This window comes from Halichoerus grypus, chromosome 9 (assembly GCF_964656455.1).
Source record: "Halichoerus grypus chromosome 9, mHalGry1.hap1.1, whole genome shotgun sequence".
Classification (NCBI taxonomy): Eukaryota; Metazoa; Chordata; class Mammalia; order Carnivora; family Phocidae; genus Halichoerus; species Halichoerus grypus.
In genome coordinates, this window is record NC_135720.1 from 141,343,819 (window position 1) to 141,920,534 (window position 576,716).

Below are 576,716 nucleotides of genomic sequence, written 5' to 3' on the forward strand. Positions count from 1 at the left end.
CAATATGGTTTTAATTACTGTTTCTATGATGGTCAGGTTTTATTGACTTTTAAAAATTATTTGTCCGGGGTGCCTGGGTGGCGCAGTGGGTTGGGCGTCTGACTCTTGGTTTCGGCTCAGGCCTTGATAACATCATGAGATCGAGCCTCGCATCAGGCTCTGCGCTCAGCACAGAGTCTGCTTGAGACTCTCCCTCTCTCCCTCTCCCCACTCCCACTCTCTCTCTCTCTCAAGTAAGTAAATAAATCTTTGAAAAATTATTTGTCCATTTTCAATTTCATTGATTTCTGCTCTGATCTGTATTATTTTCCACTTACTTTGGACTTCATTTTCTCTCTCTCTTTTTTTCTTTTCTACAGCTTCTTCTTTTTTTTTTTTAAAGTAGGCTCTAAGCCCAATGTGGGGCTCAAACTCAAGACCCCAAATCAAGTCTCTGCTGATGAGCTGGCCAGGCACCACTTTCTTTTATAGCTTCTTAAAGTCTTCACTAAATGCCCAGGATGAGAACACTCAAATCCCTGCTTGAACTGGTCTGAAAGCTCAAATATTTCTTTGCCCTTCGTGAGCTCTAGGAATAGCTAGATTTACAATACCCCAATTGTCTGTTGCCTGCCCTTGCAGAATCTCACCCTATTTGTGTCTGACCTAGTACTCAGCCAAGACTTGAGGGATTCCCTCTGCTGATATCTGGAGGCTTCTTCAGCCCAGCTTCCCTCTCCTTAGAAATCTACCTTGCAATATCCAGCTGTCTCTGCCTCTCTAAACTTTACCTTGGCTGGACTTCATGCAAGATCCCCCTCTTTGCACCCATGATCCAGCTATTCCCAGGCAGAAAATGGGCCATCATAGCGGTCTCTTTCCTTGTTTCCTTTCTTTCCAGGATCCCACTCCTGTCCTATCTCATGTCTAATATCTGAAAAATAGTAGTTTCTTGTATTTTGTACAATTTTCTACTTTTTGATGGCAAAGAATGTCTAATTCTTGTTCCATCCTGACCAGAAGCAGAACTTTCCTCACTACAGAGTCCTCCGTGCTCTCCAGCGTTCCTTCTTAGGGTCTCTCACTTTTGTGGTAGAGGCTTTCCTCAAATATCAGTGTTCCTTAGGTGTCCATATTTTTTTTTTAATTTTTTTTTTTAATATTTTATTTATTTGCGAGAGAGAGAATGAGAGACAGAGAGCATGAGAGGGAGAAGGGTCAGAGGGAGAAGCAGACTCCCTGCTGAGCAGGGAGCCTGATGTGGGACTCGATCCCGGGACTCCAGGATCATGACCTGAGCCGAAGGCAGTCGCTTAACCAACTGAGCCACCCAGGCGCCCCCTTAGGTGTCCATATTTAACAGTGAGGCATAACAAAGCTGATCTGAAGCCCTACGTGAATGGGCAGGGCTGATCTACTGATGGGGCTCAATTTAGGGCGATCGATGGGGATGTGACTTTTTCAGTGCCAAAGCCCCATGTATCAGTAATCCAGGTTTTCTTCCTTTCTTTTTAAAAATATTTATTTATTTATTTTAGAGAGAGAGAAAGAGCAGAAGGCCCAGAGGGAGAGGGAGAATCTCAAGCTGACTCAGTGCTGAGCATGGAGCCCAATGTGGGGCTCGATCTCACGACCCTGAGCTCATGAGCTGAGCCGAAGCCAAGAGTCCGATGCGTAACTGACTGCACCACCGAGACGTCCCCACAGGGTTTTCTTTTAAAGTTACTCAATAACCTAGGAGACAAATTCTCTAGTCCTCTATCAGAAATTATAAGCCTTGCTGTTAGCCTTTCGAGAAGCAAGCCAAGAAAGAAGTTGTGGGGTGGGGGGTTACGCTTAGGAGGTAGACTGTCTCTAAACTTCCCTCTTTTCAGTATGGTATGACTTCTGACTTTTACCCTCTGCTGTTCCAAGACTCAGTCCTTTTGATTCAATCTCTCCAAAGAGTAAACCTCCAGTCTTGGGCAGCTGGGGGTGGGGGAGTGGCTCTTGGGGGTGGTTTTTGGGGTGGTAGGTGACCAGCTGTGTAAGGTGGAGGTGGGAATCTGAGCGTCAAATGCTTCCTTTTAAAGTGTTTATCACCCCCCTGGGTTTTCTTGCTCTCTCATTCTGCACTTCTGCATTCAGAGATAATTTGTCTCTGGTTCCTGAGATTTTTCCTGGGTTCTGCTATAGAAATCAGCTTGCTTTTTATTTGCTTTCTCTCTGCTGGTTTAGAATTTGTCTTTCTTTGGTCTGTTAAGTCAGTTACCATTCCTTCACTGGCTTTTCCAGTTTCCAAAATGTTGACTTTTCTTACTTGCTACCACCTCCTATTTTTTGGTCCTTGTGGTTTTATGCATTTTGATGTAAATTTGTAGACTATTTTTAAGAGCAGTTTCAGATTTACAGAAAAAGGGAGCAGAAAGTACAGAGTTTCCATATACCCCCTGCAAAGGAAAAAAATGGCTTTCCTCCTTTTTACTAAAGATTTATTTATTTAGGGGCGCCTGGGTGGCTCTGTCAGTTAAGTGTCTGCCTTCAGCTCAGGTCATGATCCCCAGATCTTGGGTTCGAGCCCCGAGTCAGATTCCCTGCTCAGCAGGGAGTCTGCTTCTCCTTCTCTCTCTGCCCCTCCCCCCGATTGTGCACACACACACTCTCCCTATATATTTATTTGAGAGAGAGAGAGAGCATGAGTGGGAGGGGCAGAGGAAGAGGGAGAGAGAATCTCAAGCAGACTCAGTGCTGAGGGTGGAGCCTCACATGGGACTCGATCTCATGACCCTGAGGTCAGGACCTGAGCTGAAACCATGAGTCAGACTCTTAAGCTTAACGGATTGCACCACCCAGGCACCCCATTCCTCTATCTGTATGGGAAAAACCCAGTTCTTCTCTCCTCTGTCTTTCTTTCCTGTGTGTCTTTTTTATTTTTACAGAGAACATTTCACTTCTGACATTTCCGGTCACTGAATGCTTGGAAGCTTTTCCCCACAACAAGCAATTCTCTGTGACATCGGCTGGGTGTCCCACAGTGTAATTTCATTCTGACCTATCTACCTGGAGATAGTTTGGATATGCCACAGGTTAAGCGCCCAGTCCCATTGGACTGTTCCCATCCCACTTCAGAAGCCAATCACTAGGAAGTCTCTAGGTCACCCACAACTTCTGTCCCATTTGGCTACAGATCAGAGGTTCCCATGATCCCCTTCTCAGGTTCCATTAATTTGCTGGAGCATCTCACAGAACTCTCCCAGAAACACACTAACTAGTTTATTAAAGGATGTGATAAAGGACACAGAGGAACATCCAGGTGAAGAGATACATGGGGTGAAGTCTGCGAGGCTCCTAAGAGCAGAAGCTTCTGTCCTTATGTGGTTGGGTTGGGTCACTCTCCTGGTGTGGATGTGTTCACCAATGTGGAAGCTTTCTAAACCCCATACTATCGGGATTTTATGGCAGCTTCCTCATGTAGGCACGATCAATTATTAACTCCATTTCCAGTCCCTCTTCCCTCTCTGGAGGATGGGGGTGGGGCTGAAAATTCCAAGCTTCTAAGCATGGTGGGTCTTTAGGTGACTAGCCCCATCCAGGAGCCACCAGGAACCCACCCAGAGTCGCCTCATTAGAACAAAAGACGCTCCTGGTGCTGTTAACACTTAGGAATTTGTAAGGGTTTTAGGAGCTCCGTGTGAGGCACAGGGTCAAAGACCAAGTATTAGAACAATAGATGCTCCTGGTGTGTTCTTATCACTTAGGAAATTACAAGGGTTTTGGGAGTTTTGTGCCAAGAACTGGGGGCAGAGACCAATGTACATATTTTCTATTATCTCACCCCCCCCCAGCCTCCACCCACCATAATTCCCCTTCTTGTTAACATCTCACATGAGTTTGGTACATTTGTTACAATTGATGAGACAATATTGATACAATATGATTAATTGAAGTCCATAGTTTACATTAGGGACTTCATACCTTTTTTTTCTCTCTCTCTCTTCCACTCTATTGGGAAGAACAGCATTATGTAAATGTAAGTATTAAATCCTCTGTGTTCAACAGAAAGTCCGCCGGATAGCCTTTTGGCTACCCCATTCTGGAGTTATCTGCATTCCGCTTACCCCCTTTTCCAATTCCTATTCACTCTTCAGCCCACTGCAATTTATCTAATTCCCTCATCAGTCTACTGAAATTGATCTCTCCAAAGAAAGCAATTCTTTCCTTACTGCTAACTTCAGGCAATGCACATTATTCCTTATCACATTTGACTTTTCAGCAGCACAGGACACTGTGAACCCCTTCCCCTTTCTTGAAGTATTATTTTCTCATGTCTTCCCAACTTGACATCCTCTTTCTCTGGTTTCTGGCTATTTCTCTGTGCTGGTTGGTACTTCACTGGCTCTGTAGTAGGACATTTTCTAATACATTCCCATTGATCCCTGCCCTTGATATTCACATTGTGCAGTCACCTCCCTCACTGACCTGGGTTGATCCACTGATCCCTGTGACCAATAGACTACAGCAGGAGTGAGGCATGTCATTCCAAAAATAAGTTATCATTTTCTGTCTCAGCTTGTCTTCCCACCACCCGGCCGCCCACCCCCATCACTCATGCTGGAGAAAGCCAGGTGCTCCTCATGAGGATGCTTAAGCAGCCCTGAGTGTCCTGAAGAACTAAGGCTTCAGCCGAAAACCAGTGAGGATCCGACAACACTCTGTGAAGCCCAGTGAAGCCTTCAATGGACCTTCAGCTGCACCTGGCTGTGGACCTCAAGTGCATGAGAGACTCTGAGCCAGAACCACCCAGCTAAGCTGCTCCCAAATTCCTGACCCACAGAATCTTCGATGTAGTAAATGTTTGAGCCTCCAGGTCTTGGGGTGGTTTGTTACACAGCAATAGATAACTTATATAGTCTCCCTTGCAGCTCTACTTTTTCCGGTGGCCTATAATTCTTCAGAGTTCAAGTTCTTTCCTCCTCACAGTCTATACTTTCCTTGTTAGATCTCACTCACTTCCTGAGATGGATTTGTTCTGTGATAACCACGGTCATCTAAACAGTAAGTTAGATTTTCCTACAAAATTCTATGACTTCAGATACCATATGTTGATGAATCTTGAATCTACATGTCAGAGCTTCTCCTGAACTTCAGACTTCCCTATCCAGCCACCTAATGACCATCTTGCCTTGGATGCCCTGTGGGCACCTCATGCTCTTCAGATCAAACCTAAACCCCTCATCTTGATTCACCACATATGCTCTCCTCAGTGCTTGCTTTTCCAGTCAGTGACAGCCCCCTCCTGCCCACTCACCAACCTAGAACCCGGGGCCTCACCTCCTCTCCCTTCCTCCCTCCATCCACTGTTCTCAGATCTGACCAGCCCTTTGCCTTTACCTTGGCTCAGGCTACTATTGTTTTTGTTGGTTTTTCCCCCTCTCATTTATTGCAACAGCTTCCTAACTTCTCTTTCTGCTTTTAGCAGTCTTGCCTACCTTCCCGTCTTTTCTATTATTCCAAGCAGGTAATCCTTCTAAACAAGAAAATCGGATTGTGGTGCTACCTTACTTAAAATCTCTCAAAAACTCCCCCTTTGCTCTTTGGATAAATCCAAATTCATTTGGTAGTTCCTAAGGTCTTGCAGGACCTTCTAGTCCCCCTCCATCTCCACTGATTAAAACTCAATTTATTTCAATTTCTCCATGTTTTATCTTGTTTTCTGGCCTGTACACATTTTCACTCCCACCTCCCCACCCTCCATTCCGCACCTCGGCATTTGGAGCAATTGCCCTTCTCTCTCTCTCTCTCTCTCTCTCTCTCTCTCGACTGCTTCATCAGGGTTCCATGAAAAATCCGCATAATTCACCATTTATATCCTCTGGCAAATAGTAAGTGCTCAACTCACATTTGTTGAGTAAGTTTGTAAAGGCACCTCTCCGTGTAGCGCTCTCTTCCCCTTCACTTCTATGAATTTCTATGGCACTTACCGAACTCATCATTTGGCACCTAACGAAACGTTTTGCATTTACTTTTATGATTTTCTAAAAATGTTCTATTCGGTTAAACGAATTCACACCTGCCACGGGGCTGACACTGGACTGACTAACTGCAGGGCAATCGAAGATCACCTTAATCTTCCTCCTAGAGAGGGAGCATCTTGTGGGCGGGTGGGGGCCAAGCCCTGGCCGTCTGCAAACTTCCCACAGAACACAGCCCAAGAGCCTGGAAAAGGGGCGTAGCAAAATGCTTGGCCTGCAAACCTCAAATTCTAGGTTCAACCGTTGACTCTTACTCTGTGACTTTGAGCAAGTCACTCCACAAATCTGAACTTATTTCCTCATTGTGATATAAAGATAGAGGAATTACAGTTTCTAACCTGTCAGAAGCTATTAGTTGTCAGATGCACCATTGATTCCAGAGCAGATATTTTACTTGTGTTGGGTGTGGGGTGTGAGAAGCACGATGTTAATTGCCTACGCCAATTATAAAATGCGTTCTGATTTCATTAACATGAAAATGAGCAAAAGTGCTTCTTTGAAACAAGGCAATGTGGTATCTTTGGAAGTGTTCAGGTGTTCTGAATATGGAAAACCATTGGGTAACTGTGAGTTCTGATGATGGCACGCTCAAATAGAGTTTCTGAGTTAATAGCTGAGTTGACTTTTTCCTTCTTGCTCAGTCTTATCTGTGAAGGATTTGTTCTGATTATTATTGACAATTTCAAACATACATAAAAGTGAGAGCAATGAGCTCTCATGTACCCATTATCCAGATGCAACAAAAATCAATACAAGCGCTCTTGTTTCATCGTTATTCCTATGCAGTTCCCCATATAATAGCATTTGTGAATACTTTAAAGGAATATTATCTAATGGTCATTTACCTCGCACTGTCTTCTAATCAGAGATACAATAATTTTTTCCTGGAGGTGTTTGCAAGCTTAGTGTGCATTGTATATTTTTCCAGAAAAGTTTACATTACCCAGTTGAGAAACACACATCTCCTTAAGAAGGCCTCTAGCCAATGATAGTTTCTAAGGGTGGGAAATGGAAATTTTGTTGGTTCCTATATATCTGAATATCTTCCAGTTTTATTTTATTTATTTTTTAAAAAATATCTTATTTATTTATTTGAGAAAGAGAGTGTGAGAGAGAGCATAACCAGGGGAAGGGGCAGAGGGAGAGGAGGAAGCAGACTCCTCACCAAGCAGGAAGCCCAATGCAGGACTCCATCCCAGGACTCTGGGATCATGACCTGAGCGGAAGGCAGACGCTTAACTGAGCCACCCAGGCACCCATATCTTCCACTTTTAAAACCAGTTCTCAATGTAGTATGCAAGATCAGAAATTGACTTGGGTAAGTTTATGGGTTTGTTTGATTGATTGTTGATAGCTTGCTGATTTCTTTTGTTTTGTCTCCATGGGTTTAATCATTATATGATATGGTTCCAACAATAGTGTATTAGATCATTACAGACAATAGTATTTTTGGCAGATTTTTAAATTCAGAGTGTACTTTCTCACCAGAATGCACTACAAAATATACTATATGGATATGAACATGTGCCTATGAACTAAAGATAAAAGTCTATGTATAATTTTCTAAAATAATTTCGTTACTCCGCATATATTACATTTTGCAACTGTGTTCAGGTCCGGTAGGTTTGCTCTGAAAAACCAGTTTTCTCTTTCTTTCTAATAGATTTGTTTATCAGTGCTAGTGGTAATGTCCAAACACGGCTATATATAAATATTTACTTAGATAGAGGCGCCTGGGTGGCTCAGATGGTTAAGCATCTGCCTTCAGCTCAGGTCATGATCCCAGGGTCCTGGGATCGAGCCCCACGTCAGGCTCCCTGCTCGGCGGGAAGCCTGCTTCTCCCCCTCCCTCTGCTTCTCCCCCTGCTCATGTTCTCTCTCTCTCTCTCTGTATCTCTGTGTCTCGAATGAATAAATAAAAAAATCTTTATAAAAAAATATTTACTTAGATGAAGCTATAGTTCATCTCATTTATAGTGACAATCAGTTTCATGTGGTGGTTTAACATGAATTAAGACAGTATCGGCAGGGATGACCTTACGATTCTGGAAGTTAAAGGGCAGTTTCACTGAGGGAAAGTTTGCAGCATTGGAGGGGTGGGTAGATTTCAGTAAATAAGCACTCATTTCAGAATTCGAAATGCATTCTCTAAGCTGGCACCATTGATTCTATTGTGCAGGGGGATGTTTACCACGGGCTGGGTTATGCAGCATTATGAACAGTGCTCCTTGGAGTTCTCCGCTTGCTATTCTGAAACATATTTGAGTTTTGCACCCCAAATCAGCCAGTCCTTTTTCGGTATCGAGATAGGAGATTCATTTGAATCCGCGCTTTCAGAGATGCCAGAGCCAATCAAGACCCTTCTTGCAGTGGAAAAAAAATGGATTCTTTTATTGAAATCCCAGCTTCCTCTACAAGATGCCAAGGAGCACTGAATTACAGGACTGCCATACAGCCTTTCCTTTATTCTTTCCATCACCCCGGGGCACAGGAAAAAAAAAATCTTTTGTCCTTATTTTCACAAGTTACCACATGGTTTGTATATGTGCTGCCGAAGCGAGCACTTGTTACCACACGGTTTGGAACCTTCAGGGCTATTTCTGAAACTCCATTGGTGTGTGCCAGAAAAATCCTCTTTAACACACACGGTTGAATGGAAGATAGTTTTGAGATGTTAATTTCCATTTATTGGACAAAAAAGATATTTAATGCACAAAGGAAACATCTAACTTAAAGCAACTTCCAATTTTTGAGAAAACATCAGGGAGCCTGAGGCCACAAGCTTTAAAACCAATCGGTTAACAAATGTTTATTGAACACCTATTTTGCGCAAGCCTGTTGAGGAGGTTTAGAAGTCTGAGATAAAGTCCTGCCCTCAAATTGCCCAGAGCCTAGGTAGTTGGGCAGACAAATCCAAACTCAGGGAACAAAGCAAGAGTTAAACAGTAAAACCAGATAAATATATAAGCAGCGTAAGAAGGCACTGTATGGTTTGGGCTTACAAAGTGTTTCAGGCAATATACTCTGCTGATTTTTAATACAGGGATCACAGTGCCCTGAAAACCGCTGAACATCTTCACAGAGAAGGTACACATTGGGCAGGATTGAAAACACAGGTAAGAACCAAATAGCCTTAATGGGTTGGGAAAAGCAAATAGTCTTGGAAAGAGTCAGGTTGTCGGAGGGGGGAGTGGGAGAGGTTAGAAGTGTAGCAAGGACCATATCGGGACATGCCTTAATGGTAACACCAGGCAGAGAGGCTGAAGATCACTCTTGCCGATCCAAGGTCGACAGCAATGTTTAGAACTAGGGGATTCCCTTCCTTTTCCTCCCTCCCCTCTTTCTGTCCTTTACAAACAGAACCTGATTCGACAGAGACCTTCCCAGCTGCCAGGAAAGAAAGCAGCAAGTGAGGCGCTCACAAGTACTCCTGGCCCCGCAGTTGTCTCTCTGGGGGTGGGGTCTGGGGAAGTCGAGGGAGTGGGGCCAGGTAGGACCAGACCGATCAGCAGCCCTAATCCGGCTTCTGCGAACACTGCTCGGCTAGCTCTCCCACTAAGTCCTGGGGTTAAAGGAGATGCCGCCGCGAGTGAAAGGCTTTTTCCAAAGCGCTCTCTCAATTCCAAGGTCTTGAGATTGTTAACGGCGGCTGCGGGGCGCCGGCTGAGCACATAAAAAAGTGTCTTCTCCCCATATGGTTAGTGCTTCCAGGTTTCGTCTAGCTCCTGCTCACCAGGAATAGAAAATTAATCACGCTGATGAAAGGACAGCGTGTCACAGGGAGGGCTGGCAAAGGAAAGTGCGGAACAGGGTCCCAGACAGGACGGGCTTCCGTGCAGACGGGGCTGCGGAACCCGCGTGCATCTGCAGTCTCCCATGCTCGCGCTCCCTCGGCCGCCGGGAGGTGGGGACAGGGAATCGGGAAGCCCGGGCACACCCGGCTCGCCCCGCTCCCAGCCGGCAGATGGCTCCCGGCCTCGCGCTCCCTCGCTCCCTCGCCGCATCTCCAGACGCAGGGCCCGGGTGCTTTAGGAGCGAGCTGCAAGGAGGGGCGCCCGCCTGCCCGCCGCCGCCGCAGCCCCGCGCAGCTGCCGTCTCCCGGGTGCGCCCCGCGCGGGAGGCCGGCCTGGGACCCGTGCGGAGGCCGGCTCTCGCGAGGTGAGGAGGAGACGCAGGAGGAAGAGGGGGAGGAGACGCAGGAGGAGGAGGGGGAGGGGGAGGAGGGGGAGGGGAAGGAGGGGGAGGGGGAGGGGAGGGGAGGAGGGGGAGGAGAAGGAGGGCCGGAGCTGCCCCCGCCCAACCTCAGCCCGGCAGGAGCGCGAGGGAACCTTAGCCCCGCCGCGCCGCGCCGCTCTCCCCGCCCTCTCCGCACGCCTTCCGCCTTCACCTAGGGCCGTAGGTGCGGCGCGGGGCTGGGCGCGAGCTGGCCGCGGCGGGAGCGGCGCTGCCGGGAGTCGGGAGCCGGGAGTCGGGAGCCGGGAGCCGGGAGCCGGGAGCCGCCGCCGCGCGCGCCCGCGCGGAATCCCCGGGTCTCCGTTCCGCCGCCGGGAACTGCGGGGAGGCGACATGTAGCAGCGGCCGCCGCAGAAGCACCTCGTATTTGCAACTCTTTTTTTTTTTTTTTTTTGAGGGGCGGGGGGCGCGGCAAAATTGTATCTCCGCCCTCGCTTTCTTGCCTACTCCCGTGCGCAAGCTGCATCTGCCTCTAAAAATTGAGGGGCTCGGGGGAGGGCGGGGGGCCGTAAATCAGAGTTGGACCGGCACTGCCCCCGCGCCTGGAGGGCCACCATGACCGAGGAGAGCTCCGAGGTTCCCAGGGAGCTGACAGGTAAGAGTGGCGCGGCCGCGGGCTCGCCGCCTGCCCCTGCGCACCCCTCCCCGTCGCCCCCTGCCCTCCTCCGCCTTCCCGCAGGTCCCGCGAAGTGGCGGCGCCCCTCAGGTCGCCTGCGTGCTGGGCGGGGCGCCGGGAACTTTGCTCGCGTCTCGCAGCCTGGAAAGCCCGGTCCGGGGAGGGCGGCCGTGGGGGGCAGCGGGGGCCCGGGAGTCCGGGGCGCCTCCCCAGCCGAGACCGGAGGGGGGGGGAGGTCGCGGTGGGCGGAAGAGGGGGGCGGGCTGCCTCGGGCTTGGGAGTTCTGGAAGCGAGGAGCACCCTGTACGGCGACCAGCCCACCTCCCCAAACTCGGGGAAGTCCGGGAAGGGCCAGCGCGGGGCCAGGGGGCGAGCGCCCAGTGGGTGGATTCCGGCACCTGCCGGGCCGCAACCATCCCCCTCCCCCCCGCCCCCCGAGGAGGGGCTCCTCCCCGCCCCCCGGCGAGGGGCTCCTCCCACACGCGGCCTCGGGGGAGGGGGCGCTAGTCTGGGGTGCCGCCTGAGCCGGGCGAGGCTTGGCTTCGCCCAGCCGGCGGGGAGCGAAAGGGTTACAGGAGTGACGCACGCTCGGGCCGGGAAACTGAGGGTTAATGCTACAAGCTTATTTTGATAATAATTAACCTACCGATTCTCCCCATCCCGCATCTCAGGGAACCAGTGTGCAAGGTGACCCGTCGTTTGAGTCCCTTGAGGTTTTTTTATGTTTTGTTTGTTTGTTTGTTTTTGGTGTGTGTGTGGGGGGTGGTTGGGCTGGATTTTATGTCTTGGGGTTTAACTTAATTATGTGGAGGGTTAAAATGGCAGAGTTAAAATGATGAGCGGGGATGAGTGTTCGGAAAACCCAGCGTTTAAGCGTGTGTGTATGTAGAACACGTTGTATTTTAACAAGGTGTGTGTGTCTCTGCGCGCGTGTTTGGAGCCCTAGGGACCTGTATTCCTTACTGTACCATGCTTGGCACACTACACAGAAAGATGCTGTGTGATCGGGGCTGACAGCAAGAGGAAGTTCTGCCTGCCCATTCATCTGCACTTGAGAAATTTGCCCCTTGGTTTCTCCTCTTAGCCATAATACTTTGGAAGAGTTGTGTGTGCTCTTCCATTAGTACCTAACTCAGCAGGTGACACTTGATGTGAAGAAGCTGTTGCTAGGTTTGTATGAAAGCTTCAGCTTTTGTTAAAAAAAAAAAAAACAACACCAAAAAAACCCAATCCTTACTTTTCACCCAAATTTAGGATATGAAGTTACTGCCCCCTTCCCCCACTCTGGCCTTTTCTCTCTCCCCAACCCTGTGGAGTCGGCTGCTGAGATAAAGCATCAGCTGCCTTTGCTGGAGTGAGTGGCCCATCCGGTTCTGGGAGGCTGAGGTCTTCCCAGCACCCTACCCGGAAGAGGAAAGAATGCCCAGAGTCTCTGCAGATGCCTCCCGAGGTCCTGAGAAAGTTTAGGGGGAGGGCTGGCCTCCCTGGCCAGGGGAGAAGGATGGCCAAAGACGTGGGCAGATTTTTAAGTTAGTTGACCTTGAGCCTGGTAATGAAAAGTTAGGTAGTTACTCAGACTCAAGAGAGAGGGGAGGGATGGAAATAAGATACCTGGTTTATGTGAATGGTTCTCAAAATAAATCCTTTGGTATGTTTGAAAAGTCGATTTAATCCTTATCTAGACATGGAATTTGTGTGTTTATTGAGTCTTGCCCAGCTCACATATCCTTCAACCAAGTGACACATGCTTTTGTGACATGCCCAGTATGATTCTTCTGGGCCTTTAAATGGCCTAATTAGTCTGGGACAGGGGAAATTCCTGCACCTGCTTTTCTCTAATTTCAAGTGCTCACAGTTACACTCAGATCAATTCAAAATGGCAACCATGTGAAAACCTCAGTGTATTCCCTTAAGCTAATCCCCGAAGACGGTAAAAAAATGCCTTGCGTATCTCTAATGAAAGAAATACAGGTTTTTATAAAAAATTTTAAACGCTAAGAAGAATGAGAAGACTGTCAACCGTATTACCTCCCTGAGATAGCTACTTTTAACCTTTTGGTGTATAACTTTCCAGTCCTGTTCCACGTGTGTATGTTCTTATTTTTTTTTCCAAAAATTTATTTATTCTAGAGAGAAAAAGCACGAGGGGGAGAGGCAGAGGGAGAGGGAGAGAGAATCCCAAGCACACTCCACATCCAGTGCAGAACCTGACACGGGGCTGATCCTGCCACTCGAGATCTCGACCCCACCCGAGCCAAAACCAAGAGTGGGGGTTTCAGCCGACTGCACCATCCAGGCGCCCCTCTTAAGTCTGTTTCAGATGTTCCTTTCCCACATGCCTTTTTAAGGGGGGGGGAGGAGTAGCCTTTATCTGTTTTGAGCTCTGATAAGATAGGAGCTGCATAGAGAACTCCCAGCGCAGTGAGGTCCCCCACTTGTCCCCTTTCTTACCAAAACGTCCCAGCTGGTTGCTGGTCCCCCCCACAAGCTGCACTTTCTCTTGTTTCCATTCTCTTCTCCATGTGGGCGACGCTCTTCCTTCTCCTTCTTCACTCTTACCTAACTTAGCAGTGGGTTTCCAATAAGAATATTTGATTACCCCTTCGTAAACATATTTATTTACTTAACTACATATATACTTCGTTTATAATTTAAAACAAAGTGGAGTACATCGCAAATAGAAGTAAAAATTATATTTTCTTCCTCCACCTCAGTGGATTATATTGTACACTGTACTTTGGACTAGTGGTCTGTGTCCTACTCCTTTAAGATTCTGCTCAGGGTTCCGTTCCTCCCTGAAACTTTTTGGGAATCTCCTTGTCCATGATCTCTTGGTAGTGAGTGTGGATTTGCCTAGAGGCATTTATCTGTGTTCTCTAGGTCGTAAGCACCTGTGAAAGGCAGAGGCTGTCTGTGTCTCAGCACCTAGTCGAACACTTGGCATACAGGAGCTCCTCCTGTGTCCATATAGTTGTTGAATATATGAATAAGCCAAGATGATTATAATATAGAATACAGAGCTTTGGAAGTATAGAGGAGGTTTCCATATATATATATTTATTTAAAGATTTTATTTATTCGTTTGACAGAGAGCAAGAGTGGGAGAGAGCACAAGCAGGGGGAGCGGCAGACAGAGGGAGAAGGAGAAGCAGGCTCCCTGCTGAGCAGGGAGCGAGCCTGACATGGGGCTCCATCCCAAGACCTTGGGATCATGACCTGAGCCGAAGGCAGATGCTTAACCGACTGAGCCACCCAGGCACCCGAGGTTGCTATATTTGGAAGTAGAACGTAACCAGGACGAGACTAGGGAAAGGCATCCCAGGAAAGAGAATAGTACGTACAGAATCCTGGGGGTGTACAAGATGGAGATGATGAAGATGATTGGATTGTTAAGTGTGTGTGTTGAGAAGTTAAACTGAAAAAACTGTGGAAGACCTTGAGTGGCCTGCTAGTGGGTTGGGGTTTATCCAAAAATGACAGCAACTCATAGAGCAAGAGTGATGTGATCAGACTTGTGGTTTTTGGAGGGTCCCTTTGGTGAGGGAGGGACAGAGAGCTGATAAGTGGGACATCATGGACTTGTCTTGGGGAGAGATTCTGAGCCCTTGAATGCAGGGGTCAAGCCCAGGGGAGTCGGGAGCTGTTTAGGAGGTAGTTCTAGGAGAGTGGGTGACTGGCTTTCTATCTGATAGGAAACAAAATTTCTAGCTTCGTTAGTGGCCAGAGGGGTGGGGAGGAGAGTGAGTTTGATTTAGGACCTGTTCCATTTGGAGCACTCCCTGGAGTCGTTCCTGCCACCATCTAGATTTTGAAGTCTCCCCGTCTCTCTTGATTCCTCTTTCTTGTTGTCTTCGACCACTCTTTGGGGGTGTCGTGCTGTGATGTCTTCGGAAGGACAGATGGCCAGGATCACCCTTCCCTGGCCAAATTGTCCAGTCTGGTTCTGGTTCTTTGCCATATTTCCCAACTGTGATGTCAGGCACTCCTAGAAAATGGTAATATTTTCTGTGATGAACACAGAGGCTGCTAGGGGCCAGAGGTAACCAGCCAAGGGAGTTTATGAATTCCTATTGTGCTTATGGTCTGCATGCAACACAGGCCTCCATGAACCTTCCTGGCGTTGCTCGTGTTTTTTTTTTAAATTTTATTTATTTATTTGACAGAGAGATAGAGAGCACAAGTAGGCAGAGAGGCAGGCAGAGGGAGAGGGAGAAGCAGGCTCTCCGCTGAACAGGGAGCCTGATGTGGGGCTCGATCCCAGGACCCTGGGATCATGACCTGAGCCGAAGGCAGCCGTTTAACCGACTGAGCCACCCAGGCGCCCCGCTCGTGTTTTTTCTTGTGTGTGCATCCATTTGCCCAGCGAGATTATATTGTGCCTTGCATGAACTGGTATTAAGTCATATGCTTTTATATTTGCCTCCGCATCAGAGCACACAGTACAACGCACGTAGTAGGTGATCATAAACTATGGGGTGACTGATAACTATCAGGCCTATTAAAACAAGCTAAAAAAAAAAAAAAAGACAAACCACAATAATAAAAACAACCAAAAATACTCCTTCAAATGTTCTCCCCTCTCCAGTGTTTTTTTCTTATTAATAAAAGAATATAATGAAACTCTTTCCTTCTTTCAGAAAGCATAAAGGATGTTATTGGCAGAAAGATAAAAATTGCAGTGAAGAAGAAAGTAAAGTTGGAAGTTAAGGGAGACAAAGTTGAAAACAAAGTGCTGGTAAGTATTCTCGTTTCTTAAAACGTTTGGAAGTGAAAGTGTTTTTCCTCTTCATTGTTTTGATTGCTTAATTCCCATGCAACTCAAGTGCTGTGTTTCATATTTTGCTGGAAAGTTCTCAGGGCCATTTTTTCCTGGATTAATTGGAATATCTGCCCATTGAAAGGTAACAGTAAGTTATTTACATTTTCGACATTGAAGTTATTTCTTAGAATTGTCCCAGTCACCCACACTGAGGTCATCTCCTACAGCCTGTTTTCAGATTATTCAATTTGATGTGAATTGGAGCTTATTTATAGTTATCTTTGTTGTGGCTGGTTGTATGATTTCATTTGTGAGGACTTAGGGAGGAGTTTAAAAAATTCATCTCATGTTGGTTTAAGTAGGTAAATAAATGTTCTCAGATGTTATATCGGAGTCCATCTCAAGGTGAAGAAGACGCCTGTTATTTCATGGGACATTTGGTGTTTAGAAGGGAAATGGCTGGTGCAGGCAGTTTATCTGCTGAGATTGGATTTGGGGTCCCCCAGCGTGTGGGGGAGCTGCTAGGGGCCCAGGGGTTGGACCGTGTTGGGCACAGAGCGGGGAAGGGCATCGTCAGTTACTGGACTATAGCTTTAGAGAGGTGAGGAGCCTTGTGGTATTGTAGTGGTTCTTAGGGGAGTACACCTTGTTTGTGTTTTTGTTGGAGAGAATATTCTATTTATCTTTTTATCATTGGCAATTTTCAAACATATGCAAAAGTAGAGATTAGCGTATTGAACCCCGTGTGTGTTCATCCAGCTTCAACAGGTTTTCGTGTTTTCCCAATATTGTTGATCTCCCCACAGTTTTTTCCCCCCTCTTGGAGTATTTTAAAACAAATCCCAATCACCTGTCATTGAAAGAGAATATTTTTTTTTTTTTTTAAGATTTTTTTTTTTTTTTATTTGACAGAGAGACACAGTGAGAGAGGGAACACAAGCAGGGGGAGTGGGAGAGGGAGAAGCAGGCTCCCCGCTGAGCAGGGAGCCCGATGCGGGGCTCGATCCCAGGACCCTGGGATCATGACCTGAGCCGAAGGCAGACGCTTAACGACTGAGCCACCCAGGCGCCCCAGAAAGAGAATATTTTTAATATTCTGTTTCTTCAGTTGAATTTGCCATAGAATCGCAAGTGTCTTTCTGATAACATCTGTCTTGAGAATCTTTTAGAATATCTGACTGCCTTCCCCTGTAGATGGAAGGATTATGTTGTTGGTGGACGACTTCTCTTTCTCTGTGGTCTATGTGTACATGTCAGGATGGCAGAGAAATCGAAGTGGAAAACTTGATGGAGGGGCTTTGGCCCCGTGACAAAGGGTGTTCATGTAGCCTGCATTATTAGGGTTACCAAGAGCAGAATCAATGGGTGCCATCATTCTGATTTATTTTGCTTTAATAAAGAGTAAATTTTCTTAGAGTATATGTTACTCAATGTTCCAAGATAGTGGTATTCTGGGGAGGTGGTAGTGGAGAGAGAAGACATTTTGTTTCTGCTGTTTGTTGTTTTATACATTTAAAGTAAATCTTTACATGGATGGGTCCACCTTTATCTAAGTTGTCATTGTCAAGTAGTGTTTGCTACAACCATCTGACCTGTGTGTGCTATTATTTGGTATGGATACTGTTCATCATACTAGGAAGGAGCCCATGCTGTGAGTAAAATCTACAAAGTGAAAATTACAAAGACAAACTTAAGTGTCCAATATAACAAAATTAGCACCATTTACAAATAGTTACGATTAATACTTAACGTTAAGGACCCTCTCCCATACACCCCAACCCCCCCAACCCCCACTCATCTCAACATAAGCTGGAGTTAAGGTTGTAACCAAATTTTACACGTCTTTGCACGTAAGCATTTATTTCCCCAAATCTGGAACCTAAGTAGTTTCTGATAATTTGGCATAAACTTGTTCCGGCTTTTCCTTACATGTATGGATAGGAATTATTAATCGAAATACTCGGAGTCTGACAATCTTAATAGGAATATTCAGGTCGGAGCAAGATGGTCAATGACAAACTGACCTTCACGTGGTTGATTTTGGAGTTTCTGGATTGAGAGAAGTTCAATTACTTAAATGAAAACACTGGGGGAATCTCTTTATAATGTTCATTTCCGACTTTCTTTGGCTGTCAGTCCACTAACATCGGTAATAAATGAGTTGGTTTCATACTTCAGTATATCTTGTTTCAGTTTTCTTTCTTTTCTCACAGCACCTGCTCTCAGCGTCCTTCCTTATAAGGCTGGGAGAGTGTGTGTTATATGTCACTTAGTCCCCTCTTTTTACAGTTGGAGACTTTATATGATTTGTAGCTTATCTTCAGTAGAGGGTTTATCTTCATCTTCCTTCTTCTCATGCTCATAATAGCTAATATTTATTGAACATTGACCAAGTGCTAGGCTCTTTGCCCAACACTTAATTATGCATTACCTTATTCAATCCCACAGCAACTCCATGAGGTGAGGTAGGCACTATTTACATCTTCATTCAGATTTGGAGAGGCTAAATAAGTTGCTTCAGCTCATCTAGCTAGTTAATGACAGAGCTGGGATTTGAACCCCAGATCTGCCTCACTCAGAGCCTGTTTCGCCATTATTTTTTTTAAGATTTTATTCACTTATTAGAGAGAGCATATGCGGGGGAAGGGGCCGAGAGAGGGAGAAGCAGACTCCCTGGTGATCAGGGAGCCCAACATGGGACTCGATCCCAGGACCCTGAGACCATGACCTGAGCCAAAGGCAGACGCTTAACTGACTGAGCCACCCAGGCGTCCCCTGCTTCACCATTATTCTCCAAATAAAAAGAAAATATCTTTTGGCTTGTTCACTCTTTCACCGAATAATCAGGAAGATTTGGACCTTAGAAGGATCAGGAATCCTTGTGTTTATTTGGTTGATCGATTGATTTATACATAATTTCCAGACTGATTGAGCACGTCCTGTGTCCCATGCCTAGTGCATGTACAAGACTTCATGTATCCAGAGCCCACAGTCTTGCTGGGGAGGTAAACATGTCAGGGGGCCGTGCTTTGAGCTGTGCTATGAGCAGAATGACTGGGGGGCGGTCATCATAGCACATCAGAGGGACCCTAGACTCAGGCTGGTGCATCAGGGAAGAGCTCTTGAGGAAGGCAACCCTAAGCTGACAATGGGGGCTGAGTAGGAGTTGCCAAGGGGAGAGAGTAGAGACGTGTTGTGGTCAAAGGGAACAGAATAAGCCTGGAAGCCAGAGGGGGTTTACGTGTTAGAGGAGCCTCCGCAGAAGTAGGGGCTGGAGCAGATGCAAAGTGGAGAGTGGCCAGGCTTGGAGGGGATGCCTGTCCTTGCCGTCAGGCTCTCAGGTGAAACCGGGACTGGTTAAAGAGGTCTCTTCTCACCACCTGTTTCTAATAACATTTCCGTGCACGTTATCCTCTGGTCTCCAGGGAGGCAGTAGGGTCCAGTGGTTAAGGACTTGGGCCCTGGAGTCACACCTGAGTCACACTGCCCCCAGCCGCTTTATAACATCGTGAAGCCTCCGTTCCTTTGGCTAACGAAACACGTGTGCAACAATATCTGTTTGTTCCTGGCTGCTTTGACGATTAACTGGGATATGTGTTAATATGGCTTGGTGCAATGCCCGGCACATGATAAACAGCCAACAAATGATAAAGAGATCCTGCCTTGTTTTCTAAGTGGCACCGAAAATGCCACTCCGGATATCCGAGCATCTCCTGCCTTTATTGAGGGGTTGAGTTCAGTACCATAAGGCCAAGAAGAATATTTAGAGCTGTATCTCCTTTTCAGCAGGATGGAGTGCAGCTGCCCAGATCCGAAATTCCGCAGGTAGGGCTCTGGTCACATGGAATCAGAAATGCTAGGATGTGCAGGGGGCAGGGAGATCTGTGGTCACATTCATTTGGCGATCAGGGTGGTATAGATAAACCAGTGTCTTTACTACATGGTTTTTCAGAGCCATTAATACATCGATGCGCATGGTTGATTCCTAAGAATGAGCTGGAGTGTGCTTTCTCGATCTTACTTGGCCAGAGACCCTAATGAGTATAGGTTAGGAAATCAGGGTGGAGCAGACCTGAGCTGGGGCCTCTGGGGACAGTTAAAGGGAAGATAGAAGAGGCTGGAACAGGCTGTCCATCCTTAGGACTGCTCTCCTAGGGTACGGTCCCCAGGCCCCGTACTTTTTATCTAAGTGGCGGGTGGGTCCGCTGAAGGCCACGCACGGTACATGTCATCTGTTGCTGTAATAACCTCTCTTGTCCATAGGGCATGTCACCAGGAAGTGATTTTGTCTGTCTTAGACTCCTACTCCATTTTCTCATTTGCTAGTTGAATCTATCCAGTTTTTGTGGTACCTGGACTTTTATTTATTTGTATTTGTTTATTTAAAGATTTTATTTATTTATTTGAGAGAGTGAGCGAAGGGGTACAAGCAGGGGGAGCGGCAGGGGGAGGGAGAAGCAGGCTCCCCTCTGAGCAGGGAGCCTGACGTGGGGCTCGCGCCCAGGACCCCGGGATCATGACCTGAGCCGAGGGCAGACGCTTAGCCCACCGAGCCACCCGCGTGCCCTGGTACATGGACTTTTAAAACTGTTTTAATTTATGCATTTTTTTTAAGTTAAACTTTTCAGTTTTGAATCATTGTAGATTTACATGCAGTTGTGAGACGTCATACAGAGAGATCCTTGGTAGCCTTTACCTAGTTTCTCCCGTCTTGCAAAATCAGAGTGTAGTATCAGATTCAGGATATTACTGTACAATGCAGAACATTTCCACCACCACAAGGATTCCTCCTCCTGCGTCTCTGGGCCACACCCACATACCCACTTCTCTGACCCCTGGGAGCTGCTAATGTGGTCTTCATTTTTAAAATTTTGTTACTTCAAAAATATTATGTAAATTAATCACACAGAATATATATGCCTTTGGGGGATTTTTTTTTTTTTTTCCACCTGAGACATTCCTCCGGGGTGTTGTGTGTAGCCATTGTGTCCCCCCGACCCCCGCTGGGCACTGTTCCATGGTCTGGATGTCCACTCACCTGTTGATGGACCTGTGGGTGGTTTTCTGTTTTGGGGTTATCTGGGGGTTATTAGGAATAAAACTGAGACACAGAGGCTTGTGTGTGAACACGCATCTTCATTTCTCCCTGATGAATGCCGAGGAGTGCAATTTCAGGTTTGAATTGGAATTGCCTGTTCAGTTTTAGAAGAAGCTGTCAGCTGGTTTCCAGAGTGGCTGTATCTCTGGGTAGTCCTACCAGCAACGTGTGAGTAATCCAGTCTCTCCAAGTCTTTGACAGCATTGGGCATTGCCTGGACATTTTCTTTTTTCTTTCTTTTCTTTTCTTTTTTTTTTTTGAGGATAATGGTTGAAAGAAAAATATTGTCAGGAGGAAGCAGGGTCCCCGGTGACCTGCTCCCACCCACGCTTCTGGTGTTGCTGCCTCTGGGAAAGGAATGTGGTTTCCTCTTGCCTGGGTGGTGGCTCTGAAGCATGTGGAAGGTTCATCCCTGGTCTCAGCTTCGTTTCTTTTCTGTTACATTTTGGAATTCGGGTTATATCATCTTTGCCAACCCCTCGTGCTTCCACACCCTTCATCAAATGGGCCAGCAGCAGGAAAACAGGACTGCCCTTCTTCCTAGACGGAGGAGGCGGGAGACATAGTATCACCTGTTCTCTTGGAAACAATTCATCCATTATTCATTTATTTCCTTTTGCAAAGTTACCCCAGAATCTCTTTAATGTATTTTTTTTTTTAATTTGACTGTGGATTTATAACTTTTAAGCATCTGCATTAGGTTTGGTTGGAATAACTGTCAGTTAATATTAAAAATGTTAAAAGGTGTAAAGATGTTATTTCTGGGGACATGTATCCCTAAAATATGTTGGTGGCGGTGCTGTCTTCCATTAACTCAAAACATAAAGTCTGTGACTACCTGTTTATTTAAAAAATACATTCAAAGGGGGAATATCTCTCACCTAAAAGTTTGCAGGTATTGGCCCACTTAGTTGTGAATGATTTTAAATCTCAGATATTCTCTGATCTGGAAAGCGTTGGGCTTTGGGATGAGGCCACGTTCATTTCGCGTGGCCGGTCTGTTTAACACTTTCCTGATTTCCCGGTCTCTCCTGCCTAACTTGGTCCAGCGGTACGGCCCGTGGCACGGTCACTTCTCAGACAAATAATCTGCTCTGGAATGGGTGTTTTGCGGCTACTTTCAGGCGACATCTGCCTTGGCCAGTGGTGTCCAGATGTTTTTTTAAACCAATATTACCTTTTTTTTTTTTTAAAGATTTTATTTATTTATTTGAGTGAGAATGAGAGATAGCACGAGAGGGAAGAGGGTCAGAGGGAGAAGCAAACTCCCCCCTGAGCAGGGAGCCCGATGCGGGACTCGATCCCGGGACTCTAGGATCATGACCTGAGCCGAAGGCAGTCGCTTAACCAACTGAGCCACCCAGGCGCCCCACCAATATTACCTTGTTAAAACACATACATTTTCCGGGGAGCCCATAAAGTAGAGCTACTTTAGGAGTCTGTTTTGTACATTTATAGTTGAATCCAAAATAGTATAAACCCAATCAGTGATCTCAGCGAGGCTGTTTTGATGAACATAAATTAGAAGTAGAAGGAGGAGATCGGATTTTGTTTTGGCTGCACAGTATAGAGAGACTCTGTATTCACCAGTTAAGTGGTACAAATATCACAGCTTTTCAAATAGCTGGATCTGCCGTCTCAGGATGCTTTCCAAGTCAGGATGGCAGGAGCAGCTTTATTCTGAATTCTGGACGAACGTGGTTTATGCTGACAGCACAGCTTACCTCTAGTATGTCAGACTTGTGCAACACGTCTGATCACGCGTGTGTGTTTTCTCCCGGCGGTTCTGGTAGGTGGAGAGGTGAAGTTCACGTCCGATGTCTGGAGCCGTGGCGGCCTCTGCGGTACACTGTGGGAGATCGTTGTCCCAGGTCTTCGGGCTCACTTGTCTTTGTGGGAGGCTCTTGGGTGCCAGTTGTCGGGTAATTCGAACAGTTCCCTTTGTGGTACCATTAGGAGTCTCAACTTTTAAGGATCACTTACAATTCAGTGCTTAGGTAATTTTAAGAGCACCTGGGTGAAGTTACCTGACTCGAGAAAATTGAGCTTTAGAAAACAGCAACAACATTGACACGATCTTCCCCGGGGGGGGGGGAGGGGGGGCGGTATCAGAGAGCACACATTGTTGCCAAGGGGCCTGGCAAAAGTCCTGGGAAATTCAAAATAAATCCATATTGAAGTGCTTCAGACTTTACCCCGACTCAAGGCTGGAGCCGGCTCCCACTGATTTTTGGGTAGGGCGCTGGAGGCGGGCTCTGGCTCTGGGCATCTCTTTCCAGCAGGCAGCTCTGGCCAGCGTGCACCTGTTACCCGAGCTGCATTTACGTTCTACTCTGTCATCTGCAACTGCCCCCGTTTCTGCCGTAGTTAGGAGAGGAGAGTCCGATGACCTTGGCCGCGAGCCCTCCGACATATATCAGGCTTGGTGTAACTTTTCATTGTTCTTAAAAAGATACTCTTTTCCAGCCTCTGGGATTTAGCCACCCGGGGAGCAGGGCATTTAGGTCCACCGTGGGAAGGCGGGGGAGGCAGGGGTGTGTGTGAGCCGTGTGAAAGGGGCATGGTGGAAATGCACGAGCCAGGAGATCTACAGAAAATGTGGAATGAATAGGGAGAACTCTTTTTTTCCCAGAGTTTCTGAGAAAACAAAGACTTTAGTGGAGGGTTGCTGTAACACTGTTTCATTTCATTGGAAGCACTGTTAATATCTATTGTTAAAGTAGATTGAAAAATGCAACTTTATAAAATCTGATGAAGGGTGGAAGATTTGGTCTCCCCACCTCCATCATCCTCCCCTTTCTAAAATGCTTGTTTTCTTTTAATAGAGTATAAGAATTTGGTTTGGTGTATATAGAGTGTATTGTCTAAATCTTTGTTACTGTGCTCTATTTTTCTTTCTCTCTAAATAATCACTTCCCCCAACTCTTTGAGAAAAGAGAGGTAAAGGTGGGAAAGGTTGCATAGGGTAGGGTGTGTGCATGTGTGTGTGTGTGCGTGTGTATGTATATAAAACAGTCTGTTCACCTTCACCCACTGGGTCCTTTTCCTTATATTTGTGTTTTGAGAGAGAGTTTTTCTGTTTTGAAGACACTGTGCCTTGGTGAACCCTGGCCTGCAGGTGTCTTAGTCTCTTTAGCTCTGGTAGGCGCACAGTGCGTCCTCTTAGAAGTAGAAGCAGGGGCACACATGTCCTGAACTGCGCTTAGAGCTTTTCCAGCCTGTGGTGGAAGTGGAGATGAGCATGCTTAGTCCCTACTAAGGAGGCAGATGTATCTGTTTCTGCTGACTCCTGGGCCTGGGGGTCTCAGGAGACATTTATGGGTGTCAGCTGGGGTTAGTGCCCATGTCCTCTGCATGCCCTCTGGTGTGGAGGGGCTGACTTCAGCTGACTCCGGGGAAGTGTGTTCAGATCTTGCTCTCCTCCGCTGTTGCCCGGATGGTCTTGGGACTGGAGGACTCTTAGTGGCCATGTAACCATGCACCCTAGCCTACAAGAAGTTTCTTTAGTAACATCCCTGGGTGTCTACTTTTTGCTTGACTATTTCCAGAGATGTGAAAAACAAGAGTCTCAGAAAGCCCTTTGTTAGTTTGGGCTGGAATCTGCTTCTCAGTGACTTGTCTGCATTCATTCTAGCTTAGTCTTTTGGAACATCACAGAACTCTCACCTTCCCATCAGTGCAGGTTCAAGCCTTTGAAGATGGTTGTCCTGTTTTCCCTTGGTCTCTCGGTCCTCAGGCTGGATACGCTCACTTCCCGCAGTCTTACGGGAGGACGATGTTGCTTTCAGAGTTTTCACTGTTCTGATCACCTTGCTTCCGAATCATCCTACTTTGTCAATGAGCCTTTTAAATCATAGGTGTTTTGGGATCACAAGTATTTGGTAAACACGGTGAAAATGAATTAAACAGAATTTCTCAGAGCCTTCAGTGGGCTCCTGTGGATTGCGTCTCTTGAAGGGGGGTTGTAATATGTGTCATCACAGAATTGTCCCTCGAGACCCTGTAGGAAACATCAGTGTATTGCGGTGTGCCAAGTGAAGAATATCAGCTACACATTGCTTGGGCGCTGAAAACATTTTCTTTTTGTTGTTTTTTTAAAAAATTTTGGAAGTATCTGAGCTATTCGCATTACTAAAAAGTTATATAGGAAAGCAAAACTGAAGTATCACCTAGGCGATCAATTTAGAAGTGACGGAAAAAATATCAGTAAATATTTTTATATTTTTCTACACATATATATGTATAAATGTATGATATTTTAAAAATGGAATTATGAATACTATTTGGTACTCTACTTTAGAACTTTAGTATTTAAGGTCAAAGCTTTCCATGACAATAATGTGTTTATATTGTATATGTATTAATATTGTATATGTGTAACGTATAATATGTATCTATGTTTTGGACTCCTGCATGGCACTTCATTAATCACTATAATTTAACACTTATTATGAGATACTTAGCTTGCTTCCATGATTTTGCCCTATAAATCAGTACATCCTCCTATTTATTTCTCTTGGATGAATTCCTGGAAATGGAATTGCCGCCTGACAGGCTTTCTAAGGGATATGTTTTTCACCTGATTGTTATTCAGGAAGTCCCAATGGAGAGTAATTCCCCTACCGCATTCAGTTTTATTGTCTTAAAAAAAGACAGACTGGCTCGTTCTCTTTGTCCAAGTTCTTGTATTTCTTAGGCCGGCACTCCTCGGACCCTCCCTCCCGAGGCAAACTTTTTTTTTTTTGGCAATCTAAGGCCCTTTCCCGTGTGCCTGTGGGATGTGTGGTCTTTACTCCTGTGGCCTATTTGCAGGCTTAGAGTCCTGTGGTTCTTGTGTCTTCTGGTGACTGCAAATGGGCTTCCAGAGTCACAGCCTTTTTTTTTTTTTTAGCTTTTTAAAAAATTCTTATTGTAGTGCAGATGACATACACGTAGCATGATCTGACAGTTCTGTGTGCTGTGCTCTGCTTGCTGTGCTCAGTTTGACTGCCGGCGAGAGAGACAGCTCCGGACTGTCACTGTCCTGGAATCAGCATCCTCTTTCCCTGAGCTGCGCCCTAACCAGTGTGAGACTGTATTGTAGGATTTCGATCTCTGATCTTTGCCCCTGTCGTGGGACTTTCTTCCCTTGGGTCCTTGAATGCTCTTTATAAACGGTCATTGGGCAGATTTGCAAGTGATAAGGCCCAGGCCTCCCTCACGAGACCAAGCGTCCTGGAGGAGACTCCTGAGCTAATGAGCACGGACAGCTAGCCCTGCCTTAGAGGAGAGCTTCGTATCATCATGAAAGGAGACATTACTTTTCTTCCAGACAGTTGTGAAGGCAATTTACTTCTCCTGCGTGCAGCTAACACTAAGTCTCTTTAGTCGTGTGGCCCTTCCCGGGTCCTTGTGTTCCCACGTGCTGTCCCCCCCTCTTCGCCCTCTCTCTACTCTCCCAGCCTGGGCGGGGGCATGTCCAGGCAAGGACCTGGGAGCGCTCCTCCATGAGCAGTTTCTCGGAGAGCCCCTTCTTCCTCGCTGAGCGCCCCCCGCGCTTCAGCCTGCGTCTCTCTCCTTCGAGAGCCGTCGGTGTGGCCCATTTGCCTGCGGTTCGGCGACCTTCTTCAGGGACCCCCTTATTATTCCTCAGAGAGCAAGCCCACGAGACTCCTTCCTTCCTCAGAGCCACGTTCTTCTCCCTTTGTGGAAGCGACCAGGGAAGACGAGCCCCGGGTGGGGGCAGTTGCAGCGATGTCAGGAGCTCTGCCAGGCCCTCTGAAGGCCGGCTGTCCCTGCCTAGAGGTGCCCGCCTCCCCTGCCCCACGGTCTGCCCTGGCCTCGCGCGACGTGAGCTGGAAGTGGGGCCAGCGGGAGTGCGGGCCGCTTGGGAAGTTCCCAGCGGGCATTTCTGGTTTCCTGACCCCGTCTGTCCCACGTTGGTTGTCACTAGCAACCCAAGAAAGATGTCCTCTTCCCTCGTAGGAGGAGAAAGGGAGCCCGACCTGGAGAGAACCCCCCGCCAGTGCTGGCTTGCCTGCTCAATCCGGGTCGGTTCCGTTCGGCCCCTGGGGCTGCCCGCCACTTTTCTTGTAAATCATGGGGGGGCCGGTTGCTATTCTTTGCCCACGTCCTCGGGATAGCGAAAGGGTTGCAGTTTGGGGAGACTTTGTGTGCAGCTCTGCTCAACGCCTCCCCGGCTGGTGACCGTCGAAGCTCGCCTGCACGGAAGGACTGCGAGACTTGGCTGCTGCTGTAGGCCTGTCCACTTAGGTCTCTTGGGCGCCCTGCTCCTTCTCAGAGCTTCTCTCCCCTCAAAAGTCATCATCCGAATGAACTGTGAGCTTCCGGGAGCTGCTTCCTTGTCAGCTCTTGGCCTCTTTGGAAGAAACTTCCCGACTCTCAGTAGCCCTTGGCCCTTTCCTGGTACGCTCCTCCGATGGGCAGTCTTCAGTCCCCCTCGTTTTTCCGACAGGGCCTGGATGTGAGAGGCTGGGCCAGGCTTTCCTGTCCGGCCTGGCTTGTTCTCGAAGCACCTGGAGCAGAGGACAGGCCGTTAGCACCTTGTCACGTAGAGTTTGTCAAGCATTGTTCTCGCTGTTGAGGTTTAACGAAAGTGACACCTGTCTTCATACCTGATGTCTGCGGGTTGTCCGTGGCGCTGAACCAGTGTGTGATGTCCGCGGCGCTGTGTGTGCACGAAGCCTTCATGCTCGGTTCCTCCCTGCCTGCCTGCGCGTTCCCCTCGAAGAGCCAGTTTCTCTATCCATCAGAGCAGGGCTCCACTTCTCATGTTCCGGAGAGGGGCGCCCGGGTGGCTCAGTCGTTAGAGCGTCTGCCTTCGGCTCAGGTCATGATCCCGGAGTCCTGCTCACCCTCCTCCGCTCCCCCTGCTTGTGTTCTCTCTCTCTGTCAAATAACTAAAATCTTTTAAAAAATTAAAATCGTGTTCTGGAGAGCGATGCTTGTGGTGTAGTTAGCTTTAAATCCAGGGATGGCCTTTTTTTTTTTTTTTTTTAATGTCTTCGCAGACTTTTTATGCTTTCCATTCTTGTAGCAGCTTTGTGTGTGTTACTGGATTAGTCTGCCTGGATTTGAATTCTGAAATGGCTTTGCTTTATTCTCTAACCTTAGGCCGATGATTTACTTCTCGCATCACTTTTCTGATCTACAAAATGGGTGTAATGATAGAATTTCATGGATTGGATTTGAAGATTAAACGAGAGATTACATATAAAATATTTTAAACAGTGTCTGGCCTATAGGAAGTCATCAGTGAATCTTGGGGCTCGTGGCTGTTGGGAGGGGTGGTGCAGTGATGATGTTTAATGCTCTGATTGCAAGAATCTGATTGTATTTCCATAGTCAGAGATCGCTTTGGTGTATTTCATATAAATATTCTGAAAGGTATGTCTCCTTTGCATCTTCTCCTGGTCCTAGGCAAGATACTTGTGTTGATGTTTTCTCTGCTCAGAGCTTTTTAAGCTGGTATCGGTTTGTTGATAGAAAGGGGTTTAGGGGGCACCTGGGTGGCTCAGTCAGTTAAGCGTCTGCCTTCAGCTCAGGTCATGATCTCAGGGTCCTGGGATTGGGCCCCGCGTTGGGCTCCCTACTCAGTGGGGAGTCTGCTTTTCCTCCCTCTGCCCCTCTCCACCACTTGTGTGTTCTCTCTCTCTACTCTCTCAAATAAATAAACAAAATCTTTAAAAAAAAAAACGGGTTTAGGACTTTTTCACTCTGCTGCTCTTGAGGAAGGTGCATTGTTTTTGAGAAACCTTTCTTTAAGGAAGGGTCTAATAAGTACATTGTCGAGGACTATGTCCCTGAAGGCGGTGTTGTGCATTTTCGGTGGGCATCTTTTCTCACCTCCTTTTTACTGCAAATTCAGGTGTGTTCAGACATATGCTCAAGCCCCTCTTTCACTTCCAAGTTAGTCAGATTTCAAAAAAAACCCAACAACAACAACTCCAAAACTCCACGAAAATCAGTAGTTGGCTCTTGTTCATCCCCACAGGGCTTTGTTGGCCCCTTTGGGTCCCTGCTGTCTGTTCTTGGGGCCTGACTCCAGTTGCTTCTTCCTGCATGTCAGTCGTGATTGCTCTTTGTTCTGGGGCATCATTTGGGTTCACTGGCTTATGTGGCTCTGCTTTCCCACATTAGGGCATCCCTGGGCATGCGGGATTCTTAATCTCCAGACCATGCGGGATTCCTAGTTTCTCAACACGTTTAGGTCAGGGTTAATCAGCCTTAGCGCTATTGACATTTTAGACCAAATAGTTCTTTGCTGTAGGGGCTGCCTGTGCATGATAAGACGTTCAGGAGCATCCCTTACCTCTACCCATTAGATGCCAGCAGCGTCACCTTCCTTTCGGTTACGACGATTAGAAATGTCTTCAGACATCCTTAGATGTTCTCTGGGTGACAGAATTGCCCCCGATTTGAGAACCACTGGTTTACATCAGTGGGTCCCAAAACATCAGAGAGCAGTACCTTGTCATATTTGTTGATAGAGTTTTATCTAAGTCTGGAAATGTACCGTTCTGAAATACAATTATGGTTAATTGACCTAAAAACCCATATGCATTTTAAAATACTTATTTTTGAAGTATTTAGGTAGTTAAATCTATATAAAACGAATTGTACCAAATGGAAGTTTGTCTTAAGACACCTAATAGGTTCCCCTCGTGCTTTTCAACGTGTGGTTCTGAGACCTGCACATTAGCATCACCTGGAAACTTCTTAGAAATGCAGACTCCTTCGGGTCCCATTTGGCTGAACCGCAGGCTCCGGGAGTGGGGCTCAGCTGTCTGTTTTCACGAGCCCTTCAGATGATGGTGATCCACACTTAACTCGAGAAACTCGGGATTAGATTCTTAAGCCCCCATTAGAGACTTGTGGAGTAAGTCTTACCGAGAAATCATCGTAACTGTCTTCTGCAGGACTTTAGAATCTGCTTAGGAAAATGACGTTTCCTCAGCAGGTTGTGGTAGGTGTCTGCTCCTTCTGAGCCTGCCCCGTCTGCAGCTTCCTTTTGGGGTTCTCCTTCCCTCAGCGTCCCTGTGCCTGGTACAGGAAACCCCACCCCCGACTGAACGAGGGGTGGTCGTGCTTGACTCCCAAGGCAGTAAGTCATCCAACAGCCCCACAGGGCTGATCTGTGTTGGACAGAGATTCTTCTTGTTCGGGGAGAGAGGGGTGGTGGGAGGGGGAGAGGCAGATAGACGGACAGACTGACAAAGACAGAGAAGGGAGAAGAAAGCTGAAGGCGCGGGCAGTAAGAGGCCCTGAGGAGGCAGAAGCCGTGGGCCGTGAAGAGGCTGTTAATGAGCCTGTTATGCGTGGCAGGAAGAGCAGAGCAGGACGGGGTGGTTGGGGTGACCGAGCTCTGCCTGGGTGGCTGCTTGGGAAAGACAGCCTGAAGTTGAGCGAACGCTTGAAGCGAACATACCTAGGAACAGTGGTTTTTAGTTAGTCTTCTACGAGGCCCAACTGGGCAGCTGCTGATGGGATTCCTGTCTTGCTTCTCCAAAGAGCCTCATCTGAGCCCATCATGAACCGAGACATCCTCCCTCCATGTCTCTTCTTGGTCACCTGTAAGAACCCGACGAATAGATAACACGCATTAGGAGACCAGGTGGGCTCTGCAGGCAGGTTCACGGCCGGCGGCTTCCCCAGAGCAGAGATTCTCCGCCCAGCGGTTTTCCAGAGGCACCCGGGTAGCCCCCCGCCTGGTCGGCCGTCGGCGTGAGATCTTCCTAGGGAGTTCAAGCTGACAGTGCAGGAAAGGATACCACACGTGTCACGCTGACTGCCCCAAAGAAAGCTGCACAGGGCGTATTTCAGAAAACCTGAGACCCTGCTTCACTTCCTTAAATCCGACCAAAGAGGACAACTCGTCGTTAATTTGTTCCAGGGATCAGTTGCTTTGACTTGAGTAACATTTTCTCTCAACATTTCCTGTTGAGGACTCGCAGTGCTATCTCTTTTAAGGGAGAGTCAGAGCCTTAAAAAAAAAGAAAAAAGAAAAAATAAATCACTAGAAGTATAAGCAAGCAAGTGTTGAAATCAGCCTTGTGAATCATTTTCTAATAATTCAGTGGACCTCAAGAAATTTCTTTTTAGTTTGAATTAGTGGCACAGGCCCTTGTTCAGCCCCTCCCTTATTCTTCTCGTCATCTCTTCCTCCCTCCCTTTCCCGGTAAAACCTGGAACAGAATACAAGTACCTTCATGCAGTGTATTCACTGGATTCTTTCACACAAGTCACTCCAGGGGAGGAATGTCTGGAGATGCAGAATATTTTACTGGTTGCTCAGATGGTTCGCTGACCCCACTGGGGTAATGGATTATGGGAATGTAGGCCAGTGCTTGTTTTCAAGCCCAGTTTAAAAGCTTTGGGGCCTGGGGCGCCTGGGTGGCTCAGTCGGTGAAGCGTCTGCCTTCGGCTCAGGTCATGATCCCAGGGTCTTGGGATGGAGCCCCGCATCCGGCTCCCTGCTCTGTGGGAGTCTGCTTCTCCCTCTCCCACTCCAGCTCCCCCTGCTTGTGCTCTCTCTCTGACAAATAAATAAAAGATTTGGGGCCCACCTAGGCATAATCAGGATTCTCTTATCCCACTCATGTCCTCGAGGAGGTTGTACACTGAGAGCCCAGGACTCTTTCCTTACTGTATCTTTGTGTCAAGCACTCCTACCCATAGTGACCTTTTCGTGGTATTCAGGAGTATTTGCCTCATAAACGAGCCAGGCCTGGAGTACAAATCTCAAGCCCGAGCTGGTTTTCCCAGAGTGCCTTTGCTCAGCACCCTTATCTGGCGTCACCCATCTTTAATTCAGCGTCCTGCAGGATGGGGGATCCGTCACAGTGGCGCGGCAAGGCAGGGGGCCGGGCGGCTGCAAACACTTGAACGGGGCTCTGTGCTTCGGTCCGTGATGAGTGCAGTGGAGAAAGCCAGTGGGTGCTCCCCGACGGGCGGGTTTGAGTGCGGCTGCCCATCCACTGGCTGGTGACCCAGGGGCTCATGAGATGCTTTCAGGAGCAAAGCTGCGGCCGCATCCCACCACGTGCGCCCGGATGCTTGTGGGTGCCCCCGCCTCAGGAATCTGAGTCCTGGTGCACATGGTGGGCTTTTCTTCTTTCCCCTTCTACACATCGTTTCTGAGAGACTGACTTATTTCCTGTCCGTGAAGGCGTGGTTTCATCGTTTACAGGGGAGGGAAACGGCACGTCCTTTCAACTTTCAGCTGGCTGCTGGATCGTCCCTTCCCTGGGAGGATCATCTCTCTTCCCATCGTGAGAGCCGTTCCTGCCGGCTCAATGAAAAGATTTCTGAGGCTTTCAGAGATGACACTTCATTTCTTTTGTGTGATAAAATTATAATGTGTGATTTTATTTTCTTATTTTTTTTCTAAGATTTTATTTATTTAAGAGTGAGAGTGAGAGATCATGAGCGGGGGGGGGGGGGGTGAGGAGGGGCAGAGGGAGAAGCAGGCTCCCCGCTGAGCAGAGAGCCTAGGACCCTGGGATCCTGACCTGAGCTGAAGGCAGACACTTAACCCACTGAGCCACCCAGGCGCCCCATTTTCTTATTTTTAAACAAATAAAGCTGTCACCTAAAATTTCACCTACAGTTATTGGAAATACCAAGAAAGCATCTCATATCCCATGGGTTCTACCAGCAACCCCTTTCAGCACATACACCGGAAGAAACCTTCTGTAGCTCTATGCCTCCGTTCCCAAATTGGGGACCAGATCCTGCTCCTGAGGTAGGAATAGATGTGCCGGGAGCAAAGTGGCCCATGCCCGAGAACTTGGACTCCGCGTTTCCCAAACTTGAACAAGCTTCACCATTTCTCTGTTCTTGGACCCTTTAGCATTCTGACTTAATATACATTGCACATTTCATAAAGCACCAAGTCCCATCTCCTAGGACACCAGTGTTCTGAGGAACTCAGAGAAAAGCTGCCGACTCATTTCAGTTTTGTTTTCTTTGACACAAGGAACTATACATGAGAATTTACCATCCCTCTGAACTGCTGTTGTATCTGCTTCTTACACCTTGCAGATTCGCCAGTTGGAAAAAAAATCAGTCAAGAAGAGGCACATACTTCTGGGGAGATGATGGAATTTTTTCTTTTTTTTTTTTTTTTACCAGATAGTTATTGTGCACCATCCGTGTTCTGGGGGAAGAAGGTGGTTACCTGGGAACTGACTGGGGGTAAAGTCAAGGAAGAAGCCCTTTTTCCAGGGATCTCCTCCGTTGGCTTTGGTTTGAGAAGACGTTGGGTCTACTTCTTAGAAATGTTCAGTGTAATTTCAGAACACTTTGCTTTAAGAAGAGTATTGAGAAATGGAGCGAGGGAAGGTTTGTTAAATACATGAGTCTCCCTGATTGTGTGCATTTTCTGTTATGAGACTGCCCCTTCCCCCCGCCCCCATACTGAGCAGCCCTCACAGGTGGGAGGGGCTGCCACAGAGGAGAGGGTGTAGATTGAGTATTTGTGGTCCTGAATTGGGGGGCAATGGATAAAAACTACCAGGGATTGAGGATGGTCTTGAGACTCAGAAAAATTCCCCAACGGCCAGAGCTGTCCAGTAATAGAATGTGCTGATCTGTGTACGGGGTGGGGGAGGGGTTCGAGCTCCTCAGAGCTGGACAAGTTCAGGTATAGATTGCTCAACCTCTCGACTGGGATGCCCTAGAGGACATCCAAGTATGAAAATGCCCCCTTTGATCTAAGATCCCAGGATTCAGAGTTTTCACTGCTAATATGTCAAAGAATGTACGGTAGAGCATATTAAATATCACAGTTCTGCTGTTATAAACTTAGGCCAGGCCAAAGCGGTTGCTGAGAACCATTGAGTCTCCACTGTGTGGATTGGCTCTGTGTTTTTGCACTGAAAGTACTTTATCACTTTGGTGAGGTTGAAAGCAAATTGGGAAGTCTGGCCCTTTGGCTTCTGATGGATTTGCTGCTTTGAGTTCCAGTAGAGATGTGAGAAGCTTTTTTAAGCATGTTTCGCAGGGTTCGGTTTTGACATGTTTTGACACTTGTGGATCTTACCTTGAGCAGAATTCTCTGCCCGCTCTGCTGGTGGCGGAAGAACAATGGGCATCGTCTGTCCGTCTAGATGGGGAAAGATGCTGGGGTCCTCAGAGAGCCATTTTTGTTTTGGAAGATTGGGAATCGGGAGACCCGAGGGTTAGTGCTCACGGCCCAGCTGGCCCAGCTCTGCTTTTTTTTAGCTAATGGTGTGGGGATGGCAGAGGGTCCTTCCAGGGGTGCGTGAGAGCCCGCGGGAAGCAGGGCTGTTGGTGTTTTAGAAGCAAAGGGCCCAGCTAGTTCAGTTAGTAATACAGGAAGAGTTTCCTCCTTGCAAGACCCTCATTTGTTTGCATTTCAAAAGGTAAGATGATGCACTAGGTCCTCCCTCCCAGCCTGAGGTGAAGTATTCTCATTTGTCTTAACTGACTTTAATTTTGTTGAGTAGTTAAAACAAGTGGCAAGTTGATGAGCCAGGGACTCTTGCTTCTCAGACGGGGCTGCCCCTGGAAGAACTGTATTGCTCTTATGCTCAACTTTGGGCTTCTAAATTTTATGGAGTGAGTTGCATCCAGCGGAGCCCGTGGATAATTTTTTGCTTCAAAGTTGTTTTTGGTAGGGGGTCCCTGTCGCTCAGCTGGTAGTGCACAGAATAACGCAATACAGTGTTTCTCTCACGGGAGCATGGAGGTCCTCGTCATCCTTTGTGAATGCGTAGCCATTGTGTAGGTTACGGTCCCAGGACTCTCTGTTGCAAGACCATCAGGAGAGTGGGGCCCGTGCCTGTCTCTGTCCCTGACACCATCGTGTTCATTGAGCTGCTCTTTGCCCTGGCCATTGAGTTTTGTTTTTGTTTTTTGTTTTTTTTTTTAACTTAAAAAAAAATTATGCTCAAATACACATAACCTAGACTTACCATTTTAACCATTTTAAGTGTACCCTTCAGTGTGAAGTATATTCACAGTGCCACCAACACCACTGTCCATTTCTGGAACTTTCTTATCACCCCAAAAAGAAATTCTGTACACATTAAGCAGTAACTCCCCATTCCTCTCTTCCCGCTGCCCCTGGAAACCACCTTTCTACTTTTTCTGTGTCCATAAACTTGCCTATCCGTGGTACCTCCTAGAAGTAGAACCAGACAATACTTTTCCTTCAGTGCCTGGGTTCAGAGCAGTGTTTTCAAGGTTCATCCACACTGTATATTGGACTTTATTCCTTCTTTTGGCTGAATAACGTTCCATTGCGTGGATGGACCACATCTTGCAAACCTGTTCATCTGTCGACGGACACTTGGGTTGTTTCCACGTTTCGTCTGTTGTGCTGTGAACGTCGACGTACTGGTCTCTGTTTTCAGTTCTTTGGGGTGTGTACCAGACAGTGAAATTGCTGGTAGTTCTGTGTTTAACTTCTCGAGGAGCCACCGACCTGTGTTCTGTAGTGCCCTGGGCATCAGTGCCTGTGCTTGTAAGAAGTGTGCTCACATATTTATCAACCATTTGGAGCTTTAGAGAAGTGATCAGAGTGTATTTGTCAGCACTTTTATTACACACTTCTCTTCTGTCATGAAACTTATTATTTGTCTTCCTTGCATGTCACTTGTTTGGGTCCCTGTGTTCCTCACTTAATTAGACCATTCCCTGACCTGATCTGCATTTCTCCACCTATGGCCACCTTTTTTGTACTTTATACAGCAATAGTTGTTTGCTGGTACATTGGTTAGCTGTGCAACATATTCTCTAAAATGTCACTTAAAAAAGGAGCTCAGTTTATGAGAAACACATTGGAATGATTTCCAGGTCCTGTTGTGCCAAAGGTAAGATCTGATATGTTTTGTTAATTTTGCTTGGTGGCAGAATGGGAAGTATTCCTGCTGTAAAAAATACATGTTGTTTTTTTTTTTTAAATATTTTATTTATTTATTTGAGAGAATGAGAGAGAGAGAGCGCACATGAGAGGGGGGAGGGTCAGAGGGAGAAGCAGACTTCCGGCTGAGCAGGGAGCCCGATGCGGGACTCGATCCCGGGACTCCAGGATCATGACCTGAGCCAAAGGCAGTTGCTCAACCAACTGAGCCACCCAGGCACCCTAAAAAGTACATGTTAAAGGGGCACCTGGGTGGCTCAGTCATTAAGCGTCTGCCTTGGGCTTAGGTCATGATCCCAGGGTCCTGGCGGGAAGGCTGCTTCTCCCTCTCCCACTCCCCCTGCTTGTGTTCCCTCCCTCACTGTGTCTCTCTCTGTCAAATAAATAAATAAAATCTTTAAAAAAAATACATGTTAAAGAAGAAGGTGGTGAAATAGGGAAGTATTTAGATCCTGGGGAACAGCTTCCACTGGGAGCCAGAAGAGTGTGGGAAGAGAATACCGTTGGGGTGGTCTCCCTCTCATGTTCTTATTTTGTTTAGACGCAGCTTTTCCTTTGGCCACTCTACAGGCATCTAAATCTGAAGTTTAAAACCTTTTTTTGAGTGATGGACGTGGGTGAAAGACGGGTTTTCGTGATTGTTGGTTTTATTTTTAATGGACAACCAGAATTTTCACCTCTTGGGTCCGACTGTTACCACTTACCTGTAGCTGGTGGCGGTCTGACAGGTGTGGCTGTGGATGTTGGCATTTAAACAGGCACCGCTAAGACCTGAAGAAGGTAGCCATCCAGTGACGCTCAGGCTGAGAAAAATGGCTGTGTGTGGATTAAAGCTACATATTTAACACTCATGTAAAGATCTGACTTTTATTACCGGAAGTTCAGTGCACTCCTGTTGTGATTTTAGTTTCCCTGAGCCTTTATTTCTAATCTCTCTTGGCGGCTCACTGTTGTCCATAGCAGAGCCGAAACTGCCCTTGCAGGAAGTAAGCTTAAAGTCGGCAGTTGGAGGTTGCAGCTCCCTGGGGGGTGTCCTCCCCCTGAGCAGCGCGGTTTCCCACATACCCCCTCCTCCCTGGGTCCCCCCACACGCTTTTATGAGCGGGATTTCACGTGAGGTTCTATGGGACAGACTCTTGTACACCTTTTTCTTTTTGAGACGTTGCAACAGGAAAAAATGTTTTTCTTGCTCTTAAAACACCCCTTTAGTTTATAATCATAAGGGATTTGGACTTTGGACTTCGGATTGTCTTGTAAGTGAAGGTGGAAGGTCAGTTAATAAAAATGAAGCCCATTTCCTTCTTTGAGCGGCTGACCTCAGGCTGCCCGGAGGTGGGAGCGTCTACCTGAATTGGGAAAGCCCATCCGGTCGTGGTCTTGGAGTCAATTATTAATTCAGCAAATACCCCTGGAGCCTCTGCCACACACCTGGCCTTGTGCTGGAACCCAGGGGAAAGGGAAAGTGAGGCAGATTCTGCTCCTACCATTCACAACTTGGGCCAATTCCCAGGTCTGCCTCTAGGTTCCTCCTTTTTGTTATTTATTTGAGATTCTATTTTTAAGTCATCTCTATACCCAACTTGGGGCTTGAACTCACAACCCTGAGATCCAGAGTCGCATGCTCCGACTGAGCCGGCCAGGTGCCCCTAGATTCCGCCTTTTTTTTTTTTTTTTTTTTAAGATTTTATTTATTGGACACAGAGAGACCGCGAGAGCAGGAACCACAAGCAGGGGGAGTGGGAGAGGGAGAAGCAGGCTTCCCGCTGAGCAGGGAGCCTGATGCGGGGCTCGATCCCAGGACCCTGGGACCATGACCTGAGCTGAAGGTAGGTGTCTGACTGACTGAGCTTAACGACTGAGTCCCCCAGGCGCCCCTAGATTCCTTCTTTTTAAACCACTTCATTGAAGATATAATTCAGGGGCGCCTGGGTGGCTCAGTCGGTGAAGCGGCTGCCTTTGGCTCAGGTCATGATCCCAGGGTCCTGGGACAGAGTCCCACATCGGGCTCCCTGCTCAGCGGGGAGCCTGCTTCTCCTTCTGCCTGCCGTTCACTCTCTCTCTCTCTCTGACAAATAAATAAATAAGATCTTTAAAAGAAATAAAGATAGAATTCTTATCCCATGCAGTGCACTTGTTTCAAGTGTACAACTCAGCGGTTATTAGCAGAGCTGTGCATCCATCACCACAGTCAACTTTTTATTTTTTGTTCTCTACCCACCCCCCCCAAAGAAACTCCCAATCCTCCTGTCGTCCTCAGCTCTTGGCACCCGGTGATCTACTTTCTGTCTCTGTGGATTGACCTATTCTGGATATTTCACATAAAGGAAATGATACTGGACCTCTTGTGTCTGGTGTATTTGATTTCACATGTTTTGAGAGTTTGTGTCCCTGCATCAGCACGCTGTTCCTTTTCATGGCTGACTAGTACTCCATCGTATGGATCCATCACAGTGTGTCTATCCTTTCATCCATATCCATCGGTGGACATTTGGCTTCTTTTTGCTTTTGGCTGTTGTGAGTCACGGCACTGTGAACATGTATGTACATATGCGTTCAACTCTCTTGGATCTCCTGCCCGTCCCACAGACCCAGGCCATCATCCCACCGGCTAATGGGGAAAGCCTGGATATTATGGGAGCCTAGAGGAGGAACATGCAGCCCTAGTTTAGGGAGGCAGGGAGCCTTCCACTGAGGACATGGTGTCTGAGCCGAGACTTGAAAGGATGAATAAAAACATCTTCGGACTGGAGGCCGTGACCCACGAGTTGGCTGTGAAATCAAGCCTTGTGCATCGTGGCTGGATTTTTAAGACCCGACCTAAAATAGCGTAATAGATCTGGGAAAACTTCTACACATTATGTATTGTGTGAAATTTTTGTTCGCTCCATGTGAACATGTAAAGACTTTAGTGTAAAACGTATCCTGTACTCTAGGTTGTAGTCAGAAAACTGTGAAAGCCCACTCTGGGGAATTTTGAAATGGGGATGAGATTAGTAATCTGGCAGTTTAAATACGGGATCACTAGAATGTGGAGGGACACAGAGCTAGAAAAGATGGTAACCCAGAAGTGTAAAGGTTCTTTAAAACCTTAAAGTTCTGTGATCTTTATGTTTTTAACATTATTCATGGATTCAACAGATACTAATATATCTATCATGCACCTGAACCATGCTAGGTTTTGTGGGGACACAAGATTTGAATGATCCCCATCCTTTTGGACTTTAGAATCTGGCGGGGGGGAGACATACAAGTAGAGAAGCAATCGGGATGACTGCTGGTAAAATCCAGTGCAAATCCTAGTCCTCCCAAAACACCTGTAAAATGAGAAAATAAGGGAATACAAGACATAGGAGAGTAGGAGGGGGACCCCAGCAGAGAAGAGCATCCCCCCCAGGTTTTTGGAAGGAGGGGTCGCTGACTTGGCAGAGCAGAGGCAGGGACTCCAGGGCCTCCAAGAGCAATACTGGCGAGAAGTGAGCCCCAGAAAGGCCCAAGACCTACAGCCAGGGCTGTGGGGACGGACCTGAGAAAGAAGGGCATCCTGTGAAAGTGGTTAAACCCCAGCCGCACCCCCACCTGTCAGATCCAGGTGATGACCCCTCCTCTCCTCCCCGAGGGTTCTGTAGTGAAGCTGTAAATCATTAGCCACCCAACCCCACAAACGCACACACTGGATCTAAGACTCACACCCAATAGACACAATGGCACACTTAGGCAATGATTCTCAGCTGGGGTTGGGGGGGAAGGGAAGTCGGCCAGACCCCTGTGGGATCATCTCTGCCCCATCTTGTCCACACCTCCTCCCACCCCCTTTCATTTTGGGTGTGCCCAAATCCATTTTAAAGCACCAAAGATTTATAGGGCCCCTTAGAGCAGCCTCACCAAAGGCCGGGCTTCCTGTTTGTAATAAACTTAATGAAATGTTGTTGGACTGCTTTAGTATGAGGATATGTATCCCCCAAGACAAGAGACCTGGGAGCTAGCTTTTCAGTGGTTAAGATACCAAGGATGACTTCTAGATTTTAGGCATCCTGCTTATTCTGTCAAATTTTTTTTCCTTCCTGGGAAAATAGCCAAGATGATTGCAAAACATAGGCTTTTAAGAAGACAAAACTTCGTGAATGTGAGAATGTAAATCGAGGGCCACTCCCATAATAAATCTGGAATTTAAATTTTAATTCCTAACACATGTGTTTTTTCCCCTCAAATGTGTGATAAGCCTCTTTAAATGAAGATGCTTTCTTGCTCGGGAGGTTAATATTCTGATATGGAAACTTTCTGTTTAGAGTTATATCTTTTTTTGGGGGGTGGGGGGACACTCTTACTATTGGGGTCGCTTTTGGAATTCCCACGCCTCCTTTTTCAAATTACTTTGGTCTTCTTTAAGAAATGACTGAGGACGGTTGCTGGAAACGTTGCCAGGTTGTAAGGAGATTTGCATTATTTGAGGAAATGGCTGTCACATCTCCAGTGTCCCACCTCTGAGATTTCCCTTGGATGACTCAGTACGAAAAGTCCAGGGGAGGGGAGTGAGTAGAGAGGAGAAGAAACCCTTGTTTCCTCTTCTGAGTCGCCAAGGACTTTTCTGAAGGTTTTCGTTTAACTGCGCCTGTTTCCTTCACTGGACTGCAGCCTGTGATGAACACAATTAAACCCTCCTCCCAGAGCAGCCTGCGGGAACTCCGTGTCAGCCAGCCTGGCCTCCCACAATTTGGAGGAAACATTTTTTTTTTCCTTTTTCACTTAGTGATCATCGTTCTCTTGCTTGGCACGGGGATGGATGATTAATTTCGGAGAAAAACAAACTGTTACTCAGATTTGCAAAATGAGTGACCCGAAGCTTTGCCCAGAGGGAGAGAAGGGCCCTTTCCTCCCCCACCCTTCCTGCGCCAGGATGTCTCCCTCGGGGCCAGGAATGGCTGCCTCTGGCCTGCCTCCCCTGACTGGTGTCTTTGCCTGGTCAAGTGGCTTCTCTGGTCATTTTATATTTTAGTGCCAGGGTGCAGTGGGGTCCGCAGGCTGCAGGTGCAGTGGCCAGAGAGATGTGGGGGTGAGGGCACTTGGCTTGAGGCCCTCCCCCCCGCCCCACTGGATGGACGAGGCTGGTAGGGCGAGTGGCCAGCCTGCCAAGGACGAGGGGCAGGCTCTTTGCCCGGGGTCCCACCACCAGCTCCTTAGCAGTCCCATGAAGGCTTGAGGACAAAGACCTGCTTGTATGCATCAATAGTGCGGGCATTTCTAAGATCTTCCGACCTTCTCCCAGGAAAAGCAGTTTTGTCTTTTAAAGGTTATTTGGGAGAAACCAGAGGGGGGAGAGAGAGAGTGTGTGTGTGTTGCGCACACGCGCGTATAGTTTGTGTGTGTATATATATATTTTTTTACATCGATCCATATTTTTTTAAATAGAGGCTTTGAACTTTGAAATAAATGTGTTTTTGGGCTCACTTATTTGGACGTTGGCCAGTTCCTTCTCTCACTTCTTGCCTTTCAACGATTCTTTTCACTCCTCAGAGTGGGCGTGAGGAGCCGAAGGATGTAAAAACATGGAATGAATTTTGCTAAAATAAGCCCCAGGGAAAGTTGGAGGGGGAGAGATACTGAAGACTGCAGAGTCCAGTGAGATTCAAAAATTATGTGTTCTATTATGCTGTGTTTTCTTTCCACCCGATCTTTTTCTAATTACAGTGGTTCGGACATTTGAATGGAGGGAAAAGACTGTTCCAGGTAAAAGGACATAAAGGATCTTAGAGGAAGGCTAAACTGTGAGGTCTTTTTCGGCCTGATTTTAAAGCCAGCTTTTTTTTTTTTTTTTAATTTTTTTTTTTCTTTTTCTTTTTTTTGAAGATTTTATTTATTTATCTGAGAGAGAGAATGGGAGACAGTGAGCACGAGAGGGGGAGGATCAGAGGGAGAAGCAGACTCCCCGTTGAGCAGGGAGCCTGATGTGGGACTCGATCCCGGGACTCCAGGATCATGACCTGAGCCGAAGGCAGTCGCTTAACCAACTGAGCCACCCAGGCGCCCCTAAAGCCAGCTTTTATATATATATATTTTTATGTGTGTATATGTGTATTCACTATGATAGTCAACCTAATTTTTGCTTCCCCTCTCTGTCGGTATCTCTGATATTCTGTGCTGTTTCCTGGCGTATCCAGCCTCTTCCTTATGGAAGCTGCACCATCCTTCTTTGAGGTGTTTACCAACGGTCAGGCATGTACTTGGCTTTCTTGCAGGGCCCATGATCCAGACGGAGGTGCTATATATAAATATCCCAGAATAGCTTTTATTTTTATGATGGTTAGCTTTTTGCCTACATATTTAAAGTTTTGCTATACGAACTGGTTTGCTCTAGAGTCCGAAAAATAGCAAAGGCTTGGAGGGCACTGCAAAGTATCACTGAATCGTAGTGTCCGGGAGGGAAGGGTGCTTCACAGGTAATGTGCACCGCTGCTGTGTGGAACGTAGAAGAAAGAAAAGTGGTCATCGGCTCCCATTTACTAAAGGCTCCCTATATGCCCGTGCTCTGTGCACCAGCTATTTTAGTCCTCTCGGGAACTGAGGTGGGTCCGTTTTACAGATGGAGAAACCAAGGCCAGAGACCTTAGATGGCCTCCCGGGTTCATAGCAGAGGCAGGATGTGGACGGGGCCACGTGTTGCAGACTCTCGGGACAGTGCTCGCTTTCTGTGTGTGGAGAGTTTCCTAGTCTGCTCTAATCCTGGGGACCCTGTGATGTCGTGAGGTTTTCTCTTGCACACCAGGTCCAGCCTCAGCTTTGATCCTTTGTTCTGGGAGGCAGAACCTCCCTCTTGTCATCCATTGCTCACTGTTTGAGGACGATTGGCATTCTTGAGTTCTGTACCTCCCCCTTGCAGACACAGTTTGCACACTGTTGCCCACCCTAAGGGCTCCCCCAATACCCACCCTGTGGTGGCCAGAGCCAGACTGGGGCCTGAGCAGGGCCTAGCTCGGCACAGGTCCCTCCAGACTACCTGCTCCCTTTCTCCTCTCCCTCTTCCTCCCCTTTAGGTTTCCCTTAAGCAGATTATTTAATTCCATCTCAGGTAATCACTTCTTCTGTGGCCAAATGTGTTCTTAACGTTCCACACCTTTGACGTATGAAGGAAGGTACCCCTTCCCCTAAACGGGGTATTTGCTAGAACTTGAATCAATATTCTGAGTTTTATTATTATTTATTATGATAACATTCTAGTTTTCCTTTCACTGTGCTCACTCACAATTAGATGCAACAGAATTAAAAGGAACAGACCCTGTCTGGCCCCTTGCTGCTCAAATTGTGGTCCACAGACCAGCGTCATTGGAATCAGCTGGGAGCTCCTTAGAAAGGTCAATTCAGCCCCTCTCTCACTTGCAGAACCAGAGCCCCCATGCTTCACAAGATGCCCAGGTGATTGCATGCAAGCAACGCTGAGGAAACACCGAGAATCTCCTGTTTTCTTTCCTTTTTTTTTAAGGCTCTATGTTAAGTCTTGGTCCCAGCTGCAAGCCTCCAGTTCTGTCGTTAGCGATGACGCCGGTACCGATGAGGTTTGTGGGTGACACCAAGTGGAGACAGGTTTCTAAGCAGGGAGCTGCTTCTAAAACCAGGAGGATAGGATTGAAAGTAGCCTTAATTAACTAGTGAGTGATTACTCTAAAACAGGTTGAAACTCCGCAGGGAGCACGGGCTGCCCAGCAGAGTGTTGTGCGGCGTGAGGTGTGTCCAGACTGTGCTGGTCAGGGAGCGCTGTCCTCAGGGTCCCCCGGCCTGGCGCACACCTCTCCCCCACGGACCCGCAGGGGCTCAGTTCTGAATTGTCTTAGTTGTCTTAACCCTTGAACCATGGTAGGTTACTCAAAGGCCCGGATGCGTGTTCCCCCCGCCCCACCATGGTTTCCCTAGAGGTCAGATTTATCCGGAGGCCCTTAGTTTGTAATCAGAAAGTTGAGTGGAGGAGAAAGGCTTCAGGACTGTTTTTACAATTTAAAAATGGAAAACGGGGTCCAAGAATTTGTCTTCCCGTCCAGTTCTCGTGCTGCGCTTGATAGTAAAACTCCAGGTTCACATGGTAAAAAAATGGGTTTTGTTTTTGTTAAAAAAAAAAAAATAAGTACAAACTAAAGCCTGTCGCTGAGGACACTGATCATCTTCCTTCTCTAATGCATATGGCCTTGGGACAGGTGACTCTCAGAGTTTATTAGGAACTTTCTGTCCCTATGCTTCCTTTTATTAGTAATGAGAACTGTAACTCAGCGTTCTTTTCTTCCAGGAAGCCCCGAGTTTGTCTACTCCACTGGAAGCCCTCCTGTGCTTATTACGGCTTCGGATTCTCTTCCCATCCTTTCCTCCTTGTTTTAATTCTTATCTTAATAATTAAGTGCGTTTTTTAGAATGTGCACTTTATCTTAACTCATCTTGAATTCCTTCTGGGACGAATGAGGGAATAAACAATTACTGAGTAGCCGCACACGCACACGGGAACCCGGGAGCATAGTGGTTTTGTTTGACTGTCTTCCATATGCAGGTCTCTGGGCCAGGTATGCGTCCGACCCAGTCGCTGATTTTGTTCTGTGTGAACGGAGGCGCTGTGGGGCTTTGGGCAGGGAAGGGGGGCCTGCGTGGGGTGGGGGTTGCTCCGGCTGGCAGCCGGGCGCACAGTGGGTTGGCAGGGGTGTGGGGTGGGGGGCTGTCAGTAGGGCGGCCGCGTGGGTGGTCCGAGGCTAGAGCCTCTGCAGTCAAATTGGGAAGGGGGGGGATTGCGAGACCTTCTGGGACAAAGGCTGATCAGGGCCACTCGTTAGGTGCAGAGAGTAAGGAAGAGGAAAGAGTTCGTGTGACTGGTCGTCAGGCTTTGACTTTGCCTTGAGAAGGTCCTCTTCAGATTTTGGTGTTCTTAGGGCAACCTGATAAACCAAGCCTTGGGCCAGCTAGGGGTGTTTTTTTGTTTTTAATCCTTCCTGAGCAGTTTGTCCTAAATGGTACTGTGGACACGAAAAGTGGCCGCAGAGGGCATCTAGCCTTTTCTGTTCCCTTGTGTCTGCCCCAGACCGCAGGGGGTGGGGTGGGTGGGCCCGTCTCACGCTTTGGGAGCCCCGTTTCCTAATAGAGCTAATCTGACCCACAGGAGGTTGCACGGGGAGTGTGAGGCAGTGTTTCGGAGATAGCCCCCCGGGTGTGCTGTGTGGGGCAGCGTCCCGCGCTGTGGAGAAGCTCCTGGGAGCTCAGTTAGGCGGGGGGGGGCGGGTAATAGCAGATGGCCGACCTGGAGTGCCCGATGGCAGCGCAGCCCCGTGGCCCAGAAAACCGTCCTGGGTCCCGGAGGCTGTTGTTTACGCGGAGGTGCCCCATGGGGACACCGGGGCCATCAGGGAAGGTTGACCTGAAGGGGGACTGGACACACCCCATACTTGGTAAAGCCTTCCTCAGTGAAGACCAGGATTTGAACATCGTGTCCACCTGAGGTTGGACTCCTGCGCTCCCATGAGTCAGGGTGCGTAATGCTGACATAGGAAGGGAAGTCAAACGGGAAGGAGTTGCTGAGTTTGAGGCAGCTAAGACCACAGACTCCTCTTAAAGCATCCTGCTCTGGCCCTAAGAAGCCTTCGCTTACTTGGTGCGTGAACGAACTAGATTGATTGTGCATCACTCTGATTTATTCATCAGACGTATCCTCGGCTTCGCAGCCTATCCTGGGCTTCACGAGGCTGGCTTCTTGTGACTCCTGTGAATGTTTGTGAGCCATAAAATAACTTTTTGTAATTTTGATTTAAAAAAAACCGAGTGTAATAATTTAGGTAAGGTTTTGTCGGGTGTGGTAGCACGCATACCTCTTTTTTTTTTTAAAGATTTTATTTATTCATAAGAGACAGAGAGAGAGAAAGGCAGAGGGAGAAGCAGGCTCCCTGCTGAGCAGGGAGCCCGATGCGGGACTCGATCCCAGGACCCTGGGATCATGACCTGAGCTGAAGGCAGACGCTTAACCGACTGAGCCACCCAGGCGCCCCATACCTCTTTTTTTTAAAGTTTTTTTTCTTTGGTAAGATTTTATTTATTTATTTGACAGAGAGAGACACAGCGAGAGAGGGAACACAAGCAGGGGGAGTGGGAGAGGGAGAAGCAGGCTACCCCGCGGAGCAGGGAGCCCGATGTGGGGCTCAATCCCAGGACCCCAGGATCATGACCTGAGCTGAAGGCAGACGCTTAATGACTGAGCCACCCAGGCATGGCAGCATGCATACTTCTAATCTGGGCCTTTGACACTAAAAGTTATACTGATTTCTTTTTTTTTTTTTTTAAGATTTTCTTATTTATTTGACAGAGCATGAGCAGAGAGGAGGAGCAAGGGGAGAGGGAGAAGCAGACCCCCCGCTGGGCAGGGAGCCTGATGCGGGATGTGGGAGGGATGCGGGATGCAGGGTGCGGGGCTCCAGCCCAGGACCCTGGGATCATGACCTGAGCCAAAGGGACATGCTTAACCGACTGAGCCACCCAGGTGCTCTAAAAGTTATTCTACTTTCAAAGAACTAGGTTTCTTTAAAATGAAGGGAGTCTGTAATGTGAGAGCTGATTTAAGGGAGGACGGTGGTCCTTTCAGTGGGGGTGGGTGGTGCAGAGACTTTAGATTGTGTTTGCTGCTAACTTTCGTACTCTAGAGCCCATGAATCTCCTGGAAAGTCCATGCAAACTTCGTCTATTCATTTTTCTGGGGCCCATACCTTTTATTAGATTTTCAAAGGAGGAGATAACTCCCTAAGAAGTGGGAATCTCTGCAGAGTGTTTTTTTGACTGGGATAACAGGGTTGCAGATTTGAGAAATACTGAATCTCTACAATTAAGGCTCTCCGAGAGTGGGTCAGTTGATTCCTGTTTCCTTGTCTAGTAGGGAACCCACCCACATCTGTTCTTTTCAGACACTAGCCTAAGAAGATTAATCAGTGAGGCTTAGTCAACGAGCAAGGGCAATCCTTCAAAGATCCCAATGTACCCGGGATATGGCGTTTTTCTGCTACGCGTATAGCATCGTTTCTAAAAGAGAAAAAGCACTTGGATTAGGTTAAATGTGAACTTATGTTCTTCTTCGTCCTCTCCCTCCTGCCCACCCCCCTCCGTGGTTACAGGTAGATTTTGGAGGCGGGGTGAGCACCACTAGGTAATTTCTAGCGTCGTTATTTTGCCGCATCAGTGTGAGCAAAGGCATTGCCCTAAACTTACAGAAGAGGGTGTTCTCTCTTTTAGGGCTCTGGTTTCTCAGATCCATTTATTTGCCTGTGTTGCTGAATAATGACACAGTGGTCACGTCACAGGACAAGGAGAATCACTGTCACTAAAATATCATGGTTTACCTTTGATCCGACTACATAGAAAACACGGACGGTTAGTAGCTGGCCGATACCAAGTGCTTGCCATTTGTCAGGAACCATTTCTAAGCTTTTTATATATAATAACGAATTTTATCCTCCCAAGAAATGGCTTGGTTTGAATGGGTCTTGTTCAGAAATGAAAAGGAAACAAAGCCCTGTAGTCAGTAATCTCTTCCTGCAGGCTGGTCGGATGTTTGAGATAACATTCCTCCCCATGATGTTGCATTCTCGGGTGAAGTGGTGGAGACTGAGCTGAAGGCTGCCTCCCCGCCTCTCTGGAGTCTGGCTGGGGGCGGGGAGGGCTCTGCCTTGGCCCAGACTCTCAGGAATGGGAGGAGCCTGAAACACCGTGTGGTGTGCTTTCTGCACCCTCCGCGTGCTCCGCACACCCCAGCTCACGCCTGCCGCATTCTACACGTTCTGGTGGCCTGGCGGTGCTTGCCATTCCTGCGGATGTCTAGAATTGGGACTTTTTGGGGCGCCTGGGTGGCTCAGTCGGTTGAGTGTCTGCCTTCGGCTCAGGTCATGGGTCCTGGAGTTGAGGGAACCTGCTTCTCCCTCTGCTTGTTCTCTCTCTCTGGCAAATAAATAAATAAAATCTTTAAAAAAATAAGAATTGAAACTTTTTTTAATTTTTTAAAGATTTTATTTGTTTGACAGAGAGAGACATAGCGAGAGAGAGAGTGAGCGAGCACAAGCAGGGGGAGGGGCAGAGGGAGAAGCACAGCGGGAGCCCGATATGGGGCTCGATCCCAGGACTCTGGGATCATGACCTGAGCCCAAGGCAGGTGCTTAATGAACCACTGAGCCACCCAGGCGCCCCAAAACTTTTTTTTTTTTTAAAGATTTTGTTTATTTTACAGAGAGAATGTGCGAGTACACATAAATAGGGGGAGAGCAGAGGGGAAGGGAGAGAGAGAATCTCAAGCGGACTGTGTGCTGAGCTTGGAGCCCAGCACAGGGCTCGAACCCATGACCCCGAGATTGTGCCCTGGGCCAAAACCAAGAGTAGGATGCTTAACCAACGGAGCCACCAAGGCACCCCTGGATTGGAACTCTTTTTTTTTAAGATTTTATTTATTTGACAGAGCTCTCAGGGCTCATGACCCTGAGATCCTGACCTGAGCTGAAACAGAGTCAGATGGTTAACTGGCTGAGCCACCCAGGTGCCCCGATAGTGATTGTTAAAGTCCTCTGGACTAAACACACGCGCACCCACCCACACACACACACACACTGTTCAGGCAGCATAAATGTGTGTGCGTGTCAGTGAACCTACACATGATTTGTCATCATTCTCTTCCGCTGTGGGGGGTTGTACGTCATCACGAGTTGAAGTGCTTGCCATCGGCAGGTGATTTTTGTAGATGGCAGGATGTCTTCCAGAGCGGCTAGACACCTATGAGGAAAAAACATGAAGTAGATGGAAAATATTTTTCAGGTTTGGCCAGTGAGGTTGCTGGAGTAAAACAGATGCTCAGTGTGTCTGGTGACTTCCACAGGCGCGGAGAAGCTGCTGGTTTCCTTGGGCTGTTGTTTGTTTTAGTTGTAAATGCCAGTTTCAGATCCGTGCTGTACAGATGAGTATTTCTTCTCTGGGAAAATAACTGGGTCAACGAAAGGTGTTGGTGTTGGTGAGTGGGATTGCTGCCTAATCTCCCGGGGGAAGGGGCTTCCCAGGTGAGCTGGCCTGAGCCCCTGGACTGCAGACACCCCAAAGACGGGAGCTCGTGTGGCCCCAGGACTTGGCGCACTTTGGTGAACATTTGGGGACCGAGCTCCCCTTTGCTTCTCCTGGCAGTGGGCACTTCCTTTTAAGCTATCAGCAGTGGAAAGAGAAAATTGTCTTATTCTCCCTAAAAGTGACGCAGGAGAATATGGCAGAAGTATGGTGAAACTGCATTCAATCTCCTCTGACTCTTTCCTCAGCCCAGCTGGGCGCTCCCTTTGGTGTGCTCGGCAGACAGAATCTTCGATTTTCCGTGATCATATAACCTCTCCCTTGCTAACACAGTTTCCACATCATAACCACTTGAAAAGACACCACCTACACACCGCAGGGCACGTGCTTTGATCCATCTGCCTTTGGAAAGGAGTTACCTGGTTCAGAGGCCTTGGCTGAAGGTCTCCAAAGAGCAGAGGGGCTGTTCAGCTCGGATTACTTGTTGGTGTCACGTAGGCCCCATCTTTACGTCTCTGTCCTCCTTATCCACGTGGAGACGGTTCTCAAGGTCTGTCTGCTGAGTGTAAAGCCAGGATCTCCTCTCTCGACAGGTCAGCATTCCACACCTTCCAAGGCCAGTCTCTCTGGCTGGGCCCCTCTGTTCAGTTTCGAAGACGAGATGATGATTGATGGTCCATGTGTACCCAGGGAGGAGATGCCAGGGAGGGCTGAAATTGGGGTAGTTGGATTAATCCCCCTGGAGCACCCTTTTTCCCCTCTCCCTTTGGCGATTTGCAAACATCCCAGCTAATTCCAGCTTCACCTGGAAGGCCTCTTTCCCTGCTGGCTATGTAGCTCTTGAATTCCAACAGAGGGAAGCAGAGACAGAGACATCTGCTGGGTGGATGGGATGACAATGGCTGCCACCTTGGGCATCTGACCTGGATCAGCATTTGGAAAAGCATTGGTAGAAAAAAAAGTGTTCTCCGTGCGAAGGGGAAGGAATGGCTAGAGAAACGCGGACTCAGATCATTCCGTTGTCTTCGTCGAGGCTGTCCTTACTTATGGAATTTGTCAGTGGTTGCAAAGATTTTTTTGAAAATCACCCAAGTAGTTCCTGGCTCCTTTTTCTGGTTTTTGTGACAGCTCATTTTACGGACCGTCACTGGATGAGACCTTGGGGATTGGGCCTGTTGTGTGAATCTTAACATTCCCTGCTATGCAGAGCCCGCTTTCTTCCTTTGCTTCATTTCTTTTTCCCTCTCGGCTGTCGTCACATGTTAATGGTCAGATTACAAGAGGTTGGAGGATGGTTCGGCATTTAAGACCACTTTGGTTTTCTAGGTCAGAATAGAAAGAGGGAGGAGCGGAGACTAGGTGTCATGGCTTTTTTGGCAGACAGAGAAAAGAGAACAGGAGACAAAAGCCAAGCCTATGCGGTGGCACTGTAAGTCTTCAGGTGAGCAGGATGGGCGCCCCTGGCTCAGGTGATGCTCCAGGGAGTCATGAGTCCGGGACGTTAGCCCCTTTCAGTGCCCTACGTAGGAGCGGGCTGTAGGGTCGCTTTCTCAGGTCTGTAGCTGCCACAGAGGGAAGCCAGCCCCATGCCGGGCAGCGTGCAGGGGAATTTGGTCACCAGGGACGGGGACCCTGCCATTATCACTTCCAGAGCAGGGGACACCCTGACCAAGGTCCTCGCGTTCCCAGCACAAGGTACTGATTATGTTGAAGAACCTAATACCTCAAGATTCACAACATTTTTTTTGGCGCGAACACGTATGTCCATTGACAGAGGGACCATTGGAACAGAGTTCTCTCAGATCGTAACCACCCTGGTCAGAAGAAAGTAAATTCCTTGTGTCAGGAAGGGGAGGACCCTTTCTTCAGGATGGTTAAGTATGGCACGGCGATCCTGAGCATTACGTGTCCTGGCTTCTCATGGTGTCTGTGATGTAGGCCTGAGTATTAACTTGCTCCTCATTTACTTGGCAGGTATTTTAGTGCAAGGACATTCTGGGTATTGGGAATGCAGCAGCAAGCAAAACGGGTCCCTAAACCCCAGACTCCTGTGGGGCGGTGGACAGTGACCGACCACTGACACACATGCTGAAGTATCCAGTGGTCACCTGAGCTAGGAGGACACGGAGACAGTGGGGTGCCGGGTGCCGGGACCTGTGCATGGTCAGGGGGGTCGAGGACGTCTGGGAGGCACCTCTGGAGTGAGGGTGAAGTATTCCCTGAAGTGGACGTGTGCTTGGCCTCGTCAGGGAGGCTCACAGGAACCCTGAGAGGGCTGCAGGGGCAGAGAGGAGGGGGGAACCAGCGGCCAGGCCACACAGGACCCCGTAGGCCCCCAGCTTGCCCAGCGGTCTCCTCTGCGTTTGTGTTGGGGCCTTAAGTCTTTTGTGGCAACGTGACTTCTAGCTGATAAATACAAGTGGGAAGACAGAAATTTCTGTATGGGATTTCCTTTTCCGGAAACTGAAGGATTCTTGCTTGGACCTCAGTTGTTGATAGGATGGGCGGATACAAGTCTCTTTCCTCAGTTACAGCTATGCTTGCTCTTTTTTTTTAATTGTTAAAAACCCCCACATCGCATGAAGTTTACCATCTTTACCGTCTGTAAGTGTGTGGAACAGAACTGTTATCCACATGCATGGTTCTGTGCAGCAGTCTCTGGAACTTTGTCCTCCTGGAGAGCTGACACTCTGTCCCCGCTGCCCGTCCCCCGAGTCCCCGGAAGCGGCCGTTCTGCACCCTAAGAGTCTGACTGTTCTGGATACCACTGTAGTTGATGTTAGTGGAATCATTAGGTATCTGTCTTTTGGGGACTGGCTTCCTTCATTTAGCATAATAAGGTTTGCTCATGCTGCAGCATGTGCCGGATTTCCTTTTTAAAGCCGAATTACGTCCCCCTGCACGTGTAGACCACATGCACTCAGGCATCGCGGACAACTGCAGTGGCTGCCACGTCTGGCCACTGTCACTCTCTGGTGAAGCTGCTTGTGTCAGGCCCCATGTGGGGCATGGGGGCGGGACATGCACATGGCCCAGACCCTCCCAGTGGCCTCGTGCAGTCGAGGAGGATCCGCTTATCCATAGAGTCCCAGAAGAGCTCCCGGGGCGGGAAGGTCCGGACAGTGTCCACGTGCCTTACAGCAAACGAGGTTTTGAGGAAGATCTGAAACGAGTTAGTTTAGGATGAGGTGGTTGGTGCAGGGTTTGCTGGGGAAGGAGGCTTCATCGGAGGGCGCACAGATCTGGTTACAGAGTCTCGGGAGGTGAGAACGTGGGGAGTGATGAGAATGGGAGCCAGAAGCTGGAGCAGCAACCAGGAAAAGCAGATAATAGGGTCCCCTGCGCCAGGCCAAAGAACACGGAGTCTTTCTGGAAGGCCTCTGGGAGCTCTTGGGGAGTTTTCAGCAGGAAAAATGGTAACAGACGTTCTTTTTAGGAGGAATATACTCGTGGCATGTGATTATAGAATATTGCTGGAAACACCCACCATGCACTATTTTGCTTCTTGCTCAGTAAACATTTGCTTCATGAGCAAGCACGGAGTAGGGATCAGAGGAGAGCGGACACTATTTGGGAGGTTGGAGGTACAGGTTCCTTTGAGTGTCATGTTAATTTGCTTGATTTCTTGCTGAGTCTCTCTGGAGACCAATCCCCTGAGCTGTGCCCCGGCACGAGGCTTCCAGCATCCGTGCGGTGGAGAATCCATTGAAACTTGAATATTTGCCATTCTGGAGGCGGGAATATATGTTCTGTGAGAGGGTGTTGACATACTGTCATATACCATGAGCTGTTTAATCTGGAAGTATTTGTGGAAGTGTCATCTGGTGTGAAGGATGATATTTAATTATCTTGGAAACAAAAAAAGGACTGGAAAAGACAACCGGCTTCCAGATTTTAGGGTTCTGCTGTGGGTTTGTTTTTGTGGACATGATTTCTGTTCAGTGGCATTCCCCCCCCCCCACTGCTCTCATATGGTATTGTTTTGACTCGTTTGGAAGATAATTTACGTATCTTAAAGAGACCGACTCAACTAATCTGGGAAGTTTGATTATGTGCGGTGGAAATTTGAAGTCCTTGCGTTCTCCTGGTGCAAGTTTCGTGTTTATTCATTGGTTTGTCCGTCCATTCACACAATAGAAATTTATTCAGTATGTGCTGTGTCATGTGCTGGGATGTGGCAGATACGTCAGACTCAGCTCGTCTAGCCGTCTAGGCAGTGAGGGAGACAGAGCAAATGTGTACCTACACACACACTAATTGTGGCAAACCTAGAAATTATCGAAAAGGGTATAATGGTAGGGAATTTGGAGTGGGGTGGTGGGGGGGTCAATGTAGGGTCGTCAGATGAGACACTTGTGATGGGGACATTTAAGATGAGGCCTGAAGGAAAAGCGAGCACAGTCATGTGAAGAGTGCGGGGAAGGGGTTTCTAAGCAGATTCAACAGAATGTGCAAAGGCCCTGAGGAAGCGCATGGTTTTGGTGGGACTAAAAGGACGGTGAGGCCAGAACATGGTGGGTCGAAGACATCATGCCGAACCACATACACTGCGGTAAGGAGTTTGGGTTTCATTTTTAAATAGAGAAATAACATAGTCTGTGATATGTTTAAAATGATTGCCAGGGCTTCTTTGGCAGAGAATAAGAGGGCACTGAGGCCTTGGGGAAGCCAGTAGTTAGGTGTTGCTGTGCAGTGGATGAGAGCGAGAATGGCTTGGTGGAGGGCAGGGGTTCTCAGAGTGACGGCTCAGGGTCAGCGGCACCAGGCCAGCAACGCAGATGCTCAGCCTTGTCACAGACCTGCTGTTCCAGCAACTCCAGGGCTGGAGTCAGCCCCCCTGGGCGACCTGACGCCCAGGAAAACTTGATGGTGTGTGGACTGCAGAGGAGATGGCGGGGCTGGGGTTCCGGGACGTGTCTCAATTAGAGAAACGACAGAGCATACGTGTGCAGTTGAGGAACAAGGAGGAATCAGGGGTGGGCTCCGGGAAGTGGTAAGTGGAGACTGGGCAGGGGGGGCAAGGTCATAACTCATAGATGCGCTGAGTTCGGGATGCCTTCAGAACATCCAGTGAAGATGCCGAGCTGTCGACGGCGGTGTGAGTGCACGGCCGGAGGAGAGGTTTGCCCCAGAGTACAGGACTGTGTAAAGCTGCTGGAACAGGGGGGATCCCACCCAGGGGGAGAAAGAGTGAGAGAAGCAGCAGACGCCCCCGTGGGAGGGACTGAACGTTCCGAGGGGCATGAGCCAACAAAGGAGCCAGAAGAGCCCCCAGCGGGCAAAGAGGAGAACCAGGACGATTTCGAGGGTAGAGTGGCCAACTGTGCTGACGGCTTCTGGGTTCAGTAGATGAAGCCGGGGTCTGTGGCACCGAAAGCATTAACGAGCATCCGATGTGGGTCTTCAGCAAAATTGAAATAGAAGTTCCAGTGTGAACTTGATTTGTGTCAGGGATCTCAGATGAGAAGAAACCGGGGAAACAGCCCCAGCGTTCTACGCACTAGCTTCCCCAGGGGGGTTTCCTCTGGCTTCTCGGGCTCCCCTCCGGCTGCTACTTGGTGTGCACACGCAAACTCTGAGTGAGCATTTTGTAGTCCCGAAAAGGATAGCATATGGGCCTTCACAGCTGGTCATATTTTCTTTTATTACTATATTTAAAACAACATCCAAGATTAGGAAAAAAATCTCCTGGCGACTTGCATAACAAGCTGCAGTAAAAATCATTACTGGCTGTTGATATGGGCTCTTGGGTACCTCATGTTGGGGTTTCGAGTCCAACCTCTTGTAATCTGTCACTCAGCAAATTCTCGTCGATGAGGAAGAAGAAGAAAAAGAGATTTATAGCTTGCGTATCTCTTCAAGCTTCTGTTTGGTATGGTCAGGATTCCAGAACTTTCTACTTTTGACATTTGGGGTCACAGGCTGTAAAATGTTGGGGCTTGCGTTGGGAGGCCATGGACTCGGGGAGAGAGGGACCATTGGAGCACCATGTATGTCCGAAGCGTAGAGCTTGGGTCTTGATGTTTATTATCTCATCTCGTCCCCACTGGGAGGGAGGTGGTATTTCCCTATCTGTAGGCGAGGAAATGAGCCAATAAAGAAAACTCCCGTTTAAACCCAAGGCGAAAGTGAGACTTTCTTGTGCGCCACGCTCATGGGACAGAGTTGTGTGGGGCTGGACCGGTGGGAACAGGGCTCACAGAAGGGTGTGTGTCCAGAGAAGCCAGAGACCTCTGAAGGGGTCAAAGGGCTCACGGGAGACTTTGAAGGGGACCAAGCCACCGCAGGGCGCCTACGGTTAGTTCTCCTGACAAGTACTGGACACGACAGAAAGGGCTCTTCAGATGCCCCGCGTGGGGCGGGCTCCTTCAGGACTGACCTGCGAGTTTTCTGGATGGCCCTGTGCGTCTCACCGTAAAGCGGCTGCAAACAAGGAGTTCCTTGGGGCAGGTCATTAAAAGCGTCCTTTCTACTTTGGTGTCATTTTTCTCCCTCTCGTGTGCATGTTTAATTTATTTACATTTCTTCCCTGCAGACCTGTAGGCCTTGCTTCTTTTCTGGAGAAGTTCCGTGTCTCTGAGTCACATGCCACAGCGTCTTGCCCACTTTTCTCTCACGTTCCACTGTCCCTTCCTCCCTCACTTGGTCTAGGTTGTGTAGGCCTTTGGAGCGCTTCCTCAGAGATCCCGTTTGCCTTCACCTCTCCCCGGGGTCCTTGTGGAGACTGGTTGAGGTGATGAAGTGACATGGAGGAGTGATGAGCCAGACAAAACTCCTGTCAGCGAGCAGGGACGTATTACCAGCTGTTGGTGAGCTTGGGCCTCGAGGCTTGGGCTCCACAATTGGTTCCAGTCTTAGGAGGGTCATATGTACTTCCAGTCACAAAAGATCTTTCAGTCATGAGAACCATTGAGCTATTCAAGATGACAATGGGCAATTTGGACCTAAAGCAGATGTCACAAGCTAGTGGCTTGCAGTCTGTTCTGACGCGCTTTCCGTAAACTGTTTAAAAAATCAAAGTTGGTTACCAACGTTTCCACATTCGGAGACTTCAGTCCTAAATCTTGATTCCAGCCGCTCTTGGAAACTGAGACATTGGGACGTGAGGGCTGCATTCATACCTCAGGGGCCGGAAGAGCTAGTGACGGCTTTCCAGCCGAGGCGTGCTCGCTCCAGTGTCCCGCGATCCCCAGGGCGCCCCTGCCCCTGGGGCCCAGGGTTGGCTGCCATTTATTGGTATCCGCGAGGCTGTCGGTCTTCCATCCAGCTTGCTTTGGTCTTTTTTTTTTTTTTTTTAAAGATTTTATTTATTCGACAGAGAGAGACACAGCGAGAGAGGGAACACAAGCAGGGGGAGTGGGAGAGGGAGAAGCAGGCTTCCTGCAGAGCAGGGAGCCCAATGTGGGGCTCGATCCCAGGACCCTGGGATCATGACCCGAGCTGAAGGCAGATGCTTAACAACTGAGCCACCCAGGCGTCCCTTGCTTTGGTCTTTTACATCGTTGTGGCCTCTGTACACACGTGAGCTCGCCGGCCCTCGTCCTAAATGGCCAAGACGGGATATGTTTAGAAGTTTGTCTTTTCTTTGCAAAAGCAGAGATGAGAAAAGTCTTCTTCCGTACTCGGAGGCATTGCTGGAGTTCAGGTCAAGGTAGGAGGAAGGGGAAGGATATACGGAAGTGGAGCACGTAAGGGATCTTTCGCAGAAGTTGAGTGAGAGATCGGATTAGCTCTTCAGTCCTGCCTGAAGTGCAGGTCCCTGCTTGTTTCAGACAGAACTTTTCAAAGATACTGAAAGTATCTCGGCTGTTGTAGGTGTGTGTGTGTTGGAAGATGGGTTGAGGAAAAAACAGTGAGATGAGAAATAGGGATGTCCTTACCCCGAAGAAGAGTTGCTCGGGCTGTTCAGTGTAGATATTTGGATAATATTTGGATAATAGAGGTATTTGGGAAGTTTCCAACTCCAGTCCGGCGTTCGCTCGTGTATCATTCGTGGAAGCAGACATTCTGTGGTGGGAGTTGTTAATGACCAACTTGCGAGAGCGTGGGATCCTGTTCAGCTTGGAGATGATGGTTAGAATGACCCATTTGTGCACATCGAGGCGTACTGTGGTCGGTGAGGAGTACAGGGCAGGTGGAGAGTTTTCATTCTGCAGTTGGTTCGGAGTCACTGACGGAGCTCCCGAGATGTGTCTGACCCGTGCAGCTGCTGGGGGTGGGAAGTTTCGCAAGAAGGAACGTGCAGACTCTAATAGATCATTTCAGTGTCTCGTGATGAGAGGTGTGCCCCCAGAGCTCTGGGTCACGGCCTGGCCCTTGGCCCTCGTCCTGGTTGCAGGGATGCTCCCCCAGGAAGGTGATGCCCCATTGAGCCTTGGAGGCTGACTGGCAGGTGGCCAGGCAAGGGCAAGTGGGGAAGAATTTGACGTGTGAAGTGCCGTTGGGGGAACAGAGGGGCTGCATCAGGGCGGGCCGTGCTGACGCTTTCGGGAGCCTGGGGAGGAGGGGAGACGTGGTGAGGTTGACGTTTGCCTGCAGTGTGACCACTGGGCCACTGGGCCACAGCACGGCGGGGCTGCCCGCGGGGACACCAGGGAAGTTGTAACCAGCTCGAAAAGGCCTTTTTGATTTTGGAAGGCAGGGGAGGCTGGGACCTGGGATGGCCTAGGCCTTGATTGAGGATGGTTGGTCAGTTTTATCATTTTGCCAAGCTCTTAGATTATATTTTATAAGTTTCTTTCTTTCTTTCTTTCTTTCTTTTTTTTTTTTTTGAGGGGAGGGAACTTGTAATTTTGTGAAGTTTTGCGGAAGTAAATCGTGTTTATTAAGATAAATTGCACAAGAAGTTTGCTTGATTATAATCTCGTTTCTATGGGAAATCACGCCCCGAGAAGATGGAAACCTCCATGGAGGGGAGGATGCATGCAGCCACGGCTTCTGCCCGTGAGGACCCCGAGGGAAGGAGCGTGGCTGCCACTCATACTCAGGGACAGGGTCGGGCCGGGGATGGGGACAGGTTAACTGGGCCCCGCCCCCCTCCTGCTGTCAAAACCCTTTTCTCTTGCTTTTCGTGTAGGAGCTGCGGGAGTCAACTGTTCTGTGCCGTATGCAGGGGCCTCACTAGCGGGTGGGGGCTAGCCCTCCACAGAATATTCGGGTAAGGGTTACCTGCTCCTGGGGCACCCCTGCTGCGACAGAGGCGTGGCCGATGCGGCCTCCCCTGGAGGCTAGGGAGACTTTGTGGGTGCAGGCGACGCTGTCCTCATGGCTCTCCGGGAGAATTTGAGTAGCCTCTTGCCCAGCCGCGCGGCCTGTGGCCTCTCTCTGACCCCTTGTGTGCACGGCTGCTGGGCGGTTCCGTCAGCCGCACACCCGAGCCCATCATCCCCTGCTCAGAATCCTCCAGCAGCCCCCCGAGCTCGTCGGGGGAGGCCGGAAGCCAAGGCTGCTCGCCTGGCGCCCCCGCAGCAGAGCTCTTCCCACCGTCTTGCTCACGACCTGCAGGCCCGGCCCCCCACGCCCCTGGCCCCCCTGCTTGCCCTTAGACCCCTGCACAGCCGACCTGGCTGGGCCCGCCCCGAAGAAGCGCCTTCAGCACTTTAATTTTTCACGTGGATCCGAGAAGCCGAGTGCGAAGGACGTGTCCGGGGTTTCTGTTAAAGGAATCATCGTTGGTTTTCTTCTTGCGTTCCACTTAAGGGCCACTGAATATTTGTTGAACGAACAGCTCATATGCTAGATTGCTTTGAGCATTTGGTGCCAGGAAAAACGGACTTTTCTCATTTAAAAAACTGACCTCTTTCCTTTTAAAAAAAAAATCAATTAAAATCAGACTGTGTTTGTGTTTTTTTTGCCTCTGTTGCCAGGAGCCCCAGAACTGGAGTTTTCGGGCCTTATCATCGCCGAATTCTAGGTGGCAGCAGCAGCTTGGGTCTGCCCGGCACGGCCGCCCTCTCCTGACTTACCCATGTGTTTGCAGATATTTACTTGGTGGTCGTCATGTGTGGGGCCGAGGCCACGGTGCTGGGCAGGACGGGCAGGCGAGGCTGCAAGTGGGGGGGCCGAGCTTGTCCTGCTGTCGGGCAGGGAAGTGGCAGAAGAGTGGGGGGGGGAGTCAAGGATGACCCCCAGGTTCTGATGCGGGTGGGGTGCTACGGGGTGGCCAGTTTTGGGGAGGCTGAGGGAGGAGCAGGTCGGGGAAGGGGCTGGTGAACGGAAACCCTGTTGGACTTGTTCATGGACGTGCCCAGCGCACGTCCGGGCAGGGTGTCCTTTAGGTGGCCTGGCGCTCAGGAAGAGATTCTGCTTCTCCTCTCCCTCCGTCCCCTGCACACACGTGCTCACGCACAAGGGCTCGCATTTAGGGGATCTCTCTTGCCCACTACAGCCTTGTGATTCTCACGTGGCTTTGGCCTCCCTGGCCACAGGAGAAGGCCTGATGACTCTGTGCATGCTGGGCCTTGTGCCCCAGTCGCTTGCCCACAGTGATTCATCCCGGGGAGGGGGGTGGACATATGACCCAAGCAGGAGTCCTTCACTGGGGCCTTGGAGATTCTGCCTTGCAGGGAAAGGCCGTCTTTTTCAGCAGGAGCCTGGATGGTGGCCCCGAGCCGTCTGTGCCACCAGGCCTGTTACATAGAGGGAGGAAGCCCCTCTGAACAGGAGAGAACGAGGCCCTCACCCAGAAAAGCAGAGATTCGAGAAGTGTGGACAGATCCCTTCCCTGCTCTTTGCCGTGCTGTACCCCTTGGAATGCCAGGGTTCTGAGGTGTTAAATGAAGAAGCTTTGTTTGGTCAAACACCTCTAAAGAAAGAGGACACGTTCTCGACAGCACAACTTGTCGGAACCTTTAGGAGCGAAATGTGCTTTGTGCTTCTTCAGGAGGGGGATCAGTGTCCGGATTTCCCAAATTGCTCGGTGTGTGGATTTACAAAAGGAAACGGAGCACCTGTCAGTATCCCACCTTTGCAAATGAGGAGACCAAGTTCCACATAGGTGAGGCTACTCCTGAAGTCTCACATATAGGAGCTGGTCTGGAAGATGAACTCAGACGCCTGTCTTTCCATTCATTTCACTGTCCTGTGTGGTTGATGCTTCTTTCTGTCTTTGAAGTGTGGGGGGCTTGTCCCTCTCTAATCACCGGCGTTCGGGGGGGGGGGGTGTGTGTGCGCGCACGCGCTAAACTGCACTTGAAGTTCTGGTTCCTATATTACTCAGGCATTCGCTACAGGTGGGTAGTTAACCCGTGAAAATACTGGAAAATATGCCGTTCTGTTGATGTGATTTCCTTATAAGGTAAGAAATATGTAGTAACTCAGGGTTTGGGGCTTTAAATTAGAAAGGTGTGTTAAAGTATGAAAATGTTAGGAGTTCTGTGGAAATTCGACGCTCTGGAAAGTGTCCTTAAGAATTTCCATGTTGATGCAGTGGCTGTTAAAAAATATACCTTTTCTAAGGGTTTGGTTGTGCTGTTATTTGTGATCTTTGTAATTTTTTCCCGAAGTTGTGCTTGATTGGGAACAATTGTTTAAAATAAACTAAGAAAGGAGAGCAGTAGGACGAGCATCTCACTGCTTCTGACATGTCCTCACTGAGAGACGGTGTTCAGACAGTAGCTGACGAGGAGACTTGGAGTTCGTTTGTAGCCTGACGAAGAACTGAGCCTGTGCGTGACCACGTGGGCTGTCCCAGGTCGGCTGCTGCGGAGCCGTGCTCCCTGGGCTCATGCTCGGTGCTCTCTCCCTCACCTGCGCTGACATATGTATTTTACTGTATCCTCCCTGGGTTCCCACAGCACCTGCAGGCAGTTGAAGTCCTGTTCTGTGGAAGAGGCACCTCTTTTGTGTGAAGGGTGTTCGTGTCTCAAAGTTTGTTACTGGCGGACCCTCGTTCTGCTGTCGCCATAATTGTTGTTCATGGGCCCGGTCCACCGCCTTCGTTTAGATGCTCATCGCTTCTCTCCTGAATTGTAATAATCACTTCTGAACTTGCCTCCTTGCTCCCCGGTTTACCCCTCTGCCATTCTTTACCTTCCCAAGGAGAAAAAACCCTTCGTGGAAGCTCCGGGACCTCCGCTGCTTCCCGCCAGCTCTCAGGATTGTTTTTTGGCCCCTGCCTCTCTTTCCAGCCGTGTTTCCTGCTCCTTGCTCCACCATTCCGGGCTCTAGCCTTAGAAACTGCTTGCTCCGTGGATGATGAGGTTTCAAGCCTCCACGTTCCCAGATTGTGCTCCCTTATAACTGAATTACCTCCCCAGTTCATCCAGGACTCAACTCCCATGTGTTTCTTTAGGAAGCCCTTCCAGACACAGCCTCTCCTTACCGCCCTCCCACCAGCCAGTGAGCAACTTAACACAACGTGATGGTGAAGAGTGTGGACAGTGGTTCAAACCCCTGCTGTACCAGCTCGGTGCTGTGTGACGTTCGGAAAGTCACTTAACCCCTCTGTGCTTCAGCTCTGTAAAATGGAGTTAATAATAGTATTTATCTTCTAGGATTGTTGTTAGGATTAGATGAGTTAACACATGAAAATCAGTTGTGAAAGTGCCAGTTTGTAAGTCCTATTATTATTTATATTTTAAATCTTATTATTAGTTTTTATTAAGGGTAAAAAAAAAACTAGTCTTCCTGCATTTTTATACTCTCACACTCCTTTCAAAGTGCATGGTACATCATAGACACTCAGTAAATACAGCTTATATCAGTGAGTGAATTGCAACGATCAGTAAACACAGAGCACTTATTTAGTGTTTGTCGAGTGATGCCCTGCTGTGGTTACAGAAAACAGTTCATCACCATCACCACAATAGATGTGCCCTTTTAGGAACAATGTATAGATACCAACTAATACTCACCGCCTAGTTCAGACTCAGGAGCCATTTAGAATTTCATTTGAAAATTCTGCTCTTTCACTAACAGTTGTAGGGTTGGGCATAGTTGGCCTTTAAAAGTGTGTAGACTGGGTGTAAAAATCCCGTGTTTAAATAAATGATATGTCTGTTCTAATACGTGAAGTGCCTCTCCGTGAAAGCGGTCATTATGTTGGGTTATGTCAGCCTCGGAGTCAAATGCTTAGCATCTATTTGTGCTTTCCAAAAATGGATCGAGATAATCCAAATACATTTCTCGACTTCCTCGTTCTACATCACTGCTTCTGAGTTAATAAATGTCTCGGTGCAATTTTGTGTCTGCACAAAATTCACATGTTGGTGGTTCAGTTTCCGGTATTTGCTCCAAAATGTTTGCACTCGGTATCATTTCTCCAGAACTATTTACAGCCCAAGGAACACTGACAAACTCAGAGACTTAATTTCTTTATTTGTACATTTCTGTTTCTTTATTTGTGTAATAGTAATTGGGCACATTTCTTCTACCTTGATGATCTCACCTCTATTAGAAGGAGGTTGGAAGGAAACTGAGATCCAGACCAGCTCTGGAAAACGGGATGTCAAGTGAATTGTCTTGTCATACAATGGTCTATGCAGCCAGCATCCTCTGAAGCGCCCGGGTCCACAATGACATCATTGACATCTGAACTGTGTGGACTTGTTCTCAGAGAGGTGCCCTGGAGAAGGCCCAGTGTGAGGGGTGGTGGTGGTGGCTCCGAGGCCCTCCGACTGACCTGAATGAGGCCAGCCGGGAATGAGGACAAGGCCGTGAATGATCCTTTTGTTCCACGGTGGAATGAACTGCTAGAAAATGTTCTTGTCACAAAGACTGTTGTTTGGTCAGAGTGGGCATGATGGAGTCAAGAGTTTTTGAAAACTTTCATTTAGTGACTAATATTTTGACTCAGTGACGATATTAAAAAGACACTTCTGTACTCACAAGGCCGTAGAATGTGAAGAAGGATACCCTAGCAATACTCAGTAGTGTTAACGTGGAGAGAGCATGACTGTCTGCTGCGGATGTGGGTGGCGAAGTTCTGTCCGCAGAATTTTGTCCCACGGTAGGATCTACTTTGCATGCTTACCTGTCCCATTACACTGTCATTTTCCATGCATACGATGGAAATAGCATGTAGGTGTATTCCACTGATTTTCCTAGTAGGTCTGTCTTTATATATTAATTTACTGAAAAAAAAGGTGGTCCTTCTCTATTTCCTGTCTGGTTTTCTTAGGGGAGTCTGTACTTTTGGCAGTGGTTCTGCCATGATGTCATTCCCTATGAGCAAGTATAAATTGCTTATTTTATCGGGCCGGTTCAGAGAATTTCATTCGAATGAAATCTTTGTATTTAGCACTTTCTCCCATAAGTGGGCCATTGACTGGGTTTTAACAACTATTTTGATGAATGAGTTGTTCTGTTATAAAAGGATTTCGCACTTAAAGTTTGCTTCTTGGGTTGTGCTATTTTTGTCTTCTGAAAGTTATTTAAAATGAAAAGAGTCCTCACCTAAGTCTTACAGGGTGAACATTCAGGAGTGATCCCATGGTTTCAGAACTGGAGTCTCCACCAGCATCAGTTCTTCCATGGAGAGCCCCTAAAAGGGTGTATTAGCTTTGATGGAATTTGTATAGTCCGTGAATGCAAAAAAAAAAAAAAAAAAAAAAAGTAAAATAAACTAAAACTACCACAACAAACTGATGGAGGTAAAAAATCAAGAAGTTGCTACATGGGGTCTAGGAGGGGTGTCCTGCTGCCGCCCCCATCCCTAAGCCCAGCCTGGGAGGGGAAAATGTTTTCCCATCCTCATCTGTTTGAACCCTCTTGGGAAGGCTTTTTGGCCATTTTAGAGGACTACTGGCTTCTAGCTCGCATCCAAAGCTGGGGTTAGGTTTTCCCCACCCCTTCCTCCCTCTCTTTCCTTTCAGTGGAATTTATGGAGTGGCTAGTGAGAGTCTTCCCTGCCATGAGGTTCTTCTCTTAATGTAGCCTAGGGGAGGGAAACCCTTTTCCTTTTATGAATCCTGCCTGATCCTTTTCTGGGCGTAGTTTGATTTGTGTTGTGGAGTCTGTCCAGCTCTGCAGTGGGTCTCCAGGAGGGGATATTTCAGACGTTCTTCCTTGAGTAGAACAGCGACTCCTAGCAGCGTCTCTGTGGTCTTTTGGACTGTGGTGTCCAGTGCTGGTAAAACCACCAAGTGGAGGTTTTTTATTGTCACCAGAGTGAGGTCTGTGTTGGGCCGGGAAGTCGGGGGCCAGGTGCAGGGTGCTGGCACAGGCAGAGGACGGGGATGGAGGGCATGGAGCGGCTTTGGATCTTGTGCATGTTACGTACTCTTGTTAGACCTCGATAACTTATGTCATAGGGGTTCTCGTAAAGGCTAACGAGGTAGGGTGGAAGGCACTCCTAGCGTAGTCATTTACTGGCATAGAATTGGTAAACAGTGGAGGCTGCGGTGGTGGTGATTTGATTAAGAAAGAATGGACCGTGGACACCCCCTTCCCGCCCGTGTTACGCAACTTAATGGGAACTGTCAACTTCGTTTTCTGCTTGGTTCATTATGACTCTCCCCTCCTTATAAATTCATTACTTGTATTATTTTTACGATGTTTTCTTCCGCCTTATCATAGTCACAGACCAAGTTCTAGGTAGAACTAAAATGGAAATTTGATGGAACGTCCGAGTCTGATGCCCCCTAGTTAACCCAGGTGGGCCAACCTTCCTTAGGAGTGTCATTTATTTTTCGAGCTGCACAGTAAAGAAGCCCAGTTTCTCTTGACTTTTGAAGTCAATTTCCTTGAAAATCTTCAGTGTTTAGTGTGTGGCTTAATGTCTTTTGAAACGATTGCTGTTTTTGAACTGGTGTGTATGTCACAACATTTTGAGTATAGAAAACTCATTATCTGACAAATCCTCCACTTGTAGGACTTTGCAAATAACTAAGAACAATCCATTAGAATGTATTGCTTTTGGCTGGAGGCCAGGAATATTGGCTCATTCATTTAGAGTGTGATATTTAAAGAGGCCAAAGACCAGAGGTTTAATTCCCAGATGGACCAATTAGTGTAGCTTTGTTCCACGACATCAGGTTGAACCTCACACCCCAGCCATCTGTCTTTGAAAATGCATGCCGTTGGCCACAGGGTCATGGGTCGCCATGGTCAAAGTCAGGATGGGTCAGCAGAAGACCGTGGGCCACTTGCCACGCGGAGAGACCCGGGCGCCTCCTGTGTACAGGATGGTGGGTCATTAGAACCAGGTTACAGTGCTGGAGAAGGGCATCCGGGAAGCTATGCAAAGGCTGAATACGAATTGTTAAGGGATGGATCAGAGTCCGGAAATTCTGGGACATTCTCAGATGTTTTAGTTCTGACCCTCTATTTGTGAATGCTTCCACTGTGCAAGATAGGGGGAAAGTACCGAAAGGGAGGAGTATGGCCGTTTTCTAATGAACATAGGTCTTAAAAGGAAGTGTACCAAAGACAGAAGGCGGACGGTCAAGGGACCGGGCAGTAAGCATACCTCTCCCATTTACAGGCTCTGTCCTAAGCACTCTTGTTTGACCTCACTCTGACTTTATGAGGCAGGTGCTTTTTACCGTTTCACAGGTGAGCAGATTGAGGCAGGAACTTTGAGGTATTGCTGTGAGTCACGTAGCTAGCTCAGGGATGTGGAGAGAGGCAGTCTGATTCTGGAGGGATCTGACACTTGCAGAGGATGCCATACACAATAAAAAGGTTGTTAATGGGCATTCAGAGCCAGAAGAGAGGAACATGGCTACCTCTGAATGGCCCCAGTGGAGGACTGTGATAGAGCATAAACTTTCCACTCGTATAGTCTGTCTTTTACATACGTATTAAGGAACTCAGAGTATTCAGAAAGAGCTAGTTTTTCTAAATGAATTTCAGCCTCCCAGCCTAACAGAATTCCTTCCCAGGGCCCCGAGGACACTTTGGATAGAGGTGGTTCCACCATCTTCATGATCTTGGAGGAAGCACCGAGAAGAGAAAGGATGCGGGAAGGTGGGGGAGGGCAGACGTGTGGCTTGGTGTGGAGAAGTGGGGAAGCTCTGCTTAGAAGGAGCTGATATCTGTAAATAGACCTTCAAATAGATCTCATTCCACACTTGTTCCAAATGAGCCTGTAGGATAAAAGCCAGAGTCCGAGAAAGGATGTTAAATGGGGACAAAGTGTAATTGATGTTAAGAGTAAGTTTTTTCATTGGTTAGTGAGTAACCCACATTTGGAGGGGTTCAGGTATAGGATGGGTGGGACTTGGGTGTGGGGACGCCTCAACTGGGGGGATTGGACACCCTTCAGATTTCCTCCCACCTGTTTCTGAGAACACGACCTGGTGTGTATGAACCCAGGCCAGAGGCTTCTTTGGCTCTTTGGTTTTCCCTCTGTGAGGAGGCCATTTACTCTCACTCCCGGAAGAGGAAACTCTAGGGAGGATGAGAGAGTGGGTTTCCCAGGGCCAGTCGGCGGTGTGGGGGCCAGGCAAGCCGGCGCGCGGCGGCGCCCTCCTCTGACCACAGCCCCCCTCCGCCCTGGGCCACGGACAGAGAGTGTCCAGGAGGCAGTGCGGGCCATGCAGGGATGAGGCTCTGCCCCGTTTGCTGTGACCTTTGATGACTGGATTGCTTGCTCCCCTGGGGAAACCTGGTGTTGTGAGGACCACCGCTGGGCCCGTCGGAAGGGCTGGGGGTGTGTCCCCTCTGCCGTGTAGGCAGGCCTGACCTCTTCCTCCATTTTACTGGTTCGTACCGGTAAGTTGCCCAGCATCTCTCGACTCAACGCCAAGAAGTGGCCTTTTTGCCTCACTTTCCTCTGTGGACCACGTGGAATTTTGCCAGGGTATTTGTTATGGTTTCTGTGTGTGAGACCTCTGCACCTTCTCGGGCGCGTGGGGAAGGAGCCTACCACAGGGCCCCTCGCAGCCCTTTCCAGCTCCGAAGTCGAGCGATTTACTCCTTTTGAGAAAGATGCCTTCTACCTCTCCTCCTCCAGCCCTGTCAGCGGGTCCCTGGTTACCGTGGTAACCATCCTCTCATAACCCTGTCAGGAAATACGATGTAACTGTGTGTCTAATCTTATTTTCCAGACGTAAAGCAAGCACCCAGCTTCCTTCGAAGGCTTCTCCCCGAGCGGTCGGGGGCCGCGTGCTGCTGCTGCTCGTTCTGATGTTTTCTGAGATCCGTACTGGCGGAGGGATGCCCTTCACCGGGTGTTTCCGGAGCCCCCACTGGCCAGTGTGTCCCTGGGAGGGCTTGCGTGCTTTCATGCTCACGCTCCCGCAGCTGGGGAAATTTGGGGTATTTTGAGTTGTAATTTAAAAAAAAATGCAGCACTGTGGTTTCGAGAGGATTTACATTTATTTTGGACACAAAGCATCTATGCCGGGTAATTGAGAGGCTAGATCAAGTCAGTATTTTCTGCATTTTTTTTTTTTTTTTTTTTGAAGAGGCTACTTTTACAGAACCTCTCTTGCCCAGGAGGGGGGGAGTTGGCTCCTGCTTTCAGGGGTCACTTGGGACAGCACCCCGCTGTCAGTCTCTCCACCGCTCTCTGCCTGCCCGCGAGGACCCATGCACCACCCCTCTCTCCCTCGCCTGTGCCAGTCGCCACGGGCAGCCTGGACTCCCACGGCATCCGTCAAGCCCACGTCCCAGGCCTCAGGGACCCCTTTCCAGCGCCACCTCTGCCCCTGGAGCTCACAGAGCCCACACAGTCATCAGGAAAGCCCTGCTTCCCGACCTGGTCCGTGAACGTTTTTGGAAACCCTGTCTCCCCTGAACATACTGCTCCTTCTGCAGCCCAGCGGGGTGGCCGTGCTGTTCCCTCCTGACCCTCCAACCGCGGCTGGTGGCAGGGCGGTACCCTCCATGTGGTGTCTGTCCCAGTCCCCCTCCTCCCGAGAGCCCGTGCTCTGAATCCGGGGTCTCTCCCGGCCCCTCCACCCCCCGTCGCCCTCCTCTGCCCCTGGCTCATTGAAGACTCCTGTTTCTGGTTCGCTGTCCCTGTCTGAGCACCAGCCCGCCAGGTCTCCGGGCACCACTATTCCTGCTGATCATGCTCCCCACATCTGCCCAGACTCCCCTCCCGGGAACTTGTCTCCCATCGTCCTCAGCCTGTGCGTCCCTGGTCAGGTGTCTGATGCTGCGGCCAGCAGGGACCTCGGTGACTCCACGGCTCACTGCTGTGACCACCTCCTCCTGACGTCGCGGTCCCTCCAGCCTCCACAGCGCTCGCACCATCAGGATCTGGGGTTCTTCATAGTCCCGCCCTCACCGCCTCTCCCGACTGCCATCCTTTCCCAGCTTGACTCCCAGGCTCAGCCTCTAGAATCTCTACGGAGGTGCGTGTCCTCATCACCCTCGTCCCTCTTGTCGTACTTGGTCGTTCTCCCTCGACTCGAGCGCAGTTCTGGAGAAGGCTGTGTCTCTCCATCCACTCTGCACAAAGCACGTCACCACGTCCATTGTCTCCCTAGGTTCATGGTCATAAGTCCGGTGGGCCCTGGATGCTGCCCGGCGGTCACACTCTTTCTGCCGGCCACTCGATCCCCCACTCTCTTCCACGACTGTGGCACACTTTGTCCTTGCTCTTCAGATACCCATGGCCTCCTTACTTTCAGCCACTCCCTTTTTCACTAACAGAACAGAAATAATCAGAGGAGAACTTCCACAGGCTCTGGTCAGCACACCTGCCACCTGCCCGTGTCTGTGCCCACGCTCCCAGCTCCTCGTGCACGACATCCTACCTCTGTCTCAAGGACATTGTTCCACAGCATCCCCCTCTCTTCCTTTACTGAATTCCCACTGGCATGCAAGTTATTATTTTTCCCATTAAGTAAGAACATCCTCTCTCAAGTCTGATTTCCCCTCCAGCCACTAGCCAGCTCCTTTTCTTCCGCACACAGCAGAAGGGTTTGAGTGAGTCGTCCGTATTGGTCGTGTCTGAGATGTCCCCGCCCAGTCTGTGCTGGACCCGTTGCAGTGGGGCGTCTGCCCCTCGCTCAGCCTCCGCCAGCTCTGCCCTCCGCAGCTCCGCGGTGACATTTCCCTGCTGCCGCCCACGGTCAGCCCACGGTTAGGCCCTTGTCTTCTCTCAGCTTCACCTCGCGGCCACATTTGACAGGTCGATTACTCTCCTCCTTGAAATACAGTCTCCACTTCACTGCCTGGGGCCCCGCTCCGGGTTTTCCTTTTCCCTCTCGAGCTGGTCTCTCTCAGTCCCCTTTGCTGGTTCCTCGCCTCCCCATACTCTCGTGGAGCGCTCTTCCCTATGTACGCCCACACTTCAACTGTCCTCTTTGTGAAGATGTCTGCATTGACGTCTGTCGCCTAGATCTCTCCCGCAAACTCCAGACTCCTGCGTCTGACTGCTCGCTAGACATTTCTATTTGCATGTGTCTAATAGGCATTTCAAACATCACTGTCCGTGGGACCCCTCGAGGCTACTGACGTGTCTGTTTCCCCAGGCACTCGTTTCTAGGGGACCCCTCCTAGGAGACTGCTTCTGGGGGGTTGCACAAGGAAGTGTGGGTGTAAAGAAGCTTCTAGAGGGAGAGGGAAGGGAAAGAAGGTAGTCTGGGGCCAAAATTGCCCAGATAATTGCTTTATCTTAATCAGTACTTAAAATGGTTGAGAGGTGCTCCAGGTTGTGTGGGGAGGGGCGGGGAGGGGTGTAGGGTGTGGGGGTGGGACGGTCTTTGGAAAAGGCAGATCATGGCAAAACCAAGAGCCGATGATGCCTTTTCTGAATGGATCTCGAGACTATCCTGTCAGTGCTTTGATTATAAATTCAGAATGCTGGAATAAGAATCAACTGCTTGAATTTAAAACAACAACAACAAAACCAACCAACCAACCAAAAAACCCCCGTAACATGTTCAGAAGGGAGATCCGTACTGCCCCCTTATCTCCAACCTGCTCGTTCCCACAGTCTTGCCATCTTGTTGAACAGCATTCCCTTCTTCCATGTACTTAGGAAAAAATATCTGGAGTCATTCTTAAATTATCTTTCTGTCACACCCATTAGCAAATCCTGTAGGCACTACTTTCCTGCTGTGTTCAGAATCCACTTATCACCTGTCCTGCCCTGGTCCAAGCTGCCATAATTTTTTTCACCTGGAATTGATGGCGTGTCCTTTTACGTGGCCTGTCTGCGTCCAGCCTCATCCCCCGAAGTGCTCAGATCGTGTGGCTTCCCTTCCCATCTCAGACTGCAAGCGAAGTCATCCCTCTGCTGACCTACAAGGGGTTATTTACGTAGCCCTCCACTACCTTCTGACTGCATCCCCTCCTCCTTTGCCTGCTCCGCGCTCGTCCTTGCTCTTTCTCGAAACAGGAAACAGTCTCGGTGGCTCCCACCGCAGAGCGTTTGCATTTGCTGTCCCCTCTGCCTCGAACTCCCTTTCATTTCCAGCCATAAATTCGTGTGGCTAGCTCCCTCACTTCCTTCTGGTCTTTCCTCAAATGTCGCCTTTTCAGAGGGACTTCGCTGACCCCCCGGGTTCACTTTGAACACCTCTGACACATTCTGCCTCCTCTTTCGACTTTGATTATTCCTTAGCGTTTAGCGTCATCTAACGGAGTGTCTGTTTTGCTTATCTTATTTCTTGTCTCTTCTCTGTCAGGCTAGAGGGTAAGTTCCAAGAAGCCAGAGGTCTTTGTTCTGCTCACTGCTTATTCCCAGACCCTGAACATAGGTTGCTTCATGCATAAATATTTGTTGAACAGAAGAATGACTATTTCCTTTCTTTTTTTTTTTAAGATATTATTTATTTATTTGAGAGAGAGCACAGGCGGGGGAGCTGCAGAGGGAGAGGGATAAACTCCCCACAGAGCAGGGAGCCCGATGCGGGGCTCGATCCCAGGATCCTGAGATCATGACCTGAGCCGAAGGCAGATGCTTAACCCAAGTGCCCAAGAATGCCTATTCTTGCTGCATTTTTAAAAAAATATTTTGTTTATTTATTTATTTAAGAGTGGGACCAAGCATGGGGGGAGGAGCAGAGGGAGAAGGAGACAAGCTGACTCTGAGCTGAACATGGATCCCAACACGGGGCTCAGTCTCAGGACCCTGAGATCATGACCTGAGCCCAAACCAAGAGTCGGACACATAACCGACTGAGCCACCCAGGTGCCCCTCTTGCTGTATTCTTTTAGCTTGAAGTTATTGTAAATTTGTTTGCCACAAAGCTCTAACAAAGCTAATTATTTTATTTCATGTTTCCTCTGAAGTATATTTACTATATGTGTCAAGTTGATTTAAGACCATAATAATAGGAAAGGTAGACAATACAAATAGAAGAGAGCTCCTACAGATTCTCATGCTGCCTCTACATATGTTTGGAAATGTGTCAGTTTATGTTTCCCGCCTGATTACAAAAACAAAAATAAAACAACAGATTTAAAGGGACTGACTGGAAATGTGATGATGTAAGGATGTTGCAATCTAAGGTGCTGTTTCAAATGCTGGGTGATTTGAATAGAATGTATATTATTTATGTGAATATTCTCCTTTCTAAGAAGTACTGTATAGATTGTGTTATTCCACGCCAAAGCTGTTGTATTTATTACTTCAGTTCTGCCTCTCTTGTTTGGGTAACGAGGTCTCTAGTCCTCCAGTTGTGAGCTAATTTATATTCTAAGGCCAGAAACCTATTGAGCGTTTGGCAACTTTCTTGATTCGAGTCAAATTAATCATTCTTACCTAAATTCAGCCATTTGGTATTTTACTAAAAGTCCTTTGATTCTGTGCCCTATTGCTTATTGCACATAAGCTATAAAGCAAAGGCCAGAGCCTGTTCTGGTCCATTCTGGTTTCTCTTAGTCAGTCAGTCCACCAGCGTGAAGATTCAGGGCAGGTTTTAAACTACATTTCATGGGGCACCTGGCTGGCTCAGTTGGTGGGGCGTGCAGCTCTTGATCTTGGGGTTGTGAGTTGGGTGTAGATACGGATGACTCAAAAATAAAATCTTAAAAAAATTTCATTTTAGAAATGAACATACTGTAAAATTAACATTTTCTGGGGGGTACAGTTCAATTTTTTTTTTTTAAAACATTCTATTTGGCAATTATTTTGGGTTTGTGGAAGCTCAGAGAATTCCCATGGGCCCTTTCCCTGGCTTTCCCTAATGTCAGCAGCTTACTAAACTGGGGTAAATTTACCAAAACCAAAAATTAGCATTAGTGCAATAATGTTAATGAGACCAGACTTCATTTGGATTTTTACTCGTTTTTCCACGACTGTCCTTTTTTGAATTCCAGGATCCGGTCCGGGATACCATGTTTCCTTTGGTTGGTTGTCTTCTAGTCTCCTGCAATCAACAGCACCTCTTTCATGGATGGAGAAAGGGGGTTAAGTTGATGCTCTCGTGACTTTGTGACAATGTACAGTTTTAAAGCCCCTGGAATGTTGGGGTGGTGGGACTTTGGAGATGTTCTGACCTGGGGGCTACAGTGGGGTGGCCCTGTAGGCTGAGTTTGGCTTACACGGTGTTGGAAATAGGATTTGAATTAGCTGTTAAAAAGTAACAATTAGATTTTCCAGAAAAAAAAAAAAATCTATTATTTTTGGCTTCTTTTTAAGAAATCGACAGGCCCTGCTGCCCCAGGTCTGTTCACTGACTGGGACGATCACATGTCTCAGGAGGTGCTGTTCCTTCTCTTTGGGCAAGCGTATCCCGGTTCACATCAGATCATGCCCCTCACGTTCTAGACACAGGTGCTCCGGGGGGAGGGGCGGGGCATGCTGCAGCAAGCAGATGATGGCAGACAGAGGGTGCAGGAGAATCCCCCCCAACTCTGCCCCCCTCCTTGTCTTCGTGTATCTTTGCTGTGTCCCACAGACACGAGTCTGCAGCACGATTCCCCAAGATGGCGTCTGGTTTGCAGTTACTTCCTGTTCAGCCGCACGCGCTTATCTACTAACGCTTAAAGTCAGGTGATTAACCTGGAAATCCAGATTTACGACTTCTCTTGGGAAATCAGATCATCTGGCAACACTGGGGCTGCATTCCCACCTGGCATGGTGTCCTGGGCTGGGGCAAGGCCGTCCCCTTGGATGGGCTCTGGCTTCTCTGGCTCCTTAAGCCCAGTCGTGGGGCCGGTCCCTGAGGGCATTTGAGTTTGCAGTGCTGCCTTAGGTTCTTAGGTTGGAAATCAGGGGAGCCCCAGTATTTCCTTCTTGTGTTTCTTGATGATAGTTCTTCTTGACAAGCAGTTACTGAAATAACTCCTCCAAGTTACTGAGGAAACGGGACTTCGGGACAGGGGCTTGTGACAGAATCAGAGAGGGTAGGGGGTGCTGAAAGCCTGCCATCTTGTCCTCTCCTCTGCGCCCCACCCCATCTCCTGGACGTGCTGTCCGTTCCCGTCTGCGTAACCTCGGGTTTAAGGACAGATGTAGCGGGGTGTGTTCCTCCATAGCTCAAAGCACTGTGTTTAAAGAATTACCTGGAAGCTACAGGGGTGAATTTCAGGCAGTCCCTGATTGGTATCCCTGTGATCTCATCCCAGGAAGAGTGTAAGTATAGGGAGGAGAGGAGAGCACTCCCTTTTCGGATCATTATAGGAACAGGGGACAGATTATTAAAGGGATGTTGTACGTGTGTGGGACTCTTAGGTTCTAGATGTGTGTGGCCCGCGTGGTAGCTGCTGGTCATTCACAGCTGCTCAGCCCTTGGAATGTGCTGGTCTGAACTGAGATGTGCTGTAAATGTAAAATACACACTGGATTTCAGAGGCTTAAGATGCAAGAAAGAGTGTAAAATGTCTCAATAATTTTCATGTTGGAGGCACCTGGGTGGCTCAGTTGGTTGGGCATCTGCTTTCAGCTCAGGTCATGATCCCAGCTCGATCCTGGGATCGAGCCCCACAGCGGGCTCCCTGCTCAGCGGGGAGCCTCCTGCTTCTCCCTCTGCCGCTCCCCCCAACCCCCCGCCACCGCTCGTGTTCGTGCACACGTGCTCTCTCCCCCTCCCTCCCCCTCAAATAAATATAATTTTCATGTTGGTTACGTGCTTAATTGATAATGTTTTGGATATATTTGGTTAAGTAAAATAACTTATTAAAGTTGCTTCCATTTTTCTTTTTTTAACTCTTTAAAAGTGTGACCTCAAGAAAATTCAAACTGACACAGTTCATGTTTCCATTGGACAGAGCGGCTCTAGACTCTGCTGGATTTGATGGTGAGAAAGGGCGTGCAGCCTGTTTTCCAGGGTTCGATAAAGTAAAGTACAGAGAACAAATGTGGACAGACTATAAATGGTGAATTGTTTTTACAACCCTTGGCTTTAATCAAGTTTATGCTTTGTTAATGTATAATATTGTTCCATTAGTGGTGTGGCACTGTAATCCAAGCTCCTCTCCTTGACTTTGGGGTCACTTAATTTTCTTCCCCGAGCCTCAGATCCCTGCCCTGTGAAATAGGGACAGTGGTGATCCACAGTATTGAGTGAAGACTGGGGAAAGAAACATGTAAAATGTCCAGTGTTATGTTGGGAACACACTCTCAGTACGGTAAATTATGTTTCCTTTTAATTCTCATTCCTGGTAGTAGGAAAAATACCTCATGTATCGCTTCTGTGGTTAGGAGTAAGGCTGCCCAAAGATATCAGAAAAAGGCACCTCTTTGCTTTGTGACATGATGTTTCTTCTACTAGAAAACATGTATAATTGGATTTTTTTTCTATTCACTACTTGTGAATATATGACATAGATTGTTATTCCCAGCACATCAGTCTTTTCTGTTGTTGGGGCTCAAAAATTATTGAAACCCAGCAGTGGATTAAATGGCAGATATGCTGTTTTGGAAAATATTGGACCCCTTGACTGTTTACAGACACTGGAAACGCATCAGGGGACAGTATGACGTAGTCTGTGTGTTACTGCAGAGATGATCCCAGGGTACGGGAGCTGGTGGGGTGAGGATGAGCATAGGACCCAGAACCATGCCATGGGAAGGTCTGACCTGCTCTTCATCTTGCCCTTCCCTTTGTGGTTTTCAGGCACACACAGGGCGTACTTTGTGATTTTTTTTTTTTTTTAAGGTCAGCCTAAGTATTCCATGTCTTCAAACCATGACATGTGCCTTAGGAAACTTATTCAACTTAGTAGGTAATGAGTGTGTATAATCCTAGGGAGCATCTGTACAGAGTTAGCTGCTGGAGGAACCTTGAGTGAAGACAGGGCACCAGAAAAATTGGTAATTTAGTGGGTTTTTATTCCTTTTCCTTTGGTCATAAAGGAATCACAACTCAGAAGCTAGGAGTTTGAGACTCGCAAGACCCACAGGTAAGGATGCATAGTTTGGAAATGTGTTTGGTTTTGTTTTGTTTTTTCCCTAGAGCTTATCTATTTTCCCCTTAAATCTACTAAAGGTACTACATTTATTGTTCTCTGGCTGACATCCATGTCCCCTGTGCTACAACTAGAAGGCAAGTTTTGTATCTCACACTTTACACAGTTTGACTTTGCTTGGCAGTGACTTTTCAAATGTTTACTAGAACTCCTTGTTGCTCGAGTAGTTCTCTAGCAGCTACGGACAGGCTTGTGACGTGCAAATTACTCATATTGTAAGTACACGTCGAAATGCTTTGCAAGCTGAAACTCCTTTGTAACATGGAAAGTCTTATTACTAACCTGGCCATGGCCACTGGCCATGAAGTTCACTTGAAGTCGCCCATGGATCCCAGCCAACCCTCCTGCCATCCCATCTTGGTGGGTGTGGGTGGTGCTTTTGTGTTGGTTCTCACGCTGCCCCACATGGATCTCAGCCAGCGTCTCGTGGCCATCAGGAGCCTGACTCTGCCCCCCAACCACACAGTCTGGTTGTTCTGCCCAGGATACCACAACCACTGTGAGAGAAACCCTCTGATTTCTGATAGGTGGCCTCTCTTCCTGAGTTCTTCTTATGTTAAGTAATGTATCACATTGTGACTATGTAATAATAACAATAATAATAGCAACTAACAATTGATTGCTTAGTATGTGCTGGATACTCCTGCAGTTAATTTGCTCTCTTTGATCCTCTCAACCCTAGAAGGTGGATGTTGGTATTGTCCTCATTCCACAGATGATATAGCTGAGGTGCAGAGAAGCTAAATGACTTGCCCGTTCTCAGGCATGAGTCTGTAAGAACCTAGCTCAATCAAAGAGTAGCTCCTGAGCTTTTGACCTGCTCGCTTGGTGAGCCCTGCTTCTGTTGTTTTCCTTCTCACCTGCCGCTTGTCTGAGTATTTCTGGTCTTCAAGTGCGGGCTGTACCTCTGAAGTGACATTTTCATTAAGGACTGCAGGCGACTCTTGTGTGCTTTTCTCTCTCCTGATCTGAGCCGACTGAAAGATGTCTTGCCTGTCTCTACGGTTTAGCCCTTTACAATGTATTTTTTTCCTGATTGTTCCTTGTGCATCAATCTTGATGTTTCAGACTTTGTCAGTACTTCTAATATGGGGGCATTTTGTGTGCTTCTCTAGAATTTTCTAAAATACTTGGTAGAGTAGCAGGGGAGCTCGTTAGAAAACATGGAAGAAATAGGGATACGAGCATTCGGGGCAGAAACACTTGGTTGGCTGACTAGCCCCTTCACTACCCTCTTTGCCTTATCCTATGGAGTGGTGACTGGTCTAAGAGTGGTTCTTAACCACAGGTGATTCTGTTCGCAAAGGTACATTTGGGATGTCTAGAGACATTTCCGATTGTCACTGCTAGGGGTGGGGTGGGTAGAGGCCAGGGCTGCTGGTAGACATCTGTAATGCACAGGGCAGTCCTCCCAACAAAGAATTATCGAGCCACACTGTCATTAGGGCTGAGGCTGAGACACCCTGGCCTAGAAATATCCATACGGTACATTTGGTCAATAAAATAAAAGTGAAAAGTACACTGAGGCTTTCTGTGAACGTTCTGTCTTTCTGACTCAGGAGCTGTCCCTTCCTGTTTTCAGGTTTTTTTGCCTTCAACATGGGCTTGAACCTGGAGGTGGGGCATCCGTCCTGTGACCAGAGGTTAACAAAGGTGAAGATTAAAGTCAACACACTAAGGATGGTGGAATGAAAAGACAAAAAGTGATTGGGTTTTCTCTTATTTGTAGCCAAATGCATTCCTGACTAACGTACCACAGAAACTTGGTTGAGGAAAGACCTAAACCCAATGTCTCAGCTGATCAAGAACCTCTACTCCACATTTCCAGTGACGTAATTCATTGCACAGGGAGGAGATTCTACTATTGTTGCAGACTTTTAGTCATTTTAAAGTTCTCCCTTACTTTGAAATCTGACCCCTGGAGTTTCTACTGATGGACCTAGTTTTAGGCTTGGCTGGAATTTACTTAAGCAGACTCTCCCGCGTTTTCATAGATGTCCATGGGAAGCCATCTTGATCAAGTTGGCAAGTCAGCCGACAGACAGCCTCTTACAATTATTCTGGAGGGGTGTAGATCTAGAACATAATACCCTCTTCTTGGACCAGTCTTCAGAGCCAGAGTTCCAACGGCAAAACTGTTCGTAAGAGGATGTCACCTCTAGGGCCCTGAGCCCTTTGGGTTCTTACATAGAATTCAGAATCAGTGCAGATATCCTAGATGCTTCTCATGTTATGGACTACATAGATGAGCCAAGGAAGGAGCTTTCAATGGCTCGAGTGCCCCATTCTGTTGTCCATCTTACGGACAAGATGCCAGGAATACTGCCTTCTTCTTCATTACCTTTGTTTTCTGTCCAGTCAGCAAATAAGTAAGTGCCTCAAAACCTTTCCGAGTAAACACCTGCTACCATCTTGTTTTTTCCTCCTTGGCTTTCTGTGCAATGTGGGATGCTGCTTTGGCTGAATATCTTTTTTTTTTTTTTTTAATTTTTAAAAAATTATGGTAAAAACATACATAATTTATACTAACCACTTTTAAGTACACAGTTCAGTGGTAAATATATTCACATTTTTGTGCAACAGGGCTCTAGAATTTTTTCTAGAAGTTTCTAGAACTTTTTTGGTTTGTTTGCTATCTTTCTTGGTGGTGTAGGGTGGGATGTATCTTTATTGTATACCTGTTCATTTACTGTTTGCCCTGCTGCTTGTTCCATCCTACAAAACACTTCTCCTGAGGCTTCTAGTACAGGGAAGAGGCTCTTCTGGTCAGACCTTCCCCCTGTAACACTGCTGGACCAGCCGCTCGGTGAGTACAGTCAAGCTGTCCTCGTCTTGAGAAGCTCGCTAGCTGGGGGTCTGAGCAGACGTGAGGTTTGAAAAACCAGAGATTTGGTTTAACGAGAGGGTGTGTCGGGCCAGCAAGTCTTCTCCGCTGATAGGATATAACCCTCACCAAATAACTCCGCTGAAAAGATTCTCCGTTTAGTACCAGGTCCTACACGGAAAGATATACAAGGTTGTTTTTCCTGGCACTTCTCTCTCCCAAAGATCCCATATGGTGGCTCCCTTAGTTCTCAGCACCTCCTGGCAGCCCCTTCCTTGTCTTGCTGAATCACAGGTGTTGGGTGCTGTTTAATTTTGAGTTAATTGGGCTTTCTGCTGCTAGACTCTTGTGGTTTCTTGAATTCATGAATTAGTCATTAAGTTGTGTTTACCAGGCAGGCACCCTGGCAGTCTGCGGTCTGTCCAGCTGACCTTTTAGAAGGATGCTCTTCGTGCAGGCTCTTGGAAATGATGGTGGGAAAGGCTGAATTCTCTTCAGGGACCCTTTGCAGCCTTTTCTTTCCTTCCAACTCTTACCTGTGCATGTGGGTCCACGCCTTACTGTAGAATGTGCATTTCTACTGGGATTTTCTATTGGGCTGGGGTGGAGGCTGTCTTTTGAGACAGCAAATGCTGTAGCAGCCTGTAAGAGTTGAGGAAAGTCAATTATTGGATGACTTTTCCCCCGGAGGGCTAACCTCTAGAATAAAGGAAATTAAATTGGATAATGGGATTTCCTGGTTGAGGTGATATTGTCAGGTTCCGTTTCTTTTTTACAGTTGAGAAAGCACTTTTGAAATTTCAGGTTCACAAATACGTAACACAAAACTCAAAATAGTCTAAAAGCACATAGATATTCATGGTGTTATTATTCTAATTATTTAATGTTTAATACGCCTGGAGAAGCTTTTGCTTATTGTCCATCCTCAGCAGGGGTGAGTTCCCCAGTTCAAGGTAAACAACATGTAATTATGTGGTTAACAAAGTAAGAAGCTCCAACTACTTCCTTAAGTTTGAATTGCTTTTCTAACAAGCAGGTGGCAAATGAAGTGAAGTCACAAATATTTCAACTTTCCTTACTAAAGATGGGCTAATGTAGTATAATGGGCATGTTGTTTTTGGTGGGAGGTTATGAATGCTTCAGATTTCTAGATGTGATCATCTCAGAGTTTGAAATCGTACCCTTTGTGACTTATACCAGAGAAGGATGACTTTTTTCAGTTAAACTGATTTTGATTGTAAGCTTTTCAGCCCCCAAACTTGGACTAACTTGTCCTATTCACTGATTTTGTCCATATCAGGAATATCAGAGGTGTGTCTTTCATGCATTAAAAAATTTTTTTTGATAATAAAAATTAATATCAATTAAAAAGTTTAGCTAATCCAATAGGTGAATTAACTATTTCTGAACTAAATGGTGAACACAGCTTAGGTTGTGTTTTGCCTGTTGCCTTAAAAAACATCAGCAGACAGTATCATATCAGCTGTAATTTTTCTTCTATGGAATAAAAGGTGGTTGTCATTTTTGGGTGAAGCATTGCAACTGTCTTATACTTTTATTTCTGGTCATATTTGATAGAAACAAAGGGAGAACATGAAGGTAGGAGATGTGTGACTTTATTGTGAATGTGTAAAAAATACATAGGGTTTTCTTTTTGCTAGGGGTTGAAGCACATGCTATAGATCAATAAGAGTAAAAATTAGGAAATTAGGGGCGCCTGGGTGGCTCAGTCGTTAAGCGTCTGCCTTCAGCTCAGGTCATGATCCCAGGGTCCTGGGATCGAGTCCCGCATCGGGCTCCCTGCTCAGCAGGAAGCCTGCTTCTCCCTCTCCCACTCCCCCTGCTTGTGTTCCCTCTCTCGCTGTCTCTCTCTCTGTGGAAAAATAAATAAAATCTTAAAAAAAAAAAAATTAGGAAATTAATGAGTCAGGGGTGCCTGGGTGGCTCAGTCAGTTAAGCGTCTGCCTTCGGCTCAGGTCATGATCCCAGGGTCCTGGGATCGAGCCCCACATCGGGCTCTCTGCTCAGTGGGGAGTCTGCTGCTCCCTCTCCCTCTCCCCCTGCTTGTGCTCTTTCTCTCACTGTGTCTCTCTCTTTCTCAAATAAATGAATAAAATCTTAAAAAAAAAAGAAAATTAATCAAATAACCTCCTATCTATGATATTGAAACATTAAAATATTTACAAAGCATGTCATAGACGACGCAAGAGCCGTCTTACTGTTATAAGGATGTGCTGTAGGGGCGCCTGGGTGGCTCAGTTGGTTAAGCGACTGCCTTCGGCTCAGGTCATGGTCCTGGAGTCCCGGGATCGAGTCCCACATCGGGCTCCCTGCTCGGCGGGGAGTCTGCTTCTCCCTCTGACCCTCCTCCCTCTCATGCTCTCTGTCTCTCGTTCTCTCTCTCTCAAATAAATAAATAAAATCTTTAAAAAAAAAAAAAAAATAAGGATGTGCTGTATTTCTGAAGTAAGTATAGGCAGTTGCGGGCTGCTTCTATAGGAATCCATAGCTTGTTCAAGGTTGGTCCCCTAGCACACAGTGGCGGTGTGAGAAATAATGCAGGGAAATGCATTGCAAAACAAAGGAACATAGTATATAAGCAGTGTAAGAAATACAATGACCCAAGGAGGGGCCCAAGAGGGAAATAGCAGTCATGTGTTAGTCACATACATTTCATATAGACACGTGCCATGCTGTGGCCATCTCTTAAGGTGGCAGTTTTATTATATGGCTGTCGCCAAGAATACCAATGGTTTCACCCAGTTTGGAAACTAAATGGGAATGTATAATCATGCTACGTATGATTAGTTCTGTGCCCTGTGTGCATTTATTGGGCTCACGGTTTGTCCTTTGCTGCCAGGACGAGCTTTGGGCACCTTGATTGGGACTTACGGGGTGGCTCCCTCTTGGCTTGTCCCCTCTGGGCAGAATCTCTGAGTGCCGCCGTGGCTGGGACCCTCCATGCTGGCCAGCAAGGGAAGCCGGAAGGCCGTGGGCTCCATGATTGGTGCCGACACCATTCTGGGCTGGGGCTCTGCTGTCCGGGAGCTGGGGTTTCAGAAGAAGGGCGGGCTGCTTTCCATCCACACACCTCTCTGCTTGCTGGCTTCCCCTTGCTCACTGAGGCTCTTCTTTGGGTGGCTTGGGCCTCCTGGCCGGTGCGCCCCTGGACCGGGGCAGGCAGAAGCATCAGTCGGGGAGCTGGCCCAGTGCCTAGAGATAAACACGGTGATACTCAGCGAGCGAGACTCGGAGGCGGGCACTCAGCCTCTTGGCTCAGCCTCGCACTTCAGGCGTGTGGGTCTGTGTTTGGAATTGGAGGGGAGGCACTCTGATGATCCAGCAGGCTTTGAGCTCCAGTGGCATTCTCATTTTTCTTACCCCCTCTGATCCTGGGATTGCCTTCCCTTGACCGCCGCACCCGAGAAACAGATGGGGATCACCTCCTGTGTGCGCTCTCATGGGCACAGTGGGGGGACCAGGAAGCCAACCTGGAGGCTTTTTTTTTTTTTTTTTTTTTTTTTTCATTTCTGGTGCCCTGAGTCTGGCTTTCCCCTTAGGGGAAATACCCCTTAGGAGTATTTGGGCCAATTGCTGCAATGTTTCCCACTGTGTAAATTGAAGGTTTGGCCAAGCCTGGCCAAAGAGTTGAGTTTTTTACAAAAACAAAAACACTTTTTTTTTGAAGTGAAAAAGTTTAACTTGTTTTTGAGTATGGCATTATTGACCTAAATGAATTCAGGCATGTGAAAGGAGTAAAAGCGAGAACTTTTCCCTGCACTTCGGGAGGGTCTGTCACTTGGCAGATAAGAGGACATGCAGCCTCGCTGAGGGCTGGGGCGGGGGTGGGGGTGGGGGGTTGGAGGGCTACAATGCGGTCATTGTTCACTGTCTTCCCACCTCAGTTATTTTAAAAGTGGCACAGCATTTAAAATTCTATTAATAGAACATTGGATTAGGAATAAGGGTTCCTAGGCTTTCCCTCCTTCCATCCACATTAAGAGGAATTTGGGAAAGTCCCTGTTTCCTGTGTGCAGGAGCCAGGGAGAGAGAGAAGGAAGGAAAGAGACAGCCTGGCTTTCTCCCTTTGAAATAAGGAACCAAACATCTGGCAGCAAGCAGTGAGAATATAAAAGATACTGAGTTTCTTGTAAGAAAACTTTCATAGACCATGAGGGGCTTTCAGTTCTTTAGCTCACACTTAGAATTTTTCTCTTGACTTTCTTTTCTCCAACTTGTTTAGTCTGTGGGGGCCCCGAGTTCTGGGAACTCGCTGGGATCTCTGCAAAACCATAGACACTTTTTTTTTGTTATGTCGAATTCCACTCAGCTGCCAGAAAATATTTTTTTTCCCAAAATACTTATTTTTTTCCTCCGTGCTATTTTCTGGGCCAACGAGAGCAGGTGGGGACAGCCAAGGTGAAAGGTGCTCCAGTGGCCACGAGGAGAGACTTGGTCCTGTGACACTGAGGGGGGCCACTGGGGAGGGGGCCACTGAGAGAGCAGAGCGGAGGGACGGACTGACATCTGTCGGTGGACGTCTTTGTTCATTTGAAGGGTTGTGATTAGACCCAGTCTTACTGAGGAAGGGATCGGCCTGCCAGCCATATTCCTGTGATGTTAGGATGATCGACTATAATGGAATATCCAAACCATGGCTTCATTTTATATCGTAACCTTGAAAGGCTGGAATGCATGGGTTACACTGAGGTTTTATCTGAAACCCTTACGTTTTCAGACAGGTTGGAAATGTTCCCAAAATGCATGATTGCGCCTTTGGAGCGGGATACTCAGTGAGTTTGCTTTATTATCTTTTAGTGATTGAGACTTTATTTATTTATTTTATTTTAGATTTTGATTGAGACATTTTTTGTCAGTATGTTAGGGGGTTCATGATAAACTCTTCTTTTCTAAATCTTTACATAGAAGATGGATGTAATTAAGCTCATTTTGAAGTGTATATTCTTCAAATACTTTGTGTGTTATATAAAAAAAAAAGCCCTGATTTTTTTCCCCCCTCTCATTGATTATTCTGATTCATTTCATTCTTTTAAAATTGTTCTGATTTCTTTCTTTTAATTTTCAAATTAGTTCACGGTTCTTCAAGTTGGGAGTATAGTTTATTCCTATAAACAGAAATGTGTTATTGTAAAGCAGTGTCTTTGGCTTTGATGGACCCGTGAATTAAGTGAAGCTTGCTTTTGAGAACTTCTGCCTCCCCTTCTTTCTCTTTCTTCCTCTTCTCCTTCTTAGGAGGCTGGATCTTCATCTTTCTCCCCTCTCTCCATCTTAGCCTGAGCTCAGGAAATCTGACATTTGAAATTCATTTTTATATAACTTTAAGCTTAAGTCATCTTCATGATACGACTTTTAATTTAACTCATTACCTCTCCCAGGAAAAATTGTAGTTAGACCTTTTTCCTTATGTTTGGTCCGAAACACTCTGTCCTGCTAAAGGACTTTCAAGGCCTGTAGTTTGGAGTAGGGAAAAGGTCATGAGCTTCTTCCTCATGATCATATCACGATGGAAACTGCTGTTTTAGTTGTGAGTGGCTGCCACTTAGGAGGAGACACGGGCATAATGGAAAACTTTTGCCTCTGAAAGTTGGAGAAACTTTCACACACTTCTAGAAAAGGAGCACTTTCGTTTTCACAACTAAGTGGGGTGCTTCAAAGAAACCAGGAAGAGCCGTTTCTCCTGTGCCTGAACTTGTCATCTTGGAATTGTACTTGCGTTGACTCGAATTCTGCAAACATTTACCGAAGGCCACGCAGTTAAGACCACTGTCCTAGCTGGAGAAAAGCCATCTATTTCTCTTCTAAAGTGCATAATGGGTGGAGAAATTGAGTTGTGAGTAGCTGACCTATCATATAGAATGACTTCTAAAATTCTAGACCTTGGGAGTTATTTCTCAGGATGCCAGTAGGTATAATAAAAATGATTTTGTGAACAAGTAAATTCGGGGAAAGACAGAGCAAATGAAGTTAGATAGGGATTTTCTTTTTAACTGGAGCTCCCAGAGGGAGGCAGTGTAGCAGCATTTCCCAAATTTATTTGACCATGGATGATTGATTGATTGATTGATTTTTATTTTTATTTTGTGGAACATCTCAGGGAACTAGTGTTTCTTGGACAACACTTTGGAAAATGCTGCTCGAGGCCACACAAGTATTTTTTTTTTCTCTCTCTTTCCATAGGACTCTTACATATATAGTGTATATATGTTTATTATTCAGAAACAGAATAAATAGTTCCTGCATATTGTGGTAAATGGATTCCTGTAAGTTTCTCCATTGGTTACATAAAAAGCGTGTGTATTTCACTTGGATATCGGTGAGGTTTTAAGGGGCTGGGGTCTAAAGATGATGGCGGTGACGACTAGCATCGCAACAAACCCTCACGTAGTGTGCTCACTCAGGCACAGTGCTTAGCATTTCCTCTCTGATCGACTGCATAACAATATTACACTATCACAATCAAGAAATTAACATTGATACAATCATCAACCTTGTTTAAATTTCATAGGTTTTACATGCATGTGTGTGTGTGTGTTCTATGCAATTTTATCACATGTGAAGGTTCATGTGACTGCCAGCGAAGTCAAGGCTCAGAACAGTCCCACGACGAGGATCCTCACAGTACCCTTTCGTAATCATAGCCAGCACTTTCCCCAGCCTCTGCCCCCAGCTCTTGACAAACACTAGTCTGTTCTCCATCTCTCTAATTTTGTCATTTCAAGCATGCTCTATAAATGGAGTCACACTGGAGTAACCTTTTGAGATTGATCTTTTTACATGCTGGCCACTTTGAATCCACTGTTTCCAGTCTTTGCAACAATCTTACACTGTAGGGATTATGACCTCTCTTTTGTAGATGAGGAAGCAAAGCTTCTGAAAGCAGAAGTGGCCCCCCCCAGGCTGCATAGCGAGTAGACTGGGGGTGGGGTGGGGGGGAGGGCAGGAGCACCTCCCTCTCAGCCTTGGTGCCTTTTACTCTGGCCTTGACCTTCCTCTGGGTTCTCGGGATTCACATTCTGTTGTTTGACATACACAGTTCTCCTTTTTCTCTTCCCATGTATTCCAAATGAGGATTTAATGCCTTTTTCTCCTTTTTTTGAAAAGAAAATTGTTAAGTTTGAAGACAGAAGGTTGGATCCCATTATTATTTTAGAAGTGCAGAGATTGGGTATTTTGTCCTTCCAGCTCTGATTTGAGCTCATTACCATTTTCAGTTTTCGGGCTGACCTGAGCATGGATGATGATGATGGTTATGGCGTAGGGGATAAAGGTAGAGCCTCTTGCACACCATTTCTTGAATCCATATATAGGCATCTGTGACTTGCAGCATATATAAGTGCTGTACTTGGTTGTTGTGATGCTAAACATACTCCCAGAGCTCTTGGGACTTAACTCACTGCAAACAAGAAGCTGTTAGCGCAAGTAGGGATGGTGGGAAAGCAAAACCGATGGGTGTCTCTGAATCACAGTGGTGTCAGATGTTATATATATAAGAGAAAGCTCGAATACCGGAAATAATGAAGTCTTTTGATATCTCTCTGTGGGATACAGTTTTTAAAAGTTTATGAAACAATTAACCAAATGTAGATTTCTGTTGATCACTGACCTCCCCCCACCCCCCCCCCCCCGCTTGCCTCTCTTTCAGGATCTTCGAGCTAGCTATTCCCCTTTGCCAAGATTTCCACCTGCTATGGCTCACTCTCTCACCTTCTTCAAGTGTCTGCACCATGTTCCCTTCTCCCTGTAGTCTCCTCTGATATTTAAAATTGTAGCCCCTACCCCATTCTCTTTACTTGCTTTAGTTTTTCTCCATCACACTTTGATCAGCGTCTACCAAGCCCCATGTTTTATATATGTGACCTTGGTAGAATGTAAGCCTCCTGAGAGCAAGGATTTTTGCCTGTGTAGTTAATTGCTGTATCCTCAGCCTCTTAGAATAGGGCCTGGCACATATTAGGTAACAGATTTTACTCAAATAGGTTAAGTGTTTTCATGAGTAAAGATTCATTTGAATTAGGTTGTTGGACACAGTGGAATAATCATGTCTAGACAGGTCAGCTCCTGACTTAAAAACGTCGAGGCAGTGGAGTACAAAAGTACTTTATTCTTGCCTGTGGAGACTGTTTCTAGAAGTGACTTTTTCTGTTGGACAGTGATTGACTTTGGGGGAGTTCTTTCAGATGTAAAGGAAATTAACCAGCAGATCTAGGTAATTGAACCTTGCATACTATCCTAGAAATGTTTATCCTTCTGCCAAATTGAAGCATGAGTTCAGTGTTTGCATAACCACCTGTGTAATTACTCACATTAGCATTCCGGGGTGTCTGTGCTGAGCTACACTCTTCAATTTTGCAATAAAAGTATTTTCACATGTTGGCTGCTACTGTGAAAATTGGTTTTCTTCATACATTCGGGAAGCTTGTGCCACTGTTTTGATTTGGGAGGCGTGGTGTAGCGCTGCCTACCATTGGTTTTCTTGATGGAAGAGAATTTGTGACGGACGTAAATGTTTGGTTTCAGTTTTTCTTTTTTGAGCTCTTTTTGTGAGGGCTGGGAATGGAAAAAACAAAAAAGAAATATTTCTGTAAGGATACTTAGGTAATATATACTCTGGTTGCAGAAATGCCGTGTTGCCTGTACACGTTACAGGGTTGGGCTCGGAGCTGCCAAGCCAGGTGAAGGTCTGGTCTCCTTGGGACTGGTGGTTTGGGAGTGGTGTGCAGGATGGCTGCAGCTGAGAGGCAGGAAGGGGGTGCTGTGCTTGGAGAAGGCCTCCCAGGGCAGGGCCAACACCTGTTCTCCCCCCAGTGCCCGAGGACTCCCCGCTCTTGGTAAGGTGGCTTTGTGGGCGCCTCCTGTTCCTTGGTCCTAGATGAATTAAGTAAGCCAGGAGGTACAGATCTGTGATTTACCTCTGAAACAAATAATGCAATATATGTTAAGAAAAAAAAAGAAGAAGAAGAAGAAGATAGCAGGAGGGGAAGAATGAAGGGGGGGAAATCGGAGGCGGAGACGAACTATGAGAGACGATGGACTCTGAAAAACAAACTGAGGGTTCTAGAGGGGAGAGGGGTGGGGGGATGGGTTAGCCTGGTGATGGGTATTAAAGAGGGCACGTTCTGCATAGAGCACTGGATGTTATGCACAAACAATGAATCATGGAACACTAACTACATCAAAAACTAATGATGTAATATATGGTGATTAACATAACAATAAAAAATTAAAAAAAAAAAGCCAGGAGGATAAAGCATGGAAAGGAAAGAGTTAAGGGAGGACTTTCATGCCCCAAAAAAGGAATGCATATTTTGAGACAGGCCCCCACTTGTGAACACTTGGCTTCCAGACATCTCACACTTTCCTTCATTGTCCACAGACACCCTTAAAACCCCTCTCTGTGCTGGATTCAGACTTTTCTGTGTCCGCTGAATGGGAAAGAGAATTCTGAGCACGAGTATGAGGGCAGCTGAGACCCAGTCGGGTCGTTTGGTCCGTGGCAAGTGGAGAGTCCCGATGCTCACCGGAGCTGACTGGAACACCTCCTCTCTGTTTGTAAAGATATTGCTAAATTTGAATAACTGATAGAGGTCACACAGCACTTCTTTATTTTCTGAGGATAGTCAACTGGCTGTCCTTGTCCCGAGGGAAACAAGCTCAGAGTTACTGATTTCACACTTTTTCCATTTCTTGAAATAATTTCCATTACCCTGCCCTAGAAAAAGTAGGCGGCTGCAGAGAGAAGGTTGAGACAGAATTATAAAGCCATTTGGGTTAAATTAGCTCAGTACATCACTCTTAGAACTCATTGAGCAGACAGCTAACACCTCCTAATAAGCACCAGCTGCATACAGATCAATGTTTTTCAAATGAAACCCAAGATGGGTCATCAGTTTAGGGAGACAAAACAGACAGGACTTGAGAATCTCCCAGAACACCAGATGCAAAATGATATGGCATAACCAACGACACGATGGCTATGTGCTTGGTAGTTCTGTGGGTCTGCCTACTAGAGTGTTTAAACTGCGCTCTGTACTCTCAAGTCTTCTGCCTACGGTTCAGAAGTGGTGGAAATGTCCAGATGTGGACTTGGTAAGATTTTTGTATGTCTGCAACCTTGCTTATGTATATCATCGTCCCTTGTCCCAAAACACTCATGTTTTTTGGATCGGTTAAAATAACGTCATATTGACCGATACGTTCTGTGGAATGATGCAATTATTGGTTTACAGTAAGGAATTATAATGAAGCCATTCCAGCAGGAGGGTTTCCTTTATGTCCTTCTAGCAAGGAAAATTTCCTCTGGTCCCATTTGCCAGTTATTTTGGCTGAATTAGAAAACCCGTATGTGATTAGGTTGTGCGTTCCTTCTATTTTTGCTGTCATGGAGGAGTTCAAGTAAACAAGTTTATCTGAATTTTTGGGAGTCTCTTCTTAGACTCAAATTGCTAAGTCTGATGTCTATCCAGGTCTTCATTAAAGGCTGGATTTAACTATTGGGTGGATCTGTCTTGGACCCTGTTGTAGAGAATGTTTCTTGGAAGTTCCAGATAGGGACTCATTATAATCCAGTTCTACCTCTTAACACCCTGGGCACGGGGACACCAGGAGAACACGGCTGAGTGTCTCCGGCTTTGGTGTTATTCCCAGCCCATTGATTGTTCTTGCAGCCTACCTCACAGTTGCGTATAAAGCTGTATTTTGATTTTTATTTTTTTCCCAAGTTATTTCAGAAATTACCACAGCTGCTTCTCGTTTAATCAGATGCTTGGAACTCCTGTGCCTGCTCTGTTGGCTGCTGCGTTTTTCTAGCACCACAGCTGTCTGGGTGTAGCTTCGGCCCCCACCCTCGCCCCTTTCCATCTGCCACCTCTCACTACCTCCTTACTGCTGTGCTTGGAGGTGGCAGATTCCCAGAAAAGCTGCTGACTTCCCGCCCTCACGGGGGCTAGGCCTTCGATTCATAGTAGCTGCTTTTACCTGGAGAATTTTTCTTGCTGGGGACTCTGAAGGGCTCGCTTTATTTCCTAGGTGTGGATTCTCCCCCTTGTCTGGGAATCTTTTGCAAGGACATGGAAAGGTGCTTTCAGATGAAACAGCTATGGTTCTCCCTCCCACTCACCTTGTTTTCAAAGCTCAGAATCTTACCTGAAGGTAGGAAGTTGCAGTCAAGCGTTCCCGTGTATGAACGGTGCTTACCTTGGATAACCCTTTGTCGTCCTAATGGAGTTTCTTTCTGGTCCTGGCCGTTTTCCACGTGGGTGATATCCGCAGGGAGCGGTTCTTCCTTGCCACCTCTCGTAAAGCCCATCCGACTCTCTCTGTGCTCCAGTTGTTAACAGTAAGCATAAAAACAAGCACGTTAAACTAAGAATAAAACGCCAAGTTTCTATCCCGTTGCCAGCCTCATTAGGAAACAGTGATAAAGTATGTATGCATATAGTTGCATTATGCGTGTATTTGAACGTTTGAAACCAGCGGGATAGGGGACCTTCTTAATGCTTTTCTCCGGGTGGAATTTCCGTCTCCAAGTGGGAATCTGGGCGCTTCTGGTTTACCTAATCCTTCGTGTCTTTGGGGGTAGGAGGGAGAAGGGAAAGGAGAGAGGTGTGTGTGCTGTGACCAGAGCTGCGAGGTTCTTGCTCACGTTTGTTACGGTGGAACTGCCCCCACTTTTCCGTAGTTGTGTTTACAAGCTGGGGATGTGCGGCCTGATGAGTTTAGTTGTCGGCCTGGCTGTTAAAAAGAAGCCTGGGAAATCGTGGTAAACTGTATGACACGCTCGCTCATAGCGGTTTTTGCACCGTCCTGATGGGAGTTCTCCAGCCGTTGTGTTCGTGGGGGGCGATGGAACACCAGATTTGTGGGCCCCCTTGGCCCTCCCGCCCCGCGGGCGTTCTGAGGGAGGAAGCGGAGAGATGGAAGGGCCGGCTCAGAGTGCAACCAGAGTTTGGGGTCTGTTTTCATGCACTAAAGAAGTTTTGTAGAGTACCTTCTGGGTGAGAGTTAGGAGGTAATTTAAGGACACGCTGCAGTTGGAATCCCGGCTCAGCTGCTTTCTCACCGTATGGCCTCCAGCAGATTGGGCATTTTTGTCTCAGCTTCCTCGTCTTTAGCACTGGGGAGTGGTGTAATGCCCACCCAGAGGACTGCTTTGAGAATTAAATAAGATAATGCATACAACGCATTGAGGACAGGGCCCGACTCGCTAAATGCTGTTTCTTGTTAGTGTCACTGTTGACTCAGGTATTGGGAAAATGTATAGTGCGTGTTCTGCCTTCTAGAAGCTTACAGTCCCGTGGGGGCTGTGGGACACATGCATAGGTTTAGAAAGGACAGAGGGGTATTACCCTGCTGTGACGTGGGTGGGAGACACTTTATGGAAAAGTCATGCAACATGGCGGCCCCGACGTGATGGTCTTTGTGAACGGATCCCTCTCAGTGCAGTCTGGTTGAGATTTTGAATGCGACTTTGAAGGACAGGTGGAATTTGGGCAGATGGAAGAGGGACGAGGGTGGACCTGGTAGGAATAAACCTTCTTTCAGAGGAAGGGCAGACCTCCCAGGTGGTAGGAGAGATGTTGGCACTGAGGATGAGGAGGCAGGCTGGAAGGCTTGAGGTGGCTCCCAGGCTTGGCTTCTTCCCAGTCACTATACGCTGGGTGGAGTGCACCTTCTGGTGTGATGGGTGCCGCTCTGGGTGAACTGCCTCTGTTCCTTCCATATCGTCTTCATTGAGTCTCCTTTGTGGAGGGCTGGGATTGCCGTATTTCCAAAAGGGCACTTCTCTCTCATAGCCTTCCAGTCTGGATAAGCGAACCAAAAGGTTACTTGTTCTCTCTGCCATTTTTCCCCCCTTTTTCATTAATGCTGCACAGACCCCATTTCGTTAAATCACATGTGCTCAGTATGTGGAGAGGTCAAGATTTTGTGTGGCCTTTTACCCTGGTTCAGTCTGTCCAGCCTTAATTTCTTTTAAATTATGCAGTTTTTTTCTTAACTCTGTGGAATTTATTCTGCTCTTTGAGGGCTCTAAATGCTTTAAGTATATCATGGCATACACCAGGTGGCAAGAAACAGTTTTCCTTACAATCTGACTTTTCTTAGTTTTTGAGGCATGTCTTTGGTAGATTTCGGTTTTGAGGATGTAAATAAAGCCATAGTGACCAAAAGTAAAAAGTGTATTCATATTCAGTAGCTTGTAAATAACTTAAGGTCAGTAAATCGTCTGAGTTATTTTATAAAGCACATTTTATTTGGCTATTCAGTATTCCATGATGCTCTAAAACAGAGGTCAGCAAACTTTTTTTGTAAAAGGGCCAGATAGCAAAGATTTTTTTAAATACTCAACTCTGCCTTTGTGGTATGAAAACAGCCATAGACAATAGATGGATGTGGCTGTTTTGCAACAAAACTTTATTTACGAGAATAGATAGTGGGCCAGCTTTGGCTCTCTGAAGTAGTCTGCTAACTCCTACCCTAAAGAAAGAGATTGTGTTAGATTGTGAAGGTGAGTAGGAAATTAAAATGAGATAAATTATGACATCTTCAGATAATGAGCTCCACCAAAAGCTTAGAAAAAGTTTTGTTTCTATTGTTTGAATTAAATTTCCGGCTTAATAAGGAGTTTGTCAGTAAGCCCTAAATACCATTAAAGGATTTGTTTTTAAATCTAGTATCTAAGGTTCAAAACAAGCCTCTCTTTATTAGGCAACCATTTATTGAGTGTTTTCTTTGTGCCAGGCACTGTGCGAGTCTTTGGAAATTCACAAATAATTTAGGCACGCACCTGTTCCTTTTGGGAGCCACAGTCTACACTGTACATTCATTGTTGCCAAATGTGGCTGGTGTCTTGGACCACAGCGAAAATAAGGCACAAGGTACCAAGGAACCTGCGTTCCAAAAGGGACTTTTTTGGGGGGTACACTTCTCTTTCCTCTCTACTTCAAATGCGTTTGGGACTTGGGTATTTTTGTTTCTCTTTAGTTGTGTATTGTTGGAGAAAGCCAGCTTGAGGAATTTACAAGTGGTGAAAATATTTTGGTAACTTAGTTGCCAAAATTCTCAATCTTGATGATTCAAAAAGTTATGTGTTTTCCTGCACTTTGTGGTGTTTACTTAGTCACCCTAATTCACTTTTTGTTTTGTAAGTTCTCCGTACCAAATTCTGGACCAGCTCCGCCAGACTGCAGAGGATGCTTTTCCAGGAGTGTTGGAATGCACAGGTATAAAAGATTGTCCTGTGTCTACAGCACTTCCAGAGTGTTCTCCAGACCAGAGCCATTCTAACCCTTGCACATTGGGTGGAAATGTTGGGTAGCCGGGGGGGAGGCCATTCCTGGAGGAGGAAGCTCTCAAGTCTGAATGGGTGTGGAATGGGAGCTCTGGGAGCCCAAGGCAGGGGGTGGGGGGGGCCTCTTCGGCCCTGAGCGGTGACTCTGACAGAGGAGGGCCTTGGGAGCCAGGCAGACATTTAAGTGTGATGGGATATAGCAGACAGAAGATTGCTCCCTCAGTAGAAGAATGCCAGGGGAAAGCCGGGCTCTGGAGGGATTGAGCCTTTGATCAACAGAATGCAAGCGAGTGGGGACAGAGAGGGAGGGAGAGAATACATGGTTTCAAGACGAGAAACATTTGGGCTCAGGTGATGTGGAAAAGCCTTTGGAAGAAGAGGGGCTTTCACCTTCTCTTTCTCCACATAATTATAAAAAATATCCCAAAGAACTGCTTTCGTGGAGTTTATTGAGGTGAGAAGAAGTACTTTGGGTTGAGATGAGGGAAGACAATTAAAAAGGAGAAATAAAAAGGTACATTTTTACAAATACGGTCGGCAGTGATGACAGTGTGAGGGAATGAATATAAAGATATATAAATGGCAGCCATTTATATATTTATACATTCCTCTGTACAAAATATAGAGGAAAGGCCTTCTCCCCCACCCCCTTGTTTCTTATGAAGTAGCATCTTGTTTTGAAAGGGAGGGCAATTCTAGTTTGTCCCTTTGGGGTCTTGAAGGGTCAGCTGGTGGTATGACGATGGGCTTGAACTATGGTATTTGAGAGTACCAAGAAGTGTCTGCATTTCTGTTTATACCTGTATGGGTGTACAAGAGAAGCGTCTTGTCTAGAGAGCATCATGCCTATCTAAAGTATTTTGGAAATGAAAAGCAGAAGTAATAAATTCCAAAGGTGCGAGTGATTTCCACAAACGTAGCGATTCATAGAGAGGAGTGTATCCGGCGTCTGGGGACACTGATTGCCTCTGTAGCGGGTGGGATGAAATCTGTGTTCAGATCTGTTCTCTTGTTAGTATCGTGCTGTTTTCCCTTCAACAAGATAATCTGGATAACCTTGCTTTCTTAACTTTTTTGATTACCTTAGAATGAAAGTCCTAAAGTAGAAAACTAGGGCTTATGTTTTTTTTTTTTTTAATTTATTCTGGAAAATTCTTGAGAACAAATTATTATGGGATATTTGAAATATCAGCAAGAATAGAATAGCATAATAAACCTCCCATCTACATTTTGTGTTTAAGATAGAGAATTGGAGACTTTTTAAGAAGTTGAAGGCCAGTCGTCCCACTACACAGTCTGGGGGCAAAGCTTGAAGGGCGGGAGCGAGGCCCAGGCCCAGCGCACATGCAGCAGGAAGACTCCTTTTTCATGTGTCTGTTTTCGCCGGGGTTGATGCTGGGACTCCCCGTGGCCGGTAATAGCCAGCACCGGTGTCCGAGGTGATTCCTCAGCTGAGACAGAAACCAGACACTTCTGGGTGGTGTTCTGATTCTAGCTGAAGCTCCAATACCTGAATTCTGCCAGCCCAGGGCACACGGGATCGCGAGGCTTCCCACAGCTCTCCCTCCGGCAGGAAGGTGGGCTTGTGCTAGTGTGTCCATCGGCGGGGGAGGGTGGTCGAGGCTGCTCCCAGCCAGCCCCAGGCCCCTCTGCGCTGAGTGGAAGGAAGCCGTGTGTCTGTGTGCATGCACGGGCGTCCGGTTGCTTTTCCTTGGCGCTGGCTGAAAATCCTCTCTGTCTTTGGATCTGCTTTGAGAATGTTCCCTCTGGAGCAGAGAATCCAAGCATGCATAGCTACCACATCATCTGTCCTGGTTCTTTGGGTTATCCGCACCTCATTGCCCTGAGACATTCAGTGACCGTCCAAGCAGGGACTGCCTTACGTGAGGAGTCTAAATTCTGTCATCACGCCTAATAACGGCGAGTGTTTTGTTGCACAGTCCCTTTCTATTATCTTTCCTACTTGGCAGGCCTGATATTGTCATCTTCCAAAAGCATGGCTGCCTATGACTTTGGTGGATAGATGTAATGCTATTTCGTTTTGTCCATCCAAGATCCAGGAAACATTTACTGATGCCTACCATGCGTTGAGTATTTTGTCAGGGGCTGGGGGTACAGTGATTACTAGGGTAGTTCACAGTGGCTGGGGGCAGGTGGACACCAAAGAGTCTATAACAGTAGCTAAGTGCAGTGATAAAGATACGTGGGACCTGTCAGGTGAACACAGCCATCTGGGGCATCTGGTTGGCGGAGGAGAGGGGAGGGCTCCGCTCAGGTATGGCCCACTTCACTGTTTTTACCAGAGTCAAGGCCGAGGGTGGTGAGAGAGCGGGCTGGAGAAGCAGCATGGTTGGTCTGTGACAGGCTTGCTCCTCAGCTTGCTGACAGGTGTGGAGAAGTCTGTGAAGGGGATGCAGCTGAGCAGCTTAGGTATATTTGCGCTCTAGAAGAATCCCTCTGGAGGCTGTGTGCCGTGTGGTTTCCAGGGGCAAGGACTGGACACCGAGAGTAACAGGGTGAGAATGCTGGGATACCGCAAGTATTCCCTCCTGCGCTACATTGAGTAAGCGTTTATTGAGCACCTGCTCTGTGCCCTGGCCCTGTTCTAGGCACTTGGAATGTGTGTTCACGCGGGAGAACAAAAGAGAGAAATAGTAAGGAGATTTTTTTGGGGGGAATTATTAATACCAAATAAATTGCAGTGTTTGCTGGTTAGAATCAGGACACACTTTTGAAGACATGCTTGTCTATGGAGGAATACGTTGATTTGGGATATTTGATCTTGGATTTTTTTTTTTTTTTTAAAGATTTTATTTATTTATTTGACAGAGAGAGAGACACAGTGAGAGAGGGAACACAAGCAGGGGAGTGGGAGAGGGAGAGGGAGAAGCAGGCTTCCCGCGGAGCAGGGAGCCCGATGCGGGGCTCGATCCCAGGACCTGGAATCATGACCTGAGCCGAAGGCAGACGCTTAACGACTGCGCCACCCAGGCGCCCCTGATCTTGGATTTTGGATCAGCACTAACAGAATTGGTCTCTTCAGTGGTGCAGATTAGTAAAGCTCTTGAGGTGTCAAGGATTGATGATTCCACTCTGTAGATTATTCTGGGCTTGAGACCCTCATGTTTCTGCACACGAGCACTTCTCCCAGAGAGAGGAGAGTGAAACATCAGTCTGACTTGCTGCTTGTTAGCAGATGTGGTAAAAAAAGGTGATGAAATTAATACTTCATCTTTGAAATTGGGTTGCACATTGTCCGTGGGCTTGTTCTAGTCTATAACTCTTCCTTTCTCCCAAGCGTGGGTGACTCAGGGTCTGGATGCATCTGGTGGGCGACATTAACCTTGGAAACCTGGTGTAGGCTAATAGCCCAGTAGTGAACACGCTTAGTTAGTGTACCAATTACAGTAATTATTTGCAGTACCAAAGAAGTTACTGTGGTCTGAAATAAAGATGTAGAACTTATTTTGTTATTTGTTTGATATTTATTTTTACTTGATCTTCGTTGATATAGTTTAAGAGTGGGAACCTTAAAATCGAAATGAAAACTACCCGGGGCACTGGAGAGGTATTAAGTACCCACCTCATAGGGTTGTTGTGAGGATCTTATGACTTAATAAAAGCAAAGCTTAGAGTCACTGCACAGATTAAGTGTTATATAAATACTTCCCATTATTAGTGATCTAATTTTGAAAACGAATTGGAATTTGCATGAAACTAACAACAGGTGAGAATCATGATAGTACTAGATAATGCAATATTTGGATAATGCAAGACAATAAAACATAATAGACTAGATGATAGAATATTATAGCACCTTTTGACTTCACTAGCAACACATTCAGTGGGCAGACTATTAATTTTTAAATGCTTAGATTCTAAGAAAGTTAAGTGTTGATAGTTGTAGCCTCAAGTTTGAAAAATACTTAAGAACTTGGGACTAGGCAAAGATAGTATTTGGGCTGTGACTTTTTTCCCTCAGTCCCCAGTAATCATTGTGAAGAGCATGTGCAGAGACATAAAAGTCTGTGACTAAGGGGATAGCTCAGTCTGTCGAGCACTGTGCTCACCGTCCCTGTTTCGAGAGGCATGAAACATTAATGTAAATTGTTCTGGATTTTCTGAGAGGTCTAAACTTCCTTAAATAGGGGATATATCAACTCTCAAATAGCAGTATATATTCTGCAATTCAGTAGCTTTTCAAGCCATGATTTTTATAACCACTTTTGGATTTGAAAATGCAGAATTTAGAATTCCTACTTGGGGACATTTTGTTCAATTCAGTGAGCCATTCATGAGATGGAAGCGACGAAGATCCCGAGCCAGAAGCCTGCTTCTTGGCTGCCGCTATGTCTTCTCATCAAAACGAGACAGCTCTACGTGTGGATGGTGATGACTTTATAATTACAATGAAAATATTTTCAGTCCAAGAATGAGGCCTGGGGGGGCAAGCAGTCAACATATGCATTGAATGAAATGGACACTCATCACCAGATGTGGCTGTGGACCTCCTCTCCTGGCGGCTAATCACTTCCTCGCCTCCGGCTATGAGTTGGCACATGGACTCTGTCATGTTGGATATCTTTTGGAAGAACCAGAAGGGAACAACAGAACTGTGAGTGAAGCAGTTCATAAGGAAAAAAAGGAGAAAGGACGTTGAGCGGATAGGCAAGTGGGAGCACGTCTCCAGTGCGTGTCCCTAACGTAGGGACAACCAGCCAGAGGGGAATTCGGCTCCTGCTGCGTATGGCGGGGCGTTGGCTCCTTCCACTGCCGGCGAAACCCACGGGCCGCGATGGCAAATGATCGTCCAGCATTTCCGGTGCCCGGAACTGTGCCCTGCACTGTGCTTCCGTCCCCCCCGCCCCGAGACCTTCCCTACTGAAAAGGCAATGGTTTAAATTCATTTGGAGACTCCTATGGACTCGGTGTTTGTGTCTCCCCCGATTCCCATGTTGAAGCCCTAATCCCACTGCGGTGTTATCAGCAGCTGGGGCCTTGGAGACCGGCGTCAGGTAATGAGGGTGAGGCCCTCGTGATGGAATCGGTGCCCTAATCTTCTGCCTGGGAAGAGACCAGAGAGCTAGCTTGCAATCTTTGCTGTGAGAGAAAGAGCGAGAAGGCATCCGTCCGCAAGCCAGGAGGAAGGCCCTGAGGAGGAACGGAATCGGCTGGCACTTGATCTTGGACGTCCAGCCTCCGGAACTCTGAGAAATACACACTTGTTGTGTGAACCACCCGGTCTGTGGTATGTTAGTGCAGCCCGAGCTCAGATACGATCTGCAGGCCGACTTTAAAAGAATCTGCCCTGCAGTCGTCCCTTAAACATTTAAAAGTTATGGCACTGTCCGTGTTTTTCGAAAATTCAAATCATCTTTAAGTCTTGAAAAAGTGTTAGCGGCTGAAGATTGAAGTCAGCCGGAAAGGACTTGATCGCTTTTCTTTGAAGTCTAGAACGGAGCCATTGCTGAAGTTGAATATCAGTGTGTTTTATTCCAGACGCTTTGAAACATGAATAATGGTGTTGGGAATACTTGAGTCAGCATGTGAAGAGAGAAAGGCAGCGCATTCAGTGTCTGCCCAGTGATCAGAGCCAATTAAGCTGGGGGAAAGCAAGCGAACGCTGGTGTGGGCAGGAGCGGTAAAGCTTTCGTCTGCCCTGTTCTCAGGATGCAGGACTCAGGATAATTACAAAAGGTATGCAGTATCAGCAGAATGCAGCTTAGGAATTAAGAATCAGCAAGCAGACCTCGGAGTTCTCTGCCCAGGAAAGTTTGCTCTCTGAGACTAGCCGGTGCTGTTGCCCTGTGTGCTAAGAGGCTTTCCATGCCGTGGTTAAACAGATGGCTGGCTTCTGAGATTTTTCTGGTGGCTGTTGCCTAGTTAAAAAAAAAAAAAAAAAAAAGTCTTAAAATACTGTAGAAGTGCAGGACTGCAAAAATAATAATTTCCTAGCTCTCCTGTGAACTTTTCCCTAAATTGATTGTTAGGATTAGGCTCACTTTTGCTTTTTTGAGGTCTTCTCCGGCGCTGTAACTCATGACGCTACCAATGTATGTTAGGAGATTTGTCTCCAAGGCAATCTCTGGACTCTGCCTGTTATAAACATTGTCTGGCAATTTTTTTTTTAATATTTTATTTATTTATTTGACAGAGAGAGACACAGCGAGAGCAGGAACACAAGCAGGGGGAGTGGGAGAGGGAGAAGCAGGCTTCCCGCGGAGTAGGGAGCCCGATGTGGGGCTCGATCCCAGGACTCCAGGATCATGACCTGAACTGAAGGCAGACGCTTAATGACTGAGCCACCCAGGCGCCCCTGCCCCTGTCTGGCAATTTTTTAAAAGGGAGTTTTTCTGGACTCTTTACATTTATTAAAGAAGCAACCTAGACCGCTCTTTCAAAAGTCGTATTTCCTGGCTTTCAACTGTGTGTTTTCAAACTTGTGGAAGAGATTTTGGGGTTGGTTGTGTAACTGAATTTGAAGTAAATACATAAATACATAAAATACATAAATCTGATAGTATACTTCGTAAGAGATATTTTAAGTCATTTAGGGGTGGCTGTTTGTACTCGGCAGGGAACGTTGTGTTTCAGTAATGTTCATGAACCGTTCACTAGTATTCACTAATAATTCACCCATGTCTTCATATTAGGGGTAGGTGGCTGGTGTTATTTCCCACAGGGCACTGTCCTTCACAGGTCATCTTTCCAGAGAACTTTGATAGTTACCCTGCCGTACTTGGATGCGGAGCCCAGCTCTGGACATTAAAGGACAAAGGGCCACCACGCTGTCCATCCCAGCAGGTCGGAGCGATGATGGACTGGAGAGGCAAAAGCTGGGAGCCCAGAGGGCCTTCCCTTGTTGGGCCTCGGATTCCATCCCTCTTCCTTCTCACATAGCTGTCCATGTGCTGTTGAGATTTTCCACAAGCTGGTGGGTTGAAGTTGGTCTAGAATTTGATTCTTTCACAGACTTTCCAGGAATCATTAGAGCTTTACTATTCAATACTATAGCCACTAACCACATGTGTGGCTGTTTAAATTCAATAAATTAATTATGAGATATAATTAAACATTATATTTAAATTAAAAATTCCTCTGGTGTCCTCGCCACATTGCAAAGGCCCAAGAAGGCCCATGTGGCTCGCAGCTAGCATATTGAATAACACCGCATGTTCTTTTGCACACTGGTCTCTACAGAGAGGCCGTGGCGTGCCCCAGGCCACACAGCTGGGCAGTGCAGAATCAGGTGGTTGGACTCGCTTCCCAACTGTTTTTTCCCGTACCATGCAATCCTTCAATTTTGGGCATCACAGCTTGAACTAAAACGTTTATCCCTGCAGTATCCACATCCTTCTTCCAGAGTCTCTGGGGAGAGACTCAATAATTAGAGTTAGAAATTCTTTCTTACTACATAATTTTGGTTTTACAAATATTTGTGATTCGCCTCTGGCAGTTTTGTGTGAATGTGTGAGACATCGCACGTGGCACAGTGCCCTTTGTCGGGGACCCCGGTGTATATGATGCCCGTCACAGAGGTGTACATGGGGATCTGGAATCACGTGGGAGAGGAGTTGGTTGTTACTTTTGAAGGTATCTTAGTTCAGTTCTGCACACTTGTGTGCAGTATCTTGACGAGGCTGTTGATTTTGAGAGAGCTTCTCCATAAATGAGTTTCACCTCTTCCCACAGCTTCTCACGCATCTGGGGTTTTCTTCATATCAAGCTAAAATGTTCTTTCCTTTAATTTCTACACAGTGGTCCTCGTTTGCTCACAGAAAAGGTTTGCTCCCTCTGCCATGTGCAGCCCTGTTAATATTTGAAGACTTCTCCTGTCAGTCTGTCTTCTCTCCTGTGTGGTCAGAAGACCTGGTTCCTTCAGCTGTTCCCTATGGCACGTGATTTGCAAACCTCTCACTGCTCTGTTTGCTTCTGCGGGACTGACTCCAGGGCAGAGCTCAGAACTATGTTTGAAGTTCTACTGTTCATCTGAATGGAGGTCCTGGACAGATACATTTGGAAAATCTCAAGTCTTTCTTGAGGGAAAAAAATGTCTACTCTCATCCACATGTAGGAAATATATTAACTTTGTTTTTTTGGTAAGAAGTAATACAGTTGTCTGTAATAAATATGTGTTACTTTTATAATAAAAATATTGTACAATTTTAATAAAAATAAAGCTTCTCTTTACAATCACTGTATTGGGTAGAACTTGGATGTCATGAGTGGAACAAAAAACCATGTTCCCAGTCTCCCTCCCACCCTTCCTTCCTTCCTTCCTACCATCCATCCATCCATCCAACCAACTACCAATCTTTGTGTGCTTGCTGTGTCAGGAACTAGGCTCTGGGGACACAGTGAGGAACAAGAGAATGATTTCTTCCATGAAGACAGGCACTAAACAAATGGTAGAGTCATTCCTGCAGTGGGAAAGATGTAGTAGAACCGTGTTTAATTCTCCTTGATGACGCTTGTCAACCGTATGGTCCTCGGCAGGTTTTTGAGTCTGTTCTTGCCTTTGAGTTTCTGAAATGGGAGTGCTCTTTGGAGTAGCTTTCTGATGGGATTGTTGTTAAGACTTCAAACATTTGAGCACAAAGGTGAGATTTCTGTAAAGGTCATGCTAACATTGTGCATTGTCGTTGTAGATGAGTAACATTTGGGGGGAAGTAGAGTTGACCAATCTACCATGCTAATGGCCCTTTCTTTTTCATATATTTCTTCCCCCTATGCATTTCTTTCACCGTCTTATTATGAATTTTTTCAAACGTACAGAGAAGTTAAAGGAACGTTACAATGAGCACCCACATACCACCTCCTGGTTTCTGTCATGTCCTGGGTCAGGCAGCTGTCCAGCCCTCTGCCATCATCCAGTGTTACTGAACTTGTATTCACAGAGAAAGTCGCGTAATGGTCATGGTGATGAGACAGCATTCTGCACACAGTGCTACTCTGCTAACTCACTGAATGTTCGTGACAATGCTAGGAGATTAATCTCCATTTTATAGAAGAGGAAACTGAGGCCTACAGCCGGAATGTTCATTCAGTATCACACAGCTGGTGAGGGGTGGAGTCAGAGAGCTGGTAATCCCTCGGGTAGGCCAGGTTTTTACATGTTTTTAAACTGTAGAACTAATAGAAAAAAGAATCGAGGTAACCTGTGGATTCGGTTTAAGCTGCTGCTTTGTGGGAGGCGCTGTGCCAGGTCTCCTCGGAAGGATTGATGTTGTAATAGAAACAGCTTCACTGGAATAGTTAGAAACGGTTAGAAGGGTTTTAGTGAAGAAAAGTTGTATTACATATTTAATTTTACTTCAAAGGAAACTTTGCACAAAAGTAGTTGCTTCTTTGGGGTGTTTGTGACAAGATGAGTGATTCCAGCAAATGAAGACACTATCTATAGGGAAGTGTCTTACTGTTTGCAGATTTATTTCCTTTTGCCTTAGCAGAGGAAAGTGGTTTGGGAGAAAGGTATCAAGGATAGTTCACGTTAGCCATAAAACATATTCTGACTGATGGTAGTTCTTAGACGATTTATGGCCAAGTGTGTCTAATTACATTTCCCAAGACATCTTATCATTTTTTAAAAGATTTTATTTATTATTTGAGAGAGCAAGAGAGAGCACAAGCAGTGGGGAGGGGCAGAGGGAGAGGGAGCAGGGAGCCCAACATGGGGCTCCATCCCAGGACCCTGGGATCATGACCTGAGTGGAAGGCAGACACTTAACTGACTGAGCCACCCAGGCGCCCCAAGGCATCTAATCATTACAAAAAAAATACATTGTTCCTTCAATATTTTTTCCTTTTTACCTTTTTTCACATTTTTGTCTAAATTAACTGGCACATCACAAAAAGTGCAAATGAAAACTCAACAAGGGGCCATGAGCTCAGCCAGGAGGCTCCCATCAATGGGAATGTGTGGACATGTTTCTGTGTATTGCTGCCCCCAAGTCCCTTGCCTTAAGAATATGCATTGTTGGGCAGGGTGGGGTGGGGAACTCATCAGGGAGGGTATCCAGGAGGCGGACAGGGGGCTGCCATGACACCATTAGTCAATGGGTTGAATGACAGTAAAAAATATGTTTATACATCAAGAACAAAGGCATCCTCGGTGATATATGTTTAGCACCACTGAAAATTTAGAAACTTCTCACTCCAAGCTCATTGACTTATTTGAGCAGGAAAAGGCTTTTTAAATAATAATTTAAAAAAAGAATCCAAATTACAATAAACTGTTTTCACTTGACCCTCCTTGTGGTCATTCCTTGATCAATATCTCTGTGAAGAAGATTGTTAAGAATGCCTCTTCTAGGGCGCCTGGGTGGCTCAGATGGTTAAGTGTCTGCCTTCGGCTCAGGTCATGATCTCAGAGTCCTGGGATCGAGTCCCGCATCGGACTCCCTGCTCCTTGGGAGCCTGCTTCTCCCTCTGCCTCTCTCTCTCTCTCTGTCTCTCATGAATAAATAAAATCTTTAAATAAAAAAAAAAGAATGCCTCTTCTAGTAGAAAATGAGATAATGTGAGGGAGTTTGCAGTTTTGTTTTCCTGGTTTTCCTATTTGTCCTGTTAAAGAACTTGAAAAATACAGCATTTAAAAAAATGCCTTTTTATTTATACATAAATAATTTATTTTGAGAACCTCTTTAATGGTCATTCATATATTGTTGTATTTACTTTGGGAATCTGTGATCTGCCAGACCATTGCAAGTCCCCCTTATCAGCATTACTCCGAAGTTGCTGTTCTGGATGATAGTTTTGTATAGAGGAGGGACGAAACAAGAAAATGACATTTGTGGTCCCGCTGGGGTAAAGCACATGCAAGTGGAGAGAGAGTTTCCAGCTGGGTGCTGAAGCCTGTTGCTCATTGCTTTTGTGTGTTGACTTGGTTTCCTGGATGGCTGCCCTAACCGTGGGGATCCTCGTGACTCCCACATGCCACAGATTCGAGATATTCTGTGCCCCACGCTCCTCCCAGAGTCTTCCCTGCGCTGTGGCGATTTCTTAGCTAAGGGTGACACTAGAGCTTCTCTGTACCTGAGGTTCAGCCCCTTCATGTGTGCAGATGCCGTGTGTCAAGGCTGAGCAGATTGACCGCACTGCCCGAAGCGCTTGCCCCATTTCTTTCCAGGAAAAATGAAAATCTTTCTGCCTTTTTTTTTACACTGTCTATTTTATAAAAGCCACAACATTATAAACATCTTAGTAGTAGTAGGATTAGAACAGTGTTTTCAGAAGTCCTCACTTGGTCACGGAATTATGGAACTGAAAGGAAGAGGTCTGGGATGACCTGTCATATGTCCTTGCTTTCTAAAGCACTGAGGGCAAAACCATCCCTGGAAAATAAGGAAATATTTTGATCTCTAGGTTTTCACTAATTCATAGTAACTCAATCAGTTTTTTGTTTCAACAGGAAGTTAGAGGAACTTATTCTTAAACCTGAAAGCAGAGCCCAATAGAGCCACGGGGTCCTTTAGAAGTGGTCTTGTTCACGGGGCGCCTGGGTGGCTCAGTCGGTGAAGCATCTGCCTTCGGCTCAGATCATGATCCCTGAGTCCTGGGATCGAGCCCCGCATCGGGCTCCCTGCTCAGCGGGGAGTCTGCTTCTCCCTCTCCCTCTGCCTGCCACTCCCCCTGCTTGTGCTCTCTCTCTCTGACAAATAAATAAATAAAATCTTAAAAAAAAAAAAAAAAAGAAGTGGTCTTGTTCATGCTCTGCGGAGAGGAGGAAATGAGCCCAGAGAAGCTAAGTGGTTTGCCCAGCATTGAACAGCCAGCCAATGGCAGAGCTGAAATTGGGACTCACACCTTCTAACTACCAGCCTGGTGTTTGCTCCACCCGAGTCTGGTCCCTAGTGGTTAACAGTTGTCATGTAGATAACCAGCTGCTGAGAGGGGGTCACCGAGGGGGCTGTCCTTCAGCCAACACTTTGGAGAAGGTATACACCAGGATAAGGATGCTGAAGTCACGATCCTGCCCTTGAAGAGCCAGCAGTCCAGAAAAGGGTTTGCTGGCATGTGGTACAGTTTTTAAAGTTCCTTCTTGCTCCATGATTCTAGCTGCTTTAAAAAAAATTTTTGATTTCCACAAAAGCAAGTGCCTTGTGTTTAAACCATCACGAGAAGCGAAGTTGTGTGCGGTGTCTAAAAGGGGAAGGGAGGCGGGGTGGCCGATCGTCACCCAGGTCTCTTATCAAGAGGGCGTCGGCGAGCAGGGGGTCAGAATAGGAATCTGGATGGTTTGGGCAAATGGCAGCATGTAGAGCTTGGGAGATCAGCGGTCAACAGGAAGGGGGACATTCTGAGCTGGGGGCTGGGGCAGATGAGGAGTTTAGAGGCGGAGGGTAAGTGATGAAAGGTGCTTCTGTCACTGCCAACCGAAGACGGGGGTTTTCACGTGCATGTTTGCTACTGGCTGTCAGAGAAGCACTGGCCCTCACGGGGCCCCGTGTGTGTGGACTTTGGCAGGCTGTGCTTTTTGGTCAAGCGCACAGCATGGTAGGATTGTCCTGTCGGCTCAGAGAGGTGCTGAGTGTCTGGGTGAAGGGTGGCTCCTTGTCTGGTTCTCCTCTAGTCCTTTTCTTCCCTGGACGTTATCTCTTTTCCACCGAGAGCATCCTTAGCTCTCAGCTCACTCAGCTGTGGTTTTCCTGGAGGATCCATGGGACCCGAAATCTTAAGTTTAGGCCCTTAAAATTGGGCAATGCATGGACTTTAAACACACAGATTTGAGATGAATTCAGGTGTATTTCCTTTTTTCCAGATAGTTGTGTGTGTGGCTGCTCTCATTTAGTGGAAATTTGGATGATTTAAGAATATTGGGGGGGTAAAAGAATATATTATTTTCTAAGCAGTCAGAAAAGAGGGTATGTCTTCAAATATCGGATTACTACAAAAGGGGAATCGCTGGTGGAAGAACTGTTTACAAATTAATGAACAAAGCAGATATGACATTTTTCTAACACGGATGGGAGTCTGTGCCTCCGGTGGGGAGACCCAGTGATATTCATGATCAGGACCTCTTCCTCCAAGAGCTCTCAACTGGGGATAATTTACTTGTTTGTGCTTAGAATTCCCTTGCTTATCTGATGACCCAGTGGCAGAGGGACATCTTTATTCACAAATAGTGAAATCGGCTTGTATGTTAAAGTAATCTCTCTCCTCCCCGCAAGATAGGGAAGTGTCAGTAGGGTCCTTAATTTGAGGTAATCCTTTTCTTAATGTGAAGTGCTTCGGATGATAGGCCGGTGCGTCTTCTAATTACTGACTAGCCTGTTACTTAGTGGAAAGAGGCTTGTTTTCGGAAGCTCGATGTCAGCGAGGCCCATTTATGTGATAATCACAAGCACACAGGCTTGCTGTATTCTGGTGTCCAGAGGGAAGATTTACATCAGGCCGTTGGCCCCGAGCCGCCAGGCGCTGCGCTAAGTGAAGTGTGACACGGACAAGCCCTTGGAGGCGCAGAGAAATTATCGCCCGACATGGGAGGACTTTGAGGGTGAGTAAGGTAACGGATGGGGGGAGCCCCACGACTTGCTGTGCGGTGGTGGCGAGAAGCGCTGGCAGCAAGAGGCTCACCTTGTTGGGTGCTTGTAGGGGACATGGGTCTAGCAGCTCATGGACGTGGGTCCGGATTCTGATTCCTAGCTGCGTCCTTGGGGCAAGTGGGGTTGAACCTCTCTGAGTCTTGGTTTCCTCATCTATAACCTGAGGCTTGGGGTACCTTCCTCACCCCGTTAAGTGCAGTAAGGTGAAGACGGAAGGCGTCCCTTTTGCTGTTTCTCTGAGCAGTCCAGAATGTGAGGCCTGCGCCTGTGGCGTGAGAAGGCCCGGGGCCCCTGGCTAAGTGAGCATTTGTTCCAAGCACGTCTGCTCACGCAGGCTTCAGGCTCCCCAGCTTGGGGCTCTGCTAGGACGTGGCTGTCGTTCTGCCCTTGCACTAGACAAGACCCTCCCTCAACAGCCACAGGCCCTGTGACCAGGGAGGCCAGTAGGAGACCCGAAAGGCCTTCTGGGGCGATGGGTGTGTGTGGACGGGGCGTGAGTCAGGTTTCTGGAAATCACTGTAAATTGGCAAGTTTTGTAATTGTGTCAGAGCTACCGAAACCAGAGATCGAACTGGCCCTTGAACATTCAGGAACTCTAACACGCTGGCTTCTAATGAGTTTAGAAAATGAACACTCTGTTGACTTACTAAATTTGAAAAATAATGTTAATGAATGTGAAGGGATGGTTTGGATGGGGCCTGCTCTGCGTACGTCCTTCGTGCAATCGTTAGAGAACTCGAAAACCAAATTAGGTCCGGAGGACGTTTTATTTTCTGCTTTCCCTGTTGATTTATTGGTAGGTCAAGGAGTTAGAAATTTATTTCGTTCTGCCTCTCAGAGAGCCACTGTGACCGTTTGAGCTATGACTGTTACTGTCCTAGTCATCGGCCGGCTAATGTGTGTTGAATTGTTGTTGGCTAGGCTCTCTGCCGAGAAGCTTTCGCACACATCCCCTCATTTCATCTCAGCATGCGTGAGAAGTTGATACTGCTCTGTGTCCGTTCACAGCTGGGGATGGGAGGCTTGGGGGAACTCGATAACTTGCCCAAGACACAGCTAGTACTTGGGGCTGGTTCAGGCATGCCCGTGTCGAGAAGCACCGCGCCGCTGGCCTGCGACAATGTCTGCAAGCTTCTTCGGGCGTGCAGAATTCACGGGGTCTGTCCCTGCGGTTTCCACTGCTGTTCTTACGCTCTCTTCCTGTCTGTCTTTACCTTCAAATCTCCATGCAGATCCTGCAAATTTAGCACAATCTGTAATGAACCCACCTAACCTTCTCAGCGAAAAGAAAGAAAGCCTGAAAAGGTGAAGTCCACCCAAGTCCCTGCCCACCCCGCCGAGCCCATGCTCAGTGCTTTAAGTTCTCGGTGTTAGACCAACACGCATCTTCCTGGATGCTTTCCCTTTCTGCTTGTCTTTGGAAGAATTAGAATCTGTTTTCCTGCCGGGAAGGTTTCTCAGGAAATCAAAAAGACATTTTGAGTAGAATGATGGAGTTTTGGCTAATCCCCCTTTATTCTGAAATGCTTTGCCCCAATTATGTTCCGGCTCCTGGCTGTGCTTAATGATATTGGCGAAAAATTTTTTTTTCAGGATTAAGACTAGGAATTTTTGCACTTCTGTCTTGAAAGTCCTTCCAAAACTTACAATTTGGGGATTTTGAAAAACACCACTCGGGAAGGAAATGTGTTTTTCTCTAGCAGTGGCTATCGAAATGACAAGCCAAGCGATACGGCACCGCTGGTGGCCTTCTTGGGGCAGGTGACCTGCTCTGCAGGATGGCCTTCGTCCACCTGAGGATGTGAAACCCCATCTTCACTGTCGTCAGGCAGCATAAAGGCCCTGCCTCTAGATGGCATATTGAGTCATCACTCAGGCGGGGGAACGTTTGAATGTCTCTGCTCACTAAGGGGGGGGGGGAGGGGACAACAGTTCAGACTTGCCCAGACTGTATTTTAAAAGACCAGGCTGACTGCGCCATCCTTAAGAAGCCCTTCTAAATTTCCAAGAAGCAAGATTTATGAAACAGTTCTAATTTTATACATTTCCCAAATAGTGAATAGTACTTTTCATCCCAAACATAGTATATTTGGTATATTTATGCTTATTTCACAGGAACTAACACATACTCAAACAATTTTAAATAATTTTAATTGTTTATATTTGTTCTATCTTTGCTTTTATGTTGTGTCTCAGCTCTGATTTAATAACGTTCAGGGATGCAATCACCAATTTTAATATCCTTCCTAGGGGGGGATATTATACTATATTAAATTATATATATGATTTATAAGTATGATTGTGTTACATATGTTATTATGTAATATGTCATATGATATGGAGTATTTCATATATATATACATACACACATGCATACACACATACATAAAATTGATGATCCTCTAATCCTATAGTTTCTAGAAACACACTAGTTAACAGCTAAGGAGACACAGCATCATACCTCAGTTGTAGGTAACATAGGAACTCAGGCTTGCTGGCTTGGAAAATGAATACAGTTGTGTTCTTTTGCAAATATCACAGAGTTCCTGGGACTTAGTTTCCTTATCCTCAAAATGAAGGAATCTCACCGACAACTTCAGAGGTCAGCTCTACACTGATTGAACTGCCCTATTAATCTCTCGGGCCACGCAATTTAGTGATATAACTAGGGTTAGCTTGACTCTTTCAAAAGCAAGATTAATGAAAGCTCATTCTCCAGCTGTTGGGTGAGGACATTAGTCAAGAATGGTGCCCGGTCGTCTGAGTCTGGTTTGCTGGTGAGTGAGGGAACCCTGTTACGCTGGGGCTACCCCACCAAATCCAGCCCCAGGCGAAGCCTCTTCACTGTCCGGTGTGGGGCCAGCCTCCTGCCAGACCTCAGGGGCATTGCTGGGGCCCGGGGAAGGTCTGAGACACGGGGCCCAAAGGACCAGCCCTGCCACCAACTCTGAACATCCAGACGGCATTTTTGAGACCCAGCCCTGCCAGCTCACTTGGATTTGGGAACTAAAGATTTGCACGTAATTATTATTATTATTTTTAAATTTTCAACAGATTTCCCTCTTTATGTCTTCCTAATTCCTGCTCCTCTTTCCTGACCAACCTATAGATTTACACTGTAAAATTTAGGCCCGCCATTAATCTTTCTGTGCCTTGATTTCCTCAGCTGAAAGATGGTGATGCTCATAGCAGGGTGATCTGGGGGGTTAAAATGAGATAAGCACTACCGGAAAGTGCTTCAAACTTAGAGCAGGAGGGTAGTGCGGTTAAAATAAGAGTGTCTTGTCTGTCTTTATTCTTCTGTGACATTTAAAATGTTAGCATCGAATATGCTTCAGGGAGGGAGATCTCATTTTGAATGTCACTGATAGAGTGATGGCCTGGAAGGTATTAGAGTTGCAAACAAAAACTCAGAAAATGTGCTTAAAAACTGTTAAGACCAAGCCATCCACTGTTTGTTTTCAAAGAATCCGTGCAGACTTAGGAGAAGCAGTTGGTAACTGTGGGGCATAATGAAAAATAAGATCTCACAAATCTGGGGGCGCCTGGGTGGCTCTGTCAGTTAAGTGTCTGCCTTTGGTTCAGGTCATGGTCCCAGGGTCCTGGGATCGAACCCCATGTCAGGCTCCCTGCTCAGCGGGAAGCCTGCTTCTCCCTCTGCCTCTGCCTATCCCTTCCCCTGCTCATGCTCTCTCTCTCTCTCTCAAATAAATTTAAAACAATCTTTTAAAAAAGGTCTTACAAATCTGTGTTGTACGTATCCTTTTAATTTAGTTACGAGAGAAGAAGTGTAATGTATAGGTCATAAAGGTGAAGTGATTTTTTTTTCCACTAGAGCCGTAGACTGCAGTTCAGTATGGTAGCCACTAGCCACAAGTAGCTATATTGTTTTTTTTTTTTTTAAAGATTTTATTGATTTATTTATTTGAGAGAGAGAATGAGAGAGAGCAATGAGAGGGGAGAGGGTCAGAGGGAGAAGCAGCCTCCCCGCTGAGCAGGGAGCCCGATGTGGGACACTCCATCCCAGGACTCCAGGATCATGACCTGAGCCGAAGGCAGTTGCTTAACCAACTGAGCCACCCAGGGGCCCAGTATCTATATTGTTTAAAATTAAATAGAATTCAATTAAAATTTCAATGACTCAGTCACATTAGTCACATTTTAAGTGCTTAATGGCCACATGTGGCTAGTGGAGTGGGTTGGAGAGACGAGATATAGAACATTTCTAGAAGGTTCTATGAGATAGTGCTGCTGAAGAGCAGCTGTGAGAAGAGGCAAAAGAACACCCCCATCCTCCTTCTTCCCAAGGTTGCTTTTTAGAATTCAAGCGGAGTCCCTGGCTTTATGTCGTTCCATCTTGACTATACATTTGAAATTATTAAAGAGAACACAAGGTAGTTGGGCAGGAAATCACGGCTCACTCCAAAACATCATTTGTTTCTCTACTGGAAACAAACCTGCCCTTCAGAATCACACTTGGAAAATCCTGGAACCAGTTCTTTGCTCTCAACTTGCACTTCTATAAATATTTTCTTATTTTACCAGATAACGTATTACCTAGACCAATGCAGTAGTCACTTAATCATGTTCCATCTTGAATTGTTAAGTAATTATTTCATGGGTATAAACCAAATCCTTACCTTTAGCAAAATAATCTCTTATATTCCAAATTCACTCTCTCCACAAATCCATTTGGGCTCCACTATCAAAGGGTATCCAGAATCCAGCCACTTCCCATCACTCCCACTGACCACTGTGGTCCCAACCACAATCATCTCTCGCCAGTTATTGCAGTTGCCTCATGACTGGGTTTCCTGCTTTCACTCTTGCCTTCTTACCTGCTTCCCAGTCTCTTCTCAACATGACAGTCAGAGAGCTCGCGTCAGTCCTGTGCCCACAATCCTCTGGTGGTTTATCCTTTTATTCCAAGTAGAAACTAATGTGTGGGCGGTGGCCTGTAAGGCCTCTCAGATCTCACAGCCCCCTCCGCACCCCTTGTTACCCTCTGACCTCAGGCATGCTTGCTCTGTGCGAGCCACAGTGGGCTCTTCTTTATCCTTCTGTTACCACAGGCTTATCTTGCCTCAGGGCCTTTGCACTTACTGTCTCCTCTGCCTGCACCACGCTTGCCCAAAATAGCCGGATGGATGGCTCATTCCCGAACTTCCTTTACACCTTTTTCAACATCACTTCATTAGGAGGGCTCACCAAACTATTTAAAAATTCTACTTACCACCTGCGCCCCGCCCCCCCCCCCCCCCCCCCAGTGTCCACGCAGCAATCCCTGTTCCCTTTCCTAGCGAGACTTTTTTCCCACAGTACTTCTCATCATCTGGTATACCATCCATGTGTTTTACTTATTTATTTGTGTAAAGTCTGTCCCCTCTCAGTGGAATATAAGCTGCTTGAAGGCAGAGCTTTATGCCTTTTTAATCTGAGTGTCTATCACAAGGTAGACACTCAATAATTATTTAATGAATGAAAGAAAGAATTACTCAAATATTTAATGATGATTATGATAAATGCTACATACACACCAAGAACGGGATCAGATGGGTGCATTTAAAAGGGAAGTCTATGTTTTAGAACCAAAGAGTGTTCATCTAATTGAACTTCATTTAACAAGAGAAACACAAAGATGCATCTTGCAGTGTCATCCTGCTTCAGCCCCTTCCTCTCTAGGATTGCTCTGATTCCAGGCTCTGCTTTCTGGCTCACCCTACAAGCGCCTCCATTCTCCTCCTTCCTGCTCTTGATGGGCCACATAGGGGGCGTTTGAACCAGGGCTCCAGGGGTCCTATGTGGACAACTTGGGAAAGAGAACTAGGGGCTCTGATGTTGGCAGGTCCTCCTGGGAGCTGAGCTCCTGCAGATTTGTGTTTATTCTAAGGTAGCAGGGCCCGTGTGTGAAGGACCCAACCAGTGTGTACTGCTTTGGGAGGGGAGGGGGGGTGTGACTTAGACATAAGGGGGTGGGTCCCTTACCCCACACTGGGGAGTGGCTGATGCCAGACTGGGCCGCCCTGCCTGTTCCTGGCATCATGGGGAGAGTGTGGGAGTGGCTGGGAGCAATAAAGATGGGGGACGCTTACCGTTGGCTGGTCCTACCCAGGGCAGGGGGCGATGGCTGGCTCAGCCGCAGAGCGCCTTGAGTTGCTGGTGGAAGGGTGCAGCCTGGTAGCAGCAGGTGTTTGGCCTGAGGATATTGACTTCTCACTTCTGAAAATCCTGAATTTTCACATCTGGAAAGGGGGTGGGGAAGATCTGTCCAGACACTTGAACCCCTACTTTGTGCCGGGCACGGGGAAATGTAGCTTTGAAGAAGACAGATACGGTCCCTGCTCTCAGGCACCTTACAGTTTGGTGGGGTTGGGAGATATTAAATGCATAATTCCACCAATAATTAAAATTACGCTAGGTGTACATTGTACGAAAGCTGATTTGGGCTGAAAAAGCTCTGCCCCGAGGTTTCACTTTATCTTGAAACTTTGAGCCATTTGGCAACATGCTCTGGTGGAGTTCTTTAGTTAGATGAATGATGTTTCCATGTTGCCCGAGCAAAACACTTCTCCCCATAGCAGATCTCATTTTATCTGAAATTTCAAGAAAGAAAAATAAGCTCTTTTTTTTTTTTTAATGGTTTCCTCTCTTTGGCATGTCCTTTGCGTATGCCCTGGTTTTAAAAGATAGGTTCCCTTATGTTTAAATTTTCTCTTAGTTGTCACTAAAATAACATAGGGTTATTTTTGTATTTTGTATAAAATCTGTCTCCTCAGTAGTTCCCTGACCCAGTCTTTCTAAGTTTTTTAGTTTTGTGGATTTAGCTCTGTTGCCCTGTTGGCACATCCGAGGGCAAAATCAAGATGTAGAAAGCCATAGGATATCTGATATTGTTTATTAAAGCAGATTTTGCTTCTCCTTCATCCGTTGCTAGAGATGACACTCCCAGCTTGTGGGAGCTGCTGAAAGCTAGTGCTGGAACCTGCCTCTCTGTGGTGAATTAGTGAGTGAAGAAGTTCCTTGAACACAGTAGGCAAAAGGCAGGATGTCAGCATTTGGCACTTCTAAACCTCTCCTCTGCTAGGTAATCTTTTCTTGTTCTGTTGCTCTTTGTTTTGACAGGTAAGTTGGGAATTAGCTAGTAGATGCGTTTGAAGTGGGTCAAGGTGAGCTGCAAACAAGATTTTCAGGTACTTTCCTTCTAGGGTATGCCTGTTAAGTAGGAAGAATGTGTCACTGACATGGTAGGCTGGAGGAATAAACAGGCAAGCCGGAATTTTTCTAATCGGTTTCACAGACCGTAGCAAACTTTTACCTTCTAAAATCCTGAATTTTCACATCTGGAAAGGGGGTGGGGAAGATCTGTCCAGATACTTGAACCCCTGCTTTGTGCCGGGCACGGGGAAATGTAGCTTTGAAGAGGACAGATACGGTCCCTGCTCTCAGGCACCTTACAGTTTGGTGGGGTTGGGGGATATTAAATGCGTAATTCCACCAATAATTAAAATTGCACTAGGTGTTACTAAGGAAATTTGCAGATGCTGCGAGAGCGTAGGATAGGGACAGCTGCTATAGCCTGAACTGTCTTCGGGAAGTCCTTTAGGTTGGGATCCAAAGGATGAGTAGGTGTGAACAGGTGAAGGTAAGGAAGGGGGTGGATGGGGAGAGCCTTTGAAGCAGGTGGGGGCAGGACCCTCCCCTTGCGAGCACCAGCAGAAGGCCCGTGTGGCTGGATGGGGAGGAGAGGGAGTGAGGTGATGCTCAGAGCCACTGAAGAGCTTAGCACAGAAAGAATATGGCAACGTGTGGGTTTCAGAGCCCAGCAGGGTCCGACCAAGGCGGTTGCTGAGGCCGAGTGTTAGGAGGCAGTTGCTGCCGGCGCAGGAACAAGATGAGGGTGGTCTGAACAGAGTCATCACAGTGGAGATGGAGACAAGTGAGTGGATTTAAGGGATGTGTGGATGGCACTGAACTGGGTGAAGGATGAGGTAGGGAGCGAAGGTGGCCATGCCTGGATCTCTGGCTGGAGAAACTGTGTGGCTGGCCACGCGCATCCCTGAGCTCAGAGTGTTGGAGGAGAAGTGGATTCTGGAAGAAAGACCACAAGTTTAGTCGAGGACGTGCTGAGCTTGAGGGTCGGAGAGACATCCCCGTATTCCAGTGTAGTGGGATAGATAGGTCTGATGGTTCCAGAGGGGCCTGGGCTGGGCTGGATCTGGGATGGAGTGGTGTCGTGGGAGAGGACGGAAGGTAGCGGGGAGTGGGGAACGGACATGCAACCAGGAGTGACCAGAGAGGCGGGTGGAAAACCTGTGGAAGACAGATCTGCCAGCATCAGGCTGTGCCCGGGCGGAGGGCAGGTCTCGTTCAGCTCTGTGCCATGCCCAGGAGCAGTGTAGTGAGCAAATGCTGAAAACCGTACACTGGGTTTAGCAAGCGAGAGGTGATCGGGACCTCAGCAGGAGCAATCCAGCGGAGCTGTGGGGACAGAAGCCCACTTTGAATGGTAGGGGAGAGGATGTGGGGTGGGAAGATAAAGACCCTTGTTGAGAAGTTGGGCTCAGAAGAGGTGTGTAGGACCCAGGGTCTAGCTCTAGATCTTGGTGCCTCCGTATTTGGACATTTAGATATGGGAGGGAAGGCAAACTCTGATGCTTAAGGTTCCAGGACAGGTGGGTGGATGTAATCCAGAGCCCAGGGGAAGGGATGGGCATTTACCTCCTGCGCTTCAGAGGGAGAGGAGGAGGAGGGTGGGCGGAGGCAGCTGCAGGTGCACGCCGGCACAGAGGTTTGGGGTGGGATGGTCAGCGATCCGTTCTGATCATTTCTGTTTTCTCAGTGAAGTAGGAGGCAAAGCCGTCTTCCCAGTCAAAGGAGCCCGCTTGCTGAGTTAGAGCTCTTCTCTAACCGAGGTGCTTGGCAGCCACCGCAGCAGGCATGGCATCGGCAGCCGGGCGGGTCCATCCAGAGTTGAGGTTTTTCTCTGTGGGCGTAATGCAAGGACAAGGAAGGGACTAACAGTGGAGGAATGGTTTCAGGGAGGTTTCCGTGGGATGAAGGGGCTGGGGCTGATGGGGAGGAAGGATGTGGAATGGTCAATGGCCCAGCCGTGCAGGGGTTAGGAACAGGGTGGTGGGCTAGCTGAGTAGAGGAACAAGATACAAGTGCTTGGTTAACTGTCCTGTGCATAGAAATCACCCAGGGATCTTGTTAAAATGCAGATTCTCATGCCGTGGGTCTGGGATGGGGCCTCAGATTCTGCATTTTAACAAGCTCCTAAGGGGTGCCAGCCCCTCTGGCCCGCGGATTGCACTTTGAGGAGAAATTAGAAGGTTGTCGTTTGAGTGGGAGGCCGAATTAGAAATCCTCGAGGTGGTGCAGTCTTGAGCAATAGATAACACGGCCTGGGAATGGCTGAGCGGCCATCTGAGGCACTCAGGGTGCATGATGGGGATGCTAATGCCTATTATCGGCAACACTGCTCCCAGCGTCTGTTGTTTAATCATCCCCAAAACCGCAATCAGGTAGGTATTACAGTCCCTCATCCTACAGGTGAGAAGTGAGGCACAGAGAGCCCTGTCCCCAAATCACGCACACTTGTGAGCAGTGGAGTCAGAACTCAGGCTGGGGGTACCTCTCCCGAGCCCTGGGAGGGGGGCGTCACTGACCCCCGATGACACAAGTGTTAGCGTCATCTGCGAATGCGGGTAAGAGGGTCTAAGAGAATGCTAGGGTCTCACAGGTTTTCCCCTGTAATCCTCACAACTGTCCTACAGGGGCTGTGCTCTACCCATTTTACAGGTAAGAAAAGTAAGGTTCAGGGGGATTATGTAACTGATCGGTGGGGGAGTTTTCAAGTGACTCAGCTTTGGTTTGAGTCCAAAGTCCTCCTCCTCCATGTCGGGTTTCACTCCATCCCTCACAGAAATGCAAATCATCTTCTAATTCTCTGGGAGGCTGCAGTTACCATGGGAATAATCTCCCTTGCAGTGACTCATGCTACATCCTGGAGTTTGAGGTGTTGTGAACAAAGCTGAGCCCAGGGGACTGGGCATCTGGGCTTGGCTCTGTCTCTAACTAGCAAGTTTGCACATGTCTCTTAGGTCTCGATTTTTTTATCCCTAGCGATCACTTCCAGAGCTATATTCTGTAAGCATCAGGACAGTTATAACGGCTCGTTTACACTGATGTCCACTGTAGGCTTAGCATTCCATAGGTCATCCTTAATTCTTACACAAGGATGCATGTCGTTTCTAACTTAGAGGGGAGGGTCCTGCAGCCTGGAGACATCAAGTAACCTGCCCGTTGCCTCCCAGCTCACGGGATGGCAAAGCCGGGGTTTGTCCCGAGGTCTGTCTGACCTCAAAGCCCGTGTTGCTGCCTCAGCCTCTTCCGTAGCCTCATGGTGGATCTTGCTTACAGGTGTCATAAGTCAGGATTATCAGACTCTCAAAACCTGGACTCCAAGAAGGGCTCTGTTTGATATTGGTTTTGAGAGGCACCTCTCCTACGCATGGTGCATGCAGGTGCGTGCGCGTGCACACACACACGCACGCGCGCACATGCACACACGCACGCACCCACACGCATGTGACTGTGTGCACGCCGATGCCTCTGGAACAAAAGTTTCATGAAACGGGCTTATGGCATTGACTTGCAAAGCACTTGATTTTCTTTTTTCCTTCTAGTTCAGTTTAGTCCATTTTATTAAGATACTTGTTAAGCTCTACTGATGATTGAACCACCTGCCAATGGTCTGCAGCCCTCAGTTTGAAAACTATGTGCAGGGACGTCTGGGTGACTCAGTTGTTTAAGCATCCGACTCTTGATTTCAGCTCAGGTCATGATCTCAGGGTCGTGAGATCGAGCCCCACGTCGGGCTCCGTGCTGGGCGTGAAGCCTGCTTAAGATTCTCTTTGTCCCTGTTCTCCCCCATTACCCCACTTGTGCGAGTGCTCTCTAAAATAAAAATAAAAATTATGGATTTCATGATACAGTCACTCTCAAACTTCTTTTCTTTCTCTCCCAATTTCTCATCTCTGAATTTCATGAAAAATCTCTCTCTGATTATATATGTAGCAGTATTAAATCTAAATCAGTCCCCCCACCATATGCCACCACACTTTTGCAAAGTGGAAAAGTATTTCATAAATTTGCCCTGAGAGAAGGAAAGAAAATTGTGCTTTTTAAATTGGATGACGGTGCTCACGTAACAAAAGAGGAAGAATAAGGAAGTGACTTTTGTGTCTTCTTGGCTAGAAAGATGAGGGTATAAGGCTGGGAAACATGGGCTGATAAGGTGAAATGGTGCAGGTTGGGGAGAGACCACAGCAACAGAATTCTGGTAAAAGATGGTGAAACTAACTTCTTGTTCCAACTCTGCCATATAGCCAGTTGTTAGCTGTAATTATCCTTGTAAACTTGTCCAAGGACACGCCTTTATTGGACTCTCTTATGTACCTGGTTTTGTTCTGAGTACCTCACATATGGTGTCTGGATAGGTGATATTGTCTCCATGCTTTTACAGAGGAGGAGCCCCGGGCACAGAGAGGCTAAGTAACCTGTCCAGGGTCACACAGCTGGTAGTAAGTGGTCTAATGGGCATTCATCCCCGGGCTCTCTGCCTCTGGAGCCAGCGTTCTTTGTCACTACACCGTCATGGTTACTTGTCTTTTCTTTCACGTGATTCTTTGTGGTCCCTGTTGGATGCCATGCCTGGGACAGGAGGTCCTCGCCTCACCTCTGGGGTTATACATGGATGAAAAGTGATTGGAGTCCATCCACCTGATAGGGGCAGCCAGAAGGGATCTGTAGAGTTGATTTGGTTTCTGTCGTTCTTGAGCTCTGGTTATTTCTTGTTTTTTTTTTTTTTTTTTTTCGGATTATGAGAACTACCCCACGCCTTTTTTTTTAAATTTGTGTTTAAAATTCTGTTGCTTGAAACAAAGAAGAACTCTAATGCATGCTGACCAATCCTTTAACGCTTCCCGGTCTGTTTCCTCATCTGTAAAATAAAGGAATTGGATACACCCTTCCCCAGATCCTCTCAGCTCTGTGATTTTTAGCTAGAATTGGGTTCTTGTGACTCTCATGTTCAAGAAGAGACTGGCTGGTCCTGTGTTGGGGACGCAGGAGAAGTTTTGTTAATTAACGGGGTTAATACGACCGTTCCCTTCGTGTTGTATGTTTTGTGTATTCCTTGCATGGCTCTGACTCTTCTGTTGAATTCATTTAGAACATAAACAGGACGGGGATGACTGACCCCTTCCCCAGCGCCCACCCAGGGCCGAGAGTTCTGGGCAGGAATTCTCCAGCCCTGAGGCTTGACGTGAGTCCACCTGCACCCCGAGGGGCTGCAGCTGGGGATCGGACTCATCTTGTTCATAGCCTAGGAGGTGGTCCCTTTCTAGGGCCAATTCTGCTTGACATGAATTTGTCCTTATAATAGAATCAGTGTGACATATTCCAGAGTTTTGTGTCAGCTGGTGCTTTGACAAGAAGATCTGATATGGAGTGACATCAGGAGAATTGATGTTTTGAAGTAGCCACATGTTCGTCTGTGGAGGAACATTAAATATGTTTGGTTTCTTTCATGCGTCGGTAATGCCCTACAAGTTGCAGTGATGGGCCTGCAGAGGGAAGGAAGTGAAGTGTCTGACGAGCTGTGTGTTCTGCACAATGGCGGAAGTAACCAGGTGAAAAAGAAGTGGATTTGCACAGGTGTGAGAGAGTCAAAGCCCGACTCCGTGGCTTCCTCACTCCCCTGTGGAGGGAGCATCTGTCGGTCCAGCGAGTAGGGCCCCACGAAGGAATTGATTCCTCTCGGCAGATATTTCCTGGGGACTTGCCCTTCCCAGCCGTACACACACATCAGAGAGGAGCAGGGTCCAGGAAGCGGGGGAGCCCCACAGTGGGCCTACATCACGGACCCCGAGTGTAGGACGGGGACACGGGCATCTCTTCCAACGCTCTTATTCTAGTTTCGGGGCATTGAGGTCCATAAAGGTAGTGATTTGTTCCGTTCGGTCCCTCAGCTGGGTTGAGGCTGGCCCCAGGCTACATGTGGGTAAGTCTCTCGTGGTTTAACACGGTTGTGGGCATTCACGGTTTATTGTAACGTTGAGATGTAGAGATACGCACACTCCATTGCATCTCATCTGCGAGCGCTCTCTGAGCGCTTTACCGTACGACGGACCCGCTGGGCCCTCACGCCTCCGTGGGTGTAGGTACGATGACTGCTCCCATATGGCAGGAGGGGAAACGTCGTTCCTCAAGTCGTTCGCCCAAGTACACAGATAGTAGACCGAATTGAAATGCTGACCACCGCCCGACTCCAGAGTTTTTCCTTTAAACCGCTAGGCCAGGGGTTGGCAAACTTTTTCTGTGTGGGACCATATAGTAAGTATTTTAGGCTTTGTGTGCCCTAAAAATCTCTTGTCGCTTCAACTCTGCCTTTGTAGTGTGAAAGCAGCCAGAGACAATACCTCAAACAAATGGTGTGGCTGTGTCCCAATAAAACTTTATTTGTAAAAGTAGGGGGCGTGCGGGATTTGGCCCATAGGCTGTAATTTTCAGATCCTGTACTAGACCATCCTGCCTTGTTAGGGCACATCTATTAATGACAGAGAGAGACAGATACTCAGTAGTATGGTGATCCAGTTTTATAAGGGATCGGGGGCCAGAAATTGCACGGAAATGATGGATTGTTTGTATTCCTTTTGGGTGAAGCGTCCTCCTGCTTTAGCTACAGAGGGTGATGGTCATCATGGCTGGGTACAGTGGGATGTTAAGAGGCTCAGGGCCAGGAGAGACTTTATATTCTCTGTCAGCTTTCTGGGAGATCTTGCACAAGGCTCTGGGCATCTGTCACTCATAACTCCACGGTGGTGATAGTGGTCCTCACCACCTGCCCGTCTCTCTCCCCGGTGTCTTGGATTAAAGAGGTCTTGTCCGTGATGCCCTTGGAGCATCGCTGGGAGTCTGGAAGAGGGTAAACGAATTAAATGGCATCCATCATTTAGTTTGCTTGCAAATTAGAGAGAACTTTGGGGGTATAAGACCCTTTTTTGAATGTTTGCCGGGTAGAGCCCAATTTTAAAGGAAAGGCGTTCTTAGTGAACTGTGTGAGAGAATGTGGATTTAGGTGGCATGAATTTATGGATTACCTGTGCAGCAGTAGGCTTTAGGCAATGGAGTTATTAAAGAGGGTGAAACAGGTATTTATTTCAGTTCTTAATAAGTGTGCAGTAAGAGGACTCCATAGCCCACCTCATTATATATCATTTCCACAAGAAAATTTAGGCTTCTCTGCTAAGCTGTGAGCCTTAGCAGTAGGGAGGATTTTTATAAATGTTTCCAAGTGAAATTTTGAAGTTAAAAGTTGAGTGGAGAAACCTCAGAGGGCGCAAAGGCTGCTGCTTGCATTTCAATGAAAGGGAGAGGAAATTAATTATAGGGGTTGAAGATGTGGTTTGCATGCTAAGACCTTTGTGGAAGAATGGGCCTCCCCAGAGGAGGTAGGAGGGAGGTTGTAGCTTGCCCTTGGTGACTAAGTTTCCTTGATTAAGCACAGATATTTCTTCTGATGCCCTCTACGCTCCCCTGCTTTTTTTTTTTTTTTAAACTTTGCAAGAAAATATATTGAACTGAAAATTTCAGCCTAGAGGATGTCTCAGAATCTTGGTGGGTTTTGTTGTTTGTATTGTTCTGCTGCCAAAAACTATCACTTAAAAATTCAAGAAGTGTAACTACTTAATTTGGGAATCGAAATTTAAGATGTGATCACATCGGTTATAATGATAGAAGAGCTGGTATTTGGCAGAGACCTTCTGGGCGCTGGGCTAGGGCCGTATCTTCACTGGGTCAGTACACTTAAATCATGCTTAAAACAACGGCATCAGTCCTGCAGAGGAATATTCTTCTTGTTGTGCAGATGAGCACATCGAAGCATCAGGAAGTTCACTAACTCCGTCAGGGTTAAACCGCTAGAGAGTAGCAGAGCCAGAATTTAAATCTGCCTTTCTGATTCCAAAACCCATGCAAGGAGGCTGAGCAAGGGTCCTGGGTTTCTGGGACACAGGATTCTCAGTGCTCAGGCTAGAAACATCCTGGGCAAATGGGAGGATTTGGTCACCCTGCAAGGAAGGTGCTTGTTACTCCCAGCACCAACGTGGTGTTCATTATCAGCATCAGTCAGGATCAGAGGAGTTTTCCTGTGTGATTGCCATATGTATGCATTGTAGGGCCCCCAAGACCGCAGATCCCGGGGCGGTCTTGGAGCCGAACAGGAAAGCTAGGAGACCAAGTTCGTTGGGATTCCCAGCATGAACGTGGCCCCATTTATTGGCCCAGTTTGCATTGATGGGGCAAGAGGCATGATTCTTGGAATGATAGCATTTGTACTGTTTTCATTCTTGCTGCAAAGTATTGCTACACTGTTGTGCTCACAGGTAGTGGGAAAGGCTGGGTCAGCTTCGGAGGATTTCATCCACCCCACCCCACCCCCTTCCAGACTTTCCCAGACCAGTCCTCGTGCCTCTGGGGACCGGAGGTGATCACCAGAAATGGGGACCAGCCAGCAGAAAGCTTCTTCCTTCAAAGCCCGGGCTCCCACATGGATGTGGCTCTTTTCAAACAAATTCTTTTGGCCTGTGTCCCAATTCCAAAGGACACTGTGTACACTTCTGGAGGACACTGTGTGCTTAAAAAATATTCTTAAAGAAAGGGAGTTGGCGCACAGGACCACAGACTGCAGACTCTGTCGTTGCTTGAGGGAAAGCAGGAGTGATCATGAGAACATCGTATGTCTACGTATGGTCAAGAGATTGATTGCTCTTTATTCAAAAAGTGAATCCGTAGGAACATTCTGGGTTTTTTTTTTAATCCTCCCTTTTAAGAAGTGTACTGACCCAGTTAATACTGTGTTCTTTGGCACCTAGAAGCCCGCTGGGGTGACTGATCTGGAGAGGGCTGATCCAGAGAAGGCACGCAGGTCGTCGGATGGCCTTGCTGCTTGTGGGAGACTTCGTTCCCCAGAGGGAGTGCAGCACGGACGGAGGGGCGAGAGGCTGACCCGTGCCCAGTGCTGGCGACTGCAGTTGCTTGGGTGCTCGTTTGAGATTAGTTTCTAAGACTTATTAATTAGATTCACACAGGGGACCTTGTAATCACTTAATTACCGAGGTGCTCATTGCTTAACCGTGTCAAAAGGTGCCTTGTCGTTTTTATTTCGCGTTTTGTTCAAGGGTCTCTGTGACCGTGTTACAAATGAAATATTCTTCCGGAATGCGGTATTTCCTCTGTGATTGGTGTCTACTGTTTGGCAATCGGCACAAATAAGATGCAAGCTCCCAAGTGTTTAGCATAGGGGAGGCTCTGGGAAATGAGGGCAGAGTGCAGGGGAGTGTACCAGAGGAGGGGCGGGAGAATGAGAGGCTGGGGAGCGCGGGGAGGCGGGGGAGGCAGTAGCAGGTGCGGCAGGGCATGGAAAAGGGGGAGAGACACACACAGACTGAGAGATACGCAGATAGAATCAGGTAGGCAGATAGAAGACAGAGACAGACAGACAGACAGACAGGCCGACCAGTAGGGACGGGTTCTTTTCCCTGTGATCCTCAAACATCCCTCATCCTCCCAATGACGCTTTTACCTGTTTGCTTCCCTCTGGCTTTAAAGTCCTGTGACTCAGCTGTGTTTGCGTGTGTGTAGACTCTTAAGGAAGTGGGTTCTGGAAAATTTGAGAGTCCGTATAAGGAATTAGAAGCCCAGTCTCTGGACCCAGACCACACTGGGTTCAAATCCCAGCTCCGCCACCTGCTTGCTGGGTCCCCTGGGAAGTTACGTAATCTCTCTGTGCTTTCATTTCTTCTTGTTAAAATGGGGATAATAACTGTGTCTCGCTCTTAGAGGATTAGGGATGTGTACCCAGCGGTATTGGCCGTTGTCACTACTACTGTGCTTGTAACATGATCCTGGATGTTGTGGGACCAGTCTCCATTTGCAGGAATGTTCACAGAGCGTAATATATTTTTCCAAATACTGGAAAGGCTGCATGTTCCTGTCTGGGGCTTTTGGCATTGAACATATTGCGCACGTGAGGAGAAGGTGTAGAGATCTAATACGCTGGGGGTCAGGGGTCACAGGATCCAGTCCCAGCGCCTCACAGGCCGGCAAATGTGATGAGTTTCTCTGGACCTGCTCTCAGATTAGACACTGAGATGGTAAACAAGGGAGTTTTAGGTCACAGGTGATAGAGTCCTCTTTGGGCATGTGAGTCTTATGACCTGGTTACAATTGTACCTCTATGTGGAGGTTCCGTGGGTGTAAGATTCACGACAAGACTGGGGGTTGCTTGTATTAGTGCCCCTGGAAGAGAGAAATGTGTGCGCTGTATCGTAAATAATAAATTTAGTGACGAGGAGGTTCTTTGGGAAATGAAAAAGCCAGTTCTCCCGTCAAAACCTAAGTGTCAGGGACTCCTCTTCACTGCAAAGGCCCTGGGGCCTGCCTGGGCCTCCAAGCGCCTTTAGATCTTTGCGGTTGTGGACATGGGATCCCTGCTCCAGGCCTGGCTTCAAACCATTTCTAGCCTCTGCTGGGCATGTGGGATCCTCTGGGCTCCGTAGATATTCTTAGCTGTTTTGGAATTGGAACGTCCATAAATGTTCTCTCGAGGACTGGGAGAAGCCCACTGAGAGACATAGTCGGGGACAGCTTAGAAGCCTCTCCGTTACGCTTCCTGGGCCTCGTGTAAATGTTCCCTGCTGGTGTACAGAGAAAGGGAAGCAGGAGGGCCAGTGTGGCTGGTGGTTGTAATTGGAAAGTGTGCATGAACACTTGGCTTCTTCCTTCAGTTTGCTGTTGATACACGGAGGCTCATGACTGTCTTTCTATAAGATCTCTGTATTTTAATATCACAGAGAACTGTCTTGGTGACTCAGCTGAAGTAATCTCCTGGTCCTTTGGGCTGTTGACCGATCGCTCGTCTGGAGATTTCACAAGTGATTTGTTCAGGGGAGACCTTCGTACAGCGACTCTTGAGTAAAACTAGTTCTTCATGGCCAACAAGCCGTCCCAGTTCACTTAGTGTTCTCACATGCCAGGAGCCAAGCCCCGTGGCCTCTCAGTGCCTTAGTGTCCCTCAGTCCTGTGGATGACACCAGAGCCTCCCAGTCCTGCTAGTAGTACCTACACTGATGCTGCTTTTCTCTCCTGCAGGTGCTCACATCATGCCGAGCCTTCCTTGTAACAGCACGGATCCCTACCAAGGTAAGTGTCGGTGCATTTCCTCCGCGCACACGCGCGCTCACTCTTCAGTGATGGGGGCTTCACAATTCAGGCTGTGTCCAGAGTGCTCTTAGCACACCCATATTTTCCTTCCTTCTCCCCAGAAAGCACCTCAGCGTTGTGATGACAAACAGTTTTTACTCCATTTCTCCTCTTCTTGTGTAAAAAGCATCCCATGAAAAGTGGGGAAGCATTTTGTGCTCCCTGAGGCTCGTGGATTCCGGTCATTTTTCTCTCTCACCCGGCATCAAGTCTAGCTCTTATTTCCGTCGGTCCAGGAAAGGCAGATTTTTCTAAGGCTTTGACATGTGGGCAATAACCTTCATCACTGTGAAGGGTGCGTTCTTGGTGGGAGAGTGTCTCAGGCATTCTGTGTGTACTCTGGGGTTGCCCATGAAAAAGACCACGACACCACTTTGTTCTTGAAAGGATCTGTTTAATTTTGCCAGGATACCAACCCACTGTTTGCTAGTCCAGGGCCCAGGGTGCCTCCTGCCTTTTTTCTTTCTGATTATACAAATGCTAAATTTTATGACGTTTCCCCCTGCCCCTTTTGGTAATGTAAAGTGAGTCTGTTTCTAATGTGTCATAAGTGAAATCAATTATTATGTGAATGGTGTTGGGCTAAGTTGCCTTTATATTAAAACACGCCAAGGCAGGCTATAAGGAAGTGAATGAACCATTATCCCACTGGTGAAAAATTAATTGCAGAAGGAAATTTTATGAGCTTGAGAAACAGTCAAGTAGCCTATTGAGTAGAAGGCCCCTGAATAGTATGTTTCCCCTATTTAAAAATGTTCTGACGCAGAAAGGTGTCTTCCCTCCTGGGCAGTCCCCCACCTCTCTTCTGCTGGCTGATCCCATACTGCCCCCTCCCTTGCTCTGCCCCGAGTGAAGGTCTGGCTTCGTCCTGTGATGTGTATCGTGTTCCACGTTGGCCCGGCTAGCGTGGTTTGGGCATTGGTTCTGATTTCTGATATTGTCAGCATCACAAATAGAGAAAAACAGTTTTTCTTCTAAAGTGGTCTGTGTTCACATTTCCCCCTGGTTTTCATGTGCCACAGTACACCTTGGCTGAGATGCAAAACCCATGTGGATGACATTAATTTTCTGGGGGAAATAATTATATTCAAAACAGTACCGTACAATAGGTTCTGATTATGGCATAGACGTCTTCCCTTTGGGCGCCGATTAACATTTTTTCTCTTGTCTTTCTGTTGTTAAATGTATCACATATGCAGTCCAATGTACAAAATAGGAAGGTACGTCTCTGTGATGAATCACAAAGCAAATACCGCTGCAGTCACCCCCAGATGAAGAAATAGAACTTTGCTGTCACCCCAGAAGGCCTGGCTCCGTTTTGTGGGCAGGAATGGGTAATTATCAGATCAGGGATGGACCACAGAGAAGCTGGGTTGAAGGATGGCCCCCCCCCCCATCAGCCAGGCAGATGCGAGGGTCTTCCACTGGTCCACGGTTTAGCGGTGGAAAGAGCACAGTGCTTTGGGGAGCAGGGGTGGGGGGGGGCTGTGGGGGGAGGGAAACAGGTCGGAAGGTGGGTGGCGGAGGCTCAGGCTTCTGCCATGTGGAGTGGGGGGACATTCCTGCAGGACAGTCACCTGTCCATTTGCTTATTGCCTGTGGGCGGGGGACTTGCTGGGGGGCGGGTAGAGGTGGGGTGAGTGGAAGAGCGGTGGGGGGCTAGCGATAGTCTGGATTAATTCCTTCCTTGCATCTGACCAATCACGATCATCTGTGGTGCTGCCTTAAAAGCATCCTCAGGTGTTCCTGCCTCATCTTGTCCTGAGCCATTCTTTAAACTGGGTGTGTGTGGGCGGGGGCTTTGTTGGGGAGGGTCAGGTGAGGGACTGTTGAAGAGGAAAGAGGAAGTGGCCAGGCCAGAGAGAGTGACTTGAGCCTCACCGCGTCTTTCAGTCTGGCTCAGGGACGCCCCTCCTTGCTCTTAGGAAAGCTGGGACGCCCAAAGAATCACAGACACAGGGATTGTCCTTGCTTAGGGATCGCCCATACTGCAGGCTCTGTCTGGCTTCTGCCTGGTCCTAGTTCTTGTGATGCCTCTATGCCTTTGCAGATTCTTTTTCTTCTGCCTGGACTTCCCTTTTTTGCCCCTTCTTTGCTTGCCAAACTTGAAAAGTCACTCCTCAGAGCCTCGCCGAATGTCTCCGTGCTTTCCTGCTCCCTGACACTTTGCTTCTCCCAGTGACAGCGCCTAGGTGCCGTGGAAGCATCTTAATTGACCTCCAGCTAACCTCACTCGGCCACATTGATCACAGCTGCCCATGCCATGCCTGATGGTGCGGACTCGTGCCACCTGCGCTTTCATAGCTCCTGGGTGGTGAGCACCCCGACCTGTCCACACCTGCTCCCACCAGTTGAATGAGTGCCCACCGAGGGTCAGCGGTTTGTTTCCAAACCTATTCATAGCAGTTGTAATGACAACAGTACATTTATTTAATTCAAGCAGTGAAATTCACATAGCAGTGAAATAGGCTGTGAAAGGAGAGAGTGTCTATGAAATACTGATTATTGATAAAGGCGCATTATGTAAAAAGAAATTACTGTCTTGTTAAGGACCAGACAGTTGTTAAACGCTGGGTGGTGGGGAGCGTAATAATTCAGCAAAATTATGCCCTCAGGTTGCTTTACGAGTGTCTTCAAATTCTCCATTTTATTTATTATTAATTTTTAAAGATTTATTTATTTGAGAAAGAGAGTGGGGTGTGCATGGAAGGGCAGAGGGAGAGGGAGAGAGAGAATCACAAGCAGACTCCCCTCTGAGAATGGAGCCCAACACGGGGCTCGATCCCATGACCCTGAGATCGTGACCCGAGCTGAAATCAAGAGTCGGATGCTCAACTGACTGAGCCACCCAGGTGCCCCCTCCCTCCATTTTAGAGACACTTGAATTAGACGTTGGGTGCCCTGGATTTATGGTTGTGGCCCCCAGAGGAAATGCCATTGCAGGGCCAGCCAGTAGGTTCTTCTCAAAGAAGAAATGTGGTCACTCTGTCAAATAATTTCCTGCTTGAGGTGACTTTTCGAAACCCAGCTAAGCATCGGTCTTGATAATAATGGTAGGTGAGAGGACTTCTACTCAAATAGAGTGTTTAAAATGGGCCTCCAGTGCTGTGTTTGACTCTTGGAGGACAAGAGAGATGTGTCCTTCTTTTCAGTTCCAATCCTGGTACATAGTAGGCCTTCCATATATATCTGTGGGTTGACTAAGTGAATAATGAAAGAATAACTTTTCTACCTCCGGCCCTCAGTGCTATACATCAAGATATTTAACTGGACACTCAGGGGTTCTCTGTTCTAAGGTTCATCCTACCAAATGTGTAGAGTACAGCATAGCACCCAGGGGCACAACTAAGGGTCTTATGCGTTTGGTTCTGGGTGGGTACTTTTCCCCTTACCTTTCTAGTTTGAAGGCGAAGAGGTCAAATAAACTAATCTAACTCAGTCTTCTCTAACACAGAGTGCTCTGGGATTGTTCGCTGTAGTCGGATGAAAGACTGCAAAATTGGGGGAAAGATTAGTGGGTATTGTCCAGGAAGAATAGGAAGAGTGTGGGACTGGAGATATTTTGAAGAAAAAAGAAATGCTGATTATGGGAGAAGAGAGAAAGGATCACTTACTATTAAAATGGGAAGGAAATAAATCATTTATCTGCACACACAGATAAGATTTTTACTTAACTATGTGTGTTTCATTTAACCACAGTTTTAAATTCCTACATGTTGTATTTTTCTAAATCCATTCAAAATACGCATTTTTATGAAAGATGGGGAAGGAATGATGATGATTCCAGGAAGTGGCCAGAGTGTAACCCAAAGAGGTAAGAGTTTAGAACGGAGGAAAACCAACATCGTCATCTTGATGGGACTTTCTGGAGCAAAATTTTGAAATAGGAGAAAAACGTATATTTAGATGGCTCACTTTATACATTCATTTCTCAATGAATAAATGGAGTATTTATTCATTCAGACTTTCCATTGAGTTTGTCCCTGGATGAAATTTAAAAAGTCAGACTTGTAGCTTCCTTTCAACCCTTTAGTAAAGTGAAGAATATGTTTCTTTTTTTAAAAGATTTTATTTATTTATTCATAAGAGACAGAGAGAGGCAGAGGGAGAAGCATGCTCCCCGCTGAGCAGGGAGCCCGATGTGGGACTCGATCCCAGGACACTGGGATCATGACCTGAGCGGAAGGCAGACGCTTAACGACTGAGCCACCCAGGCGCCCGAGAATACTTTTCTGAAAGACGCTAAATCAAGGTCATATCTTAAGTGCACCAATGGAGACTAGTTAAGCCAGCCTGCCTTCCGAAGATGCCCAGTACCTTGTTTTGCTCTCAGACTGTTTCTAATTGTAGCATTTTCACCTTAAATTACAGGTTTTGCCACCCTCATTCATTTCAGGTCTTTATTTCAATTGCAGCTCGAGTTAACCTTCAGCTACTTGGAGATTCACGGTGTCATCTGCAACAAGTCAGCTCAGGTGCGTGCCAACAACAGCCATCTGTGTCGTTAACTGCGGGGTCCTCACCTTTTCTTGAGTTTCTGAAACTGGGAAACTCCTATTTTGGTTTCACTATTGATATTCTCTTGAGATACTGTAGAAAAACAAGATTAGGGAAAATGGAAGTTTCTGAACGACAGACTGAACAGGGGGCCAGGTGGGTAGGGGCTGGGAATGTGTTCTCATAAGGAAAACACATTCTCCAGAACTCAGTCTGAGAAGAACTAATGAGCGCTTATGGGAGCTGGTGATGTAAACGTGAGATTTTGTACAACAAGGTTTAGGGTTAAAATCTCATAGCTATTATACAGTACTGTCTAAGGTCTTGCTGGGAATATAGTGATACATGAATATTTTGGTGTTAATAAAATAGAGATTTTTATTTTTTCTTTTATTTTTAAATTTTTTAAAGATTTATTTATTTTAGAGAGAGAGAGAGAGAGTGTGGTGGGAAGACATAGAGGGAGAGGGAGAGAGAGAATCTCAAGCAGATTCCCCACTGAGTGCAGAACCTGATGTGGGGCTTGAGGTGGGTCCCCACGTGGGGCTCGATCTCACAACCCTGAGATCATGACCTGAGCCGAAATCGAGTTGGATGCCTAACTGACTGAGCCACCCAGGTGTCCCTAAGATGTAGATTTTTAAAAACAGCTTTATTGAGCTATAATAAGTACTATGCAGCAAACGGAAGTGTACAGTGTGATTAAGTTTTGACATATGTGTACCCATGAAACCATTACCACAATCGAGATACCAAATTTATTCCTCATCCCACGGTCTCCTCATATCCCCCAGCAGGCACTCTCTCTTGGTTCTCCTCCTCTGCAGGCATCTGCAGGAATCTCCTCCCTGCAGTTAGAGATTAGTTTGCATTTTCTAAAACTTTGTGTGAATGGAATCATACGGTGTGTGTACTCTTTATTGCCTACCTTCTTTCCATCAGTATAATTGTTTTGGGATTGATGTATTTTGTTGCATGTCTCAGTGGTTCCTTTTCATTGTTGAGTAGTGTTCCGTTGTGTTCCGTTGTGTCCCGTTGTGTTCCACTGTGTTTTGTTGTGTTTCTGTTGTGTCTCGTTGTGTTCCGTTGTGTTTCGTTGTGTTCTGTTGTGTCCCCTGTGTCCTGTTGTGTCCTCCTGTGTTTTGTTGTGTTCCATTGTGTGGCTGTATCGCAGCTGCTTTATCCATTCACCTGGTGAGGGACAGTTGGGTGTTTATGTTGTTGGCAAGACAAGCAAAGCTGTTGTGAACATGTATGTGTACAAATCTTTGCTTGGATAGAGGCCTTCATTTCCCATGCATAGATATCTCGGAATGGAATGGCTGAATTGTATGGTAGGTACACTTTTTAAGAAGTTGCTAAACTGTTTTCCAAAGTGGTTGTACCATTTGACTTGCCACGAACAAGCAGTGCATGAGGGTCCCAGTTCCTCCACATCCTTCCTCCACTGGCGTGGTCAGTGTGTTTAATTTTAGCCATTCTGGGAAGTATGTGATGCTTTCTCATTGTAGTTTTAATTTGCATTTTTCCAATGACTAAAGATACTGAGTATCTTTTTATCTGCTTGTCTGCCATCATCTGTCTCCCTTGTTCAAGTGTTGGTTAAAATGTTTTGCCATTTTTTAAATTGAGTTGTTTTGTTGTTGTTTTAAGAGTTCTTTGTATATTCTGAATACAAATCCCTTTGATACACGATTTACACATATTTTTTTCTCAGTCTGTGGCCTGTCATTTCATTTTCTTTGCAGTGCTTTTGAAAGGGCACAAGTTTTAAATTTTGATGATGTCCAATTTGTCGGTATTTTTTTTTTTTTGTGGATCATGCTGGTGTCATATTGAATAAACCTTTGCTCAACCTGAGGTCACAGAATGTTCTATAGCTTTTGGAAGTGTTACAGCTTTACGTTATACATTTAGCTCTGTGATCCACTTTGAAGTAGTTTCTGTATATAAAGCAATATATGGATCAGTTGGGTTTCTTTTGTTGTTTTTTTGGGGGTGTAGTTTTTTTTTTTTGTCTTTTTTTGCATATGTATAGCATATCCACCTGTTTGAAGGACTGAACTGGCTTTCACTTTTGTTGGAGATCAGTTGTTCACATAACTGTTGGTCCATTTCTGGACTGAATCCTGTCCCTGTGGTGTGTTTGTCTGTCTGTGTGTCACTGCCATACTGTCTTGATTACTACAGCTTTATATAAGACTCGAAATCAGATAGTGTTAGTCTTCCAAATTTGTTCTTCTTTATCAAAGTTGTTCAGTGATTCTGGGTCCTTTACAATTCCATATGAATTTTAGACTCAGCTCAGTTTCTACAGAAAAGGCTGCTGATATTTTGATTGGTATTATATTGAATCTATAAATCAATTTGGGGAGAATTGACGTCTTAACAGTTTGGAGTCCCTGACCCAAGAAAACTGTATTTCTACACATATTTAGGTCTTCTTTAATTTCTCTCAGCGGTGTTTTGTTGTAGCTTTCAGCATACAGATCTTACACATCTTTTGTCGGATTTATTCCCAAGTATTTTGTATTTGTATTATAAATAGTATTGTTTTAAATTCCAGTTCTTAATTATTTCTTGCTGGCATATAGATATACAGTGGACTTTTGCATATTAAACTTGCATCCTGACAACTCACCTGTTAGTTCTAGTAGCTTTTAAAAACGAATTTCATCATTTTCTACATAGACGATTGTGTTGTTTGTGAATAAAGACAATTTCACTTCTTCCTTTTCCAGCATTAATATCTTTTATTTCTTTTTCTTGCCTTATTGCTGTTGGGTCTCCCACATTCCTGCATGCTTGCTGGGTATGCCAAGACTTCATTGCTGTGACTGCTCTTTCCACAGACTGCTTCCCAGGGTTATATTTGCCGTGAGCATCCGTGTGAGATGGTGGCATGTTCCCTTATGAACAGAGAGTGGGCTTGCTTATCGTTTACTCTGAAAATAGATTACCCACGTTCAACAGTTCCTTTCCTGTAAGCAACCCCCTGTGTGTGCAGACATCTCTGAGCTCTCTGTGTCACCCTGTGGGGCTTTGGGCTTTGGGGTAAGGGGGAATCACATGGTGCCCTTTGCTGTGCCATGAATAATCAAGTCCTTTCTGTCTGACCCAGGACTCTCCTGTGTCCTGCCAGCATTCATAAAACAGCAAAAGGCTAACTTACTTCTGGGTGGGGTAAAATCAGATCTCAGCGCCTGATAACTGTCCCCGCTAACACCTCCAGATCAGTGCTGAATAGACATCCTTGTTCCCTCCCTGATCTTGGAAGGAAAGTACCATTCTTTTTCCACAAGTGTGATGTTAGCGGTAGGTTTTTCACTGATGCCCTTTATCTGGTTGACAAATTTCTCTTCTGTTCCAAGTTGGCTGGGAGGCTTTCTCAGGAATTAGTGTTGTGTTTTGTTATGTTTTTTCTCTATTACTGTGTGGGTTTTTTTTTTTTTCTTTTTAGTTTGTTAACAAGGTGAATTATATTGATTGACTTTCAGGTATTAATTCAACCTTTCGTTCCTGGGATTGACCCTCCTTGGTCATGATGTATTATCCATTTTTGTATATTGTTGGATTCTAGTTGTTAAAAGTTTGTGAAGAGTCTTTGCATCTATGTTAATGACAGTTACAGACTATATTTTTCTCTTTTTAAAAAAGTTTTTGTCGCTTTCTGTGTTGGAATGATCATGGACTCATAGAATTAGTCCTTGCTCTTTGGTTTTTTAGAAAAATTTAGAATAACCAACTCTTTAAATGTTCAGTTGAATTGACCCATGATGTCATCAGGGCCTGGAGTTTTCCTTCAGGAAGGTTTTAACCTACAGATTCTTATTTCTTTCATAGATATGGATGCGTTTATATGTTTCTCCTTGAGTGAGCTGTGGTAGTTTGTGTCTTTTAAGAAATTTACTCGTTTCGTCTCAGTTGTCACATTTACTGATATAAAGTTGTTCATAGTATCCCCTTGTTATGCTTTAAATATCTGTAGGATATCATTCCTGTTATTGATCATTTAGTCCTTCTCTCCCCGCCTCTCCCTGTCCTCCAATCTGATTAGAGGTTTATCAATTCTGTTGATCTTCTCCAAAAACTTGCTTTTAGTTTTGTTGATTTTCTCTATTGATTCGATTGGTTTTGTTTCCTATTTCCTTGATTCTTACTATGATCTTTATTGTTTCCTTCATTCTACTTTTAGTTTTTAAAACTATGAAGAATACGTGTGTTTGTGTATGCACACACACGTGTGTGTAGTTTGTTGACAGCATTCCTAAAAGTTGTCAGAATTGTCACTTATGTTGATCGAGATTACATACAAATCCTTGGAACTTTTCCATAGTTCATCTGAGAGCAATGTTTTATCCTGTGTGTTTAGCATTCTTTAGAAACTAGAGTTTGGAAGAAAAATTACAGCACCATATGTTTGCCCAAATGGCAGACATATGCAGGAGTGAATGATTACTCACGAATGATGACATAAGCAGGGCCTTCTTGACGGTCTGAATTCGGGGATGTTTATGTTTATGAGGTCGGGGTTGTGACCGAGCAGAAGGGCTCTACTGAGATGTTAATGCCAGCACTATATTCAAAGTATGATTTGACATGGGATTTAATTATGAGAAAGGCTGTTGATACAGCAAGACTAATTTCCCCATGTAGCTGCTGGGACTGGTCCCGTCTAGGGACACTGTAGTCCCGTCCCTTCTGTCTGTCTGGCATTCAGAGGAACTCAAGTGGTATCAGGCCGTCCACTCGGCCCTGGGACTATTGTCCCAGTGAGAACTGGAGGAGGGGCTCGACAGCATTGCTTCAGCTTAGTGTGGGCCTTGGAGATGAGGGTACAGCAAGACGATGGTGCTTTTTCCACAGAGGGGCCCGTGATGCCGGGCACTTCGCAGGACTCAAATTCTGACGTTTCAGAAATTCCTGTGCTGCTGTTTAAAAACACTGATGCCTCCTGCAGTTCCCCTCCCCCGCCACACCCCCCTACGCACGCACACACGGCAGTTAGGACTCAGTGTGTCTGGGGTGGGCGTTTGATTCTCTCGTATGCTAGAGGCTGAGAAATAGTAACCTGGGTAACCTCAGGAACTTTGACGTCTGGTTTCTCCAGTGTTCTCTGATGTGAAATCGTAAGGATGATAGTGTCTGCCCATGGCACTCACAATCCACCCTTGATTAAGACATGCTTTTCCTTTTTTTCTTTCTTTTTTTTTCCCCGTTCTTTTCTAATGTTCTCTGGGATTGATTGACTTCTTTTTTTTTTTTTTTTTTTTTAAGATTTTATTTATTTGAGGGAGAATGAGAGAGAGAGAGAGAGCATGAGAAGGGGGAGGGTCAGAGGGAGAAGCAGACTCCCCGCTGAGTAGGGAGCCCGATGCGGGACTCGATCCCAGGACCCTGGGATCATGACCTGAGCCGAAGGCAGCCGCTTAACCAACTGAGCCACCCGGGCTCCCAGATTGATTCACTTTTTATCACTATTTAATTAGAGCTTTGTCAGTTCAGGTCACCTGCCTGGGACACTCACATTTCCTCGTGTGTGAGTGGGAGGGGTGCGTGTGTTACCGAGTTAGTGAAATGTGACCTTTCCTGCTGCTCTTTTCCTTCTCCTTGTGGGAATGTGGGAGACCTTTATCTTATTTTCCAAATCTCACTGCCGTAGCACTTCCTGGTGTCCAGGTTCTGTGGAAATTCTGTTGCCTGTTCATGGTCAATATACTGAGACCAACCGTTAAATACTTTTACGGTTACAGAATTTTTGGACTATTTCTTGTACAACTGAAACACCTATGATTTTTTTTTTTTTTAAACTATAAGGTTAACTGTTTGCTATGTCATGGGATGATTTTGGCAAACCACCCATGGCTGTTTCTGCTAGAAAAATGAAAAACACTTTACCAATCTGTTGACTGGCATTTATTTAAAAGTGCTTAAATGTTTAGCCAGGTTGTTCTACCTTAAAAAATGGAGGCAGGGTGGGGTTGGAAACTCGAATCTTAAGTAAGATACTGCTGATTCTTACTTTATTTTGATTATTTTATATTATACTTAATTATTATTATTTTATTTAAATAAGATACTGCTGATTCTTATTTTAAATGTGTACTGGAGGTCGTGATTATGTCCTGCTAGGTGGCTAAGCCGGAATTGTTGCAAGCATTCAGTTTTTCCCCGGCTGAACTAGGAGGGACAGAGGTATTTGAAAGGGAGTTCTTTGTCCTGGTGAAATGGTTTGCTGTGTTAGTGTCCCCTCTATCTCTCTGTGGCAATCTTTCCATCAGCCCAAGGTGGTGACATATTATGCAGGGCTGTGCGCTGCCTTCATGTCAGCTTGGATCTGAAGGCCTCGTTTCTTCCCCTCGCCTGTCACCTTTTTTTCTTCCCTGTCATTCTCTTCAATCCTGTGCAATTAAGGATGATTAGGTGTTAAGACGAAGCAGAATTAGAATAAGCTAATTACTAATTACTCACACCCAAACTGTGAACTGAATAGATAGATGCACTAGATGTGAAGAAAGTACAAGTGCCCTGTAGTGAAAAATATAATTACCCACGGTGGGAATGTTGGGGGCGGGGTGTGGAGCACAGACACGGTGGCTGCGTCCCAAAGTATCTGGCTCTTTAAAACACACACGTGCACAGATGTGTGCACATGGGACATCGGAGCCTAGCTGCACAGAGCAGCTTTAATTTGCTGAAGATACTTCGTTGAGGTGTCCTGGGGTTGAACAGTAAATAGCCTCCAGATATAGCAATGCTTGCTGCCTTTTTGGGGAGAAATATTCCTTGGGCCACCTTCTAGAAGACCAGTGCGTGAAAATTAGGATTAATTTTTTTTTTTAATATGGAGAGCCAACTAACTGACACAGAGGTGATATGTATTGAGAGAGTCCTTTGGGGTGCTTGTGGAAAAGTAACATTTTAAGGTCTCAGATCATTTAAGTCTTTTTTTTTTATCTCATCATTTTGGCAAATAAATTACATTACTTTTCCTTTTTTTAAATAAAGATTTATTTATTTGAGAGAGAAAGAGAGCACAAGCAGGGGGAGCAGCAAGCAGAGGGAAAGCAGGCTTCCTGCTGAGCAGGGAGCCCGATGCAGGGCTCGATCCCAGGACCCTGGGATCATGACCTGAGCCGAAGGCAGGCGCCCAACGACTGAGCCACCCAGGCGCGTGCATTGCTTTTCCTTTTAATGTTAACACTTTGAAAGACAGATGATTATTTTTAATTTAGCTAATTTTAGGACAGTGTAAAACAAATCTAAAAACTGCTTTGTTAACCTAATTGGCTAGTTGCACATTAAGTGTAGGATTCCCCCATCATATTTTTGTACAAGTTATGTACCAGCAGGAAGTAAATATGTGAGGCTATTTTGATGCAGTGAAAATCCAAAGGGATTGCATTTAACGTGAATATTTTTGAGATCCAAAATAATGGTATTTTTTTTTTTTTAAGTGAGGTTGATTCTTTTTATTTGAAATGTGTCCATAAACAACCTGCTGCCCTTTGCGACCTGCTCCTTTTCTCAGGTTGACTTATACTTATTTACGGTATGAGCTCTATGACCTCAGTGTCAACATTTTTGGTGGTAAGCTTTGGACATTTCCCAGCAGTTAATTGGAATGATCCTTTGCCTAGTCCTGAACGTTATGACCTTGTTCGTGTCATATAATCCTTTCCAAGAATTCTCTCTTTTTAGAGAAGTTGAAATGTTTATAAGCATTTGATTTTTCTTTTGTTGCCAGGCAAAAGGTTTTTAACATTTCCTTGAAACATCTCATAAGGGGTCTTGTTTTTAAAACATGTCAAAAAAAAAAAAAAAAAAGTAATGATGAGATTGCCCTCAGCTACTCACCAAAGGAGGTATGCTTACTTATTCCAGATAGTAGGGATCTAACAGACTTGGTAAGACCACATCTTGAGACAAAACCTTGGTAAAAGGAGAAGTCATGTGTGAATGTGAATATCCTGTCTCCATCACATGGCCGGGGGTTTTGGGGAGGGATCCTGTTTGAATTTTGCCTTTACAAACACTTGTTTCAGTTTCTGGATGTTTCTGACAACCATTCCACCCTCTACCCAAACAGTTCCTCGAGTCTTTTTTTTTTTTTTTTTAGAGATTTTATTTATTTATTTGAGAGAGAGAATGAGACAGAAAGAGAGAGCATGAGAGGTGGGGAGGATCAGAGGGAGAAGCAGACTCCCTGCTGAGCAGGGAGTCCGATGCGGGACTCGATCCCGGGACTCCAGGATCATGACCTGAGCCGAAGGCAGTCGCTTAACCAACTGAGCCACCCAGGCGCCCAGTTCCTCGAGTCTTAACTAAGGGTGTTATTTTAAGGAAGTGCTTCTTAAAATGCTGGTATTTTATTGGTATAGGTCAGTGTGAGTATATCGTTTACGTGACTTAAAACCCAAAATTCAAGGCTCCGTACTGATTACTAAGCAGCGTCCAACCCGATTCTTGCAGATGGTGGTGGAAACTGAGAAGTACAACATCTCCATGAAGATGGCATCGCCCGAGGACGTGAGCGAAGTGCTAGCGCACATCGGCACCTGCCTGCAGAGGATATTTCCTGGCCTCTCCCCAGTGTGAGTGCTCGGGGGGAAGGGCGAGCAGAGCAGAGAACGTCCTCAGAGTGGTGGATGAGAACGCGCCTTCCCCTCATGCGTCCTTCTCCACTTAAACATTTCGACAGCAGACCCTCACTCGGGCCCTTGCGTTTGACGTCTGAGGTTCTCTGCGGGGCTCTGCTTCATACTGTACTTCCAAGAGCTTGAGCCATGAAGGGTTTGGCCACCCTTTCACCTCTGCTCCCAACACTGAAGCAGAAACCTTTTTGACATAACTTGCGATGTACCCTAGTGGGACTAGTCCTCATGGCTCTTAGTGGAACCAGGGGCTCAATGTTTGCAGGAAGGCATCGAGGACACTATTCATGAAGAGTGAGAGGCTTCATTTTCCTTTTTTTTTTTTTTTCCCTCTTAGTTTTCTGAAACACACGTTAGGAATATTAGTAAATTGTGTCTGTGCATGCCCTCATAATTCTTTGTTAAGCGCTTTTCATCAGGATAATGCGCTTGGGTAACCGAGTTTGTCCTTAGGGACTGTGTGGATTGTTGGAAGCGGGGGTGGGACTGGTGGAGGTAAAAAGGCAGAAAGATCCTATGTCAGAAAGCTCCCTAATTTAATAGTCCCTAGCGAAAATACCTTCCTGCTAGGAGACGGTACAGAGACTAAAAATCCCTCTCCTGTCGCTCGCCCTGTGCACGGAGGCCACGAAGCCTCACGGGGACACGTTGAAGATGGGGAGCTGTGCGTCTTGCTTGATGGGAGCAGGAGGGAAATTTCGGGGACTTGCCCTTCATGGAACATGTTCCTTACGATGCTCTGCCTTCTCATTAAGAGGCAAAGCAGGAAAACCTAGCCTTGTGTCTTTCAAGCCTTTTGGGTGCCTGCAGGTGGTTCGGTGGAGATGGGGCTTCCTTACGGTCTCCGGCTTTCTGAGACCTGCCGGGTTCTTCTAACAGCTCTGCGCGGCGCTCTCTCTTTTCTTCGCCTCCCGCCAGCATGGTGGGCTGGCCTGTGCCTTCTGGCTATTCACCCAGTGCTTCCTCCTCTGCAGCCTTGGGCTTCTCGTGCTTCTCTGAGTGTCTGGCTAGCTGGTTGCAGAGGAGCGGAGTGTCCCTGGCCTCATCCCGTGGCACAGAGGGGTCGAGTGGGGCTGTCCCCTAGCTCCTGCCTGCCTGGAATTTCCAGGTCTGAAGCCTTAAAGGCAGGCTCCTGCAATGTGCAGCCACACTCTCGTGTGTGTGCAGGAGAGGTGCAGGTAGGCAGGGGTGCGGGCTGAAGTGAGGCGTGATGAGGAGCGGTGAGGGGGAAACACCCACAAGGAGAACATCCTTAAAGCCACCAGAGAACTATTTGGGGTTATCATGAGTTAGCAGTCACTACAGCCCATTCTCCCTAAACAACGTTTAGTAAAGTGACTTTGTACGTCCTGATGAGATCAGAAAATTGTTAAGCACAGCCTCATTTAGCATGGACTTACACGACCCTCGGAACAATATGTAGAATCTCTGCTTTCTTTAAAATGCAGTTTTATTTGCCTAATATTCTAGGAATTTGGAGGAAATTACCAGTTTTTGGGTCGAATTCTTCCATTTTTTTCCTTTCCAGAGAAAATGGTCAAAGAAGAGTATTTGCACTCTTCTCTTCCATTTAACTTTTTGTTAAAAGGTTTGGGCAGCAAATATGAACCAAGCATTAAGTAATGAGCTCCATTTCCAGGGAGGCTGTCACAACATAGATGTTAGTTTCTAAATCTAAGACCTCCACCTGAGCCTCACCTGCACTTCTGTCTCCTGGCTGCACAAGGATGTCCCCAGGCACCTCACACGCGGTGCGTCCCATCAACTTAGCAGGTTTTCCCCTGAACCTGCCCGTGTTTGACACTGTATCTCGGTTAGTGGCTCGTCATGTGCCCAGTGTCTTGTTCTTCACTCGCACCTGTCAGGCCCTTTTCATGCCTGTCTCCTGGTCTGCTCCTCGTCTGGCCTCTCATTTCCACCGCCTTCGTTCAAAGGGTCTCACGTTCCAGGGCAGCATCGTCCTTACCTGTGTCTGCGTCCTCAGGCCTTCTCACCGTGGGTCTTCCGCGCGGTCACCAGAATTACCCAGTTGCGTCCATGCCGTGTAGGCTGGTGTAGCAAGACCACCGCCGTCTGGCCCCATGATCCAGCCTCTCCTGTCCTCAGTGCTTTCATGCAGGCTGCTAATCCAGACACACTCCCACTCCAAAAGACCTAGCCCGGGTGTCTAAAGAGTTTCTTTATTCATGGTTCCGTAGAACTTTGTGATCACGTCCTCTGCTAGCACGTGTCTCGCTGTGTTACAGTTGTTTCTTGATACACTTATATAGTCAGTGTTTACTGAGTTTCTACTATAGACGGCAGAGTACTAAGTGTTGGGGTCCACGGCCCACGTGGAATTTACATTGGGAAGTTGCATGACTTACATTGGGAAACAGACCCCCCAGAAATAAATCAGTGAAGTAAGTGTAAACTTGAGTAAATGCTTGCAACTGATCTTTAGTGCAGGACTAACATAAAGAATAAAACTCCGTCTGCCAGGGCCTCCCAGTGGCCATGATACTTTGAACAGACCCCCGAGGGAGAGAAGGAGCCTGAAGAGGGCAGAGAATCTTTCCTTCTCAGGCCTCTGCTCGTGCTGTCTCGCCTGCCTGGACCAAGGTTGGCGTCTTTGAGGAGCGGAGAGAGAACCCGGGCGGCTGGAGCATGGGAGTGAGGAGAATGCAGGCGGGAGGGGGTAACTGGTGTGAGATGAGGCTGGAGGCACAGGTCCGGGTCGGCGGACGTAGGTCCTCACGGGGAAGAGTTTGCAGGTGAGCACTAGCTCGCTAGGAAGCCGCTGTCGCTTGCAAGTACAGATGTGACATGATTCCTGATGCGGTTTATGAAGATTATTTTTGCCGCTGGAGAGAGTGCAGTGGGAAGGGTAAGGGCAGGAGGGGAGAGCTGGTTAGAATGCGGGCAGGCATCTGGGGGAGGGATGGCTGCGGCCGTGACGTTAGAGATAAGGATGGGAGGTGGAAGATGGAAGATTTATTGTGGGTACAGGACTGGCTGATGGATTCGGCACGTGGGTGACAGCGGTGAGGAAAGGGAGGACCAAGGGTGACTCCTAGGTTTCTGGTTTAATGACTCGGTGACTCGTGATACTTTGCAGTGAGGTGGAGGGGGCCAAGGGTAGCTGGGGGGGCAAGTTTTATTTGGGGGGAGAAACACCCCAACCATTCTGTTTTAGGTATGCTAAGCTTGAGATCTAGGACACGTGAGGGAGGGGGTGTCAGATCGGCAGTTATGTACCTGGGGTTGGAGCTTGGGGGAAAGGTCCGTCCAGGTCTGGAGATGTCGCAAACGTGGGAGTCATTACTGTAGAGAATCTTGCTTGCACGACTGTTTTGAGATCATCCAGAGAGAGATGTGCCCCCGGAAGAGAAAATGTCTTGAGAATGAGGACAAGTGTAAGAGGAAGAGTCCTGAAGGGAGTCGGGACAGGATTCCAGGGGAAAACCAGGGCCTGGGAGGATCCTCTGAAGCAGAGAGTGGATTTCTGCAGAATGATCTGGGTGCTGACCAAGCAAGGGCAGAGGGCTGTCTGGGGAACTGGGCACGGTGAAGGGCAGTCCCAGGGATCTGGTGGGGAGAGGTGGGCCGCCATGCCAGTGGAATGAACTCCAAAGGGAGGAAGCTGGTGTGGTACCTGCAGGACACTTCTTAGAGACGTTTAGCTATGAAGGGGAACTGATAAATGGGAAGTAACTAAAGAGGTGCGAGGAATTACAGGTGAATTTTGTTTGCATTCAGAGTGGGAGGTATTAAAGCACATGGCTGTAACGAGGGGAATGCTCTAGTAGAGAGAGAGAGAGAGAGATTGTTGCTGGAGATCGCGGTAATAAATCCACAATATCCTTGAGAAGGTAAGAGGGACACAGAGCACACGACATACCTGAGCTTCCTTCTCGGCCAAGAGCTACTTGAGCCAAGGCTGTGTTTTTTATTCATCTTAAATCCCTAGTCCTTGGCACATAGTAGATACTCACTGAGGTTTCTCATGCTTACCATGTGTCGAGTGCATCATTGGGCAGTGTGACATGGGAGCCTATGGAAGTTGGAAGACCGTGGTCCGGCCTCCTGACCATGGGTGCGTGGGCCCAGGTGACACGAAGCCGATGAGTGGGTGACCGGGCGTAAGGAGGAGGCGGACGTGTGAGGGCTGGCTGTGCGGAGCTCCGCTTGGGAAGCGGGGAGAGGATTTGGAGGGGAGGGCAGGGAAGGCAGAGGCCATCCAGATGAAGCCACCGATGTGCAAGAAGGCACAGATTATGATGTAGAACTTGACTTGGCAGAGAATTTAGATAATGTAAACGTACTTGACTTTTTTATTTCGCTTTCCTACCCACCGTGCACGGTTAGCTTATCAAAATAAACCTGTAATATTTTGTGACTTGCATGTTCTGTCTTTCCTCTTGAAGTTCCTTAGATTGTATTATGTGATTTTAGTGGGGGAAATGGGTAATTACGTTGGTTCTGGTTATCGACCAGGGAGGGTGGAGAGGTGGGTAATCGTATCCTTTCTTCTCCATCCCTCGTGTTGCTTCGGGTTAAAGTGGTCAGTGAGGGAACGACTTCCTCGACGTAAATAATGGAGAACATGCAAAATAAAATATGTCCCCAGTCATGTCACACATCCCACTCATAATAAGTTGAAGAATAGGAAACTATATTTGATATAACACCGTATGTTAACTAACTGGAATTAAAATAAAAATGTAAAAAAAGAAACCATGTTTGGAATCCTCAGTCTGGTTTGAGTCATCTGTCTCATCAGATACGTTACCTGAGCCTATGGTGGGGCCCTCGGGGACCCCGCTCTCATCTCCTCCCTTGCTCAGGGCTGGTAGGGATGGTGGATAGGGAAGTATCTGGTGAGTGGGTATCAGGAACCAGGAGAATCTGGGGGACAAACACGGCCAGCGCAGGCCTCCGTTCAGATAATCAGTTCTTGGATAGTCCAAGTTTGACTACATAGAAATGAAACTATGTCTGCAAAGATCTGAATTTCCAGTTTTACCCAAATAAAATTTTGAAAATGATATCCATGATCAAACTCAAATATATAAAAACAGGATGTAAATAATCTACAATGTATAATCAGTCCTCCTGACTGCAGTCAAGAGAATGCAGGTAGGAAAAAAATGAGGAATTTTAATTAAAATTAATAGTCACACCAGGATCCACTCTTCACCTCCCCTCTGCCGCAATACATATATGTTAGGATATTTTTTGCTTCCTCTTTCCTTCCCTTACAAAATGACATTTCCCTCCCCTCATTAAATGAGGAAAATTTATTTCAAAACATGGGGAGAATTTAAAGGTGCAAGAAGAAAATGTAAGTTAAATTTAAAAATCAGATTGCTGTTAGCATTGTGTTGTGACCACTCTCATCTTTGCTGTGCGGAGCTGGGTGTCATCGGAGACCTAGCCTCGGAGACAGTGACGTTGAGGGGGCTAGGAAATATTTGTAGGTACGTGTTGTTTAATCTGTTTTCCCAGAGCTGTCCGTGATGGCATATCTCTTCTGGAAGCTGTTTTGTCTTATGGCCTTCAGCTTTTCTAATATTGAGAACCTGGGCTATTCTCCAGGACCAAGCTGGATTTTTTTTTTTTTTTTTTGACGTCAAATTAAGTCATCAGGATGCGGTAGAATTCATTTAGAAAATGTTCACTAAACGACTGCCTCGGGCATACATACATGAGTAAAATGTTTCCTGCTCCCCGAGAGTTTATAGTCTGAAGGCAGTGTAAGAAAGTTCCACAAATAATATAGTGAAGAGAGAGAAAATCCTCAGATTTCAGAGAAAGGAAAGTCACATTTAACTTGAGACGCCAGGCAAATAATGTCTGATTTGTATTTGCTTTCCTCCTTTTTTTGAGAGGGGGGCTTTTGTGGAGAGTGGGTCGGGAGAGTTCTGTGGGGAAGCGGCGGGAGCCGGTGCCTTTGGGAGACAGCTGTCGGCCTGACGCAGCCTGAATTGGGAGCCTGCAGATGTCCCTGTGAGCAAAAGCCTCAAGGACGGGCACTGGGGAGCAACGAAGGCTTTTGAACGTTGGAATAAAATGGTAGTCACACTTGGGGAGAAACAGTCCGTGGTGCTGCTTTATGAACGTGTGTGGAGAGAGCCTTGAGGTACAACTGGAAGGTGTCAGGTTGTCGGGATGCTTTAGCGGGGATGAGACTCGAGGCAAGTTAACTCCCTTCTCAATGCCTCAGTGTCCTCATCTGTAAAATGGGAATAATGCCGTTGGTGCAGGTAGGGATTAAATTAGCTCCTGTAAACTGCTTCAGAAATTTTATTTGTGGTAGAGGTTGTTGCGGTCCCTTACCCAGCGGCAGCAGAAGAAAGCCTGCACTGTCAGAAAGGGCACTGGTGACGTTTGTAGGGAGTTTCTTTGAAGTTTGATTTTTTTTTTTTTAAGATTTTATTTATTTATTTGACAGAGAGAGCGAGCAGGAGCGGGGGAAGGGGCGGAAGGAGAAGCAGACTCCTCACTGAGCAGGGAGCCTGACTCGGGACTCGATCCCAGGACCCCGGGATCATGACCTGAGCCAAAGGCAGACGCTTAATGACTGAGCCCCCAGGGGCCCCTGATTTTTTTTTTTTTTTTTATTATATGTTTACATGGAAGCTGATAGCATTTTTCTAATTTGATTTTTTTGTTGTTGTCAGATGTCCCTAATAACATCCTTTTTAGGTGACAGAACAGTAACCTTCTGACACGAGTTTTCTCCTGAGGCTTTCAGCATACCAGGACCTTCTGGCAAACCCGCGACACGTTTGAAAGTCAGCGTGTTAGGACGAGGTTTCTTTGCTCCCGTGATAAAAATGGTATTGCAGATCCCTTTAGGAAGTCAAAGCCAACTGAAGTATGAGAAGGTGAGGTTCCTGTGAAGAAAAGTGGCAAAATAGGAGTTTATGTAAAAACAAAAGAAAGGTACTTACAGTCCATCCGCTTTTCTAAAGCAGAGACAGCATTTAGTTGGAGTGTGGTTTGTGTCAGGAAAACGTCCGGTTCCAGAGACAACGGCCTTACTGCGTTGGAGGAGCTTTGGAATTGAATTCTAAATAAATCAGTTAAGTGGATTAAAAGAATTTACAGATTTTTTTCGTGTCAACCACTTGAGCATGAGATTTGCCCGGAGAGCTGGCCGGCTTGTCATCTGGTTCGCGGTTGTTCTGAGCCGCGTGTAAATCAGACTCCCCTAATGCAGATGTGCTAGATCCACCATAGGGAACTGCCTGCAAGAGCGGCACGCCTCGTCCGTCCGTCTGTCTGCACGACACACCCTCTCCCTGCGTGTGGACGTGTGAGCTGTGTCCTGTGGCGCACGCACGTGGGCTCCCCGCCACCGTTTAGCTTCAGGCAGAAACCAGCGTGGGTCAGCGGTGGGGTCTTCCCCCCCCTCATTGCTTCTGTGCGTGTGTTAGGGCACGTGGACACCTGCCACCTTCTGGAAGGTTAGTTCTTATAACTTCATCTCTTAGGTAAATAAATGTACCTGTTTCATGAGATGTCTTCAGTTCCTGAGATCAAAATGTTTTTTAGTTCCTTACAAAAGAAGAGAGGAGAACTGTCACAGAGCTGGGCTGCTTGGAAAAGCTCACACTGATACCTTTTTTTTTTTTTTTAAAGATTTTATTTATTTATTTGACAGAGAGAGAGAGACAGCAAAAGAGGGAACACAAGCAGGGGGAGTGGGAGAGGGAGAAGCAGGCTTCCCGCAGAGCAGGGAACCTGATGCGGGGCTCGATCCCAGGACCCTGGGACCATGACCTGAGCCGAAGGCAGATGCTTAACCATCTGAGCCCCCCAGGCGCCCCCAGACTGATAGCTTTGAAGAGGGGTTTTGAAGGTCAAGGATGTCTCTGCTGGCTGCCACTTCTCTCGCTTTCCAGTTGACTTGTCCTTGCCCCTGAGCAGGAATGTCCGGTGTTGTTTTTGGAGCAAAATTGAGGCTTTAGTTTCTGAATCAGCCATGAGGAGTCATCCATTTCTCCCTATAATCCTAGACTGCCACCTTCCTATTCTTGATCCTACCAGCTTCCTGCCAAAGATTTTTGCCTTATTTTCTCCCTGCTTTTGACGAGCTTAACCTCACCCTGTGTGTCACTGAAACAGCATGCCACCCCACCCCGCTGAAATAAAGCAAGAATTTTAGAACACAGATGTGAGCTCAGATGAAGTCGGACCGGAGTCCACTTGGGTGTGTCCACACCCCAGCTGTGTGGAGGCTTGGGATGGCTTCCGACGGCTCTGCTCTTTCTTTGCATAATATCTGGTTTTGCTGTCTTGTAGCTGGAAAATAATGCCACTAAAATACCAGAATGATAGTGTTGAACCAAGATGAGCCATTTCAAATGGCCAGATTCTGTAATACCACTTTCAGCGTGATGTCTTCTTAAACCCACGGTTATTCCCAAATTCAGGACCTTTAGGATAGTGGGACTTAATCTTAGGTGTTTTCAGGTGAAATGGAGAAAAATCATGCTGCCCTTGCAGACCTCATGCATTTATACAAGAATTTGAAGGAATTCATGACATTTGACATCGTTGGTTATACACGATTGTGCTTCAATCCTAAATTTTGCGAAGAAGTAGAAATATTTTCAGTGCCAGCAGAACGTGGGTATCTACGTGCTTTGTTACGTACTTGAGGTTTTGTCTAGGAGTAGAACAAGGCCCCTTGTCAGGATCTAGCACGTTTTATCTGGAATCCATCCTGTGAGAAAATGGAGCTCCCTGGAAACACTTGCCACTAATCCTCTACAAGGTGGTTGAGATTCATAATGGTGACTGAGAACATTTTATGTAGCAGAAGTGCTTTTAAGTCGTTGAAGAAGGGTGAAAGTATGTTCAATATAACTTGGCATCTTTACTTCACCACTTTGCACCCACGTCCTCCCGTGATCCCAGGTGCCTCTGACCCGCCGACACCCTTCCTCACAGCCCGTGACCTCCTCCCCTCCCCCGTCCTCCCCACTTCACTCATGAGCACCACGCCTGAGCCCTTGTCATCTCCTGGAACAGCGTCTGCTGGGGTGGAATCACATTCCCTCATCCCGCTCTGAGCACCCCCTTCCACTTTCTCTCCTTGGAAGGACCAGGGCCTCCCAGCCACACGTCCCTTGGCTGGCAGTGTCCGGCGCTGCAGCTGGGCCCTGGCAGGACCCTCGCGGCCGTCTGTCCCACCCTTGCGGCTCGCCTGCCCGGAAAGCCTGCAGCCCCGCCGAGCACCAGCTGCCCCCCTTCTCCGCACGTCTGGGCTGCAGAGAGAGTCCCGAAGCTGGTCTGCGTGGCGCCCCCAGCAGCTCGTGACCTTCACTCTCGCTGGGCTCTTACCAGTCCTGTGGGCTTCCATTTAATGTCTCAAGTTGTTTCTCTATTTCCGAAGCCTGCCCCTCACCCCTGCCCTCCAGATATTTGTCTAAGTGCCTGTCCGACCATCTCATGCACCCTCTTGAGGCTTCCGTGGCCCCTCATTGCCCTGAGAACAAAATCTGAACTCCATGGTCGGACCTCGAAGGCTCTCTGTGACCTGGTTTCGGTGTAGTTCCCTGGACTCCTCCGTCACCCCCCCCCGTCACACGACATTTGCTGGCTGCTTTGAACTATGTGCCGTTTCTGGTGGTGAACACGAGCCTTCTCCTCTCCTTGAACTTGCTGGCCCTTTATCTGGAACACTTTCCCCGGCTCCTGGTCCCACTCCCCTCCAGATAAAGTCTTTATTGCTCTCCAGGTTTTAGCATCGATGCTAAGACCCCTCCGCTGCTCTCTCCCCACCAGAGAGTAAGTTCAGTGCCCTTTCTGCCGCCCCACACTCCCACCCCCACCCTGTGCTTCTCCTGTATTAAGACTTGTCCTTTTATATTGCCTGTTTATCTGGTTCTCACGGGAGACGGCTCACTGGGAACACAGGCACGATACCTGTTTTGTTCACGGCTGTCTACCGAGTACCTGGTAGCTGGTCTTGCCACACTGTAGACATTTAATAAAAATTTGGGGGTGAATTAAGGGATTCATAAGTTGCTTGTTACATCATTACTGGGTGATAAGTAGGAGAGCATCAGCTAACGTTTATTGAGACTTTACCAGGCACCAGGGATTGTTTTAATCACCTCACAGGTATTAATTTCTTAATTTCTCGCAGCTAGGGTAGGTCCTCCCACTTTGCTAGTCTATGAATAATGAAGCTTGGGGGGTGGTTGGCGTGCCTTTAACCACTACTTCTGTCCTGCTTCTGCGCTGTGCGCGGGACCTTGTTAGCTCCGAGGATGAGCATGGGGCCTGGGTGTGCTCTGTGGCCCAGAGGACTTGTCGTCAGAGGGGAAGAGATAGTAAAAGGAACATGCTCTTTCTCAATGGCCATTCGTATGCGGTACTGTGGAAGGACAGAGGGGATTTGTATTTTAATTTTTTAAAAGTTAGTGATTTATATTTAGTATACACCTAATCTAATACTAGAACACACTGTTTTCTAGCCATTCTAATAGAATCGAATGTTACACAACAACTCAATAACCCTAACCCTGAGCTTACAAAAGGGAGTTAAATAAAGAAGTTTATTAAATTCCTGTAGATCTCCAGCTTCTTAGTGCTCAAAAAATGGAATTATTTTTACCAAAATTGAAGTGGCACCCATCTTTGGTTTTAAGAAGGGCATGTCACCAAATAGAGTTCTGTGTGCAGGGGCAAAAAAACCTTGATTTTTGAAATTTATTGTTACTGTTGTTCTTACAGGCGAATCATGAAAAAAGTCTCCATGGAGCCATCTGACCGACTGGCCAGTCTCCAGGCTCTGTGGGACAACCAGACCGTGGCCGAGCAGGGCCCCTGTGGTGAGCATGCATTTTAAAACCAAATTATAAATGGCTGCATGGATGTCCCCCTGCCAGGAAGTTACGTCTATTCCTAGTATGTTACTGTAAAGGTGCAATTAGTCTTAAGGTGTAATTAGCACCGCACAGACTTTAGATTGGTGGACAAAAGTCCTATATTTAAGCTGTATTGCTGCTGCTATGTACTTACTATAGAATGGGGGCAGAATCTTCACTGTTTTCCCAAACAGAAAGAACAATCAGCATTGTCAGCATCGGCCGTATTTAAACTTCTAAATTTTAACTTCAGATAAATCATTTAGCCAAAAACCCGTCACGTTTCTGTTGTGGGTTTCAGGTGGATTTTCTCAGATGTATGCCTGTGTTTGCGACTGGCTCGGGTTTTCCTACAGAGAAGAAGTACAGTGGGTAAGTGTCTCTGTGTGCACAGGAGCGTGTACGCACATGCGCGCCTGAGAATATTCCAGGATGCGACTGGCTTCTTTCTTTTTTTCTCCCCCACCTCCATTCATTTTTTGCCTAAAGTCTTCCTTCCTCAGATTCTGTGAAAATCTGTCTGTATCATTATCTAATTCTCTTTGCATGCCTCTTCCCTGATCATCTTTGTGGGCTATTTACATGATTGAATTTTATTTCAAATAGGATGTGGATACAATTTATCTGACGCAAGACACCAGGGAATTGAATTTACAAGACTTCAGTCATCTTGACCACAGGTAAGCTACTTCTTTCCTTCCTTGTACAGCTAATTGTGCCTCCAGAACTGTATTTCTCTGCTGGTGCTTACGGACATATGTGATCTCCAGAAAATCCTGTTACAGGGGAAATCGGGAGAATCTAAGCATCTCTGAATCCTGCCTTCCAAGAAGTACTTTCAGATGTGTTCATTTGGGAATGAAGTGCATGTGTGTACCTCAGATCCAGAGTTTGTGCTTAGAAACTGTGGAGATAGAATTCTTAAGTTCTTGTAGCAGCCCACGAAAGTCTATGTAATCGTCTGCCTGTATATATGTGATACAGTATTATTTTGCCTAATTGCCATTAGAACATTTTTCTAGGAGGAAATTTTGTGCTGCAATCCTAAGAAATGACTTTTTGTTTATAATTTCTTTAGGAGTTGGGGATTGCTCGGGTATAGATGTGCATATGTTGGTGGAAATCCATTCGCCAATATCTGCCTTGTGATAATGGTAGTACAACTGTGAATCCTGTTACGTGTTATTTGAGAGACTCCTAGGTTTTAAGACCTTGACTTCCGTATATTTAGGGCTGTGGCTCGTGTGACCAGGCCCCAGAGAAGAAGCTTCATTCAGTCTATCTGAGTTCTTTTGCTCCCTGACGGAGCTGAGCGGTGCCCCAGTGTCTTTGCTGGTGGTTTATCCTGGGTTTCCCAGTCTCCTCCACCCTGGATATCCTGTTACTTATTTTAAGTGGCGGGTATTAGTCCTACCCCAGTGAACCTCAGCCTGGGAAATCTTCCATCCCTGTGTGGAATTGAGAGAGAGAATCCTGGGATTCCGGTTGTCCCTTTTATGCCACGCGGACAGTTGGGATTGCAGACAGTGTTGTTACGATTTCTTACCGCCAGCATCTTGCCCCGAAAAATGCCATTTCAGATTATTTCTCCACCTATCTCAGGGAAATCCAGCATTGTACAGGGTGAACCCCCAGGAGTTCAAGCCAACTGAATTGAGCAGAGAACACGGATGCTAGCTGGAGGTAGCTTGTCTCTGCATAGCCGGGCGTACGGAGGACAGTGAGGCAGGGTCTGCTGGGTCTGCAGTTGTGACCGAAATCAAGTGCCGATAGCCCCTGGTTCTCAAGCTTGGATCTGCTTCCTTCTTGTGGAGCAGGCACTTTCTTTCCTGCTTGGGGCCGATCTCCCTCTTCCTACATACGAGGGAACTTCATACTCCCATTCAGGCTTGCCTCTTTCCTGTGTAGCTCGTGAAAAAAGTGAACTGAGAAACGAAAAGGGAAAATATTTGCTCTGCAAGTTTTCTTTTTTTACAATAAAAACAGAAAATGGCACGTAGAATAAGAGAAGTGGGTAGGCTTGCCGTATCAGAGCTCAGTGTTTTTGGCCCCGGGATCCCTTTGTTGTTCTTGAAAATGGTTGAGCTTTTGTTTATGTGGGTATATCTTTTGGTACTGATCATCTTAGAAATTAAAACTAAAATTAAAAACATTGATTAATTCCTTGAAAGATCTCAATAAGCCTATTACATGTTAACGTCGGTACCAGTTTTACGAAAAATAACTATTTTCCAAGACAAAAAATAAGTCGGCCAGAAGAGTGCATTTGTTTACCTTTTTGCTGATCACTTTATCTTCGTAACCTCATAGAAGACCGCTCACTCTGTTGTGATTCGTGGCCCTGAGTGAAATACATTAAGAAAACGCAGACTTAAGCGGACACGTAGTTAGAAGGGGAGTATTTTTAATAACCTTTTCACTAAGCTATGGACATTCTTCTTTGATCGTTCACCACAACTCAGTAAGAGATGGTTTTCTAAAGATCACTTGGCAGGGTGCAATCTGAAACTGTTCCATGCACATTTTGTTACATTAAAATGCATTTGGTCCATCTTGTACTTTGATGGGTCCTATCTTTAGATGATTTCGTAGCATCCTGCATTGGTTATTTAGAAAATACTGGTTTGCGGAGTTTTGCATGGCATCCAGATATTCCGCTGTTGTACAAAAGGGAGAAAAGAAGACATCTGTTAGCACCGCCGATCTCATCCAGAAAGTCTCGAAGTGTGGCAAAGCTGTCAAGCTCATTGTGGCAGATAAAGGTCTCCCCAAATTTAAATTTTTTTTTGAAGATATAATTTTACTATTGGGAAGAAGTGCCGTCAGGTGATCTCCTTGAAGTGACTGGCTAACTTTTTACGCCTTAGAGAAAATATCCGCTAAATCCCAAGTCTCGATAACTGTGTTTTGTCATTTCTTTCATGGTGTTCTTTGAAGAAAGGGAGCTAGTTCTGCTTCTGACTCTCACAGGAATACTTTACCTGAGACAGTGACCCCCTTTGGTACGTAGAGGAAGCATTTTGTGCATACTTCTGTTTGTCACACAGGCATGGACTCAAGGGCTGAGATTTAATAACATGAGTACTTTTTGCTGCTTCATTAGGGGCATTCTTAAAGGAAACTGGCATTTGTTTAAAGCAGCTGGGTGCGTGGTGGTGGAGAACAGTGACCAGCATCCCAGCTTGGCGCTGCTGAGTTGGTTCCTGCTGAAGCCCGAGCCTTTTCCCACTGTCCCTTCTCTACCCGCCATGCAGACATCTCCACGGCGTAAAGGACAATTGGTTTTCGTGTTACTATGAAAATACTTTTGAACTTGTGAAGCCCCTAAGGGCGTCTCAGGGTTTCCCTGGGGTCCCTGGACCCTAGTTGGAGTGAAGACATTGTGTAGGGCAGCTAGAGGTGTTTCTCCAGGTTTCTGTTGCCCCCTTAATGATTTTTACACCATTCGTAGGTTCTGCATAGTGGCAGTGCTGAATTTTCCAGCTTACCCACTGTGCTTAATTTGGTGATTAATCTGTCACCAGAGGGAAACCGTATCTAGGGAAGCTACTAATAAATACGGTTACCTGAAAAATGTAGAAATATGTAGAATCCTATCCGCAAGTGAGAAACCTTGTCAAAACTTAGAATTTTCCTACAGATCTTTCCTAATTCCTTAGCTGGAGAATTTTCAGTTTGTCAGGAAATACTGCATTCATAATCATCTACTTTTCTTACCTGTTTAAGGGCTAGACGGATGTTCTTCATTACTGAGACTTTAGATGATAAGGTAGAATACTTTTTCTGTAAAGGGCCAGATAGTAAATATTTTAGGGTTTTATGGGGCAGAGAGTCACTGTTGCAATTATGTGCTGCTGCTGGTGTAGATCGAAAGCAGCTCCAGACAGTACGTGATCGAATGAGTGTGACTGTGTGCCAATAAAACTGACAAAAATACGCACTGTGGGCTCTGGTTTGCTCATGCCTGTTCTGCGTCAGTAGCCTCTCACGTGGGATGTAGATACCCAAAGAAAAATGCAAGATGAGCTGCCAAAAAATAGAAAAATGATGAGCTTCATTTTAAAATTTCTATCTTTGTTTTGTAATATATAATGCTATTACTATTGTAGTATTTAGTATATAATAATTATGTAAAATTAGGGAGTTCTCAAAAAAAATTTTTTTTTCAAAAAAAAAAATTTTTTTTTTTTGCAGTGGGCTTAACAGCGGGCATCACTGCTCTAGATGTCCTCTTTCCTACTAGTGCCTAAATAATTTGACTTATTTTTTTTTTAAGATTTTATTATTTATTTGACAGAGAGGGACAAAGCAAGAGAGGGAACATAAGCAGAGGGAGTGGGGGAGGGAGAAGCAGGCTTCCTGCCAAGCAGGGAACCCGATGCGGGGCTCGATCCCAGGACCCTGGGATCATGACCGGAGCCGAAGGGAGACGCTTAACGACTGAGCCACCCAGGCGCCCCTAAATACTTTGACTTTTTTCAGAACTCTGTCTTTCTCCCAATCTTCAAAGTTTATCCCCTTTTTTTTGAGGATGTAATTTGTCCCCATGATTCTTACTATTAAAATTAGCACCAGTTTCTATATAAAGAGGTTACTCTCAGTCTTATTTGATGGCCTGTATTAATAGTATTTTGCCAATCAAGTTACAACCAAGTCTATTGGGTGAACATCTGTGTTTATTAGAAGTGGGAGCATGCTTATCTGTGAAGGAAATCTGCACTCACTGGCGTAGTTTGGTAGGATTCATAGTGGTACAATCTGAGTGTGTGATATGGGTCAGTCTCTGAGTTTGAGAGGTCTTACACGAATGTTGGTGACTCTCTCATTTGGGTGTGAATTATGGAGAAGAGAACAGAGGAATTGGACAGATTACAGGTGCCACGTGTTGAGCTGGCGTTTGTCAGCAAATAGGGGCCGGGCTTCTCATGTGCTTTGATGGGTTTTCCCACAGTGGCTCCCTGTTTCTCTGTGTGAACGTAATTCCCAACTGGCTGTCATTCAAAGCTCTATCTTTTCATTCCATTCTTTCTTGTATTTAGTCATCATAGTTAGAAACATCCCTCCTTAAGAGTCCCTAAAGCCATTAGTGATCCTGGAATGGAAGTTCCCGGAGGGTTGGGCTGTGTCTGTCTCGTTCCTGCTGTCTGATGTGATGCTCTTGGGTCAAACCAGTGGCTCAGAATAAAGGATTTTCAAGGGAAACTGAGCTGCTCTAGGGGAGCAGATCATTATCCTGGGAGGTTGAGGGGATTTTTTTTTAAGATTTTATTTTATTTTATTTAAAGATTTTATTTATTTATTTGACAGAACAGGGAGAGCGAGCATGAGTGATGGGGTGGGGCAGAGGGAGAGGGAGAAGCAGGGAGCCTGATGTGGGCTCGGTCCCCGTTCCTGTATCTTCAGCCACCTCACTGAAGTCCTTGGGGGCCCGCCTAGGAGCTTCAAGGGAAATTTATAAGCAACTTGAATGCTGTGATCAATGACTGACTAAACGCCTGTATCACAACCGAGTGTAGGATCAGACACCCTGTTGTTGCTGAATAAGCATTCAGGGATGAGGAGGACGGTGTGCATGCTAGATCCATCCAGTTACTTCCTGGAGAAGAATAGCAGTCGGGAAGTACTTGGGAAAATGCCCACTCACTTGTTATTTATAGCTTCCAGATTTTTTTTTTTTTTTTAATTTTTTATTGTTATGTTAATCCCCATACATTACATCATTAGTTTTAGATATAGTGTTCCATGATTCATTGTTTGTGCATAACACCCAGTGCTCCATGCAGAACGTGCCCTCCTCAATACCCATCACCAGGCTAACCCATCCTCCCACCCCCCTCCCCTCTAGAACCCTCAGTTTGTTTTTCAGAGTCCATCGTCTCTCATGGTTCTTCTCCCCCTCCGATTTCCCCCCCTTCATTCTTCCCCTCCTGCTACATTCTTCTTCTTCTTTTTTTCTTTCTTAACATATATTGCATTATTTGTTTCAGAGGTACAGATCTGAGATTCAACAGTCTTGCACAATTCACAGCGCTCACCAGAACACATACCCTCCCCAGTGTCCATCACCCAGTCACCCCATCCCTCCCACCCCACCCCCCACTCCAGCAACCCTCAGTTTGTTTCCTGAGATTAAGAATTCCTCATATCAGTGAGGTCATATGATACATGTCTTTCTCTGTTTGACTTATTTCGCTCAGCATAATACCCTCCAGTTCCATCCACGTCGTTGCAAATGGCAAGATCTCATTCCTTTTGATGGCTGCATAATATTCCATTGTATATATATACCACATCTTCTTTATCCATTCATCTGTTGATGGACATCTTGGCTCTTTCCACAGTTTGGCTATTGTGGACATTGCTGCTATAAACATTGGGGTGCACGTAGCCTTTCGGGTCCCTACTTTTGTATCTTTGGGGTAAATACCCAGTAGTGCAATTGCTGGATCATATGGTATAGCTTCCAGAATTTAATTTAAGTATATTCTCGAAATTTATTCTGGTTTAGATATCGCTGGTGGGTCAAAAAGAGGCATAACTTGAAAAAGGCTTTGTTGTACATTTCTCATGGCATCTCTCAAAGACCCGTGAGCCGACATGTTAGAAGTGTAATTAGACTGTAATTCGGAGTGGCGGAGAATGGCGAGGGTGTAGAGGTGGTGGTGCCGAGGCAGAGAGACTCTAGAGCTTTAAATACATCCATTCTTCTTGTTCCCAGGAGACTTTTAAGAGGAGCTAATCTCATCAATCCTCTAAAGACTCAACGACACGCATCACTGAATTTAAACTTGACTCCTGAGAGCCCAGCCAGCAGCTCTTTCCCTTCAGATTCATGTTTTCGTGTTTTCATATTTCTTACTCATCAAAGTGACATTCTTGAGCCTGACACTTTGAGGAAAAGTTTTGAGTGTGGGTTAATGTTTGTCAAGGTTGTCCCGAGGGCATTGTTGTAATTCTTTCCTCATCTAGACTCTGTCTCTTTATTCCCACTCTCATTTCGAAAGGAAGAAGTGCTGTTTGGAGTGTGGAGTCAGGTGTGAATAGCGATGGACTCTGATGTACAAGTTGATGATATTTTGGGGAACATGAAGAAAATAATAGAACTTGTTTTTCTTTCTTTTTTTGTTTTTTAAGATTTTATTCATTTATTTGAGAGAGAGAGAGAGAGGATGAGCAGGGGGAGGGGCAGAGGGAGAGGGAAAGAGAGAAGCAGATTCCCCGCTGAGCAGAAGCCCCATGCGGGGCTCGATCCCAGGACCCTGGGATCATGACCTGAGCCGAAGGCAGACGCTCAGCCGTCTGAGCCACCCAGGTGCCCCTAGTAGAACTTGTTTTGTTTATTTCATTTTATTTGTGTGTCTGTATATGTTTTATACTGAAGGTAATACATTGGGATAGTGGCGCATGTATGTAATTTACAGATAAACACAGATTTGGGGGGGAGGTTTGTGCTCAAAATATTTTTCAGTTAAGAGTGAATGATCGGGGCGCCTGGGTGGCTCAGTCGTTAAGCGTCTGCCTTCGGCTCAGGTCATGATCCCAGGGTTCTGGGATCGAGCCCCGCATCGGGCTCCCTGTTCCGCGGGAAGCCTGCTTCTCCCTCTCGCACTCCCCCTGCTTGTGTTCCCTCTCTCGCTGTGTCTCTCTGTCAAATACATAAAATAAAAAAATCTTTAAAAAAAAAAAAAAAGTGAATGATCAAAAAATTTAGAGATCATCTGTTTAGGATTCTGGTCATGCCTCATCGGTGAAGTATTTCAGGTTGTCACGTACCTTACAGAGTTGGCGAGTGGTCCAACTAATCATTTAATAATAGATGAGACATGCCTCTATGTAAATTAGAGTAACAGGAAGGAATAGCTAATCCATGACATTTGAAAGTCCTTAAAGCCCTCCAACTTCCATTTTCAAACTGGATACGAAGGAGAAAAGCCTAAGTTATCCCCAGAAAAGCTCTCAAATGAATATGTCTGGAAGATACTGCTGTGGTTCGGGGTCTTACCACCCTTTCCATGAGAGCGCACGTTCCGTCGTGCGCATGCAGGAAGTGTGCACAGTGGCAAGACCACATTCTTGCATGAAACACCTCCTTTGAGCCTCTGAATGCTTGTGAGGTTTATTAGGGGGAAATCTTTACTCCTGTGGTGTGCGGATATACTACAAGTAATTACCATGCCGTTCACTGGATTATTGCACTTTACCTGTGTGCTTTTCCCACATTGTGGATTATGGGGCTTGCCAGACATCCTTCAAATCTGTCAGTTATTTTTATTCTTTACCACCCTTTTGGAGTATTTCACACTGTCTCTAAAAATCCCAGCGTTTTTGCAGTTTCAGAGAGGAGGAGGCAGGCAGGGACAAGTGAGTAAGGAGGGAAATTTGGCCCCGAAATAATAACTGAAAAAATTAAATTCTTAAGAAGTCCTACAGATCAGAAGGATGAGGCTTGACAACTGCTAATTCAACAGGATATCTAGAATCTAGAGTAGCAAAAATTTCCCAAGTGACTTAGACCCTCAGTCACCTGCCAACCTCTTTGTTTTTGCAAGTTAACTTTTTTAAAATAGCCCCCCCAAATTAGCAGCTTATGTCTGATGTCCCAAACAGCAAGAGCACTGTCAGTATTTGAGAAATCACCCCAGGATATGTCTTAGTATTGACTTTCCAAATACAAACGAAGTGAGTGGTTGAATGTGATGGAAAAGGTTTGGAGTCTTTGATCTAAAATCCTATGGCTGCACCGCCCTGGATTCCCTGGAGAGGAGGTTGAAGATTCTGGGAGACACGGAAGACAGGAGACTCAGTGAGATCGTAGCACAGGTTAGGACAGCGGGTTGGTGAGTCCCACTGCTTGGGTTTGAGACCTGGCTCTGCCCAGACTAGCATTGTGTGATCAGGCAGCTCTCAAACTTCTCTATGTCCTCGGGGTTTACATCTGTAAAACAATGTGAATCATAATGCCTCCCTCTTGGAGTTATTGTGAAGACTCTGTGGATTAATATATCTAAAACATTTTGTGCTGGTACATTAAAAAAAAAAGTTTAAATAAATGCTTGCTACTTTAAAAAAAAGATTTTATTTATTTTAGCGACAGAGAGTGAGCAGGGGGAGGGGAGGGAGAGAGAGAATCTCAAGCAGACTCCCTGCTGAGCGTGGAGCCCCACATGGGGCTCAGTCTCAGGACCCCGGAGATCATGACCTGAGCCGAAATCAAGAATCAGATGCTTAACCAACTGAACCACCCAGGCGCCCCTGCTTGCTACTTTTACATCCTAAAAGACTTGCCTCCTTTTAAAATGAATACCTATATCAAGTGGCCAGTTTTCTTAATTAAAAGGAAAAGAGTTAGAGATACAAAATCCCTACATGACAGAAAATTTTGCATTTCCAGAGGCTAGTTCGTGATCTTTTCTGTGATGCTGCTCTTATCTTGTTAGCTTTATGATGACATTTTCCTCTGGAAAGGTATAAGTGAAAAACTTGGTTCTTTTGAGTTTTAAGGGAAGGTTTGGATCACTCAGCGTTGCCAACTGAGATGAGAAATAAGGATCTCAGCTTGTATTACAAATCCCAACCCGTGGCTGGATTAACAACCATAACCACAAGGAGCAACTCTATGTATAATACATTTATATCAGGAAAAAGGTTAGGGACTATTAGCTGTGTCATCTCTTCCCACCCAGTGTAAGAAAAGATTCTGCCCTGTGGCTCTGAAGGACATTAACATCGGATCTTCTTAGGGTTTGGAGTCTTAAACGTTGTTGCTCCCATTTTAAGGAAATGGTAGAAGTATCCTATGGAAATGGCAAGAGAATACTGTGTTGCCATGTTGCCAGGACTCAGGAGAGGATTCCCTGAACTGTAGCTCTTCAAGGACGACTTTACTCTTCAGATCAAGTCAAGTGGCAATTAAGAGCCTCTTAGGAGATCAGAGCGAAACCCAGGGGAATATACAGTCAGAGTCATGGACTGGTGGTAAAAAGCTGTTACCCTGCGGACATCGGTCAAGATGACAAGCACTGGTGTTTGGAAACCTTTCTGCATTATGTAATATAAAGCCTGCAGGGCTTAGTGAGAACAGGAGAAGGGGTTGGTTCTGACTGGCGCAGACCCCACCAGGGGATGCAGGGAGCTCTTTGCAGCGAGGTGATATTGGCACAGCTGTTGGGGGGCCCTCGTGAATGCCAGATTGGCTATTTATCCTAGGTTTGCTGATTTGCTCACTTATTACTGTGTTCTAAGAAAGCCATCCGGGAAAATGAACTCTCAGGAATCAAATTATTGACATGCGGTCTTGTGTTTTTTTCTGTTGGGGTGAGATGCACCGGTTTTGATCATGATTGGTGATAGTTTGTTGTATTTAGACGGAGTCTCCCGGAACCTTGGCCTCTGTGTCGTGGCTGTCCTGGTGGCTTGGACGGTCCAAGAGGAACAGATTCGAGGAATCCCGAATGCCCCTCCGTTCAGACCTTGGCTTTTCTCTTAAGGGTTTTCTGAAGTGCTTTCTGGATGCTTGCTTCTCAGACTGAAAGCTCCGCATTCTCCGCACAATCCAGCCAGGGTGTGAGAGGTTTCAGACCTGAGAACCGAGGTTTGACCTGCTGTTATGTGCAGCTGTAGCTTATTTACTTTGGTTTCTGTTTTGTATTCTAATGTATGAACATTCCACCATTTATCTATTCTGCAGGTGATGGGGTATTTGGGTTAGCTTCGTGACCCTTTTGAGCAATGCTGCTAAGGCTGTTCTTAGTGTTGTTTGTGGAGAGAAAAGTGTGCAGTAGTGTGCCAGAATGCAAATAGTGATGAAGTCAACCACTCTGTCCACCACTTAGGTCAAGAGATAGGCTATTGCCTCTCCTAAGAAGACCTGCATGAATCCGTTTTCCTTTGCGGTTCCCCCTGCGCCCCTCCCCCACCTGGTTGTAATAACTATTCTAACAGTCCTTGTGTTTCTCTATGGTTTCATCATAAAAGCATGCATATTTCAGTTGGGGTTTCAGTAACTCTTTAATGAGTTTAGGAAAAATTATTTATTTTGCCTTGGTTCCTGTTCTAGCCTCGCTCCAGAAGCCACCTTTCTGCCTCCGGCTTCTGCCGTTATCTTGGATACATCTTGCCTGCATAATGGAAACTGTCACCTTCCTCTGATACGTCCTACCTACTTTGCTGAAATTGCTAACCTCCTGAAACATTTCTCTGCTTCAAAGCTTTTTATGGTCACCCTGTCTACAGTCCTGTTCCTGGTAGTGTAGCTTTCAAGGCTGGTTTCTGGACACTTAAGTGTTCTCCTTGTTTACTGCTGTGTGCAGACCACTCCAGACTGAATGCCCTACAGAATGAGCGGTCACTTTCAATTACCTGTCGCGGTTCTGGGCTCGAAGGGGCTCTGCTAGGCGGATTTTGCTTGCTCTCTTCCCGGCCGTTATGGTCAGACGGGGGCTGGCCCCGGAGCCATCTGGAGGCTTCCTCATTCACACATCTGGTGGCTGATGCTGTCTGCCGGGACACGTCCACGTGGCCTTCCCATGTGGCCCGGACCTTCTCAGGGCGAGGCAGCTGGATTCCACGGGTGAGCGTGTCAAGAGAGGGAGCTGAGCAGAAGCCATGTTATTGCCTTTTCTGTCCTCGCCCTGGAAGTCCCACAGCGTCAGAGGAAGACAATCCACGTGTCTCCAATGTCTGACGATACGGAATACAGCCGTTATGAACAATGATATGTAAGTTCTTGTGTAAGGACAAGTTTTTATTTCTCTTGGTTGAGTACGTAGGATTGAGGCTGCTGGGTCTTATGGTGAGTGTGTGTTAAATGTAGGCGCTGTCGGACTGTTTTCCACCTCGACTGTGCTGTTTGCATTCCCCTCAGCAACGTATGAGGGTTTCAGTTGCTCGGCATCCTTGCCAGCCCTTGTTAGTTTTTGTTTTTTTGTTTTCTTGTTTTTTTTAATTTTAGCAGTTCAGTAAGTTTGTAGTGGCATCTCCTTTTGGCTTTAAGTTGCATTTCTTTAATGGCTAATAATTTTAAACATCCCTTTTTTTTTTTTAAAGATCTATTTTTTTTTAAAGACTTATTTATTTATTTGAGAGAGAGAGTGAGCACACAGAGGGAGAGGGAGAAGCAGACTCCCTGCTGAGCAGGGACCCCGATTCGGGGCTCGATCCCAGGACCCTGGGATCATGACCTGAACCAAAGGCAGGCACTTAACCGACTGAGCCACCCAGGTGCCCCTCAAATATCTTTTTATATATTTCTTTGCCATTGATATATCTTATCTGATGAACTATCTCGTTTAGATCTTTTGCCTGTTTTTAAAAATTGGGTTGTTTCTTATTACTGACCTCTAAGAGCCAGCATTTACCTCAGCATGGGGCTTGTCTTTCCCTTCTCTTAACAGATCTTTGGCAGAGCAAAGATGTTTGATTTAGGTGAAGTCCTATTTATCCATTTTTCCTTTTATGGATCATGCTTTTGGCGTCAGATCTAAAAACTCTTTGACTAAGCCATTCCTTGCTCTGTGACCATTTCTTCTTCTAGGTTCTCTACCTCTAGCTGTGGAGTTTACTCTGCCTTTTCAGGGTGTTTGCAATTCATATGTAGAGACGATGCTGCCCCCCCCCCCCCCCCCCCGCCCTGTGTCCGTGCAAAGCCTGGTTCTGTTAATGATGTGCTCTTCACTTCCTGCAAACGACTTCATTATGACAAAAGCCAGCTGTACTCCAAATCAGGTGACAGGCTAGAACACATAATAAAGAGGTTCTGAAGTGTAGTAGCTGCTTGACATTTAAATTGACAGAAGGAGAGAAGCTGAGAATGCTTTGCCCTAGTTCCTGAATGGAGAAGTACAGGGAACGCTCTTGGACTAAGCGTGTGAGAAGCCGGCATTTGCCCCCAGAGAAGCAACAAACTGTCACCAGATCCCAGGGAGAGCGACAGTTGTTCACTCTTGCACGTGGTCGGGGGCGGGGAGAGGGAGCGATAAAGGGAGTGAAGAGCGTCAAACCACCGTGGCAAGAGTTGCTGTTCGTGGTCCTAATCTGAAATCTAAAACTTAAGCAAAATTAATAAAGAGGCTGTTCGGTAGGGCAGGGGGCCTGTGGAACGAGGTGACTGAGACCAGTAATTCCTTTGCGTTGTTTTTCTCCCCTACCTGTGGGACTCCTTTCTCCCATTTATTTGTTTATTTATTTAAGATTTTATTTATTTATTTGTGAGAGAGAGAGAGAGAGAGAGCACAAGCAGGGGGAGAAGCAGAGGGAGAGGGAGAAGCTGACTCAACTGCTCAGCAAGGAACGCGACGAAGGACTCGAACCCAGGACCCCAGGATCATGACCCGAGCCGAAGGCAGATGCTTAAACGATTGAGCCACCCAGGCGCCCCTCCTTTCTGCTCTTTAAAGCATGTCTGATGAAGCTATACATGTAGTTGAATGAGATGGTCTATGTAGCTTGCCCGCCATGGGGCCTGGGACCCAGAAGCTATGAAATAATGTGAATTTCACCTCTCTTTCCATCTCTGCCTTTCTTTTCTATTTCAGTAAAAATTTGAGTATTTGCTGTGTGTCCTGCCATGCGGGTGAAACTGATATGGTCTCACTGAAGCCAGACAACTGAAATAGAGTTGGTTTTCAAAGAACTTACAACCTGGGAAGGGGCAGGGAAGACAGATGTTGAATACCAACTATTATCCAAGGCAGAGTAGAATTAATGCTAAATAGAGATGCAAACAGAGTGCTGGCTGGGGTGACCCAGGGGACTCTTAGAGGAGAGGATGTGTGATGTACACATCGCAGGATGCTTGGATTCTCATAGCCGAACATAGCAGTAAAAGATACTTCTGACTGTGACGTTGTCTGGTATGTTTGATGCATAGTAAACCGTCTGCTTTTTGGCCTGAGCATGAGTGAGGGGCATGTTGTAGCAGGTCAGGCTGGATAAATAGAGTGCAGACAGGTCTCTGATGCACGTAGCCGCCCTGCATGGCTGAAGAGTGTGTGTGAAGCATAAGACAAAAACACACCTGGGCTAGCTCATGTGTGTGATCAGTACAAGGAACTACAAGAAAGTACCAGAGGGTTGTAGGATGCTTGCTAAGCATCGGGGATCCGTTCAGGGTCACTTATCTGCAAGGCTAGACAGTGTCCTTGCTTGCAATATAAACTCCTCAACTAGAGAACACAGTTGACTCTTAACAGTGGGAGGATGGGGGCTAGGGCAATGATCTCCCCTCACAGTCAAAAATCCAAGTATAGCCTTTGACTCCTGAAAAATGTTAAGTACTCATAGCCTCATGTTGACCAGAAGCTTTACCAATAACATAAACACGTAACACACACTTTGTATGTTATATGTATGTATTATATACTCTGTTCTCACAATAAAGTAAGCTTAGAGGAAAGAAAACGTTATTGAGGAAATCATAAGGAAGAGAAAATACATTTAGAGTCCTGTACTTTTTTATTAAAAAGAAATCCATGCAATTCCTGTATATGACATTCTTGATGGTTAAAGAAATCAGACTCGTCAACATAGAAGGAGAAGTACGGTTTCTCCTAAAGCAAGGAGGCTCCCTGAACAAACGGGGCTACCAGTCTCTTTTCCTTTGGATATAGACATTAGGGGCCCTAGGGGTAGTTTAAATTCAGCTTTTCGGAATTCTGCTTCCATCATACTGAAGGTCTGTCCCAGAGAATTGTCGTCTCGTGGTTGAAGTAGTTTTAGTGGGATGTTGTGTTTGTAAATAAAAGGAGCTAACAAGTGAACTTGGATGTCGTGGGTTGAGAATAAAGCGCCAGTAAGGCTCTGGTAAGAGGGCTTTCAATGGATGTTGTTATTTCTGCTTCTAGGGACCTAATCCCCATCATTGCTGCTCTGGAGTACAATCAGTGGTTCACAAAGCTATCTTCCAAGGATCTGAAACTGGTAAGTAAGTGAAGATGTTGCAAATGTTGCTTACTTCTGCTGAGTTTCAAAAGCCTGATAATTATCAAAAAACATTTGTTTTTCTACTAATCTGGCAAGCTCTGTACATGCTTTTTTCTTGAGGAGATGTATTTTCCTGTAAATGATCTGCATACCATTTTACCAAGTTGGGAATGTGAGATGCTCCAGGGAAGTACTTCCTCGTGTTTTCAGCTGCTTCAGACAATTTTAGATAATGAACAGAGAGACACATTTAGCAGAGCCTTCAGTACATACTCATGCTGTTGGCAAAAACTATTAAAGTTACGTTTGCACAGCTGCAAATAGCAGACTTAATGTTTCTATCCTGCATTCCATCTCCACAAAGCTTCCCTTCCTAAGAATTTGGGAAAACATTATCAGGTAGAGTTGGTCTGCTGGAGTGATGATAGTGAACATTCATTTTCTAGAGGAGTTTTTGGGCAGATTTATATGTCAGCAAAATGAAATCAAAAGTGAGGTGTTAGTTTTCATAAGGTATGGGGGAGCCAAATTTTTGGTCTCTTTTACTAGTGGAAGTGAGATGCTCTGTTGGGGATTTTTTTGCAAGTTAAGAGCAGCTGTATGGGCAGACGCTTATCCATACGTTAGCTTTCTGCTACTTCATTTTAGGACAGGAAATAATCTATAGGTTGTTTTATTGGCGACTCTGCGTTCGAGCCTCCAACTTTCAGAGGTCATGGAAACTGGAGGCATAACGATTTTCATAGTGAAGAGGTAGGATTTTGATGGAGACAATGGATCTGTAGAAAATGGAGGGTTGAGATTTGCTAGTGGACAGGCTGCTGGTTCTCTGAATTTGCCTGGGGTGTGAGCGGCTTAAGGTATTGTTAGTATGGGCATGGGCTGAGCTCATCTGGGGCCCACTAAGAGCCAGTGTGGTAGAGGAAAGAGTGTGGGCTTGGAAACGGAAACCTGGGTCTCAGATCCTGGCTCCTATGGCAAGGCTGTGGGACCTTAGGGAAGTTACTCCACATCCCAGGGCCTCACCTTCCTCTTATTGAGAGTTAATTGGAGTTCATGTCTTATTCATCTCTGTCCGGTGCTTACCAGAGTATAGTGGCTCATGATAGCTATTCCATAAAAATTGGTTTAATAAATAGGTGTCAGATTAGTTTGTTGAATGAATGAATGGACATAGCAGTATAGCTAATCTGCAGGTTATTGAGACGAGTGAATCATGCGTATAGAAATGCTAACACGGTACTGGATATCTTGTAGGCATTTCCTGCTAACTGTTACTCTTATATCATCACAGACTAGCAAAGAGGCTGAGAAATGAGCAAGTGTGGGGATGCGAGTTATGGAAACTGTGTCAGCTACACAGGGGGAGGATCTGCACTCATGAGGATGGAGCTAGGCATGGAGGGGAGCCAGGTGAACTCCCAGGGTATGGACAGGACACCATGATGGGAGGGAGACCCGGCAACAGAAGCCTCTCAATTGCTGCCATTTGCAGGACTGAGCCTGCAGAGGTGACAGGCGGGAGAGGGGAGCCATTCGAGGAATGAGAAGTAGATTAGCTCAGTGATTGTGGGATCAGGGAGAACAACGCTTCTCTACCAAGTCAGTTTACCTGGCTATAAGTTCGTGACTTTCAAAATGGGGCACAGGACTGCTCTGCGGAGGGGCTGCATATCCCACTTTTGGAAATTGTGCCAACTCACGATTACAGGAATGTGTCCGGGCCATGGGGGCTGCCCTTCTATCATTGTTTCTCACGGCATGATCTCTGCAGTTGCCTTAGGTGTTTAGGCAAGAAATTATGCACCTCATCATTTCAGTTCTGCAACACAAAGCATGTAGGTGCTCAGATGCTTCCTTGGATGTCCTGGGATGAAAGGAAGCGTAGTGACAGGATTTGAGGGCTGCCCTTACTGCTTTCCTAGTAACTAGGATTTAAGCACAAAAATACCTATGTGTATATTTTTAATATTTGGTATTTTAAAATGAAGAATAGTCTTTGGGATATCACTCTTCAGTCTTCAAAAAGAATAGCAGTTTTTCATGTTTTTCACCCAACGTTAAAAAGAACTGATACTTGCCCCTTTGATGGGGATGGCAAGATGCAGCCTCGGAACCTTTTCTGATACTCAGTTTATCGGAGCACTGCTCTAATGGTCATATGTTACTTGCCATCTAGGTTTGGGGGTGTGTGTATCTCTTTACAAATTTCATCACTATAATATTCTTCAGTGTAGAAAACAATTCTTTTCATGTACTTGGGCACTTAATAAAAAGTAGCAAAATTAACGTAGACATGAATGACGTGTTATACCTCTCCCCCTACAAATGTTTTAAACAAAAGGGTGGACATACTTTTTGTACATTTTCTGTAATAAATTTTTATTACAGTAATTATACCCCATAGGTAAATGAAAGTCCTGCTTTGGGAAATTGTTTTTCTGGATACTCTGTAAGGGAGCTCTGGAAAGATAAGGATAGACTATGGATTGTTTTTGGAAATTAGGATAATCCCTGCAAAAACATTGTCTAAGCAGTGACTTTTTGTCATGCCAGCAGAGAGTAAGATCAATACCCCTGGTTGTATATTATAAGACAAGAATTACACTGATAAGGGGGTCACCATTTTGAAAATCACCACCATCAGCGTAATGTGAATTGCAGGCATTGGGTCAATTGGAATTAATTTTCCTCTTCCTTCATCAGTCTGTGGGACACATCAGAAACTCTGGGACTATGTGAAAGCTACATTGTAGACTGAATGAAATGGGACAGCACATAAGAATCACAAGTGCCTTAGATGCTGTGGGACTTGTGTGTTTCCAAGTTTGGTTTTCTAAAGGATATTCACTAGCAAATTTTTGTTACATTTCAGACTGTTGCAATGATGGCTAATCCAGTTGAATATATGGGATCTGATAAATCAAAGAATTGTAATTTTTTTGTGGTATTTTAGGAAAAGAAACTGCTTTGATTATAGTATGCCATGGTACACACAATTTTCTCCTTCCCTCCCTCCCTCCCTTCCTCCCTTCCTTCCCTCCTTCCTGCATTTTTCTTTCTTTCCTTTCCTTTTTTTCTTCCTTCCTTCCTTCCTTCCTTTCTTTCTTCCTTCCTTCCTTCCTTTCTTTTTCTTTCTTTCTTTCTTTCTTTCTTTCTTTCTTTCTTTCTTTCTTTCTTTCTTTCTTTCTTTCTTTCTTTCTTTCTTTCTTTCTTTCTTTCTTTCTTTCTTTCTTTCTTTCTTTCTTTCTTTCTTTCTCTCTCTCTCTCTCTCTCTCTCTCTCTCTCTCTCTCTCTCTCTCTCTCTCTCTCTCTCCCCCCTTCCCTCCCTCCCTTTCTTCCTTCTTTCTATATCATAAAGGATTTAAATAGACCCTAAGTTGTGATTAGATTTTAAAATCACTTTTTCATGTAGAAGTAATTTTAAAATCAGGAGCCACCTTAAATTAGTTTTGGGATAAGGCAGAAACATAAATTAAAAAACATTAATATGTAAAATTAAAAAAAAATTTGTACACTTCTGCCACCAGGATACAACTCTTCATTTTTCCTAGCACCCTCAAGACTTGCACTACATACATCAGCCATTTCAATTGTGATCTTCATTAAACACTTCATTTTAATTTTCCATTTTCATATAATATTATATCCTAAGCACTTAAAATATTTTGACAGATACAACTTTACAACTACTTAATTTTAAAAAACATGATGTTTATTAACATGAGAGAGCACTTACTGAATTCTTATTGGGTTGTTTCCCCCTTTATTTTAGAGAATACTAGCAGGAACATCGTAATAGTTTCTTATGTATGTATTTATTTATCAGACAGAGTGAGAGAGCACAAGCAGGAGGGAGAGGGAGAAGCAGGCTCCCCACTGAGCAGGGAGCCCGATGTGGGACTCGATCCCAGGACCCCGGGATCATGACCTGAGCTGAAGGCAGACGCTTAACGACTGAGTCACCCAGGCGCCCCTAAGGAACGTCATAATAGTTAACGTTTACCAAGTGCTTATTCAGCCACCCTTTTAAAGTACATGACATCTTTGAACCTTAACTTTCTTATCTATAAAAAGGGAATAATAATACTTAGCAGTTTTATGATAAAATACACACAAAGGGCTTAGCTTGGGGCCTAGCGCAAGACAAGAGCTCAGCAAAGGGATTGTCACCAGGAACCTAACATCGTTACCAACACTAAGTCTTTTGTTTTATGCTGGAGGTCACATTCTTTGGGAATTCCTTTTGGTTTTCCCAAGATTAGGATATGCCTCTGAGTGCCGACAGCACTACTGAAATGGCCTTTTATTGTCTGTTTTCTTGTCTCAGTGACCTGCTGGATGGTATACTCTTAAAGGCAGGGACTTTCTGTCCTTGCTTGTCGTTGTATCCCCAGGACCTTCATTGTGACTGTGCATAGTGGTAGAGGTCTGGTCAGGTTTTGTTGAATGAATGACTGCATGAAAATGTGGTTTATTTAATTAAAACTTTGCATCTGCATGGATTTGTGACAACAGAGTGAGGTTGCCTTGAGACTTAGGGCGTGGTCACACAGTGTCTTCTCTTACAGTCCACCGATGTCTGTGAACAGATCTTGAGAGTGGTGAGTAGGTCCAGTCGGCTGGAGGAATTGGTGTTGGAAAACGCCGGGCTCAGAACGTGAGTATTGTCCTGAATGTACGAGTATGTGGCTTAAAAGCTTCCTGCCATTTCCTCTAAAATTAATATATAGGTTTTTTTAAAAAAAAAGATTGAGCCATTCACATGTAAGGTATAATGTTTTCTCTTTAAAAAAAATAAATAAATAAAGGATCCCTGTGCTCCCCATCATCACAAAGATCAAGGATTTTATAACAACCTCTGTGGTCTGGTCACTGGATGTTTTCAAGGGAGCCCGGAGTGGTGGTTAGGACAGTGGGTCCTGAGCCAGATGCCTCATGGCCTTGGGCGAATTGCTGCACTTCTGAGCCTCACTCTCTTTATCTTTAAGATATCTTTAAGATGGAGAACACAATAGCACCTACCTTATAGAATGATGGCTGCGAGGAGAAGTAAATTAATATATGTAAAATCCTTAGAAAAGTAGCTTTCATATTATAGATGCTCTGTGTTAGCTCTTAGGAATATCATTCATGGTAGTCCTGATAATAACATATTTCCCATTTTGCTTCGATCTGTTTTATCTGTTTCTCTCTCTTTCCAAATCCATACTTAACCTTGTTCAGTAGTTGGGAATGGCTCGGTAGACAGTGCCCAAGCCTCACATGGAGTTCGAATCTTCCAGAACAAAGACTTTACTGCTCCTAAGTGAGGGGGGTTGACGGCTTCATAATCATAGCACTTAGTGTGTTATTTTAAGTACAACATACCTAAAATAGTGATTTTGAATTTTTGTTAAAACATAATGGTAGCAATCGTAGCCTTTAAACTCAATAATTAGGGCAAGCAGTTTTGCATCTGTGAGTATTGCATGAAGTGAGATAGGGTGAACAGCCGATTGCCGTTTCCATGAGAAGCAGGTTCAATTCAGGACTTTTTTTAAGTTATGGAGGGACTAAGTAATACTATTTTAAAGGGGCAATTATATATTTTCTTTCTGCTTTTGAATGAGGTTTTGGCTAATGAAAATGAACCACATTTTGGCTGTGGCTTTACAGATTCTCTAATGAGGATATATACTCGTGAATATAGACTAAATAGGGTGTTAACGAATGTATGGTAAGTAGATTAATATTGTAAAGGAAGGTTTTCTTCTTATAGATTTCACTCTAGCTCTTCTAGCTGTCAAACTTTTATTTGAGCAGTATTACATTTTGTGTTATTTAATCTTACTGTTTTGTTCACTTGCAGAGATTTTGCCCAAAAACTGGCCAGTGCTCTAGCGCATAATCCCAACTCAGGACTCCACACAATTAACCTTGCTGGCAACCCACTGGAGGATCGAGGTACTGTAGCAATTCATGTGATCACTGAGGCCAGAATTGTAGGAGCATTCGGCAGTTTTTGTGTGGCCACACCCAGAGAATGGTGTCAAGCTCGCTTCTAATTGTTTAATAAATGCTACTGGTGCTTAGTTGGCTTCTAGGTTTTTCTACCCTTTGATGAAAATACTGGTGCTAAAATTCATTCTCTAATTAACTTCTTTTGAAGAGATACAAACAGAAGGGAGGATATTATCTTCAAACTGCTGTATTAGTTTTTTATGACTGCATAACAAATTACCGCCCACAGGGCACGGGTGTGTTACGGGACAGTTTCCTTGGGTCGGTAGTCTGGGCGCAGGTTCGCTGGGCTGTCTACTCAGAGTCTCTCGAGGCTGAAGTCAGGTTGTCAGCTGCGGCTGTGGTCACATGTGACCTGATGTGTTCAAGCTTGCCAGTTGTTGGCAGAATGAATGTCCTTGGGTCTGTAGGACAGAGGTCCCCATATTCTCGCTGCCTCTCATCGGGGACCACTCCCAGCACCCGGTCTGTGCTCAGGTCCTTACGACATGGCCTCTCCTCTCACTGCGTCCCAGTTTGCTTTGTGCTTGAGGCAGTACGGAGCATGTCTCTTGGATGCTTACCTCTCTTTTAAATAGAGCACCTGATTAGGCCAGGCCCACCCAGGACAGTCTCCCCTTTCGATGAACTCAAAGTCAGCTGAATAGTAGCCCAGTCCCATTAGCGATGTGTCATATGCTCGCCAGTCTGCCCCACACGCTCAAGGAAATTATGCAGGGCATGTGTACCGGGGGAAGGAATCTTGGGGATCATGTTACTATTCTGTGCACCACATGTATCTTTTAATATTTAACAAGATTTGAACATGAGGATCTGGAGAAAATGAAGCACTGGAGTTCACGATGAGGCAGAAGAAGGTTTTGTTGAAAGTGTTTGTGTGGGCAGAGGGCGGAGTCAGTAGGTTTAGAATGTGAAGCTCAAACATTTGAATTCTCAGTAGGGGAACATTGGTGGATGTGGCTTAAGAAGAAATAGCTTTATCTCTAGAGGGAATGTTTTGTTTTCATTATCTGTTGCAAATGTTTTCTAGCATTGTTGAATAAAAGCCTTTCATCTTGTAATGTTATATATCTGATGAGGATTAATTATTAAACTGAGCTGAAGGTACTGATAGAGACAGTTCTGCTTTGTGTTCCTGACAGAGACAATGTTCTTCATTGAAAAGGGTACCCACCCGTGTGGTATTCAAACCAAAAATAAAGAGCAATTTCCTAGCATATAAAGTAGTGAATCTAAAGGAAGTTGGAGACTGAATTAGAAAACTAGATCACATGAAAATCATCCTCATGGAATCAGCCACAGCTGAAAATCATGGATGTGTATCCTTGAAATAGGAGTTTCTTTGGGGGTATAGGAATTTCTTTAGGAAAAACTCATGTTGTCTCTATTAGCCAACTGCTAGAAAGTGATGAATATGACACACGGAAATATACACGGAGATCACCTTTTATAGACAGGACAGCAGTTTCTGCTTTGCTTTTTAAAATGGGAGGGACCCAAACATATTCATCTACTGACTGGACAGAGTCAGTGGAGGGAGGGAGGTGATGGAGGCAGATCCTTAAGGATGTAAACCCAGAGTGCAGTAGGCCAGGGGACGGGAAATGCAAACTCACACCGCAGTGAGATACCACTTCAGAACCAGTACCACTATGATCAAAGTCAGTGTTGGAGAGGACGTGGGAAATGGGGACGCATGCTTTACTGGTGCGACTGTCAGATGGTGCAGCCACTTTGCAAACAGGTTAGACAGTTTCTTAAAAAGCCAAACACAAATTGGTGCAGTCGGTGAAGCGTCCGACTCTTGGTTTTGGCTCAGCTCGTGGTCTCGGGGTTGTGGGGTCAAGCCCCGAGTTGGGCTTTGTGCTCTGTGCGGAGTCTGCTTCAGACACTCTCTCCCTCTCCCTCTGCCCCTCCTTATCCCCCCTACCCCTGCATGTGCGCGCATGCTCTCTCTCTCTCTCAAATAAATAAATCTTAAAAAAAAAATAAAGCTAAACACAGATTTGCCGCAAACCCAGCAGTTCCACTCCTAGGTATCACTGAAGAGAGGTGGAGCCTACGTTCACACACAGACGTGTGAATGAATGTTTATAGCAGGAGTCTTCCTAGTAGCCAAACCGTGGAAACCCAACCGTGGAGGCAGATGAAGGGCTGATCCACGCTACGATGCGGTGGGACTTCAGAAACCTTATGGCAGGTGAAAGAAGCCGGACCTGAAAGACCACACAGTTTGAGTTTGGGAGCTTGGAAGGAAGTGTGAGGCCCTTTGTCTCCTCATTTGTTGTGAAGCTCATGTGCTCTGAGGGGCAGCCGTACTGGACCCTCAGACTCTCGTCTTTGGTTTAAACTTCTTTGCTGGTTCTTGCTTCGTTCTGGTGCATTCTAATTAGATGCGGACATTTCTTCTCCACCCGCTTCCTTTTTGTCCCTGCTCCTTGTCCCTCTTCCCCCCCAAGCCTCCTCAGACCTTGGACATAATCAGTATTTCCTTTAAGTTGAGTTTGATTTCATCTTAATTCTCTTCTGTAGCTTTTTAATTGCATTGAACATCGTGGCGAAGTTTAGAGAGATTTCTTTTCTGTCAGAGCATGGGCTCAAAGAGGATGTTTCCAGGCTTTCGTTCTCCACATTCCTACCTCTGAGACCTGATTTGATGTCTTTTCATCTCCCTGCAGTCCATTCACAGGAGCTAAAATCCCAGATCATTCCAAGGATATTTTCCTCAACATTGTGTGCACATACCGACTCTCCGATACGGTGTCTGCTCACATACACTCAGTTTTTGACACTCCTGAAAATGTTTTCTCAAGCTGAGACTTTCCTTGTTCCAGCCCCTCCTAGATTCATTCACTGATATATTTGCCAGTGTTCTTGGACAACTGCCAACACCCATATTTCCTACCTTCGCTCTTGAGGCTGAGCCTCCTGAACACAAATTCTGTATAGGTTTTATTTATTTAAAAAAAATTTTTTTTGGGTGCCTGGGTGGCTCAGTCATTAAGCGTCTACAGGTCATGATCCCAGGGTCCTGGGATTGAGCCCCGCATCCCACTCCCTGCTGTGCAGGAAGCCTGCTTCTCCCTCTCCCACTGCCCCTGCTTGTGTTCCTGCTCTTGCTATGTCTCTCTCTGTCAAAAAAATAAATAAAATCTTTAAAAAAAAATTTTTTTTTAAAATTCAGGCTAAATATCTGAAGATGATTGGTAGTTTTTCTGCTTATGGATGGAAATTCCACAAGAAATCCAACTAAGTGTAAAATATTTATAAGAATTTCAATCCAGGCAAAATATTTCATGATCTTTGTTTCTAAGCTGTTCAGTGACTGTATTTTATGTTTGAAAACAGTAAAACGTGTGGGGAAAGAATTTATAATTGAATCATAGGGTATATAAAAGAGAGCAAGGAAACTCAAGGAAACACAAGACCGTTTAGCAGCCCAGAATTCTGAGGAATTTCAACACCAAATGGAATTTGATTTTGTACCTGAACCATCCACTCAGGGACTTATTTGGAAACTCTGAGAGAGCAGGTTTGGCTCCTCGCTTTGTGATATGAATGTTGATGCAGCAAATTCCTATTATTTACTGCTCAGTCTCCTTGTCACACTTCTGAACAAAGGACAGACAGCCTTCTGCTGTCGAGGGGCTCGTGGTGAAGGAGGTGAAGGTATGAATTAGTAAGCAGGGTGTGGTGTGTATGAGCAGTGCTGCAGGTGCTGGGTGCCCTGCTTTCTCTCTCGTGCGGAAGAGACACACAGGCAGGGAAAAGACCACACACATGCACAAGCTCTTCTTCTTCTGGTTGGGGGTCCAAGGCTGTTCCCCGGCTTGCTCTCGGAGCTCTGTCCTGATGTGTTTTCAGATTGTAGGTCAAGACCCATTCGCAGGTCATGAAATCAGTTTCATAGCTCATGACAAGCATTTGAACAAAGAAGAAGAATGGGGCGCCTGGGTGTCTCCATCAGTCAGCGGCCAACTCTTCATCTCGGCTCAGGTCTTGATCTCACAGCGGTGGGTTCAAGCTCCCGCGTTAGGCTCCATGCTGGGTGTGGAGCCTACTTTAAACAAAAAAAAAAAAAAAAAGGAAGAAGAAGGACTAGAACAGAATAGAAAATATCGGGGGTGCCTGGGTGGCTCAGTCAGTTAAGCGGCTGCCTTCAGCTCAGGTCATGATCCCAGGGTCCTGGGATGGAGTCCCGCTTTGGTCTCCCTCCTTAGCGGGCGGGGGGTCTGCTTCTCCCTCTGCCCTCCCCCTAAGATCATGCTCACTCTCTCTCTCAAATAAATAAAATCTTTTTAAAAAAGAATAGAAAATACCAGAGTGCATTTGTTCGGGAAAACTTTGGTTTTACTTTCCTAATACATATGTATGTATGTACTTTTGTGCGAGGTTCCTTCATTGTGATGTCAATCTGTTTCTTTATGTGGGTCACAGTAGAAAAGGCCAAAGAATCTCTGCTCCAACTCAACTTGATCCACTTTCTGTGCTCGATCCTTAGGCTGACGCAGTGTCGGAACCACGGTGTTCTCGGTCACTTCCTTGTGACTAACCCTTTGGATCCGACACGACTTTTTGGATAATAGTTGAGAATTTTTGGAGAATGCAGCTCTCGCCTCTCTCTGCTCCTTCCACATGCTTGACTTCCTTTTTTTTTTTTTTAAAGATTTTTTAAATTTATTTATTTGAGAGAGAGAGAGAGAGAAACAGCATGAGAGGGGAGAGGGTCAGAGGGAGAAGCAGGCTCCCCGCTGAGCCGGGAGCCCGATGTGGGACTCGATCCCAGGACTCCGGGACCATAACCTGAGCCGAAGGCAGTCGCTTAACCAGCTGAGCCACCCAGGCGCCCCATGCTTGACTTCCTTAACCATTACCAACCCCTTGTTCTCTTCTTCCCAGTCGTCCCTCCCCGTTCCCCTCGTTTTTATGGTCTCAGCCTTGTCAGGAATGTCTGTCCATTTCCTCCCCTCACTTTGTTCTAAGTTGGATTATTTTGTTTAAAGATGATTTAGAATGCTGTCTCAGAATGGTTTTCTTTTGGAAATGTTGACCTGAAGTACCCAGATTTTTTTTTTTTCTGACCATCTGGTTCGATCTGAATAAGACAAGAGAAACAGATTCTAGAATTGCCGCTTAACTTTTTTTTGGTGCTTTCTGTCTTTCATATCTGCCAATGTGTACCCGTGGGTTCTGGAGTCAAAATACTCGAGTTCAGTTCTGGGCTTTGCCACTTTCTAGTTGAGTTTCCTGGGACAAGTTACCTAACTTCTGTGTTTGTTTCCTCATCTTTATTTTTCTAATTTTAATTCTAGTAGAATTAACATACAGTGTTATATTAGTTTCAAGTGTGCAATACAGTGATTAAACAATTCTATACATTACTCAGTGCTCAGAAAGCTACAGGTACTCTAGTTTGTTCATCTTTAAAATAATAATAGTACTGACCACATAAAGGTGTTCTCAGGATTAAATGAGATAATACACAGAAAAGGACAAGAATAGCCTGTCACATGCTGTGTACTCAATCAGTGTAAGCTTTCACTGCTTCCTTTGATTCATACAATAGCCTTGTGAAGTAAAATCATGCAAATGTTATTATTCTCTTTTTGTGAATGAGGAAGCTGTGTGTTTACATGATTTGGACACAGCTTGCAGAGTCCTACCTGAGATCTCTTGTTGAGGCTTCTGTCTAGGATTTCCTAAATATCAGCCAACCAATCTGTCGGTCAGTCAATCCTCCTGTGGTTGTGATTTCCTGCTTTGGCTCTCTAGATTTCCTTGGGAAGTGGAAGGAAAGGATTTTATGCCTGCTTTTTGAAAAACATTGGCTTATTCCATAGCATGTCAGTAAATTTTCTTAATCGCTCTAATATTTCAAGATACTAGGTTTGGGTGTAACAGCTCTAAAACAGAAGGTTCTTTTCTTCAGAGTCATGATTTCAACCATATTTAATTGATATTTTTAAGGTGACACAGGATAAAACAATTTTAAAAAACTGCCTACCTTTGGATTTTAGGGCATTTGAAAGTTTGGTGTGCTGACTCCATTTTTTTCCATTGGTCTTTTTTAAAAATTTATTTTATTATGTTAATCACCATACAGTACATCATTAGTTTTTTTTTTTTTTTTTTTTTTTTTTTAAAGATTTTATTTATTCATTTGAGACACAGAGATAGAGAGCATGAGCAGGGGGAGAGGCAGAGGCAGAGGGAGAAGCAGGCTCCCTGCTTAGCCAGGAGCCCGATGTGGGGCTCGATCCCAGGACCCTGGGATCATGACCCGAGCCGAAGGCAGACGCTTAACCATCTGAGCCACCCAGGCGCCCCAGTACATCATTAGTTTTTGATGTAGTGTTCCATGATTAATTGTTTGTGTATAACACCCAGTGCCCCATTCAGTACGTGCCCTCTTTAATACCCATCACCAAGCTAACCCGTCCCCCCGTCCCCCTCCCCCCCTCCCCTCTAGAACCCTCAGTTTATTTCTCAGAGTCCATTGTCTCTCATGGATTGTCACCCCCTCCGATTTCCCCCCCCTTCATTTTTCCCTTCCTGCTATCTTCTTCTTCTTCTTCTTCTTTTTTTTTTTTTTAACATATATTGTATTATTTGTTTCAGAGGTACAGATCTGAGATTCAACAGTCTTGCACAATTCACAGTGCTCACCATAGCACATACTCTCCCCAGTGTCTATCACCCAGCCACCCCATCCCTCCCACCTCCCCACCACTCCAGCAACCCTCAGGTTGTTTCCTGAGATTAAGAATTCCTCATAGCAGTGAGGTCATATGATACATGTCTTTCTCTGATTTACTTATTTTGCTCAGCATAATACCCTCCAGTTCCATCCATGTCATTGCAAATGGCAAGATTTCATTCCTTTTGATGGCTGCATAATATTCCATTGTATATATATATATATATATATATATATATATATATATATATATATATATATATACCACATCTTCTTTATCTATTCATTCATCTGTCAATGGACATCTTGGGTCTTTCCATAGTTTGGCTATTGTGGACATTGCTGCTATAAACATCGGGGTGCACGTACCCCTTCGGATCACTACATTTATATCTTTGGGGTAAATACCTAGTAGTCCACTGGTCTTTTTATTCCTATATTCCTCGTTCTTGAATCTTTTCTCCTCAGCCTTATTTTTGAAATGGAAATGCCCCACCAGATTTTGTTTATTCACATTTCTTAGTGTTTCTGAACTTTCCAGGGAAGCCATAGGAATTAGTAGAAATCTGAAGATTTTAACTGTTATCTGTGTTCTGACATCCACCGTGTTCAAATCTATATGCTTTCTAACAGAAAAGAAAGACACCTTTTGTTTACCCACATCCTGTTGCTAGAACCATGTGCAGAATTTTAAGCTATTAATATTGATGCCTTCAATTAACAAGGACCTCCTTAAACCTCTTTGCCTGGCTTGTGTATCATACTGGATTGTAGAATACCCCAGTGTTAGAATTTTATGTGATATTATCATAGGCTTTTAAATTCATGCATGATTAATAGGTTAAATGTGCAGTGTCAAATTTCATTTCTTATCCTTGTAAGTTAATACGTCAGATGGCAAATTATACTACTAAACATTTTGTAATTTTTTTTATTAGGCATAAATATTTTGAAGCCGAGGAAGCCATAATAGTTTTGTTTTGAAAGGAGAAATAAAAATTAAACCATTTTTCCTTCTAGATTGGACACATACTTAAATAAAAATCACAAGAAGGGTTATCCATTTAGTAAAGTCTCCAAAGGAAAGCGTCTAGTGATAAATTCTGTTTTAATTCACAGCTCTGAAGGCTATGTTTTGCTTTATTTTGGGGGCAGAATTAAAGAGTTTTGGCCAAAAGTTGAAAAGTCTTTTCTTAGCCTTTGTTTGTGGGGAAATGTTTTCTCGGTGATCGTTTTTTTTCCCTGGCACTGTTGAGTAAATGGCTCCAGAAAGTATCAGGCAGGTTAATTTTTTTGTTTTTCTTGAGATTTTGGCTGCCAGCCACCCTCCATTTATTCATGTTGCCGAGACCGCGTTTCTAAAGTCTGCCAGAGAGGAAGAGGACCCTTTGTGTAATAATCTGTTACCATTTCTCAAAGATCAGTAAAAGTATGCAATCACTATGATGTACACCTGAAACCAATAGGATACTCTATGTCAATTATACTGTAATGAAAAAAATGCATTTAGTGCTTTTATTTAAGAAAAAATGAACAGTACTGACCCCATTTATGCCTTTTATTGTGTTAGCACTTAGCAAGGCTGTTTCTTTAAAGAAGAAATGTAATATATTTATGGCTTGTGGATGCCTAGGAAATCAAAATATTTTGTCAAGAAAGAAAGAAACTAATAGTTTCGTCGGAAATTTGATAAAAAGTACTTGAAACAGACTATCTTGTGTCTGTGTCTTTAGTCCACTTGACTTTTTATCCTCTCTACCTTTTTCCCACTTTTTTTCTTTGAAGTAAATTATCAAGCATGGCTTTATTCATCTTTATTCTAACTCAGGAGCTTCGCTTTTTATTATTTTCATTATTTATGGTGTGATCATTCAATTTCCAGAGAAAAATAGTGCTGGGTTGTTTACTCCTTTTTGTCTTCCTTCCTTGTTTAAAGATAGTTGATGGTAAGGAAGGAATGAATGCATGGGTGTTGTCACCGGCATTAGATAATTGTTCCGTTCCAGCCTTAGATCTGGTTATAGGCATTTATGGTTTTATGTGGTGTACGTAACAGGTATCTCTGACGCAAAAGAAATTAGCGAAAATGTAAAAATTGTCATTTTCTCAACAAAGCTAAACAACTCAAGTCAGTCTGAGCACAGCAAATTAGAGGTTGAGTGGTAGGTTTTAACTTTGATCTAACAGATTTTCAGCATAATTTGAAGACATGGGATATGGGTTTGGGGATTTTTTTTTTTTAAACATTGTCGTAACATACGCCTTGCTAGGAAAAACACGATATAAAAGCATTGGTCCAGAGTAGGCAGTGATAACTCATCAAAACTTAAAAGCGAGAATCTGGTATCCTTCCCAATTCCATACCTAAGTTTTGAAAAAGATTTATTATTTTTTTTTAAAGCAGTTCTAGGTTCACAGCAAAATTGAGAGGAAGATAAAGAGATTTCCCGTATCCTTCCTGCCCCCACCTAGGTACAGCCTTCCTCGCTATCAGCGACCCCCACCCGAGTGGTACGTTTATGACCGTTGATGAACCCACACTGCCACCTCATCATCACCCCAAGTCCGTAGTTTTCATTAGGATTCACTCTTGGTGTACATTCTACAGGTCTGGACAAATGTGCAGTGACATGTAAGCACCCTTTTAGTATCATAGGGGATTTAGTATCATTTTCACTGTCCTAAAAATCGTCCTCTGCCTATTCATCCCTCTTCGCTTCCAACCCCCTCATCCTCCAATCCTGGCAATCACTGATCTTTCTGCTGTCTCCATAGTTTTGACTTTTCAAGAATTTCAAAGTTTTTAACTCCCTTAGATAAGTACCAAGGAGTGTAATTGCTGGATCACATGTTAATGTGTGTTAAGTTCTGTAAGAAGCCACCAGACTGTCTTCCAAAGTGGCTGTGTTACTTTGCATCCCCACCAGCCATGAATCAGAGGTCCTGCTGTGAGAGTTCCTTGCCACCATTCGATGTTGCCCCTGTTCTAGATTTTGGCCATTCTCATAGGTGGGTAGTGGTATCTTATTGTTACATAATTTGCATTTGCTTGAGGACATAGGGTGTGGAGCATTTTTTCATATGCTTATTTGCCATCTGTGTATTTTCTTTGCTGAGAGTTTTGTTAAGGTCTTTGGCTCCTTTTCAATTGGCTTGTTTATTGTTGAATTTTAAGAGTTCTTTGTATATTTTGAGTATCAGTCCTTGCAGACATTTCCTCCCAGTCTGTGGCTTGTCTTCTCATTCTCTTGATATTGCCTTTTGTAGAACAGAACATTTTAATTTTAATGAAGTCCAGCTCATCAGTTACATCTTTCATGGATCGTGCCTTTGGTGTTATGTCTAAAAAGGCATCACCATACCCATGGCCGTCTCCATTTTTCTCCTCTATTATCTCCCATGCCTAAATTTTTAGAAGTAAAATTTTTCATTGAAGTATAATATACGTTCAGAAAAGTTCACAAATACCACGTTTATGTCTTATTGGAGTTTTACCAAGTGAACACTCATCATGAATCACTGCTGAGCTGGAGACAAAGAATGTTATCAGCGCCTTACAATCTTCCCTAATGTTTTGCTCTAGTGATTTTCACCCTTACCCTCTACCACCCAGAAAACATAATTACTATTCTGACTTCTATTATGATAGGTTAGCTTTATTTATTCTTGAATTTCATAAATAATAGCATTATATAGTATATACTCTTATATTTGGCAACTTTTGCTTTTCCTTGTGGAGAGGTTTTTAATAATGGGTTTATTTTCTTGAATAGATAGAAGACTATTGAGATTATCTATTCTTATGTGTGATTTGGTAAATTGTATTTTTCATAAGGAAATCTGTCCATTTCTTCTAAAATGATGCATTTTGACCTACAGAAAAAAAATTTTTAGTACCCCTTAGTTATATTTGCAATGTCTGTAGGAGCTCAACTAGTATTTTTTTTCCATTTCTGATTTTGATAATTTGATCCTTCTCTTTCTCTCTCTCTTTTTTTTTTTTTTAAACAGTCTTGCTGGGGCTTATTAATGTTACTAGTTTTTTTGAAGAACAGGATTTGTTAAATTTACTTATTTTATGGATGCTTTCTATTTAATAGATTTCTTCCCTTTGTTATCTTTTTTTTCCTCTCCTGTTTATGGGGATGAGGTGGGGATTAATTTGCTGCTTTTCTTTCAAATATCTTGAGAGGGATACTTAATTAGTTTCCAGCTTTTTTCGATTAACATAAGTATCTAGGACAATAGATTTCACTCTAAGCATGGCTCTAATTGTATCCCTAAAATGTTGATATCATAGTTTTTAAAAACTTAAATAGTATTTTTTGGACGCTTGGGTTGCTCAGTCGGTTAAGCGTCTGCCTTCGGCTCAGGTCATGATCCCAGGGTCCTGGGATCGAATCCAGCATGGGGCTCCCTGTTCAGCGGGGAGCCTGTTTCTCCCTCTGCTGCTCCCCCTGCTTGTGCTCTCTCTCTCTCTGACAAATAAATAAGTAAAATCTTTTAAAAAAATCAATAAAAAATAAAATTTAGGGACGCCTGGGTGGCTCAGCCAGTTGGGTGTCTGCCTTCGGCTCAGGTCATGATCCTGGGGTCCTGGGGTTGGGCCCCACATTGGGCTCCCTGCTCGGCCAGGAGCCTGCTTCTCCCTCTCCCTCTGCCCTGCCCCCCACCCCCTGCTTGTGATCTCTCTTTCTCTCTCTCTCTCTGTGTCAAATAAATTAAAAAAAAAAAAATTTAAATAAAAATATTTTTAAGATTTCCATTTTAAGATTTTTCTTTTGGGGGAGCTCATTTGTTATTTGGAAATACATTGCTTATGTTCTAATGATTTGGGGATTTTCAAATTCTCTTTTTGCTACAATTCCTATATTAATTGCATATAGTGGTAGCAATTGGAGAATATGCTTTGTGTAATTTCACAACAGTTAAGGAACATCCTCTATATTATTTGTTGAGACTTGCTTTTTGGCTCAGCCTATTGTCACTTTTGGTAAATAAAGGCTCCATGTGTACTTTGAAGACATATGTCCTTCAGTTATTACGTACAGTGTTTTAAATATATCAAACATTTTTTTTATTGTGTTCTTGATATCATCTGTGTCTTTATGCCCTTTTTTGTCTGTTTTATCATCTGACAGAGATGTGTTTAAAAATCTCCCACTGTTGCGAGGTAGCCCACACACACATATATATAATGTATATAATAATATATGTATTTTCCTTTTGTTACCATTAGATTTACTTTATACATTTTGAGATTGTTATGAGATTGTTATTCAGACCATACAGATTTAAAATCATTACATCTTCTTCATTAATGAAATGTCTCACTTATCTCTTTGCCTCTTAAAATCTAACTTGTCTTATATTATTGCAGATATACTAATTTTCTTTTGGTTAGTGTTTGCAGCATATATCTTTTTACATGCTTTTAGGTTCACTTCTTTTTTTTTTTTTTTTTTAAAGATTTTATTTATTTAGTTGACAGAGAGAGAGATAGAGCAGGAACGCAAGCAGGGGGAGTGGAGAGGGAGAAGCAGGCTTCCCGCCGAACAGGAAGCCCGATGTGGGACTCGATCCCAGGACCCTGGGATCATGACCTGAGCCAAAGGCAGACGCTTAAGGACTGAGCCACCCAGGCGCCCTTTTAGGTTCACTTCTGAATACATGTATTTCTAAGTGTTTCTGGAAAGCACCTGATAATTTTGTTTAGATAATCCATTTTTGACTTGTTTTGAGTATTTAGTTAGTACATTTACATTTTTTCAAAATTATCAGGATTTATTAATTTTTTTAAATTTTATTTTATTATATCACCATACAGTACATCGTTAGTTTTTGATGTAGTGTTCCATGATTCATTGTTTGCATATAACACCCAGTGCTCCATGCAGAACGGGCCCTCTTTAATACCTATCACCAGGCTAACCCATCTCCCCACCCCCCTGCCCTCTAGAACCCTCAGTTTGTTTCTCAGAGTCCATTGTCTCTCATGGTTCGTCTCCCCCTCCGATTTCCCCCCCTTCATTTTTCCCTTCCTACTATCTTTTTCTTTTCTTTTTTTTTTAAACATATAACGTATTACTTGTTTCAGAGGTACAAGTCTGTTATTGTACTTAATGATTTATTTGTATGGCAATCTACTATGTGTCTGTTTTCTTTTTTCCTCATTTTTTCTTTGTTCTCTTTTCCTCCTTTCCTGCCTTTTGGATTAATTACATTTCTAAAATGACTCCCTTTTCCCTGTGTCCCCATTAACTTACTGGTTATACATTCTTTTACAAGAATCTATCAACTAAATATCAGGCCTGCCCCCTCTTTGTAATTAATGATACGGATTAGCATATTCACATCTCTAGAAATATTCACATAAACAAACCTGTTTGACATCATTTAATCCAGGGATTTTCAAATTTATTTGGGAAATGATATGAGGAGGTAAATAGGGGCTCTCAGAACACCCACCGTCCTTGGGGAGACACCCAACTAGAGGCTTAGTGCTCTACCTCTACTCTAACTACTACACTAGGTATTTCTTGATGAACTTTGATAAAATGTGTAGAGAATGTGGGGTTATATAATAGGGCAGCAACCAGCATGGTAGTTCCGTATCAGTGCATGGAGTTTGAGAATCAGTCTAGGAGACCATATGGTTAATATTGTTTCAGGAACCTTCCCAGGAACATGCCCTCTGGGAAGGTGATAACTCACCTGTAGCAGGAAGTTGGTTGAATGATCTGTAGGAAGAGCGTACATTCATGTATTACTTATTCCTCCCAGTGAACAGTCTACACTCATTGCAATCCTTGAGTGAGTAAGCTGGTGTTCACAGTCTCCCAGTCTGGTCATTAAATTTAGAGACTCTCTGGGTTTTAATACTGCGATTTTTCAAGTTACAAAACCTACCTTTAAGAAGTTAAACACACTCTGATGCTTTGTCTGAGGTTGTTAGCTGTAAGCCAATTAAGTATTGGAATCCATGTGCTAAAAGCGAAGCTGTTATCTGAAGAGTTAACATTATACCGTTTTCTTGACAATAAGTAGCATGCATCTGCTCACCCAGAAGAGTGATCAACTCATTAAGACACAGGTTAAAAAGAGGCAATTATATCACTCTTCTAAGAGTATTTGCATTTGAAATAGGACTATAGAGGAGAGGGTAACACTTTAGTCCAAAGAAAAACATCCCTAATGGTAGAGTTTTTATATTGTTATGCTTAATTAAAGAATCTTTCTTTTCTCCTATCCTTTAGGTAGGACAGAAAAAAAGGAGGTGTGATGGTAGATAATTAGAAAATAAAGTCTGACATTAGAAAAAAAAAGATCACTTAAGTTGGAATCAAATTTAAGTTAATTTTCAGGCATTATAAAACAAATGCAATTCTGAGAAGTTGAACATTCTAATAATCTTTTTTTTTCCTTTCTCAGGTGTGTCCTCTTTAAGTATTCAATTTGCCAAACTCCCAAAGGGATTAAAGCATTTAAATTTATCTAAAACCTCATTATCACCTAAAGGTACAGTATGTGTTACTTACTTTACTTTATGTCTGTAATATTTCTGCTACACCGTGCTACCTTAAATAGTTAGAAGTATTACTTAGTTATGTCTGCATATGAATTACAGTACTCTTAGGGTTATAAGGTGAAGAAGTGATGTAATTGGAATTCTGGTTGTCTAAAGTGAGATGCTTTCAGAGTAGAGCATAATTATGAAATATGTTATTTAACTTTTTGACTTAGCGTCAAGGAGTGCTTACCTGTGCTTCCCCCACCCCCGACCCCTGTCACACATGCTGTCACATGGATGGTCTCCTGCACGGAAAACTGGTGGACCTAACTGCCCAGTCTCTGTCCTGCTCTGGAAATTGCCTTTCCTTCCCCAGGGTCTTTTCTGACTCCACTCACCCTCCGCTCATGTATCTGGTTGGGCAGTAAACCCTGTCCATTCTATCATTGTGTTTTCACATCAGCACCCTGTAACACTTGAAATATCCCTGCGTGCGTTGTGCCTTTGTACGTGCTTTGTATTCTGCTTGGAAAGTCTTTCTTTCATCCTGCAGGGTGAAACCTGCCTTCTTCCCCTCCTTCGTGTTTCTCTTTCCTGTGTGCGTGTCTCCTTGACTACTCACACCAGACACTTCCCTTTTGGTCAGCAGATGTGTGGCGGTTTTCCTCACACCCAGCAGTTCCCTGTGACACCAGCTCGGTGTCCCACAATTTCACGAAATTCTGGCACTCTCTACCCGAAGACAGTGTCAGATCCCACAGGTTAAGGGCTCAGTCCCACAAGACTACTCCCAACCCTCCTTGAGACTCCAGTTGCAAGCCTAGGTTATTGGAGGTTCCAAAGACCTCGCCTTGGGTGTGGTTAATTTGCTAGAGCAGCTCACAGAACTCAGGGAAACACTTAGGTTTGCTAGTTTATTAAAGGATATGATAAAGGGCACAGATGAACAGCCAGGTGAAGAGATACATAAGACAAAGTGTGTCCTGCGCTGTCCCTGTGGAGCTGGGATGCGTCACCCTCCTGGTATGGATGCGTTTGCCAGCCTGGAAACTCCCCGAAACCTGGGCTATTGGGATTTTATGGAGGCTTCTCACATAGGCATGATCAATTATTAACTCAGTCTCCAGCCCTTCTCCTCTTCCTGGAGGATGGGGGTGGGAGGGAGCTAAAGATTTCAAGCTTCTAATCATGGCTTGGTCTCTCTGGTGACCAGCCCCATCCAGGAGCCCACCTAGAGTCACCTCATTAGAACAAAAGATGTCCCCAGTGCTCTTATTACTTCAGAAATTACAAGGGTTTAGAGAACTCTGTGCTAGGAATGGGGAGCAGAGACCAATATATATATATATTTTCTATGATCTCACATCTCCCCTTATATATATTCTTGGAGAGCTTCAGTTTATTGTATAAAACACTCATTTGTGGGGCACCGGGGTGGCTCAGTCAGTTAAGTGTCTGTCTTCGGCTCAGGTCATGATCCCGGGGTCCTGGGATCGAGCCCTGCACGGGGCTCCCTGCTCAGCAGGGAGTCTGCTTCTCCCTCTGCCCCTCCCCCCCGCTTCTGTGCACTCTCTCTCTCAAATAAATAAATAAAATCTTTAAAAAAAAAAAACTCATTTGTGATCATCTCTTCTGAGACATCTTCCCTATTCCTGAGACCTCGGTAGAATCAAGCACTCTTTCCTCTGTGTTAGTTCTTGATCACATTATTACTTACAGATCTAATGCTACTGTATAAATCCTGTTTCCATCCTGGAGGGGGGCCGTCCTTGCCTCTCCCGTCTCCATCTCTCCAGCACTGGCACGGTGCCCGGACCACTGTCGTGTTTGAGGGCCTGAGTGTCTGTTCTCAAGCAGACTGCCGAGGGTTGAGTCCTGATTTTTTTCGCTGAAGATGAACATGCCTTTATTAGGTCAGGTTCCTCACTTATATCATATGTAAGATGGAATTAACTGACTCTACCTCGGGGCACCTGGGTGGCTCCATCAGCTAGGCATCCGACTCTTGATTTTGGCTCAGGTCATGATCTCTCATGGGTTGTAGGATCGAACCCCACGTCGGGATCCACACTCAGCACGGAGTCTCCTTATCGTTCTCCCTCTGCTCCTCCCCTGCTCATGCTCTCTCTCTCTCTCAAATAAATAAAATCTTTAGAAGGAAAAAAAAAGGAGTATTAGCTCATCAGAGGTGGTGAGACAAAGTGAGTTAATACACAAACAGTGCACTTTGGGGCACAAAGGGCCTCACGACCATCACCATCATCATCTTGCTCTGCCTTATGTGTGCTTTTACTTCGTCCTGGACAGCCTGTGCCCCTCCCCCAGACCTGGTGAATTCCTGCCCCTGCTGTGAGACTGAGCTACTGTCTCCCTTCCTCCTCGAAGCCCTCTCTCGCCCCACCCTGCACCAGTCGATGCTTCTTGCTCTCTGTTCCATTGCACTTTGCAAATTCCTCTGTTTTAGCGTGCTTCCCATTGTGTGTGGTTTGTGTCCTAGCCTGGGAGCTTCTGGATGGTAAGGGCTGTGCCTCAGTCGTCGCTGTGTCCCTGGCACCTGGCATGTTGCGGGTCCCTACTGCGTGTGTCATGGGTGAGCAGGTGCACAGGCAAAGCGGTCCCTCAGTGATGTCATAGCCATCCAATCCTGCTTTATTCCCACCATACAGTTACCCTAAGAGTGATTTGAAATTGGGGTTATTTCTGTAAGTCCCGTGATTTTATGTGCAGACATTTAGGTTTAGGCCTTCTAGGGACTTTTCAAAGGGGCAGATTTGCCCGGGAGTCGGTGTTTTTTGTCCACGTGCCGGAATCCATCCATACATCTTAAAGCTAAGTGTCGTCCGGTGATGTTACCACTCCTCTACTCCAGCAAATCAGTTTTATAGAAACCTTTTTCTGATGATTATCAATGCATCGTATATTTATGGTAAAGATTTAGAAGATACTGAAAAGTATAAATAAGCCACAGTTACTCGTTATGCCAGAACCACACCGTTAGGAGACCACCCTGCGGACAGCCTGGCACCCATCCTTCCACAGCGTTTCTGTCTGTATGTAGTTTCTCTGTATGCCCACGTCCAGACGCGCATGCGTAGATGGTATTACGAGATGCTTGCCATTTCATAAACCTTCCCCCCACCCCGCGTAGTATGTTGTGATCCTTTATGACCGCAAATACGCGATTACTCCCTGCGGCTGCATGCTGTTCTAGCGTGTGGAACAAGCCCCATAATTGATTTAAATGGCCTGTTATTGTACATTTGTGTGGTTTCTAATTCTTCAATAATGCAAACAATGCTAACATGGCTGCTGTATGTAATTATTGGTCATTTGTTACTTTCTTATTTAGGATAAATTTCTCTAAGTACTACATTGCTAAATCAAAAAGGTCATGCATTTTTTTAAAGCTTTCTTTTCATATTTATTGTCACGTTGTCCTCCAAGTTGTTTGTACAAATCTCCACATTCCCACCACCCTCAGATGTTTTTCTTTTTCATTGTTTATCAAGCATATAAGCAAAAGTGTTCTGATTTTTTAAAAAAGATTTATTTATTTATTTTAGAGAGAGAGAGAGAATGCATGAGTGGGGAGAAGACCAGAGGGAGAGAATCTTCAGGTAGACTCCCTGCTGAACGGGGAGCCCAATGTGAGGCTTGATCTCACAACCCATGAGATCATGACCTGAGCTGAAACCAAGAGTCAGATGGTTAACCGACTAAGCCATGAAGTGTTCTGATATTTGAATTTTAGTTTCTTCACTTACTGCTTAGGTGAATTCTCTCCCCACCATCACCCCCCACACCCTCCCATTTCTTAGTCATTTGTCTTTCTTTTGGAGGAAGTTGCTAGTTTCCCTCCTTTGTTACCTCTCTATTTGCAATGTTAATCTTCTTTCTTAATTTATATATATTCCCTACATACTAAACGTATTAATCATTTATCACATGCTCTATAGTATAACTTTTTAAAATTTATTTGTTTTTTGTTGAGATATGATTGACATACATTATATTAGTTTCAGGGGTACAACATAATGATTTGATACCTACATATTGTGTAATGATCACCACCATAAGTCTAGTTAACATCTGTCAACACTCAGTTCCAATTTCTTTTACCCTGTGATGAGAACTTTTGAGATCTACTCTCAGCAGCGTTCAAATACACAATACAGTATTAACTGTCATCACCGTGCTATGTGGTCCAACCCTTTTTTTTTACGATAGAGGTGCTTAAAAAAACCCCAAAACATGAATTTATTTATTTTAATTTATTTGTTCATGACTGTGAGACAAATAGAGGGATGTGGTGATCATTTATCCTCCCAAGGACAAGTGTCTGGTCTGGGGTACCTCTATGCCACCAGTCACTGTGTTCCTATCCCTCCAGGTGTCATGAGGGTGGGAGGTCCCCCAGGCAGAGCAGAGGTCCTCAGCTTTCTCGTGAGTGAGGACAGACCCATGTTCCCCATGCCCTTCACAGATAAAGGTCTTCACGCCACATTTATCTTTTCTCTGCCATAAAGTTTGTGTACCTTAATATGTGTGTTTTGAGGATTAATATTGTTTAATGATATTCTGACCCAAGGAATTTTAAGCTGCCCTTCCTAAGAGATGTATGTGTTGAAATGTTGGGGGTTTTTTTTGTTTTGTTTTGTTTTGTTTTTAATAAAAAGGATTTCTTAAAGGATTTCATTATTCTTGCAGATTTTCTTATAGTATCTGAAAGGTTTGAAGAGTCACAGTAACTCAGATTACACTGCAGTTTTAATCTTTTGCTGAATTTGACTAACATTTGTATTTTAGTTCTATGAAAACATGTATATTCATGGCTCTGTAATTCAAGACAGATTTTTTTTTTTTAAATCTTTCCATGACATCCCCACTGTCTCCAAATACTCTTTCTGGTCCTCAGATGTTAGCTAAATGATAGTTTTCTGGATTTCTAGTAAATATCCTGCTGGTTGCCAGATTATGTCAATGCAGGGCCATCTGGTACCACCTTTTTCCAGCTGTAAACACTCCAGTAATAAATACGAAGAATGGTCAAAATTACTAGAAAGCCAGAATCGAGAATGGCACGTAAATCCGTGTTTAGTTTGGGCTCTCAGAGCCCTGGTTTTTTCCCATCCTGTATTTTTGTAATTTCCTGCTGATAGTGTGCCTGTTAACGTAGGCCTCACGTGGATGTGGGCTTATGAGGTGGGGGAGGAGGTCCTCCATTCTGTTCGAGTAGCATGAAGCTGAGCTGAGAATACAGTTCTCTCCTGATTCCGTTCAGACTTTGGCCACTGCCAAGCGCCCACACTTGTCAAGGAGCCTTTTCCTGTCAAGACTAATTTGACCTTCTAATTTTGGAATTTTTTTATTGAGTTTTGTTCTACCTCACTAAGGAAGTGATTTTACACATGATTTTTTTGATGAGAGACCGTCTGGTGTTCTCCATGCTTGGGACTCAATTATTCCATTACAAAATACGCGAGTACTACTAATAACTACTCATGAAAGAATTTGGTCACTGAAGCCATCATAGATGTTACCTCCAGAAATTAACCTTCTGTAGGCCATTGCAAGTTCCTTTTATCTAGTGTAATTAATCAAATCTCCACCTCCTTCATTGCCAAGCTCCTGTTTTTTACCTGTTTGATAGAACTGACCTCTCTGGATTATTAGTTGACTGCGTCTCTCATTGCACTAGCCTTTCGAGGGTAACGTAGTATTCCCTGGGTCTCAGAAGCCCATGCCGGCTGGACAGTTGGTCTTAGATAAACTTTTGTTGCAGTGAATAAATATTCCTTGCGGAGTGCTGATTTTTCATGCTGGAATTTACTTCGTTTCCTTCTTGATGGTCTTTGAGCTTTTCAAGGACAACGAAGGGGCCTCATTTACATTTATTTCCCAATCCCCAGCATTTTATAAACATTTTATGAGCACTTAACAAATGTTGAATTGATAGCCAAGAACTTCTTCCTGGTACTTGACTAAAATATTTTTCACTCTCCACTTCTGTCTCTTCTCTGTCTGCAGTATCCAGAGGAACAGTCACCCCTGAGAACTGGCTCAGTCTTCTTTATCAGACACGTACATACTGCAGTCGGTTTTGTAACCCCCCAAAGCTGGAGGATGAGATAATAACCCTTTCATCAGTCCATGCACCAAACATTCTAAACTTAGAGCAGAGACCTGCTCCAGTGCGGGGCTGTCCTTGGGACCCTCTGCTTTTTTCTTGGAGTGCCTTGCTTCATCCTGCTGCTGTGACCAATTCTGTCTCCTACTGGCAGGCCCTCCCCCCGTCCCTTATCCCAAGGAAGGTCTATGCAAGTGTGGACCAAAGCCCCCTTCCCTGTGTCCCTGTAGGGTGCTCAAGACAGGCTGGGATTTTTAAGAATTTTACTGAAAAAAAAATTTATGAATGTATATCCAGTTTAGAAATCGCCATATTTCCAAAATATACAAACTGGAACTGTGAACTGTAGAAACATGAAGAGCTTTGCTATGTCTCCTATCCCTGTTACCCTAAGAATGAGCATCAGTGCTATTGTGAATATTGACCTCTTCAAATCCCGGTGAGCAGCCAGACTCTTCTGGGCTCCCATTTTGTAGTGACCGCCTTCTGGAGCCTCTCCTTCCCCCGTGGAGAGAAGTGGCTTGAGGAGAACCCACCAATAGACGTGGCTCCGTGACTGTTACCCACATAGAGAAAGAACGTGGCTCTCACCTCGCAGAACACTCTTGCCCTCCTCATGTATTTATTCTTTGTTTTTTGAGGTGGTAATAACCTGTTCAGTTCAGTGCAGTTGACTTTGACTCGAGCCGTTTATGTTATGTGTGTAAATAGTGTATAGAGTGTCAATTACCCATTTTTCCTTTCAATTGCTTCTTATATGGTATACAAATCATGTTCTCAGTCTTTGTAAAAATCCATTTCCCTCTGAATTCTGCCTTGAGTATGACATATTAGGTAGAACAGTTATCTGACTCATATTAACTTCTAAGTACTTGAATGTGAGAAGTGCCTGAACGCGCACCTGCGTCACTTAAATCCCATACATTAAGTCAGGAACACCGAGCAGAATTAAGAGAGAGACAGAAATGACCAGTTAGACTTGTGTGCATCCGTGCGTGCATCCTTCTAGGACTTCCAAGTCAGATCCTTTCCATCCACGTCAGACGTGGAGCAGAACGAAGCTAGTTCTGTCTCTTTGTCCTGCTCAGGGAGATGGCTGTGTCCGTCACTCCCCTGCTCTCCCCGAGGGGAGGTCAGAAGAAGACAGTCCTACCTTTGGGGACCCTACTTGTGCTAATCTCAGTCCTGCAGTTTGACGGGGCCATTTATAGACACTCCCAAGCCTCCTTTTGTTTCCTGGAGTGGAAACTGAGCTGGATCTTCTTCATGTTGCAGGGGTGAATAGCCTTTCTCAGTCACTCAGTGCCAACCCGTTGACCGCCACCACCCTTACCCATCTCGACCTCTCAGGGAATGTCCTTCGCGGAGACGACCTCTCGGTAAGTTTCCCTTTCCTCCCGGTCATGTTCAAAGGCGCTGTATTGCATAAGCCTGGCAGAATTTGCAAACATGGCTTTCCTCAGCTCCCCTCATCATGATACTTTCAGACCATTTAGTTATGAGCTTAGGACGTGTTTTAGAGAAAAAGCCCAGAGCCGTCCTTAATTAAATGTAGTTTAGCGCATAGATGTTTTCCCCTGTTAACTGAATGTTGCTAAAGTGTGAATTTTTTTTGGAAACACTTTTTTTTCTAAAGGACCTTTTTTCCCCTTCATTTTAACCATTATTGGACCTCTTAAAATTGCCTGATAAGAAAGATTAGAAATGTAAACTGAATGACTTCATCATTAAATAATATTGTTAAGACAGGTAGGTTTTTTTTTTTTAATAGTTTGCAATTGAAAGAGGATATTGCGATAAAGTCCAGTCCTATATTCCATGAATACGGTAGAGAGAGGGAAGGGTTGGGAATACACTGGGGCCACTCTTTAAATAAGTTCGAGTTTGATGGCAAAAAGTTTCCCCTCAAAGAAAAGATTTTTCGTGCAGCTGAATCAGTAATATAAATGTTTGGCAGATCTTATTGGTGCAGTGAATTAGGTATGATCTCAGTGTCAGATTTGGTGAGTTGTCCCCTCTGGTCACCGTGATAGAATGCTCCCTTACCACGTAGAGCCTACAACAAGTGTGCGTCTTCTAAGGGCCTTCATGTGTGTTCTACCTCTCTATGGGGGTGAAAACCATTTTGAAATTTAGTCCCATTTCTCTTATGTTTTACTTTCCCTGTAAGGCAGGGAATACTGCCACAGTCCTTTTTGTAGGATTTCTTCCCTCTCTCTGATACTTGAGCCCATTTTAAGCAATCCTGTGTCCTGGTGTGCCGTGACTTTTTCGGTGCATTGCCCCATGTTAGCTATCACCTTCAGTGATGATTCATAAATCTGCTCCCTCCCAAGATGAAACCGGGAGTCCGATGGGAAACTAAGACATTATGGTGGCAAACTAGAGAAATAGAGGGATAAAAGAGGAGCCCGAAGATTAAGTAATAAGAGTCTGCCAACATAGGGGCATTCGTAGTCACTCAAGGTAGCAAAGTAGCCCAGGAGTGGGTCTGAGGGTGGCCGAGGGTGGGTTTTGTTCCGGCTTGCCTCTGGGGAAAGAGAAGTGGAACCGTGAGGCCTGCGTGAGTGGGCTCCCAGCCCTGAACAGGTTCTGGGAGGTTCTGGGAGCCCTGCAGCAGGTGCAGGGAGGGGCTTACCCGGCCCCTGCCTTCAGGGCCAGCAGCCTAGCTGGACCTGCTTCTTTGGAGAGGTGTTGGCCAAGTAGGGTCTTGTCACCAGTCACGGATGATTAGAGCTCCCCCAGCTGGTGGCCAAGAGGAAAACCACATGCCAGGCAAAGCCCGAGAGAGGCAGAGATCTTTACCGAAGTGAGAGCAAGTTATTTTTCTGGATCAGAACTTCTCATAATCCAGTCTGTTGTGTGTGTCTAGTTATTCTCAAGTATTTACGGGCTAATCTTTTGCTTTTCTGAATTCCTTGGTAGAGAGGATTTTGCTCAAGCATGATAGAGCTAAGCCACTGCCCTGTGAGTCTTTGCTAAGGACGAGGACATCTCGATGTAAGCTAGTTTGGTTTTGCAAGGATCTGGTGGCATCCAGAGAAGCCAAGGAGAATTTAGCTATTTTCCTGGTGGCAGGAGCTTGGGCTCGGTTTGTTATTGGTGGACTCTAGCAGTTGCTACTCGGGCCAAGTAGAGAAGAACAGAGTACGTGTATTGTTTTGATGGCCTTGCACAGGAATAAGGGGAGAGTTTAGGCATTGTGACCCTTTGAAACCTGACATGTCTGAACTGTGTATGAGATTTTTTTTTTTAAAGATTTTATTTATTTATTTGACAGAGAGAGACACAGCGAGAGAGGGAACACAAGCAGGGGGAGTGGGAGAGGGAGAAGCAGGCTTCCCCCCCCCCCCCCCCCCCCGAGCAGGGAGCCCGATGCGGGGCTCGATCCCAGGACCCCGGGACCATGACCTGAGCCAAAGGCAGATGCTTAACGACTGAGCCACCCAGGCGCCCCCTGTGTATGAGATTTAAAAAAAAAAACAAAACAAAACCTAAACTAATAGTGCCATCAGACCCTTTCTTGTTAGATTTTGGAAGTAACTAAGGATAGAAGAAATCATTGTCTTGGATGGAAGAGAGTATAGCCCAAGACCATCTGATGGTTCAAATTCAAATTAGTGGATCTTTGAGCACTTTCAAAAGTGATTAGCATTTTGATAGGGTGAGTGCTATTCAGGTGGTCTTTTAATCTCAGCAGTTAAAATTAATTAGCACTGCTCCAAAATTATAAAAATGGAGCTAATCAGGAAAACTAAGTCATGTGTAACAAAAGGGGGTTTGGCAGCCAAGAGTTCATTTGGCCTTTTTTTTTTTTTTTTTTTTTAACTCAAACATACTTTCATTTTAAATATTCTTTGGAACTTTGCTCTCGGGGAAAGCCATGGAATGACATGAAATTCTGCTCATCCTCTTGGGAAGAGTAGAGAATGGTTATGGGAGGATTTGGGCAACTTCTTTTTAAAATATTAACGTGTGTGTCTATGTTTCCAGATCCTAATATGTTTGTTTTTTTGTTTTTTATTTCAAGTACATGTACAGTTTTTTGGCCCAGCCAAATGCCATTGCTCATCTGGATTTATCCAATACAGAATGTTCCCTGGACATGGTAATGTGTTCTTGATGGGGTGTCAGACCAGCCATTTAGGGGTGATAGAGAGAGGCTTTTCTCTCTAATAAAACATTCTCTTAGGCCTTGAAATATTGGAAACTAAGAGTGCTTTCTCTCTTTCTCAGGTCTGCGCGGCTCTTCTCCGGGGATGCCTCCAGTATTTAGCCGTGCTCAATCTCTCCAGAGCTGTCTTTTCTCACCGGTATGGCTTTTTACCTGCCACCATTGTCATCTAGGAGTGTCTTCCTCCCAGAGGAGGTTGTGGTGATCTGAAAACAGAGCGATAAAGGATGCGTGTTGTGCGTGAAGGGAGGTGGCCTTAAACCATAATCGTGAATACAAGGCCTTGAAAGTGCAAGTTTTTGTTGTATTTTTTCACTGCAGTATGATGGATGTTCTTAGCAATCGCCCCAGCCTGCTATGTGAACTGTCTAATAACTGCTTGTCCCATGAGGATGGGCACTCTTCTCTTAATATAGTAAAAGCTCTTTTAGAGGGACTTCTCAACAATGAACTTGGAAGCAACTATAAACTCCCTCTGGTGAGCAAAGAGTATGGCCGGTCCCAAACTCATGCATTTTTTTTTTTAATGATTTTTTTTTAATAAGATTGATTTATTTATTTTAGAGAGAGAGAGCGCGCAGGAGGGAGGGGCAGAGAGAGAGGGAGAGAGAGAATCTCAAGCAGACTCTATGCTGAGCATGGAGCCCGATGCAGGGCTCCATCCCACGACCGTGAAATCATGACCTGAGCCAAAATCATGAGTCGGCCGCTTAACTGACTGAGCCACCCAGGCGCCCCCAGATTCATGAATTTTAATGTGTAGAATTGTAGGGCTAGCCTGAGCACCTCACTTCTACCTTCCTGACTTAGAATTGTTTGCAGTGTAGGGCGTTAGATTAGAAACAGAAAGTATTCACAAATAGCAGCGACTTAGAATGGAGGGAAAAGAAAGAAAAGTTATCAAAAGTACATGGGTTATGTACCTGTGAAATTCTGGGACCATCTAATGAATTAATACAGTACTTAGCACTCGTAATGATGACCATAATCATAAACCATATTTTCGTCGTTATGTGCTTTTTAATAATAGGGAGAATTGCTGACTACTAGAAATACCTCCCTTTTAATAAGTTACCATTTTGAAAACTTTATATATTCAGAGGGATAACCCTCACTTGTTTGGAACGTTCGCTTGTTCAGCCGGCTTTATTGGACTGCTGTGCCTCGCAAGTAAATTATTCTATGTTTTAAAGCACAGTCAGTCCATTATTTCAACAGTGAGGTGAATCTTTACAGGAACAAAAATATGCTACAAGCACCTCAACAGAAGAAGACACGGTCAGAGAGTGTGGGGCGTTTGTAACGGTGGGAGAAGTTGGGGGTTTTCTTCAAGGCATTGATGGAGACTACCCAGTCACCTCATGTATTTGAAAGCCTTTTAAGAAGCCATGCTTTGCGGGAAGCTGGGATGGACTGAGCAGCTGGGTTGGGAAGATGATGTCATAGAAGATAAAAATTTTCACATAATCAGCTTTTTTGGGCTCATATACTATGAATTCTGTGATGAATGGTCTTTTTTTTTTTTTTAAGATTATTAGAGAGAGAGAGCGCATGCACGTGGGTGGTGGGATGGGCAGAGGGAGAGGGAGATAAACAGACTCCCCACTGAGCACGGAGCCTGATGCGGGGCTCGATCCCAGGACCCTGAGATCGTGACCTGAGCTGAAATCAAGAATCGGCCGCTTAACTGACTGAGCCACCCTGGCGCCTTCTCTGTGATGACTCGTCTTCAGTAGAGCTGTTAAGCTTACAGAGCGGGACTGTACTAACAAATCAGCTTGTCATCCAAATGAGAGGTTGCGATTAAACACCCAGCACCTCACCTAGATACAGTCCTAGCAAGCCCTTAGTAATTATCTTGGAATTGATGCCTTTACACGGAGCTGTGGACTGTCAGCCAGGCTGTTCGTACTTTTGTTCATAAGTGTGTCAGTCAGGGTATGTTAGGTTGCTCTGTGTGGCTCCCCACCCCCATCTCCATGGCTTTCAGCAGTGGTAGTCTTGTGACATGTCCCTTGTGGGCTGGCCACATCGCCATTAATCTGAAAGGCAGATCTCTAGCCACGTAGCAGAGGAAAAAGAGTCACAGCTCATACTGGCTGGTGCAGCTTCTCTCTGGAAGTCACACACATCACTTCTGTCTGATGTGATGTCCCCTTGGCCAAAGGGACTCGCATGGCCATGCCTGCCAGCAGCAGGGGGATGAAGCATCGTCCTCCCACAGAAAGGGGCAGTGAATATTTGGAAACACTGGTACAGTAGAGACCCAGACAAAGTAGTAGGAGGAGAAGTATATTCAGAGAGTTTTTTTTTTTTTAAGATTTTATTTGAGAGTGAGAGAGAGAGCATGAGTGGAGGGTGGAGGAGCAGAGGGAGAGGGAGAAGCAGACTCTGCACTGAGCAGGGAGCCCGATGCGGGGCTGGATCCCAGGATCCTGGGATCATGACCTGAGTCGAAGGCAGACGCTTAACTGACTGAGCCAGCCAGGTGCCCCTTCAGAGAGTATTTTAACATTTGCTCATCGAAAACGAACAGGAGTATACAAGCTTATATTGTTTCACTATTTGGAGCCAGAGTTCATTGGACACATCTAATATATATTCTACCAGAATTTTCTTTCCTCTTAAATGTATTTTCAACCTCTTAGAGATTCTGGTTGCTTAGGTAGTTCTTCTCAGGTAGCCTAAAATTATCTTGTTTAAAACCTTTTTCTAACATAGGTTTTCCTGGACCTTTGTACAAGAAATATTGTTGAATGTTATGTGGGTGAGCTAGACTGCTAGCCTGGCCTCTGCCTGAGACTCTGAATCTGCCCACAGAGTATAAATAACTACCATTAAATGAGTGTTTACTCTCCATCAGGCTGAGTGCTTCACGCATGTGGACTTACTCAATCCTGCCATCACTTCTAGCAGATAGAACAAAACAAGCAAAGGGTTCACATTCCAACTTTGACTCTGGGGTCTTGTTTTCCCAAAGCCCTCCTAGCGTGGCGTTGACTCTACTTTCTTTTTGAGATGTAGGATTTCTGCCGTAACAACAAGGGCACGTATTTGTAGTTTATAGCCATCTCTTTGGAGTTTTGTCTTTTTTTGAATATTTGGCCTGAAATGATTAGATTTGCCCTATGGATGTAGGAGCTGAGCAGGATCTTTGCCACGCAGGCTTCATGCCAGTCAGACTCTCTGTGTTGTTCCTGAGTTCACCATTAGGTCACATCTTGTTGCATCTGAGACAGGCTGCATCTGAGAGTTTTGCCAAGTGCACATAACGATCCTTAGGATTCAGTGCCACCCAGAGGGAAAGCTCATTAAATTGTGAGAAATAGACATCCTCTTTGACCTCCCAATTTCTTAAAAATTCAAACAAGGAGATCTATGGGTAAAACACATTTTGAGATCATTGGCTACAAAGAATGGCAGTGGTTTTAAGGACTTAAATGAAATGTCTTAACTTCTCTTGCATTGTTCTTTTGATGGTATTGGATTTATTTAGCTTCCAGACATTTTGTTTCTTTTTACCTTTAAATTTCTACTGAAAATATAATGGATTCATGGATTTTTTTTTCCCAGTGTCTGAATAACCAACAGGTAATTTTGCTAGTCTGGAAGTGGGGTACCCAACCCCAAGTATAACTGCTGGTGGTATGACTCTTGTGTTTTGTTTTTCAGGAAAGGAAAAGAAGTACCCCCGTCCTTCAAACAGTTCTTCAGTAGCTCTCTGTCTCTGATGCAGCTCAACCTTTCAGGCACAAAACTGTCTCCTGAGCCGTTAAAGTGAGTCGTTAATTCATTTTCTCCAGAGCTTTTAACATTCAGTTTGTGATTATGAATGTGCTTGAGGGAAGGGAAGAAGAAGACACGTAATCCTAAAGCAGGCCAAGCAGATGAAAATGCCTTTCTCACTTTGGGGCACAAAAGGAAATCACATTCTTTTTTGAGTACATTGTGCACTATTGATATTATTGCGTCTTCTATGGAAAAAGAAAAAAATCTTTCTTTGGGTTGTGACCTTGGCAGTTGTCACTGATCTGTAAAAGTTGTGTTCCCAGGTACCACTGACTTTATGTTAACCTCTGTTCAGCCCACTTTAGGTATTTTCATGTGTGTGTTCTAGTCAATATTTCTTCTCCATATTTCTCCTAACCATAATAAACTCTATACACGGTGTGTATGCAACAGAATCAGTTTTGAGACGCTTTAGTTCCTGAATTACTTAGGTCAGTAGAAGCTGTCTGTTTGGTGTGTTTACTTGGCAGTCAACTTAGTTAATGGGTTAATATCCCTAGTGGTGAAGTTAAACTCTTTAAAATAAAGTTTGAGGATAATTTGTCATCCTTGAAGTTTCTGTTCACCATTGACAGAAATAATCAGAAGGGCCATAGAATCAAATTCTCTACAAGTCTAAAAAACATATTTTCAGGTAGTTACAAATGTGTACAGGTCGCATGCTCCCAAATCCATGCACAGATTTCTCCTTTCCCTAGTTGGCATGTAAATCAGCATTTAATTTTTCCCTTGTAATTTGTATGACATGTTAAAATCAGTGTCTGCTATTCATTTTAGTAGAAAATTAATCTTTATCTAATTTGTGACTTGCTTTCTTCTTTCTGAGAGGTGTGAAATTGATTGCAGTATCTCATATGGCACCATAAGACCAAAACAATGGATGTCTTTAAGGACAGTAGATCTAGTCAAGTGCTAAGAAAGAAATCCGATGGTGTATGGCAGGCCTTTTCTTTTTTAAACATTGAGTTAATGTATTAGAGGTCTGTAGATGTAACAGCTCAGATAGTAAAAGTCTCATGATGAGGCTGTTTGTGTGGATATCAATCAAACTAACTTCGGAATCAGTATTCTAAAGGGGGATCCATTATAATTTAGTCATATTTACTTCATTCATTTATTCAACTAATACTTATTGTGCATTTACAATGTGCCACATATGAGGAGGGCACTGGGTAGAAAGCAGATCCGGACTTGATCCTTGCCCTCAGAGTACCGATAAGAGATCTGCTTATTCAAAAGTTACTGACAGGTGCACAGTATTCCAATTCTTTCAGTGTTCTTGATCCTGTGCAATACAGAGTAGCTCTTCATTGATTAGCATTAGTGATTTTATAGAATATTCCACACCACCACAACACTGGATTTTACTGTACTGTTTATTATAGAGACTTGGTGATAAAAATTATGCCTCAGAGTTATTTTGTAATTGTTAAATCTTGTGACCTGCTGTTATTTATGTGAATATTTAATAGTGTCCTGTCAGTAATCTCTTCAGCTCTGTGTTTCACTTAATAAAAATCTTAACGTGAGGGAAAAGGCTCCCACTTCGATGTTGACAGCAGTTGTGAGCAGGTGTTGTGATTCCTAGTCTGGAGTTGAGGAGATGGAGGCCCCAGAAGCTCAGTAATTTGCCCAAACTCACGGTCACAGGTTGGGTTTCTCGGGAAGCAGACTTTGAGATGGAGCATAGCGTGTAGGGGACAGAGACTCGGATTTTCTACCCCGTGTCGATCGGTCCTTGGTATAGTCTGCCTCTGGAAGGATGTGGCCTGGGCGAGGCACGTTTCTTTGGCCGAGGTCGCGCCCCGAAGGAGGACTGACTGCTGAGGGGGTTCTGGGAGGCACATCGTGGTGCCCACCAGCGGCCACTAGGCTCCCGACGTGCCTGCCCCACCACCTTCCCCTGCACCAAGAGGGGCGGACGGAGACCCTCGCTTGTTGAGGGGTTGGAGGTCAGCAGCCATAAGAGAATATGCTAAAGCAATGCAAATGCTTTTGAGAGAAACCTTCTAAGTTTGGGCATCACCATGTTCTGCAGAAGTCTCTCACAATCTGGGGCTTCTTCAAAAACAATGAAAGACTATGACCGCTTACTTCATAGCTGTGCTTTTTCCTTGCAGACTTGTCAGGCCACAGGGGTTTTAGTAAAGAACATGGTGACATTGTTCCTTGTGTTTCCTAAAATCTTCAGTGTGGTTCTTGTGCATCCTGAGGATGCTTCTGCATCACTCAGAGCGAGGCCCAAGGTCCTATTTACTGCTCATGCTGGCGCTTTCGCTTTCTTCCCCCTGTCCCTGCTTCCCTGTGCCCTTCCTTGCTCCCTGTCACATGGCCCCCCTTCTCCCCATCTCCCGGGCTGAGTATTTTTAAGAAACCTATTGCATGAGCTTCTCAAAAATGCTAACTAGCATCACATATCCAGAGCCGGCGAAATGAAATGCAAATTCTTCTCTTAACCAGTGTTGCAGTAATGATGGAGGATTGGAGAGGACAATCGTTAAGGCCATTTTTCCATCACTGCGTGAAGAGTAACAGCGCTTCCTGCCGTGGAGCTTTCCCCGGTGCGAGCTAGGCTTCGTCATTGTTCCCTTTGGTTTTGTTTTATGGTTGCTTTGGGATCTTTGTATTTGCCAGTCTCAGGAGCTGTTATATCTTCATCACTGGTTTTCTGTACCGTCCTTAAATATCTGAAAGCACACCATTGTTTCCTTGGCCTTAATCTACCTGTCAGGCGAGCAGGAAGAATTTCCCTTCCATGGAAGCATTGTAAGAATAGAGCGTTAAAATACGTGGCTGGGTTCTAGAAACTCAGCACATATGAGAACTCGAAGGGACCTCTTTGGGAATGTGCTGACTGTCCCATCTTGCTGATGAGCACCCGAGACAGAGAAAAGTGATGTGTGATGTCCTGGGAGCCACCCACTGTGGGTACAGAGCCAGGACCTCGGCGCTGGCCTTTGGGTTCTCCATGCCCCAGGCGCTTTCGGCGGCTCAGTACTGCCCCCAAGAAGGAAAGGGGGGGAAGCCCTTGTTGGGGAAAGAGAAGCAACTTAATAAGTAATAAAACAGGAGCATGCGCACAGATGAGATCTGCCCAGCCTTTCTCATCGGCCAGTGTTTAGAAGAAGGGACTGGTGAACTGGGTTGAAGGAATGAGAAGAAAGGCACTACCCGCCTCCAGCACTCTTCCCTGGAAGCAGCCCAGCTCGCGGGCCCCACGCGCACTGTGGGAGCTCTCTCGCTCAGTGGGTGGATGAGGCCAGAGTCACCGGCAGGGGGGATCCCAGAGACTGGTGTGAAGGAGGTGCCTTCCCACCTCACTCTCACCCCGCGGTATTTGTGGAGTATACGAACGAGGTGGAGAATATGGGAACACTGAGAACCAGTAGTCCCCCGAGGAGCTGATGCTTTGGGTCCACCCCCACCCCCCCAGTACTCCCTCCTGTCTGCCTGTCTTACAGTGGTGTGTGCGCGCACGCAAACACACACACACACACACACACACACACACACACCCACGTCGCCCTTGCCCGACAGCACACACACATACACACGCGCGCGTCGCCCTTGCCCGACAGCACACACACACACACACACACACACAGTCGCCCTTGCCCAACAGCACACACACACACACACACACACACACACACATGCATCGCCCTTGCCCGACAGCAGGAGCCCTCTGGTGCTCTCCCGTGTGTTCCTCCCCGGGCCGGTTGAGGTCTGTGATCCCCGCAGCGTGATTGATGGACGTGTGTGCCTGTGTCAGATTGTTGGTGAAGCCTGCTGAGGGGTGTTAGACTTTACGGGACTGACCGGAGCAGGTGGAACCGACTCATTCTCTTAGAGATGCGAGCCACATGATGAGTCCAGTCTCCTCAGCATGCAGACCAGAACATGCCTCTTCACGGTGATGTGCTTTGCCCTGAGACCAGCCTGTCATAGCTGGACAGACAGGCAGGATCCTGGGCTCGGACTCCGGACTTGGGCCTTATCTCCCGTGCTCTTGTCTTCCTACCTCCTGCTGTAGGTGCTGGGAAAAAAAACAAAAACACCCTCTCCGTAGACGGTAATTTCTGGTCCTGGATACAGCGGAGCCTGAGTCCCTCATAACCTATTCCTTAGGGAAAACCAGTGTGACTTTGCTACTCTAATAACAATTGCCTAATAATTTTCTAAACGATATTAAAGGTGTTCTCAGGCAGATGCAGGTGGGAATTGATCTGTGATGAACACCGTTTAATTTCAGTGTGCAGTTAGGGGCACTGTTGGTTTATTTGCATAGGAACAGCGATCCCGGCATTCGGAATGGGCCTGCTCTGAGTCAGACAGAAGAATGTTACAGCGTCAGTCCTCACTGTGTCTGGGAGGAAGAAATGCAGTTGGCATTCTAAAACCCGACATGGTGCTTGGTGCTTGACCTTTTCTGGGCTTTATTCAGCGTGCGAACGTATTTCGGTGCAGCCTCTGGAATCTGTGTCTGATGTGTGTGTTTTCTCCCCCCAGAGCGCTGTTGCTGGGCCTGGCTTGCAATCATAACTTGAAGGGGGTTTCTCTTGATCTCAGCAATTGTGAGGTAAGAACACGTTCAGACTACGGGATGGAAGAGATTATGATAGCCTCAAAATTGCTTTGCCTCTTTCCTGGAAAAAGTGTGATGCTGTGAATCCAGAGGGTATAAATGAAGCAGAAAAACACACATTTTATAGAAGTTTCTGATGTTCTGTATTTTGCAAGTTTTATCTACAAACAGCCACAGAACGCCGTTCAGAAAGCATTCAAGTGTGTTTTTAATGACTTGGGGTTTGTTTGTTTTTTATTCATTCTTCGTGCCAGTTGCTTAAGTATTCTATGATGAAGCCTCGAGATACAAAAGCCATAGACTAGCTTTACCGTTATGAAAAATGCAATGTTCTATGTCCCTCGCAGGGGACAGATGCGTGTAACCTGACTTGGATTCAGAGTGTGTGCAAGAGAATGACTGTCTTGTTATTCGCCTTATTTTTTAATGTCTCGATTTAAAACAGGAAAATTAAGATGCTTCTCAAAATTACAGCAGTTCCAGACCCTTCCTATCAAAGAACACCAAGATAATTTGAGACTAAGAGCCTCTGCATTTTAGAGGGTACCTGAACTTTTAGTCTTGAGACTTTCAGTTTGTGTGGAGACCAGTAAGAAAAGACCCAGGTACAAGCCACAGGGCCTCTTCAGAGCCTGACTTTATTCAGCACGTCGTACGTGGTTCCTTCTTACTGGGGCTGGAGGTGATGTCCCTTCATTCCTGCTCCTGGGCCTTTCTGCCCACTGTTCTCTCCTCCTCCCACACACTTGCCATGTCCCTCTTCCCCAAGGCTTCCCTCTCCGAGGATCTAGCTCAAGTCCAGTCTCCTCCATGCCTGCACCAGACTGCTGGGGTTCGATCCGAGTTTGGTCTTTACTAGCTATGCGGTCCCGCATGAATTAGACGAGACTGCAAAACCTCAATGTCTGCATCTGCAAAATGAGCAATGTTAGTGCCCTCCCAGTGGCTCCTTACGGGGTTTAGAGGAGTTCTTCTTTGCAAAGTGCTTCCTGGGGCATCTGGGGCATGTAAGGGTTCTTTGCTTTTGTTGCTTATCTGTCTGTAGAATTTCCCCCCTGACTGCTTCAGCCCTTGGCGATCTTGCTCTTTTCTGATTGTCTGGTACTTAATGATGGTGACGTGCATTTGGACAGTGACCCATAGGGTGTCCTGCGCAACTGTTCGATTAGCGCCTGTGTGCTCTCCCTGCTAGGCTGTAACTTTCCGGAAGATACTATTTGTGTCTTACTTATTTTGTGTTTCCCTTAGCTCCTAACAAAATGCCAGGTACCAAGCCTAACACTAAATATTGAAGATTGATGCTTTACCTCTCTGAAAATTCTAGAAACTGACAAGTTTGAAATCGTACCATGTAAATTGTTAGTGCAGGATTTTTTTTTTTTTTTAATTTTGAGCTGGGGTTAATACCAACTGTGTGTGATTTACCTAGTCATTTTATTTGGAAAAAAGAAAAGCCAAAAGGAACAAAAAACAAAACCCACAAAACCCCTAAAAAAGTGCACTGTCAAATTTTCATGTGTAAATCGCTGTTCTTTTTTTTTTTTTTAATAAGATTTATTTATTTATTTTAGAGAGAGCACAACTGGAGGGGCAGAGAGAGGGGGAAAGAGAATCTCAAGCAGACTCTGTGCTGAGCACAGAGCCCAATGTGGGACTTGATCTCACAACCCTGAGATCATGACCTGAGCCAAAATCAAGAATTGGACGCTTAACTGACTGAGCCACCCAGGCGCCCCCAGTGTTCTTTTATTTATAAAGACAGATCATATAATAGAAACCGAGTCTGGAAATATGAATTAATTGCTTACTAATACTTTCTTACGGGACCTGGCAGTAGTAAAAACTTTTGTATGGGGGGAGCAGTAAGAAGAATGGGGATAGGAAGGGTTATTCTATCAAAAAAAGCAAATTGGTATAAACTTGATTGTTCTACTATCTGACACTACTGAATGACCCAGATGTTTCACTTTCCTCATTAAATATAGTGACTACTCTCAGTACAACATCTTCTGTTTAATTCTGTGATCAAAATGGGAAGGGACGTAAGTGATCATCTGGTTCCCATACTTAGAGATGAAGAAAGTGAGTTCTAAAGAAGCTGAAATAATCCGGCTTACTAATGGCAGAGTCATGATGAAAGTATGCTTTCCTGATTGTTGTTAATTATGTAGGTAATTATTAGAACATCAAGTATGATTAGACATTTTCTTCTCAAATAAGTTGTCAGGTGCCATATGCCCAAAGAAGACTGTGTTATATCACTGTGTAGCTTGTTCTTTAAACTCCTTTGTGATCCAACTGGGAATAACTTTCAAAGACAGTTCTATTTGGTGAACTGATAAAATTGACATTTTTGTAGGTCAGAAATGGCAGGCTGTTGGCAATTTCATATGGTTCCCCCCAATGGCTACTAGACTTTTCCTTTATAATTTTTTTCTTACTAAGGCAGGAATCCAGATGAAATGATTGCTCTCTGATGGTAGGGTTGGCCATTATGATGGTGATAATTACAACTTCCTTTTGGCCGTTCGTTTATGGGTTCTATGATGCAGCGGTACTGCTGAGAGATGGGGACCCTCCAGACTACCTTGGGGCCATGTTCTTCCACCATCTTAATGCTTGAATCACAGTCCCAGGGGCCACATTTATAAAGTCACCTTATGTTGCTGCTCGTGGAAATTGGTGAAACACCAAATTACTTTTCTAAATTAAGGCATCTTACCACATTTTTCTTCTTACAGATGGGTGTCCAAATCTAACTAGGTTTCACTTTGCTCCTCTCCACGATAGAGTAAATCTCTCTGGTAAAGGTGTGAGGGGTTATGATATTATCTGTGTAGAATGCTTGGCCATTTGAGTATTAACTGCTAACCCTTTTAATGATTTGACACTTCAGAATTTAGGTAGTGCTCTCAGAAAAAATCTTTCGCCGACATGGAAGTTTAAAATTATGCATGTGTCTGTTTTTTTCTGTTCATTCTGTCTTTAGCCCTCGTAGACACAATCCCCTCTAATGTGTGTGTGAAATACCGTGAAGTCTTTGTATATTTATAAGTAAATAGTTCCTTTTATTTACAAAATAGCTACTTGCCACTGGTTAATTTTAAAATCAGGTTTGTATGGGTGTTACAGAAGATAAAAGGCCATCATCTAAGATGGTTGAGTTTATCGGGAGGAGAGAGGAAAGTAACTTTCAAGTCGGAATTGTTTATAGAGATGGAAAAGGGGATATGATCAATGGTATTGTAATAACGTTGTAGGGCGTCAGGTGGTGACCACACTTACCATTGTGAGCATTTAATGTATAGAATTGTTGAGTCACTATATTATACACCTGAAACAGATGTAACACTGTGTGTCAACTATACTTGAGTGTTTTTTTTTAGATTTTATTTATTTGATAGAGAGAGACACAGCGAGAGAGGAAACACAAGCAGGGGGAGTGGGAGAGGGAGAAGCAGGCTTCAAGCAGGGAGCCCGATGCGGGGCTCGATCCCAGGACCCTGGGATCATGACCTGAGCCGAAGGCAGACGCTTAATAACTGAGCCACCCAGGCACCCCTTGAATGTTTTTAAGTGTCTGCATAGGATTACAAGTAGTCATGGGAGACAAAAGGGGGTCATTGCAAAGGGTGGGTACTTTGGAATCAGAAAGGCGCCCTCTGAAACCTGGCTCAGCCACTTGGCTTGCCTTCCTTCAGCCTTTGGTTCTCACCTGTGGAATGGAGATTTTAACAGTTTGCGAGACAGTATTTGGCACCGTGCTGAGCCCGGCACATGTGGGCCATACTTGGGAGGGAAGAGGATTACTACAGTGAAGCCTTATTTTGAATGTCAGAATTCACAGCATGGGTCAGTATGGCCTTTCTGAAAAATTTTTATTTAGAAGCCATATAAATATTCCGCCTTTTCTGAAACATTTTGGGAATTGCCTTCAAAGCTATTTTAAATCTTTCAAGAAGAATTAGTCTCATCCATTTATAGTCGTACCTGATTTCGAACACAAAACCGTGTCACTCTCTATGGCCCAACTTGTCTGTGAATGGCCTGTGCCTGATCCTAATTCACTCTCAAAGGGTAAGGATTCAGCATCCGTGTGGATGTTCAAAGAAATGCGTTCCATTGCCCTCAAGGTTAGTTCCAAAAGAAGCATTTCAGAACTGTTTTATATGGTAGTAGTGAAATTGGCACGCGGATGTATTCTCCCCACGTACCTGTCTACCTGAAGGGAGGCCGTGGGTCTGTCATTTTGGCCTGTGTTGAGAAATCTTTTTCACAGTCCTACTTCAGGAGAGTAGGTAAGTGCTGCAACTGAATTCTTCCACGTCACTCTCCTTCCAAGTGAGAGAGAAAAATCCCCGAGGCTTCAACGGAGACTCAAAGGCTAATTACAGCTGAGAATTAGGTGTAGGTCTGGGTGTAGAGTTAATTCTTTTAAGGAGAAACTTCCCGTTCCACAGTTCCACAAACTCGTTCCACAAACTCGTTCCACAGTTCATGGCAAGATGCTTTGATGATGTATAGAAAGAGGAGCCCCGGATACTAAAATTTGTAATGAGTAGGACATTGCTGCAAGCGAATAGGAACTTCTGAGGCAATTCCGTCCAACTTGACAGTGGTTCACGCAGCTTTGAGGCGCGAAGGCAGGTGTGCTGTGTGTGTGTGGGGGGGTTCCTAACCGTAGTACCCCCCGCGGATCAGTTTCCCGTTGGGCCCCCTGATCCTGACCTGAGCTGAAATCAAGAGTCGGATGCTCAACTGACTGAGCCCCCAGATGTGCCCCAAAGGAAAATGAATTTTCCAAATAAAAGTTCTGTCTAGATTTTAGTTTTCCTTGTTTCTCTTGTCCCCATTATGGCTATTTGAGTATTAGATGCAACTATTCACTTAGAACTATGAGTAACATCTGAAATGTTCCACCGTTCTCGAGTGAGAGGACACTTCTCTGTGGAAAGAAATGTGAGTTTATTTTTTAACTTTTCAAAAAGTATTCAGTGATTCAGTCACATTGACTCCTCTTTGATCTTGCTTTCTTTTAAATAATGTTAGTGTGTGGGATCCAAATGAGGGTAATTTAAAAACCAGTTTTACACGCACACATGTGGACACAGCCTCTAATTAGGCAAATTCATTTAAAAGGATTTTCATTTACAGTAATGGAAAAGCTTTTATTGTTTTGGGAAAGCTTTAGCTTTGGGGGAGTTTTAGGCATTTAATAACTTGTGAATTCAATTGAATGTTCTTGGTAACTGAGGATCAGTTATCTTCTTAGTTAAATTTTTGATTTTGGTTTTGGGAGCAGATTTTAGTTGGAAGTGTTTTTCTGACTCTTGCTTTTTTACATGGTATATTGATAAAGACTTCAGCTTCTCTGTTCTGTTTACTGCTGATAACGTGTTTTCATTTTTTTCTCCTTGGGCTTTCCTTAGCTTGGCCACTGTGTAAGTACTTTATGAATCAAATTAGGGTCTGTGGATATATTTGATTGTTTTTTAGCTATTGGAAAATGTTAGTTTTATGGGTATATGCTACAAATATTAGCAGTCAAGAGTATTTGTAAAATAAACAGAATTGAGCACTTAAATGTCACCTATATTTTCCATTATCTGTAAATGGAATATTTTTACTGTACTTGATAATAATAACAAGTAGAGATTTTCTTGTAGAAATTTTACTTCTCAACAGAGACATCACTAACAGCAAATAATCAAATTGTGGAGACTTAGGCACTTATGTTTATCTTCTCAGAAGTGTCATTTTTTCATGCTCTGAATATCAAATTATGTTTCTTTGAAGTGTTTGCCTGAAGTATTTTTTGCTTTAACTTTGAAGTAGTCTGAATCTGAAGTCGTGCTTCTTAAAACTATTTGTGGTGAAAACCTGGTTGTTATTTTTTTTTTTTTACTTCCATTTCATCATAAACCAATACTTTTGCAAAAATAAAAAAAAGATTTAAAAACACATAAACAATATAAGCCCTCATTTTTTGTTATTAGATGCAACAGACCTAAAATTATTATTACTAAGGTTTCTAAAATATTTATAGTCAATTTCTGTACTTATTTTACCTAAGACCAGTAGCAAACTTTGCAGACTGCCACCTGTCTGTGGACCACACTTTGAGTAGCATCTGCCGGGGCGAGTCTAGAGATGATGTGATAAAGCTGGGCTTGGGGCATGTGGGTAAGCTCGAGAGCGCCTGGGAATACAACCACGTGTAGTAAAATACCTGCTGATTCTTGGCAATTGCTCAACACATTGGGTTATAAGCCCCTCAACTGTGGGGTTAATTGGTCTTGGTTTCCCTGGAGTGTGTAGACCAGCCTCCTGGGCAGGTGTGTCTCTGTGTGACACTCCCCTTTAGAGTTCACTTCGGGTCCCCCAGAGTAATCTGCTGTCACCATAGAAAGTAGGGAAGGCTGAATTTAAATACCTCAACTGAAATACTCCTGAATAAAGAGCAATCCCAAAACTGCTTAACACCCAAGGAGCCAGGGAAATTGGCAGGTTTTGGTTCCGGGTACCATAAAAATATTGCATCTAAAATAGTGAACTAAGGATTCTTTAAATTCTTACATCAAAACTTGCACAAGTTCTAGGGAGTAGCATTTTGCATTTTATACTTGGTATAGAAATTTAGATACATTTTAATTTTCTTGTATCAATAGAGAAGTACTATGTTCCCTTGGTACATAATAGGTTCCCAATAAATGATAGTTTCTTTCCCTTATTAAATAGTAAGTTAGTCAAGCAAAGGGGCCATAGCTCAGGAAATTTGCATCTTTTACAATCCTTTACATATGGTAGGAACTCAAATAGTTGCTGAGTGAAGAATAAAAAGGTACTCTGACCTCTGTAGATAATGCTTTTGGTTTTATGGGAAAAGATGCAAAGTATTGAGTTTTATAGGTTGCCTGTCTCTTTAAGTAAATGAGGTCATGAAATGAGAATTAGTTTTGCTACAAGGCAACCATAATAATATTTTAAATTGATCTAACATCTTTTTCTTCTGTGGCTCGATGAGTTTATACAAATCATTTCATAATCACCTTTCGCTGTTTACTTTGTAATCGTGAGACTGCACACCGTTTCGGTGGGAAGGCGGGCTGGGTCCTTCACGAAGTGGATGACAGTCAACAACACTTCATCTTCATTGTCTCCTTTGATTGTTTTGCTGCTACGTGGTGGAGTTCTACCCTGAAATCTGGAATAATCAAACAAAATCCATACCAGTTTCCCATGTATAAAAGGGAATTGCTAGATTTCCAAAAGTCAGAAATGAAGACAGTTCTTGTGGGCTGAGAGAAGCTGCGTTCCCCATGCTGACAGAGAGTATGGTCTCCATCTTCTGTTTCTTTTTCTAGCAATTTCCAGAGTTCGGTACTATGGGAAACAGTAGCAATGACTAGTGATTGGCTCTTTACCACTGATGGTAGCTATGGAGTTGATAAGCGTTCACTCGTTCTTTGGCACCAAGTCGGAGACTGTATCTCCTGCTTTTAGTATTTTTTGGTTCCACGTCCAGTAGGTGACTACTTCACCTTGTGTGTGGTTTGTGTTTCTCCAGCTGAGATCAGGAGGCGCACAAGTATTAGAAGGCTGCATCGCCGAAATCCACAACATCACCAGCTTAGATATCTCCGATAACGGTAAGTCAGAAACCAGAAAAGAAACAGAAATATTATTTGAAGCAAGTTAGTAAGGGGAAAATAGAAAGCTCAACCTAGACAACACCTTAATGAACGTGTTATCTCACTTCTTGACCAATAGGGCTGTTAAGTTTTAACAGAATTTATTTATGGAATAAGTCGATACCAAAAGTCTTACTAAGTTGATACCATGGCCAAAAATGCAAGAAAAGAAGTCAGTTAAAAAAAAATACCCTCATCAGAACATCGATAACGATCTTGATCTGACCTTTTGCATTCTTGGTGATAATAAAATAAAATCCTTGTTTATTTACTCAGAAACTTGTTTCATTAGCTTCATTTCTGCCAATTACAGTAGCGTGTGAGTAGGAGCCTGTTTAGTTCGCATTGGCAACTGCAGTTACCTACCAGCAAACGGGATGTTAGGATCTTCTCTTACACAATTGTGGGCAGAGGTGAGACTCATCCTCTCCCCGTTCCTTGCTGAGAGAATGAGTTTATCCCTGTGAAATAATAGGACATAAAAAGAGAGCAAAAGATTCCTTTGAAAATGAAAGATTAGAATCCCAGGGCCCTCGGGACGGTAGAGAAAGTCATCCAAGTTCATGTCACCTTTGCTTAATTGTGTTCCAGCTGAGAATTTATTTATACATGTGTGTTTTGATTATCTGCTTACTCTGATTCTTTCCAGGTTTAGAATCTGACCTATCCACCTTAATAGTGTGGCTCAGTAAAAACAGATCAATACAACACCTGGCATTAGGCAAAAATTTTAATAATATGAAATCCAAGTAAGAGTTTTAAATTTTTTTTATATGACAATGATGAAAATAAGCAACCTCGTGAAAGCTTTTGATTTGATTCCACTGTCCACATCTTTAAAATCTCTTTAGAAATCTGACGCCTGTGTTGGACAACTTAGTGCAGATGATTCAAGATGAAGAATCGGTGAGTACTGTTTCTGCCGAGTTAATGTTGCTACACTTTCAGATAATTTTATCTATATACACCATTTCTATTGTTTTTTTAATGAAATAAATATTTATGCTTTAGTACAGTTAAATAATGTATTTAAAATTGTTTACTCTTCATTTCAACTCATTACTAATTAAAGGAAGATTGTAACTAAAAGATTAAAAGAAGTATAAATTGACTTATAAGCCCATCTTTTAAAAAGACTTACTACTTCCTAACTTCAGCGGATGCTCTAATCTGCAAGCATGAATTTTTTTCAATCTAGTTGACTTTCTGACCTTATATCATGCTGGGAAACATCATATTGCTAATTTGAATTTCGTCTAGTAATTATGCAGAATTACAAAAGCCTAAGAAAGTTGGTCGCCCATCTTAAATTACTTCTAGAGCTCTAGTGTCCTTCTTCTAGTTTTATTCTCTTCAGTTGCTCCTGGCCAAGACTTGGTTCTGGGTAAAGAAATTTAATTTTAAATAGTATCCTATTTTGCTGCCCTTTAAGGTGCATTAGAAAAAGAAAAAAGATACATATTTTTAAGATTTATTTTAGAGAAAGAGCATGAAGAGGAGGGGCAGAGGGAGAAGGAGAGAGAATTTCAAGCAGACTCTGCACACAATGAGAAGCTGGATTCGCGGCTGGATCTCATGACCCTGAGATCATGACCTAAGCCAAAACCAAGAGTCGGATGCTTAACTGACTCTGCCACCCAGGCGCCCTAAGAAAAAGATACTTTATGGACAAAGCAAGAAGCACTCTGCTGTCAATTCCTTTAACTTAAACCCAGTGTATCTTACATTTTGTACCTTACATTTTACTGATGCTCTTTAAGAGTTTGTCCATTACTTATTTTAGTCCTGTTTGGCCACCAACCAGCTTTTACGGTTCCTAAAACCCAAATCAACATGTATTCCTACGACAAAGACTCACATTATTAATGTTTTGTGATAGCTACTTTGTAGGTCATAAGAGTGATTTCCTCTATGAATCATGTGAGATAGGACACATTTTTAAAAAGTGTCATTTTCCCTCTTGACTTCATACAGGATAGTAACAAATTCTATTAGGACTGTAAGCTAACTTTTCTGAGCAAGCTAAAGGGCCAGGAGAGGTGGAGACTGGAACTTTTCCTTGCTTCTCCTTGCCCACACTTCTCTGTGTGGCTCTAACCTGGAGGGTGCGAGAAAATTCGGCTGTCCTGCCTCTTCGTTGTGTGGATATAATTTCCAACCTATGGACTAGAAATGAAACTCATTATTATTTAATGAATATGGGCACTTCTCTTTGTCCTCATTTGGTAACACCTTGTTTTGTTACTTTTTTACTGGGTTATTAAAATTAGGGGCATAAATCAGAATTGACACAGTTTTGCATATTTAATTTGACTTTATACCACCTTGCTTTGAGTTTCTGAATTCACAGTCTTGGCCCAGTTTTAAAAGATTGAGGAAGCTTATATTGCAGAATCCCATTTGATACTCATCCCCAAATACTTGTTTCTTAGTGCATATTTTAGGAAAATTTACATTTTATGAAAAATAGATTTTAAAATTTCATGTTTTGCTTATTACATGAGGGTCTTCTGTTTCTATAATTCCAAAAGTCTCTCACTTAAAAACAATCTTGATATTTAAAACACACCTCAAAACATATTTGCAGGTGGGAAAGTTTGCTATGTAAATGTGAATTCTGTCAAGTTACAAGTTTGCCGCTAATAATATACAGTGGAAAGAAAGCTCTTTATGTTCATGTCACTGAAAAGTAGGTGGCTTTTTCAGAAAGCAATTACCTTCTATTTTTTTCCTACTTCTGAATTAGTAATGTGCAAAACAATTCAGAATGATTAGGAGCTGAGTCTTGCGACTCTAAAAATTCCACCAATAACTGACACAATCGGGCTGTCTTTTTATTTTATTTTTTAAAGGTTTCTCCATATATAAAATCATCTCTTGCTTTGTACGTTCTGACCTTGTGTTTATAGGAGCCTGTTCTTTAACGGCCTGTGGAACACTATCTTCGCCTCGTGTTGCATGTTATATTTGGTTGGAAAACCTAGATGCCCGGGGCTCCAATGTCACTTTCAACTACAGACCGTGTTTGTCAGGCCGCTGTGACCGGAGCCCTGGGACAGTAACGCGGAGGGGCCAAGATGCCAGGGAATCTTGTTTTGAAGTGTTACACACAAACCCGTGTTGTAACCAGTGGAAGGGAACGTATTTCTCCTGGGAGTGCCGGGAGCAAGGAGGCAGATTCTCAGATTAAGCATGTTCAGCTATGAAAAGAAATAGTAAGATTTCAAATAGTAATACTGCGTGGAAGTTCAGTAAATCAGGAAGGGATGACCTTATAAATATGCATGCGATTCAGGCTCTTCTGTTCGCATTAATGACTCTACCTATTATGTTTAAGTGTTAACTGGGGTGTATTCGAGTTTGAATATAGTACTGGAATCGATGCTTGCTAGCTTGGAGACTTGGCAGCTTTCCAGAATGAGGAAGCAGCCGTAATATATCGTTTTTGTAGTAATTGAATAGAGATTATTGAAATGATGAGAGATGTGATTAGAGCTTTTTATTAAAGGAACACTGCATTTGTTTTCATTTAAAACATTAAGGTTCCCGAGGCTGAAGCCTTTTAGTTTAGTTTTTTTTCCATTTCCTTGAGTGCGGGATTTTAACATTAACGCAACCTCCCTAAAGCTGCCTGCGTCTAAACGTATGCGGGCTTTCTGGTGCTCAGTGCCCTAGCATTTACCAGGCCGTTTCATTTTAGAAATTTGATTCACGTTAATAGATTACCTTTTGATTTTACCGTAGCTGTGTTAGGTTTAGAGAGCATGGCCAGATTTGGACAGTAAGGACAGTGAGTGTGGTCACTTGGTCAAACTGTAGTCACGCATGAGGCTGCTTGTGGATAACTGAGTCTTCAAGCCATCAGCGCCCCCGTCCCCCCTCCTGTAGCCTTTTGGCAGATGCACCTCGAACAGATCAATGTCGGGTGGTTGAGTGGGTACAGACAGACGCACGCAGCGTCTCCAGGTACATCTCGAGAGCCCGGATGCCATGGGCCCTGGTGGAGCATCGATGGCCCTAGCCGCCATGTCCTCCTCCCTGTAATGTCAGCCTGCTTATGGAATAAGCATCTAGAACTGTGTAGTATGGCTGGGCCACTCAAGACCACCTGAAGCAACCCGGAAGACATCCAGATCCCCCAGGGAGGACTGAGTTCTGACGGTCGGGGCCGCATTGTTTCAGGTTCTAGAATTCTCCCCGCTTCATTAATTCCATTCTGGCTGAACTCAGGAATTGCCAATTCAGATGCCTGCGGGGCTGGTCTGGAGGCATAAACAAGTTTTTCGGGGCCAGACAGAACCTGCCTCTGGGCCACGGGGTCTTCAATCCCCGGCTGAAATGGACAGCAAGGGAGCTGGTTTGGATTCACCATCCAGCTTATGGCAATAAAAAAGTCACAGACGTTTGACTTTTTCTCTTTTTTAAAAAATTACATGTGTTCTGATTGGTACTTTTAAGATAAAACAGAGGCTATCATCAAAAGGATCAAGGATAAGCTACGAGGGGCCCAGAGCACAAAATCCATTCCGTTCTGCAACTTTCTAACCATGTGACCTCGGTTGAGTCACTTAGCCTTTCTGCGTCTCATTTGGGAGAGATGGGGATAACAATACCAAGTATGTAACACATAAGTGTTGGGGGTTTCTATGATTAATACATATAAAAAGCTGGAACAGTGGTTAAGGATAGTATGCATTCAGTAAATGTCAGCTATTATTAATCTTGGCTGGCTTTTATTTTGCATTTGTCCTTTGCTAGTATTTTAAGATGTCATTTCACCTTGCATAAAAATAGAATGGGTAAAAAGGGATAGCGTAGCCATATAGAAGCTCGGAAATTTCATGTACTCTTCTTATTTATTTCTTCCTGTCCTGCAGTTTTTTTTTTTTTTAAGATTTTTTTAAAATTTATTTGACAGAGAGAGACACAGCGAGAGAGGGAACACAAGCAGGGGGAGTGGGAGAGGGAGAAGCAGGCTTCTAGTGGAGCCGGGAGCCTGATGCAGGGCTCGATCCCAGGACCCTGGGACCATGACCTGAGTGGAAGGCAGGCACTTAATGACTGAGCCCCCCAGTCGCCCCTTCCTGTCCTCCACTTTAAAAGAGCTGGCACCTGCCACTTCAGGTGTCCTTCCACCCCTTCCCTTAGGAGAGCGGTGGCCAGTATTCAGCACTGAAACCCAAGCTCTCCGTGTGTATCCAGAACCTTCGGGTCCCATTCATCAGCGTTTTTGAGCCAGAGTTTCAAAACGAGACGCTCTGGATGTGTGTAGCGGGCACCTCCCCGGCGATTCTCCATGAAACGGGTCATGGTGGGCGGAGGCTGCTTCCACCAGCCCGTGTCACTGCTTGCTGCCCCTTGTTCCTTCCTCAGCCCCTGCAGTCCTTGTCCCTGGCTGACTCAAAACTCAAGACCGAGGTCACCATCCTCATCAATGCCCTGGGAAGCAACACCTCTCTGACCAAAGTGGACATCAGTGGGAACGGGATGGGGGACATGGGAGCGAAGATGCTGGCCAAAGCCCTGCAGATCAACACCAAGCTCAGGTACGCGGGTCAGGCGCTCGGCCCTGAGACGAGGATGCGCGCCCTAAGGAGGGCCCTAGAAAGCTCTGGGGGACATTCCGGCCCCCCAGCATTGGAGAGCTGGTGGCTGTTTCAAGTCTTCTGTCACAATCCTGGGGATGGCAGGGGCATCCCGAAGTTAGACATTGGGATTCCCGCGAGCTGTCGTCTGACAGATGTTCACTGTGGCATAAAACCCAGCTGAGAGCTGGGCAGTGTCCTGTTTCACGGTGTTGGCAGCTGGGAGGGGAGGGGCAGTGAGCAGAGCCAGGAAGACGGAAGGTCCAACACGAGGGCCTTCCCTGTCCTTGGCTGTGAGCCCGTCACCTCCCCTCCCCCACTGCTGCCAATACAAAGACTTAAAGCCCCAGGGACGCAGGAGGTGCCTTGGTTAAAGGCAAGTTCATGCTGGGTGCTAACTATCCTGTGTAGTGGTTTTCAACCACTTGTAGTGTTTCCCAAGCGTGGCTTTTCTTAAGGACTGGCTACTTGGTAACCACTGTTATTAAGGACCACATTACCATCCATCCTTCAGAGAGATCCAGTTGCTCCCGAGTCCAGCAGTCTGGTAAATGAATATTTAATTCACATTGCTCTTCAAGGGGCTCTTTCTTGATGTTTCTGGATACTTCCCTTGCCCTCCTGAACTTTCTGTCTACACTGAAGCCAAAAACTGCAATAATTTCTCTGAAGGTCAGAGTGTATGTAAAGAAAGTCCTTGAGATCAGGAAGGGAGAGCATTTAGAGGTGTGATTCTTGGATCAGACAAGTAAAAGCTGCTTCATGTGGCAGGTGAATTGACAGACACCAAAATACCTCTGAAGTGTTCACATTCTGAAAGTGAAATAGTACTTTTCTTCCAAAATAGATTGTGTTTAAAAAGTAAACAGCGTCTATTTATGGAAACCAAGGGTTTACCAGCAGAGTGAGAACTTTCTGGGATGGCTGATCATACCATGTCAGGGCAATGATGAAAACAGAAGACGGACTCCTTTTAGTTACTTAGGATGGACCAAAGTCTCAGGACCCGAACTTCTTTGTGCTGGACAAGGGATTCTTTAGCATCTTTTATAAACAGCTCTAGCTTCAGACATGAGTACTAGAATACTATTTGGAGAATATGTTGAGAGAATATCAGAGAAATCAGGTTTTCTGGCTGCAAAGCATCAGGTAACATCATGGCACGTTAATGAGTATGCTGTGGCTTTTATTGTGGTTTTTTTGTACTATGTGAGCAGTAAATGGGTTAAGAATGTAATGTTGGAGGAAATGCTCATCCTTGCTGTGTCTAAAACTAAGTTGATGTTATTCCTTGCCTATCGTGCTAAAATACCTAGATGATGTTTTCTACAAGAGATTCATCTTCAGTAGGAGAATCATTTCCTCCATCCCCAAATGTCTGATCATTTATGTGACTTGGTTTTCCAACAGGACTGTCATATGGGACAAGAACAACATTACCGCACAAGGCTTTCAGGATATAGCTGTTGCTATGGAAAAGTAAGTTTTAATTGGGACTTCTTTCTGGAAAAATACAAAGGAACCAATGGTGTCTGTTTTACCTGTGGTATGATGGAGGTAGCAGTGCATTTGGATCCAGAAGATCTGGGTCTGAGCTAGCCAATGCTACCGAGCCGTGGGACCCGGGAAAACATGGACGTTGTTCTGGCGTGAGTTTTTTAGTCTGTCCACGAGGGCAGAGATGCACCATCATCGTGAGGATTAAATGAGATCACGGTGGAGGGGCCACACCACACGATGGTCACCTGGCTTTTCCTTATGGTTTCACATTCTCTTTCCATCAGGTCTTGCCTTTTTTGCCCATTATGACAACTCTGAATACAGTGAAGAGAAGAAAGCTGAGCTCCAGACAATAAACCTGAAATCAATGGACGGCAGGCTAACTTATTGCTGTCAGAGGCTTTCTTTATTACCATAGTAACTAAAGCCTGCAATTATTGTTTATTGTCAAAGTTACTTCCCTGGTAAACAAAACGAGGCAATAATATGAAGATGGCTGGAAGAAATTCTAGAAATCCTGGTTCTTTTTGAGCTCTTCAGTCCTCATATTGTATTCTGAAGGCAGAAATGATCAAAGCAGGTTTACAGCATTAGAAATGAGAGGTTACAAAATGTGGGTGGGAAATAAGGGGCTAGTAGCATAAAAGCTGGTCCCCTGGGGAAGGGATCGGGGAATGCTCATTATTGGTGTTTTTTCCCAGATTTCCCTTCATGCGTGAGGCCTCCTAGGTGGAGCTCTCATGCCCAGCATGGTATCATGGATAAAACCCTAGGCCTGGAAGAAAGAGCCCTCCATTCAGTCCCTGGCTCTGTCACCAGCAAGCCTATCCTCTTGAGCAAAGCATCACACCTTTCTGATTAATTCTTCTTTTACAGAGTGAGATCCCTAAGTGGCTTCCAATTCTAAATCCCAGGGTTCTGATTTAGTCAGGAGCCTATGATTGCAGCCCCCACAGACTGTCACTAAATATGGACAAGGCAACTTGCTCCACCTCTCCCTGGAGCCTTCCACCTATAATTACTCCCATTGCGCCAGGAAACCTTGGAATGGAAACATTTGTTTACAAATAGCTACATTTAGGTGCGAACAGCACAGTTGCCTCTGCTGTAGACTGCTAGCAGCCCACACTGGTCTTTGTGGGAAGCCCAAGAGCCTGCACACCCGGTACTCAACATTTCCAGGTTGACGGTAGGGCTCCCCAGCTTACAGTCTGTTCTGTACGCCGTGCTCCATGATGCCAGTGGCCCAAAGTCACCTTTGGTTTAAATAAAGTATGCTGGTCTGCAGCATGATCATCGTTGGACGAGGCCAAGGAAAATCCTCACGGCTGCAAAATAGATGCATTGTCTCTTCCTTTCAGTTGGCTGGCCCCTCTGAAACCAAACCAAACAATTCTGCTAAAACAAAGCCAAGGTAAAAGATTGAAGTCATGGAAATAACAGCCTTTGTCTTTGCACATTATTTTGCATTAAACCACCCTTAAGTTGGACCGAAAGACGTTTTTTTTTTCCCCATTAGATAACACCCGTACAGATGACTGCTATTATTAAGATGGTTACTTCTTTTTTTATTCATCCTGCATGATTAGTACCTTATTTGGGAATGAGTTGTTAATTTACTCTTCCACAAGAATCACACCGTGAGTGTTGCTTAGTGTTTACAAGGCGACCGGCTGTGGGATCCCAGTGCGCTAGGGGACCCCACTTGTCACCACGTGGCTCAAAAGGTCAATCTTCCTGAGTGCCATGCGGTAGCAAAGGGCAGATGGGTTTGGGGTGGGAGAGAGGAGGTGTCTCCAGGGCGAGTGTGTGGTCTGGGAGCAGGTGCCAGGGGTGGGGTCCGAGGCCAGGGCGCACTTTCAGAGTTCCGAGCTGTTTGCCTCATGCAAAGATGACTCCCCCCTGCCCTTCTGCATCTCACTAGCTGGTTGGCAGCAGGGAGGTAATATGGGGACACAGTTTTCCACCAGTTGCTTCACTGGGAGCCGAGAGCAGTGTGGACGTGGGCTGTGTGTGAGAGCGGGCCCCCAGGACCTGCAGAGGTCAAGGTGCTGAGCCAGGTGGGAAGCCCGTGCGAAGCAGCTTTTCTCAAGACAGTGGCTACTCTGGGGCCTCCTTGTTGAAAGGGGCGCAGAGCCTGAACAGACTGTTTTGTGGATGCCCCCGTCCTTGCCTTGCAAGCAGATGTTTTGGTTTCATTTTCTGGGTTTGGGCCTGGCTGTCACACGTAGTCACTGTGGGGCTCCTTTGGTGACTAAAACCCAAGGAGCAGCTGGATGCTGGACTTCCCTCCTCGCCTTTCTCTCGGGTCAGCTTTCCGGCCCCAGTTTGAAAATCTGGGTTTGAAAACAACCAAACCAGATGCCCTCCAGGCGTGTCACCGGGCAGCCACAGGTGCCCGGGCGGACCTGTAACCTAGGGCTCGGAGATAGGCTGTGAGTTTCAAATCTTCTAAGACACACTGGCAGCTGTCTCTGGATTTTAAAAAAGAGTGCTGATTAGAGGTAGTAGGATGTTATTTTTAAATAAACATTACCTTCTCCTTTTTCTAGGAACTATACATTGAGATTTATGCCGATCCCTATGTATGATGCTTCTCAAGCCCTAAAAACAAACCCTGAAAAAACAGAAGAGGCTCTGCAAAAGGTATCGGAGAATCAATAGCTGCATCATAAATTCACGTTTGAATCGAGTTTTGTTAGTAGTAATTCTGAACATAGGAACAGTACTTTGTATTTTCCAAAGCTTTCTTTGACGTGAGTTTGTATTCTTGTGATCACAGTTGGCATAACGTATGGCTGGGGGAGGAATAACATAAGAAAGATGAAAGCTGGGGCGCCTGGGTGGCTCAGTCGGTTAAGCGTCTGCCTTTGGCTCAGGTCATGATCTCAGGTCCGGATCGAGTCCTGCATCAGGCTCCCTGCTCAGCGCGGAGTCTGCTTCTCCCTCCGCCCCTCCCCCCTGCTTGTGCACTCTCTGTCTGTCAAATAAATGAGTAATGTTTTTTTAAAAAAGAAGAAGAAAATTTGTCCTGAAGTTTAAGTGGAATAACATTCTTACACCGTCAGCATTCTAGTACTTACCCACAGATAGCCTCTTGTTCCTCCTTCAGAGACTGTGTGGAACTGAAGTCAGCTGGCACAGCCTTTAACCTCAGCAGCTAGAACCTTCCTTTCTTCTCTCTTTTTTTTTTTTTTTTTTTTAAGATTTATTTATTTGCGAGAGAGAGAGCACAGGAGGGAGGTCAGAGGGAGAGGGAGAATCTCAAGCAGACTCCCTGCTGAGTGTGTTGAGCATGGAGCCTTGCACAGGTTCGATCTCTGGACTCTGAGAACATGACCTGAGTCAAAATTGAGTTGGACTCTTAACCGACTGAACCACCCAGGCGCCCTCCTTCCCTTCTTTTCCTGTCAAGAAATTTAGGATATGGATGAGATCTCCTTGTACCATCTTTGTTCATAGATGTGTCTAATTCCACACCCATTCCCACCTCCTTTCTGACAACCCCAGAGGACGACGGGGATCTCCCCCTTCGAAGTCAAGCCATCCATGGTGCCCGTGACCCCACCGTCTCTGTCTGGGCTGGAAACTTGCCCTGAGAGGCATTCTCTTGCTCTGCCACATCTCCATCCTTCTCTTCCTATGGTTATGGTTACCTTTTTTGATTTTTAGGTATGCTCGAGGATTTCCCATCTGAAGAAACCTACTCCACCTTTACTATGGGGGTGGGGCATCTTTGAAATCTTCCCTCCCTCTTTGTTCGCCCATCTGGTGGTACCATCCAGCTTCCCACACTTCACTTCTCTTTCCCACGTCTTCCATAGCCATGCCATCATCAGGTTTACAGAATCTACCGCATAAACCTCTTCCTTTAGCTCTCTTCCCCTCTCTTCCTATCACAGATGCCTTTGTTCAAGCCTCATCACTTTTCAGCAGGATTTGTGTTGTTTTCTTGGTTGCAGTCAAAAAGAGCCATCTTCTTTCACAGCAAATTTGAGCAGACTAACCTCTTCAGCCCACCTCTCCCCATTCCATCCCTGCCCCTCAGTGGCTTTTAGAGTAGAACCTCCTCTCCTTGAACCGGCGTAAAATTGTGCCCAGGATCCGCCTCCTATCCACTGCCACCTTCATCTCTTACCAACCCTGCCTCTTTGCTCTGCTCTACTTCAGGGAACTTGCTAGAGATGCGAATTCTTGGGTCTCAGAAATGGGGGTGGGACTCAGCAATCTGTTTTTACAAGCTCTTCTGGTGGCTGCAAATTTGGGAATCACTGCTCTGATCCAGAGGATACTCATGCTTTCCCCACTACCTACCATGTGTGTCTGTCGAGGTTGAAGGCAAGTGTCAGCTCATCTGGAAACTTCTCAGAGCCTCTTTCCTCCTCTGTGTAGGGGGTCTTCTCAGAATTTCCTGTGCTTGTCTCTGTCACTGGCCTTGTGACATCCTTTACGTTACCTGACTCCATATATTTTTTTCTCTCAGTGACTATGAACTCCTTGAAGGCAGAGCCTATGTATTTTTCATCTTTTTAGATGTTCAGCAGCTAGTACCGTGCCTGCCATACATGCTTGGATACTCCTTAGACTTTGTTGAATAAAAGGGAATAAGGTAGGGTGGGGGGAGGGAAAGCTGTGATGTGGCAACAGAAATCATCCAAGATTTGTATTCAGAAGATCTGACTAGGGGCGCCTGGGTGGCTCAGTCGGTTAAGCATCTTCCTTCAGCTCAGGTCATGATCCTGGGGTTCTGAGATTGAGCCCTGCATCGGGCTCCCTGCTCAGCGGGGAGCCTGCTTTTCCCTCTCCCTCTGCTGCTCCCCCTGCTTGTCCTCTCTCTATGTCAATAAATTTAAAAATCTTCAAAAAAAAAAAAAAAAGATCTGACTAAATCAAACTCTTTCCAGCTTTGTAATTTACATAAGTTACTTAATTTTTCTGAACTTTGGTTTCTTCATCTGTATAAAACCTACAGCTAGACAGGAGCTATGTTTAGCTGACATTTAACATACAGTTCATGCTGAGTGCCTGACGCTATTATAAATGCTTTACGTAAATTAACACTGATAATCTATAAAATAAATCCATGAGATAGGTTTGTTATATCCCCATTTTGCACATAAGAAAACCGAAGCACAGGACGGCCAAGTAATTCGCTGTGGTGCCAGGGACCAAACCAGGTAGTATATGTGAAAAAAAGTTTGTAAGCCACAAAGCAACATAAAAATCTTAGACCTCTTTATAGTTTCCCAAAGGATATTAGCAACTTGTAACAAAAGACATATCCTAGAGACACCAGGTTTCTGGGTTTAGATTTGACAGGTCAAGAGTTTGGCACTCATCACTCCCATCTTCACAACAAGAAAAAAGCTGAACAGACAGAAAATTGGTGACTCTTCTCAGATCCATCAAAGAATTGAGGCAAAAGCAAAGTAGACTGCCACCCTGGAAACTGGACATGTGGGAATTTAGAGAATCACAGTGAATCAAAGCCAAGATTGGCTTACCAGGGGCAGAAGCTAATGGGGTCAGTAACTCAGAGGAGTGCTTAACCAGCAACTGAGGAGTTGCTGGAGGCTTAGTGTGGACTAGTTTAAGAGTTAAAAACTCCTAGGGGCACCTGGATGGCTCAGTCAGTTAAGCATCTGCCTTCGGCTCAGGTCATGATCCCAGAGTCCTGGGATTGAGCCCCGAGTTGGGCTCCCTGCTTGGCGGGGAGCCTGCTTCTTGCTCTGCCTCTCACCCCACTTGTGCTTGCACGCTCTCTCTCTCAAAAATATAAATAAAATCTTAAAAAAAAAAAGTTAAAAACTTCTAGGGGCCCAGTCTTAGTGAGGTCCTGATCCCTTCATGGTCTTTACCTCCTAGAACCCCACCAGGTCATCACAGGAAAGACTGGAGAAAAATCCTCTCATGTTTCTGGTAGGGGGAAGGGAACAAGTAGCCATTTTGAAATCTACCTAGAACATTCCGTTGTTTATAACAGAGGCGTACACTCGAGAGAAACTACTCTACCGGAGCCTTATCTGATCTAGCAAAAGACAGTTAGACAATCCCAGCCTTCCTGTTTCACAGAAGGGAAGAAAAAAAAAAGGCCAAGAAATACTTTGGCAGGTCACAGCCCAGGGATTCCGGCCCACTAAATAAAACCTAGATTTAATCATAAGATTATAGAATTATTCCCTAACACCTAACCACCACATCAAGTGTAGTAACAGTGGATTACAAATGAGCAAAGCTGTAAGACACTCTATTTAAGAAGGGATTTCTAGGGAAACCCCAAAGCAACCAGGGAGATAAAAACAAGGACATGGGAAGAAATTAAAGTCTTTTTAGTTTCAAAGTATTCAGCATAACCCAGCTTCTAGCCAGATTAACATAAAATTGCACATTAAAAGCCTGATTACCTCAGTTCCTATTACCAGATACATCATACCCAGTCAACAACAACAAAAATAAATTAAAAAAAAATTTTAAGACATGCTAAAAGGCAAGAAAAAAAAAAAAACAACGCATTATGAAGAGACAAAGCAAACATCAGAACCAGACTCAGATATGACACAGATTTTGGAATTATCAGACAGAATTTAAAATAACTGATTAGTATATTAAGGGCTGTAATGAAAAAAGTAGAACACATGCAAAAACAGATGGGTAATGTAAGCAGAGAGAAACTCTAAGGAAAAAATCAAAAGGAAAATCTAGAGGTCAGAAACACTAACAGAAATGAAAAATGCCTTTTATGATCTTGTCAGTGGACTGGACACAGCTAAGGAAAGAATCATTGAGCCTGAAGATAGGTCAATGGAGACTTCCCACTGAAAAACAAAGAGAAAAAAAGGAATGGAGGGCAAAACCAGAACAGAATATCCCCAAACTGTGGGACAGTTACAAAAGATAGAGCATCCATACAGTGGGAATGCCAGAGGGAGAAGAAAGACAAGGGAACAGAAGAAATAGTTGAAATAATAATGACTGAGAATTTTCCAAATTTAATGATAGACACCAAACCACAGATTTAGGAATCGCAGAGAACACCAAGTAGGATAAATACCCCAAAAAATCTACATGGCGGCATTTCATATTTAAACTGCAGAAAACCAAAGACAAAGAAAAATTCTTGAAAGAAGCTAGGGGTGGGGGGACCACTTTACATATTGAGAAATAAGGATAAGAATTATAGCCGACTTTGGGTCAGAAATCATACAAGCAAGAAGAACGTGGAGTAAAATATTTAAAGTGTCAAAAGAAAAAGATCTAGCAGCCTAGAATTCTGTATCTAGCAAAATTTTTCTTCAAAATTAAAGGAGAGGGTGCCCGGGTGGTGCAGTCAGTTGAGTGTCTGACTCTTGATTTCGGCGCAGGTCGTGATCTCAGGGTCGTGAGATCGAGCCCCGCGTTGGGCTCCGTGCTCAGCACAGAGTCTGACGGAGACTCTCTCTCTCTCCTTTCCCTCTGCCTCTCCCTTCCCCCGCCCCCCACACTCTCTCTCAAATAAATAAATAAATCTTAAAAAGTAAAGGAGAAATCAAAACATGCAAAGATAGCAGTGTTATGAGGAGAGGGAGAAGTTGATGATACTGTATTATAAGGAACCTGCACTATTTGCAGATTGGTACAGTGTTCTGTGACAGTGGACTTGAAATAGTTGTGTATTGCAAATGCTAGGGCAACCACTAAAATAATTTTAAAAGAAGTGTAGTTAATATACTAAGGAAGGAGAGAAAAGTGTAATTATATACGGTCCTTAAAACCAGAGAAAGCAGAAAAAGAGGGGAAAATAAAAGAAGAAACCGAAGAAATGCCTCGTCTGCAAATATGTTAATTGTAAAATTTGTGTTTTCTTAAATGAAAATTTGGTGACTTTACAAGTGATAATTATCAGGGTTTTTTTCTATAATACTTACTATACTCTTATATATTTAAGGTTTCATTTTAACAGAACTCTATTCCCCAGAAGAAATATACTCTTTAATTTTACTCTACTAAAGAACAACATTGTGATCCTGTAATCAGTCTTTAGAAGTTTTGTTTTGTTTTAAATAGAAGATTCCTACACTGAAATGCCTTGTATGCTGCTGCTGTTTTCAGCAGTGACACTGAAGGTGTTGATAGGCTCTGGGTGGCCGTCCGGGTCACTGCTGCCCAGGGGGCCTGGCAGACGTGGTAATAACAATTTGGGCCCTTTCCCTCCCATTTGGCCTCAGTCGGGCCGCCCATCCTCAGCCTGTGGGAGGCGGGGTCTCTGTCCCTGGTCTGGAATGGTGCAGGGAAGGAAGGTTTATCCTGCTAATCCAAGATGCAAATACTCTCATTGTTATTCTTCCTTCCCCTTGCACTGGCTTTTAGAAATGAGCTTTGAATTTTCTTTTTTTTTTTGAGATTTTATTTATTTGACAGAGAGAGACAGGGAGAGAGGGAACACAAGCAGGGGGAGTGGGAGAGGGAGAAGCAGGCTTCCCACAGAGCAGGGAGCCCTATGTGGGGCTTGATCCCAGGACCCTGGGATCATGACCTGAGCCAAAGGCAGATGCTTAATCACTGAGCCACCCAGGTGCCCCTGAATATTTTTTTTTTCTAAAAAAATTCCCTCCAGGCTTAGTCTGTACAACATCATTGGTGCCCCTGGGGAAGGTCTGCAAATGCATGGGCCAGCCTTGGGTGCACGGCCCATACGTGAGCTGAGCCTCTCGTACAAGCTGCTCTCACAGCTGGCCCCCAGACAGTGCTTAAGGAGACCAAATGTAAAAGGATAAATAACAAAGCAAAAGTACCCAAAGCTGGGTGGCAGTGTGTGCCTGTTACATTTCAGGGAAGAATCTTTTTTTTGTTTTTGTTTTTGGCAAAAACATTTTCCATCGATGGTAATGTCACCTTGGAAAGAGATGACTTTTTGGGAAACAGCAAGAGAAAATTAATGTAATAAAATGTCATATTCTTAATGTGTCACTTTAACAATGTTTCATTTCAGAGATCTCTTCATTTTTATAATTCCTTCATTAATGTTTAATAGAAAGGTACATTTTGTTCTGCTTTATGGTTTCCAGGGATGATAGTAATTATAGTCTGTATTTTAATTGTCTCTAATTGGTATTAAGTAGTAGTAATTTTAGCATATGGAAAATTAAAATGAAAATGTAATAATACTGAGAGCCTCACAGTTATAAGAAGTTCTTAACCAGGGAACTACAGTGACAAATTAAAAGCCAAATGGTTAAGTGGTATTATTAAAAACAAATGAAAACAACAACTGGAAAAAAAAACCCAGATGGTGCAATTACTGATCTCAAATCATTCTTTGCAGACATCTTCATACATGTCCATCAGTCCCAGTAGTTAACCCTGCAGTTCTTGTTCAATGTATACCCCTTGCATATTCTTCTTAAACACTTCATTTTAATCTAGTCATCATTTAACTTTTAATAGGAGATTGTGTATAAAAATACAGATTCTCAAGCAACTTCAAATGTTCTTATTTTCTGTGGAAATCTGTTTTCTTATTTTCTCTACTTTTGCAAAATCAGTCCTGTTTTTGAGATAATATGAAAAACTCATGAATTAATGAAACTAGTATATGTCTTTGAGTTGTACCAGCCTGTGGCCTTCAGATTTTGTACATATTTTCTCCTTTTTTCCCTTCAAATAGATAGTTTTCTCAGTGCCAATGGATTCTGCCTCCTAAAGGCTGAGAGTTTCAGAGGGTGCCATCCATACACCTTGGGGATATTTATTTAGCTTTGCAACTGTTGAGTGGTTAAAGACTCATGAGGGAGAGATTGTGATTGTGTGCAAGAAAGCAGGGAGTCGCTGCATGGGATCTCCAACCGCGTGGGCACTTAAACCCTTGCTTATCTTTGTCAGCTACTGAGTCACATAAAATTACTCCCATGATCTGCAGGTTACATCTCTAACACACCAAGAGTGCATCACAGTGACGGCCCGCTTCCCGACTCCTGTGTTGTATGGAGTCAAGGCACAGGCGGGAGTGTGAATCAGAGCTTTGGTTTCAAGTTCAGCACCTGGCTCTTTCCCTTATCACTTCACCCTCCGCTGAGTCAAATGTGTTCTTGAGAGATCCATGTGCTTGCTTTTCAGATCGAAAACTATCTGCTCCGGAATCACGAGACCCGAAAATACCTGCAAGAGCAGGCCTATCGCCTACAGCAGGGCATTGTCACCAGCACCACGCAGCAGGTAAGAGGGCGCCGCTCTCCCTGGCTCGCTCACAGCGGCCACTTTTCAGAGCAGGGGACACAGGGTCTCTGTCGCCTGAATCATCCCCAGTGGAACAGTACAAACTGGTTTCTGAAGATGACGACAAAGGGAAGTAGAGTGCGGGGGTGGCGGGGGGCGGGGGGGGGGGGGGAGATGTAGGGTGAGGAAAATGTAGGCTGATTCTAATGCTAAAAATGCACTTTTAATTGCTGATGATTTTGTGCCTTTTAAAATCTTAAAGAGTACCAGAGAGAATCAAAGGGCTATCTTACAGGAGAACTAGAACCGCTTCTTTGCATCCATCCCAATTACTGGAAGCAAATGAGGTGATGTCATCAAAGTTCAGAGGGGGATTTATTTGGGACCATGAATACTACTCCTAGCCACTTATTAAACAGATATGAGGACAGAATTAAAATGGGTTCAGACATGGACTCAGAAGTTTGACCCCCAGTATTCCATATGCATAAAAAGTTCTTTGAGGAAATTCTCCAGCGTAACGATGAAAAATAAGAGAGTATGCAGTATGAGATGTAAATAAGAAACTGTGGCAGAAATGAAATCCTTGAAGTCACAAAAGTTGAAGGAAAGCTTTTAAAAACTGGACAGTCTGCTGGGAGCTACAGGATTAAAAGACACGGGATTACATTTCTTTCTGTGGGGATCCCATAGTCATAATTCTGTAACTGCATTTTAGTGGGTTTAAAATTTTAATAACTCAGACAAGAAGGGAAAACCTCATTATTGTTACGTTAAAAAATGTGAATGTTAGAAATCTTAATGTAAAAGTATTGATACTAACTAAAATTAGAAATTGAAGAGGGAGAAATTTGGGTGGGAGTTATTAAGTATGCTGAATTTTTAGTTTTTATTTTATGGACTCAACTTCTTTTCTATCATTCCTTCTTAAATCAAAAATACAAATATAGTTGGGGCGCCTGGGTGGCTCAGTCGTTAAGCGTCTGCCTTCGGCTCAGGTCATGGTCCCAGGGTCCTGGGATCGAGCCCCGCATCGGGCTCCCTGCTCAGCGGGAAGCCTGCTTCTCCCTCTCCCACTCCCCCTGCTTGTGTTCCCTCTCTGGCTGGCTTTCTCTCTGTCAAATAAATAAAATCTTTAAAAAAAAAAAAAAAACCAAATATAGTTAACTATACTGGAATTAAAATAATATATTTAGAAAAATACAAATGTAAGTCTGCTATTTAAATTTCACATGGAAGCCACTAGAAGAATTTAAAAAGCAGCGGGTTTCCAAAAGTGTTTATCTCAGCAGGGTGACTGGTAGGCAAAGTTTGTCATTTGAGACCATTTTTTTAATGGTTTGCACTGTTTTCTTACCTTGTGCAAATGTCATTTTAATTTTTTTGCTGTTGCTTTTTCTTAAAAGAGAATGAAAGAAAAATGTCCACAATAAAAGCATCATGTATAATATTCCAAGTAGGTAAAATTATCTGGAAGACTGCATAGGTCTGCATAGAGGTTTGTGAAAGGGTCTTCACCAGGATGTGCCATGAGGGTTATCTCAGGAGGTGTGATTTAAGTGAGTTTTATTCTCATATACTTCACAGTGTTCTTTGAAACCTTTATGGCATTGAATAAGAATACAAAGACCATGTATTCTTTGTAAAAGACAAAGTAAAGCGATGTATATTGAGAAAAAAACAGTAATTATGAATATGGTGAAGTAGCAGGGAGTTTTGAAAAAGAAAACAAAAGTTTGCCCTTACCAATGCCTGAAAAATCTATTTTTTTCCCCCTGCAAGGGACTAATATTAGCTTAGTACTTTATGGTTTACTGTTATTTCCTGGTTTTAGTGGTGAACATTAAAAGCAACGAGAGTGCTAAAATCTTACATCGAACCTTTGCCTCGGGTTCCTTTATGAGCTGCCATAATGCAGGCTTGTCTTAATACAATATCCTTTCAACTCTCCCCCTCATTCACAGGGGATTTTGCCCATCCAAAAAAATTACTGCAGCAACCTTTAATGCTAATCCTTAAAAGTAAGTTTCGTCTTCTCAACCTAGAGGAAATGGTACACGGGGGGCGTAGTGCGGATGTTTAATTCTGCATGGGTGACATCCGTCTGAATTATTTGAGTCACTACATAGTAGGTATATTGCCACCTTTTCTCTTTGGGGATTTCTTAGGACATTCTGATTAGCAGTTTTCAGACTTTAATCGTTTCAGTCACTTTAAGAGAGATTTATCTCCTTCTTATTGAAACTTCTCGAAGTTTCCAGAAATCTGAATACAGAAAAAATAGACCTTCTGTGACTAATGTCCTGGCCAGCTGTGTAGTCAGTCATCATTCCCAAGTGACACTGAAGGTATTACAATGACATCTCATAACTGCTCACGTCTTCCTTTAGGAATGACCTCTGTAAGACTCCGTACTCTCCCTTTGCTTTCAGTCTGTTCTTTTCCATCTCATGAACTCTCTTCATCAGAAGTCAGCAGATCTTTTCTGTGTACGTGCGTCGTAGTCACTATGTACATGAACGAGGTGGCTCTTCCAATAAAACTTTATTCATAAAAACAGGCCCGGACACACCCTCACCCACATGGTCTTAATTTATTTCTTTCCAGTCCTTTTTCCTATGTGGATTTTTTTTTTTAAAACACTGAAGTAGTAAAATTTATATACTTTGGAAAAATAAAAAATAAAAACAGGCCCAGAATTGCCTGTAGTTTGCCGAACTCTGGTCTTCTCACTCTGAAACTTTTCTGACCATTTAAGAAAAGGGAGAAGGCAGTTTTATTGCCTAGAGCTACTTACCCGACACTTTCTCTTCCCACCTCCAATGTACAGTTTTTATACTTGCTTTCTTCTTTGCTACCCTGTCACTTTGTAACCTTTCCAAATGTGACCCAATCTGTACTGAAATGGCTCTCTCGCGTGGTCTCCTGGTCACCAAGTCCCTGGGCTTTTTCTCCCTCTTCATCTGTTAATGAGAGGAGGCAGGATAGCGTAGACGACCCAGATTGAAGGACAGGCTCTGCTTTCCCTGTGGGTGTGAACTGATGTTAGTCACTTAAACCTGTTTCAGCCTTGGTTTCTTCATCTGTGAAGCGGGGCGGGGGGGAACAACACGTCTCTGAAGATGCTGGGGGATTCACTGAGATAGAGCATGGGAAGTACTTGGCTCTTCACCAGTAAACCGTTAATGTTTGTTGCTGTTATTAGTCTTATTGTCACAATTATCATCACGATTAACTACCTCATTCTTCCTAAGACTCACTGCTTCATTCATTGACAGTGTGCCATTTTGAATATCTTTCTGTGCTCTTGGGTCTTATCTGTCTCCTTTCTACATGACTCTTTACCCTTTCTTCTTCCAAATGCAGTCCTTTTTCTAAGTTTTGTACTTAGTGCTTCTTTTCTTTAGCTATTTTATCTACTCTTACCATTTTGACGCTCCAACTGTGGAGGACTCCTGGGTCTATCCCTGTTTTTTTCCAGCAAGTTTTATCTTGTCAACACTAGTTTAGCATTTCTGAGATGGGGGTGACTAAGACGAAAGTCATCCCTGGAACTCCTGATTTTACCAGTTCTCTCAGTGGCATCATCATTCACTGAGGATAGAACCCTCGGGGCCATCTTGGATGTCTCCTTTGCCGTGGCCAGCCAGTGGTCGCTGTGCCCACCCATTGACCTTCCAAGTGTCTTTGCAGTTGTTCTTTTTTTTTTCCAATTCCATTGCCAGCCCTCTTGTTCAGGTGTTTTTATCAACTCACTTCTAGGTCTTCTTTTATAAGTACCACGGGAACTTCCACGTCTCCTTCTGCTCTCTACAGCCCATGTCCTTTGCATCAGGCAGGGAAGCTGAGTCACCAGGAGTGCTACGGGGTGAGGATTTTTAGACCCTCACGGTTGTGGGAGGAGCCGGGGCCGGATGCCCCGTGCCTCATACACCCTGTTCCATCTCCTTAGCCTGTGCCTGAGTCTCTCACTCTCTTGCCTTAGCCGAACTTTTCCAGTCCCATCTCCCACAATAAAGCACCCTGATCCTAATCAGGAAATAGGATTCGCAGGTGTGTGGATGTGCCATTGCTTATGTTTATTCTTTTGCTTAAAATTCCCTTCTACTTTCTAAATCTGTAGAAATCTTTCAGGACCCAGTTGAAAAGCCACCTTCAACCTCAGCTAGATGGGATCCCTCCCTTGGCTGAAATCTTGTACATTTGTATCATTCCTGTGTTCACTGAATGCATACTTACAAGGGTCTGCCGTGTGGCAGGCACTATTGTAGGAAATGGAGCCGAGCTTTGGCAGTGGACAAAAAGAACAAAACGGGGGTGCCCTTGTAGATGTTATATTATGAAGCACTCTCTATCTTGTGTTACCATTAAATGTGAATACTTCTTTCCACTTCTAGGCTTTTAAGTTGCTTGGTGGCAAAAGGCATATCTTATTCGGGACTGTATCTCATTCGGTTTTAGGTGTTTAGTCTATTTCTCTTGAATTGGCTAAAGAAATTGACATGGAGATAGATAGACTTTTCTGCAAAAAGGGTATTTGCTGGAACTGGGGACAGTTATAACAAGTGGAGAGCAAGTTCAGGGCGCCTGGGTGGCTCAGTTGGTTAAGCGACTGCCTTCGGCTCAGGTCATGATCCCGGAGTCCCGGGATCAAGTCCCGCATTGGGCTCCCTGCTCAGCGGGGAGTCTGCTCCTCCCTCTCCCTCTGACCCTACCCCCTCTTGTGCTCTCTCTCTCTCAAATAAATAAAATCTTAAAAAAAAATAAACAACCTCTCTCATTTAAAAAAAAAAAAGAGTTCTAAGTTCTGATCTTGGGTTCTATAATAACCCAGTATATTTGAAAAAACCTAAGTAGTCACCAACAAGTGTGACATGAGTTAGTGGTGTGATTTAGCTGCCAGAGAAGCCAGTTTGACCGGTACCACATTAATGGAAGTTTATTAGCTACAGTAAAGAAGGTGCTGGCCCTGTTCAGCTTACCGATCCCCTCCTCCTGTGTCACAATCTATTTTATTGAGAGGGGTGTATTTTGTGAAGGTCCAAGATGGAAGAGACAATTCAGAGAAGGGGCCTGGGGTGGGGAGAGGGCTGGGGACTGTAAGATTATCACCATAGTAGAATGGCAAGAGGACCCGGGAATGTGAAGCCTGAAGAATAACAGATTAGGGAAGAAGAGATACCTGTGTTGAGATGTGTGCTAGATCGTCCCGTGGAAGAGAGCCTGCGATTGATCTACAGGGTGTCCTTGGTGACTGCCTCATGACACACATTTCAGGAGTCTCTTTGGCCTCCTGATTATTAAGGATGACCAACTTCATGATGCCTCATCCACCTGCCTCTCAAATGAGTCCTGTGTGGCCTCAGACGTGTATCAGTTCCTTTCTTTTTTTTTTTTTTTATTTTATTATTTTTTTTTTTGTATCAGTTCCTTTCTTAGTATTTGGTTTACTTGTCTCTTGAAATTAAGTATTGCTTCTTGGTAAGATCTGAATTATGGATGACTCTTTGCTTTAGGAAGCACGGATCAATACAAGAGAAGAGTTAGAATTTACATCAATTAAGAAGATATTTTAAAACATATAGTTGGTTCTCTGCAGGGCATTGTGAAAATGCATCAAGTTAAGATATGGTCGCTCCTGACATGCTTAGATTTTAGTAAGGAGCATTATTCATAGAACTTCTTTTTCCTGTGGGGAGCTCTGGGTCCTTCACTTCTGTAACCTCAGGACATTTGATAGGAATAGGAGCTGTTCTTAATGTACAATAATGTTGACTTAGTGACCCTGTCTCAAGGGAATGAGTGCTGTGAGTGGTGTTACTTTACTGGGTTGTCCTCATAATACACTAGAAAAAGAAATGGGGTAGATGTTATGAACCTGATTTTCTAGAAGAGGAGGGCAGGAGGGATGGTGATACTGCCGCTCTGTATTCAGACCGTAAGTCTTCTGAGTGGTGTAGCCAAGTTTCTGTTATTGCAGAATTTATGGGGGAAAGAGGGCTGACTTTGGCTTCCTGTAGTTGTTAGATCAGATAATTCAAAATAGAGCAAGTGTGAATTTAAATAAAAAATATTACTAGATTGCCACCTCTTCTGAGTGAGTGATCAGATGGGATGGGACTCTGGATATCTGAGGTCTCTGGAAGAATTAATAATTTTTTAAGAACATGAAATAGGCTGTAGTTCTGATCAGAATACTGGAGAAACTTTGTAAATCACACTGTTTATCTCTTTCTTTAGAATTCTTAGCTTTCTTCATGCTTCTCTCTATAAATGCAAATGCAAAAGGATATAATCTTGCATCTGTGGTATTCGTCTGTGGTATTTTTTGTCTACAGTAGTGATCTACCACTTCCCTCTGGGCTTCACGCTTAAGTCCATGGAGTAACTGAAAATGATTCAGATGTAATTAACCTGGGAGAGGGGCTTTCACGGAATAGAAACTAAATGTTGTCAACTTTATTATTGCCTGTGTTAAAAGAACTTCAACTTGGCTTTTCTTGGGGAGGGGTGGCTTTTAATTTATGTGGAAAAGTACCTGCTATAATTGAATTAGTTTTAAAAATATTAATTTCCAGGCACCTGGGTGGCCCAGTTGGTTAATCTGCCTTCGCCTCAGGTCATGATCCCAGGGTCCCAGGATTAAGCCCTGAGTCAGGCTCCCTGCTCAGTGGGGAGTCTGCTTCTCCCTCTGCATGCCGCTCCCCCTGCTTGTGCTCTCTCTTTCTCTCAAATAAGTAAATAAAATATTTTTAAAAATATTAATTTCCAGGGATGTTATGATTCTGTAATATTGGGACCAACTGGCTGTGGGCACCATCTTGTAGTCATTTCAACCGTCGCCAGACTACACAGTCCATTTCTCTGTTTCCTCAGTACCTAGCACTATGTCTGATATAGAGGGTACTCAATAAAAATTAATGAAGGAGAGTTACTATCTAGCTAAGTGTCACGGAGTAGCCACGAAATTCTGAATCATCCAGAAGGGCACACTTCTGTTCTACATGCTGCATTTCCTAAGGCAGGAAAAAGGACTGAAGTCCCTGAGATGTTTTACTGGAGTTAATGTTGCCAAAGGCTGCTGATATGAACAGATAAATTAATAACTGGCTATATATAAGCTACCTTCGCAAATGTTCCAGTTAGAAGATGTTTTTGTCCTCATTCCTTCCCTGTTTTCTTCTGTCTGAATATTGGCCACGCTGCCTTGGATGCTTGCCGTCATTTTCATGGCATGGAGCAGATGATTGACAGAATATGTGTGAAAGTACAGGACCATCTCAACTCTTTACGAAATTGTGTGGGAGACGCTGTCCAGGAAGACTTAAAGTCTGCAGAAAGGCTCATGCGTGATGCGAAGAACTCTAAAACGGTGAGTTTCACTTCAGGCTACATGAGCGTCTTACGTAATGAAAAGCTTTTTTGAACTTCAATTCTAGAAACTAGTTCCAATTTTTTTTAGCTTTCTACCCAATGTCAAGGTGACTAACAAGTGGCAGAGTGAATGGAGTTCCTCTTTGCCTCCTTTCTGTTCCCCGGGCTAATTACCGGTCATCAAAATATAGAATAAAAAGTAGGGGTCCCATGTGGTGACAAGGGATATCATCGGGCCCTGAAGAACTGAGAGGTAGAGTTGTCGTTTACTTGGGCAGCGGCTCATTTAAAATTATTCTACTTCTAAGCTGATAGCATGAAACTCCCCTCTGTCACCTCTAAAAGGAAGCTTCTTTCAAATTAGAATTTGGTCCCCAAAATGTGAATTCATGGAGAAAAGACTAACGGGGGTCTGAGAACCTGGGGCCTGGGCCTGGCTCTGCTCTTGATCACACAGCCCTCGACTGTTGTGAGTAGGAGGATCTTGAGCAGCAAACACCTTCATATCCCAGAGGAAGACATCAAGAGGCACGGAGGTAACATACTGGTCCTGAACCCCAGTTTATTAATCTGTATAAAGAGCCTTTGATCGAGAACAGATTCTCTCTAATAATATTTCTTACCCTTTTCACTAACTCTGCAATGACTTTGGTGCTTGTTTAAATAGTTACAGAGACGTTATTTGTATTTTTATTACAGTTGTTACCAAACTTATACCATGTCGGGGGGACGTCTTGGGCAGGACCCAGTGGCTTGTTATCTGGTCCCATTCAAGAGACCCTGGAATCAATGGCTGGAGAAGTGACAAGAGTTGTAGATGAACAACTGAAGGTTTGTGGAGTTTCTGTTGTTTTGGAAAATGAAATCATTATGACAACCATGTGTGATTGCATTTCATACCGTAGCGACTTACGTCTTAGAGATTTGGGTCTGTGCGCGCGCCCACGCACATGCACGGGTCGTGAAGATCGAATACTGCGTCTGTTCTAGCTGTGGTTATAAGTGTGCGCATAGCTTCTTACCTAATGAGATCAAGTAAGACTTAGAGAATTCGTATTGTTGATGGTAAATCTCTAAATGCATTTTATGAGTCACCATTGATGAGGGAATAATGGATTTCTACTTACAAGGCAGAAAGAGAAGTCTGCTTTAGGAAAAAATATCTTCTGGCATTACGTTTGATTTAGGGAACAGCCAGGGGGACAGGCGTTCCGTTTACAGTGCCAACAAGCGGCTGCTGTGGAGAGTCTCCCTCTAGGTGAAGAGGTAGCAGTCCTTACAAGGAGCTGGTTGAAAGACAAGGAAAGGGAGTTAGATGAAGTTACAAGGCACCCCAAAGTAGCAGAGGCTTGTCCGCAGGCTCCCTGGCTGGGGGGGAAAAAAGAAAGTCTCTGAAATGTAACCTAAGACTAGATTTTTCTTAAGGTAACTTCAAAACACAACTACACAGAGAAGTTGTACCTTCAGAAGGTTGTCCTCATTTCCAATGTGCCTGTTCAAGGATGCCTTAAAAAACTTGTCTAAATTTCTATAATTATTTGGTCTGTTTTCTTCTGAGAACGAAATTGCTTCAGCTCACAGGGATTTAATGTGGGACTCAGTAATAACTTCGCAACATGATAACTACTCCGCTTGTAAATTAAATTAATGATGGATAAAATGTTGTGGATTATTTAGGAGTTTAAGCCCCACTTATCTTCCTGTGCATGTAATATGGAGAGACTCTTGCATGTTGTCTTTATTTTATTTAATGTGGATATTTTGCATCCGTTCTGAGACGAAGGGGCAGAAAAAGGATCGGCTGGTTGGTACAGAGTTCTGCCAGATTATTTGTTACCTAATGGCACTTGTTTTATCTTCCATGAAGGATACAGTATGTAAGAAGGATAGTATCTTTGTTGCTATTTATTTCTCACTTAAAAAGTGAAACTTAGTCTGTGAATGTTTAAATAATACTAACAAGTATAAAAGAAAGTAAAAAATCACTTGAAATCTCAGAGATAGCATCATTCTTAATATTTTAGTGAATTTCCAAACGTTCTGTGTCTACACACGCAATTGTACATATATATGTGGTTATACTGTAATAGTTTTTATATTTGGTACAATGGCATGAATACAAGATATGTGAATAATCATCATTTCATATAGTCGTTCACTATATGGATCTACCAGTGTATTTGGGAACCTCTGCCCACCTGTGTGTGTCTCTCCTTTGCTTTCACGCAGAATGCTTTGCCTCTGACACTTCTGGTCACCAGATATGTGGGAGTCCCGTTCCCCCCCCCCCCCCCGAGCAATTCTCTGGGACACCGGCTGGGCATCCGACAACTTAACTCAGTTCTGACACTCTCTACCTGGAGAAGGTTCAGACCTCCCAGGTTGAGAGTTCAGTCTCACAAGCCTGCCCCCCACCCCTACTTCTGACGCCAACGACAAGTCTAGGTTGCCCCTTGTGTTTCTGACTGATTGGCTGTGTAATTAATTGCCCACGACACCCTGCCCAGGTGCGATGGATTAGCTAGAGTGGCTCACAGAACTCAAGGAAACCCGTTTACCACTTTGTGAAAGGATGTGATAAAGGGTACAGATGAACACCCCAAGGGAAGATGTGTACAGGGCAAGGTCTATGGGGGGGCGCAGAGCTTCCTGTCCTGGAGCGCCCCTCCCCGCACACCTCCACGTCTTCACCAGTCTGGAAGCTTCATGTAGTCATGACTGATCATTAGCTCCATCTTCAGCCCTTCTTCCTTCTCAAGACAATGGGGAGCAGGGCTGAAAATCCCGAAAATTTAGACCTTCTGATTGTGATTTGGTCTCTCGGTGACCAGCCACCAACACGGAACCATTCAGAAGCCCACCCAGCGTCACCTCATTAGAACAAAAGACACTCCTAGCACCTGGGATATTACAGGGGTTTTAGGAGCTGTAGGTGAGGAATCAGGGTCCCAGGTGAAATTTTAGAACAAAGGATGCTTCTAGTGTTTTCTCTCAATTAGGAAATTACAAGGGTTTCAGGAGCTCTGTGCCAGGAACCGGGGCCAGAGAGCAATATACGTATTTTCTGTTACTTCACAGCCGGCATTATTTATGGTCTAATTTCTGCTTAATCCAGGTTGGGTGAATGCCTGTAACTGGCCCATTTCTATGTCAGACGGTCCGTTTCATACTTCCGTCTACATTTGCAGACTGTTCAGTGTGGACAGTTGTTCATGCTGCCCGCCGTCACCAGTACTAGTGTATTCATCTGTTCATGTTTGTCAGGAGAGAGGATTAGAAAAATCTGAAGCAAAAGGCTTTTGAATTTTTCAAAGCCTGCAATCATGTCCGTCTATTTAGGACCAAAAATATTTTTCTGTAAATAGACATTCCCCACATTTTTGACGCCTGTCTGGCCCCTTGTCAGTACGAGCGGTGTTCTCCGGCAGTTTCCTAATTTGCAAGTGTCAGAACCTGTTCCTCTCTGTTCTCATGTCTCGGAGGTCCCAGGCTCCTCCGTGGCCCGTTTTTGTATTCCACACTCACTTGTTTTCTTTGCTCTCAGTCCTTTTTAGTTCCAAGTTCCCTTCCCTTTGGGAATGTCTGGCATGAATCGTAGCAAATCTTCAATCACAATTTCTTAATTAAATGTTACTCATTAATTTCCTTGTAAGGGGTACAATAGACTTCTTTCAATAGACTGTAGGCAGCTCACGTCTCTGTTTCCTTCCAATTTACTAACAAGTGGACATCATTTTACTATTTAAAAAAAATCCCCATTTGTCTATTTTTTAAGATTTTATTTATTTTTTTTGAGAGAGAGCAGGGGGAGGAGCAGAGAGGGAGGGACAAGCGACCCTGCACTGAGCGCGGAGCCCGATGTGGGGCTTGATCTCACGACCCTGAGATCATGAACCAAGCCAAAATCAAGAGTGAGACACTCAACTGACTGAGCCACCCAGCTGCCCCGCCTGCTTGTCTATTTATATAGCCTTTCAAGATCTTGATTTTCTTAAAATTATGTAGGAAAAAAATTTTTATTAGAATCCATATTGACTTTCTCACTAAACTACAGTGGTCCTTATTTACTTCACTCCTAGTATCCATTTTAGCTAAAAAAAAAAAAAAAAAAAAGCCCTTTCTCTATTTTCCAGATTCTTTAAAATTAATGTGTTGCACTAGCAAAAGCTAATGTGGATGGATTATTTTGTAAAAATAAGATTTTATTATAGTGAATTTTTAAAAAACCGGACAAGTAGGCCTGGGATTGTGTGCTGAGCTTGCTACGAATCAACTTCTTCTAAGCCACTCAGCTAAATATCCCCTGTGTCTAAGCATTGTCCTGCATGAAGGTCAGCGGTAGACATTTTGAATATTGGGTAATAATAAGTTCAAATAGCTCTCTGAGCCATCTTGCAGAAATACCTTTCAGAAAAGCAATAGAAATGGCCAGGTGAGCCAGCCTTCTCAGCAGACTATCTGGAGGAGAAGAAAGCAATTAAGTTTGGAGAAATTCCTTCTTTGAAAAGAGGTGATATTTTCTCTGGACCGGCCTGTTTTAGGTGTTTTTAAAAGACAACTCTCTTCCTGTTTTCCCTGTTTTTTGATCCTAACGTTTATTCCTGGAGTAATAGTAGATGAATAAGTGGATTTGAATGTTTTAACATAAAAGAAACTTTCATTTTTCCCTTTTGGACTTAAATTTTAGAGTGCTTGTTTTGGCCTTGGAAATTCATGATTTCACCCCGGCCATACTCTGTGAAATACTTCACTGGTAAATTTCAGACTCACTAAGGAAATGAGGCCTGAGGGGTGTTGACGGCATTTTAGCAGGTATTCACTCAGTTTGGCTAAAAGAGTTCTCTGAGTTTTCTTATTTCCCTATACTTATTTTTTAAAGCAAAGGAAAGATTTCAGTGCACTTTAGTGTAGAAGTTGTATTTGCTTATGGTGAATTACAGCAAGTTATTGGCTCACTGCAAGATACGGGAGTGTAGCCGCCACGTTAAGGATATTCATCCAATTTACAAATATAGGTTTTCTGAGTATTGTTAGTTTTATTTTTACAATTAGGAAATATAGACCCTCATAACTAACATTGGGGAGATACATGCAAAGTGAAATCTGATGATCACATTTCAAATGCAGGGCCTGCTCAATTCACATTGTCTGAGGGTAGTATAACATAGACTAGCAAAATGAAGACTGTGTAAGAAAAGTTAAGAAACATGGTTAGAGTGAGAAAGTTTACCATAAACCTAACTTAGATTTCCAGAAGGAAAGCGAGAACAGCAAAAGGTAACAGTTTGAAGAGATGGTGGCTGAGAATTTCAGGCATTGATGAAGGATCAGAATCTTTCGATTCAGGAAGTCCAGTGAAACCCATGCCAGATAGATAAAAGCAAATCCATGTCTAGAATCACATAATGAAAAATGAAAAGCACTGAGAACAAAGAGAACATATTGCAAGGAGCCAGAGGGATAGAAAAGCCATATTACTTAAAAAAGACCAATATGAAGACCAACAAGACAGTTCCCAAATCAACAGTGGGTGGAAGCCAAAGACAATGAAAAGACTATCTTCATGCTTCGGAGAGAATATATAGTGTAAACCAAGAATGATATATCCAATAAAACCTAATTTTTAAGAGTAAGTATGAAATGAAAACATTTTCATCCAAACAAAAACTGAGATGTTTACTCTAACTAGACTATACTAAATAAACACCTAAAGGATATACTTTGGGGGCAACTGGGTGACCAGTCAGGTAAGCATCTGACTCTTGATTTCAGCTCAGGTAGTGATCTCAGGGTCGTGAGATCGAGCCCCACGTTGGGATACACACTCAGAGGAGAGTCTAAGGATTCTCTCCCTCTGCCCCTTTTCCCCTTTCTCTCACTCTCTCTCTCTAAAATAAATAAATCTTTTTTAAAAAAAGATATACTTTGGGACAAAGGAAAAATTACCAAAGAAAGAGGGTCTGAGATGCAAGAAAGAATAACAAGCAGGGAAAATGCCAAATTTGGGTAAAGAGAAACGCTGACTATAATCAACAGTGTTAATGCCCTGTTTGTGCTATAAAATTAAGAAGAAATAAAATACTAGAAGCGAGTAAGTCAATAAGGAATGAGGAAAAACAGTCTAAGGTCCTAGGCATATTCTAGAAAAGATTTAAGACATCCGCATTAGACCTGCATTGTCCAGTGTATCCTCTGTTAGCCACTTGTGGTCATTTAAATTTTAATTAACATCAAATTTTAAAAACTTACAACTCAGTTTCTCAGTTGCACTGGCCATGTTTGAAGTGCTCGATAGCTATGTGTGACTGGTGGCTCCCTTATCGGTCAGCACTGATCAGCTCAGGAAGTTCTGTTGGATGGTGCTGCTTTAGACAGGAAGTAGAGTATCCATGTTAAAGTATCTCGTGTAACCACTGAAACAGAGGCACTAAACCGGGGGGTTATATTGCACACCTAGAGGGGTATCAGGAAGTATTGAGATTATTTTGGTTTGTCACAGCCACCAGCATGGGCAGGTGGCAATGAACCTAACCATCCTGCAATACAAGGTTCAGTTCCCCACCAGAGGAATGCTCTTGTCCAGATCTAGTGATAGAATAGAAGAGGCATCAGTGGGAATAAGACAGATCATTGAATGAGCCAATTTACCAGAAATATATAATTTCAATGTGTATGTGTCTAATCCTACGACTCCATGTATATTAGGATAAGTGGACACAATTACAAACAGAAATTGACAAATTCACTATTATGGTAGAAATCTTTGAAAATGACTACCAGTAATTGGTCAAGTAAATTTAAATAAAGTAATGATAGAGAATATTGGACGACATGAACAAATGGAAAGCTATCCCATGCTCATGGATTGGAAGAACCAATATTGTTAAAATATCCATACTACCCAAAGCAATTTACAGATTTACTGCAATCCCCATAAAAATTCCAACAACAGTTTTCACAGAACTAGAACAAATAATCCTAAAATTTGCATGGAACCACAAAACATCCCAGATAGCCAAAGTGGTCTTCAGAAAGAAGAACAAAGCTAGAGATATTACAATCTCAGATTCAAGATGTACTACAAATCTGTAGTGATCAAAACAGAATGGTACTGGCACAAAAATAGACACATAGATCAATGGAATAGGATAGAGTCCAGAAATAAACCCACACTTTTATGGTCAGTCTATGACAAAGGAGGCAAGAATATACAATAGGGAAAAGACAGTCTCTTCAACAAATAGTGCTGAGAAAACTGGAGAGCCACATGCAGAAGAATGAAACTGGACCATTTTCTTACACCACACACAAAAATTAACTCAAAATGGATTAAAGGCCTACATGTGAGACCTGAAACCATAAAACTCCTACAAGAAGGCTTAGGCAGTAATTTCCTTGATCAGCCATAGAAACATTTTTCTAGATATGTCTCCTCAGGCAAGAGAAACAAAAGCAAAATTAAACTTTTGGGATTACACCAGAATAAAAAGCTTTTGCACAGCAAAGGAAACCCACCAACAAAACAAAAAGACAACTTACTGAATAGGAAAAGATATTTGCAAAAGATGTGTCTGATAAGGAGTTAATATCCAAAATATGTAAAGAACTTCTACAAGTCAATGCCAAAAAAAACAATCTGATTAAAATGGGCAGGGCACCTGAATAGACATTTTTTCCAAGAAGACAGACAGATGGCCAACAGACACATGAAAAGATGCTGGGAAATGCAAATCAAACCTACAGTGCAAATCAAAACTTACACCTGACACAGTGGCTAAAATCAAAAAGACAAGAAGTAAGTATGAGTGAGGATGTGGAGAAAAAGCAACCCTCGTGCACTGTTGGTAGGAATACAAACGGGTGCAGCCACTATGGAAAACAGTATGGAGAGTCCTCAAAAATTAAAAATAGAATTACTCTATGAGCCAGTAATTCCACTACTGGGTATTTACCCAAAGAAAACAAAAACACTAATTCAAAAAGATACATCCACCCCTGTGCTTATTGTAGCTTTATTTACAGTGGGCAAGATATGGAAGCAACCCAAGTGTCCATCAGTAGATGAATGGATAAAGAAGTGATACACACACACACACACACACACACACACACACACACACACACACTGGAATATTACTCAGCCATAAAAAAGAGTAAGATCTTGCCGTTTCCAACAACAGGGATGGACCTAGAGGGTATAATGCTAAGTGAAATAAGTCAATCAGAAAAATACAAATACCACATGATTTAACTCATATTTAGAATTTAAGAAACAAATTTAAAAAAAAAGTGAACAGATAAACAGACCCTTAAATATAGAGAACAAACTGGTGGTCACCAGAGGAGAGGTGGGTTGGGGGGAAGGGTGAAACAGGTGGAGATTAAGAGTACACTTATCTTGATGAGCACTGAGAAGTGTATAGAATTGTTGAATCATTATATTATACACCTGAAACTAATATAATACTATTTGTTAATCATACTTCAATAGAAAAGAATAAAGAGAATAATAATATATTAAAGAAATGAACATTTCAGATTAAGTACTAAAAGAAGGAGAATATTGGAACAACAGAATTTTCAGTTCTGATGAAGTGGACCAGAATAATATTAATTCTTTTAAGGATACCTGGAATATTTATGAAAAATGCCAAGGAGCTCATAATGAACATCGGAAAAATATTTAAAAACCATATTCTCTGGTCCCATTTCAAACAAATTAAAACTTAGTAGCAAAAGAAAATTTAGGCAAAAATCCAATTGCTTACAAATTTTAAAATACACTTATTTATTTAGTTAGTTATTTGAGAGAGAGAGCACATGCACACGAGCAGGAGAGGGGCAGGGGGAGAGGGATAGAACCCTAAGCAGGCTCCACGCTCAGCGAAGAGCCTGACATGGGGCTCAATCCCATGACCCTGAGATCATGACCTGAGGGGAATCAAGAGTCGGACACCCACCAACTGAGTCAACCAGGCTCCCCTAAAAATTACTTATAACTCAAAGGTCAAAGGGGAAAGCATGATTTAAATAAGGGGATATTCAGAATTAAATGATAATCTTAATAGTAATAGTGGAACCTCTGAACTTCAGCTAAACTAGTACTTAGAGTGAAATATATAGTCTTAAATGCCAATATCAGAAGTAAGGAGAGGATGGAAATTAATGAGCTAAAACCAATAATTTAAAATTAGGAGGGAAGAGTCTTGATGCCTACAACTTGCTTTCAAATGATCCAGAGAAAGAGGAAAACAAATGTTGCTAATTATTAGCAATTGCTAAGTTTTTTTTTTTAAGATTTTATTTATTTATTTGACAGAGAGACAGCGAGAATGGGAACACAAGCAGGAAGAGTGGGAAAAGGAGAAGCAGGCTTCCTGCTGAGCAGAGAGCCCGATGCAGGGCTCGATCCCAGGACCCTGGGATCATGACCTGAGCCAAAGGCAGACACTTAACGACTGAGCCACCCAGGCGCCCCAGCAATCGCTAAGTTTTAGGAAGAGGATATGGATATTATCTCATTCTTTCAACTTTTCTGTAGGTCTAGAATTTTTTTTAAATAAATTGGGGGAAAAGATAAAAACATTTTCTTTAAAATCAAGAGTAAAGCAAAGATGTCTGTTACCACCATTTCTATTCATTATATTAAAGATCTTAGCCAGTGCAATATGACAAGCAAAAGAAATGAGAATTGTAAGGATTAAGAAGGAAGGAAAATTATTCTGATTTGCACATTTTATGATTTTATGATGGTCTACATAGAAACCCCAAAAGATTCTGCAGGTACATTATTAGGATTAATACTATAAAGTTGCTGGAGAAAGACCAAAATGTAAAAACGGATTGCATTTCTATATATCAGCAGCAATTAGTTCAAAAATATCATTAGAAATAATTAACCATTTAAAATAGCAACAGAAAAATCTAAGGTACCTAAGAATAAATTTAAAAAAAGATGTTTAACACCTCAATGATGAAAAATTATAAAACTTGACTGAAGGTCTTTAAAGAAAGTCTAAAAGTAAACTATGTGTCAGGTTTATGGATAGAAGAGACGGTATCACAGGATGTCAGTTTTTCCCAAAGTCATCTATTATTGGATACAATTCAGTAAAAACTCCAACAGGTTTTTAACAGAAATTGACAAAGCTAATTCTGAATATATGGGAAATCAGTGCTCAAAAATAGCTCAGACACTTATGAAGAAAAACAAGATGGTTGGTAGTCTTGCCCTGGCATATATTAAGGCATATCATAATTAGGATAGAATGCAGAGGTAGACAAATCAGTGTAACAGAAAGAGAGACTAGTAGAGAAACGATGGATTGTTCAGTACCCGCATTTAGGACAGTATGCAGAGGTAGACAAACAAATGCAACAGAGAGATTAGTAGAGAAAAGATGGACTGTTTAGTACCCACATTCAGTGAGTCCCTGGGCTCGTAATACTTTCATATGTTTTTTAGAGATTGTTCCAAGAAGTGTGCTAGGCCCTGGCAATAAAGTGTAGGATTTCACAATTGCCATCGTACAAGTTGTATATCTAGAGTTTGGTGCCTCTAGCTCTCCATGAACTTCTAAAATTACATGCAAAATTTTATACTAATTCTTCTGGATGGTGTTCATCAGATTCTCAAAGGGGTTCTTTCACATCCCCAAGTGGTTAAAAGGTGCTACATTCTTGACCATTTTATGACACATTTAATTTCTGAGGCCCCCACTGGATGCTATACGATTACCAAAGAGTGTCATCAAAGCTTGGGGTGTAAAGGGCATAAGGGGAGAAGAGCAAGAAGGTCTCTTCAGACAGGTAACGCTTGAGCTGAGCTGAGTGTGGAGTATAGACCATTTATTCTGGCTACAGAGGGAAAAAGAAGGATTCCAGGCCAGGAGAATGATGTGTGCAAAGCCTGGAGACAGAGCCTGGGCCATCATGTAGGGAACTACAACTGTAATTGAATGGGAATAGTTATAAGGGGAATATAGAAATATGACAAGAAATGAAGCTAGCAAGTTGAGCAGTTACCAGATATTTCAGAGATTTCTATTCTTTTTTTTTTTTTTTTTAAGATTTTATTTATTTATTTGACAGAGAGAGAGACAGCGAGAGAGGGAACACAAGCAGGGGGAGTGGGAGAGGGAGAAGCAGGCTTCCCACCGAGCAGGGAGCTGGATGTGGGGCTCGATCCCAGGACCCCGGGATCATGACCTGAGCCGAAGGCAGATGTTTAACGACTGAGCCACCCAGGCGCCCCCAGAGATTTCTATTCTGTGCTAATGAATAATCTTCTGACATATTTCTACTTTTGAGGAAGCATGTAGGAGTAAATTTAACATGTTTTAGAAGTAGATGTGGTGGACGGGGTTGAGGTAGGTCGAATCTAAGGAGACTCTCAAATTTCTGATCTAGTCTGGTCCCATCACAACAAAACTTTGCAAGCATGGTTGATTTTGCTATTGTAGTTATTGTTTAGTGGAGGGTAAGAGGAGGATGGTGTGTTACAATTCATCTTTCCATGGTAGAAAATGCTTAGACTGCATTTTGTATGTATGGTATGAATTATATAGGTGGTTGTAGATAAACATTTGATTAAGAATCGTTGGAATGTAGGTAGTAATTTGAAGCCGTGGGAAGGATAGATGTTGAAGAATATGGTTTGGTGTGCAGAAGGCCATGATACTTGGAAGGAGATGCTGTTTTAGGATCTGAGCTGGGCTGAACACCAAGAAGTGGTCAGAGGCTCCATTGCAAACCTACCCTGACATTTTTTCTCCCCTTTCTACCAGCCCCATCACCAGAATGTCTACCATGGTAGCCTTGGGTACCATTAACCCAAGGGAACAGGGGATGAAAACTGTAGGTTATAAAGAGAAAGGAAAAGGACGTTCCTCTGGACAACAGGCAGGGGCATTGGAAGAGGGTGGCTGGAGTAGGGAACAGAAGATCTGAGTCCCCACCTCACCTGTTCCATTAACCAGCTAAGTGAGCTCAAGCAAGTCACTTCTCTTCTCCAAGACCCGATTTCCTTAGCTATACAATGGGTTTGTGAAAAATAGCCTTCATTTACAAGGTTGTTATATGGATCAAAGGCTACCATGGATGATATTCTTTGGTGGAATATAAAGTGCTTTATTGTTATGTTGGTCAGTGGTGGGCTAGAGGGGGTGGTAGGAGACTCAGTATAAAGCCTCTGTTGAATCGAATGCCTAGGGCAGGCTGAAATTCCTTTCTGTAGGGTTAAGCCATGCAGTTATCAATTTGTAGAGCAGAAAGAGGCCTGAGAAATGACTTTGTAGCGAGAATGCAGAGATCTGCAAAGTTATTCTGTGATAACATTCCACAGAAATTTCATGTCAGGGTCTACACTGGAAGACAGGCCTCCTCTCTAGGTGTGAGAGTCATTCTAGCCGAATTTGCATTGTCATGCAGAGGAACCTTCCCAAAAGTCACAAACATATTGATGAACTTAACAGAATCCAAATAGCATGTTGATACCTGAGGTTTTTCTGATCAGGAGTGCTGGGCGCTACACAGTCTGGACCAGAGTGTGTTTGTTCTAATGCCAAAGAGGAAAATAATTGGTCTTAACTGACTTCTTTGCATTGCTTGCAGCTTTCTTGGAATTACGTGAGAAATCAGTAATTAGCGTTATAGTAGGGACAGGGCGCTGTCAAAATGGGAGTTCCTTTTGGAAACGTCCCAGGTGGTTGCCTCCCCGTCCCTGGTTTTCCACAAGATCTAAACATCCTGCTGCGCTCTACTGCTCATCCCGCAGCAGAATGAGGGGTGTTACGTGTGGGATGGGCCTGTACATGAGTGCGGGATGTGAGTGCGGGAGTGGACGGGGCGGGGGCTGTACGTGAGTGCGGGAGCGGACTGGGGGGGGGCCTGTAGTGACTGCGGGAGCGGACGGGGCGGGGGCTGTAGGTGAGTGCGGGAGCGGACTGGGGGGGGGGGGGCCTGTAGTGACTGCGGGAGCGGACGGGGCGGGGGCTGTAGGTGAGTGCGGGAGCGGATGGGGGGGCCTGTAGGTGAGTGCGGGAGCGGACGGGGCGGGGGCTGTAGGTGAGTGCGGGAGCGGACGGGGCGGGGGCTGTAGGTGAGTGCGGGAGCGGATGGGGGGGCCTGTAGGTGAGTGCGGGAGCGGACGGGTGGGGCCTGTAGGTGAGTGCGGGAGCGGATGGGGGGGGCCTGTAGGTGAGTGCGGGAGCGGATGGGGGGGCCTGTAGGTGAGTGCGGGAGCGGATGGGGGGGCCTGTAGGTGAGTGCGGGAGCGGATGGGGGGGCCTGTAGGTGACTGCGGGAGCGGACGGTGGGGGGTGCTGTAGTGACTGCAGGAGTGGACGGGGGCCTGTACATGAGTGCGGGAGCGGACAGAGCACTGGACCAGTCTGCCCATAATAGTGCGTCATTCGTCCTTGTTCTCACTGGACTAGTAATGGGATCAGGCTGGCTTTCCCAAACTGAGAGCTTGTTGTTGAAAGTAGCATCTTTGGAAACAGATTCGTAATATTATCTGTGACAGGCTGAATTTTTATCGTGTGCTGGGCATTATACTGAATGCTTCACACACGTAATGTCATTTTATCTTCAATAATCTTGGGAGGCAAGAACTTTTTTATTTGCCATTTTATGTAGGAGGAAAATAAAAGCGGGAAATCAGTAACAGCCCAGTGTCCCTCAGCTAGGATTTAAATTTCGGTCTCACGCTGATGCGTATTATGCCTTTTCCACACTTCCCAGCCATGTCTTCCTTCTCCGGCAAATGCTTTAACTTCCCCTAGCTCGCATTCTTCAACTTCAAAATGGGGATCACATGAAAAGCACCCCTCTCCCCCATCTTCACAGGTGTCCAAAGGATAAAATGTGCAGAAACATTTGGCAAACTCTAGAGTTTTGATTGTTCTTTGTCAAGTGCCCGGTAAATGTTTTTAAAATCATTCATGCTATTTTGTGTTGTAACAATTGTAACTTCACTGAACACTAAAGCTTTTCTTTTAAAAGCATACATCCGTGGGTTTTTTCACTATCGATGTTTTGACAGAGCTATTGAAGGGTTCAATTTGGGGTTTCTGTGATTTGCAAAATCACACAAGAGTTCATGTTCGATATATTTTCTAGTGGTATCTCTTTTCTAGCAGCAGGGAGAGCAGTCTGGTGTGGTAAGTTGGTGTATAAAGGCTTGAGACGTGTCTTCTTTCATCTTCCGCCAATCGCCTTGTGTTACGTGTGGCACGCACGCCGTGACCCTTCAGATGCCAGCCCGAAGCTCGGGTGGGTCTGCGGGTGATTTAAAGCGATAACCTGACATCCGCGATCATCCAGTAGGCACAGGTCCCCCCAGAGCGGCTCAGAATCCTTGGTCGTGCTCCGGGACACTCATGTCCCTGTTCTCAGAGGGCTTAGCGTCATGTATAACCAGCTCCCAGCTTTCTGCCCCCCACCCCCACCCCGTGCTGACTGCACTTCTCCCCTCCGCTGTGCCCTGACGCCACCTCTCCCCTCGGTTGTGCCCTGATGGCAGCTCTCCCTGCCCCCCCCCCGCTGTGCCCTGACGTCACCTCTCCCCTTGGCTGTGCCCTGATGTCACCTCTCCCCCGCCCCCCCGTGCCCTGACGTCACCTCTCCCCTCCGCTGTGCCCTGACGTCACTTCTCCCCTCGGTTGTGCCCTGATGGCACCTCTCCCCTCGGCTGTGCCCTGATGTCACTTCTCCCCTCCGCTGTGCCCTGACGTCACTTCTCCCCTCCGTTGTGCCCTGATGGCACCTCTTCCCCGCCCCGCCCCCGCTGTGCCCTGACCTCACCTCACCCCTCCGCTGTGCCCTGACCTCACCTCTCCCCTCCGCTGTGCCCTGACGTCACCTCTCCCCTTGGCTGTGCCCTGACGTCACTTCTCCCCTCGGTTGTGCCCTGACGTCACCTCTCCCCTCCGCTGTGCCCTGACGTCACCTCACCCCTCCGCTGTGCCCTGACCTCACCTCACCCCTCCGCTGTGCCCTGACGTCACTTCTCCCCTCGGTTGTGCCCTGACCTCACCTCTCCCCTCGGCTGTGCCCTGACCTCACCTCACCCCTCCGCTGTGCCCTGACCTCACCTCTCCCCTCCGCTGTGCTGCGTTTCAGGTGTTGCTTGAGTCCATGGTCGATGCCGCCGAGGACCTTTGTCCCAACGTGATGAAGAAAGCCCACATTCGACAAGACTTGATTCATGCCAGCACTGAAAAGATTTCCATCCCACGTACCTTTGTGAAAAACGTCCTGTTGGAGCAGTCTGGAATTGACATCCTTAACAAGATTAGGTAGGTTTACGACTGTCGTTTGTGTGGCCGCCGTCGAGGCAGCTGGGAGGAGCGTTACTGTTGGCTCCAGCCGCGGAGAATGCGTAGACACGTCCAGTAGGTGGTCGTGGTGTACTGACAGGGCTGCGCGGAAACGCCTAGGTTTATACATTTCCAAAACAAGACGGCCGCGGATACGCCTGCCTTACGGAAGAGCATACAGCTCTCTGCTCCGTTTAAGTGTTTGATTTTTAATAGGGGGGTACTTGTTGGTAATCCCTTTTTTTCTCCTCCTGAAGCGTATCTTCCACCTTCAAAAATTACTAACTTGAAGTTTGCTTTCTGCCACCGTGCTGTTCTGAGCAAATGCCCAGCCTAGAGACAAGCAAAGGGGCCCGCTGTGACCTCCCGGCTGGTCCCTCCTGTGTTCTGTGGTGGGTCTGGATACTGTGTACATGCTGATGCTGCTCTCGACTGTTGGCTGATTTGTGCTTGGTAAAGTTGGAAAAATACTCCAAGAGACAAATACTGAGAAGCTGTGATCACCAAACAAACTTTCCTCTATTTCCACCTAGAAACTCTGGGGTGGTTAGTAGTCTGAATGATATTCCACCAATTCTCCGTGTTTCTCCGTTGGGGAGTCAGCAGACTAGAAACCAAATTCAGAAATATTTTCAAGTGTCCCCTTTTAACTGTTTCTGAATCTTGATAAGAAGACTTTGATGTAGGGGGAAAAAAAAAACAACCAACAACAAAAACACACAAAAAACAAAACCCCAGCTTTTATCTGAAGAAGTGGGAGTTGTGTTAACAAAGAACAAGTGATGTGTAGCCGAATGAGAACCTATGAGAAAAATGAGAGTTAAAATAAGCCAAAAATGATATTACAACCTACATATGGAAGGTAGATCATGGAACTTTGAGGATTGAGGAATTCTGCAGTGATGAGACCATCTTGGGTCTAAGGTGCAGCTGTCCTGTGTGTGTGTTGGGGTTTCTAAAAATAAAACTCTAGGGCGCCTGGGTGGCTCAGTCGTTAAGCGTCTGCCTTCGGCTCAGGTCATGATCTCAGGGTCCTGGGATCAAGTCCCGCATCGGGCTCCCTGCTCAGCGGGAAGTCTACTTCTCTCTCTGCCTCTGCTTCTCTCTCTGCCTCTGCCTCTCTCTCTGTCTCTCATGAATAAATAAATAAAGTCTGTAAAAAAATAAATAAATAAAAGCTAAATGGTAAGACTTGCACAATGAAAGGCCATTTAGAAGATTTACAGGACCCCATAGATCAGTGATTTTATTGACTCAAGCCCTGACTAGGTATGCTTACATAGTTCTGCAACCCGTAGTTTTAGGATTTTTATTGAAGCCCCTGAAGTATTAAGGAGGAAAAAATGCATTGGCCACCATTCTTCTGTCCTAATGGATTGAATTACCAATGGATCATATTCTGGTGCCTTCACAAGAGTACCAAATTCTGTCAAATATGGTCACTTCTTTTGAAGATGGGCAAATTCTGAAAAGCGAACAGCAGGCTAGAACTCCTTATATCAGTGAATCACTTCTATGTGCATTAACTCCTTGCTTGGCTTTTTAAAATGTGTTATTTGGAGCACTGATGGAATGAAAATACAAACGTCCACACTTGTGCATACATCCAGATACAGCTGTGCCCACGCAGGTTAAGTGGAATTCCTCTAAAAAGTTGGCAGTTTGGAAGTTCCATAAGGAAGCATATCATCCAGTAACAAAATGATAGCACAATCCTGAAACTTTTTTTTTTTTTTTTTTGGTGCACTTTAAAGGATCTTTTTTGGTGCTACAGTTTGAAACAGATAAACCATCCCTCCCCAACTTGGTGGGGCAGGGGAGAGAGAAATAAAACGACCGGTTCTATAGTTTTATGAGGAAGTAAAATTCCCAAACATGCCTGAAAAAATGAGAGGAAGTACTTGTCAAACTTAGAATCCCAGTCCCCACCCCCCTTCACCACCACCTCCCACCCCAGGTTTGGGGTGGGACCTAGTAATCTGTATTTTTAATGAGACCCAGGTGAATCTTATCAGCAGACACCTCTGGGGAATAATAAAGTAAAGTATTAGATAAGCCCAATAGCTCCCAAGACCTTGTTTTGGGGACAGGAATTAAAGAAACATCCTTTTATCTTTAGCCTAGGAAAATCTCTAATGTAGACATCAAAGAGTTAGTGCCACCATTTCTCCCTGCCATCCAAAATCTGCGTTGCCAGAAAAAAATCTCAATGCAAATTACTGCCCTTAGGTTAGAAAGGTTTTTCCCTGTTACACAAATATACTTTCAACCTTGGTTTTAGGATTAAATATATTTTGATAACTCCTTTCCCTGCTCTAAAAACTTGAAAATTCTTGACTTCAAAAGTAGACTGAACTTACAAGGCGATATTGGAGCGTGGGTCTATCTCTCCAGCACATTCACCTTCAACTGTATTGTGCATTTATGTCCATTTGTACATACGTGCATTTCAGTAGGATTATTCAGACTGAGGACACACGGGTAGAATTTGAATTCTTGGGAATACCAAATAACTAAAAATGCAGACTGAAATACCAGCTTTCTGACAGAGACCCTCGTGGCTGACTTGTTTATTAGTGAAAACTCCAAAACTAGTGGGTTACTTTCAGTTGACTGGACACCTTCTTGAGGTCAGGTGAGAGACACCGAAACTGCATGTTTTGGTAACCTCTGTTCATAAAAGGCAAGAGAACAGTGAATTTGTAACAGTTTGAAGTAAGACAGGGAGTACAGCAGAAGCAGTTCAATATGGTACCATTGGATTGGTAAAAAGTTTTGTATTTTTTTTAAGGCGGGGGACATGCATATTAAAGTAATAACCCAAGTTTAACAATCAGACTAGACTTTCTTAATTTACTCCAGCCCAGGTTTGTTTTCCTTTATGTCAATGGAAGAATTGTTCCTCACCACACGGTACATCTGGTTCCCATTAAGTTTGTCTTCATCCAGACGTTTTTCATTTCTACCACTAAATCTTGAGTTTTGAGATTGCAGAGGCAGGTTGAAATTGGTCAAGCAAGTCTATTATTACCTGTGTGTTTATGGCAGTGTTTAAGGCTTATTTTTGGAAATCCTTAGCCCTGTTCACACGTTCTTCTGTTCCGTTTTCAAAGACAGAAGCGGAATCACAGTTGACCTTATCAACATGGCATCAGCGGTGGGTGATGTTGCACAAATTTAAATGCTACCGTGTCCTTCTGCTTTTCACATAGTGAAGTGAAGCTGACAGTGGCCTCCTTCCTGTCTGATCGGATTGTGGATGAAATCCTGGATGCACTCTCACACTGCCATCATAGACTGGTGAGTGCTGTGCACATCCGGAATGGGACTCCCAGTGCAGTCTGCCGTGATGCTGGGCAGGCTCCAGGTTGGGGATGCCACTTCTTTCCTGCATCTTACTCCTTTGCAACTTTATGGCCACGATCCTACTTTTCCTCTCCTACATTGCTTCCAGACAATTCTAGAATATGTTAGAATCTCTCCAGAGAGAATGGAAGGGGAACAGGGACGTGATGGTATTGAGAAATTTTGTTGTACATTTATAATGCAGATCAAAAGTTTTGTTAATAGTGCTGAAACCGAGATCTAAAATTAAGGTATTTTAGATTATTTAATTTTTGTGTGCTTATTTTGTTGCTCTTCGACATGATCATGTGGGAATGGACTATTCCTGAAAACATGGGGTGAGGGGAGGGGAATATTTGGAGTCCAAAGAAAAGGCCAGAGTAAAATGGACACAAACTAGGGATCGGTAGCTGCCGCGTGCCCAGCCAGGCCTCTTGGATATAACCGAGGTAAAGACATAAATTTTCTTCGTCTAGAGACTGGTTTTATTGAGGTAGAAGACTTTACTTCCAATCTCACTGCATATAAAAAATAGATGAGAAACTTCATGTGTTTTCAACTTCAGGAAGTCCTCTGAGGCACAGATGAAGGTTTCGTTACTCCTTACATCTCGTGTCGCGAACATTTTAGCAGTGTGGTGTGGTACGAATCTCTCGAGCAAGTTATGACGTTTTCCCCAGAGAAACATTTCAAATTAAGTGCAGGCTGGAGATAGCCGGCTTTATGGCATGGAATTGTTGGTGATGCCAGGGAGCACCTCAGTGGGAAGAACAGTAACCATGGCTTCTCCACGAGGCAGACAACATGAATATTTCAGAAAAATGGGTAGGCTGTCCTCTGAAATTGAAAAGATAGGACAGGAGTCTCTCGCAGTGTCACTGAAAATACTGCCCATGGGCTGGAGCTGGCCCACTCACCACCGGGGACCTGTGTCTGGTTAGGTCACCAACCAAGAGGAAACGTGGAGAAATTTCTAGAGCAACTGGAGATGGCCACAATACGCAAACACATGTTATTTCTCTAAAGTTTCATTTTTATTGTACTTTACCAATATACCGGCGTGTGGCAAACTGGAAATATAGAAAACTGGTTCATCACCCCAGAGACTTTTAAGAAGCACTAGCTTCTGGTTTGTGGCACAGAAAAGGCCTATGTTAGGGGCACCTGGGTGGCTCAGTCGTTGGGCGTCTGCCTTCGGCTCAGGTCATGATCTCAGGGTCCTGGGATCGAGCCCCGCATCGGGCTCCCTGCTCGATGGGGAGTCTGCTTCTCCCTCTCCCTTTGCCTCTGCTTGTGTTCCCTCTCTTGCTGTGTCTCTCTCTGTCAAATAAATGAATAAAATCTTTCAAAAAAAAAAAAAAAAGGAAAGGCCTATGTTAGTGTCTAGAGCTCCCAAGTCAGACTTTTCCTTTTTTTTAAATAAGCGGGAACAAAATCAATGGAGCATCCTTTATAGAAACAATTTCTCAATAACCCACGGCTGCAGGGACGGCCTCAAAATGCCCCCTGATACTGTATCAGCATGATTGCACGTGAGCACCATGCTGAACGGCTGAATTGTTCACTTTTTTGGCATTTGTCTTTCTTTGAAGAATTTACTCAGAAAAATACCGACTTTTTTTTTTTATACCATTTAAAAATGAACTATGTGGGTGCACTTTTGTATTGAACTTTATTTTAATATTCTGCTGATTTGGGTTGTAAGAAGAGAGCTTAACTGCTGTGTGAAAGGAATAGTATCTAAAAAATGAAATTTTGTTTTCAAAGACATTCCAATTACATGAATATATTCTCCAATTTAAGTTTAGAAGTGTCGCCAGTCGTTCCACGGTATTGTCCGCTGGTTCTGATCCTTTCCAAAGAATTAAATCAAAGTTCCTGGTGATGAATCAGCCCAGCACTAGAGTTTATTAACTTCAGCCCAGTTTATTCTGCCTCTTATCATTAATGTTTTTAGGTTTACCTAAAGCATAACAGTGGAAATTAATAAATCCTATCACATACGGTGTTCATTACCTGAAAACAATGAAAGCTGTTAGCAATTTCCTTCCTTTCAGCCCTTTAAAAACAGGAAAGGTTGGAATCATTTTATTTCCCCTAATTAGATACTTTTAAAGCACTAGATATAGAAAGAAATTATTGCGGAGGAGCTATGAAATAAAATTAATGAAAAGAACACTCCTTATTTTCTTCTAGACTAAGTATTCTTGTATTTTACTAAAGGAGGTTTTATGATTTCTTGCTTAAGACAATCCACCCTCCAAAGATAATAAGAGGTAATAAGAGGTAAGTTACTGTAGTGTGAATGTATTAAGAATTGTCCGTAACCGCAGGCACATAGAATCCTTCACCGCGCCACCTTGTGGCAGGTATCTTCCAGAATTCAGCTAACATGCTCTTCCCTTCCTTGCCTCTGGTGCTTCTTCTCCTTGACTCTCTTAGGCTGACCATTTCAGCAGACGGGTCAAGACCATTGCTCAGCCAGAGACCTTAGAGATTGAGCTGGCTGAAGAGAAGCCAGCTAAGCGCTCTGTCATGACGGTGGAGGAACTCACGGAGATGGAGCGTTTGGAAGATCTGGATACTTGTATGGTAAGACACGTCCTTTGGTGACACCGTTACCCCATCACCACTGGGCTTTGCTACTGATTTTTTTTTTTGGAGATCTCACCATTACAAACCAGACCAAATAGAACTCCCTCCCCGAGATCATTCTTTCAGAAACTTGTTGCTTACAGAGACTGTTAATGAAGCTAATGAAGCTGAAGCCTCAGGTCCCCACTAAGGCCCTGTACCTTACTTTGGATTTGTAATTTTGTAAAACTTCACTTTATTTCATTTTATTCTATTCTGTATTCCAGTGTAATTAACCTACAGCGTAATATTAATTTCAGGGGTTACAATATAGTGATTCAGCACTTCCATACATCACCCAGCGCTCATCACGACAGGTGCCCTCCTTCATCCCCGTCACCTGTTTCCCCCATCCCCCACCCACCTCCCCTCTGGTCACCATCAGTGTGTTCTCTAGAGTTAAGAATCTGTTTCTTGGTTTGTCTCTCCCTTTTTCTCCTTTGCTCGTTTTTTGGGGGATTTTTTGTTTCTTAAAACTTTTCTTAAAGAGTACTTCCATACCCCCTCCCAAGGAAAAGTTGTGGAAGTTACAGTGAGCATAATACCTAGATCTGTCCCCGTAGCTTCAGTGGAAAAAATTCCTAAATTCATTAGGAGAAATTGATTATTTAACTTTTGAAGGTCATTTGTGACAAGAAAATATTTTTAAGTAAGCCATTAAGAATGTGGGGAGGACTTTTTCCCACACAAAATATGTAGGATAACTATTTCTGTCTTGGTCCTCTCATTTTTTATTTCCTCTGGTGCTTTTTCCCGTTTTTAATTTACACAGTTTGGGGGTATCCTCTTATATTTGCATTTCCCATTTAGTTTATATTCTGTTTAATTCCCTAGATGTGATGTGCTTTAGAAGATGGAATATACACCTAGTGTCTACCTAGCAGTAGGTCTTGATTCCTAACTCACTTTCTGAATTTCACATGGTATATCCATCTGGCCACGTAACCAGAGTATTCAGTATGTTGATGTTTTTTCCCCTCTGAGGACAATTTTACTTAAGTTCCTATTTCATTATTTTAGAATTTGCATTATTAGTATTAGTTACTTCTTTATTGTAAAAACAGTTGTATGTGCCTCTCAATATTTTTATGTTTCACTAAAATAATTCATCTTTTAGGAATTCCTCAAAATCTGAGAGAGTGCTGCTAGACAACATCTGGGCTACTTCCTTGCCTAAATGTTTCTACATCAGCTAATAATTCTAGTAATTTTTAGATTCAGCCATTGTCAGGAATGATACTTGTTTTTAACTTTGAAAACCAAGGATTTGATGTGCCTGCTGTGATTTTTCTAGCCCAGAAGAAAAGGTAATGCTTTAAGTAGTTCCTTATTTATAAGCCAGCCATTGTTACCTGTTAAAGTCTGTGAATAAAATAATTGAGAACCCTCCAGATAAAACCCTATCATATACAAGGAGGCTAGCAAAGAAAGCCAAAAATATAATCCTAGATTTCAAATAACATTCTAGTATAGTGAAAGATGACAAATAATTTGCTATATAACATGTAAACTTACAACTGTATTTGGTCTATGTAGGGGGAATTATCAAGTTTTTTAATAACTTGTCTAGTATATTGTAAAATGTATCTTTAGTATTTTTTTACTTTGCATCTTGAGGCAATGGAAGTTAACATAGGGTGATTATTCCAGAAAGCTCTTAGTTTAACCTTAAAAGAAAATAAGTATGTTATAGGAAATAGATATGAATTAAAGATTCAAAATTAACTCTACATGTCACATTTCCTGCCAGAATTATTCAGTCATGTGTGAGTTGGGAAGGAGTAAAGAAAACGTGAGCTCGTAGACGTATTTTGTTGCGTTTGTAAGTTATGTGGTTTAGGATGAGAGAGTGTTGGCTAAGAAAGACTGGCTTAGCTACTGTAAGGATGGTGTTTCACTGTGTAAACTTTATTTTTGTTTGATTGACTGCTTTGGTTTTGTCATGTGAAAGAAAACGGTGGTTGTTCTTCTTAAATAAAGTGGGTGGGGTGAGAGGAGAGGAGAGGAATCATTTCTTTAAATTTATTTTTTATTAAGGTATAATCAACATATAATACCCTTTTAGTTTTATTTACTTATTTTTTTTTTAAAGATTTATTTATTTGGGAGAAAGAGCATGCTCCGGTGGGGGGGAGGGGCAGAGGGAAAGAGAATCTTAAGCAGGCTCCACGCCCAGCGCAGAGCCCCACTCAGGGCCCAGTCCAGGACCCTGAGCCAAAATCAAGAGTCAGACACTTAAGCAGTTGAGCCACCCAGGTGCCCCTTTACTTAATTATTTTTAAAGTAAACTCTACACCCAGCGTGAGGCTCGAACTCACGACCCCTGAGATCAGGAGTCATAGGCTCTACTGACTGAGCCTGCCAGGCGTCCCAACATTGTTTTACTTTTAGGTGTACGACATAATGATCTGATATACGTATATATTATAATATCCTAAGCCACCCACAGACAGCGCATTTTACAGCGTGGCAGGTCCTCTGGGTGCAGGGAGCCCTCTCCTACAGAAAATCAATTTTCTGAGCTTTGGGCTTTTTACCCTAAGCCCGTGGCACAAATTCAGAGCAAATTTGAAAGGAATAGAGGATTCGTCTCGCCTTTTAAAATTACCCGCACTGCCTCTTTCATAATCAAATAGCGGCAGATCGTTTGTGTTTCTCGTTGACATCCGTTACCAAATATTCAAGTTGTGGTCCTCATGTGGCGCCATTTTAAAAGGGTTTGAAGAACAGGTTTGCAAGGGAGAAACATTCAGTTTGTTTTGGTTTTCTAAATGAGCCTGTGCACACGCCTTGGCAGCGTTTCTGGCTTAAGTGATCCAGGAAGACGGGATACAAGGTTAGCTGTTGTGTGGAAGAGCCCCAGAAGGACTAGCGCCTCCGTGCCTGCAGACAGCTTCCCCACGTGGAATCGTGAGTCCTGTGCCGTACACAGGGCTAGAGCGCCGTCAGGTGCGGTGTTGTAACTTTGCTATTACTGACATGTGGGTTGATAGCCCAGAGCCCTGTGACACTTTCCCTGGGGCATTCCAAAGTAACTTGGACTCATCACCGACCTTCTCCCTTAGAGATTCTACTTACAGAATCAGGATTCTGGCGTTTTTTGCCTGTGATGTTCATGACATCTGCTAAATCTATTTTTGAACATTTCTTTAACAAACTTAGTAGGCAATCTGGGCATCTCTTTTTTCCCTACCCCCAGATATCTTATCATCATGTTTCTTCCATGTCTCCCTGGTCCAAAAGTCAATTCCATTTCAGTCCTTATGTCTCTGTAAAGAACCAATAGTTATAATCACACTAAGGAAGGTTTAGCGCCATAAATTAGAGGTAGAAATTTTTTTTTTTTTTTAAAGCTTTTATTTATTTGACAGAGAGAAAGACAGCCAGAGAGGGAACACAAGCAGGGGGAGTGGGAGAGGGAGAAGCAGGCTTCCTGTGGAGCAGGGAGCCTGATGTGGGGCTCGATCCCAGGACCCTGGGATCATGACCTGAGCCAAAGGCAGACGCTTAACGACTGAGCCACCCAGGCACCCCTAGAGGTAGAAATTTATTAGTCGAGTTCAAGGGTTGCCTTTTTGGAGATGGAAACAAATTTAATGTATATGGCTGATTGCTTAAACTTACTCTTTGTCTAAGTGAGGGCTGAAATTAGAATGAGTGAGCGGTTTGAGAGGCCCTATTATCTGCTGGCAGGGCAGGCCAGGGAGTTGGTGGGGGGGAGGGAGGATGCCCGAGACCTTCTCATCAACCTTAATTTCATAATTGTTGAAGGAAAAGGCAGTTTTCTTTAAATAAAAGGGCAGAGTTAAAAAACTGTCTTCAATCTAATTATCTCTTTTTCTTTTAGCTAGAAAGGAACAAAGAAGTTATCTAGTTCAAGTGGTGGGTGTCATGGGGGGTGAGGGGTTCTCGGATAGAACAAGAACTATGAGAATAACCTGCAGACATTTTCCAGTCTGTGTCCACTCTCATAGCCCCAGAGATTCTGATGTCAATTTACTCCAGACAGAAAACCCATGATTTAAAAAGCCTTCTTGGTCATTTATTTAACACTTAGATGCAGTCCCTGTAATGTGATGAGCACTATTCCTAGCTCTTTATGAAGAGTAACCAGTTCAGCCCTTTCAACCACCTATGAATGATAGATATCATTAATATCTTGTGTCTAACAAGTGGGTAAACTGAGGCATAGAAAAGTTAAGTAACTTGTTCAAGTGGCCTGAGATCCCCCAAAGGCAGGCAGTTTGGTGTTGTAGATCTGTGCGTTTGACCAGTACATGGATGTCATATATGGTGTGTTTCTTACATCCAGAATTAAAGCTTCGGTAAGATTTAATTAGACTTGCATTGCTTTGTGTAACATATCTGCTTACTAATTCCAGACTAAACTGATATGTAAACAGGAACACAAATGAAAGACATGTACCATATAACTGTAATGTAAGCCTGCAGGTTTTAAACATGATTGGAAACCGCTATGTCAAAAATCCTGACACGCTCAATTGTTAGAAATGCATCTGCCCACTTTGGGCTTACCTGGAATATTCCTTGCCTTTCCATGTGTTATTTTGTTGGCGATAATGATTAATTAGCTTTCCTAGACTTATAATCTCAACACCCATGCCTTCTTTGTCCTGCTGAAACGTGTATTTACTTAGCCTCTTGATTGTCCATAGACCATCTGTTCTTTCCTGCTATCAGGTGCTCTTAGGAAATCAGTATTCCCAGCCGTCCCTTTCAACTTCACTTTATCATTGGCCTTTGGGGTATTGAAGGATGCAGTTCACATTCTACTGATTAGTTACTTCTTAATTTATCGCTATATATAGTTTACCACCTTTAAAAAATTACAGAAGCTCAGGGTTTAGGATCATGTGCCAAGTGGGCGAAGAGCCAGCGTCTGCTCCTTAGCGTAACTAGCTCACTAATTGTATGTAATTCTTTCAGATATTTTAATGAGTGTCATACCCGTTTTAAATCAAAAGATATTCATGCAGAGAAGCAGTTCATCTACTTACTGATATTTCCTAGGAAAAGAATTTTAAAAGCCTTGAATTATTCTAGAGTACACCTTGTGAATCCTTTTTTCAATGACAAAATAACAATTATTTTCCCTTAACAAATTCAGCCTCAGATTTTAATATATAATTTTTCAGCTTTTTTTTTTTTAAGATTTTATTTATTTGAGAAAGAGAGCATGAGAAAAGTGGGGAGGGGCAGAGGGAGAGGGAGAAGCAGACTCCCCGCTGAGCAGGGAGCCCAACACTGGGCTGGATCCCAGGACCCCGGGACCATGACATGAGCCAAAGGCAGATGCTTCACCGACTGAGCCACCGAGGCGCCCCTGATTTTTAAGCTTTTTAATACAGATTAAAATTTAACGAAGATCCATTTGTCTTGGTCAAAATACTTTTTAAAAAACAAAGCACCTCAAAAAAAAAATCACCTCAATTTTAAGTACCACTAGTTAGTAGAACTAATCTATTAACAATATTGCCAAGTATAGACTATTGAGTCAATATCTTATTTAAATTAGTTGCATGCATACTAAGTAGGTACAGGAAGTTGTTCAAGCCCTGGTTGTTAGCTTCCTCTTATAATTTTATTTATTCTGTAATGTCATTTTCTTATTGATATCAGTTAACTTTTTAATCACTGCAAAGTGACCTATGAAAACCTCTTGATTTCCAAATATTAATTTTCAAAACTATAGTATAGTGCAGCTAGAATGGGTGTTGTATGTTCCTCAGAGTTTCTAGTAATTTCTGTGGCAGACCTTTGTGGAAATGCCAGGGGCGCCCCGCAAATCCCCAGAGAGGTCACCATTTCCTGACGACAGTTTTCTTAGTCTTTTAATTTTTAACTGGCACCAATACTATTTGCAGAGGCCCTATTCCAGGGAGCTCCCTAGAGATCTGCCCCCAAAACCTTTTTAGAAAGCCTAACACACAGCATTGACCACCCTCAGCAGCCCCCAGGAGACAAAGGAGACCCCATGGAAAATCCCTGTGACACCCCGTTTCTATAGTCATCCCCGTACCTTTTCCAGGCAGGTGACAGAACGGCCCCACTGCTCCCAGTGTGAACCAAACTCCTGAGGAAGAAGACGGGGAGGACTCATTAAATCCCCCCACCCCCGAAAATGACTTAGAACATTAACTAGTTGTGACTAGTCAGGGCATTCCAAAACCAGCCTCTGAGTTGGGCATCTGACTTGCAGAGGATGTGATGATTCTTCTGAGCTTAATTCTGGACATGTAATCATAATTATAAAAGATAATTTTGGTTTCTCTCATGAGTTAAATTAAGCAAATGACCCTAATAGCCTGTGGATTGATGAAACAAACAAAAAACATTCCGTTGTTTACCTGTGCGGGGGTGGGGTGGGGGTGGGTTTGTAGATGACATAGGAGTACACTTATACTTCCCTTGAACAGGACCTTTTTTAATCAAGTCCTAACTAGTTAAGTCCCTTACAAGCAATCACAGATTTAGTAACTCCTGGGGCTAGTACAGTAGAGCCAATATTAGATGATTTCTCTAAAATCAATCCCACTTTGCAACCCTTAGAAACCTCATGTTTGCAGAGTGTGCATGTTTGTTTCAACAACCTCTCTCTTCTGTCAGAGAGCTCCAGATGATCACTGCTTGCCAGTGGAAACCGAAGGCCAGATGTCCTCTTTAACTTCTGAATTAAACCATATTCAAATCCTAGAGAACAGTGCCTTTAGATACTAAGTGTGTGTGTCTAACGAAGAAGGTGAGCGGTCCTTCAGGGCGGCTTGCTTACCCGGGAACGGGCGCGGGGAAAAGACTGGATCAAGGTGGCTGCTGGCCCGAGAGCCCCGGGAGGAGGCAGGAGGAGTCCTCGATGATGAAGTCTTAGGTAGTTTTGAGCTATCGAAAGACTCCCTGAACTAAAAATACGGACTAGCGGGCCGTTTATTCATTCAATAAATGCTTATTGTTCATCCATCGTGAGCGCTGTTCTCGGCTCCGTGCTAGAAGTGGAAGGTGAAGGAACCAGCGTTATCACCCAGCAAGTTTGCTGCGCTGAAAGGCAGAAGTGGCAAAGCTCGTTCTGCACATCACAGAACTAGCATCTGTGGGAAGCCCACACGTGTATTTGCTTGGGTGTGGAAAGATGTGAGTCTGCCACCGAAATGAGGTCATCTAGAGACGCTTGAATTAGCACAGAATGCGTCTTTCAACCCTCAGTCGCAGCCCACAAGTGACTCATCGAGTCAGTGTAATGGTTCTGGCCAGGAGTTTAAAAAAAAAACAACTCAGAAATGAAACAAAGTATGAATATAAAGGACCAGATTACACCAAATGTTTGTTTCAGTTATACATACATGTACGCGTACGTCAGGTCGTGGCATGAATAAAATACATTCCGTATATACGGTGGATCACAGTCTAGGGGGCGCCTGGCTGGCTCAGTCAGAAGAGCATGCGACTCTTGATCTCGGGGTTGGAAATTCGTGCCTCATGTTGGGTGCAGAGAGTCCTAAAAATAAATAAATAAATAAAACCTAAAAAATAAAAATAAAAAAGCTGGGTCACGGTCAAAGACGTTTGAGGAACATTCATCACCAGAAGCTCACTTTCCCCGCTGTGGTTCAGCTTGCCCCCAGCACTAGGCACACACAGCTCCTCACCCCGACCTACTCTTCCCCGGGCAGTGGGGCCCAGGCAGAGCCTGAGCAGAGATCCAGCGGTGGGAGAGGACCCGGTGCCCTTGAAGGTCTCGGCTAAACAGACTTGCCCCTTTCTTCCTGCTGTTTTGGGCCTCTGTACAATTGCTGAGGTGTGCGTCTGCATTGTGTCCTGGAGCTCCAGTAAGGGCTGCCTTAATAACTAGCCCTAAAAAACTTGTTACCATATACACGTCATGGTCACTGTTCACTCCATCCCAGAGTACCTCTGTTACAAATACATGCAGGAGAAATCGCAGGTCTTTATCAGCAGTGATGAAAATCCTGAGCTGCTGGTTTGCTCCTTATCTCACGAGCACGTTACTCCATGACTTGAGCCTCACTTTCGTCGAGGGCCTCAGAGCTCACTGTGCACTTGACCTAGAGAAGGGTTCAGGGCCTGAAGAAGTATAGTTCGTTGTATGCAGCCTTAATTCGGGCTTCATTTTTTTTTTTTCTTCTTAGTCCTGATTTATTCCTTTTTTTTCTCCCCCCAAATCTTGCTGTTCTAAATGGGTCTCAGCTCATCTGGGGCTTGAGGTGGTTGTACATTGATAGTGAACTATTAGAGCTCTGCTAGAGGGCAGGTGGCCCAGCCCGGCCTGGGGGAGGGGCGTTGTCGGGGAAGGCATCCTGGAGCAAGGTTCTGAGCATCATGCCTGCCACATAGTGGGCGCTCGGTAACTGTTGGGACAGAGAGAGATGGCGTTTGAGAGAGAACTTGGCTGGGAGGAGGATGAGTAAGTGAACGTGGCAGAGAGCGGCGCACACGGGTTCAGAGCGAGGAGAGAACGGTGCAGATTGAGGAACTGTTGTAGCATTATGTGCGGCAGGGATGGGGGGTGGCGAAGAGGCTGGAGGCCATACCACGTAGGTCTTGAGACTCACGGAGGGCTAGCTTGTTTTTATATTATTTTAAGGCGGCAAGGAGTCCGTGAAGCTGAGGAATATGGGAGAACGGCAGGTCTTGCCAGAAACGGACAGTAGTGGATGTGTTGAGTGGGGGTGCCCGCCAGGCCCTGGCTGAGATGTCCGGTTGGCACGGTGGGTGTGAGTGGGCTCAGCAGCTGGGTGTGAGCGTGTAGTCCGCACGCACACCGCAGTGTAGACACGCTTACCAGACTGCCTCCCCAGCTCCGTAACCACTCTCCTTTCTACGTTCGTTTCCCCCGAGCTACAGACTTGTGTGTTCAGCCTCTCCCTGACATCTGGACTAGATCTGTGCCCACAACGGAGCCACAGGCTCCCCCCCCCGCCTCCCAAGCACGCCCGATCCCCATGTATGACACCAGCTCTACCCGCAGGCTCAAGCTGTCCCTTTCCCGTACTGCCCAGTCCCGCTCCGTCCCTCAGCCTCGTCACCCTCGGTTCTTGCCTGTACCCCTGACACACGCTGGCAGCCCGCAGTCTTGCCTCCATTCCTGCCTTTCTGCAACCTGTCAGTCCCTACCCAGCAGCCTGGGAACCTACTCGTGTCCCAGGTGTGGGACCCTCCGACAGCCTCCCATCGCGCCCAGAATAAATACGCTTTCCTCAGGTCTGCGAGGCCCCTGCCTGTCTGTCTCCACCTTGTCCTGCACTCCCTTTTGTTCACTTCCCTCCAGTCCTTCCACCATATTACCACCTTTTGTCTTCTCAGCATTGATCACCACAGGAAATGACCTTATTTACTCCTGGAGGTATGGCCCACCTCCCCACACTGGACTCTCAGCTCCTGGAGGGCAGGGACCTGGGTTGTGCTGTTGACCACATCTCCCGGTGTCTATTGCTCAGTGCCCAGCACGTAATAATCGCTCAGTAAATCTTGTTTAATGGCATGGCTTTGCATTCCGGTTATTGCTTGGCTCTGCTTCCCTACAAGATTCTCTGCTCCTTAAGAGTATAGGATTTATGTCTTTCTGATTTCTGTGTAGCGAATTCCATCAAATGTCAGTAACACATTTCTCTGCACACTCTAGATAAACTAATTCCTTGCATGAAAAGGTTATCTTTAAACGATGAGGTTCGAAGAATGAGATTATAGGTTATGTCCTCAGTGATCTAAACTCTCAACAAGTTGTATAGGGAAAAAGGAGAAAAGCCCCCCCCCCCCAGAGACATACAGTATCCATGTGTGGGAGCTCTTTTAGCCCATTTTTCAGATGAGACTCCCAGAGTCCAGAGATGCTGAGACACTTGCCCCCGAGCACACAGCTAGTTGAGGGACAGCCAGAGCTGGGCGCTGCACTATCGTGGAGCCGAGTCCCAAGCCCATGCCCTCTCTGCTGGATCCCTGGTCTTCGGGATGGCCTGGGTCACTGGCAGCAAAGGCTGGGGAGGTTGGGTGAGAAAGAGCCCATGCCCAAGGGTTTTGCAGCAGGAGCTCGGTGGGCCGGGTCTGCATGACTGCAGGCCTACTGTCCTTATGGGGTTTGACCTTCCTGTTCAGTGGACTGGGCAAGATTCTAACTTGTGTTTGAACGGACGGGAACGAGCAGCAGAGAGACCTGGGACAGAGGGCTCTCTGCCTCTGCGAGCTGCCCATTCAGAGAACATATGTGGTCAGTCCACATTCACTCCTGGCGAATCAGGCCATGCTGTTTGCCCCATGTTTGGTTTCCTGGCTTTCCTTCTTGCCTGATGGAGTTGGAAGTTAGCCAAATATCTCCTGATAGAGTTGGAGGCTTAACCAAGTATCTCCTGAAAGTAGAGGCTTGCTGTGGAGGGAACGAGCGGGCTGGAATAACGCGGGCTGAAATTTGGGAATGACGGAAAGCAGGGGCTAAGCTGTAGGTGGCTGGGGAGGGAGCCCAGGTGCGGGGGACCGCCTGAGTAGAAGCAGGCCACACTCGATGGCCTTCGTGATTCGACGTCAGTCTGTCAGTGTACCAGTTGTAGTTGAGGGATACTCATTGGGGTTGGGATGAGGTCGTCTTCATTCTGCAGCTCTCATGTGGAAATTCAGAGCAAAGTTGGCCTCTCCAAATTCTTGGTTTCTCCAAACTCAGAGGAAACCGCCATCACTGCTGGAGTTTGGTATTTGATTTCGCATCTACCAGGGCTGTGGTCAAACATCTCTCACAAGCCTAGTCTTTTTCTTTCTTTCTTTTTTTTTTTTAAGATTTTATTTATTTATTTGGGAGAGAAGGGAGAGGGAGCTCGATCCCAGGACTCCCGGGATCATGATCTGAGCCCAAGGTAGACGCTTAACCGACTGAGCCACCCAGTCGCCCCTAGCCTGTTCCTTAACAAAATCAAAATATAAAGTAATGGTTTTTAGCTTTGGCCCTTGATGTATATTCTGCCGAAAATTCTGACTTTCAGACTGAAAACCACACTTGGAAACTAGACCAAAAACAAATTACTTCCATGCTCCAGATATAAATGCATTTCTTTTATATATTTTAGTTTAGATTGTGTAACCTTATTTATATAGTTGCTTCTTGGAGTTATACATGTTCTGCTTTCCTTGAGAAACTACTTTAGGGGCATATTTTGTAATTAATAAAATAGAAATTAAAAGGTAAAGTGAGTGAACAGAGTTAAGAGGGGTTAAAAAACGGACAAGGACGTTAAAGCCAAGCTTGGGATCCATCCCCAGCTCTGTCTGTGTGGTGCTTCGTTCTGTTCGCTGGGAAGGGGGGGGGCTTAGCCTCGGGAATTCGTGTGGCAAGCTGCAGACCTGACATCTGATTATCAAATTGAGCCATGTGACCATTTCTCTTGCTCAGAGAGAGGACTGCCTAACCAGAGCTGAGCTAGAGGGTGGGTACCTGCAACCAAGCCAGGGTTTTCCTCTGGAAGCTGCTTCAAGTTGACCTCCGCCCTTGAGCAAGCACTCAGTTGAAATCCCCCAAAGCCACACCCAAGTCAGCGTGGCCAAAATGGTCTTTTCCTAAAAAACACTTCAGAGCGTCCTCTATCGTGGGCATAGCAAAACCACAGAAATGCTGCTGGTTGAGCCCTGTGTGGCCTCGACTCCCCAGGTAACTGGATCAATTGGCCACCTGTATGCAGTTATTTGATACTGAAATCTTAAATGTTGGAGAATGTCAACGAAGGGCATTCATGTAGGGTTTGCCATATAGTTAATATTAGGTCAGGACAACAGGTAGAGACTACCGATGTGCTTTCGAAAGCCAGTCTTCTTTGGTTATAATACACCACCATAGTGGCATGTAGGACGTGTCTTTGATAGACAGTTTATCTCACTGTTCCCTGTAGCTTGGGTTGCAAATAGTTAACTCACTTCAAAATGCAGCCAAAGCCAATGAAAAATCACAGGTGGCAAACAATATTGCCTTGTTTTTGGCAGGTTTCCTCACAAATGAAGCAGACTGTGTTAATAATAATGATTGAAGGTTATGAGCAAGTAACTATCAAACTAGTGGATCTGTAATTTGGAGAGAGGTGTCTTGAGAATCCATTCTCTTCTGAGTCTCACTGGAGAATCCGTTCAGAAGGGATGTTAATCAGAGTTGAACTGAACAGGACAAAGACCTTGGTTTCTGAGCCAGATCAGGTTTTTATAGAGTTTGGGTGGTAAACCATCTTTACCCCAAGTTCAGTTTGAGGTTGGAGGTTTAGGACAAGGAGTTATAAGACTTGGTCTTAGGAGAGCTTGGAGATCCAGGAGATCCAGGGAGAACCAGATCTCCTGATTGCTGATTGGCTGCTACAGCTCTCCAATCAGAATCCCAAGGCATCAGGCCCTTCCACCATCTACTCTTTTTACTTACCACCACTGGGGTTTACTGGACTCAAGTTTTTTAAACAGTAAATTGTTATAGGATTTAAAACTTTTTTTTTTTTTTAAGTAGGTTTTATGCCCAGTGTGGCGCCCCATGCGGGGCTTAAACAACTCATGACCCTGAGATCAAGAGTCAGATGCTTAACTGACTGAGCCACCCAGATGCCCCATTTTATTAGAGGATTTGTCTGGTTTTTGTGGTGGTGGTGGTGGTATTGACGATTAATTTTTGTCATCTTTATAGAGTTGATATCCTACGGACAGAGTAAATGTGTTACATTAAGCATTTTAGGCTAATTTTGATTATTCCTCTTGATGTCACTGAGCCATGACGTCCATTCCGAAGGCAAGTTTTTAAATCTCCCAGCCGCCTCATTCCTGCCCTCCGTTTTCACGTGGATTTTCCAAAGATCTAGTAGAGACTTAAATACCTCTCTCAAGTGTAATACTTGGAGTTTTCCCTCATTATTTATTCATTCTTTTGCAATTAAAAAAGTTAAAATCTTCCTCAACTTTTCATGACTATTAGAATAACATTGTGCTTAATACTGCAATAAAGTACTTATCTTTTTTATAATAATGCTACAAGGGGCACGTACCCGGTGCTCGTGTTCCTAAGCATCATGCTTCTGAGCCCAGCAGCACTAACACGGGCTCTCAAGGTAAGATATTTGCTTGCAGTTGGTACCAAGTACTTTCATTCTTTGGACAGCTCTTAAGAAAAATGCATTAAATTATAGCTACTTTTTAAAGAAAACATGCGAGTGTGAAACTTCACTTTGGCATCAGTTACACGATGAGTGAGAATGAACAAAAAGTGAGCCATTAACTGTTTCCTGGAGAAAACACGACAGAGTTGGGAAGATAAAGATTTTTAATTTTCTTGCATCAAAAAAAAAAATTGTGCAGATCTGGAGAGTAAGGAAGTGAATCATGTTAATGTACAAATCATTCCCTCCTGTGATTTTCACAATAGGCTCTCATCAGTGCTACTCCCTGAATGCTTTTGTTTTAACACCGTGATGCCATTTTAACTTCGATATGAAATGAGGCTCTGGATATGAAAGTTAATAAGGGTGATGTGAATAGCTGGATTTAATGATGTGTTCAGTAGGAAATAGCCTCTCACTAAATCTCTACATATTGTTCCCCCTTTTGTCCACAGATTTATTGCAGCTCTCTCAGAGTTATAGCTTACGTTACCCCTACTCTCGCTAGAGTTTAAAACCTGTTACTGTCCAACCGTCAGCACAAAAGGATTAGGCATCTTTTTTTTTTTCATGGAGATCTACACCAGCTCAACCTTTTAAAAATGGAAATGCATAGAAATTACTTCGGCTCAGGTCATGATCCCAGAGTCCCGGGATCGAGTCCCACGTCAGGCTCCCTGCTCGGCAGGGAGTCTGCTTCTCCCTCTGACCCTCTCCCCTCTCATGCTCTCTCTTACTCTCTCTCTCTCAAATAAATAAATAAAATCTTTAAAAAAAAAAAAAAAAAGAATGAGTTTTGGTTCCCCTTGAGCAGTGACTCAGCTGAAAATCTGGTAGGAAATACTTAATTTTTGTAACCTAGTTCATTAAACAGGGATTACCCATATCTATTCTAGAAGTGCACAGAAAAGCAGAAGGTGAGCCTAGGATATCTTGTATCAAAAAGCAGGGATTGGCTCCAAATCCAATGGGATAATTTCAAAGGCTACAAAATCCAGATTGAAATTGCTCCCGCTGGGACATTCTGAGCACCAGAAAGAATAATGACAGTAATAGTTTATGATAGATTGAATTAATTTTAAAACATCCATGAGTCCGTAGCAATACTAAGAAAATTAAAAAGAGGAGGATACAGAGAACTTTTTAAAGGAATAGTTGATCTTTGCAGGGGATGGCACCTAATAAATGCGGGAATGATGATAAAAGTGAAAAGGTACAATTTTGTAGTCTGCGTTGTATTAGTTCATTCAGGTAAGGATTGTTGATGGTTGTTTGAAAATGGGGTCATCCCCATGAAACAGAGGTATCGCCTCAAAGACTTACTATTAATTCCCAAGGGGGAAGGTACTCTTATAATGGAGCGGTTGGCAGGTCCCCACCTAATGAACTTGGTGTTACCAACAGCCCAACAACCTGACATGGACACCATCTGCTGTGAGTCTGCTATACCATCCCCCTTCTCAAGAGGGCCTGGTATGCAGTAGGTGCTCAGTAAATACTTGTTGAATCTTAAATAATATTAAACGTTCCCGATAAAGTCATAGCCTCCTTCCACCACTACCGACGTTCTCTTTCTCCTCCCCCTTCCCTCAGAGGCACCACTGTCCTGAGTTTGGACACTTCCTGTTTACTTTGTATGTTCAAACATACATGGATTCATGAACAATATATAGTGTTATTTTGTATGGTTTAGAATTTACATCCATGGCATCATGCCATGTGTATTTTTCCGAAACTTGCGTTTTTCATTCAATATTACCTTTTGAGGATTATTCGTGTTGTTACATGTGAAGCTTTTTTCCCCCTTTAACTGTTGTTCTGTCATTTCACTATGTTTCATTTGAGTTATCCATTTCCCTGTTCCATAGGCTTTTAGATTGTTCCCAGCTTTTGGCTATTGTAAGTCTACTACTTACGCGTGCGTCCTCACCCGCTAATCTTTGACTTGGGAGTAGGTGATGGAAAGATGATAGTATTACTAATGTTCAAAGTCACTACCAGTTATTGAAGCTCTGTGAGGCCGTTGAATGGCACTATAAACACTTTATATTCACTTTATCTTATTTAATCCTTATTTTACAAACTAGAAAGCTAGCCTGATGTTACAAAAACATTGGCCAAAGCTCCACAACCCCGTAAGGGGCAGATTCAGGATTAGAGCTCAGTTCTTGGATGCCAAAGCCTTGAGCGTGAGACCTGCTCTTAAGAGAGGATGACCTCTCTTCACTTACTGGTCCTTCTCCTATTGTAATGGGAGCTGTTGAAGTCGATACAGTTAACGGAGTTCCAAAAAGCGTGCTAAAGGAGTAGAGGCGTGAGCTAATGACCTTTGTTCCATTGAAAAGTTGAGCCGTCTGTTGCCATGGTTTCCCTCTTCATAGGAACTTTTTTTTTTTTTTTTGCTTGCCTGTCATTTTAGGAGTTGAACCAATTGAAAGGTCCCTCACCTTCACTTATAATGATCTTTAGGTGGATAATTGGGACAGAGCACTTCTCTTGTTGATTTAACCTTTCACAAAGAGAAGGGAAGTCTAAAATTATCCGTGAGACTTAACCATCAGCTATAACTCACTCATGTATGTATCCATAGTTTTATCTTTAAGGAAACTTTCGAAGAGGTGTATGTTTAAAAAGGGGAGCGGCAGTCTTTATTTCAGGCAATTCAAGAATGTGTGAAAATGTATTTTTACTTTTCCTCCTCTCATCTAGCAAGGCTGTTCCAATCTAGTTTAATGAATCCTAAAATGAGATCTATTTGAAGAAAATTACCTAATACAGTATGAAATGAGTCTGGAGACTGAGGCTTTTTTGGCACGTTGCTGATGGAAGCCTTTCTGATAAGCAGATAATATGCTGATGATAATGGTGTTGTTGGCCATGGTTATGGGGAATGCCTCTGACTGGTGTGCCACCTTTTTGGGTTTTTTTAGATTTTATTGATTTCTTTATAGCACACACGTGTGAGCAGCGGAGGGGCAGAGGGAGAGGAAGAGAGAGAATCCCAAGCAGACTCTGCACTGAGCGCAGAACCTGCCACAGGGCTCCATCCCACGACCCTGAGATCATGACCTGAGCTGAAATTAAGAGTCAGATGCTCAGCTGAGTGAGCCACCCAGGCGCCCCTGTGCCACCTTTTTCCTAAAGAGACCCAGACCCTCACATCCCCAGATGGCAGGGCCCCATTATTTCATCGTGTTGTGCATTAAGAAAAATTGGCACAGAAAAAATAAGGTACTTGGGAAAAAAAGAGTCATCCCCAGGTAGATGGAGTAGGTAGTCTTCCTCAGGGTGTGTTTTCAGGAAATTTGGAAGACTCCCTCACCCTCCTACCCCCACCAAGTACTTTGCTTTCACAAAGCCTGACATTCTATAACTGGACTTGTGTTTTGGTTATGTTTTTAAAAACTCTTATAAATTTTCAAGCATTAAGGAGATGACCTAACAACTGTTGGTGATCAGTGGGGTTTAAAAAATTACTTAATTAGAGACTGAATGTGAAATATAACGCATAAGGTATCATCACCCTTGATAACACTGTGGGTAGGTAGTTATTCTAGAACCTGGCATCAGCTCCATTCCTGAAAAGCTTTGGTGACTGAGGGAGAGAGAGAATTCAAAGCTACTTCATCCTAAAGTGTAGTGGGGGAGCATAGGATGGTAGAGAAAGATCCCCAGATGGGATGTTTCTACACGCCTGGAGATACTTTGTCCCCATGTTGTTTCTGGGTCTAGCAGTTTGACCCAAGAACCAAAACCTGCATGGAGTTTTCCAATGTCCATCCAGTGGTCTGTCCACTATGTGCCTTTGGAGCTGATGACATCTCCATTCCCCAAATGGGGTCACTACCTTATGGGGTTTGTAGGCGGCATTCTGTATGCACTTAACAAAGGAGGTAACATCTGTAAGAGTTTCTGCTATTTTCAAGCTATAATTGTGCTTCTGCTTATAAAGAGCTAGAATGGATGTGTTAAGCCAATGTGTTGGCCTCATTCTTGCCCTGTTTCTTTGCTATGAAGGCTTTTTATGGAGCTTTTCTGTTTGTGAACCGTGTCTCTCCCTCCCCTGTTCTTGTAATGCTGTTGCTTTATCTCTCTTCCATTCATATTTTTTTCCTTCCTTTTTGCTGCATGGAGACTCTCTGCTGTACTAGTGTAAGTATTTTTTGGTGGCTCTGCGGTTTCTGGCTAGACTACTTTGCTTTCTTGTGCCCCATCTGCTTCTGCGCTGCCCGGCTGGTTTTTTTGGAGACTCAGTGTCGTCATCCATCTGTGGATGCTGCGTGAAACAGGCAGCAATTTAGAGACAAGATTGGATTTTACAAGATGGTTCAGCTAGCAAAACAGGCGATGGATTTAAAAGATCCTAGCTGTGCCTAAAACCAAGCAGAGTGTCGATGAAGAGGGTACCAACCAAGAGGGGAGAGGTGGTTTTGCCCTTTGTGTAAAAAAAAAAAAAAAAAAAAGTGTGATTACTTAAATGTCCGGGTTTTATTTTGGTTTTTTTTCCTGATTCTTGCTTCCCAGGGTTGTAGAAAATTGGCATCATGATTTGCTTCTTGTATGAGAAGAATTTTCCTAATTCACTTCCCAGCTTTTTTTTTTAACCAGCTGTTTTTATTTTGTTTTTTGCTTTTTTGTTTTAACCTCAGGGAAAAGAAAATTAGGGATTCTTGAGCTCAAAGTGAGAGTGTTGTTTATTATTCTTTGCACGAACTTGATAAAATGAACAAGGCAGCTTCTCCATCCTATTTTTGTGGTGATAGAAACAATTTAACTCTCGTTTAAAAAAAAAAAAAAAAGTATGTTAGGAATTACATGTTAAAAGTGAGTTTAACAGGAAAAAAATGTTGTGCTGTTCGTCAGACTCCAGCCTGAGTCAAAGCATTAAAGTAGACCTATCACTTGAGTGACACGGGAATCGTTTTAATTCCATTATAAAAATCAGATCAAATGAGTAAGATTTCTGAGCAACGTAGACATTGTGTTGCTTTTGATTCCTAGAGAATAGGGCCCTGCCTTTCATCCGTAGTTGGCCACGGTGGGGATTTATTGATGGTTGGTGATGTCAGGATGAGAAAGAAGTCTTGCATGTAGGGTTTTCCTTCTAAAGTTACTTTTTAAAGGGTTCAACACTGTTCCTCCTATTTCCTGAGTATGTGAATTTGAAAATAATTTATTACAAAATGCATTTATAAAGTAATTTTGTCTAGGTCTAAAATAATAGTTAACCATGAATTGATTTGTAAAGAGTCCTTTGGTGTGTGTACCTCTTCTGCTTCAGGCCCTGACCCTCTTCATCTGAGGGGCACTTCTTGATTTCTCCTGTCAGTAAATACTCATTGACAAATGTCCAGGGCAGGAAATGAAGACTAGGAAACAGTCTGAGAAAATTAGCCCTTTCATTTTGATACAAGAGCATTAACGGTTCTGAAGAGGCTGGTAAAGCTAGATTTTTTTTCCCCCCAGGTTGCAACTTATCTAATCAACAGGTGTGAGAGGGGGTTGGCAGGAGTGCATATAAACCAGATTTCTGGAGAAACATAGAATATTTGTTCCTAAATATATACTTGGGTAGATAATCATAGCTCATTGTTATATTTCCTCTTGCTTTAGGTTTATATGTAACGGGATCATAGGAGTAAGCCAGTAAAGAGTGAGCAAGTTCAGTTTTTTATCTAAAACTGTTAAGGAAGAAAAAATTCAAAAGAAAGGAAAGAAAAATAGGAGAGAAATAAAATTCACTCCCCCCCATTGTTATACTTAAACCAGAAGAAAGATCATGAAACTTTTCGTGTATCAGAAGAAATTTCTAAAATTGAGTTGCATTCTTAATACCAGTTTCAGAAACTAGTCTGATTTCGAGTCCTGCCTATTTTAGCAAAAGTCCATTGTCCCTGTCCAAGTGTCGAAAACTTCGAAACTAACAGATATGTCACATACAGTGGGAGAGTTTCATGTGGAATGCAGTTAGGAGGTATTTGCTCTTGTAGAGAGCATATGAAATGAAGGATAGCTTTGAAGCATTAGAAAGTCAAACCAAGAAGAGCAAACTAGTTTCCCTTTGGTTGATGTCTGCCATCAAATATCCTGATGATTTCCTAAATTCCTCAGTTTGTCTGTAAAATTAGGTTGAGCTGAATTACCTAGTTACAGATCGGCATCAGTTTGTAAATGTCTCTTTATATTTTCATATTGCTTATAAATATTATGTAGTCTATGTATTCTTTTATATATAATTATACATAAAATTCCATTTCATATATTTAAAATTGTAATATATTTGAAATGTCATAATTGTCATGTGTTTTACACACATTTGGCCTCTGTTATAAAGGTTATGTAGGGAAATGAGCCAGATTATTTTTGCCCATGAACACTCTTTCTATAAAATCTAATCAAGAGTCACAGGAAAAAATTTTGGAAGACATCGTCATTCCATGCGTTTTTAAACCTCTTTCTTCTTTGTTTGTGGCTGTCTAAACAAATTGACTGGAAATTATATCCCCAGCTGCTTCTTGATCCTTTTACCCATCAAGGTTGTGCACAAAGTGGTTGGAATACTAAAGACATTTTCATTAAACATAGCGTATATTTCAGGAGTTTGTGTCTCCTGAAAATTAATTATTTTTAGAGGTTCACCTATGAATAGACCAGTCAGTCCACTATCTTGTTCAGTTGACTGCAAGGGCATTTTGAGGGGAGAACAACCTGGAAGCTGGATCCCTTTCTAGTTGCATTGGATTGACTGTGTTTTTTACTGAACCCACAAAGCCTGTTGTTTACAAATAGATACTCCTCAGATCGTCTGCCTTTAACTAAACCTTGAAAGAACCAAATCACCAAGTTTTCACTGTATATTTCAGGAAGACCAGTCTGGGTTTAAATGTAATTGCTCATCTTTTCTCTCCCTTTTCTCTCAATAATAAGTAACAGCGAAAGGATACTATTGTTAAATCTGGCATAAAATTGTTAGAACTGTAAAGTTGTTTGCTTTAAAGGTCAGTATGAACCAATTCATTCCTTGAACCAGAGTGTCAACTGTATGGATATTTTTTGAGAAAGCCTTACATGGCACGCTATTAAATGAAAGACTACCAAGTAAGTTCTGTTATCTCTTAGTTTAGACAAATGCTAGTTTCCAGTATCAGACCAATTAAAACATCCCTCAAGTCCATTCATCTGTATATTGATTTCGAAGGGTGCGGTTCGGAGGGGTGCTGGGCCAGCCTCACAATGGGTCTGTCCCCGATGCTGCTCCTAATGCCGGCTCGAATGGGAGCTGTTGTCATCTCTGTGACTCAGTTTCTTCCTTCAAATTCGTTTCTCTAGGTGATTCGTTTCTCTAGGTGACCTCCCGTTTTCACACTTGTGGTCCTATTGCGGGAGAAGCTAATTACCCTCTTTAGATTTGGCTTTACATCATCAACAGTTGGCACCAATGCTTAAGATGTTTTGGTGGTTTGGGTTTAGGTTTCATTTTTTAAAAGACTAACAGGATGAAGGACTCTTACTGAGAAGTGACAGCAGACGGACTTCCAAGTCATGGCATCTTTTTCCCAGTTAGCCTTTGCCCATAATATAAAAATCAAAATCTCAGTGGCAAAAGTATGAAACAAAACAGTTACAGTGCTTAAATCCTGAAAGGGACAAAGAGTTGGGCGTTGCCTTGCATCAATGATGTTTGATGTTCTGGTGGTAATGAGCAGTGGATAGTTGTAGTTTCAATTGTTAGCGCCTGGTGTTTACAATCTTTTAATCTGTTTTTTAATATCCATTTTAATATCCTCATGCGCAGCTTGGAATTACATTCCGTATCTTTCATTGTTCCTTTCCGCCATATAAATAGAATGTAACTGATTAGGGCTGGAGGCAAGAAGCAAGCAGGGGGCTGTATCAGTTGAGAACATTGTAAACATTTAGAAATGTGTGGGTTCAGTCTTTCCAGTCAGGCTGTCAGATCTGACCAACCATCCTCTAAAGCAGCAAAACAAGTAGTGTAAACATTTGAGCCCAGATGTTTCTCCCCCCACCCCCCACCCCCCCAGAAAGGTTTCCGAAGTTTGAAAGGCAAGTTTCCTGTGAATACCTAAGTGCTTGCTTTATTTCATTGCTAGATGACCCCTAAGTCCAAAAGGAAGAGTATCCATAGCCGGATGCTGCGACCTGTTTCCAGAGCCTTCGGTGAGTTATTTCTGAATGCCCGCCATTTCCCTATAACCATGAAACACCCCCAGCGGGGACCTCGGACCACCTCCGGGATGCGTCCCAGGGATGCTCTGTATGAGTAAATGTGGACGGGAGCGTGAAGTGATGGGTGAGCCCGTGTTTGCTCTTCCGTGATGGAGTGACTGAGGAATTCTGGAATGCGTCTGTGCGCAGGGCGCTTCACCGGGGCTCTGCTCTATTTCAGAGATGGAGTTTGATCTCGATAAAGCGCTGGAGGAGGTGCCCATTCACATCGAGGACCCGCCCTTCCCGTCCGCCCGGCAGGAGAAGCGGAGCTCGGGGTTTATCTCCGAGCTGCCTTCCGAGGAGGGGAAGAAGCTGGAGCACTTCACCAAGTTAAGGCCAAAGCGGAGTAAGAAGCAGCAGCCCACCCAGGCGGCGGTAGGTGGCCGGCGGGGGCCCCCCTCCCCTCGCCCTTTCCTCCCCGGGGAGCGGGCGGTGGGCGCCCCGCAGTTCTGGGAAAGACGCTGCTGTAAAGTGTCCAGCGCTTCGGAGCAGAGATGCCCTTGGAAGGAGCCCTTAGAAACACCGCGGTAGCGCGGGTGCGATAAATCGGCTACGTGTGTGGAATTTTCCACGTGTGAGCGCGACACGATGGAAAATAAGCCCCAGAGCATTTGTTGGTGATGGAAAGTGGCTTGTGCGCGACTCGGGGGTGCACACGCCGCTCCCCGCCCGCCGCCGGTCCTGGGCCGTGCCGATGCATTTGCTCTGGCTGACGTGCGAGCCCGCAGGGGTGCGGAGGCCGTCGGGGGAGCCGCTGTGGTGCGGCGATGCGGCAGCTCCCGCGCCGGCCGGAGGAGATGGGATTGTTGGCGCTGAGCGGCTCTCGGGCTCGCGTCCTCCGCACCCGCTGTCGCTCTTGTCACCTTCCTTGCTGCGCAGTCCACTCTGCGCCCGGCCACCTCTGCAGCTGCCCCAGGTCACTCCCGCCGCATCCTGTGCGCGCTTGTCCGCTGTCCTCTCACTTGATGTCTCAGCGCTTACTTGACACACAAAACCCCATCCTTCCCGAAAGCGATTTCCCGTGGGCCTCTGAGGCCTGCACGCTTCTTTTCCACCCACCCTGCTGGTGAGGGCGTCGAGTGTGTTATTTGCTGCCTGGGCCCCGTGGTCAGAACCCGTGGTTACCATCTGTTGACTTCTGCCCTGTCTGCTCTGCTCTGGGCTCAAGTGTTCCCCTGACTCCTGAACTTAAGTGTCCCAGAGCACCTCGGGCTCGGCACATTCAGAATTGGGAGCCTCTGTCTGTAAACCCACCTTTCCCTCCTAGCACCTGCCACCCACGGAGCATCCCTCCTAGCGCCTGCCCCCCACGGAGCATTGACAATTCAGAAACTGTGATATGATCCTGAACACCAGGTCCCCACTGCCAACCCTGATCTGCTGTCTACCTTCCTCCTAGTCATCCCTGACATTGCTGCTGCCCAGCCTGGGTCTCAGGCCTCCACAGAGCTGCAGCCTTCTTCTTGTCACTTCCCCTCCATGCCCCACATATCTCTTGGGCTGATGACCATTTATCTTTCAGATCTCCACTTGCCTCAGTGTTCCAGGAAACCCTCCCTGTCTCCACCTCTGTGTTCCCATAGGTCTGTGCTTACATGACTCCAGGAGAGTTCATTCCCACAGACTGGTTTTGCACAGTGCACAACCTGAACAACCCTCCATGGAGGCCACAGCTCCTCCAGTGCCTGCTCCTCATAGCTGTTATAGCTGCTTTTATACCTCTCACCGTAGTGTTCTCTAAACACTCTCTGTCTGTAAGCTCCATGTAGGAAGGTGTGTGGTTTATTATCCTAGGATTTATTTCCAGTGCTCTGTATGTTTTTAGAACATAGTAGATGCTCAACCGTACTTATTGAACGATAGGTAGATGACTGGAGACAGAAGTGGATGAAGGTCACAGTAATTATCTGTCTGGTCAGTCATTTATTCAAACTACCTCAGGCTAGTTGTGTTTAGTTTATTTCTCATTCAAACCTGAATAGCTTGACATGGTTTCAGAAAAACAAAAGAAAACAACTTCAGTGCTTTGTTTTCTGATTTACTTGATTGTAACATTTTAGTACACCATTACATATTCTTTTTCTTCTTTTTTAAAATATTTCATTTATTTATTTGAAAGCGAGAAAGAGAGAGAGAGAGAGCACAAGCAGAGGCAGAGGGAGAAGCAGGCTCCCACTGAGCAGGGAGCCCATGTGGGACTCAATCCCAGGACCCTGGGACCATGACTTAGCCGAAGGCAGACGCTTAACTGACTGAGCCACCCAGGCATCCCACTATTACATATTCTTAAAGGAATAAACTTTTTTTTTAAGTAAGGAAAAGGCTTTTTAGATAGGGAAAAAGATGACCTCCACACTAGATTCTCGCTGGTTACTGAATGGCTCCTCTTTGGCTCTTTCCATGTGGAGAGTCATTAGCAGTGTAACTTGTACCTGAGATGATGGTTTGTTTCCCCTTGATTAAGGCGACCCATGGGAAGAGAATGTTGTGAACAGAATTTAAAAACTGAGAAGGGAAGGGAAGAAAGTGGAGACAGAGTGCTGGTGGAGGAACGTAGTAGGTGTATGCTGGAGAGATTTGAACTCTGCCCATAGCAGAGCCCGGCTCACAGGTCCTGCTCACGCCCAGCTCTGCCATCCGAGGGACTCGGCTGGTGGCACAAGCGTGTGTCCTAAAACCATGGGTTGTGGTCATGGGTCCAAGTGGATCTGGCTTCTTCCCCAAGGCCTGGTGGACTGCGAAGCATGGCATAGCTTGCTTTTCTTCGGGCTCATGGTGAAAATGTACTACTTTATGATTTTCAAAGTACTTCCTCTACTCTGTGAAGTGGCCACATTTTCAGCTGAGAATGAGGGGATTGCAGCTGACCTTTCTCACTAGGATTCAGTAGTGATAATCATTTAATATTATTGTCTTGTTTTTGTTTTGCTAGGATTGAGTGGACTCAGTCTATCCTAAGTCTATTTTAACTTTTCTGGAACTTGACCTTGACCTCTAATCCCCCTACTGAGCTTTTCTAAGTATCAGAATGCTCAAAGCCAAGGTGTGAATTTTTTTTTTCTTTTTTACTTTTACCATTTCTGACACCAAATGTGTGGGTGCCCCCCGCCCCCACCCCACACACACCAACTAATTCTTCAACTCTGGACACCAACTGAGTGTCCCCCCAATTCAGTTCAATTCTGACACTACCTGGAGTTAGCATAGACCCCAGAGGTTAAGGGCTTGGTGGCACCCCCATGTCAGATGCCAGTCCCAATGTGTCAACTGTACTTCTGACCAACTGGCTATAAATTCAAGGGAGGTTTCCACAACCCCCTCCTTAGGTATGATAATTTGCTAGAATGGCTCACAGAAGTCAAGAAGACACTTACTATTACTGGTTATTGTAAAGGATGCACCTCAGGAACAGCCAGATGGATGAGATGTGTAGGGTGAGGTAAGGGAGGAGGGGCTGGGAGCTTCCGTACCCTTCTCGGGTCGAGCCACCCTCCCAACACCTCAGTGTGTTTGCCGACCCGGAGGCTCTCCAAATCTCATCACTCAGGGGTTTTGTGGAAGTTCCATTAAGTAGGCACGATTGAGTAAACCAATAGTCATTGGTGACTAACTCCATCACCAGGCCCTCGTTCCTCCCCAGGGCCAGGGATGGGGGTGAAAGTTCCAACCCTCCTATTAACGTGGTTGGTTTCTCTGACGACTAGCCCTTATCCAGAAGCTGCCTAGGGGCCCACCAAGACTCACCTTTTTTTTATCATAAACTCACGAATGACTGAAAGGGGCTTGCTAGAAATAACAGATGTTTCTTTTGGCGCTATCACTCAGGAAATTTCAAAGGTTTTAGACTCTGTGTCAGGAACCAGGACAAAGGCCAAAGGATACACTTCTTGTAGCACACAAGGCTAAGCTAAATACCAACATGTCAGTTTTTACTGGGCCAAAAAATACCTAGTGTTGTAACTTTAATTCTTATGCCAAAAATATACAAATAAATATCTGTGTAAACATGAAGAGTAGATAACTATTTTTTTAAAAAACTAAGTAAAAATTTAATCTTCTAGTCAAACTACAATCCTTCTAAAACTACCATCTTTTTAATTTTTTTTTAAGATTTTATTTATTTATTTGTCAGAGAGTGAGCACGAGCAGGGAGGAGGAGCAGAGGGAGAGGGAGAAGCAGAAGCAGACTCCCTGCTGAGCAGGGAGCCCGATGCAGGACTCGATCCCAGGACCCTGGGATCATGACCTGAGCTGAAGGCAGAGGCTTAACTGACTGAGCCACCCAGGTGCCCCTAAACTACCAGACATCTTATGAATAATTGTTCCACACATTTTACTTATACATTTCAAGTCTTTACTGAACCTTTCTCTAAAAAAAAAACCAAAAAAACAAAAAACAAAACCAATTTATTTTTAATAACAAGAGATAATATATACCAGTTTCTTCTTTTTTCATTTTATTCATGTATATATAAGGACTCTTAAACATTACATTATGGCTGATTAGTCTATAGAATTTAATCTTGGAATGCGGTAGTGAGAGAAGGATGTGAGATTCAGCTTGCAGGTTCTCCCTTTCCCTGGCAGTGTGTGTCTGGACATGGGATCGTTCTGAGCCTGAGCCAGCTTGCTTCTAAAATCCCAGCACTGCCCACATCATTGTGTCATCATGACAAATAAATGGAATAAACGTATACAATCCTTTATTAAATGTAAATATTGTTCCTCAAAACTAATATTTTCATTTTATTAGCGTTCACTCTATTTACTCTATTGATACTTGCTTTTCTCTGTGTCTCCTGTTCCCCCTCCCTGACACTGAAATGGGGAAGGAAGAGAAAAACATCCCTAGAAATGGATACGTATCACTCTTAGCTCCTCTAATTTGGGGAGATCTTTACTCATGTTTATTAAGGAGCAAGCACACTAATTTATAAATTCATATTCAAAAATTATTTTCTTAGTAGAAGTGACTTTTAGAAAGTCTGCTTTTGGGAAGAGAGCTTCACATGGGTAGAGTGGCAGTGCCATTTTCAAAGGCACCAAAATGAGCCAGTATAACAGGTACAACAGGTGAGGAGGGAAAGGGGCTGCAGATATTATGCCACATCCCCAGTATTTCCAGATGTGTTTCTCGCTCATATCATAGTCCATTGTGGGTGTGTCTGGTCAGGGGACCCCACAGTGGTCATTCAGAGACCCAGGCTGCTTTCCTCTGCGGCTCCTCTTTGGTCCTTGGAGTCCTGTCCGGTCAGGTGGAGGTGCCGTGAAGCACTCAGACTCACACCGAGGAGGTTTGATGGGTCAGGTCTGACAGTGACATTAGCCAGAGCGTGGCCAGGTGGCTGCCTGTCCACATGTGAACCTGAGAAACTCGTTCTGACAGTGTCGGTCAACAGGCAGGTGTGGCGGGAGGGCCCACAAGGGCTCCATATGCATCCGATGCCAGCCAGCTACTGCTTCTGCTGCCTCACCTCGCATAACCATAGGGGAAGAGTATTCCCTAAAGGAAGATCCATCTGCAGAGAAGAATGAAAGAATATTGGACTGGGATTCAGGAAACCTGCCAGGGTCCAGGTCTAATGGCCACTAACTAGACTCCTCTCCACTGGAAGGAGTTTTACAGACTATCTCTTCGTTCTAGGGAATGTGAAGCCCAGGGCAAGTAACTGACTTGCCTTTGATCATCCTCTGAATGACTGTTCCATATCCTACAATGGCTTTGCTCTGCACGATCCGTCACCGTTCATTTGCCACAGTTTCTGACATGGTTCCAGTGATGAAACAAACCAACTCTAATGAATAAACACTAAGTCCTGGGGAATCAGTTGTCTCCACATGCTTCGAATTGCAGAATCACAGTATGACCAGGCTAGAAGGGATTTTGATGTCATCTTGCCGGTCCCTCATCAAGGACTTAAAAATCTCTATGCAGCCAAAGTAGTTAACCATTCTGGCTATAGTGACCTCTCAGAAGCAGCCACTCCCTAGAAGCTCCAGTTGTTAGCATGTTATTTTTTATGTGTTGCTGAAATCTGTCTTTATAATTTTAACCTGGCCATCCTGTTCCTGTCATCTGGTGTGGCACATGTCATTGAAGGAGACTTAGCAGACTTACAGATATTTGTGGGTTATTACTTGGTCTTTCCTTCACCAGTCTAAATGTCCTCAGCTTTTTCGATGTTCCTCATATGATACTGTCTGCAATCCATTTATGGATTTTTTATTTATGGTTTTTTGTTACTCTTTTCTGAATAAGTTGCAGGGCAATACCACCTCCTTCCTTCTAACTGCAATATTTCTATTTATTCATCCACAGATAGTATTCACTTCAAAAAAAAAAATAAAACACTAATTCCAGTATAGTTAACATACAATGCTTTATTAGTTTCGGGTATGAGGTATAGTGATTCAGCAATTCTGTACATTACTTAGTGTTCACCGTGATAAATGTTGTCTTAAACCCCTTTACCTATTACCCCCATCCCCCCATCCCCTCCCTCTGGGAACCATCAGTTTGTTCTCCATAGTTAAGAGTCTGTTTTTTGGTTTGTCTCCTTTTTTCTTTGTTTTGTTTCTTAAATGAGTGAAATCATGTGGTATTTGTCTTCTTGGACTGACTTATTTCACTTAGCATTATACTCTCTAGCTCCATTCATGTCATTGCAAATGGCAAGATTTCATTCTTTTTAATGGCTGAGTAATATTCTGTTGTATGCACTACACCTTCCATCCATCAATGGACACTATGGCCGTTTCCATATCTTGGCTATTGTAGATAATGCTGCTATAAACATAGGGGTGCATGTAACTTTTTGAATTATTGTTTTCATTTTCTTTGGGCAAATACCCAGTGGTGGAATTACTAGATTATGTGGTAATTCTTTTTTTTTTTTCAATTTTTTGAGGAACCTCCATTCTCCACAGTGGCTGTACCAGTTTGCATTCTCACCAACAGTGCACGAGGGTTCCTTTTTTCCCCACATCCTTGTCAACATTTGTTGCTTCTTGTGTTTTTGATTTTAGCCATTCTGACAGGTGTAAGGTGATAACCCATTGTGGTTTTGATTTTCATTTCCCTGTGATGAGTGATGTTGAACATCTTCTCATGTGTCTGCTGGCCATCTGTATGTCTTCTTTGGGGACATGTCTGTTCATGTCTTCTGGATTATTTATTTGTTTTTGCTGTGTGGAGTTGTAGAAGTTTTTTATATACTTTGGATATTAACCCTTTATCAGATTTGTCATTTGCAACTATTTTCTCCCATTCCGTAGGTTGTCTTTTACTTTTGTTGATTATTTCCTTTGCTGTGCAGAAGCTTTTTATTTTGATGGTTTTGTTTCTCTTGCCTCAGAAGACATGTCTAGAAAAATGTTGCTGTGGCCAGTGTCATAGAAATTATTGTCTGTTCTCTCTTCTGGGATTTTTAGGGTTTTAAGTTTCACATGTAGGTCCTTAATGCATTTTGAGTTTACTTGTATGTATGGTATAAGAAAGTGGTCCAGTTTCATTCATTTGCATGTAGCCATCCAGTTTTCCCAACACCATTTGTTGAAGAGACTTTTTCCCATTGTATATTTTTGCCTCCTTTGTTGAAGATTAATTGACCATATAATCATGGGTTTATTTCTGGGCTCTCTATTCTGTTTCAATGATCTATGTGTCCTCTTTTGTGCTAGTACCATACCGTTTTGATCACTACAGCTTTGTAGTATATCTTGAAATCTGGGAATGTGGTATCTCCAGTTTTGTTGTTCTTTTTGAAGATTGCTTTGGCTATTTGGGTTCTTTTCTGGTTCCATTCAAATTTTAGGATTGATTATTCTCATTCTGTGAAAAATGCTATTGGTATTTTGATAGGAATTACAGTAAGTCTGTGGATTGCTTTGGATAGTATTTTAACAATATATATTTTTTTTCAATCCATGAGTACGGAATATCTTTCTCTTTGTGTCATCTTCAGTTTCTTTCATCAGTATTTTATAGTTTTTAGAGTACACATCTTTCACCTCATTGGTTAAGTTTATTCCTAGGTATCTTATTCTTTTTGTTGCAATTATAAATGGGACTGTTCCCTTAATTTCTCTTTTTGCTACTTTATTACTAGTGTATAGAAATGCAATGTATTTCTGTATATTAATTTTGTATCCCATGACCTTACTGAATTCACTCATCAGTACTACTAGTTTTTTGGTGGAGTCGTCTGGGTTTTTTCCTATATGTAATCATGTTTAGTGAAAGTTTTACTTCTTCTTTACCAATTTGGATGCCTTTTATTTCTTTTTCTTGTCTGATTGCTGTGGCTAGGTCTTCCAGTACTATGTTGAGTAAAAGTGGTGAGAGTGGATGTATTCACTTTTTAATAGCTGTATCATCTGGGTAACTGGTAGTGGTCACTCTCAGGCAAGGCCTATAATCTTCTGTATTTGTAAGTGTATTTCAGACAGAGAAAAAGGGGGTACATGCATCAGGAAATGTGAACTTACCCCGAAGTCCTAGTATACTTGCTGTTACATCTCACTGTCCAGAAATAAGCCATATTTCCAGCCCCAGGTACAAGAACATCTGAGAAGATAATGTGTTTCACTTGGTCAGATGGATACACCAAATTAAGTCAGGGTTCGATATCGAGACTGGGTAGGCATGTGGCGGTTTCTCCTGTTACTTATTCAGTTGAGAAAGTTTCCTTCCTAGTTTGCTAATTTTTTTTCAGTGAATGGGGGTTTAATTTGATTGTTTTTTTTTCTTCAGTATTTCTGGAAATTGATCATTTATTTTTCTCTTTTGTTTTACTATTGTGGTGAATCACAATAACAGACCTTTCTAATGGTACACCAGTCTTGATAATAATTATGATACTCTTTTTTTTTAATTCTAGTATAATTAACGTATAGTGTTATATTAGTTTCAGGTGTATATTCTTGCTTTGTTTTAATATACTGCTGGGCTTTGTTTACCGTATTTTATTTGGGATTTTTTAAATTTATATGCGTAAATAAGAGAGACCTGTAGTTTTTCTTAATCTTGTCTAGACCATCCAACTACTTTGGGTTTCAAAATTACACTATCTTCATAAAATTAGTTCGGAAGGTCCCGTTTCCTCTTCTCTGGAACTGTTTGTATATAATGGAGATTTTCTGTTCTCCTGGGAAACCCTCTGGGCCTGATGCGTTGTGTGTGTGCAGGTGATGCTTATATGTAGATTCCTCTCCTAGGGATTTGATTTCTTTTGTTACGGATCTAATCAGATTACCTAATTCTTCTTGAGACCATTTTGGCCATTGATATTTTTCTAGGATATCATCTACTTGTCTAATTGTTCATTTAGTTGTTTGTAGAATTCTTAGAACTTTTTAATCTCCTGAACCATAGCTGTGTCCCATTTTTTTCCCTTTCTGATCTATTTTGCCTCTCCTAATTTTGCAAGGTTGTCTCTTTTATTAGTCTTTTTTTTTGGAAGAATCAGCTTTAGTTTTATTTGTCCTCTCAAATTCATCAATTTTTGTCCTTTTATTATATTTCCTTCATTTTACATCCTTTGGTTTCCTTATTTTCTGACTTTATTGCTTAGCTCTCACTTCTCCATGATTGTTACTGTCTAATGTATGCATGTAAGATTCCATGATTATTCAGCTCACTAATTAGCACTCTTTGGGTTTATGTGTTCAGAGTTACTAATAATACACTAATTGTCCTTCCTTCCTGCCCATCTCTCTCCATCCGGCCTATGGAGACATGAGAGATTTGGCAGCCACCTCATCAGAATCCAGGTGCACCACCCACAGTGTTTCCCTTGGTGTGTTCATCTTCATAATCCTGACGGAGGGTGGTCTGAATTGTCATTAGTCCTCATAATCACTGGCTCATCTTCTAAGCATTCACAAATTATCCTTTTAGCATGTATTCATACACCAGAGGTGCAAAATCTACCTCCTTGATTTGTCAAATACCGACAACAGCCATTCTGCTGCCCTATTTTCTTTGCAAAAGCCTTTCTCTGTGTGCCGATGGAGCCCGTTCCAGCTGGCTCAGGGATAGGATTTCTGCTCTCCCCTTCCAATAACGACGCTACACTTTTTAGTCTGAAATTTATGCTCCTTGACAGAAAGACCAAAGTCAAATGGGATTTGGGCAACTTCTGATGTCTCTATGTCCCTTCCTTTCCGTTTGCTAGCAACTGAGCTAAAACAGCGTGTGTGTTTAGCCTTGAACTGTTCGGACAAACTGTGTTTCCTTCTTGTGTTCGATATTTCTGCTGCTCTTCATACAAGCCGCTTCCTAGTCCAACAGATGCATTCTAAACCACATCTCACTGAGGATCTCCCAGCGACTCTGGACTTCCCGTAACCTCTCTGCTCTCAGCGTCTTCATCTCTAAAATGACAGGGTCGGACTGGGGGATCTACCTCAAGGTCCGTCCAGCCCTGAAAGCTGGCCCGTCCTGCAGGAAAGCAGACTGCTCTGTGGAGCCCTGTCTGCTTCCATCTCTGAAACCCATTGATGTTCTCCCTGAGCCCTGAGAACTTTTTGTGCTCGCTCTGCATTCCGCTTCAAAGCAAGAAGAAAGGAAGGGGGTGTAAAGGAGAAATTTATGCTAGTAAAAAGTAATTTTTTTTTCTCAAAATGGGAAAGAGAATTTGAGAGGGAGCCTCTGAGGGGAAGCATGGGTCCGCTGGAAGGAAGCCCCGTGTTAGAACCATATGTCCCGGGCTCATAATCCTTCTCATCCATCAGTCAGGGGAGCTGTGTGGGTGCCCGTCACTCTCTGAGCCATGGTTCGATCTGTGACTAACCAAAGACTAGATAAAACTATCTTTCCTTTTCAGTGCAGAGTAGATGTGAACATGAAATCAAGTGCAAGACACTTGTTATAAACGATCAAGCATTCAGCACACACGGGGAACCGTCATTACCATGGAGATCCCGGTCTCTATTAACATGCTAACACGGGCAGCTTCTGTGCTACGTTTATCTTCTGTGATAAAAGTGAATCCGAGAGCTGCTTTCTCTCCCTAATTGAATTATAGAACTTTGCTGATTCTCTGCTCTATTATAATGCATAGGAAAGCCTTGCTTTAATATATAGCACCATTCAGATGAGAGGTATAATTGTCATTATTCACATTTCACAGGAGTTCTTTTGTCTGTGACCTGTTACCTGCTCACTTTTCAGTATTTCACAAACATGAACTCAGACACACAGCTCATTTTCATAATGGAGATCTCCCAGTGAGTGAAGTGGATGATTGCTTAAAGCACATGATTGGCTTTTTCTTTAAACAGTGCATATGCAGACATGGACATGAGCCAAATTCCCCCGGAGGCAACATGACACTTGCAGATCAAAATTACAGAAAGCCACTTCCCCACCACTCTGTGGCACAACATTCAGACCAGATATCTCAACCACAGGAGAATTTGTCCTTGTGCCCAAAAGAATGGGCAAAATACGCACTCTTTCTCAAGGGCCCACAACCTATTGGTGTGAAATATTAATACACCATTGCAGACACAAATCAGACATGTGGCTGAGCTCACTGTGAGTTGTCCATTCAAAAAGAAATGCTAACTTGGTAAATGATTTCTTTATAGCTTCTCTCCTAAGACCCAAGCTTTCAAGTGTCTGCTGGATGCCCGACCCTGGGTTTCCCACAGCACTTCAAATGCTCGTCAGAAATTGGACTCATCATTGCTTTCCCCAAATCTGGTCTTTGAACTGTGTTCCCTAGAACCATGCTTCCCATTCTCCCAGCCTAGAAACTTCGACCTCATCGGAGGCACCTCAATTCTTTGTACTCTCACTTCTCCAGCCCTTAATTTGCTCCTCGTCTCCTCCAGATTAGACTAGACTATTCCAGGAATCTTTCTTTTGTGTTCCTGAACAGATTCCCCTACATACATTCCCTGGCGTCTCCAATATGTCCTTCATGCTGCCCTAGAATTATCTGAACAAAATTCAGGGTGGGCCATGCCCCTCTTTTGTGGGCTCCCTATCACCTACAAAGTAAATTCCACACTCTTCAGCGTAAGATTCGAGGCTATTCACCATAGGTCCTTGTGTTATTAGTTGGGAAGTATTCATTCAGCTAGAGATAAGGAGAGATACACAACTAAACATGACTTAAATAGTGAGAAACACTGATTTTTCTCGACTCCCAAGAAATCCAGAAGTCTCAGGATCAAGGACTGGTTTATTCAGCAGCAAAGCACAAGCACCCAGGTGTTTTCTGCCCTTCTGCTCTGTCATCCAGCACATGTTGGCTTTTGCCCTCAGGCTTGTCCTCTCTTGAACCCCACGTGGGTGCTTTGGCTCCAACATCACATCCTCCCCCATAGAACCATGCAGGAAAACTACATTCCTTCCTCTGCGGAAAACCTGCTCATGAGCCCCTAGCCGATCTCCCTTACATCTCACTGACCACAATTCTATCATACGCCATACCTACCAATCATGGGCAAAGAGAGAGAGAGAATTATGGTATTTGGCTTATAGAAGTAAGTATTCACACCTTGAAATCAGGATTCTTCCCGCCAGAAAGAAAGGAAGTGGGGGAGGGGGTTTGGTTGCAGAGGCCCCTGTTAGGATCTGTCAGGGTTTGTACCCAGCACTTAATGCCACCCACACACCACTGGCCCCTGGCCACCGGAACGCTCTCCAGTCTCAGAACCTAGCCCGTGTTTTCATTTTCCCACGCATACTCTCTTCCCTTACCATCACCTGCAATTCCAGGCTCCGCCTCTGGGGGCGCCGCGCAGCCTGGTAGGGCGAGCTGTTGGGGCAATGGGTTGGACGGAGCTGCCGCTAGGCTGTGCGTGTGTAGTGCATGCCTCGCTTTTGTCTCTGCCCCTGGCACAGTCCTACGCGGGCTTCCATTCCTGCAGACCGTAGGGGCCCTCAGTTAGCCGGTCTTGTCACCGAGCGTGGACCGGGACGTGACGTTTGCCGAGTGACGCCGCCCGAGTTACCGGTCCCCGTGTTTGACTTGCAGGTCTGCGCCGCTAGCGTCGTCCCCCACGACGGTGAGCAGAACGGCCTTATGGGGAGAGTGGACGAAGGTGTGGATGAATTTTTCACCAAGAAGGTGACCAAAATGGATTCCAAGTGAGTTCAGAGTCATTCTGCTAATAATACTGCTTCATGCACATTTAAATTACTAAGTTGCCATGAAACTTCCCGTGCCAAGGCTTGTTTATCTTATTTTATATGTATTACGTAGGATTGACTATTCTGATGGTTAGCAAAGTGTGATCTCCAGGCCAGCGATCTCACTTGTCAACTGGGAACTTACTAGAAATGCAGATTCTCAAGCCGCTACCCCAGACACACCAAATCAGAAGCGGGATGTGGGGCCCAGCAGTCTGTACTTTAATAAGCCTTCCAGGGTAAACTGAGGCATGCTCAAGTTTGAGAACCATTGTCCCGTTCTAAAACAGAACACACCCAGGTATTTTTTTAGGGCTTTACCACCGGCACCTGGATGACTCTATTCCAGAGTGGTGAACTTTGAGAGCTGACATTACTTATTTCTAAATTCTCCTCACTCAGAATTTGGTGGTTGGTGGGGGGGTGGGGAGGGCTGTATCGCTGCTAAAATGTCACGGCTTCAACAGACAGTGTCAACGTGAAGTTGTCTTATTTTCTTATTCGTAAGTGGTGTTTCCTTAAAAGACGGTCCTTTTATGAACTTCTTTTAACAGCTGTTTAACCTGGAACACTTCCAGCATTAAGCAGGATTTGTACCGAGTTATTTAATCCCCAACCAAAATGCAGATCTATCCCCAAATACACTCTGAATGTGGATTTGTGTCTGAAGTATTCTTCACCTGGGGATAGCAAATTCAGGAATGAATTGAAACCATAGCGATAAGCCGAGGGTGGGAGGGTGGACAGGCCAGCACAGGTAGGGAAGAAACTGGTCCATTCCATAGATTGATGTGCCTTATCTTGCCTCAGCAGGATGGTGAGGTGGAAATAAGTGAAGTTTTTATATCCATGCCAGTGTAACTCACCACACGTTAGAAGCTTCAGGACCCAATTATTTGTCTTCTCTGACACTGGCCTTGAAGCTTGGCATCCGAGGAAAGATTCCATGCTCCCATTCTTCAAGAACAAACCTCAATGTCATTTATTCTTTGAAGCTGTCTCAGGACTACTCTGTCCCCACCCCCCAGATTAATTGCTCTTTCTCTGCTGCTGACTCAAAGCTTTTTTTTTTTCCATCCTCTGCACCCATCTGTTAGAGCACACATAATCCTCTGAGCATTTCTTCTGTTTTAAATTTTTTTACGGTATGAGGAATGGACGGATGTACTCTTAGTGTAAAAGATTCAGGCAGTCCCGACGTGCAAACATAAACAGAACGAAATGGCAATGTCCCCTTTTAATGTTGTGCTCGCAAGTCATTTGTCCCCAGAGAATGCTTGTTCTTCAGAAGCATCCCCTAGGTCTTACTGTTCATTATAACTTGAGTGTGACACAGCCCTGTAATACATAGTCTGTCTTCAGTCACGATCGGTTGAATGAATTTAGACGGTCTTGCCCTGTATCCCTACAAATTACAGACACCACTGGGGGCTCACCTCCTCCTAAATTTCAGAAGTTGGTATGTTGTTAGTGGAAGGTGTATGCATGCTTGGTCTGAACCATTTACACCTGCCCCCGTGTGATTTCCTGCATCCTTATGATGCCTTCTTCTGTGACGGGCTCTGGAGGAAAGTTAGGCGAATTTTAGAAGGTATAAAATCCACTTTCTACAAAGATACTGCTCTGGGAGTATGTTCCAGTGCACAAATAATAGAACTAGAAATCAATTTTCATCAAATAATGATGGAATCTACTAGAAGTTTTGATTTTTTTTTCATTTCTTTTTTGTTATATAAAAACAGACTGTCAGTTTGATGTGTAAAGGGCTAGGCTCGGGTAAAATCTGCAAGTTGTATGAAGAACATTTGCAAATCAAAGTTCTAAATGCTCCTAGTTTAAAACACCAGATGTTCTACAAGGCTCTTACCAAAAAAAACCCCAAAAAACAAACTCTATTGTTTCTTTCCCCACTCCCTATTCCCCAGAGGCAATTAATTCCTATGCCTTTAGCTATTTATTTTTTATTTATGCTTCCATATTCTTTAATAACATTTTTTGCTATTTCCTGTTTTTCAGATTTAGATAGCAAGCATGACTGTTAGCTCCTCACTGTAGAGGATGAGAATTTAGCTCTGATACATTGTGACCCTACTGCCCACCACACTCTCTCTCTCCCATGTGAATATGCATGGCTGAGTTACACCATCTTTGGGTTTGCTCTCCTTTACAGCCTCTTAGGTTCCCTGCAGTTAATAATCATCCCCTTCCCGTTTGCTGACTTTTCCGTATTCCTGTCCCTGCCATATCCCATACCTCTCCAAGAAAGGCATAAATCTCCTCCGCATTTGTTCAGGTATCCTCCGTGTCATCTCCTGCGACAGACAGACCTATCCTTCGCTGCTGCCTGACTGACTGCGTGTGGCATCTGGGCCCGTTTCCCTGCCGTCACCCCCGCCACCTCCCGTCTCTTTCTGCGGGGGGCTTCCCTTGGCCACATGCCTGTGTCCTTTTCCTGTTTCCTTTGGCCTGTGTTTTCTCCTTCCTCCTTTGACTCCCTTGTTTTGGTGAACGACCTCCTCTGTTTGCATCCTGAGAAGGGCAGCTTGGGAGGGGAGCATCTGAGACTTGTAGATCTTTCGTTTTGATTAACAGTGTAACTACGTATAGAATTCTCGATTGAATCCATCTTACTTTAGAATTTTCAAAACCTGGTCCCATTCCCTTCTAGCTTCTAGTGTTGCTGTAAGAATCTGTCTGTCGGGGAGCAAGAATACCCTGTCCCCTTCAAGATCCTTCTAGCCGGACTAAGAATCAAATTGACATGAGAAAGATTAACAGGAGAGAATCAAATATACTAGTGTATGTATAGGGAAGTCACACAGAGGGGAAATTCCAAAGTCAGTCCGGCAAAATGAGGCACATATGTCGTTTTGGACTAAGGAGATGGCGACAGCGGTCTGGGATTTCAACGGGAAGGAATGCAGTTCTCAGGAAGAGTAGATGTTTGCTTCACAAGTGTCTGCTGAGCCACTCAGACAAGGGGACATAGAGGCCTGGTGCGACAGGCCTTGCTAGGTTCTGCGCCACCTAGCACTCCTGGTTCGTAGCGTAATGTAGTTCTCGGTGCCCACAGCTCTCTCCCTGGAGGAGCTCCTCTATCTAAATTCTTTTAGGCAGTCGAGGGGGGATGTGAGGAGCTTTTTCCTGAATTGGCTGGGTTTTGATGACTTGTTCACTCAAAATAATCTTCATGCCAAAGCAGCCCATCTTGAGGCAGCCTGGCCTTGGCCCATACAAATGCAATGTCGTCATGAGCCCTGATCCTTTGTTACTTGTTTTTGTTTTTACTCTTTTTCTGGAAAGCGTTTGGGATTTTCTCTTTGTTCCCAGAAATTTATGATGATTGGCTCTGGGTGGGTTTGCTTTGTTTTGTTTTGTTTTGTTTTTTTGTTTGAACCCCTTTGCTGGGCACTAATGAGCCATTTCAATCTGAAAATTCATGTGCTTTGGTTCTGGGATTTTTCTGGAATTATTTTTTTCATAATTTCTTCCCTTCCTTTTTCTCTGTACTCTTTCTCTAAAACATCCATTATTCAAATTATGTGTTTTCTCTGTGAATCCCTAGTTTTTATTTTGTTTTGTTTTTATCTTTCTCTCTCATTTTCTCATTCTTTCTGTTACCCACCCCCTATTCCTTGTCGTCTGGCAGATTTCCTCAGCTATATCTTCCAACCTTGAGTTTTACCTCCTGCTATCACATTTTCCTATTATGCTTGTTTGATGGTGCAACAGTTTTTTGCTCCTTCATTTGAAATGAAATAAGACACTAGTGAGCTTGGAAGTTGGTGTCTTAGAGGCAGTGAGGCTCTAACGGGATGCCTGGAGGCCAGCAAGGAGGCGGCCATGGCCAGCTGTGGGGAAGGTCAGAGGCCTGTCTCGGCAGCGTCCACGAGAGGCCAGATCCCACCAGACAGGTCCAAGATGGTGGCGCCACAACAGGAAAGCCCTGAGCAAGTGAGGAAGAAAAAGCGAGAAACCCTACTTCCCCACACCAAATAATGAGTATTATACTCTCTTGTTAACTGCACATAAAAGGTAGAACCCCAAACCCCCGCACACAACTCGCTGTCTCTTAAGCTTATACTCACATCTCGAGAGTATAATTTATTTTTTGTTTTGTTTTGTTTTTTTAAAGATTTTATTTTTAAGTAATCTCTCCACCCAATGTGGGGCTTGAACTCATAACCCCAAGATCAAGAGTTGCTTGCTGCACCCATTGAGCCAGCCAGGTTCCCCTCGAGAGTGTACTTTCGGTTTAATAAACTTTCTGCTTATGTTGCTTATCCAGTGTGTTGTGTGTCTGTCTGCTTATGTTGCTTATCCAGTGTGTTGTGTATCTGTCCTTCAGTTCTTCCTCATGATGAGACCAAGAGCATTCCAGGACATCTTTGGGACAGGCTGGGTCAAGGGCCCAGGGTCTCCCCAGTTCACCTAGCAACAAGTAGAGCCTGTTGAATGGTGGACTTCAATGTAGGGTACCCTTCTTGGATTATTTTGTTGGGTGAGGGTCTCCCTGACTATCTGAGTCTTTGGGTCTTTTCTCTTGAGCTTGTTGAGAAATTTGATCTCCTGCCTGGAGGGCATAAACCTGGCTACCCTATTCTAGGATCCAGAATGAGAGAAAGAGCTTGTGAGTATCACTGTTCCAATATGCAGGCTTTCCTGTGATTGTAGGGGAGGAAAAATAGTTTTCTCTCTACCCTTCTAGGTTCCTGGCTGAGATATTCCTGTAATGAAAGACAGATTAACAGGAGAAAAACAGAAGTTCAAGAACAAGAATGGTTCCTATATACATGGGAGAGACTCAGAAAAACTGAGTAGCTTCCCAGAATGGCTCAAGCCACCACCTTAAATGCCATTTTCAGCTAAAAACAAAAGACAGATGTTGGGATGGGGGGCAGGAGGGGTGTAGGATAAGTGTGGGGAGGTTACCAGGAAAAGGTCTCTAAACAGGGTAAGGGTGTTACACAGATTTAAGTCCATACCTTCTCCATTGATAAGTTTCTAGAGATCTAGTTCTCCTACTCCTCTTCCTGCTACTGAGAGGAACACACTTATAAATGGAGATTTCTCTTATAAACGGCTCTTCCCAGAGGGCAACTTCTCAGTTCTCAGAGCTTCTCCGGCATCTACTATTTCTTTTTACTTTTTTGTTTTTGCTCTTCTTGAGCTTAACCTTGATTTTTATTTTATTTATTTTTTTAAGTCATTCCTATTTTATTTATTATGTATTTATTTTTATTATGTTCAGTTAGCATCTGCTATTTCTTAATCAGCCTAAAATAATCCTTGTGCCAAAGAGGTGTATTTTGGGGTGCCATGGTCTGCTGCCCCTCACCCTCCCCGGCGGGTAAACTTGGGCGTGAAGGGGCAGTTTTGGTCTCTGGTTTGGGGAGAGGATCTGACGGTTTGGTGAATGGGCTTCCGGCTCTCTCCCTCTCTAGAGCCCCCCTTCACTTCTGTTTCCAGAGGCGCCTGGAGCCCCATGCAAACCCACCGCCTCTTGTCTCCCCCACCAGCGCTTCAGGGAGCAGCTTTCTATGCCTGTTGAGTCCGTTTTCACTCACAATTGTCTTGGCTTCCAGACTGTGTTGTTTTGTCTTTCTTCCGCTCTGGGGCTTTTGCCTTTATTTTTTTCTTTACACCTTTGGCCGTGGTTTCACGGGGGACTCAGAGGAGCTAATGGGGTCTGCGTCTGCCATCTCTAAGTGAAAGGCACCAGGGAGACCTCCCATCGGCCCCTTGGACTTGCTTTTTCCCCTACCCATTCCCCCGTTCCTGAATATTGTCTTTCATTCCTGAACATTCTCTTTTGTACAACTCTCTACCAAAGCTCACTGTCCTTGTTGCCTTTTAGTGGTATTACATTTAAGCAAGAACCCACATCTTTGTTTGAGTTGAGCGCTAATGGTGGGATTTCAGATGTGATCTAGTGATTATGCAAGGATTTTAGGTGGCCGTGGGGGAAATCTGGCCCTTTCTAATGCCAGTCAGATTAAATAAGGCCATCCCCCACCTGTGTCTTTGAGAAGCCAGCTTTGCTGGAAGTTCTTACAAGTGGAGAGGCCATTGACCAGAGCATTTAGATATAGAAACACTACCCCTTCAGGTTTTCATTCTTAACTGGTGGTACCTCCCTCTCCTGACCTGTGACTATGATAACATTCCACATTTCTATTTACCAAGGGCAAAGACTCAAATTTTTTAACCGCTTCGGAATGGCTGCTAGAGAAGCAGCAATCTCCGTATTTGTATTTTGACTGATTCTGGCTGGAGCTTTAATTACAGCAAAACCCACAGTATTTGTTCTTTCGAATCCCAGGAGATCATCAGCAAGAGGCTCAGAGTCCCACGAGCTTAGCGAAGGAGGAGATGAAAAGAAAAAGCGAGACTCTCGGAAAAGCGGCTTTCTCAATCTAATCAAATCCCGGTCCAAATCTGAGCGGCCACCCGTGGTCTTGACGACGGACGAACCGTCCTCGCCAAAGGGGGCCGTCAGAAGTCCAGCCGTGGACACCCCCAGGAAGGATGCGAAGCCCGCGGAGCACAATGGCAGTTCGGAGCGGACAGAGGAGATAAAAACCCCCGACTCCCTTGAGGAAGGTCAAGGGGAGGATGTGGGCAAGGTGGAGCGGAGTGACAGCAAGAGGAGTCCGCAGGGCGGGCGGAGGTACGGCGTCCAGGTGATGGGCAGCGGTCTGCTCGCAGAGATGAAGGCCAAGCAGGAGAGGAGAGCGGCCTGTGCGCAGAAGGTGAGGGTGGGTCCCTTCTGACTCGGTTGTCTGTGTGATTTGCCCCCTCTCGGTTTTTATGGGTGAGAGAGGTACAGAGCTAGCCTGTTTGATGAAGTAAAAATCCAAATCCAAAAGCCTTTTTCCGAAAGAACCCAGAGCACGGACAAAAAGGGCAGGGCCATGTTTTCCCTCTGGCGCGAGGGCCCGCTCTTCGGAGCCACAGTGTTTGAAGGTAAGTCGTTGGCTGAGACTCTGCCGGCCTTTCCCCACCTGCCGAGGTGCTTTCTGTGCGAGTCAGGAGCCTGGGAATGCAGGGAGATGCTCAAAGCTGGGGAGAGGACCAGTCTGTTGAATCCAAAATGAGACCTGAGCGTGACCAGAAACAGAACTGACAGAGGCTAATAAAAATACTGAAGCCATGGGGGTGCCTGGCCGGCTCAGTCAGTAGGGCGTGCGACTCTTGATCTCAGGGTTGTGAATTCAAGCCTTGTGTCAGGTTTTATTTTTACTTAAAAATAAAAATAAAATAAAATCTTAAAAAATACTGAAACCAGATTCTAATTATATGAAAATAGATCTGCTTTTCAGTTTTTTCATAATTCCCTTTTCCAAACCTAAAAATTCCTTACTATATTCCAGATTTGAAAGTCAAAAGGAAAGAGGGTCAAGGTATTCTGTTAGAATTAATTGAATACTTGGTCATTGAGATATGTTGTGGATTGCTATGAAGAAAAAGTTGAGAAAGAAAAAGTCGTTTCAAAATTGCCAAGTCCCCCCAAAATCTGACTTAATATATCATTTATCCTTCGAACATCTTTTAAAGTAGACATTGTGGTTTTTTCTTCCATTATCTCTCCTTTCTCCTGCAGCTACTTGAAAGATTATAGCTTTATTGTGATCACTAAGCTCATCATACCCAGGTTAACCCAGGTTTTGGGTATAGTGCATGAATCTGAGCTCTTTTTCATGTATATAACTGGGTTTCCCAAAGAAAGGAAAATTGCCCATCTGTTTTTTTTGAAGTATCAGAATAAAACAATTCACCCCAATGAACCCTTGATTTTTAGAAAGTTACTAGTAAACTGTATTATAGACCAGGGTGTGGAGGGCTGTTTTATATGACTTAACAACTGATTATTTTTTCATTAAATCCTGCATCCCATGTGACTTTACAACTGTTCACCGTAGTTCCTCCACCAGCACCATAGTTATCCAGCAATTTCCCTGTGACAGATCTCTCCTAACTTACTCATTGACCCTTACGGAAGGTTGAGGAGGGTGCGCAGGGGGGACCATATAACTGTATTCTGCTAATTCATAAGGCAGGCACGATGTGGCCTTCACTGGTCAGAATTCTGAATAAACACTGACCACATCACTGGTGAGTCAGACGCCCAAGGAAATGTTTAAATTTCAATCCATTTTATAGAATTTCTTACAACAATGAATGGGCTGTTTTCACTAACGAGCTGTTTATTGCTGTTTATTTTATCACTGTTTTCCCTGATGAACAGCTGCTTTTTGGTAGAAAGATGGGAAGTGCTAGAGGGTTTTTTCCATGTGCTTTGGATTGGATACATAAATTGGCTTGGAGTGACAAAATTCCTATGTTTTAGGTCTTAGTTGTCCAAGGCTTATAGTAATGAGCTCCTAGCGCCATCTTGTGTCTATTTAAAACAACATCAATAATAAAAATCCTTAGGACAGGTGGACCCCGGAGATGATGTGGGTTCAGTTCAGATCAACACAATAAAGCGAATATCACAATAAAGCGAGTCAAATGAGTTTGGGGGTTTCCCAGTACGTAGAAAATCATGTTTACACCGTACTTTAGTCTCTTAAGTGTGCAACTGGCATTGTGTCTAAAAAAACAATGTACAAACCTTACAATTTTAAACTTTTATCGATAAGAAATAGCGATCATCTGCGCTTGCTGGTGGAGGGTCTTGCCTCCTCGTCGATGGCTGCTGACGGATGAGGGTGGTGGTTGCTTAACGGCGGGGCTGGCTGTGGCAGTATCTTAAAATAAGACAACCATGAAGTCTGCCACACTGATTGACTCTCCCTTTCACAAATGATTTCTCTGCAGCACGTGATGCTGTTAGAGCATTTCACCCACAGCAGAGCTTCTTTCAAATTGGAGTGAATCCTGTCAACCCTGCTGCTGCTTTATCAACTAAGTTTCTGTCATAATCTAAATCCTCTGTTGTCATTCTGATAATCTTCACTCCATCTTCCCCCCCAGGAGTAGATTCCATCTCAGGAAACCACTTGCTTCGCTCATCTGCTCATCTGTAAGAAGCCCCTCCTCCTTCGTTCAGGTTTGATCATGAGAGGGCAGCAATGCAGTCCCCTCTTCAGGCTCCCCTTCTAGCCCTCTTGCTGTTTCCACCACGTCTGCAGGGACTTCCTCCACTGGAGTCTTGAACCCCTCCAAGTCCTCCATGAGGGTTGGAGTCAACTTCTTCCAGAGTCTGCTCATGTTGATGTTTTGACCTCTTCCCACGAATCAGGAATGTTCTGAATGGCATTTAGAATGTCGAATCCTTTCCAGAAGGTTTTCAGTTGCCTTTCCCAGATTCATCAGAAGAAGTACTATGGCAGCATTAGCCCTACAAAATGTATTTCTTACATAGTAAGACTCGAAAGTTGAAATGACTCCTTGATCCATGGGCTGTGGAATGGATGTTGTGTCAGTAGGCGTGAAAACAAACCACAGTGCGCTCTTGGGTGACCAGGTGCGTTGTCAATGAGCAGTAATGTTTTGAAAGGAATCTTGTATTCTGAGCAGTAGGTCTCAATAGTGGACCTAAAATATTCAGTAAAGCATGTTATGAACAGATGTGCTGTCATCCAGGCTTTTTTGGTCATCCATTTATAGGGCACAGGCAGAGTAGATCTAGCATTATTCTTAAGGACCCTCGGATTTTTGGAATGGGGACTGAGCATTGGCTTCAACTTCAAATCGGCGGCTGCATTAGCCCCTAAAAGAGTCAGCCTGTCCTTTGAAGCTTTGAAGGCAGGCATTGACTTCTCCTCTCTAGCTGTGAAAGTCCTAGATGGCATCTTCTTCCAAAGGAAGGCTGTTCATCTACACTGATAATCTGTTTTCTAGTGTAGCCACCTTCATTCATTCTCTCAGCTAGATCTTCTGGAGAACTTTTTAAAGCTTCTCCATTAGCACCTGCTGCTTCATCTTGCATTTTTCTCTTCTGAAGCTTCTTTAACCTCATGACCCCCCCCCTCCACTAGGTTCAAACTTCTGCAGCTTCCTCACCTCCCTCAGCCTTCATGGAATTGAAGAGTTAGGGCCTTGTTCTGGATGAGGCTTTGGCCTAAGGAAATGCTGTGGCTGGTTTGATCTTCTGTCCAGGACACTCAGACTGTCTCCATATCCGCAATAAGGCTGTTTCACTTTCTTATCATTCATATGTTCACTGGAATAACACTTCTCATTTCCTTCAAGAACTTCCCCTTTGCATTCACAGCTTGGGTAACTGTTTGGCCCAAGAGACCTGGCTTTCAGCCTTTCTCAGCTTTCTGCATGACTTCCTCACGAAGCTTAATCATTTTAGCTTTTGATTTAAAGGGAGACGTGTAACTCATCCTTCACTTGAACACTTAGAGGCCATTGTAGGGTTATTACCTGGCCCCATTTCAATATTGTTGTGTCTCAGGGCATAAGGAGATGTGAGAAGAGGGAGAGAGATGGGGGGTGGCGGGGTGGCGGGGTGGGGGGAGGGACGGCTGGTTGGTGGAGCAGTGAGAACATGAACCACATTTATCAATGAAGTTCACTGCCTTATATGGGCAGGGTTCATGGCACCCAAAACCATTACGATAGTAACATCACTGATCACAGATCACTGTAACAAATAGAACAATAATGAAAGAGTTTGAAATATTGTAAGAGTTACCAAAATGTGCCACAGGGACATGAAGTGAGCAAATGCTGTGGGAACAATGGTGCTGACAGACTTGCTCAGCGCAGTGATGTCACAAACCCTCAACTTGTAAAAACAAAAGCAGCATCTGCAAAGTGCGATAAAATGAGGTATGCCTGTATTGAAAATTCAAACCGGTCAGCAGTGTTCTATCAGAATAATAAAAAATAGGAAAGGTTTTCAAAACTTAGTATGTATAAGAAGGGACACCTGGGTGGCTCAGTCGGTTAAACGTCTGACTCTTGATTTTGGCTCAGGTCCTGATCTCAGGGCTGTGGGATCGAGCCCCCTGTCGGGCTCTGCGCTGCCCTTGGGGAGCCTGCTTGAGATTCTCTCTCTGCCCCTACGGCCCCTCCCCTCCCTCATGAGCTCTCTCTCTCAAGAAAAAAACACCCCCCCCCAAAATTAGTATAAGAGTATTTTCCCCTAAAATGACTATATTCTTTACAAAGTTAGCAGCATAAGCCGCACTGGTCAGTATACTATTGGTAAAATCTATGGTGTCTTCACTCTTGAATAATTTTCTTTACACTATTCACATTTAATACATGTATTTAAAGGAAAAGGACCGTGAAAGTGAAGACGTGGCGCTTCTCGTTTATTAACAAAGGCGAGTAACAAGTGCCGAATGCGTAGAGCCCCATCCTTTCTTGGGGGGCCACCTCGTCAGCTGCCTGCGCTCAGAGACGTTACAGTGTTTCATCCGTATTGCGCCCGGGCGTGTCTGATACCCGCTAACTGCCTGAGAAAGCCCGGAAGGAGGAGAAAACACACCTCCTCCGACTGTACTTGAAACGCAGGCAAGCGAGGCGCGGGGGGTGCGCAGTGTGAGCGGGCGTTGGCTCTGGGGGCCAGCCCGGCGCTCACGCCCGAAAGCCGGGGCCCCCTTCCCCTTGGGCGCTGGCGTCTTGCTCGCCGCAGCCTCGTCCTGGCCACGTGCAAGTGGGCCACCTCCTTACCTGTGTCTGAACGCAGGGACACCCGGCCCCGCCTTCCGGAGGCCCGGAGGTGCTGGGCGGGGCGCCGGCTAGGCCCCGCCTCTGACGGCTCTGGTCCAGGGCTCGGGCGCCCCCTGCCGGTCCAGGCGGGGACTTCGCGCCCATCCTCCCAGTGGGCTCGAGGGCTCACCTGCGGCCCTGGCGCGGGACGCCCTTTCCTTGGGATCCCTCTTCCTTGGGGACACCAAACAGTGTGCGCATTCTGGCCGCGGAACCTGCGTGCACGTTCCTTCTCAGACGCCTGCACAGCGGCCTCCCCCAGTGGAGCTTCCCTGGTCGTGCTGAGAGGCCGGCGCACCTGCTACCGTGCCCGGGGCCGTGCGGGGGAGCCGGCGCTCCGGGCCAGTGTGGCCGTGGCCGGCTGGTAAATGCCGTAGATGAGTCAGATCCTACCCGAGTTTCAGGTAACCCCTCCTACAGCGTCACGAATAGTGGGGAGCTGGGAAGCGGCAGCAGCTACGTGCTTTTCAGGTTTGCCAGAGCGTGGGCTGCGACAGGCTGAAGGTCAGGCCCCGGTCTCCCTGCCCAGCTGCTTTGTGGTTTGGGACGGGAGGTAGATGCGGATCGTCTTTGTCCACAGGATGCTTAGGGCGTATTAAGCAAACCCTAGATGTTTCGTTTCAGGCGCCTTTTGTATCTAAATGCCTCGCTCTTAGGTAGGCTTTCTGCACTGCAAGGAAGAGCCAGAGTCCTGGCTTCACGGGTTACCACTCCTTACCCAAGACAACCACGTCTAACCTCGCCCCCATCTGCTGTTACAAACCCCTTCGCTTGAAGCTTTGGCATCTTTTCTTTTTGATTTTCTTTTTTCTTTTTTCTTTTTGCGAGAAAGTACGAGGGGGGGCGGGGCAGACAGAGAGGGAGAAGCAGGCTTCCTGCTGAGCAGGGAGCCCGATGCGGGGCTCGATCCCAGGACCCTGGGATCATGACCTGAGCCGAAGGCAGATGCTTAACCGAGTGAACCACCCAGGCGCCCACTTTTGGGTTTTTTAAATTAATTCTGGCGTGTTCATCCATGACCTCCTAAACAAGACTCTTTGTCCTGTGGTTCTGCCTCAGTGGCAGGGAAGGCCCTGTCCGTTATAGGCCCCTTTTTACCTTTCTTGTACATGGAAGTTGAAAAGGTTTCCACTGCTTTTAAAATTTGATTGGGGAGCTCAACTTGGAGGGAGGGTCCCATCAACTCAGAGTGTCCGTGTCCCTGCTGCTTGGAGCATCGGGCTGCCGAGCCGTATAGGTATTCCACAGAAAAACCCCACAGGAAACAGGAACTGTCCCTGAGCCCCCGGCTTCCCCTGAGCCCACGCACCTGTCACCTGGGGGAAGCAGAGGAACTGGCCACACTCTGGACCCCAGAGCCCTGACTGTGAACACAGAACAGACCTGCTTGCTGGAGCTTTGTTCCAGGAGGAGGCTCAGGGAGACAGAGAGGTGGGACACAGTGTGAGAGCAGTAAAGAGGCCATTATTTGTTGTCATTTATGTTCTGCTTTGTTCTTTTTCTTACATTTTAAATAAATGTGCACTTTCCCGGGGCTGTGTGCTTGAATTTTTCAGAAGCTCGGGAATGAGGCCATCTCTCAGGATTCCTCCAGCCTGGCCTTGGGCGGCACAGAACGGCTGGACGGATGTGGGGCAGGTAAGACCATCACCCCCTAAGGAGAAGCACTTCCCGTCTGGTTCCAGGAGTCACACATGATTGACAGAAGAAAAATTAGGATGGGAAGGGAGATGGGCCTCTGTGTCATGTGTTGTCAGCTTTCACCTGGATGGCCACGCCCCTCCACCTGCCGCAGCTCCACCTGGGCCGTGTCTCCCACCCCAGTAGCCGTGTACCTGGACAGGGCACCTTTGCCAATTCCCCGAAGGGAAGAAATGTCTTTGAGAAGAACTCCCAAACTGTGGGCATCTGAGGAGTGGGGGGAGGTGGGGTCATGGCCGATGTTCAAAATCAGCCGCACATGGTAGGTGGAAGGTGACCCGTTTGTTTGAGATGAAGGAATGTTCTTTCCTTTCAGCATGAATATCCACTATCCTTCGTCCCTCTGACTTTTCGGGTGTAGTAAAAGAATAAGACATGTTTGAGGGGAACCGAAGAGTAACTTACAAATTGCGTGTCAGAAACCTCACTTTGCTCTTTGAAAGTCCCGTGTTGAGCTTGAGTATCTTCATGCAGTAAGGGATGGAACGTGGCTCATGTTTAACCAGCAGGGGTGGGACATTGAACCTGAAGCCATTCTCACGGTTCTCGCTACGTGGGAGGTTATGGACGTCAGCGTAGCTCTCCTCGCTGGGGACCCACAGCCAGACCCCTACCTGCTGCTGATTATCCAGAAACGAGGCGCCTACAGCTGGTTTTACCTGTGCCTGCACCTCGTGCCACGTCTGATAAAGACCTGAGTGCTTCCAGTGCATTCGGCCCTGCGTGCTCTCCGTCCGCTAGCATGGACACGGACACGCTTGAACTTGACGCTTGTCCTCTGTGGAGTAGTCAGGAGTGATCAGAAGCGCACCACCGAGTTCACTGCTTTCCCACAAAGAAGTGTAGTCTTCCACCAGCGTGTTTTGATCCTACAGGCATGCTAGAGCAACGGCGTGCTTCAGTTCTGAAACACCTCTGATGAGAAAGGACAAGAAATGGTTATGGCGGCTTGTACCAGATCTCTCCCAGCTTCGAATGGTTCATTTCTTTCACCTTTGAGTTTTAAAGTAAAGTGTGCTCTTTGTCCCCATTTTCATTGCAGTGCCTAAACTGCACCCAGGTGTTGCGGAGAGCCGCTTCGGTTTGGGAACACCCGAAAAGAATGCCAAAGCGGAGCCCAAAGTGGATGCGGGCTCCAGGTCGCGGGGCTCCTCCAGCACACCGACCAGCCCGAAGCCCCTCCTGCAGTCCCCCAAACCCAGCCTGGCAGCGCGGCCCACCGTCCCGCAGAAACCGAGAACTGCCTCACGGCCTGGTAAGGGTTCTGCTGGGCAGGAGGTGACCCCCCCACCCCACCCCCCGTCAGGCGGCATCCGGGGCTAGCTGGATCGCGACTCCATCCATGGTTCCGGGGGCTGCTGGTGAACGTGGGCACAGGGGGTCTGCAGGAGGGCTCAGAGAAACCTGCCAACAGTTTCGACAGGGACAAAGACTGAGGAGTTTCTTTTTTTTTAAGATTTTATTTATTTGACAGAGAGCACAAGCAGGGGGAGCGCAGGCAGAGGGAGAAGCAGGCTCCCCACTGAGCAGGGAGCCTAATGCAGAACTCGATCCCAGGACCCTGGGATCATGACCTGAGCCAAAGGCAGACGCTTAACTGATTGAGCCACCCAGGTGCCCCTGAGGAGTTTCTTTATTCAACACCGCGGCCCAGGGACTCAGAGACTGTCCCTGCATTCAGGCCACAGGTTAGAGGGCCAAATGAGAAGACAGCCGTGTGTTGTGTTGGCCCATTTGCAGGGCTTCACTGAGCCTTCTGAGAACTGTCTCCGGGGTCTACAGATCCTTCGGAAGGCCGCGCGTTAAGGACGGGGGGCCACAAATAGGGAGAGCACAAGTTCTTCTCTTTTTGCCCCATAGTCTGTGAAATATTTAGGGTTTAGAACAGGGCTTGGCCAACTATGGGCCTGTTTCTGTAAATGAAATGTTGGCGGCACGTGGCCAGGCCATCCGTATCCACATTGTCTCCAGTTGTTTTTGCGCTAACATCGCAGAGCTGAGTCATGACAGAGCCGTTTGGCCTGCAAAACCTGAGATATTTACGGTTTGGCCCTTTCCAGAAGACATTTGCTGACTCTTGTATAGAAAATCTACTGAGAGAAGAAACTTAAAAATATTAGGAATGGATTAGACTCTGCCTTTTTTTCTCCTGCAACTGCCCTTCCCTCTCAGGCCTTTTTTTTTTTTTTTCTTTTTTCCTTTTTTCCCCCAATGGTCTATTATAAGAATTTTTAAACATATACAAAAGCAGAATGGATAATGTAATGAACCCCATATCACCTCTTCACTTTATTTCCCCATAATAATTAGGCAAGTAAGGGTAGAGATATATAGTCGGATTATGCTCATCACCATCATCACTGCTAATCTTAACACTTCACTCTGTGCCAGGCACTGTCCTAAGTGCTTTGCGTGGATAAACTCCGAATGTCCCCACCACAGATGCGGAATGTGAGGCCCAGAGACACTCAGTTTGACAAGTCCCACAGCTGGTGAGCAGAAGCCAGACACTAGGACCCCCCCAGCTGCAGGGTGACCGCTCCCACCGGCCTCGTCCCTGTGGGCATGCGTACTAGAAATAGAAAGTAAGACACGCAGCTCATCGTAGTCATTCATCCACACGCAGAGGATTGGGTGGAATGAGAAAAAAAGGCGGCGTTGCACACGCCCAAACTCATTCCACTGTGGGTCTTCCCATTTTCCCTCAAATGTGTCTTTTGTTCACCAAGCAACCAGCTGGTTAATGTTCGCTGGTCTCCACAGCCCATTCGTCCCTCAAGAAACCCAATGCCCAGTCTCCAAAGCACAGCCACAGGGGGACCCTGGGGTCACCTCAGGCAGCTGACCCTTAAAGCAGATCACTTAGAACTTCCTAATTCTGCTCAAACCTTTTTACAGAACGAAGTTTGTTATGATGGGAAACACAGAATATTTCTTGGTGCACACAGAATCTCTTCATAATAGAAAGAGTGCGGAGAGTGAAGGCAAAAAAATAGTAGTAATTAAAAGAATTGTTTTAAATGACTACTCAAAAGCAGGCTGGTATTTTCGTCAGCAAGGTGTAGCTCTAGTCTGCAGGAAGGGAACGGCTCTTACAAAATGGACCTATTTTGTAGAGTATTTTGGCTCCTCATTTGGGAAGTCTGAATGTCAAATTAGCTGGATTTCCAATATTCTTTCACAAGGAGCTTCTGTTTTCAATTTATTTGTTAAATGTGTTCATTTGTTTCTTAGCAATTGGTGTATCGAGACTTATGTTTGTTTTTATAGCGCTTGCGAATTCCGCAGGCACTTTCAAATCCATCCTTTGTTTCCTCTCCGCAGCTCTGAGAGATTGTTGGGGCAGGGAGAGCTCTTTCATACCCTGTTCATACAGTGAAGCGCGTAGGAGAGTTGAATTGGAAGGAGAAGGCTGAGGAGAACCTGACCGAAAATTGTCCTCTCTGTACACACACACACACACACGCACACACGCGTGCACACATGCCAAGTTCAAATAACCTTGCCGGCCACAGAGCAGAGGAAGGAGCACAATTCAGGAAATCCTTTCAGTTCGAATGAAACAGCACAGCCTTTAGGATTAAGAGACTAGAGTTCTAATCCTAGCAGTTTTGTCATCATTTTCCTTCAGCAGGTCATCTATTAATCTCTTCATTTGTGCAGTAATCACCAAACTCCTTCTAGTTCTTAAAGTCCATGATTCCAAGTTATTCTTAGTGGTCTCAGTCTGTGTATAGGTACGTGCACCCACGTTCCTACATGTATATGTTTGTATGTATTTCGTGACCACTTCACTGGATTTGGCAGCAGGTAGAGGCAGGAGGTTATAAATATCACATATTTGAGAAATATCCAACAGCCTCTGTGTTTGAGGCTGAAGGAACATTGAGTTCACTTAGAGTGTAATTTTCAAATACCAGCTCATTGAAATTCTGTGTCTGCAAGATAAATTCACATCTGTGATTTTTAGAGATTTTTAACCTTTCATAAATTTTAATTATTTCCCCCCTACTGTTCGTAGATGTTACCTGCAGGAACACGAAAGCTATGTTTTGGCCAGAGAAATTCTATGACGCTTTTAAAAAATTATCGGCCATTCATATTTTAAGATTAGCCTGGCTTATGTTTTCGGAATCCAGTTTGTGGGAGTGTTGGATTCACGCGTTTGTGTCTCCCTAGAGGATATCCCAGACTCTCCATCCAGCCCTGGCTCCTCTAAAGTGGCTCTTCTTCCGCCTGTCCTGAAGAAAGTTCCATCGGACAAGGAGAGAGACGGCCAGAGTAGCCCCCAGCCCAGTCCCAGGACATTTTCCCAGGAAGGTAAGCAATGTTTCCTCTACGTTCGCTTTCTCCAAGGAGAGCCGTTTCAAGAGAAAGGAATTAAGCTTGGACTCAACTAATATCTTAGCATTTAAGTCAACATCCCTTGGACTAAACTTTTGGAACCAGAGCAGTTTCCTCATTCAGAAACTTGATTCAACGTTATTGATGACATTGGATCTTAATGAAGGAGCATACACAAAGAGTGAAAACGTACCGGACACCCCAACCCAAGGTTTAACCTGTTTGTAATCACTAGGTGCTCCTGCACTGGATCCCAGCAGGTAAGGAGTGCCTTAAATACTTTGTGCCTCGTCTGGGGCTCCTTATAGGCCTCTAGGTCCCATTATTTCCCAGAAAAGCTTCCCCTTGCTGTAAATGATCACGAGCAGCCCCCGCAGGCCTGAGAGACCTGGTAGCTCCTTCTGCTTGCTCGATCATGAGGCCAAGCATTCCTTGTTCTCACAAGTGTGGCACGGGCAAGGATGCTTTCAGGGAATCATTGTAGCCAGTTGGCTGCTTCTGATTTGCTGGGGTAGGAGCAGAGCAAGGTAATCCTGGGACTTGGGTGCCATCTCCCAGAATCAGATCAAGAGTGATCTGGGGAGGTGAGGCATGTTTGGGTTGGCTTCAGCAACCCACCGTTCCTCTCCCCCCACACTTCCCTCACTCTGTTAAATACGCTATTGACTTTTGGGTTCTATCCTTCATAAAGAGTAATATAATTGCCATCTCTAAACCCCCACCTATAAAGAAATTCCAGAGCCACACGAGTCATTACCCATGACCAGATGGCTCTCATTATGGTTTGGGGCTGCTTTGTTTTATTTTAGATGTCTGATGCTTTAGATAATTCCTTGACCTTTCAGGCTCTGACAGCTTCCTCCACTGGCCTGTTTTCTTTTATCAATGGTAGTCTCCTGTCGAAGTTCATAGAAAGTATTTCTGAGTACTATCTTTATGACTTGGGAGAAAAATAATAATTTTTTTAAAAATAAAAATAACACTGCCTGCTTTCTCCTCTCCATTCTGCAGATTCATTTGGTGGGTACAAGCTTCACTCACCTATTGGCTATAAATAAAAGAAGGTAGGGTTTTGACCGAAGCTGATAAAACACTCATGTCAAACAGAGCAGCTAAAGCCGTAAAAGGTAGCTGGTGCCTATAGTCAGTTTACACGGAATGAAGAAACACAGGGTTTGGTGTTACAACCACAGCCCTTGGAAGGCTTCGTGTAGAGGGCAGAACCTTTGGTGGTGCCCAGTCAGGCCGACGGGCCAGCGAGCGTCCCTACCAGCCCCGCCCCCCTCCTACCCTCGTTTTCCCTTCTTTCTACAACTGCCGACTTTACATCCTTACTTGTAAGGAAGTTTTGAAAATTGCTCCACGTTTAGGAAAAGCGATGTGTTCTCGATGCCCGTACGATTAAAACAGGGCCTCGAGTAACCCACCAGCCTCCTGAGCTAAGAATGGGTACCATGGAGCCTCTCTAGTTAAAGTAGGTGAATGCTAGCATGCCCTTAGCTGCTTTGGAAAAGTCCCGTGTTCTTTCCTGAGGAACCTATTTGCTCCTCAGACATGTCAGAGCTCTGGGGTAGATGTTTGATGCCTTTGCTCACTCCCCCTTGAGAGCAAACACTGATGATGATGCATGCCCCCATCTTTCTAGTTTGGGACTGGAGAGTTTTCCCCTGGAATCCACAATAAATTAACCACAGAGATCATTCTGGTGGTGTCACTTGGTACTGAATTTGGACTGAAAATATACATGCGATCTGAGAAGAGTGTGTAAACGCCCAAGGTGATAAGAGTCCGACTTCAGTTTATTTTATCGGCTCACCGGCTCTGCTGGTCCAGGAACGATAGCCACTCGTGAGCCCTGACTTTTTCTTTAGAACATGTTCCTGATGTGCTCATTCCTATTTTCTTGTGCATTATTCATGCTGGTTACTTCATTTCCTTGTTCTGTGCCTCCCTTTGGACTAGCGTGCCCAACTAATTTCTGAAACAGGTAAATTGCTATGATTCTTCTGGATTATTCCATAGTGAATGTGATTTTCATTTAATCCATCCTGGAATCAAAGTGGTAACACAGGGGCCTTTTGTTAGCACCCTTTGGGGGCAGACTCGGAGCTCACCTCATTTTGCACCACATTTCCATAATGTTGGCTGTTGAATTCTGTAGGTGATGGTGTATGTGCACAGGCCCAACGCTGTAGGTTCCTTAAATCCTAAGTGGGGTGGGTTCTCTGATATTTAATTTCTCATATTAACATTCTTTAATATTAATGTCAACACAGTGATGTATTTGCAATTATATAAAGGGTAAAATGAATCCCTTTTCCTCAGTAGTGCAAAGAGGAGATTATTACAAAAGACATTCAGATCATGACAGTGACAAGCCTTCCAGTGGAGGGAAAAGATCTTCAAAACTGTACTTCACCATTGCAGAAGAGGAAGTGAATGCAATTGGGCACAGGAAGTCACAGCCAACAAATGGTTAGAGCCTTCGGTTATCATCCCTCACTGACCCAAAGCTTACGGACTGGCACTAACAAAAACAAACTTTAATTGAGTAACTTCTATCCCAGAACCAGCTCAGGGATTACTCATACAACTGCCTTTTGTTTTTTTTCCTAAATGGCAACAGGATGGTCCTTCCCTTTGAGGCTAAAAGTATGGACTTAAAAATCTAAAATTAGAAACTCTTAGGAGGAGGATCAAGTTACTTTGGAGTAGGGTGACTTGTCCTTTCAAATTTATGCGATCATGTAGGTTTATTTTTTTTATTTGGGGTCATACTTCCTGTTCTCTTGATCTCTCTACTCTTCTGTTAGATTTTAATTGGGATTGGATCAGAGATTCTGAGAGTAACACAGTTTCTACCTTTCGAGAGTATTGGTCTCAGACCTTCCCTTACACTCTTTCGGGAAAGTATCCATAAAAAGCCAGCACTAAATGCAGACCTCACACCATGCCCACGAGCTTTCATTGGACATTTGATGACCCTTTAGTGAGACAGAAAAAGTACCAATTAACTTTTCAACCTCTGAGAACAGTTTATTCAACTTTACAGCAGTTGCTCATTGGTGCCTGACTTCCATCTGACACTGTGGTAAACTCGGCAGTGTTCTGCGCAGCTGAAGATAGTCCCAGGAGACGAAAAGGAGACAGATTTCAAATCGGCTTTAATCTCCGGTGGGAAATGTTAGAGCAAGCATAGCTGATTCGGAGAGGAAATGTCTTTTCTGTGACTCAGTACTGATGATCTTGCTGGCTGATCACTTTTTATAAATTTGCCTTGAAAAATCTTTGAAAGGCAGTCTTTGTATCATAAAAGAAAAAAATATAAAATATTCTGATAGGTGAGATTCCTTGGAAGTACTTTTCCCCATGAAACAGGGCACTTTTCTTCCTGTAAAACTCTATCGGGGGTTCACACGTGAGTGTTTTTGGACTCCCACTGACGAAGCGCGTGGCCCGGCATTCTAGCTCTAACCCCAGGCCTTCACGGCCTTCTGAGAGAGCACCCGGATGGCAAGTCAGTGGGAGTGATCTTATTATAGGGATAACTCTTCTTTATGGCAAAAGGATAAACCATTCCCAAACTGTAGCACTTCGTTACTGACAGTATGCCTCTCGTGACCCGCCTTACAGCTTAACGACCCACTGAGTTACGTACGACGCCTCAAGTGGGGACGGTCGTCTGAGGACTTCCCTTGACAGAGGCTTAAAAACCAAAAAACAGCACAGAGTCATCTCCTGGTCCCCCCCAAGCAATAACCTTTGGAGCCAGCTTTCTTGGCCATTGGATGAGCCATGCGCTGTGACCTGCCATCATCTAGCTGGCACCCGCTGGGACCGGAGGGAGTTAAGGACATGACCCACAGCATAGGTCACATGCGAACATTCTGTCTGGGCCAGCAAGTAGCACCTGCCCCACCTAGAGAAACTTTTAAAGGATTTCCTGAAAGTAGTATGTCAACTATACTTCAATTAAAAATTTGTAAAATAAATAAATACCAGTGATGCCACGGACAGTACTGTGGAATCCTGTGGCTGACCCTATAATAAAAAAAGCCACACACTATGACCCATTGTTTTTGTACATAAAGTTTTATTGGAACACGCACGCACGCGCACACATGGACTTCCTGTGTGGTAGACTTGCTTATAGACACATGCTTAACAGTCCCTTTTCTCTCTGTAAGAGATTTTTCTCTGATATCTTCAAGAAAATCTGTTATCTTCAAGCGATAGAAAAATTACATAAATGAACACATTTGTTTTCTGAAGAGAGACAGAGTTCTTTTTAGAGTGTTGAATCAGAAGCTCTGTCTCTGTTTTCCCTCTTTTGATAAGGTTGCATAGATGTTTCTAGAGTTTGGAAATTTGCATTTGAACTGTTGTATCGGTTGACTTCTCTCACTTGATTATTAAGAAAGCACATTGATGCGATGCGGTGTCCCCGCTTCTGAGAGGCCACAACACACACAGAGACGCCCCCAGGACCACACTGACCCCGCAGGAAGGCTTTGAGCTAGAGTAAAACGAGGCTGCTGGAAGGCAAGGAATTCCGTGCCTCTCGCAGATTTTTCCATGACCTCGTCGGCGTACAGTCCTCACCGTGATGGGCTGCGTCCAAGTTTGATGGAATTCAACAGGACCATCTTGTATTTGCTTTTCTGCCTCGATTTCTTGAAATGCGGACAGGAACCCCCAAAAAAGTAATTTTTACGGAAGCTTCAATTAAAGTCATTTTATATCAAAGATTTGAATTTTGTTTTGTTAGTGCCGACTCCTGCCCTTGCCTGTCTTCATCCTTGAGAACCGCAAAGCAGTCTGCTTTCTGAGTAGTTAGTTCCTGGTTAACAAATGGCATCTGGCAGAGCAACGCTCTGACACCTTGCTGTGTACCTCCCTTTAAGTCTTTTATGAGCAGCTTCGTTTATGCTAAAACAGCTTTCTTACTTTCCCAAATCAAGTAACCGTGTAACAGACAGAGGCTGTCGTTCTCAAAGCATGCCGCATAGTTTTACCATGATTACTGTTTTAATTACGTGGCTATTTTAGTATTGACTCGACAGGTAAAATGCTTTCTTTTACTGGAAGTCTCTGTCACTTTTGAATTTCACGTCCTTTCCTGTCTTGCGTTTAATGATAAGCTGTGATGTTTTCATTAGAGTGTGTCCTATTTGCTTGAAGAAAATAGTTGGTTTTGGCTTTGTGTGTATCATGGTGTATCCTGTTGGCGCAGGCCATCTTATTCTGAGATTGCTTTTATATGTCACCTGCTTCTTCCATAATCCAACCTAAAGCCAGCCAGTACCTGGCTATGGTTTGTGGTCTGTAAGCCGGTACTCTGTTCTGCATTTTTTCACCAGATCTGTGATCTATTACTCCTATATGAGTTCTCCAAAAGAAATCTAACAGTTGGTCCACAGTTTGGGCTCTTACCAGAAAGTATTAAAAAAAAAAAAATCAGGGCCGGCTACGGAATATTATTTTTAAGGTCATCATGTTTTCCTCCTGGGAAATATGAATGTCCGTGGAGCTTAAAATGGAGAAAAGCTCCAATTTTCAAATGCATCTCTAATTCTGAATTTATATGCACATTTTGGAAGCTTTAAAATTAGCACGTGTGTATGTGTATATATATTTGCATGTGTGTGTGTGATACATATGTGTGTGTGTGTGTGTGTGTATATATATATATATATATATATATATATGTATGTATGCAAAGTCAAATCATCTTCAAGAATGAGAGGTTTCATGTCTGAGCCTCTCTGCACCAGTCGTTGGCACTGTAGATGGGAGGTGAGTGTACACGGAGTGGTTGTGTTGAATAAATTAAATGTTCACTCAGGCAAGTATTTTTTATAATTTTAATGGTACGTGGAATGGCAGTAAACACGTGTATAGACCCACGTATAGAGATGCCCCAGCGTGTTAACTGTAAGGATACTTGCATTGAAGAAGTGGAGTAAAACGATCTGATTTTTCTTTTTTATCCTGCATTAAAGTCAAGCATTACATCAGACTGCCTAGGAGAAGGTCCATCTGAATTAGTAAAAAAAAAAAAAAAAAAAAAAAAGCCAGGATTTTATAAATATTTTAAAATACTTTTAAGTTTCAAGCAGACATGATCTTATTCGGACTATTCATTAGCGGGAGCTTGACCAAACCTACTTCAATATAATTGTAATTAGCATCCTAATTATATGTAATCAAATAAGTGGTGCCTAAGGGCTGGAAAACAAACTTGACAAAGAACATTCCCCCTACGAAGTTGTTTGCACCAGTGTTCTGGGCTAATGAGAAGTTGGGAGGCTGGGAGAGCCAGCGCTTTGGCTACTCATCTGATTTCAGTTCCCTGATCTCACCTGCTTTGGTCTCCTGTCCATTCTCCGGCCTCCCTGCAATGCCATGATCACATTCACAAGTGGTAGAGTTTAATCAATGATTTTTTTAGTTGAGAGAGAGCATGAGTGGGGGCGGGGGGAGGGGCAGAGGGAGAAGCAGACTCCCCGCTGAGCAGGGAGCCCCACATGGGGCTCAATCCCAGGACCCTGGGATCACGACCTGAGCCGAAGGCAGACGCTTAACCGACGGCGCCCCGAGAATGATTTTAAATAGTGTCACTGCCTTAGTGACTGTTTTGTTGGGCCTCTAGAAAGACCATGTTATTCCTCTCAGGGACTTTGTTGGACAAATTAAAATTTGTGCCTTCATGACTGGTGCTGGGTCTATGTCACCAACCTAAATAAAACCCAGCCTGTTCACTTACTAATGTTTGCTGTATCCTTCTGTACCTCCCTCCCCACCCCTCCCCGCCCCCCAGCCCTGGAGGACTCCGAATCAGGTCACCGGGATGTGGATTGAAGGACACTGAAGGACACTGCTTTCTGCAGGAAAATTCCTTTGTGGGATCTCCCTGAGTTTCAGTTAGCTGCGCCCCAGCGACCTTGGTCCATGGTGCTCGCTGTTTTTGCCTGTGACATGAACATTGTTGATGGCACGAATTTCTCCATTTTTAGAGTACTCTGGTGTCACAGAACATGAATTAGGCCTGGGATTTTGAGGAAGCTAAAATGCTGGGAGGGATGAATAGCTTTTGAAACTAAGACTTAGAGCAAATAGTTTGCTCTGAAGACAAATAAGCAATGTATTACCATGTGTATTTCTTTTTTTGAACCTAGAGTGTTGGAAATTTGTTTCTGAGTCACTTGATACACAGGAACAATTCATTTTGGTTTTAAGAGGGAATGAGTAGAATTTTCTAGCAAGATTTCCCTAGTAATGCTACATTTTGAGGTCAGATTATTGCAGTGTCTTCGAGATGAAGATATTACAAATCTGCTCTACTCCTCCTGTTCGTAGCACATGCAGAGGCTGAGAATATACAGGACCCTTCGTGGGTTACTATCAAATTGATTTTGTGATAAAGGACAAGCTATATATAGAAACCTATTTTACCTTTTTCCCCCAAACCTGATTTGTTGACAACTTTCAAAGGACATCTATTTTTTTTTTTTTACATGATTCAAGCTAAAAAATAAAATCAGTTGTGATATTTGTCCATCACTTTTCCATCTGAGAATTTGCTCAAAGGTGTTGGGTAAAAAGAGGTCAAATTTTTAAAAAATTACTTATTTGGGGGACGCCTGGGTGGCTCAGTCAGTTAAGCATCTGCCTTCGGCTCAGGTCATGATCCCAGGGTCCTGGGAGCGAGCCCCATGAGTTCCCTGCTCAGTGAGAAGCCTGCTTCTCCCTCTCCCTGCCGCTCCCCCTACTTGTGCTCCTTCTTGCTCTCTCTCTGACAAATAAATAAAATCTTTAAAAAAAAATTACTGATTTTTATGATGAAATTTGAAATGCTTATCCTTTTCAGAACACTAATTTCATTTTAATATAATTAATGAAATTCAAATTTTTATTGTCTAGAGATCAGAATCTGGCTCTGACAACCAGATTGGCAAGGGAAGCACTTCATCATGTTGTGTTTTGACTGTTAGGTTTCAGGAGCTTTTACTTCCTGAAAAACACTCTTTAGTGGGTTAAGCATTTAAATAGCTAGTTCCTGGCAAGATGAGTTTTTAGCATAATGCTAACATCAGGCTGATGAGAAGCAGCAGATGAATCCTGTCTCTCTCCAGGCCTGTGTTCCTGGTTGGATCGTTTGACCTTTTGAGCGATGAGGTAGCTTTTCTCTTCTTTCAAGCCATACAGAGTGTGGGGTTTGGTATTTTTAGCTTAAGTGGTGGCATACAACAGGCTTGGTGCGGAATATGTAATAACCCTTAAGAGCCTTGAGGCATATGGTCCCAGTGAAGCTCTGCTCTAGTTGTAAAGAACAGGGTCTTTGAAGAGAGAGATTCCTTTTATTTATTTTTTTTTAAGATTTTATGGATTTATTTCAGAGAGTGCACGTGCGCAGGGGCAGAGAGAGAATCTCCAGCAGACTCCGCGCCGAGCACAGAGCCTGACTCGGGGCTCGATCTCAGGACCCTGAGATGATGACCTGAGCCAAAACCAAGAGTCAGATGCTCAACTGACTGAGCCCTCCAGGCTCCCCAAGAGAGGGATCCAGTTTAAATCTGGATTCCAAGTTTACAAAACCTGCCTTCCCGGGTAGCTGTGAGGAGTAGCGATCAGAGAGCGGAGCGTGCCCGACAGGACACGTGCCAAAGGCTCAGTTCGGGCAGTTACTCCACCATCATTGCTAGACTGGGGTTTGTATGTTTTCTTGTTTTAATTTGTTTCTGGTTTTGTTGGTTTGTTCTTAATTTTCGTCTCGAGTCTCTACACGTAGTTGGTGAGTTGTTTCTGCGTAAGGTCCTCCTGAGCCCTCCCGCCTCTCGGGGCCCCTGCATCTCACCCCGTTAATGGTCAGGCCATTGACTGTCCCTTGTTCATCGACTATAATGACGTCCTTCCCTTTCTATTTCAGTTTCAAGGAAGAGCTGGGGCCAGCAGGCCCAGGAGTATCCAGAACAGAAGCAGTGGTCCTCCAGTAAAGATGGCCACCAAGACAGCAAGTCCAGCGACTCTGGGGAAGAAGCCGAAAAAGAGTTTATTTTTGTGTAAAGGTCCCCCATGCAGACCGCACAGGGTGCTCTGTTAGCCATTAGAGAGGGACCAAGGGTGACACCTCTTCCTCCTTCTGACGCTCTTCTCTTGGTGCTTTTTTCTTTTCTTTCTCCTTCTTTCTTTACTGATTTTTTGAAAACAAACAGACCCAGTTTTTGGGGTGGGGGGGAATCCAAACACACTTGTTTGGTCTTCTCCCCACCCTGGGCGTTTGAGTTTGAAGCATTCCTTCTATGCCTTCAGTGAATGCCAGCGACTCTCCGTGCGTCCTACTTGAATTTTCTCTGAGGCAGCTACAGTTTGCCCTGCAAGATGAGTTTTGGGAGGTGAACAAAGCGACCGGACACATAACTCACACGAGTAATACCATCGGCTGACCGGGGGGCTCCCCTGTGGGTGCCCCTGTCACATCTGCACTTGACTCGATAGAGCGATTTGTTCTTGATGTATGCAATTGCACATTGTAAGTATATTAACAGAGCACACTAATAAATAATTTGTATAAATTATATATATTAGATCTCGGCTATGGTTTTTACATTCTCCCATGGGGAACTTCTTCCTTCCTGATGTGGAATTGTACATTTAAATTTGGTCGGTGACCTTTGTAGGACCATCAGTAAGCACAGTGAAGAGCAGAGTGAGAGAGGCCCGCGGCTGATGCTACCATGTGCCGGGGTCAATGTACATAGTTGATTGGAATGAAGTTTTATGAATATTAGTGATTTTCAAAGGCCTTTAATTTCTGTCTGCATATTAGCTTTTAATGTATGATTTGAAGAAAGAATACTTTGACACCTGTAAAAAAATCAAAACACTACTCTTTTTAAGACATTTCACAAATATTCACTTACATTACGGGCTGAGGTATTTTATTCATATGTATATTTATACCAATAAAATGATTTTACAAGTGGAATTTTGACCTTCTCTGGTTACTTTTTTTTAAAGATTTAGAGAGACAACAGGAGGGGCAGAGGAAGCGGAAGGGAGAATCTCAAGCAGACTCCCTGCTGAGCGTGGAGACTGATGTGAGGCTCGATCTCACGACCCTGAGATCATGACCTGAGCTGAAACCAAGAGTTGGACACTTAACTGACTGCGCCGTCCAGGCACCCCCTCTGGTTACATTTTAAAATTAGGATTGGCTTGTGGTAATCTGGCCTGGCCAGATGGCAGGAGGCCTGAGCATGGCGGGGGGAGGAGCGCCGGGATGCGAGCCTCCCAGAAAATTCCAAGACAGAAGCAGAACGGCTGCTGGGAGGGGTCTGGGAGTCCTCCCATTAAGCTAAATTATAGTGATGATTTTCTTGCTTGTGCCGTGTACAAGCCTGGAACGAAGAAGGAGGCTAATTCACAGCCCATCCCAGGGATGCCAGGCTGGGGGCCGAATAATCCAGGAGTCACCTCTGCTTTGTTTGGGGCACAGGTGGCTACATCATGGAGGCTGACCTTCCAATGTTACTGTTCCTAAGTTTCACATCGGTCACTTGGGGTCTACTTTGCACATGGCATCGGCCAGCAATTGTCAAGCATGGGTCAGGGGTTGGAGAGGAGTCAAAGTGCAACTAAAAACCGGCCACTGAAAATTCAGGAGGAGAATCATCGACCCCTGGTTTAGGAGGACGGGGGACACCTGCAGGAGCGAAGCGGTGTACCCCACCCGGAGTGTCTTGAAGGGGGCCGCAGTGCCTACCACCTCTAAATCAGAAATTTTTAAAATTTTTACTACTTGAATTCCAGTGTAGTTACTTTCCCTTGTAATACTCCATATCCTATTTTTTTTTATATAAAATTGTATTTATCTAAAATTGTGTTTATATAAAATCTGTATTCTGAGAAGGGGTCACTAGACCTCAGAAGACTTCCAGAGAAGAATGAAGGTTCAAGCAAGGTGAGAGACTGGCTCTGTGAGCTGCCCCAGGCCCCACAGGGCAGGGCAGACACTTCTGGAAATGAAGAGGAAGTGGCTCTTCTCCTGGGCACAGATTCCCTCCTGTTGTCTTCGAAGCTGTTTTCTGTCTTCCTAAACCATGGGCGCCCCTGAAAAATCTTTCTCATTGGGTCCAGGAAGTGCCTAACATTTAAAAATCAAATTTATTTGTGACGCACAAGTAGTTCCAAGAGTTGGAACAGGAGCTCAAACTTCAGTGTAAAGCATCATCTTTGAGGCCGACGTGGACAGGGTGGATGGGCGCAGCTCTGGTCAGAAGCGAGAAGACAGGTGGTTTTCCTCCATCAGGGTGAACAGGAGGGCTTGGTCTTCAAGAGAGAGCCTAGGGGACCGATGTAGGATGTGGGCTTTTCTTAATGGAGGCAGAATTGACCTAGAAGATCAGCTTCAGGTGTACAACATGATTTATATTGGCGTATGTCGCAAAATGATACACACACAGTAAGTCTAGTTCACATCTGTCCCTATAGTCACAAAAGTTTTTTTTCTTGTGATGACGACTTTCAAGATTTACTCTCTTAAAAACTGTAAATTTGCAATCCAGTATCATTAACTGCAGTCACCATGCTGTACATGGCGCCCCCGGGACTCATTTATTTTATAACTGGAATTTGTGCCTTTTGACCCGAGTCACCCGTTTTGCTCACCCTCCACCCCGTGTCTAAGAGCCTCGGTTTTCAGCTTGGTTGGTTGGTTTTTGTTTCTTTGATTCCACACGTAGGTGAGATCACACGGTATTTGTCTTCAGCTGACATGTCACTCAGCATAACGCCATCAAAGTCCACTTGTGTTGTGGCAAATGGCAACATTTTACTCTTTTTTAAGGCTTAATAGTAGGTTTGACTACTACTCAGGCACGATGTGGTCTACAGATCTGGAGACACCCACCATCGCCAAGGTAGTTGGTTACCCACGGGGGGAAACACACCATGTCACACAAGGCCCCACGGGAAGCGCCGGGCTCGGTCAGGAGGCAGAAGAAGCAAGGGGAGAACATGGCCAAGAGCCTGTGCTGGGATTTCCACGAGAAGGAAGAGACTAGGCATGGGGAGGAGGCTTAGCATTGGCTGGCTTGAGTCATCTCCACGGGTTCTGGGGTACTGTGGCTGTCCCGAGTTGACTGGTAGCTGGCCCAGGAGTAGTGAGAGCCGGGGCGGAGGGGCCCCGAGTGTGGGCGCCCGCAGAGGACGTGGCAGGTGAGTGGGCGCGGGAGGGGCTCGTTTGCCCAGGACGAGCACACTCCCAGGTGCATCATGCGTACGGTGTCCGGGAACTGGCTAGCCCTGGGAGGGCCGGTCCCTCCGGTCTCAGCAAGGAACCCGATGTCAAAGCCTGGGAATTACGGAAAGTAAAGGCCCCAGAGGGTTCCTGGCTGGAGGCGTGGTACACTCTGGGGAGAAGGTCTGCCTGCAACCTCTGAGAACACCTGGGTTCTCCTACGCAGCCGAATGTCGTCATGGAAATCTTCCCAGCACCCTGGCCTCTTCCCACCCTCCCCACACCCCTCATCCTCCTGCTGGGCTAGTGAGAAAGGGGCTCAGCTTGCCTGGATTTGTGGGTCCCGCGGGCTCTGAGGCTGAGGAGAGGAGCAGAGGGGTGGAAACCGGCACCCCGAGTGCCCTCGGGTCTGAGGGCGGTCTCCTGGTCCGGAAGGGGCTGGCCCCGAGGGGACTTTGGGCTTGGCTGGCCGAGCCTGTCCGAGCAGGAAAAGCGACCGCTTCAGGCCTGTCACTACGGGAGTGCCCGTTCTGGGAGGACGGCTGTGCTAACAGCGGGTCCCAAAGAGGCTCCGTAAGACCCTCTGACCATTGAACAGCTTTACAAATAAAAAAGTCTGTGTCACTGAGTTCAGCTGAAAGAGGGAGGAGGAGATGACCCAAGTCCCGGGAGCACGAACCTGTGAATTAGACTGATTGTCCCTGGAAAGGGCAAGCGGAAGAACCTCCCACCTCACTAAACCCGAGTTTATTTCACTGAACCCTTGGCCAGAAGTTAGCTCGCCAGCCGCTGGTGGGGACACACAAAGCGAGCCCCCGGGGCGGAGGAAGGGATGTGCGGACATCTCTGATGGCTGGCAGCCTCCCTCTTGTCGGCACTGCGGTGACAGCCACGACGACGAGCAGCAAGAACCCCGAGCGCCACGTGGGTTTCTTGCAAATCTCCCGCCGGCACGCGGCTCCTGAAATCCCCAGTGTCCCGCGGAAGGAGGGCCGCGCAGGTGGCCCCTTGGGTGGCCGGCAAGGCCGGGCCAGCGCTGCCGCAGCGAGGTGCCTTGCAGAAGGAGGAGGAAGGATCGATGTGCATCTTGCCTCCTTCCCCTCCCCAGCGGGGCCCCTGCCTGGAGGAAGAATCCTGCGGGGCTCCCAGAGACAGCATCACACAGAACGTGTCCCAGTGCAGCCACGTCGCTGGGTCCCCAGCCGTCAGCCCCGGAATCTGGCCGCACAACACACTCCGCCCTCCTTCCCCGACTCCTGCCAACATCTGCAACAGCAGCCGGCTTCTCGCCACCCGTGACGGCGTCTCGTTCCGTTAACGGGGTCTGTGTCGTGGAGCAACTGTTCCGTGTCAGGAAATGGTCCGCGTGCTGGTCTGTCTGCTGAGACAAAGTTTCTATCCTCTGACTCATGAAGCTTTGAACTCAGGGAACCAACAGTCTAAAAAAAGAGACAGGAAATAAACTAGTAAACAGATGACGTCATTTCACATAATGAGAGCTCTCTGCGAGTCAAGGGAACAGGCAGTAATGATGGGGGGGCGGGGTGGCTATTTGGATACGAGAGGGTGCTTTTTCCCCGATAATATTGTTTCCTATTAATTTATGCTCCCCCATTGTGGTGGGTGCTGGGAGGCACCACCCGATCTCGGTTTAGGAATAACAGATTTACTACTTTGGCTGCCATGGGTCACTTTGCTCCAGGTCAGACCCCTGCCCCCGGGGGCTGGTCAGTGCAGGAGTGTCAAGGTCCCAGTCCTTGACCCCAAACCAGCACAGCTGTGGAAGGTCACCCCATGTCCAGAACTCTCCGGAGCATCGTAGCTCAACTCTGCCCTCTGCCCAATCTCGATTCCTTCCTTCTTTCCTGCCAGTGTTGACCCAAGAGCTCGTCCCAATAACCCGCTTACACAACGATGTCTAACTCAGAGACGGCTTTCTGGTGAGCAAGTGTGCAGCAACTTTGAACAAAATGAATTCAAAATATTTCAATTTAAAGTAGTGATGTTGAGCTTATTTAACGGACCCCACCTATAGTTCATATCCATAGGCGTGGTGGCCACTCTAAGACCCCCTGGGACTGCACACCCAGGTCCCCTTCCCTGCAAACACAGCATCCCGCTCTTTTCCGCAGGAGGGTGTGGGCGAGCAGAAGAGCCCGCTCTTCTCCCATCGGCCTCTTGGCATTTCCTGGCCTGAGGAAGGATGCCTTCTGGGCAGAAGGTCGGCCCTTGCAGCCTGTTTAGGAGAGCAAACTAGTTTTCCATTAGCAGAAGCTGCATAAATTGGGTTCTGGAAACATCCAGGAGCTCCCCCTCCAGTTCTCCCCAGTGCCGCTGCCCCCTCTCCTTACCACTCCAGAAGAAACAGGCTGTGATCTCTTCATCAACAAATATTTACACATCTGCCATCTGCCCAGCGCCAGGCTGTGAACGTCCCGTCTCCTTGGAAACCGCACCGGGGCCAGCATTACCCAGAGCCGGCCCACCTGGGAGCCGCCCCGGAGAGCTGAGGTCTCCCGGGAACCTTTCAGAACCACTGGTATTGGTTTGAGGGGCCTTAACCGCTTTAGCGTGGGTTTGCCTGTTTTCTTTCTTCCCGTCCCGTGGCGTGCTTCCCTCTCTCACCCACAGCTGCTGCCCGCTGAGCGCTCCCCTGGCTTCCCTGCCCCTCACTTTGCTTGTTCCCCTCAAAGGCATGTGCCAACACCATGGGCTTAGTACTCAGAAGTTTCTGGCATTTGTGAAATGCTTCCAAATGCACTATTGTTCACGATGTGCAGGTGGAGAAATGGAGGAAGAGGGTAATAGTTAGGGGCCTTCTGATAAGTAAGAGGGAGGTGACAGTAAGAATACTGAACATGATTTGGGCTTTGGGTACGTGTCAGGCACTCTGCATGCTTTACCCCGTACACCATGCCCACAGCATCCCGGGGAAGAAGGTAGCATTATCACCCTCATTTGAAAATAAGGAATTTGGGGCGCCTGGGTGGCTCAGGCCATTAAGCATCCGACTCTTGTTTTCAGCTCAGGTCGTGATCGCAGGGTCCTGAGATTGAGCCCCGTGTTGGGCTCCAAGTTCAATGTGGAGTCTGCTTGTCCCTCTCCCTCTACTACCCCTTCCACTCTCTCTCTCAAATAAATAGAGAGAGAGGGAGAGTGAGAGGGAGAAGAAGACTCACTGAGGGAGCACAGAGGGAGAGCAGGGAGCCTGATGTGGGGCTTGATTGGACCCTGAGATCATGACCTGAGCTGAAGGCAGACACTTAACCAACTGATCCACCCAGGCGCCCCATAAATAAAATCTAAAAAAAAAAAAAAAAAAAAGGAATTTAAAGCTCAGAGAAGTTGAGTAACTTACTCGAGATCGCAGTTTGTGACCCAGGCAGTCCATCGCCACAAACACAAGGGGAAGAGCCCGTCTCCTGATTCCTAGTCCAGAGCCCTGGGAAGCAGGGAAGGAAGCATTTGGAGTGACGGGAAAGTGCGTACGTATGTCAGTCCCAAAGCCTGCCCCACTCCACTGATAGGAAAAGGGCACCTGTCACCTGCTGGGGGAAAAGAAAAACCCTGTCTTGCTTGGCATTAACTGCACTTCCAAGCAAGCAGAAGCCAGGCCCCTCCAGCTCTCCCTCTGCAAGGAGATCATGCTGGGAGAGGTGGAGGGAGGAGGGCCCCACTGCAGAAGCTGGCCCAGTTCCTTCAATCAGGATCCCCAGGGGCTCAGGGCCGCCTAACTGGCCACAGCCCCGCTTGTAGCTTTCATCTCAATCCCATGCAGAGAAGGGACACTGATTAGCTAACAAGTCCCTCCCAAGGACAAGTCCGGGACGTGCTGGTCCATTAACTGCATGCAGGCGGCAATCAGGGGAGCCAGCACGCTTCCCCACCCCCATGCCCGCGACTCAGCCCCAACGTCCTCCTTTGTGATCAAGTCCAGAGATGTGTGTGTGTCGGGCGGAAGGCCGTTAAGCCTAGATTGTTTAATAAAGCGCTTTTTATGGAGACCGGAGAGAGGGGCAAGTGTATACTGTCTCTTTACAAAATAAAGCACAGAGTAGGTAGTTTCTCCTGCTGACTTTTCAGCCCCAGGCTCGGCAGTGATGAGCAGGAGGGCAGGTGGGAAGGACAGGACCACGGCCGTGGAGCGCCGTGGGCATGGGGCTCCGGCCCTTTGCTGGCACAGGGACTGCTGCCGGCTGCCTTGTGGGGTCGGGGGAAGAGGCTTGGCTTTTCGTCCACGAGAGCCGAGCCGGGCAGCACGACTGCTCCGCCCGCTCCCGCACGCTCTCCGTGGTGCGTCCTGTGGGGGTGAGGGTCGGGGGGGGCCTGGGGGGCTGGCGGTAGGGGGTGGGGGGCTGCCGCGCTGGCTCTTCCTGCTGCCCAGGCGGCTGTGATGGGATTGGGGGGCGGTACGGCCCTGGACACCAGCGCGCCGGGGCAGGGGCACAGCATGGACCAGGGCCCCGTGGAGGGCTGTGGGCCTGTCCACTGCTCCCATCCTACAAGTGGGAAAAAGGGATGAGTAGGAAGCTGACATCGGGGTGCCCCCAGCCGTCCCCCCGACGCTGTCCGACCTCTCCCAACTTACTGAAACCCACAGATGTGTTTCCTCACCCGGAAATTGGGGGTAATGATTCCTTCTCTACCTCTTAATGTTATTGTGAGAACTCAGTAAGAATCTATAAAAAGAAGTGAGCACAGTGACGGGCTCATGGGAAATGCTCACGAGGGGTAAGTACCACTTCGATGAGGATGACTCCACTCCCATGAGAAGCGGCACAGTTTCTGAGGGGGTGACCCCAGGTGGCCTCAAGCCAGACGAAGTCAGACCCACGCCACAGTCACCTCAGGCAAACTCACGGAACGTGTACAATTGCGCAGTTTTTAGTCCATTTACAGAGCTGTGCACCCATCACCATAATGAATTTTATTTTCATCACCCCCCCCAAAAAATCCTGCTCTAAATGCCCAGTCCCCCAGCCCCCCAGCCCTAAGCAACTACTAACCTCCTTTCTGTCTCTATGGATTTACCTGTTCTGGATATTTCATATACATGGAATCACACAACATACTGTGTGAGTTTGTGACTGGCTTCTTTCATTTCAACCCACTGTCCTCGAAGTTCATCCATGTGGTGGCACATGTGGGTACTCCGTTCCTTTCTAGTGCTGACATCCCGCTGTGTGAGCATGCTACGTTTCATTTATCCATTCATCCGTCGGCGGACACTTGGATTTTTTCCACTTTTTAGCTCTTGTGAATAACGCTACATGAACATTTGTGTACAAGTTTTCGTGCAAATATCATTGCTTTTTAAAAAGGTAAGTGCCACGGTATGTAGGAAGGCTAATTTCCAATGGATATTTTATTTCAGGAGAGTAAAAGGGGCCTTATAAAATACTTGTTATAAAAAGGAGCCTTGAGTCTGATGGGATGGAGAACCTCTACCTTAGTGGAAAGGCAGTAAGTTGTGGCTTTAGAACAACCTAGCTTGGGGCTTGGGCTCTGCGATACTGACAGTAATTCTGGGGAAGTTACTCAAAGGCTCGTCTCGAGAAGTAAGAATCCCAATGTCTACTTCTCAGGACTGTTGCAGGCGACCCCGACATAATGTGGGGAAACATCCAGCACCCGATAGGTCCAGCAAATGTGGTTCCTTTGTTCTACCCCTTGACTCTGCATCTCCTCAGACCTCACAGAGAGCTGACAGAGCTAATGCGCAATAAATAGCAATTCAGTTAGAATTGGGAAGAGAGCATCATCACGCAAGCTTTTAACCAGTGAGCGCCTCTGAGTAAAGTCTTCCGCTGATTCCTCCCATTGTGTAGAGAACTTTTACTCTTCCCTAAAATTCCTCCAAGTTCTTTTAGCTCCCAAAGATCTCTTCCAGGGATCCTCTTCAGATATCTGGATTTGGTGACTACATCGTGCTCCCACGTCCCTCCTTGTGTCATACACACCAGGTTTGGCCACCAGGTAATGGCAATTACCCAAAATATGGGTTTGCTCCCATATTTCATACTTCCCCAGAATTACTGTCAGGGTCGCAGAGCCCAAGCCCCAAGCTAGGTTGTTCTAAAGCCACAACTTACTGCCTTTCCACTAAGGTAGAGGTTCTCCATCCCATCAGACTCAGGGGTGGAGACTGCACTTTTCCAGACCACACTTGTTTTTTGTTCTCTGACTCCACCTAGGTTCTGGTGTGTCTTTCTCAAAGTGCAGCAAGGTACAAAAAGGACGTTTGGATGTGTCAGTGCAGAAAAGTGTTGCTTTTTATCACCAGCAAAGGAACATACCAGATGCCCACAGTCCACGCCCGAGCCCCAGCTCGTTGCATCCCAACCCTGGCTTAAGGATGACATAGGCTGGAGCTGCGCAGAGATATTTTATTAAAGTTGCGCAACATTATTTAACAGAATCGTTCGTGTCACTGGTTTCCTCATCCCAGTGGAGTGACTTTCTTCCAACGCAAGAAGACACCACTGTTGACTTTTCAAATTACTCACTACAGTGCTCAGCTGTCATTCTAAGTCTGAAAAGAAGCTGGGAACTGTGGCAAATCTTCTGGGACAGCCTCCACCAGCTCGGTGCGGGGGCGGGGGGGGGGTTTGCACGGGACCCCCATGAAGATGAGCTCACAGGCCCAAATTACAAAGCAACAAGGAAGCTCACCACCAGTGAGAGTGAAGCAATCCTAAGGGGACTTAAGGAAGTCAAAAATAGGTGAATATTTAAAAAGAAAGAGAATCCACGAGACAAAAACAGGAATTTATTTTTAAAAGAACAGGCATTGTTTTGAGAGTTGGAAAATCATTGTAGAGGATTCGGTGGCTTCTAATGTTTTACAATGCTTCTCTTCGACGGCGGGGCTGGGCTAGCCTTGCACCCTGTTCTGACACAGAATGTGTTATAGTGACGCAGCGTAACTTCCGAGGCTGGGCCTTGAGAGATCTGCAGCTGCATGTTGGGCTCTTAGGACGCTCCCTCTTGGCACCCAGCTTCCGTGAGAAGCCCAAGGGAGCCAGGTGGAGGAGAGCTTGAGACATCCCTGCACACATCCCCAGCGGACCTCCTGGCCAACTGTACCAGCTGCCAATCACGTACGGGAGGCCGTTCTTTGGACCATTCAAGGTGATGCCACCAGCAGCAGCTATAAGCCTCCTTCGCCAAGCCCCAAGGCCAACTTGCAGAATTGTAAAGCAAGGAAATGCCTGCTCTTCTCTACTTTGGGGAGTGGTTGGTTACCTAGCAATAAACCATCATGGAGAAGCCACGGTCCAGATGAAAAGACGGGATATACCTCCATGGCCAAGTATCATTTGGGTGAGCTCCGAGGCAGATACCAGGCAGACCTTTGCTGAAAGGCGGTGAAAACAGTGTCACCCTTGAAGGGAGCCGTAGATAGAATAGCGAGCATGATGTATGCAATGCTGAGAACAGAAATAGCTGTGAACGAGCAGCCAGAGGCTAAAAATAAGTTCGAAGTGATCCCAGGAGGACAAAGAAAGTTTCAATAATCTCTATTTCATAGCAGAAAGGTGCATCATTTTAATAATTCACTTGGATCTTAGGCTTTATCATTTGAAAGTCCACTTGTATTAATGCCGTTTATAGGCAAAAAAAAAAAAGTCATTGACTATATATGCCATTAAATGGAATGAATTCATGTTTTGGCAGAAAATTCATCAATGAGTAATGCACGTACTCCATGGTACTTTTCTGGGGTACTCCTCCTTGAGACCCTAGTTCCTGGGCCCCAAACTTCATCTGTTCCAGTTCCACTGTCAACCACAATCCCACCCTGCCCTTCCAAGTCCTGCCCGGTGCCTGGCATTTAGTGGGCACTCAACAAATATTTAGAGAATTGAGCCAAATTGACTTCCTGAATGCAAGTCAGTTCTACAGGTTTTCAACAGACAGTATTTTCCTTGTGGACAAGCTAGGAGTCAGTCAGTCATGTTTGAGAGCTCTATAAACCTAGACCACTTGTAAGAAAAGGTTAACACCACACCCTGATGTGCCAATTTGTGTCCTCGGGGAATATAGAAACAGTCAGGACTAACGATGAGGTATAGGATTAACATTGTCAATTTTTTTTAACTTTGTCAATTTTTAAACATCTGTACTGACATATCATCCATATAACATAATAATTGCCTTCCTCGAGTGTATAGTTTGATGACATTTATTAAACTTCTGTAGATGTAAAGCAATGCCAGTTTTTTAACACTTGTATCCTACAAAATGGTCCTCATGACTTTATTTTCTTTGCCCTTTGGAGCTGGTGCCCCATTAAACCAAAACAATCTCTTTAAATTCTCAGGTTTACTATAGAGTCTATGAGGTATCCACCATGTTCAAATGTTCAATAAATATGGGAAGATAATGCCAAAGACAGCATTGTTTATATTTCCAGCTAGAAATTTAATTCTGAGTTTGTAAAAGGATGCAGATATTCTAACTCAAGAGTTGAATGTGTGCATCAGGGTTAATTAGCAATGCTTCAAATTATAGACCACTGATGTTTCTTGTACAACTAACCATCAATTAACTATGCTAATGAGAAAAGCAGGAAATGACTGCAGGAAAAAATGAAATCAGCAGGGATGAAAAAGAAAAACAACGCATTGCAGACTCAGTCTCAGCCACCAGTCAAAACTTAACCAGAGAGACTTAGAAGTACAAATTCTAAGAAGTTTTTTCCTTTTCCATATTGTCCTTTAGAGAAGCTATGTCCAAATAACAAAATGACCAAAATATATAATAGCCAAAGGGCTAGTCAGTGTTTCTAATATAATTCCTAGGGGAGCTTTAAAAAAAAATCAGTGCGGGGCGTCTAGGTGGCTCAGTTGGTTGAGCGTCTGCCTTTGGCTCAGGTCATGATCTCAGGGTCCTGGGATCGAGCCCCGCATCAGGGAGCCTGCTTCTCCCTCTGCCCCTGCGCCTCCCCTTGCTTGTGTGCTCTCTCTCTCTCTGACAAATAAATAAATAAAATATTTTTAAAAAAATATCAGTGCAGAGTTCTCATTCCAGACAATTTAAATTAAAATCTCTGTGGAAGGGGCTACATTAATCCATTAATTGCATAATTTGTTTCAGGTTGATTCTATCTACTTTGTATTTGCTTTCCTCTGAGTTTTCTGGTTGGACAGTGAGGGTCTCAGGTAATCACCTCTGGTTCTTCTACTCCCACTCCCCTCACTCCACTTCCAGGTAGGAGAACCTCGGCGGTGAGACAGTCTTCTAGGTGATTCCTGCTGATTCAGTATTTTATTTTATTTTATTTTTTAAGGGTTTTTCTTTTTTCTTTTTTTTAAGATTTTAGTTATTTATTTGACACCGAGAGAGAGACAGCTAGAGAGGGAACACAAGCAGCGGGAGAGGGAGAAGCAGGCTCCTGGCTGAGCAGGAACCCTGATGCGGGGCTTGATCCCAGGATCCTGGGATCATGACCTGAGCCGAAGGCAGATGCTTAACAACTGAGCCACCCAGGCGCCCCGATTCAGTATTTTAAAATACTTTCTCAATGGCTCTCTTCTTTGTCAAGAGTTGGGGCGGTTTTCCCCCAAGGAAATCTCTACTTGAGAGAATGCAAGGTACCTGAACATTATCTACCTCGTGTCACAATAGAAGAAAATGAAAAATTATCACCTGAAAATTACAATTCCCCACTGAGCTCCACGTGCCAGGCTCCTGGAAAGTGTTTCCAGTGAATTCCATGTGTTCCCCAGCTCCAAGAAGAACAGCGTCTTTGTAGCTGTGCTTCTTTCCTCCTTCCCTTACATTTATAAAAAAGTCTTTAAGATTTAAAAAAAATTTTTTTAAGTTATAATCGTTTGCATTATATGCTTACTGTAGAAAGTTCTAAAGCAGAACTACAAACAGCAGAATTAAAACCACCCATGAGTCTCCCTCTTCCCCATTCCAGAGATAAACATCATTTATATCATTATTGTATATCCTTCCATTTTTTTCTACGTATAGAAACGTGTTTTATTTTACAGAATTGGGTCATACTATATGCACACTTTTGTAACATGCTTTTTTTATAGCTTGCTCTTATATTCTAAGCAGTGTGTGCGTGCGTGTGTGTGTGTGCGCACATGCATGTGAGATCAGGCTTCAAAATCAAGATTTCTGTGTATGCAGCAAAGCCCATCATAGCCATCAATTATTTAAGCACATTAGACCTTGATTATTACTTCTGACATTTGCCTTATTTTTCCTTTGTCCATTATTTATCAGAAAATAAGATCAGTCACTACCTTGGTGAGTTCATGCAGATTACTCTTCCTGACTGATGTTTGACACTGTATCCATAATTATCCAGGGCCACACATAACTATGGACACCGAGCCACTCACCCTCTTGTCCTGCTATGTTCTCCAATATTTGTACCTAACACCTTCCCCAGAAGTGAGGATTACTCAAAAATCCTGAGGCTTATTTCACCATTGTCTAAATGTCTATATATGGAGATTTATCGTTTCAGTAGCTAACCTACATTGAGTGTTTACTGTGCTAAGAAGTTTCTATGTATTTTTTCATTTTACCTTTATGACAACAATGTAGGAGCGAATGCTTACAACTATCCCCATTTTTACAGGTGAAGAAAATGAGGTTTCCTCTGAGTAACTTGCCTAATATCACAGCTAGTAAGAGGCAAAGCTGGACCCTAAACCCAGAGGTATTTGCTCCTAAACCATTTTTTTCATTATTATTAACCAAAGTCCGTATTTGTTCAAATTTTCTTACTTTTTGCCTAATGTCCTTTTTCTGTTCCAGGATCCTAACCAAGGTACAATATTGCAGTTAATTATGATGTCTTCTTAGACTCCTCTTGGCTATGACAGTTTCTCACTTTCCTTTTTTCTCCACATTATTTATTTATTTATTTATTTATTTATTTATTTATTTATTTTTGTTTTAAGTTTTCTTTTCTCCACATCATTTAAAAAAAACCATACAGTCCCCTCTTATCCTCTATAAGACCACAACAGTTATAATATTTTGTGCACTCCTATGAGGGACTCTGATCCTCACAGCCACCCTCCAAAGCAGATATTATAATCCTCATTTTATAGATGAGAAAACAGAGTCTCAGACAGATGAAAACTAATGGCCCAGGTCACAAAGCTAGCAAGTGATGGAGCTGGGAAACCCAACTTAGGACTGTCTGACCAGGGGTGTCATGTTCTTTTTACTACTGCAGTTTAGCATATATATATATATTTTTTTTAAGATTGAGAGTGTATGTGGGGGGTAGGTGGTGGGAATCCCAAGAAGGCTCCACCCAGCATGGTGCCAGAGACGGGGCTCGATCTCACGACCCAGAGATCATGACCTAAGCCAAAATCAAAAGTCAGACCCTTAACCGACTGAACCACCCAGGCGCCCCTATATGGGCTTTTAAAAAATAAATTTGAACGCTAATGTGAGAGTCAGTGTCATAAAGAAAAATCTATATCTTGTCCAACTCTCTTAATACCCAAGCTCCTTCTATAGATTCCTCAACCAAAAGTTCTAAGCCCATGGTCAGAAGCCATCAGTACTCATCAGTTCCCTGTTTCACAAAGTAACCAGTCAAGTTTTGAACAGTTCTGATCATTAGAGTTCTTTGTTCCTCCGAATGATTTTTGTCCTTTGATCTTGGTGAGGCTTTTATGAGCCAAACACAATCATCTACGTCTTCTACCTAAGAGCTCTGCAGTTGGCCACCATGTCTCCCCGCCCACTCTCTTCTCCTGGTAGAACATGGCATGGTTTAGATTTCCCTCAACATGCTGGCACCCTGCGTTAAACCATAGTTCCTTGCAGAATCCCTATTTAGTTGCAAGTCCTTATGGTGCTTTATAGCATAACAATAAGCATGCTCTAAATACTCAGGGACCAATAATTGCTGTTGAGGGTCTCCTTGCATACTGGTAATCTCCTACCACTACCAGTACCACCCCTCTCCACCTCGCCCCCACCTTCCCCACACACTATTTCTAAGTCATTGGGTCCAAAGCGCCTTAACACAGACACCTCTTCCAACACATTAATTGCAGGAGCTTTCTCTAGAGGGGCACAAGTTTGGGTGTTCAGTCAAAGGTAAGGGGGAATATTTTCTCTGAGTTTGGCAAACAATTTAAAGGGCAAAGGCAGTTAGCCATGGAGGGCCCAGGACAGCGCCTTTGCCCCCAGTCCCCCACAGCGCCCAGGCAGACGAGGGCCCCCGTGGGGTGCGCGGGGGCGGAGCGGGGCGGGGACCCGCGCGCCTGCAGGGGGGCGGGCTCCGCGGTCGGGGCTTAGGGACTGTAGCGACGCCAAGGCGCTGCCACCCGCCGCCTCGCCAGTCACCCTCGCCCCCGCCCCCGCAGACAGGTGCTCAAAGCAAACCAGAGAGCAAAGAAGCAGGCGAGGGAGCCAGGAAGGAGCCGCTATCAAAGTTCCCAGGTGTTCCTTGCCGGCAGGTGCCCAAGCTTCGTGATCAGCACCATGGACAGCGCCCGCGAAGCGACTCAGGGGCGCTTGGACGCCGCGGGCTTCTGGCGGGTCTGGCAGCGCTTTGACGCGGATGGTAAGTGGAACAGGCCAGCGGTACATTCAGGTGTAGACGTGGCTCCAGCCCAGCCCCTTTCCGTCTTTCCTCGTCTTTCCTCGCGGGGAAAGTTGTCTTCCAGTGCTGTTAATGCAGTATACCAAACCAAACATGTTAGGTACACTGGAGCTACACATCTAGACGTCTGTGTGAGCTCAGGGTCGGGGAAGGACTTGGTCCCCCTCCCAATCCGTGTGTGTGTATGTGTCTGTCTAAGATGACATGCCGTATATGACACAGATCATATATTTAGGCTTGCGGCTGGCAGGCATCTGTCTGAAGTCAGCCCTCCCTAAAGGTGCTCTTCAAAGGGAGGACGAATTTTACCAATTTTCAAAAAGATGCTACTTCCCCCTCCAAAAAAAGTCTACCTGAAAAGAAAATGGAACCACTTAACATGTGCTTTATCTTTAGTAATAATTCAGCAACCATAAAGAAAATAGCTAAACTGTGTTTTGACTCTGCAAAGTAAGATTCAAGAATTACACCTGTTAAATTTTCCCAAGCTTCCAAGCCCTTGGGTTGGATTTCTTCTAAAATTCATGTTTGTCTGTGGATTAAAATGTATGTATTTAATCGCTTTCCTTTTCCAAATATTCATATCAACCCAGCACAGAGCATTTACTATTGAATGTGTGTTTACTATTCAAATCCATGTCTCCGAGAGGTTAGACGCCAGCACAGAGTTACTGAAATAGTGGAGAACAGTATCCATGGGGATCATACAGACTGTGAGATTCAAAACAATTTAGATAAATAGTAAATGTTACATGTCATTCTATGTTAGTGACTATCACTTATGCATCTCTTGTTGCATTTAGAAAAAGGTTACATAGAAGAGAAGGAGCTCGATGCTTTCTTTCATCACGTGTTGACGACACTGGGTACTGAGGTAAGTACTTGTGCCATGAAGCATTAATTTATGTGCCTTTAGCAAAATACAAGCAGCATCCAAGTCTCATGTTGATTTGCACCTATTAATCTCATCTGACCTCTTTTCTTCCTTGCCTGCGTGTAATTTTTCTCCATCTCCTAGCAACATGGAGGAATTGAAGCAGGTTTTATAAAAGGTACAGCTGTAGCGTTAGACGTGCTGGCCACTGACTTTCAGTGTAACATCTGTCATCCCCTGGAGAGACCCTAACTATAGATTCAAACAACTCTGTTTTGCACGTCTCCTTGGTTATGTTTCTGCTAATGGATGTAAACATGGAGATAAGGCAGCTCACTTTGTTCAAAAAGGTGGAAGAGATGTTAAGAGCTCTGAGGTTCTGAGTGGTTAGTGCATTTGATACTCCTTTGATAGCAGACCACAAACAAATAGATCTTTTAAAATCATTTTTCCATTATTCATTTTATTAGAAGAGGTTATAGATTTCTTAGGGAATGACAAACCAGAAAATAATCAATATACCCAGAGCCCAGGTATAATAAACGTAAACCCATCTATCGTGTCCGTGTCCCTCCCTGATGGTAAATCTGGCCTTGAGAGATGGAGATTAACTTTTGAAGATCCCTGTACCAAAGCAGAGGAAAAGCTCATACAAAGACACCCCAGACTAGGGATGGGAGAGCCTAGTCAAGACTCCAACAGGGGGGGCGCCTGGATGGCTCAGTCGGTTAAGCGGCTGCCTTCGGCTCAGGTCATGATCCTGGGGTCCTGGGATCGAGCCCCACGTCCAGCTCGCTGCTCAGTGAGGAGCCTGCTTCTCCCTCTGCCTGCCACTCTGCCTACTTGTGCTGTCTCTCTATCTCTCTGTCAAATAAATAAATAAAATCTTTAAAAAAAAAAAAAGACTCCAACAGGGGATGCATGGTAAGAGGAGTAGCTCTGGAGACGGTAGCATTTACAATGAATTGTGGAGATCACTTATCCTCAGGTAGAGAACTGTTTACACAGAAGAATAAAGTGCCTTGCACTTTTCCTGTAGGAGCCCAATGAAGGGAATGAGGCTCTCTGTGCCAATGAGGAGCACTTAGTGAGGGTGTTTCCAGGCCGGGGGCGGGGGCGCCAGCTGAGAACAGAAGAGGAGCCTTCTGCCTCCAACAACCACGCAGACCTCGTCTCTCCGTCTCTGTCTCTATGTATATGGATCTCTCTCTCTCTGCCTCTCCTATTCTTTTGATGTCTGTCTGTCTCATTTTTCTGCCTATTTCTGTTTCTCATTCTGATTCCTGGCCCCTATCTTCCATCATCTCTTTACTTTGTCTCTGACCTCTCTGTCTCTTATCTCTCTGTCTTATAGGTCTCCCCATGTCTCACTGTCTCTCCTGTTTCCTTGTTTCTCCTTCTATCTGCAGTCCATCTCTCAAAGCTCTCTTGTCCCTCCTCTCCCTGTCTTTTCTTTTCCTTTCTATTTCTTACCTGTCTCATCTTTTTTTTTGCCCCTCATTTCTTGTCTTTTATCAGTTTCTCTTCTCTTCTCCTTCTTTCCCTTAACACTCTCTTTGTCTCCCGGTCTCTCTCTGTCTCTGCCTTGCTCCTACTAACTGCCATAAATACTAGGGCTCAGGGAGTTCCAGAACCCATGAGTCAGACGCTGTTTTGTCATGCAGGACAGGAGTATTTGAGGAAAACAAATAGATGAAGTCAGAACCACTCAAAGCCTTGGAATAAACTGGATGGTCCAGGAACCCAACCCAACCTCCCAGAGACTTAGAACTTCACACGTTTCCAGAAGCTCCTTGCCTTGGTGATTTATAGGAAAGAAGGAGAAAAGTTGCTGTCGGTGTTGAAGGAGTGTCTTATTCTCTGTCATGAGGTGGGGGTGGGGCTACTAAAACGCAAGGGTCTGCTCTGAGCCAAGGACACCGGGAGCCAACTTCCTCTGGGGCTTTGGCCAACATTGGAGACATTGTTGCCATTGCTGACGGAGTAGAGGGGTGCCTCTCTTCCTGCTGGGCACTCCATCTCTTACGTCCCTCAGAGCCAGTCTGGGGACTTGCCCTCTCACGCAGGAGCAGACATGGTCCTTGCAGGAGAGGACACAAGGGACTCACCAGTGTCCTGTGTCCCTGTGTGTCCCGTCCCTGAGGAATTTCAGTACATTTGGGGTTTGCCTAAGATCTTGCATTTTTAAATCACCCTAAGTCAGTGGGTATCTCTCTCACCCTCTGTCCCTCCAGGAAGAGTGACTGCCCGTCGCAGGGGGGCGGGGGGAGGGCAGGGTTCTAATAGGCCGGTCTCGCTGGGCTCAGGCAGCAACTCCACCTTCCTCCTCTCAGCGCGTGGCTGCGAGAGAACTTTTAAAAGCCAGATCAGTTGTATAAGCCATTGTCCAGAAATGTCATCGTCTGCCATTATTCTGTTTCAAAATGCTGAGACCTTACCTTGGGGAGTGCGGTTATGGGAGACTGTGCTGGGCCCTCCATGCTCCCTGGACAACCACGATTAAGGAAACTAGTCCTGATTCCTGATTCTGGGTTTTTTCCCCACCGAGAAAGGAGTAGGCCCTAAGCATGTCCTTAATCAGAGGGCGGGACTTCCCAAGTGGACGTGCGTCAAGCTGAGTGACAGTCCCCATTTGTGACCCCTGCCTCTAATCAGGGATGCCCCAGCGGGTAGAGAAGCAGCCGCAGGGAGGCCTCCAGGAGTGGCAAGCCGTTCTTCAGAGGCCTGAATAGCTCTACGTTCCTCCCTGATTAGCAGGTCACAGAGGCCTCGGAGGAAGGAATTTTAGGGCTGCCAACAGCAAGGGGCCTGCTGCTCAGGCTTGGAGAGGAACCTGTGTGATCCCCTGCTTCTCAGGGCCTCTACAGGGACAGACTTAATGGAACCATCGGCTGTTTTTGCTGCTGTTCCTGTTACTCACCCCTTCCCTCAGCAGCCCCCCCTTTTCCTTTCAAATGCTCAGAACTGGCCTCTGAACTAGGGCTGGAGAGAGCGAGTGCAGAGCAGAGCATCACTTTCTGGGGCTGTGTCCACGTCCTTCCTGTCAAATTCTAGTGCATCCTGGGCCTCCTTCCATGCTTCAGAGACGATGGGGCCTAGAGTCTCACAGAAGGGGGGCAGGGGGGTGCGGCTAGGAAATACAACAGAAGCAGCCCCTAGGCTCTGTTGCTTTAAGTCCAAGGGATAGTCATGGGCTTTGGAGTTAGAGGACAAAAGTCAAGGTTCTGTGGCTTCAAACTAAAGGCAGCACATAGACTCTGGCCACAGCTTCTTTGGCTTTATGTTTATTTATCTCGAAACTTAATTTTCCACCCACCTGGCCTATGTCCACTAATGTCCTTTGGGAAGGCCCAGCCCACCATAAAGAACCATGTATTCATTCCACAGATACTCTATTTCAGAGATGCAGAAATGACGGCTGTCCTGCAGATCTCTGAATCTAGAAAGCCAACCTGAAATGCAAAGTGAAGACCCACCTTGTGGAGTGATCTCCATCACATTTTTTTCTATATGGTGTGCGTACGCAACCCATAAACCCAAACCCAAACACACACAATCCGAGGTGCCAAGACTAGAGATGCTGATCTCTCTCTATGTAGTGGGGTGTCTCAGGAGGAAGCCTGGTTGGCAGGGATAGTGCGGGATCGGATTAGGGAAAGTATTAGGGAGACTGAATTTAGCATGGCTGCTAGGGTCTGGAGTCTTGGGATCTGGCACTGCTGCAGAGTGTTTCTGCCTCTCAACTCTTCCATTAGAATTCCTTCTCCACTGTTGATTATATACGTCATATTTTTTTGTATGAACCCTGCAATCCACTGACGAAGAACAAGTTAGTATGTAGAAAAGGTAGGTGGAAGCGAGATGCGGCATCTTTGGTAATTCAACAACTACTTTATTACTTTTTTCCCCTTCTAATTATTTTTTCCTCAGTGGACCCAAGGAGAAGATTAAGGGATGAGCAATGGCAAGCTGGCAGTCTAAAAGAGCTGGGCGTTTCACTTAGAACAAAATCTCTGAGTTCTTGGGAAGAGAACTTGGGAGTCCTGCAAATGAGCTTAATGGAGGTGTTGTCTGCAGACAAGCTGACGGGATCGGGTTACATCAGTCCGAGGCCCCTTAAAACCTAGTCTCTCAGCTTTTCTTCCTTCATTCATGTTTTAGGAGTTCACTAGCCAGTAGGTCTCACCTGCTCAGGATTCTGATCAGTGGTGCTTTGCTCAAGAAATCTCCACCACTGTTCTCCCTTGTTCAACATGGGAGGCTCGCTTTAAATGGCTAAGTAACTTGCTTTCCGGGTAGACTAACGTAATGATCAGGCTCTATGCTCTGAATATTTGATATCCTGACTACATTTTTGGAATCCCGGTGGCTTTAATGTGGTTCTGTCTGGCCTATTGTAGGAGGCAGGCATGGAAGAAAATGTGCGGAGAATGAAACAGCAATTTATGGCTCCCCAGGATGTCTCTAGAGATGGGCGCGTGCAGATGAAAGAGGTACCTTTCCCGACTGTCCCTTTCCCGACTGTCCCTTTCTCGACCGAGCCTTTTTGGGCTGTCATTTCCCCTGAAAGATAATGCAAATCTTACATCTGATTGGGAAGCTAGAACTCTCTGCCAGGCCGCTGACCTACCCAGCATTTTGAAGTAATCACCTCTCCTTTTCCATCTGCTTAACAACCCGTATCAGTTTCTTTAAGTCAAGCAACATTTATAGTTATTTTAGAACTGGGGCGTTGATATGCTGGAGGCCTTGCAGTTACTCAATCCGATGTGTCTCTTTGCTGTGTGCTGTTCAAATCCAACCTGGGTATAAGGAAAAACTGAAACAAGAAATGAGTTGAAACTCCCGCATCAGGTCCCAGTGAAGGGTGGGGAGCTCTAGCCCAGGAGATCATTTGGAACAAAACGGACAGCAGCTATCTCACTTCAGCTCAGCCCACATAGTACCTTTCTCTTCAGAAAGTTATGATAGTATGGCAAGATAATGTCTCCTTATAAAAAGTAGACGTGTTCGCCAGGAAGGAAGCAGCCTTCTCAGAACACTAGATGTATGAGCGTTTCCAAAATTTTCACTCCAGGGCAAAAATTACATATGTCACCAACAACTATAGTATAATTGATGTAAAGCAATCTGTGTAAACGTTCAAGGAAAAGTAAGTGGAAGCCTCAAGCTAGAAATGCCGAAGGACCAATGACCGCATGTTCACTGCTGCGTTCTCCAGCCCACAGAGCAGAGCAGAACATTTAGCGATGCCCAGTAAATATGTGTGGGCTTAAGAAAGAATAAATGAAACATGGGAAGTGCCTGGAAACGATGGTGTTACCTTACTAACAACAGGTAGAGCTTCTTGAAGCACTTGGAAACCCGGCAACAACTTTGACACCCATGCCAACCATCGGTCATGGAGTCCCACAAACGCACATAACGGAGGTGTTGTTTGTAGACAAGCTGATGGGATCAGGTTACATCAGTCCCAGGCCCCTTAAAGCCTCTGGAGTCTGTGAGCTTAAGGAGTAGCTGGGCCCCCCCACATCCTCCTGCTGTCTCTGTCTCACTCCAATCACAGGTTGTTGAGACATAAAAATCAGCCCACCTGGACACATTTTAGATATTCTAGCACAACTGAGATGAGGCAGAGGTCCCAACTGAGAGCCTAAGCCAAGCTGGAGGGTTATCTGTGCATCTGATTTGTGTGGGCCCCTCTGTGCCGCTCCAATCAAAGCTGAAGACAGACTGGGTTCTAAAGGCTGAAGACCGCTGAATCACATTTTAATTTGGTTTCTTGGCTTGTGCCACCCCATGTGAAAAAGCATGTCGTTCTGAAGAGCAGATGCTGATTCTAGCTGACTTTGGCCCAGACCCCTGCGGCAGGGGTGAGGTGGGAAAGGGGGGAGGCAGGGTAGCACCAAGTCCACGCGGTGAACGTGAGACCTTGGCCAAGTCATTTCTCCCGAGCCTCTGGTTCATGGTCTTCATCAACACGGTATTAGCATTTATTGAGGGTTTAATTTGTACCAGGCATTTTACTCCATTTTGCTTATAAGCAGTGCCTCATTTTACTTTTGGCCTTCACATTAGCACCAGGATATAAATATTACCATCCCCGTTTTACAAGTGAGGAAACTGAGGCACAGAGAGATCGATTAAATTGTGCCGGATCAAATAACAGGCGAGCAATGGAGAAGGAATTTGGATCCACTCTGAAGCCTGTCACGGACACTGCACTGTCCTGCTCTCGTGAATAAAAGGGGGTATTTATACTTACCAGTAGGACTGGTATGAGAATTTAATGAGATCATAAATGAAAAGCACGTCGCCAGTGCTTGCCACGTCGTAGCTACTCGATATATGATATTCAAAATATGAATGCTCTCGTTCACACGGTAGGTCCTCGAGCGGACCCACATCCAAGTAGAGAAGTGAGTAAGCGTGTGGGCTCACGATGCCAACCAGCCACCAACAGCCTCTGTCTGGACTCACTGGCGGGGCACTCACTGCGGAGACAGAAGGAATGGCCATTCTTTACGGGGGACAACGCAAGCCAGCCATACCACAGTACGGTAGGATGGGATGAGCCCAGCCAAACACACCCACGTGCTGACGCGGGAGTTACAGTCACGCAGGGGAAGAAAAAGTCACCGTTACTCATGGGAGAAGTGACATCAATCAGTAGAAGTGGTGCTCAGAGAAGAGGGAGAAATGGATCATACCTGGACCAACGATGGGAGCACCACAGAGACACTGATATGCAGAAGAAGAAAAACAGCGGACACTAGGGACACCGACGGCCGTCGCTCCTGTCTGTGCCCGTGGCGTGAAGAGACCGTGTGCACAGCATCTCCCCAGCATGGCGGGAAGCTGGGAAGTAGGGCCCTAGTCCGGTGCCACCACTTACTAGCCACACAACTGAGGCAAGCTCCAGGTTCCTTAAGGAATAAGTAATAATGGTGGTGTGCTGTGTCCTCTCTAGGCTGTGGTTAGGATGAAGCGAGTCAACATCTGTAGGAATTTAGAACAGTCCGTGGCACATATAAGAATTATTCACTATTTTAGTTTTCTATTATATGATAGAGCTAAATTATTTTAATACGGGAGAGTCTTAAAATAGTGCCTGGAACATATTAATCACTGACAAATTTATTATTAAAATTAGGCTTATGATTTTGGGTCGTAAACTCGTGGGAGGCAGAGATAACCCACCGCGCTCCTTACCTAGCAGCAGTACAGTGCTGCTTGAAAGCATCAGTGAGCCAAAAATGGCCGTCGAGGGCCCAGAACTGCCACCTGAGCTCTCAGTCCTGAATCCAAGCCCTCCTGTCCTATTGTATGTCCCACCATGGCTCTTACCCAGGGGGCACTGGCCAGTGCAGCTGACGGCTCTTTCTCTCGTTTCTTTAGCTTGCCAACATGTTCTTGTCTGAGGATGAAAACTTCCTTCTGTTCTTCCGTCAGGAAACCCCCTTGGACAGCAGTGTGGAGTTTATGCAGGTAAGTATTGGGTTGTGTCTCTAGAGAGCATGAGGACTGAGAAGAGGCCAGGATCCCAGCCACCGACCGTGGTGGCCCCCACTCCTGCCCAGTCCCCAAGCCCACAGAGGATAAGACCAAGCAAAGAAGCCCTTGGTGATGAGCCAGAACTCAGGCCCCAAGCCCCAGTGTGTTCTGTGCCCTGCCCTAGGCTGCTCCCGAGATGACAGAGTCCTTCAGCCTGGGCTAGAGGAGGCCCAGACAGCAGGCCGGCAGGCCGACATGGAGGACTATGACGGGGGTCGGCTGGGAACTCTGGAGGCCAGAGAGCAGGTGCCCCATCCAAAGCAGAGAACCTGGGGGAGCTCCAGCGAATTGCTGTCTTCTCAGCATGCTGTCTGGACATCTAGACTCTACGTGAAACTACTGGTTTTTATATATTGGCCACTAATTCTAGTTTTGAAGGTATAATACCATGAAAACGTAACTCACTAGTGAGCCCATCCAGCCGGCAGGCCTTCTGTTTGCAATTGCTGTGCTCGAGAGAAAGCTGACAGCAGTCAGTGGTTCCTCTTAACTCCTCTTTCAGCCTCTAGGTGTTACTATCTGTTGGAGAAAGAAGACCAGGAAAGTCAGAGCAGACTCAAGGCAGCTACTGCAGCCGGGGGCCCATTCCTGAAACAGTTACCAAGTCCCCATCTAGGAGATAATAGCTTAGTACCCTTTTGCACAACTGCATTTACTTCAGACCAAGTGAAAGTCATAAAATGGAGCAAGCACGTGCATAGACTATTCACAGGAGAGATCTGAATGGACAATAAATGTATGCTGGTCACCAAGAAATGCAAATTTAAAAGAACTAATTTTTGCTAATCGAAGTGGTAAGGATTTTAAGAGGATCTACAAAATACGTGGTGCCAGCAAGGAAGCACTGAGATTGACGCTCATGATCTGTTGGTAGGCATGCGCACTATAACAATTTTATGAACAGCAATTTTGCAAAAATGTAATCAGGATCCTCTAAAATGTCATTATCCAAAGTTAAAAATATCTTTACCTTCTGACTTAATAAGTCTACTCCTTTAGGCATCTATCTTAAGGGTATAATCAGAAATGTTTGTATTTGGAGGAAATGCGTTAATATGTTAAGAAGCAAAATTGTGCGTGCATTATGATCTTAATATTATTTAATAAATGGTTCACCCTAACACCTACATAAATTAGACCATAGGTAAATACACATAAGATAAACACTGATTGCTTTTAAGTGGTAAGATTTCAGATGATTTTCATATTCTTTGTACTTTTGTATTTTCCAATTGTGCACAGAATCATAATTATTTACAAATTATTTTAAGTGACATTTTCAAAATAATTTTAATGGTGCTTAAAAATGCTCTCAGAAAATTTTAAATGAAAATAATAAACAGATTGCCCAAGTGTATAGACAATATGACCTCCCAGTTAGTCTTGTCATGTGTGTAATAGAAATATAATGGAAAGGAAACACACAGATACACCTGGGCTGGGTGTATATCCACAGAGTGTAGTTTTCTCCTTTTTGTAGTTCATTAATTTTGTACAGTGAATATGATTTACTCTTATAATCAGAAAAACAGTATTAAAATGTTAGGCCTTGCATAGTATAGAATAATCTTGAGGAATGGGAAAAAGGAAAGAGCACTATGGAGCTTTCCTATGTTTTTGTTTTTCTTTTAGCTTATTCCATTTACCCCCTCCCTTCCAGTTGGTCAGTTGTTTCTGTAACAAAGAGCTTTCCCTTTCTCTACCCAGTTAAAATATATATATATATATATATCACTTCAGACTCTTGATTTTTTTTAAGTTAAATTTGTTATAACCTATTACTATCCTCTATATATTTTTAGAAATTCTAAGTTAATGCCTTTACGTTTCCCCTGAGCCATAGGACCTTAAAACACTTTAATCCTGACATATGGTACCCAGCTCACCTGTTGTGGTTGTCCAGGATATGAGTTCTGTCTTGTTTTCTTTAACCCCACAAATTTTATGCGGTCAAGATTTGTTTTACGCACCATTGCTTTTTGTGACTTAGAGTCTCCTTCTTTGTGTTCCTCCTTCCTAGAGTATATCCTGTACTAAATGCTGTTGGTAAAAACGTTGTTTGCCTGGAAATCTCCTTATTTTGCTTTCATTCTTTAAAGATAGGCGTGCACATTATTCGCATAAAAACCTTTGGGCCTCCAATGGCTGGCTCAGTTGTAGTAAAATTAAAAGATAAGGTAGATGGAAAATGTTTGGAGAATAACATTTAAAACAAGCATGGAAATGGTTTTATTTATTATTTGAAATTCTTATTCTTAGTTTTGGTATAGTCACACAGTAAAAGTTTGATTATAATTTATATTTAAATAGTTGATTTTGTAAGTCTGGCTGAGTTCAGGGACTACAAGGCGTGAGGTTTCTCAGTCTTCTCACTGCCCATCAATATCCCCACTATCCCTGCAGGGGCTCAGGCAGGCTGGCTGACCGGGGCCAAGAATTAAGGTCCCTGCAGTGGGCGACTCAGCTAACCCCTTCTACATTTACAGAAAATCTGTCAGTTAAAAAAAAACAACTTAGGGGCACCTGGGTGGCTCAGTCAGTTAAGCGTCTGCCTTCAGCTCAGGTCATGATCTCAGGGTCCTGGGATGGAGCCCCACATCGGGCTCCCTGCTCAGCATTGAGCCTGATTCTCCCTCTTCCTCTGGCTGCTGCTTGCCCTGCTTGTGCTCTCTGTCAAATTAATTAATTAATTAATTAAAAAAAACCAAACAACTTTAGTGCTACTTTTTCTTTTTTTTTTCTTTTTTAAATTTTTCTATAGTAGGCCCTACACTGAGCATGGAGCCCCAAGCAGGGCTTGAATTCACAACCCCGAGATCAAGACTTGAGCTGAGACCAAGAGTCGGATGTGTAACTGAATGAGCCACCCAGGCGCCCCTACTTTTTGATTCTGTACCGGAGTTCGAGAACTCGCCAACCCGTGACGCTTATACATGGAATAATCCGAGGTGGTCCAAATCACACCACTTATTAGAGAAAGCAGTTCAGTGTCTCTATAAAAGTGTTCAGTTGTTCTGTCTTCCAGTTTGGTAATCGTATCTTAGCCGGATGAATGCTGCCCTTAAACCCTAAAACCAATGAAAGGCTCGTCTTGTCTCTGGGAATTACCCAGGATGTTTTATTCCCTTTACCCAGAGCCAAGGCCACGCAGGGAAGATTCCTTAGGGCCTTCCGGAAGCACAGTTTATTTTGGAGGGTTTCACCCTTTCACTAAGGGTTTTAGTTTTAGGCAGGTGCCTCAAGTTGACAGCCTCCACCTTTGCCTGGGCCCCAGGATTTGCCTCCTGTCCACCTTGTGTGCAATCTCCTGATGAAGCTGCAGGCTACATTCTCAGGGTCAGCACACGGACCCGGGACAGAGTCCGGTGTCGGTCCTGCGTGACCTCGCTGGGTGTGTGCTTGTTTACGTGGCTGATGGATTTATAAACGGATGCCCGGCTTTCGTGTGTTTCAGATTTGGCGCAAATACGATGCAGACAGCAGCGGCTTTGTATCAGCTGCTGAGCTGCGGGTACGTGTCGCTGGGGGCTCTCGCTGGGGGAGGGGCTGGTCTGGCACCGGGAATTTGATGTACATGGATCGTGAATTTCATTTCTGTGGGCCCAAGAAACATGGGTTTGAATGTGTTACTTAAAAAAAAAAAGTATTTGTGTTTAAAAGGCTTAGAAAGTACAGGTGTTATTGCTCTCTCTAGGAAAGACACATAATTGAGGATTTTTGACACTTTTTCCGTGCCTGGAGCTATTCTCTGGGTTCTATGAGCTCCCTTTAAGCAGGGACAGCCCTCCCCATTCTTGGATTTATTGCTTGCTGAAAGCATTTTATTTTCTCTGTAAAAAAAAAAAAAAATGAACCACAATCTTTGAAGTAAGGCCTCCCGAGATCTTCCCATATAAGATGTGGCTCTTCTCTTGATGTCACAGAACTTCCTCCGAGACCTCTTCCTCCATCACGAAAAGGCCATTTCTGAGGCTAAGCTGGAAGAATATACTGGCACCATGGTAAGTAACTGAGCGATGGCATCTCCACAGGGCGGCTTACCCCTTCCCCCCCGGGGCCCAGAAACAGAGGCGCAGAGTAAGCGCCCCAGTGAACTTCCGCAGACCAAGTGAATGCAAGAGAAAACCTCAACTCTCAAAACATTGGCTACAATTGAGCCACTTTAGCCCCTCTCTGAGGCTGAGGCTGCATGTATTGGAGACGGGAAGTGGTTCACCCATCCTTAGGGAGACCAGAAGTCCAGTCAACATCAGGTTACCAGGTACCAGGCCAATGAGCTCAATCCTACTGGAAGTCACATAGAAACAGGTAAATAGGGACAATCAGAAACCTAGACAACCAGGACCAAACACATGGGAGCCACTTCTTGGCACAGTGGACAATTCTATTCATTTAGTGTGTTGATTTAGAGTGGTGGAGAGTCAGATAGATGGGAGATGTGTGTCCCCCCACTGCCACGTCTTAGCTATGACCTTGGGAGATTGTCAAGCCTTTCAATTTTACTTATTTCCTCCGTAAAATGGGGGGTTAATAGGACCCTGTTACAGACAGGGCAAAGGGAGTTGAGGCAGAGGAAGCACTGGGCAAGTGTCTGGGACATGAGACATGTTAGGTCTTATTGTGGTGCTTGCTATGGTCCTTGTTGTCATTATTTTGCTTGCCCCTGGAGGCATCCACGTGCTGAATGACGCTGAGATTATTTCAGTGTCAAAGTTCCCTGAAAAATGGTGGTGTGGGAGAAGCTGCCTCTGGCGACCGCGTCCTCACCTTCAGTTTCAGCTAGGAACATGGTACATCTCTCCCGGTTCCCATCAACAGCCCGGGTGCCCTGCCTTTCATCTCCTACGAGCCCCTCCCGTCCCCAGACGTGCGCTCCATTCCAATCCAACTCTGTAAGTGGTTTCTCAGTTAATAAGCAAGGAAATGGCTGGTGAAGCCTTAATTACTTGTAGGATTGTTACATCTATTATATGAGGCGTTCTTGACCAGATTGACGTTGCTCAACTTCCTGGTGCACAGTCAGGAGCACGTACCACTGGGAAGAGCTGGTGAATTCCCATAAAATGTGTGCCACTAGGTTGATCTACTGAGGCCTTTACGTGATGCTTCCAAATATGGTGTTATTTCTGACGACTTCTCAGCAGGGTTGGCATTGTTCATGCTGTTTCATGCTATATATCTGATGGTGGAGGCCTAGAAAGGGTAAGTGACAGAGTCAAAAGTTGAATTCTTTTTTTTTTAAGATTTTAATTTATTCATTTGAGAGAGAGAGCCTGAGCAGGGGTAGGGGCAGAGGGAGAGGGAGAAGCAGGCTCCCCACTGAGCAGGGAGCCCAATGCGGGGCTCAATCCCAGGACCCTGGGATCATGACCTGAGCTGAAGGTTGACACTTAACCGACTGAGCCACCCAGGCGCCCCGCCAAGTTGAATTCTTAAATGCACTGCAAAGATTGGGTAACTGGGAGAAGTTAAGTTACCAGGCCAAAGGCCCCAGTTAAACTGGAAGCTGAGCGCTCTTGGTTTTCAGCCCTGGCCCCTCCCACCGCTCACTCTGCACTCGGACTACCCAAATGCTGCCCCCAGTCACCAGCGCCTGCCCCGGGAAGGAGGAAGGTGTTCTTGACCATGAGGACTTGTAAATGGCCCAGACAAGAGAAGCCCATGCCAAGGACAGAATCAAACCCCAGGCCAGGATCTCAATGAAGAAAATAATTCGGCTTCTTGCTCTGTGGTGTTTGAGATCCTGAGTAAACACGTACTTGGCTCTGAAGGGTGAAGTGGGAGGCCCCTCGAAGCAGGAAGCAGTTCCCCAGTACGGTGAGATCTCTGGGCTTTTCCCACCGGATTTCCAGTGAAACCCGCCAGCCGAATAAAGACTATGAAAGGGGCGATGTCACTGTAACTGCCTGGGACAGAGAAAGACAAGCAGATCATGTTTCCAGCTGAGCACTTTTCCAACCTTGAGTTCACACCATGTCAGCACTGCTGTTACCTCGATTTTATTCACTTAGAAAACATGCACTACACAATGAAATACTCTCACTTCGAATCTCCAGCATGCTTCTTTTTTTTTTTTAAGATTTTATTTTATTTATTTGACAGAGAGAGAGACAAAGCGAGAGAGGGAACACAAACAGGGGGAGTGGGAGAGGGAGAAGCAGGCTTCCCGCCGAGCAGGGAGCCCGATGTGGGGCTCGATCCCAGGACCCTGGGACCATGACCTGAGCCGAAGGCAGACGTTTAACGACTGAACCACCCAGGTGCCCCTCCAGCATGCTTCTAGTATTTCTTTGGTTACCTTTGATTCTGAGGGGTTTCCCTCGGGCTTCAACTATAATGCTAAACCACCTCTTTCTCACTTCTTTTTCTGTTTGTTTGTTTAAAGATTTATTTATTTATTTATTGGACACAGAGAGAGAGAGCACAAGCAGAGGGAGGGGGGCAGAGGCAGAGGGAGAAGCAGGATCCCCACTGAGCAAGGAGCCTGATGAGGGTGATCCTGGGACCCTGGGATCACGACCTGAGCCCAGGGCAGATGCTTCACCAACTGAGCCACCCAGGCACCCATCTTCCTCACTTCTTAACATGGCTCAACTCTTTTTTCCCTCCTTTTCTTCTCCTGGTTCCTGCTTGTCCTTCAAGATTCGGGTAGACGTCATCTTGCCCTAGAAAACCTTCCAGAAACTTTCTTCTGTAGCGGATTCAGGTGCCTCTCCTCTGTGCGCCCAGACTACCTTGTGCATATCGCTGACGTGCCCATCACGGTCATCGGTTTGACCCATCCCACAACTACCCACTCTCTGCTCTGCCCCGGGCACCCCTCTGGTTGCCGGCTACCCAGCAGTGAGCGCAACAGACAAAGGGGAGACTGACAATAACCAGAAACATAATAAATAATAAATTAGATTGCATGACAGAGGGTAATGAAAAGGTAGAGTAGGACGAAGGCTGGCCACGCCGGCGAGGTGGCGAGGGTGAGGGCCTGGGGAGGCGGGGGGTGGGTGCTCGGGGACGGACCAGCAGCAGGCACGGAGCCCCTGGGGCAGCGGTGTGCCCGGCATCTTCAAGGACAGGAAGACAGCCCTGAGGCCGGGGCGGGGTAAGTGAAGGCGCCACTCACCAGAGGCCGGACCATGTAGGGCTTCTTAGGATTTAGCAGGATTCCTGACGAGTCAGCTGCAGTCAAGAACAATGCTGACACCACTTGTTTATGGATCTAGTTCCTTCCCAGCCAGTGACTCTTCCACCGCAAGGGCGGCGGCGTATCTCTGTGTTCCCCGCCCTCCCGCGGGGCTGGGCACACAGTAGGCTACTTAATGCAAATTGTCAGAATTGAATTCCAGCCTACCTAATAGCCAGCTAAAATAAGAAACCGTGAGGACAAAAGCAAAGTTTGCCCTTGGGACCGTCCTGCCTTCCTGGCTGGTGTTCCTTGAGCCCCTCCACCCCCATGATGGCTCTCGATCCCCCTTGGGCAGGTGCCTCATAGATCATAGATTGCACAGGTCCAACCTTCCTCAAGCTGTGCTTCATGTTCTGAGATTCTCCCTTTTCCCCCTCTTTTTAAACCAAACCCTCCGGGGTTGAGCCAGGAGAGCTTGGAAATGCTGAGCTTGATCCTTTATGGCTCTCACTGGGGTCCTGCCCCCATGCTGAGGACCAGAGAGGAAGGGCAGGAAACCAGGCACCAGGAGTGGGGGCGAGAGCTGGAGGATGCGCAGGAAGCAGAGCAGAGCAAATCTGAACAGACGATCCCAGCAGGACAGGCCTGAGACACGTCCCTGTGGATTCAGAATCCACATCACCAAGTTGAGACACACATGTTTTTCTGGGCTGAGGAATAGATTCTCAAAGAGACCAGCATATCTTCCCTCACCAAAACCCTCACTCCTTTCATGCTTTTTTCTTCCAGGTCAGAATACCATCTAGTAAACTAGGTCACTCAAAGGTGTGAGTTCATTCATTCAACAAATATTTAGGGAGAACTTACCAAGGCAGATATGGTCCCTGATCATATGGGATCTTCCTATTAGGGAAAATTTGGTAAAGGAGGGAAAGAGCAAAAATTCACTCTCGTCGCTCCCGTTCATCCCCACTGTGCTGGTCATTGTCATAGACCTTCCACTGACAAGTTGAGTTCAATTTTGCCTTTGGTCCCTAAATACAGCGATCTTATCTTGAGATCCCATTTTCCTGACTTTTCAAAAATCAGGCAGATCATAAGGAAGCCACAATTCTAGAGCTTCCTCAAAGGCAGGACAAGAGAAGGTAGGTAGATGGACAGAGTTCACGTTGAGTTGTTTTAAGATGTCTTCTCCCCTGAGGACATGTGATGTTTTCACTGCAACATAACCAGACTTTATTCCATTCCTGAGTACTTGACTCGTAATAATTGTGCAAAGCATTTTTCAAACATTGCATTTGATTCTCTCAACAACCTCATAAAAATAAGTTATTTCTTAGCCCTCGTTTTATAAATTTAAAAAACTGAGAATTACAGACTTTAACAGGTCAAATACAGGAAGGATGGAGTGGAAATGCATACCCAAATCTATCTCCAAAGCCTGCATTTTCCACCACAATACCCATGTCTGAAAGTTTAAATACTAAGTCATTAAAAAGAAAACTTTCAAAAGAGGAAAACTAAAGCTTTGTTGAGAGATCAAGAAGAGATGACAATTCCTCTGAAGAAAGTGAAGAGCAAGGTGAGGACAAAGCCCCGTTGAGGTATTAGAATTCTCTTAATGTTTTTAAAGATGAGATAATACAGGAGCTCAAGCTCTCAAGCCACACCAGAATTTATTGCCTAGGAAGATGGATTTTTCGCCTTGTGAGTCATCCCAAGAACTGACATCTTATTCAACATAAAATAGGAAAGGAACGGAAGACAATGGGGAAGGAGAAAAGGTTCTACAAAATCGCTCTGGGGAAGAGTAAGCGCTGATAAGCTGGTGCAGGGGGGCGGGGAAGAAGAGATAACTGTGCCTTCAGAGAGTCTCCAGGGGTCATCTCATTCAAACAGACCCATCATAAGGGACAGAAGGGCCATGAGGGAGACTCATGGGCTGCTTGCCAAGCCAACACTCGGCTGGAAAGATTCTGAACATCACGCATCAGCCCTGCAACCCTGGTCGCCCAGAGCGCTTCTCTGCACTGCCTTTAGGTTTCAATCTTTAACCTCAGGGGGGCCATTCCTCCCTTGGGAGGCCCGGGGCTGAAGAAGATCGGGCAATGTGCAATTTTTGATGCCTCTCGGCTCGCATCCGGAAGCCGAGAATCCTGTGAATTAGCGGAGGGGGATCCGAGTGGTCTCACCCAACTTCTGAGTATCTGGGGTGAGAACCGTCCATGGACCAAGACCATCCTGTTATTCAGTATCTGTTTCGTTGTCCAAGCCTGCGGTTCTTCTGCTTCTGTGTGCTGCCCAGAAGCTCTCATTTTGTTCCAAACTGTCCTGTGGGGAGAGGCTCATGATCAATCAAATCCAAGTGGCCCCTCACGGGTTCTTTACGCCTTGAGGTGATAGGCAAGTGTTGAGGAATCCGGTAAGAGAGTTTCCACCCTGAGACCTAGTCTAACCAGAAGACTGGATGACTTTAATGAGATTATGGCCAATCTATTTCAGTGGCCTTCCTTAAATTCAGAGGCAGCTTATATATACTTTTCCAATGAACATATTTGGGACCTGGATGATAGTTTTTTGTCTTTTTTTAAAGACTTTTTACATTTCCCTAGTGACCTGTGGGTGAACGAACTTTCAGAAACTCAATAATCTCCAAAGAGATTTTAGAACCTTCATCTAAGTGATACACCGTATGAACCTTCGTCTAACTAAGTGATGCACCAAGTGTGAACCTTAGTCTAAGTGATACACCAAGTGTGAACCTTCGTCTAACTAAGTGATACACCAAGTGTGAACCTTCGTCTAACTAAGTGATACACCAAGTATGAACCTTCGTCTAACTAAGTGATACACCAAGTGTGAACCTTAGTCTAAGTGATACACCAAGTGTGAACCTTCGTCTAACTAAGTGATACACCAAGTATGAACCTTCGTCTAACTAAGTGATACACCAAGTATGAACCTTCGTCTAACTAAGTGATACACCAAGTGTGAACCTTCGTCTAACTAAGTGATACACCAAGTGTGAACCTTCGTCTAACTAAGTGATACACCAAGTGTGAACCTTCGTCTAAGTGATACACCAAGTGTGAACCTTCGTCTAAGTGATACACCAAGTGTGAACCTTCGTCTAAGTGATACACCAAGTGTGAAGCCACCTCACGGCTGCTTTAATGGCTTTCTCTGAGCAATGGGTACAGTGGGAGCAGCTCTGCCTTACAGATCTGGTTCCAGGGTTTCGCATCAAATGCTTTACTTAGGAAATGTAACCTGCTAAATGAATTCAAATAGACTCAAATAAGGATCGGCACATTTGAAAGCTGTCCGCAGCCTGAACAATGAGTGAGTCACAGCAGAGCACTGAATCATAAGCGAGAAGTCGAGGTCTGCAGAACTAACCTTCTTCTAACTCCTAATTAATGTTCTGGACAAGGAAGGAAACAGCCTATTAACAAAATCCAGTTAGGACACTAATTGAGAAGGGCTGCCAGTACCTGGCAGGGGGAAAGATTAGCTGTCTGAATAGCATATTATCAGGTAATGTTGAACTTTTAAAAACGTAAGCTAATGCATGTGGGAGATGTTAAGTTCACGTACCTAATTAGAGTGTGGAACTTGAACTCTTGTAAATGTGCAAATTAAAATCTGAGACCATGGCAGACAGAGAGACATGTGAGGTTAAGCTTGTCCCATCCTCTACCCTGGTCCCAGCCCTTGTCCTTCGGGCCTGGATGGAAGTCGCTGGCTTCTGAGCTGCTTCTTTCCATAGATGGAGACATTCAACTCTCTGATCCGGGCTGATGGGAAACATGCTTGGGCTCCATCTCAAGAGCTCTTCCCTCCTGTGCTGGTGACCTCAACCAGCCTCATGACTTGAAATACCAGCTAATGGTGATGACCCTCAGTTCACAACTCTGACTCAGACCACTTCGCTGAACTTCTTAAGTAAACCAGGTAGCCCATTTTCTGATGGATAGAAATGTGATTTACCACATTGGTGTTCAGTTCTTCCTCAAGTCGATTTTGAGCAAAGGGCATTTTCCCCTTTGAATAATTTGCACAACAGTGGAGATGGGCCCACATCTTTCGAGATGAGTTACTACTTGCTTAAAGCTCAAGATCGTCTAGCTCTCTATTAAAATAGAACCTTTTATAATGATGGGAAATAACTCATGGCTCAGTCTCCAGCAAAATGTGCTGCTCTTGGATTTTTACTGGATATAAAATTTATGTTTAAGGGGCGTGATTGGATGTGTTATATATCCAAGTGTATAAATATATAACCTGTTTTTTAATAGATTCTGTAATATACATTTTTGATGCTAAAGTTTTAGGGAAATGGACTTTCTTTTTTTTTTATTTTTTATTTTTTTTAAAGATTTTATTTATTTATTTGAGAGAGAGAGCACATGAGAGGGGGGAGGGTCAGAGGGAGAAGCAGACTCCCTGCAGAGCAGGGAGCCCGATGCGGGACTCAATCCAGGGACTCCAGGATCATGACCTGAGCCGAAGGCAGTCACTTAACCAACTGAGCCACCCAGGCGCCCGGGAAATGGACTTTCAAATTCATTTCAAATATTAAAAAGAAACTGGATTTAGGGAGTGAGGAAGGATGGACGGATATGTTTTTTAATGCAAAAATCTGTTAGACATACTCTCAGATTTTCTCATTCCCTCTTTCCCCCTGTACAGCCTCTTCCTACAAATATGTTTAGAGATATTCTACTGCACTAAAATGTTGTGAAGTCACAAATTCACTCACTAACTATGACTCAAATATGCCATGAAATGTCTCTCCTCCATCTTGCCTAATCTGGTCTTCCTGATTTTAACTTTGAATCCTATCTTGTATAAAGCCTCGTCTGATCTAATAATTTAAATAGTCTCTTTGGATATAATGCTAAGTCTTTCCACAAAAGGAGGAGCTTGGCCTCTTTGATTTCTCGGTCATCTTCGTCCAACCCAGAGTCTTCTGCAAAAATGGCATCAAGGAGGGGCGCCTGGGTGGCTCAGTTGGTTAAGTGTCTGCCTTCAGCTCAGGTCATGATCTCTGGGTCCTGGGATCGAGCCCCGAGTAGGGCTCCCTGCTCAGTGTGGAGTCTGCTTCTTGCTCTCCCTCTGCCTCTCCACTGCTCCTCCCACCCCTCATGTGCTCTCTCTCTCTCAAATAAATAAATAAAATCTTAAAAAAAAAAAAAAGGCATCAAGGAGAGAAAAGTGGCTTTGGGCCCTAATGGTGGAGGTGGGGAGCTGACGTCCCTGGGCACAAAGCTCTGACTCCTCTGGTCTCCAGGACGATGCTTCTTGGTCACTCAGTTGCTGCCTTGCTGGTATTCACAGCTGAAGTCTGTGATGAGCTCATAACCCATGCTCCTAGCTCTGGCTAGCCCATTGGGACCTATAGGCCAATCCACCAGCCATCCTTTACCTCTTGCTGGATGCAGACCACGAATTCTCTGCCACATCTGTAGCAGAGTCCACATGTTCTCCCACACGGCAGACTAGTAAATCAAGAGGCAAGATGCTGGGGGAAGGAAAGCAACTTTATTCAGAAAGCCAGCAAACCAAGGAAGTGGCAGATTGTGGTCCCCAAGAACATCTTTCCTCAGCATGAAATGTGAGCTTCTTTTATTTTAGGAGGAGGTTGGAGTCAAGAGCTGACTGATATCTGTAGATGTTCAGGAGCCCACAGGGGTCCAAGGAAGGTTATGAAACCTTTCTGTCCTTGGTTACTTGATCTTTGCATACAGGAATCCGGTCATGGTGTCCCTGTAAATCTCAGCATTGTTATTTCTATACGTACTTCCTTCTGTCCTCGGGTGAAGTGGGTTTAGGGGAAAGAGTGGATTTTGCACGTCTCAGCTGTAGCACGCCTATGTGCAGGGCTCCATGGAGGTCTGTCAGCCATACGTCGAAGCAGCAAGGGAAACAGAGGCAACATGGAGTCAGACATGCTAAGTGTCTCCCTATGACACATCCTCTTTCCAGCCTGAGGCTCTGGGGTCCACTCCCGCCCTTGGTTCCAGTGTCACCTCATCCCATCACAGCCAGCCCCAGGGCAAGTCCACTGGCTCTCAACCCAGCGTCCAAATCCCTGGGTGCTCAGACTGTCTTGGGGAGGCTGAACCACAGCAACTCCTTCCTCATTAGTGCCCTCCTCCCTCCAGAATCCCTTTCCAGCAGAGTTAGGTCACACACCTGTCCACTGTATGCCCCCGTCTCTGCCTATCCCACTCTTCCTTCCTACAATCCTTGAAGCCTAGAGAGGCGGACTTTCCCCTCTATCCCGTCCTCCTCAACGCCTTCGGCCTTCAGTGGAAAAGTGGTATTTCTTCTGTGCTCAGTAGGGAGTGCCCTGTGACATGACAACCTCAGGCGGTTTAGACAACTGTGGGATCGGAATGGCAAAATGACAAAGTGCTTTGGTAACTTTCAAAGTGAATTCCCATTACAAGTACTTCTTACAGTTGTGTCCCCTTCTGCATTCCAGATGAAGATCTTTGACAAAAATAAGGATGGCCGTTTGGATCTTAATGACTTGGCAAGGTGAGTAGCCTGAGAATGGTGTCAGACTCAGACATACCATCGTGGGGGTTCCACGATGCACACACTTCCCTTTGAAAGGCAGAGGTCAAGTCTTGCCTGGAACCCTGAAGAACAGGCTCATCTGGCCAAATAAACAGCAGTTGTTTAGAATCTTCTGGGGGTGACAGATCCCTTTGTAAAGATAATAAAAACTACACCCCCCAAATGTGCAATACACAAAGTTTTCATAAAATTTTATAGGTGGGTCGTGGGCCAGCCCTGCCTTCAAAGGCCAGACGTTCCTGGTCTCACATAAGGACCCCACAAAAATATGTGTGGAATCTCATTCACTGGCTCTGGGAAAGCTGAGCAGTTAGTTCAGGACAGGGGACGACTGAACCAGGCTCCAGCCGTGCTGTCTGGTTTTTCGGTGTTGAAGTAGCCTCCATGGGCACCCAGCACCCGAAGGCCAGAGTGCGGGAGGGGAGGGGTGACAGCAGAAGTGGCCTAGTACCTGGGAAAGTGCGTCTGCAAGGCCGGTGTTGTGACATGATGGTCATGTCAGCACGTCGTCTCAAGGCTGGCTGACCCCAAGATGACCTGTGATTGTCACAGAAAGGAAAAAAAAAAATCAGTGGATCCAGAATACGTGGGTATAACCCAGAAGGGGGAGCAGTCACGATCCCAGGGGCCTGCGGATGGGGTGGATGGAGCCGTAGCGTGGACAGTGACGGGGGTGGCAGTTACAGGCTGCAGGGCACAAGCAGGTGTGGCTGGAAGACAGGGAGTCCACGGACTGAGGGTGATTTTCAGTGACGGAGAGTTAACTTGGCAATGTCATAAGCAGATACTAACTTGAGTTCAGAATCACAAAGCCCTGTACGAGCTACCTCCTCTCTTGGCAGCATCTGCGAATGGGGACACACCAGGAGGAACCTCTCCTTAGTGATTACCAGGACATTGACCCCAACACTCTATAGGGTCTTCTATTTTGAGCCTCATCCTCCTTGGTTACTTTCCCCAGGAACTTCGTCCCAAATTTGGCCACTTTGCTGGGGAAGAGGCACGGAGAGACCAGCCAGACCAGAGGAGGACAAGAGTGTTTCTCCCAAAGGTTGAGGACTGAGGGATCTCCACCCTGTGGCCTCGTAGATCTGTCCCCTGGGTCCCACTCACTTCTCACAGTTCTTTTGGCCAACTGAGGCAAGGTTTCCTCTCAAGTAGAGGTCAGTCTAGCTACTCTGAGAGTTGTGTGAGAGCCAGTCCTAACGGGATTACCCAAACACCTAAAAGATTCACTCAAAACATGGCATCTGGATGAAAACAAGAGCATTTAATTTCGCTGCTCCCCTCACCAAAAACACCCACCCACCTGACTCAAGGCGCTTCTCAGAGGTAGTGAGTCCAGGGGCCTCGAGCGCCCTCTGGAGGCTAGAGTGTGCCACTGCTGTAAACTGCTCTCTACCCTATCGTCAACGATACTTTTACTCCTCAAATAAAATCCACAGATAATATAATCTACCTGTGCGCATAATGCTAAAACAGTTAGTATAATGCACAAACTATAACACATAAAGGGGAAATAAAGGAAAACAGTTAATAATAAAATAAGGTGTATTTCAGGGCTTAGGTGGATAGATAGAACCACAGGAAGACATAAGGGAGGGGTTGTTGCTTACATCGTGGTGTAGAACTACTGTGAATATGTCAGTTCAGATGTTGACTGATACAAATGTGACCTTTTGGCAACTCGTGTCAGGAGCTCAGTTGCTGTTGATACAATTTTATAAATAACAAGTCTTTTTTTTTTTTAAAGATTTTATTTATTTATTTGACAGAGAGAGACACAGCGAGAGAGGGAACACAAGCAGGGGGAGGGGGAGAGGGAGAAGCAGGCTTCCTGCCAAGCATGGAGCTGGATGCGGGCCTCGATCCCAGGACCCTGGGATCGTGACCTGAGCCGAAGGCAGATGCTTAACGACTGAGCCACCCAGGTGCCCACAAATAAGTCTTGACAGCATTCCAAATGAAACAAAGTGCAGTCATCCCACCATTTACATGACTCACTATACCATATGGATGATTGACACAATTAGCAAATTATGTATACCTTGAGAAAAATACCCTGGATTTTTATGTAAATAGGAAATCAGTTCTCGGTTCAAATATAATTATAAGCAGGATTTGTGCACACATGAGTGCTCCCCTGGACATTCCACAGGATGATTCCCCATTCTGTGGAAATTTCCATGCAATGCAGGACATCTAGCATCCCCAGCCCCCATCTACGGAGGTCATGTCCCTTCTGTCAGTCATGTCCCCTCTGTCACTGTGATTACCGAAAGGCCTCCCTGCAGCTAGCCAAACATCCCCCACTGGGGGCCTACCCAGAAGGTAGGAAGTATGCCTTAATCTCTTAAATAGCTTCTCTCCTAGTGGAGTGTTATGTATAGAGGAGGATTCAATGAGTAGTTGTGGACTGAAGGAAGAATTGTCTTCGTACTGAACAGAGATGCAAAGCGACAAAACAGTTATTACCTTCTTTCAAAACCAATTTGATACAGAATTTGACAGTGACAACGAGGGTAGGCAGATTAAAGATGTCCATGTCTGAATTCCCAGAACCACTGAACATTTTATGTTACGTGGCAAGATGCATGAAGGCTGCAGAGAGCATTGTAAGTTGCTCATTGACAGACCTCACAGAGATTAGTCTGGATTATCCAGGTCGGCCCAAGAGTAATAACAAGGGTCCTTTAAACGTGGAAGAAGGAAGCAGAGGGTCGGGTTTTGAAGGCTTTGAGGTGGAGAAAGGGGCCATGAGCCAAAGGATGCCGGCAGCTTCTAGAAGCTGGAAAAGGCAAGGAAACTGATTCTCCTCTGGAGCCAGAAAGAAGCAGCCCCATGGACACCTCGGCTTTAGCCTGGTGAAATCTGCTTCAGACCCTGATTTCCAGTGTTGTAAGATACTAATTTGTGCTGAAGCCACCACATCTGAGCTCATTTGTCACAGCAGCAATAGGGAAATAACCGAATGACTTAAAGGTCTTAAAACATTCATGCACGGGACTCCTCTCTCTATTCCCAGCTCTAGAATGCAGCCGTCTTGCTCCACATACAAGCGCCTCTCAAGTACATGTCCTCTTGCTGGTACTATGATTTAGGCTGCTTGGTGCCAGCCGAGAGATAAGGACAGGATTCCTCGTAGAGTTCCAGGATATTCTACCCTTTACTTGGCTCAGATTAATTCTTTACCCTGGGCATCCGGAAGAGCAAAATTTTCCAAATTGTTGTGTGATACTTTTTCTGCCTTTCTCTATATTGTGAATGCATGATTATGAGTGCAACATAAATCCAGTGCTTTAGTCTTTTGAAACAGACTGTATTCTATTAACTACAATTGTAATTAAGCAGGAAGTACGGAAATACATTTGTTTTCCAAAAGAAAAAAAACCTGTATTTTTTTTATTGCTTATCATTTATGTGTTATAACATTTACTCTTATAAAGTGTACAATTTGGTATACTTTAGTCTATTCATAAGGCTGTTCAACCATCACCACTGCCCAATTCTAGAACATTTCTATTGTGCCAGAAAAATGCCCCATACCCATCAGGAATCACTCTCTCCTTCCCTCACCTACCAACCCCTGATAACCACTGATCTACTTTCTGTTTCTATGGATCTGCTTATTCTGGATATTTCATATAAATGGAGTCCTACAATACGTGGCCTTTCATGTCTGGCTGAGGTTCTTTATTTCTTCATGTGGACTGAAGCAATTGTTTCGTGTTCTTTTCATTTCAGCTCGAAGAATCCCTTTAGTATTTGTTATGGGTCACATTTATTATTGTTGATAATTGTTGTCTTTTTGCTTAATGACTTTTTCTAACTAATCCTGTAAAATCTTTTTCTTTGTCATATGTGGACACTGAAGTCTCTGCTTGGTTGCTGAATGGTTAGTTAAAGATTGGGCAGGGATTCCTTGTATGTCTCCCAATGTTTGTTGAGGGGCCCTGTGTACGGGTTGGGGCACATCTTCTACATGCAACCAGGAAGTTTACAATTCTGCTTAGGCTTAACTTTCTGCTTGTACAGAGCCTGAGGATAAGCCACTGGTGAGACCTTCGGGCCTCCTGAGGTCTTTTCAGGGCATGCACACAGTCCTGGGCATGGATGTAGTCGAATGCATGTCTATAGCTTTCTAGATTCCCAGAAATATGTTAGAACTTAAGCCCCAGTGGACATCTCATTCTCCCAGATTTTCCTTTTAAGCTTTTTTAGTTAGCCTGTTGTTTACCCAAACTCTTTTCTTTAAAGATTTTATTTATTTATGAGAGAGAGAGACAGAGAGAACATGAGCAGGGGTGAGGGGCAGAGGGGGAGGGAGAGGGAGAAGCAGATTCCCTGCAGACTCCCTGCTGGGCACCAAGCCTGGCTCCATGCAGGACTCGATCCCAGGACCCTGAGATCATGACCTGAGCCAAGGTCAGACACTTACCAAACTCTTATCCGCCACCGTGGTCGGCTGTCATCTTAAATAATTGCTTTTCATTGTTTTTGACAAATGCTCCCAGGTAAAAGGCCTTTCCACTAGTTGAGTTCAAAATCAGGTCGAATAAGTGCACCTTGCAAGTGGGGTCGTTCAGAGAACATCAAAGAAGTCAAATAATGGCAGTTCTCTGGGAATTAGGTTTTGAAAGGGCTCCAACTCTGTTCTGCTCACTACAGCTGCTAGAACGTTCATTTTCCTGGGACTATGGGCTCTTCATTTTCGAAGATACCATGGAGTTGAGGGGGTTGGAGGGATGAAGCAAGTTAAAAAGCCACAAAATCCATTGTTCTTACCCAGATTTAGTCATTTTTCCAAGATAAACACTCCCCAGATTTCTGTAAGACTTGAATTTCTAGAATTCTGAAAAAGTTATTTTGATTTTTTTTTTTTTTTTTGCCAGTTTTCTCATTGCTGTTATGGAGGAGAGAGTTTTCATAAGCCCTTCTGCCATTTTCCACCAAGACAACTTTTTAAAAGTCTCTCTATGGTGACTACTAATCCCTATGAAAGTCTCTCCCAATTAATTTTTTAATTTGTTCTTACAATATAGAAATTCCCATTTTTCAAGCACTCACCTTCTTCTGCAAAATGATCTGGAAATTGCCTGCCCTTTCCTCATGCCAAAGTTATGGATCTGCTTGCCTTTGAGAGCTGACAGATCATCACATAAATTACTTTCTTTTCTTCTTTTCCATTTAGGATTTTGGCTCTTCAGGAAAACTTCCTTCTCCAATTTAAAATGGACGTAAGTAGTGACATTTCTCTTGGTGGGCTTGTGTCATTCATGTCTCTCCATAAATTCGAGAGGGAGGGAAGAAAGGAAGGCATCTGTTTGTCTCACTGTAATTTATCTAGAGACCGGCAAGGCTCACTGTTGGAATCAAGGGATTAAGGGTCATTGACTTAAAAAAAAAATCATAAAAGTTTATAAAAGTTGTCTATGACCCTGGAAGAATTGTACATCAGAAGCGTCCCAATGCTGGACTGACATACTGTTTTCTCCACACACAGGCTTGTTCCACTGAAGAAAGGAAGAGGGACTTTGAGAAAATCTTTGCCCACTATGATGTTGTAAGTGTGTCTCTCTGGATTGTGCTGGCTACTTTTAGGGAGCAAGCTTGTTTAGCCCCCATGTGGGGTCATCCTACCCACAGACCCTAAACTGATAATGATGAATAGCAGTCCCACATGTATGCTGGTATGTCATACGCTCAGCTTCTCCATGTGAACTTCTGAAAACTACGTTAAAATGGACAAAGGAGAATTTATGGTTGAGAAGAGAATAAAATCATGTTTCTTTTCCCTCTGGCTCTAAACTGGGAGAAAGTTTCTCCTTCTTGATCTCCATCTAGAAAAGTATGCTTGAAAACAAAAGCAAACAATCAAGTTAAAAACCACATCCAACCCAAAGAAATAGAGGCAAAGCGAGCCCTGGTCGACATAAAAACTACTTTTCTTGTAGGATTGATTGATTATGTGGTCCTGCTTCAGAGAGGAGAAAATAATAATTCTAAAGCATAAAGTATGGCAAGGAGATTGCATTTCTTGAAGACAAGGTAGGGTAATGCAAGAAGGAAGAAAATAGAGAAAGTTAGGAAAAGTCAAAAGAGGTGCCGTCCTGAAACTCACCAGACTGGACATCTGAGTGTGTCACATTCTGAGCAGAAGGGAGCATCACCTGGGAGGGGCAGCTCAGCAAAGTGTTGCTGTGGGACCCATCGCCTGTGTTTGAATCATGCTTCGTTAGCCATGTGACCTTGGGCAGGTCCCTTAACCTCCCTGTGCCTCGTTTCCCTTACCTGTAAAGTTAGGGTGACGAGGATAATAATAATAATACCTACCCCATGGAACTGGTGTGAGAATTAGTGATTTCATGTGTGTAAAGCTCTTAGAAGGGTGCCTGGCAGGTAGTGTTCAGTAAATACACTAATTTTTTAAAAAAACAGATTTTTTTTAAATGATACGTTAAAGCTTCAGGGTGAAGAAAACTTGAAAAGATGGATGGATGAGTTGTCATGACTGGGACTTTAGAGAAGAAACTGAAATATTTTAATATGTATCGCATTTTATAGACATTCTTATAGAATGAGTAGGGAAAAAATAAGGGTTTGTGTACAGACCAAATAATAATTCTAATATACTCACTCAATCTAGTCACTCCTGATTTAAAACTTTAATAATCATCAAGTCCTCGCTAAATCATAAAGCACAATAAAAAACAATGTCAGCCTATATTCTTCCAAGGACCAGTATGATGTGCAAATAACACTTATCTGAACAGAGGCCAGGTATTTGGGAAGCAAATGAGGTCGGTATATATCATGTTAATGAGATTTGCAAGAGCCAAGGAACTCCCATTTGTTTACGTGGGGGTCGTTACGTACAATTAATTATTGTCATGTCTGTGGAACATTCACTTCCTGCACAGACGACCTCACCGCCACATGCCATTTCCTAATATCTTTGCAACCACAGAAGAATACTGATTTGCACAATTCACCGAATTTATTCTTTAGCTTTCTGACTTAAGAAAATGATGTTTGACTGACAGGCTCTTGTCTATTTCAGAGTAGAACGGGCGCCCTGGAAGGCCCGGAAGTGGACGGGTTTGTCAAGGACATGATGGAGCTTGTCCAGGTGATTTCACGGGGCCGTAGAGATTTCGCTCCTCGTGGGTCGGGGACGCCATTGTGACTGATTCCACTGTCTATTTCTGAGAATCCGTGGGGCTGACGATTAATGCCAGAGACTAAATCTAGGGACACAGTCGATTTAACAACTACTGAGCCTCTGTGAGAACTGACACGTCTCCCTTTCTCTCTTAAGATCATTTGGAGCTTTAATTAAGTGACCCCATAGCAGTTTCTTGTTTCCATCCTATAAAACCCTCTCTTTTACCAGAAGAGCACAGTTCTGCTTATTTTTTGGTTACAGAAAGGCCTTTCTACCCCTGGACTTGGTTATTAGAATACCTAAAACTTTTAATTTAATTTCATGAAATAAATCCCATATTTGAGATTTTTTTTCCCCCCTTGAGGGGCTGCTTTAACACCTGACCTAAAATCCTGGTTACTTATCTATCAAGACATTGCTGCGATTCGAAGTGATAGGATTTCAATTATAATCTACATCACAAGCGATCTCCTTTGAGATCCTGGTGCACTGTAGTAACTGGCTGCCTGATCTGGTTAAGCAGACGCTTGGCAACTCTTCCTTTTCTCTGGGACTGTCTAGCCGCTGAATTTAGCACATTCATATCCTTAGAGATTTTTTGAGGTTTATACAGGACATGATGAATCTGTCCTGATAGGCCCAAATGGCAACAAATTAGAGTAGCAATTGTTAACTGGTTTTAGAATCCCAGACCTGCTTGAAAACCTGATTAAAACTATGGAGTTTGGGGGGCACACGGGGGGATTAAGTGTCAACTCCTGATTTTGGCTCAGGTCATGATCTTGGGGTCGTGAGATCGAGCTCCATGTTGGGCTCTGCACTGAGCATGGACCCTGCTTGTGATTCTCTCTCTCCCTCTGCCTCTGCCCCTTCTCCCCGTCCCTGCTCGAGCGCTCTCTCTCTCTCTCTTTCTCTAACAACAACAACAACAAAACTATGGAGTTTTGCAGCAGAAAGTTTCCCCCCAATTTACCAACTTCTGCACAAATCTCCAGGAAGTTCACATTCTGTGACTGAGCGGGCATGGACGCTGGTCAGGATGACTTTGGTGTGTTCTTTGCCTCCTCACTTGTGTTGTTCCCATCCCAGCTGGTCCCCTGCCTCTTCTTTGGTTCCTTCACGGGTGCCCCTGTTGGAGACTCCATCAGCACCTGTGCAGCGGACGGGTCCAGGTGTGGTGGTGCCTTCCGCATCGATTGCTAAAGGAAAGTCCCACTGTATTTACTATTTCATGCCAGAATGATTTCCGTAATAGAAATTGAGCAATTATCTAGGGGACATTAAAATCGCATGTCGGTAGTCTTGGCCAAACCGCAGTTTTAATTTGCCTTTGATAGAAAGCATGGGATGGGGGGCGCTGCTTCTCAGAGCAAAGTGTGGGGCCTCCTCTGAGCCACGGAGCTCGGGCTGCCGACTGCCCAAGTCCACAGCCCGGGGTGCTGCACATACCTCCAGACCCTTTCAGGTGTCATTGAGCTTGGCAACGGCTTCCACAAGTTACTGGGAGATAGGGAAGGAAAACCTAAACCAGCCACAGAGTAGAGAAAACATTTTCCCAGAGGAAATTAAAGAGAAGGGGAAAATTCTAGGCCATCCAAAAACATGCGTTTGCTTCACTCTTTGATAGATTTGTATCACCTCCATGGGAAATTGGAGGACCCCCCATCACTCTTGTCCTTGCCCCTCTATTTCAGTGGGGCTTCTGGCTCAACAAAAAGGTACCTCTCAATATAAGTACCAGCCAAGTGAAGAGAGCCGGTTTCCAAGGACTGAGTGAGGCCGGGCTCAGTAGTAGAAAAGCAGTTGACCAGGGCTGGTTTATTGAGCTAAAAAGTATTTAAAAAGTAGTTAATTATTAATGTTCTCCTCTGAAGCCAGATCATTGAGGTGCAAACCTGTATTGGATCTTTCCCAGTCTTTGGGGTTGCTTAAAAGAACTATTCACCATATAATTTGAAGGATGTTGTCAAGGGAAAATCTTTGAGTAAATTCTGATATTTCTCAGGTTCATAAACTACAGTCCTCTCTTGCGATTTTTAAATTTTCATTTTATTAGAAAGGACGATGGGACAAGTCAACAAACCAATATCTGGAATTTTTTTTTAAGATTTTATTTACTTATTTGAGAGAGAGGGAGAAAGCACAAGCGGTGGCAGGGGTGGGGGGGAGAGGGAGAAGCAGACTCCCTGCTGAGCAAGGAGCCCGATGCGGGGCTTGGTCCCAGGACCCTGAGATCATGACCTGAGGCAAAGGCAGATCCTTAACCGACTGAGCCACCCAGGTGCCCCTGGAATTTATTTTAAAAGCAATTATCAGAGCATGTCATGAGGTCAGCTGGGAGCTGGCTCAGTTTCTCAGTGGAGAGTCCTGGTCAGGATTCCTGACGTTTGCAATAATGACCCTGAAATAAACTTACTTTATAGCCTTTTATTCCTGTACAACTATGGATGATACATATGTTGAATCTGTATTAACAGATTATTTGGTTACCAGAACATCCCTTTCCCTGATCTCTGGAAAATGGCGCCCAAGGCTGTCCTCTGTCAGTATGTTGAGATCAGACAAAATAATTTCTGCACAATTTTTATAAAGAGTCTGTAGGCCCCTTGGCACAGCACGAAAATCAACATGAGAATCCACAGCTTAAAGTAGAAAGTAGTAAGGCAAAACATTTAAGATGCCCAGCACCCCACACCAAGGAGTAGAACTGTGGATGGTAGTGTGGGAAGCCAAACAGATGGGATACCAGAGATGCCCAGGATGTCTGCCTGGAAGCAAAGAGAGTTCCTGCTCACAGTCTCCCCAAAATTCATTCTTTTTCCTGCTAGACACCGCTTCTGCTTTTCTCTCTTGTTGATGAGGAGATGATTAGCAAGAGGGGACAATACTTAACCTAAAGGATCGAATCTAATATGTGATCCTCCAAGGAGCTGCTAGCCCTTAGCATGCATGTTACTGTTTCTTTTCATTTTTTAAATTATAAAAATGATACATACATCATAGAGAAATTTGAGAGTAAAGGAAAGAAAAGACAGAAGAGTCATCTCTAACCTTGAGTAGACCTTCTATTAGCAGACTTTGTTTCTGGGTATATTCTGCATCGGTGACCTCCACTGATAAGCATTTCCCAGTCCCGGTCATTGTGTTAGTGTCTGTATAAGATTTTACCTGTGGTTAGATATCCCTTACTTACGCATTCTTCTTTTGTTAGTAATTTATTTTTTTTTTTTAAAGATTTTATTTATTTATTTATTTTTTAAGTAATCTCTACACCCAACATGGGGCTCCTCTTTCGCTGGTTTTGTGACTCCAAGTAAAGGCAGGGCCTTGGGGTCTTGTCGCTGACTCTAGCATGGAGATCTGGGGAATGCTGGTAATGACTTATCTGGGGAGAAGCTTTGGATATTCGCTTTCGCTGTTTTAGGAGAGATGGAACGTACAGAAAAGGGAGGGCACATGACGAAAACATGAACACTGCATTTGGAGACATTCACTAATTCCATGGATGTAATTGAGCACTTAGCACGGGCAAGCAAAAGGAGATATATCCAGCCCCAAAGGTTCCCCTAGTTCCAGGATTCAAGTGGGGGCTGATAAGCATTTTTCAGCCAGCTACCCCAGATCCACGCTCACACTTTCCCATGAGATGGATAAGAAATACAAAATGCATTTTTGCATGGATGGCTATGATACAGTGTACTGTTAAAGAGATGTGCTCTGGGGCCTCCCTGCCCGAGTTTGTATCTGGTTCTGACGTGTACCAGCTGTGCGACAGTGGGAAGGTTAATTAACCTCTCTGTGCTTTAGTTTTCTCACCTGTCAATTAAAAGTTGATAGTAGATACAACCTCATCAGGTTGTTCTGAAGATTAGAATTAATTTGTGTAGAACCCTTAGATCTGGGACCTGTGTGCACTTATAATGGTGACTTGTTAGTAAAACTGAGGCCCCCAGTGATCTCAGGTGATTTGTCTTCCATGATCCAAACATCATTGAACAGTGGCATTTAGGTCTCCTGACTCCCAGTGAGTTGTCAGACATTAGAAGCATAACTCTGAAAGTCCAAAGAAACTTCCCTTACATACACTCACATTCATACCCTCCTCCCAATACACACTCACACACTCACAAAATAAGGAAATAATTCCTTTTGCAGGAAACAAATTAAAAAAAAAAAGCTTAGAATAGCTTAAATGAGGTAAATTCACTGGCAAATTAATTCATGCTAATGTGTAAATGACTACCACCTGAGTCTTTTTTAAGCATGGGAATTTGCTAAGAGGATCCTGGGGCAGAATGCTGCTAACTGGACAAAGGATGCGGCAGGAGTGGTTGAGGATGCTGGTAACCAAAGGTCCCCACTTTGCAACTGTACAAGAAATGGACTCCCGATACGGAGCCCTGGAGTGTAGCTTGCTGTTCTCAGGACTTCTAAGCCATTTCCTGGACCACACCTATACCTGCCTGGCTGACACCCAAGGAAGTATCCTGGGTAAGCCCCGACAAGGAGGACATACTGACGGTGTGTCCTCTTAGTCTAATCACTGACGGACCCTCCATCAGAGAGTGCCGTTGGCCGCAGATTCATGTCCTGATGTCCCCTGCGGTCTTGCCGCACGTTGGAGGTTACTGTTGCTGTGCTATCTAGCTCCCAGGTCCTGTTGCTCTCTGCCCTCCATCCTTCCCTCCGTGAAAACCTGGGATAACGGATAGACTTGGTGTCACTCATCCATCCTGTGGGACAGTGCAGGTTAGCTCGTCTTAATTCAGCTGTCTAGTTGAAGAATGAAAGGCTTTGTTTCCTACTCAAGGTTTTTGGAGATTTCTTCGGCAGCAAGGTAGCCCCGGCGTGGGCTGGGCGACGGGGAGAGCTTCCCCGGCTCCTAAAGCAAACACTGCACACGACCTCCTCCTCTGCTTGCGGGTGAGACTAGCTCAGTAATCAAGGGGTTTGGAATCTGATGAGCTGGGTTTCCTTTCTCTGTGGACCTGGGCTTTTTCATCTAGACCCGGAGCCTTCACACGGCCGGTCAGACCGCCGCCTCTCCAGCACAGCGGTGTGAACTGGGGGGATGAGAGCACTTACTTCATTGGAGGCAGAAGACTCAGGATCAGAAATGCTGTTGCAATTCCCTAGCTTGGTAGGACGGTTCAGCTCTGAGCGTCCGTGTCCTAATCTGTGAGCCTGGGTCACCCAAGGTTATCATGAGCATTAAATGAAATCACTCAGTTCACGCAATTGCTCACTTTTGCAGGCCTTTTGAGTTTGATATTCTTTTCCCAACTGGTGCGTATCACGGTTACTTCTTAGCCCCTAAAATATCCCTTGGAATAAATCCAACATCTGCAGCTCAGGGACATACTGTTCTAGTTTGATTTTCATTCATTATAACCCTTTTTAAAATTAGAGGCACATGGGGCGCCTGGGTGGCTCAGGTTAAGGGTCTATCTTTGGCTCAGGTCATGATCCCAGGGTCCTGGAATCGGGCTCCCTGCTTGGTGGGGAGTCTGCTTCTCCCTCTCCCTCTGCTCATCCTCTCTCTCAAATAAATTAATAAAATATTAAAATAAAATAAAATAAAATAAAATAAATTAGAGGCACAAAAACCTCCCACCGGGAGAGAGTAAAACGCGTGTTCTCTGTGGGTCTGTGTGGCAAGGATCTGCAGCAACAATCCCCTGCTCTGAGGCAAGTATCTTTATCACGACGAGGAGCTGGAATCACGGGGCACGGCCTGTCCCCACGGAGCCCCCCTCAGCAGGCGGGGGGTCCCTGCATGTAGTGAGCGTGGGGCGGGGCGGGGCTGGCATGAAAGGCTGGGGCTGCCCCTGGCTGGCCCACTAACATGTGATCTTCACTGTCCTCAGCCCAGCATCAGCGGAGTGGACCTTGATAAGTTCCGGGAGATTCTTTTGCGCCACTGCGATGTGAACAAGGATGGAAAAATTCAGAAGTCCGAGCTGGCTTTGTGTCTTGGGCTGAAAATCAATCCCTAATCCCCAGAACGCTTTGCCTTTTGCTCTTTGGATGTTTCTGTGCTCCGGCTGCTTAAGCTCCCTGTGCTTTGCTGTTGGGACACATGGGCAGACTTCCTAACCACCCGGGCGGTATCCTTGGGCTGGGGGCGGGGGTGGGGGGCGAGGGCCTTCTTGCTAAGGGCATGGTGTTCTCCCGCCTCGCTGAAAGCACCCCCCCCCCATGCAGTACCTGTGTTATCCATCCTCCCCCCACCCTGGGCTTTCCCGTCCCCCCCACAGAATCAGCGAGCCCGCTACATCTGCTCTGCTTGCCCTCCCGCAGTCACCAGGGAGGCGGGGAGCGGAGTCCATCTGTCTGTGCTCCCTTGTGGGCGAGTCTGGCGTCTGTGTCAGTCCTGTGACCTCTACAAATCGATTTTGTCATGGAAATAAACCTGTAGCTGGAAACAAAGACACGCTGGTCCTTGTTTTTGTGTTGTGATCTTTGCAATGTTCTGCAGGGTGGTTCTCTGACTTGGGGTGGGTGTGATGAGGAGGACGGAGATGGGCAAGATCCGAATGGATTTCACACCTGCTTCCTTCCATAGTTCGCAGAAGCCCTGGTCGGTGACTTTGCCAATAATCCCTTTGTATTCATTGCACGGAGACCAGAACACTCGACGTGGGCTGGGTTTTGCTCTTAAGTGCTCTGTAATCTCACATGGTCAGGAAGGTAGGAATACAGGAGAAAATTCGGAGAAAATGCTTCCCAGGTTATCCATGTGTCTGTTTCCCACTCTGTCCCTTCCCTGTCCACCAGTGTCCTCTAGCGAATCTTTGACATCCAAGTCTCACTGGATGCCCCCGAGTGTCTGGGCCCATCTGCAGGTTGCAGGCTCCCTCTCAGACCCCTGCTTCCTTCACTCCTGGGCTCTGACACAGTCCCGACGTGGGGGGGCGTGCTGCTTCTCCTGGGGCAAGCCTCACTCTCTCTTACCATCCTGACACTTTGTTTCTTAAAACATCCTTACCTTGTACCAAACAGTGCAGGAATTTCAGGTTTGATATGATGCTTTAGGTAATTCAGAAAAACTGTAGTATAGAATGGTATATTCAGAGCCATTCATAACCCAAGAAATTCCATCGTTCACAGGGTTCCCCTCAATGGCAGACCCTGGCCCTAACCGGGTTCCTATCCCCTCAGGTGTCCCTTACATCAAATATACAAATAATTAATATCAATAACTACCATCAAGTGCTTTCTATGTGCTAGGTACTTCTAGGTGCTTCCCACACTTCAAACCATGTAATCCTCACTGAAACCCCGTGAGGTAGGTACTCTCATGACCAGTCTTAGAGATGAAGACACTGAGACAGATGGTAAGCTGTATGGGCTTGGACATTTCAGAAGTGGGGAGTCGTGGACTTCATTATGGCCCATTTCATGCACCTTTCAGGAAAACGTGGCCCCTCCCCACAGGTTGGGTCTCACTGTGGGATCCACCGCCGTCCCCAGCAGGACATTTCTCCAAGTCTGGGTCACTCAGTCTGGGGCAACGCTTGATGGGAACCCGCAGAGAGCCCAGGGGGCAGCATGGGGCCAGACAAGCATGCGAACCCCTTCTGACCATGCAGATGTTGAGGGCGCCACATACACATGCACCAAAGAACAAACTTTGGTTTTCAGAGTTGAGACAGTCCAAACCGACAGGAAGGGTGGAAGAATATGTATCTCCAGAATTTCACATTATTCTGCAGAATCTCGGCTCCTCCTCTAAATCCCCTGAGTTTTTAAATTTAAACCATAACAGAAGTCCTTTATTTTAATGCAGTTGGACCTACTTTACATTTACTTATTGCAATGCAGCTTCTGTTTGGTTTGAGACATCCAGCTTTTAGGGTCGAAAATGCATTCTCTTCTGCTACCATTTTTTTTAAAGCTCTTCAAAAAATTTTACATATATATTTTTTGGTTATGTGCAGATATAAAATATACATATAAATTTTGGTTATATATATATACATATATATATATGAGATAAAATTTGCCATTTTAACCATTTTAGGTGTGTCATTCCATGGTATTAATTACAGCCACAATCTTATGCAACTATCAACACTATCTATGTACAAAACCTACTCATTGCTGCAAACAAAACCTCTGAACCCATTAAGAACATAACTCTCCATCCCCTCTATCCCTAGCCTCTGGTAACCTTTTGTCTACTTTCTGTCTCTATGAATTTGCCTCTTCTAGATATTTCACAAAACTTGAATCATAAAATGTTTGTCCCTCTGTGTCTGGTTTATTTCACCCAGCATGTTTTCAAGATTCATCTGTGTCGTAGCAGGTATTAGGACTTGTTCTCTCCTTATGGATGAATAATATTCCTCCATATGGATATTCCGCATGTAGTTTATCCACTCATCTGTTGATGGATACTTGCTTTGTTTCCACCTTTTGCTTACTGTGAATAATAGTGCAGTAAACACTGCCACACAAGTATCTCAGTCCCTGTTTTCAATTCTTTTGTGTCTATACCCAGGGTTGGAACTGCTGGGTCTCATGGTAAGTCTATGTTTATCTGTTTGAGGAACTGCCAAACCAGCCTCCACGTGACGGCGCCATTTTACATTCCCACCAGCCATACATAAGGGTTCCAATTTTAATCTTCTGCTTCTAAATAGAGCCCTTTCTAGAACTGACCAAAGTAGAAACTAGATCCAAACTTGTCCTATATCCACTTGATTCGTGAATCCTCTTTTAGCTACATGAAGAGAAAGTTTGAGCTTACTGCTCTAGCAAAAGCCATATAAATTCTTAGCCAAGGGTCCTTATCCTCCTCGGTGTCTATCTGAAGATGACTGAGGTGGCGATGGGTAGGGAAGAGAAGTTTTATTCTTTTAAGAGTAATGTTTTCAGATCCACTGAGGGCAGCTACTTGCCCTGAACACCAGGAAGCTTTTAGTTATAAGATATAGCTAAGACTCTATCAGAATCTCCCAGGCTGGGGCACCCGGGGGGCTCACTCAGTTAAGTATCTGACTCTTCATTCGGCTCAGACCATGATCTCATGAGTTGTGAGATTGAGCCCCACATCCAGCTCTGTACTCAGCCAGGGGTCTGCTTGAGATTCTCTCTCTCTCTCTCTCTCTTTTTTTTTTTAAGATTTTATTTATTTATTTGTCAGAGAGAGAGAGAGGACAAGCAGGGAGAATGGCAGGCAGAGGGAGAAGCAGGCTCCAGATCTGGTGTCTGGTCCACTTCCTGGTCCATAGATGGCTGTTTTTCACTGTGTCCTCACATGCTGGAAAGGGTGAAGGAGTTCTCTGGGGTCTCTTTCATAGGGCACTAATCCCATTCATGAGGGCTCCACCCTATGTTTATCTTTTCCCAAAGGCCCTACTTCCAAATACCAACACACTGGGGATTAAGTTTCAACACAGGAATTTTGGAGGAACACAAACATTCAGTCTATAGCAATGGCCAAGAAAGATAAATGGCCTTACGCCTCTGTTGAGAAACCAAAGGGGAACAGGATGCTGAAGAAGGGGCTGCCAAAGGGCAGAAGTCTCTCATCAGAGCCCATGCTGTATAGATTTGATGGGTGGGGGAAAAGTATGGGGGGGTGGCACCCCGAGAGTTGTCTCCTTGCCAAAGATGTTTGCTCATTCATTCCAAATCAAAAAGGAAGAAGTAAAATTGTCTCTGTAGAGACATACTCTTATAGATAGAAAATCCTAAAGACCCCACTAAAAAACTGTTAGAACTAATAAACAAATTCAGTAAAGTTGCAGGATACAAAATCAATATACAAAAATTAGTTGCATTTTTATACATTAACAATGAAATATCTGAAAAAGAAATAAATAAAACAATCTCATTTTCCATAGCATCAAAAACGATTAAATACTTAGGAATAAATTTTACAGGAGGTGAAAGATCTATACACTGAAAACTATAAGACTAGTAAAAGAAATTGAAAAAGACACAAATAAATGGAAAAACATCCAGTGTTCATGGATTGGAAGAATTAATATTGTTAAACTGTCTGTACGACCAAGGTAATGTATAGATTCACTACAGTCCTTGTCAAAATTCCAATGGCATTTTTCAGAGAAATAGCAAAAACAATACTAAAAATCATACGGAACCACAAAAGACCCTGAGTAGCTAAAGCAATTAGTTGAGAAAAAATAAAGCTGGGAGCACCACACTTTCTGATTTCAGGCTATCTTACAAAGCTACTGTAATCAAAACAGTATGGTTCTGGCATAAAAACAGACACAAAGATCAATGGAACAGAACAGAGAGCCCAGCAATGAACCCTTACATATACATTCAACTAATATTTGACAAAGGAACCAAAAATACTCAATGAAGATAAGATAGTCTCTTCCATAATGGTGCTGGGGAAACTGGATAGTGACATGCACTAGAACAAAATAGGATCCTTATCTTACAAACTCACAAAAATTAATTTGAAATGGATTATAGACTTAAACATAAGCCTGAAACCACAAAACTGGGGGCGGGGGGAGATGGAAAAAGCTCCTTGCTGTTGCTCTTGGCAACTGGTTTTTTTTTTTTGGATATGACATCAAAAGCCAAGCAATAAAAGCAAAAATCAGTAAGCAGGACTACATCAAAGCAAAAGCGTCTGCATAGCAGAAGAAACAATTAGCAAAATGAACAGCAACATATGGAATGAGAGAAAACATTTGCAGACCATCTATCCGATAAAGGGTTAATGTCCAGAATATATAAGGAACTCATACAACTAACTCAATAGCAAAAAACAAACAGTCTTATTAAAAAATGGGCAGAAGACCTGAAGAGAGATTTTTTTCTAAAGAAGACATACAAATGGCCAACAGGTACATGAAAAGATGTTTAACATCACTAATCATCAAGGAAATGCAAATCAAAACGACAATCAGTATCTCCTCACACCTGTTAGACTGGTCATTACCCAAAAGGCAAGAGGTAGTGAGTGTGGGTGAGGATGTGGAAGAAAGGGAGCCCTCGTGCACTGCGGGGAATGTGAGTAGGGACAGCCACTGGGGAAGCCGGTATGGAGGTTCCTCAAGGAAGTAAAAATAGAACTACCATCTGATCCAGCAATCCCACTTCTGGGCATATATACAGAGGAAATGAAATCAGGGAATCAAAGAGCTATATATCCTTCCATGTTCAGTACAGCATTATTCACATTAGCCACGATACAGAAACAACCTGAGTGCCCATCAGTGGATGAATGGCTGAAGAAGATGTATACACACACACACACATATATGTGTGTATATATATGATGGAAAATTATCCAGCCATGAGAAAGAGGTAAATCTTGCCATTTGAGACGACATGGATGGACCTTGAGTGCATTACTCTAAGTGAAATAAGTCGGAAAGACAAATATTGTATGATATGACTCATACATAGAATCTAAGAAAGCTGAACTCATAGAACCAGAGCAGAATGGTGGTTGACGGGGTTGGCAGGGAGGGAAATGGGAGATGTCAGTCGAAGACCACAAACTTCCGGTTAGAAGATGACGAAAGCTCCGGGGATCTCATGTACAGCAAGGTGACAGACGGTTAGCTATATTGTATTATAACTTGAAAGCTGGCCAAGAGCCGACCTTGAATGCTCTCCCCGCAAGAACGCAGTGGTAATTGTGTCCTGTTGTGGAGGTGTTAGCCGACGCTATGGTGGGATCGTTTTACAGTACACACGTTCATCAGATCAACAGGTTATGCACCATAAACTTACAGAGTGTTGTAGCTCAATCCTTTCCTAATAAAGCTAGGAAAAAAATACTCATGAAGAATGAATAAAACCTCTTCAGTTGGTCAGGCCCTCCGACCCCGCTCCCACCCCTGAATTATGATCCCAGTTATTCACTATGCCCCTCCCTTGGCACCTCTGCCTCCAGGCGGTGTTTTATTTATGGTGACTTTTTTTTTTAAATGGATTATAAGATGAGATCAAGGGCTTCTCCTAAAGTCCTCTGTATATCTAGCATCGTAGTGTGGTCAAGAGTGTTTGCTGCTGCTGACAGCGGTGGTGGTCCGGGAAACCTCATCTGACCTTCCACACGCCTCTGCCCAGTGTCCTAAAGCCATAGTTGGGGGTGAGGCAGTGCGTGAAATACTCTTCTACTGTGTCTGTATGATTCTAAAGAAAGGAATCACATTTTGCTGCCTAATATTGATTAAAATAAATAGTTGAGTGATAGAGTTCAATCATTCATTTTTGTAAAATTTCAGTGCAACAGATTTACTTATCTCCTGATATTGCAATATCTGATCAATGCAGCCCCAAATCCTGCAAAGCCCAGCAGTTTGAATGGAATAAACAGTCACACAGGTGATAATCAAGGCTTGGCTTCTGAGGCCCTCCTAACCAGACCGGTCATCTTTACTTCTGCTTCTTGATTGCTTAATTGTCTCTAAGTTCTGAAAGGGTATACGTTTTCCAAAAAGCAATAGTCAGCATATCTTTGTTTTGTCTGGGTGAGGATACTTAGGGCCACGGCCACTCCCGTGAGGCTTTTAGGACAATACGAGTTTCCCACTATCAAACAAGCAATCGCAATCTGGCAGATACAAACCCGTTTCTGTTCCTCGTGGATCTTCTCTCTTCCTTCCCTCCAGGGTTCGAGGAACTAATTATAGCGGCTGTGAACCTTCCCTCTTCTCTGGTTCTCTGAATCCTCCTTCTTTCCGAGGCCCCAGGGCATCCCAGTGCTTCTGGGGGTGGGGGTCCCTGAGGATGGCTCTCCTCTGCTGCCACCCCCCTCCTGTCCCTGCAATGCGGTCCCATGGTCAGGCTGCCTGATCCCCGCTCCCTTACCTCTGTCTAGGCCTGAGTCTCTTCCTCCCACCTCCCTCACACCCCTCTTCCCCCTGACAGATTACAATCTACTCTTTCTTCAGGGGTCTGCTTAAGCTCCAACTTTTCCATCAAACCTTACACCATCTACCCATGTACCTTCCCCCAGGCTCTGTCATTACTGAATTAATACTCTGTCATTAGATTCTAATTCTTCTGTCGCTGTTGCATACATCTGGTTTTGTCCCCTCCAACTAGGAGGCAAGCTTCTGGAAGCCCAGGAGACCCTGTTGTAGGCTTGGTCCAGCAGCTGGCCCTGCCCTGCCACCCCACACTCTCGGGCCGCCCGGCTCGGGGCCTGCAGCCGGGGACTCGGTTCCAATTGCGACTCTCCGCAGGGAAAGAGCACCTGTCTCGCCACACATCCACGTCCTCATCTAACGCGAGAACGCGGACTTCGCGTGAAAATGGGGCTGCGTTCAGGCTCCGGGTGCACCTGGCCCCAGGCCACCATTCCAAGTGCTTAGGAGTCGTCACAACCAGTGAGGAGAAAGAATTCTAAAAATTATGCTCACAAACAAGATACTCTTCTTCCTGTGGGGGCCGGAGGCCTGGCCAGGCTCCCAGTCATGAGGCAAGGGTTGGCAGCAGGGTTGGGGGGCCGGAGGGGGTCTCTCTGCTCTTACAGGGGGCAGGGGGCTGGACTTCGCGGCCCATGGAAAGAGGCCAAAAGGCTGCAAGGTGCTTCAGGGCCCGGGGCTTGTGAGTGGCTCCTATCTAGGGAGCTGGAGGACGGAGACCCAACTTTATAGCCTGGACCTGTGCCGGGTCACCCACCACCCCTTCCTACAGCTTCTAATCCCAACAGTTCCAGAGGTCAGGAGTCACAGGCCACCCGTGTAAGGAAGGTGCCGGTTCTGAGATACGGCTGCTCCAAGGTGAACACAAAGCAATGGAGAAGGGGGAAGTCTGAACTGAGACAGACGTGGGGGTGGGATGGGGGGTGGTCTTATTCACAGAAGCCCGCAAACTCTAATTCCAAAATTCACGAGGAAAAGGCATGCCAGAAGGATTGCTATAAGATTATTAGGGACTGAATGTTTGTGGCCCCCATAAATTCATATATGAAAACGCTGCTGCCCCCAGTGTGACTTTTGGGAGGTCATTAGGATCAAATGAGGTATTTAGGATTAAAATAGGATTAGTCCCCTAATAAAAGTCTTGAGAGAATTTGCCCCTCCTCTATTTCTTCTTCCTCTCTCTCTCTCTCCCCCTCCATCCCTTGCTCTCACTCCACCACACAGACAAGCTGGCAGACTGCAACCTGAAAGAGGGCCTTCACCAGAATGTGATCGTTCTGGAACCCTGATCTTGGACTTCTGATCTCCAGAACTGTGAGAAATAAATTTCTGTTGTTTATAAGCCACCCAGTCTACGGTATTTTTGTTACGGCAGCCCAAATGGACTAAGACATATAAAATAAAAAGAATAGGGCCATCTGAAAATAGCTCCAAAATAAGTATGTTTGTTTTTGCTTAAAGATGTGTAGCTTATTTCTGGAAGGAAACTTGTAATTCATTTGCCTCCAGGAAAAGAAACTAGGTGACTATGGATGGGGTGGGAAGGAGACTTTACTGAATACACTTTGTATCTTTTGAATGTTGAACCATATAAATGTATTATCTATTCAAACAAATTTATATGGTAAATAAATAAGAACATCTTTTAAAATGAACTATCAATTATTAAAAAAACAGAAACGAAAGAGAAACCGGTGGATGTAAATAACCCGTTAGAAACCTGAAAATAAGATGTGTAATCACTGGAACAATATCAGCGCAAGAAATAACTTTTGCCTGGTCACAATTGGAAGTAATTAGTGAATAGAAATAAGGCAGATAACTCACACAGCTGCATGGAGACATACTGAGATATAACAAATGTGAAAAAGGAGTTCAGAGGGGCTCCTGGGTGGCTCAGTCGGTTAAGGTTAAGCGTCTGCCTTCGGCTCAGGTCATGATCCCAGGGTCCTGGGATGGAGCCCCACATCTGCATCGGGCTCCCTGCTCAGCAGGGAGTCTGCTTCTCCCTCTCCTGCTCCCCCTGCTTGTGCTCTCTCTCTCTCTGTAATATAAACAAATAAAATCTTTAAAAAAAAAAAAGTTCAGAAAGATGGTGGTGTAATAAAAGTCCATAGCATCCCCCCCCAAAAAAAGGAATAGAAGGAATAGTGAATAAACAAAACTTGGAAGAGATAACAGGTTGATAGCTTCCAGAAATAAAGATGTGAGTCCTCAGAACGTGAACACACACTAAATGCTAAACATAATAAAAATAACCTCATACCAGACAACTTACATTGAAACTGTCAAAAGTAAAGGTTAAGAGGAAAAATCTCAAAAGCCATCCAAGAAAAATGAGAGAAATACCTACTAAATGATGATAATTAGATTGTCAATGGATTCTTATCAGCAATGCTACATGCCAAAAGACAACGGAGCATTTCCAAGGAATGAAGGGCTATAACTAAAATACATTAAAATACATTACCTAGCTAAGCTATCATTCAAAATTGGGATGGAATAACATTTCTGATATGCATATAGTAAGAGGGCTTTACCATTGTCCCCCATAGGTTCTTATTGAAGGAATCAATAAAGGATGTATCTGAGCCAAAGAAAAGTAAATCCAAAAGAAAACTATGGAATGCGCAAATAACACAAACTGATTTTTAAAAATCTAAACCTTAGAAATGGTGAGAGATTTGGTCAAAAATTAATATTAAGGGATATTCACTATAGTATTAATTATAATAGATAACATCTAGAAATGCCAATGATAAGGATGTGATTAAGTTAATGTTGCGTCTGTAATGTGGCCTATTTTCCTATTACACAGTGGTGAAAATGTTCTAAGAAAAAATGAGATGCTTTATTTGATGATCTCTAAGTCCATTCTAGTCCTAACGCTACTACGTTAATTGATTGATTGGAACCATAAGATCTGATCATTAATAATTTTGTGTTTTCTAAACCTCTGACATCTTCATTTTTATTAAAAACCTGGACCCTTCAAAGACATGGCTCAGTCTTTCATGCATTACATGATCATCTCGGAAAATGCCTTTATGGTGAAGCGTTTGTTCAGTGTTTATTCTCTATATTTTCCTGTCAGTAGAAGAAAGAAGAAAGATAACGATCTTTTTCTCCAGAAAACGATGGAACAATTAGTATTATGCAACTTTAAAAAATGTGCAAAGACATTTGAAGATCCGTGAGAGCATAAAGAGGGAATTGCCGGAAGAAGACTGGAATAAATCAGGAAAAGTACCCAAAGCAGAGATCAGATTACTCAACCTTTTAGAGACAGCATTTCAGGAATTTAGAGACATTTTTAGACAAAGGAGACGAATCTGTCGTGACTCTATTCCGTTATGTCGACTTTACAAGGAAAACTCCCACCTCTCCATGGAGACATGAGAGAGTCAGGGGCAGCATGGCTTGGGGGCCTGGACTTCAAGAAAGTTAACGCATTGGGTGGGGTACGTGGGGGGCTCTGTTGGTTAAGCGTCCGACTCTTGATTTTGGCTTAGGTCATGATCTCAGGGTCCTGAGATGGAGCCCTGTGGCAGGCTCTATGCTCAGCGGGGGAGTCTGCTCAAGACTCTTCTCTTCCTCTCCCTCTGCCACTCCCCACCTGCTCCCCTGTGCATGCTCTATTTCAAATAAATAAATAAATCTTAAAAAAAAAAGCTAATACATTTATGGCATTTCCTCTGACGTGATTTTCCCCATCCTCCACTTTGTCTTGTCCTAAAAATCTGTCCATTTTCTTCCTCTTACAATAGAATTAGTGCTTGCCTAACTGGCTTTCCTGGAATCTAATTATTTTTAAACATTTTCTCAACTTCTTTCCTGTACTCGACAATGAAGACGATATTGCCAACAGAACTGAGGTAATCATCTTCACAGGGAAGTCATTTCCAGAAATCTCTAGCCTGTACCTGGCATGCTTCCTTTAATAACTGTGCTCATTAATTTGTTAGAGCATGAAATATCCAACTCCGTTTGTCACACCCTAGATTACAGTCAAGGGAACACCTGGTTCTTCTCACATCCGCCATAAAAAGAGGCACAAAAACCAACGGCTCGCCTGCCATCTTGTGCTCATCTGTGTCCAGGGAAACCTCATGGTGGTGAAAATACGCTCCTTCACTCCTAATGTTACCTCATTACTCGGAATCAACAGGATTGATATCTGCTCTTTGACATGACATATTTTGCTAGATGATGAGGTTCCCTCCTTGACGCGAGCCTCTTTGCTAGTGAGGAACAACAAGATGGTGTCCCTGTGACTGGAAGTACAAACTGACAGCCTTGGTTCTTTTGTACCTCCTGGAGGCTTCATTACATGTGTGACACTTCTTTATCTGGCAAATACCACACGCCAGCCCTCTCTGGGTGACTAGCAGTTTAGCAGCCTCAAAGACAAAGTCCTGCCCACCTCTACAGCTCCTCTCTCCCCCGACCCACCGACTTCTCGCACTAGATTCCCGAGACTCTGTCATGCACAATAAGGGTATTAGGTAGAGACAGAACTGCAGAAGCCACCAATATCCTTTGGTTTACCTTGGGAAGGACTGGAGTCCTTGGGAGAGAAACATATCCAGAGGAGGAAGAAGGGAGAAGGAATGAAGCAAAGGCATGGACAGGGAGGAGGGGAGAGTCTGACGAGAGAGGAGAGAATGGGGCAGCCATATGTGAGAGTCATAAAGGGGGAAAGATGGGGAAATGGGATGTTGAGCATGTTCACTGGGTTTTATTAATGGAATCCTCCTTTGCTGCTTATTGAAATAGTTCAATAATGATTTAAATTTTCAAGTTTTGTGGGGTTTTTTTGTTTTGTTTTGTTTTTGTTAGATGGGGGTTTCCTTGACTAGATATCTGAGTGTGAGTGGGCCGCACGGCTGCTCCATGTTATGTGGCAGAACTGAATGAGGCTGTCTGGAGGTTATGGGTTCTTTTCTGAGGGGCTGGAAGTTGCCGCCTGAATGGCAACGGTGGAAGTTGCCTTCCACTGCCAGCAGGATGGTGGAAGAGGCGTTGAGCCTGGGTGGGAAATCCTGAACATGCGTTCCCGTTTAGGCTATTTTCCAATAGACAAAGTCACCTGCCTTCCTCAGGGTTACGTTCCTGACCACAGACTCCATGACGATCTGGTGAGCATGCTAACTCTGTCGTCCTTTTCTGTTCTTTTTTTTTTTTTTTTTTTTTTTTGAGAACAGCGTTTTCCCTTAAAGGAGGTGACAGGCTTTGTGAAACACAAGCCGGTGGAAAAGATTTGGGGGACACAGGTGCATCTTGTTGTTCCTCATAGCCAGCCAGCAACATAAATGCTGGCCTCCAGCCTCCTTAGTATTCTGGATAAGCTCCAAATTAGTTGCCCCAACCACCAGGGCCACTAAATTTGGGAACCAGGGAGAAAAACTGGGGGGGGGGGGGGTGTAGAGGCTTGTGTCCATGAGCATTTCCTGTGTAACAAACAACCACAAAATCATAACAGGAAGTGCGTGTTAGCGGTGGGAGAGTCTGTGTTGTGTGAAAGGAGGTCTTGGTCCTTGGACTCCCCCCAGAAGACTTATGTGAGGATCCACACTCAAATAAAGCCAGCCAGAAGGAAGGTAGCAAGCACAAAGCAGTTTATTAAGGACACGACAGTTGGGAGAGCGGGCAGGTGCGAGGCTGGCAACTGGGGGTTAGGGGTGTTTGCAGAGGTTATGGGTCAGAGCTAGGGCAGTTTCCAATCATCTAAGGGACTCTTCCCACCAGTTGAGAGGAGTTTTTGGCCCCCGGAGGTTCTTGCTGGAACTGTCATGGCCGCCTTCCCCCAGGGGCAGGGGTAGGTAGGCTGAAACCACAGTGTAAATATATTATAATGAAGCTACCAGTTACCCTGGGGCTGAGGTTGAAAAGCAGAGCATCTGAGCTGCACCGTGGCGTTCGGCGTGTCAGCCCCCGGGGAGCCGGAAGCCTGTGAGGCCGGGATGTTAAAAACCACAGAGTCAGGACGTTGTGCCCTCAAGCCTTCTAATATGTCACCTACTTATCACCACCTTTGCCTCCAGCTCACGTCTAACTAACTGCCAACTCTATCATTTACTGCTCCCAAGTCTGAGGTCAGCCAGGGGTTCCTAGGTCCCTGCCGATCTTGGCTAGACTAGCTCAGGTATCTGGAGATCATGCGCGACAGGGACAGCTCAGCTCTGCTCTGGGACTCCTCCTCTACGAGGCTAGTCTGGGCATGTTCTCGGCCTGGCACATGCAGAAATATGAGGGGGCAGGCCCTGTTCAGGCATCTTCATGAGCCCTATTTGCTACCATCCCATTGACCAAAGCGAATCTCAGAGTCCAAGAGAACGACCAAGAGGAGGAAGCCACCGCAAACTTAGACGGCAAGAGCACGGATAGATGGGGAGAACCGGTAGCTTTTTTGTGGTCTACCCCTCATAACCCTCAGGTAATATCTGGCTCAAACTCTTTACCTGGGATTTGGTCCAGGGGCTCCCTTTTCACATGACCAGGCCCCATTAATCTGTGGGGGTGTTCCTGTCACTCCCCTGTGGTCTGGCCCACTGCCAACCATAGCAGACAGTGAGGGTTCTGATGAATTTTTACCATAGCTTGAGGGCAACAGAACTAGAAAATTTAATCTGTTTTCTGAAGGAGGGGAAATTGGAGGGGGAGACAAACCATGAGAGACCCTGGACTCTGAGAAACAAACTGAGGGTTCTAGAGGGGAGGGGGATGGGGAGATGGATTAGCCTGGTGATGGGTATTAAGGAGGGCACGTTCTGCATGGAGCACTGGGTGTTATATGCAAACAATGGATCATGGAACACTACATCAAAAGCTAATGATGTAATGGTGGTAATTAACATAACATAATAAAATAAATTTAAAAATAAATAAATAAATTCACAGGAAAAAAAAGAACATTGAATCTACTATTTTGAAAGGTAAAAAAAAGGTCAAGTACATTGAAAAATCTAATATAATTAACACTATTAATTCCCCCATTTGCCTTTATTAAGAACACATATTAAGGTTTTCTACTTGTTATACTAACACAGTCCTGAAGTCAAGGGAGATGGTGTCTTGGTCAAGAGCCCAAAGCAAGTTATTGGTTAGGAAGAGGGCTGGTGGATATGTAGAGATTCTAGACCAGACAGGAGGCCCCTGCTCTCTCCTCCTTCCCCACACCCCTCTGGTTTAGCTTCCCTTTTAGACCCAGCTCACATCTGGGTAAAAGGATACATGAGCTGAACTATCACTCAAAACTAATCAGATGGGTATATTTTTGGGAGAGACAATTTTGTGACATGCTTCTAATGTTCCAGTATTCTAAAGAAAAAGAGCTTGGTAAATATTCTCATTTAATCTAGTCATTTAGTCCTAAAGAACACGGAGAAATGAGAGTATGTCTGGAGAAATCCTCACCAGTTTTAACTCCTGCTAAGACAGAATTAGAAAACAATTTTCTAGTTTCCCTCACTTGCCAAAAAAAAAATTTTTTTAAGGGAGGAAAAAAAAAGTACTTGAGAATATGCAAACAGATTGTTTCGATCTCTCTCTCTCTCTGTTTGCTTGTAGAATGATAAAATGCCATTAGTAATAAAAACAATAACTTGCAAGTTAGAAGAGCTGCCAGCAACAACATCGTAGAAATGTCTCTTGTAATGGAAGAATAAGCAAATATTTTCATTTTGTACTTTAATTACAGATATTATTGTTCACGATGACTTGCTAGCAGCTATTGCCCCGAAGAAGATTCAAAGCTGAAAGCTGGTTTTATGAACTAGAGTGCTTTGTGGGGCCTGTCATAGGTCATCTAGGGTAAGAGGGCACGCGCGGGACCCCTGGACCAGACAAAGGCCTCCAGTGTTTAAAATGTGCTGGCGCATTCCAGGGCAGAAAGAATATGTAATGGGAAAAACAAACAAACAAATAAAAAACAAACAAAAACCCTATACAAATGAAATGTGTCTGAACTTGGAATCAGGAATCATGGTTAAACTCTTGAGCCCACCCCTCATGAGCACTGTGTACTCGTGCACATCCTGCTTGAGCCCGTGTCCTCACTGATTGAATGGAAATGAAAACAGTAGCAATAATAATACTTCAGACTGCGTGATGGGCAGAGCGGATGCACCTGAAGATGTGTTGGGAACGGTAGCGCTCGCAAAAACGTCAGGTGGGCAAGACAGCTGTGTGGGCGGAGCATGGGGGTGGTGGTTCATCACCCTCTTAAGTAAGAAAGCTTAAAACAGTCTTCTGTTCCCTTGTCCCATCCCTGCTCCTGAAACCCCTTGGATGTGCTCCCACGTGGTTATGCCGCAGGCCCTCTGGATCCGTGTGTCCCACATTCATGTTGACCATGAGTCTTGACTTTGTACCCTTGCAGGACTCTTAAGATTCACTCTGCCTGCATTTAATTCATTTCTCTTTCAAGCCCTATTCCTATTTCTAAACTTGAAAGAATAGTACATCTTTCCAGCTTCCCCACGAGGCATGCATTTAGTCCAAGGAGTCTAGGGGTGGCTTGGCCTTACCTTTGGCTGGAAGTGGGGGAAAACAGCTAACCACCGTGCCAAAGTAGAAACTGATTTCCAAACAATGGAGGTGGCTGTGATGAAGGTACAGTTATTATTTCTATTTTGCAAATTCGAAAATTGGGGCTCGGAGAAGTAATTAAATTGTTCAAGTTCTCCCAGCTGGTAGGTGACAGAGCAGAAGACAAATTCATTTGTGAAACAGGGATAACCTTGACCTCTTAAAGTGTACTAGCCAGAATATTTTGGTTGTAAGACCAAAACCGGACTCAAACTAGCTTCCACAAAACCTATCTTGCACATAGAACTGTAAGTCATAAAAGTAGATGTGGATCCTGGGCTGGGGGTATTGGCTCAAGAAATACCAGCATCTCTCTCTCTTTCTTCCATGTCTCCATCAGAAACCTTCTACCATGCAAAGAAGATGGCTCTTGGCAGTTCCGGATTCACGTCCTCACAACTAATTAACTACAGGGCCAACTTTTTCTGGAGCTCCAACAGAAAAGTTCCAGGGAATATTCTGATTGGCCCACCTTGGATTCCATACCTCTCTCTGAACAAAGTACCGGGCATTTCAACTGGCAAGGTCCCAGTCAGGGGTGGACAAACTACCATCCTAGGCCCAATCCAGCCCAATGTGGGTCCCTTCTGGTCACGTTCATTTATTTATATTAACTGTGGCTGTTTCCATGCTAGTGTTGTAGTAGGCATGTTGAGTGTTGAGTGTTGAGTAGGCATGACAGAGTTGGTATGTCTTACAAAGCCAAGAATATGTTCTGTTTCTTTACAGAAGAAGTTTATCGAGCTCTGGTTGAGATGGTCCAACGATCCCTGTTGCAAACTTTGACCTTCCTAAATGACCCTGAATGTTTTAGGACAGAGAATTCAATTACCAGAAAAAGGAAGACGAATACCTGGCAGTGAGACACAGCAGGTGTCCTCTACATGAGTTTTGGGATGGGTAAAGTCACACATGGTGAAATTTCTAGAACATAACACTTGATTCAGGTCATTTTTTCCTCAGACCCCTCTCACTCACACTTAATCTTTTACCACATAAATGTTGTTAGAGAGGACCAGGCAGGCATTATAAATGGGAGCTAAAAATTATCCACAAGAAATGAAAAGCAAGAAAGCAATTTTTTTTCACAAATATGGAATCCCGATAAATAGTTCACAAAATACCCTTGCCTCCTTAATGGTAACAGTTTCCAGTCAATTAAAGGTATCTGAGGAAAACTGGAAGGGGAAAAATGTAAAGCGAATAACCACAAAAAATGAAATCCCTGGGCCTCCCCTTTCCCCAGCCTGGGGGCCGTGAAGTTCTAGCTGGGCCTATTTGTCCACAGCAGAGTTAGAGTCCTAGCCCTCAAATGCTGGCTAACACAGGACCCCCCGGGGACTTTTGTTCCCAGACTGGAGTCTCTATGGCTCCCACCGTTCTCAAAGTGGAGGAGGGAAACACGGTCCAGGGTCAGTCCTCAGCACAGGTGCGAAGTGAGTCTCCCAGACATGGAGACAAAATTTTACTCCCCTGGGTGTCCGAGTGCAGACTGTAGAAGAACCGAGTAGGAACATTGCGCATATGCTGGGGGAGGAGGAGGGTGGGCTGCGTGGGAATCCTGGCTGAGCACACGCTCTCAGTGTCTTTATAAATCTGTGCCATTCTGAGTCAGCACTGATTACCACAGGCGCAGTTACAGCACCTGCAGGCAGGCGTCAATACTGCTAATGATATCGCTTTGCGGAGTGATTATCTGAGAACTGTCCTCAGCGGCTGCACCAGGATTGCAGCCTCGTGTGACCCCGCGTGAAGCCGGCGGTGGGGAAGGCGGCACGTGTTCGGTCAAGACGGGCTGTCAGAGAGGGCAGCCTGCAATTAGATCAGACGTGCTGTCATCGGGGGGCTGGCGCGCCCCCGCTCACGTGCTCTAGGGTGGGTGATGACCTTTAACAGATGTAGATTCTCAATATAACAACCCTTGAGTGCAGAGCAGATAAATGCACCAAGCTCCGCAGCTGGCCCCTTCATCTTTCCATCTCTGCTTGGATCAACACCTCCTGGGCTTACAAAGGTCACCATCACTCAAGGACTGGCCCAGCCAGTCCCATCTGTGATCTCATGCTTGGGGATCCCTGGGTCAACTCAACCCAAACCATTCCCTTTTGCCAGTCCCTTGACCATTGTTTTGATAGTTTCCTTTTCACTGTTTTTGGGGAGAGAAGAAAACAAAAGTCCTGACACCTCCCCACCACCATCACCATCAAAATGAGATTATATCCATTAACTGTTCCTGACAAAAAAAATGGCATCTCCACCAAATGTTTTGCCTTAACAGGACACACAGAGTGGTCTTCCAGACACAGAGGATCGCTCCTAATCTCTGAAGATCAGGTAACCTACCCGAGAGGTGTCTGCTTGCCTGACCAGGCTGTTCGACATATTCCAATGACCCTCTCACTCCCCATTCCCCAGCCTGCCTGCCAGCTAGCCAAAGAGCTTGCTTCTGTGGAAGCCTGACCTTTGATTAATGGCATGCTCAGGTTCACAGAAATGTTAAGTCGCTCCCTACTGGCCATGACTTTTATCTCTAGGAGATTTACAACCCCTTACAAGATCATATTTGTAATACTCAGAATATGCAAAAGTTATAACCAGGTGCTTCCTAATACCGGTTATCTGTTCCCAGCCAGACTGGCCTGGAGCCTTCCTGGCTCTTGTCTGTGCTGCTCTCATTCCCCACTCCCCCTTCCATGCATCAGAACTCTCTTGATCTTCAAGCACAGCACAGAGCCCACCTCGTCCAGGCGGCAGTCCTAGACTATCCTGGTGGCAGTGGTCGCTTCCCCTCAGGAAATGAGACAACTGGCCTATCAGAAAAAGAACATTAGACTGAGAGTCAGAAAGGCTGGACCCAAATCCCAGCTTTGCTAGGAACTCACTCAGTTTTCCAGAATTTCTGTAACAAAGTATCACAAACTAGGGGTGTGTAAATAGCAGAAATGTGTTGTCTGACGGTTCTGGAAGCTAAAAGTGTGAAATCAAGATGTCAGCAGGGCTGGTTCCTTCTGAGGACTGTGAGGGAGAATCCATTCTATGCCTCTCCCCAAGCTTCTGGGTGTTTGCTAGCAACATCTGGTGTCTCTTGGCTAGGAGAAGCATCACCCCAATTCTTGCCTTCATCGTCACACGGTGTTTCCCGGGTGTGCATGTCTCTTTGTGTCCAAATTTTTCCTTTTTATAAGCACACCCACCATGTTGGATTAGGGGCCCACCCTACTCCAGTGTGACCTCACGTTAACTAATTCCACCTACAATGACCCTGTTTCCAAATAAGATCACATTCTGAGATACTGGGGGTTAGGACTTCAACGTAGGAATTTTGGGAAGACACAATTCAACCCACAACAGGGGCCTTGGCCAAATCCTTCTCAGTACCCTCACCTGTAAAACGGAGATAGGACAGAAACAACTGCTCACAGAGTTTCCGGAAGGATCAGTGCATGTGACTACCCAGCATTGTGGATGCATATGTTGGATTTCCTCTGTTATCATTTCTATTTTCTGCTGTCTTATTATGCGTCTTACAACTGTATGTGAGTGGAAGCAGAGAGGAGGGGAAAGAGGAGGGCAGACAAGACACAAACATAACTGAAGCCTCCTCCCTGGGGAAATGGGGACACCAAGATGGCTTCCTTCAATCGGGCACCTCTCGAGGCAAGGACACAAGCTGTAGGCAAAGAACTTAGAGTCTAGCAGAGGAGCCCAGTGTCCAAGGACCCAGCAGAGAGATACAGCCCTTGCTTGGCAAGTAAGAAGAGCAGACATTCCCCCAGATGAGGAGAGATCAGCTTTGGTAAATCCCTGCCCAGAATTTTGCAATAAAAAAAAACTGAAAGAAGTTATTTTAATCTCAGCACACATGTATAATTTTATCACTAAAACATTTATTTTTGTTCTGAATTGCACACGGTTTAGGGAATGAGGGCTCTCTCATAAGCTTTTCGGGGCTTAGTGCCACCAAAGACCTTACAAGGGCTCTTAGAGTGCTTGGCACAAAAATATGTAATTACATTAAAAGAACAAATGATCCTGAAGAAGAAGAGAGGGAAGAGTGGTTTCTAAAAACAAAACAAAACAAAAAAAATAAATGTGGAGGGACAGGGAGCTCTGATGAATTCATGCCTAGAAAGGATCTTACAAAAGGCAGTAGGAAATCAGTTTTTATGAAGACACAAAAGCGTGTAAAAACAAACTAAAGCCCCCAATAAGATGAGTTTGGAAAATCCCATTCTAGGTGTTTTTCTGAGTTCCTATGAAGGGAAGAGGTGGAGTTCAGATCAAAGAAGAGGGAGCTAAAGGGCAATGAGTGGATGAAGTTGCCAGCAATGGGCAGAGGGTAGAAACTTCCCATCTCCTAGCATACCTTTATCCTTTTAGCCAAGGAAAATGGTCTGCAGATCCAAGGAATCAGGATAACTATCATTAAGAGAAAAATGAAGCCTAAAAGGGAGATGACAAGAACACCCAGATGCTCCTACTGGCTGGTTCCCAACTTGTGCTTTCTCTTGCTCACTATGTTCCATCTCTTCCTCCCCATCCCATTCTTACATCTCAGAAGAATATTCTGGACTGCTTTCTGCCCTTCCTCATCTCCCATGGATTCCTCGGCCCATTGTAAGTGGTCTTCTATGCCCACTACTCTTCTGTAAGAGACAGTCTAAGGTCGATAATAACTACGTATCTGATAGACCCAAGAGGTACATTTTAACCTTTGTCCCACTGGGCCCTCTGTTGCATCCATCCAACTATGTTCATCACTACCTGTTCCTGATCTATTGTTTTGACTTTCAAGATACCAAGCTCTCGTGATTCTCCTCTTATCTTTCAATATTCTTCACTTGCCCTTTAAAGCTTTGTGTTTGTAGGGTCCATTCTTTGCCCACTGGCTTTCCTGGTGATCTCATCCACTGTCATGGACATGTGGTTGGTCTCCTGCCTCCATGCCATTTTAGATTATTAGTCCACATCCATTGTGGCAAGTCAGTCCCCTTTACAGGGATCAAAGTGCCCCAACCTTACTTCCATAAGAAGAGGTATTTTATGAAAAGAAAGAAAACTAACTTCTTGGGGGAAAAAAAGTCTCACTTCTAGGAACCTATCCTAAGGGGAGAAAACACGACAGATGTCTTCGAGAAAAGATGTTTACTATCAGATTATTTATAACAGGGCAAACCTCCCCCCCCCCAACCTTGATTTTAGCCATGTGAGACCCAGGTCAAACTTCTGAATCTACACAACTATAAGACAGTAAATTCGTATTGTCTAAACCACTTAGTTTATGTAATTTATTAGGAAATAAATAGTAAATAAATACAACGTCCTTTCTCTTGCAGCTTCCATTTTTTTTAAAAAAGATTTTATTTATTTATTTGAGAGCAAAAGCGAGAGAGATCAGAGAGGGAGAGGGAGAAGCAGACTCCCCGCTGAGCAGGGAGCCCAATGTGGGACTTGATCCCAGGACCCTGAGGTCATGACCTGAGCTGAAGGCAGAGGCTTAACCGACTGAGCCACCCAGGCGCCCTTATAACTTCCATTTTACTGAAATGTTACCTCGGCTGCCAATTAAGGCTTTTCCCTTTATGGGAAGGTTTGTTGGATAAAAGTGCTCTTAGCAGATAGGCATCTCAGGCACCCAGGTACAAGGCCTGGTGTGTGATTTCTCTCCCCGAATCTCTCGGCAAGCTCTGTGCCCCCCTCACCCGTTTGCTCCCTGGCTGAGGCAGATCCTGGGCAGCAGACCCTGAGAGTGAGTTTGAGCGCCCTCCTTTAATTCATTCCACCTCTACACAGCACCCATCCCCTGCCCGTTTGGGCAGCACCAGGTTAGAGCACAACTGGACATCAGTTAACCAGCTGTGGGCTTGGCAGCCAGGAGTGGGGGAGGGGGCGATGTCTGTCCTTCAAACCTTCCTCATCTCCCTAGGGATTCTGGTCCACTTAAAAGAGCTCTTCACTAAACCAGAACCCCAAGTCTGGCTCCCACTTTCTGCCACCACCTCACCCCTCCAAACCCCAGAGCTCCACGGGGTGGATGGCTAGGACAGCAGCGGGGCCATCGCTAGACTGCTGACACCACAGTGAACGCGGCCCCCCTCCCATGAACCCCACAGGCAATGCTTGGTTATGTTCAGCAGAAACAGTGATGTCTTTCCTGGTCAGAATGAGAACAGATTTCCCCCCTGGTGATGGGAGAGGCTGGGTTTCCCGCTTGAACTATTGCCTTTAGTAGCAGCTTCTAGACCCAGAAAAACTCGGGGTTGTAAGCGACGCATGTTCACGGGGAGGCGCGAGGATAGGAGGACTCTGCCTCTGTCTCTGATCCTGGGGGTTTCTACCTTGGGGCAGAGAAGCCCACCTCAGAGAACACGCAGGTACTGGGGCCTCCCCTGTGGGCCTCCACCTCCGGATGCTTCTGGGCCAAACGTGAAAAGTGGGCTTTGTTCTGTTTTGTTCTGTTTCACTCAGCTGGGTAAGGCTGGCCCCTCCACACCCACAGGAGCTAACGTTTGGAAGAGAGAGTGGCTTTTCCCTCCGTTCTTCCACAGCTGCCTGGGACACGGAGCTTACCCGTGGTGAGTCAGTCAGGAGAACAAGCAAAAGAGGCCCACACGGATTTTACACCAAATCTCATTTAAAGACCCATGTTTACCTGAGATGCTTCTACTTTTCCTCTCTGAGAAGCAGCCTTTGCTGATCGGCTGGCTGTAGGAACAACAGGCCAGATTCAAGGGCTCCGTCTGTCCTCCCCACCCGCACACGGGAGCCCCAGCATGTTACTGCTGCCCCGTCCTGACGGCCATCCCCCGACTTCCTCGATGTGGCCCCAACCATGACACATGATTCTCCATTGCGCACGACCTCTTTTCTGAAAGGACACCCATAAAGTTAGCCTCCCTGGGGTTTCTCACTGTGTCATTCAAAGTTTCCAGTAACTTTCTGATCTGGTGGGAGACGCATAACTACATGCTTTATGCATACATTTCAGATACACGGTGTGGGCGTCTGGTCTCTGTTTAGACAAATGTGGGCCCCGACGTAGCCTGTCGTGAGGCAGAGAAGAGAAGTGTGCGGAGAGCCGAGCTCCTTAGCGGGCTGAAGACAGAGGACAGGCAGGAGAGGAGGCAGGACGTGGGCTCCCGGGCACGAAGCCACCTTTCAGATGCTTTTCTACATTTGCATCTTAAACAATGGGCACAAAGTGTTGACCACACGATCCTCACACACTGGATGACCAATAGCAGAATCCACCTGCCTCCAGCTGGCACCTTGAAGCTGAACGAGAGTAACTCTGCGGTAAATTCTGAGCTTGGCCGCAGGACGCACGCATAGCCTGACCAGCAGAGGAGAAGGGCTTACAACTGACACCTTGTGAAATCCACACGGACTCACGAGGGGTTCTTCCTTCCACGCTCCAGATGAGCAAACAGAGGGCTGAGCTGTCGAGAGACCTTCCCCATCGCCCAGGCAGAAAGAGTAGAGCCAGGACTCAAACCCAGACCGGACTCAAGGGCTTTTTCTCATTTCCATTGGCCACAGACATCCCCAGACATTACTCACTGTTCCGTGGGGGGGGCAGAGTCACCCCTGGTTGAGAACCACCGTACTAGATGAAGAAAAGCACTAACTGATCAGATGCTTTCTTGATGTGATCTAGGATTTGGGCCCCTGTGAGGCAGGTATTAGTGTGCAAGGAGGAGACGAGGAACAGAGAGGTTAGGGAACTGGTTCAACAGGTGGGTTCTGAGGCAGGTCGGTCTGTTTCCCATGCTCACGGGAGCCAGAAATAGCCATTGAAAAAAGACCTGAACAGCCACCTGTGGGGGTTCTACAATTGTTCATGTAATCACCATTCTTATTTTATATCTTTCCTAGTTCAACGAAAGGTTGGGGTCTGAATGAATATTTTCAGCGCTGATTTATATTTTTCTCCCCAGGACTATTAACTGCAGTATTCAAATTTCACTGTACGTTTTCAAAAGTGCCATTTCAGAGACGTGTTAAAATATTGGATATATTTTCCCCTGGAATGCCTGGTGGGCTCCCTCTGGTGTCAGCTAAGATTATATTTGACTTGAGAGGAGCTCATGTGTGACCACATTTCACACTAATGCGGAATACGTCCTTCCTCAAGGGGCCGTTTCAGAAATCCAACTGGCTCTTATTGATGACATTATAAAATTGTTTTATTCAGATTTTACAAATATTCTGGGAGGGGTCTACCATAACTTAAGTTTTATAAGGTTAGAAAACAACAAATATGAATTTCTTGTTTAATTTTTGAAAGGACCCAAAGTGACATTTCACAAGATGGGACAAACTGACAAGACAAACATGCAACTGTCAATACTTCCATCTGCGTCTATCTGTATATAGGAGCGAATGAAAATGTCCAGTCTCACTCTGATAAAAAGAAATGCAAATTAAAATAAAAATAATGTGGTAGGGCTTTAACTTACCAACGAAGCAAATCTTTCTTTAAACAACACCAAATTCCGTGAGCGCAAAATAAAACAGATCTATTCTCATGCTTTGCTGGCAGCTTTTTCATGCAGCCATCTGGAAGAATTATTGAACAATATGCAGAAAAAGCCATAATAATCTTGCATACTCTTTGACCCATTCATCCTATATACCTAGGAATGGTTTAAGCAAATACTTCAGAAGGAGGAAGAAGCTACTTGCATAGGGATGTTCATTATCGCACTGACTGTAATAATAAAATGTTCAGAGCCAACAATGGGAGAACGGTATATTTAAGTGAATTATGGCAAATTATCCATTCTGGCATAGTGGTGGTTAAAGTGGGCTTTAGAGTCAGAATGTCTGGGTTGAAATGTCGGCTCCAGTGCTAGTTCTGTGATCTTAAACAGATTGAATCTCTTCATCTGTGCAATGGGTATAATAATAGTACCTACCTACATGATTATTTTGAAAATTAAACAATACCAAGTACATAAAGCACTGAGTGGTGATGCATAGTAAATGCTCAATAAATGTCTTTTGATGGACTATTATGTACCCAGTGAAAATAAGAATTGGGAAAAAACCTAATAATATGACGTTTTTAAAAAAAATCATAATATTGAAATAGAAAATATTCTGTATTCATAAAGGCTAGTAGAAAACACACAAAAATTAGAATAAATTTGTCAAAATGTTGAAGTCATGGATGCCTTTTCCCCCTCAATTTTCTATGTTGCTATTATTTTTGTCATTAAAATACTAAGTAGTGGGCACCTGGGTGGCTCATTCGGTTGAGCATCCAACTCTTGATTTTTGGCTCAGGTCATGATCTCAGGGTCCTGGGATCGAGCCCCAAGTTGGGCTCCGAGCTAGCAGAGAGTCTGCTTGCGAATTCTCTCCCTCTCCCTCTGCCACTCCCCCCACTCACATGCTCTCTTTCTCTCTTTCTCTCTGAAATGGATGGATACAACTTCTACCGGAACATATGAAATGCTATAATTGAGATTCATTCAGGGTTCAACAAGATCACCAAAGAGGAACAGCTAAATGGCCCTAAGATGGAGGATGGTCAAGGAAAGCTTCACAAATGATGTAATGCATGAAAATAATCTTGGAAGATTTATAAAAGCTAATTAAATGAAGAGAGGAAGGAAGAACATTCCAGGGAGGGAATATAACTAAGAAAGGCAAAAGTGAATTAAAGCAAAGTGGGTCCAAGGAACTTAAGTATATGGATAAAACCACAACATGGGAGACTGTTGTAAGAAAAGAGCCCAGCAATGTAGGCAGGGGCTACATCTCACAGCTGAGCTGGACAATCCGAGTTTTGGGGGAACCGTTGACAGACATTGCTGGAGGAGGTCATTGAGAGGTTGACCCTCAAACTGGACCAGGGCCATTGGAAGCTCCATACCCACTCCCCTGTCCTTGGAATGTATGTCCCACCCACTGTTCCTGTACTAGGAGTCCCTTCGAGGGCATAGATAGCCTTGAGAGAGCACCGTGTTGAGACCATTGGAATGATACACAAGACTGAACCCAGGCATGGCCTCTACAGAAACTCTTAAGATTCTGGTGGGTAGGTGTGGAGATCTACTCATCTTGCTGCCGCCCAAGACAAGCCTTGTATGCTAGTTCCTTTGCTTAGTAAAGCTGCCACTTATCAACCTAGAGTGCCGGCCTCTGCCTTCAGTCTCTCCTTGCCCTCTGAGTACAGGGGCTAATTTTGATTCTCACTCGGGGAAGTCCCAAAGTTGTGAGCCAACCAACAACTGGCGAGCCAACCAGGATACCAAAGAAATGGGTCTTAGGCAAGAGGCATCCGAAAAGGGAACCCGAGTTTGGCCCTGTGGGGAGGGGTGGCCCATAGGTCAGATGCTTGGGAACTGCTGCATGAGTACAGGGACGCCCGAAAACGCCAGCCAGTCCAATGCATTTGGTGGAGGAAGTGTGCACACATATGGTGGCAAAAAAGGGAAATCAGTGGCTGCCACAGTGGGCAGGCCTCCTCTGTGGGCAGTTCGATGGCCCCTGGTACCCAAGTACGGCTTGGAAAGTTGGAAGAGCTGAGGTTAGAGAAGGACGTGCAGTTGCCCCTAGTCTGCAGGCTTCGGGGCTGGCAGGTGAGCAGGACAGTGCTGGAGGCCTTAGCATGCTGTTGTGCAGAACGAGGAGGGCGCAAGCCGCTGCAGATCAAGGTCAGAGAGCTTGTGACAAAGCCTGGTTGGGATGCTAAAGGGTGGAATCCCTGGGAAGGCGAGGAGAGGGAAGAGGAGGAGGTGTGGTGACTGCTGGTGAATGCTTGGACCCTAATACAAAGGGAGACAAAAGCACAGCCCATTGACAAATACTTGAGGCGGGCAGAGTAGAACACTCCTCCAGGAAACTCCCAACTGTCTTCACGTTAATGTTCTGCTAGAGGGAAAGACAACCTTAGCTTGACAACAGCAAGGCCTCCAGGACCCTGTGAGTCTTCTTTAACATATGAAAGTCCTTTTAGAAACTTCCCTCTCTCTTTACCTCCCCCAACTCCAAAGATATAATCAGTCACCCATCAGGCCCCCAGTGCCGTTCTTTCTGCCCACGGGTCCTGTTCCATGCTATCATAAAAAAACATCTTCTTGCACTGAAAATCTCAAGAATTCTTTCTTGTCCATCAGCTCTGAACCCCGATATTTCCACATCAGTCATGATGAGAGAATATACTCGCACTGAGCTATTTTTTTTTTCAAAGTAGCCTCCGTGCCCAGCATGGGGCTTGAACCCATGACTGAGATCAAGAGTTGCACGCTCTACCAACTGAGCCAGCCAGGTGCCCCCCTCCCCTTTTTTCCCACTGAGCTTACTGACTTAGCTGCCAAGTTCCAGCAGAAGGCCAGGGGAAGTGTCCTTGCATGGTTGGTGTGGCTATGGGATATGGGGGCTGTAGCATTTCTCTGACCAGGCTGGAGGCAGAGATGATGAGCATCACAATACACCCTGCCCTCTGGCGGCGTCTGCACGGGGCTCAGGGGGTCAAAGTACTCACTCCCAAATAGATTGAATTATTCTAGCCTATAGGGAGGTTTGGCTCAATGAGGGCCATGCGGGAACCTAGGAACCTGGAACTCTATAAAGTGCAGTAAATTCTCAGGGAGCTGGGAATGAGACAGGCCATCTAGGCCGCCATCTTCGAAGGGTCTGACCTGGCCACATTCACTGCAAAGAATGAAAGCCAAGAATCTCCATTCAGCCCCTAATACCTGGTACAGGACGCTGATATCTGTGCTGAACCAAGTTGTGGGACAAGACATTGATATTGGGCAACCCATTGTCATCTGGGGGACATGGACAGATCCTGGGAACAGGATGTAGGAAAGACATTACGGTTTGAAGCTGACGGCCAAGAAAGAATTCTTGAGACGTCTTTGGTGCAAAAAGGTGATTTTATTAAAGCACGGGACAGGACCCCTGGGCAGAAAGAGCTGTACTGGGGTCATGAGGAGTGGCCCATTATATACTTTCAAGTTGGGAGGTAGTTAGGGATAGCGTTAAGTCTCTAAGGAACTTTGGAAGCAGGGTTTCCAGGACCTTGAGGGATCTAGCTGTTGTTGGGAAAAGGTCATTTATTACTGTCTAATAAAACCTTAGTCACAAGAGCCTTCAGATGTATATGCTTGGGGGTCATACGTTTGGGGGATGATTGCCAACACGTATCTTGGGGGATAGAGATAAAGGAAATTTCTAAAGGAATTTTTATATGTTAAAGTAGACCTAAAGGATCCTGGTTTGGGGGGGGGTGAGTTTGGGCTCAGATTGCCTTTTGCCCTTAGCAAAGTATTAACATCGAGGCAGTTGAGTCCCTAGAGAAACGTCCCTCTGCGTGTTTCAAGGACTTGTCAGTGGGCTGTAGGCAGTAAGGAAATCTAATAATTTTTCTTCTGCCTTTGTTTCCCACATCAGTGTGGGCTGGGGGAAAGACCAGTGACAGAGAGGGCACTTGAGAAGCCAAAAGTCTATTCCAATTAGCTATAAAGGATCTGGTGTGAAGAGTTGTATTTCATCTGTTCGTTTTTGCATTTAGAACTCTTCCTGGTTTTTTTTGTTTGTTTGTTTTGGTTTGGGTTTGTTTGTTTAGTAAGTTTATTTTGTTTTGTTCTTTTCAGTAAGTTTTCTAACTTGGAATAATTTTAGATTTACAGAAAAGTTGTCAAGATAGAGTTCCCGTATCCTCCTCACCCAGTTTCTCCTATTGTCAATATTTGTGCGTTTCTCACAAGCAAGGAGCTAACATTGGTACATCTCAGTGAACTGAACTCTAAACTTTGGATTTCAATAGGTTTTACCTAATGTTTTGTTTTGTTTTTTTCCTGTTCTAGGATCCAATCCATAATATATGACATTTAGTGGTCATGTCTACTTAGCCACCTCTGAGCTCTGGCAGTTTGTCAGAATTTCCTTGATGAGGAAATTCCTCATCAGAATTCCTTGTCAGAATTTTTTATGACTTTCATAATTTTGAGGATTTATAGTCAAATATTTTGTATAATGCTCCTCAACTTGGATTTGCCTGACATTTTCCTCATGGTTTGATTGGAAGTATGGGGTTGTTGGGAGGAAGACCAAAGAAGTGACATGCCCTTCTCAACATACCATATTAAAGGCCCATGTTTTCCACGTGGCTTATCACTGATGCTGTGAACACTGATCACCTGGCTGAGACAGTGTTTGCTAGATTTCTCTACTATAAAGTCACTTCCTATCTCCCCTGCCTTTCCATACTCTGTGCTTTGGCAAGGCTGGGGACTTAAACTCTACCTCCTTGATGGAGGTGTATCTATTTAAATTATTTAGAATTTTTCTGTTTAGATTTTTCACATATCCCTCATTTAGACAATCACTTGTGTATAGCATTATTCTTCCTTGATTTTAAAATTTCACATTAAAAAATTTAATTGCTATGTTCTAAACATTATCTAATTTTGTTCAGTATATCTGTGCAATTTTTTAGTCTTCAAAATTTTTCCTTCCTTTTGTGCCCTCCCCAATTACATGCCTTAATTGATATTTATGTACATTAATTCAAGAGAGGGTTAACTCTTTCATAATCCAATTTTCCCTAATCAACATATTATGTACTTAATTCTCATCTTTTAACTTCTTATAGAACTTTATACCTTTCTTCATATCTATTTCTATACATATCCTATGTGTAGATCTCAAGTGTCTGGAATGGCTTGCTTTTTTTTTTTGAAAACCAATGAGATTTTTTCTTTTAGATAAGGTGGACTACTGAATATTTTGTAATTTTGTATTTGACAGTCTAACTAACTAAATGTTCATTTGTTTTCCAATTTTTCTTGGTGTTCACAGTACAAACAAATCAACTGAAACTATTTTGTCAAAGTTTTTGAAAAGCGTGGCCAAAATTTCTTAATAATTTCAAATAATTATGATAGACATTCTTGTCATATTCCTGCCTCTTATGAGACTGACACTAGTTCTCTCCATCACACATGATACACCAAACTTGGTTTTGAGATATGTTGTTCTGTATTTTAAGAAACTATTCTAGTCCTTTTTATTAAGCATGTGTGTGAAACCACACGAATCAAATATTCACATATGCCCTGAATTTTAAGATTAACTTGCTAACTTTTGGTTTTCTCATATATTGTCTAAAGATTTCAGGATACTGAATAATACTAGCATATTTGAAAGGAAATTCCTTTTCAGAAGATACTTTAAGAAAACCAGGCAATCTTGCTGGACTGATGTGTGATAGGACTGTCACCAGTTAAATCGAAAGCTACAAGATTACATCTCTCCTGTTTGTTCTTTCTTTTTCTTTTTTTCTTTAAGATTTTAAGTAATCTCTACACCCAACATGGGGCTGGAACTCACAACCCTGAGATCAAGAGTTGCAAGCCAGGCGCCCCCTCCTGTTTGGTCTTATCCAATCATCACTTAAGTATAGTTCTTAACTCAGGGCGCCTGGGTGGCTCAGTGGTTGAGCGTCTGCCTCCGGCTCAGGTCATGATCCCAGAGTCCTGGGATCGAGTCCCACATCGGGCTCCCTGCTCAGCGGGAAGCCTGCTTCTCCCTCTCCCACTCCCTCTGCTTGTGTTCCCTCTGTCTCTCTGTCAAATAAATAAAAATCTTAAAAAAAAAAAAAGTATAGTCCTTAACTCAATAAAATATTAGCACTAAAGTTGCCTGTTTAGGGGCGCCTGGGTGGCTCAGTGGGTTAAGTGTGGGACTCGATTTCAGCTCAGGTCATGATATCAGGGTCCAGAGATCAAGCCCAGGTGGGGCTCAAGCTGAGTGTGGAGTTGGTTGGGATTCTCACTCTCTCTGCCCCTCCTCCATGCTCTCTCTAAAAAAATAAGTCACTTGTTCACATTGGCTCAGAAACGAAGTGGGGTTTGTAATGATAGCGTAATTGCAGTTCCTCCTCCCAATGACTCCGGTACGTGGTGACTAAACACTTTGCTGTCTGGGACGCCTGGGTGGCTCACGGTTAGGTGAAGCACTCTTGATTTCCACTCAGGTCATATTAGGGGTGGTGAGATCAAAGTCTGCAATGGGATGCACTGAGCATGGAGACTGCTTCAGATTCTCCCTCCTTCTCTCTGGCCCTCCCCCTGCGCTCTCAGAAAAACCTTCCTAGCTGACCACTTACCAGGAAGGCTTGTTCAGCCTTAACAGCTTTAAAACTCAAAAGACCCCGTTAGTAGAACCAAAGGTCGTTTTAGAGTGCTGGATTTTTACCGAGATTCATGGTACATGTACATATAGGTAAACACGTCACACATACGGTAAGTAATGCACAGCCTTCACTGATCATTTGAGTGGCTCTGAAAAGAGCCTTTGGTTTTTTTTTCTCCAAACGTTCAGGTCACTCACTGGGATTCAGGGCTTGGAAATTACTTGCTCTGGACTTTGTGGTGATGGCTCTCGGTCTTCTTGGGCAGCAGCACGGCCTGGATGTTGGGCAGGACGCCGCCCTGCGCGATGGTCACGCGGCCCAGCAGCTTGTTGAGCTCCTCGTCGTTGCGGATGGCCAGCTGCAGGTGGCGCGGGATGATGCGCGTCTTCTTGTTGTCGCGCGCCGCGTTGCCCGCCAGCTCCAGGATCTCGGCCGTCAGGTACTCCAGCACGGCCGCCAGGTACACGGGCGCGCCGGCGCCCACCCGCTCCGAGTAGTTGCCCTTGCGGAGCAGGCGGTGGATTCGGCCCACCGGGAACTGCAGGCCAGCTCTAGACGACCTGGATCTGGCTTTAGCGCGTGCTTTGCCACCCTGCTTCCCGCGCCCGGACATGACTGAGCGCTCTGCGGGAAACGACAGCAGCTAAAGCCGCTACTAGGCCTATTTATAGCCTGACGGTAGGTTGTGATTTGCTATCTGATTGGCTGATGGCCGTCTAGCCAATCAGAAAGCCCGGCCAGAATCACCTCATTTACATTCACGCCACTACCCAGTAACCAATCAGATGGTGTCTGCTCGATGTGTCACCTCAGAGCTGTGCCTATAAATACTGCTCTCGCCAGGCTTGAGTGCTCTTCGCTTGCTTGGAGCTGGTTGGAGCCGTTAGAGCTGTAACTGGAGAGCTGTAACGCTATAGAGCTGTACACTCATCATGCCGGAGCCGACGTCGAAGGGCACGACCATTTCCAAGAAAGGTTTCAAAAAGGCTGTAACCAAAACTCAGAAGAAAGAAGGGAAGAAGCGGAAGAGATGCCGTAAAGAGAGCTACTCCATTTACATCTACAAGGTGCTGAAGCAGGTGCACCCCGACACCGGCATCTCGTCCAAGGCCATGAGCATCATGAATTCCTTCGTCAACGACATCTTCGAGCGCATCGCGGGCGAGGCGTCCCGCCTGGCGCATTACAACAAGCGCTCGACCATCACGTCGCGGGAGATCCAGACGGCCGTGCGCCTGCTGCTGCCCGGGGAGCTGGCCAAGCACGCCGTGTCCGAGGGCACCAAGGCCGTCACCAAGTACACCAGCTCCAAGTGAACTTGCCAAGTAAGCGTCTTCAGCTAATCTAACCCAAAGGCTCTTTTAAGAGCCACTTACATTTTCTGTAGAAGGGCTGTGGGCTCTCCACTGACACGGCACAGTCCCTAGATTGTGCCAAGCTGAGAATTCAAAAATCTTGTTTCTAAAACCGGTAAAAGTAGGTGCTAGTTCTATTTGATTAGTGCGACTTGTTCAGCCAGGTTAGGACCAGACAGTGGTGTGGAACTATTGGCAACTGAAGCCGATTAAGTACTGTCCCCAACGGGGCCGAGATTCACATTACATTCTAGGGCTACCAGTATTTTTCATGGGATCCCTGAGTGTCTCCATACGAGCAATGCTCTAAGCGAGTTTGAAAGCATTTGTAATCTGTACATGTGGATGGGGTTGCTGGGGGAGACCAGGCTCACAAGGGACGCAGCAGGGTTTTTTTTTAAAATTTTATTTTAGCACAGCAGGGCAGACAGGGACAAGCAGAAGGCCAAACGGAATCTGAGGCGGGGCTGGATCCCAGGACCCTGGGATCATGACCTGAGCAGAAGGCAGATGTTTAACCGAGCTACTCGGCCTTTTGCAAAAATCTTCCCTATTAGAAGACAAGGGCCTGAAGCTGTGGAGAACTCTTGGGACCCTAGGGAAGTGTGGCCTGGAGAATGTGTTTTGCTTCCTGCTTACTTATGTGCATGAAAGAATTTGTCCTATACACTAGCCTAGCTGCCCTCAAGCTGCAGTTTGAGGTGCTGTCTCTTGGCTTGAGGTCTTCTATGTTACAGGTTTGTAGCCCGTTATTTGTAGAGGGCATGTTGACCCTGGAATGTGTAAATGTTACCATGAGGTATTTCATATTGGATAACCTGGCTAACCACAATCTGCTGGTAAACAGTAACTTTAACTGAATCTCTTCCCTTTTTACATTGCTTTTCTACACCTTATGATCACTTGTTCTGTCGTAGGATTGATCATTAAATGGTGTTCGTGTCCTGTATGACCACGTCATCTGGACTCTTAGAAAAGAGACCAAGTATTGAAGTCCGTGTACGACTGAATTCAAGGACAAAAGAAAGGGATCAAATTACTTCCAGTGAACCTGTGATTTAGCTGGAATCCTCAACTTGACTTAATTTAAAGCACTTTTTTATGATTTAGAAATGTATATATATTTGCATTAAATAAACTTTAGTACCACCTGATAGTGCCAAGCCTGACGCGGGTTTTACTTCAGATTATGTTTTGGCTGCAAATAACAGGAAGTACCAAATGAATGAGCTGATACAATAAGTAATATCACTAATCAGGATGCCCAAAGGCAGAGAAATTCCAGGAGTGGGATGATCAGAGTCCTGGCTCATTGCCCTGATTGCCTCAGCTCTTCTCCGCACCGACTTTACCCTCATGCTGGCCACAGTTCCAAGTGTTCATGCAGATGGGAGGAAGTAAAGGCAGGAAGAGATAGTCTATTTCACTGGGTCTCTGAGAGCAAGAAAAGCCTTCCCTGAGGACTTTCTTGTCCCCCCCCCTTTTTTTTTTAGAGAGAGAGAGTAGGGGGGAGGGGTGCAGAGGGAGAGGGAGAGAGAGAATCTCAAGCAGACTCCCAGCTCAGCACAGAACCAATGTGGGGCTCCATCTCACAACCCTTTGATCATGACCTGAGCTGAAATCAAGAGACGCTTAACTGACTGAGCCACCCGGGCACCCCACCTTGTCCCTTTTCTAAACCTGAGTCTAGTTACAAGCACTGCATGAGCCATTCACCTACAGGGAATGGGACCATGTGACTGGAAGGACAAATCCGTTTCCTTCATATAAATTTGGCATTTTTTTTTTTATTAAATATAATTCTTGGTATTTTGGTTTTGGTCTTATTGTAAATGGTGTATTTCCCTATTCAGATCTTCTAGTATTTAATTGTTCTAGGTCAAAGTATCGATATCTGTGCATCATTTTTATATCCTATTATACCTTACTGAATTGACTTATATTCTTGTTGGCTTTCTGGTAAATTCTGTTGGGTTTTACATTTTTATGATAATATCTAAAAATAAACATTTTACTGCCTTTTAATTAGTTTGCTTCTAATTTCTTTCTCCTGTCTGATTTCAATGGCTCACAGCCTTCATAATGATGTTAAATAGAAATGAAAAGAGTAGGCATTGCTTTTTCCTCATTTTGCTGAAGAATCTTATGCACTATTTCTCATTAGATATATTTCATAATAATGAGAAATAATTCTTCTATGTCCACTTTATTGAGAACTGTAAGTTAAGAATGGATATTGAGTTTTAGAAAATGCCTTTTCAGCATCACTGGGGATTGATCATAAACCTTTCCTCTTTAGACATATTATGATGAGTTATTTTAATAAACTTCCTAATACTGAGTTATCCTTGCATTTCTGCATAAAAACTTTTTTGGGCATCATGTTGTTCACTTAATGTTCTGCTGAATTCTGGCTGTCAATATACGTGTACAATTTATGCTTCAATATTATAATTTAGATAATCTCTATTTTCCTTTTTTGTGTGTAATGGTGTTCTGCTTTTAGTATAAATTTTTTTTCAATTCATAAAAATAATATGGAAGAGAATGGTCTTTTTTTCTTTTAAAGATTTATTTATTTATTTTAGAGAGAGAGATAGAGAGAGAGAGCACATGTGCATGTGCACAGGCATACAGGAGTTGGGGGGGGGAGAAGGGGCAGAGGGAGAGAGAGAATCCCAAGAAGACTCCCCGCTGAGTGTGGAGCTCCATCCCACAACCCTGAGATCGTGACCTGAACTGAAACCAAGAGTCAGATGCTCTCAACGGACTGAGTGACCCAGGCACCCCTAGAAAATAACTGTCTTTTTAATACCTGAAACTGAATACATTGGAATTCTCTTTTCTTGAAAACTTTGGTAAAATTCTTCTTTTCAAACTTCTTCAGTTGACAATTCTTTGACCATTTTCCCTATTCTTTTATGAAACTGTTTTGTTTAGATTTGCTAATAATTTGTAATAAGTTTTGGTAAATTATATTTTACAAGAAAATCATTTAAAGTTATCCTTTTAGAGATAAGCAAATTGGTATCTAATGATTTTATCTCCACTGTTTGTAACTATAAGTCCTTTATTATCCCTAAATTTGTGTTTGTGTTTTCTCACAAACCCCATCAGTTACTGGCTAATCTTTTATTTTTTAAAATGTATTTATTTGCTATTTCTTTACTTTTGCATTTATTAGTTTTCCTGTAATGAAAAAACTTAAAAACGGTTTTGCCATTTCTTTTTCCTAAGTGTTTTTTTCCAGGTTTTTCATTATTTAACTTTTCGCCTTCCACTGACTCACTTTTTTATTTTTCCTAGCTTCTTTAGTGGGGTGCTTATTTCTAGAGACAAATCTCACACTGCACGGTTTTGATATAAATGAATTTGTTATGACAGTTCGGTTAAATAACGCCAATGCCAACAACGCAGTACAAATTTCAATAGTGAATAGTTGCATAAATTACAAACTTCAGTGCTGGATCTTCAGTTCATAAGTCACTGCACAAATGATAAATGCACATCGTGTTTTTTCATGTGACCTATCAGATCACTTATTTATCTTAAAGATATTGTCAGAGAGAGATAGCACAAGCAGGGGGAGCCTCAGGCAGAGGCAGAGGGAGAAGCAGGCTCCCCGCTGAGCAAGGAGCCTGATGTGGGGCTTGATCCCAGGACCGTCGGATCACAACCCGAGATCAGAAGACCTACCCACATACATTACAACTAAGAGCCTACAGTCTTTTGGGAAATGTGGGTGGCTCTTAAAAGAGCCTTTGGGTTATAAAGCTTGTCTGGTGACTGGAGTCGTTTTACTTGGAGCTGGTGTACTTGGTGACGGCCTTGGTGCCCTCGGACACGGCGTGCTTGGCCAGCTCCCCGGGCAGCAGCAGGCGCACGGCCGTCTGGATCTCCCGCGACGTGATGGTCGACTGCTTGTTGTAATGCGCCAGGCGGGACGCCTCGCCCGCGATACGCTCGAAGATGTCAGTAACGAAGGAATTCATGATGCTCATGGCCTTGGACGAGATGCCCGTGTCGGGGTGCACCTGCTTCAGCACCTTGTAGATGTAAATGGAGTAGCTCTCTTTACGGCATCTCTTCCGCTTCTTCCCTTCTTTCTTCTGAGTTTTGGTTACAGCTTTTTTGAAACCTTTCTTGGAAATAGTAGTGCCCTTCGAGGTTAGCTCTGGCATGGCTGGCAAACAGCTCCAACGTGGCCAACAGCCCGCACTTGAGGAGGCCAAGTGTGGTATTTATAGGCACAGCGCTCAATGACGTGTTCGGCAGACAACATCTGATTGGGCAATGGGTAGTGGCGTGTTTGTAAATGAGGTGATTCCAGGAATGTTCTCTCATTGGTAGACTATCAGCCAATCAAATAGCAACTCACAACCTACCATTAGACTATATAAAGGCCGGGCACCTGCCCCAACGGAAATTTTCTCCGCTATTACACATCAGTTCTCCAACTATGTCCGGACGCGGCAAGCAAGGCGGCAAGGCCCACGCCAAGGCGAAGTCCCGCTCTTCTCGCGCTGGCCTGCAGTTCCCGGTGGGCCGCGTGCACCGCCTGCTCCGCAAGGGCAACTACGCCGAGCGGGTGGGCGCCGGCGCGCCCGTGTACCTGGCGGCCGTGCTGGAGTACCTGACGGCCGAGATCCTGGAGCTGGCGGGCAACGCGGCGCGCTACAAGAAGAAGACGCGCATCATCCCGCGCCACCTGCAGCTGGCCATCCGCAACGACGAGGAGCTCAACAAGCTGCTGGGCCGCGTGACCATCGCGCAGGGCGGCGTCCTGCCCAACATCCAGGCCGTGCTGCTGCCCAAGAAGACCGAGAGCCACCACAAGGCCAAGGGAAAGTAGGCGTCTAGCAGAGTGTGCACCTCAAACCCCCTGTCCAAACCAAAAGGCTCTTTTCAGAGCCACTCACATTTTCTGAGAAAGAACTTAGATTTATAAAAAAGTTATAAAGAACAGTAACAGATTCACCCGCAACAAATAAGCATTTAATTGACCACAACTCTTTTAACAGGACGCTGAAAATTACCTAATTAAAGGTGACCGAGGCCTCTGAAGCAGTTCACCTTAATGCGCAGTAATTTTTACAATGGAACTTTTTTAGTCCTGCAGAGTAGATAGAGCAACCATCTAGCAGACTCTTGGGGGCGGATGTGCCATTCTCCTTGGGAAAAGAGCAAACTTAGATTAGGGCTGTTGTGACAACAACAAACTTAGCACCAAACAAGGGGTATGGCTGGCCTTTTGAGACTTTGTGGATCATCAGAACATTGTGACTCTATTCCATGGGGTCATCAACCCAATCCCACCCTCTGCCGCTAGAATCCATAAGAGGGCAGTGAGATAGGCTGGTCTGTCACTTATGGTTTCTTCTCTTGCCCCATGGGTCCTTTAAAATCCTGAAATTTAAAAAAAAAAAAAATTAAAAAAAAAAAAAAAAAAAAAAAAGGGACGCCTGGGTGGCTCAGTCGGTTAAGCGTCTGCCTTCGGCTCAGGTCATGATCCCAGTACCCTGGGATCGAGTCCCGCATCGGGCTCCTTGCTCAGCAGGGAGCCTGCTTCTCCCTCTGCCTGCAGCTCCCCCTGCTTGTACTCTCGCTCACTCTCTCTCGCCCACGCTCTCTCTCTCTAATGAATAAATAAATAAAATCTAAAAAAAAATAAAATAAAATAAAATCCTGAAATTTATCAGAACTGGACCACATTTTACTTTCTACCTAGTAGAAATAAAACTGACATCTATCTTCCCATCCTGAACTATACTTTTACACAGTCCAACTAAACTCATTAGTATGTTAATCAACCAATAATATATGACCATCATATAAGAATGGCACCCAAATAACACAATGTTGGAAATAAGAAGTAAATTTGTTGCATTCACTGGAATATAACAATATTATTAGATCACTGACAGTTTTCTCTTTAAAATCTGGCAGCAAAATTTGGGATTCCTCAGATGAATCTCCTCTACCTTTGCTATCACAGAGAAATTAAATCCTACATGATATAAGTTATTTCAGTCCTAACACCTTTCTTCTGATTCTCCTTAATCCCAACCATTCAGGTTCTGCTTAGATTCTAAGCTGCTATCTGTGTTCTTTCTGGGCAATTTAGGATCTTGTATCATCTTAAGGGCCCAGGTAGGGCCTAAATCCAATAATAAGTGTCCTTATAAGAGACCCAAGAGAAGACACAGAGAAGAGAAGATCATGTGAAAGTCGAAGGCAGAGACTGGAAGTGATATGGCTACAAACCAAGAAACACTAAAGATTCCTGGAAGCCACCAGAAACCAGGAGGGAAACGTGGGACAAATTCTCTCTCTGAGCATCCAGAAGGAAGCAGTTCTGTTAAAACTTGATTTTGACTTCTCCTTGCCAAAACTATACAAGAATAAATTTCTGTTTTAAACCCCCCAGTTTGTGATAATTTGTTATAGCAGCCATAAGAAACTAATACCCTCTCTTTTAAGAGGATGCAAAGACAAGCTATAGACTCAAAGAAAATACCTTCAAAGCACATATCTTACAAAGGACTAGTATCTAAGATATATAAAGAACTCCCAAAACTCAACACTAAAAAACTACTCAACAATCTATTTAAAAAATGTATGAAAAACATAAATGGACATTTCACCAAAAAGGATATACAGATGGCAAATAAACACATGAAAAGGTGTTCAATATCCTATGTCATTAGGTAATTTCAAATTAAAATCACGAGATGCCACTACACACCTACTTGAATGACCAAAATCCAAAACACTGACACCACCAAATGCTAGCTAGGAGCTGAAGTAACAGAAAACTATTGTTTATTGCTGGTTGTAGTGAAAAATGGTACAGCCACTTTGAAAGACACAGTTGCTTATAAAAGTAAATGTTAGCCTACTATTTGATCCAGCAATTATCTATCTATCTATCTATCTATCTATCTATCTACCTATCTATCTATCTATCTATCATATATATATATGTATACACACAGATATATATATATATATATTTCCCAAATATTTATAGCAGTTTTATTCACAATTCAGTTCAATAGATGACTGGATAAATAAACTATGGTACATCCATACAAGGAAGTATTATTCAGTGATAAAAAGAAATGAGCTATCAAGCCATGAAAAGGCAGTAGGAATCTTAAAAGCATACTGTTAAGTGAAAGAAGCCAGTCTGAAAAGACGACATACTGCATGAGTCTAATAACATCCTGGGAAAGGCAAAACTATAAGAACAATAAGAAAGATCAGTGGTTGTCAGGCTTTGGTGTAGGAGGGGGCAGGGAAGAAGAGATGAAGCACAGAGGATTTTTAAGACAAGGAAACCATTCTCTATAATACTATATGGTGGGCACATGACATTATGCATTTGTCAAAACCCACAGAACTAACTGCACAACACAGAGTGAACCTTAATGTAAATTATGGATTTTCATTAATAATAATGTACCAACAGAGATTCATTGATGTGACAAATGTACCACACTAACATAGAGGCAGAGGAGGTATATGGGGTATATGTACTTTCTGCCCAATTTTTCTGTCAACTTGAAACTGCTTTTAAAAATAAAGTCTATTTTTTATTTTTTTAAAAGGTTTTATTTATTTAAGAGAGAGAAAGAGCGTGAGAGAGAGAGAGATCACGAGCAGGGGGGAGGGGTAGAGGGAGAAGCAGACTCCCCGCTGAGCAGGGAGCCTGATGCGGGGCTCCATCCCAGGACCCTGGGATCATGACCTGAGCCAAAGGCAGATGCTTAACCAACTGAGCCACCCAGGTGCCCACAAAGTCTATTTTTTAAAAAACAATCCCAAAAGATTACCTCCTATATAATTCAATTTACATAACGTTCTTGAAATGACATAAAGAAACAGAAACTGTATTAGTGACCCAAGAGTCAAGAGGGAGTGTGGTTGGCAGAGAAGTGTCTGTGCTATAAAAAGGAAACATGAGGGATCCTTGCCGTGATGGAAGTATTCTATATTGATTATATCAATGTCAACATCCTGGTGGTGATATTGTACTAAGTTTTGCAATATGTACCTTTTGGGGAAATGGAGTAAATGCTACATGGTATCTGTAATATTTTTTTACAACTGCATGCGAATCTACAGTTATCTCAAAATAAAATTCACTTAAAAATTTTTGTAGGATGCAGTTGAAGTCATGCTGAGAGGGAAATCTAGCACTAAATGTTTGTATCAGAAAAGGAGAGAGTTCTCAAATCATTACTACAAACTTCCACGTGAAGATATAGAAAAAGAAGAGCAAAATAAGTTCAATGCAAAAAGGAAGAAAGATAAGAAAAGAACTCGGGGCACCTGGGTGGCACAGTCAGTTGAGTATCTGACTCTTGGTTTTGGCTTGGGTCGTGATCTCAGAGTCAGGAGATCCAGCCCCAAGTTGGGCTCCACGCTCAGCATGGAGTCTGCTTGAGTTTCTCTCTCCTTCTCCCTCTGCCCCTCCCACTTTTGCTCTCTTTAAAATCAGTCAATCCAAAAAAAAAAAAAAAAAGGAAGAAGAGAACTCAATGAGATTAAAAACAGAAAAACAATAGAAAAACCATTGCAACAGAATGTCTTTTAGAAAAATCAATACAATTGAGAAGCTCTACCAAGACTGATAATAAAAGAGAGAAATTACCAATCTCAGAAATAAAACAGGATTGGGCGCCTGGGTGGCTCAGTTGTTAAGCGTCTGCCTTCGGCTCAGGTCATGATCCCAGGGTCCTGGGATCGAGTCCCACATCGGGCTCCCTGCTCAGAGGAGAGCCTGCTTCTCCCTCTCCCACTCCCCCTGCTTGTGTTCCTGCTCTCGCTATCTCTCTCTCTGTCAAATAAATAAATAAAATCTTTAAAAAAAAAAAAAAAAAAAAAAAAAAAAAAAAAAAAGAAATAAAACAGGATATAACAGACCATTAAAATGATAATAAGGGAACACTGCAAGCAGCCACAAATTAGAAAGATTCATCTGAGATAAAGTAGAAAAATGGAATATTCTTATAACTTTTAAAGAAATGGAAATAGTAACTAAAAACTTTCACTCAAATAAAATCTGTAGACCCAGATGGTTTCAGTAAAGAATTCTACCAAATGTTTAAAGAAGAAATAGCACTGATTTTACACAGTCTCTTCCAGAAAATGAAAGAACACACTTCCCAACTGAAGTTGATTCTAAAATTAGCCCAATACTAAAATCATATAACATAAAAACAGTACAAAATAAAACTACAGACCAATATCCCTTATGAACATAGAAAAGAAACAATAATAGCAAGTCAAATCCAATAATGTATAAAGATCAAGGAATGCAAGACAGGTTCAATATTCAAAATCAATCAATGTAATCTACCATATTAACAGTATAAAGAAGAAAACTATGATCATAGTAATGAATGCAGAGAAAATGTTTGACAAAATTCACTATCCTTTCCTGATTAAAAACTCTCAACAGAGTAGGAATAGAAGAGAACTTCCTGAGTCTGATAAAGGACATCTACAAATACTCTACAGATATCATACTAATGAAGAGAGAGTCAATGCTTCCCGGTAAGATCAGGAACAAGGCAAAGATATTCATTATCACCATTACATTCAACTTCTAAAGTCCTTCATAGCACAATACAGCAAGAAATAGAAATTAAAGGCATATGGATTTGAAAATAGGAAATAAAACTCCTTCTATCTGAAGATGATGGGATTGTCCATGTGGAAAATCAGAAGGACTCCACAAAAAAACAAAACAAAACAAAACCAAAACTCCTAAAACTTAATAACTGAAATGTAAAGGAACTATAATATCAAACAATTTTGAAAAGAAAGAATAAAGTGGGAGGAATCACTCTCCCCAGTTTTAAGACATATTTTATAATATGGTAATCAAGACTGTGTAGTAATAGGAAAGAGATAGATAAATAGATCAATGGACCAAAACAGGGAACCCACAAATAGTCCTACACAGGTAAGGCCAGCTAGTTTTTGACACTGATGAAAGAGAAATTTAAGGGAGGAAGAATAATCTTTTCAACAAATGATGCTAGACCAATAGGCAAAAGTAGGAAACTCAACCTAAGCCCTACACCTTTCACAAAAATTTGCTCAAAACCGATGGTAGATTTAAATGTAAAATGTAAAACCGTAAACCTTTTAGAAAGAAAGAGAAAAATCTTTGGGATCTAGAGCTACGCAAAAAGTTCTTAAACATACCAAAACCATCCAGGAGAGAAAAAAAATTGGTAAATTTCATCAAAAGTAAAAATGTTTGTTTTGTGAAAGTCCTGTAAAGAAGATTAAAACGACAAACTACAGACTTAAGGAAAATATTTGCAAACTATAAATATGACAGAAACTTATATTTATAATATATAAAGACTTTTCCAAACTCAATAGTAAAGAAACCCCAAATTATCCCATTAAAAAATGGGCAAAACTCACAAAGAGACATTTCACAGAAATTAATAAACATTAACATTAATAACCATTAGGGAAATGCAAATTAAGACTATGATGAGATATCAATATATACCTATCAGGCAACTAAAATAAAAAATAGCGACAACATTGAATGCTGGCATAAATGTAGAGAAATTCCATGTCTCATACATCGCTGGTGAGAAAACAAAATGGTATAATCACTTCGGAAAATTTCTTGGCAGTTTCTTAAAATGCAAAGCGTATGTTTACCATATGATCCCGTACTCCCAGTACTGAGCATTCATCCCAGTGAAATGAAAACTGACGTTTACACAAAGACCTCTATGTTCACTGCAGGGTTTGGGTGGTTTATTTTTGTTTTGTTTGTTCTATAACAGTCAAAACTAGAATGTCCTTTAAAAGGTGAATGTTAAACCAGCTGTTATTTATCCCTACCATGTAATACTACCGAGCAATAAAAAGAAAAGAAACCGATACATGCAACAACCTGGATGCACCTCTGAGGAATTTAAATTTCATGAAATTATAAATCTCATTTATAGGACATTTCAAAATAAAATTATCGAGTGTTTATTAGTGCTCACTTCCATCTGGTGTCCTTGATGGTCATCACACAGGAAACACCCATTTGATGAAAGAACGTCAAGGTCTGAAGCAAGCCTTTGCTTCCGGTGAGACTGCCCAACACGACCCCGGGGTAGCAGAAGAAGCATGCCTCCCCCAGCTGCCCGGGTTCCCCAGGAGAACCGACGCCCCACTACCATCGCTGAACTATAGGGCAAAGTTGCTTTAGGATCTCGCCCAACAAATAAAACTCCTGTTTGCGGTCCTCACATTTCTCATCGCCTTCCCCAGAGACTCAGGAAAACCCCTTAGACAATCAAGAGGAACACAAGCTGCCCTCTAAGACTGACGCCTTTCAGGGACTTGGTGGAAGGAGTTCATTTATAGTCCGTGTATTCAAATGAGGTTTGAAATAACCAGGTCTGATTGGACGAACGATAATAAGAGAATATACGTAAAAACAGGACGGCCCGTTCGACTCTCTGGTTGGACAGATGCCTAGGCGACCTCAGCCAATCAGAACATCCCCCAGTGAAGTTGCGGGTGGACCCTTCCCTTCAGTTGTGCCTTAAGTGCTCTTATTTCTGTTCCCTCTGTGTTTGTAGGTGGGAAGCAAGTGGGCAGGGCTGACCGCAAGGTGCGCTGTGCTTCCTCCGGGGCGGGCGAGGGGCGAGCCTGCCCGCACGACGGTGGGTTCAGGAGCCGGCGGTCTGTCCATCACCCAGGAACACCAAGGGCCACCACCACAGAGACACGCCCGAGTCAAGTCTCCAGTTAGTAAAGCCCAGCGAGTAATACGCACTTCTGGAAAAAGAACACAACAGCAAACCAAACAGCAAAGGCTCTTTTTCAGAGCCGTGCACCCAATTTCAAAGATCGAGCTGTGGCCAGATTCCCAAGAACAATATACATTTCCATAAATCAACCCATTTAATTATGTTTGCTTGATAACTTTCCTGCAAATCACTCTGTGAGAATGGGTTTTACTGGAAAGTTTGATTGTCATTAGATTTTAATCCTGTTCTAACCTTTCTCATTTTAAAAAAATGCTCTGGGTGCCCACTAAATTGATTTCAAGGCGGGGTAGAACACTGACTTGAAAAATGCTGGGACAATCGGTGCCGGAACAGAAGTGCCCATCCCTCAGCCTTACAGCCAGTAGAACTACTCTCCTGGGCCACAGCTATCCGCCCCCCCACCCCGCCCCAAAAGGTGGGAACGCAGCCTGAGCGGAGCCAATGAAAGAACTTTCCGAGATTTTCAGCTCTGCCCCTTAAACACACTTTTTCTTTCTTTTATCAGAAAGACTCTGAATAAGACTCTGGAGCTGCTGAGGAAGGGTCTCCTGGCTCTTTGAAAAGACTGAGAAGAGAAGTGAGATGCAAGGGAACAAGAGAACTGGGTTTGGGACGTTTGGGGTGGGGAAGAGAGAGAGCGCATTTACACCCAATCTTGGCCACCGTCCTTGTTCCAAAGGCCCTTAAATGTTGAGCTGCCCCAGTCTACTTAGCACTAAATCTCCCCTCCACTTTTGGCCCTTTAAAAAAATACTATTTCAGTTTGATTTCTGTCACTTGCAAGAGACCATGTCTGACAAATCAAAGCCAAAACTAACTCTGCCCGTGGAAAGTTCCACCCCCCCATATGCTAGCATAACAGAAAATTAATGCATCTCCCCTTAATTCTGCCCCTCCTCTTTTGTAACAATACTGACGTCTTTGCTCTTAATCCTTATGTTTCATTCAAAGAGAGGTGAAAATCAGAGTGGGAGAGAGAGGAATCTGAGGCGTTGAACCCATTCAAATGCTTTAAGGTAAATGGTTGAAGCAGAAAGCACTCATGCGAAAAACCATGAGAGACAATGGACTCTGAAAAACAAACTGAGGGTTCTAGAGGGGAGGGGGTTGGGAGGATGGGTTAGCCTGGTGATGGGTATTGAGGAGGGCACGTTCTGCATGGAGCACTGGGTGTTATGCACAAACAATGAATCATGGAACACTATATCTAAAACTAATGATGTAATGTATGGGGATTAACATAACAATAAAAAAATTAAAAAAAAAAAAAAAAAAAAAAAAAGAAAGCACTCATGCAGAGTCTGAAGCTACGCCTGACGTTCCTAAAGAAAACACTGGGTGTTAAGAAAAAAGAAACTACTCTTGCTTTGGTCTCCAAGCTAAGATTAGAATGCTGAGGTGGTTGAACGCAGAGGAAGGAAAATACAGAAACTTTAAGGGAAACTTTTCTTTTCTGATAGGTGGCATTATGGCTTAAAAAAACCATGAATGTACCTTAATTAAAAAAATACTTTATTTCTAAAAAATGCTAACCATTATCTGAGCATCTAGCGAGTTGTAATCACTGATCACAGATCACCATAACGAATATAATGATAAAGAAAATGTTTTCAATATTGCAAAAATTACCAAAATGGAGACACAAAGTGAGCAAATGCTATTAGAAAAATGGCGCCAATAGATGCGCTCCACACAGGGTTGCCACAAACCTTCAATTTGTAAAAAATAAAAAACCACAGTAACTGTGAAGTGTAATAAAGTGAAGCACAATAAAATGATGTATGTCTGCATGCAAAACCTATATTGGAAAAAAAAAAAAAACTTTAAACACCCCCAAAAGACTCAAATGTAGACTTGAATAAATAAGACAGCATTCCATACTTGTGGACAGAATGATGTAACATCCTAAAGATGACCAATTCAGCTTATTCTTATTTAACTAGATGAAAACAAAGTTCATGGGGGGAAAAGAAATAAAGCAAATAGCCCTTAAATAGGAAAAAAAGTTCATTTATAATCAAAGTAAAGGGCAAATTAAAACTATATAGATAATATCCATTTCTTCCTATCAGAAGGTCAAAAATCCCACAACCCACCCAAGTTGACAATGCTGAGGAGAAATGGGCACGCTTACACATGCTGATGGGAGTGTAAAACAATGTAATACATATAGTGGGGACATTTAGTAAACTCTAAAACATACGCCTTAACCTTGGACCCAGGAATTCCACTTCTAAGAATCTGCCCTGAAAATACAATTCCACACACCTGAAGTAACAAAGATGTACAAAGTTGCTCATGTAGCATTATTAGAAATAAAATATTGAAAATAGTGTTAATGTCCATCATAGGGGAAAGGATAAATAATTTCCAGGACAAGACTCACACTAGAGCACCTGGGAAGCCATAAAAAATGAATGAGAATCATCTTGAAACTGGGGATGCAAGCCCCAGAGACCCCACAATTTAGACGTATGGCTCCTAGCTGCCTCTGACCAGAGTCATGTAGCCCTGTAAAAACCCATAAAACTGCCTCAGGAAAAACATAAAGTTGCCTCCCCCAAAAGTCTGTGGGATGCTGTTCTGCCTGAGATAACAAACATCATGTGCCATATTTGCAAGAAAAAATAAGAATAGTTTGCTGCTTAATAAGTCACAGGATATAGAACTTCTGCCCTTGACCTCTAGCTATGACATCACCACAGCAATCTGCCAAGAATGTTCGCCGGATCCAGTCCCTAAAGCGCAAGGACCAGGCCCCTCAAGCAGGACGACCACCTCCCTACAATCACACCAAAACCAGAAAGGAAGATGCCAAAAGGGACAAAATGATCAAGAAAGGAAATATTTCAGCTGGCCTAATCCCTAATGAATCAAGACATTGATCCAAGACCCTGACACCCTTACCCTGAATTTTCACCCTTTAAACCCTCTGCTTATAAGCCATCGGGCAGTTCAGGGCTTTTGAGCATTGACTCCCTGTTCTCCGGGGTGGGCATCACACCAATCAAAAAATATCTTCCTTCACTGCAAAAGCTTCATGTCAGTTTTTATTGGCTTGCTGGGCATCAGGTGGATGAACTCTCACCTGGTTGGGATCCCGTCTTCTTGTGCTGGTACAGAAAGAGCTCCATGATACATTGCGAAGTGAAGAAAGAAGGAAAAAAATTGTGTATCAAGTGCTCCTTTTGTGTAAAAAAGAGGGAAATGTGAGCCATGTTAATGTTTCACAGGTTCAAGAAATAAAATTAATTCGAAAGGAAAATAAGCATATTCTGAAATGGAAAATTGAAACGAATAAGACTAATTATATATCGTATAGGTAACACGGTCACACAGAGAATAGATTATTTCTAATGACTTTTGAATACAGTTCTCCGATGATACATTCTTGGTGAGATGTCTCCTATTTCTGCTGGAAACTTAAAAAAAAAATCCCAGTTTCTGTAAACCGATAGAAAAATACAGTAACTTCTATCTAGAACATCTTGAAGAAAGTGTGGATTAATCTTAAAAGTGGGATGTAGGGGCCTGGGTGGCTCAGTTGGTTAAGTGTCTGCCTTCAGCTCAGGTCATGACCTTGGGGTTCTGGGATAGGGCCTCGCATCAGGCTCCCTGATCAGTGGGGAGTCTGCTTCTCCCTCTCCCTCTGCCTCTCCCCATGGCTTGTGCTCTCTCTCGCTTGCTCACCCTTTCTCTCAAATAAATAAATAAAACCTTAAAAAAAAAGTGGGATGTATCTGTAGCTATTACACTGTAAATAGCCCAAAATATTTTAAAAATATTCCTCCAGTATTCAAAAACTATCTGATTCAGCAAGGTAGTTGCTCATGTTACTGACATCTGAGTAATATTCTGACATAAATTTTTCTGATTTGGTGAAATTTTTAAAAAAGAAATAATAGAAAATAACCAACATTTATGCCAGCACTAAACTCATTGGTCAGTGGTGTGAATGACTTCTGTGATGAAATGGATGGTAGTCAAAAGCAGTTATTTGTAGTTTGATTTGTAAAAATGGATAGTAGACTTTGCAAGAAATAGCAATTCATATGAAGTTCTATGTCTAACCTGAAAATCAAGGGAGCATTTTAGCTTAAAATTTATTACTAAAACTATGTAAAGAAATATTTAATGGAAATTTCTGCATCAACCTTCAAGCAGTATCATGAATTTTATTTATATATATATGTGTGTGTGTGTGTGTGTGTGTGCGCGTGCTTATTTTTCTCATAGAGCCAGTCATTAAACATTTACCAGCACAACCCTGTCTAAACTATGAAACTGAGTAAATGAAACCTCATTTAAAAATGGAGGCAGGAGGCAAGAAGGGGGAACTCTGATGTTTTCTCTCTTCTGCTCCATTGCATTCCCAACAGGAAGAAGCATACTTTACTACTCCTGCAGGAGAAAGGAAGACTTTCTCCTTGCCCAGCAACAAGCTCAGCCAATAAGAAAATACTACAACTCAGCCAATGAGAAACTGTCACCACCCTGAACTCTCACTTTCCTCCAATGGGCTCTCCTTTAAAGCAGCCCCTTCCACCCTCCTCCTTTTCTCTACCCAGTAATGTTCCTCTCCTCTGATCTCTGGAATTGCCCATGGTTTACCACAGCCTGTGTGTCCCAAATTGCAATTCCTCTGCTATTCCCAAGTAAAGCCATTTTTCTGGTAAAATAACTGGCTGTTTCACTTCTAAGGTTGACAAAACCATACATTTGAGAGCGGCGCCTAAGTGAAACACACAATGAGAGAACAAGGAGAGGCAAAAGAATTCTTTTAACACTCACTTGTTCTTTGGCTTCAAACCCCAACACGTTTCCTGAGAGGAGGGAGGCCAGATCATGAGAAGAACTCCTTTTCCCTGCAATAGAGAAAATAGAGAGGAAATAAAATCTGCTCATTATTCCTGTTATAGACTTTCCTAAGTTGAAGACTTTTTCCCAGCTCCAAATCCTTGTATCTCAGACCTATGGAATAACAATGATTTAAGTAGCAAAAACAGATGATATGGCCCCTTTCCAGAAAGGACTGACTCAGGGCTCACAATGCTCTGGTCTTGTGGCTGAAAAATCTTAAAGACCAAAGTGCATGGGCACCATGGGGGCATTTACTGGTTTTTCTCCTTAGAGCTCCTTTTATTTGAGAAACTGTCTCTCCCATACCTATTCCAGTTAACAAATCCTCAGAGGCTTTCTAGAAACAGTGCCTTTGCACAAGACTGCTTTGGTAGAGCTAAAAGACATGCCTGGAAATAATATATATAATTTATTTCCAGTCAAATATTTATATATTTGACTTAAAGACAGAAGGGAGCACTCATGAGCACATTTTGCAAACCTAAAAATAAGTAGAATTAATTGTAATCAACCTGGTGAACTTGAGTGTTTATCACATCTGCAAATAATAAATTCAACAAAAAGATGCACCGGGTCTTACCAAAGGAACTGTGTGATTCAGAGCCATTATAAGCAAGGAAGACATAGTTAATCACAGCGTGTTAATCACAGCATGTATTTTGGAAACTTACTTGTTTTGAGAACACTTTGGTTTCTGATGATCTTTAAGTAGCTTATCTGCAGCTGGAGGCCTTGAGAACTATCTCATGGGGTTCCTCCCCAAAACACAAGGATGATTCAGTACTGGTACATCCATAAAGATGATTCACCGACTTAGTAAATCAATACTGCTACAGCACTAAATTCCTAACAATGGTTACTAAAAATACTTTTCAAAATGCTCACTATAGGTACTTTCAAGGTAAAAACCCTTAATAAACTGAGGAAAATGGGATGAATTCTAAAAAGTTATTGAACGGATAAAAAAGAGCCCAGCATCATATTTTCAATAGTGAAATAATAGTTTCATTGTCATCAATGTCAAGAACCGGCGAAAAACGGTCCCTGTCACCACCATATGTCTTGTTGTGGAATATTAGACACAATTATTAAGTATAGCATTTAACCATGGTCAACTCCAAGACAATATCATACATTCCCATTTGTATACCTAGTGTGGTAGCCAGCTTCTAAGATGGCGGCGCTCCTTTGGTGATCAGGTCGTAATAGATAATGCAGCTTCTTTTAGTCAGAAAGTGTCAGAGTGTAGCAACTGTCTGATCCCCAGCAACACACTGCCAATATGAAGAAATACTTTCATTTATCACAACTTTTATAAATTCACAGTACTCTATAAAAAGAATCTTTGCTTTGAAAGACAAGGGCCTCCCAAAGCAGTTCACTGAGAATATCACCAAGAGAGGAACTCCTGATGCCATGGCACAGAGGATGCAGGTAGGAAGTGAGCCCACCCAACAGGGTCTTGAGCAGCACTGCTATCCTTTTTGGTTAGGGCATTTGTGGAGGTATCCTAGGGTAACAGAGCAAAGTACAGTTTTTTTGGCATCATGACAACAACACAGTGCTTGAGAAAGAAAAATAAATATGTAGCTAATAGTGGCTGGGTGGGGAACCTTATTTTAGGGCTTTTCTTTCAATGATGTAAGGAGCTAGACTTACAGGGTGGTGGGATTAGCAGCTATAAAAGGAGGCGTGTAAACTTCCAGCCTTCAGCTCAACTGCCTCATGGCAGAATACCCCATAAGGTGGTACGTGGCAATCTGTTGCTTGGAATCAGTCAGTTGCTATGTTCTGACACTTTCTGACTGAAAGAAGCTGCATTATCTCTATTACAACCTGATGGCCAAAGGAGGGCCACCATCTTAGAAGCTGGCTACCACACTAGGTGAGGTGGTACATGACAAGTACCCCCTTACCTCCGAGGCTGTATAATTTCTCCAAGTATCTTCTAGTCAGGATTAATCTTCCAAGAAACTTAGTATATATTGACATGGGGAAATGTATAATAGGGAACTTATAATACCTAACCAAAATATTTCCTTTCAACTCATCACCAGTATTATTGAGAACCTAGAGCTGGTCCTTATTCCCATTTTATTCATTATTCTTCTCCATAAAAATTAATTTTGCTCTGGCTTGTGGCTCTTGAGACAATGGTCAAATGAATTTTATGACTGTCTTGCTCTGGGTAAATATTAGAATGTAACAACTCTGTCTTGTAATTTTGATATATTGGTCATCAACTTTCAAGTTTGCGAGAGAATCTTATATTTAAATGGTCTTAGATTTATGTAAATAAAATGTACTTCCTTCCTATTGAAAAAAAAAAAGTAAAAGATTAATGATTTGAAGAGAAGCCAAAGAATGGAAAAAGAAAAACCCTACAAGTGGTTAAGAAGTATAATGAAATCACAGGTGACTCAAGTGTGATTATAGTTTATCACACTTCGTCCTAAGGCTACAGTGAATATAAAATCACACAATATATGCCACATTACTGATATTTTTCCTTAATGAGACTTTATTTTTTGCTCTTTCAAAAAGAATCCATTTTATTAAAAATTTGAAATTGTTTTTACTTAAAGTTACGTGACAGTAGTTTCTCTGACATAATCTCATTTGAGAAGGAAGTGACTAGGGAGCAGAGTAGTAGGGGCAGGACTGATACGTAAGACCAGCAGGTACAAAGACTTCTCAATTCTTCTTTTAGAACTAACATTTGGGAAACCTCCATACTGTTTTCCAGAGTGGTTGCACCAGTTTGCATTCCCACCAACAGTGTAAGAGTTAAAACTAGAACTCCCTACCATCCGGCAATTGCACTACTAGGTATTTACCCAAAGAATACAAAATACTAATTTGAAGGGATACATGCACCCCAATGCTTATAGCAGCATTATCTACAATAGCCAAATTGTGGAAACAGCCCAAGTGTCTATTGACTGATGAATGGATAAAGAAGATGTGGTATATATATACAATGGAATATTCCTCAGCCATCAAAAAGAATGAAATTTTGCCATTTGCAGTGACGTGGATAGAGCTAGAGAGTGTAAAGTTAAGCAAAATAAGTCAGTCAGAGAAAGGCAAATACTATATGATTTCACTCACATGTGGAATTTTAGAAACAAAACAAACAAGCATAGGGGAAAAAAAGAGAGGCAAAACAAGAAACAAACTCTTAATTCTAGAGAACAAACTGATGGTTACCAGAGGGGAAGTGGGTGGGGGGATAGGGGAAACTATGTGATGGGGATAAAGGAGGGCACTGTGATGAGCACCAGGTGTTGTATGGACGTGGTGAATCATTATATTGCACACCTGAAACTAATTTTTTTAAAAGATTTATTTATTTGAGAGAGAAAGATAGAGAGAATATGCACACGAGCCAGGGGGAGGGGCAGAGAAGCAGACTCCCCACTGAGCAGGGAGCCTGATGTGGGACTCGACCTGAGCCGAAGGCAGACACTTAACTGAGCCACCCAGTCACCCCACCTGAAACTAATATTACATGTAGGTTAACTACCTGGAATTTCAATAAAAACTTGAAAAACAAAAAAAAAAAAAAAGGAAAAAGATTTGGTAGAAAGATTTTCATAAATGTTGGGGTTGTTTTACTTTAACAAATTATTTCTAAAAGTGTTTGCTCATTTTTTTCACATGAATGCTACAGTTCCTCAGAATACCCTTCTCATCTTCACAAGTCATTTTTTATCTTAAGTTGCACACAGATAAATCCTTTATTTCATTGCCTTCCAATATAATGTCCTGAAGCCCACTGTTCAAAGAAGAGGGGCTATATTTTTGAATATGAAGCACTTTAATATTGACTTGGTAGTAACTAGTCTATTTTTTCCAGAAAACAAATTGGATATATATGTATAATGTATGAAATTTATATAGAAATTTCAAATAGTAGACCACAAAAATTATATCTAACCCAAAAATGTCATGATCAAATATCCCCTTCCCAACTCATTCACTTTTTATGTTATTAACTATTTATTGTTAAATTTTAAAAACATAAATTTTAACATAGATTTGCTTTCAAATCAAATGCAACATTTGTGCTAAAAAAAACAAAAAATAAAAAACCAAGACCCAAAAAAGTGTTAAATTCAAAATTTGCTCAAAGGGCATATGAGCCTACTTATTACTTATTTTACTGAAAAAAGCACTTAGTAAAACAAGACTAATAGTATTCGTAACTTATGGGCCAAATATATCTCAACCTTAAGTCCAATATCATGTTTGATGACAAAATATCGTACTGTTTCCAGGAGAGACAAGATGCAGCAACATGAAATCTTTGTATCACCATCATTATTTGATGACATTTTGTGATTTATTTAGAAATATTAGTCAAGGAATTTTCCAGGTAGTTTATTTATTATTTATTACATGGTTTGTAAACACCTAAAAAAAAAAAAGAAATAAAAACAGAAATGACCATTTTAGCAAAGTGACCAAAGACATTTCTGTGAGAAAAACAAACACAAAAAACTTTTTTTTAACTATGAGGCTATGAGGTAAGACAATGTAATCCATATATCCAGTAAATTATCACACACATCCAAAAGTTACAGAGATTTGGAGCACACATCACAAAAATGTGTAGAAATGGGAAGAAAAGTCTATAGCTCTTTAAGTGGATTAACCTAAGGAATGCCTGGGTGGCTCAGTCAGTTAAGCGTCTACCTTCGGCTCGGGTCATGATCCCAGGATCCTGGAATCGAGCCCCGTGTCAGGCTCCCTGCTCAGTGGGGAGTCTGCTTCTCCCTCTGCCTCTGTGATCTCTCTCGCTTTCGTTCTCTCTCAAATAAATAATAAAATCTTTTTTTTTTTTAAAGAGGATTAAGCTAAGATTAGAAGAAATGACGTAACTTGATAACTAAGAATAATCACACTTATGAAAGTCACTTGTTCCTTGAATTAAGCACACATGTTCTCTCTCCCTTTCTGTGTGTGGGTGTGTGTGTGTGTGTGTTGGCTGTGGGGTTTTTTCCTTCCCAAAAAAGGCAGAGAAATTCTGGAAAATATGGAGAGAAAATGGAATTACAGATAAATTACACAAAAATATATTTCATTTCATTTTATTTATGTAGAAAACATAATAATATGGTCAAACCTAATGAAGAACATGCTTGAAACTGATCAATATTGATCAGTGTATTTCCTACATCAAAGATTCAATGTCAACTCTGGGAGAACATTAAATACTGAGCACGTAAGGCCAAACTATGATCCAAACGGTTCAATATTCAATAACAGGCAAAAAGACAAGTCTACAGTTGTATCAGTCCTTCCAGTCAGGAGAGAGAAACCACACAGTGAGCCGAATGAGGAAAGTTTAATATGAAGACTTACTCACTGAGCGCCCTGGAGAAAGGAGCAGGTGGCTCGCGAGAAGAGAGCTCCAAGTACCAGAGGAAGGGCAGAAGTAAGGGCCCGCGGCCACCCCTGGGGCTGAAGGAAAGACCAAGCATGGGGATCCAGACCTTACTAGGGAGGGTGCCTGTGGAGCTCACTGGGCTGCAGAGAAGCTTCCAGAGCTTTGCACCTGCAGGGGTGGCTGGAAATGCCGGCCCCGGGGGGGTAGGGGGGTGAGGGAAAGCTCCCCACTGGGAAGGGTCTGCTGGTGGCCTGAGAGAGGGCGGGCTGGGAGCTGAAGGCAGCTGTGCCCTGAGGGAGCCAAGGTTGCAAGACATGAAGCTGCAGAGGCTCCACACCTCTCTGGAGAAGCTCAGGGTAGCCCTGGAGTCTGGGGCTGGAGGGGGTGCACATCCACCAAGCACATGCTTCTCCTCCACGGTGTCTCTCCAGCGCCCTTGTCTGATGAGGCTTCAGTACCAGCCGACAAAGGCCTAACCCTTAACGGGGGCCAAGTCCACTGCCCAGAGCAGGCTGATGGTAATTGAAGCTGAAAGCAAGAACATCAATTACTGACACAACGGCGAAACACGGGGCAGCGGGCCCCTCGGAGGACAAGGGCGGTGAAGCCTCAGAGCATTGCTGACATCATCTACAGGGCTCCCTCTCTCCAGGTCTTGCCACTGCAGCTCAGAATGACCCGAGGAGGTGAGACCCACGGCGTCTTTGTTATGGTCCTGTTATCTTTACAGAGCTGCTCAGAACTGAACATGAATTCAACGAGGTTTACTTCCAAGGCCATTCTGCAGAGAAGAAATAGAAGCATCATTCTAACACATACCCCACAGAAAACCATCCTCCTTTACCCTGGCCATCCCAAATCACCAGCGTTACGGAGTAATTTACCGGCCAAATTTAAAAGATATAACGCCAGCATTAAGAGAGCTACAGAGTTGTTTCTTTCCAATTATATTTACCAACTCAATTGAGAATGCCCATGACTCTCAATTATTGTTTATCGACATAAAAATTAAGGTCCCTACGACGGAAGGTCCTCTCATTCTTGCTCGTCACACAAAGCCAAGACCTGCACAAAGCCATGGCTTCTCTGATGGGCGAACTAGAAAAAAACACATCTATGCACCTGCTCAGAGAGACAAAAAACTTTTCTCTCTTGACCCATATTCTAGATGGTAAAAACAAAACAAAACAAACCAGACAAACAAACAAAAAAACAAAACAAAACAAAACAGAACCCTCCCAATAAAATTAATAACTATAGGCTTCTGCATATGTTAGTTTTAGATTCACATAGATGCTATTTACATAGTCCAAGAAGACTAATGACATAAAGTGTACAGAAAAGTGGCCTCAGGTTGGTATTACTTAGCAGAAGCAAACACAAAAATCTCTCTGGAGGAATAATCCCTCAACCCCCTACAAGATTCCCTGGAGTAAAGTTTATTAACCGTGAGGTCACAATCTGAAATTACACAGCACAGCCAGAGACCCTCCAGCATGAGCAAGAGTCAGGCAAACACAAACAAGATAGAACGTCCTTCCCCAGAACTTCAGATAAGAGAACAGCATATGAAATTTTACAAACTAAGAAAACAGAACATAAGAAAGCACTTCTCAGAGGACAAGCTGAGAAGTAATCAGCTGGTTTGCAAATGGGATTGAAAGAAATTGAGAGAAGCTAAAAATTCTAGACTTACAGAGTTGAAAGAAGTTACTTCTTCTCAACTCCAACAGTGAAAAGGTAAAATAGAGAAATGATTTAAATAAGAAAGTCCTTTTTAAGCTTGGCCTTGTGCAAATACCAAATCAAGGTGTGATTGTCTCATCAATTGTTAAAAAAAATTCTCTCAGTAGACTAAGATAATGTCCTGTAAATAACTTTAGTGGGCAAAATGGCCCCCCAAAAATGAAACTAAGGTGATGGTTTTCCTATTGAAGTGTAATAGGCTCAAAGTATCCAAAATCAAGAGGGGGGAGGGGAAGTGAGGAGAGGGGAGGAAGGAGGTAGGGAGGGAGGAAGAGAGAAGGAGATTACCTTGAGAATCAAACGTCATGAGGAGTTCTGGGTGTGGCTGTTGGCATGTGTAACCAAATATGCAAGAAACTGATTAACATTCTGAGTGATAGAATACCAAAGATTTACCAACCTGGATAAAAGAGGCTAAAGGAGGCTGTGACTGATCATAGGGGTCACCTGGGGTCCTCCCATTTTTTTATTGTCAGAGGTGGGCCAAGAAATCTGCTCAGTCTGCAAGGAGTCTTCAAATATGGCCAAAGAGGATGACAGACAAGGAAGAACCACCCAGAGGGTAGAGCCACGAGCCATGAAGAAAGATATTCTGGGGGTACTGCTGTCCTCCCCATCAAGTGCAGAAGCACCATCAGGGACCGTGCACCAGCTCTTGAATAGCTACCTACATGATTTCAGATTTCTTTGAACTAGCAACTACTGTGTGTTCCCTCTGTTTGCAATTGCATTGTCTGTGTTCTAGCCTCACACACTGGGTGAGAAGACGTCTCATTAATTCACGGGTGTCGGGAACAAGAGAAGCCACATTCAGACGGATGAGATAATATGGTAAAAATCTTGAACATCAGGCCTGGTGCCATGGTTAAATGGGACTTTTGAGCTGGCTGTCTTGGGAAGGAAAAAAGTATATTTTATGTGCAGAAAGGAGAGTTCACTGAACAGTTTAACAGAAGCCTGGACTGTGATATTAGTGGTCAAAAATATTCCCTGGCCTTTCTTTGGAAAGGATTGTATTTCTCTACCTTGGTTTTGCTGAGCTTGGCCATATGACTTGCTTTGCCCCATGAAATTTGAGTGGAACTGACATCCAGGCAAAGCTTTTACAACTTTTTAAAGCCAGAACCCAGTTCTGGCTTTATTTATCTTTTAGTTCTGCCATTAGACCAACTGTGTTCCAGATAAGGCCTCATTCATCAAACTGAGTCCCAGAGTCAGGAAAACATGGTACACAGCTCCAGTCAGAATATAATGGACACGAATCTCCGACATCACATAAACCTTTGCTGTTATAAGCAACTGAGATTTGGGGGCCATTTCTTATCTCATTCCAATCTGGCTTATCCCAACTGATAACAGCCATCAGTTTATCGGCTTTCATCTGCATCCTGTTATCTCATGGTCTTCCCACAGTGCTACATGTTCAGACCTCACATCTACAGTCAAGACAGAAAAAAAGGGGAAAAAAAGACGAGCCACAGGCCTCCTTTTTAATGCATCAATGGCCAAAAATGTGTAGTTCCAAGGAAGGCACAAAAATGAAGTTTTTTTGTTTTTATAGCCATTAATGGTAGAGAGGAAATCTAGGACATACTAATTTAGAAACTCTACCTATAAGTCATAATTTTTATAATTTATTAGAAGTAATTTAAGTAAAATGCTTTGCTCAAATCTGGTCTTCCTCTCCAACCCTTCTGCTACTATTCACTTTCCAGAGTTCTCAAGTAACTGTTCCACGCATCCTGCCCAGGTTACAAATGTGCATTCGTGTTTTTTGAACCTACTTCTTTAGATCTGGGTTTGGAATTGTATTCTTCAACCTTTTTTTTTTCCTCTTAATAATCTTTTGGGATTCCTATCCAAACATCCTATTAGAGGTTTTCTGGAAAAAATATTTTCAAGTGTTTTACTTTTTAAATAACATCATAAAACACTGAAATCAACTTGGGGATTTGGGCACCTTGGAAGGAAGAACAGTAAGTGTAAAGGCCCTGAGGCAGGAAAGAGCTTCAGGGGGAAGGCAAAGGGAGAGTGGATGGAGCAGACGTCAGCAAGTAGCATGGCCAAGCCACGAAAGTCTGGAAGCACCTTAAAGAGATGGAATTTGGTTCATTTTGTCCTAATTTTACTGAGAAGGCTTTGGAAGACTTTAAACCAGTAAGTGATGTACTTGCATATTTACAGATTTATGTAAGTTACATATACATACATATATTTTCAACATTCTGCCTGCTATGCGCAAGTGAACTGAAAGAGAGAGGAGAAATGGTGGGGCCAGGTAAGAGTTTGTTTTCTTTCCCCCAGCGACAGGTGATTGCATTAGGACTGGAGGAAATGAAAAGCGACAGGATTTGGGAAAAGGTCTGAAGGCAGAGCTGATAGGACATGCTGGTGGAGAGAACGCTTGTCGAGGAAAAGAGCAGACTAATAGAGGAAGACTCCAAGGTTTGGGGCAAGATGAACTGGCGAAATGGTGATGCCATCAGCCAAGATGGGGAGCCTGGGGCAGGCGTGGAGATGGAGGGGGTTCAGGCATTCTTCTTGTGGTCGTGTGAAGCCTGAGATATCCACTGGATACTCAAGGAGAGGTGAGGGCAGGTGAAGAGCTGAAGTTCTGGCTCAGGAAGGGGTCCGAGGAAGGGCATGTAAAGAAAGGAGACTGTGTGGGCTCACCTTGGGAGTGAGTTTGAACAGGGAAGAAATTCAAGGCCACAGTCCTGGGCACACCAACATGAGAATGTTACAGAAAACCTGAGGACCCACTAAAGGATTCAGAAGGAGGACCCAAGAAGGCATGAGGAAAATCGGGCCTGAATCATGGGTGACAATCAAGTGGAACAGTCCAGGGAGGGAATGAGTGATGAAAGCTATCAGGCTTGACAGATAAAGTCTTGGGACTGGCCACTGGATTTACCAGAACGGAAGTCAGTGATGGCTTTGCCAAGAGCTTTCTTGTCTCGAGTGGGGCAGGGGGACAGGGCACAAGTATGTGTGAGTCTCCTGAAATGTTCTGCCATGAAATGGAGCAGAATCACAGACTGTGAATGTTCCCAAAAAGCTCAGTGGTCTTTGGCGCCAACAGCTATAATCAGTAAACCACAGAAGTCACTTGAGTCAAACAAAATGGATATTAAGTCTCTGCTCTGTGGAGAGCCTAGTTCTACTAAGCAGTCCTGGTGGAGACAGGACTCAAAAGGGACAGGATGTGCCCCATCCTAATGAAGAACATAATGAACAGCACTGCAAACAGAGGGTGTGGGGTGTCAGGATCCTACAAGCAGGAACACTGATTCTGACTGGAAGATTAGGGAAGATGGAAGTGACCTCAGTTGGCCTTGAAGCCTGACGAAGATCTCATGAGCTTGGTCTACTTGTCAATAAAAGTTAAAAATTAAACCATTCACCACCACCCCCAAAATCTTCCCATTGAGTAACATAAAGGCTAAAGGTTTTAAGGTAATAATTTACCTCCTGGGAGTGTAGGGCAATGTAGAAAATTTTGAAAAGCTTAAAGGAATTTACTGGAAAGGAATGAGGACCCCACATTCTAACTCGCTCAGGTTAGCCTTCAATCTTTCCCATTAATATTTTGCTTTTGAGATGAAGGGAAGGGGTCTTTCTTTCATTTGTTGCTCTGGGGTGGACGTTGTGGGATGGGGAAGAGAACTCCTCTCTCCTAAGATAATTCTGAGAAGTAAGAGAGGATATCACCTTATCCTAAAAGAAACAAGAGCCAGAACTCCAGAGAATAAAACTTCAGGGAATAAATCCATCCAAAAGAATAGGTGCAGAGACAGAGAGTCTGAATTATCTGAAGCATGTGGAAGTGAACCAGCAATTTTAAACTACGCTTTTAAGGGTTAACATCACCCAAATACTGCGACCAGACTAGATACCTTCAGCTTAAGATTCATATATTGGGCTTATTTTTGTGGGATGCATTAATAATTATTATTAGTAGTAATTATATAGTAGTTATATACTATTAGTAGTAATTAGTAGTAATAATAATATTAAAGCACTGACCACATCTATGGTGAGATAGTAAACGTAAAAGCTGAATTCTGGCAAAGGAAGTTTTTTATCAGGGCTAAAAGATCAAATTAATCAAAACAGATGAGACCTTTCCAGTGAATTTATGCAAATGAAATCCCATGGCTTTGGGACGTAGTTATTGGGTGAAGAGTTTGGGGCAGAGGACTCTGATTTTGGAGCTATGAATATGAGCCACAAGCTACTTCTTATATGGAGGAAATGTTCAGTGCTGAGACCAGATATAAAAACATGTGAGCTACTAATAGCTCAGCGTGGGACCTTAAGGAAAAGCCTCACTCCACAGTGAACTAGTGAAGAGCAGGAGAGCAAGACAAGGGTTCGTGCAAAGAATAGACACAGAATCAGTCTTGGCCAGGGAATCGGACAGTAAGTTGATAGAATGACTCATTCAATATCTTTGCAGGTTGTTCCTCATTTACTTAGTCTGTAAATAAATAGATAAAAGTGAAGACTTTCAAATTTATATTTCTCCCTGGGCCCCCGTCTCAAGCTACAGAGTCATAGACACCATGCCTACTGGGCCATCTTCCCTTCTGGGTCTAACAAGTGTCTCAAACCCAACAGCGCAGAATGAAACTCTTCTTTTTTCTTCTGGAAACCTGCTTCCCTCCCACTCGCTTTCCCATCTCTATGGAGCATAACACCATTTACTCATTTGTACAAGCCATAAATCTAGAAGTCTCCAATGATCTCCCCCATTCTCTCTTCTCCTACCCACCTCATTAGCAATTCTTGTTGGCTTTCCCTCCAGAACAGATCCCCAGTCTGGTCTTTTGTACCATGACCAGCCTCCCCCATACACCAACTCTTGCCTAGGTGACCACCACAGCCTCTTCCCGACTCTCTTGGTTCCCAGTCTCGCCCCGTAGAGACCATTTATCACTCAGCAGCCAGGTGAATCCAGTCCCCTTACCCGGCCTGTAGGGCCCCACGTGGTATCGCCCCTGACCACCACTTTGGTCTCCTCTCCCATATCAACCTTCTCACTCACTCTGCATTGGCACTGGGCACACTTGCTGGGTCCTTTGCCAGGAGGGCTTTTACTCAGAGCTCCTCTCTTCTCATCATTCCCAATTTAGCTCAAATAGACCTTTCCCAAACAACTAGGTAAAGCAGTTGCCCTCTTCTTGCTAGTTACCTAGTGGCCGTCACTGTGACTCTCATTTTCTGCAGAGCATATGTCATTCTCGCGTTTTCCTTTTCATACTGGCCTCTCCCAGAGGCCTCGCTGGGGTTGACAAGGCAGTGGGAGTTGGCAGTGGAGGATGAAGGCAGGACAAACCTGATGTAGGGCAGGGATGCAGTAGTGGACGTGTGTGAGACATCAGTGCTGGTTACCGGACGACCCGGCATGTGCTTCTGTCCTAGTGACTGTAGAGAGGGGGCAATTTAATGAGAACCAAGCACCTCAGTCGCAAATGCAAGAGAAAGAGCAAAGACGTCTGCTTTCGGCTCAGGTCATGACCCCAGTATTCCGGGATCGAGCCCTGCGTGGGGCTCCTTGCTCAGCGGGGGTCTGCTTCTCCCTCTCCTTCTGCCCCTTCCCACCATTCGTGCTCTCTCTCTCAAATAAATAATTTTTTTTTTTAAAGAGAAAGAGCTAAGGAAGCTTAACATTCCATTCACTGGTTCAACAAATATTTACTCAATCAATGAATGAACTAGTGGTCAGTGAGCTCTCTGGCACCGGTAGGTGAGAAGAGTCCTTACAGTTATGTTAGTTAGTTAGTTAGTTAATGTTAGTCTGAAAGCTGGGACTTCAAGTCTTGTGACTGATATTCTCCTTTCAGTTCAACTAATTGCCCTAAATGTGGACAGACTTGATAGGCAAATTATTTTTACAGCAAAATATCCCATCCCTTCATTTGACGGATTTCTTCTCAGAGTTACCAGGGCGACTCAGAATAAAAAGTCCATTCGTTAGTTTCAGCTTCCAAATAATCTCATGTTGGAATGAATAGGTCCCGTCTGATGAAAAGCACGAAACTCCAAACTTCATCTAAAAGTAGAGCTTCTCCCTAAATTGATAAAGGGGATTGAGAGTACACTTGTCGTGATGAGCACTGAGTAATGGATAGAACTGTTGAATCACTATATTGTACACCCGAAACTCAAATAACACTGTGTGCTAATTATACTTAAAAAAAAAAATAAAGCTTCTCTCCATCTCCAGCTTGGATCTCGGTGGGGGTCGGTAGTCACTAGGTTCGGCTTCTTGTTCCCTTTCTCTGTCTGCTCCTCCCCTCACCCCTCTTGCTAGCTGAGGCTTCTGATCCTTCTAGGGTTGGGGGTTAGGGAGATGGAGGGCTGGTTGGGAAGAGGCAGAACGTGGTTTCTGACTGGGACTCTTGTGATCTGGCACTGCTGCTCTCTGGGCTCGGGTGGATGTTCTGAATCCTTTAGACACAGTTTCCCCCTGGGGACACCCCATGGTCTCTCCCTTCCTGTGCCCCTGTCAGCCGTCGGGCATTCTACAGTCCCTCTACCTCTTCTGGGGTCATGGGGCCCCTTCTAGACAGTTCTCTTGGGCAGGATTTTACAAGGCTGTAAGCTGGGTCCCTCCTTATCACCCACATCTGGTTCAGAAGGAACCTGCAGCTCTCTGTCCGCGCATCTCCGCACCTGCCTCTGGGGGGAGGTAGAGCCATCACAGCCTCTCAGTGTGACATGGGCCCTTTCTCTGCTCTGCACAGCCTGGTGCCTGTGGATTCTGAGGCCGGTGTCATGCACCAGTCCCCTTCTCTCTCTCTCTCTCTCTCTCTCTCTCACAGACACACACACAATCACACATGTGCACAGATGCACACAATTTGTAAAGCTGTTAGGATGAAAGATTCCCATGCCCCAGACACTGTGACCACAGGTTTGAGGGTAGTTTTTTGTTATTGTTTTAAATATTTTTTAGAAGATTTTATTTATTTATTTGAGAGAGAGAGCGCATGAACAGGGGGAGCGGCAGGCCGAGGGAGAAGCAAGCTCCCTGCTGAGTAGGGAGCCCGATGTGGGGCTCGATCCAGGACCCTGGGATCGTGACCTGAGCCGAAGGCAGACGCTTAACCGACTGAGCCACCCAGGCGCCCCGTGTACCGTAATTTTAAAACCAGGGCTCAAGACAACGTACAGGAGAGCTGTCATCATCTTAATGTTGTGATCTTTCTTTTCATAATTTTCTACTCACTTAGAAACACGTAAATTACATAATGTAATGTTATGTGTATACGTTTTACTTAAATTTTATTACCTTGGTACTTACTGTTCTACAACTTGCTATTTTCTTTTTTAAAATTTTTATTTTAATTCCAGTTAGTTAACGTACAGTGTCATGTTAGATGCAATGTGCCATGTAGTGATTCAACACTTCCACACAGCACCTGGTGCTCATCACAGCAAGTGCCCTCCTGCACCCCGTCACCTATTTCCCCCATCCCCCACCCCTCCCCTCTGGTGACCATCAGTTTGTTCTCTGTAGTTAAGAGTCTCTTCCTTCCTTCCTCGTTCCTCCCTCCCTCCCTCCCTCCCTTCCTCCCTCCCTCCCTCGCTCCCTTCCTTCCTTCCTACCTCCCTTCCTCCCTCCCTCCTTCGCTCCCTTCCTTCCTTCCTTCCTTCTTTCCTTCCTCTCACTCTCTCCCTTTTCCCTTTGCTTGTTTGTTTTGTTTCTTAAGTTCCAAATAACAAATGAAATCATATGGTATTTGTCTTTCTGACTTATTTCGCTTAGCATTATACTCTCTAGCTCCAACCAGGTGGTTGCAAATGGCAAGATTTCATTCTTTTTGATGTCTGAGTAGTATTCCATTGTATATATATACCACCTCTACTTTATCCATTTATCTATCGATGGACATTGGGCTGCTTCCATATCTTGGCTATTGTAAATAATGCTGCTGTAAACAGAGGGGTGCATGTATCCCTTTGAATTGACAATCAGCTTTTTTCACTTAATACTTCCTTTAAATCTTTAATATGTATAGATTTTATTAGTTCTTTCTGATGGCTGTAGAGTATTCCAAAATATATGTACTTTACTTTATTTAGCTATTCAAACATTAATGGCCATTAGTTAGCTGCTAATTTTTCCCTTTTACAAATACTGCTACAAGGATTGTCTTGGGACATGCTTTTGTGTGGCTGTTCGGATTATTCCCTGGTAGATGCCATGAAGCAGCAACACCAAATGGAAAGATGCCCTGACTCCTACAAACAACAGCTTAGTTCCCCACACTTTTGCCTAAACTAGGGATAAGTCTTTCAAATATTTATGGAAGTGGACAGGTAAGAAATAATAAGATCTTGTTCTTCTAATGTTCCTGTCTTTGATAGTAAGGTAGGGTGTGTTCTGCATGTCTGTTCTTCATCTGTGTTTACGTACTGTACTAATAGTTACGTACTCTTCACCCACTTTCTTATACTTTGTCTTTTTTTATTATCTTGAAATTTAAAAAGAACACTGGTCCCTTATCTGGTATCATACTGTATGTAATTCACCCCCCCACCCTCGCCAATGACCTCTTATGGTATGTATTGTTACAGATAAGTTTAGAGCTTTTTGCATCCCGCAAGACCTTTATGATATGTCTAGGTATAGCTTTAACTTCATTTCTCTGGCTTCAGACTCTTTGTGATTCCTGAATCTGAGAAATATGGTTTCCATCTATTCTGGAAAAGCCCTAACCATTATTTCTTAAAGCATTACCTCTCCTCAATTCTGTTCATTTTCTTTTTCCAGAAGTCTTATTCAACATATACCAGACCTTTTAACTCTATTTTCCAAGTCCCCTAACTTTGCTACCACACATCATTATCTCCCTGAGCTTTAATCTGTATAATATACTTATTCTGTTTAATATTCTGTGTAATTATTCTGTATAACTTATTCTGTATAAATTACTTTATTCTGTATAATTCTGTTCTACCTTCTGTTTCACTAATTCAGTCATTAGCTAGTTGTCTAATGACTAATGACTTCGTTTCTAATTTCAATACCTAAATATGTCTTTTGTATTTCAAGTAGTGCCTTTCTTAAATATGCCTGTTCTTTTGGGTATCTTCTTATGTTTTAGAGTCTATCCTTTATTTCTTCAATTATTTTAAGCATGCTTACATAAGGCATTTATCAGTTTATCTGACTCTTGGAAGTTCTCAGCAATTTGATCCTGCTATGTGTTGAGTCTGAGGACTTGCCTTGGATGATTGCTTCTATGAGGGTTTCTAATTTTGGATCTGGAAGTCATATTAAGTGGAGCTTCATCTTCAGTAATTCTGTGTGATCTGTGTTAAGGAAATCAGCCTGGGCCCAGTTCTTAGTTCAGTTTTTCAGCCGAGAGAGAGAGTTCTCAGACAATAAAAACAGTGTGAATTGCAACCCCCAACTTCCCATGGCATAGTCATGAATTTTCGGAATTTGAAGGAGAGGCTTTTTCTTTTCAAACCAGAGCTCAGTACGTGTAAGTTATCACTGTCTCACTGTTGCAATGGACAGAGCCTCTTTAACTCAGTTTCGAACCCCTTTGAGGGCTCTGGTTCTATAATAGGATCTCCATTATAATCGCCTTCCTGGTGGAAGTCTAAGGCTTTATTCCTCATCCCCAGGGACCTAGATCTCAAGACCCCTGCATCACTGAAACTGATGTCTGCTTCCCACCCCAGTCCCAGGGCCACTGAAAAGTTAGTTCATACTGCAAACTTTTCATTACATCCACGGGGATATCTCTTACTATCTTTGGAGCTATGTATTTAAAAAGATATTTGCCATATTTTAACTGGTATATCTAGATGTTTATAACAGGCAGTTTTTCAGGTAATTTAAGATATCGGAATCTTCCAGATGAAACTTCAAAGAAGACTGTCAGGTTTTAACATCCAGTTGACACATGTATCAGTTGAGAGACAAAGGGACACAGAACTGGGAAGAATATTACAACCCATCAAGGCAGTCCAGGCCAGACCATTCATTTCAGAGAAGCAGAGACTAAGACCCAGGGTGACTATGACCTTCCCAGGGTCACACAATTGGCTAGTGAAAAGTCTGGGCCACAAATCAGGTCTCCTGAACCCCAACCTAGCATTTTTCCCACCAAATATTTCCTCGTAATTTGTAGAACTGGGGCAGCGTCATGTGTGATATACGACACTTGTTGCCCTGTATTTGCTTTTGCATTCTTTCATTTCAGTAGGTGAACGCCAGTCCCTGGGAGAAAAGAACCAAAATGTCTACTAGAGCAGAAGCAAAGGGAGTGGGAGCTATTTCCAATGATGGGAATTTAAACACGGCTCACGTGCAAACCTCCAGGAAAGGTAAACTCAGGTACTGGCTATGGATAGAAGTGGTATCTGTGTCACCTCGACTTCCCTTGTGGTGATACACAGCATGATGCTCCCACCAACTGCCAAGGGCTCTGTATAGCTGTAAAGCCTCTTTTATGGAGAATTATTTCACTTCTTGCAAGAAACCTTGAAGGTATATAGGACAGGTAGGTATCACAACGTATTTATAGATGAATGAAAAAATTCAGAGCAGATGTCAGGTAGAAAATATGGAAACCGGTCTTGGGTTTTCCGATTTTAAGTCCAGGAGCATCCAATTAGGTCTCTCTGCCCTGCCTCAAAGAGAACAGGCTTTTCCTTTCCACCATGTCACAAAAGTCATTTTTTCCTCCTCTACATTGTCTATATCACAACCAGATGCTTTTCTATAATATGTCCCAAGAAAACCTGGTGAACGCCTTATTTTCCCCTAAACTTTTAATGGTTCATAATTACGTGATTCATTAATTCTCTTATGGAAATAGACTTTTCATAAGATAACACCTTTGAACAGTAAAGCACTAACTAAGGTGGCATGCTTTACAATCCTCAACGTTTCAGCCAGTGTGTCTGCTCGGAAGTGAGCATGTCTCAAGGACTAGAGGATTCTTCTAATCTTACCCATCAAAGGAGAAATAGGAGATGTGCATTCTAATACTCAGTCTACAGTTAACTAGGAACCGTTTGACCTGGGGTGAATCCCATTGCCTCAGCTTCCTCATCTGGAAAATGGGAGAGCTTGATTCTTGTATCTCAAAGACCTCATCCACATCTAAGTAGTTAAGAGTCTATCGGCCAAATTCTCCTATCCCAACTCTCTCTCAAAATCAGTAATATAAAGAACTTATAGATAAAAATTTTCCATGTTTGCAGTCCTGATTTTGCCATTTATGAGCTATGTGACCTTAGGGAAATTACTTAAACTTTGTGTGTCTCAGTTTCCTTATTCATAAATACATGATAATAATAGTACCTACCTCACAGCATCTCCATGAGAATTAAATGTTATAATATGTAAACCACTAAGAACAATGCCTGGCACACAGTAAACACTATATCAACTTTAACTATGATTATCACCTCTCACACAGTGTCCCCCCCCAGCCCCCTTTTTGGCAGTGGTGGGACTCAAATGTGGTCTTTCTGGTTTCTTCTACAGTCTTCTAGGGCATCCACCCCACCATGCTGCTTAGTCCCCTGCTGACTCTCTAGGAGCTACAGCTCTATCCAATCCCTTAGTAACCCATTTGACCTGTCATTACAAATGGCATCATGCTAACAATAATCCTTTTTTGGCCAAATCTTGTCCCACCTGATAAGGTAGAGCCCCAACTACTCTTCATAGTCCCACCTGGGTATTTTGTTGAGTCTCCAAGTATCTCTCACAGTGCTTATGCAGAAACCCTGCTGGTTGCTTCATCCGTTGGTGGCCAGGTCAATTTCCACTCATCTCTCTCTCTCTCTGGCCCACACTTCCTGGGCACTCCTGGGTCCTCTTCTCACACCCTCAGGGCACTGCTGGGGCTTTCTCTAGGTCCCCGTGTCCCCAAAGGCTACTGACATCTTTGCTGGGCTTGACTGCACTTCTAAGAGACTCACAGAACCAAATCCAGCTATTCTGTGGGACACAGAGAAATGCCCCTCCCCCATTACATGTCACATCCAGTCACCTGGCCACATAACAGGGTTGCTTATGCTACTGTACCCCTAGAGACCCAGGGAAAAACCGGACCTTGAAGTTCTGCCAGAGGTCAGTGGTTTCTGTCTAAGCTCAGTTAAGGGTTCATGGGGCAGAGTGGGGACAGACACCACCACATTGACCTTCCTATCCCCTTATCTCCCAGAGGCCTGTGAGATTCTGTCTGGGCTCACTCAGAAAAACAAAAGGCACTCTAGATATTTCAAGAAAAAAGAGGCTTTATATAAGGGACTGGAAGATTCCACAGACTTTGGAAGCCTGGGGAAGCAGAAGTCAGATTAGCCCCTTTCAGGAAATCCAGGAGTAAGGTTGGATGGGTCACTCTGATAACCACGTGCAGCCCCGAGTGGGCAATTTTCAAGGGGACACTCAAAAGTCACAGGCAGAGGGGCACCTGGGTGGCTCAGACGTTAAGCATCTGCCTTCAGCTCAGGTCATGATCCCGGGGTCCTGGGATCAAGCCCGATATCAGGCTCCCCGGTCCGCGGGAAGCCTGCTTCTCCCCCTCCCACTCTCCCTGCTTGTGTTCCCTCTCTCGCTGTGTCTCTCTCTGTCAAATAAACAGAATCTTAAAAAAAAAAAAAGTCACAGGCAGAAATCCCATGTCCACCATCACTGATCCTCCTCCATGGGTCTCCAGCTACCTCACACCATCATGGCTTCTCACCACGTTCAGCCTTCCAAACTTTGCCAGAATGCCCTCATGGTTGGAAGCCTGTCTGTCTGAATGGTAGATTGAGGGCTGTCACTTCCAGGTATTTGTCTCTCTGTGGAGAACTTGGAAGGGCAAGGATGGCAGCGAGAATTCACGAACAGCATCAGGCACAGCTTCCTTCCTTCCTCCCCATCTAAAGCCCACGTGGAGGTGAATATACCCCAGCCCATGGAAAGAATGTCACCCAGAGGCCAGGCTACAATAACATCCCTCTCTGAAAGTCCCAGAAATAAACAAGCAAGCGCACTGCTTGGAGAAAGTATCTCCATCCAGGTTAAAACTAGGGAATTGTTCTACCACACACTACGAATTCTAAGGCTCGTTGATGGGTTTAATACATTCTGGATGAGGTTGAGAGAGGCTGCCAAGAGCTGACAAAAGTCTCCTCCTTGGAGCATGGTACAGTGATATAGGAAGAGAGGGAGGACACCCGTTACTGTGAAGCCTTGGCTCACGCTCCCTAGCTCCGAATGGCAGTGTCTAGAGGCCAGCAACCACCAGCAAGGTGAGGCCACCACAAGCAAGGGGAGTCTGGGATATGGCGGGTGAAGCTCACATGGCCCACATCCTGCCGTTTCCCCGTCCACAGCTTACCCATCTTTCTGAAGATCTGCAGCTTAGTATCTTGGGCCAGTGCAACAGACCGAAGCAGTACATGCGTGATGACAGAAATTAACTTGGAATTTTTGGAGACTTGTCCTCAAGATTGACCAGGTCATTGCAAAATTCAAATGGAAGAGTAGTTACTTCCCTTGAACTGGCAAAAGAATTCCAAGGCCTCCTCCTGCCTCCCACCAGCTGCCACCTACCCCCTCATGCACACACTGTCACCACCACATGGTGGCAGGCCTCAGGCCAGCAAAGGTGGCCCATTTCCATACATGGCAAGGGTTTCAACACATGGGAACTAAATCACAGATGACTAATCTTTATGGTCCAAGACTGGGGCATGAGGGATGTGTAAATACGCTAGCACAAAGAAAAGAAAAAGAAAAGGAATGTATTAGATCAAAGAGTGATCATGGCATATTAAATGCATGTTTGGTGCCAGGCACTGTTCTAAGCACTTTATGTGGATTAATTCACTGAATCCTCACAACATTCCTTCAAGGAAGGTACTCCTCCTAGCATCCTCTCCATTGAAGGAGCCAGAATTCAAGCAGAAAGGAACTCATTTAAGTTATCGAAGCACAAAGAGGTGTCATCTGGATTCACACCAGAGCAGTCTGATTGCTAACCATCATATTACATGGCTGCGCTTATTTTATCTGGGGAAACTGAAGAATATTTTCATTTCCGATTTAAGATCTCAAGAATAGTAAGAAGCTCAGAGTATAGGAAGTAAATCAACAGGAAAATGTGCAAGAGTCCAAAGTAGAGGACAAAGGAAACTAAATATATGACTTCCGAATAAACAGTAGGAAGGAAAGAAATGATCACTATAGGAAATTGAATCAGTGAGATAGAGCCAAGGCTTAGAAAAGTCATGGAAGATGCAGAGGGAGACCAAGACAAGCGGCTCAAAAGATGATGGGTATGAAGAAGGGAAGAAAATAGAGACTGCATAAGAATAAATGAAAGCAATTTAATCAAGCATCCAGTTCACTGAGTCTATACCTTCAAGGAAAGTATGTGGAAAAACAAAAGAGACAACCTCAATGTAGAAAAAAAGTAAACTCAAATCATCAAGGAAATCGCAATGAAAAATATATACAAGAGCTGTCTTGGACAGCAGATGCCCTTCACAGCAATAAAATAATTCCTGACTCAGGTTGATCAGACAGAGAGATTAAGCACACGTAATCGTGGGGACAAAGGAGACAGAAGCATTTCAAATGTGTAAGGTGTTAATCACGGGGAAGCAGATAATATCCATAATTTCTATGGAAATAACGTTTATAAATTTGAATTAAGAAAAATTGCACACGTCAAAAAAACATGCAAGAAGTGATGAGAGGTGTCAGAAAGTTAACCCTTTTAAAACAAACAAATTATGTCTTGGTGGTTTCACTAGAAAAACTCAGTGAGATTCTCTGGAGCAGAAAATGCCTCTGTATCCAGTGCCTGAAGGAGGTGGGGCATAGTTCCTCACTCCTTATGTGTGAACTGTGCGTGTGACTTCTTGCAGAGCCCAGCATGGAAAGGGCCTGAACAAGAGCAGCTTCACAGCAGAGAAACCTGACAAATACTTCTTCAAACCGGTTGTTGAGGGACACTCTACAAAATGTCTGACTGGTACTCTTCAAAATCATCAAGGTCATCAGAAACAGAGAAAGTCTGAGAAACTGTCGTAGCCATAAATATCCCAAGGAGACATAACAATTAAAGGTAACTATGCTCTCCTGAATGGGATTCTGGAACAGAAAAGAGACATCAGGTAAAAACTAAGAAGTCTGAACACAGTGTGGACTTTAGCTAATAATCATACATTGCAGGAGGTTTATCAACTGTGACAAATGTACCATAGTAACAGAAGATGCTCATAATGGGAAAGTAGGTGTGAGGTACACAGGAACTCAATACTTCAGGGGCACCTGGGTGGCTCAGTTGGTTGAGCGTCTGCCTTCGGCTCAGGTCATGATCCCAGGGTCCTGGGATCGAACCCCGCATCGGGCTCCCTGCTCAGCGGGGAGCCTGCTTCTCCATCTCCCTCTCTGCTTGTGCTCTTTCTTGCTATCTCTGTGTCTGTCTCTCAAATAAATAAATAAAATCTAAAAAAAAAAAAAAAAAGGAACTCAATAATTCTGTAAGTCTAAAACTGTTCTAACATAAAAAAGTGTATTAAGAAAAAAGAAAATGAGGGGTGCCTGGGTGGCTCAGTCGGTTAAGCCTCCAACTCTTGGTTTCAGCTCAGGGCATGATCTCAGGGTCATGAGATCGAGCCCTGCGTCGGGCTCTATGCTCAGCAGGGAGTCTGCTGGAGATTCTTGGTCTCCCTCTTCCCCTCCTGCTCTCTCTGAAGTAAATAAATAAATCTTAAAAAAAGAAAAAAGAAAATGACTATATACCTAAAATACTTCAGGTTATAGATTGAGATGGAAAGCCTAAAACCTTTCTTTCCTTACAAGGCTAGCATGTCAAAAATTACACATACACACATATTCGCAATAATATTCACCCGAATTCAATTATATATGCCAATGTAAAATTCTAGCCAAAATATTACCAAATAAATCATGTGTTTTCATTACAACAGCCTATTAAGAAGAGATCATGTCAAGAATGTAAGCACAGTCAGATATTATTAATAATAATTATAATGAACTTACATAAACCTACTCAATTCTCACCACAGCACCTGAGGTAGGCTCTATTATTAACCCCATTTTACAGGTAGAATATTGAGGCTGCAGATAGCTTGGTAATATGCCCAAGAACACACAGCTGTAAACAGAGCAGATCCAGCTGTCTGACTCTATGATTCAAATATGTTTCATAAAACTCCTGCATTCACATCAAAACAAGAAGAAACAGGAATAGGATAGCTTCATACAATAAAAGGGCAGGTCTCACCAACAAGTACAAGTCCCAGCAGCACACTTAGCGGTGTGATGTGAGAAACATGCTCAGGAAATTCAAATATGCCCTCACCACTCCTATTTAACACTGTTTACAAACTGCCAGGGAATAAATTACCCAAGAGGATGAAATGTTACAAATGACAAAAGTAGCCATGCACTGTTTTCCACTATTAATACTTAACACATGTGTGGGTTTGGTTTTCTGCTCTAAACCCAGAGAAAGGAAATATGAAAATAATAGGGAGAGGACTCAGTTATAGAAACAATAAAAAGTCTCTTTAGAAACTTGTGTGGGGGCCGCCTGGGTGGCTCAATTGGTTAAGCGTCTGCCTTCGGCTCAGGTCATGATCCCAGGGTCCTGGGATCGGGCCCCGCATCGGGCTCTCTGCTCAGCGGGAAGCTTGTTTCTCCCTCTCCCTCTGCCTCTCCCCCTGCTCATGCTCTCTGCTCTCTCTCTCTCTGTATCTCTGTGTCTCAAATGAATAATCAAAAAAAAAAAAAGAAACGAAACTGTGAGGGACTTAACTGAAGAGAACTAAGTGTAAGATTGCAACTCGGGCCAGAGAAGAAGACGTGAAACCACAGGGAGCCACCCCTGTCCTTGGCTAGGAGAAGACAATGCTCTCCATGGCGCAATCCCTCACAACGCCATCTGACACATCTATACGATGCTGATCAAAACTCCAATGTAAATTCGTGTGCATGGGGTCGGGGACAATCTCAACTGAACGCCCCGCCCCCACCCCCCGAGTTAAACCAAAGGTGGGGGTCTGTGTCTCTACTCCTGGAACTCGACAGGCGTGCCACCACACCAGGAGACAGCCGTGACCACTTCAACTGCGTTTGCTCCCCCAACACGAGGCAGGAAACGGGACACCCACATGCCTTGAGGATGGGATCATATATTACACTTCTGGAATTTCTCTAGAGGGACAGTCGATCAATCCTTCTAGCTGTTGCCAAACTAACATACCTGGACTCAAGCCCAGGGATGACCCCAGACCCCTCATGGATCACTGGCAAATTTCGTGCGAGCCCAGATTACAGTACCAAGATGAAGCTGAAACGCTTCTGTAGTCCAACCTAGCCTACCTTTGGTGCCTCATCTTCTCGCAGCCCCTGACCTGCTAATCTGCCTCATTCTCTGGTAATAGGGTGGGGTCCTTGGGAGTCATTTCCAACAATTCCTCTCTCTTACTATCCGTATCCCCTCAACCACTGCCTCCAGCCTGTTCTCTGTCCAATTTCACTTGTTTCCCGTCCCACTCTCATGAGCTCATCCCAGAGCCCTGCCTCGAAAACCTTCCTAACACTCGCTCTGGCCTGTTCCACACCTTCTTCAAGTCTCTGCTCAAGTAATGATTCTGAGAAAGTTACTGACCCCTCACCTCCCGGGGGGACAGGTGTCCACCAGCCACCTGCAGAGCAATGTCTGCTCTCTTTTTCTATTTCTCCTCCACAGACTGCAGTCTTCTCCCTCTTCCAGACTTAGGAAAGTTGGGAGAAAAGCACCCTGATTATAAGACTTTCTGTGCCCCTTCATCTCAGGCTTTTGCTCAGTCCGACATGGGCTGGCCCTCATCATGCATCTCTGCAATTTTTCACTTAACTCCCAAAAGATGAGCCTGAGCATCGCCATACCAGCCATGGTGAATAGCACAGCCTGGCCTGGCCCTCTCAACGCCTCCACTGAAGGGCCTTCTGCCCACTCCCAGGACGGCTGGAATGGAACTCTACGGCAGCTTAAGGCAGTGGTAAGTTTCATGAGACTCCAGACCCTTTCTCTGACTAGGATGGTTTGACCTAAAGGGTTATTTATTAAGCATCTACTACGTTCAACGAACTATACTACACGAGAACATAACGTGGAGCTAAGGAGATTATACCTCTGTTAGTGTTTAGGAGTGTAAGCAGGGACTAAGTTAGAATGCAGGAAACCACTTCAGTCTTTAGTGGACATACATTCTTCCCCTACGAGGATGAAAATCACAACCTAAGTTTCACAGATGTTTACTTTTACTTTCTTCCTTCACATATTTTTAAAGTTACCTTGCCTATAATGCTTTCTTCTTTATAACCTTTCTTTCTTTACGGGATCTCTTACATCTTAATGGGTCAGTTAATTGTGTAACCAGGAAACTGTGTAAAAGGAAAGAGTACGTTGGGCATATGTTTGGGTTTTTGGTTTTGTTTTTTTTTTAATGAAATTTGTAGACTGGAGGAACTGGAGAGAAGTAGAAGGAGAGAGAACTGCCAGTTTTTTGTTTTGTTTTGTTTTGTTTTGTTTGCCTCTCAAGTTCACATGATAAACACCGTCAATTCTCTGGCCAAAGATGAACAGTGAGATTCTCTTTGTCCCCTAGGCTCCTCTGTATGACTGGAGCCCTGAAATCCAGGGGATCATTCTCAGCTCCACCAACTATGGCTCATTCTTGGCTCCAATCCCTACTGGCTACGTAGCTGGACTATTTGGAGCCAAGTACTTAGTGGGTGTTAGCCTGCTTCTTTCCTCAGTCTTGGCCCTCTTTATTCCATTGGCCGCGGATGCAGGAGTGCTCTCGCTCATTGTCCTGCTGATTGTTCAAGGCATAGCCCAGGTACTGAGATGCTTTTAAATATAAGTGAGATATTGGTTACAAAACGACCTCAGATAGCCAAGAATGGAACTTTTTTTTTTTTTTTTTCCAGGTTATGGTATTAACAAGCCAGTTTTCAATTTGGGTCAAATGGGCTCCCCCACTAGAAAAGAGTCAACTCGTCAACATTGCTTTATCAGGTAATTGATGCCCTAAATTGTCAACTTGTATGCACTGTCCAAGAGTACTCTGCAATGGTCTATCAACACAAGCAAAACCTTATATTCCAACTACCCTGTCTCCCTGCTTGAAAGCACGGCCGTGACTCTCTCACCCAAAATATCCTCACATCTTCTGTTTAGGGGAATTGATGGGATCCTTCATTACTTTGCTCGTCGGGGGTTTCCTCTGCCAGACCAAAGGGTGGCCTTCTATCTTCTATATCTTTGGTGAGTTTGGGCTTCTCAAATCTCAGGATTTGGGTTTTTTTTGTTTATTTTATTTTATTTTATTTTATTTTATTTTATTTTATTTGAGAGAGAGAGCACAAGCAGGGTGCGGGGGCAGAGGGAGAAGCAGACTCCCCGCCAAACGGGGAGCCCGATGTGGAACTTGATCCCAGGACCCTGGGATCGTGACCTGAGCCGAAGGCAGACGCTCAACTAACTGAGCCACTCAGGCGCCCTCAGGATTTTGTTTTGTGACAGAGAATGCTGGGCATGCTTTTCGTGATGCAAGTCATCTATGGTTAACCAAATCCTAATAGATGTGACTATTTATATAACTAAAGTTGATAATGTTCAGAGCTAATCATGTTGTGAATCTTGCAAAATGACATTTACATCTCAGGAGCCTGGATGCGTAGCTAGAATGACCTAATGACTTTAAAAGCATCATAATGTTCCGTCCTGCTTCTAAACCGAACACACAACGAAACCCAGAGGGATTTCTTTCATAAGATGTTGAAAATGGTATCTTGGTGGGATGATATTTTTAGTTATGCTTATTTATTTAATTCATTTTTTAAAATTCTCCTATTATTACAACCAGAATATTGTAAGACTGTGACCTAATCACAAAATGGTGATTGGCACAGAGAATCAACCAGTAGAACCTGCAAGACAGTGCAGGCCATGTGAAGCTCCAGAGTGGACGTAATGCATTAAGAGATGCTGCAGAAGGTCCCAAAGATGCTCGGAGTATTCCAGAGGCAGCATTCTACTACTTCACAATTTTGCCTTTACCCAGCCCTGGTGGGGGTCTGCCCAGCTGCTTGCAGCTAATGTTTGTGTTTGAGTTTTAAAACATTCTCTGAAGTCCCATCTGCAACCTGTGTGATTCCAGTAAGACCACTGAGCACCACTGGTGCTTCCATCAGAGGATAATACTCTTATATCAAGGGTTCCTGTAACATCAGGTCAATATATTCACTAGAAAAAAAAATGTGTGAAGATGGATTACTTCAGCATGGTGACCTGCAAAGGCTTTGTCATGGAAACGTCAAAGGGCAGGTTACAAAAATTATTCAAGCAACATGAGAGGCTTATTCTGCTCATGGTTTTCAGAAAGGGAAGCTACAAATGTATATCTGCAGGGAAGGAAGTCAGTAAAATACCTGTTGACATCCTCCACCCTCTATCTACTCCAGTGGTAATTTTCGTATCTATTCTTCCCTACTTAATTTTAAGTTCCTTGATGGCAAAATTGTATCTTTGTATTCTTATACTCTCAAAATCTCACAAAATGCCTGGTGTAGGGTAGTTCTGTACTCTACGGTAGCTCTTCACTCTCTATTTGTGAAGCAATGTGTAAAGGAGAAGCTAGCAAGTAAAAAGAGCTATTATGATTAGGGCAAGTGTGGTGAGGAGCACTGGGTGTTACACGCAACTGATGAATTGTTGAACACTACATCAAAAGCTAATGATGGGGGCGCCTGGGTGGCTCAGTTGGTTAAGCGACTGCCTTCGGCTCGGGTCATGATCCCGGAGTCCCGGGATCGAGTCCCACATCGGGCTCCCTGCTCGGCGGGGAGTCTGCTTCTCCCTCTAACCCTACCCCTCTTGCGCTCTCTCTCACTCTCTCTCTCTCTCTCAAATAAATAAATTAAAAAAAAAAAAAAAAGCTAATGATGTACTGTATGTTGGCTAATTGAACATAATAAAAAAAGTATTGGGAAAATTGGTGATGTTTATATAAAATCTATAGATTAAATAATATTTTCATTAAAAAAATAAAATCTACACTCTGCTTCAAAAAAAAAAGAGATTTTCTTAAGATTCTAAAAAAGAAAATTTTAAGATGAATTTTATTTCCACTCAACACTGGTAACGCTGGGTTGTTCCACACTGTCATCATGTACAGACAGGTGGTGGGGAAGCTCCCTCCACCAGTGATGGGGCCACAGCATACATGCAGATAGGAGCCGAATATTGGGGGCATTCTGTCAACCCCAGGAGTCATGTCAGCGCAGAGTCAAACCGAAAGAACTCCCATCCAGGGCTAATGCGATCTTCTTTCTAGGTGGAATTGGCTGTGCCTGTTCTTTTCTCTGGTTTCCTCTTGCTTATGATGACCCCACAAATCACCCGTTTATCAGCACCGGTGAGAAGGAATATATCGTGTGTTCACTGGCTCAACAGGTGTGTTTGATGAACTTCTCTGCCAGTTCCCTGTGTCCGTCCGGGTGTCTCGGGGGCGGAAGAGGGCATTAGAGCAAAGCTCTTGTCTTCTGATGGAGGGGTGTTGATATCTGCTTTCTTCCAGGACTGTTCACCAGGCTGGTCCCTTCTTATTAAGGCTATGATCAAATCCCTACCACTTTGGGGCATTTTAGTCTTTTATTTCACCGGATTCTGGACTTTTAATATTTTGATGGTGTACATACCAACATACATCAGCTCTGTACTTCAAGCTAACCTCAGAGATGTAAGTATAGAGAAAGCCCATTCTGTTCTTCTGTCTAAATGTCTCATTATATAATCCTCTGTCTCACTTACGGCCACAAAATCAGGGGATTAGGCCCAGGACCTTCGTGTAGGAAATGCATCCTGGTTGTGTGAATTCTGAATCATCTCACCGCAACCTACTGCTTACTGGGGAAGACTAGGACGGTTCTAGGGAAGCGTGGCATTCACAGAATGTCCTGTTTTCTAAGGGACCGATGCAAAACTTTTATGTTCAATCCAATCAGCATTTGCAAACAAGATATTCTGCTGGCAGCATTAACGATACAGTGTTAACAAAACAAATTCTGCCTTCCAGAAGGCTTGGCAGGGACCATAAACAACATCTGCTGAAAACATGTCCCAAATAGGACTCCTACCCAAAACTTGCAGAGAATGGTCTTCTAAAAAATGTGTTATTCAAGTATGATGCATCCAAAGTGCACCTGTGTGTACAGCTGAGTTTTCACAGAATGAACAGGTACCCTGATGGGTGGACAGGAGCCTTTAAATTCCTACAAGATGGAGGTCTTAGAAGTGGCAAAGAGTGTATCAGATTTCAGAGCCTATTAGCGGCAGTTCACAAGGTTACTGAGTGACTGCTACATTCTTGTGTTTGGACGAAAACAGCAGTGCTCTCATGTTGACTGGGCTCCCCTGCTAACTGGCCAACAGCGAGCTGACCTTCAGAGCAGAGGTCAGAGTCCAGGGTGCACGCATTGCAACAGGCTGGAGGTACTGAGATCAGAAAGCCCAAGGGCTGAGTGGCCATGGGTCTCCACAAAGGAGGAGGCCAGAAGTGGCAGCGAAGCCAGAATCTCAGGTGAGGCCATCAGGCGACAGGAGGTCCCAACAGACATCCCTGAGGCCAGCTGTTGGGAACGGTTTGTCTCTGCTGTGAGGCCAAGGGGGCTCCCCATCTCAGAGGCCAAGGCTGAGGGCAAGGAGGATGGCGGAAGGACTGGAGAGACCAGTGGAGACCAGACGGTTGAGACCAGGCTTTCTCAGCTTGGGAAGAGTCAAGAGGCCCCGACTCCCGTTGGTCTCAGGGTGGCTTCTCCCTAAGTCACAAAACCTTGGTGGCTTCGGTTTACTCATCCATAATATGAACAGTTGGGACATGGTGACCGTTAAAGCCTTTCCATTTGGGGGATTATACACAACATTTCTTTCCTTGCATTTTCTTTAATAACACTGTAATACAGAGACTGAGCTGATCAAACCGGGGTTCAACATTTTTAAAACTATATCCAAAGATAGGAGTGAAAAATCTTCCTCCCTTTCCCATCCCCAGTCTGTCCTGTTCTCCCAGCCCACTCCCAGCCACAGATAACTCTTTTTTATTCATTTCTTATATATTCTTCCACTGCTTCTTTATGAGGATGCAAGCATACATGAACATATCTTCTTATTTTGTCACTTTTTTTTTTTACACAAAACATTACGTGCCGTGTACGCTGCTATTCTTTGTATATTACGCCACTGTGATCTTTTCAGATCAGTACACAGGAAACTTAACTGCGAGACATTTGGGTTGTTTCCAATCTCTGAGCAAAAAACCTTGCTCATCTGCCACACATCTGAGCAATTGTTTCTGCATGTCTGAGTTCAGGGTAGATGCAGTGCAAACTTTTATATCTATTGTCAAATTGCTCTCCATCGGGCACTGATAATATTTGCAAGTACCCAGTTTCCCACAGCATCCCTGTAGATCAGGTCAAAAAACTGTTGATCGATGAAAAAGTAGTTCTTTTCACTATGAGGATGGACAACTTTTAATATGTTTAGGAGTCCCTTATTTTCCTTTTTCTGTAAGTTGTTCCTGTTTTTTGTCTATTTTTCTACTGGGTTTTGTTCTTTTTAAGAAATCTATTTCCAGGTGACCTTTACATATGAAGGGAGCATTGGTCTTTTTTTTTTTTTTTTTTTTCCAAATTGAACTATATGCATATTTTCTCTCAGGCACCAAAATTGTGTTGGCTCATTCCAGTAACCTGAAATTTGTATTCAAGGAGATATGTATATAGAGAGAAGCTATACAAGTAGAAAGCCACCCAAGGGTCAGCGTGTGTCACAGTGTGGGAAGTGAGGCTTGCACCTTACTTATCTCTGGTCCTCAGAGTGGAATCCTGTCAGCCCTGCTGTTAGGTGTTGGCTTTATCAGCACTATCCTTAGCGGTCTACTGGCGGATTTTCTTCACTCCAGAAAAATCTTCAGACTCGTTACCATCAGGAAACTCTCTACCGCCATTGGTAAGGACTGAGGTAGATCCTGGGATGGATGCGGGAAGCTCTGGGTGGTTTTGATTCACTCCGTGTTTGTCCTCCCGCTGCAGGGGTTCTTGTCCCATCTGTGGTCCTCGTGTCCCTGTACTGGGTCAGATCCAGCGTCAGCACCAGTGTGGGCTTGTTGGCACTCTGTTACGCCGCCACCACCTTCTGCCAAACAGGAGCCCTTATTAACTTCTTGGACATTGCTCCTCGGTGGGGACCCCTTTGCCACATCCACACAGAAGCTCAGCTTAGGTCCCGCAGCCTTAAACTCACTCGGATGCCCCAGTTCCATGTGGGTGATCCGTGCTGCAGGTCACAGGACATGTCAGCAGCAGCCCTACATCCAAATAATTCCTGGAAGGGACCCAAAGCTCGTCCACCACCGTGCACTCAGTTTTCCAGGTGAAAACGGGAAGGCGGTGGCCACACTCACAGCTCAGCTGGGGACAGGAGGTGACTCACACCCGTATCTCTGTCGGGGAGTGCAGCAGTCACATGGGGTTGGATTGGTGAAGGACCCTATGGTGCCGCTTCACTTCAGGCTTTAATAAAGGTAAAGCTTGACTAACAGGAGAGCAAGAGAAACACTGACCTCTGATAGAGGTAGAATCAAAGAGGACTGGGACTTCCAAATGCAGCTCCCAGGGTCCTTTCACGGTCAGTAGAACATGCTCTATCTTCAGATGACCAACCGCCATGACCCACGGGAGATGCCCTGGTCTCAGGGGAGCCAACGACTCATCCACCGAGGGGTCTTTTTTACCCAAAAACAAGGCTGCAAGATCAGGTTCCATAGCAGAAACTAAGAGAACGTACAAACTAGATGCAAACCATCCATGTGTACATTTTGTATAAACAATGTTGACAAGTCAGTACAGGTGACCCTCGGGAGTCTCAGACCCTCAGGCGGGATTATACTAATCACTAGTCAGCACACTTCATTCAGGCTTGACCAAGGGTCGACTCTGGGCAGCCCCAGAGACAAGCACAGAGTTACAACAAGTAAGCTGAGGTGCATGGTTTGCTCATACTGGAATATTCTTTTCTGTCACCAGCTTTCTCAGGGGACTATCACAAGTCTTTGGCCACGTATCAGGAGCCATTTCTTCCACTGTTGCTGGATTCGTAATCAGTCAGGTGAGGTCGAATGCTCTGATGAAAATATTCATGAGAGAAACCTATGGAGGTTACTCAGAAGTCAGACTGAAGGTATTTTTGTTCCCTCCCCAATGGGGCTCAACTTAAAGCTCAAGAGTCCTGAACCCCCTCACGACTTCCCCCCAGGCTCAGCTCATGCAGGGCAATTACCACAGGTTTTGGGTGTGGAGTGATAATGAGCGCTCAGTTTTATGAGTTTATACTTCAAGAGTTTTTAGAAGTTCTTCATGCTAATCATCAAAATTTATAGCAATATTCATGGCATTTCTTGCAAAGTATAGAGGGGCCAACCATTCTGGTTTGCCTGTGATTGAGGGGTTTCCCTTCCAGTCGCTAATATATCAGGAAATGGCTTTTAATAGGGAAGTTCTCAAACTGAATGTTTCCCTTGTCATCCCTTCATTCATCCATTCGTTAATTCCACTTTAGCATGTGCCACGCAGTTTAAGTGGATAAAACAAACAAAAGTCCCTGCCTGGTGAAGCTTATATTGTAGGAAAGAAACTGATGGAAAACTAGTGAAAGCAGTAAAATATAGAGTATACTGAATGGTGGCAAAGAAGAGAAGAATAAAGCAGGAGAGGAGGACAGGGCACATAGGAGGGGGTGGGATTTCAATTTTAAATAGGGTGGTCTTGGAAGGACTCACTGGAAAGGTAACATTTAAGTAAGGACTGGATGCAAACAAGGGAGGGAGACAAATGGCTATTGGGAGGAGGACTATTCCGGCAGAGGGAAAGGCCAGGGCCCAGGAAATGACCTGCGTATTCCAGGAACAACCAGGAAGGCCACAGAGGCCGGAGCAGGGGCTGGGGAGCTGGACATGCTCCAGACCTTTCTGAATAGGGGGGGGAAGAGCCAAGAGACCATTAACACTTTGTAATTTCTTGCTTCCAGGATTCTGAGTTTGGCTGGAGAAATGTCTTCTTGATTTCAGTTTCTATTAACATGTCAGGCCTGGTCTTCTACCTCATCTTCAGCCAAGCAAAGGTCCAGGACTGGGCTACAGAGCAGACAGTTACTCAGCTCTGAGCAAACTGGGTGCCTCAGATCCCAACGTTTAGCCATTCATCGTTTGCCCTCATGGACGTTCCCTCTTAGTACCTGCTTGACTGGTTAGCCATTTAATTTGCATTGACTTTGTTTCCAGTATCTTCTCAGAGAGCTTGGCTGTGGAATACTGAAGGTTCTGCCTGCCGAGGTGACAGTGGTGGGTGTGGGTTGGGGAAGGCCAGTTATTTAACTGTGAGCTCTGGAAAGCATAGGTGTGTCTGAATTTCCAAGTGTTGTCCACTCTGCCCACTATTATTGTGACTTAATAAGAAATACGTATTTGGTCTCTGCCCCCACTTTCTGGAACAAAGCTCCAGAATTTCAGATTAGTGAAATCTCAGATTTCTTGAGTGGTAGAGATGATAGGAGCACCTTTCGTCATAATATTTGGACTCAATCCCTGGTTCCCGACACAAGAGCTTCTAAGACCTTGGAATTTGTGGAGTGATGAGAGTGCCTTGGGTATTCTACTGAGATGACTGGTGGCTGGGGGCCACCCATGGCTTCTGGGGATCACTGAAGCTACCCATAGCTTCAGGATGGGGGCTGGTCTCCAGAAAGACCAAGGCATGAGTAGAAGGTTGGAATTCCAGCTCTACCATCCCACCTCCAGGAAGAGGAGAGGGGCTGGAGATTGAGTTATTCATCAGTTGCCATTTACTCAATCATATCTATGCAATAAAGCCTCTATAAAAACTTGAAATGACGGAGTTCCAAGAGCTTCTGGCTTGGGGAGCATAGGGAGGTCCTGGGACAGTGGTGACCCAGAGAGGGCAGGGAAGTTCTGCGTCCCTTCCCACATTCCTTGCCCTGGGCATCTTTTCCTTTTGGCTGTTCCTAAGTTATATCCTTTATAATAAAGCAGTAGTAATAGTTAGCAAACTGTTTTCCTGAGTTCTGTGAATCATTCTAGCAAATTATCAAATATGGGGGGGTCATGGGAACCCACAACTTTGTAGCTAAGTCAAACAGAAATGTGGGTACCTCAGGTACCCACTACTTTGATTGGTGTCTGGGTGGGGGCCGCCTTGTGGGATGAAGCCCTTAACCTGTGGGGTCTGCACTAATTCCAGGTATTAGTGTCAGAATTGACTTATATTATAGGACACCCAGCGGGTGCCGCCAGAGAATGAGAGCACTGCCTGGTGTGGAAAACCCACACATTTGTTGTTAGAAGTGCTGAGGACAGAAACCCTTTTCTTTTAGTTATCCTGGTAAAAGCTTCAGGGGACGCAGGACAATTTCTCACCAAAGCAAAAAAGGAAGCCAGAACCATGGGAGTGAGAACAGAGGATCACAAGAGGAATTGTGTCCAAACAACCAGATGATGAACCCCGAGAGCTATCTTCCAAAGAAAGCCTCAAACAATGGAAGCCAAAGTGTACACAATCCAAAGTCCTAGGCCAGGGGGTCAGAGCAAGTCAAGCTGCCCTCACATCAAGGAAGGACGGACACAGGGCCATTCTGAGGCTCGGCCTAAGCAAGATGCCCAGGAGAAAAACACCAAGGAGGAAAGAACGATGAGGACTGAATCCACTATACGCATAGAAATGCTCATGCTTGTGACTAGTGACAGTGGGGTAGGAAACCTGGGCTCTTCCAGATAACTTGCTTTCTGTGGATGCTCGTGCTGTAATCAGAGCCGCCTCTTTCAGGCATGTAGTGCTCAGGGGTCCCCCAGACGCCACTTTTCCCAATCACCTTCTTTCTAGCCGTCGTGACCTCTCCCCGCATCTGATCTGTGGATCCATGCAGATCCCTCGCACCTTAGGGAACAGATGTTGTCCAGGGTCCCTCCTCTGCCCTCGAACATCTGTTCCTGTGGCCTCAGCTGGTCTGGACGCCCTTGCTCGGCTCTTCTGGCTGCTGGAATCCTGCCTGCCTTCAGTGAGCCTCACTCCACGGTCACCTCATTCACTTACCAGTTCTTCCTAAAGTGTGTGTGCAAGACCCACGCTGGCTTGACCCCACTCCAGTCTGCCTAGTGCGTGCTGTGTGTCCGCTTTCATTAATCCCCCGTGTGGGCAGGATCGGGACCATGAAACAAAGCGACAGCATCGAGCACTAAATCAGTATTAATGAACATATAACATGGGTTCCCGGCAGAGACCAAAGTCAGACCCAGCTTCAGGGAGGACAACGTCTCAGGAGAGTGGATGACACACACACATGCGGATGACGACTGTGGGAAAGGAAATAGAAAGGGGAACACAGGTGAGGGGTAAACGGATTATTCACTGTAGGAGATACACCTGACAAGATTCGGATACCAAACGGGTGGCAGGTGTATGGGGTGACTCCTAAGTTGTGGTTTGCTACTGGACAGATGGGGATGCCTGTGGGACAGAGAGCACACCCAAGTGAAGGTGACAGGAAGGAAAGTAGACACGAGGGAGATCTGGGCTTCACGTGGAACTCTAGGAAGCTTCTAGATACAGGTGGTGATTGAAATGCTTGGCATGGCGGAGGCTGTCCTGGTGACAGGATGGCGTAAGGAGGGAAAGCCTGCGAACAAGGCTTATAGAACTCTGAACACTGAATGGCCAGCCTGGGGGATCATTAGCCTTTTTAGGAAAAGGAAAAAAAGAGGAAACTAGAAAGAGAGAAGGAAAACCAAGAGAATAGGGTGCTCAGAGAGAGAAGAGAGGCGTGTGTTTCAAAAAGGAGTGGATCAAGAAAGGAGCTTAAAGCAAGCATGATTCAAACCTGGGGGAAGAAGAATCTAGTTGGAAGAAAAAAAATGGACTCTGCTAAAGAACACACACGAGTGCAGGTTCCCGAGGAGGCTGAGGGTAAGGGAGGAACGTGGGCCCGAAGCCCAGGTGGGTGGATGACTGGAGATGCGTGAGGGCCACTCCTGCCCTTTCACAGCTGGCTCAAGACCACGTCCTGCCCTCAGGGCACCTCCAACACCTCCCCTAGTTCCTCCCTCCACGCACCCGCCTCCACCCCTGGTTCATTTACGACACTTCCCTCCACCCCCTCTGACTGTAGACTCCGGAAGTGCAGGAACCATGGCACAAATTACCTTGTAATGTCTTTAACACACAACCACCGCGTCTCGTACAGAGTCAATACGTGCGTGTGTGGGTGAGTGGGTGGGTGTTCAATCACCGTGCGCCTCAATGCATGGAATGGCCTGTGGTGGTGTGGGAGACCAGTTAGGGAAGAAACGGCTGAGAAGGTAAAGGACCCAATTCTTCTTTAATTTCCTTTGTTTTTCAGAACATAGAATTATCTAAACCTACAAATCCCCTTCCTTATCCCATCTGGTGTTGAGACTGAGAGACTGGATCTCTCCTTTCCCCATCTCCGGCAATTACACAGCCAACCCCGGGCTCTCAGCAGCGAGGATCACGGGGTTTGCCCACCAGGGCAGTGGCTCGTACTTGTTTCTGGACCACCCCTTTGGGCATGTATTTCTCTCCTTTCCTTCAGTGGACTCTTCTGTTTTTTCCTCATCTGTCACTTTTAGTTGCTTCTGGAAACAAGTTTGATTTCTCCTTGGCCCTGACTAGTACAGTTTCCCCCAAAATGGGCTCCCTTAAAGTACAGAGACCTTCTCAGATTTTCCACTGATCCACACATCTGCAACACAGAGGAGTGAAAGCTGAAAACAGGGGAAAAGTTCTTTCAGAAAATCTTAGAATAACATTTATTTTCTTGCGTTTGTTTATTGGTTAACGTAGCCATCATTTATAAAGCAAAGAATGTGGAGTGGAGACGAACAAACCTACATTTAAAATTCAGACCTGCTACCTGGTCCAAACAATATATGGCACAAAAGAGATGCACGCAGGGTGTAGGGTGGGACTGGCCATCTTCTTCCTTGGGCTGCTGACTGCCCCTCAGTCCCAGCTCCCGGGCTGGTCCCTCTTCCCTTCAGTGAGGAGGTCGGTCCCAGGCTCTCCCAGTGTTCTGCTTTACACTAAGTTTTGTAGAGAAAGAAAAAAGTGCACACAAATGTCACTGGTGAGTCCTTGTACCCTGCGGACATAGGAAAGCTTTAAAAACAGTTCAAAGGACTAGTCTGGCCAAGTCTTTTTTTCTCAAGCTGTCTTCCTTGTCCCAATGACAGCTTATCCTAGGCATCTGCTACTCTGCTCTCCTCCCGACATAAAAATAAATATGACTGGTGAACGATTCCAACATCGTGCTAGGTCCAGGCACACAGGATGAGACTGTCATCACTTGCTCTCTATCTGCGTGGTGTCCTGAAACATTGCACATCTTGGGGTTTGCAGCTCAAGCAGTTTGATATTGCTGCCCTCCCTTATTAATAAGAATACATTTTATCTACAGCAATAACAAGGCACAGTTTTTGTACTTCAGCAAATGCCTATTTTGTGAAATGAAGACTTCCCTTTGTGCCCGCATACGCTCTGGTCTTGCTCAGAAGCATCCCCCGTCCTTTCAAAGAACAAACTGCTAGAGCCTGTGCCCACCGGCAGACCGGACTGAAACCCAGCTTCACCTGGTTACAAAATCCAGAAAGGGCAAGTGCCCTAGACACATCTTTCCTCTGCCTAACAGATTAGTCCAGGGCGGCCCAGCAGGGAGGGATTAGGAGTGAGGCCGGGACGCGTGACATACGTGCTGAAACCTGACCATGGTGTGGACAGTGTCTCTGTTGTCTGAGAGCCTGACGTAGGGTCTGGGCTGACACGGGTGCGGAGGGCTAACGTCCATAAGGACCAGTCAGCCAACCCAGGAGAGCTTCGCATGGGCCAGCCCCCTTCCTGCGTTCTGTAATTCTTCACCTTTCTGACTCTCCTGAGCCCTCACTTCTCCCCTCTCCCCATTCCCTTGTCCTCCCTTTAAAATGCCCCTCACCTCTGTATGAATAAAAATTTGAGTTCGGATCTCTCTAGACTCGTTTCCCTTTTGCAACAGTATATTACTGATTGAAATCTGTCCTTACCACTTTCAATAGCATCTAGCTTTGTTTATCTCGGGTATTAGGGTAGGATGTCAGCACCCAGGAGAGATGAGGAGGGTTTCCATGGTCCAGGAGGGGTGCCCCGGGGTAGGGTGTCAGAGCATGGGCAAGAAAGCAGGGAAGAACATACAATGGGGAAAAGACCGTCACTTCAATAAATGGTGCTGGGAAAACTGGGCAGCTAAATGCAAAACAATGAAACCGGATCACTTTCTTATCCCATATGCAAATTTATTCAAAATAGATTCAAGACTTAAATGTAAGATCTGAAACCATAAAATTCCTAGAAAAAAAACATAGGCAATAAGCTCTCTGACATCAGTCTTAGCGATATTTTTTTTTGATCTGTCTCCTCAGGCAAGGGAAACAAAAGCAAAAATAAAGAAATGGGATGACATCACATTAAAAAGCTTTTGCATAGTGAAGAAAACCATCAACAAAACAAAAAAGGCAACCTACTGAATAGGAGAAGATATTCACAAACGACAGATCTGATAAGAAGTTAACACCCAAAATGCATGAAGAACTCCTACAACTCAATGTGTTTTTAAAAAACTAACAATCCAATTAAAAAACAGGCGGAGGACCTGAATAGACATTTCTCCAAAGAAGACATCCAGATGGCCAACAGACACATGAAAAGATGTTCAACATCACTGATCATCAGGGAAATGCAAAACAAAACTACAATGAGGTATCACTTCATAACTGTCAGAATGGCTATGATCAAAAAGATAAGAAACAACAGGCGTTGACAAGAATGTGGATGGAAAAAAAGCCTCATGCACTGTTGGTGGGATTGCAAAATTGGTGCAGCCTCTATGGAAAACAGTACAGTGGTCCCTCAAAAAATTAAAAACAGAACTATCATGGGGTGCCTGGGTGGCTCAGTCGGTTGGGCGTCTGACTCTTGATCTCAGCTCAGGTCTTGATCTCAGGGTCCTAAGTTCAGGCCCCATGCCAGGCTCCATGCTGGATATGGATCCTACTTAAACAAAAAAACAAAAAAATAATGAAAAAATAATAAAAATAGAACTATCATAGAATCCAGCAATTCTACTTTGAGGTATTTATCTGAAGAAAATGAAAACACTAATTCAATAAACACATGCACCCTTATGTTTTTGCAGCATTATTTATAACAGCCAAGATATGGAAGCAGCCCAGATGTCCACTGATAGACAAAAGGATAAAGAAGATATAGCATATTTATACAACCGAATATTACTCAGTTATAAAAAAGAATGAAATCTTGTCATTTGCAACAATGGGGACGGAGCTAAGATGCTAAATGAAACAAGTCAGGCTGAGAAAGACAAACACCAAATGATTTCACATATTTGTGGAATCTGAAAAACAAAACAAGCCAACCAACAACACAAAGCCAAAGCTGATTCAGAGATACGGAGAACAAGTGATGATTGCCAGAGGGAAGGAGGGTGGAGGGATGGACAAACAAGTAAACGGAATTCAGAGGTTCAGAGTATGATCTTCCAGTTATAAAATAAATAAGACACAGGAATGTAATGTACCACACAGGGAATACAGTCAATAATATTGTAACGACTTTGAATGGTGACAGATGGTAACTAGACTTATTGCAGTGACCATTTTGTAATGTAAATATATATCAAGTCACTACGTTTTTTTTTTTTTGAATCATATGTTTTATACCTAAAACTAATACAACATTGTATGTCAATTATTCTTCAATAAAAAATTATATAAATAAAAATAAACAACCAACTTATTAGAGTAAAACTAGAGGGGGCACCTGGGTGGCTCAGTCAGTTAAGCGTCTGCCTTCGGCTCAGGTCATGATCTCAGGGACCTGGGATCCAGCCCCACGGTGGGCTCCCTGCTCAGTGTGGATCCTGCTTCTCTCTCTCCCTCTGGCCCTCCTCCTGCTCATGCTCACTCTCTCTCTCAAATAAATACATAAAATCTTAGAAAAAAAAGAATAAAACTAAAGTGTATGCATTTAAAAGCATAAAGAATAAAGGAATACTAACATTAACCCATTATTTAAGTTTGTTCTGGAAATTCTAAGGGCCATGATTCAAGAAGGGGAAAAAAAAGATAAAATATCAAAAGGGAGGAAAGAAAATTATTATTATTATTTGCAAATGATGTGATTATCTACCTAGAAACCAGAGAATCAACTCCCAAACCATCCTAACAAGATAACTTAGCCACAGGTAAGTTTTTCAGTTAAAAAATAAACATATTCAAACAATACCTTCCTTATATCTCAGACCAAATGTGTGAGAAATTACAATAAATAAAAATCACATTCAGGAAATATAAATTAAATTTTGTTAAGGAATGTATGCTAAATACAGGAAGCAAATTGCAGCACTGGACTCAAGAAAAACTGAACCCACATTCGTCATGAGGGGGGGGTCTTACTATGTTCTTAGTTTCTCCCAAATAGATTTAGTGCAATCTAATGCAATTAAATTTTAATTTGGTGCAATTTAAATACTGCAGTTGTCTTTATTAAAATGGCCCAGTGATTATTAATTTTCCTGGGAGAATAAACAGCTGATATTACACAGTATCATCTTCAAAAATACAAACGAAAAATGTTTGATTGGCCCGATATTTATACATTAAAAATTTAGACCCATCAATATATTACATGACAGGTCCCAGTACCAACAGATATTAAACTATATAGTAAGCCCAGAAACACCTATAAATATATAGAAGTTTATTTTACCAAAAGTTGGTATTTTAAACCAGAAGAACAAATGTGAAGTATTCAAAAAAAAAAAAAATGATGTCATTAAAACTCACTGGCTTGGGAAACAAAACCAAATCCCTACTTCAGCTCTTCACTAAACTTCTGTAGATGAAGTAAAGACAATAAGGAAAGCACGAATTTCCAGGAACTCTTCTTTCCCTCCCTCCCCCCCATGTGAGCTCACGACTCCGTGATGGTGGCAAGGCTGGGGCTGCCCTACCTGGCTGACGCAGCCCATTTACAAAGCTCGCAGGAGCGCTGAAGTCTGCAATCACCATATTGTACACCTAAAACTAATATAACCTTGTGCTAACTCTACTGGAATTGAAAATTAAAAAAAATGATAATAATAAATAAATAAAAATTAAAAACGAAAAGCTTGCAGGAGATTAAGCTCTGCCAAAAGTCCTTGGTATCCCACTGGCCGACTGGCCAGGTGGCTGATAGTGTCGGAGGGAGAAGCCACAGGACCGAGTCCACCCACGGGTGCCCCCACGAGGGGAACCTCTTCTGTCCCTCCTGTGGCTTCTTTCTGGCCCCAGCTTCAGAGACAGCTGCAGAACTGGGCATTCTATTTCTCTTTACAGACCCCAGGACATCCCCCTCAATCTCCTGGTTCAATAAAATCCACGTATATCCTCAAAACATAACATGCCAAAATTTAAAAGATTCGAGGCCCACATAACTATGCCTTTTCATGGACAAACCCTCGAGCCAAGGTCTTTGTTATGCAGACTCCTGGAGCGCCTCACTGATAAGGCTTACCCGCAGGACTGATAGTATCTACAGTCCTATGCTGTCACCCCACGGTTCGAATTCCCCACCCCTAAAAAAGGCAACTAAACAGATACAGAAAATGAGCCAAACGAGGGAACTACCTCAAGCCAGAGCCTACAAGGGCTATTTGCTAAATTCCAGACAAGGAGGACCCAAAGAAAAGGTGACACCGGAGTCAACTCACAGCCGCCTGCCTGTGAGCTCTGCTCCTTCCTGAGGGGGAGCGGGAGAGGGACCTGTGTCCAGGTGGGGGCTGCGGGGCCGGGGTACCCCACGGATGCGTGCAATTCTGGGGCCCAGGCCCTTTGGGCCACACAGGCCCTGGGCCCGAGGGGAGACACATGACTATGACTCAGCCCTTTCCGATTCCCCCCCCAGCCCCAGCTTCTTCAGTCAAGATGCAAGGCTGAGATTGACCAGCTTTGCAACAACGTCTCAGCCTGTGCCCGGGAAACACTGGGGATGCTGCAAGCTGCTGAAGATGCATGTTGTCCAAAGAGCCTTCCATTCTCCTCTCAGCACAGCCGAACAGAGAGCAGGGCCAAGGGAGACGCCTCCGGAGTGACCCCGCTCCCTGGGCTGGGGTCCCCATGCCGGCTGTCATCTGGGCTGGGGTGTGCAAGGTGGATTTCAAGCTCCCAGCCCTCCCTCGGGCTCCAGCCTGATGGAAGATGGGAGGCCACCAAGGTAAACAGGACACGGGATATTGCACCCGTGGGGTGTGTGGGGAATTACAAGCTCAGGGGACTGGGTCCCAGCAGGAGAAAAGTTACTAGGAAAGTCCAGTGCGTGAGATATTTTCGAAGGGAAAAGAAGGCAGCCAAATATTGCATGCTAGTGAAAAATGGACGCATTTTCAAAGATTTCATCAGAGCGTGGAAGCACAACCAGCATTTAAAATATACCATAAACCTGAGTTACTAGGTCCAGGCCAGGTGGCAGGCGTGGGAGGACCACGAAGATAGGGAGGACATCGTTTTAGGGGGATAGAAAATCAAATGACAAAAAATGCAGTCTATTTGTAAGGGTAACAAATGCTGTTGGGTTAAACTCCTCTCTGCAAAGGAGGCAGCGCTCAGAGTGGGTGAAATATTTGTAAGAAACACAGATTAAGTGAAATGACTCAGAAAGGTAGAATTTAAAGGTGAAACTCTATTCCAGAGAATCTGGAACAAGCACACACACAAAGAACTTGAGATCATTTCTGAGCTGAAGGCAGATGCTTAACCAACTGAGCCACCCAGGTGCCCCGTGTCCTTAGGATTGAGTTCAATGCATTGTGCGTTCTGTAGTCTCTGTATTTCTTACAAAATAGCAGCTGTCTCTATAGGCTTGATGGTGCCCAGTTGGTGTTCGTAGCAAGACCTTGGTGGGGGCGTGTTCTTTCATCAGATGTACACAATATGAGCAAATCTCTCTTTGTGATGTTAACAGCTGTTGATGCACAAAGCCTGGATCCCTTCATTCATTGGAGTTTGCAAACTGAGGATATTCTATAAATATCAATTCTTATTTATGTATTAGCTGAAATAATCCTATAAAGAGACATGTCTAGTCTTTATTTACCACTGACAAGAGTTTCGAGAAGAAAGACCTTTAATGGACCCTTTGTCTCCATCATTCATTCTCATCAGGGTCAAATCCATGGGTAAATTCTCAGACCTCATGCAGTTTGATCCCTTGGTAGCATTTGCTGAGGGTGCTCATGCCCACCTTTTTTACTTCTGTTCTGAGAGAACTCATTCTTCCGCTGTTCTTCCTGCCCCACTGAGGGCCCTTCCCATCCCCTCAAAAGCCTCCCCTTGTCTTCCTCACCCTTAATGTTAGAGAGGCCCAGGCTCCCAAATGTCTATGTCTCTCCCCAGAATCCCAGAGCAGCGCCTCCTCTGGGCTGAATGTCCATCAGGACACCAGAGTTTTAGACTTGACATGGTCCCATTCTAGTCTAAAACTCGAACTTGTCCCTGTCTTAGGGCCCTGTCACCCTCAACCCCACCCTCTCCTATACCCCCAGTTTCAAAATCTGACCTCAAGCTGATCACTTCTTACCTTCAGAGGCGTGTGTGTTCTTGTCTATCTTTAGCCCAGTCCTGAATTTCTGCTTTTCCAAAGACGAGACAGAAAAGTAGGCATATCACATTAACGCCTGCCATGAGGAAGAAAATTTTAAACCAGGCGGATTCTGGATCCTGAGGGATTATAGTGCAAAGTGATTATAAATTAGTGGGCTTGAGGTACTTTGTAACACTTCCAATATAATATTAAAATTAGTATAGATTCAACACAGGTCACTTAATAGACATGGAAAAACACACTCATAAGGAGCAAAAAAATTGTAATTTCACTCTACAAAGATAATTACTATTTATCTTTCTATTTTTTAAAAAGATTTAATGTATTTATTTGAGAGGGAGAGAGCATGCGAGTGGGGGGAGGAGCAGAGAGAGAGGGACAAGCAGACTCCTCACTGAGCTCAGAGCCCAACGTGGGACTTGATTCCAGGACCTTGACATCATGACCTGAGCTGAAATCAAGAGTCAGATGCTTAACCGACTGAGCCACCCAGGTGCCCTCTATCTTTCTACTTTTTGATTTATGTCTATGTACATATAATTTTTCATGTATAAAAATAACATTATGATGTACATACTGCTTAAGACAGTGATACTGATACTGATAAAAAAACAGGTTTTTTTATTAGAAATATAAACATGCTTGCATATCAAGAAATATTGGACCGTATCATAACCTTTACTGACTGATTAGTAATCCAGAGTTTAGATCTATAAAATTTATAAAACATCCCTTATTTCTCTATATTTAAGTTGTTTTTCACTTTTTGCTACTACAAATCTGAGTATCTTGGTAGTTAATTACATATGCATCAATGCTTTTGAATAAAATTTATCAAATACCTTTTCCTTATTTATAACGCATTTTCTCTTAAGCCTACCCATATGATCAGTTTCATTAATAGATTTTGTAATACTGAGCCACTTTTACTTTCATAGAAAATGCCTTCATTAATCATGGTGTTGTAGGCATATATTTTAATATGCTGGTGGATTCTATGCACTGGTGATTTAGTTCATTTTTGCATCTATATTCAAAGATGACCTTGAATTTTAATTATGTTTGAGACTTGTTTTACCATTTTGCTTTTTACCTTTTTTATCAGCCGAGATTAAATTTTATGTAGTTTTCTATAATGCATCGTGATTGGGTTTAGGTGTCCGGTACAATACTTTTGAAGGATGTCCAACCCAAAGTTTATATAATTATTAAGGCCTATTTTACTTTAGTATCTTTATTGTTTCCTTTCTTCACTTACATCTTTAATCATCTAGAATTAATTTTGGGGTCAGATATGAGAACAGAGTATAATCGTATTTTTCTACAAGTGGGCTTCCCACTATGTTTTTTTTAAAAAATAAAGCCATCTCCTCTGGTTTGAAATGAAACTTTATCATACAGAATGTATTTTTTTGGAACTTGACCAAATCATCATCAGTTTTATTTAAAATACAATTAAGAGTGGAGGCGCCTGGGTGGCTCAGTCAGTTAAGCGTCTGACTCTTGATATCTGCTCAGGTCATGATCTCAGCGTTGTGAGATCGAGCCCCACGAATGCCTCCATGCTGGGTGTGGAGCTTACTTAAGATTCTCTCCCTCTCTCTCTGCCCCTCTGCACTCCTACTTGCTCTCTCTTTCTCTCAAAAAGAAAACTAAAATTAGAAAAACAAAATATAATTAAGAGTAGACATTGAAAAAATAAAACAATATGTTTCCTTCAGATAAGACATTAAATATATTTAATTACAGCCATTTCTCTAATTAAAACATGCCAAGCTTAACAGGTCATTGGCAAACAGAAAGTCAAGAAAAGGACCAAGATGTGCCCAGAAATTTAATGATAAATAATAAAGTTTTCAATAATTTTAAGTTGATAGAATTCATTGTGATTTGGACCTGAAGTCCAACATAAAAACTTGATCTGCCTCCTTCTTCATATAGTTTCACTGATGTTGCTTTAATACGTGTGCAGTTCTCTTCACATAGAGTTTGCACAATTTTCAGTGTTTTTCCCCCATGAGTACTTCGTAATATTGGTTGATACTGTGCTTTAGATATTTATACAATATAATATCTAACTTTGATTCCCCCTCCCCAGGACAGTCTGTTCTCTGTACATAATGTTATTTTGTTCTTCTGCATTTACATTGTATATACCTGTAACTTACTTTTATTGACCAATTGGGTTTGCTAACCTTTTCGGAATGCTGCACAATAAGATAGCATTTAAAAGGGTATGCAAATAATGATATTAATAGCTGTTATGGGTTGAATACATGAGCGTCTGGTACTTGCATGCATGATCTGATTTGGTAAGCCCCTAAACTCCATGAGGTTTCTCTGTCATTTTGGCCATTTATAGCTGGAGACACCAGGACTTATAGTATAAGAAATGTTTCTAGGTTGCATAGCTTATGAGTAGCAGAGTTGAGATTTGAATACACACTGTATATATTTTTAGGAATCTGAATATATTTGTTTATCCAGTTTTCCCAAATTTTTAGCATAGAGTTGTTCTTACTGTTCTTAGCTTTTAATCTACAACGTCTCCAAAAAAATTTCTCCGTCTCACTTGGTATTTCCAACAGTTGAATCTTGTCTCTTGTATCCTGCTCCAGAAAGATTGTCTATCTGATTAATCTTTTCAGATTACCAATTTTAAATTTTGTGTGTCTTCTCTACTGTTTTATTAACTGTAGAATTTATTTATTTTATCCTTATTGTTTTAATCCTTCTTATTCTTTGGGATTGCTATGTTGTTGTTTTCCCCAAGTTCTGGAGTTGAATGCTTATTAGCTTATTTATTTTTGGTTGGCTTTCTTGTGTTTTCTTCTGTAGATTAGGTCAAGTTATAAATTACCCTAAATGTCCAATATATTTCCACATGTAACAATTTCCCTGTCATTCAGTCATTAAGTGTTACTGAATTCACTTTTTGATGTTCTTTTAAACCTAATAATTATTTTCTATTATGTTGTTCAGTTTGTAAATATATGTGATCTTTTTAGAAATCCTATTGGTATTAGTTGTGATGTTATTGCACTTTGGTTTTCTATAGAATATCGATCCTTTGAAATCTAATTTACCATCTATCCCCAGGGGAAGAACTGAGCCACATCACTGAACTTGTCAGTATAGGCAAGTGACGATCTAAAATGTTATTTCTTATTTTCAAAATATGTGTGGATTTTTCTGCTTAACTATTCTGTCTTTGATTTCTATAATAATTTAATCGTGATTGGAGGACACATTTTGTGTAATTACAGTCCTGTTACAATTGCTGGAATTTACATAATAGCACAGTATGTAGTCAATTTTTACAAATGTTCTAGGACACCTTGAAAAGAATGAGGATTCTGTGGTTGTTGAGTGGGGCGTTCCATGAATGTCAATTAGGCCAAGCATGTTAATTGTGTTGCTCAACTCTTTTATATTTTTACAGATTTTTTTCTCCTTGCTGCAACAATTACAAGTGGTGTATTAAAATCTTTCACTATAGCTATCTTTGTATCTCTTGATGGTTCGGCTTTGTGGTCACACTAGGGTGCACAGCAGGTTAGCCAGGAGCTGGGCTCTACATCTCCTCATCCCCAGATCCTGGATGGTAGAGATGCAGTCGCCATTCTCATCGTTACCAGTTGCTATGTCAAGAAGAGAATGACCTCCTGCCTCTTAAACTTCTCTTCAGAATTAACACATATAACTTCCTCTCATGTGTCATTGGCCAAAATAACTTGCATGAATACATTTAACTTCATGCAAGTGGGAAACTGCCAAGAGAAGAACCAGAAAAAACATTATTTTTTAATCATGTTTTTAAAAGATTTTATTTATTTATTTGGCAGAGAGAGAGAGAGAGCACACAAGCAGGGTGGGGGTAGAGGGAGAAGCAGACTCCTCGCTGAGCAGGGAGCCCGACGCGGGGCTCACGATCCTAGGACCCTGGGATCATGACCTGAGTCAAAGGCAGATGCTTCACCGACTGAGCCACCCAGGTGTCCCCAGAAAAAATTATTGTTGCAATAAGTAGCTGCAATAATTAGCTGCAATAATTAGCTCCTAGTTCACCATTCTCATCATGAAATATTTGATTCACTCACCTGACTCCACACAGAGCACACTAATCAAGGCAGACCACTCCAAAAGCCCCCCGGTCCCTGCATTCAGTCACTTCAGGACCTGATCAAAGAACACTCAAGCGCACCCCGAGAGGTAGTCTCAAAACGTCCGCCTAGCAGGGTGCCGGCATTACTGTAAACCTATAGCTGCTGTCTGCATCCCGACCTTCCTTTTCTGAAAGGAAGTGTTTACGACAGCTAATGGATGACGGTGCCACCGCAGTAAACAGCATGATGGGGTACGGTGCCCCCGATGTGGAGGGCCGTTGTGCATGATCGCCCCAGCGAAGACAGGACACAGTCTGCACTTTGAACTTGATGCCATAACGAGGTGGGACCCCGGGTCCTTACGGAGGAAGTGAAATCATTCCACCCGCACCGGGGAAAGTGAACTGAATGTTTGGTGGCTGGAGGAGTGAACCGATGTGACATTTTTGGTCCTCCTTCATGGCACTCCACAGCCCCCCTGAAGTCAAGGTTAGCCGTGATTGCTTTGGACCATGACCTGGAGCAGAAGGGTAAAGGGCCACTGCCCCTCACTGCACCCTCTGCTCTGCTCGGTGACTGGGAGTGCTTAGAGGACCGGCTCTCCCCAGTTACCCCACCGGCTGACTCGAGAAGGATCTACCAGTTGAGAAAGAAAGACCTCCGTAGTTTTTGCTGTTGGGATTTGGGGTTCTTAGCAGAATTTGTTTTTAAACTTCAGTTTTAGTCCTTTTTTTCTCACATATTCTATGTGACTTCCTATAGTTTGAGCCTCCTACGGAAAATATCAAGCTTCACTTATCCTTCCTGGTGCGCTGTACTCGAGCTGGTGGTACCAGTCTGACTTGTCTTTGGGGTCCCTTTCTCCTGCCACTGTTATTTGCTCTTTGTTCTGCTGGTTTTCCCCCATTTTGCTGTGTCTCCATCATGTGCCTGGTTATCTTTTGTTGTGTGTGGGAGATTGCTCTTAAAAAAAACTATTTCTGGTGACAGTCAGGTTGGTGATGCCTCTCCCCAAAAGCGCTGTTTTTGTTTGCTTCCTGCTGACTCCTCTGGGACACGGTAAGTCCGAACCCCTTTAAAGTAAGATTGGATATGCTCTGTTCTGCCCAGATGACTCAAGCAGACTGTGTGAGGACTGGTTTATTTCTGTTCACTCTTACTCCTTCCGTGCAACTCTTGGAAGGTCTCAGACTAAAACAAGAGTTAATTTATCAGGGTCCTCACCCTTGGCAGACTCTCAAAAGCAGCCAGAAAATTTGTTTTCCTCAGCCCAGTGGAAAATACCCCGTAGTCCATTGCCTAATTCTTTCAGTTCCTGGTTTCTCCCAGATCTTTCCTGTTAAAGTTTTCCATCTCTCTGGTTCTCTGAAGCTTCAAAAAAGACTCTTCATATTTTTTTCAACCTTTTAAATTGCTTTTACTAAGAGAATTGGCCCAAATTACTTACTCTTATTAGTGGAATCCGAAACTTCACTAATTCTCGTGTTAGCTGTATTTCATCTAAAATTTTTTATTTCAATTTTTCTATTTTTAATTACCAGAGGTTAGATTTAGTTCTCTATCAAATCTTATGCTTCTTACATATATTTTTGATCCTCTCTTTTGCTTCTTTAAACATATGCATAGATTTCCAATATCTCTGAGGATCTGATTCCAAGGTTTTTTAATTCTTCTCTCATGTGACACCTTATTTCTTCATGTGTTTGGTGATTTTTGATTGATTGTAAAATTGTTCTCACTAAACTTTTACGCATGAGAAAATCCTAGAGTATGAATTTAGGGTGAGTTTCTCCAGAAAAACCTTACTTGCTTCTACTAGGCATCTTTGGACTACTCAAAATTCAATGCTTGGCTTATGGCATTTAAAACAAATAGAGTTTGAATTTGGGCCTCAAACTGTTGGGAAAATTGGTTCATTGTTCCAGATGTCCAGAAGAGTCTTTATTCAGTTTTTCCTCTCCCTTTGAAGCTGAGGCTGAGACAGACAAATTTCCTTACTGGGCAGAGACAACTTTGGACCGTTCTGGAGGCACATTTCCTCCCACCTTGTGAAAGTCTGCAGAGAAGTTAGCTCACCTTAACAATGTTTGGAAGTCCGCTCGGCATATCCGAGTGAGTGAAATGGAAGAACAGGCTGAGTGGGCTCTACACTCAGGGAGAAATCAGCCTGGTCTCCTGGAATCCTGCTTTTTTATCCACTTTTCTGTCCAGGGAGATTCCATGGTTACAGTGATTTTTCCTGCCTTTCTGATACCATAAGTACATAGAACATGATGGTAGTGGGCTCTCTTCTTTGGGAAATTTGGCCATGGTGAATGCAGACCATCTCTCCTTGGCCCAAGTCATGGGATAAGGAACATGTGGAGGAATTGCCTGTATACTGCTACTTCTCAGCTCGTAGCTTTTCCTCCAAATAAACCAAGTTTGCATGTAAGCTACATGGTACTATGTGTGAGGGTGTAGTGATTGTGATTTGTGATTTGTGATTACAGATTTATGGAAGCGTTTCCAATCTGACTTTTTTTGTTTGTTTTATGAGTGGTTTGGGGATATTATCTCTTATTCTTGATTTGTTCATCACAGCCGAAGCGACAGATCACCCAGCAAGGGTCACGTACCAAGGCATTCCAGGGCTTCAGCAGACATTGACCTCTCTGGGATCAAGCTCTTCCTCTGTTTTTCATCTCTGAAATTTTCTCTTACATCTTTTTCAAGATCAGGTATGCATTGAAAATGATTGTTTAAATTTGATAGGGCATTTTAGTGTTCTTAAGAGAAGGATTTCAGGTAACCTTGTCCACAGCACTTGTCCAAACACAAGTTGACCTTTAGAGAAGGGTTTCTTTTGATTACTAATTCTGTTTGCTCCTGATTTTTCATTCCTTTTCTAACAAAACCGTATCTTGTTACTTATATTACCATTCACCCAGCCAAAATTCCTGTTTGGATCAAGCCACACACTCATTGTTAAAAATCACAGAGGTCTATTTCTGTTCCCAAGACCAATGACTAAACTGTTCCCAGCACAACTACTTGACATCCAATGAGAAAGAAATTACATTATCTGTAGATTTGGAGGGATGCCTGATCTGACCAAGTTTAATGTGAGCAAATATCTCATTGCTCACCTCCTGCTGATGTCAGGTCTACAATTGTTTGTATATATACTGCTGCCTTTCTCTGTATAAGTAATATTAGAAAAGTAACCACCCATGTCTGAAGGCTTCTTACCTGATTAAGGATTACTCCACACAGAGTAGAAGAAATGAGTCCTCCTATCATCCCAATTACAGCTGTAACTCCTTTAAGAAATCCGTAATAACTATGCGAAAAAGAACGGCAGGACACAGATGTAAAGTCAGACAAATGCTGCAGGAAAAGACAACCTAACGAAATGAGGCTTAAGACTGATAACTGTTGATTTCCTGAATTTTTCATTCCTCCTTCTCAAATTCCATTAAAATGTTGAAAAACTATGTGGGTAGAAGTAACTTTCCAGCGGCAGTACAAAACCAGAAAAGTTGGCTTTAACAGTAAAAACGATTCCAAGATTGAGAGAGAGCCTAGTGGAATGAAAGCCAGCAGGATTAGGAAATCTATGAATCCAGTTGAGAAATTCAGAAGGTGATGTTTATTGGTGATAGGAACCGGTTTGGGGTTAATACAAAAGTGAAGGACTCCATTCACCTGGTCTCTTCCCACGGTCCCAGAGCTACTGGCCCAGTGATTGCTCCCAATACTTGGATGAGGAAGCGAGAAGCTTAGCTGCCAAGCAGCTGTGCTTGGCCAGTCCTGGGTACCCCAACCCAGCTCAGCAGAAGGCAGGGAAGCCACGGAGAGTGATCAATAGAGGAGGGGTCAGATCCAGCAGCCGAAGAGAACAAGGAAGTGCCTTTCGGAGAGCAGAGCCAGTGTCTTACCAAGAAATTAGTTCTCTCCAGGGCGGGGAGTCTTTGCCTTTCCTTCTCAAAAGATTTCACCATTAAAGGTTCTGTGTTTCCTTTTCTTCCCTTTTATGAGAGTGAGGGTTTTCTGTTTGTTTTGTTCTGTTCGTTTTATTTCCCTAGGTCTATTTTATTCCTATTCTGCCTTCACCTGTTGAATATGGGAGGGAGTATATAGTTTGTCTATTAGTTTCTCTGTCCCTTAATCAGAGAGGCATCACATACAGACCAAAAGTCCCTGCATGTTGAACCGTATGCAGTCACTGGGTGGAAATTTGATTTGATTTTTAGGTGGAGCGGGAGAGTGTGTTCTAATGTATAAAGAAGAACATTTATGGGTATTAGCAATGATAGGTGCAGATCGGGGCAGACATCACCAGTCGTCCCCAGAATTTATAGTTCCCTTTTTCATTTTAGCAATAGGACCCCTAGGGTTTTTGTGGGGAGAGAGCTACATATGCCATTTGTGAGCCTTTTCACATTTGCCTTCATGAGCACCTCTCCCCATAAAAATATTAAAAATTATATTTGATGACTCTGTGTGTGTGTGTGTGTGTGTGTGTGTGTGTGTGTGTTGAGGGACTTTCCAGTTTCATCTAAATTGTCAGATTTACAGGCACAAAGTTGTTCATAATATTCTGTTATTTCTCTTTTATATTCTAAACTTACCATAATGCATGCTTTTTCATTACTGACATTGATAATTTTTCTCTTTTTCTTAATCAACCTTCATTTTTTCATTACTTTCATTAATTTCCAGAGAACCAACTTTTGACATTGTTGATTTTATGTATAATGTTTTTGTCCTAATCTTCATAATTTTTGGGGGGGGGTTAATTTGCTGCTTTTCTAGCTACTTGAGATAAGAAACATGATTATTGATTTTAAGACTTACCTGTTTTTCAATATACATGTTTAAAGCTATACATTTCTCTCTGGGCATGATTTTTAAAAAAAATAGTTTTATTTATTTGTCAGAGAGAGAGAGCACAAGCAGAGGGAGCAGGAGAGGGAGAAGCAGGCTTCTTGCTGAGCAGGGAGCCTGATGTGGGACCCAATCCCAGGACTCTGGGATCATGACCTGAGCCGAAGGCAGACGCTTAACCGGCTGAGCCACCCAGGTGTCCCTCTCTGGGCATGATTTTAAAAGCATCCCACATGCTTTGAAATGTCCTACTTCATTATGATTTAAAGTATTTTCTAATTCCAATTGTGATTTCTTTGACTTAAACATTACTCTCAAAGCAATGGGGGTTATGTATCTTTTGCTTTAGATGGCAACCTTAATTCACTGTGATCAAAGAATATATTCTGAATGATTTCAAGCATTTTAAATCAATTGCAGCTTGCTTTATGACCCAGAATATCACCAATTTCAATAACTGTCCCACAGGCAACTGAAAATAACTTGAATCCTCTCCTTGTTGTGTGCAGTGTGATTTTCCACATATGTCAATCATGTCGACTCTGTTAATTTTTGTTGTTGTTCTAGTCATCCATATCCTTACTGATTTTTTGTCTACCTCTGTTTTAGTCCAAGCTATTGAAAGAGGTTATGAAAATTTCTTCCTTCATTGTAAATTTGTCTAGTTCTTTGAGTTCTCTCAATTCATAATGATTATAAATTAAAGCTGTATTATTGGATTCAAACAGAGATAGAATTCTGATAATTTTCTCTTCACCATTATGAACTAATACCTTCTATTTCTAGTAGTGTTCCATTTTTTTCTGATACTAACATAGTTATTTCAGGTTTCTCTTGGTTAATATTTGCTTGGAATACTTCTTTGTATTCTTTAATTGCATCCTTGCTATATCCTCATGTTTAATGTGTGTCTTTTATTTGCTGCATAGAGCTGCATTTCCTTTATTTTTGACTTTGACAATCTTGATAGTTACTTGGAGTATTTCTTCTATATTAAGCTAATATAATTACTGATATACTTCTGATTATCTTTGTCTGTTCACTATTTTCTTTTTGACTTCCTCTCTTATATTCCACTTTTTCTTCTAGATTCATCCGTTTTATTTTATTTTTCCTTCTGTGACTATTTCAACTGTTCTTTTCAAGCATTGAAGATAATATGACATGTACTTTTTACTTAAGTTTATTATGAATTTTACTATTTTCTCTATGCCAGAGCTTAGAGCATTTTTAAGATTTTAATATTTTGACATTTCTGTTTATTTCCCTCCTGCTCTTTGCATTATTTCATCCTGTATTTTAATTTCTTAATGCCATCTGTTTCGATATGCATTTCAACTCATAAGTTACTTTCTGTTGTTTTTACAGATCAATAGTCTCTGTAATTACACACATACTTACCCTCCCTAATTGCTCCTCAGTCTTTCTAACATATTCAGATTTCAATAGGGATTTCTTTTTACCAAAACGTTTTCTTTTATTATTTCTTTTAGTGAAGATCCACTGGTGACAGTTTCTCTGTTTGTCTGAAAACATTATTTTGCTTTGATTTTCTAAGAATATTTTCATTAGGCATAAAATTCTAGGTTGACACTTATTTATCTTTTAGCATGTTATAGAGATCGTATCATTATCTTCTGGTTTTCATGGTTTCTGTTGGAAAGTCAGATGTCAGGCTTATTATTGCCACTTGAAAGTGACATGCCTTTTTGCTCTAGTTCCTTTTAAGATTTTTTTTTTTGTCTTTGGCTTTTGGCATTCTTACTATATATATAATTTACATTTCATCATGTTTGAAATTCACAGAGCTTTGTGCATGTGTGGTTTACTGTCTTTCATTACTTTTGGATTATTTGGGCCTGTTCTCTCTTAAAATGTTGCTTATGTCACGTTTTAGCTCTCTTTTCCTTCTGAGATTCAGGTGCAAATTTGTTAGCCTTTTTACTTCATTCCACATTTCTGTTATGCTCTTTTATTTTTTTTTCCTGTATATTTCAATTTAGATGTTTCTTCTGATATGTTTCCCTATTTACCAATCTTATTTTCTCTTGTGGCTAATTTGTCATTAAACCTATCTATTAAGATCTCAATTTCAGGCATTTTATTTTTTCAGTTCTAGAATTTCCATTTGATTGTTTTTATAGATTCCAATACTGGTCAAATTCTTTATCTTTTCTTCTTGTTTCTTCAGGTTTTTCCCCTGGTTTCTTGGGTATATTAATCATAGATATTTCAAAGTTCTTCTTGCCTGATAACTTTAATATCTGTATCAGTTGTAGGACTATTTCTAATGCATTTTGTGGTTATTGATCCCATGGCCCTATCCCTTGTCATGCCTAGTAACTTTTATTAAATGCTAGACATTTTTAATAAGAGCTATAGGGACTCCAAGAATATGTTATGCTTTGTAAGAGAAAATTCACCCTTTTCTCTAATAGATAGACTTGGAAGGGAGGGAGTGGATCACTTTAATCTAATTAGCAAATGAACTGAGATGAGGCTAGGTTTCAATTTTGATAAGACCCAAACCTGTAGTACCTACCCCCCCTCGGTCCCCCCCAGTTCCTTAGCTGTTGCCCTCCATGTTGTTAAATGGAGAGCTCGGTATATCCAGCCAGGTCCCACCAGGCCTTGGTAGATCTTGTCTCCTTAGTATAGATAGTATGGCAAATTCTGCCATGCTTCTCATGGTTTTGGCTTAGATTTTTTTTTTTTTTTTGCCACTTGCCCCATTGAACTTCAGAACTCAACAAATATCTCAAAGAAAGAAACTGACTTTATGTTTAAGTTCCCTTAATTTTCAATGTTGTCACTCCAGCCCTGTGCAACCCAAACGCTTGACTAATTTCTCTATACATAGCAGCCGACTTGTCCCAGGGCCAAATCTGGATTAGTAGCCTTTTGCTTAATGACCCCAAGGAAAAAGTGGAGGGAATTGCCAGCTCACCTCAGAGGTGCTATCCTCTTGTATCTCTGGTCTTATATGCCTCGGCTGCTGTCTGATGCCTTTGAGTGAACACTTTAGGTATTTTATTTTATTTTTTAAATTTTTAAAGTAATCTCTATATCCAACATGGGGCTCAAACCTTGATCTCAAACAATCCTAAGATCAAGAGTCACATACTCCACTGACTAAGACAGCCAGGCACCCCTACTTTTGGCATTTTATTCGGTCTTTTCAAATTTACCCCAGCTGGACTGTCAGTCATCCACAGCTGCCCAATCCTATGTGGAAGTTGAACAGTTTTCTCAAATTTTGCTTTACGGTTGTAAAATGTTAGGTACAGGGAAATTTAGAAAATTATATGTTCTAGTGAATTAAAGTAATGCTTAAAAAATTCTTTATCTCTAGGAATGCATCTGCCTTAAAGTCTACATTGGCTGATGTGTTTTCCTTTATTTTGCTTATAATATGTTACATTTTGTTATTGCTTTTATTTCCATCCAGATTAACTCAAAATTCGGAAGATATAGTCCTTTTATATTTTGTGTTTTTCTGATACATTTGACTTAAAATGATCCTCATTCTGTTTTTTTCCACCTATTTTATGCTCCTTTTTAAACTTCATTCCTGATTTCTTTTTCATTGGTTTTTTAAAGTACCATCTCCTTTACGCTTTTACTATCATTCAATAGTTACCCTAGAGATTAAAACATATATTCTTGACTTATTTTAGTCTAACATAAATTAATATATTTATAAATTCCCATTAATGAAAGCACCTGAGAACACATTTTCATTTATATCCTCTCATCTTTTGTGCTTTTTATTGTCAGACATTTTAATTTACATATATTTTGTACCCTACGAGGTATTGTTTTCCTTTTGTGAATTCAGTAATTATTAGATTTACTCTACTTTTTTTCCTCTCCATCTCTCTTTATTGTTCCTATATTTCTATGCTTCATCTGTGATTATTTTGCCTCTGTCCAAAGAATTCCCACTTAAGAAGTTTTCATTGGAGGTCTTTGCTGATGATGAATTCTCACAATTTGCCTGAAAATATTTTTATATTACCTTAATTCTTGAAGGAACTTTTTGCTGGATATAGACCTCTAATTAACAGTGATTTTACTTTTTTCATTTTAGAGATTGGCTTCTAGCTTTCATTTTTTTTTCTCTTGAGAAGGCAGCTCCCAGTCTTACTATTCTTTGAAAGCAATGTGCTTTTGCATATGGCTGTGTTTAAGAGATCTTTCTCCCTCCCTGACTTTCTAGTTTTAGCAATTTTACTACAACAATTCTAGGAGTGGTTTTCTTTATATTTATCCTAGTATATATTCAGTAACTATGACATCTTTAGTGACTATGTTCTGCTCCCAGATTCAGAAGTCTTTAGCATGCTGTGGCTGTGAGAAAGGATTTGATCTATTTTTACCAAAAGAGGTGCTTCATTCTGTAGTCAGAGAAATAAACAGAATCCTCAGTGTCAAGAATCCTGAGTGCCTTGGCAATTCCTCTGAAAACTGTTACACATCGATAGGATGGAGCAGTTCTTCTGCTCTGAGAGTAGGTGACAACGTTTTATCGTCTAATCCTCGTGCCATTTGGTCCTCAAATGGTAGGTACATGATACAGGGAGTGAAAACAAAGGTTGTTCTAATGCAGGATACTTTTCTGGACCACAGTGATCTCTAAATTGGCTTATCCTTCAGCAGCAACAGCTCATACTAAAAGGCATTTTGGAAATTTAAATAGCCATTAAAGTAGACTTTCAATTTTATTGATTTCATATTTTGGCATGCTATGATTTAGTAGAGCCCAAATAAGATTCTGATGTCTGAACTCTACTTCAGGCCCACATGGAGGGAAATTCAAAGGTGCACAATCCATGCAATCAGTCAAAAATAATGAAAAGCAATTAAAGTCTTTTTTGGGGCCTCCATTTAAGAATGTCAAGGCAATGACAGGTTCTTCTTAATGCATTACAGAACATCTTTAGAGTTCTCTGTGCCTTTCTACTCTTGCTGCCCACCAAAGTGATGGCAGCCACTCCATTCTTAGGTGTTTGTCTCACTCAGTCTTATTTCCCAAACAATATTCTCACAAAATCACATGTGTGTTTCTTTTTCCTTCCAGACCTTTTTTCCTGCCACCTTTGTTCTGCTCCAACCTATGTAACCCCTGACTGACTCTTTAGTTCTAACAAAGACCAAATTTCCCTAAGAGGACAATTTAGAAATTTATTCTCTAAGGGAACTCTCTATAATAGCAAGGGAGGTATATGATTAGGAACATTTTTGCTTAAGTAAGGTTGGTCTCCATCCCATTAATAAACAATAGTTGAAGCAATACAAATTGATATGGTTGAGCTACAATACACATATGCCCTAAAGATTGAGGATGAACCACCTTAAGGGATAAAAATTTTTTCCAGTTTGTATATTAGTATATTTATTCTCTCTGATTCTACAAAGTTACCTGGCTGACATGGAATTTGGGTCCATTGGAATGATGTGACTCAGACAAGTCCTATAAACTCATTGCTGGTTGAGATTATTTCATAGCCTACTGACAAGATGCTAGCAAATAGCCCTATTGAGAGAGTGACTACAGCTAGTCAGCTGTGGAAGCAGACATACGTAGGTGTGAGCCCTCAGAGCTTATTACTGTGTGGTTTACATGAATTCTTTTCCCTGGTCTTTTGCTTCCTCACCCATACTATGTGGGTAATATCTCATTCACACTGGGGCATGCCAGGCACATAAAAAATACTCAATAAATCCTAGCTATTTATAATTTCCTTTCTCTATTTCTGTATACATTATTTTTTTTAAACATTGATTTATTTATTTTAGAGAGAGAGTATGAGCAGGAGGGGCAGACAGAGTGGGAGAGAGAATCTCAAGCAGACTCTGCACTGATCACGGAGCCCCACGTGGGGCTCCATCCCAGGACCCTGAGATCATGACCTGAGCCGAAACCAAGAGTCAGATGCTTAACCAACTGCGTCACCCAGGCGTCCCTATTTCTGTATACATTCTTGATTTCAAAGTGCATATGGCTCAGTTGACATTGTGCTTTCTGTTTCAAATAATCCTTACATGTTTTATATAGAATTTATATATATCTATAACCAGAACACCTGTGGGCATTTTTAAGGAGGGTCTTGGAACTGAATAAAACAAGTGGATACATGTCCTCATTACTCTGGCACTCACCTTGTGTAGATATAATGGACAAGATTCTTTATAAGAATCGAGACAAGTGGATTATTCTTTGTTGATTTCGCCTCTCTACCCCACGGCCACTGCTTTGCTAAACTTCAGAGAATTCTGTTCCTACTGGATCCATGTTCTCCAGGGACTGCTAGCCCTATAAAGCACGATGTAAACAGTGCCCCCTGGAGTTGTGCAAATGGCCGGGCTGCTTCCATCAGTCACACTTAGTGTATCTTTAAAAAAGGCATCATAGTAAAAGCAAAAGATCTTGCCAGACAGATCTGGATTAAAATCCTAAGTAAGATCCCAAACCAGTGGTGAGATCTTGACTGACAAGTATCTGACCCTCGGTTTTCTTAGTTATAAAATAAGTACTACTAACTGGTGGGTTTTCATGAGGATTCATAATATATAAACATGTATTCAATAACAATAACAACGGGGAGGAGGTAACCTGTATACAGTGTTTGCTATGGGCCAGGCACTATTCTGTGTACTTGACCTAAATTAACTTATTTCATCCTCTAATAATCCTATGAGGTAAGCATTCTCTTACCACTCCCATGAAACAGGCCCAGAGAAGGTAAGTAATTTGTTTGAAGAGAGTGGTCATGCTGTTATTAAAACCGAGCCTTCTGACTTTAGAATCTGTGCTCTGAATCATTGGGCTGTACTTCATAAATATATGGGTTGCAAACATTAATATATCGTTAGGTACATAATGATTACTTACATTATATGAATGAACTATACTGATGCTGCTTCTGGAAGAATTTTGGCCTGCTGGCCACGAACTCCAAAATAGTTGGAATCTTAAAACACCCTGGAGAGCTTGGATACGGGAAAGAGATTTTTAAAATCCTACCTGGGAGCAATATCCAAGCCATTTATGAGTACTCCAGCCATACAAAAGGTTCCTGTTGAACTGGCAAGTATCAGGAAGATGGTAGTGCTAGAGAAGCTGAAACTCAGGTAGAGCAGGCACACGCTGAAGAAGGCAGGCAGGAGAAGTCCTGAGGAGTGATTCAGACAACACAGTTAGGGGCATCCCAAAGACGGGGCAAAGGGCCTCAAGGTGCTTGAACATCCTGGCTTCCTTACCCAGTGTGTTGAAGAGGTTCCGGATGGTAATTAAGCGGAGAATATTCCTGGACTGGAAGAAGTCTGTCAGGTGACCTGTTAGGATACCAAAGCTCCAGGCAAACAAATAGGGGAGGGATGACAGCAGCCCATTCTGGGAAGTAAATGTTAGTGTAAGGGTGAGTATGATAGGTGGAGTCATCCTGACGCTAAAATTCAGTATCTAAAATTTGTATTGCCATACAAACAGCCATCAACGTGCAAACTCAGAATTCCCACTTGGGGCCACACCACCCAAAAGGAAGAGGAAAGTAGTTTTGGGGTCAGGAAGAGTTGTCAGAGTCCGTCGAGTTTTCTCTTCTTAGTGTCACGGGACCTGAAAGTACTGGAGAATCGAGATCCGAAGACTATAGTCGGGAATGGGGAATGCGGGCCCTGGGCAAGATGGTAGGACTAGTAATGACAGCAACTACAGACATTCATATGGTGCTGATTCTGAACCACTGCCCTTAATCCTTTCAACACGTCCAGGGTCTCACGGAGGTTAACACTGAATCAGAGAGTGCTTGGCCCCAAGGCTGGGTTACTGGAGGTTGATTGATGAATGGCACTTTGGGCATTCCATTTCTATAGGAGTCTTTTCTGGTTAGTATGGCTTTGAACATAAGGTTCAGGGAACAGTCATTCTCCAAGTCAGACAAGAAATGAGAGTGCCCATCCTTTCAAAGCAAGACCTAGGACTCATTGCCTTATCCTAAGAGATAGGTTGGGTGTGAGCTGGGCAGGGTGGCAGGGAAGGATCCCAGTCTCTGTAGGCAATGATGGTGTTGAGCCTTAAATAATACTAATTGGGGTGGTCATGCAGTGAATGGGAGGTAAGGAACCTGTGGGAACATGAGTGTGTTCTATTGTGGGAGTGCCAGATAGGTGCCTACACCCTTTGATCTGGGAAATGTTAACATGAGAATTGGAAACAGTCTCCAGGTACAGAATGTCAGCTAAATGGTGTAGGGGCCGGCAAGAGCTAGGGTTAGAGACATAAGAAACAAAGAAATGAGCAGAGTCCTTCATAAAGCTAAAAGGAGAACACAAGTCAACTTACCTCTTTTATATTCACACGAAGCTTGGAGTTGATAAACGTTGGAGTGTACAAAACCATGATTTTATTTGTCCAGTGAAAAGCAAAAGAACCGAAAGCAATGGCCCAGACGGGAAGAGACTTAATCATAGCTTTGACTGGCAGAGACTGTGTCCTTGAGCTGACCTGGGGAAAAACCCATTAACTGTTAGCACATTAGGACAAGCAGGAACATGGTTTCATTCGGCACAGAATCTGGAAGATACCACAGTGGAGCATCTGTGTTCTACCTGCTGGTTGAGGGAGGACAAGATGTATTCCTTCTCACTGATGCTTATACATGGGTGGTCCTTTGGGTCGTCATAGAACAGAACAAACCAGAGAAGACTTAGGGCACAGCCACAAGCACCTATCAAAGCAGGATAGGTTAGAATCGAAATTGCGTCTGTTGGTAGTAAGTCTCTTTCCCAAATTGGCATTTGTCATTATCGGTCAGAGAACCTGGACCTCCTCTTCCTTCTTTAAAACTTGGCAACAAGGCTTACAGTTTTGATAGTCCTCTCTGTATCCACAGCTGCCTGTGCCTACAGAATGAATTTTGCAGAGAGGGCGGTAAGCCCTCTGGCCTCTCCTGATCGAGGCTCTGTATCCCTCCACTCATCATAGTGGGACTCCCTGCTCTTAGGCCCTCATCTCTACAGTTTCCCAACGTGTTCCACCATGAGAATATGGTACAGCTGAACCCTCACAGGGCTTGACGATCACCTAGCTTTGAGAGCTAGGTCTTGGCCATGCTCCTAAGATTCAGCCCAGGCCTGAGGGATTACACAAGTCCTCTGTGAGGAATCATCTGTTAGGACAGGGAGTATGTAATACTCATCAGTCAGTCTTCCAGAAAGGCATTCATTCATTTGACAAATATTGATTAAATGCACATTATGTACCGTTCACTATTCTACGTACTGGGGACGCAGCAATGAATAAAACACAAAAATTTCTGTCTTCATAGAGTTTACTTTCTAGTGGATGAGAAAAAGACGATGAAAAGTAAATAAGTAAAGGGTATTAAATGTCAGTGACAAGAGCTCTGGAGAGAAGTTACAGGGGTGGGGGGGGAGTATCATGCTCAGTGAAGGCTGGGACATGGATATGGGGAAAGGACACTCCAGGCAGAGGGAGCAGAGAGTGCTGAAGGCCTAGGTCCTGAGGCCAGTGTGACTGGAGAGGAAGCAAGGGGAGGACGGGAAAGGTTGAGGACGGAAGCTGATGGGATTAGACCATGTGGAAACCTGGAGCCACTGTAAGATCTTAGGCTTGTACAATACTCTTTAAACAACATTAAAAGGATATTTCAACTATATACTATTTCCATGTCATTCTGTGACCTGAGAACCCAATCCCAAGGTGAAATGTAAGTGGAGAGAAGTGAATATCTAATAAATACATGTGCAATATGTACATTTCAATATAGTATTTTAGTCAACTCAGAAACTCATATGGGCCTATTAGCTCTTTTTCAAAATGAGAATACTGATGTTCAGAAAGGTCCACATCCTTGCCCAGGGACACACAGTTAATAAGTGGTAATTGACACTTAGCATGAATTATCTTTTTGGGAGTACAGTCCTCAAGGAGCAGCCTGGAGCAGAGCTTTGAAGAAAGACAAGAGTTAATGGCAAGTGGAAGAGGATGAGTCTGCAAAAGACTAAGACAGAATGGCCAGGAGAACAAAGACCAATGCAGAGAGTTAGGCCAGGGCACCATTGGTGATGGACGTGATTGGGAGCTCAGGTCAAATGTGGACTGAAGAACTTCCACTTGATCTATGGGCATGGAGGTTTGGCCAGCTCTAACATTTGTGAGGCCTGGGGCAAGACTATACATGGAAATTCACATGAATGTTTGAGTTATGGATTTATTAAGAAACTCAAATAAGGTATGTCTTCTCATCCTTTGTTGACAAAAATGTAACTTCAAAATGATCTGGAGAGAGACTTCTGGTTTCTGATCCAGCATGTAAGGAACTTGATAGTCATCCCTCCCATCCTCATTACAAGAAAAATGTTGAACAAAATAAAAATCAACTCTTCTTTGATCCATCAGAATATTGAGGTCATAGAGCAAACTACTGTACCCAAAATTGGAGAGACAGATAGGGGATACAGAGAATTACAACTTCCTGGAACAGAAGCCCAGAAGCAGAAAACGACATGGGAACCAGTATCAGGGTAAGAAAACCTGGCAGTTGATTAATCGCAGTAGGCTGTGTGGACAAATTTGAGAGGTAAAAAAATCTGGGGTGGGGGGAATCCTGGAGGGACTCTCATACTTTTGTGAGTTTTCCCTTCAGGAGACCTAACCAGGTTCTCACAGTGAAGATGAGACAAAAATTCCTACATCCCTTCAGCAGGGGAAAGGAAAAGTAGCAGTTTTGAATTATGTCTAGAGCATCCTGTTCTTAACAAAGCCTGCTGTCAAGGGAAACTTCTACCAGAGTCTAACCTGCTTAAGTGAAAGGAAATACCCAACTGCAACCCCCTCTGGCCTTCCTGTCTTACATAATGGGGGGAACACTGGGAAGGACTTCTGAAGGTGAAGCCCAGAGGCACAGACTCACTGAAAGACTGAGACTAATCATATGACTACAGAACACTATCTTACACCTTACCACCACATCAGTAGTTTCCCTGTATATAAATAGGAATACAAATGGAAAAACTACATGTGTCAAACCTTATTTAAGAAGACTATAAAAACAAAACCAGGGGAAATTGTAGCCTCTGAAACTTAGAGCTGTAGCAAACAGTAAGCAATGTCTAACCCCTAGCCAAGCCAGATAAATATAAAACCTCACATTGAAAGACTATTTCCATTCCTCTTATCTAGTACATCTTGTTGAGCTTTCAACAACAAAAAATCACAAGGCATACTAAAAGACAAAAAATATAGTTTGAAGATAGCAAGGATTGGAACTGATTCAGAAATGGCAGAGATGTTGGAATTATCAAATCAAGAATTTAAAACAACTGTGATTATATTGCTAAGAGCTCTTATGGAAAAAGTGGACAACATACAAGAATATATGATTCATGTAAGTAGGCAGAAACTCTAATAAGAAAATCAACAGGAAATGCTAGATCAAAAACACTAACCTAGAAATGAAGAATGCCTTTAATGGGCTCATCAATAGACTAGGCATGGCCAAGGAAGGAATCATCGAGCTTGAAGAAATGTCTGTAGAAATTTCCAAAACCGAATTGCAAAGAAAAAGAATAAAAACGACAGGTATCCAAGAATTGTGGGACTATTACAAAAGGTGTAATATATACATATGGCACTATCAGAGGGAGAAGAATGAGAATGGAACAGGAGAAATATTTGAAGGAATAATTAGTCTTCCAAAATTAATGATAGACGCCAAACCACAGAGACAGGAAGCTCAAGAGAACATACAAAAAAATATATACCGAGGCATATTATATTCAAACTATAGAAAATCTAAGGCAAAGAAAGTTTTTTAAAGAAACCCGAGGAAGAATGAGGTTTAAACTTAGAATTCTTTGATTCCACTGGTCACAAATCCCTGGTCACTGTGGTCTGAGGCTTGACCTCCTGTTCCTACTCAGATCCCTTTCCATACTACAAGAAGTTTTAATTCGTTATGTGTAGAAATTCTTGCCTTCCCCGTCATACTCCATTTACATCTCCTGCAAGCAGTTTTGCCTGCCCTTCGTTGGCCAAGTCTAAATTCAGTGGATGTGCGGGAGAGTTCTTCCGTGTCTGAAAAGCCCTGGTGGTTTTTAAGCAAACAATTCTGGGAGTGATGACTAGGAGTGATGGCCGTGGGCTCTGAAGAGTACATAATCTTGACCCCACAGACTCTACGAAAAGGGCCTAGTTGGAGGAAGGCCAAGAATGGGCTCAGTGCGGAATCAGGGCAGCTCTGATGGAAGCTGTAAATGATCTTGTCAAGAGGTGTCTCAATGATGGGACACCTGGGTGGCTCAGTTGGTTGAACGTCTGCCTTCGGATCAGGTCATGATCCTGGGGTCCTGGGATCGAGTCCCGCATCAGACTCTTTGGTCAGTGGGGAGCCTGCTTCTCCCTCTGCTTGCCACTCCCCCCTACTTGTGCTCTCTCTCACACACAAATAAATAAATAAAATCTTTAAAAAAAAAAAAAAAGAAGTGTCTCGATGGCAGAATGGGTCAGACACGAGTCAGATAGAAGTTGAGGAGAAGTCTGGGAGGTTGGGGCAGTGGGTACAGACAGGTTGAGCAATAATTTCCACTGTTCAAAGGGAGGTGACATGAGAGAGAAGGCAGGGGAAAGGGAGCCATTTTAGAGAATTGAGGAGACTAGAGAGGTTTTGAGAAGTTTGAAATAGTCTTTGTGGAGGGAAACGGCCGTTTTAAGCACCAATGTGAGTTTGTGATCTGATTTGCTCTTTTGGGAGCTTTTCTCCAGCAATTAGAAGCTGCTCAAAGGCAGATGTTATTTTGTTCTTTAAAGCAGTGTGGATTTAGATTTATTTAACTTCATTGAGAAGAACCTTCAAATGGAACAAAACCTCTTGGTTTTAGTCTTGCCTCTGCCATGAACTGGAGCCGGCCATTTGGCCTCTGTGGGCATGTCACGATGGCTCATGGTAAAGACTTGTGGAGGCAGATGCCTGAATCCCTACCCTGCTACCCTCTAAGCCTTTCCCCCCATTCCAGGTGCCTCCAAATGAGGCAATTCGTGGGAAAGCTGCTGAGCCAGGACAACGCATAGTGCCTCTCTCTGAGCTTCATGGAGCCACCCATGAGAACTGCAAATGACCTATGTTGCCGTACCCACGTGTATGACATCGGAATAGGAATACACGATGAGTGTAGCAGGTCATCCAACCTTTGATCAGCACTGGTGGGCGGCATTAATTATTGAGCTTGTCTTTCATGGAGCGCAAACCTCACCTCCCTATAATTTCTGCGGATTAGTTTTAATTTTGTAATACAGAGCAGGTGTGAATTTCTCTTTTATGCATGCTCTCTCAAGTTTTCTTTTCCCCAGGCTAGACAGTCCCAGTATTTTTTGGCCCCTTTCCTGGTTCAGGGCTTGGGTACTGTCACTATACTGATCATTACTTACTACTGACGGCTAATTTAGTGATGAAGAGCAATGGCATTTGGAGGATGGAAGGCATGTGTTCATATTATGGCTTTGCCATTTGCTCACAGTGTGCATTGGATGTCTTCCGCTTGTCCCTCTAGACCCACTCTTCACCCTTCGGTGTCCTGCGTTGGTCCCAGATGGCTGGCTTGAATGAACATCAACAGGCCCCTGGGTAGACTGCTTTCTAGATTGATTTGGCAAGCAGCCCAAGAAGAAGGTAAAGAAGAGAGAGTTGAGTGGGATTGGGGTGTCTTCCCCTATGTATCTCCTTCCTAGCATTGCTTCAGTCTGTATGCTCCTTTTTATGAACAATAGTGGGTCATCCCTTTCCCCAGAGGTTTCATATAAGGGGTATGGGTCTCTAGTACCTACATTATAGAATTGCAGAGGTAATGTACAATAACACATGTATAGTTCTGCTTGTAATGTGAAATTAATGAATGTTGACTTCTCGTTTTCCTTCAATGAGATTCATGATTTTAAATATCATTAGCGTTATATAAATTATTACCTTATAGTCAGTTTTTATTTTTAATTTTTTTTCAATTCTGAATAACAACTGGGATGTTATAGACAGAGACTTACCAAAAATGTAGAAGACCATGGGCCAGCCCAGGGATTGGCAGATGAATCCAGTCGCAAGCAGAACAATGAAGGACCCCAGCAGAATTCCTAATCAGGGGGCACAAAGAAACCCCTAAGGAGCACAGGCATCTGAGAATAGAGATAATGTAGCCTCACGGTAGAAATAAACAATTTCCAGTGAAATACATTTGTAAGGATAACACTGAGCAGAAGAAAAGAATAAAACATTCGCTTTTCTCTTTTTTTTCCTGTTGTTTGAGGTAAAGGAGCCTTTTCTTCATTCGAGACAGTTTCCACATCTTTAAAGCGAGGACGCTGGAGCAGATGGTTTCCAAAGCCCTGGACACTTCGAAACACACATCTTTTACAGGTCTAGGAAGAACGTGCTAGAATAAGATGATAGCGGGACTCAAACATTCTAGGCCCTGCGTCATTACCTGATAGACTCAGGGAGGTGAGTCGGCCTCGTTCCAAGGGAGGAGCCCACTTGACCCACGTGACGTGCTGAGCTGCCAATACCGATCCCTGAAATCAGAAGGATTGGGACATCCGATCTCTGATACTTTCTGTGAATTTAAACCCTGTTCAGTTTTTGCATTATCTTAATACCTGGGCTGCCCCCTGGACTACTCGGCATGCCAGGAGGAAAGCTTCTCCACCTTCAGCCGCCATTGGCATTAACAGGCTGAGTAGAGAGCTGAGGAATAATGCGGAGCCGATCATTTTCTTGATGGAGTATTTCTCAGACAAGTATCCGACAGGAATTTGGGTGATGATTACACCATAAAAGATGGAACTGAAGATGATACCCTGGATTTTAGGACTCCAGTTATACACGGGGTTCTGAAAGAAACAAGGAGACACATGGAGCCACTCTGCATCCTGTGAGTTACTGTGATATTCAGGGATGCGGGGGACCTGGTCTGCCGGCCCACTCAGTGTAAAGGAGCTCCCCTCTGCCTCATTCTCTATCATGGGATCCTTGCTGTTCCTTTGGAATGTCTTTTCCTGTGTGTACTGACATGTAACCATGGTATCGTCAACTATAATGTAAAGTCCTTGCAGTCAAGGGCACCCTCTATAGCCCCAGGACAGCATGGACACTGTGTCCGTAGAGTACTACGCCCACCACAGTCATGAATGTCCTCTTGCCTTTTCTCCTCCTCTGACTCCTCCATTAAGTTAACCTCATTCACAGAACAACATTCCCCCACATCCAGACTACTCCCAGAGAGGAAAAAATAGTGATTGATCAAATCACAGAGAGAAAGTCTCGGGCTGAACTGGAAATAATTGGGTGAGACAGTGAAGGAAGAAGGCCATTTCTCTCTTTTTTTTTTGGCTTGGTTTCTTTTCTTTTCTTTCTTTCTTTCTTTCTTTTTTTTTTTTTAAAGATTTTATTTATTTATTTGACAGAGAAAGACGCAGTGAGAGAGGGAACACAAGCAGGGGGAGTGGGAGAGGGAGAAGCAGGCTTCCCACTGAGCAGGGAGCCCGATGCGGGGCTTGATCCCAGGACCCTGGGATCATGACCTGAGCCGAAGGCAGACGCTTAACGACTGAGCCACCCAGGCGCCCCTCTTTTCTTTTCTAAAATGTTCTAAATGTCTTCTTTTTCCATAATCCTTCCCTGAGTTCTGTCAACTTATTCGTCTTCATTTGTCTGCCGGCAGAGCATAGTGCTGCCTGGCCATCTTGGCTCTGAGCTCCTGTATGTTCTTCTCTGCGGTTCTCCTTCCTTAACTGTAATTGCGTCCCTAGCTTTTAGGTTCCTTTTGTAATTTCAGGTTACAATTTAGATCTGCTCTATGGAAACAGTTTTCTGGTGAGTCTTCATATTTGGGAATAATTACATGCTATATTCTCTCATTTTTTTCATCTAGTACCTTTGTATGTCAGCAAAGAGAAGCCCTTTTCTGTGACTCACGTTTGAAGATCAGTTTCCCTGGATTACAGCGGGAGGTTCATAGGGCCTCCACAGCTCGAGCTCCCTCCTTTTTTGCTGATTCAGTATATGGCTCCTGTGAGTAGCCATTTCTCTAGAACATGGAGTTCTCAATATTGAAACCAAAGCAATGAAATACTACAAATATTTAAAGAATATAATTCAAGAGAAAATTTGGATAAAAAGAGTTTAAAAGATTTTTGAGGTACAAGTGACACATAACTTCATCTTTAATCTTTGGTATAAAGTGTACAAGTTGATAAATTTTTAATTATGTGTATACTCATGAAACCATCACCACAATCAAGGCAGTGAATGCATTCTCCACCTCCAGAAGTTTCCTTACTTCTTTTGTAATTCCTCCCTCCTGTTTTTCTCCCACCACTGATCTGCCTGTCACTATGACATAGTTTTCACTTTCTGAAGTTTTATATAAATGGAGTCATACACTATATATAGTTTATTCTACTCAGCATACTTATTTTGAGTTTCATCCATGTTGTTCTGTGTGTCACTAGTTCATTTCTTTTTAGTGCTAAGTCGTACTCTTTTTTATGGATGTACCATAGTTGGTGCATTCATCCATCTACTGATGAACATATTTATTGGTCTCAGCTCAGGTCTGATCTCAGGGTTGTGGGATCAAGTCCCTCGTGGGGCTCCACACTCAGCACAGTCTACTTGAGTTTCTCTCTCCCCTCTTCTTCTGCCCCTCCCCACCATGCTCTACCTCTGAAATAAATGAGAATCTTAAAAATAAATAAATAAAAATAAAGTGATTATTGAGGGGTGCCTGGGTGGCTCATTCAGTTAAGTGTCTGGCTCTTGATTTAGGCTCAGGTCATGATGTCAGGGTCATGATCTCAGGGTCATGAGATTGAGCCCTGCGTTGGGTTCCATGCCAGGTTTGGAGCCTGCTTAAGATTCTCTCTCTTGCTCTCCCTTTGCCCCTCCCCCCGCCTGCTCACAGGCTCTCTCTCTCTAAAATAAATAAATAAATAAATAATAAATACAGTGATTATTGATACAGTTGGATTAAAATCTGCCGTCTTTTAACATTTCTTTTATGGCAGGCCTACTGGCAATAAATTACCTCAGTTTTTATTTGTCTGAAATAGTTTTTATCCTCTTTCACTTTTAAGGTAATTTCATTGGATATAGAATTCTAACTTGGCAGATTCTTTTTCTTTCAACACTTGAAAGATTGTTTTCCCTCTCTTCTTAATTGAATGGTTTCTGATAAGAAGTCTTCTGTAATTCTTATCCTTGTTCCTCTGTAAGTAAGATATTTTTCCCTCTGGCTTCATTCAGGATGTTCTCTTTGTCTTGGTTTTCTGCAATTTAAATATGTATGTCTAGTTGGTTTTTCTCGTTGTTAATTATTTATCTTTTTAGTATCCTGTGTGGTATTCTCTGAGCTTCTTGGACTGGTGGTTTGGTGTCCACCAGTAATTTTGGAAAGTTCTCAGCCATTAATTTTTTAGATATTACTTCTTGCCACTCTCTCTTTCTTTTCTTTTCTTTTTTTTTTTTTAAAGATTTTATTTATTTATTTGACACAGAGAGAGAGAGGGAGTGCGCGAGCGTACAAGCAGGCAGAGCGGCAGGCAGAGGGACAGGGAGAAGCAGGCTTCCCGCTGAGCAGGGAGCCCGATGTGGGGCTCGATCCCAGGACCCTGAGATCATGACCTGAGCTGAAGGCAGACGCTTAACCAACTGAGCCACTCAGGTGCCCCTCTTTCTTTTCTTTCTGGTATTCTAGCCATTTATATGTTATGTTTTTTTGGTTTTTGTTTTTTTTTTAAGATTTATTTATTTGAGAGAGAGAGCAGGGGAAGGGGAAGGAGAGAGGGGGAGAATCTTGAGTAGACTCCCCCTGAGTGTGGAGCCTGGCGTTGGGCCAAATCTCATGATCAGGAGATCATGACCTGAGCCGAAAGCAAGAGTCTGACACTTAACCAACTGAGCCACCCAAGCACCCCTATACCTTTGATATTATCCACAATTCTGGGATATTCTGTTAAGCTTCCCTCCCAACCCCTCCTTTCTCTTTCATTCCCGCTTGAGAAGTTTCTATTGACCCATATTGAAGTTCATTGATTCTTCCCTCAGCTACGTTGAGACTACTTATGAGCTTGTCAAGCACTCTTTATTTATGTTACAGTTGCCTGGATTTCTATTTCTTTTTTATTCATTCTCATAATTTCCATCTCTACTGACATTACCCATCTGGTATTATGTGTTGCCAACTTTTTCCATTAGAGACTTAACATATTAATTATAGTTATTTTAAATTCCCTGTATGGGAATTCCTACATATGTGTCATATCTAAGCCTGGTTCTGATGATTATGTTAAAAAAAATTGAGGTGCAGTACATCGCATATAAAGTGTTATTTTTAATGTAAAAAAGGTGACAATAAGAAAGTATGTTCATGTTTGCCTGTGCATTCATAACAGAACATAGGAAGAGTAGAGTGAAAAAAATATTCTTCCCATTCATTTCCACTTTTTTCCTGTTCTACATCTTCTGACAGGTAGCAACTCATTACCTTCCAGAGATGAAATTAGTGAAGCATGTAAATATACTGCATATTCAAAAACTTTTAAAGAAAGAACATGTCTTTACTTCTGCTCTGGTTTGAAATGCTTTCTCTTTTTCCTCTTATCCAAACTTCTCAATTCTAGGGACCCCAATGCTCAGTTTTTATTCTTCTTCACATAGAAGGATTCACATAACAAAGCCCGTCACAAACATTAAGGCGTGCTCTAATCATGGGACATGTTTAGTTAGGTTACTACTAGCAAGACAGATGAAGACTTGAACTTCTTTTTGTAATGATTACTGTCCCATCAATTATGATAACGTTCAACCTCTACACAAATTAATGAGCAAGATAGGATTTTAAACATGTGACTATGGATAATATTTTTCGTATACCTTTCTGTGATCCAGGTGCTCCCCTGTGGAGGTGTTGGGCAAACCGTGAGCATCTGTGCTGTTCACCATGGCTACCATTGTGAGGCTCAGACACATATGTTGTGCCATGATCACAACGTTACAGAAATGCAAGAGGACAGATAATCCATAGCGGAAGGAACAAAAACTTGGAACTAAGAAGTAAAACAGAAAGTGTCCATTGTTAACACAGCTGAGATAAAACCATACAGCAACCTTAGGAAGGGCACTCAGAAATTTGGAACCATATACACCTGACATACAGTAATATATATACATATATATATAATATATAACCATATATATATTGAATCAATTATATATATATATATATATATATATATATATATACACCTGACATACAGGATTACGTTATGGAATCCTAGGTATTAATTTAAATTTTTTATTATGAAATTAAATTTAAAATTTTATTGTACCTAATGGCCTTTAAGAAACTATGATACAATAAGAAGCTGTGCGATTGATACAATAGTCCCATACTTCCCTACAGTATAATCCCAACAAGAATGTCTCAGAAAATTAAACCAGTCCTCCAGATACTTTGTCTCATGCCTGTTTTAATGGGAGGACTTACAAATACTCTGGGTTAGTCTTGGAAGTAAGTGCCCTTAATAACAGCAAAGACTTTCTTTGAAGGAAACTGTTTAATTCTCTAAATTTGTATCAATAGTCTATGAATAGTCATATAAGCACCCTGCAGAGAAAAAGTGCATTTAAAAAAATGTAATGTACTTATTGAGGTAGTTTCAAACTAGAATAATCAGTGTAGTATTGGTGTAAGGCCAAACAAATTCATCAGCGGAAGAGAGTAGGGGGTCCAGAAACAGATGCATAGACATGGTCAAACGCTTTTGAATAAATGCACTAAATGCAATATAACAGAGGAAAATAAAGTCTTTTTCAACAAATGGCATTTTCCCAAGAGAAATAGCAACATAGGTCTACAAAAAGATTTGTACCAAAATGTTTATAGCAGCTCTATTCAAAATAGCTGAATGTTTGGAATGGATGAACATACCGTGTTATATTAATATAACGGACATTACTCAAAAATAGAAAGGCAGGAAGTACACACTCAGCAATCTAGATGAATGTCAACAAAAATATGCTCAGCTTAAGAAGCTAGACACCAAAAAAGTGCATACTAGAGAGATCTATTTTTATGAATTTAAAAACAGGCAAAATTAATTTGTGTGGTTAGATATTATAACAGCAATTTCCTCAAGGCAAGAGAACCAGAGAGAACCTAATGGGAATTTAATGTAATGTTCTAAGAGTCTTGCTCACAGTTCTATGCATTTGTCAGAATTCATCTAAAGGTACACCTAAGATCTGTGATTTTATTGTATATAATTATACTTCAATAAGTCTTAAAAACATATTGAGAAACTATGATCACGGATCAGATTGGCGTAGATCCAAAAGCACATTTGTTGGCCAGACCCAAAGAAGAGAAGAGAGAACCTACATTGTTAGAACCCAATGGAGGGTAATTTGGTGTCTCTTTAGTTACATTTTTTTATTTGCCTGTGGTTGGTGTAAAGAAATGAATTAGACTTTTAAAGATACTATATCCAACCAGGTAGCCAAAAGTTGCTATTGTTTCTAAAAATACATCTGCTAATTTGCGGGGGTGTGGGGGGTGTGGGGGGGTGCTGTTTTATGTTGGGAATATGCAAATAATGATGATTTTATTTCTTCTTTTGTTATCCTCAGATCTTTAATTTCATGTTCTCCTTGGATCAGAACCACCAGTGTATTGTTGATTGCACCAGGCATCCCTGGGTTTTATACCATTGTTCCTGATTTACACGGAGTGGTTCTAATGTTCCTACATTTCAGATAATGCTTTGTTGAAGGTTCTGTTGTAGATAGACTTTACAAAGTGTGCTCATTTTCTATTGTGTAAAAAGAAAATTTCTGCAAACGTAATGGCTTAAAACAACACCCATTTATTAACTCACAGTTTTGTAGGTCAGAATGTGGTTGGGTTTTCTGTTCATGGTCTCAAAGGCTAAAAAATCAAGGGTTCGGCCCGAATGAGTTCTCAGCTGAAGGTTCTGAGCAAGGGTCCATTTCCATTTTCATTCAGGTGATTGGAAGAATTCCGTTTTCTATGGAGGCAGAACTGAGGTCGCTGTCTCCCTGCCAGCTATCAGCTGGGAGCTGCTTACAGTTGGTGTGACTGGTCACATGGCCTCCTCCAACTCCAAAACCAGCCAGGAAGAATCTCTCTTACGTTGAACTCTCTCACGCTTTGAATCTCTCTAGCTGCTTGGTCTCTGACTTCTAGACCCAGATTTAAGTTCTGGGTAATTTCCTGGGTAATTTCCCTATTTTAAGACCAGCTGATTTGCGACCCTATTTAAATCTGCTAAATCCCTTCAGGCAGGACCTAGCTTAGTGTTTGCTTAAATAACTAGCGGAAGGTGCGTGTACACCAGGGGCCAGAATCTTGGGGGTAATCTTAGGATTCTGGCTACCACAGCCCACCCTCTGGTCCTTAAAAGTCTCATCTTATAATACAGTATCAGCTCAACTCTGTCTCCTCCTCAAAATCTCATTAGCTCAAAGTCACAAATCTTATCATCTAAATGATCTAAAACAGAAGTGAAGGAGGTTCATGCTGGAGCATAATATTTCTGTATCTGTGGACTTGTGAGAGGAGAGGCAAGCCCTATGCCCCCAGTACCCCTGCCATACAGGGGTGGGGCAGGCATTGGGTCACTGCTGCAGAAATTCCAGTTCCAGAAGGGGGAGAGGGAGGGTAAAAGGGTGTTGCTGACTCATAAGGTTTTGAAGTTCAGCTAGACAAATGTTGGATATACTGCTAAGTGGAATTACACTAATGCCTGGAAAATTCGTTTTCTGGACTGATCTCCTTTTGTAAACAGATACAAATATTAAATGAAATATATTTAAAATAAAATATTTCAGGGCATCTGGGTGGCTCATTTGGTTAAGCATCTGACTCTTGATTTCAGCTGAGGTCATGATCTCAGGGTCGTGAGATGGAGCCCTGCATTGGCTCCGTCCTGGGCATGGAGCCTGCTTGAGATTCTCTCTCTCCTTTTCCTTCTGCCCCCCCCCCCCCAAATCAATCAATCAATCAAATCAAATATTTCATTAGAAGTATGGATGATCTGCCAGGAAAAATGAAATATTCAGGCCAAGGGTTCAGTGGAGACAGGCTCCACGAGGCATAGACTGATCATTGAAGGCAGATTTTTCCCTGAAGACATTTGATACCAGCTTTTTTGTTTATTTGTTTTTGTTTTTGTTTTTTGCCTCCCAGGGCACAGGGACAACAGGAGTCAAGTGCCAAGGCCATGGCAATGGGAGGGTCTAGTAAGAGACCCTGTTCTCAGACACTTAGATGCCAAAGACCTACTGACTCAGTGAGGGCTGAACACACTGCCCCCCACCTTGCCAGGGGGACTGTGGAAACTTGCTCGGGGTGAACGAGCCCTGGAATTCAGCAGAGGAAGAAAACAACTCAGTCATCAGCCAGTCCTTCCTTTGGCCTACAGCCTAAAACTCACTGTCCTTGGGCCATCAGAAAAAATGTCTCCAACCACACACGTACACGCACACACTGAGGATGGCTTGCTCAAAAGCTTTCTAAACCCACTCTTTAAAATCAAAAGGAAAGTGAATGGACCTGGAAAACTAACAGAAATGCTGGGGGGAACGTCCCTGGAGGAGAGAAAGAAAAAAAAATCCTTCCAGAGAGCAAAGGGGAGGCAGTCCTCACCATATGGAGAGAAGGACTTGATGTCATTGTCAGTTAGGGATGCCTTTTGAGTTTATGCACTCGTCTCCTCCACATTGCCTCAGGAAGAACATGAACTAATTCTAAATAAACCTTGAGTTAAAAAGTAAACCAAGAGAAATTCCAAAGTGTTTGGGATGAGCAACACTAAGATACTGTGTGTTCAACTCATGGACAGTTAGGGCCAAAGTACACCCCTGAGGGTATTTATCAAAAAAGAAGAAAGAATTCGAAGACAGAAAAGTAACAAAGGAACAAACCCAAAGAACTGAAAAGGAAGGAAATGTTAAGAAAAAGGGCAGAAATCAGTAAGCTATATATATATATATATTGGTTTATATGCTTTATATATATATATAATATATATATATCAGTTTATATGGTTTCTATGTTTATATGTTTTGTGTATCTGTATATAAATTTGAATATAGATTAAATGAACAATAGAAAACTCACAACCCCTAAATATAAAAAATAACACAAGAAGAAATTTAGAAGTTAATAGACCACTCATCTTTACCTAAATTGAAAAAGAATGTAATTCTTTGCCTGCTCCCTCTCCTGGGATTGTATTCCCCATGACATGCACATAACTCTAAGACAATAGTGGTAATTTCTTATTGTCCTTCCCCTGCCCTGCTCAAAATAAACAGTTTGTCTAAAAAAGTTTTCAGGATATGCAAGTGTTGATGTCCAAGGATGCAGTGACTCAAGAACATTCATCCTGCCTAGCTTCCATTCAGGGATCTGTCTCTTTCTCCTTGAGATGGAACAAAAATAGTGCACCTCTTTCTGATATTCTCCACCAAGTGATTAAACTGACAAGTATACAAGAAGCAAAATAACTTAAAATATATGAGTTCTTTTTATTTGCGGTTTTTCTAATGGAAAACTATAGCAGGACTAATTTTTTTCACCTCCTTTCCTGAACAATTCTAAGACCACTTATATGTTTCTTTTTAAGATTTTATTTATTTTAGAGTGAGAGCACAATTGAGGGGAAGAGCAGAGGGAGAGGGAGAAAGAGAATCTCAAGGAGACTCCATGCTGAGAATGGAGCCCGACTCACGGGGCTCAATCCCACAACCCTGAGATCATGACCTGAACCAAAATCAAGAGTCGGATGCTCAACCGACTGAGCCACTCAAGCACCCTAACACTTTATATGTTTTTATGGGAAAATCTTCTCACCTAGAATCTATGATGTCTCTCTCAGTCTCTCTCTCTCTCTCTCTTTTTTTTTTTTTAATAGAAAGAGAGCTCTCATGCACATGGAGGGGCAGAGGGAGAGAGAGAGTCCTAAGCAGACTCCATGCCCAGCACTGAACCCTATGTGGGGCTCAGTCCCACGACCCTGAGATCATGACCTGAGCTGAAATCAAGAGTCGGAGGCTTAACTGACTGACCACCCAAGCACCCCTATGATGTCATATATAAGAAGAAAAAAGCCTATGCAGTGGGATAGAGAATAATTTCTACCTTTCCTGGGAGGGAAGTGGTTATCCATTTGCGTAAGGGGTTCCAGTTTCTTCTCTTCTTGTTGAGGGGTGTGGTCTCCACTGCAAGTGTAAAACATGTTGGTATCAGCATAACGCAGGGAAGAACTGACCAAAAACCACCCAGTACTCCTTTCTGATTTAAAACACGCATCAGAGGGAAGCTTGCTCCGTACATCAGTACCCATTTAACTCAACCATGTGCTTCCTTTGACATTGCGCTTTTATGCTTTTTTAGTTGACTAAAAATATACACGCCCCCCCGAAAACTATTTAAAAAGAACAAAAACCCTGCTAACCCGTAATTCTATGTCCAGTGAAAATATCCCTCAAAAGTGAGACAAACAAACAAAAACTGAAAGAATTCACTGATGGTAGACGTGCCCTGCAAGGAATGTTAAAACATGTTTTTCAGGCAGGAAGAGATTGCTCAAGGTCAGAAACTTGAATGTAAAAAAGGACGTTGGAAAGGAATAAGTAAAGTTAAATAAATTATTTTTCTTATATCTTAATAGGGTTGAAGAATAACTATCTGCTTATTAATTTTGCCTTCTCGAGGAGAGCCAGGTCAACCCCCTTCCTGGACAGACCAGCCACTGCGCTAACGGGCGCTGGTCATGCCCTTGGCTACACCTTGAGCTTCAGCCACATCAGTTTGACCAGATGCTCAAAGGATAAATTCCTAAGGTTGGATTTGCAAAATATTTTGAATGAGCAGCTGGTCAACCACCATTATCCCATGCTGAAACATCTTCTGGGACTGCTGTTTATTTCAAAATACACGCAAGTGCAAGCACACATAGCCACACACCACACACATACTACACAGACACACACGTGCTCTGTACACACATACAACCACACACACAAACACATCTCAGCACAACACATATATATAAACTACACACACCACACCACACGCATCACAAACATACTTACGCATACCTCACGCCACAGACATCCCATACCACTCACAGATACACAAGCACCATACAACACACACCACACGCTTCTCTTTCCTTGACTGTCCACACAACTGTCCACCTCACACTAATCCCTAGAAATACGTTCTTTTTACTTTTCCTCAGGAAGAATCTGTGGCAATACGTTTTCCCCCCAAATTTCCTGAGCTTGCTAAACACCCTTGATAAGATCTTTAACAGAGAAGCCCCCCTTATCACTCCGGGGAATTGTTAATTTCATTTAGTAGCAATATAAGAGTAAGACTGACCTGATTCGGGACCGACAAGCGATTCCTTCTTCCCCTGTGAAGCCTTTGAACTTGAAAAAAGTACTGAATTTCTGGATTTTCCAATTATTAGCCCCATTAATCCTTCACCCAATCCTTTGACTTCATTATGTCAAAGTTAAAAGGTTTAATTTTTAACTTCACTTTTACCTTTCCTTGAATCTTCAGATGAGGAGTATGAATCTTACAATCTTCCAGTGGACTAGAAACCTCCTGGAAATCTGCCATCAAGTTCATGACTATATAGCCAGACATGGCCGGTCTCCTCCTGCCAGGAGGGAGAACCGCACTGTTGCCTACGTGCTCCCAGGGTAGATGTTTTCTCTTGAGCGTGGCTCTGGGTATCCAGTACCCTTCTGATGGAAAGGCTATGGCTTTTTAAATGCCCCATAAACACCCTATTAGCTTTTTGTCTTCCTGCCTTCCTTTTTCCCTCCTTTGCCCTGCTCTTCTTCTCCCCTCCCCTCCCCTCGCCTCCCCTTCCCTCCCCCTCTCTCTCTTTTGCAAAGAACACATCTGCCCAACATTCAAGCTACTCAGAGAGAGGTACATTTTATTAAGGTCTTTCCTCCAAAGAAAGTGACTTCCCCCATAACTTCTGCAATGATTAAGTTCTCCTGGTTCCACCACCTATCCATAGCGATACCTGGGAGCACTTTTACTTTGGAATTCTTTGAAGTCAACCTACTGGTCGCAGAGGAACATCTAAGCCCTAAAATCAGGGATTTTGCATGATATATAGTTTCTTACATACTTAAGCATTTTTTAAAAGATGTGTTATTATACTTATAAGGGTCTAATAAAAGTTTGGCACATAGCAGATGCTCTATTAATTGACCCAGTCATTTTCTCTCTAAAGAAATGTTGAAAACCTTTAACCTATTTGCCCAAAAGACTCTGATGTCTTACATAATCAGTTGGATTTTTTCTTCATTGGAAATCCAGGTCCTGGCTATTCCTGCATGTTTGTACAGTTTGATGACAAGGTTGGCAGTTTCTGGCATTCTCTGGCCTTTTAGTGTTGGAGAGCCCCAGATCAGCAGTTGCTCAATGTCCATATTTTAAATAAACAGCATTCCCATCCGGTGTCAATGTCTCCGGTTCTCATTACTGATTACCCAGAGGGAACGATCTTCCTGTGTGCTGACCCCAAAGCTTTATGTTGTTCCGTGATATGCTTTTGAAATCACTTCTGGATTCTACCTCTGGATTCTGTGTTTCTTATTAAGTTTTTAAATTTAACATTGTATAGAAATTTCCAAACATATAAGAAATGTAGAAGAGTTTAATATAACCTATGCCCATTAACCAGCTTCAACAATTATCAATATTTGGCCAATCGAGTTATATAACTATATATAAATTATATATATATATATATATATATATATATATATATTTCTCCAATGGTTGTGTTCTGTAGTATTTTAAAGTAAATCTCAGATATTATGTAATTTCTCCCATAAAAAGTACAGCATGGGTATATGACTCATTAGTGCTTTAAAAAACATACCTAGTATTACCATCAGTGTATCTAATAAGCAATCATCTCTTAATATAATCTAATAGCTAGTCATTATGAAGATGTTTCCAATTTCTTCAGTTATCCTTTTCTCTCTCTTCCTTCCTTCTTCCCTCCCCCCTCTCTCCCTCCCCCCCTTCCTTCCATCGTCCTTCCTTCCTTCCTTCCTTCCTTCCATATTTGATTTATTTAAATGAGGATCCAAACAAGATCCACATGTGACCCATAACTGTTATGGCTCTCACCTCTCTTTAACTTTGTAACCATTCCTTCCTTCATTTTATATTTGCTGTTACTTAAAAACAACAATAGTAACAAAACAGGGTCATTTGCAGAGTGACTCTCATGACTGATTTGGCTAATTGCTTCCTTTTAGTGTCATTTGATAAATTCTTTATCCCTTATGTCCTGGAACCTGCTGGTATGTGGAGAGGCTTGCTTAGATCCAGGACAAGAATACTTCATGGGGTGCTGGATAATGCCCCGGTGTCAGCTTGGCTCATTTTTAGTGAGATAAGATTGCTCGGTGGGTTCAGATATTCTCAGCTTGATTTATCCACTAATGAAGTTCTCATCAATCTTCACCTGTGCACTTTGATGGCTGTTAGTAAATGCTGCCTAGATCCATTATTTTATTAGAAGTTGCGAGTGGTGATTTTCTAATTCTATCCTGCCTTCTTCATGTAGGAACTGGAATCTTCTACAAAATAGGAAATTTGCCTAATTGCGTATTTGGTTACCCTGAAACACAGATTTAATAGGAAAGCCAGGGGCTCCTGGGTGGCTCAGTCGGTTAAGGGTCTGCCTTCAGCTCTGGTCAAGATCCCAGAGTCCTGGGATCAAGCCCTACATGGGGATCCCTGCTCAGCAAGGAGTCTGCTTCTCCCTCTGTCCCTCCCCACTGCTTGTGTGCATCTCTCTCTCAGATAAATAAATAAATAAATAAATAAATAAATACAATCTTAAAAAAATAAGAAAGCCAGGATACTTGATGAAGTTGTAGAATAATAATTTAGTGCCTTAGCAAAGTTGACCAAGAAATTATGACTTCATGGGTTTTACTTTATGTGTTTCAATCTGTTGAGTACATATTTTTTGATGCTTAAATTTTCCCTTCTTTGGCCAGTAGGAGGCTATTCAAGCCAGTTTCTATCTATTGAGACCTGACCCTAGTTGTCTGGGAAAGCTTCCATGTTTTCTAACGCGCACACACACACACACACACACATTCCAGGCTCCTCTGGTGTATTTACTGTTCTCGAACCTGGGCTTTCTTATGGAATGCTGGTTCCTTTCAGTAGCAAGTAACATCCAGAGACCACACTCCAAATATTGAGCTACTCCTTGCTCCTAGGTCTCATTGCTTCTAGGCCCTTTCAGTGGAAGAACTTAAAAGAAGTATTTTTTTAAGAAAAAAACTACAAATTCTGTCTGATATTTCCAATTCAAATTGAATGTTAGAGTGATTTTTAAAACTTCTTTGACTTCATGTTCCTGAATCCTGAATTTTTCTCATACATTAAATATCTTGATTCCTAATACATAGAATTACTTTTTTGCTTTATGATAATATACCTATATTAAGGTTCACCAGATATTTATTAAGTGTCTACACTGAAGACGTAGAAACGCATGGCACGGCCTCGGACCCTCAGGGGCCTCAGCACGTTGGTCATATCCATTCAGTACTCTCAGCAACAACATTAAGAGCCTGTCATTAGCAGGATGTCTGGGTGGCTTAGTGGGTTGAGCATCCGACTCTTGATTTCAGGTCATGATCTCAGGGTCCTGAGATGGAGTCCCGGGTCAGCCTGCGCTGAGTGCGGAGCCTGCTTAAGATTCTCTCTCTCTCTCTCCCTCTGCCCCGCCCCCTGCTCACATGCACATGCATGCTGTCTCTCTCTCTCTAAACAAAACAAAACAAAACCCTGTCATTAACATGGGACATCCTTATAAGAAGGGGAAATTTTGACGAAGAGACATGTGCAGAGGGAAGATGATATGAAGACACAGGGGGAAAGACATCTACAAGCTAAGGAATTTCTGAGGCTCCCAGAAGAGAGACAGCATGCATGTCAACTCATTATCTCCACTCTAAGAAGGACTCCTCCTCCTGCATTCTCTGACTTAGCTGCTCAGACACTCTATGCAGTCTCTCGGGGTAGACACCCAGACTCAACTCCTCTCTTCTCCAGCACCCACCTAACCAAATGCCGTGACTTTTCAACTTTACCTCCTAAACATGATGCACGTCTCTCTTCTTCTCTCCTTGTCACTATTGCTTGTAGGGTACCCTTCGGGCTCTCTAACGTGGCAAACACGACCTTCATGTGCTGGTCACACCCACCTCCCTAACCTCATCTTCTGTGCTTTCCTAACTGACCATGCAGGCAGGTCCTTCCTTTCAGAATCCATCCTGTTTCTTGTCTCTGTGCTTTTGTACGTGCTGAGCTCCAGTGTGAGAAATCTTCCCGTAGAGCAACCCATTTAGCTCAGGAACTCCTTGTGGAAGGAGATCCCTCCCTGGGCTCTTCCACTTGGGATCGGAACCGCTGGGGTGGTCTCCCCCAACAGCCTGTATGTCCCCTGCTATTGTGCCCAGGGCAGCCATTGGGTCTGTCCTACACGTTAGACTGGAGAATAGTGACTGGGTCTAGTTTGCTCTCATGTCCCAAGGGCCTAGATTCTAGACTAGAGCAGGACCTCAGCCATTGTCTTCTCTGTCTCCTTGCCCTGGTTTTTCACTCAGAACCGTGCCCATCACATCACCTCAACATGAAATGACCTCAGGCTCTGTCACCTATGTGGTAAGGATCTCCATGGGAAGGAACCAAGGAAACGGCCCTGGCCCCCTGCACATGCTCTGACCCACTGATACCTACACATCACCATTTTACAAAAACACTGCTCCGTTTCCCATTTGGAGCTTTATATATGATTCAACCACTGAAGTACTAGTTGGATCCCAGAAGGAAAATACGGCAGACTCACAGTGGGTAATTTGAAGACAGTGTTAAAAGAGACAACTTACACAGGACTGGGAATGTGGTGCAGGCCAAAAAAGGCCTGAAAGGGGAAGAGAGAAGCCACCAGAAAGTGTGGAGGGACCAGTAGCTGTGAACTGTAGGGGAAGAATCAGCCCCCTGCAGATCCCACAGGGAGGGACTTTAGAGATAGATACTCTCTGTCCTCACTCTTCGGTCTCCATTGAAAATGCAGCAGAAGCCAGTGGACGAGGCATTGTGGATGCCAACCATGCAGGTCAGCCTCCTGGGGCCTAAACGGGATGAAGAGTGGAACACACAGGCGAGGGGCATGTGGACAATGTCCAGTCCAACAAATACAAATTAATATTCACTTTTACAGATAGGAAAAATCATCGTCCTACTGAGGTTACCACCCTCGATGAAGAGCTTCCAAACCTTGTTTCCTGTTTTGAGATCCAGAAACTGTGAGTCTGGCCTATCGGCTCTGCTCCAGCAGTTTCTCCGAATCCACTGATAATTCTGTGGAGACAACATCTTTGTTCTCCGCTATCACTTTATTGGAATTTTCATTCTTCTTACATTTTCCTCAAAAAGAAAGCTTAGTAACATAAAGAATTGATCTCAGATTTGAAAGAACCAGGTAAATGAAATTCCTTCTGTTGGTATTTTCATCACTAAAGGCTTCTCATTTGGAAGGAAGGTGCCCGGTGACTCTCCATCATATCAAGGTGGAATAACTAAGGAAAAAAAGTGACATAGAATTAAAAATTTAAATAGTGCTTCTCTGGTTAAATCCACAGACGAAATCACTATCCTTTACCTTCATAAATGAGTGAGTTTCCTCTCCTTTGCCCAGTCTCGGACAACTGCTTCTCCAAATATAAGGTAGAAGATCAGTCCTAGTAGGTTAATGGCAAACAACAACAAGAAGACATTTCTCCACCCAAATTCAGGGCCTGAGGACACAAAACCTCAAGTAAATATTACCCCTTTCATCCTTTTCTCTATAAGGCCATTTTAATAGTTTGCTAGTGGGTTTCCATTGCAGAAATTCATTCCCCGTGAGCAGCTTGATAGTTGGATAGAAATAATACGTTCAAAGCGCATTTGGAATAGTCTTAGTAAATGGGATTTAGGAACCTTTACAATTAACTTACAGAACTGCATTTGTCACTGTTTACCAAAGTGCCATACATTGTCTCTTTTGTGCAAATCATGACAACATCAAACACGCGGAGTGTTTTCTTCTTGCGTTGCCATGGCATGGTGGCAACATTGCAGGCTTTGGAGCTAGACAGGTCTAAAAAGGAAGATTTCTGATTCTATATCCTTTTAGTGGAAAGACTTATTCTATCAGATTTTCAGCTTAATCGTCAGGAAGTGATCCTCATAATTGGTGTGAGAATCAATAATTAAATGAGATTCCTGCATACGACATACCCATAATCATGCCTGCATGTGTCACACACTCCGGCACATCTATTTTAACTATCCTTCTGCGTGGGGATGGTTGTGTAAATGAAAACTCCAGAGTGTTGCAGAAGACATGGCAAGTTGCATCTATGCATGGAATCCTCACCTCATGACATCCGTAAGGCTGTGATTTCAGTTTTAAAGACTGAAAGAAATTGTTCTACATTTTTCTTTGCCAGGTTGATCTTCATGACAAAGCTGACCCACAATTTAATTGTATTTTCTAAAATGCAAATACCATCGGGGCGCCTGGGTGGCTCAGTTGGTTAAGCGACTGCCTTCAGCTCAGGTCATGATCCTGGAGTCCCAGGATCGAGTCCCGCATTGGGCTCCCTGCTCAGCGGGGAGTCTGCTTCTCCCTCTGACCCTCTTCCCTCCCATGCTCTCTATCTCTCATTCTCTCTCTCTCAAATAAATAAATAAAATCTTTAAAAAAAAATAAATAAAATGCAAATACCATCTTTATGTTACTACCTTTAGATTTGGCATTGTAAGAGTCTGTGACAAGAAAACCCTACCTGATTGAGGAGAAACCCATTGACGGTGGGTGCGAGGATTGCTGCTATGTATGCGAATCCCCTTGTGGCTCCCATGAGAAAACTGGAATGTCTGTGGGTGACAGGAATGTTCCAGGCTAGATCCAGAGAGGCTTCACAGTGTCCTTCAGCCTTGCTCTTCTAATTACATCAAAAAGGACTTGCACTGTGTACCTCTGTACACCTCTTACAATGGTTCATGGGACACCAGAAGAAATGTATGTGGTCTCTGCCCCCAGTCTCTGGCACAGAGCTCCTAAAACCCTTGCAATTTCCTGAGTGATGCAAGCGTCTTCTGTTCTAATGAGGCAACTCTCGGTGGCCCCCTGGATAGCTTCAAGACAGGGACTGGTCACCAGAAAGAACAAACCCTGATTAGAAGCTTGGAACCTCCAGCCTCATGCTCCATCCAGCTCTGGCTGCTTTTAAGATTTTATCTTTATCATTAGCTTTGAGCCATCTGATTACCATGTAACTTGGTGTTACTTTCTTCATGTTTCCCGTGCTTGAGGCCCATGGACCTTCTTGGGTCTGTGAGTTTGTAGTTTTCATTGACTTAGGCAACGCTTCACCCGTGATTTCCTCAAAGACTTCTTCTGTTCTCCCATACCACTCCTCTTCTCTGAGCACGCTGCTCTGCCCTCATGTTCTCGTTCACTGTTACTGTTCTTCTCATGGCGGTCCATTCTGGATGATTTATACTGCTATTTTTCGGTACCCTAATCTGTCCTTAATTCCATCCATATATTATAGGTTTCATGTCTAGAAGTTAGATTTGGGTCTTTTTAAAAAAGATTTTTCCATGTCTCCACTTAACTTCTGAACAAATAGACTTAGGTTATAGCACAGTTAGAATAGCTGTCTATTTTAATGCCCTTGTCTGCTAATTCTTAATATTTGTGTCCATTCTGGGTTGGTTTTCATTGATTTTTTTTTTAAGATTTTATTTATTTGACAGAGAGAGCACAAGCAGAGGGAGAGAGAGGGAGAAGCAGGCTCCCTGCTGAGCAAGGAGCCCGATGTGGGACTCGATCCCAGGACCCTGGGATCATGACCTGGGCTGAAGGCAGATGCTTAACTGACTGAGCCACCCAGGCGTCCCTGATTTTTTTTTTTTTTTAATTCTTCTTCTTTTGGATTGTGTTTTCCTGCTTTTTTTTTTTTTCATGCCTGGTAATGTATGATTGGAACCAGACCTTGTGAATTATACCTAGTTGGGTCCTGAATATTTTTGTCTTCCTATACATATTTTTGAGCTTTTGTCTGGGATATGGTTAAATTACATAGAGACAGTTTGATCTTTTAGGTCTTGTGTCATCATTTGTCAGAGGGACCCACTGCAGCACTTCCTCCAGAGCGAATGATTTCTCACTACCAAGGAAAGTCGATGGTGAATATCCTGCCCAATGGCCCCTGAACTCTTAAATGTTTTCAGTCTGTCTTGTGGCAAGAGGCACCATCTCTGATTCTCTGTAAGTATTGGATATTGTCCTTGAATCTTTCCCAGTGATTTTTTCCTCCTCTGGGCTCAGATGATGTCTTCACACACGAGACGGTGTCTGATGAGTGTCCTGATGAGAGCTCCGCTGTGGACCAAGGGGGGGACCCTGCAGATAACCTGGTTTCCTGTTCCCTCTTTTCTGCCTCATGCTCTCCTCTCTCCAAGCCCTGAGCTTTGTCTCCTTGATTCTGTTTCTGCGGAGCTCCCTTTCCCTGCGCCCTGCCTTAAACCTCACCCCTCACAGGTCATTGGTCCTCACTGTCTTCACCCCGTTGGTGTTCAGTGTTTTCTCTCCTTAGGAAGCTTGCACCTCAGCCGGCCCCCGCACAGAGGCACTGAATCTGAGACACAACCCACAGCAGAGGCTGCACGTCTTTCCTTCCTGTCTCACGAACCACTGCTCTGCAAGCCGGTCACCCGAGGCCTGCAGGGGAAGCAGAGCACCCCCAGCCACGTCGTGCTAATAATGTTTTATGGCGGGTTAGTAACGTCACCGCCTGATACTTGGAAGAAACCCTGGGGATGGGGAGACCGTAGCTTACCCAAGATATAGAAGGCAAAAGGCCACCCAAGCGTTTGGCAGATGATGCCACCCAGGAGGATGATGGTGAAAGTTCCCAGCATCATTCCTTCAAAGAGACAGAGAGTAAGCTGTAGGGCTCTGGACCACCACTGGAGAGACACCGACAGAATGACGGATGACATGGTGGCAGCATCACCAGCCATACCAAGACAGGCATATTAGAATACATGAACTTCTGATGCATCTCTCCACGTGTTCTCCCAAGGATCCATTTTTCTGGCAGTTCCCTAATAACATTGCAGACAACAGCCACGCTTCTTCCTTTCGCGCTATTTTGATTTTTAACTACACAAGTCATGTGACATATGCTTATTGTAAGAGTAAATGACCACAAAGAACCAAAGTTCCCCTCATGTGTCCCCCCAACCCATTCCCACTCTGGTCTCTAATGTTAACCAGTCCCCATTATGTGGTATAGAGTTGAATGCCTTTCCTCTCTGCAAACGTATAGAATATATATTGACACACACACTCACCTCTTTGTAAAGGCATTTATGGCTCATGCAGGCAGAAAGCTACATTTGTCTGGGAAGGTCTCAATAACACTATTTTAATTTCCCTGGCCTCACAGAGTATTCTCATACATAGTAGGGCACACTTCCTTTTACAACTTTTTCAAAACAAGGCTGTTATTTCTGAACATAAGCATAATTTATTTCGGTACAATAGAATATCAGCAGTGGCCTTGCTTGATCACTTTGTGCATTTTTCATTTTGATAGATGTTGTCAAAGTATCTTGCAAAAAGGCTGTACCGAACTAAACGGCCAAAAATATTGGTTTTTTTCCTCATCTCCTTGAGAACACTGGACATCTTCAATGCTTCTAAAAAGTCTTCCAAATAGGAATGAAAAGAGTTATCTCATTATTTTCTATTTAGGGTGAAGTTGAATATCTTTTCCTATGTTTATAATTGTCATTTCTTCTGTGGACAGGGAAAGGCTGCCTGACTTCAGGGCACAACAGATGAAGATGGAAATCAGTACCTTCTCCCCCACGAAGTCCACCAAATCCTCACGTTCCCCCCTGAGCCCTCTGCCTTTCCTCCAGTTACAGCAGGGGCCGGTTCCTGCATCCATCCAAGACCGGATCCCTCTAGGTCCCTGGACCACGTCTCCCCCAGTATGGCCCAGGCCCAGGCCACTGTGTGGATACACCCTCACGCCTGTACTCTCACTTCATTCCTCAGCTCTCGGTTCTCGCCCATCCACATACACAAACTTATCTTCCTTCATACAGCCTGGGCTCAAAACCAAACAACACTTTCCACCTCTTCAGAACTCCCTCCATGTTCTTTGACAGCTTTCTGTTCCTTTTGTGCCTCCGCTCCCGGCCCTTCCGCTGTCGTCAAGGCCTTTCAGGACCCCTGGCTTGCCGAATCCACAACCGTTCACTCCGGGCCGGCAGCAGGTGGCTCCGCTGACTGGTCCCTTCAGACTGAATGCTGTCCAAGGGCCCCTGGGAGGCTTCCCAGTCCCCGCTGCCTGTCCTCCTCTGTCTGAGGCCCAGAGATTGGAGGGCCATGGGGCTATTTCCTTGGGTTTCTTCTCTGGGTGATCACATTCAATTGAAGACTTGGAATACCATCTGCATCCCGAGAGATTTTGGTATGTCTCGTTCTCTGTCATACTTCTGCTGCATTCCAGACTGTAATTTGAGCTCCACTCATAGTTCATAGCTAACCCTTGATTTATATATACTGAAAATTAATGCCCAAATCTATCACCTGTCCATGCAATTTGTACCACGTATGTATGTGTATGTGTATACCTCAAGTGTGTGTTTTTCTTTTCTGACATTTATTAAAGTGATATCACCCCGGCTGTTCTCTTTAGGATGTTGCAAGGTGTATCTCAAATGTGTTAACTTACCCCATTTTGCATCTTACATCTCCCTCTGTGTTTTAGAGCAGTGTAGCTGGACAAACGTAGCACCTCACTGGGCCTCTGAGCCCATCTGTACCACGACCATTGGGATAGCTTGCCAGGTAGTGTCCTTGGGACTAACACTGCATCAGGGTTATTTTCCACCACGATAGACAGGCTTTGTTCACTCAACACTTGTATTTCTAACACTTAGCCATGTTGCTGTATGCCATTACAGGGGTTTTATTTTATTGTTTCATATTCACTGCTGTATGACGTTGCATCGTCTTCAGACTGTGTGTGTGTGTGTGTGTGTGTGCGTGTGTGTGTGTTTCTATCACCTCAAATATGAGCTGCCAGTTCTGCTTTATCTGCTTAGTCTTCTTCCCTAAAGTGACTACAAAGCTTCCTGCCTACAGATGTGTCTTTGTGGTTCCCTGCAGAGGAAGATGGAGTATGTTTTGTCCTAGAGGCTGGCAGGACCTGGACCCTTCCACTGTTGGGTGTTTTTCTGGGAAGTTTTCCTTCAGCCTCACGGGTTGAGTCATCCTGTTCACCAGTGCAGACTGCTGAGAACGCCCAGAATCCCCAGAAATGGCCATTTCTATAAGAACTAGTGAGGCAGGTGGGTAGGCTCAGCCCCACTCCACCTGCAGACGGGTTCCTCCAATGGCTTCTTGTTGGCCGCACAGACCGCCATTGGTTTTGTGTTCTCTGAACTAGAAAAGCTTTCTAGAGGTCAGTAAAGACTACCTGTTTGGGGACCCTAAGGTATTTCCCTAATACCAGAAACAAGGAAGCCTCTGGATCTTGCTCCTAGCCAGTCAGTTGCCCTATTCCAGTAGCTCTATGCCTAAATGACAGGAAATGAGGGAGAAGGGAGCTGCCACTTCTATAAGGTCACCGTCTTCCTTCCAAGATTTAAAATTTTTCCTCCATGCTTTCCATCTCCTGATTCTTGTATTGTATTCTGGGATAATCTCTCAACTTATTTGTCCAACTTGCTAATTTGATGGTCATCTCCCTTCATTTAGGTATTCAGACCATTCACTGCAGTTAAAAATATTAGCAATTATATCATTTTATCAACAATTATTTTATAGCAATCTATTTTCAAAGTTATTTTTTCACACTTTTAATCAAAGTATAGTTGGCATATGTTAGTTTCAGGTGCCCAGTATAGTCCCCTTCCCCCTGGCAATGATACACATTGCAAAATACCACAGTAAGTGTAGTAACCATCTATCACCATACAATCATATTATTGACTCTATTCCTTATGCTGTGCTTTTCATTCCCATGATTATTTATTTTATAACTGCAAGTTTGTATCTCTTAATCCCCTTCACCTATTTGACCGGCCCTCCTACCCCCACATCCACCTCTGGCAACCACTAGTTTGTTCTCTATATTTATGAGTCTGTCTCTCTTTCCTGTTGTTATTTGTTTGTTTGGTTGGTTGGTTTTTTAGATTCCACATATAAGGGAAATCACATGGTAATTGTCTTTCTCTGTCTGACTTGCATCACTTAGCATAATAAAGCTCTAGGTCCATCCATGTTGCTGCAAATGGCAAGATTTCATTCTTTTTTTTACGACCAAGTAATATTCCATGATGTCTACACCACATCTTCTTCAGCCATCCACCTATCGATGGACACTTGTACTGCTTCCATATCTTTTGCTATTGTAAAGATTGTTGCAGCAAAGATATGAGTGCAAGTATCTTTTGTATGAGTGGTTTTCATTTTCCTCAGGTAAATACCCAGAAGGGAAATGACTGGATTGTATGGGACTTTTATTTTTAGTTTTTTGAGGAATCTCCATACTGCTTTCCACGGTTGCTGCACCAATTTACATTCCCACTAATAGGGCACAAAGATTCTCTTTTCTCCACAACCTCACCACCACTTATTACTTCTTGCCTTTTTTTTTTTTAAAGATTTTATTTATTTATTTGACAGAGAGAGAGACAGGGAGAGAGGGAACACATGCGGGGGAGTGGGAGAGGGAGAAGCAGGCTTCCTGCTGAGCAGGGAGCCTGACAAGGGGCTTGATCCCAGGACCCTGAGATCATGACCAGAGCCGAAGGCAGACGCTTAACTACTGAGCCACCCAGACGCCCCATACTTCTTGCCTTTTTGATACTAGCCATTCTGACAGGTTTTTTTTCTTTTTAAATAAATGTTATCATAAATATTCCCTGGGATCTCTTGTATGTTATTTGTTAATCGTGTAAAATTTTCTTTTAGGTTCTTCCTCATTTGGGTTCATCTTTACAGTTTTTGAGTTTCACCTCTCTCTTTTGTGCTCTTGGTTTCTTTCAAATGTTTGAGGATTTGAGGGTGGGGGTTCGATCCTTATTTATACTTAGAAGCTCCATTAGTCAGCTGTGATAACTGATATAAATTTCCTTCATCCAAATTGGTGGACTATTCCCCTATCAGTGAATAAAAGCTCTGGTGACAGAAAATAATCCTCCAGGGTTGTAAAGGGCTCTATGGGGGGTATGAGGTCAGTCAATGTGGTGTGTGTGTATATGTGTGTGTGGGTGGGTGGCTTGTTTTCTGGACTGAAGAGTCCCTGGCTCTCTTGGTATCCATAAGTTAGCTGGAGAGTTACCCTTCTTTTCTTACCCAGCACCTACTTCATCAATTTCATGTTTGTTAGCCTTATTCTTTCTGTTTTTCATTCTTCCCCTATATAATGTAGACTTCTTTCTTCAGAATATTCATTCCAGATGCACTGTCTAAGCAAATCATGATCAGAAAGCAGTTCTCAGAACAACTAAGAGAAATCCTAAAGAAGATTAAGTTGGTTGCATACCTTATACATAGAATTCTAAAATAGACTCCAATATATCAGAAATTTAACTATAAAAAATGAAATCATGCAAGTTCAAGAAAAAACACAGGTGGATGCTTTTATAACATTTCCATCTCTAATTCAAAATCTAAAAGCCATAGAAGAAAAGAATGATCAATTTAACTACACAGAAATATATTTTTTTCAGAATAGGAAAAATCATTATAAGCAAAGTCATGTTACAAATGACAACTTGGGGGAAAACAACTGAAAGTCATGTCACAAAGGATCCATCTCCCTCATTGATAAATACTTGGTCAACATTGAGGAGAAGACAAAGTAACATTCAATAGAAAAATTATCAAATAACCCAGTGTGAGAATGTTGTGTTGTAATGTACTCATTTCAGTTATGTGTTTTTACCTGATAAGCCAATGGAGCAGAGTCGACTTCGTTCATGTGGAGGACCCCATTTCTCCCAAAGCGCATACTGACCCCCAAATGTTGATCCCTGAAATCAAAATAGTTAGAGCTCTTGACGTGTGGAACCATATAGAAATTCCTATCCAGCCCCTATTTGTAAAATATCTGGATACCTGTATTAGGCTCTGGACTATTCGAGTTGCAATGAGGGAAACTAGTCCGAGCTCAGCCGCCAGGGGGGTGAGGATACTGAGGAGTGAGGATGCAAACAACAAAACACCAACCACTCGCTTCGTGCCTACTCTTCCAGCCAGGTACCCACTGAGGGCCAGTGTCAGCATCATGCCGTAGTTGGCAGAACTAAAGATGATGCCCTGAATTTGAGGGCTCCAGTCGTACACGGGGGCCCTAAGGAAATCGAGAATGCTGTAGTTAGCCATTTGCAAGAAGGTGCTAACATAACTGAAAACACCTCTTTAGATCTTTCACTTGCTTTCAAATCACTATTTTCCCCAATAAAACTTTTTAACATAGAGGCTCTAAAAAAAATACACACCCAAACAAACAAACCACAAAAACAAGAGCACAGCTTAAATCTTGCATCACTTACCCCTGCGGGAAGACTGTCTGGGGCATTATTCGGGCCACCAAATGAGTCACCAGGCAGCCCCTTGGTGGAGCCATTAAACGGGAGCTGATGGTCCGTGCTGTTGACCATGGCTACCATAGTGATGTTCATGACAACACACTGTGCCATCGCTATGAGGTTGCAGATATGTATGATAAAGGCTATCCCATAGCGAGTGGAACAGAAGCTTGGACCTGGAAATATTATAACATGACATCAGTGCTTTTCCTTATGAAGCCATCGTTTGTTTCTCACAAGCTGTAATACAGAAAGGTACCTCAGGCTACCACCCGATGGTTTCAGTGGCACTCTACTAGCTTTGGGAAAGGAGGATACTAAAGGAGGAAATCACTGAGTTGAACCAAAGGTGTTTTAATTTATTTTTATTTAAAAAAATGTTGTTTTTTTTTTTTTAATTTGAGAGAGAGAGAGTGAGAGAGAGAGAGAGAGCACAAGCTAGGGGACGGGCAGAGAAGCAGATTCCCCGCTGAGCAGGGAGCCTGATGTGGGACCCGATCCCAGGACCCTGGGATCATGACCTGAGCCGAAGGCAGACGCTTAACTGACTGAACCACCCAGGCGCCCCCAAAGGTGTTTTTATACCACAACTATATAGACACTGACTTGCTCTGAGGCATCTGTCCTTCTCATAATTCTGTCTCTCCCATTCCTGGGTTATTATATTCTATAGTTGATGAAATTACTCAGAAGTAAATACATATATAAAAAATATACATTTTATATACATATAAATAAAAATATGTATATGTACGTATTTACGTTCTATAATTTAAATAAATTATATGATATATATGTACTATATTATAGATTACATATATAAAACATATTTTTTTAAATTCTGAAGGAGTTGTTCCTTAGTGTAGATGATTATTCTTCTCACATGTCTTCAGGCATTGAGGACAAGCTTTCATTTAAAGTTTAAAATTAAGGGGCGCCTGGGTGGTTGAGTCGGTTAAGTGTCCCACTCTTGATTTCAGCTCAGGTCATGATCTTGGGGTTGTGCAGTCAGGCTCAACGCCCAGTGGGGAATCTGCTTGAGATTCTCTCTCTCTCTCTCCCTCTGCCCCCCCATTCCCCTGCACACCCTCTCTCTCTTTCTCTCAAATAAATAAATAATTCTTAAAAAAAAAAAAAAAAGATTTTCTCTCTCTCCTCTGCCCCTCCCACCCTACTCATGTGCTCTCACTCTCTCTCTAAATAAAATAAAACAAAATAAAATAAAATAAAGTTTGAAATTAAACCCCTAGAAATATTTTCTCAGGGAAATTGACAACCACAAACTATGAAAAAATATAGCAAAAAAAAAAAAAAGAGAGAGAGAGAGTGGAAAAAGAAATGAGCACAGCATTCAAATCTGGTTTTGTATTTCTAGGAAAGTTGGCTACTGCCGGGAAGAAGCTATTGCAATAATGCAGAAGACAAGTGAGGAACGTTGGATGGGGGTGGTAGCAGTAGAAGAGCGAAAATGTAATCAGATCCCAGATGAATCCCCGGGGGAAGTCACACTAAATCAAGGTTTCAGCTTTATAGACTAGTGGGGGAAAAGCACTGGAGAGGTTCTTGTTCTAAGAACTAGAAGACTGGCCCACTGAGGAAGGGAGTTCTGTGGCAAGAGCAGTTTTGAGGGGAGTGGGGATGATCAAGAGCTGATTATTGGACCGACAGAGATCCCTTTTAGGCACCCAAGGGAAGGTGTTGAGAACATTGTTGGATACACAACTCTAGAGTTCAGAAGAGATGTAGAGGTTGAGGTATAAGACTGGGCATTAGTAACCTACACATGATACTTGAAGCCATGATATTTGGGAAAAGAGAACACAGAGGGAAGAAAACCAATGATTGACTCTGGGGCTCTCTAATGTTTACAGAGGCCAAATAAGTGGGTACAACCAGGGAAGGAAACTGAAAAGGAATGGTCAGTGGGTTTGGAAGAAAACCAGGAGGGTGTGGTATCCTGGAAGCCAGGGGATAAAGGGCTTCGGGGAGGAGGGAGTCAGCAGGTGCGTCAGATGGTCCTGATAGCTCATGTAACATAATGACTGAGGATTAATTCACTTAATCCTCACACCAATCCTTTGAGGAAGCCACTACTACTCTCCCCATTTTATAGATATGCCTATGCTTGACATAGGTACAGAGAGCCCAGCGAACAGTGTAGGTCAGGTGTCTATGCTCTTCACCATTGTACCACAAGTATATGATGGCTTTTATTTTGTTCTAGATGACTCTATGGGAATACCTTTGCTGTAAAACACCAAGTGCACCCATCTGTGGGGTTTATATGGCTATATGGTGTGGAATAGGAGGTCGAGACCCTGTGTCTTCAAGAAGTCCTCAAAACTTCAAGGAAGGAGATGCCTTGAGATAACAAAAGAGTCTTCCTCACAAAGCCATGTTTTCCCTTTAAGTGGAACACAAGACTTTGTAGTGAATGGGGGGAGGGACAGAATTTGGAAGAATGAGAAGCTCAAATATAATATTTTTATTTTTATTTTATTTTATTTTATTTTATTTTATTTTAAAGATTTTATTTATTTATTTGAGACAGAGAGAATGAGAGAGAGAGAGAGCACATGAGAGGGGGGAGGGTCAGAGGGAGAAGCAGGCTCCCCGCCGAGCAGGGAGCCCGATGCGGGACTCGATCCAGGGACTCCAGGATCATGACCTGAGCCAAAGGCAGTCACTTAACCAACTGAGCGACCCAGGCGCCCTCAAATATAATATTTTTATAAAGGTTTTCCTTCCTGATTCAGGGCCAAGTAGTGACTTCTATGTCAATCAAATGAACTAATAATTTATGAGTTCTTGTGGTCTCTGATTTCTCCAAGTTGCCTTGGGGTCCTAGAGACCAAAGGCTACTGAAAAGTAGCTACTGAAAAGAGGCTAATGGCCCATGAATGAGTGGGTTGAACATCTGCCCTATTAGATTGCTGAAAGATTAACTAGAGAATATATTTAAAAGGCTTAGCCTGATGCTTGCTGGCTATTAAGTATTCTTTGTTACTACATGTGTCCTTAAAGATGATTTCTGTCCTGTGTCCATTCTGAATGAATAGTTCCAGCCATGTCCACCTAATAGGTGGGTGCTAATGTCATGCTGGCTGTGAAATATTTTCAAGGATTACCCTTAGCTACATGACAATGTATGAGTTTGTGTGTGTGTGAGAGAGTGTGTGCAAATTAATACATATCTTGGAGTTAATGGTATTTAACCACTGGAAGAGAGTACTGATACCATGAAATCATGAACTTTTGAAACTGGAAGATTATATCAAAGAATTCAATACTATTCTAATCAGAGTCGAGGAGACTTGGTTTTAACTTGATGTGACAAACAGATCCTAAGGCTCCAATGGTGCTCACCTCATGGTGTTCACAAATTTGTGTAATCCCCTCCACTTGAATGGGGACAAGACCTATGAGTTGCTTCTAGCCAGCAAAAGTGAGGGGGATGCACTTTCATGATTACATTACATTATATAAGACTCCATCTTAGCAAACTGAAGCTAGATCCTTTTCTCATGGGCTTGATAAAGTAAGCAGAACGTTGTAGAAGACCACATGGTAAGGAACTATGGGCCACCCCTAGGACAAGAGAGTGGCCTCTAGCCAAAATCCTGCCCAAACCAGGGCCTTCAGCAGTATAGCTCTAAGGAGATGAATTCTCCTAACAACCTGAATGAGCTTAGAAGTGGGATATTCCCTAGTCTAGCCTCCAGTTGAGAAGGCAACCTGGCCAACTGCTTGATTGCAGCTTTGTGAGATGTGGAGAAGAACCAACTAAACCAATGCATGTTTTAAACTCTGACCCACAGAATCTATGACATAATAAATGTGTGTCATTTTAGGCCACTAAGTTTGCGGTAGTATGTTTGCAGGAATAGAAAATGAATACAGTTGGCAAAAAATAATAAAAATGAGTTATATATATTAATAGACTACCTGAGAGGTTTTTTTTTTGGAAGGGAGGGCAAGCACTGAAAGATACTTGCATTTGCAGCAATGAAATTTGTCACAAGAGTAAAATAAGACATCAATAAGCAAAAAAATCTAAGGAACGATAGAAAAACATGCAAAGATCATACAGTGAGTAAAGGACATTGTGGCAATTGATGGGGAAAGCTAAATTATATGATAAGTGATTGTGAGATAACTGGTTAAATATATGGAAAAATAGAGTTGGAATAATATCCCATATTGTAAATCAAAATGAAGTCTAGATATAATACAGTAGCTGTGCATTTTGTCAAATTAAAGATGCCATTGATTTTAAGATGTGTCATTTTTTGTTCTGCTAAAAATCAATTGGTCAACGAATCAAAAAATCAAACTTAACAGATTTAAAACTGAATGCCTGAGCTCCCCTCCCCAGCTTGTTCTACCCAGATTGTTTCTCAACTCAGTGGATGGAAATCCCAACCATCCAGATACTTTGCAATTATCCTTGATTTCTTTGTTTCACATCTTAGATCCAATCTATCTGGAACATACTGTTGTCTTTACACTGAAAATATGTATAGACTCAAACACCTTCTCACCGAGGCCATTGCTATCTTTTGGTTTAGAGCTGCTTCCAGGGGGTTCTAGCTACCAACATCCCTTGCTTGGATTTTTGCAATAACCTTTAACTTGGCTTCCTGCTTCCAATCTATTTTCAATACAGCAATTGGAGTGTTCTAGTCATACCATAAATTAGATCACCCCCTCTTCCACTCAAAATCTTCTATGTGGCTTCACTTTTATTCAGATGAAAAATTAAGGTCTCGGGGCGCCTGGGTGGCTCAGTCGTTAAGCGTCTGCCTTCGGCTCAGGTCATGATCCCAGGGTCCTGGGATCGAGCCCTGCATTGGGCTCCCTGCTCGGCGGGAAGCCTGCTTCTCCCTCTCCCATTCCCCCTGCTTGTGTTCCCTCTCTCGCTGTGTCTCTCTCTGTCAAATAAATAAATAAAATCTTTAAAAAAAAAAAAGAAAAGAAAAATTAAGGTCTCTGTAGTGGCCAATGGAAATGAAATAATTATGCCCTTGCCTCAAAATCTTAATTTCTTAGGAATAAACACTGAAGAAATAATAATCTTAACTGTAGACAAGTGTTTTGTTAAAGAATGTTTATATATATAATACATATATTTTATATATGTATAATATAAAATAGCTAAGTGGCAAATACATATATTTTATATATGTATAAAACATACATGTAAAATAGCTAAGTAGCAAAACAAAAATCCATAGCTTAAATATCCAACCACAAGAAGATTTTTCAGGTAAATAATGCTTTATCTATTGGACATATTGGAATAATAATAATATGCATCCTTTAAGAGGAATGATTGAGTATTATAAAGCAATATGGAAAAGTATGTGTGGTCAAATTAAAATTTTCTGACTTTACCTAATTAAGCAAAACAATTATATTTACAATATATTACATGCAATGACAAGCAGAATACACAATACTAGGTGTATACAAATTTGGTAGCAATGATCAAAAGAATTTAAATGCATATGGACCAAGATTAGAAGATAACCATCAAAAATAAAACACTTGTTTTTTATTTTATTTATATATTTAATTAATTAATTAATTTTTTTGGTGGGCAGCAAAGCAAGGTTTATTGAGCAACAGCAAATTGATAGTACAAAGCTCCCGAGGAAGGAGGGGACCCGAGAGGGTTGCCCAAAAGACTTGTTCCTTAGTACAGTGGTATTTATTTCCTTCGTATATTTGAAAAATATGCATCAATATTACCTGATTTTAAAAAAGAATTAAACAACTTACAAGGTATGGATTCATTTCTTTGTATTATGACACTGCGCATAAAGAACCCACCATAAAATCCTAAAACCAAGTAGTCACGCTTGAGTTTACCTGGCTTGGGAACGAGCTTCTCATCCACTTGCGGATCTTCGGAGCGCTTTCTCTTCCCAGCTGTGGCACTCGACTCTGTCATTGTGTTCTTTCCCCCTGATGTTTTCACCTACTAGGGCAATATGCCACCCACAGGCGTCAGCCAAGAGAAAGAGACTCCTCTGAAACATACACAAGCCAACCAAAGCCAGGCCATTCCATCGGGGGTGGGTACAGGGAGGGTCGTTATTCCCTCCTGGCTCACTACAGCAAGTGCCCTGCGCTTAGGGCGTGGGGCTATTGCTAGAGTCCAGAGCGCTCCCTGGGTGCCCGCGTAAGAGCGCTGGCTCTGGAGCTAGGCATTGCCAAGTTCAAACCCAGGCTCATGACTTACCTGATGGGCCAAATGCCACCAGGAGCAAATTTGTGGGTTTCGGTTTCTTATCCGTTATTAATAATAATAACCACAACTACAGCAGCACTTGCATCAAGGATGACAAGCGTTCAACAGACTGCCCATGACTGGCACTCAGCAAGTCGTCCTCACGTGGTTTATTGTCATCGTTGTTGGAGCCCCCACACACGTGGGTCACCTGTGGCTTGGAAGAGCTGTGCTCCTCTGGAATCCTCTACCGCACCCGAGAACCTGGCTTCTAGTGCCCCTGGTGATTCCCATACTGCTTGACCCACTGAGAGTGCTGCTCTTTGTATGTCACTAATACTTGGGGACCGTACCTGCATGATATGATGATACCATTTTAATCCCATATTATTTCCGGCCACAGATGATGAAGTCTCTACAAAGTTCTGGAAATAACTAACATGGAGATCCTGACACTAGTAGTTTGGGGTCCCTCCAATTTGGACCCGTGACTGCCTCAAATGAACAATGTTTCTGTCGTAAACAGGATCTATTTGGTTTAAAGTTATAAATATCCTCTTATTTAGTTAACAGGTAGTTGGGATTGTGAAGTTGGGTTTAACTGACCCACAGCATGAAAAAGTGAAACCATATATAAAATCCAGCAGGGAAAAATGGAGATAAAACTGGATGATCAAAATGTCATTCCTTAGCAATTGGGTCTGAGATCAAAAATAACGCCCACATGTTTGAATATACCCCATTTTAGCCACCACGAACGGAGGCTTAAGACTCTGAGTCCTCTCAGCTTTTAATGTTGGATCATGTTCTTAGTTTTCCCTTCTTTAGGCTATTTGATGAGGGCCATGTGACATCTGACAGTTGTCTCACCAAGAAATTCAGTAATTTCTGGTTGAAGGGTGGTCAGTTTTTTTGTAGAAGCACTTACACGGAGGTCTTAAAGAGAAAAATAAGACAACCAAATAGGCATCTTCAGGAATGTTAATTTATATAGGGAATAATTATATAAATAGATGAAGGCATGGCAGAACCTGAATTGAGATAGGAAAACAAGAGAACCCAAGAGACGAGCACAGCATAAGGCAGTGGGGTACTAGACTCAGCTCACCTGGGCCCACAAAAGCAGACAGTTACATTTTTAGGAATTTTGCAAGCTGGTTGTTAAAAACAGCATTACTGGCAATTAAATTACATACATTCAGAATTAAATAAATTATACTTTTAAAAGATGAGAAATGTTTACAGCTCATGACTTTGTAATTATTTCGCTGCATTTCCCTATCAGGTACACTCCTGAGAACATTCATGACTCCTGCATCTATATGGCGGGAATACGATATAAAGGCATGTTGCCGCATATTTCTTCCTAACTCTGAATTCAGTGATGTCATGTTGGTAGCTTGAAATTGGCCACAATTGGAGATTCCACACACACACACACAAAGGCAAATGCTACAGATTTGGGCTTGATTTGTTGATTTCCTGGACTTAAGAAATTTATTAAATAATATTATGTTAGAGCTAGACTCATTATTGAGGAAGTGAGTGATGTTTTTGCCTAACTAATTATTAATCAAAAATTTACTTGTAGTCTGATTTTGTGGCACTATGGTTGGTGATAGAATTATAAAAATTCAGAGTGAATTCTGCAAGAAATAGAAAATCATGCTGAAGTTACAGATGTAACTGGAAAACAGGGTATTTTAACTTGAAACATGTTATTTTAAAAATGATATAAAGATATTAGTATCAGAAATCTTATGTTAACCCTTCAGTGGTATTATGAGTTTTATTAACATAAAGTTAAATTGGACAATTTATGCATTTTGTAGCTAGTAATGTAGACTCAATCCTTGCAACTATATAAAAAGCTAAGCAATGGAGAAAAGGGAACCCTCCTACACTGTTGGTAGGAATGCAAACTGGTGCAGCCACTCTGGAAAACAGTATGGAGGTTCCTCAACACGTTAAAAATGGAGCTACCCTGCAACCCAGCAATTGCACTACTGGGTATTTACCCCAAAGATACAAATGCAGTGATCCGAAGGGGCACCTGAACCCCACTGTTCATAGCAGCAATATTTCACAAACAAGCAAAAACATAGAGCAATTCCGGAGTGATCTAGAGATTGAGGTTATTTTATTCTCTGCTTTTATGCCTGGACCACCTAGCAGCTGGCCTTTTAAGATGGAGAGCCATTTCCTGTCAACAGGCCTTGATGCTGAATTCCACGGGATGAAAATATTATGGGATGTCATATTCCTGGTTTACCACAGCTTTGCCTATTCTTGAGTGTGTACCTCTGGGACCTTTCTATCATGGCAGGACTGGGTTCTCGAACTCTCCAGCTCTGAGTCTATTCATCCAGGACGGCAGCCCCGGTGAACCCTCTCTATTCCATGGAGGATATTTGTCCATTTTCAAGACATATACCCATGAAATAGAATCTCAGAATTTATTAACAGTGTGCTCAGGATATCAGCTTTCGTAGAAGCAGGAACTTAAATAATAACTCGGGTAAAGTAATCTCAAGTACTGTTAGCCTTCTACTATCTCTATTCTAGACAACTAGGACATGCCTTGTCCTGGAAACCTGAATGCCCAATCCTAGCAGATGTGACCATATCTATGATCATTCTCCCAGGAGATTTTATAAGCATTTGCTTACACAGCTAAGCAGGTGGTTGGGCACAGGCAGTGAATAGGGATCCATATAAGGGAAAGTTCTGCGAGCATTTGGCTGCCAAGGAAGCATGTAAACAAGCATTACTCCGGTAAAGCTTGGTGACCTCAAAAAGGTTTTGTGGCGGGATCCCCAGCAGTGGGGGTGCAATGAGTCACACCCTGGCTGGCCTTCAAGGCCTAGGGCTGGACAAAAGAAACGACTTACAGTTGTCACACATATATTATATATCAGTGTGTCATCTATGTGTTTTGTATGTTATATATGTTTTGTGTGTATATATATGGACGTGTATATATACATATATGTGTATATATGAAAATTTAAAAAAGATTTTATTTATTTATATGAGAGAGAGAAAACTCATATGCACAAGAGGGGGGCAAGGACAGAGGGAGAGGGAGAAACAGACTCCCCGCTGAGCGGGGAGCCTGATGTGGGGCTCGATCCCAGGACCCTGGGATCATGACCTGAGCTGAAGGCAGACGCCTGACCAACTGAGCCACCCAGGCACCCCTACGTGCAATTTTTTTAACAGCAACCTTGATTTTCTACTACTGCCCAGAGAACTGCTGGTTCCCTGGCTCAGAGACTATATATGGCACCCCGAGATGTTTCTGCTTCGAAGCAGTGTTCATAGGGAATCACACTGAAGGGCAGCTTCCTGCAGACCATTACGTTTAAAGGCTGTGGGTGTCCTGCTCACAGCATCTTACTTACACCATCTGTGAGGTCACAAGTACCATCAAAAAGCCGCAGCTCCTACATTCCTGCCTTTCGGACTCTCCCTGCTTAACTCCTCTCAACTGCCCTCAGCCCACCCTCCATCCTCTGCTGACCCTGGTGACCCTTACTGCCGCATCTCTACATTTCCCCTTCTATCCCCAGCTATCTCGGGTTGGTTAGCTTTCCCTCATACCCTTGCTTCATGACTCAGCATTCCTCTAGATGCCGTCTGGGACCAGAGCCACCCCCAGCCCCGTCTGTGTCACAGTCCTGGACCCTACTTGATGTAGGAGGGAAATCAAGGGGGCGAACTCGATTACAAAAGCCTGGAGTCCTTCAGGCCCCAGGAATTGCCTGTTGCCGCAGTGAGCCTGTCCAGGAGAAAAGCCTAGTACAGATTTCTTGGCGGCAGCGAATCTTTGCGTAAGGGATGGAGATGTGGTTGCCCATTTTTTCTTTTCTGAAGTATTTCTTTGCAACCGCCCTACAACTCTTCCCGTGTGTCCAGCTGGCTGTTGTATACTGAGTTATCCTCCCTGCTGTTGCTAACTACAGTACATCAACCCTAGGTGGAGATGTTGACCCTCTTTGTCCAGGTCAGCCAGTCGGTAAATAAAAGAGCTGATACTTGTTGAGGAGCCCCCGAATTTAATCCCCTAAATTCAGCTTTTAAACACCTCACGAGAGTACCTGTTTCTTGGAAATGTCTTGCACAGTTGACATTTTACGCATGTTTACGGATGAGCAGACACACAACTTCAGCTCCCTGCTTATACCTCTCTTCCCCCTGCCTGGTTAAGAAAATAGGGGTGTTCACGTTTTCACTCACCTTTTTAAAAAATCGATATGAGAAAACCTGGGACTTGGGAAGTATGTCAAAATTGTCCGTTGTTACACAGAAAGGACCCTCAGAGAGTTTGCCTGTCAACACCGGGATAAGTGACTTACTGACTTAGCGTCTGAGGGAGGACTTCTACTGAGCACCTGTTCCTTCTTCCCACTCTGGCCCTTCACCTGCTGGCAGGTCGCAGAGGATTCTTTGCTACCTTGGGGCTGGGATTGCTAATCATTAATGAGATTCATCAAACTAGAAACTGAAGGAAAAGTGCTTCTTGTCAAGCAGCCTCTGAGGAAGTTTCCAGAAATGTGTGCCTTGAGAACGTGGAATCTAAGCCCCTCTGCGGCTCCGCCTCCTCCTCGGCTGATGTGAGCGTCTCGAGTCTCCTCAACACCTGAGGCGTGTCCTCGAGTTCAGACATCAGCACGCGGCTCTTGCTTTGTTTCGTGGTATCTTTAATGACTTCAGTTCTGCTCTGAAAAGGTGAAAGAGAGTATAATTAAATGTTAAATGCAAAAGTCGAATACGTTTTTTCTTCTTTGTGTTTTTCTCCCTTTGAAATTTTGTTAATTTTTTTCTTTGAAATACATGCGATATAGTATTACAGATAAACTTGGACTTCACTCTTGCTTTCCCTGGTCCTCTCTGTTCTGTGTGCATATGCATGCATGAGCACACACACCCCAATAACAAATACATTTCACGTAAATTAGTGAGGTTTCTCCATATTCTTTGATTTTTACTATCTATAGGTGTGTTCCTAAACTATGGAAAATAATGCTTTCTCATTTCTAAATTTGTTTACCTGCTGTCATGCAGTATGGACTTTTCTGTAACTCACTTTGGACAATAAACAGCATGAATTTGGGACCCTCGCATGTGCACCGTGGAGGCCAATCCCTTTCAATTTCTTTTGCTTGACTTGTTTTCATCTCTACCCTCATGTGGTTGAAAACGTCCTCACTGCTCTCCAAGCTTGTTCTGCTTATCCTCATCTCAGGGATGAGGCAACGCTTTCAGATTCCCAGCTTGATGTAGCTAGTTCCTTTCCAGCTCCTCACATGCTCAGCGCCTACACACGTTTCTCTGTGAGAACATTCGAGTCAGTGTCCAGCCCTGGAAAATTAGAGTCAAGATTCGAGTCAGTCTCCAGCCCTGGAAAATTAAACCTGGTTCTGCGCTCCTGGGAGCCCTCCTTGCTTCAAGTCCTGCTCATCACCTTGACTTTAAGTTCCTTCTTAGTTCGTGGCCCCCGAGGAGATCTCCTTGGGATTTTGAGTTTGATTCTTTGTACCTATTTGAACTGTATTGTGGGGGAGTAAACCACCGCCCAGCACCCTGGTGGAAGAGTGGGAGCCTGGCAGAGTCCATCCCTGAGCTCAAGAATTCAGAAGGAGGAGCCCGGGTCTTAGGAATTCAGAGCTACTGATTTCCAGGCATTCATTCTATGTCATTCTCACGCTTTTTTCAGGTAAGTTTTATTATAGTCTTTATAAGATAAGAAGAGAAAAGAAAAATGGATTTGTCCATTTGCACTTTGGGAATTTAAGCACCTACAATCTCAGTTCATTATGCAGGGGGAAGGGATGACAATTTCGCCTTCTTGTGTAAAAGATTTTTCCCTGAGTCATTTTTGAGGGACTCTGGACCCGGAGATAAATGAGTAACAACTTCCGAATTCAAGTATCCTGTGAACTATCACTAACCCCGAATCAGTACCCAAGCCAGAAAATGTGGCTTTGGTTTTGTGATTTAATTTTTAACTTCATTTTAAAATGCCCCTGGGTTGTTTGTTCTTCCATTCTATGAATGAGACTCAGTAGAAATAGATTCATGTTGTCGTTGTGGGGGAAAAATCCACTAACGTCTATAACTAATTTTTTAAAAACTTGAATATAGGTTGAAATAGTTCCTTGACTGAGTAATATCCACCTTTTATAAATGTATGTTTTCCTTTTGAAAAATGTTAGTTTTTAAATTACTCTGTTTTTGTCATGTGAATTATTGGAGAAGATAAAGGGCAGGTTTCTCCTTTGATCGGGTTCAAATTATCCTCAGAGTTGTTTTCCTAAGACTGTAAACAACTGTCATTGATAATTAGTCACATGACAATGCAGCATGGTGTTGGCTCTTATTCTAGGTAATAGTTCAGAGGACTCCAGTGCACCATCCTATCATGAGCATAGAAAGCCTGCTGTTTCTAGTCTAGAAGACCAGGAGGGGCCCCAGCAGAGGAAATACGCCTTCTGAGCGCGCTCAATGACTCAGGTGTTGTAGAAGCTGCTGTCAAGCTCACACACCGGATGAGCTTGAATCCTGGAACAAAAGACTTTACTAAATAGTAATGGTTATTCTTTGGAGCTTGGCTGCTTTTTCAAACATACTTTTTTTTTTTTTTAAGGTTTTATTCAGTTATTTGAGAGAGAGAGAGAGAGCACGCGTGAGCAAGGGGGCAGGGGTGGAGGGAGAGAAAGAAGCAGACTCCCCACTGAGCAGGGAACCTGACATGGGGCTCGATCTTAGGACCCTGAGATCATGACCTGAGCTGAAGGCAGACACTTAACCATCTGAGCCACCCAGGCGCCCCTCAAGCATACTTTAAACCATGAACCCACATGCTGTATTGTTACGTCTGCTTAGAACCTTACGTCCTCATCATGGTTCCGGCAAGTCCTTTTCTCTCCCAAACTCCTGTTTTGCCTCACTGTCCCTATAGCAAATGGGGTCATCAAGCTCACAGTGGGACCTCATCTCTATGAGTTTGTCTTCTATCAGCCGAGCAGCATGATGTCTCCGTCAGCTATACAACGCATTCAGTTACGTGTTGGATTGCTACCCTGCAGATACTCCTTGCCTTTTCCTTAGACCTGGCTTTCTGCCAGTCTACTTTCCAGCTTGAGTGGCTCCTATTTTAGCAAACTCCAGTACCGGGAGTACGGGGCTAAAAGTGCAAAATCTTATCCTATTGAGGATAGCATCCATAGAAAAAAATACAATTGTGACAAATATAATTTTCAGGAGAAGAAATGGAAGAAAATTAAGAATGCGAATGAGATGACGTGTTATGTGCTTCCAGATAAGATAGTAAACAAAAGAAAGTGGCTATTTGTTTTGTATCATAGCTATCAAGTAAGACAGTGTCACACTGAGTTTTTTCCAGGCACCTTTACTTATTGCCTGGGACTTGGAACAAACGTATTTTACCTGTTGATGCTCACTTATCTGGAGATCATTGAAAGAAGCAGGAATAAATCATACAACTAAACAAAACCATGCAGCTTACTTTGCATATAATAGAAAACCAGTAAATGAAAGTCCGTTGCCTTCATTGTTGTTATTATTATTCACACCTTTGAGCTGTCATGTAATGATATTCATAACTGAAAGCTATTAAAAATCTAACTTATCCAAAAGAACCAAATATAATTAAATTAAAAAGTTAGAGGTAGTAATCCATGTCAAGGAAAGAGCTTGACAAGATTACTATGTGCAATTCAACAAAATGAAAAGGAGAAGCATTCCTGGGAAACTGAGAATAAAACTAAATTCAAATTAAATTCAAATTAAAGAGTATCTATAAAACCTGGAACAAACATTGCACTCAAAGGTGAACCCCCTGTTAGAATTCGGTACATAAAAGCAGTGCTGGCTACTAATCTATTCACCACCATGTTGGATGGCGCAACCAATACAATAACACAAGAAAGAAATGTGAAATGATTGGAAAAGAAGTAAAACTGTAATCGTTGATAGGTGATATGATTGTCTACATGGCAAAACTAAAATTCTATTCATAAATTATTATAATTCATAAGCGTTCAGCAAGTTTGACAGCTATAAAAGGGACATTTAAAGTTAGATTGAATTTTTAGTTACCAGCTTGAAACAAAAAATGGTCTTATAAAAAGAGCTATAATTCATAACAACAATAAAAGTACATAGTAGCAACAAAAGGAAATAAGGCCTAGGAATAAATCTAACAAAAATATGGCCATCTTTATGTAGAAAATTGCAAAACTTTATTGCAAGGTATTAAATTAGAAATAAATACTAAATACAGAGACATAACATTTTCATGGACAGTAACATTCAGAATTGTAAAAATCTCAGGTTTCCCCAGATAACCCAAAGGTTTAACACAATTCCAATCACTATTCCAACATGATTTTCCATAGAACTTGCTAGCTGAATGTATTTTCAAATAAAGGTAATGGTTGTCTCTTCCTTTCCAATTCTTATTCTACTCCACCCTCACCCCCTTTTCAGTGACTCCTTTGGATGGGGTCAATTATTTAACACTAAATATGTACTGGGCACCGTTCTGAACGCTTTACATACAATAGCATTTTTACTGCTCACTCACAGCAAACCCCTATGGAAGATACTGTTACTATGCCCATTTTACAGAGAGGTTAAGTAACTTGCTGGTAAAATATAGAATTGGGAATCCAATCACCCAAGGAGTCTGGGAATATTTGTCATTTCTAAGAAAACTTTGTTTCTCATGCATCTGATTCTTGTTGTAAGAATGTTTATAACATTCTGGAGGGATGGGTGAAATAGGTGATGGGGATGAAAGAGTACATTTCTCATGATGAGCAATGATAATGTATAGAATTGTTGAACATTGTTGAATATCATACACCTGAAACTAATAAAACTGTATGTCAACTATTAAAAATTAATTAAAAAAAAGAATGTCATTCACCAAATATTTCTGTTGTTATTCACTTATCTAATTTAAATATTTATACTAATACTCATCTATTTGGGGAGGACATTAGTTTTTCCATTAACTTTGCTGCTCTATCTTTAAGGATGTTGAATTGTACTTGCTTAATAATTTTTGTTGATGGTGTTGAGTAACCAGATGGAAGAATATATTTCCACAACCTAAGTGTGAATTACTACTTACATGTGGGTTGACGGGCTTCCTCATTCCTAGAGCCTGTCTTGGGAGAGGAAGTTAAAGATTGGATGTGCCCCTGGGCCTGGTGTGTGAAATATGGGTATTTCAAATCTTATCTGAAACATTTTTGTTTCTCAGTGACGATGTCAGTCATTTAAAGTATAGCTAGATTTCAAATCTTGGAGAAAAACGCAAAGGGTAATTTCCCTCTATCTTCTTTTTCTTTTGTTCCTTTGCCCTCTGCTACCTTTATGAAGATGAGGAGTTTGCCTCAGGCTTGACTTGGCTTCTTTCAGGTTCCAAAATTTATATTAAAGCTTTCGATGTGGTTCAATCCCTTTTGATCTTTCCCTCTCCCGCTCAGATACTCACTTCTTTTCTCAGTGCTGAATCAGGATGAGGAGCAAGATTGAACACCTCTTGTTGCTACAAAAGAGGATTAGGGGCCAAACTCATTTATTGGCCATTGCATCCAAGGTTAAGTTTTGATTGTATTCAATTAGTTGTGGCCTCTAGTCGTCAGACACTTGTGATTCGAAGTGAAAACCCAAATGGTTTTGGAAGAAAAGAAGAAGAGAAGGTGAAGATTGAGATAGGCCACAGACAGTAAGGAGGCTGCAGCAGGAACGAACACAGTTCTGAACACCACGGATTGTATCTAAATCTCTCCCAACCAAACACAATGAAACAAAACACATCAAACTTATTTTTACTGTCTTCTTACATTTCTACTTCCTTTTCTTAATCTTCTCCGAGAGGCAACAGACATGTCTGTTCTGGAGCCTCACTCTTCATATCCATAAAAAGAAAGAAAAAGCAGCTGCGGTCAAGCTCCAGGTCTGAAATCCCAAGAAAGAGCTGGATTTGCTCAGCACAGGAGATTGCACCGTTTGACCCAAAGCATCGAGTACTCTGATTGGCTCTTCCCATCATCCCAAGATTACTCAACATCACCACTCTCTGGTAAAATTAATTTAATGCCTCATGAACAACATGTTTGGCTGGTTTTTTAAAAAATAACAAAATAGGATAAAATAGAATGGAATGAGTCAGAGTGCATCCTACTTAGTAGGAGTAAAGATTGTTTTGTGAAATTTTGATTCTGAAACACGTACATATATCTGCAGAATGAACCTGAATATTAGTACTGCATTGCAGTGTAAAAATGTATATTACTTACCGTAGGTCAAAAGGGTTGAAATTTTCTTTCTATGACACACATTTTATAAGTCTTAATTTTTATTATAATGCCTCTGCCTTATTAAATCTCCCAGATTTAATGCTTTTGTATGGCATCTCAAAAAATGACAGCCTGGAGTAGATCTTGAAAGTTCTCATCACAAGAAAAAAAATTGGGGGGGTGACTTTCTATGAAGACAGATGGTAACTAGACTTACTGTGATGATTACTTCACAATGTATATAAATATTGAACCATTATGTTGTACACCTTAAACCAATATAATGTTATATGTCAAGTACACTTTAATAAAAAAAATCCGTGAATTCATTAAAATTCAGTTTATTTATATAAAAATAATAAAATAAAGTTTTAGAACAACAACAAAAAAAGGCCAGCCTAAAAAATTATTGTTTAACAAGGGCACCTGTGTGGCTCGGTCAGTTAAGCATTGGACTCATGATTTCAGCTCGGGTCATGATCTCAGGGTCGTGAGATCGAGCCCCGCATCAGGCTCTGCACTGGGCATGGAGCCTGCTTCAGATTCTCTCTCTCCCTCTGCCCTCCCTGCTTGCACTCTCTCTCTAATAAATAAATAAAATAAAATAAAATAAAAATAATTGCTTAACCACATACATACATCATTTTACTGCACTTCACAGATACTGCATTTTTTACAACTAAAAGGTTTGTGGCGACCCTGCATGGAGCGAGTCTATCACTGCCATTTTTCCAACAGCATTTGCTCACTTGGTGTCTTTGTCACATTTTAATAATTTTTGCAATATTTCAAACTTTCTCATTATACATATCCATTATGGTGATCTGTGATCGGTGATTACTGCTCACTGAAAGCACAGATGATGCTTAGCATTATTTACCAATAGCGTATTTTTTAAACTAAGGTATGTACATTGTACTTTTAGACATAAAGCTGTTGTACACCTCTTTGACTACAGTATAGTGTAAATACAACTTTTTTATGCGCTGGGAAAACAAAAATTAATTTGACTCCCTTTATTGCGATATTCACTTTATTACGGTGGTCTCAAACTGAAGCCGTAATAACCTCCAAAGTGTGCCTCATTACTCTAAGGATTAATGGCAAGATATACCCATTTCTCCCCTGGACTCCAGATTTCCACTCCTCTAGATCGAGATGTTGAAGCAGGTACACTGGCATCTTGTCCAAGGCCATGTGCATCATCAGTTCCTTTTGCAATGGGTCTTTGAGTGGATCCCACCTGGCATATCACCACAGGTGAGTGCCATCACCTCCAGGCCATGCAAAAGGCCCTACGCTTCCTATGGCCTGGAGAGCTGGCCAGGCAGGCAGTCTGAGGGCACCAATGCCATCCACAAGGACGCCAGCTGCAAACGAGTTCCTTTTACCAGAACTTGAATATCATAAACCAAAGACATTTTTAAGAGCCTTCTTAGTTTTTAAAATTAAAGTTCTAGTTAATGCCTTTTTTGCTAATAATTCATTGGTTTTGATTTACACAGTCAGCTAGTAAATGAACACAATTTTTTTCTCAGCTTTAATACCTTTCCTTATGAGTAAATAGGCTTTTTGCAGTTTTTTGTTTCCAAGGTTGTACAGTAAGTACTACGTGCATGGGCTCCAATGTCCCACTTACGAAATGATGGTCTGTCCATTACTTTTTGACTAGAGGCTTTAAATATCATTTTGTGCCATGTTTACAGCTTTTCTTCAATGTTTAAATACCATCTTCATAATGTTCTCAATCTTTTATCTCGGTTTAAGCTGTTTCCTAATATGCTAGTCCAACTATACATTTTTCAAAATTTTCCAATTTACTGAGGTTTTCACCCGGTCCTGGAGACATTGGGGCCTTGGCCCAGGTCTCATGTTTTCCAAGATCATTCTCCTCCTCCAGGTCAAAGAGTTCTTGCTCAATCTAAGCGTGGCCCAGTCTCTGCCAACAATTGATTGTGGGAAGGTGGATGGATATATGATCCAAACAAGGCCAGCAGCATTCCTCATGCACTTCCATTTAGGAGGTCAGTCTCTCTCAAACACTTTTCAAAGCGCTCTTGGTAGCGGCCACACTCAGCTACTAGTGTGTAACTTTCTGGTTGCTTTTTGCTTCCTGGATGGTTCATGCCAAGTATTAATACTATCCAATCAGAGTGAATTTCAAGTAGCTCATTTACATGTAGTCATTCTTTGCTTTCATCCAACCAGAGATTGGGTTGCACCAATACCTCATTTGAATACAACAACTGTAAATAGATCCCACTTGGTATCAAATGTCATCATTCTCTTTACTCAAAGTAGTAGGAGGCTGGATTTATGATGCCTGGGTCTTTATTTAAGGATTTCAGTATCTCTATAAATGACTCCAAGAGAGATTTTTTTGTTATCTCTAAAAAGGACTCTAAGAAAACTTTCACCAAAACTCAGAAGATTTGCAGGAGAGATGTGCTAAAGACAAATAATTGTCCATCTAGTTTAATAACATCTCGAAACAGATGTAGTCCCACACGGGCATTTCATCTAATGCCATTGTGTATTGAGAACAATCTTGTCAGAGGTATCTTCAAGCATACAGTAAGGGATGCTTCCCACCTGGCTCATTATAACAGGTGTTGGACCAATTGTCTGTGTGCCTGCTTCTGCCTGTGGAATTGACTAAGCCAGCTCTATCTGAGGACATCAAGGCCATTACCAAGTACCCCAGCACTGCACAAATGAGCTGCTGTTAAGAGGACTTGAACGACTTAACACAAAGTTTCTTTTCAGAGCCATCAACATTTTCAGTTCATAGCTATCAATATGTTTGTATTTCTTTTTTTAAGATTTTATTTATTTGTTTGAGAAAGAGAGAGAGATAGTGAGCAAGAGCACTGAGCAGGGAGGAGAGGAAGAAGCAAGCTCCCCGTGAGCAGGGAGCCCGATGTGGGGCTCGATCCCAGGACCCTGGGACCATGACCTGAGCCGAAGGCAGATGCTTAACTGACTGAGCCACCCAGGCGCCCCTGTGTTTGTATTTCTAATACAAATATCTTTGATGTTACCTCTTTGTGGACTGTCCAGGGTCCTGTAAAGTTGACAGATTTAGTAAAACTTTTATCCTTTCTACTTTTTTTAAAAAAGACTTTTACTTATTTATTAATTTATTTTTAAGGTAATCTCTACACCCAGCATGAGGCTCAAATTCACAACCCCTGAGATCGAGTCAGATGTTCTACTGACTGAGCCAGTCTATCCTTTCTACTTTAAAATGTCTATTATCCTACCTGGTGTAAAATTAACTTATCTAGGTGTAAATTATAATAAGGGATCTTTCCATCATATTTTCTCACCACTTTTCTATGTAGGGATATTACTAATATTTGTATTGTCATAATGTATTTGACTGCTTTGCTGAATTCTATCATTTCAGTCTGTCAGGTTTTCCTCTAGAATTTTCCAAGTAGCAGGCTTTCAAGCAGTCAGGTGGTCTCTAAGCAGCTGCACAGTGGTCCTGCCAGGCACACGCACCACATTTTCATATATTTGGTCAGGAGGAAGACAATAAGCTCGAGTGGATTTAAACAGCTCGTTGCTGATACAGATACCAGAAGCAAGATCAACAGGGTGTCACCTTCCTGGTTTCCTCCTGTCACAGGCTGACAGGGACCTGGAAGGGCCAGATGACAAAGGACACAAGTGTGGTGGGTTGGTCTGTCATTGAAGAGCGAACTGAACTGTAGCCGAGCAGTTTTATAGCCTGCATCTATACCCAAAATGTAGAGAGAGAAAGTCCTATGCCTCCCTGGGAGCCGAGAGGCAGGTGAGAAGAAACTGCCTCACAGAAGCCTCCCCCAATATAGGTAACTTCCATGTAGATGGTGAGGGCAAGGGGTGATGAGAAATGGCTTGAGGCAGTTCCTCATGAATGCCTCTTGGCACGTTCCAGGCAGTACTACAGGGCACTCTGCTGAGACCGGTCAGAGTGTGGCTGAGCCCTGCCTGAGTCCCACCTGTGTGGCCCACATGAGAATGTGCTGAGTCACCAGGGTGCCAACAGAGGAGTCACTCTTCTACACCAACTATGGGATTATTTTGTCTTATTGTTTTCAGTAGTTAAATTTCTTCTCAAAATGCATTGTCTAGAAGACATACAAATGGCTAACAGACGCATGAAAAAAGTTCCACATCACTCATCATCAGGTAAATACAAACCAAAACCACAATGAGATACCACCTCACACCAGTCAGAATGGCTAAAATTAACAAGTCAGGAAACAACACATGTCGGCAAGGATGTGGAGAAAGGGGAACCCTCCTACACTGTTGGTGGGAATGCAAGCTGGTGCAGCCACTCTGGAAAACAGTATGGAGGTCCCTCAAGATGCTAAAAATAAAACTACCCTATGACCCAGCAATTGCACTACTAGGTATTTACCCCAAAGATACAGATGTAGTGAAAAGAAGAGGCACATGTACCCCAATGTTCATAGCAGCAATGTCCACAATAGCCAAACTGTGGAAGGAGCCAAGACGTCCTTCAACAGATGAATGGATAAAGAAGATGTGGTTCATATATACAATGGAATATTACTCAGCCATTAGAAAGGATGAACACCCACCATTTGCATCAACATGGATGGAACTGGAGGGGATTATGCTAAGTGAAATAAGTCAATTGGAGAAAGACAATTATCATATGGTTTCACTCATATGTGGAACATAAGGAATAGCACAGAGGACCATCGGGGAAGGGAGGGAAAACCGAATGGGAAGAAATCAGAGAGGGAAACAAACCATGAGAGACTCTGGACTCCAGAACCAAACCGAGGGTTAAAGAAGGGAGGGGGGTGGGGGAGATGAGGTAACCGGGTGATGGGTATTAAGGAGGGCATGTGTGGTGATGAGCACTGGGTGTTATACGCAACTAAAGAACTGTTGAACACTACATCAAAAACTAATGATGTACTATATGCTGGCTAATTGAGCATGATAATAATTAATTAATTAATTAATTAATTTAAAAAATGCATTGTCTAATAGCCAGATACAATAATTAAAAAAAATAGTAATAATAGTGGATTTGAGTATCTCAAGTATAATACACAGACTTATTTGACATATGTTATTAACAGACTTTAATTAAAATTAAATATAAAATATTAGCAACTACCCACTTAGCAACTACTAAATGACATGTGATTCTTTTCTTCTTTAATTAGTATCATGAAATACATTTATGATTTTAACCATCAGCAACAAGAGGAGCCAAACCAATGGAATAATATCATGAAATTGCTTTTGAAAAAGGCAAAAACACTTTGTTCTGAAAAGAGGCAAAACTCTTCTCAATCTAGAATTCTATACACAGCTAAACTATAATTTAAGGATGCAGGTGAGATAAAGACCTTTTCAAAGGCTGCAATTTTGACGACTCAAGGAAGGATGTTTAGCTTAATGTATAGTAAGAGAAAACAGCAAGACTATTTTCACCATTCAGATTTCAGAAATCTAAAAGTCTGATAACACACTGTTGGTAAGGATGTAGGGAAATAAGGAGGGCCTTGGAAGTAGTAGTCATGATCAATTTTAGAAAAATAGTAGGAAAATAAGGAAGTCTTGAAGAGCAAATCACCCATTTCATGCCCTCGGTTGGCTTCATAGCCACAGAGGCAAATATTGGAGAGCTGTGCCCATAAAAATGAAATTAGGAATGCTCTGGTGTGTCTCCAAGCTCCTTAACAAGGCTAGCCCTGTGGGTCTTTAACCATAAACTTGTCTTTTAATTTTTTTTGTTATTTTGACAAAGAGCAAAAATCCATCCTTTCACTGGATTTTAAGCTTCCTCTCTACCTCTGCCTAATTCTCCGAGTATCCTCCCACGACAGAGTGAGATTAAGAACAAAGTTAATCTCATCATAAGGAGGAGGAGGGTCAGGATTGCAGGCCAAGATCACTTCACTGGCTCTTGTGCTGGGGCTGGTTTTCACGGTGTCAGGTGAAAGGTTGGGGCTCCTATGTCAGGCCTATGTGGATGCACCACACAGAAAGCCATGTTGGACCAGCTTCAGGACAGAAAGCAGCTGGGGTGGAAGAGCAGATGGGACAGAAAGGACAATGGGTGAATGAGCACAGCTCCACAGACCACATGACTGGAAGGCAGGATTTGTACCCCATTGGTTCCCGTTTCCTCTCACATCTCTCTGCCTCTCTCCCGCCCTCTCCCATACTCTCCTTTCCCTCTCTCCTCTCCCTCCTCCTCTCTCTTCCTCCCCCCACAACCCCAGACTCTCATTTCTACTGTTTTCTTACACATCACTTTCCTTCTCTTAGTCTCCAAGTGGGAAAAACCCTTTGCCTGGCAGTCTGGAACCTTACCCTTGCATCTTCACCATAAGACAAGAAAAGGTGTTCTGTCCAGGCTCCAGATCAGAGAGTCTCATGAAGGATTCTTATTGGCCCAGCTCCAGTTGCATCCCTAGCTCTTGGACATAATACCAGGGCTGGGGCTCTGGTAGAGCTCTCCCATTAGCTGAGCCTGTCTGATACATGCCTGTGATCACCTGTAGGGTTCTGGCTAGCTGTCACCATAGATCCAGAGTAGAGTGAAGAATGATTCTTGACACACCAGTGAAATCAATTTGCATGGCTATGAAGAACCTTCTTGAAAGATGAAATATAATAGGATAGACCAAGGCTTTATTCAATAGAATTGAAAATTTCAGAATATATATCATGTAACAAAGGTAACTGTTTTATAAATATTTTTGTTTTGGGGTGCCTGGGTGGGGCATTTGGTTAAGCGTCCAACTCTTGATTTCGGCTCAGGTCATGATCTCAGAGTGGTGAGACAGAGCCCCGCATGGGGCTCATTTTGGAGTCTGCTTAAGATTCTCTCTCTCTCCCTCTGCCTTTTCTCCCCACACTCTCTCTCTCAAAAATAAATAAATAGATCTTTAAAAAAGAAATATTTTTTTTTCAGTTACGTTTGTGTTTATGAGTACAATTTGATGGAAATAAAATACTATATATCTTACTGTGTGATATTGTCAAAAAAGTTTTAAAAGGTCCTCTGCTGCACATAGTTTTTATATTTCATTTAGGTTAATAGTTTCCCACGTTTAATGCATTTATAACATATTCTTCACAGTAAATGGTGCCATTTTTTATTTAGTCTTTCAAAAACGTTATGTTCTCAAATGATTGCTCGGTCACATAACCTCTTTGCTTTTATTGCGTGCATTGGTGTAATGCATATATTTACTAGTTTCTCCATCTGTTTTTAAATTTTAAACTTTGTTTTCATTTTGTTCTTTACCAAATTCATTTGTGTCTATATGCCCATTTCTACATTCTGTCTCTTTATTCTACCACCTATCTCAATTTATTTTGTGATTAAAGAAAGGGAAAAAATAATATACTTTTCTCATCAATGGCTCACACCTGTTCTCTGAGAAATTTAGCTTCAAGACCTTTAGTTTGACACGACTGCAATAGAGATAGCCTAAATCACAAAAATGTTTCAGAATTGGTCTTTTGTTTGTCTTCTTGGAATATGTCTAAACAAGCATGTTTCTCTCCTATACTGCAGTTTTTATGAAATTCTGGGTGTACTTAAGAGGCTGCATTGAAAGAATATTTAATTGATCCTGAGTCACACATTGTATCACTTTTATTATTTCTGAAATCCATAGGCAACTTAAAATTGATAATGTTTTAGAACTTCCCTTGACTGTTAGTAGACCTGAAATAGTCACATTATCTATATTTTTTCCAGCTTTGAGATATAATTGACATGCAACATTGTGTAAGTTTAAGGTACACAACATGATGATTTGAGACATATACATATATATATATAGTGAAATTATTACCACAATAAGAATAGCTAACATATTCATCACCTCACATAATTACCATTTTGTGTGTGTGTGGTAAGAACATTTAAGATCTACTCTCTTAGAGACTTCAAGTATGTACAACAGTATTGTGTGTTTGGTTTGGTTTGGTTTTTTAAGATTTTATTTATTCATTTGTCAGAATGAGCAGGGGGAGCAGCAGAGGGAGAGGGAGAAGCAGGCTCCCCGCTGAGCAGGGAGCCCAATGTGGGGCTCGATCCCAGGACCCCGGGATCATGACCTGAGCTGAAGGCAGACGCCTGACCAACTGAGCCACCCAGGCATCCCAAGTATTGTTAACTATAGTCACCCTGCTGTGCATTATATCTCCAGAACTTATTCATCTCATAATTGAGAGTTTTTAACCCTTTGACCAATGTCTTCTTTCTCCCACACCCCTGGCCTCTGGCAACCACCAATCCACTCTCTTTCTATGAATTTGGTTTTTTAAGATTCCACATATAAGTGAGATTATACAGTTCTTGTCTTTTTGGATAAATCTCAATTGTACATGATGAATATCCTGTAATTGCCACCTCTATGTGACTTGCAAATACGTGTAATTTTCTGGATATAAATTATACTTCAATAAAAATTATTTTAAATGAGATAATTGCTACTAACTCTCCTCTAAGGACTTGTCAGCTCTAAAATTCAGAATTCTTCAGTACTGAATATTACATATTTTGCAACAAAAACTCCACCGTAAATATAATTTATTATTTTGAACATGTAACACATTCACATGGTTTGAAATTCAAACCTACAAAAACAGATAATAGAAAGCAAGCAAACAAAATGAAAGCAAACAAATTTTGCCTAGTCATATTCTCCAGTCCTTCATTTCCTTCTTGAAAAAACCAGAGTAATGTCTCCTTGTAATTTTCAGAGACAATTAAAAGTATTTTTTTTCTTTTTAGCAGAAAGGATGGCAAGCTATCTCTTTTTCAGTAAATTAATATATATGTATTTTTTTCTTTTTATTGTTATTTCAAATAAATTTGGGAAACAGAAAAAACTGCCCAAGATTCATCATCCTAACACACCGAAAATTGTTAATTATATGTATTTTCCTTGTTGGCTTTTTTACCCCACTTGTTTTTTTATTTGGCTGGAAATCACAATGCAGAAAAAAATTAAGGCAAGTACAAAACTTAGAGAACACCAGGGATTCTTGAAATATTCACAGTTGGTCACCATTCAAAATGTCGTTATCCCACATCCATTTGGTGTCAGGCTATTTGTTAAGAACCGAGAAGAACAATATGGCTTCCACCCTCCAGGAGTTTACCTTCAGACAGAACAAATGAAGGTGGAGAACTTTGAAATAAGCTGTGACAAGACTATCTAGGGTGACTGATTTGCCTGGCATCCTAGGGGAGGGGTTTTTTGCTAAGAGTTTTCCAGGTGGGAAAGCACATGCAATGGGAAATAAATATGAAAAACTGGCTGGCTTGGGAATCAGGGAGTATATACTGTGACTAGTGGAGAGTCCTGGGGTTTGATGCCTACAAAGAACTAAGGTTTTCGGGTGCTTCTGGACCCATGAGATGATGGCCAGCAAGGAAGATAGAAGTCTAGGGAAAGGAGGCTAGTCGGAAGCCAAGAAGACATGGGGAGAGGGAAGGAGGGCTGCAGTATCTCAGGGTGTAGGTGTCAATGCTGAAATCAGAGTGTCAAGAGGACAGTGGCAGATGCTATGAAACCCTTCCATGGGGCAAAGGGGCGATGACCCTGGAACTGCTGAGTCAGCAGCACTGACATGTTCAGTGCCAAATTATATAATGGAAAACAAATCAAATATTGCTGGAGAAAAGCCCAGACCCAGAGAAGAGAGTTTTCGATAGTAACGCAGACAAGAGAACCCTCTCACCTTACTAGGGTGCCGAGGTCCCTTCCGTGCTCCAGGAACTCTGGAGAGCTGGCTATGGTGGATCCAGGCATAGAGCCTATTCATCTCACAGTGTGGTCAGGCAACTGCCCACTGAGAGCAGTCCCTTCCAAATGTGACTGGTGTTTAGTTAGGGCTCTCGATAAGCTGATCAACTGGGGACTTATTGATTTTAGGACAGAAATGGAACAATCTGCAAGGTAAGTAGGGGTTAGCCTCAGGCCGCCTCCCAGATACTCCTCTCGTGCGTGCATACCTGGAGAGTGTGCCTGCTCTGGTTACTTGGTGCCCCATTGTGTTTTGGAAGCTTTTAATTAATCAGTCTGATTAGCCTTTATTTGAAGTCAAATGCTAAATAATGACCTTCTGTCTTGTAAGTGGAACCATTTTAACTAAAGCATGGTTTAGCCTTGGATCACATCTTCTCCTAGCTGTTTGCTATTCTTCTATAAGTTCCCTTAAAACACTGGGCACACATTAAGAAGGCTCTCACCACCCTGCATGAAAAGCTATTAACTTCAATAATGGTGTCAACTTATGTGTTTCTCAAAATCACGGCTATCTTCGATTTCTGAAAAGCACCATTTCGCATCTTCCAAGATTTCCTGATCATCAAGATCCAACCAAACTGCCTGTATTCTAAATCTTACTACATGATATCTTTTCTGTCTCTGTTGCCTCATTATATAATGAGGGTAAATAACGCTCCCTCGCCACTGGGTGGGTTGTGAGAATTAACTGGCCTATAATAAGCACGCCATAAATGTTGGCTATATTATATTATCATTTTTATTATTCATCTTCTCCTCATACATGCTGGTTCTTTTGCCTGGAACATACTCACTATTTTTCTTTATAGAGTAATGCTTGCTAACTTTCAGAGCTCAGCTCAAGTCAATGTCACTTTCTTGATGAGGTCTTTCATGACCACGTGGTGTTCCCTCCAATCTTTTCTGTCCTTCTACTGCATTCCCAGTGCTCATCCTAATTGTAATACGGGATTGATGATGGCATTTACTATTTAACATCTGCCCAAGTGCTCTTGCTCCAAAGCCCATTTCCCTGTTTCTCTTCCCCTCTCTAGGACTTTACCCAAATGTCTCCTTTTCAGTGAGTCCTCCTTCCCTGCTTAATTTTTCTCCATAATGTCTATTACCCCCACCCAATATGTAGTTTACTTACTGACTGCCTTGCTCCCTTTCTTTGGACAGGGATTGTATCTGTTTTTCACTACCCTAGACTGAGTAGGCTTACAGCAGGCATGGGATATATATATCTTTGGAATGTGGGTATGAGTCCCCATTTAGGATGTCGACTTCCGTGGTGAGGACATCACTGGTTATCACTTGTCACTGGGCCCCCAGCACCTCACTCAGAGACACACAGAAATTGCTCAAAGCACACATAAGTGAAGAACAAAAAAGATAATCCCATCCAGAGGGCAGGCTACAAGACAACCCATCTTTTCCTGAGAGGACATGGAGAGCATCAACCTGAAGATGAAAGGCTAGTCTTGAGAAGAAACTATTAAATTACTGTTGAAAAGATTCATAAAGATTGATAATAATTGACTTTGAAGAAACATCTGAATAGTGATGATATCTGTATGAGAGGAAGAGTTTCTCAATTTCATTTTCTCTTACTTACAAATAGTTTTCTAGGTCACTAATCTGAACCTGTTTGACACATTTTAGTTCTTCCTTATATCTGTGTGTGAAGGCGAAGACCCATTTACGTCCAGCCTTGGAGTGGCAACATCTACATGTACCACACAATGAGATGGCTTAACAGTCATTCCTCAGGATTGCTTCCAAGAACCCCAACAAAATTTATAGCTCCAAATGCCAAATTGGCCTTTTCAAGCTCCTGGGTGATAACAGGGTTGTAAGTAAGGATATTGTACACCAATTTCAATGATGCTCAACCTCTCTGCTTCACTGGAGACTTCTATGTCTATGGCACCCAATTTCTCTGCTGGGTTCCCAGGAGCTGGGGGTAGAAGTGGAGTTGGGTCCTTGGACCATTGGGAATGATTCACCCTTAAAACTAGGGGGCACTTTCTGGAACTGAAGAATCACATATCAACAGAGAGAGACTACTCCCCTGCTTTCAGAAAAGTAACTAGACATGACCACTTGGAAAGTAGTTTCAACACAAACGGGAAGCCATTACGTTCTGGATGGATATGTCCATGCAATCAGCAACCTCTGCATACTCACTAACATGAATTAATCATTACATAAACTGACATCACTTAGGGCAGAGCTCAGGTCCTAAGAATTGTAGTGGCATCTGGAGCAGCATGGGGCGGTTCTGAAGGAGAAACCATCCTCACTTTATTTTGGCAAGCAGCTGTCTCAGATAGAACTGGTTCTCTTCCACAATAATTAAAAAGGAAACAAAATAGATTTCATATAAACCTATTCCCAAGATTTCTTACCCCTTCTTTCTAGTATCGCAACTTTATTTTGGGGAATTATCTCTTTCCCATTGTGTGAGAACATGTTATGATGGTGAATCATGGTGTTCTGACCTCCCTCTGGAAGCTGAAGGGGTCAGTTGAGACTTTGCCCCTCAGATCCTCAGGCTCTGTTAAAGCCAAAGAACCAGCACTTGACCTAAATTCCACCAATTAAATTCTCTCCTGAGACCTTAAATACTGAGAAGAGGGACGGGAGAATGGAGAATTTAGAAGTCAACACCATTTCTTTCAACAGGGGAGCAAACTTCTGTAACTACCTTTCTTTGGGTTTCACTTTGATCCCTGGAGTAGCCCCATTTCGGTTTCTTTGAATAAATCCACGGTGGCATAAATGATCCAGTTGGTTTCTGTAACTACAACCCCAAATCCTCAGGAACACAGACATTTTTTTTTTTTTAATTTTCAATATGAAAAAGGAAATCAGTACCATGGACTTCAGAGAATGGACACATTTTTCTTGAGATTTTCTCACAGGAGGAAGAGTAAATTCCTAAAACTTTGGGAAAGGACTCAAAACAAATATATATTCTACGAAGCAAGTTATAAAAATCAGAATATGACATTGCACTGAGAGGAAAAGGGGGTGGGTTCTATGAAAGAGAGACTCTAGTTAATAACGCTACGGAAATTTTTAAAGAAAACCAGGAATAGTAAGCATCAGAATGGATACTGCTTAAAAGTAGACCATTATAGAGAGAAACAGTCTTCAAACTCTTTTGATTGTGTACTGCATAAAAGAATTTTGAAAACTTTACCTCCTTGAACATTTTTAACTTGACATCTAACACTTTTCATCAAAAATATAAATGAGTTGTTTTATAAATAAAAGAAAACATTAAACATTTTATAAGATGAAGTAAGAGGAGAAATGATTACAATTAGAGTAAACATTTCATGACAAGATTTGATTTTAATAGAGGTTTGAACCACCTTATTGTAAAATTCATATCTAATCTAGAAGTAACCACATAATTTTTTATCTGAGAATTTTATCAAATATATCTTGAAACTGGGAAAATATCCTAGCTTCACTTCAAAGAACTGGTTCCCTAACCTGCCCTGTTGCTCTGAATTCAGAACATTCCAGCCCTGGTCAACCTTCACCTATAATAAAAACACGCACAACAGGCCAGGAAAGGCAGGAAAACCAAGAGCTAGGTGAATGTATTAATCATTAACAGGTAATCCCCAACCTGATACTTGGAATTATCCCTTTGTTGACAAGCTGGAGGTATTTACTCTAGACATTGGCTCACAAAAAGGTGTGCATGCCTTTCTTTTTTTAAAAAATGGGAAGAGGAATAATGTGGACATCGGCATATTTTCAGGCAATTTTAAGAAATAATTTGGAACTTACGGAAGTTGGAGAAGAGCTTGGGATATGTGTCGGTGTGCTTCCACCAGGGAGAAAGCAAAGTAAAAGATTCAAGGATGAAGTCAGCAGAAACTGGAAGATAGGTAACAAGGTTCTAGCATACAGATAAATAGATGAGGGATTCTTAACAAATAGAGAAGAATCATTAATTAAAAAAAAAAAATTGAAGGAAATTCCAAGACCACTAGCCAAAAAGCAAATTACTCATGATATTCAAGGCAACATCAAATTGAAAGTGATTCACACCTTGGACTTCTTGGTGAAAGTATCGAGTTTCAGGGAAAAGAGAGAACCCTATCACACCTACCTACATACACCTGTCCTACAAAAATTAGTTGGCTAACTAGTTGGCTAATCCTTATTGCATTAGATACCAGAAGAGACTCGCAGGAAGTCAATAGTGATTGGAAATTTTTGTGAAACAAAACTTTTCCTGGCTAACTTAATATTTTAATGTATTTAGGCTCCATAATGATAGTGTGGCATATTAAGAAAGAAATTCTCTGCTATTCTGGAACTCAGAGGATTATCCAAGTACTTTTCCAAAATAATCTCCACTGGAATATTTTGAGGAGAAAAAGAAGGGGGAAGAGGGAGGTCATAAAAAAAAAAAGTCAGTGGCCAGAACTAGGTTAAGGAAAAAGTGAGAGGTGCCCAGGACGTGACAATGAAGGGATGCTCACTCTCCTGGGCCAATTCTGTGCTTGCCCAAGCCTGGGAAAGAATGTCTCCTTAAATTTTGGGCACCTGGCCTGCCTCACCCTAGGGGACCTTGAATTACATCCAAATCACAGTGACAATTGCGATACTTACCAGAATATAATTCTGGTACGGAAAGGACTTAATGCAACCCTAATACATTAACTGCCACAAGTTAGACACAAATTCAGAGAACAGTAATGAAACCAAGGGGACTGTATTTGGGTGCGATGTCCGGGTGTCTCAGAGACTAGTTTCCTCATGCATATCTGGTAGGAGTCAACAGATGCTTGTTTTACTCCATGAGTTATTCCCTTAAGAAATAAAGCATTAAGAAAATAATGAATTTGGGGGCTCAACACAGCAAAATGTAATCTTCCTACCAAGGCGGACTTAGAGGAGAAGTCCTTGGAGGCTTAAGTTCTCTCCATGATTAAATAAAGGTAAATGAAAATAAACGAACTAAGTATTCAAAACAAAATTTATGAGAAGTAAAACGAAAGGAAATAGGAAGTAAGACTGATAAAAGATAAAGCCAACAGATTCTAAAATAAAAAGACAACTATCTTTGGGGCGCCTGGGTGGCTCAGTCAATTAAGTGTCCCACCCTTGATTTTGGCTCAGGTCATGATCTCAGGGTCATGAGATTGAGCTCATGTCAGGCTCCTCACTCAGAGGGAAGTCTGCTTGAGATTCTCTCTCTCCCTCTCCCTCTGCCCCTCTCGTCCCTAAATAATAAATAAAGAAATCTTAAAAAAAAAAGACAACTATCTTTAAAATAAATAAATCACTAAGTTGTCTAATGAAGAAGCAGAAAGAAAGCACCCACGCCTCATGTCAGAGTCCCAAAGAAGCTCACACCTCAGATACAGAAAAAATGAATATATTATTAAAAAGATAATTTGATAAAACATTTCAATATCTTGCAAATATGTTTTCAATTATGTATAAAATGAATGATCCTCCAAGATAACATAATTGTCAAAACTGATGGAAGAATACATAGAACCCCTTCACAGGCCCATAACCATGAAGGAAACTGAGAAAGTTATCCAAAGAGTCTCCTCACAATGGCTTTGCGCCTACATAGTTCTACAAGCAATGCTTTCAAGCCCTCAGATAATAAAAGCAATAATACAATTTCCATTCTATTTTTTTCCAGATTATTGGGCACTAAAGAGTTCCTCATTCTTTTCTTGAAATCAGCATAAGCTTCATATCCAGACATGACACGTGTGCATTCAGAACCAATGTCATATATCAATAGGACAGCCATGTCCTAAATAAACTAGTAGTGAGTCAAACCTGATGGCATCAAAAGAATGCTCAAGGTACAGTTTGCTCAACATGAAGACATATATTCATATAATTCATACTATTTAAGTCAAAAGAGAAAAAGCAGCTCATATCATTGTTAGATAGATGTAGATAAACGATTTGAGAAAAGTGAATTAATTCACATGACTTAATGTTAGAAAAAGCTTTTTAGGGAAGGGGGTTGGCGAGAGATGCTTCGGATCAACTCACAGCTGCACCTATTCTGAAGCCCCTGGGAACCGTAAGTGGTAACCCTTCTTCAAACCATCAGATGGGGAACAGTAACTACAGAGGCCCTGACCCAGAGATGTTGTCTGTCAGGAATCAATCGTAGCAGCTGCTCCAAAACCCTGGACGTACAGGACCATTGCTCTTACCTTCGAGCCAACGGATGCTTCCAGGGGCATGCATGGGAAGCCTGAGCTCATTCATGTTGCTGTTTAGGAACTTGGACTGTGATCCAAAAGCTGACAGCATCGATAGTCCGGCTGCCTTCCCTTCTGCTCTGATGCTGGAGGGTCCCGTGGAGGAGGAGGAGGGGGGCAGCCAGGAAGAACGTGAAAGGGGCTCCTTCCTACCTGCTCCATTGATCAGACCTAAGCCCAAGACAGAAGAGAGGCTTTCAGATGAATGAAACATTGGATTTGTTTTAAGTAAATGTTTTACTTTTTACCTACATAAATGTACACTTTCCACAAAGTGAAAGCACCATGTGACTAGCACCCAAGTCATAGGAGATGCCAGCGCCCAGGAGCCTCCATTACATCCCGCATCCGGTCACTGCTACCACCTCCACCCGAGGGGAAGCCCTAACTTGATTTTTAATAGGATAAACTAGTTTTGTCTGTTTTGAAAACCTTTCCTTAAGTGTTTGAAAGAAGATATTGTTTGTCTTTTTTCACTCAATACTGCATCTATGAGATCCATGATTGCTGGGGTGTCCTTACTCGCCTTGCTTTGTGAATAGACCATTATTGATTTACTCATTCTTCTCTTGACAGACAATTGGGTTGTTTCCCGTTGGGCTACTCCGAACGTTGTTGCACATCTTGTTCTGAATGTGTAGGGACGTTTCTAAGTGAAGTGTCTGTCACTGGAATGCCTACATTTGGCTTTAGGGGACGTTGCCAAGCAGCTTCCAGAGGTTCTAACTGGCACTCATGCGCAGTGGGCGAGAGTATAAGTTGCTCCACACCCTTGCCAATCTTTGTTTCCGTCTTCTCTCACTTTCTCTGTCCATTCTGTTGAAGTGTGTGGTGCTATCTCGCGGTGGTTTCGATTTTCATTTCTCTAATGTCTAGTGAAGTTGACCACCTTTTATATCTTTAGGTCACTTAGAATTTCTCTTTCATGAAGTCTCTTTTCGAGACATTGGCCCATGTTTCTGTTGGGTTGTCTGCCATTTTTTATTCTTTTTTTCCTGTATTTAATTTGCCCATCCATTTTACGACTCTTCTCTTTTTCTCTTCTTTTCGTTTTCTACAAACTCCCCTTCTTCTCTATATTGAAAATACCCAGAGGACAGAGCCAGAGTGTTCTCATCTTAACATCATCCTCAGAGCCTGGCCATGTGTTTTCTTTGAAACACTTGCTCAAAAATACCTGTTGATATGCGTTAGGAGATTCTTTTCCATCCCTGTGGTTCTGTGGGGCTTTTAAAGATGGCAGGAATTTCTCTTCTAGAACAGTTGTGGCAAAACCAGCGTCAGCTCTGTGTATGAGCTCTCACAGCCTAGAGGATGTGTTTTAAGGAGTAGGAACCACAATTAATTCCTGTTGGAGACAGTGATGACTGTCTGAGTCCTGGGAAAATAGGAAGAAGGTCAAACGATCTTTTTCAATCCCGAAAAAGGAACTTCTATGGTATGTGAAGTCATTCTATGTTTTCTTCCATCCTGTTATACCTTCAGTATTCTTCTCCTTATAAATCATCATTTCATTTGGATCATCTGTTGCCTCCCTTCAATTTTCATTACAAACTATCTCCTTATACCTTCTGAAAGTGCCCATCTTGCCTCCCCTTGAGGCTTTCAATTCTGTCTTTTCTCTCCCTTGATTTCTAGTTAACCTCATTCATTTACTCTCTGCCTGGTCATTTCCTGGTCATTAATTCCCCGGAATCTAGCTAAGGATAAGTAGATATCTGTTTCAGCTGACAGAAATAATCCTCATCTAAATAATTTGAAAATGGTCTATTTTAATTTTAACATGTGAATTTTAATAGAATTTAGCCACATAAATAAACATCCATATTTCACACAATGTATACAAATAATAAAAAAGTTAATTCTGTGGATTACAGCCTTAAATTTCTGTTCCATGCTGAGCTCTATAACGCATGACTACAGCTCCTAGCAGGTCTTCTCTGTGTCCATAATCACCCCCATGAAGGTACTTATCAGTGATTATTTTCACATAGATTTTTATTCATCCAGTACTTTCCAAAGAGGAAACTTCAAAGGCAACAGGAATTCGCGTTTCCAGTGTGTCCGGCAGCTGTCGACCCTGGCTACATGCTAGAAACCCTGCTGCATGTCTAACAACCTGTGGCACCCGGCCTCTCCCTCAGACCAGTTCATTCAGAGTCTCTGCGGGCGGCCCCATCATCCGTGTGGTTTAGAGACTCCCCAGGAAATCCAACACGCAGCCAGAGTTGAGAACCGCTGAGCCTATGGCCAAGAATATGAAGAATGATGACACGTAAAAAACGTCACAAAAGTTAACGGTCAGCACTGCATTTCAGTTTGTAATTCAATATCCTCAGAGGCGGGTGAGGGTCTTCTCTTTGGCCCAGTCCTGGATTTCTACTTGTCCAAATGTGATGTAAAAAAACATGCCAAACATGTTGACGGCAGCGGACAGGAAAAAGACATTCCTCCATCCAGACACAGAATCCTGGGGGCAGAAAACACAGAACTATCAGTCTCACGGCTCCTTCCCCACCAGCTCTAGAAATCGTCCATTTTGTGTATCGCAGTATTGATCTCCAAGTATAGCAGGAGTGATCTGCAATAGCCACTAAACATCTTAACTTATCAAAGAAAGTTTTATGAAATTGTTGGAGACAGAATGACTCTAAAATGAACATTGGGTTCTGGGTCGAGATGGATTTTTCTTTTTTCTTAAAGATTTTATTTATTTATTTGAGAGCGAATGAGAGAGAGAGAAAGCATGAGAGGGTCAGAGGGAGAAGCCTGCGATGCGGGATTCGATCCTGGAATTCCAGAATCATGACCTGAGCTGAAGGCAGTTGCTTAACCAACTGAGCCACCCAAGTGCCCGAGACGGATTTTTCTTTAAACGAAAATGAATTAACCTACACTAACGTCTTTCTAGAAATCTGGATCTCAACATTCACAAAAATACCACATTACTCATTTAGAATTATGCCTAAAGTGACATTTTTAAGCTCTTATCCTTGTGTTCTCTCTGTTTAGCTGGTTTTGGTTGTAGACATCAGCGCCAACACCCCTTCGATGGGCCTCTCAACATAACGTGAGTCGTATTTGGCTGGAATGATCCTCCTCACCCAGGCCTGGTAAGTCATAGTTCATTTCTGGCATTAGAATCACAGCAGATTCCTAGCAATTTGGTTGAAAATGAACCTGGAAACTAGATCACATAGAGATGTGTTAAAAATAAACAAAACTTTTTTGTAAGTTGGGGTGCCTGGGTGGCTCAGTTGGTTAAGCGTCCAACTTTTGATTTCAGCTCAGGTTGTGATCTCAGGGTTGTGAGATGGAGCCCCGTGTTGGGCTCTGGGCTGGGCATTGAGCCTACATAAGATTCTCTCCCTCTCCCTCTTCCCCTGCCCTCCCTCCCCCACCCCGTTCTCTCTCTCTCAAAAAAAAAATAAAACTTTTTTGTAAGTTGACTCTTGTCATCCTGCCATCCCAGCCTGGCTCTGCTTTTTCTTCTGTCCTCCCAGCCCACACTTCACACTGAGTGAGCCTCGTGGCGCATGCTCACAGCCATGCTCTTGTCGCCATGACCTCACCTCCCTTTATTTAAACTGACCTTGGGACCCTTTATGCTTCCATTTTGTAATTATTTCTAATTAGAATGAATCTGAACAGACTCTTCATAATCTTTCCCTTCTGCTCCTCTGTATCTCTTACCATTCCTTGACATGTATCATTCACTCTGGTCCTAACCCAGAACCGTTTCATGCTTTTCTTCCTCCAGGAGCTCATTGGTGCTGTTTTTCTCTACCTGAACTGCTCATTTTCATCCATCCAACATCCATTCATTTTTAGAAGTTCAGCTTATATTTTTCTTTCCCTGGGGAATCTGACCTAATAGACTTTCATTTCGAGTCCCCTGTGAATAGAGGGACTGAATTGACATCCACGCTTGCTGTCTCTGTCAGAACACACCGTCCTGGAGAGCCGCCACCGTGAGTCCCTGGGCCTAAAACAATACCTGCCACTTGCAGACGTTCAAGAAACTGGCCAACCTGACTGATAAGGAATCCGGTGGCTGTGGAGGAGATGATTCCTGCGATGAGCCCAAATCCCCTTGAGATTCCCATGAGGAAGCTTGCATACCTGTGGGCCGAAGATTTTACAGATGATTTTATGTAGAAAGCTATCTGGGGCTTTTCAGCAACTCAACTTTAATGCAGTTCAATTATAATAGCAAAGTTATTTTGCCCAATGCAGTGTTTCGTTTACCTAAAGACATTCGGGGTAATGCCTGTTTGCCAACCCTGAAATCACCTCTCTGCCAAGTCAACAACCAGGGGCCACTTCAGTTTCTGGGGAGCCCAGGATCCACCTGCCACCCCCATCCCGAGGCCACTCAGCAAGACAGGCAGTGTATGCAGTGCCCAGGACCGCAGACTCCAAACAAACTGCCTGGGGCCAAAGCCTGGCTCTGCCTTTGTGTGACCTCAGTCCTGTCACTTCACCTTGGCGTGACTCAGTCTTCTCCCCTTTAGAGTGAGGATAACAATCGGACCTACCTCATGCAGTTGTGAGGATTAGATGTGTTGATATTCGCCTATCAAGTAGGGTTTGGCTCATGGCAAGTGCATACATATGTGGGAGCTGATATTATCAACACTCTGGAAGCTTTTCCAAAACACACGTGTGTGGGCCCTTTCCCAGAGCATACAGTTCCGTCTCTGGTGGGGAGGCTTGGAAAGCTTTTCATCTAAATGATTACTGGCCGAGATTGGGAACTGTTGTCCTTAAAATGCCATAATAGGTCATGGCCACGTACTGACGTTTCTAGTTATTTGTCATTATTGTACCATCATTTTGTGCATGTCATAACATGAAAGAGTTGCAAGAAAAAGGCTGAGGCCTAACACCTCCGAAAGGGCCCGGGTGAGGGGAACAAATGGAGAAAGGTCTTACCTGGGGGCGACATCTAAGGTGTTGATGATGAACCCTGAATCACACAGGTTGCTGGTTCCAGGAATGAGTATCAGCAAAATAATGGTTGTCACGTAACTAGAAGCCACGAAGGGCAAAGCCATGGCACATAGCGATGGAAGGAGGAGCCCTGGGCAATGAGACGCACCATCAGGCCCCCTCTCAGACCAGGTGTGGGAAAAGGGATTAGTTAAGCAAGCCCATGCACCTATCCTTACCTAGGGATGAGAAGAGTTTTCGTACAGTGATTAATCTGAGAAGGTTCCTGGACAGAAGGAAATCTGCCAACTGGCCTCCTAGAATCGTACAACTCGAAGCAGCAATGAAGGGCAGGGAGGACAGAACCCCACTCTGCAGGAAGGAAACATGTACGATGAGTGCAGAAGTGCAGATGGCCCCCATGCTTATCAGTTCCACAGACAACTGTGAGCCACCCCCGGATATTCTGAGTGGTTTTTAGGAAGTTAAAAGTTCTTCTTTTCCACAGAAGAATACCACCTCAGGTAAGAGGGCCAGTTACATGGCATTACACTGGTCTCAGGGAGAAAAGTGCTATTAATCTCTAAGGGACACTGAAGAATCGGCTGGTGTGGTGGTGTTGTTCAGTGGTTGAGGACTCAGCTCTTGCAGCTGCTGGGCCACTCAGTGGTTGTGCAATTCAAGGCACATCAGCTGACCTCACATGTCCCCAGGTCCATGCCTGGACAATAGGAATCATTACATGCCTTTCTCAAGGTCATTGTGAAGGTTAAATGAGTGGTTATGTGCAAGGCCAGAGTGCAGTAGGCATCGTGGAACTATTTCTCCTTATTGCCATTATTGTTTCCTTAGAAGTACCGGAAGGATACTCACATCTCTGATGTTCACGTGGAGCACAGAGCTGATGTACGTCGGCAGGTATGTTATGATTATGGTGCATAACCAGAAATGGCTGAAAAACCCCGTGAAAATGGCCCAAAGTGGTAGGCATCTGACCATAGCTTTTATGGGGACAGATCGTCTGGGAGAACTGGACTGAAAGGAAATATCTAATCAACATGGGGTTAGAACAGGCGTGAGGGTGCCTCTCCCATGAGCCCCACACCCTGCCGTAGGGGCCTCCGCATGGTCCACAGGTAGGAGGGATGCACCATACCTGTTGAGCCAGTGAGGCCACGATGTAGTCCTTTTCCTGGACGCTTATGCATGGGTGATGCATGGGGTCATCATAAATCACCGTGAACCACAGGAGACAGCAGACACAGCCAATGCTACCTGGGAAGCCGGGACCCCGTTAGTTTTGGGGTAGACTTCTGTGCTGGGAGAAGGGAGTTTCCTCTGATGTGGCCCACATCCCCCTCAAAACACACCTATCAATTCATGGTTATTCCACCATAAGGAACTAACTTGCCTGCTTCTTTATTTCAATTCTTTTACAAATCTCTGTTTTTTTGGTTTTTTTTTTTTAAGTTTTTTTTTTTTTAAGATTTTATTTATTTATTTGACAGAGACAGACACAGCGAGAGCAGGAACGTAAGCAGGGGGAGTGGGAGAGGGAGAAGCAGGCTTCCCGCTGAGCAGGGAGCCCGATGCGGGGCTCGATCCCAGGACCCTGGGAACATGCCCTGAGCTGAAGGCAGACGCTTAACGACTGAGCCACCCAGGTGCCCCACAAATCTCTGTTTTTTAAAAAAGATTTATTTATTTATTTGAGTGAGAGAGAGAGAAAGAGAGAGAGACAGCACAAGCAGGAGGGGCAGAGGGAGAGGGAGAGAGAATCTCAAGTGGACTCCTTCCTAAGCACAGAGCCCCATGTGGGGTTCGATCCCAGGACCCTGAGATCATGACCTGAGCCAAAACCAAGAGTCAGACACTTAACGGACTTCACCACCCAGGTGCTTCTACAAATCTCCTTTTAAAAGCTCTCCAGACACCACCTCTCAAATTTCGAGTGTCATTTGTCAACGTCAGAGCCCTTTGGAGAGAACTGAGCATGAATGTACCATTGCATAGCTGGTTAATTACTCTTAGGACTCCAGTGGTTTATAGTGTTATGTGTCATTAACAGCAATGTCTTATTACACACGTTATTGTCTTATTTTGGAAGATCTGAGTAGTCAGGATTGGAGAACATAGGAGTCATACACACACGAAACAACCTGCCAGAAAATCAGTGTGGCAAAGCAAAATTTCCAGCACATTTGCAAAAGACAATGTTATTTGTATTCAAACAATATGTTCATTATGAATTTCCAGAAGAAATATTTCTTGATAATACCTGATGAACACGTGTGGACCAAAGATGACCTGGGATTAACATCATTAATGAGAGAGCCATACAAGCCAGAACCATATTGAATGACATCATTTGGTTATAACAATAGAACAGAAATGTGTCTCATTGCTGAGATCTGTCACTTGAAGAAGGTAAAAGACTGCACCTGATGTGATAAGCCCCGGAAGTTTCCCTAGGGAAGGATGCATTTTTTTTTAAGTAGGCTCCACAACCAGCATGGAGCCCAGTGCGGGGCTCAAACTCACGACCATGAGATCAAGACCTGAGCCAACAACAAGAGTCAGACAATTAACCGACTGAGCCACCCAGGCGCCCCTGGAAGGGTGCATTTAAATGAGCTTTGCAAGATTTGCCTGGTAGAGCATAGGTTAAGGGCATCTTGGCAGAAATAATAATTACAATAAAATATGAAGACATGTTTAAAGTGTATTCCACCAACTTTTGGTGACACTGACATTTTAACCACAAGGCAACTAGACCTGGCATTTCAGATGTGGTGGTGGAGATTCTACAGAAGATGCCTGGGGTGGGAGGGGAAGGCTGCATTCCCAGTTCCTCAGACGTCAACACCACACGGAGTCATCTCCTAGATTGGAGGGAGGGAGCTACCGATCTTCAACGTTCTCTCTCACATGGGAATGGGTGACAGGTAATGTGGGCGTCCAACCAAATGGCTGGCAAACAGAGGGCTTGGGATTCAGGGGAAAATGACTCACCAAAGATGTAGAAGATAAAAGGCCAGCCCAAGGCCTGTGAGATTAGTCCCCCCGTGCAGAGGATGATGAAGGACCCAAACGCTACCCCTGAAGAGAAGAGGGACAAAAAAGGCACGTTATGAAGACAGCAAAGGGCTGAGATTGAGTGGCCTCCCTGGACATTGTCCCAACAGAGTGGAGGCAGACGTAGAATTACTGAGTGAGGAGAGTATTTCTTCCTGTTCACAGATCTCCCCTAGTAACATCATGTGAAGTACTTAGAATTGATAAACAAGAATGGTATGCCTCCTGACACTTCAAGAGCTCCTTAACACCAATGAGCCCAGTACAAATCCCTTAGTTTGTCATAGAAACTCTGCAATCATGGCCCACCAGTATTTCCTTAGAATCAGAGTTGCATTCTGGCAGGGTGCAATATGAGGTTGAGGACAGGAAAGAAAAGTCTTACACAGATTAATAAGATACAGTCTCTGACCTCAAGGAGACTTCAGTCCAGCTGGAGAGAAAAGCATGAGCAAAATTCACTATTACAAATATAATATAGTGTAGACTTTGGAATTTGAACATATTTAACAGAGATCCACAATAAGAAACGCATTTTACATGGCGACACTAAACATAACACAAATACATACACATGCATAAATCTCAAACAAAAGTTTCATGAGTCAATACTTAGACTCACCATGTGTAATGCACTCCAACATTTTCTATTCTATTCTATTTTGTTTTTAAATACTGGTTTTGACCCACTATATTAATTTTATGACCCCTGAATGGGTCCCAATCTGCACTTTGGGGGAAAAAAAGGATGTGGAATACAGCTACAATAATCAACTATAGTATGCTATGGATGTATACAAGAGGAGAGTGTTGAAGTTGACAATGAGGCTTACAAATTGTTTACATGAGCTAAGCAGTGAAATGGGTGGATTTTGGGTAAAAGAAGCTAGGATTAGAGGACCTTCCAGGAAAATGGGCTAGGAGAGTAGAGCCAGAGAGAAGGTAAGTGCAGATTGTAGGTGGTGTGATGTGAGCCTTGCTTACAGAGGGATGCTGAGTGGAAAAGCAGACTGGGACCATATAGCAGCCGATCTTTGTATCCACGCAATAAGGAGATCCATTTTTATCTGCAGTCATGGAGGAACGCATTGAAGTCCAAGCAAGTGAGCAAAGATGCCTTATCTGTGCTTTAAGGAGGTAACTTGGCTTTGATGGGAAGAGAAGTCTGCAGGGAACAAAGCTGAGGAGAGAGAAGACTAGCTGAGAGTGATGTGGTTTTGGAATATAGGTGAGGTTTGGTGGGGTGAGGTCTGGAGCCGAGGACCAACAAAGAATTCTTGAGACGTCTTTGGTGCAAAATGGTGGTTTATTAAAGCCCGGGGACAGGACCCGTGGGCAGAAAGAGCTGCTGCCCTGGGGTTGTGAGGGGAGGCTGATTATATACTGTGGGGCTGGGGGAGGTAAGGAAAAGGGAGGTTTTCAAAAGGATTTTCAGATGCTAAAGAGGACCTACCAGATACCAGAAGCCTTGCCATCGTCAAGTCAAGGTTGTTTTTCCTCCTCTAGCAAGGCGTTAACATTTAGATAGTTGGGGGCTTCCTGGAAGAATATCACACATATCCCACCCAGGAGTGGGAGTTGCGGGCTGTCAGCTTGTGCTTTGTCCTCCGCTAGCCTTCTGCTCCCTCATCAAGAGCATTTATAGATAGAGAAGACAGGACAACTGCAATGGAAGGAGCCAGAACGCAGGAGGGTTGCTTTGGAGTAAAAAGCATCTGTAGGATGCAGCTGTACATTGGAGCTGGGAGTGAGAGGCTTGAGGGAACCTCACTTCTATTCTGCAAGTATACACTTCCAGTGCTACCAGTTGGGGCAAATGGCAGTGATAAAATCATTTAAGTCCTTGGTGTGATCTGATCACATGCCCTGGAGAGGCAGACGCAGGGCGACTGAGAGTGCGCTCTGGGGTCAAACTGCCTAGGCTCAGATCTCAGCTCTGTCACAGGCTGGCTGTTGGTATTTGGGCAATTTACTTAATTTCTGCGTATGTTAATTCCCTCCTTTGTAAAATGAGAGTTTAAAAATTGTTAATTATCAGAGAGGTGCTGTGAAGATTAGCTCAGAATAGCAAAGAGCTCAGAAATCACGTGGGCTCTTTAAATTCAACTTTCCAGCCTGATTTCTCTCCTTACCACTGTGAAATCTGATAGTCTTAATTCTCACATGTATGTCTTTGCCAAAATAGTGTTTATACACCATGGGTAAGTATTATATAAGCTTACTTGATCTTTTTTTAAAAGACTTTATTTATTTGAGAGAGAGAGTGTGAGCATGAAGGGGCGAGGGGCAGAGAGAAAGACTTCCCACTGAGCAGAGAGCCCTTCAGGGGACTCAATCCCAGGACCCTAAGATCATAACCTGAGCCAAAGGCAGACGCTTAACCATCTCAGCCACCCAGGTGCCCCTAAGTTTACTTGATCTTTTTGCATTTATGCCCATTTAAGTTACAGACATTTTCTGACAATGCTTTGCTGACTACCCAAGCTCACAGTGGCCTCTTGCTTCTGAGCCTTAGTAGATATATGGCGCTGACGTATCTTTCTTTCTCTCACAGGTGTTATGTAACTGTCTCACATTGTCAAATTTCTTGGTAGCACTTTCTCCCTCTCCCCCCAAAACATCCCATGCAGAGAAGGGAAGATGCGTCCTCGGGGGCAAAGCAGATTACAAAGCTGTCATCCATATGCACATCCTTACCTGAGCCCGCAATGCTGGTGAGCTTGCTTCGTTCAAGTGGGGGAGCCCACTTGGCCCAAATTGTAAACTGACCTGTCCATGCCATTCCCTGAAAGGAAAATCATTAAGACCTTTGATCTCCAGTAGAATTAGGGCACCTGTATCCCACTCAGAATGAGAAAGTAGCTGGATACCTGGGCCATGCCCTGGATTGTCCGAATCACAATAACCAAAATCACTCCGAAGTCAGCAGCCGACGGCGTAAAGAGGGTGAGAAGAGAGGAGATCAGCAGACCAGCACCAAGCATCTGCTTTGCTCCAAATATCCCTGCTAAATATCCACTTGGGATCAGAGTCACTATTATCCCATAGCTGATGGAGCTAAAGATGATACCCTGAGTCTCTGGGCTCCATTCATATACAGAGGCCTGGTGGGGGGTGGGGGGAAGAAAGAAAATTATTTGCTAAGAAGTTCTGTTATGAAAATCTACTTCAAAACCAGTGCTGCTTAGGGTTGGTGGGGTTCTAGTATAAAAATCCACTTTTCTGTATTTTTTTTTGTTTTTTTAAAAGATGTTACTTATTTTCTTTAAAATTTTTTTTTATTTAAGTTCAACTTAATTAACAAATTGTGTATTGTTAGTTTCAGAGATAATTTAGTGATTCATCAGTTGTATTTTTTACAGAACAGATATCCCACCTCTTCCAAACAAACAACCAATTATACCCCTAATCTGCTCCTTTCAGAGGGGGAGTAAAATCAAAAGAAATGAAGAAGGAAAGAGATAAAGAAATGAATACACGACAGGAAGATATTAAATGAAAAAAGGCCATTGAGAGATATTTCATCTGAAAAAGAGCTTCCTTTAAATATTTGCTTCTGAGAAAAGTTAGGGGACATGTTGACTCTCATTTCAAAAATTAAAAAAACACAACTTTACTGACCTCTCATCAAAATTAGTCCTTAAAATCAAGTTTAGGAATTACGGTCTGCCTTGGCAGAGATGACTTCCTAAAACACATATTGCATATTAATAAGATCACATTCTTCTCATGATGTAAGCCAATAAATAATTTTTGGTAGCCTACTAGATATGTGGCATCATGCTATAAATTGAAGTAAAGAAGCAAAAATACATACATATATATATATATAATATGAACTATTTTTATCCATTTATAATAATTATAAATAATGCAAGATATATGATTCAGGTGAGAATTCAAGTTTGAGGATAAACATCAGTAAAATAAGGACTTTGAGAAGAGGGAAGAACAATTTGCAAAGATCCCAGGAAGGAAGCAATACTTGAACCATCCTTTGAAGAATGTCGATGATTTGCACAAAGAGAAATAGGAAGATTCATTTTTACTGAAGAGCGGAAGTGAACTTGTAGCATTTGAAATGATACCAGATGAAGAGAAACTAACCAGGGCTCTGATTTACTCAGAACCTGGGCCACTGATAGCAGATCTGAGTGTGCTGAGAAGTGGGGCCAGATTTTGGAGGAGCAAGCACGTCAAGAGAGAAGTTTGGCAACTTGAAGGTATCCTGGAATCTTGAGCATGAGAATGTGAATGTGTAGGATGAATTATGGAGAAAAGACTGGAGGCAGAGAGGTTATTATAAATAAGCTGGGCCCAAGGTAATAAAATCATGAAATACAAGGGTGACATTAGGAATGTACAGTAAATGATAGTTTAAAGAAAAAATTTAAAAATAAGGTGTAATCATAATTCTCATACAATATTGTGATAAAGATTTTATTTAACTCATTGATTAATAAGGGAATTGGTAAGATGTTACAACTGGTCCAAAGAGAATTCAAAGACCCATAAGTAGGAAGTAATACTGAATTAGATTTTAAATATATGGCAAAATTGGCTTATTCAACTGAGTGGCAAGTGAGGAGAGTATCAATTGATTTTCCACAGGACAAAATTCATTTGCAGAGCCATGGCAAAAATCCCTTGCATTACTATTTGTTATATAGAACTTACAGAGTTGCAGAATGGCCCCAAGACAAGGAAAGGTGCAGAGATCTACATAGAATCTGGCAGAAGGATGTGCTCTGTGCCAAGTTTTTCATGGAAGACACCTAGTATTCTGTTTCTTTGTGGAAGTTTTCACAATTTTTTCTATAGTCCCCCCCGCCTTATAATCATAACAATCTCAATGAAGGATTATTTTTATCACAGAGGTAAGAAATATCTCAAAAACAAAATTCCAGTCTTTTTTCGGTTGGTCACTGAAAATTCATGCTTCTATGCTTCACAGAATCAAGATCCTTCCTTTCAAACTGGGTTTTCCCTCTCGACAAAGAGCCTCATTCTCCATGATACTTACCCCTGTATTAAATTCCTTCATGGATCTGCTGGGGTTGTTGAGAGTGTCTGCAAGAGGTCCTTCTGTGGAGGCGTTGGGCAGACCATGCTGCTGAGTGCTGTTCACCATGGCAACGATTGCAATGCTCAGACTCACACGCTGGGTTATCATGGTGAAATTTGAGAAGTGCATGATGAGAGCCAGTCCATAGCGTAAGGAACAGAACTCTGGACCTAGAGGACAATATGGAAGCACACAATGATCATCCTGACTGAGGCCACCATCTTTCCACGTGTCCCATGGCTAAATCTGAAAAAAACATCAGAGACCTCACTCAGCCCCACGGCCTTTTTTTCACTGAAATAACCACGACTACATACAACGTTCCTTTGCCATATTCTTTAGTTGGCTGGAAGAGAATCAATCTGGGATCTTACAGTCAAATAAAGCAAATACGGCCTTTTTTTCCAGAGGTATGGGAAGCAGATGGTAACTATAGGAAAACCTAAGTGAAGGCATTTAGGTCACATTGTCCCAAAATAAATTGAATGGGGGAGATGGTGGCAGAGCTGGTGACACCCAGCTGCAAGTCAGAGGTCCTGTCTGTTCTGCATATTCATTCACCATAAAGCTTGGAAGTTTATACTTAGAGAACTGCTGTTGCAGGAAGCTAACCAAACCTCCAAGGATTCTCTTTGAAATATTTGAGAGAGAGTGTGTGTAAATGAGCACCTCCACTGATTCCTTGGTCTGATGTTCACTTGGAAACATTTTTGTTGTGTGTCCCTAGACCTGACTGCATATGCATTCAGCTTTTAAAAAACTAACGCGGAGAACCATCTTTACTGAGTTTGTAGGTGATATAGTGCTGGACAATTATTCCATATGTTACAAGAACAACACATTTTCTTTAAAGATTTATTTATTTATTTGAGAGAGAAAGGGCAGAGGGAGAAGGAGAGAGAGAATCCGCAAGCAGACTCCCTGCTGAGCGTGGAGCGCGACACGGGGCTCGATCTCAGGACCTTGAGCTGAAATCAAGAGTCAGCCGCCTAACCAACTGAGCCACTCAGGTGTCTCCAAGAAGAACACATTTTTTGAAAAGTCCCCACAAAGTGGAACAATGGACCGATATTGCAAGGGTTCCCAAGTGAATGATGGATTCGATTTTTTTCTGTGAATTTGGAGAACTAGAACTAACGAGAAATAAAAAGAGGACCTGTGAACAAGCAGATAAAAATATAATGAAAAAAAATAATTTTTAATGGCCAAATAGGCTCAATGATAGGATTATTTGCCTGCAAAAGAGTTATTCCTATGCTACTGGAGGATTCCAAGCTCTGGGAAATAGCCAGCCACTTGGCAATAACACTATAGAAGAATTCATACGTAGGTTGTTTAAAATGACTTTTTCAAGATTTATTCCATTCCTTATGTCCCAGTATTTATTGGTCATTTGGCTTGATTTCTGATAAGTAACTCAGTGGGGCTCCCTAAACAAAAAAACAACAGGTAACAGAATGAGGGGCTGGAGCTAGTACAATGTTCTATTGAGTCTTTGAGTCTTTACAACGGGTGACATGATTAAAAAAAAAAATTAGGAGGAGAAAGCAAGGAAAAGAACAGCGCTGGAGATGAGTGCCCACTCTTCCATAAAGTGCCTGCAAACCAGAGGGGAGGGTTTACCTTTCCTGGTGGAAGACTTCTTGTCCATTTGGCTTCTTTGGGAAATAGTGGCGCAGTCTGTGAACTTTCCCTCTGCCCTGAATCTCTTTCACCACGACTGGGTTTTATCTATGGGATGAGCAACAGTCCAAAACAAGACACACAAATAACTTTTCATGTGAACGTGGCCTTCTCTGAGCATCACAGTTTTGATCCAACACAGCTATGCAATTTACATTTTGCAGTACACTCTTGTTAAGCTAACGGAGGACTCGGTTTTTATAAGAAAATCGGGCTATGTGACTTAGAACTGGTTGTTTAAATTCTGCAACTATCCCTTCGCTCATCTGTTCAGTAAGAATCAGCCTCTTTCTGAGTGCTGCCCCAAGAATTGAATGAGAAACTTGCAAACCACAGAGAACTGTGCAAAGGCGAGGAGTACTGTGGATCAGAGGACAGGAAAGTTAAATAAGCTCAGGAGCTGACAAGAAAGTTCCAGAACACCCTTGCTTTCCTTATGACCGTGTTTCTGTTCCTTCTGGACAACCAGAACAATGCCACATTGGGTCTTCTCTGAACAAGAAGGATGACATTGCATAACACTTAGGTATACTACATTTGAGGCTCAGAAATGTTTCCTGCTGTCTTTGCTACACACAAATTGGACACTTTATTGGACTGAAAAGTTCTTCAGACCATCTGTAAAATCACACTGAGTGGGACTTTCTACTACATTTACAAATAAACCCAGTTCTTTTGACAGGAAAAGCGAATTCATGATCCCCAAGTGGACATGTTTAACTTGATATTTGTATACCGGCCGAACTCTCTTTGAGGATACATACACTTATTTCTTTTAGGAACAATCCTTATCCTCAGAATACTGTCAGTTTTGCAGCTGTCCCTAAACTGAAGCCCCCATGACTTTATAAATACATGTATCATGCTTATATTTCATCACCCAGAACTTTGCCTTCTTTCTGCACATCAACTTAACAAGAATTATCTGCACCCTTAGGGACGTTCATATTCCATGACTTTAGGACAGAGGCTCATAAGGAACGGTAAGATGAAGAGTTTTGTCCAAAAAATTCTTTGCAGGATTAGTTATTACAGCATAATATTGGAGACAAATTAACCTAACCAAAAGGTTTTTAGTGAGTCAACTTTAATAGATTCTTATGATGGACTTTCTTAAAATAACATCCCCAAGATGTTGACGACTGTGAGGGAAATGCGGGTACTCTCGAGTACAAAGCAGTGGCCGTGGCCGTGTTGATTCCTGCACATGCGCAGAAAAAGAAAAAGATTCACACAAGTACCAGCCGGGGCTGATTCTGGGTTATAGAACACGGTGCTCACATTATTCTTTACGATTTTCCAGATCCACCTAGTGATTTTTTTTTTTTTCCAAATCACAGATACTCATTTTATACCTGGAAGAAGCTAATTGAAAAAATGGTAATTAGGCTTCATTAGCATAGACAGGATAGCCTTCTGCTTGCCAAAGTTTCTAGAATTCTAAGAATAAGATCTCCCCCTCAAAGTTTTGAAATTTTCTCATTTGTTTACCCTGACCTAAATAGATGCCCAGTGCCTAAACCAGACAAGGTCAGCACCAGGAAACATGTTGGCTTTTGTCCTGCTGTGGAAGGCTTTCAAGTCTTGCTAACATCCGGATGGTGTCAGAAGCCCAGTTCAGTGCTTTTCACTCAGATCCTAGCTGAAGCACAATGGAAAGGACACCTCATTCACCTGGAGTTTGGACCACTCTCTAGCTGATTTACCTTGTTAGGTAAATTCCCAAGACTTGCCTAAAGGGAACTTCCTTGCTGTACATGCGACTACTAGTGTCCATACTCCCCTGAAAGCTTTCCCACCAACCTCACCAATCAGTCTGAACTCTAGAGCTGAAAGACACTCCAGAGATCCTCTGGCCCAACTGTTCATTTTGCTGGTGAGAAAATCGGTGTGCAGGACGTCTGAGAGGTTGACTCCCAGTCACATGGTTTACAGAGCCAGCACCAGCTCTCCGGATGGCCAGACTGTTGCTTATCCTATCTGTAAATACACTTTCCCTTTATGTTCCTAGTTTAAGCTCAGCTTAGAACACAATAGGGTAGCTTCATTTTGAGGTATTCTACAGAAGAATTCATATGGCTTTAAATGGTTTTAAACATTTATTCCAGAAGGAAATTTGATGATGAAAATACTTTCAAGTGGAGCTTTGAATATTGAAGAGAAGAAAAATGACTAGTTTTTCTTGCTTTTTGTTTGTTTGTTTGTTTGCTAGTGGAATTATATCACAGACCTGTCACTTCAGCTGTCCTTCCACTTGTTGCCATCCCTACCTTAGTTTTCACGATTTCACATACTGTTTTGAATTTTGTCTCAATAGCTGATTTCACTTATTAATTTCCTATTTCCTTTGCATGGGACAAAGAGAGAAATTGGGCAGACATCCCAAACTACTCTACACTAGGGTCTCTCAGTGATGTAATAATGAAAACTACTTTCCCAAAATAATCACAGAAGCATATGAAATGCTGGGGTCTGAGCCTTATCATGACTGATATGAACTCAGAGACAGTGGGTTGAGTCTTAGTCGAGTTGTAAACAGTTAAGGACCTTCCCATTCAGGAGTGACACTTCTAAAAACTAGTGAGTCCTAGCACCAAAGCTCTAAGTAAATATAGAAAAATTGAATAGACAGTAAACGAAAGTTCTTCCTTTTAAAAATAATTTGATGATACAGTATAGAGTTGTAGTTGATATAAATTAATAATGTCAACAATATGGTTTATGCAGAAGCAAAAGAGCAGTCTTTTTTCCTATTTGTTTCAGTCTGGAGCCCACTATTTTGTTAGAGTAGTCTTTTTATTGCTCTTAGATTTCCCCTAATCCTAAGCCTGTCTTGCATCATCTCTGTTAGTCAAGTCCCCCAGTTTACTCAGAGTAAATGTTACATGTGGTTGAAGAGTATGAACCTGTAGTTCAAAGGGTATCCAGGGACCAAGCTCTTCTGTGCCATTTACAATCTGGGTAAACCAGTGCATTTTTCATAAGCTACCAGAGCTTTAATTGAACAGGAAATAGAAAAAAAAAAGAAGTAATATGGGGATGATATTACTTCACGGGACAGTTGTGAGTGGAAAAAAAATGGTTTGAGGCATGTCTTCTAAATGTAAAGTATGCATTGTAAACTGTTACTAATAATCAACACTCACAAGATTGGCACTCGGGCCCTCTCAGGTTAATAAGTACAGATTTAGAGCAAATAAAATACATTTCTCTGGAAGTGCTTTTGATTGATTGTTAAATTGGTTTTAAACATGTCCTTTTAAAAGAAGGTTCTTCTGAACTAGAATCCACGAGGTGGGGGAAGAAGGGATGCATCTTGTACAGACATCAGAGACCATGCGAAGAAGCAATGTTTTCAATGTTAGTAAAACTGAGACCCCTTTTTATCACCTGCCTACCTTTCTGAAAGATTCTACCTTTATTTCTGCCTACCATGCTGATAAAACTTGTTATTCCAATAGGTCCTTTAAGTCATGCTGTCAATTCACTTATGGATTTAATCATGAAAAAAGAAAAAGAAAAAGTGTATCAAGCACCAATAGTGGGTGATCCTAGAAAGCAGGGTAAGGCCCAAATCAAGGGCAATTGGGTCACTGCCTTGGGGGACTCACAGCTCAGCTCACCAGGAGATCCGCGGGAGTGCCTGTGCTCCTTTCTTCCAAGTGACAACCTCAGGCTTGTCTTTCAGGCCTGTACGAGCCCAACTGTGCTTTGGACCAGGGATCTTCTCCGGCAGATTGGGAGAAGGCACCTTCACTGAGTTTGCGCCTAGGGCTTCCTGCCATCGCACCATAATCATAATCTCTCTGGGCACCTTTCCTGAGCTGTCCGATGAGGGCAACTAACTAGGTGAGCTCTGCAAGCATACAGGTGTTCTTGCCTTTAATCTTATTCACAACTTCATATTCTCCTTTTCTTGAGACACAATCTCAAATATGCATAGAAATCTGAAAAGACTCATTTGCCACAGTCCCCAAGCCCAGACCCGGTTAGTTCCGATCCAGTATTTATCCCACAGTGAAGCCCATCCGACTCATCAAGGTGTCACAGCTCAGACGGAATCCTCAGAGAATTGCCCAGTGTCCACTGGCCCTGGTGGCCTTTCAAGCCTTGTTCAATTGAATCGATTGAATCGATTGCATGCTTTAGAAAGTCTCCTCTTCCTTTTGGAAACAGAAACCATTCCCAGGTGGGAATCCTTAGGCTGCTGTTAACGGTTTTCCTCTGACTTCCCCTCAAATTGTTCCCTCCCTTTAATGGATCTCTGATTGATTAGTAATTATCCTCTGACCCAAAAAGAAGAAAACCACTTACCTTCACCATTAAACCAGTATTTTAAGCCCTAGACTATAAGGCTCCCTGAAGAAGTTTCTATCCTTTCCTCCCTTTCAAATAATTCCACAGAGTTTCACAAGGATAAGTAATGAGCCACGTGGCAGTCAGCATCAGGTCTGGCCTACATCCTCAGAGCAGAACACCTGAGTCTGACTCCGCTGCTTAATTTTTAACTTCATTTTCAAGTTCTCACTGATAAAATGAGGATCTCAAAAGGTGACATCATGTTTTTCTGCTTTGAACTGTGCATACAACCAAAAAAGTCAACAAACATTTTTCCTGAAAGGAAGGTGGCATGGTTTGGATGAAAGAACCAGGCGCCTGGGATTGGAGAGATGAGGTGAACCCCACCTTCACTTCCTAGTGTTTTCTGTGGCCTTGGACGAGTCACTTAATTAACCTCTGTGAATTTCATTAGTAAAGCAAGGGTTATAACACCCAACTCATGGGGTTATTATGCAAATTAAATGAAATACTTATGCTAACTGGTAGTCAGTCGTCAATAAATGAGGTGTTTCCACTAAGGGATTCTGCTAAGTCATCTAGACTTTCCTTAAGCTTTTGGTGCCCACTTTCTAATAAACTTTGGCTAATCCGATATCCTTTCATGAAGCTACCCTATGTTGGGGAACGTCATCAAAAACATGTGGCCACCAACTGACCCATGAGCTAGGCTTGGGCACTCAAAGGTTCCTCAGTCTCTCCTCTGTCCCGGGAATGTGGGTCCCACTTGCCTTTTCTGTTCCCAGAGGCTGCTCCAAGGACGTAACCTTGAGATGGTGATGTGGTGTTGAGAACGCCTGTAGGATATGTGACTGAGCACAGTTAGGGCCTCTTTATAAATTTCTAAGATTTGGAGGGTGGGTGCAGAGATCCATTGCTGCCACCCATGATAAGGGTCGTGCCCTTTGCTATTATTAAAACGGCCACCTGCCGACCTGGAGTGGCTGCCTCTGTCTTCAGTCTCTCTCTGTCCTCTGAGTACAGGGGCCAGCTTCCGATTACACTCAGGATGCTCCCAAGAGGGTGGCAAAAAACACCCTGCACCCTTCCTTCCTGTTTCTTATCTGAGCCTTTCATACTCCAATCTCTGCTTGACTCCTGATTCTTGGGTTATGTCTTATTTATGAATTCTATTTTTTGGTCTGTGGTTGCTACTGGATATTTCCAGCTTGATTCTTGACCCTTATAAAATGAGGTGGGGGCCCGCCCTCTCTCACTTTATTGGCGTCGCACTGCCTTGGCGGAGTTTCCTTGTGGGGTGGGTCTCACCATACTCCCACAAAGAGCCTGCTGGGGCCAACACCCTAGTTTAGCTACTTTGTTTCTTTGTATTAGCTTCCTGTCATTGCTGTAATAAATTAACACAAACTTAGTGACTTAAAACAACACATATTTACTCTTGCAGTTCTGGAGGTCAAAAGTCCAAAATGGGTTTCACTGGGCCAAAAATCAAGGGGTCTACAGGGCCACACTCTCCCTGGAGGCTCTAGGGGAGAATCCATTTCCTTACCTTTTCCAGCTTTTAGAGGTCACCAGCTTCCCTTGGCTCACAGCCCGTTCCTACATCTTTCAAGGCAGCAGTAAAACATCTTTAAGTCTTTCTAACTCTGACCCTCCTGCCTCCCTCTTTATAAGGACCCTTGAAATTATATTGGGCTCACTTGGAAAATCCAGGAGAGTCTTCCCACCTCGAAATCCCTAACTTAATCACACAAGGGATGTGCCCTTTGCCACACAAACTAACGTATTCACAGGCTCCAGGGACCAGGATGTATAAGTCTTTGAGTGGCATTATTCAGCCCACTTTTAAGTCACAGAGGAGTAGCAGGGAGAATTGAAATGATAGTTCCTTCCTCCCTTTAACGAAAATTCTGGTTATTGACTTATTGTAAAGTCACTGAGTACATGATCAGCCAACGAAAATGGTTAAAAAGAAGACATGTGAGGACTTTTTTTTTTTTTTTTTTTTGCCTAGTCTGCCCCAAAGACGGTGTGACATTTTCTAATTTGCTTGGGGGCACCGCATGACTTGGCAGTAGTCCTGGTAGAAAAAGTAGCCAAGGGGGGCCTGCGTGGTTCAGTCGGTTGGTTAAGCATCTGCCTTCGGCTCAGGTCATGATCCCGAGGTCCTGGGATCGAGCCCTATGTCGGGCTCTCTGCTCAGCCGGGAGCCTGCTTCTCCCTCTCCCTCTGCCCCTGCCCCCCACAGCTTGTGCTTTCTCCCTCTCTCTCAAATAAATAAATAAAATCTTAAAAAAAAAAAAAAAAGAAAAGAAAAAGTAGCCAAAAGTGGATTCCCTCCCAAATAGGAGTAAATATACTAAAGGAAAATCCATGGTGTCCAACGCCAAAAGTAAGATTCAAACTATATTCTTCAAGCTGCATATTTTGTTTAAATAGTGTAATCATATAGTTGAGTTTTGCAAGCTCCCTGAAGGGATCCCCTGTGTTTTGAAAATCTCTATATTCACAGCTCCTGGCACAGTATCTGGCCTATAGTATGTGTTCATTAAACATTAATTTACTGGGTGGATGGATTCTAGAGTCACACTCACCAGCGAGAATCAAGATTTCTGTAGCTGGTCCAAGCCCTTCACCTTCCATCACGATTTCACATTACAAAGTTTGTTAAATCAACTCCGGGAGCTACGTACTAAAAGAATGAGTATCTGTAACTTATGTGTAAATATCAAGAGTAATGTAGCAGAAAAGATCAGAGGTCCTTAGAAAGTTAGGTCTTTCTGGCCTGGCGTTAGCTGTTTCCAATCAGAGCAGTTTCATGCCACACTCTTTTTTGAGAATTTACTATGTTCCAGATGTGGTGCTAGCTTCAGAGAACACCGATTTGTTTAAGACCTGACCCATGACTCCACAGAGGTCGGAGTCCACTGAGTGAGACTATACACAGACAGACAACTGGGGTGAAGAGTGAAGAAAACAAACAAGACACGCATGAAAGGAGATACCAGGAAAGAGCAGCTGAGGACTCCGCCAACACAGGGGTGTCAGGGGAAGGCTTCCAGGAGGAGGCACGGCTGTGGTCAGTCTTCACAGGTGGTGTGGGTGAGTCAGTGATGTAGGGGAAGGACCTTCTGGAAAGAGCAAAAGCACAGAGGCGTTGTGTGGGGAATTGCAACCCTTCAACACGACCAGGGATTAAAGTACAAAGGCACGAAGGGGATTTGGAGAACTGACTGCAAACATGGGAAAGATTTTTTCTTTTAATCAATTGCTTTCCCCAGTAGTAGAAATAACTGGCCAGGAAAGGAAATAGAAAGGCATTTTTAATGTTCTCTAACAAGAAAAACTGCAAAATTTTTCAGAATCTCTTTGAACAAGAAAAGCATGACTCCAAGAAAGAAAACGATAAAATTTCATTAAAGGAGATAAGACAAGACCTCGCTAAGTGGAACTATGTACTATATTGCTGGGTGGGAGCACTTAATATCATAAAAATGTTGATCCTCTTGGAATTACTAAATATATTCAGTGAAAATCCAATTCAAAAAAGGGTTAGTGTCTGCCCTGGGCTCATGATCCCAGGTTCTGGGATCGAGCCCCGCATCGGGCTCCCCGTGCAGTGGGGAACCTGCTTCTATCTCTCCCTCTGCCTGCCGCTCCCCCTGCTTGTGCGCTCCCACACTTGTGCACTCTCTCTCTCACTCTCTCTCTGTTAAATAATTAATAAAATCTTAAAAAAAAAAAAGGAAAACTGGAAGGGCAAACTGGAAAGAGCCTAAAAGCCCATCAATGGGAGACTAACTGAACAGATTGCAATACATCTTTATATCAAAAAAAGTGAGCAACAGTTTAAAAGAATGAGTTGTATCTGTACTTTTTGACTTGGATGCTTTTGTATAATGTCATAGAATTTAAGTGAGTAAAGCAGATGCAGAGTACATAGAAAGGGACCCCCATTTTTTTCTAAATATTTACACAAGAAAACCCAGTATCTATGTATCTCTGTATGAGATTCTACGAGTCAGACCTGGCTGTTAACTTTGGTTATCAGGTGTGGGTAGCTAATGAGTTGGTAAAAGACGCTATAAAACTACACAAAAAGGTGACTACAAAAAATCAGCATTTATAGCCCATGCCTGTAGAATTGTGCTTGTGTAGATGTGCATAAGTACACGTGTATGTATTTGTGTGTGTGCCTGTGTATACTGGTGCATGTATGTCTAAGCCCACATGAACACACAGGGGCACAGACGGAAAGAGAGCGAGAGAGTCACAAACAGTTTAAGATAATTAGCGCTGTGGAAAGGGATATGCTTGACTTTCTTACTTAGGTTTTTCCTATATTGTTTAAAGTTTTATACAAAGAGCGTTTATTTATTCTGTAATCAGAAAAGGAAAAAGCCCATTTTGATTTTAGAAACACCCAAGCCACCCAGATCATACACTCCAAGTCAGGGAATAGTGGGAAATCTGGGGGAGAAGTCAGCAAGACCAGGTTGCAAAGGCCTTTTATGTAATATTTAGGAGTATGGATTTTATCTTGTGGTTTCTGCACTTCCTCAACACAAAGCTATGCAGACACAGAAATAGGAATGCACGGGCAGTGTAGCCAATGAAAATGGTTAAAAAGAAGACAAATGAGGACTTTTTTTTGCCTAGCCTGCCCAGAAGAAGGCAGGAAAAACACAAAACATTTTTCTGAAGTGCCAGTTTTATGCAGTACTTTGAGGAACATGTTTGTTTATTTTTATTCATTTATTTTTTTAAAAGATTTTATTTATTTATTTGACAGAGAGAGAGAGAGCACGAGCAAGGGGAGCAGCCGAGGGAGAGGGAGAAGCAGACTCCCCGCTGAGCAAGGAGCCCGATGATGTGGGACTCCATCCCAGGACCCTGGGATCATGACCTGAGCCGAAGGCAGACGCTTAACCATCTGAGCCACCCAGGCACCCTCTTTCTATTTGTTTTAAACAATTTTGGTCAAATGTAAAATTTGCATGAATTCTACAAGGAAAAATATAGAGACTTGAAAAAGAATCCATGCCAGGCTTTCTTGTGTTACACACCCAGATCCACTCTGTGGTTAAATATCACCTAGTGGGGAAAAAAAAAAAAGTGACTGGGAATGATTAAAATGTTTTAAGCCAGTGTGGGGCATGATCAGGTTTATACTTTTAGGAAGTTTCATCTGGTGGTTATGTCTCATGAATGAGACCATGTACATCCCTAACTGAAAAGTGAGAAACTCAAAGTGGGGGTAACAGAATGAAACCAGACTTTTGTTTCCAAGCAGGAGGCAGATGCAGATAAGCAGTGATGAGGACAAACAAGGGCTGAACCACAGGAGCTTCACATTATGTCATTCCACGTCACTTCCTTAAGTGAACATCATAGAACTTACTCCAATTCTGGCTGCAAAATGACACTGAAGTGGAAAGAAGTTGATAAATAGAGAGGGCTCCAGATCAAGGTCCTCAAGGATTTGAGCAGTTGCAAACATTGACCTCAAGTCCACAAAGAAGATATCCCCAGGGGTTCTCCAAGTAGGTAAAGATGAATTATTTCTATAAGGCCATAGGCCTTTGGTTGGGGCCTCGACCTTGGATGTGGTGTGCACCATATGGAAAAGACTGATTTTACCTCGTTGTCCCAGGTGAAAAGGAGGCTCTGGAACCTCTTTCTTACCTTTTCCCTAGACCTGCAACCTAATCACGGCCTTTCAGCCCTAAGGCCCCAGATGGCAAGAAGAGACAAAGAGGGACCAACCCAGGGGCACCAAGAAAAGGGCAGCCTTTGCTAGAATTTTAAGATAAAGAGAGACTCTTAAAAGCTACCATGGAAAGCTAACATATTATCTATGAAAGGGACAACTTTTTATCCAAACAACAGATAGGACAGTGGAGGAACACCTCAATAATAAAGTGGAATACAGCAAAAGAGAGGCATAAATCTCCTGTATTTGTCCTGCTCAGGGTTTGTGGTGTACTTATGATTTGAGAAATCCATGTCCTTGATTCCAAAAAATTCTCAACTACTATCTCTCCAAATACTTTGTTCTGCTCTTCTGGATCGACCTATGACATGTATGCAGAATCCTTTGTCTATCTTTGCCTCTTAACTGCATTTTCATATGTTTTTCTTGTCTTTCTGTTCTGTTCAGCATTCTGAGCAAATGCCTCAAAATTTTCTTCCACTACCATAAGGCAGCACATCTGAAATTTAACATGCATATGAATTACCTGGGGAATTTACGAAAGTGTTAACTATCTCAGTGGTCTGGGGTGGGCCTGAAGTTTCACATTTCTATGAAGCTTCCAGAACGATGCTGATCCTGAAGTTATTAGCCCACTGATACTTTGTGTAGAAATGCTCTTATACTCTCTTCCACTATATTTTGTCTATAATTCAGTCCAGGAATAATATTTAGTCTAAGATTTATGTCAGCAATAAGGTTTCTTTTTTCAAGGCCAATGTTTTTTCTAGTATTTCTAAATCTTTAGATTAGTCAATTTTTCTTATCTAATTTTGACCTATTTCAGTTTCATAATTTCCTGGTGTTTTTAAGTGGAAGTGAATCTTTTATTTCCTTGAGCATTCTAAACATAGTTATCTTTGTCTGTCTTTAAAATTATTTTCATCTGGAATAAATTCGCTTGCCATTTGTTGAGTTTGATCACTGTCTTTTGGGTTTATGTTACTTCATGAATTTTGAAATTTTGGTGTGCAAACCAAATTTCAGTGTTTTTACTTGTCTGTCTCTGAATCTCTCTCCTCTTTCTTCTCTCTCTCCCTCAGGGCTTACCTTGTACTGTCTAGGATTTTTTGTGTTGCTTTCACCTGCATTTTAAGGTTCGCATTCCAGAACCATGCCAGGTCTTGTCCTAGCATTTGAGGTCTCCCGCCTTGCAATGATATTCTGGCCATCACAAATCTGGTCTCTGATCCTGTAGGCAGCTTGACTGAGAGGCTAGCTGCCAGCCTTAGTCTGTATTTGCCTCCCTACCTCTTCAGGACTACATCTTGCTAAGGCCCAGAGCCCTGGACATATGGGGCCACAGATTGGTCTGCAGCCTCCTTCATGATGTGATAGACAGACTCAAAGATGCCTCCATGATCCCTCTCTCTTCATGTCCATGTCTGTGTTCATGTCCTTGAGTATGGATGTGACCTTTGATTTGCTTCTAACAAATGGAATATGAAAAAGGTGATGGGATGTCATTTCCACGATTATATTGTATTATGTTTTATTGGCCTCTGTCTTTAACAGGTTTGCCTCTCTGTCTCTCCTTTGCAGGCTCTGAGGAAACCAGTGATTGTATTTAGGAACTCCCACATGGGAAGACACCGTAGACAACCTCTACCAAGAAATTTAACCTTTCAGTTCTGCAGCTGTAAGAAACTGGATTTTGGTAACAACCTGAGTGAGCTTGGAAGTGGCTATTTCCTCCATTTGTGCTTTCGATGAGACCTCAGAGTCAGTCAATATCTAGATTGCAGTCAGGTGAGACCTTGAAGCAGAGAACCCAGCTAAGCCACGCCTCAATTTTGGATTTACAGATGCTGAATAAATATAAGTATGCATTGTTTTAAGCCCGTAGGACAATTTTGAAAAGCTCTAACACTTGGGTCATCAGAGCCTCGGAAGTACAGGAGAAATAGCACAGAATGGAAAAAAAAATATTTGAACCAATATTGACTGAAAACATCTCAAATACATTGAAAGACATAAATGTACAGGGTCAAGATAATCAGAAAACTCCAAACAGGATAAAACAAACAAACAAAAATCCATGATAAGGTGGATTGGAAGTACAACAGGTTGGTCTGGAAGTTCTCCTCTCAGTTGCAGAAAGAGAAAAAGATAAAAAATAAGCAAACAAACAAACAAAAAACAAATAAACAAGCCATCACAACACAAAGCCATTGGGGTAGAGAGAGATGTAGACCAGACCAAGGGAGTGATAGTGAGATTTGATATACAAAGGGGTGTGTGTGAGAGACAGAGACAGAGACAGAGACAGAGACAGAAAGACAGAGCCCTAGTCCCAAAGGGAAGAACCAAGCAGCCTATCTCCTCCTTAGGATCCCTTCATCTCACAGTCTAGAAGGCACAGGGTCCCTACTGAACCTGGGCCCTGGTGATATGGGTCAAAGGTCAATGGGACTTGTGGTTTTTAAAAATTTATTTTGAAATAATTTCAAACTTACAGAAAAATTGCAAGATGAATACAAAGATATCTCCTATACCCTTTACCTAGGTTCGCCAATTGTTAATATCATGCCACATTTGCTTTCTCTCCACCCATGTTTCTATCCATTTACAGATCTGTGTCTCTATACATAATTGCTGAAGCATTTGAGGTTAAATTGCACATACCATCCTCTATCCTTAAATATTTTATCTCTAAACTTGAATTTCACTAACTGTCTTAATGATGTCTCTCCTAACGTTCCGCCCTCCCCCCAATCTGGGATCACACATTGCATTTAGTTGTCATGTTTCTTTAGTCTCTTTTAATCTGGAACTGTTCCTCAGCCTCTTCATCTTTCATGACAATGAGTTCTTAAAGGGTAGAGGCTAGTGTTTTGTAGATTCATTGAACTTCTAAACCTCACTGCAAAGTGCCCTTGGCGTCCAAAGATGTCTTGGCAGCAGCGTTCATAACAGGGGGAAGGTCTTAGGAGCCAGAGAAAAGGGATGATCCAAGGGCTGATGGCCTTCTCGTCCCCGCACTGCTGTATCAGGCAAAGAGCTGTGGACGTGGCAGCACCCCCATGACCCTGAATGGTGTCGAAGATGTTGAGGAGTCTTAGGGGTAAGAGACTCTTGGAAAGGGAGACTGGTCTGAGATTGAATTTAGCTGTACTAAGAGTCAGGGGTGGGTTTTAGTCCATCTCGGGATAGAATCCACCTCAGGGCAGCTTCTGTATGTAGGTAACAGGTCCCTGGGACCTGAACTTAGGCTGTCTGGGCCCCTTCAAAAGGGGAGGATTTGGTGGGGATGGGCGAGAGGTTTGAGGGATGAGCAAACCAAGCAGATTCATTCTTCACCTTCCCCCAGCACCCCAGCTCAGTGGTGGTTATGAGTTTTCCCTCCAAGTAAACATCCTATAAAGGAAATGTGCAGGGAAGGGGGAGGAAGGAGATATGAGTTCTGCTAGTTGCCTCACTGTGTTGGTCCCAGATTTATTTGAAACCAATCCTCCTCATGGACTCCATGCTCTTGGTTCTGGAACTTCACTGTATTCACATAACATGGAATACTTTTAATGACTCTTGACCTTTTCATATAGAGTCTTTCTGAATTCCTGGCCCCCTTCTTCCCCTGGTGAACTTTCACTTCTCCTTCAGAATGTAACTCAGAGGTTATCAACTCTGCAGAAGTATCCAGATTCTGCCAGGACTTGCATGCTTCTTTTTTCCCCCAGCTTGTTATAGCATGTAGGATATAAATTTTTTTGTTACATGTTTTAGCTTTCTGGAAACTTTTAGAGGAAACAAATGATCTCTAATATAATTGGTATGTCCCCAGGGTCCAGCCTAGTGTCTGCCATAGAAAAGCTATTCAATAAATGCTTATTGTGTGAATAAATACATTTAAGAATGACTGTTTGGATGTAAATGCCATTGTTAGCCATTTGAAGTCATCCATAAGAACAGATTAAATTTACAATTGTTTTTAATATTGATCAAAGAAGTAGTTATGCTTTCTTAAAGGCAAAACCATATGGACATAAGACACCAAAAATGCAAGAGTGCCATCTATTGATCAACATGTAAGCAAAGAGGTCACCAAGGTGCCATGTAAAATACATGTAGTTTCAATAATGTGCCTCTTATGTAGCTTATATAAAATGTGAAAGAAAGATGGAAACAAAATTAAGAGATGTTGCTATGGTATTTTCCTGGAAAATATTTTCTTCTAATAATTCATGCAAAATGTAATAATTTTATTTTTTTGTAATGATAATTTAAAATGCCATAACAGTATATCAAGAAACAATAATGTTAAATTATTAAAAGCTTTTTCCACCTCTGCCCTCCCCCCTAGATTAAGAATGAAACTAGGATGCAAATTCTCACAACTTATGTTCAATATTGTCTGGGAGATGCCAGCCAGTGTAGTATGGGAAGAAAAGTAAAGGTTAATGTTAAATGTTAATGGTCTAAATACTCTAATTAAAAAGCTAAGATTGCTAGAATCAATTAGAAAATGGAAGAACTAAACATGTTTGCTATAAGAGAAACATCTGAAATATAAAAAAATAGGTAGAAAAAATATACTATATGAACAGTAAGCATAAAAAGACTGGAGTGTCTATATTAATAACAGATAGATTTGAAGACAGAGAGTATTTCCAGAGATAGAGTGATATTTTGTATTGGTAAAAGGGTCAGTTCATCAGGATGATATAACAATCATAAATGTGTATGAGCTTAACAACAGAGCTCCAGGATACATGGAGTAAAAAATGGAAAGAGTTAAAAGGAAAATAAACAATTCTACAATCACAGTTGGAGATTTTAATGCCCTTCTTTCAGTAATGATGGAATAACTAGATAAAATATCAGTAAAGACATAGGAGATCTGAAAAACCCTATCAATCACCTGGAATGAATTGATACTTATAAAACATCATACTGAATATCTGCACCCACTTTCTTTTCAAGTACACATGGTTTTATTCATGATAGACCATATTCTGGGCCGTAATACAAGTTAATAAACTTAAAGGGATTTATTTTATTTTTAAAGATTTATTTATTTATTTGAGAGACAGAGAGAGGAGAAAGCACCAGCAGGAGGGGCAGGGAGAGGAAGAGAGAATCTTAGGCAGACTCCCCACTGAGGGCAGAGCCTGATGTGGGGCTCAACCTCACAACCCTGAGATCAGGACCTAACCCCAAACCAAGAGTCAGTTGCTTAGAATAGAGCCCTGTAAGAGGGATCAGAAATGGAGAGGGTTGCATTTATAAATAAGTGGTCAGAGTAAGCCTCATTGAGAAGGGATACCTGAAGCTGAGGGAAGGCACCCTGGGGTTACGTGAAGGACAACCATTCCCCAAAGAGGCCACACTCAGAGTGCATGCCTTTTAAAGGAGACTACAGTGACCCAGACTCACAGGGTTGAGTTTAGCCTCACTTATTGGAGGAGACGCATTTCCCCATGGGGCAGCTCCTATGGGTCTCTCTCTAGACCCATATTTGGGGGGCATATCTCTGAAGGCTCATCTGCATCCCCCTTCTCTTCTAACACTGCAGCTCTCTCCGGGAGCTAGTCCTTCCTTCATGCAACAGGAAAGAGGCGCAAGGTGGGGCAAGCTGTCCAGACCGACTCTGTCATGAGGCTGTAGCTTTTCTCTTGCTGTTATTTGTAGTAGCGGCAGTTTGTTTTCTTTTTGGTGTTCATTGGCTTCCTTTTCCTGATCCTTTGACAGGACAAGTTTGGGATGAGCTCTGCCTGGGTCCAGAGTCACATCCATGACAGTGAAAGTCATGGCGATCTGCAAGCATGCGTCATCGGATCAGGGGTTCAGGGCCTCACTCTGCGTCTGCTGTCTGTGTGCCGGTTGCCTCAGGAGCAGCCATGTCCTGTGCTGGGCGCCGGGCCTGCCACCACCAACGTGGCAGCAGGGCACCATGAGCCACTGGGTGGCAAAATAGCGAAGGCTCTGTGAGCGGCCCAGAGAGCACAGTGCTTGAGAGAGACCCCTGTCTGGGAAGGGAAAAGAGGAATGTGTCCCACAGCTTGGGACCGGCAGGACCTTGGCTGGGCGAGGTCCCCAGCCCCATAGCCTGTCCTCCATTGTGCAGGCACCGTGCGGGCCCCAGCTGAGGCCACTCTCGGCTGCGCCATCGCGGGCTCCCGTCTGCAGTCCCGGGCCGCTGCCTCTGGCCGTGGAGAAGCGCCGTATTTGAATCCTCCGAGGGCCGCCGATGGGGGGAAAGGAGACACAGCGGGGGACAGAGAAGTGGGGCTGGCGTGGGCAGACTTGGGGACACCCACAACTCTGCTACTGCCACCCCTTCTCCCCACGCCCTTCAGCAGGAAGAGAAGTGCACGCGACCTAAAAACAGCACAACACAAACATCGGCCCCGAAGGCTACGGATCCCAAAGGGGGTTGGTGGCAAAAGTAGAAAGACCTTGACTCTCTGCGGGCTTCCTGATTTGAGATCCTCTGTGCTAAGGTCACAAATGGCTGAGGAGGTTATTCATTTGTCCTGTCTCTTTATTGCTGTCAAAGAAGGGTTTTTCTTCCACCGGCTTCCCTTCGCTCAGATGAGCTGAGAGCAAAGCTGCCGCCTCCTCCCCGGGACCTGACCAGGGCCTCCCCACGGGCACCTGACGGGCGCCTCATACCCGGGACCTGACGGGAGCCTCATCCCCGGGACCTGACGGGAGCTTCATCCCCGGGACCTGACGGGAGCCTCATCCCCGGGACCTGACGGGAGCCTCATCCCCGGGACCTGACGGGAGCCTCCTCCCCGGGACCTGACGGGAGCCTCAACCCCGGGACCTGACGGGAGCTTCATCCCCGGGACCTGACGGGAGCCTCATCCCCGGGACCTGACGGGCGCCTCATCCCTGGGACCTGACGGGAGCCTCATCCCCGGGACCTGACGGGAGCCTCATCCCCGGGACCTGATGGGAGCTTCATCCCCGGGACCTGACGGGAGCCTCCTCCCCGGGACCTGACGGGAGCCTCCTACCCGGGACCTGACAGGCGCCTCATCCCCTGGACCTGACGGGAGCCTCATCCCCGGGACCTGATGGGAGCCTCATCCCCGGGACCTGAAGGGAGCCTCATACCCTGGATCTGACGGGAGCTTCATCCCCGGGACATGACGGGAGCCTCATCCCCGGGACCTGACGGGCGCCCCTTCCCCGGGCCCTGACGGGAGCCTCCTCCCAGGGACCTGACGGGCGCCTCATCCCGGGACCTGACGGGACCCTCATACCCGGGACCTGACGGGAGCCTCATCCCCGGGACCTGACGGGAGCCTCATCCCAGGGACCTGACGGGCGCCGCATACCCGGGACCTGACGGGAGCCTCATCCCAGGGACCTGACGGGACCCTCCTCCCCGGGACCTGACGGCCGCCTCCTCCCCGGGACCTGACGGGGGCCTCATACCCGGGACCTGACGGGAGCCTCATCCCCGGGACCTGACGGGCGCCTCATCCCCGGAACCTGACGGGAGCCTCATCCCCGGACCCAGACGGGAGCCTAATCTCCGGGACCTGACGGGCCCTCCTCCCCGGGACATGACGGGCGCCTCATCCCCGGGACCTGACGGGCGCCCCCTCCCCGGGACCTGACGGGAGCCTCCTCCCCGGGACCTGACGGGAGCCTCATCCCCGGGACCTGACGGGAGCCTCATCCCCGGGACCTGACGGGCGCCTCATCCCGGGACCTGACGGGACCCTCATACCCGGGACCTGACGGGAGCCTCATCCCCGGGACCTGACGGGAGCTTCATCCCCGGGACCTGACGGGAGCCTCATCCCGGGGAACTGACGGGCGCCGCATACCCGGGACCTGACGGGAGCCTCATCCCCGGGACCTGACGGGAGCCTCATCCCGGGGACCTGACGGGCGCCGCATACCCGGGACCTGACGGGACCCTCCTCCCCGGGACCTGACGGGCGCCTCCTCCCCGGGACCTGACGGGAGCCTCATCCCCGGGACCTGACGGGAGCCTCATCCCCGGGACCTGACGGGCGCCTCATCCCCGGGACCTGACGGGCGCCTCAGCCCGGGACCTGACGGGAGCCTCATCCCCGGGACCTGACGGGACCCTCATCGACGGGAGCCTCCTCCCCGGGACCTGACGGGCGCCCCCTCCCCGGGCCCTGGCGCGCGCCTCCTCCCCGGGCCCTGACGGGGGCCTCCTCCCCGGGACAAGACGGGCGCCTCACCCCGGGGAACTGACGGGCGCCCCCTCTCCGGGCCCTGACGGGCGCCTCCTCCCCAGGAACTGACGGGAGCCTCATCCCCGGGACCTGACGGGAGCCTCATCCCCGGGACCTGACGGGCGCCCCTTCCCCGGGCCCTGATGGGAGACTCCTCCCCGGGACCTGACGGGCGCCTCATCCCCGGGACCTGACGGGAGCTTCGTCCCCGGGACCTGACGGGAGCCTCGTCCCCGGGACGTGACGGGAGCCTCATCCCCGGGATCTGACGGGAGCCTCATCCCCAAGACCTGACGGGAGCCTCCTCCCCGGGACGTGACGGGCGCCTAATCCCCGGGACAAGACGGGCGCCTCACCCCGGGGAACTGACGGGCGCCCCCTCTCCGGGACCTGACGGGCGCCTCCTCCCCAGGAACTGACGGGAGCCTCATCCCCGGGACCTGACGGGAGCCTCATCCCCGGGACCTGACGGGCGCCCCTTCCCCGGGCCCTGACGGGAGCCTCCTCCCCGGGACCTGCCGGGCGCCTCATCCCCGGGACCTGACGGGAGCTTCGTCCCCGGGACCTGACGGGAGCCTCGTCCCCGGGACGTGACGGGAGCCTCATCCCCGGGATCTGACGGGAGCCTCATCCCCAAGACCTGACGGGAGCCTCCTCCCCGGGACCTGACGGGCGCCTCATCCCTGGGACGTGACGGGAACCTCATCCCCGGGACCTGACGGGAACCTCCTCCCCGCGATGTGACGGGCGCCTCATCCCCGGGACCTGACGGGTGCCCCTCCCCGGGACCTGACAGGAGCCTCATCCCCGGGACCTGACGGGCGCCCCTTCCCCGGGCCCTGACGGGAGCCTCCTACCTGGGACCTGACAGGCGCCTCATCCCCGGAACCTGACGGGAGCCTCATCCCCAGGACCTGACGGGCGCCTCATCCCCGGGACCTGACGGGAGCCTCATCACCGGGACCTGACGGGCGCCCCTTCCCCGGACCCTGACGGGCGCTTCCTCCCCAGGACATGACGGGCGCCTCCTCCCCAGGACCTGACGGGCGCCTCATCCCCGGGACCTGACGGGAGCCTCATCCCCGGGACCTGACGGGCGCCTCCTCCCCAGGACCTGACGGGCGCCTCATCCCCGGGACCTGACGGGAGCCTCATCACCGGGACCTGACGGGCGCCCCTCCCCCGGACCCTGACGGGAGCCTCCTCCCCGGGACCTGACGAGCGCCTCCTCCCCGGGACCTGACGGGAGCTTCGTCCCCGGGACCTGACGGGAGCCTCGTCCCCGGGACCTGACGGGAGCCTCATCCCCGAGACCTGACAGGAGCCTCCTCCCCGGGACCTGACGGGCGCCTCATCCCCGGGACCTGACGGGAGCCTCCTCCCCGGGACCTGACGGGCGCCCCCTCCCCGGGACCTGACAGGAGCCTCATCCCCGGGCCCTGACGGGTGCCTCCTCCCCGGGACCTGACGGGCGCCTCATCCCGGGGACCTGACGGGCGCCCCTTCCACGGGCCCTGAAGGGAGCCTCCTCCCCGGGACCTGACGGGCGCCTCATCCCCGGGACCTGACGGGCGCCCCTCCCCGGGACCTGACAGGAGCCTCATCCCCGGGACCTGACAGGCGCCTCATCCCCGGGACCTGACGGGAGCCTCATCCCCGGGACCTGATGGGAGCCTCATCCCCGGGACCTGACAGGAGCCTCATCCCCGGGACCTGACGGGCGCCCCTTCCCCGGGCCCTGACGGGAGCCTCCTACCCGGGACCTGACAGGCGCCTCATCCCCGGGACCTGACGGGAGCCTCATCCCCGGGACCTGACGGGAGCCTCATTCCCGGGACCTGACGGGCGCCTCATACCCTGGACCTGACGGGAGCTTCATCCCCGGGACCTGACGGGAGCCTCATCCCCGGGACCTGACGGGCGCCTCATTCCCGGGACCTGACGAGAGCCTCATCCCCGGGCCCTGAAG

General features: G+C 44.3%; 9 protein-coding genes and 2 long non-coding RNA genes across 20 annotated transcripts; 7 read left to right on the top strand and 4 right to left on the bottom strand.

The window, feature by feature from the left end:
- Positions 1 to 9,721: 9,721 nt before the first annotated feature.
- On the top strand, positions 9,722 to 317,564 carry CARMIL1 (capping protein regulator and myosin 1 linker 1). Of its 10 annotated transcripts, none has more exons than XM_078055759.1 (38): positions 9,722 to 10,148; positions 15,477 to 15,574; positions 123,773 to 123,823; positions 128,299 to 128,358; positions 136,853 to 136,974; positions 147,766 to 147,863; positions 148,201 to 148,271; positions 148,506 to 148,579; positions 162,740 to 162,815; positions 167,390 to 167,478; positions 168,670 to 168,764; positions 182,950 to 183,036; positions 190,431 to 190,534; positions 193,186 to 193,263; positions 193,392 to 193,468; positions 197,002 to 197,106; positions 201,628 to 201,697; positions 209,271 to 209,352; positions 210,044 to 210,143; positions 210,246 to 210,300; positions 214,768 to 214,940; positions 216,390 to 216,458; positions 219,032 to 219,125; positions 226,572 to 226,670; positions 233,914 to 234,042; positions 234,744 to 234,875; positions 249,168 to 249,343; positions 252,577 to 252,664; positions 255,152 to 255,301; positions 276,594 to 276,660; positions 276,890 to 277,086; positions 289,701 to 289,813; positions 296,178 to 296,607; positions 303,091 to 303,169; positions 304,275 to 304,487; positions 307,412 to 307,552; positions 309,902 to 310,051; positions 316,506 to 317,564. In XM_078055759.1, the coding sequence occupies exons 1-38, from the start codon at positions 9,749 to 9,751 to the stop codon at positions 316,640 to 316,642; spliced, it is 4,629 nt and encodes a 1,542-aa protein (XP_077911885.1). In that variant the 5' UTR covers positions 9,722 to 9,748; the 3' UTR covers positions 316,643 to 317,564. The 10 variants fall into 10 exon arrangements, with proteins under 10 accessions (XP_077911885.1, XP_077911883.1, XP_077911887.1 ...); XM_078055757.1 differs by having other exon boundaries at positions 9,723 to 10,148; positions 303,088 to 303,169; XM_078055761.1 differs by lacking the exon at positions 309,902 to 310,051 and adding an exon at positions 309,539 to 309,563 and having other exon boundaries at positions 9,723 to 10,148; positions 303,088 to 303,169; positions 316,506 to 316,638.
- Positions 256,471 to 262,760, top strand: LOC144379009 (uncharacterized). The gene is made up of 2 exons (XR_013440984.1): positions 256,471 to 256,650; positions 261,971 to 262,760. It is a non-coding gene; the product is annotated as an uncharacterized LOC144379009 (long non-coding RNA).
- Positions 317,565 to 332,121: 14,557 nt separating the features above from the next.
- SCGN (secretagogin, EF-hand calcium binding protein) lies at positions 332,122 to 368,120 on the top strand. Its single transcript, XM_036112223.2, has 11 exons — positions 332,122 to 332,379; positions 333,222 to 333,292; positions 337,693 to 337,785; positions 340,691 to 340,780; positions 344,301 to 344,357; positions 344,770 to 344,847; positions 354,460 to 354,515; positions 359,749 to 359,794; positions 360,061 to 360,120; positions 361,618 to 361,686; positions 367,590 to 368,120. The coding sequence occupies exons 1-11, from the start codon at positions 332,298 to 332,300 to the stop codon at positions 367,716 to 367,718; spliced, it is 831 nt and encodes a 276-aa protein (XP_035968116.1). The 5' UTR covers positions 332,122 to 332,297; the 3' UTR covers positions 367,719 to 368,120.
- A 30,434-nt stretch (positions 368,121 to 398,554) lies between these two features.
- Positions 398,555 to 398,950, bottom strand: LOC118548406 (histone H2A type 1-H). The gene has a single exon (XM_036112333.2). The coding sequence runs from the start codon at positions 398,948 to 398,950 to the stop codon at positions 398,555 to 398,557; it is 396 nt and encodes a 131-aa protein (XP_035968226.1).
- Positions 398,951 to 399,269: 319 nt separating this feature from the next.
- LOC118548416 (histone H2B type 1-A-like) lies at positions 399,270 to 399,671 on the top strand. Its single transcript, XM_036112343.2, has one exon. The coding sequence runs from the start codon at positions 399,270 to 399,272 to the stop codon at positions 399,651 to 399,653; it is 384 nt and encodes a 127-aa protein (XP_035968236.1). The 3' UTR covers positions 399,654 to 399,671.
- Positions 399,672 to 403,449: 3,778 nt separating this feature from the next.
- On the bottom strand, positions 403,450 to 403,873 carry LOC118548417 (histone H2B type 1-A). The gene has a single exon (XM_036112344.2). It carries the CDS (start codon positions 403,871 to 403,873, stop codon positions 403,490 to 403,492), a length of 384 nt encoding a protein of 127 aa, XP_035968237.1. The 3' UTR covers positions 403,450 to 403,489.
- Positions 403,874 to 404,151: 278 nt separating this feature from the next.
- On the top strand, positions 404,152 to 404,617 carry LOC118548414 (histone H2A type 1-C-like). Its single transcript, XM_036112340.2, has one exon. The coding sequence runs from the start codon at positions 404,152 to 404,154 to the stop codon at positions 404,542 to 404,544; it is 393 nt and encodes a 130-aa protein (XP_035968233.1). The 3' UTR covers positions 404,545 to 404,617.
- Positions 404,618 to 427,010: 22,393 nt separating this feature from the next.
- SLC17A4 (solute carrier family 17 member 4) lies at positions 427,011 to 450,667 on the top strand. The gene is made up of 13 exons (XM_078054423.1): positions 427,011 to 427,057; positions 433,724 to 433,847; positions 441,340 to 441,545; positions 442,155 to 442,388; positions 442,480 to 442,567; positions 442,730 to 442,816; positions 444,888 to 445,006; positions 445,131 to 445,292; positions 447,430 to 447,562; positions 447,646 to 447,793; positions 448,075 to 448,083; positions 448,639 to 448,720; positions 449,639 to 450,667. The coding sequence occupies exons 2-13, from the start codon at positions 433,760 to 433,762 to the stop codon at positions 449,771 to 449,773; spliced, it is 1,491 nt and encodes a 496-aa protein (XP_077910549.1). The 5' UTR covers positions 427,011 to 427,057; positions 433,724 to 433,759; the 3' UTR covers positions 449,774 to 450,667.
- Positions 450,668 to 460,307: 9,640 nt separating this feature from the next.
- On the bottom strand, positions 460,308 to 493,566 carry LOC118548437 (sodium-dependent phosphate transport protein 1-like). The gene is made up of 11 exons (XM_036112372.2): positions 493,539 to 493,566; positions 488,249 to 488,421; positions 483,973 to 484,206; positions 483,801 to 483,888; positions 483,364 to 483,450; positions 477,915 to 478,033; positions 477,649 to 477,810; positions 476,568 to 476,700; positions 476,332 to 476,479; positions 467,667 to 467,757; positions 460,308 to 460,445 (listed from the first exon to the last, which is right to left on the bottom strand). The coding sequence occupies exons 1-11, from the start codon at positions 493,564 to 493,566 to the stop codon at positions 460,308 to 460,310; spliced, it is 1,401 nt and encodes a 466-aa protein (XP_035968265.2).
- Positions 493,567 to 502,255: 8,689 nt separating this feature from the next.
- Positions 502,256 to 504,690, top strand: LOC144379121 (uncharacterized). The gene is made up of 3 exons (XR_013441458.1): positions 502,256 to 502,794; positions 503,107 to 503,303; positions 504,341 to 504,690. It is a non-coding gene; the product is annotated as an uncharacterized LOC144379121 (long non-coding RNA).
- Positions 504,691 to 543,572: 38,882 nt separating this feature from the next.
- Positions 543,573 to 560,972, bottom strand: SLC17A2 (solute carrier family 17 member 2). Its single transcript, XM_036112287.2, has 12 exons — positions 560,846 to 560,972; positions 556,472 to 556,579; positions 554,807 to 555,018; positions 552,654 to 552,887; positions 552,481 to 552,568; positions 549,721 to 549,807; positions 547,865 to 547,983; positions 547,582 to 547,743; positions 546,948 to 547,080; positions 546,712 to 546,859; positions 545,808 to 545,898; positions 543,573 to 544,246 (listed from the first exon to the last, which is right to left on the bottom strand). The coding sequence occupies exons 2-12, from the start codon at positions 556,497 to 556,499 to the stop codon at positions 544,112 to 544,114; spliced, it is 1,437 nt and encodes a 478-aa protein (XP_035968180.1). The 5' UTR covers positions 556,500 to 556,579; positions 560,846 to 560,972; the 3' UTR covers positions 543,573 to 544,111.
- Between the last annotated feature and the right edge of the window lie 15,744 nt (positions 560,973 to 576,716).

What these genes read in the sequence shown, in the direction of transcription:
- LOC118548416 (XM_036112343.2), top strand. Translation starts at nt 399,270, where the DNA reads ATGCCGGAGCCGACGTCGAAGGGCACGACCATTTCCAAGAAAGGTTTC.
- SLC17A4 (XM_078054423.1), top strand. Translation starts at nt 433,760, where the DNA reads ATGTCTACTAGAGCAGAAGCAAAGGGAGTGGGAGCTATTTCCAATGAT. An exon ending in CGTGCAAACCTCCAGGAAAG is followed by an intron (nt 433,848 to 441,339) that starts GTAAACTCAGGT and finishes CCTTCATCTCAG; the next exon opens with GCTTTTGCTCAGTCCGACAT. An exon ending in TACGGCAGCTTAAGGCAGTG is followed by an intron (nt 441,546 to 442,154) that starts GTAAGTTTCATG and finishes TTTGTCCCCTAG; the next exon opens with GCTCCTCTGTATGACTGGAG.
- LOC118548406 (XM_036112333.2), bottom strand. Translation starts at nt 398,950, where the DNA reads ATGTCCGGGCGCGGGAAGCAGGGTGGCAAAGCACGCGCTAAAGCCAGA.
- LOC118548414 (XM_036112340.2), top strand. Translation starts at nt 404,152, where the DNA reads ATGTCCGGACGCGGCAAGCAAGGCGGCAAGGCCCACGCCAAGGCGAAG.
- LOC118548417 (XM_036112344.2), bottom strand. Translation starts at nt 403,873, where the DNA reads ATGCCAGAGCTAACCTCGAAGGGCACTACTATTTCCAAGAAAGGTTTC.
- LOC118548437 (XM_036112372.2), bottom strand. Translation starts at nt 493,566, where the DNA reads ATGGATAACCACTTCCCTCCCAGGAAAG. An exon ending in CCACTTCCCTCCCAGGAAAG is followed by an intron (nt 488,422 to 493,538) that starts GTAGAAATTATT and finishes TTTACTTCTTAG; the next exon opens with TTCCAAGTTTTTGTTCCTTC. An exon ending in GTGGAGTAATCCTTAATCAG is followed by an intron (nt 460,446 to 467,666) that starts GTAAGAAGCCTT and finishes ATAATCCCTCAG; the next exon opens with GATCCAGAATCCGCCTGGTT.
- SLC17A2 (XM_036112287.2), bottom strand. Translation starts at nt 556,499, where the DNA reads ATGGACAAGAAGTCTTCCACCAGGAAAG. An exon ending in TGAAGGAATTTAATACAGGG is followed by an intron (nt 552,888 to 554,806) that starts GTAAGTATCATG and finishes ACCCCCCACCAG; the next exon opens with GCCTCTGTATATGAATGGAG. An exon ending in TTTTATCTTCTACATCTTTG is followed by an intron (nt 547,984 to 549,720) that starts GTGAGTCATTTT and finishes CCGGCTTCCCAG; the next exon opens with GTAGCATTGGCTGTGTCTGC.
- SCGN (XM_036112223.2), top strand. Translation starts at nt 332,298, where the DNA reads ATGGACAGCGCCCGCGAAGCGACTCAGGGGCGCTTGGACGCCGCGGGC. An exon ending in TGACGACACTGGGTACTGAG is followed by an intron (nt 333,293 to 337,692) that starts GTAAGTACTTGT and finishes GGCCTATTGTAG; the next exon opens with GAGGCAGGCATGGAAGAAAA. An exon ending in GATCTTAATGACTTGGCAAG is followed by an intron (nt 354,516 to 359,748) that starts GTGAGTAGCCTG and finishes TTTTCCATTTAG; the next exon opens with GATTTTGGCTCTTCAGGAAA.
- CARMIL1 (XM_078055757.1), top strand. Translation starts at nt 9,749, where the DNA reads ATGAAAGGACAGCGTGTCACAGGGAGGGCTGGCAAAGGAAAGTGCGGA. An exon ending in ATAGCTGTTGCTATGGAAAA is followed by an intron (nt 216,459 to 219,031) that starts GTAAGTTTTAAT and finishes TCCTTTTTCTAG; the next exon opens with GAACTATACATTGAGATTTA. An exon ending in AGCAGCCCACCCAGGCGGCG is followed by an intron (nt 277,087 to 289,700) that starts GTAGGTGGCCGG and finishes TTTGACTTGCAG; the next exon opens with GTCTGCGCCGCTAGCGTCGT.